The sequence below is a fragment of the Mustelus asterias genome, chromosome 10 (assembly GCF_964213995.1).
Source record: "Mustelus asterias chromosome 10, sMusAst1.hap1.1, whole genome shotgun sequence".
NCBI lineage: Eukaryota > Metazoa > Chordata > Chondrichthyes > Carcharhiniformes > Triakidae > Mustelus > Mustelus asterias.
Window position 1 is genome coordinate 120,902,966 of NC_135810.1, and position 576,716 is coordinate 121,479,681.

The 576,716-nt window shown below is 44.6% G+C and overlaps 3 protein-coding genes and 1 non-coding gene across 9 annotated transcripts in view; 1 reads left to right on the forward strand and 3 right to left on the reverse strand.

The window, feature by feature from the left end:
* Positions 1-36,375: 36,375 nt before the first annotated feature.
* Positions 36,376-367,596, reverse strand: uvrag (UV radiation resistance associated gene). Of its 2 annotated transcripts, XM_078222566.1 has the most exons (15): positions 367,355-367,596; positions 341,552-341,669; positions 337,184-337,218; positions 316,037-316,198; positions 305,190-305,264; positions 300,601-300,686; positions 259,499-259,604; positions 252,348-252,474; positions 225,691-225,775; positions 217,744-217,831; positions 211,794-211,854; positions 177,631-177,796; positions 105,847-105,925; positions 58,549-58,640; positions 45,605-49,036 (listed from the first exon to the last, which is right to left on the reverse strand). In XM_078222566.1, exons 1-15 carry the CDS (start codon positions 367,412-367,414, stop codon positions 48,328-48,330), a joined length of 2,049 nt encoding a protein of 682 aa, XP_078078692.1. In that variant the 5' UTR covers positions 367,415-367,596; the 3' UTR covers positions 45,605-48,327. The 2 variants fall into 2 exon arrangements, with proteins under 2 accessions (XP_078078693.1, XP_078078692.1); XM_078222567.1 differs by lacking the exons at positions 45,605-49,036; positions 58,549-58,640 and adding an exon at positions 36,376-36,509.
* trnav-aac (transfer RNA valine (anticodon AAC)) lies at positions 271,346-271,421 on the reverse strand. Its single transcript has one exon. It is a non-coding gene; the product is annotated as a tRNA-Val (tRNA).
* A 22,330-nt stretch (positions 367,597-389,926) lies between the features above and the next one.
* Positions 389,927-407,195, reverse strand: serpinh1b (serpin peptidase inhibitor, clade H (heat shock protein 47), member 1b). Of its 2 annotated transcripts, none has more exons than XM_078222637.1 (5): positions 407,082-407,195; positions 399,153-399,763; positions 398,950-399,048; positions 396,092-396,324; positions 389,927-393,310 (listed from the first exon to the last, which is right to left on the reverse strand). In XM_078222637.1, the coding sequence occupies exons 2-5, from the start codon at positions 399,733-399,735 to the stop codon at positions 393,008-393,010; spliced, it is 1,218 nt and encodes a 405-aa protein (XP_078078763.1). In that variant the 5' UTR covers positions 399,736-399,763; positions 407,082-407,195; the 3' UTR covers positions 389,927-393,007. The 2 variants fall into 2 exon arrangements, with proteins under 2 accessions (XP_078078763.1, XP_078078764.1); XM_078222638.1 differs by lacking the exon at positions 407,082-407,195 and adding an exon at positions 405,606-405,652 and having other exon boundaries at positions 389,928-393,310.
* Positions 407,196-448,057: 40,862 nt separating this feature from the next.
* Positions 448,058-576,716, forward strand: part of gdpd5b (glycerophosphodiester phosphodiesterase domain containing 5b) — a 267,330-nt gene continuing 138,671 nt past the window's right edge. For all 4 annotated transcript variants that reach the window (XM_078222586.1, XM_078222584.1, XM_078222587.1 and 1 more), the window contains exons 1-2: positions 448,058-448,069; positions 541,775-541,945. In XM_078222586.1, coding sequence (XP_078078712.1) covers positions 541,829-541,945 — 117 coding nt within the window. In that variant the 5' untranslated portion in view covers positions 448,058-448,069; positions 541,775-541,828. The remainder of the gene's footprint in view (positions 448,070-541,774; positions 541,946-576,716) is intronic.

The window sequence follows — 576,716 nt, forward strand, 5'->3', positions numbered from 1 at the left end:
AGTGGGATACACATCCATCAATCCTTTCTTTCCTTCCTCCCCTTGAGTTTTCCATGGGGAAGTAGCCGAGGGATTCTTAGCAATCTCCAGTTGATCTTTTCAAGAGTAGCATTGGCAAGGAGTTAGAAGCAAGGTGCCTATTGCTGGGATAGAGATGGCAGGGGGAGATCGGGAGACTGCTCATGCTTCAAAAGAACAAAAACTCTGGGAATCTTCCATGAATGGACAAAAGAAATACATTTTTTTGCAACTTTCTGATGCACAAACTTTTTAAAGTTTATTTATTAGTCACAAGTAGGCTTACATTAACACTGCAATGAAGTTACTGTGAAAATCCCCTAGTCGCCACACTCCGGCACCTGTTTGGGTACACAGAGGGAGAATTTAACACAGCCAATGCACCTAACCAGCACGTTTTTCGGACTGCGGGAGGAAACCGGTGCACGGAGGAAACCCACGCAGATACGGGGAGAACGTGCAAACTCCGCACAGACAATGACCCAAGTTGGGAATCAAACCTGGGTCCCTGGCACTGTGAGGCAGCAGTGCTAACCACTGTGTCACCATGCTAGCCTAGATGCATTCACGATGGAAGTTCACAATACGTATGGTATGCATAAATCAAACTGAAATAATTGGACAAACTGTCACAAGATGTACTTATGTCCAGTGAAAGTTAAAACTAAAACCAAAAGAGAAAACGCTGGAAAATCTCAGCAGGTCTGGCAGCATCTGTAAGGAGAGAAAAGAGCTGACGTTTCGAGTCCAGATGACCCTTTGTCAAAGCCCTTTGTCTCTTTTGGTTCCAGATTCCAGCATCCGCAGTAATTTACTTTTATCCAAAGTTAAAACTAAATCAGATATTTAACTGATGTAGTCAGTTCTGAAGAAGAGTCGGGCGGACTCAAAACTTTGTTGGGGGGGCGGGGGGTGTGGATTCTGTGGCCTCCCCGTGGCGTATCTCGGCAGTGGGAGGTGACCCGCTGTTGGCCAGCGGGGGGATTTTCTGGTCCCGCTGCTGTCAATGGGATTTCCCATCGCATCCACCCCACGCTGCCGAGAAACACAAAGCGGGGGTGCACTGCAGGCGGGACTGGCAGGCAACTGCCTGCAGGCAACATGAACAGCCAGAGAATTCCGGCAGTTAATCACAGGGCGGGATTTTCCAACCGTGCTTACCCAAAAACCGGAAAATCCCATCCGAGGTCAACAGACCTTTCCATGGTCCGCCCCTCGCCCGCCATGATTCCCGCAGCAGACAGAACAGGAAAATTCACCCCATAGAGTCATAGGCCGGAATGTTACCGGCACGCCTGCTCCGATTCCGGGGGTGGGCGCGGTTCGGAGAATAGCATTTTCCGTTGGCCTTGGGTGAGATCGTGTGAACCTCGGGCGGGACGTGCTGGTAAAATTCCGCCCATAGAATCATGCAGTGAAGAAAAGGCCCGTCGGCCCATCGAGTCCGCCCTGACTATAACTACCACTAAAGGGGTGCTAATCCCATTTTCCTGCAGTTGTCCCATATCCTTGAATGTCACAATATTTCAAGTGCTCATCCAAATATTTTTTAAAGGTTCGAAGGTTTCCAGTCTCCGCTACCTTTCCAGGCAGCGCATTCCAGATTCCCACCACCCTCTGAGTGAAAACATGTTCTCTCAAATCCCCTCTGAATCTCCTGCCCCTCACCCTAAAACTATGTCCCCTCATGATTGACCCCTGAATCAAGGGGAACAGATTCTCGCTCCACAGATGCTGCCAGACCTGCTGAGATTTTCCAGCATTTTTTATTTTTTTTAATTTCCGATATTTAGTATTTGAAAAATTGGTTCAGGGGATGTGGTCACCACTGGCAGGTTAGGGATTTATTGCCCATTCTTAATTATTCTGGACGGCTTTGCTGGGTCACTTTCAGAGGACAGCCAACAGTCAACTGTGTTGATGTGGTTTTGGAGTTATGAATAGTCCAGACCGGATAAAGGCAGCAGCTTTCCTTCCCTAAGGGTCACCAGTGAACAGTTAGGCTTTTATGACAATCTTTGTGGTCACTTTTCGTGAGATCCGTCTTTAATTTATTTAGAACATAGAACATAGAACATTACAGCGCAGAACAGGCCCTTCGGCCCACGATGTTGCACCGACCAGTTAAAAAAAAACTGTGACCCTCCAACCTAAACCAATTTCTTTTCGTCCATGAACCTATCTACGGATCTCTTAAACGCCCCCAAACTAGGCGCATTTACTACTGATGCTGGCAGGGCATTCCAATCCCTCACCACCCTCTGGGTAAAGAACCTACCCCTGACATCGGTTCTATAACTACCCCCCCTCAATTTAAAGCCATGCCCCCTCGTGCTGGATTTCTCCATCAGAGGAAAAAGGCTATCACTATCCACCCTATCTAAACCTCTAATCATCTTATATGTTTCAATAAGATCCCCTCTTAGCCGCCGCCTTTCCAGCGAAAACAATCCCAAATCCCTCAGCCTCTCCTCATAGGATCTCCCCTCCATACCAGGCAACATCCTGGTAAACCTCCTCTGCACCCTCTCCAAAGCCTCCACATCCTTCCTGTAATGTGGGGACCAGAACTGCACACAGTACTCCAAGTGCGGCCGCACCAGAGTTGTGTACAGTTGCAACATAACGCTACGACTCCTAAATTCAATCCCCCTACCAATAAACGCCAAGACACCATATGCCTTCTTAACAACCTTATCTACTTGATTCCCAACTTTCAGGGATCTATGCACACATACACCTAGATCCCTCTGCTCCTCCACACTATTCAAAGTCCTCCCGTTAGCCCTATACTCAACACATCTGTTATTCCTACCAAAGTGAATTACCTCACACTTCTCCGCATTAAACTCCATCCGCCACCTCTCGGCCCAACTTTGCAACCTGTCTAAGTCTTCCTGCAAACTACGACACCCTTCCTCATTGTCTACCACACCACCGACTTTGGTGTCATCAGCAAATTTGCTAATCCACCCAACTATACCCTCATCCAGATCATTAATAAATATTACAAACAGCAGTGGCCCCAAAACAGATCCCTGAGGTACACCACTTGTAACCGCACTCCATGATGAATATTTACTATCAACCACCACCCTCTGTTTCCTATCCGCTAGCCAATTCCTGATCCAATTTCCTAGATCACCCCCAATCCCATACATCTGCATTTTCTGCAGAAGCCTACCATGGTGAACCTTATCAAACGCCTTACTAAAATCCATATATACCACGTCCACTGCCTTGCCCCCATCCACCTCCTTGGTCACTTTCTCAAAAAACTCAATTTTTTCTTGAATCGAATTCAATTTTTGAATGACTGTCATGGGATTTGAACTTACATTCTCTGGATTAGAAGCACATTAGCATGGCTGCTAACAACTGTACCTGATTATGTATTTTGAGCAAATTTAGTTTTGAAATGCTTCGTGGGGGCTGGGTAATAGAAACAGGCACCAAGTTAAAGAGGAGGACATTAGGAGGGGCGATGACATGTCTGGTCAAAGTGGAGTCCAGGAGTTGAAATAGAGAGATGGTGAAGGTTTAGGAAGAGTTCTTCAGAGAAAACGTCCAAGGCGTTAAAGCCACAGCTACCAATAAAAGATTAAAGGGATGGAATAGATAGAAACTGCTCAATTTTGATTTCCAATGAACTCTTAACTCCAATCATCCCATTAATCTCACTGCATCAAAGGGACTGGTGCTGTTGAGAGTGGATACTGTACTATATCCATTACTCAGTGAGCCAATAGAAACATAGAAAATCAGAGCAGGTGTAGGCTATTCGGCCCTTCAATCCTGCTCCGCCCATTCATCCTGATCATGGCTAATCAGCAGGTAATCAGGAAGACAAATGGAATGTTGGCCCTTATTGCAAGGGGGTTGGAGTATAAGAGTAGGGAAGTCTTGCTGCAACTGTACAAGGTACTGGTACTGTGAGCTGTTTTGAAACCCTTATTTAAGGAAAGATATTATTTCATTGCAGGCAGTTCAGAGAAGGTTCACTGGGATGGTCCCAGTATGGAGGGATTGTCTTATGAGGAAAGGTTAAACAGGCTGGGACTCTACTCATTGCAATTTAGAAGAATGAGAGGTGATCTCATTGAAACATACATGATTTTAAGGGGCTTGACAGGGTAAATGCTGAGAGGATGTTTCCCCTCATGAGAGAGTCTAGGACCAGAGGGCATAATCTCAGAATAAAGGGGCAATAATTTAAGACTGAGATGTGGAGGAATTTCTTCTCTCAGGGGGTTATGAGTCTTTGGAACTCCTTGCCACAGAGATTTGTGGGGGCAGAGTCCTTGTGTAAATTTAAGGCTGAGATGGATAGATTTTTGATCAGTAAGGAAATCAAGGGTTATGGGGAAAGGGCAGGAAAGTGGACATGAGGAATGTTGGATCAGCCATGATCCTACTGAATGGCAGAGCAGGCTCGAGAGGCCGAACAGCCTACTCCTGTTCCTATTTCTTATGGCTAATCATCCAACTCAATAGTCTCCCCCCCCTTATCCTTTGATCCCCTTCACCTCAAGAGATATATTAAACTCTTTCTTGACAAGAATGTTTTCGCCTCAACTCCTTTCTGTAGTCGTGAATTTCACAGGCTCACCACTCTCTGGGTGAAGAAATTTCTCCTCATCTCAGTCCTAATTGCTTTGCCCTGTATCTTCAGACTGTGACCCCTGGTTCTGGACTCCCCCACCATTGGGAACACCTTTCCTGCATCTACCCTGTCTAGTCCTATTAGAATTTTATAGTGTCTCTATGAGATCCCCCTTCATTCATCTGAACTCCAGCGAATATAATCCTAACTGACTCAATCTTCCTTCATACATCAGTTCTGCCATTCCAGGAATCAGTCTGGTAAACCTTCTCTGTACTCCCTCTCGCAAGAACATCCTTCCTCAGATAGGGAGATCAAAACTGCACATAGTATTCCAGGTGTGGCCTCACCAAGGTCCTGTATAATTGCAGCAAGACATCCCTGCTCCTGTACTCGAATTCTCTCGCTATGAAGGCCAACATACCATTTGCCTTCTTTACTGCCTCCTGTATCTGCACACTTACCTTCAGTGACTCGTGCACAAGGACACCCAGGTCTCTTTGTACATCCCCCTCTCCTAATTTATAGCCATTCAGATGATAATCTGCCTTCCCATATTTGCTACCAAAGTGGATAACCTCACATTTATCCAAATTATATTGCATCTGCCAATCATTTGCCTACTCACCCAACCTGTCCAAATCACACTGAAGGGTCTCTGCATCCTCCTCACAGCTCACCCTCCCACCCAGCTTTGTGTCTTATGCAAATCTGGAGATATTATATTTAGTTCCCTCATCTAAATCATTTAGCTGGGGTCCCAGCACTGATCCCCTGCAATGCTCCACTAGTCATTGCCTGCCACTTGGAAAAAGACCAATTTATTCCTACTCTTTGTTTCCTGTCTGCCAACCAGTTTTCTATCCAACTCAATACACTACCCCTAATCCCATGCATTTTAATTTTAATTTTGCAGCTAAGCTATCATCCAGTGCAGGGTGATTCAAAGCTCGATGGTAAGTCCAGTGTTGCCTTGATTCAGGTTCATGGAGAGAGGGCCAGACACTGACATCAGATACCAATGCCTCATCACTGTTACCCAAGCCCTCCTCAGGGGCGCTGTGCAATGTTGTAAATCACAATTATTTCTATTATGTAAGAGATACTTTGTATTGTTCATGGGAGACTTTAACCAGGGAAAGTGTGATGCATTGGAACCCAATCCCCCCGTTGACTTCCTGCAGTAACTGGAGGCGACTCGACGTGGGTTCAACAACAAAGGGTTTATTAAACTAATGGGTCTGACAGACATATACACAGTTCTGAAAATGCTGGAAAATCTCAGCAGGTTTGACAGCATCTGCGGAGAGAGAAAAGACATGATGTGGAGATGCCGGTGTTGGACTGGGGTAAACACAGTAAGAAGTTTAACAACACCAGGTTAAAGTCCAACAGGTTTATTTGGTAGCAAAAGCCACACAAGCTTTCGGAGCTCCAAGCCCCTTCTTCAGGTGAGTGGGAATTCTGAGCACCCGGAGGAAACCCACGCAGACACGAGGAGAATGTGCAAACGGGCGGCACGGTAGCACAGTGGTTAGCACTGCTGCTTCACAGCTCCAGGGACCTGGGTTCGATTCCTGGCTTGGGTCACTGTCTGTGTGGAGTTTGCACATTCTCCTCGTGTCTGCGTGGGTTTCCTCCGGGTGCTCTGGTTTCCTCCCACAGTCCAAAGATGTGCGGGTTAGGTTGATTGGCCATGCTAAAATTGCCCTTAGTGTCCTGAGATGCGTAGGTTAGAGGGATTAGTGGGTAAAATATGTAGGGGTATGGGGGTAGGGCCTGGGTGGGATTGTGGTCGGTGCAGACTCGATGGGTCGAATGGCCTCTTTCTGTGCTGTAGGGTTTCTATGATTCTATGATTCTCCACACAGACAGTGACCCAAACCCGGGAATCGAACCCAGGTCCCTGGAGCTGTGGGGCAGCAGTGCTAACCACTGTGCTACCGTGTCACCCAGATCATTGTCTGGTAGGCGGGGGGGAGGGAGGGGCTGGTGCAGAGGGAGGCCAGATCATTTTCTCGTTTGGGGGTTGGAGGGAGGTGGGTAAGATGTGTCTCTGGTGGAGGGGGGGAAGTGGGGGGGGAAGGCCTGATTGCTCACTGGTCGGGGGGGGGGGGGGCGGGGAGGGAGAGCCAGATGGATCTCTGGTGGGGGGGCATGGACGGCGGGTTCAACTGCCACTCTGCGGGCGATCGGTGGGGGAGAAAGGGGCAGAGGGTCACGATCAGTCCGGGTAGCGGGGGTGGGGTGGATAAGGGGGACAGGACAGTTATGTGGTGGGGTGGGGTGATGGTCTGTGGGGGCCATCGCTCCCGGGCCACTTTATCTGCTTTTTGCGCCCGGGAGCGATGTGACAGTGGTGCGATTTTCAAAATTTTTTTTCTAACTGCGCATGCACAGTTCAAAGCTCCGATCATTTCGGGCGCGCTAATCCCCGCCCACAGCGCGATTCAGACCCGCGATTTTTTTTTCAGGCTGAGTGCTTATGGGGGCGCCCGAAAGCAGATTTCCAAGTCGGATCTGAATTGTGCCCAGATTCAGCACTTAGAATGAAAATGGTAAAATCAGGCCCAGTGTGCCCGCATCACTCATTACCACATTTTCCTTCATAAATGTTCCACCCATCAAGGGAGTGAATGGATTTTTTTTAGTGGTAAGTTGTAACTATTGGAGTGTCACAGGGATCAGTGCTGGGTTCTCAGTTATTTACAGTTTATATCAATGGTCTAGATGAAGGGACTGAATGTATGGTTGCTGAACTTGCTGATGACACAAAGATAGATAGGAAAATAGCAAGAGGACAAAGGTGTATGGACAGGGTACATGAGTGGGTAAAAGTTTGACAGATGGAATGTAATACAGGAAGTGTGTATTTGTCTACTTTGGCAAGAAGAATAGAAAAACAATATATTATTTGAACAGAAAGAGATTGCAGAACTCTGAGGTACAGAGGGATCTGGGTGCCCTGGTACATGACCCACAGGAGGTTAGTACGCAGGTACAGCAAGTGATTGGGATGGCAAATAGAATGTTGGCCTTTATTGCAAGGGGAATGGAATATAAAAGTAGGGAGATTTATAGTTTTGTTATAGGGGAGGTGGTGGCAGAACGGTATTATAACTGGATTAGTAATCCAGAGAGCCAGGATAATGTGGCTGGGGACCCTGGTTCAAATCCCGCCATGGCAGTTGGCGGAATGCAAATTCAATCATCTGAAAGCTAGTCTCATGAAACCAATTGTTGTAAAAACCCATCTGGTTCACTAATGCCATTCAAGGAAGGAAATCTGACAACTTTATTACATCCGTATGGTTGGCTTTTAATTACCCTCTTCAATGGATGATCGAGGCACTCAGTTCCAGGGGATGGACAACAAGAGCCCGCCTTGCCAGCGATGCCCACATCCCATGAAAGAATAAGTTAAGAATCTGGCTGAATTGACAAAGAGTGGTTCAATAGCAAAAGGAGGATAGAAAGATAGCCAGATGCCAGAACAACCTCCATATTATAGAGTTTAGCAGCAACGACAGAGCAAGACATTGGGAAGAGCAATGGGAATGAGATCCAGACTGCTTGAAAATATCAACTCAGACTTGAAGAGGGAGGTGGAGCAGTAATAATATAAATACATGGAGTAAACTCAAATAACTTGAAATACATTAAATAAAGACTTGGGGGGGAAGGTGTAGTCTAAGGGTCTGGCACATAGAGGGTTAACATGGAATTGAGCACGGTACCCACCCACACAGTGATTTAAGTGAACACTTGACCTGCTCCTAGGGACCATCTATTGTTGGACAGAACTGTGTGTACAAACAAGCATGGCGACAGCTTCGAGAGTGAACCCTTTACTGTATTTATCAACACACCTCTTGTAGTTAATAACTACACAGAGTTAACCTACTTAAGACTGCAAAGACTTCATTGAAACTTACCGAACATCGTGCAACACCCTACAACAAATGAGGTGTTAACCAGAGGTTCTATCTACCTGTTCAGATGAACTTTAAGAACACCAAAACACTTTGTTCACCTTCCTGGCCAACATCCTTTTCACTCAGCCCATCCTTGCTGGTGGAATGTTGCTGCGCGCACAATGGCTGTCATCAAGACAAGATTTGATTTATTATTGTCATATGTATTAACATACAGTGAAAAGTATTGTTTCTTGCACGCTATACAGGCAAAGCATACCGTTCATAGAGAAGGAAAGGAGAGAGTGCAGAACGTACTGTTACAGTCATAGCTAGGGTGTAGAGAAAGATCAACTTAATACGAGGTAGGTCCATTCAAAAGTCTGACAGCAGCAGGGAAGAAGCTGTTCTTGAGTTGGTTGATGCGTGACCTCAGACTTTTGTATCTTTTTCCCGAAGGAAGAAGGTGGAAGAGAGAATGTCCGGGCTGCGTGGGGTCCTTAATTATGCTGGCTGCTTTGCCGAGGCACGGGAAGTGTAGACAGAGTCAATGGATGGGAGGCTGGTTTGCATGATGGATTGGGCTACATTCACGACCTTTTGTAGTTTCTTGCGGCCTTGGGCAGAGCAGGAGCCATACCAAGCTGTGATACAACCAGAAAGAATGCTTCTTCTGGTGCGTCTGTAAAGGTTGGTGAGAGTCGTAGCTGACCTGCCAAATTTCCTTAGTCTTCTGAGAAAGTAGAGGCGTTGGTGGGCTTTCTTAACTATGGCGTCGGCATGGGGGGACCAGGACAGGTTGTTAGTGATCTGGACACCTAAAACGTGAAGCTCTCGACCCTTTCTACTTCGTCCCATTGATGTAGACAGGGGCATGTTCTCCTTTACGCTTCCTGAAGTCGATGACTATCTCCTTCATTTGTTGACATTGAGGGAGAGATTATTGTCGCCGCACCAGTTCACCAGATTCTCTATCTCATTCCTGTACTCTGTCCACATGGAATGCCTTGGTGATGGATCCAGTGCCTGGAATAGTGCGGTGTCAAGATGAGAACTTAATTTCTTTTCCCTTTCCTACCATTTAGTCGAACTGGAAATATTTCATCTTTAACTGATTATCTCTGGAAGGTGAGCTTGTGAGACTGGGGACAGCCGCTGCTTATGAAACCCATTCTTTTGGGTCGGGGAGACGGATGCCTTTTGTACCTCCCGGCCAGCAGTGATCCATCAGCTCAGGATGAAGGGATCCCAATCCCTATCCTGTCCCACCTCCCCAGGATTTATTTACCCTCTTAACCATTTGATATATACACTCTAATATACCTACCTTTCAAAGACAGGGCAACGTTTTAAACTGATTCTCATTGGGTTTACGCAGAAGAACAGGGGAAAAACAATTGGAAAAACGTTTCCATATGTGCTTCCACTGGGAGCAGTTAAGTGAACACATTTGAGCATCCGGTATGTACAGCAAAAGCTGAACTGTTTTGACCAATAATTTTGGAAAACCCTTAACCAGGTCCGTTCCTGCTCGGAATTCCTGTCCAATCCCTGATGATAAGACACTGAGTTTTCCGATACCGTCAGAAAAAGACAAAGTGAATGTAGCCCCCTTTCTTTAAAAGGTTCTGAAGTTTTTTTAAAGTTTATTTATTATCGTCACAAGTAGGTTTACATTAACACTGCAACGAAGTTACTGTGAAAATCCCCTTGTTGCCACACTCCGGCGCCTGTTCGGGTACACTGAAGGAAAATTTAGCATGGCCAATGCACCCTAACCAGCAAGTCTTTCGGACTGTGGGAGGAAACCGGAGCACCCGGAGGAAATCCACGCAGACACAGGGAGAACGTGCAGACTCCGCACAGACAGTGACCCAAGCCAGGAATCGAACCCAGGTCCCTGGCGCTGTGAGGCAGCAGTGTTAACCTCTGTGCCACCCTATTCCTACATTCCAACTGTAAATGCACCTCAAAAGTATTTAATTGGCTGTAACGCACTTTGCAAAGTCCAGAGCTAGTGTAAGGTGCTCTCGAGATTCAAGGGAATATGTTCTGTGTTCAACATGACATCAGCCTGGCCACCCAGCTGATTGTACCTGGTAGCATGCCTGATCTGCCAACAGAGTAACATTCCTCAGGTGAGGGTCCAGCCGCTATGCTACTGGTTCCACTCCCCAACAACTTGCAAACCACCCATCCATCACAACCCCTGTGCGAACTAACTCCGCCCAAAAACAGACCAACTGGCCACCCCATCTCACTGATTGTGGGATCTTGCTGTGTGCAAAATGGCTGCTGCACCCAACTGTCAACTAATAGCGGCAGAGCTTTTGAGCAATAAGTTGCAGGCTATTGTTGTATAGAACTTTGGTGAGGCCACAGCTGGGATACTGTGTTCTGGTTGCCACATTATCGGAAGGATGTGATTGCACTGGAGGGGTGCAGAGGAGATTCACCAGGATGCTGCCTGGGGTGGAACATTTAAGTTACGAAGAGAGGCTTGCGTTGTTTTCTCTGGAGCAGAGAAGACTGAGGGGCGACCTGATCGAGGTGTTCAAGATTATGAAGGACATGGACAGAATGGACAGCAGCTGTTCCCCTTAGTTGAAGGGTCAGTGACAAGGGGACATAGGTTCAAGGTGTGGGGCCGGTGGTTTAGGGGGGATGTGAGGAAAATCGTTTTTACCCAGAGGGTGGTGGAGGGGGGTTGCCTCATATCCTTTAAAAAGTACCTGGATGAGCACTTGGCACGACATAACATTCAGGGCTTTGGGCCAAGTGCTGGTAAATGGGATTAGGCGGGGGAGTTCAGGTGTTTCTCACGTGTCAGTGCAGACTCGATGGGCTGAAGGGCCCCTTCTACACAATATGATTTGACTCCCTCTGATAGGTTTCTGGGGCTGGGTAGTGGGAGGGGAGAAGTGATGAGAGGATTCCTAAGTGACATTCTTTCTAACATTGGTTTCCCATGAGTGTAACTTGTGCTTCCTGTACACTCGAAATGGAAAACTATTGGGTGACTTGGGAATTTAGATTTTTAATCTGAGCTGCAATGTGAAGGAGTTGTTGATGCAGGAATCCTGCGGTGTATGCCCCAGACAGGGATTTTCACACTAACTGGTCTATGTTCTCTTCGACAGAACTCATTAATCACAGTTAGATTATTTGATTTTACTGACCACAAGCAGTCAAATACCACAATAAACGCTACCTCTTCACTTTGACCGTAACCCAACTCTGGAAAGAAAGTTTTGCATTCAATACCAACTTTCATGATCACATGACACCCCACAGCACTTTACAGCTAATTAAATACTTGTTGAAGTGTAGTCACTGTTATAATGTAGGAAACAGTGCAGCCAATACACACACAGCAAGATCCCACAAGCAGCAATGCGATTATCACCAGATACCCTGCTTTAGTGATGTTGGTCGGAGGGGGGGTAATTATTGCTCTGAGCTTTTTCTAACTAGTATCACGGGGCCGTCTATGTCTACTTGAGAGGGGGGGGGGGGGTCTCAGTTTTACATCTCAACCAAACGACAGCACCCCTGACAGTACAGCACTCCCTCAGTACTGACCCTCTGACAGTGCAGCACTCCCTCAGCACTGACCCTCTGACAGTGCGGCACTCCCTCAACACTGACCCTCTGACAGTGCGGCACTCCCTCAACACTGACCCTCTGACGGTGCGGCACTCCCTCAGTACTGACCCTCTGACAGTGCGGCACTCCCTCAGTACTGACCCTCTGACAGTGCAGCACTCCCTCAACACTGACCCTCTGACAATGCGGCACTCCCTCAGCACTGACCCTCTGACAGTGCGGCACTCCCTCAACACTGACCCTCTGACAGTGCGGCACTCCCTCAGTACTGACCGTCTGACAGTGCGGCACTCCCTCAGTGCAGCAGTGGGGGTGTCAGTCTAGATTCTGGGCTGGGAATTGAACTCACATTCCTCTCAGTCAGAGGTAAGGCCCCCCCCCCCACCGAAGAGCTCAGTGCCAGAGAAACTGTGGCTCTTTCTGTTTACCATAATAAGTGACCAAAAGCACTTTGTCCTGGATTTTCAGGTGCAGTGGCTGTTCCATTAGTGATTGTTGATGAAGCTAATTAACCCTCCGTCCTTTCACATTTCCTTCAATTCGATTTTGTACAGCTGGTGTGTTTTTTATCAATGTTTTATAGAAAGTTGGAGTTTCCTCTTGCTCCATTAGACACCGATAATTCTCTTGTTATCCATTAGGGTCAATTTCCATCATTTCTCTGCGATGCACTCATCAGAAAACAGGAAAGAAATAAATTCCCATTTTAAAACAGGCTGTGTGGATCGAGAGTCTCTGACACCAACTCGAACATAGCCTGCTGCTGGCCACTCTTCATAACGGGCAGGGTTTTTGCCCTCTTTGAGGCAATGTAGTTCTCTCAGACCCTCACCTCTTTCATTCTCCCTCACCATGTGGAGATGCCAGCGTTGGACTGGAGTGGGCACAGTAAGAAGTCTCACAACACCAGGTTAAAGTCCAACAGGTTTATTTGGTTGCATGAATTTTCAGAGCGCTGCTCTTTCCTCAGGTGAGCGGAGAGGTAGGCCGTGTTTGTGAAACCTATCTCGATGAAGGAGGTGGGGAATTGATGAAGGAGCAGCGCTCCGAAAGCTCGTAACACCAAATAAACCTGTTGGACTTTAACCTGGTGTTGTGAGACCTCTTAGTGTTCTCCCTCATCACCTCAACTTCACACCCTCAGCACCTTCAACCCCTCAGCCCCTCACCAAAACACCCCTCACCTCCCTCACCAATATTTAATTTGATTTATTATTGTCACATGTATTGTATACAGTGAAAAGTATTGTTTCTTGCACGCTATACAGACAAAGCATACCGTTCATGGAGATGGAAATGAGAGAGTGCAGAATGTAGTGTTACAGTCATAGCTAGGGTGTAGAGAAAGATCAACTTAATGCAAAGTAAGTCCATTCAAAAGTCTGACAGCAGCAGGGAAGAAGCTGTTCTTGACTCGGTTGGTAAGTGACCTCAGACTTTTGTATCTGTTTCCTGACAGAAGAAGGTGGAAGAAAGAATGTCCGGGGTGCGTGGGGCCCTTAATTTTGCTGGCTGCTTTGCCAAGGCAGCGGGAAGTGTGGATGGATGCAGTGGATGGGAGGCTGGTTTGCGAGATGGTTTGGGCTACATTCACGACCTTTGGTAGTTTCTTGGACAGAGCAGGAGCCATACCAAGCTGTGATACAACCAGAAAGAATGCTTTCTGTAGTGCATCTGTAAAAGTTGATGAGAGTCGCAGCTGACATGCACATTTCCTTGACTTCTGAGAAAGTAAAAGCGTTGGTGGGCTTTCTTAACTATAGTCTTGGCATGGGAGGGGGGGGACCTAGTCAGGTTGTTGGTGTTCTGGACCCCTAAAAACTTGAAGCTCTCGACCCTTTCTACTTCGTCCCCATTGATGTAGACAGGGGCATGTTCTCCTTTACGATTCCTGAAGTCAATGACAATCTCCTTCATTTTGTTGACACTGAGGGAGAGATTATTGTCATCGCACCAGTTCACCAGATTCTCTGCCTCTTTCCTGTACTCTGTCTCATCATTGTTTGAGATCCGATCCACTATGGTGATGTCATCAGCAAACTTGAATCTCGAGTTGGAGGGGAATTTGGCCACACAGTCTTTGGTGTATAAGGAGTATCGTAGAGGGCTGAGGACACAGCCTGTGGGGCACCGTGTTGAGGATGATGGTGGAGGAGGTGTTGTTGCCCATCCTTACTGATTGTTGAACAAGCCTTACTGATTGATATCCTTACTGAGCCTAAGATCAGCTATGACCATACTGAATGGTGGAGCAGGCTCAATGGGCTGATTTAATCTTATTTAATCAGATAGTCAGCCCTCAGGTGTTCATTCTGAAAAGATTGTCGGATGATCCTTTTCCAAGAAAAGTCTGCATGGACACTTACTGTTAATCTGTATCTTCGATCTTCCTTCTTGAGCCCTGAACAAAGAACAAAGAATATTACAGCACAGGAACAGGCCCTTTGGCCCTCCAAGCCTGCACCGACCATGCTGCCCAACTGGATAGGATTTTTTACATCTAGGTTTACAGATAGAATACAGTGAATGCAAGAGTTCTGTCAATCCACTTCTGGGTATGGTTTGCTTAGGTGTTGGATTGTTTCGCTTGATCCCATGTTGCCTTCCATTGGCTCAGCCACGTAAAGGTTTCCTCCTGTCCCGGTGTGATAACCTGCCCGGATTTGATTGGTTGGCTGCCGTTAACAGTTCCATTTCAATTCAAATTGTTCTACTCAGTTTGGCAGTATCACTGCAATTAACAAGTATTGACGTAATCAGTAAGTATCGCTTCCATCCGGTTCCCACATAACAAACACTGCTCTAAGCTTGTGGCCAGTCTATTAACCCTTTCCTTACAGCACCCCCACTCTCCCCCCCCCCCCCCCCACCCCAACCCGAGAAGCCCCTAAAACCCCGCAGGAGACTTCAATGTCCGCGTAGCTCATGGGCGCGATCTTACCTGCTGCTCACACCATGATCTTACCTGCGATCCCTCACGGACAAGCCCTCCGTATACACAGGATCTGCTCAGATGAGGAGGATCACAACAGACACCTCCAGATGCTGAAGGATGCCCTCATAAGGACAAGATATGGCGCTCGACTCATCGATCGACAGTTCTGACGCACCACAGCGAAAAACCACACCGACCTCCTCAGAAGACAAACATGGCAGACAGAGTACCCTTCGTCGTCCAGTACTTCCCCGGAGCGGAGAAGCTACAACATCTTCTCCGGAGCCTTCAACATGTCATTGATGAAAACGAACATCTCGCCAAGGCCATCCCCACACCCCCACTTCTTGCCTTCAAACAACCGCACAACCTCAAACAGACCATTGTCTGCAGCAAACTACCCAGCCTTCAGGAGAACAGTGACCACGACACCACACAACCCTGCCACAGCAACCTCTGCAAGACATGCCGGATCATTGACACAGATGCCATCATCTCACGTGAGAACACCATCCACCAGGTACATGGTACATACTCTTGTGACTTGGCCAACGTTGTCTACCTGATACGCTGCAGGAAAGGATGTCCCGAGGCATGGTACATTGGGGAGACCATGCAGACGCTATGACAACAGATGAATGAACACCGCTCGACAATCACCAGGCAGGAGTGTTCCCTTCCAGTTGGGGAACACTCAGTCACGGGCATTCAGCCTCTGATCTTCGGGTAAGCGTTCTCCAAGGCGGCCTTCACGACACACGACAACGCAGAATCGCTGAGCAGAATCTGATAGCCAAGTTCCGCACACATGAGGACGGCCTCAACCGGGATCTTGGGTTCATGTCACACTATCTGTAACCCCCACGACTTGCCTGGGCTTGCAAAATCTCACTAACTGTCCTGGCTGGAGACAATACACATCTCTCTAACCTGTGCTTAACCCTCTCTCCACTCACATTGTCTGTACCTTTAAGACTTGATTACCTGTAAAGACTCGCATTCCAACCATTATCTTGTAAGTTGAATTTGTGTTTTTATATGCCCTGTTTGTGAACACAAGTCCTCACTCACCTGATGAAGGAGCTTGAGACTCCGAAAGCTTGTGCTGCCAAATAAACTTGTTGGACTTTAACCTGGTGTTGTGAGACTTCTTACTGTGTCCACCCCAGTCCAACGTCGGCATCTCCACATCATGGCCTCACAGCTCCAGGGACCCGGGTTCGATTCCCAGCTTGGGTCACTGTCTGTGCCGAGTCTGCACATTCTCCCCGTGTCTGCATGAGTTTCCTCCGGGTGCTCCGGTTTCCTCCCACACTCCAAAGATGTGTGGATTAACCATGGTAAACGTACAGAGCTACAGGGATAGGGCTGGGTGCAGATTTGATGGGCTGAATGGCTTTTTTCTACACTGTCAGGATTCTGTGATTCTGTGACTCTACAGATACTGAAGCAGTCCATGTCCATGAGCAGCAAGATCTAGACAATATCCAGTCTTGAGCTGACAAGTGATAAGTAATATTTACATAACACAAGCGCAAGGAATGAGCAACTCCAATAAGAAAGAAGAGAATCATGGGTAAGATGCTCTGTCAGAGAGGTGTGGGCTGAATGGCCTCCTTCTGCACTGTAGGGATTCTATGGTGCAGAATGATGTTCCACTCATTAGGGACACATCATCATGGGTCGAACTTTCCTCAGCTTGGTCTCCACTAACTTGCTTTCTAGAAGGCAATTTACGTCGATTAGCCATGACCCATACACTAAACATACCTCATTTTGGATTGGCTGATGTGAGACATTATGATCTTCCTTCATTAGTATTATTGGTACTTGTAAGGAGTTCAATGCCTCCAACAGCCAATGGCAGCAATCTGATCAAAGCCAGACAGCGAATCACAGCAGGAAAGGAAGACATCCTTCAATGGTTAAGCCAATGGAAGAAAACTTGGGAAAACACTAACCTCGCCTTACACTCATCTCCCTCCTTCACCTCCCTCCCTCCTTACCTCCCTCACCTCCCTCCCCTCACTTGCCTCCCTCACTCCTCCCTTCCCTCGCCTCCCTCACCTCCCTCACTCCTTACCTCCCTCACCTCCCTCCCCTCCCTCGCCTCTCTCACCTCCCTCACCTCCCTCGCCTCCCTCCTCCCTTCCCTCGCCTCCCTCACTCCTTACCTCCCTCACCTCCCTCCCCTCCCTCGCCTCCCTCAACTCCCTCACCTCCCTCACCTCCCTCGCCTCCCTCACTTCTCACCTCCCTCACCTCCCTCCCCTCCCTCACTCCTCACCTCCCTCACTCCTTACCTCCCTCCCGCTCCCCTCCCTCACCTCCCATGCCTCCCTCACCTCCCTCACCTCCCTCGCTTCCCTCCCTCACCTCCCTCACCTCCCTCGCGTCCCTCACCTCCCTCACCTCCCTCACCTTCCTCACCTCCCTCGCTTCCCTCCCCTTCCTCACCTCCCTCGCCTCCCTCACCTCCCTCGCCTTCCTCACCTCCCTCGCCTCCCTCCCCTCCCTCACTCCTCACCTCCCTCACCTCCCTCACTCCTTACCTCCCTCCCCCTCCCCTCCCTCGCCTCTCTCGCCTCCCTCACCTCCCTCCCCTCCCTCACTCCTCGCCTCCCTCACCTCCCTCACCTCCCTCGCGTCCCTCACTTCCCTCGCCTCCCTCACCTTCCTCACCTCCCTCGCCTCCCTCACTCCTCACCTCCCTCGCTTCCCTCCCCTCCCTCACCTCCCTCGCCTCCCTCATCTCTCTCACCTCCCTCGCCTCCCTCACCTTCCTCACCTTCCTCACCTCCCTCGCCTCCCTCACTCTGCACCTCCCTCAACTCCCTCACCTCCCACCCCTCCCTCACCTCCCTCACCTCCCTCACCTTCCTCACCTCCCTCGCCTCCCTCACTCCTCACCTCCTTCACTTCCATCGCCTCCCTCGACAACACTCTCTGTCACTTGGGTTTCCTCTGGCTGCTCTGGTTTCCTCCCACAGTCTGAAAGATGTGCTGCTTAGGTGCATTGGCTGTGCTAAATTCTCCCTCAGTAAAAAAAAATTAGAGTAAAGTTTTATTAATGTCACAACTAGGCTTACATTAACACTGCAATGAAGTTACTGTGAAAATCCCCTAGTCGCCACATTCCAGCGCCTGTTCGGGTACACTGAGGGAGAATTTAGCATGGCCAATCCACCTAACTAGCACGTCTTTCGGACTGTGGGAGGAAACTGCAGCACCCGGAGGAAACCCATGCAGACACAGGGAGAATGTGCAAACTCCACACAGACAGTGACCCAAGTAGAGAATTGAACCCGGGTCCCTGGCGCTGTGAGGCAGTTGTGCTAACCATGCTGCTCGAACAGTGTACCCGAACAAGCGCCGGAGTGTAGTGACTAGGGGAATTTCACAGTAACTTCATTGCAGTGTTAATGTAAGCCTACTTGTGAAACTTAAACTTCTGAATCCCTCACCTCTGGAACCCCCTCACTGACATTCCTCCTCATTTATCTCAGGACCTCATCAGCACCTATCTCAGATTCTTCGTTGCTAGTTCCTCACAGCTTTCAGCCCCAGACTCACTGCTTCTCACACAACCTGAACTCTCAGTCCTGTACCATTCACCTCTCATGGTCCCAGTTCAGTGCCCACCCACGCCACACTCCTTCGTTCTGTTGCCAGCCATCCCCTCCTGGGGAGATGGTGGTGTAGAGGTAATGTCACTGGATAAGTAAGCCAGCGACCCAGGATAATGGGGCATGGGTTCATATCCCAACCTGGCAGTTGGTAGAATTTAAATACAAATTAGTACAAAAAAGTTTGGATTTGAAACTGAATCTCAGTAACGGTGACCAAAAACTATCATCGATAGTTATCAAAAACAAGATCACTAACTGACTTTAAGGAAAGAAATCTACTGACATGTGACTCCAGAGCCACAGCAATGTGGTTGACTCTTACCTGCCCTCTGCAATGGCTGATCGAGACACTCAGTTCCAGGGCAGTTAGGGATGGGTAATAAACTCTGACCAGCCAGCGACTCGGATTCTGAAGCTCTCCTCTCAAAAACACATTTTATTCCTGGATTGAATTGGCAAACCTCGACTTCCATCTGTTTTATAACTTAATCATCTCACAGCTACTCACATCACGTCAGGTTCTCCACTGATACTCCCTCAGCCCCTATTAACACTCACCTCACCTCCCTCAGTCCCTATTAACACTCACCTCACCTCCCTCAGTCCCTATTAACACTCACCTCACCTCCCTCAGTCCCTATTAACACTCACCTCCCTCAGTCCCTATTAACACTCACCTCACCTCCCTCAGTCCCTATTAACACTCACCTCACCTCCCTCAGTCCCTATTAACACTCACCTCACCTCCCTCAGTCCCTATTAACACTCACCTCACCTCCCTCAGTCCCTATTAATACTCACCTCACCTCCCTCAGCCCCTATTTACACTCACCTCATCTCCCTCAGTCCCTATTAACACCCCCTCACCTCCATCCATAGAATCCCTACAGTGCAGAAGGAGGCCATTCGGCCCATCGAGTCTGCACCGACCGCAATCCCACCCAAGCCCTATTCCCTTGACCTCACATATTTACCCTAGCTAGTCCCCCCTGACACTAAGGGGCAATTTGCCATGGCCAATCCACCTAACCCGCACATCTTTGGACTGTGGGAGGAAACTGGAGCACCCGGAGGAAACCCACGTAGACACAGGGAGAACGTGCAAACTCCACACAGACAGTCACCCAAGCCGGGAATTGAACCCGGGTCCCTGGCGCTGTGAGGCAGCAGCGCTAACCACTGGGCCACCGTGCCACCCTCAGCCCCTATTAATACTCACCTCACCTCACTGTGACATGGATGCAAAGATCCTTCAGCATGATCTAGACAGGTTGGGTGAGTGAGCAAATCAATGGCAGATGCCGTATAATTTGGATAAATGTGAGGTTATTCACTTTGGAATGGGGTGTTGTATCTCAGGGGGAGTTTATAACATCCGATTTCCAAGGAGGCCAGGAATGTTCTCCTTATTAATATTCATCCCTCAATGAATATCATAAAAACACAAGGATTATCATCCCGGTATTTGTGAGAACTCGCTGTGTGCTGATTGGCTGTACATTTTAAACACCTCGATGAGATCACCCAATCATCACCGGTACTCCCAAGGATACAAATTGAGGTGATGAGGTTTTAATGACCCCTTCGCAGCTCCTAAAAACGTTGAAAGAAAATGCTTTGAGCTTTCATTTTGTCCTTTGACAAGAAAGTTTGCAACTGCCAACTGAACCCTTGTCCCCGGAAACTGTGACTGGTTCGAAGATTGTGAGTCAGTTGTCCTTAGATCACTGTGTGGACCACACACAAGGTCTTCCCCTGAAACCTCTCTATTCTAGACTTCCCCAATCCCCAGCCTCACGTTTAAGGGTTGATTAACACAAAAGAGAGGTCAGGATTCGGCAATCGTCAGTCTCGATAGTAAAACTCCAGTTATTAGCCTTGTAAAGTGAGGCTGCTTGGCTCCTTTCTAAACAGTAATGAGGAAACTGCTTGCCAAGTCTGACCACACACGCACACATATAATCAACCGCATCGTGAGACATTTAACTAAACCACCCAGAATGTTACTCAGCTGCACAGACCAGGAAGTCTCAGCTTTGAGTCACCACTCTGCGCTGGTCTGGCTCTCCGTCACAGCAGGTGCCAAGATACTGCAGTGGATCTCAGTAAGACTGGCATATTATGGCAAGATTCAGCCAGAGCTCTCATCTCTACATTGCTTTCCTGCAGGCTCCATCAGGAAGTGGACATGTTCAGCCAGCTGAGAAAGAAATCAAACTCAGGTCCTTGCCCCTCCTTGTCTATGCATCCTCATCTGGGCGTCCATCTCTTTGAGGTCTCCAAACGCCTCCAATTCTGGCCTCTTGCCCATCCCCAGCTGGCTATGCTCCATCATTGGCGCTCATGCCTTCTGTTGCTGAGGCCCAAGCTCTGGAATTCTTTCCCTATATATTAATGATTTGGATGAGGGAACAAAATGTAACATCTCAAAGTTTGCAGATGACACCAAGTTGGGTGGGAGGGTGAACTGTGACGAGGATGCAGAGATCCTTCAGCATGATCTGGACAGGTTGGGTGAGTGGGCAAATCAATGGGAGAATTAGTATAATTTGGATAAGTGTGAGGTTATTCACTTTGGAAGCAAAAACAAGAAGGCAGATGACTACCTGAATGGCTGTAAATTGGGAGGTGGGAGTGTGCAGCGGGACCTGGGTGTCCTTGTGCACCAATCACTGAAGGTAAGCATGCAGGTACAGCAGGCGGTAAAGAAGGCAAATGGTATGTTGGCCTTCATTGCGAGAGGTTTTGAGTACAGGAGCAGGGATGTGTTGTTGCAATTATACAGGGCCTTGGTGAGGCCACACCTAGAGTATTGTGTGCAGTTTTGGTCTCCTTTTCTGAGGAAGGATGTTCTTGCTCTCGAGGGAGTGCAGCGAAGGTTTACCAGGCTGATTCCGGGGATGGCAGGACTGATGTATGAGGAGAGATTGACTAGGTTAGGATTGTTTTCACTGGAGTTCAGACGAATGAGGGGGGGATCTCATAGAGACTTATAAAATTCTAACAGGATTAGACAGGGTAGATGCAGGGAGGATGTTTAAAAAAGTAAAAATTTATTTATTAGTCACAAGTAAGACTTACATTAACACTGCAATGAAGTTACTGTGAAATTCCCCTAGTCGCCACACTCCAGCACCTGTTTGGGTCAATCCACCTAACCAGCATATCTTTCAAAATGCGGGAGGAAACTGGAGCACCCAGAGGAACCCACGCTGACACGGGGAGAACGTGCAAACTCCACACAGACGGTGACCCAAATCGGGAATTGAACTTGGGCCCCTGGCGCTGTGAAGCAGCAGTGCTAACCACTGTGCCACCGTGTCGCCCGTGATGCTGATGTTCCCGATGGTGGGAGAGTCCAGAACCAGGGGTCACAGTCTGAGGATTCGGGGTAGACCATTTAGGACGGAGATGAGGAGACATTTCTTTACCCAATGAATGGTGAGCCTGTGGAATTCATCACCACAGGTAGTTGTTGATGCCAAAATATCGAATGTATTCAAGAGCACTTGCAGCGAATGGGATCAAAGGTTATGGGGAGAAAGCAGGATTAGGCTATTGAGTTGAATGATCGGCCATGATCGTAACGAATGGCGGAGCAAGCTCGAAGGGCCGAATGGACTATTTTCTAAACGGTGACAAAATTCATAATGCTAAAGTGCAAAGGGACTTGGGAGTCCTAGTCCAGGATTCTCTAAAGGTAAACTTGCAGGTTGAGTCCGTAATTAAGAAAGCAAATGTAATGTTGTCATTTATCTCAAGAAGCTTGGAATACAAAAGCAGGGATGTACTTCTGAGGCTTTATAAAGCACTGGTTAGGCCCCATTTGGAATACTGTGAGCAATTTTGGGCCCCACACCTCAGGAAGGACATACTGGCACTGGAGCGGGTCCAGCGGAGATTCACACGGATGATCCCAGGAATGGTAGGCCTGACATACGATGAACGTCTGAGGATCGTGGGATTATATTCATTGGAGTTTAGGAGGTTGAGGGGAGATCTGATAGAGATAGTCGCGTCCCGGAAATCCTGAGGTGGGAGGGAGAGGAGCCTGAGGTAGCGATACATATTGGTACCGCTGATGTGGGTAGGAAGGGAGAAGGGGTCATGAAAAGGGAGTACAGGGAATTAGGGAGACAGCTGAGAAAGAGGAAAGCAAAGGTAGTAATCTCAGGATTACTGCCTGTGCCACGGGAAGGTGAGGGCAGGAATGGAGTGAGGTGGAGGATGAATGTGTGGCTGAGGGACTGGTGCAGGGGGCAGGGATTCAGGTTCCTGGACCATTGGGACCTCTTTAGGGGCAGGGGTGATCTGTATACAAAAAACGGGTGGAACTTGAATCACACGGGGACCAATATCCTGGCCGATAGGTTGGCTAAGGCTACTGGGGAGAATTTAAACTAGATAGGTTGGGGGGAGGGGAGCTAGAAGAGTTGACTAGGATCAAGGAACTAATTGATGGGGGGGAGGATGCAGGGGTAAGGGGAATTACAAAATTAATGGTAGAGGAGAGGGTGCAAGTGAATGAAGGCGGTAATTTAGATAAGGGAGTAGAGGGAGAGGGTGTTCGCGACTCATCAAAGCGCGTCCAGATAAAAGCTGGAATAAGGACACTTTGCCTGAATGCACGAAGCATTCGGAACAAGGTGAATGAGTTGATGGTGCAAATCAGCACAAGTGGGTACGATCTAGTGGCCATTACAGAAACATGGCTGAAAGGTGACCAGGACTGGGAGATGAATATCCAGGGGTATCAGGCGTTTAGGAAGAATAGACAGGAAGGAAAAGGTGGTGGGGTCGCGCTATTAATAAGAGATAATATCAGGGTAGTACTGAGGGATGACATAGGCTCTGAGGAACAAAACGTGGAATCATTATGGGTAGAGATGAGGAATAGTAGAGGGAGAAAGACACTAGTAGGTGTGGTATATAGGCCCCCAAATAATAATGTTGAGGTAGGGAGGGCTATAAACAAGCAGATAAGGGATGCGTGTAAAAACGGAACGGCAATAATCATGGGGGACTTCAACATGCACATTGACTGGCAGACTCAAGTCGGTAAGGGTGGAATGGAGGAAGAGTTCTTAGAATGCTGTCGGGATAGTTTCCTTGAACAGCATGTTACGGAACCGACGAGGGAACGAGCTATTTTGGATCTGGTATTGTGTAACGAGGTAGGTAGAATTAAGGATCTTATTGTGAAGGACCCTCTTGGGTCTAGTGACCACAATATGGTCGAATTTCTGATTCAGATGGGAGAGGAGAAAGTTTGGTCTCAAACCAGTGTCCTCTGTTTGAACAGAGGGAAATATGATAGGATGAGGGATGAATTGGCTAAGGTAGACTGGGAGAGCAGGCTGGCAGGTAGGATAGCTGAGGAACAGTGGAGGATTTTTAAGGAGATCCTTTTCAGTTCTCAGCAAAAATATATTCCAGCAAAAAACAAGGATTGTAAGAAAAGGGAGAACCAGCCGTGGATAACGAAGGAAATAAAGGAGAGTATTAAAATAAAAACAGCTGCGTACAGAGTGGCCAAAAATAGTGGAGAAACAAGTGGTTGGGAAAAATTTAAGAAACAACAAAGAGAGACTAAGAAAGCGATAAAGAAAGGAAGGATAGACTATGAAGCTAGGCTAGCAATTAATATAAAAAATGATAGTAAAAGTTTTTATAAATATATAAAAAGGAATAGAGTGGCTAGAGTGAATGTTGGACCCTTGGAGGACGAGAGGGGGGAGTTAATAGTGGGAAATGAGGATATGGCTGAGTCTTTAAATACGTTTTTTGTGTCGGTCTTCACGGTGGAGGACACAAATAGTTTGCCAAATATTAACGATAGAGGGTTGGCAGCAGGAGAAATACTTAATACAATTAATGTTACCAGAGAGGCAGTGCTGGGTAGACTAATGGGACTGAAGGTGGACAAGTCCCCGGGTCCGGATGGAATGCATCCCAGGGTATTGAAAGAAATGTCAGAGGTAATAGTGGATGCGTTAGTGATTATTTATCAAAACTCATTGCATTCTGGGGTAGTGCCGGTTGATTGGAAAACGGCTAATGTTACGCCGCTGTTTAAAAAAGGAAGGAGACAAAAGGCGGGTAACTATAGGCCGGTCAGCTTAACGTCTGTAGTAGGGAAAATGCTGGAATCCATTATTAAAGAGGAGATAGCAGGGCATCTGGATAGAAATGGTTCGATCAATCAGACGCAGCATGGATTCATGAGGGGAAAGTCGTGCTTGACGAACATGTTGGATTTTTATGAAGATGTGACGAGGGCGGTTGATGGAGGAGAACCGGTGGATGCGGTGTTTTTGGATTTCCAAAAGGCGTTTGATAAGGTGCCCCATAAAAGGCTGCTGAAGAAGATTAGGGCACACGGAGTTGGGGGTAGTGTGTTAAAGTGGATTGGGGGCTGGCTATCCGACAGGAAGCAAAGAGTCGGAATAAATGGGTGTTTTTCCGGTTGGAGGAAGGTAACTATAGGCCGGTCAGCTTAACGTCTGTAGTAGGGAAAATGCTGGAAAATGCCCTGTGGCGTGCCGCAGGGATCGGTACTCGGGCCGCAACTGTTTATCATTTATATAGATGATCTGGAGGAGGGGACGGAGTGTAGGGTAACGAAGTTTGCAGACGACACAAAGATAAGTGGAAAAGTGAATCGTGTGGAGGACGGAGAAGATCTGCAGAGAGATTTGGACAGGCTGAGTGAGTGGGCGAGGATATGGCAAATGGAGTATAACGTTGATAAATGCGAGGTTATACACTTTGGAGGAAATAATAACAAATGGGATTACTATCTCAATGGAAACAAATTAAAACATGCTACCGTGCAAAGGGACCTGGGGGTCCTTGTGCATGAGACGCAAAAGCCCAGTCTGCAGGCACAACAGGTGATCAAGAAGGCAAATGGGATGTTGGCCTATATTGCGAGGGGGATAGAATATAAAAGCAGGGATGTCTTGATGCACCTGTACAGGGCATTGGTGAGGCCGCAGCTGGAATACTGTGTGCAGTATTGGTCCCCTTATATGAGGAAGGATATATTGGCATTGGAGGGAGTGCAGAGAAGGTTCACCAGGTTGATACCGGAGATGAGGGGTTTGGATTATGAGGAGAGGCTGAGGAGATTGGGTTTGTACTCGTTGGAGTTTAGAAGGATGAGGGGGGAATCTTATGGAGACTTATAAGATAATGCGGGGGCTGGATAAGGTGGAGGCGGAGAGATTCTTTCCACTTAGTAAGGAAGTTAAAACTAGAGGACACAGCCTCAAAATAAAGGGGGGTCGGTTTAAGACAGAGTTGAGGAGGAACTTCTTCTCCCAGAGGGTGGTGAATCTCTGGAATTCTCTGCCCACTGAGGTGGTGGAGGCTACCTCGCTGAATATGTTTAAAGCGCGGATGGATGGATTCCTGATCGGTAAGGGAATTAAGGGTTATGGGGATCAGGCGGGTAAGTGGTACTGATCCACGTCAGATCAGCCATGATCTTATTGAATGGCGGGGCAGGCTCGAGGGGCTAGATGGCCTACTCCTGCTCCTATTTCTTATGTTCTTATGTTCTTATGTTCTTACAAGATAATGAACGGCTTAGATAGGATGGACGTAGGGAAGTTGTTTCCATTAGCAGGGGAGACTAGGACGCGGGGGCACAGCCTTAGAATAAAAGGGAGTCACTTTAGAACAGAGATGAGGAGAAATTTCTTCAGCCAGAGAGTGGTAGGTCTGTGGAATTCATTGCCACAGAGGGCTGTGGAGGCCGAGACGTTGAGCGTCTTCAAGACAGAAATTGATAAATTCTTGATTTCTCGAGGAATTAAGGGCTATGGGGAGAGAGCGGGTGAATGGAGTTGAAATCAACCATGATTGAATGGTGGAGTGGACTCGATGGGCCGAATGGCCTTACTTCCGCTCCTATGTCTTATGGTCTTATGGTCTTATGGACCTCCTCCTGCTCCTATCTTCTATGTTTCTATGTTTCAATGTAAAGCTTTCTGCCATTTTCTCCTCCTTTGGGACTCTCCTTAGGTCCTTACCACTTTGACCAAGTTTTTGGTCTCCAATCCTAATATCTGGCTGGCAGAAGTCGGGAACTCTGGATGACTCGGGATATTGAGGCCCTGGTCAAGAAGAAGAAAGAGGCACATGACATGCATAGGCAGCTGGGATCAAGTGAATCTCTTGAAGAGTATAGGGGGTGTAGGAGTAGGGTTAAGAGAGAATTCAGGAGGGCAAAAAGGGGACACAAAATTGTTTTGGCAGATAAGGCAAAGGAGAATCCAAAGAGCTTCTACAAATGCATAAAGGGCAAAAGAGTAACAAGGGAGAGAGTAGGGCCTCTTAAGGATCAACAAGGTAATCTATGTGCGTGCGGATCCACAAGAGATGGGTGAGATCCGAAATGAATATTTCTCATCAATATTTACTGTTGAGAAAAGCATGAATGTTAGAGAACTTGGGGAATTAAATATTGATGTCTTGAGGAGTGTACATATTACAGAGAAGGAGGTGCTGGAAGTCTTAAAGTGCATCAAGGTAGATAAATCCCCGGGACCTGATGAAGTGTATCCCAGGACATTGTGGGAAGCTAGGGAGGAAATTGCGGGTCCCCTAGCTGAGATATTTGAATCATTGATAGTCACGGGTGAGGTGCCTGAAGATTGGAGAGTGGCAAATGTTGTGCCTTTGTTTAAAAAGGGCTGCAGGGAAAAGCCTGGGAACTACAGGCCAGTTAGTCACACATCTGTGGTGGGTAAATTGTTCGAAGGTATTTTGAGAGACAGGATCTACAGGCATTTAGAGATACAGGGACTGATTAGGGACAGTCAGCATGGCTTTGTGAGTGGAAAATCATGTCTCACAAATTTGATTGAGTTTTTTTAAGGGGTAACCAAGAAAGTAGATGAGGGCAGTGCAGTTGATGTTGTCTACATGGACTTTAGCAAGGCCTTTGACAAGGTGCCGCATGGTTGGTTGTTGCATAAAGTTAAATCTCACGGGATCCAGGGTGAGGTATCTAAATGGATACAAAATTGGCTTCTTTCCAGAAGCCAGAGGGTGGTTGTAGAGAGGTGTTTTTCAAACTGGAGGCCTGTGACCAGCGGTGTGCCTCAGGGATCAGTACTGGGCCACTGTTATTTGTCATTTATATGAATGATTTGGATGAGCATATAGGGGACACTGTAGTAAGTTTGCAGATGACACCAAGATTGGTGGCATAGTGGACAGTGAGGAAGGTTATCTCCAATTGCAATGGGATCTTGATCAATTGGGCCTGTGGGCTGACGAATGGCAGATGGAGTTTAATTTAGACAAATGCGAGGTAATGCATTTTGGTAGATTGAACCAGGGCAGGACTTACTCAGTCAATGGTAGGGCGTTGGGGAGAGTTACAGAACAAAGAGACCTAGGGGTACATGTTCATAGCTCCTTGAAAGTGGAGTCACAGGTGGACAGAGTGGTGAAGAAGGCATTCGGCATGCTTGGTTTCATCGGTCAGAACATTGAATACAGGAGATGGGACATCCTGTTGAAGTTGTACAAGACATTGGTAAGGCCACACTTGGAATACTGTGTGCAATTCTGATCACCCTATTATAGAAAGGATATTATTAAACTAGGAAGAGTGCAGAAAAGATGTACTAGGATGCTACCGGGACTTGATGGATTGAGTTATAAGGAGAGGCTGAATAGACTGGGACTTTTTTCTCTGGAGCGTAGGAGGCTGAGGGGTGACCTTATAGAGGTCTATAAAATAATGAGGGGCATAGACAAGGTAGATAGTCAATATCTTTTCCCAAAGGTAGGGGAGTCTAAAACTAGAGGGCATAGGTTTAAGGTGAGAGGGGAGAGATACAAAAGTGTCCAGAGGGGCAATTTTTTCACACAGCGGGTGGTGAGTGTCTGGAACAAGCTGCCAGAGGTAGTAGTCGAGGCGGGTACAATTTTATCTTTTAAAAAGCATTTAGATAGTTACATGGGTACGATGGGTATAGAGGGATATGGGCCAAATGCGGGCAATTGGGATTAGTTTAGGGGTTTTAAAAAAAAAGGGCGGCATGGACAAGTTGGGCCGAAGGGCCTGTTTCCATGCTGTAAACCTCTATGACTCTGTGACTTTGTGATTCTATCTACTGATTTAGCTCAAATTATGTTTGATAATAATTCCTATGAAGTGCCTTGGGGATGTTTCAGACCTTTAAAGATACTTTATATAAATGCAATTAGCTGCTGGTGTTGGAAGAATTAACTGACCGACAATTATCGCTTTGGCTAAATCAGGAGGAGTGACCGTTCAGGTGAGATGCCAGAACGCACGGAAATGAAATTTAGCAAGAAATCAGAAATGGAAATGAAGATTGAAGATAACTGGGAGATGTTTGAGAAGATAAACTGGTGGTAAAATATTAACCCACTGTGCATTCAGGCAGCAAGGTTCTGCCTCAGTCTGGCGAGGGGGGATCTGTATCACTTCAGATCCTCACTCGGCGAGGTCCCAATCTCAGCACGACCATAGGCCAGGTGAAAATGAGGTCAAATCCCAGTCAGGCAAAGAACATCAACTTGCATCAATTTACACTGAGCAAAACTGGAGTCAATGGGAATCAGGGGGAAACTCTCCACTGGTTGAAGTCATATCTTACATATAGGAAGGTGGTTGTGGTTGTTGGAGATCAGTCATCTCAGCTCCAGGACATCACTGCAGGAGTTCCTCAGGGCAGTGGCCTAAACCCAACTATTTTCAGCTGCTTCACCAATGACCTTCCCTCCCATCATAAAGTCAGAAGTGGGGATGTTCGTCGATGATTGCACAATGTTCAGCACCATTCACGATTCCTCAGATACTGAAGCAGTCCGTGTCCTAATGCAACAAGACCTGGACAATTTCCAAGCTTGGGCTGACAAGTGGCAAGTAACAATCGCACCACACAAGTGCCAGGCAATGACCATCCCCAACAAGAGAGAATCTAACCATCACCCCTTGACATTCAATGGCATTATCATAGCTGAATCCCCCACTATCAACGTCCTGGGGGTTCCCATTGACCAGAAACTGAACTGGACTCAGCCATATAAATACTGTGGCTGCAAAAGCAGGTCAGAGGCTGGGAATGCTGCAGTAAGTAACTCACCTCCTGAATTCCCAAAGCCTCTCAACCATCTACAAGGAACAAGTCAGGAGTGTGATGGAATACTCTCCACTTGCCGGGATGAGTGCAGCTCCAACAACACTCAAGAAGCACAACACAAAGCCGCCCACATGATTGGTAACCCATCCACCACCTTTAACATTCACTCCCCCCACCACCGCCACTCCCCCCACCACCGCCACTCCCCCCACCACCGCCACTCCCCCCACCACCGCGACACCATCTGCCGCAAATCACCAAGGCTTCTCTGACACTACGTTTCAAACCAACGGCCTCCAACATCCAGTAGGACAAGGGCAGCAGATACATGGGAATATCCCCACCTGGAATTTCCCCTCCAAGCCACTCACCATCCTGACTTGGAAATATATCGGCCAGAAAGCCCAACGCTTTCTCAGGAGACTAAGAAAATTTGGCACGTCAGCTACAACTCTCACCAAGCTTTACAGATGCACCAGAGAAAGCATTCTTTCTGGTTGTATCACAGCTTGGTATGGCTCCTGCCCTGCCCAAGACCGCAAGAAATTACAAAGGGTCGTGAATGAAGCCCAGTCCATCACTCAAACCAGCCTCCCATCCATTGACTCTGTCTACACTTCCCGCTGCCTCGGCAAAGCAGCCAGCATAATTAAGGACCCCACGCACCCCGGACATTCTCTCTTCCACCTTCTTCCTTCAGGAAAAAGATACAAAAGTCTGAGGTCATGTACCAACCGACTCAAGAACAGCTTCTTCCCTGCTGCTGTCAGACTTTTGAATGGACCTACCTTGCACTATACCTTAGCTATGACTGTAACACTATATTCTGCACTCTCTCGTTTCCTTCTCTATGAATGGTATGCTTTGTCTGTATAGTGTGTAAGGAACAACACGTTTCACTGTATGTTAATACATGTGACAATGATAAATCAAATCAAATCAAATCCTTCGCTGTCACCGGGTCAAAATTCTGGAACACCCTACTGAACAGCATGTGGGTGTACCTACACCACACGGACTGCAGAAGTTCCAGAAGACAGTTCACTGGGGCAATTAGGAAAGGACAATAAACACTGGCATAGATGGCAATGCCCACATCATGTGAAAGAATAATAACATCTCCTGACTTGAGCTAATTCATTTGATCTCAAATATTAATTAATCTTAGGGTTTCTGAGCTACAGAGGGGGAAATAGTCTTTTTTGTTACAACTGATTAAAAATAAGAAACTTGTATTTCCATAGGTTTTCATGGGCTGGAACTTTCCGGTCCCACCTGCGGAGGGGTGGGGGGTGGGGGGGGGGGGGGGGGGGGGCGGTTGGGGGGGGGGGGCGGTTGGGGGGGGGGGGTAATTGTGGGAGAGAAAGTTTGACAAACCAGCCAAAGGTCCATGGACTTTGAACAGGAATTTCCATTCCTGCCCAATCCCAACCAGTGAATGAAGTAACTCTGATATCTGATGGCCCCATGAGCTTTTGTGTTATAGTCTCTTTAGGAACTAGGTTTCTTTACGAGATTGTTTCTAGCAAAGCACCTGGCTCCAAGTAACTAAGCATGTGACCAAGCTGCCTGGGAGATAAACAAAACAGCAAAAGATCAACAAGAAGAAAATGAAAGGGATGAGTAGATTGTGTGGGTGGTCTGTATCTGTTTTTATGAGCTTGGAACAATCTAGCTGCAGAGCAGGAACCATTTCTTTCAAGCAGAGTTCAGTTGAAATTTTATGCGCTGGCTAAAAGAGTTAAAAATCTTGTTAATTGAGGGACTCCTAACAGTGAGTTGAACTTCTATGGAAACCCATGTTGAAAAGGTGAGGGTGAGAGATAGGGAGTTCCAGATGCTAGACTCTTTGAACCTTGTGGCTTCAAACATCTCGTAAATTGCTCAGTTTTTGGATTAAAAAAGCATTTAAAACATTACTGGTCTCGACTGAGTTGATAACAGAAGTTGTAAAATGAGAAAACTGGCAGTCAATTTGTGCATAGCTACTCCCACAATCAGCAATGCGACAAATGGCCTGTTTTAGTGATGTTTGAAGGAAAAATAAAGATTAGAGCACTGAGCACAGTTTCTTATTACAGAGAGTGGCTGCGGAATCTTTCACATCCTGTGCCTTGCCAAAAGAATGGCGCTTCCAACAATGTAGCACTCCCTCAGCACCAAGAGTACCAGATATAATATTTGTGCTCAAATCTCTGGAGGGGAAGGAGGGGGCGGGCGGGGGGTACTTGAACCCTCAATTGTCTTGACTCAAAGACAAGGGCTGCAGCTGAAATTCTAAATCTAGGACGTGGCGACGGGGGGAACAACTGGAAAAAAATCTCAAACCATTTCACTCAATGTATCATAAATTTTTACAACTCTATGAGGTTCTACCCTGGGTGCAAAATGAATTGGCACTTGTATTCTGACTGGAATGATTTGTTGGAGAGATGATATCTATCTGAGGAACAGGGTTGTGTGGAAAAGAGACGCTCGGTTGCAGCTCAGAGGTCGTTTCAGAACTTCTTTTCACCCAGAAGCGGTTGCGATATTTATTCAGCCACATGTTCCATTCCAGATTTCTATTTGAAGCAAATTTATTGAAGCAATTACGTTTCCCTTCTCTCACGTAAACAGCAGCAAGTAAAATAGAATTTTCCCCATAAATCTAACTCCACCCATTTTGGGGGATGCAGAGGTTGATGAGATGGTAAAAAGGCCACATTGACATTTGGCTGCTGGTTCTGACTCACTCAGTGTTTGATTATGATGGCGAATTCAGTCCCAGTGGGCGAAGGAATCCACACGGGTCGACCCCAACAGGTTCAAATTCAAGCCCTGCTCCCGTTCCAGCTTCTGGGACTGCCTCAGTCAGCTGCAGTGTCACAGCCTTGGGGAAGGGAAGCGGAACTGGTCATTGCTGGGTGAATCCCCTGATAACTGGGGAACAGTACGGCAGGAAGAGACAACAGCTTCAGGAGTGAAATTAAAGCAAGTTTATTCTGGGGACAGGGGGGTCATTGGCAAATCCTGCAAAAATTGTCAATCTCTAGTTGCCTTGAGGGAGCATGTGGTCAGTGTTCTTGAACTCTGGTAGCAGTTTGATCCAACTGATTATCTTGATTGACTCTATTCTCTGAAATGGCTAACCATGTCGTGCCACACAAATGCCAGGCAACGACCATCACCAATAAGAGACGCTCCAACCACCGCCCCTTGACATTCAATGGTGTTACCATTACTGAATCGCCCACTGTCAACATCCTAGGGGTTACCACTGACCAGAAACTCAACTGGACTCACCACATAAACACAGCCAGCGAGGCCCATGCCCCACGAATGAATAAAAAAATGTCGGGTGTGGGGCTGGAGTCAGATATCGGCTCAAATCTGGTAAAGAGGCAGCTCTCCTTCTCTGAATGATATTAGTGAGAAAGTTTAGTGGTCATTTTTACTTTCAGCTTTTGATCAGAGATACACTGCTAGGAATGCTGAGCTTTGCAAGATGCTGATATTCCAAAATGTCCCCATAAATTCAAAGTGACAGAGAACGCTGGAAAGGGTCTAATTGGAATTCCTGGTTGACACCTCAGGATGGAGAAGCACCCATGAGACTTCAGCGTACCATTGGATGGGAGTTGAGGAGAGAATTGGAATTGCTGCTATATACCTCAGTTCAGAATGTTTCCCATGGGACTTCAGCTTGCCGTGGGAGCTGAGAATCGAGAGAAAGAACTCAAATAGAAACCCACTGAGGTGTTGGAAGTGCAGTTACAGCACCTCAGACAGAAGCTCACATAATAGAGAACAGCTGCGGTTGAGAAGCAGGCAAAAAAAAATTAGAAACTCTTCCGGGAACAGGTCTCCTCCGTTCTGTAGAAAATGATGGGGAACAGAAGTGATGCTCTCTGTGGGGGAAGCAGTTTTACTGGGAGCCAATGAAACCATTTGAAGGGGTCACACACAGGAATCTCTGGAACTCTGGATTATCAGGACCTTTTGACAGGAGGGAGAGAGGAATTCACTGACCTCTGGTTTGCTGATGATAATTGGTTCCAGAAAATCCAGGTGCAGAGTCACAGTTGCTAAAGTTTAAAGTTTATTTATTGGTGTCACAAGTAGGCTTACATTAACACTGCAATGAAGTTACTGTGAAAATCGCCACACTCTGACGCCTGTTCGGGTACACTGAGGGGGAATTTAGCGTGGCCAATCCATCTAACTAGCAATTATTTCGGACTGTGGGAGGGAACCGGAGCACTCGGAGGAAACCCACGCAGACACGGGGAGAACGTGCAGACTCCACTCAGGCAGTGACCCAAGCCGGGATTCGAAGATGGGTTCCTGGTGCTGTGAGGCAGCAGTGCTAACCACTGTGCCACCCTGAGGGACATTGGAAGTTTCACCCTGACATTGGGCAGGGGAGTGATGAAGTTCCGCTGGAGAGTAAGGAGTAACTTTGGGACTGTCCCTTTAATGCTAGAAAGGTGAAAGCATTTTGTGAGGAATACCCTGGTCAATTTAGTTAATGCAAAATGTATCTTTTTCTTTAGTTTGTTGTATCGGTTACCTGTTAACTAATGTTTGATCTTTTTTGATTTTAGTTTGTTTCTTACAAAACATCAGCTTGTTCTTGGGGTATTTTGGTTGGTGCTGTAGGGATTCCAAGTTAGCGGTCCCTCGGGAGATGGGAACAGTGTAAAGCTGGCATAGATGAAATTGGGAGTCATTAACCTGGATTTTGAAGTCAGCGGTGAAGGAACAGAGCTTGCTATTTTCTACACTAGAATCTTCTCTCAAAGATCTCATGGCCTTCTCACTTTAGACTCGCTCTAATCTGGCGTCTGATCCCGTACCATTACTTTTTGATTTGATTTATTATTGTCACATGTATTAGTATACAGTGAAAGTATTGCTTCTTGCGCGCTTTACAAAGCATACCATTCATAGAGAAGGAAATGAGAGAGTGCAGAATGTAGTGTTACAGTCATAGCTAGGGTGTACAGAAAGATCAACTTAATGCGAGGTAGGTCCATTCAAAAGTCTGACAGCAGCAGGGAAGAAGCTGTTTTTGAGTCGTTTGGTACGTGACCTCAGACTTTTGTATCTTTTTCCCGATGGAAGAAGGTGGAAGAGAGGATGTCCGGGGTGCGTGGGGTCCCTAATAACGCTGGCTGCTTTTCTGAGACAGCTGGAAGTGTAGACAGAGTCAATGGATGGGAGGCTGGTTTGAGTGATGGACTGGGCTACACATCTGTGGGGTGTCTGTGAGCACAGCAAAGCTCTTCAACCAATCGGACTGAAGAACCCTCACTGAAATACACAAAGTTGAAACCAGGGAGTATAAATTAGATTTAATTTGCACACAGAAAGCAAAATTAAGAATGGGAAAGAAAAATGGGATTGAGAGAGTTCAAAAGGCAGACAGGAAAATTTAAATAGGCACTCCCATTTGTAAAAATTGGTTTTCTCCGAGCCAGAGAAACTGTTTGTCAGTAATTATCACCTATTAACCAGCTCTGGCATCTTCAATGGATAACTAGTGGGTAAGAAGCTCAATTTCACATTGTTACATTGAACATTATGTGGAGTTTAACATCAAGGGTTGTTATAGTGCATCTTTTTTAGAGTATCTGTAACAGCAATTTCTACATTTAACTGCACATATGCAGGAGGAAGTTTTGGCCTGATTTATGGCGTTATAATGGTCAGTGCTAACAGTCCCACCATTATCCTTAATGCACTATTCAGACCATTATGTAATTATTTAATACTTGGTTAATTTAGAATCCAAGGTCTTTGCCAACCAGAGTTGGGGCAGTAGTGATGATTGATGTGATAATGACACAGTTTATTTGCCAAGAATTGTTAGACTTCAATCACTTCCTATGCTGAGATAACCATGACTAGTTTGAAAACCTTTGTACCATTCCCCAGTTAATAAATCATTCTTTTAATTTAGACTGAACTAAAGAAAACTTTGTGTGGAATTTTTTTTAAACAATGGGTTAGACTCCGCTGCCTGTACCCTAACTCGTACCAAGTTCTGTTTATCCATCGTTCCCTGAGCTCCCTAATCTCTATTGGCTCCCAGCCCAGCAATACCTCAAATTTAAAATGGTGAATCTGAAGTTCAAATCCCTCTAGTTTGGCATCATCCCTCCCTCTCTCTGTAACTTTCTCCAGACCTACAACCCTCCAAGACTTTTGCTTTTCTCCAACTTTGGTCTCTTTTGCTTAAATAATTTGAAGGCAATTCATTGACGCTTCAACAAGGAATAGTTTATTAACTAATATATATACATATCCAAAACAAGGGTCTGACATAACTCTTACACAAGTCTAGTCTCTTCTCGAGGTTCAACTGAGGTTCCTCTTCCTCCCAAGACACGTGCCTTTGCTCCCAATTGGCTTGGCTTCTTCATAGGGTGGAGCCTGATCACAAAGCCCACAATGAATCGCCCCCTTAAACGGGCCACTTTACCAGAGAGGAACTTGCAGCTGGTGGTGTTTCCGTACGTCTGCTCTCCTTGTCCTCCTAGGCGGTGGAAGTCAGGAGTTTGGAAGGCGTTGACGAAGGAGCCTTGGTGAGTTTCTGCAGTGCATCATGTAGATGGCTGTCACTGTGTGCTAATGGTGGATGGGGTGCTGATCAAGTGGGCTTGCTGTGGGAGCCTGTCGTGTGCAGTTTGGCTGCAGCATTCCAAACATGATAATAGTAAAGTTAAAATTTATTTATTAGTCACAAGTAAGGCTTACATTCACACTTCAATGAAGTTATTGTGAAATTCCCCTAGTCGCCACACTCCGGCGCCTGTTCGGGTCAATTCACCTAACCAGCACGTCTTTCAGACTGTGGGAGGAAACCGGAGCATCCGGAGGAAACCCACGCAGACACGGGAGAACGTGCAGACTCGGCACAGACAGTGACCCAAGTCAGGAATTGAACCCGGGTCCCTGGCGTTGTGAGGCAGCAGTGCTAACCACTGTGCCACCCCAGTGAAGTGAAACACTTCAGGAGTATTTCATTGGCTGTAGAGCATTTTGGGAGTAAGTTGTGGCTATTTAGATGCAGTGCTGTCCGGGAAAGAGTGAGCTGAGGGAGTAGCGTGAAGAGACTATTCTGGAAATTGCATTGAAGCGTTGAAGGCATAGATTGTAGAGTGTCAGCAACTGCTGAAGAAAGGCCAGATTGAATGAGGATCATGACGCAAAGGTAAAAGAAAGCAGTCTTGGCAATCGGGTAGATGTGTGGGAGGACGTTCTATCGTGAAGTTCAAAGTAAACAAAATTTCACATCATGTCACAAATACTGGTTTGTTAATATGAAGTTTGATATTGGAGTGGTGGGCCTTTTGATGCTGGTGTCCCACAAATAGCCCATTGTTTGATTCTTTGGTCCATTGTGTAGGTTCTGTCTGTTGTTTGCTACGGTGGCACAGCGGTTTGCACTGCTGCCTTACAGCATCAGGGAGCCGGGTTCAATTCTGGTCTCGGGTGACTGTCTGTGTGGAGTTTGCACATTCTCCCGGTGTCTGCATTCTCCCGGTTTCCTCCGGTGCTCCGATTTCTTCCCACAGTCCAAAGATGTACAGGTTAGGTTGATTGGCTACGCTAAATTAATCCTAGTATCGGGGGATTAGCAGGGTAAATACGTGGGGTTACGGGAATAGGGCCTGGGTGGGATTGTGGTTGGTGCAGACTCGATGGGCTGAGTGGCCTCCTTGTGCACTGTAGGGATTCTATGATTAAAAGGAATCTTGAATAAGGTTGTTTTCAGATAATCAAAAAAGGTTTAATTGAATTCTGCCCTTCAAACCTAGGGGAACAGAATGGAAGAAGTTAGAGATCATCTTAAGTTATACAAAGCTCTGGTTAGACCAATCCTGAGCAGTCTGCTTAGTTCTGGACACCACATTGGAGGAAGGATATCTTGGTTTTGGAAGATGAGTAGAAGAGATTTACCAGAATGATGTCTGGAATCCAAAGGTTCAACTTCAAGCAAATATTACACAAACATAGGGTTGTATTCCTCGGAATTTGGCAGGTTAAGGGGAGGAGGTGACGTAGTGGTATTGTTACTGGACGAGTAATTCAGAGACCCAGGATATTGCTCTGGGGGGCTGGGCTCAAATCCCACCACGGCAGATGGAAAAATTTGAATTCAATAAATAAATCTGGAATTAAAATTCTAATGATCATGAAACCGTTGTCGATTGTCGTAAAAACCCATCTTGTTCACGAACATCCTTTTGGGGAGGAAATCTGCCTTACTTGGTCATGTGATGCCTAGCAAGCAACCCATTTCAAGGGCAATTAGGGCTAAACAATAAAATGCTGGCCTTGCCATTGCATGAACACATTTTAAAAATGCATTCTTGTACCTCATTAATATACCCGTGATGTGCCAGTCACCCTGTGTAGGTGGAGACCAAGCTTTGGCTTCTCACAGAAGCTGCAGAAATCCTGAGGCAACATAATGATGGGTGAATACCCATTTTGCCAAGGCTGTGCTCCTTTGATCCGAGGGAAACGGTCGGCCCTCATACATTGTGGTTAATTTTGTACCATCACACTAGTGACTATACATTGCAAGGAGGAGCCTCAGAGCCCAGCTTAGCAGTCCCACTCATCGTAGCCCTACCAGACAGAACCAATTTTACTTTCCACTTTGGATGCCGGCATTTTACCTGAATGGCGAGATGGTCATGCAACACTTGCACCACAGGACGGAGTTGGACGCTCCTCCCTCACTGCTTGACTCTGATTTATCTGGAACCTCACAATATGCAGGTAGAGATGTCAGCTGCATCCCCTGCTAAAGCTGGATCCTGTCGTTGTGGTGGACATTGACACACTCTCCTCCTCAAGCCCATCAGCCACGAGGCATCCATGCCTCATGTGGAGCTGTACCTGCCCGATATGGAGGCTTTGCACTGTCCCTTACAGGGGTTTTGACCTGCCCCCGAGAGCTCCACCTACTTCAGAAACTGAAGATTGCTGACGCAGGAATTGTTATTCTTGGTGAAGGTTGAGAGATTTGATAGAGATATCCAAAATTATGAGGGTTCTGGAGAGAGTGGATAGTGAGAACCTGGTCTGACTCGTGAGTGGATCCAGAAGAAAGGAACACGGATTTCAAATAATTTGGAAAAGAAGCAAAAGCAATGAGTGGTTCAGGTCTGGAATGTACTGTCTGAGAGTGTGGTGGAGACAGATTCACACAGCGAGTGGTTAGGATCTGGAATGTACTGTCTGAGAGTGTGGTGGAGACAGATTCACACAGCGAGTGGTTAGGATCTGGAATGTACTGTCTGAGAGTGTGGTGGAGACAGATTCACACAGCGAGTGGTTAGGATCTGGAATGTACTGTGGTGGAGGCAGGTTCAATTGAGGCTTTCAAAAGGAAATTAGACCGTTACTTGAAAAGGAAGAAAGCGTACGGTTACAGGGAGAAGGCAGGAGAATGGCACTAAGTTATTTGGAAAGCTGGGGCAGACAGGATTGCTGAAGGGGCTGTAAAAATGCAGTACAACATTGAGATTCTCGATCACTGTACATTGACTGTGCTACTGCTGTGGGCAGCAACTCTCCAGGAATTTTCCTGGCGCTTCCAGGAATTAAAGATCAATCTCCAGAATACTGCTGCAAGCAAAGAGGAAGAATAATAGTATGTGCTTTCTGGTTCCCTTTTTCTTTTGTTTCATCTACCAAATTATAAACATGTTGGGGATTGGCAAAGGTACTTCTGAATTGGTCAGTTGGGGTTTGTAAAATCAGTGCTGGAGGATGGAGCTGCGCAAGGATTGGATGACCAATAGTGGGGGCATGCCAGCTGGAAATGGGATGTCATCCCTGCATTTGCTAGAGTTGGAAACCTTAACCCTATTGGAGGCAACCACCGCGCTCCGGCCCTTTGGAATTCTCTCTGCTTGGTCAGCACACTCAAAGCCTCAGACTGTTTTAAAGCTCTCCTATGACCATGCCTTTGTTTTACAATCCTCTCCTTTCCCAATTCTCTATATCCATTGCATTCCTTTCCTTCCAATTGGAAAATGCCTTCCTACACGAGGATTAAATAAAAGGAAGATGGCTACAATATCTTGTCTACACTTTTGCTTTTCTAAATCATCTCATTCGAAATAGGTAATTTTAGTGGTGCAGCATTAAAATGTGTAAAACCTGCCAACAACTAATGTTTAAAGCTTATTTATTCGTGTCACAAGTAGGCTTACATTAACACTGCAATGAAGTTACTGCGAAAATCCCCCAGTCGCCACACTCCGGTGCCTGTTTGGGTACACTGAGGGAGGATTTAGCATGGCCAATGCACCTAACCAGTACATCTTTCGGATTGTGGGAGGAAACCCATGCAGACGCAGGGAGAATGTGCAGACTCTGCACAGACAGTCACCCAAGCTGGGAATCGAACCCAGGTCCCTAGCGCTGAGGCAGCAGTGCTAACCACTGTGCTGCCCACGGTGTAAAGTAGGGGTTTAAGGTGCAGTGACATGCATCATTAAAATTGAGTGTGCAAGTAGGCCATAAAAAATAACGATAGGATAGTGGTCTTTATGTACATATAATATATAAAATGTGGGCATTACAAACAGAAGGACACCATGCTAAATGTAGAGAGATTGACTGCAGACCGGATATTCCACTATAGGTAGTAAACTAAAGCCATGGAACGGATAGATAATGATTCACCAAAATGATTCCAGAACAAAAGGCCATTGTTGCTTAGACAGAGTATAGAAACTGAAAGGCCGTCAATGAAAAGCGTGAACACTTTGTTTCACTCTCCACAAGATGCTGCCTGCCCTGATTGTTTTTAGTTTCTATTGAAGAAATTGAAGCTTTCTTTTACTGGAAGTTGAGCACGAGAGGTTTTCAAAACGATGAAAGGTTTCAAAAGATTGTTTGCATGCTGGTTTGGCAAAATAGCAATAAGGGGGCACAGACACAGGATGTGTGTGTAGAATCAAAGCAAAGATGCTTTCTCTCACCTCTGTCCCCGAGAGTTCTTGGCACATGCAATGTGTTCCTACATGTGGCTGTGGGGTGGGGTGGAGGGAATACCATGCAATCATTTAGAAGAGGTTTTAATAGGCAAGGAGCAAATATAACAGATATGGTGAAATTGAATTACAATTGATAGTTCCAGTTGTAGAGTTGGTACCAGTAGTGATTTTGAATATTCTGACAACAGGCCCCATGGGAACCCTATATCAAATATGCAATTTGTTTAATTATTAGACCTCTAAAATGTCAAGTTAGTACATAACTAGCTTCAGATCATAAAGAAATGCAGTGTGCTCATAGAAACTGCTCACTTATATAATAAATGTATTGGAAATATATCATCTCTAAATGTGTCTGCTTCTTGTTCAATATTTGCTCACCTTCAGAGAGGGCTGTAGAAGACTTATACCACATATTAAAACCCAACACAAAATGTGGATCGTGATTATGTTATTAGACTAGGAAACCAGAGACTGGGTCTAATAACTGAAGGCAACATGAGTTCAAATCCCACTATGCCAGTTGAAGAATTTGACCACAAAAGATGTTGGGCTGTCAGAAAAACCAATTTGCTTCAGCAGGGTCCTTTAGGGAAGGAAACCTACCATCCTTATCTGGTGTGTGTGACTGTACATCAGTAAGAAGTCTAACAACACCAGGTTAAAGTCCAACTGGTTTATTTGGTAGCAAAAGCCACTAGCTTTTGGAACAGGCTGTTCCTTCGTCAGGTGGGTGGGAGTTCTGATCGCAAACAGGGCACAAAGACACAAACTCAATTTACATGAATAATGATTGGAAGGTGAGCCTTTACAACTAATCAAGTTTTAAAGGTACAGACAATGCGAGTGGAGGGAGCATTAAGCACAGGTTAAAGAGATGTGTATTGATTAGCTGTAAAGACTCACATTCCAATCATTCATTATTCATGTAAATTGAGTTTGTGTCTTTGTGCCCTGTTTGTGATCAGAACTCCCACCCACCTGACGAAGGAACAGCCTGTTCCGAAAGCTAGTGGCTTTTGCCACCAAGTAAACCTGTTGGACTTTAACCTGGTGTTGTTAGACTTCTTACTGTGTTTACCCCAGTCCAACGCCGGCATCTCCACATCATGACTGTACATCCACAGCAGCTGGCTGACTCTTAACTGCCATCTGTATTGGCCTAAGCAACCCACTCCTACTGAAGACTGCAGCTTACCACCACAAATAGTGGAGGAGGGCAGTTAGGGACGGGTAGTGAATGCTGGCCTGGTCAGTCATACCCACATCCTACAAAAATTGAAATGTCCAAAAAGCAGCTTTGTAACTGCCCTGCAAGCAACTCAAAACAGGCAATAAATGCCAATGATATCTACATCCAGAAACTGAAGTAAAAAAAAATTGAGGAATCACGCAGGATATGGTAAAACAATATTTTATTCCATTTTGCTTACCAGGATTATTTTCATTGACACTTGAATCATTAGCATGTATGTGAATACAATTTGCAAATGATTACAGCCATTTACTGCTTGCAGCTGGAGTAACTATTTAAATAAACTGCTGTATTTCTTTCTTTAATAAATAGAAATTAAAAAAGGTAAAAAGGAAGTGAGCGGAAAGGGTGTGTGGGGTAAGAGGAGGGGACATGAAGCTACAAATTGTTCAGCAGTGAGTTGGCAAAAAACAATGTCAGGGTAATCAAATGGTCAAACTTCAGCAAACCAATATTGGACTTGTTCTGTGTATCATTGCATTATTTTTTCCTGCTCCCCTCAGGCACCAGATTTGCAGACAATTCTAATTAATGCATCATCATTACAAAGGGTGCACAGATCAATTCATGACTGGTGGGGCATCTCCATTCAGGGTTTTAAACTCCCAAGCATCAAGTATGTTGCCACTTCAGAATATGACCCGAGGCCCTGCAATGCTACATGCTGCAGGATACAGGGATGAGTGACTGGCGGTGAGCTCCAGCCTGTGTAGGCAACCCAAACAGCCATGTGGTTCCTGCAACAATCTCCCATCCCCAAACCGGTTCAGTGCCTTCCATTTCCTTGCCCGCACTGCTACAAAATGAACTGAATGAAGTCTACCCCTAATGGAGCCTCAACTTGGCATGATTTACTCCACATGCATATACACATGCTTTGAGCATATGTTTAGAAGCAATTTCTTAATACAGTGATAGCTAGAGGAAGTATAGCTTTGGTAGTTTGGTTCCCAGATTCAGGGTTGCGAGGTCTGGAATTGCTTATGTTGCCTGAATGATGCTCAACTCTGTCAAAACACCATTAGCTATCATCTGCCCTTTGGGTTTGTTTGTGAGGGGGAGAATTGGGGAAAGAGATGGACAGAGGAAGAGCATTTTAAGGCATCTTAACTGAAATAAGTGCATATGAACAAAGGAAACTCAATAGATCGAGACATCCAAACAGCTGCTACTATATTGTGCAAGCTTAGGACGGCTAACTGGAATTCAAGATTAATCCCCAGGATATTACTGCAAACAACCCTGTTGACACTGATGGAAGTATTAAATAAATTGCATATTTTATTCATTTCTTTGAACACTCTTGTATTTTAATTATGAAAATATTGAGACGAAGAAGAGCTGTCTAACTGGTAGTCAATCACTCAAATTAAATGTTTATTTGTTTTTCAATTGGCCAGGGAAAGGTGTGCATGGAGAGTGGTCTTTTTGGGTGAGCCTCGAGAGGAGTGTGGGTGCTGGGTGGCTGGAGGTCACCTGATGAAATCTCCTGGAATATGCCCTCCCAGCATTGGAGATCCTGTGGGAGAGCTCTGTGCTACAGCTGGTGAAAGCGTTTCAGCTCAAATCAGTGCGAGTATAAGCCATATTTGGTGCCACAATAAGCTTGTGTTGTGAAACATTAATACTACGCTTTAAGTGGAAGCTCAGAAGTGACGATAATGGTCTTGTGCAATAGGTCACATACAGCTTTGATCTGTGTTGGCACGTTGTAGGCATGAGTGTAACACTTGTGTCATGGAACAAGTTATATTGAGAGGGGCGAGACAGATTATACTTGCATCAGAGGGAGAGAGGATTAACCAGGCTAATCAAGCCTTCTTGCCTGGTTTTTCTGCAGCATGTGATGGGAAGCTCAAAGCATCATTATGCACAAGAACATCATTATGGACAAGAATGAAAGGTTGAGAACCAACCCATCAGAGATAAAGCTTTGGTGTCTGCGTTAAATTAGACTCCATCATTTTCTTCATAATATTTATTACCCTGGCAAGTGGCAACTTAGCTGCTGTAGCTATGCAAAAGAATAAAGACTGGCTGAAGTATGTAGGTAAAGCACAGAAAACTACAGGAGAAATGACAAGAACGCAGAGGCACCTGGCTAGATATGAGGTTAACTATCCTCTGGTTATCTCAATACAGTCTGGGGAGTGGTGGGTGAAGGAAGCACATCTAAACATTACACTTGATCACATTTTAATTTACTAATTTGATTGTAATCATAACATTTACTGACAGCTTTAAATCTTTCCTGTAGTTCGCTGAAAGTAAAGGGTGGAGCTAAAACTGATGATTTTAATGATAGTGAGGAAAAAGGGTAGAAGTGCCGGTGCTGTGATTTTTCTATCTTTATACCTTGAGTACTTGCCAGAGTGCCTCCTTTTGTTGGTAGTTTTGGACCACGTGTTCAATTTCACCTAGGTTCAACTAGGTAAAAAGTAGATTGCGGCCTCACTATACACCATAACTACACCAAGTGTCACTCTCTCCAGTTTCAAAATCAGGCAATCTTATGACTTATTTGGACTATCTATCAATGCTTGTCAAGTTGTCTGTACATCCACACACATTATGGAATGGGTCAACAATGGACAAAACCTCTTTCAATTGGGACCTAAAAACAAGTAGAAAAAAGATCCTTATCCTAAATGCGTCAGATCAGAATCTGAACCCAGAGTGGACACACACTGCGCCAACCCATGGAGCTGACTGTCCATAATCTTCAGGTGCTGCAATTGACAAGAAAGCTACAATTTTGGACCTGGATGACTAGATGTTGAGAATCACAGTACTGGAGTGGGTTATGAGGCAGCGTAGGATGTAGCAGTTCAGGTGGCACCAGGCACAAAACCAAAACTTGAGAATTTTACCAAGGTTATCTCAAATCCTCAGACAAAACACAAGCCCACTATGCAGGTAATACAACATAGGCAGCAATGGGCAGCAGACCGTGATTGAAGAGGTCAGCAGATAAGAGCTATCAGAACTGAATGATGCAGGGAATATCAGTGTCGATCAGAATAGGTTTTAATGACAATTGCTGAGAAAACTATTCCATCTTAACAATGTGTTCATTTCCTACCTTATTCGATAGGTGCTGCCATTACTGTGGGACACTTATTGGTTACATTTGCTTGGTGGTCCAAAGTGTTACAATTTATTGGTGGATGAGAGGTGGGGGTTGGGGTTGGGGGGGCGGGGGCGGGGGGGAAGAGGAGTGTTTGACCAGATGCAAATTTCTGCAGATAGGCGACTCAAGTGTTGATGTAGAACGGCTATGGACAGTATTCATTTGGTAAAAGCACCTAGGTATTGGTGGATTGTTCCTAGTGCATGCAAAGCCAAACTCAAACGTAATCTCTGGTCCAGGAATTCTGGTCAGGCTTGAACACCAGTTTCAGATCCAGCGCCCCCAAAGAAAATTGTTAGCTTCAGCGACTAGTCACTCTATTAGTTGCCAATGGACAATCTAAAGTATCAATGAATCAACCAATCAACACACACATTGAAAAAACTGCTGAAGCCTTTAAGATATATGAAAAGCAAATATGTTTACATGCCAAACACAATGGAATGGTGAGATGAATTCAACAAAATCTGAATCCCTGCCTTGTTCAAAATAAAAGCAAAAATGCTATGGCCATTATGCAGAGATGCCAATCCATTTAAACTCTTGAGATTGTCGGTTAAGGAAATGGCCTCGATTACTGAAATATAACCAGCAGAGGTAAGATTCAGTTTCCTTTCGATATAAATTGCCTGGGAAACTAGTAAACCACCTGGCGGCCTCAATCATCCATGGTGTTAAGACAGAAATTGGAAGTCCTGGCTTTCCCAAGTTAAGGGGCATGTCAGCACCTTTGTACATCACTTTTCCATTAACAAAGGTTATGGACTGAAAATAGTTCAGACAGTTACAGTTTCAACCTTTCCCACCTGATTTGTTCCTATTGTCAAGTTGGAAGTTGCTTTGTGCAGCATTTCACCACAAGTAACTTTAGGGGAAACCTTGAGCAACCACATTTCATCCAACAACTTTCGGTCTGTACATAACAAGGCCTATTTGGATTAGAATCATATGGGCACCGTGAATCAATAGAACAATACGCCATCATAGTACCAGTGAAACACTAGCAACTGCATTCATAATGCTGACATCTTTAAAGCAGTGTTACTCCATGGTTTTGACAAAGGTCCAGAATTGTAAATCAATGCTCTGCTGAACAGCCGTTCTGGACTATGTACAAAGGGTCCTGCATGTGCCATTTCAGTTACAGTGGATGGTGGTGAAGAGGAGCCAGGATAGTTGTCCACCAAGAAACCAGCTCTCCACCCTCCCACGGAAGGTGGCCATTTTATTTCAGCATGGTTCTCTGACCGGATGTAAAGAAGCTGGGGTTAACCAAGAACAGGAAGCACCAATCCCAACTCCTCAGGGGGTAGGCCACAAATGGCATGGAGCACACCCAGTAACCAGGCTCCCAGGGGAAGCGTGAAGAGAGGGGAACAGCAGTATACATTATCCTCTGGGCTGTGTCAGAACACCACTGGGAAATACTGGTGGAGAATGGGAAAGAAGTTTACAGTTCCAGCAACTAGTTAATACTCAAATAGAATTACTGGTTTAAATTTCCATACCGGGTCAATTGTTTTGGTCACCAAATATATTTCTACTTATTCTCTGCATCTCAGTGTTTTACTTTCATTTTTTGAATGAAAAGTGAGGGGGGGGAGGGGTGGAGAAGGAAAAATAACTTCGATTGATTAAATTCTTAGTATGAAAGTAACAGAAACTATTAATCTTGAATGAAGAATGCCCTTGCTATCTTAGCGAGCTTACTCCAGTGTAACATAACCCCAGCTGCTACTGCATACTGTGCAGATCAAATCCAACTGGACAACATAAATAATATTTTTTTATAATCAATTATAATTTTTGAAAGTGCCAGAAAAAAACAAATGTTATTTCAATCTATACTGGTAGATGATGACTGGGTCCAACACAGGTAGGCAAGCAATGTTGAATTTAAGATCATCGATGCACACAGGTTAAGCAGCAGCGCTGGGGGCAGTGCACCTGTAAGCTGCAGAAGCAGAGAAAACCATTACCTAAAGCTGCTGCTGTGCCAAAATTAAAGTGTGTGCACTTTACAACACAGGGCCTTTTAGATATAAGAGTGATTAAATCTGGAAGAAATTTACTTATTTTGGAAGTGAGGGGGAATGAAGTGAATAGGAGCCTCACATTAATGGAGTTAGCGAACAACCAGGGATCATTCACCTTCCGCCTCTAAATTATTAGTCATGAGCATTTTCCCTGTATTCAGTTTATAGGTAAATCCTGGTCTGTGAAGGGTAGAGGGTCCAGACTAAAATCAAACAGTTAAACAATACCTGAGCCTGCACAATGTGTAGTCAAAAATAGTAAGTGTAGTTGGGCAGTATTCATAACTTAAATTCAAACTATATTTACTTGTTGCTTTGAGCTGCTTCGTAGAAACCCTGTTGCTCTCATTCAAAATGGTTTCTGCCAAGATATTGATTTTAACTCTCAGTACTCTCAACTAACACCCCTCCCCCCACCTCACCCCCAATTACCTTTAATCTATTTCAGTAGCAAAGCCTAACATCTTACTTATCCGAACTGATTGTTCCGGGGAACCTAACCAAAAGAAACTGGAAGGCTTCCAACTTAAAGGAGAGACTTGAGTGATTCAGGAACTTCACATCATTTCAAAGCAACTCTATTCCGTAATGTCATTGCACATATTCTGTTTGGCAAACGTGGGAGGTCACAAACTATCTGCTTCAGTAAAGGGGATCCGTTCCCTGCTCTTCACCCCTTGAAGGAGAAATCAAATTCTGCAGTTATTGGGAATTGACTGGTTCCAGTTGCTTGGGAAGGGTGGGCAGCTTACAAGTCTGGTGGCGTATGATGGCTGGTTGATACAAACATGCAGCCATGGATGGCATGAAGTCAATCTGCAAAGCCATGATCTAGGTACATTTTCTCCGCCCTCATCTCTTACTCGGATCTCAGTCTGAAAGCCCTGCATGTGCACTGTTTCAGGTTGTGATCCTGATCCCGTTTTCTCTCCATCTTACCATGAGAATAGCAACAATGCCCATAATTTCATCACAACAAATCATCTCAAAAAGAAGTGCAATTTAGTCTTCAATTCCAGTCCAAATCTCTGTTCTGCCTTGGTGTCCCTTTAACCAACAGCACGTTTCACTTTTCTGATCCCTTGCGATGCCGGCGGAAGCTCGAGATATTCTCGTTCAGTGCGCAGATCCTCCTGGAGAACTCCTCCAATCCTTCGGCATCAAGTTCAGCCAGAACCTGGGCATCGCTCTCCACTGCCACAGCGTGATCAATGGGAATGCAGAATCCTTCCAGTTGCTCCTCCGAGCTGAAGCCTGTGGCTTCCATTCCTATGATCTCTTCAGCCCGCTCAACGGAGCAGAAGATACTGCCGCCCATGGGGTGGCTTAAGTCACCTGATGGCGGACTACTAGTGCTGCCCATGTATGCATTGAGTGAAGTCATTCCATTCACCTCAGACGATGGCTCAGTGATAACCTCTTGTGGTTGGGCCACTTCATAAATCATGCCATTTTCACTGCTATGCACTCTGTTCTTAAAGCTGTCGCACACATCCTTCTCCTGGTCTCCATCTTTGACAGAGTCATCTGAAACTTCCAGTATTGAAGTAGTACACACTTTGTGGTCATCTTTTGCCTGTGCCTCAAGGGTTATAGCACAAGTCATTGCTACATTGTAGCTCGGGGGCAGATCTTCTTCAGAGCTCCCCTGTGACTGCCTCCAAGGCCTTTCTGGAGAAGCGAGCCCTCTACTGTGAAATAGCATATCTGAACCTGCAGATGTGGTAACTGTTCGCCTTCGAGGCACAGGAATAGCACTGGATAGAGGTCGATCACTTCACAAGAGAGGAAAAAAGAAAATCAGTTAATTTAGAATACATAACATATACCAGGAGATAGTTTATCCATACTAACACAACAACTTGCATTTATTGAGCACCTTTAACACAGTAAAACATCCTAAGGGACTTTACAGGAGCAAAGTTTGGCAGAAGCCAAGAGGGAGATATTAAGTCAGGCCTGGTCAAAGAGATAGTTTATAGGAAGCGTTTTGAAAGGAAGGTAGAGTGGCAGGAAGGTTTAGGCAGGAATTTCCAGAGCCTAGTGCCCAGGCAGCTGAAGAGAGCTGTCAATGGTGAAACAACGAAAACTGGGGATGTGCAAGAGGCCAGAATGAAAGGAATGCAGAGATACTGAAGGATTCTGGGGCTGGAGGTGGTGAGGCTATTGAGGGATGTGAATGCAGTGATGAGAATTTAAAAATCAAGGTGTTACCAGACTGGGGAGTACATGGGATAATATGTAAATAGGGCTCTTGCGCGAGTTAGCAAATTAATATTTGAGTTTTGGATACAAAACCATCTCTAACTATCATCTCGATACATGAATTCATACACAAGCAGCTAATCTTATTGCACATTGTCTTGTAACAGCATTAGAAAAACAACAGTAGGGACCTTGTTTGCAAACCAAATAACATTAAGCCAATGATATGCTTTCTGGCACTCCAGTGAGACACATGGCTATCCCAGATGGGTCTCAATTAAAACTTCAGGATTTTAATAAAGCTTTTTCTCTATCTTGTGAATTCTGGGATGACATCAACCTCTATTGCAGGGCTTTGATCATCTCACTGAGACAAGTAATTGAGGGAGAAGGGAATAGATGGCTATGAAATTAGATTTAGATGAGAAGGGATGGGAGAAGGCTCGAGTGGGCCATAAACATCAGCATGGGCTGATTGAGTCTGTGCCATATTAACCTGTGTACTTCTATGCAATCACTGCCCAGCAAGATGATAGAATTACAAACCCCACAGACAGGTAGCTTGCAGAGAGGAAAATACAGATAGAGGCACGGAGAAACAGAAAGACAACATTAGTGCTATTTGGCTGTTCCTGCAGTTTGAGTAGGAAACCTGAAACCTGAGGTAACATTTATGACTTCTACAAATGGATGGAGCTCGGAATTAATTTTCAATATACCTTGTCACCTACTTTATCCTCTCTCAAAAGACATCGAGCACTTGACTGAACATGCATTAGGGGCAGGAGTAGGCCACTGGGTCTCTTGGGCAAGCTCTGTCTGTCATTCAATAAGATCATGGCTGATATGATTGCAACTTCAACCTCACATTCCTGCCTTCCATCCCCTTGGTAACTAAGAATCCATTTAGCCCTGTCTTAGAAACATTAAAGAATTCAGCTTCCACTGCCTTTTGAGGAAGAATTTCAGAGACTCCCTCAGAGAAAGAATTTCTCCTCAGCTCCATCTTAAATGGATTGCAGCGTTAAGAAGGGAGCTCATCACTACCTTCTGAAGGGCAACCAGGGATGGACAATAAATGCTGGCCAGCCAGCAATGTCCATGTCCCCCAAATGAGTGGGAAAAAAAAGGAGTGACCGCTTATTTTTAAACAGTGACTCCTGGTTCTCCAACAAGAGGAAACATCCCCTCCACATCCACCCTGTCAATGACCCTCAGAATTTTAAAAGTTTTGATCAAGTTGTCTCTTACTCTTCTATAAGATGTAAGAGCAGAAGTAGGCCATTCAGCCCATCCGAGTCTGCTTCACTATCCAATAAAATCATGCCTGATCTGATATGATAATCCTCAACTCCACTTTCCCACCTTTCCCCATAACCCTCGATTTCCTTACTGATTAAAAATCTGGCTATCTCAGCCTTGAACATACTTAATGACCCAACCTCTACAGCCCTCTGCGGGAAAGAATTCCACAGATTCACTCCCCCGAGAGAAGAAATTCCTCCTCATCTCAGTCTTAAATGGGAGACCCCTTACTCTGAGATTATGCCCTCTGGTCCTAAACTCTCCCACAAAGGGAAACAACCTCTCAGCATCTACCCTGTCAAGCCCGCTGAGAATCCTATCAATAAGATCACCTCTTATTCTTCTAAACCTCAATGGGTACAGGTCCAACCTACTCAACGTCTCCTCATAAAGTTCCTTCATAGCTGCGATCAACTTCGTGGACCTTCTCTGGACTGCCTCCAATGCCAGTATACCTTTCCGTAGAAAAGGGGCCAAAACCGTTTACTGTTCTAAACTCTAATGGATATAAACCTAATCCCTCCAACCTTTCCTCACGAGACAACCCGTCCATTCCTGGTATTAGTCGAGTAAACCTTCCCTGAACGGTTTCCAACACATTTATATCTTTCCTTTAATAAGGAGACCAATACTGTACACAGTACTGCAGATGTGGTCTCACCAATGCCCTGTGCAACAGAAGCATACATTTTTAAAAAATCAATTCCCCTCGCAATAGATAACACACTATTAGCTTTCCTAATTACTTGCTATGCCAGTATACTAGCCTGTGTTTCATGCCCCAGGATACCCAGATACCTCTGCACCTCAGAACTCTGCAATCTCTCACCATTTATATAACAAGCTTCTTTTGTATTCCTCCTGCCAAAATAGACAATTTCACATTTGCCCACATTATACTCCATTTACAAGTTTTTAGCCCACTCTGTCTGACTCTATGTAGCCTCCTTATGTCCGCTTCACAATTCACTTTCCTATCTATCTTTGTGATGTCAGTAAATTTAGCAACCAAATCTTCAGTCCCTTCATGTAAGTCATTTGTTATAAATAGTAAGTGGTTGAGCTCCCAGCACTGATCCCTGTGACACACCATTCATCACATCCTGCCAACTGGAAAAAGACCCATTTATACCAGTTTTGTTTCCTGTTAGCTATTCAATTTTCATCCATGCCAATATTTCACCCTGTACACCATGAGCTTTTATTTTCCCATAATAAACTTTGATGGGGCATCTCATCAAATGCCTTCTGGAAATTTAAGTCCAGTCCATCCACCGGTTCCCCTTAATCCACAGTCAAAGTGATTCCTTCAAAGAACTTCAATAAATTGGTTGAACATGATTGCCCTTTCATAAAACCATATTGACTCTGTCCGATTGCCTCGAATATTTCCAAGTGCCCTGCGATAACATCTTTAATAATGACTTCTAACATTTTCTCTTTGACAGATGTTAGGCTAACTGGCCTGTAGTCTCCAGCTTTCTGTTTCCCCTCCTTTTTGAATAAAGGAGTTACTTTTGCTTTCAGGTTGGCTGACCAGTTGATCTGGATCTGATCGTTTGCCCAATTGGCAGGGTTCAGTTTATGAATCTCTCGCATGTTACTCCATCAGTCTTTGCCCCCCATGATTTGTAAATATGTTTCACGCAATGGCTGGCTGCTGTGGTTTCAAATCAAAATTTTACACGTTTGGCAAATTTTTTTTCCTTCAAGAGATCCAGAGCAAGATCTCCATAAAGACATTTATGAACCACATCAACTAAGATCATCTTTATTCAAACTGAGTATTTGGTAGTATTTTCTGTCAGTCTTTGGCAAAGGGATTTTGACAAAAATGTTGTTTTAGCTTATTGTGGTCTACATAGCTTCAAAGTTATAAGACAAAAACTCCATTTAAACAAAAAAAAATATATATATAAACCTCTAACTCAGATCCGACACACCAAAACCAATGATCCCAACTGATCAAATATCTTATTATAAATCACTGAAGTTAACCAGAATCAGATGAAGATACATCGTACTCACTTTAAAAAGAATTTAACAGCACTGAACATAGAACATAGAAAAGTTACAGCACAAACAGGCCCTTCAGCCCACAAGTTGTGCCAAACAATTTCCTTACCTTCTAGGCTCATCTATAACCCTCTATCTTACTAACCTCCATGAACCTATCCAAAAGTCTCTTAAAAGACTCAATCGAATCCGCTTCCACCACCACTACCGGCAGCCGATTCCACGCACCCACCACCCTCTGAGTGAAAAACTTACCCCTAACATCTCCTCTATACCTACTCCCCAGCACCCTAAACCTGTGGCCTCTCGTGACAACCATTTCAGCCCTGGGTAAAAGCCTCTGAGAGTCCACTCTATCAATACCTCTCAACATCTTATACACCTCTATCAGGTCACCTCTCATCCTTCGCTTCTCCAAGGAGAATAGACCTAGCTCTCTCAACCTATCCTCACAAGGCATACCACTTAATCCCGGCAACATCCTCGTAAATCTCCTCTGCACTGAGTAACAAGAAATTTCACAGCATTTGCACAAGAGTTTAAAAAGGTTATCTTGTTTATACTTACAAGTTGCTTAATTTGGACAATTATAATTTGACGTGAAACTGCGCAAATATCACCTTCTGTGTTCTGATAGCGGTAACTTGACCTGATATGTTAACTCTGACTCTTTTCACAGATGCTGCCTGACTTGCTGAACTTATCCAGTGCTTTTCTAAAATTTCCTTTTATACTCTAGCATTAAATTTCCATAATTCAAACTAGTAAATAATTTAAATTTCTTTTGAGTAGAGCAACGACTTAGCATCAACAAGAATAGGCTACAGATCAATGGCAAAGGAGCTGTAAGCAAAGCAAAATGGTGGGGTATTCACTTCTATTGTGCAGTTTGTCCTTTCAAGTGTGGGTTGTGCCTTGAATATGTCATTCTGTGTAACAATAGAGTGGAATACTTGTGGGTTAAGTGGCCAATGGAAATGTAATTAATCTGAGGTGGTAAAATATTTAAAAAAACTTGTATATGGAGCCTTTCATGACATAAGGACATTGCCAAGTGCACTACACACATCTTCACTTTTGTAAAGTAGGTAATGCTCTGCCAATTTATGCCCAGCAAACCCCTACAAACACCAGTGAGGTACATGACAAAATTACTTATTTGTATTTGTTCACTGGATGCGCTTGGGGGCAAGGACAGAATTTATTGCCTAATTACTCTCAAGAAGGTGCTGGTGTGTCACCATCCTGTACTGCTGCTGTCTGTGTCATATATGTAGAGGATAGTGTGTGACTTGGATGGGAGCTTGCAGGTGATGTCCTTCTGTATCGCTGCCTTTGTCTTTCTGGATGATAGAGGTCAAGGGAAGATACTGTTGGAGGAATCTTGGTGAGTTGTAGCAATACATTAATGGATGGTACAAATTGCATTGGTGGCGGTAGTATTGAATGTTTTGATGGTGTTAATTTGGGGGGGGCGGGGATTCATATTGGCTAGGTCACCAGAGTAACTCCCATTCTTCAAAATAGTTTTACAGTACCTTTTACTTCTACCTGAGAGAACGGACAGAGCCTCCTGATCCCATCATTAATACATCACCTCTGAAACAGCAATACCCCCTTAGTACTGCACCATGAGTATCATGCTTGATTTTGTGCAAAGGTATCTAGCAGAAGACTCGAACCTCCAACCTCCTGATCTCGAGATGACAGTGCAACCCATTGAGCCATGGCTAATACTAAGAAGAGTATTGCTGGAGCAATAATAAAACAGATTGTGTTTCATGTTTTATATTTCCATGTAATATATTGATGCACATTAATGCCACATGAGTCTTGTAAGTTCATTTATTAGTGTCACAAATTAGGCTTACATTAACACTGCAATGAAGTTACTCTGAAAATCGCCACACTCCGGCGCCTGTTCGGGTACACTGAAAAAGAATTTAGCATGGCCAATCCACCTAACCAGCACATCTTTCGGACTCCTTGAAAGATGGGTGCACACATTTTCTCGAAACTGGAACCAAATCTTAAATGCATTATCTTGGCTTTCCAAGAGTATTATTACAATTGCACTTTAGGTATTGTACCGAGAAATTCCATGTTGCTTCATAATGAGTTAGAGCACAAGGAGCTATTACCAGAAAATGGGAGGGTAGAGTTGAGCCAATTATCACAGAAATTTTCAACCTCATCCAAGATGTCAGACTAGAAGGTAAGAGCGATTATCTCTCAGAAGCGGGTGGGGAAGAGAAAGAGAGAAAATAGAAAATTGATTCAGAGCCACACCCTGTTTCAACTCAGTCGTAATAATGAATACTATTGCCAGGGAGCAGATTTCCTACTTAGTCACAGAAAACAGAAATGAAATTTTATGATGACCTTCACCAAAAAAGCAGGAAAACTAAATAAAAATTCCCGTTCCTAAGAACAAGATGCAATAGTAGAAGAGACGTGAAGAGAATGGTCTTTTACAGCAAACTTTTCTTCCTATAAAATTCAGCAGGAAATTTCTCCAGTAGTGTACTGGTCAATTATCCCCAATCGTAATGGGATAGAGTCATAGAGGTTTACAGCATGGAAACAGGCTCTTTGGTCCAACTTGTCCATGCTGCCCTTTTTTTTTAAAACCCCTAAACTAATCCCAATTGCCCGCATTTGGCCCATATCCCTCTATACCAATTGTACCCATGTAACTATCTAAATGCTTTTTAAAAGGTAAAATTGTACCCACCTCTACTACTACCTCTGGCAGCTTGTTCCAGACACTCACCACCCTCTGTGAAAAAATTGCCCCTCTGGACACTTTTGTATCTCTCCCCTCTCACCTTAAACCTATGCCCTCTAGTTTTAGACTCCCCTACCTATGGGAAAAGATATCGACTATCTACCTTGTCTATGCCCCTCATTATTTTATAGACCTCTACAAGGTCACCCCTCAGCCTCCTACGCTCCAGAGAAAAAAGTCCCAGTCTATTCAGCCTCTCCTTATAACTCAATCCATCAAGTCCCGGTAGCATCCTAGTAAATCTTTTCTGCACTCTTTCTAGTTTAATAATATCCTTTCTATAATAGGGTGACCAGAATTGCACACAGTATTCCAAGTGTGGCCTTACCAATGTCTTGTACAACTTTAACAAGACGTCCCAACTCCTGTATTCAATGTTCTGACTGATGAAACCAAGCATGCCGAATGCCTTCTTCACCACTCTGTCCACCTGTGACTCCACTTTCAAGGAGCTATGAACATGTACCCCGAGATCTCTTTGTTCTGTAACTCTCTTCCCAACGCCCTACCATTAACTGAGTAAGTCCTGCCCTGGTTCAATCTACCAAAATGCATTACCTCGCATTTGTCTAAATTAAACTCCATCTACCATTCGTCAGCCCACTGGTCCAATTGATTAAGCTCCGGCGGCAATTGGAGATAACCTTCCTCACTGTCCACCATGCCACCAATCTTGATATCATCTGCAAACTTACCAACCATGCCCCCTATATTCTCATCCAAATCATTTATAAATGACAAATAACAGTGGCCCAGCACTGATCCCTGAGGCACACCGCTGGTCACAGGCCTCCAGTTTGAAAAACAACTCTCTACAACCACCCTCTGGCTTCTGGAAAGAAGCCAATTTTGTATCCATTTAGATACCTCACCCTGGATCCCGAGAGATTTAACTTTATGCCACAACCTCCCATGCGGTACCTTGTCAAAGGCCTTGCTAAAGTCCATGTAAACAACATCAACTGCAGTGCCCTCATCTACCTTCTTGGTTACTCCTTCAAAAAACTCAATCAAATTTGTGAGACATGATTTTCCACTCACAAAGCCATGCTGACTGTCCCTAATCAGTCCTTGCATCTCTAAATGCCTGTAGATCCTGTCTCTCAAAATACCTTCCAACAATTTACCCACCACAGATGTGAGGCTCACTGGCCTGTAGTTCCCAGGCTTTTCCCTGCAGCCCTTTTTAAACAAAGGCACAACATTTGCCACTCTCCAATCTTCAGGCACCTCACCCGTGACTATCGATGATTCATATATCTCGGCTAGGGGACCCGCAATTTCCTCCCTAGCCTCCCACAACGTCCTGGGATATACCTCATCAGGTCCCGCAGATTTATCTACCTGTGCACTGAGTAGCTACTGCGTTTATCTACAGAACATTCTGTGCACTTCAAAGTAAGTCATTGTATGTGAAGTGTCTTTGAGATGTTTAAGAAATGTGATAAAGCATTGTATCAATGCAAGGTTTTCTGCCGTTCAGATGTACATTTTTCAACCCTGCAACTAGCAGCTCCCCTACCTATTTAAACAAATATTGACAGAACACACTTACACAGTTGAGGAAGCATTAAGAGAATGATGTATTGTGCACTTAATAATGTGCTCTGTATAAAAGCACACTCTGTAATAGCCTGTATTTTATTAGTAAACGATTAACGCATTCCAGTCAACTCTCAAAGGAGATGACAGCAATATGGACACGAGAAAATGAAGCACAAGGAAAGGTCATCCAGTTCATTGCTCCAGTACAAGACATGGCAGAGCAGAAGGGAATCCGGTGACTGTTATGGGAAGAGTTGGAAATTTATGGAAACGTCACAAAGAGTGAGTTAGGTTGGATGGGAAGCAGACAGAATGGTCACCATAGCCTCCCTGAACAATGGCGCTTCACTTGCCTGCGTACATGACCCAGCAATGAGCCTCAAAGTGTGTATTAAAAGAGGCTCTGTGAAGCTCTGCGCTCACACTAAAGGAAGTAACTGCTTTGTGAGACAGGAAAAGACAACTGGACAAGGCAAAATATTAAGAGATTTTTACAACATAGAAACAGACCATTTGGTCTATCAGGTTCGGGTCAGTTTATGTTCCACAGCAGTTCTTTCTCATCTTACTTCATGTCACCCCATCAATGTATCTTCTAGTGCCTTTTTCCTCATGCAGTTACCAAGCTTCTCCTTAAATGTAACTGTACTATTATCAGGAGAAACAAATTAGGATCAAAGAGGTAATTGAGGGCACAGCTTTTCTATGCAAAGAGTTGTGCAATAATTTATATGGGGAGGTCACTGAATTGAACAGTAAAAATGGACTCAAGAAAAATGAGGGGATACAGAGGTGAGCAAAGGTGTTTCTAAATCTAAGGAAGATGAACTTGTTTACTTTAGTGAAGAGATTTTAAAGTTGCCCAAGAAAAAAAGTCCAAGGTTATGGAGGAAAATGGATAACCTGGTGTAGAAAACTGCTCACAATTATAGATATTTTCACCAAAAGGTTGACAGAATCATTGACTATATTACCAGTGACAACAACTGATACAACCAGTGTGAAGAGGCAATTTGCTGTCTTCGTGAAGAGGGAAGGAATCAAGAGTGAGAAGGTAGTTTGAACTGTTAATAAAAAAGGACATGTTTATTGGGCATATTGACCATTCACATAGTCATGGCTATTTTTGAAATTACTTTCAGCATCAGCCGTGTTAAAAACCAGGCTTCAGGTAATGCTATTCTGCAACTAGAATCTGGAGATGCCAAACTGATGACTCTCACTATTTTCCCACACACAGTTATTAGTACGTTTTACTTTCTCCAATCGCCGAAGCAGAATCAGCAACATGTCTCAGGAGCAGCAATTGTTCTGCCCTCTTGTCCCACACTCGTTGATTTTAATGCCACAAGTTGATTCTAATACTAGCATTTCAAACTTGACCCATTCTCATTCAAGAAGGCTTAATTGCAAGGACTGGATACCTACCACTTTACCATTAGCCCTTGTTCCATGAAGTTTTTCAGATTAGGTAACGTCTGGCGGAGATCTGGTGTAGATAGGCCATGCTGGTATCTTAGCTGCAAATGCAAACAGGAAGGCTTATTATTTCCTTACTACTATAATCTTCAAACATTGATGTTTTTTCCCTAAATGCATTTATAAGCCATGCATGATGGCATTTATTTGTAGGCTGTTTTTCATCCAAAGTCCCCTTCCAATACCCTGCTGTTGATTATGGAATATTACCAGAAATATCACAAAAAGGCAAAAAAGTCTTAGCCATTCATATAATTTTCAATAGATTCCATATTCAAAGTCCTGCTTCATTCCACTATGGGGATTAAAGAGGTAATCTACTCCATATGATGCAATTGCAACCCCGATCTGAATGCAGTACAGAGTAGGGGCATTAACATTGAAATAAGGGAAAATATTGGGAAGGTGGAAATCTGAAAAGCAGAAAATGTTGGAAGGACTCTTACAGAACTCTGATCAGATGGTACCTTGAACATGGTGCCCAATTCTAGTCAGAGGCACGAGGAAGACATTCAAATATTGGAAGCAATGCACGGAAGAGTCATATATATGATCCTTAATGTTAAAGGTCTGATTTACGAGGAAAGACTGGAAAAAAGTGGGCTTTTTCAACTGTGATATCAGATGGCCTAAAAACCAGGCAACCCAAAAGGAGTAAATTGTGAGACGAAAAGCAGACACAAGTTCAAACAAAGGTTTTTCGTCACCAAGGATAATTAGTGTGTGGAATGGAATCAGTGGAGTAGAAAATCCTATTACTTAAAATGAAAGGCTCCCATTTCTATAGCACCTTTCACTATCTCAGCATGTCCAAACTGCTTCACAGTCAACAAAGTTAAAACTGTTGCAAATGCAGGAAATGTTGCAGCCTATTTGAGAACAGCAAGGTCCCACAGTGCAGTGGGTAACCATATAGCCTTTCTGGATAGATTAACTAAGGTGGAGCAATGATCTTTCTCACTTGCTTCTCTTTTTTAAAATTCATTCACAGAATATCGGTGTCGCTGGCAAGACCAGCATTTATTGCCCATCCCTAACTGTCCTTTATAGGATGGTGGTGAGCTGCCTGCTTGCACACAACTGAATACAACAAATACCATGCTAGGCTATTTCAGATGACAATTAAGAGTTAGCCCCTTTGCTGAGGCCTGACTGGGTAAGGATAGCAGCTTTCCTTTCTTGCCTTGTGAAGAGCTTTGGGCCATTTCACCATGTTAAACTCGCTACAGAAATATAAGCTGCTGTTGTTGCTGGACTGACTGGAGTGCAGTGTCCCTGTAATGTGCACAACTGTATGATAGTGCATAATATAAAAGCTGAAGGATGAAACTAGACTGCAAGAAACTTTAAAGGAGCCACACCATGGAGGAACCACTAATTTATGTCCTGTGGAATGCTAAACAGATACACATGTACTCGACATATGTAACATCACTTATCGTGGTGCACTCTATTGATTTTATTTGTATTTATTAGTGTCACAAGTAGGCATTCATTAACACTGAAGTTACTGTGAAAATCGTGAATCAGTATCAGAGCCCAGGTCCAGAATTTAAGTGCATAATCCAGGCCACCATTCAGGTACAAGGTACCGCCAATGAATAACACCAAGGAACAGATTAACTGCTCCCAATCCTCTTTGTGGTACCTTGCTGTACAAAAATTAGCTACTGCATTTGCTCGTGTAACAAGCGACTGTAATTATAGTGATTCACTGGCTGTAAAAGTGCTTTGGGGACATTGAGGATGTACAAGGTAAGTTTGTTCTGCATGAGTTAGTCATGGCTATTTTTGAAATTACTTTCAGCATCAGCAGTGTTAAGAACCAGGCTTCAGGTAATGCTGTTCTGCAACTGGAATCTGGAGATGCCAAACTGATGACTCTCACTATTTTCCCACACACAGTTATTAGTACGTTTTACTTTCCCCGCCAAAGTAGAATCAGCAACATGTCTCAGGTGCAGCAAACACTCAGGGTGCTTTGGTAAACAAAGACTCCACAGGGCTGCCTTCCATTTATCACAGCTCTTAATATACTAATGTACAGTTTACTACTCCCTTAGTAATAGTTTTTAAAATTGCCTCTTCCAGTAACTTGTCTCTCCTTGTAATGCACTTTTCTTATGGCTCCCACAGGCGATATTATCAAAACTAGCTATTGTATTGGAGTTATTTTAAACTAAAATAGTTCAAGCTTTTGCCAAAACGTAAAGCAGTGTACTTTCAGAGTTAGTCTTCAAAATGTCTGTTGAATAATAAAAGTCAAATAATATACAGGTGTTGTATCTCCGCTTTATAAATTTCTGAGCCAGAGTAGCTAAAACAGCCAAACATCTGCAACCTGGCTAAATAATTCTAAACACGAGCTGCATCATTGGTACAAAAATTACATCAAGACACTGGTTACAATTGGTACAAAAATCTAATTAAAGTTGGAGCACGTCAGCCATAGATATAACATGCCAATCTTGAGGGGAATATACCCGTTTCAAAGAAGAGTCATATCATAGAATCAGCAGCATGGAGACAGGCCCTTTGGCCCAAACTGGTCCATGCTGACCAAAATGCCCATCTAAGCTAACCCTATTTGCCTGCATTTAGCCCATATCCCTCTAAACCTTTCCTATCCATGCATCTGTTCAATATGAAGAGTAATATTGGACTCGAAACATTAACTCTGCTAATGACCACAAGACCATAAGGCATAGGAGCAGAATTAGGCCACTCGGCCCATCGAGTCTGCTCCGCCATTCAATCATGGCTGATATTTTTCTCATACCCATTCTCCTGCCTTTTCCCCCAAACCCCTGATCCCCTTATTAATCAAAAACTTATCTATCTCTGTCTGAAAGACACTCAATGACCTGGCCTCCACAGCCTTCTGTGGCAAAGAGTTCCACAGATTCACCACTCTCTGGCTGAAGAAATTCCTCCTCATCTCTGTGTTAAAGGATCGTCCCTTTAGCCTGAGGCTGTGCCCTCTGGTTCTAGTTTTTCCTCTAGTGGTAACATTGTCTCCATGTCCACTCTATCCAGGCCTCGCAGTATCCTGTAAGTTTCAATAAGATCCCCCCTCATCCTTCTCAACTCGAGTACGACTATACAATGAGTACTCCATCTCTCCACAGATGCTGTAAGACCTGCTGAGTTCTTTCCAGCACTTGATTTTCATTTCAAATCTCCAGCATCTGCAGTATTTTGCTTTTATTTTACTGTTATCACGGGTTTGGTTTCAAATAATTGGTTTTAAGTTGTCTGAAAGTTAACGACTAGGGCATTCATCGACCACTGCAACTGTAGCTTAAAAACAGGGTACAATTAAATAAAACACTGTGGACGCTCAGGTCTCATGCTTTTGGAAATCTGAAAATTAACAATCAACTTTTACATCAATTTCCAGCACGACTCCACCTCCCCTGACATCAGTGCGGCATTTGAGAGATTAGCCCAAGGCAAAACAATTGTCTGGATTGCTACAAAAAGTCACAGGATTGTAACTGTAGTTATGTGTTAATATTGATGCATTGCAACCAGATGTTACTGGAATTAGGTGTGCTAGCATCTGCGATGGTTAAAGTTTCTGAGCAATGTCAGATGTCTAAACCAGTATATTTGGTTTCATGGACTCCCAACACTAAATTATAATACAATGTAATACTCATAACAGTGCTGCAAGACTGTTTCAATAATACTTTTAAGAAAACAGATACTTGCAGATAACAGTGAGAAGGATGTGCCTGCTTCTCAGTGCAGTTCCTGGACAGCACGAGAGGAGCAGGCAGCAAGCAGGAGCCCAAGGGGAGTACAGCAAGATGCTGCTCACTCACTTTCTTGTGACCATGTTGCCCTGTGCGGCTGCCCATACTGCTGACCTGCAAATACAGGTTGCAGACCTTCTAGAAGGTTTCTGCGGACCCCAATTTGTCAATCATTTGTCTAAAAGGCACAAATAAAAAGTTGAACTGCTAGGGCTCCCATGCCATATTACTAGCACCATTGGGTCTGGTTGTTTCAGCAGTGACTTACTGGAGTCTTTAACATTCACAAAAAAAAATGGCGTCCAGTGTGCAACATCACTGTATTAAGCACATAAAGTTCCCAAGCACAAATGTACTGTGCCATGGAGTCATCATCATCCCTTGCATTGCGGATGATTTTCCCTGTGGACAGTGGCGTTTAAGTGAGATGTCAGTTTTGGCTACGATTCCACAGATGACTTATGAGCCTTATCTTAGCCGTACAAGCTCTTCCATAGTGAGGACACTGGTTGTTGGCTGGTAGAGGTGGTGGTGAATTGGTGGTTCCGGTAGCTGTCCTCCCTTTCCATCTCTCTGTAGTTGCTCTTGTTGACTGGAAGATCTTAACAGCATTTTGAACGATTTGATGTTTATGACATGACAAAGGCACACCCTGCATGGTTGAACCTGCAAAGTCTTCCTCACTAATGACCGAGGATTTGCACCAAAATTAGGAGAGCTGTTCCACAGATTCTGAATCTATTTTAAATCATAATTGTTGGAAACTATTTCTTCCACAGGTGTGTGCAAGATGCACTGTGTGTCAGAGTGAGGAGAAAAGATGTTCAAAAGGGCACAGAAAATTAATGGGTGAATTTGGTTGCTGGATGAGCCTGGAGATGGGGAGAACAGATTCTCTTCACTGAAGTTCCAAGGTTGAGGATTATGGAAGATGTTGGCTGCTGTCTACCTAAACCCTAACCAGATCGTTACTGGTGCCATATATTTCTCAGAAATCTCAGAAACAGAACTGCTTCCAGACTTCGTTATCTCAGGACATTTCTCTGAACCTGCGCCTTCAGGAGTTGCTCTTCAGAATAGTTAATGTAGTAAAGCCTCTTCTGTTTAAAATCTGATCTTGCAATAATGGAAATGTACTTTTGCACCCCTATGTACAATAAAAATAATGTAATTTTTCTCAATGGAGTTTACAACTATTGTGACACAAGTTAGAAAGCTGAACCAGATGAAGTTTTCCCATCCTGTTACACCCTACTTTTTTCAGGCCTGGTTTGTATTTATGGTAGCCTGTTTTAACTTTCGAATCCAGCCACATAGTTCTTCTTTTCTGCACTGCCCATGTATGCTTATTTTCACTCTCCAGATCACTGGCTCCCAACTGAAAATGATGCTATTACTGATCATTCTAAACTTAAGGCCGACCCACCTTTAATGTGCTCTTCAACCAAGGATTCCCATCTTTGGTGGCTAGTTATCACTCCTGCAAAAGTTTCTCAACTGCTTTTGGAGCAGTCAAATTTACTGTTTAAAGCCCTGCAGAGTATCAAGGTGCTGAATTCCTTTTGCACAACCATGATGGCCGTCAGTCAAATCAAAGATTGTGTTATGGCAATCAGTGGAGCAAAAAAACAGCACAGCATCACCGATACGATTACAGTTTTGGTGTCAATTAATTATTTACCACTCTAATAATTTTAAATTGCAAAATTTACCCTGCCTGAACAGGACTGGGAGGATATGGTATTTCATGGTTAAACTCCGCTTGCTGTTGTTGCACTGGATTATGGGCAGGGCGACCTCGGATTTTAAAATCGGCATTCTTTTTACTCTCTCCAGGGTCTTAACCACCTCCAGCTCTATAACCGCCAAACTCTCTGCACTCCTCCATCCAACCTCTTGTGCTTCCCTGATTTTCATCTTCCACACCGGGCAGCTGCGCTTCCGGCTGTGCCGGACCCAAACTCAAATGCCTCCCAAAGCCTCTCTCCTGCTTCAAGTTAATCTTTAAGACCTAACTCAATGACCAAGCTTTAGGTCATCTGCCTTCATACCTCCTTACATGATTCGGTGCCAAATCTTGTTTGATGATGCTGGTGAAGCACCTTGGGGCATTTTACCATGCTACATAAATGCATGTTATTGTTAAGAACCCGGTTTCAGTTGCTCTTTATGTCAGAGTGAAAAACAATGGTTGAAAAAGATCCATCGGCCAAATATAGAAGAGTCAAACAGAAAGGTGCATCTGATGGAACTTTTTGAGATATGGGGCCCGATTTTACCAAAACTTTGCTCCCGTTTTCGGGCGCGAAATCATGGTAAAGTTGGGCGTCGGGCCTATACCACGATCTGCACCCGATTCTGAGCAGATCGCGGCTTTACCGACACCCGATTCGGGCGCGGGCCGGACCCGCGCCAGAATCGGGCGGCCCGACGATTTAAATGTATTTGCATGCATTTAAATCGACTTAATGAACCGCGTGCCCAACCCTACCGCCAAATCCCACTTTACCGTCTTCTGGCCCGTTCCGCATCCGCGCTGTTACCGACCTGCAAAATAAAAGTCTGAAGTCGTTGCTGCAGCTTCCGAAGAGCGGGGTCAGAGACTGCAACGGCTCTCTGACCCAGCTCCTCCTCTGGGGAGGGGAAGAGACCCAGATCATCCTCTGGTCGGGGCGGGGGGGTCCGCTTCCAGTCTGCGGCTGATCAGTGGGGAGGGAGGGGGCAGGGGGATCCGCCGCCACTCTGCGGGCGATCCCTCCTCCCCACCGGAGGAACGAATCCCTCCTGCCGGAGTGGACGTGTGGCCATGCCATCCCACAAAACCTTCAGGATGAAGCGGTTCCTCGCTAAGAAGAAGAAGCAGAACCGGCCGATTCCACAGTGGATCCAACCGGCTGCAAGATCAGTACAAGTCCAAGAGGAGACACTGGAGAAGGACCAAGCTGGGCCTGTAAAGGGATACACCATCACAGGTACACTACCAGCCACAGATTACTCTTCTTTGCAGGGGCAAGAGAGCGGGAGAGATGGCTGTGCTGGTAGTGTACCAGTGATGGTGTATCCCTTTACAGGCCCAGCTTGGTCCTTCTCCAGTGTCTCCTCTTGGACTTGTACTGATCTTGTAGCCGGTTTTCATGCGGATCCACTGTGGAATCAGCCGGTTCTGCTTCATCTTCTTAGCGAGGAATCGCTTGATCCTTAAGGTTTTGTGGGATGGCATGGCCGCACGTCCACTCCGACAGGAGGCATTCGTTCCTTCGGTGGGAGGAGGGATCGCCCGCAGAGTGGCGGCGGACCCCCCTGCCCCCTCCCCACCGATCAGCTGCAGACTGGCAGTGGACTACCCCCCCCCCCCTCCCCCCCCCCCCCGGGCCAGAGGATGACCGTCAGAGAGCCGTTCTCTCTGCTTTCTGCTTTTTTTAACTTTCGAGCCCGGGCGCACTCTGTCAGATTTTTTTTGAACTGCACATGCACAGTTCAGAGCTCCGATTGATCCGCCAGCGCTAAGCCCCGCCCACAGCGCGAATCGGACCGGAGCCGGCAAAACGCGTATGGGCGCGATGGAAAGAGGATTCCAGGCGCGGATCGATTTGACGCTCGGATTCGGCACTTAGACTCAAAATGGTAAAATCAGGCCCATGGTCTTTCAGTGCTGTCAGCTGTGCGCGTGCTGGGCACATTCACAAGGGAACACGTGCTCCGTTTGAACGCTGCAATAAAACTATAAATTGCATGCATGAGGAATATATTTATGTCATTACAATTAGTAAGGGGAGGAAATGTACTCCACTCACCCATGCACAGGCTGATGTTTGTAACTGGAGAACAAGGTCTCTTTTCAGAAACCAAAACATTTGGTGATCAATTATACAATGAACAGAGGTGTGATTTTAGAGGAAGAGGCAAAAAAAATCAAAGAGAAAGGAACTTAATGAAAAGAGTAAAAAAGTGAAATCAAAGGCTTCAATCGACTGGAAGGCAAAACAAAATCATGACAACAGATAAAAGACAGCATCTTTTTAAATTCATCAATTTTCCAGTCTGCCGGGGAATGAAAGTGTCAGTCACAGGGGAATAGACTCTGCAGCACTTGACACGAGCTGTTGTTTCTGGCAGTTAGTCAGCTAATCCCAATGCCACGGTTATTAGTCGTGACAATGGACAGAATAGTCAGATAATGTGAAACATAATGAGTCCCACACACTGACTCTCCCAGGAGATTACATGGCTGTGGGGCAGGTAAGAAATGTCTAGCCATCACAGTGTGGAGCAGAGTTGATGGACTGAGCTGGTCCTTTCTCACCTGTCAACTCTGTATGCTTGTAACATGAATCAAAGATCCAAGATGCTGGGAATGGGAGTTGGGATGGGCGTGGTTGGGGAGGGGGCACAAGAGAAACAACTTCCAACAGAAAACAAAGGATACCATGGACATGTAAAAGATTCAGAGTACAATGGATCACACAGGCTCAACTTTCAGAGATTCTCTAGCTTGTACTATATGATGTTCTTTCAATGAATTGTACCCTTCATTGGAAAGGCACTGAGCGAGACAACATGCTGTGTCTCAATACACTACTTCATGGAGCTGTAGGGCACAGGTTCAGAGTATCGAGATAAATACCTGGTGAAACAATTAACTTTAAATTCATGACCACTTTCAAAGCCACCATACAACCTTATCTTGGTGGACTCCTTTAGGTGAGAAGGTAAGACACAGAAGGCAAGATACAGAAAAAAAAACATGCATTTATATAGTGCCTAGGTGCTAGGACATCCCCAAGTCCTTTACCGCCAATGAAGTACAAGTACTTTTTTGGAAGCATAGTTACTATTGTAATTTTAAAAAATATTTATTCTTTCAGAGGTGAGCTTCACCAACAAAACCAAAATTTGTTGCATATCTCCAACTGTCCTTGAACTGAGTTGCTTGCTCGGCCATTTCAGAGGGGCAGTTAAGAATCAACCACATTGCTGGGGGTGTGGAGTCACATATAGGCCAGGTAAGTCTGGCAGATTTCCTTCCCTAAAGGACATCAGTGAACCCGATGGGTTTTTTCAACAATTAATGATAATTTCATCATTTCACCATTAATACACCAGCTGTCATAGTGGGATTTGAATGCATGTTGTTGAAGCATTAGCCTGGATTACTAGTCCAGTGACATTACCACTGTCTTCTTTCATGTAGGAAACAGCAGCCAATCTGCGAGCGCAGGCTGAGGTGTGCTGTTTTATGCACCCTTGTTATATGGAAAATATGAGCATCCTGAAACAGGCAGGGGAACAAGCTGTACCTTGTTCACTGATTTGGAGTTTTATTCCAACATGGAAAGAAATTTAAGTAGCTCAATATTCTCTGGAATGGATGTAATAATACTTATATAGTGTGCCATTGCACTGAATGGCAAAACACTTCAAGCAGTGAATTACTCCGTGAAATGCAGCCTGTTTTTTGAATGTTGGGTAGAAATTGCCATTAGTAATATCTCTCACTGTGCTACGAGATGAACGATCGTTTAACTATGAAGCGAATTGAAGGAGGAATATTGGGCACGATAACGCGGAGAACTTCAGTTTCACAGGATCTCTAATATCCACCTGAATCATTGAAATGAGTTTAAAATTTACTTATTAGTGTCACAACACGGCAATAAAGTTACTGTGAAAATCCCCTAGTTGCCACACTCCGGCACCTGTTCAGGTACAGTAAGGGAGAATGTAGCACGGCCAATACACCTAACCAGCACATCTTTCAGAAGGAAACTGGAGCACCCGGAGGAAACCCACGCAGACATGGGGAGAAAGTACAAACTCTACACAGTGACCCAAGCTGGGAATCGAACCCGGGCACTGGTGCTGTGAGGCAGCAGTGCTAACCACTGTGCCACCGAGCAGACTCGGCCTCAGTTTAGTGTCTAATCCAGAGTGAAACCTTAATCACTGCAGGAGCGCTCTTTCAGAATTGCACCTTAGTATCAGTTTCCGTTTGCACACAAATATTGTGCAACTCCAAACTTACAACTTTTTGTTTAGAAAGGTTAAAATAGCGAGGAAGCGGCAAGCTGATAAAGTGAATGTGAAATATGGTAGGAATTTTCTCAAAAACCTCCACATTCAGCTTTTAAATACTCAAAACATTAGATGTAACCATGCGAGTACTGTTCTATTTATTTTACACTCTGCATTAAACCTCTATCAATTTATTGTGATTATCTGGATACAAAATGCACTGCTTACTAAATTGCAGCAGAGTGCATACTGCTTTGCTTTATTTAGAAGACTCAGAGGTGATGAGTCAATACAGTTGTACTGTAGGATATGCTTTGCCAACTATTTGCAAACTCAGCTTCCTATTTGACTCTGAGCTGAGTTCCCACTCAATATCCACTTTATCAAACAGTGCCTAGATCTACCTCTGGAACACTGTCCCTTTCTCCACTGCTTTAACCCATTTATTGCTGCCCCATGCTCATTAACTCCAGACCTAACCATTCCAATGTACTTCTGTTCAGTCTTCCATCTTACAGGGCAGTATGGTGGTACAGTGGTTAGCACTGCTGCCTCACAGCGCCAGGGACCCAGGTTCGATTCCTGGCTTGGGTCACTGCCTGTGCGGAGTCTTCAAGTTCTCCCCGTGTTTGCGTGGGTTTCCTCCGGGTGCTCCGGTTTTCTCCCACAGTCCGAAAGATGTGCTGGTTAGGTGCATTGACCATGCTAAATTCTCCCTCAATGTAGCCGAACAGGCGCCGGAGTGTGGCAACTGGGGGATTTTCACCGTAACTTCATTGCTGTGTTAATGTAAGCCTACTTTGACACTAATAAATAAACTTAAAACTTCTACCGACTTTAAACTGGAGCTCATTCAAAACTTTGGTACCTGTATCCGAACTCAGACCAAGTTCCGCTCACCCATAACCCGTGTTCTCTGACCTACATTGGCTCCTGGTCCACCAATGCCTTGATTTTAAAATTCACATTCTCATGTTCAAATCTCTCCGTTACCTCACAGTTCCCTAATCTTCACAACTTCCTTGAACCCTATAACCCTCGGAGATGCCAGCATTCCAATGCTCGCCTCTTGTGCAACACATTCGCCCAGTCTCCCAGCACTGACAGCACTTCCTTCGACTATCTGGATCCCAAACACAGCAGTTTCCTCGCTATACTTCCCCACCTCTCCTTCTTTAAGCTTCATCTTTAGTTTAACTAAGCTTCAGTCACCCATTCTAATGGTTCTTTCAATACTTTGTGTCTGTTTTGACTGATGACTTTGGTGGAACAGTTTGGGGCCTTTTCTACAATATAGTTACTGGCCCCTCCCAATCATTTTTCCTTCTGTGCCAACCCTGGAAAAACTCCATTCCAATTCACGTCGGATTTTCGAAGTGCTGCTCTAACTGTTTAGCTTTTGGCCCTTCATTCACCACAACATTTTTGCAAGTAAACCTGCTCACCTATACCCTCACATTCACATCTGATGCCCCAGTCCCCATTAAAACCGTGACTCTCTTTCATACTTATCTTACTCCCAAGTCCATAGTTTGCACACCTGAATAGATATGACAGACAACTGGCTTAGCCTTTCACCACCAGATCTGGCTGGACCACACAGTGCTCACAGGTCCTGCTCTTGCCTGTAAAATCTGTTCACTATTCAAGCATCATCCTGGAATGCAAAGGTAACTCCCAAATTAGTTTCTCCACTGCAAACAGTCTTCTCAAACCACTCTGCCTTGGATCCTCCACCCTCACCTCCAACAAGTGCACGGAACGCATGGACTTTTTTATTAGTAATACTGAGATCATCTGATCAGTTTCCTCAGCCACTTTTCCCCTGCCCCTTTCCAGTTCTTTAAATTTCCCCACTTTTACCCCAGCCCTGAATCGGAAACTTCTCTTTCTCTCGGTTCCCCTCATACCCTCTCCACACTCACCTTGATTATCAAGTATATGGAGATGGATCGAAAACTGGTTGGCAGAGAGGAAACAAAGAGTAGGAATTAATGGGTGCTTTTCAAATTGGCAGGCAGTAACTAGTGGGGTGCCACAGGGATCAGTGCTGGGACCCAGCTATTCACAATATATATTAATGATTTGGCGGAGGGAACAAAATGTAACATCTCAAAGTTGGGTGGGAGGGTTAACTGTGATGAGGATGCAGAGATCCTTCAGAATGATCTGGACAGGTTGGGTGAGTGGGCTAATCAATGGCAGCTGCAGTATAATTTGGATAAGTGTGAGGTTATTCACTTTGGGAGCAAAAATAAGTAGGCAGATTACTAATTAAATGGCTGTAAATTGGGAGAGGAGACTATGCAGCGGGACCTGGGAGTCCTTGTGCACCAGTCACTGAAGGTAAGCATGCAGGTGCAGCAGGCCGTAAATCAAATGGCATGTTGGCTTTCATTTCAATGAAAGATTTTGAGTACAGGAGCAGGGATGTGTTGCAATTATACAGGTCCTTGGTGAGGCCACACCCAGAGTATTGTGTGCTGGGGGAGTCCAGAACCAGGGATCACAGTCTAAGGATTCATGGTAGACCATTTAGGACAGAGATCTCCGAGTCTCTGTGGGTGGAAGTTCGGAGTGGGAAGGGGTCGATCACTTTGCTGGGAGTTTGCTATAGGCCGCCCAATAGTGACAGGGAGGTGGAGGAGCAGATAGGGAAACAGATCCTGGAGAGTTGCAATAATAGCAGAGTTGTTGTGATGGGAGACTTTAATTTCCCAAACATAGATTGGAATATCCCTAGGGTAAGAGGGTTGGATGGGGAGGAGTTTGTTAGGTGTGTTCAGGAGGGTTTCCTGACACAGCATGTGGACAAGCCTACAAGAGGAGAGGCTGTACTTGATCTGATACTGACCAATGAGCCTGGACAGGTGTCAGATCTCTCAGTGGGAGAGCATCTTGGGGATAGCTATCATAACTCTATCTCCTTTATGCTTGCATTGGAAAAAGAGGAGGATCAGGCAAGCTAGCAAAGCATTTATATGGAGTAAGGGGAAATATGAAGACATAAGGCAGCAAATTAGAGGAGTAAATTGGAAGGAGGTATTCTCGGGGAAATCTACTGAAGAGAGGTGGTAGTTTTTCAAGGAATGTCTGTCTAGGGTTCTACAGGACAACGTCCCGAGCAGACAGGGAGGAGTTGGTAGGTTAAAGGAACCGTGGTGCACGAAAGCTGTGCGGGACCTAGTCGAGAAGAAAAGGAAAGCGTACAAAAGGTTCAGAGAGCTTGGCGAAGATAGGGATCTAGGTGAGTATACGGCTTGTAGGAAGGGACTAAAGAAGGAAATTAGGAGAGCCAGAAAGGGTCACGAGAAGGCCTTGGCAAGTAGAATTAAGGAAAACCCTAAGGCGTTCTATAAATATGTGAAGAGTAAAAGGATGGGACGTGAAGGAATAGGGCCTATAAAAGGTGAAGGTGGGAAAATCAGTACGGAACCAGTAGAAATGGCAGAGGTGCTTAATGAGTATTTTGCCTCGGTTTTCACAGAGGAGAAGGACATGGGTGGATGTACTGTGGGCTTGCGGTGGACTGAAAAGATTGAGTATGTGGACTTTAACAAAGAGGTTGTGCTGGAATCTTTGAATGGCATCAAGATAGATAAGTCGCCGGGTCCGGATGGGATGTACCCCAGGTTACTGTGGGAGACGAGGGAAGAGATTGCAGAGCCTTTGGCGATGAGCTTTGCGTCGTTGATGGAGACAGGAGAGGTGCCGGAGGATTGCGGATGTGGTTCCTATTTTCAAGAAGGGGAATAGGGATAGCCCAGGAAATTACCGACTGGTGAGTCTAACCTCAGTGGTTGGTAAGCTGATGGAGAAGATCCTGAGGGACAAGATTTATGAGCATTTAGAGAGGTTTAGTATGCTCAAGAATACTCAGCACGGCTTTGTCAAAGGCAGATCGTGCCTAATGAGCCTGGTGGAGTTCTTCGAAAATGTGACTAAACACATTGACGAAGGGAAAGCAGTAGATGTGGTTTATATGGATTTTAGCAAGGCGTTCGATAAGGTCCCCCATGCAAGGCTTCTGGAAAAAGTGAGAGGGCATGGGATCCAAGGGGCTGCTGCCCTGTGGATCCAGAACTGGCTTGCCCAAAGGAGGCAGAGAGTGGGTACAGATGGATCTTTTTCTAAATGGAGGTCGGTCACCAGTGGTGTGCCCAGGGATCTGTTCTGGGACCCTTGCTCTTTGTCATTTTCATAAATGACCTGGATGAGGAAGTGGAGGGATGGGTTGGTAAGTTTGCCGACGACACGAAGGTTTGTGGGGTTGTGGATAGTCTGGAGGGATGTCAGAAGTTACAGAGGGATATAGATAGGATGCAAGACTGGGCGGACAAGTGGCAGATGGACTTCAACCCAGATAAATGCGTTGTGGTCCGTTTTGGCAGGTCAAATAGGATGAAGGAGTACAATATAAAGGGAAAGACTCTTAGTACGGTAGAGGATCAGAAGGACCTTGGGGTCCGGGTCCATAGGACTTTAAAATCGGCCCCGCAGGTGGAGGAGGTGGTTAAGAAGGCGTATGGTGTGCTGGCCTTTATCAATCGAGGGATTGAGCTTAGGAGTCCGGGGATAATGATGCAGCTATATAAGACCCTCGTCAGACCCCACTTGGAGTACTGTGCTCAGTTCTGGTTGCCTCATTACAGGAAGGGTGTGGAAAAGATTGAAAGGGTGCAGAGGCGATTTACAAGGATGTTGCCTGAATTGAGTGGCATGCCTTATGAGGATAGGCTGAGGGAGCTCAGTCTTTTCTCCTTGGAGAGACGTAGGATGAGAGGAGACCTAATAGAGGTATATAAGATTTTGAGAGGCATAGATCGGGTGGACTCTCAGAGGCTTTTTCCCAGGGTGGAAATGGCTGCTACGAGAGGACACAGGTTTAAGGTGCTGGGGGGTAGGTACAGGGGAAATGTTAGGGGGAAGTTTTTCACACAGAGGGTGGTGGGCGAGTGGAATCGGCTGCTGTCAGTGGTGGTGGAGGCAAACTCAATAGGGTCTTTTAAGAGACTCCTGGATGAGTACATGGGACTTAATAGGATGGAGGGTTATAGGTAGGCCTAAAAGGTAGGGATATGTTTGGCACAACTTGTGGGGCCGAAGGGCCTGTTTTGTGCTGTAGTTTTCTATGTTTCTATGAGGAGACATTTCTTCACCCAAAGAGTGGTGAGCCTGTGGAATTCATTACCACAAGTAGTAGTTGATGCCAAAACATTGAATGTATTCAAGCGGCGGCTGGATATAGCACTTGTGGCGAATGGGATCAAAAGTTATGGGGAAAAAGCAGGATTAGGCTACTGAGTTGAATGATCAACCATGATAATAATGAATGGCAGAGCAGGCTCGAAGGGCCAAATGGTCTCCTTCTATGTTTCTATGCAAGTCCACCTCCTCCTGCCTTGGCCCTATTCCCACTAAACTGTTGACCACCAACATTCCCTCCTGACTTCCACACTAGCCGATATTGTCAACAGTTCTCTTTCCTTCAAATCTGCCCCATTCTTAAAAAGAAACGATCCTTAACCTATTATCCATCCTTGCAAACTCCAGCTTTCCTTTTCTCACCAAAGTCCTTGGATGTGTCATCTCCTCCAGAATCTATGCGAGTCTTTCCCAGGACACCATGTTTGAATCCTCCAGTAAGGTTTCCATTACAATAATAAAATGGTCAAGATTGACAACACCATCGTGCTCCAACGTCTCTCCACTACCTTCCAACTAGGTGGGGCTGCAGATGTTGGATTCTATTTTCTTCTGTGCCATCGCAGCCTGGAAATTCCCTGCAATGGCTTCACTTACCCCTCACACACTTGCTTCTGGTATCCTCCAAAGGTTGATCCTTCGTCCCTATCTGACCTACATGCTGCCCCTCACAACACTGATGTACAAAATAGAAAAGAATGTATTTTCCAAAACCCAAATCTAGCTCACCACACACTCTCGTGACACCTCCACCATTTCAAAAATGCCCGATTACTTGCCCAGTACTGGATGAGTGAAAGTTTCCTGAAAACAAATATTGGAAAGATTAAAGCCATGGACTTCAGCCCCCACCACAAACTCTTCTCCCTAGATACCAATTCCCTGGCAGCTGATTGAGGCATCACATTTTGTTCTCAAGGTGAGATACTGGTGAAAGGTAACGATTTGAAACATTAACTGTTGCGCACTCCGTGGGTGCTGCCAGATCTGCTGCATATTACCAACAGTTTTTAATTCTCATTCTATACAAATGTGAGTTGTTGTTCCATAAATGCAATTTGCCGGTGACCATTCTTTAGTGATCTGCTATTCAAATATGTTTCACGTCAGTTGCGATGTTGCCATTGCAAAACAAACACTGCCAGCTACCTCGTCAACTTACTGAAACGTACCTAGTTTATAAACTTTGCACAATGTACAGCAAAGAATTTATCTAGAGTCCAGTATCATATCCAAGCACCACCAAAGCTCTGGGAAAGAGAAGGGGAAAAATGGGCAAAAAAAGATTAATTGTAAGTTTAAAAGTTATTCCTGTGCTGCAACTTTCCACTGCCAGCAAATAAGTAATTAGTAATTTAATTGTTCCGAATAATGGGCCATAAGTATTCCATTTTAAAAAATAACATATTAAACTATTCAAAGCTGAGTGAGAGCTCCCATTGTCCTTTTGGTGAACTTTTCTTAGTTGTTTAAATCCTCTCGAGGTGGAACTGTGAAACGTTTGCTCCCAGATAACAGTATACAGAGATGAGGTCATTTTACAGCCGAGGTTTGTAGCTTTATAGAAGGGTTCTGCAATGGGAACGCAGGTCTCTGTTCATCAACATAAGCACCTTCAATGACAGTAATGAGACAGGAAACAAAAGCCTGTGAAAAATAATATTTCCACTGGACAGCGATGATACAGTTCATTCAATACCATGGTTTTGTCTCCATGAATACCATCAAGGCTTTCATTCTGCATTTGAAAAAAAAAAATCATAATTTAAAACCTCTGCGGATTACGATAGTATTTCACACTATTTCAAAGACTAGCTTAACGTTTTCACAATTTACTTTAGGGCTGGTGGGAAGGAAGCTGGAACTTGGTGTTTAGTGGTGGGAGAGTGACTGGTTTTATAAAAGGCTCATAACGGTTGTTGACACTATTTTAGATTTCTAAGTAGTGCTTCGCTTTACAGAATCCAGTGTGAACTTAAATATAAAAATTACTGGGCAACATGAAAAAGGATATTGAGTGCTAAACAGAGTGCAATTTGCAGTGATCACATTCCCTTACAACAAACAGATGAGAAGTGAGCAATGGTTAGAAAAATTCTCCCACACAAGAAGAGGGGTGGAGTGTTGGATGCCATTCAAAACAAGACAGAACAAACAATTGTGTGGATTAAAGGCTTTATTCAGAACTAGGGTCTGAATACTGACATCTGCGGTATATGGAAAGCCACACTCAAACAAAAGAATTCACACAAAAATAACATATATAAAAATGTCTTTTTATATACACACACACATCCAAATTTGTACGGTCCTAATCTCAACAATGCTTTCCAAAGCCTATCCACATCACTTTCTATTTATTTCATCTCCACTTACTCTTTCACTTTACTCTTGTCCTTCGTGAAGAACAAAAGTAGAGTAAGAACAGTAAAATAGGGATAGCAATAGCAAGTATAAAGTGTTCCTCCCACAGGGACGACGGGCGGGAAAAAGTTAGTTGGTATTCCAAGGTCTGTTTAACCTTGGAATGTTTAACCAAGGTCTGCGTCTCAAATGTTGAATTGCGAAAGGCATGAAAATCTCATGCCCTTCCAAACAACAATGCAAGGTGATACAGTGGGTCACTAAAGAGAGGAAAGTGAAAATTTATAATCGGCTTGACATGCTAAATGAAGAGGCATGGCATGTAAGATTATGAGCCCCATAATCTCTGGGGCAGTGTGTCTAGGGAGATGCACCAAAAATGCATTGAGGGACTATCCCCAGAAGTCCCCATGTAAGTATGACATGGCAGCGGATTTATTATTGTCACATGTATTAACATACAGTGAAAAGTATTGTTTCTTGCGCGCTATACAGGCAAAGCATACCATTCATAGAGCAGGAAAGGAGTGCAAAATGCAGTGATACAGTCATAGCTAGGGTGTAGAGAAAGATCAATTTAATGCAAGGTTGGTCCATTCAAAGGTCTGATGGCAACAGGGAAGAAGCTGTTCTTGAGTTGGTTGGTATGCGACCTCAGACTTTTAGATCTTTTTCCCGGCGGAAAAAGGTGAAAGAGAAAATGTCCAGGGTGCATGGGGTCCTTAATTAGGCTGGCTGCTTTGCCAAGGCAGCAGGAAGTGTAGACAGAGTCAATGGATGGGAGGCTGGTATGCTTGATGAATTGGGCTACATTCGCGACCTTTTGTAGTTCCTTGCAATCTTGGACAGAGCAGGAGCCATACTAAGCTGTAATGCAACCAAAAGGAATGCTTTCTATGGTGCATCTGTAAAAGTTGGAGAGAGTTGTAGTGGACATGCCAAATTTCCTTAGTCTTCTGAGAAAGTAGAGGCGTTGGTGGGCTTTCTTAACTATAGTGTCAGCATGGGGGACAGGTTGTTGGTGATCTGGACACCTGAAAACGTGAAGCTCTTGACCATTTCTACTTCATCCCCATTGATGTAGACAGGAGCACGTCCTCCACTACGCTTCCTGGAGTCGATGACTATCTCCTTTGTTTTCTTGACATTGAGGGAGAGATTATTGTCGTTGCACCAGTTCACCAGATTCTCTATCGCTTTCCTGTACTCCGTCTCATCATTGTTTGAGACCGACTCAATATGGTGGTGTCGTCAGCAAACTTTAAAATCGAGTTGCAGGGGAATTTGGCCACACAGCCATAGGTGTATAAGGAGTATAGTAGCGGGCTGAGGACTCAGCCTTGTGGGGCACCGATGTTGAGGATGGTCGTGGAGGTGTTGTTCTTGCCTTTCCTTATTGATTGCAGTCTGTGGGTTAGGGAATTCAGGATCCAGTCGCAGAGGGAGGAGCCGAGGCCCAGGCCACAGAGCTTGGAGATGAGTTTCATAGGAATAATGGTGTTGAAGGCTGAGCTGTAGTCGATAAATAGGAGTCTGACATAGGTGCCTTGGGAATCTTTAATGTACAAGTGGGTTACCAATGGTGTTTATGGTAACCAGATGATTTGCTATTTTCAAGGACAGGAGTGTTACATCATTAAAATGTACCATGTTCTATTCTCCTGGGATGGAGCTGTGTCCCTTTCAGGCTGTGACTCACAATCACCCCATATTAAGTATCTGGTTTCTTTGTTCTGCAGCTGTAATAAACTGTGACTTCTGGGATTGTGACAAATGATTTTCATTAATCCAGGCTGTTTCTGTTTTGAGACAAAAGTTTTAAGTTAAGCCATTTGCTCGTATGAAAACCTGTGTTACTCCTTAGCAAGGTATGACTCACTGAAAATTAGAGTTCATTCCACTTGTATTTTGGCCACTTCCTGGGCTAAAGTTGGCAGAATTCCTGTGGAGGTCACCTGCAGGTTGTCGGAGCTTGCTAAGTATTACTGCAGGGAAGTTATGCTCCAATCTAAAAGTGGAAATAATTAAGAATCCTTTTGTCACTTTGCTCACTATTCCATGTGGAGGATGAACAGGGGAGGAAAGCTTGAGGAGAGCCTGCTTTGACATACCTTCATTCTTTATAGGAAATTCAATCTCCACAAGTAAAACTTCCTTCCTTCTCTGACCTGCAGCAGCATATTATTTCTGTTCTTCATGTTTGAAACATCTGTGGGCACAGGCTAGAATAGTTGTGGAGAAGGTCGCTTGACCACTTTGGCAGATCCCTTAAAAGGTTGGTTTCTCCTAGTATTCTCCCTTTCTTGGAAAGTTGGCTTCTTTTGAACAATGAGGAAGACTATGCCTGCAGTAAACGACCTAACATTAGCAAGGATGAATTATTTTAAAATATATCTTTTTCTTCTGCCCTTCCCCAAATAGCTGTGATTCCATAAAAATGGGTAAATATATAAAATAGGCTAGGTATCCATTACTTTTATTTAAAAAAATTGTCAACTTACGAGTTTAATTTTAAGCTTTTGGAAGCCAGCCTTTGCAGTTGTCCTTTGCTCGTACTGGTCAACATGTTAAGAATGTTACCTAGTTTGAGGCTCACTAATTCCGCTGCCTCGGAAAAGCAGCCAGCATAATTAAGGAACCCAATGCACCCCGAGCATAATCTCTTGCACCTTCTTCTGTCAGGAAAAAGATACAAAAGTCTGAGGTCACGTACCAACCGACTCAAGAACAGCTTCTTCCCTGCTGCCATCAGACTTTTGAATGGACCTATCACGCACTTAGTTGATCTTTCTCTATACCCTAGTGTATGCTGTAACATTACATTCTGCACTCTCTCCTTTCTTTCTCTATGAATGGTATGCTTTGTCTGCAAAGCGCACAAGAAACAATACTTTTCACTGTATGTTAATACATGTGACAATAAGAAATCAGAATCAAAAAGATTCATGCCCTGTGCCCATCAACTAAGCAACTTCTTTTCAAAGAAAAGAATGAAATAGGAGGAGATAAACCATCAATATGGAGATTTATTGAACAAAGTGGCATTCAAATACCAGATAACAAGTTTTAAAAATTAAGCAACTTATTAAAAATAGTTTGACATTATGTTAAACCAGTCAGTGCTAGCCTCCCATCAACACATCCAATTCACTGTTTTGAGTCAAAGAAACAATTTAAGAATAAATGCAAAGGAAGCCACTGGTTTGCTCAGAAACAAACTCCAAGCTTAACATTGAATCAACCAGGGGAACAAAGAGTTGAAAAACTGAAGTAAGATTGATCCCGAGTTCTGTGCTGTGTAAGGAGGGAAGGAAGTGCTCACTGAAGCTCAAAGTAGAGACTCTCCGAGAAACTAAGAATATCACTGCAGCAAGAGGCTCGGAGGGGAAAGGAGCTGGAACTAATCAAAAATCGACTGGAAGCAGAGCCTAGTGGGAAAGACAGTAGAACAGCAATGGCAGGAGTTTCTGGGAGTAATTGAGGACACAGTGCAGAGGTTCATCCCAAACAAAAGAAAGGTTATCAGAGGGGGGATTAGGCAGCCATGGCTGACAAAGGAAGTCAGGGAATGCATCAAGGCAAAAGAGAGAGCCTATAATGTGGCAAAGAGTAGTGGGAAGTCAGAAGATTGGGAAGGCTATAAAAACAAACAGAGGATAACAAAGAGAGAAATAAGGAAGGAGAGGATCAAATATGAAGGTAGGCTAGCCAGTAACATTAGGAATGATAGTAAAAGTTTCTTTAAATACATTAAAAACAAACGGGAGGCAAAAGTAGACATTGGGCCGCTCCAAAATGACGCTGGTAATCTAGTGATGGGAGACAAGGAAATAGCTGAGGAACTTAATAAGTACTTTGCGTCAGTCTTCACAGTAGAAGACATGAGTAATATCCCAACAATTCAGGAAAGTCAGGGGGCAGAGTTGAATATGGTTGCCATCACAAAGGAGAAAGTGCTAGAGAAACTAAAAGGTCTGAAAATTGATAAATCTCCGGGCCCAGATGGGCTACATCCTAGAGTTCTAAAGGAGATAGCTGAAGAAATAGTGGAGGCGTTAGTTATGATCTTTCAAAAGTCACTGGAGTCAGGGAAAGTCCCAGAGGATTGGAAAATCGCTGTTGTAACCCCACTGTTCAAGAAGGGAACAAGAAAAAAGATGGAAAATTATAGGCCAATTAGCCTAACCTCAGTTGTTGGCAAAATTCTAGAATCCATCGTTAAGGATGAGATTTCTAAATTCTTGGAAGTGCAGGGTCGGATTAAGACAAGTCAGCATGGATTTAGTAAGGGGAGGTCGTGCCTGACAAACCTGTTAGAGTTCTTTGAAGAGATAACAAATAGGTTAGACCAAGGAGAGCCAATGGATGTTATCTATCTTGACTTCCAAAAGGCCTTTGACAAGGTGCCTCACGGGAGACTGCTGAGTAAAATAAGGGCCCATGGTATTCGAGGCAAGGTACTAACATGGATTGACGATGGCTGTCAGACAGAAGGCAGAGTTGGGATAAAAGGTTCTTTCTCAGAATGGCAACCGGTGACAAGTGGTGTCCCGCAGGGTTCAGTGTTGGGGCCACAGCTGTTCTCTTTATATATTAACGATCTAGATGACGGGACTGGGAGCATTCTGGCCAAGTTTGCCGATGATACAAAGATAGGTGGAGGGGCAGGTAGTATTGAGGAGGTGGGGAGGCTGCAGAAAGATTTAGACAGTTTAGGAGAGTGGTCCAAGAAGTGGCTGATGAAATTCAACGTGGGCAAGTGCGAGGTCGTACACTTTGGAAAAAAGAATAGAGGCATGGACTATTTTCTAAACGGTGACAAAATTCATAATGCTAAAGTGCAAAGGGACTTGGGAGTCCTAGTCCAGGATTCTCTAAAGGTAAACTTGCAGGTTGAGTCCGTAATTAGGAAAGCAAATGTAATGTTGTCATTTATCTCAAGAGGCTTGGAATACAAAAGCAGGGATGTACTTCTGAGGCTTTATAAAGCACTGGTTAGGCCCCATTTGGAGTACTGTGAGCAATTTTGGGCCCCACACCTCAGGAAGGACATACTGGCACTGGAGCGGGTCCAGCGGAGATTCACACGGATGATCCCAGGAATGGTAGGCCTGACATACGATGAACGTCTGAGGATCGTGGGATTATATTCATTGGAGTTTAGGAGGTTGAGGGGAGATCTGATAGAAACTTACAAGATAATGAACGGCTTAGATAGGATGGACGTAGGGAAGTTGTTTCCATTAACAGGGGAGACTAGGACGCGGGGGCACAGCCTTAGAATAAAAGGGAGTCACTTTAGAACAGAGATGAGGAGAAATTTCTTCAGCCAGAGAGTGGTGGGTCTGTGGAATTCATTGCCACAGAGGGCTGTGGAGGCCGAGACGTTGAGCGTCTTCAAGACAGAAATTGATAAATTCTTGATTTCTCGAGGAATTAAGGGCTATGGGGAGAGAGCGGGTAAATGGAGTTGAAATCAACCATGATTGAATGGTGGAGTGGACTCGATGGGCCGAATGGCCTTACTTCCGCTCCTATGTCTTATGGTCTTATGGTCTTAATAGTTCATTGAGGTTTACAAGGTTCATCTTCTATGGCATGTGGAATGTGACCAACTTGCCCTTTTTATGGACAACTGTATCTGTTGCAAATTGATGCGATTATGGGGGAACAAGGCAAGTAAGAGGGGAAAAAGGGTTGGATGGATATGCTGACAGGGTTTATTGATTTCAAAGAAAGACCTGCATTTGTATGACACATCCTTATACGTTTACAACCAATTAAATATTTTGAAGTGCAGTCACTCTTGCAATATAGGCAAACCGGAAGCCAATTTGCGCACAGCAAGCTCCCACAGACAGCTATGTGATAATAATGAAGACACTACCCACAATCCCATGTGCTTTAACTTTATATAGTAGTCTGCTATGAGAGACCTTGTCGAAAGCCTTCTGAAATTCTAAATATACCACATAGACCATTCACCTTGGTCAACTCACCCTGTTATATCCTCCTCTTCAAAGAATTCCAATAGATTCATCAAGCCCGAGGTCCCCTTTGTAAATCCACTGATTATACCACTGCTTTCCAAATGCTGAGCTATGAAATCCTTAATAGACTCCAGCAACTTCCCCAGTACCGACATTAGGCTCACTGGTCTATAGTTTCCTGTTTTCTCTCTGCCTCCCTTTTTGAATACCAAGCTATCCTCCAATCTGTAGGAACCAGTCCAGAGTCCAAAGAATTTGGAAAATGACCACCAGTGGATCTATTATTTCCAGGGCCACTTCCTGAAGTACTCTGGGATGAAAATAATCAGGCCCTGGAGATTTATCCATCTTCAATCCAATCAATTTGCCCAAAATAATTTCTCTACTAATATGGATTTTCTTCAGCTCATTAAAACTTATTTCTCTTAGGATGTCTGGTACATTATTCATAAAATCATTGAATCTATTGCATGGAGACAGGCCCTTCGGCCCAAACTGGTCCATGCCAACCAAAAAGCCCATCTAAGCTAAGCCCATTTACCTGCATTTGTCCCATATCTCTCTAGATCTTTTCTATCCATGTATCTGTCCAAATGCCTTTTCAATGTTGTCAATGTCCCTGCCGCAACCACTTCCTCCGGCAGCTCATTCCACACACGTACCACCCTCTGTGTAAATAAGTTGCTCCTCAGGTTCCCATTAATTATTTCTCCTCTTAACTTAAACCTATGCCCTCTAGTTCTCGATTCCCCAACCCTGGGAAAAAGTCTGAGTGTATTCACCCTATCCACGCCTCTCATGACCTTACACATCTCTAATATCACCCCTCAGTCTCCTACGCTTCAAAGAAAAAAGACCTAGCCTGTCCAATCTCGCCCTATAACTCAGTCCCTCGAGTCCTGGCAACATCCTTGTAAATCTCTTCTGCACTCTCTCCAGTTTAATAACATCTTTCCTATGGCAAGGTGACCAAAACTGAAAACAATACTCCAGGTGCAGCCTCACCAACGCCCTGTACAACTGCAACATAACTTCCCGACTTCTATACTCAATGCCCTGACTGATGAAGGCAGCATGCCAAAAGTCTTCTTCACTGCCCTCTCTACCTGTGACTCCACCTTTAGAGAACCATGCACCTGAACGCCAAGGTCCCTCTGTTCCACGATACTCCCTAAGGTCCTACCATTCACAATGAAAGTCCTACCTTGATTTGACTTTTCAAAATGCAACAACTCACACATATCTGTATTGAACGCCGTTTGCCATTTCTCAGCCCACTTCCCCAGCTGACCAAGATCCTGCTGCAATTTTTGATAACCTTCCTCACTGTCTACAATATCACCTATCTTAGTGTCATCTGGAAACTGACTGATCATGCCTTGTACATTCGCATCCAAATCGCTGATATAGATAACAAACAGCAATGGGCCCAGCACTAACTCTTGAGGCACACCACCAGTCACAGGCCTCCAGTCCGACAAGCATCCTTCCACCATTACCCTCTGTTTCCTACCATCAAGCTAATTGTATATCCAATTTGTCAGCTCTCCCTGGATTCCATGTGATCTAACCTTCCAGAGTAGGTTACCATGTGGAACTTTATCAAAGGCCTTACTGAAGTCCATATAGACTATGTCCTGCCCTCATCAACCTTCCTGGTCACTTCACCAAAGAACTCCAGAACATATGTTCTGTGTTCTAACTCCCTCCTTAGGGTGGCACAGTGGTTAGCACTGCTGCCTCTCAGCGCCAGGGACCCGGGTTCGATTCTCGGCTTAGGTCACTGTCTCTCCATGCTTGCGTGGGTTTCCTCCGGGTGCCCTGGTTTCCTCCCACAGTCCGACAGACATGCTGGTTAGGTGCATTGGCCGTGCTAAATTCTCCCTCAGTGTACCCGAACAGGCGCCGGAGTGTGGCGACTAGAGGATTTTCCTCTTGATCTTGGTTTCAGATAAAGCTCGGCACAACATCGTGGGCCTAAGGGCCTGTTCTGTGCTGTATGTTCCATGTTAAATTAAACCCTGTCTTTTCAAATGCCTGTATACCTCATCTCTCAGAATCCTCTCTAATAACTGACCCACCACAGATGTTAGGATTAATGGCCTATAATTCCCAGGTTTTTCTTTGCAGCCCATGTCTTCCTTTGTGATGACAAAAGCAAATTTAGTTTAGTTTAATTTAGTTCCTCAGCCACTTCTTTGTTCCCGTTATGAATTCTCCTGTTTCTGACTGCAAGGGGCCTACGTTTGTTTTTGTCAATCACCATGAATGACCAGTTGACCTGAATGTCCTGTTTCTATGCAAAATATGTCATGTAACAATCAGGCATATTACCAGATTACTCCAGGGCGCAAAGGGCTGAAATGCAAGGATTTGCATTGCTGAATTTAGAAGGTAAACCTCATTGAATTTCTTGAAATGGCAAAAAGATTCAATAGTGCAGATACAGGGAAACAACTTCCTCCAAATGGAGAAATCCAGAACAAAGGGTATAATCTTAAAAAAGAGAGTTAGGTCATTCAGGAATGAAATAACAAGTCATTTGCTCACAAAGTAGTAGAAACCCACAACCTCAAATAACAATGATTGATTTCAATATATTTTTGTCAGGCCAAAGTGTTAAGGGGTATAAATCAAAGACAGGTAAATTTAGGAGAGACACAGATTATCCAAGATCTGCCTGAATGGGGCTCGAGGGGCTGAATGGCTTCCTCCTCAATTTTCAACAATTGAGAATTGTTAGACCAAGTGATAGAGGAAGGCTGGTTCTGTTTAATTTACTGACTGATACTCTGGGGTAACGACAGAAAGTCAAACACACTTTGATCTCTGATAGCTTCTTGGGACAGCAGAATCTCCTCTACTACACAACGCATGAGAGGTTATCAGATATCTATGAGGTGCAACCTTCTATATTCTTGCAATTTTGTAATATAGTGGTGTTTAAAACATTTTAAAAATTGTAAGGATGTCAGGAATCTGAGTACTGGAATCAGAAGCAAAAGGGGTAACTTGACCAGTTCTTTTAGGAATGGGATTACAGGATGAACGTGGGAAGCAAAGTCTCCGTGGAGAACAAACAGTGAAAATGAACACAAAACAAGGCAGCCTTGAAAAACTGCTTTGAAGTTTCTTTAAAAGTTTGTTTGAAGACTACAAAGGGCGTCTTTAAGGACCAATACAATAGGCAGGGTCTAACTGTTACAGAACTGCCATCGCATGTGAAGTTGAGGCCATTTAAACTTCATTTACCTTTGACATACATTATGTGTAATCTTCAAGATTCTTGAAGCTTCATAATCCAATGGTATTTAAATCGCTTTGTATTCAAATGTTTGTCCAAGGGTACATTAAGATGTTGTCAGTCTATTGTGCTAATTCATTTTTTTATGGGTACCTGACTAAGGGCTCATAAGCATCAATACAATCCATTTCCTTCTGAAATTATGTGCAGTAGATCATGTCGCTTACAAATGTTCCAGTAGTCTTCACATACAATGAACACTTTTAATTGCTGTAATAGTCTTGCAGTTAAATGGAGCAAATATTTTGTGCACATTAATATTTCACAAAAATCAATAGGATAAGTGACCTGTTAATTTGCTTTAGAAATAAGTGAAGAAGGCTAGTCAGAATGCCAGTGCAACTCTATGCTCTACGAATAGGGTTTCTAATATCCAGAATAGGCTGACAGGATCTTGGTTTGAAGAATGACTGAAGAAAACACAGGTACAGACACTAAGTGTATTGCTAGCCCAAAATCTTTGAAACTTGTTGCATCTCTATCAACTAGCTCATATGGAGCATATGCTGATACCGAGATGAGGAGGAATTTCTTCAGTCTGAGAGTGGTGAATCTGTGGAACTCATTGACACAGAGGGCTGTGGAGGCCAGATCATTGAGCGTCTTTGAGACAGAGATAGATAGATTCTTGATCAATAAGGGGATCAAGAGTTTCGGTGAAAAGGCAGGAAATGGGGATGAGAATCATATCAGCCATGATTGAATGGCAGAGCAGACTCAATGGGTCGAAAGGCCTAATTCTGCTCCTATATCTTATGGTCTTATGGATCAGTTGGGCTGAGTGGCCACTCCTGTCTCAACTTTGCATATAATTTTACAGTGGGGAACAGAAAAGGCAGCTCACTTCACAAATATGCAAAAGGCTCAGAATGGAATGGAGATTATCTTGTGTCTCCCAAAAGCACAATTCACTGTAAATGGAACAGCAGAGTCCCTTTATAGTTGAGTGAATGACTATTTGGTTGAAGATAAAAGAGCAGCAGGATTTTAAACTCTTGATTATAATGACAGAGCTTATCTAAATGGCAAACACCAGCTGGCAGGTGCTGGAAAGAGGTCCTGTACGATTGCAGGCTGTGGCAACAGACTGGTTTATAAATCCATTTCCGGCACACAGAGCTCGTGTTACATTAATAACACATTCAAAATTACATCTCAAGAATTTACACTTGCAAAGACTTAAACTGACAATTGCGGTAAAAAGTTTCGAGCAGAAAGTCTAAAAGAAATAAATTTCATTTAGAACCAGGTTTCAGTTATATCTTGCTGTCAGAAAGGTGAACAGGTTTAATTGATGAGTGAAGTTATGGATTAAGCAACAGAATGCTGGTGATCACTGCCTTTTCTCTTCTCATCCTCAGTTGATAATAAAAGCATACGGAACACCATGCTTACTCTAACCCAGGTTTCTGCAGTTGAATTCATTTAAATGAACAGTAATGTAAAGAAATAAAATACTACTATCCATTCGATAATTGTGGAAAATCCAGAGTCTATGTCAGCTGTACCTTCAGTTAAGTTCTTATTTTCAAAAGCAGGATTTGTAAGGATCACCTAACTGGGCTTTCGCTCAGATAGCTGCTTTGATCTCACTGCTGCGCTCTTGAACTAGGTCAGAATTAGTGGAATAGTTGCTTAATTTAGTCGCACATGTGAACATTTGGCCAAGCTTGAAAAGGTTTCAGCTGAAAGTGCATTTGCAGCAAAACATGTTGTGGTACCATCAGTTCTTCTCCGGTCACCCTCCCCAAGTTCCAAAAAAAAAGCTACCCCCACACCTTCCTCCCATCCTCCAATGGGTAGCACTCGTCTCAGATTCAGAAAATGGCGGGTTTCAGACTTGGGCATAAAATCTGAGGCTTACACTCCCCAGAGCACGACTGAGGGGGTTCACTGTGACAGGTGTCACCTTTTAGATGGAAAGTTAAATCGAGGCCCTGCCTATCCTCTCTACGATGTGAAGTTGCCGGCGTTGGACTGGGGTAGGCACAGTAAGTCTCACAACACCAGGTTAAAGTCCAACAGGTTTATTTGGTAGCACGAGCTTTCGGAGCGCTGCTCCTTCATCAGGCGAGGGGTCACGGGCTCAAGGTGAGAGGGGCGAAGTATAACTCAGATATCAGAGGGATGTTTTTTACACAGAGGGTGGTGGGGGCCTGGAATGCGCTGCCAAGTAGGGTGGTGGAGGCAGGCACGCTGACATCGTTTAAGACTTACCTGGATAGTCACATGAGCAGCCTGGGAATGGAGGGATACAAACGATTGGTCTAGTTGGACCAAGGAGCGGCACAGGCTTGGAGGGCCGAAGGGCCTGTTTCCTGTGCTGTACTGTTCTTTGGACTTTAACCTGGTGTTGTGAGACTACTTACTGCGCCTATCCTCGCTCCATCATTATTTTGAAGATGAGCAGGTAAGCTTTATCCTCATAGCCTGACCTATTTTTAGCGCCCAACTATTACAAGGTCGTTATTCCTTCTGTAAAAGTAACCATGCATGGGTTGCCAGATGAGTTATCGGATCAAACTCAGCAGCAATGCCCTGCCGTCTGCACCCAAGGCACAAAACCCTTCACCTACCCCATCAAATGGGCTGTAGAATTCCCAGAGGATCTACTTGCTGGTGTTTCTGCATCTAACATTAACGGCATGACTGTATGTTGAGCCTGAACATGTGTGAAATGGCGTGTAGCCAAGGCTCTAACAAACAGATATGAACAACTACGTTCAGAGGAAGGAAAGTTAAAAATTATATATGAAAAACTATTTTCTCTTGAGTGGGGTAGGAAAGGGAGGAATACTTTCGGCTGAAATATTCCTTTCTCCCTTTAAACTACAAAGAGGTTATTACTACCATTATTCATAGACTGGCAGTTCCTATATGGTTGGGAATCAATACACATTATCATGCTTTCTGCCACACATAGCCCACCAATTTCATCCTCCTTGTTGGGGCTTAAAGCAGGATAATATATGCACCGGGCATCCCACAGTGTTTGGTGTTGCTGTTCCTTTAGGCTTTGACATCTTGTCGATAATGTGCAGACTCCTAGGCTTACTGCCCAAAAGGATAGAAACTGTATTATGTGACAAAAGACATCACATAAAGCGACAGGTGGTTACGTAGAGGAATGCTCTTAAAAAATGATCACGGTTTGCAGGCAGACACATGCAGTTTCAATTGCAAATTACATTTCCCAAGGAAGTCCCAGCGAACAGTTGTGGGTCACTAAACTCCACTCATAATTCTTTAAAATCTTTGCAGTTCTAAGCTCCAATAACGGAATCTTTGTAGTTTATCAGCAATTGGGAGCTACTGACAGCAACACTGAGCAAAAAGCAAGACATGGGTGCTCCTTAAACTTGAAGGGCTTAAATGTCACTTTTCCCTCAAAAAGTATAACTTTGTGCTTAAGTTGTACTTTCACAAATATCTATGGTCAAGGTCAGTTGGTTTGAGGGAGAAGTTTTTTAAAAAAATATTCTTTGATGGAATGCGGCTGTCATTGGCTAGGCCAGCATTTGTTGCCCATTCCTAATCGACCCAAGGAGGTGATGGTGAGCCACCTATTCGATCTGCTGCACTCCATATGGTGTAGATACATCCATGGTGTTGACAGGAAGTGAATTCCAGGACTTTGACCCAGCAACAGTGAAGAAATGGTGATATATTTCCAAGCCAGTATGGTGAGTGGCTTGGAAGGGAACTTGCAGATGGTGGTGTTCCCATGCAACTGCTGTCCTTGCCCTTCTCAGTGGTAGAGGTTGCGGGTTTGGAAGGAGTTGTTAAAGAAGCCTTGGTGAATTGTTGCAGTGCACCTTGTATATAGTGTCCCCTGCTGCCAATGTGAATTGGTGGTAGAGGGAGTGAATGTTTAAGGTGGTGGATGGGGTGCCAATGAAGCAGTCTGTTTTGTTGTGGATGGTATTCAGCTTTTTGAATGTTGTTACAGCTGTACTCATCCAGGCAAGTGGAAAGTATTCCATACCATTTCTGACCAATGTCTTGTGGATGATGGACAGGCTTTGGGGAACTAGGGAGTTACTTGTCACTGAATTTCCAGCCTCTGACCTGCTCTTGTAGCCACAGTATTTATGTGGCTTGTCCAGTTCAGTTTCTGGTCAATGGTAACTCCCAGGTTGTTAATAGTGGGGGAGTCAGCAATGATTCTTGAATATTAAGAAGACATGAAAGACATGATTCTATTTTCTCTTATTGGAGTTGCTCATTCCTTGCGCTTGTGTTATGCAAATATTACTTATCACTTGTCAGCTCAAGCCTGGATATTGTCTAGATCTTGCTGCTCATGGACATGGACTGCTTCAGTATCTGAAGGATCACAGAATCTCTATAGTGCAAAAAAAGGTCATCCAGCCCATCGAGTCTGCACCAAGCCATCCCCTCTGCCCTATCTCAGTAACTCTGTACATTTACCATGGCCAATCCGTCTAACCTGCACATCTTTGGACTGTGGAAGGAAATTGGAGCACCCGGAGGAAACCCACGTAGACACAGAGAGAACGTACAAACTCCACATGGCCACCCAAGTCTGGAATTGAACCTGCGTCCATGGTGCTGAGAGGCAGCAGTGCTAACCACTGTGCCACCATCTTCTTTAGTGCTTGATATGACTCCAACCAGTAGATAGTTTCCCCCCTCATTTCCATTGATTGCAGTTTTGCTACAGCGTTTGGATGTCAAGGGCAGTCACTTTGAAGTACAGCTATTTTGTCCATTTTTAAACCAAGGCTGTAATGAGGTCAGGAGCTGAGTAGACCTGGTGGAACCTGAGCATAAGTGAGTAGGTTATTACTGAATAAGTTCCGCTTGATAGCATTGTCAATGACTCCTTCTATCACTTTGCTGATGCGGTGGGAATTGACTGGGCTGGATTTGACCAGCTTTTCATGGACAGGACATAGCTGGGCAGTTTTCCACATTGCCAGGTAGGTGTCAGTGTTGTAGCTGTACTAGAACAGCTTGGCTAGCGGCGGGACTAGTCCCGGATCACAAGTCTTCAGAACTATCGCCAGAATATTATACTGCACAGAATCTTTGCAGTATTCGGTGCCTTAAGCCATTTTTTGATACCATGTGGAGTGAATCGAATTGATCGAAGACTGACATCTGTGATGCTAGGGATTTCTGGAGGGGACCGCAATGGATCATCCGTTTGCCACTTCTGGCTGAAGATTGTTGCAAATACCTCAGCCTCATCTGTTGCACTCATGTGCTCCCCCATCATTTGAGTTTGGGAATATTTGTGGAGACTTCTCCCCTTGTGAGCTGTTTAATTGCTCACCGCCATTCACAACTGGATGTGCAGGACTGCAATAGATCTGATCTATTGGTTGTGGGATGCTTAGCTCTGTCTATCTCATGTTGATTCCTCTGCTTGCCATGCAAGTGGAGCTTTGTTGTAGCTTTATCAGGTTGACACCTAACTTTTAGGTATGCCTGATGCTGCTCCTGGCATGCCCTCCTGCACTCTTCATTGAACCAGGGTTGATCCCCCGGATTTTATGACGACGATAGAGTGGGGGATATGCTGGGCCATGAGGTTACAGACTCTGGTTGTATACAATTCTGCTGCTGATGGCCCACAGCACTTGATGGATGCCCCATTGAGTTGCTAGATCTTGCTTGAAATCTATCCCATTTAGCTTGGTGGTAGTGCTACACAACAAAATAGAGAGTTATCCTCAATATGAAGATGGGACTTTATCTCCACAATGACTGTGTGGTGGTCACTCCCATCAATACTGTCATGGACAGATGCATCTGCAACAAGTAGACTGGTGAGGACAAAGTCAGGAAGGTTTATCCCTCTTGTTTTTTTCCTTACCACCTGCTGCAGATCTAAGCCCAGCTTGGTCAGTAGTAGTGCTACCACCAAGCTACTCTTGGTGACAACATTGGACTCCCCCATTTAGAGTACATTCTGTTCTCTTGCCACCCTCACTGCTTATTCAGTGCAGATTTTTGCTAACCATAAACTATTTATTCTGGATTTTATAGTAATTAACACATTGGTTGAGAGGTTCCCTTTGCTGATAAGCAACTTCCACTGTTACACATTAATGTTTTAAAAAGGATTATAAAAATGTCATTATGGGGACCAATACTGTTCAGTGTACACATTGCAAGTTTTTCATTTATCTCACATCACCGCATGTACCAATCATGTCAATCCTCCCATTGCAATCTGTACAGCTTTAGTCTTGAAATTGTCTCACATCCAATATTAGAAATCAACAAGCAATCAGACAGCACAGAAGTAGTGGAGGGGTTGAAAGAGATGTTGAAGGAGTAGAGTGGGTGTAGTCAGCATGGGGGGGGGGGGGCGGGGGAGGGGTGGGGGAGAGAGAGAGAGAACGGGGGGCAAAGGACAGATTTTTGGGGATAGGTAACAATGCAGACCAGGATGAGAACAATTTCTGGCGACAGTCTGATGACAACTGAATGGAAACAGTGAAATCAAGAGAGGGCAGTCCCACTGAGTTGGACAATAGAGGCGGCTTTGGAAGGGGATTCTTTGACCATGTTAAATGTTGGAGAGGGATCGAGAATGGTTGAGGAAAAGATAGGACACCATTAGCAAGTTATTTGGCCCATAATGTTTCAGGCAACACGAATCCAAAATTAATTCACTTTTCCCTTAATGAGTGCAATGGACTGTACCTGAAAAATTCACTCTAGCATTATCTTGATTGCGACAACTCTCTAGTTAAAGTTTCCAGAGTTAGTCTGGATTTGCACTAAGTTCAGCACTAGTCTTGTTATTTTCAGATACTAGGAAAACCGGCCTTGTATATAAAAAGGATTGTAGGGGAAACGATAAGCTAAGGGAATTAAATAGGGTTCCACAGTTTTTGGGTCATATCAAATAGGTTATTAGAATAGGAGATGGCACAATCAGATTGCAGAGGAGGAGGAACATAGCGCAGCGGAGCCTGGGAAAATAACAATGAACGTTCAAAACAATGCTAATCGGAGTCAAGAAAGATGTGTTAAAGGTCAGATAAAGGTCAGTGACTGTCTATCAAACAATCCTGAAGGTAAAAGAGCTGATGGACTGCATCCCAGGAATTGAAGCATTCAAGTTTTGGGTAGATTTAGGGCTTTATGGAATTGTTTTCCTCCTTGACATTTATGCTTAAAATCACTTAATTTGGCTTCTCTGGTTGCTGAATCGATGAGGACGCAAGAAGCTTGAGCTATATAGAACAGCAAAATTCAAGTTCAGGCCTCATTTTGTGCTGAATTAGTTGTAGTTGTTGGATGCAGGGAAGATTGGGTTTGTTCAGATTATCACAGCTAAATCCATTCTCGTCATCTTCCTGACATAAATACGCACTTTATAGTGTCGATCACTGGGTAGTCATTGGCAACAGGGACTCTGGCTCATTACCAACGATGAGATACTTGAGTGAAGAGCAAAACCCACAGTGCACTGCAAAAGGAGGGCTAAACCAGCGCACAGTTCAGACAATTGAATACCGCACATTAAGCTATTAAGAACAACAAACATTTTCGCCTCCATCCAATAGGAAAAACAGGTCCTCTGCCGTGCAATCTCAATGAAAGGAGATTTATAAATGAAATGCTTGGTGCGTGAAGTGAAGCAGTCTGCACAAATTCCTTTTTTGCAGCTCAGCCAATATGCAACATGGGGATCTCAGCACGGTGATAGCACCTGCTACAACTTTCAGCTCTGCTGTGTCAAGTTACCTCAAACACAAGTTATAAATAAAAATTCATCTCCAGGTGGAGAGGACTTCAAAGAGTACATGCTGTTACTGGCTTCCAGCCAGATGTCTGGGATCAATTTTAAACACCACGGAAAAAGCATCTCATTGAAATGCACTTTTTAAAAAAGTAATTTATCAGAAGGTAGACCATCACAATCATCTACTATAATATAAAAAATTAGAAACTGTCCTCTGTAAACCAGCTACATTTACAACTTATAGTTGAAGTCAATCAGGAATAAATAGCTGCATTTATTATTGTTATGATGCCAGCTTCCTTTTAATGCCTGGAAAGAATAATAAAACAAATCCACATATTTGGAATTTAAATCTTTGAAACCGTCACAAAGCTTGGATGTGAGGTGCTGGAGTACTGAGAGAACGATGTGGAGATGCCGGCGTTGGACTGGGGTAAACACAGTAACAGTTTTAACAGCACCAGGTTAAAGTCCAACAGGTTTATTTGGTAGCAAATACCATTAGCTTTCGGAGCGCTGCTCCTTCGTCAGATGGAGTGGAAATCCACTCTGGATTTCCACTCCATCTGACGAAGGAGCAGCGCTCCGAAAGCTAATGGTATTTGCTACCAAATAAACCTGTTGGACTTTAACCTGGTGCTGTTAAAACTGTTACTGTACTGAGAGAAACCAGAGAGACCTGACCCTTCTGTTCAGAATATAAGAGCACAAGTTTCATCGAGTCGTTTTTCACCCTGATGAAGACGACCATAATAGTGAGTCCTTACGGAAATGCAGGATTTCATTGTGGCTAGAATGGTTCTTTGAATCCCCCAATGACCTAATAGAGGGAGGGGGTGTTTTGAAGGCCACATTGGAAAGCACTGGGTTTATGAGATGGAAACTCCCTTAGTAACAAAGGCACAAAAAAGAGAACTTGCATTTATATAAGGCTTTACAGGTCACAAAGTTCTTCGTGAATTTTGTTTGATAAGTTACCACGTTTAGACAGGCAATCACAGCAATATGCATACAGCAAATGGTAAAGGAGGCGAATTATAGAATCCCTACAGTGCAGAAGAGACCATTAAGCCCATCAAGTCTGCATCGACTCTCTGACAGATTGCTACCCAGGCCCTCTTCCCCACCCAATCCCCATAACCTCACACAATTACCAAGGTTAATCCACCTAACCTACACACCTTTGGACACTAAGGGGCAATTTAGAATGGCCAATCCATCTAACTTATACATCTTTGGAGTGTGGGATGAAAATAGAGCGTCCGGAGGAAACCCACGGGGAGAATGTATGAATTCCACACACATCCAAGGCCAGAATTGAACTAGGGTCCCTGGCGCTGAGATCAGCAGTGCTAACCACTGTGCCACCATGCCAGTCAAGAGCAATTAATTTTTTTTTGTGGGGCAGTTAAGGACTGTTGACCCAGATGCCAAGAAAACTCCCAGCATGTCTTCAACTTGTGCCATTTGATCTTCTATGTCCACCTGAACAGGCAATGCAGCCTTCCATTTAATATCACATCCAAAAGATGGCATCTTCATTGCAACACTCTCAGGATTGCATTGCAGAGTCTGCCTGGAACTATTACTTAACGTAGTTACTTAAATGCTCTCCAAAAAGATGTGTTTGGGAATATACGCCACGGAACAATAATGGAACTAAAGCCAGTTGTAAAAATGAATATTTGTCTTGCTTTGCTTCTTGAGAGGACTTTCCTCATTGTTTGAGTGCTACAGAGGTCATCAACAGTCGACAGGACTCATGCAAGGGCAAAGGCTAATAGATATCTACACACAGCTTTGGAAGGTTGCAGCAATAAGGAAATAAAATAACTGTGCTGGTTGCTAATATGAAAGGCTAGCTTCCCCAAAGACATTATTTGGCTCTGCACCACAGCTTAAAAGTGTGTTTTGGTTAACCTTGCTGCTCAAACCTACACTTGCTTACATCCCACTGGACTCCAAGTCCCAGATTCCTGAATAATGACTACTCAATTCCTCAAAAGGGGTATCAGACACCAACACCAGGTGTGACAATGGCACTTCTGATAGGCCAATGATAATCGTGTGTCTGCGCGCATGTCTGTCTGTCTGTGTGTGTGTCTGTCTGAGTGTGTGTGTGTGTCTGTCTGAGTGTGTGTGTGTCTGTCTGAGTGTGCCTGTGAGCATGTTGCCTGTTTTAAAGAAATGGCTCCAAACATACAGGGAAACCGAGCAAGGCCACAGGAGAAAAAAATTAAGAGGTGACCAAAAGCTTGGTCAAAAGGCTAGTTGCGAGGAAAGAGTGAAGTGAGTTTGAGGAGGGATTTCCAGAAAGTGAAATCCAAGTTGCTGATCGGACATCTGCTGACGGCAGATTGAAGTGATGGGGGAAGGTACAGTTAAAGGAATAGAGGGGGGACAAAGCTTCACTAAACATACTAACGGCAACATTTTTAACCTGCGGTTATACTGAAATGAACCATTCTGAACATTAAAAACCCTTAAATTATCAAGAGGTTATTTACCAATTAAATTAATTAAGACACTAATTTCTGCAAAAATGTTATTTAAGTGTTTGCATCAAGGCAAGCTTCTTAAAGACATAGGCATTCCAGCAACCATCTTCCCCTCCCTAGGAGCTGAATGGATGTAAATATGTTGAGATTTAGAAGGAAATCCTGATAATAAATCTAGAGGTGCACTGATTGAAATACCAGATCACGCTTCTGAAAGAATTCAGGCTATAAATTCAAAACTTCAAAAAAATGCATTGTACATGTCAGGCAGGGCTCGATGGAAATCCCACTCCAGAGACTGGAGCACAAAATGTCGGCTGGCACTCCAGTACAGTACTTAGGGAGTGTTGCACTGTTGTGAGTGCCATCTTTAGGATAAGTTGTTAAACGGACACTTTGCCTGCCCACTCCAGTGAACAAAAAAAGATCCCAAAGCTCGATTTTAAAGAGGATCAGTGGAGATTTCTTTACGATCGCGGTCAATACTAATGTCCTCAACAGACATCACTAAAACAATCTCGTCATCATCATCTTGTTGTTCCATATTGTGGGATCATACTGTGCACATGTTGGCTGCTGTGTTTCCTAAATGACTGCATCTCAAAAATATTTCATTGGCTTTATGGTGCTTTAGGATATATCCTCAGGTTGTGAAAGGCATCAAATAAATAAGTTTCCTTACAGTTTTGCAACGGATTAACTTAAACAGAAAACCTTATATAATGCATCCATGAGTTATGTTCTGGCCATACTCTTAATCTTGCTATTTTAGGCTGTGGTAGCTCTGGTGAAACACAGCTTTTTGGCGAATCATAGTACTCTTGGAAGGAAAGAAGACAGCTCGTTTACATTATAGCACTTCTACCTTAGGGCAGCAACATGATAGCTGGTGTTGAGACTTCTTACTGTGCTTACTCCAGTCCAACACCGGCATCTCCACATTATGAATATAGGCATATTATTGGGGCAGATGGAGAAAGCTTTATTCCATATTTAATTATATCATAACTAACCCCAGGACTGCTAGGTGCTGGCCTTAATTGATAAAGGCACACGGGAGAAGAATGATTTTCCATACATATTGTAATTGGCTAAAGCTCACAAATATTGGTGGAACAAGAATGCTTTTGAACAACTCAGTTAGGTCTCCAACATGTATCACAATCCAAGCACAGAATTTCTGCTTGCCTAATATGGAATGGACATACTTATCCCATGAAAACAACTTGCATTTATATAGCACCTTAAACATGGTACATGTCCCTAGGGACAGATCCTATTTGGCTAAACCCAGAAAAAACAGATGATATCATAGAATCCCTACAGTGAACAAAGAGGCCATTTGGCTCATTGAGCCTGCACCGACAACAATCCCACCCAGGCCTTATCCCATTAACCCCTTGTATTTACCCCGCTAATCTCCCTGAAAATAAGGGACAATTTAGCATGGCCAATCAACCTAACCTGAACATCTTTGGACTGTGGGAGGAAGCCAGAGCACCCGGAGGAAACCCACGTCATTGAGAGATATTTCATATAAACTAGAAAACACAATGTGTAATGATAGCTGAAGACTTTAAGCAGCCTCCCTCTTAGATAGTAGTGCTAGCCAAGATTAGGCCAGCCAAAAGTTGCTTTTTCATTTTGGTGAAGGATAAATGACAAAGTCTGAGGATGACAAATGGAGCAAAAAATACTAGATCAGTGTGTATGGGAGTTTGCTGAGTACAAATTGGTTGATGAGCTTCCCTACATTTACAACAATGGCTACCATTCCAAAGTACTTCATTAGCTGTGAAGTGCCAGTTCGTCCCCAGAGGTCCGATAGAAATGCAAGTCTTTTGCTTATTTCCTGGGATTAGACAGAAGCAATACTCAAGGTTTGTGACATCTTCGACATAAACAACGGTCAGAATTTCAACAGAATGTAAGAAAATAATAGCAAGGTACTGGAAAGCTGCTTCCATGGATTCAAACAACACTATTCAATTTGTGAATTTCTGATAGTTAATCATAATTCTCAATGCAACAATTCTGGGTTCATTTTGTTTTAATGCAATCCGGAGGGGGAAGGGAGGAGAGGAAAAAAGGTATGAACTGTAAATAATTACTTGTAGTCGAAAGTCGTTCATTTTTTGATTGTGACGTTTTAAAGAAAACTAAGATAAATAATGGCAGACAGACCGACTGTGAAATTAATAGCACACTTTTATCAGGTCTAGACAGTGCCATTTGGGAAATTAAAACTAAACTTAAAATGTATACAAAAATATCAATGTATTAAATGCAACATACAGGTGGGTGCTTTCAACCATAAAAACAAAAGTATAACTTTAGTTTAAAAAGAAATGATAATGTTGTCACATGAACTATGGAAAATATACAAGATGCCTGAAGAGATTTCATCAACATTTGTGTTTTTTTGAGCACGCCATTCATTGGAGAATGAAAATAGCCAAAATTAAGAACTTTTCCCTGTTCTATTTACTAAAAATGAAAATGCAACAGTGAAAACTCCAGGCAATGATAAAAGTTGTTCTTCACAATTACCTGCATTTATTCAAAATGAATATATGGCCATATTGTGAAACAGGATTAATGTTTGAGTTATGACTGAATGCTTTATTTGGCCAAAGGGAGAGACGAGACATTCACTGCTCTTCCTAAGTATTTCATTCATTGATTTAAAAACATATGGGAAAAGAATAGAGAAAAGCTAGATGTCATTCCAGACCTTTCGCCAGTGCATTCTCTGGTTTTACCTGAATTTGTCAAATCTCACTAGTTCCATGGGTAATGTGTCTTGGGATGTGAAGAGGAGCAGAGCAAAGTTTATTTTAGGATCACCAATAATTCAATTCCAGAATCAGACATACCGTGGGCATATTTGGAATTCTCATTAAAGTGAAATCAAACATATTCTTTACATAGGTATTCTGAATAGTAAGAAACATCACCCGATCTTAGTGAAAGCAGTGAGGGGGTGTTGTACCACTAGACTGACGGTAGACTTCAAGCTAGTACCACCAGCACACTCTGTGAAGCTGTTTCAGGTATGCATATCAGCAGCTAAGTGTTACTGTAATTTGTGATCTGGAAGATAATCAAGAGGTTCAGGATCAACTCCAGGAGATAGTCTAAAAATGCTTGGAATTTGAGCCAAGTGCAACGCAAATGCAGTTCATTGAAGATCCGAGTTTAAAAAGCTCTTGAGTAGTTCTTTGCATCCTGAAACCAAGACTGATGAAAATACATTCCTGGAACAGATAGGAATGACCACTTACCTCAAAGAAATACTTCTAAACAGGTCAAACTGAACAGAGAGATGTCTACATGGTTTCATACTGCCTAGAAAGACCAAATGTTCACAATTTCTCTTTCAAAGTTTTTTCTTCAGAGTGGCAAGAATTTGGAACTTGCTATCACAGTAGCATAGATACATTCAAGGGGAAGCTGGATAAGTACGCATGGGAGAAAGAAATGGAAGGTTAAGCTGATAGAATTAGACAAAGGGGTGGAGAGAGGCTCACGTGGAGCATAAGCACAGGCACAAATCAATTGAGCCAAATGACCCATTTCTGTGTTGTAAATTCTATGTACCAGGACAGGGACAATGAAAAGTGTGCCACAAGCTCTCAGATTAATTGTAACGTGCAAAATGCGAACAATGATCTTTCGCTAGGCTACACCCCTCACCCCCTTCTGCAGTTAATAACACAGCAAAGTCTCACAATGCTAAACAAAGTATTCATTTTCATAAGTAACACCAAGATGAAAGCAATATTCAAATACTTTGGAACCACTTAAAAGATGACTGTTCCATTCCATGTTGTGGGACAAGAATTCCATTATAGACTAGAGAGGTTAAGCTGGAATGTTGCCACATCTAAATTTGCTCTAATTAGTTTCCCTTCCAGGCCTGAAAACAACTCAGACCCTACTGAAATGCAAAATGTGCCAGAAGTGAAAGCTCTATTTGTTTCACGGCTGCACCTCACATCACTGCAATATATCTCTGACTTTCCAACTGATGCTTATTTCCCCAACGGTCTGGCACAACTGGGTACAGGAGTAGGTGTTAATCCAGAAATCCAACAAGTCCAGTTTGTTCATGTGTGTTACACTTGCTTCCTTTGAGGTCGCAAAGCACTGTGCCCGACATCCCTTTTGCTTCCTCCGCTGTTTCAACAAGAACGATTTTGATTAACTATAAAGGGACATGTACAATGAGGAAAGATTAATATGTGGGCTTCTAAAAAGAAAAGGTGTATGGGACTCACTGCGATATGTAAAACAGTAAATGGAATACTTCACCAAGGGTATTATTTCAATGCCAGTCAGGAAAGGAGGAGCAGAGCATATACATTTAAGTTGTGAATTTAAAGATAGACAGTAGAAAGAACTGCATGCAGTGATAAATATTTGGAATAATCGAACAGACAGATAACAGAGGTAACAACTGTTTGATATTTAAAATTCACTGGATGTGAAGATCAGGATAGAGGATCAGGATATAGAGTTTGATAGAATTCTATATAAATATATATGTAATTTTTAAAAAAGTAATAACTTTGATGCTCTAAAATCCGTTTAGACAATGGAAACAAACGAGCCTTGAAGTGAGATGAGCAGTTTCAAACTGCAATATTTTTGCAGACAATGTTCCTGTGAGTGGGTAATGGGGGGGTTAGTGAAATACATCTGTATTTATAGCAAAACTAGATTTTGTTAATAACAGTTATTCACAGACAGAGGCCAATTCTGTTGATTGCGGATTGCACATTGCAGCGTACTGAAGAATGATCAATGTATAATCTCTCTTAGGCAAGCATGAGCAATTCATCAACACACTGACATACTCAACAAATACTTGCTAGCACATATATTCAGCTGTGCATATTCATCTGTCAAAATATCCCAAGAGGGCACACGAGTTTTACTTTTATCTATCTAAGCGGTGAAATCTTCCACATATTGTAATCATTCGTTAACCTCATTTTTTTTTGCACAAGTATTGAGCTCCATAATGACTGTTGAGATAAAGACTCCACCTGGTGTGGTTGGAGGATGCAGGTTTGATCCCCACTCGGTGCTGAGTTATCTGATGCTGGCCAAGGCAGCCATGGAAGCAGTAGCTTTCAGATCTTAAAGAGAAGATCAAGTAGATTGAGAGAAACTATGTCCGGCGTAGCTGGGGAATCTTGGACTTGGACATAGCTTAAAGATTAAACTGGCACTTCTACACAAAGGGAAGTAGTAGTTTGGAACTCCCTTACACAATGTCAAGTCAGATATTGACAGATGATTTTTGTTAACCAAAGGTTTTAAGGGATATGGGACAAAGGTAGACTTGTGGAGTGAGGTTATAGATCGGTCATGATCTCACTGAATGGTGCAACAGTCTTGAGGGGTTAAATGGCCTACTCATGTTCCTATGGTTTCTACTACAACCAGTTTCAGTATTTGGAAGGCAGGAAGAAACAAAGCTGATGATAAAGACCAGGATCAGATTTGACTGTGACATCCTTGCTTATGGCCATATGAAAATTATGCTCACGGTGAGCATAGTGGACACTTGAGTAAGGTATCAAAGTATGCTTGGAGCTTCATGACTCAACAATTAGAGGCTGGGAGGGGATAGGGGAAAAGAAAAACACATTTGGTTATAAAATTTTAATGTCACGGAATTTAACCGTCACAAAACTTAACCATTGTACCAGATCTAACGGGTAGCTAGAAGATGCTGTCTGACCAACTTAGTCACTTTCTTTCTGCGCATACTGCCCGTATCAGGGTGAGAGTGATCATTGCTGTAATGAATATCCTACTTACACCAAGTTTCTTTAATCCATCAGCCCCGGTTTACACCGCATCCATTTTAAATGTTCTCATCCCATAGGTTCACCCCCTCCCTATCTTTATAAACTGCTCCAGCCTTGTAACACTTCTCCAATTCTGGCCTCTTGGCAACCTGATCATTATTGCTCCATCAGTGGCAACTGTGCTTCCAGCTGTCTATTTCTCCAGCCCGCACTGTCCTCTTCTTATAAGACACTGCTGAAAACCTACTTCTTTGATCAAGCTCAGTCACCTGTACAAATAACTCCATGTGGCAGTGTGTCAAATGGTGTTGTATAACACTCCTGGGAAGCGATATGGGACATGTCATGTCAAAGGCACCATATAAATACACATTGCTCTTTTTGGAAAACTTTCCAACCAGTTTCAGCATCAAGCAGTCCAAAGTCAGACACTGCACATTCAGATAATCTGCACTCTGCTCCAACAATGCATTCCAATATAAATAGTGCTGCTCATTGTGACATTTTTCTTTCCCCACAGACATTAATTTAAGAAAGACTTTTGCTTTTCACAATTAATGATGCCCCAAAGACTTTTTAGTGAAGTCCTTTTGATGTGCAGTTACTATTGTAACGTAGGAAATGCAGCAGCCAATTTGAGCACAATCAGGTCCCACAGACAGCACTGTGAAAGTGAGCAGATAATCTGCGTTAGATTAGGATGGCTGAATAATCATCATTGGCCAGGAGACCGTGGTGAACCTCCATGCTTTTCTTCAGAATAGTGCAATGGGATCATGTATATCCACCCAAGTCTCATCCGAAAGACAGATCTCCGACAGTGCAATATTGTCCACCCAACCTTTGCAGGATTGCACTGAACTGTCAGCCTAGAATATATACTCAAGCCTCTGGAGTGAGATTTAAGCCCAAGACCTTTTGACTGAAACACAAATTGAGTTACAGCTGACATTATATGTTAATATGTCAATAAATGGAAAGGAATTCTGTAGGATTAAGCCATCACTGCACATACAGTTTAACGGCCTTTATTAATAGGAGCATAGAGTACAACAGCAAAGTGGTTATGCTGAACTTATGCAAGACCTTATGTTAGACCTCAGCTGAGATACGGTGAACAATTTTGGATGCCACGCTACAGGAAGGATGTGAACACATTGGAGAGAATGCAGAAGAGGTTTACCAGAATGGTTCCAGCGATGAGAAACTTCTGTTATGAGAACAGATTGTAGAGGTTGGGACTGTTCTTCCGTGGACAGAAGAAGGTTAAGATGAGATCTGATAGAGACTTTCAAAATGATGAGGGGGCTGGACAGAGTAGATAACGAGAAACTGCTCCTGCTCGTAAAAGAACGAGAAGGTAATGATTTAAAGGGATTTGCAAAAGTAGCATATGTGATGTGAGTAAAAGCATTTTCTCAGATCTGGAATGCACTGCCTTGAAGTGTGGTGGAGGCGGGTTCAATTGAAGCACTCAAGAGGGCATGAGATGATTATTTGAATAGAAACACTGTTCAAGGGTATGGGGAAAAGGCACGGGAGTGACACTAAGTCAGAATGTTCGCTTGGAGAGCCAGTACAGACATGATGGGTCAAACGGCCTCCTGCGGCGTAACAATTCTGCAATATTTGCTACAAAGATCAGGGAAACGAATGATCACATACTTGGGAAAAATACATAGATCTAGCAATAAAATTCAAATAACTTTCGCTGAAAATAGCTAAAGAGAGATGCTTCAAGAATTAATTATGCTGACAATTCACCAATGTAGTTGGGATATGGTAGCATGTTGATTATGTTACAGAGCTAGTAATCCAAAGGCCTGGGTTAATGATCCGGAAACATGAGCTCACATCCACCACAGCAGTTGGGCAATTTAAATTCAGCTAATGAAATAAACCTGAAATTAAGATGTTGGTATCAGTAATATCGAACATGAAACCACCAAATCGTTGTAAAACCCAACTGTTGAACGAATGTCCTTCAGGGAAGAAAATCTGTAATGCATACCCAGTTTGATCTTGTGTGGCTCCAAACCTGCAGCAATACTCTATCCTCTTAACCACCCTCAAAAGCTCAAGCAAGCTACTCAGTTGTACCAAGACCACACGACATACTGCAGTGGTTCAAGAAGGTGGCTCCCTCCCCCATTCTTCAGGGCAATTAGGAAAGGGAAAAAAATGGCCCAAATAATGTGAATGAATATGTAAAATAAAACTAAATGAAAATATCCTTCACAAAGACTAGAATCAGAATCCTACAGTGCAGAAGGAGGCCATTCGGCCCATTGAGTCTGCACCGACCACAATCCCACCCAGGCCCTATCCCCATAATCCCATGTATCTACCCTAGCTAGTCCCCCTGACACTAAGGGGCAATTTAGTATGGCCACATCTTTGGAGTGTGGGAGGAAACCGGCGCACCCGGAGGAAACCTACGCAGACCCGGGGAGAACGTGCAAACTCCACACCGACAGTGACCCAAGCCTGGAATCGAACCTGGGTCTCTGACGCTGTGAGGCAGCAGTTACTAACCATGGTGCCACCTTGCTGCCCCATTACTTGGACATATTCTTTTCATTTTGACTAGTGGTGATTAAAGTACACAACTACACTGAATTTTTGAACTCTACAATGAGAGTTTGTAAGCATTTCTGGTGATTGGGGGCTGTGCGTGTGTGTGTGTGTGTGTGTGTGTGTGGTGGTGGCAGGCATCCACATCAGGATGGTGTAAGCCTAAAATTAACCTAGGCCATTTCATAGAAACTTAAGGCATGAAGTCTGGAGGCATCCTTCACACAAAGAGAGGTGGAACTCCAGATTTGTCTTCCCCAAAATGCTGTCGATGCTGGGGGATCAATTCAAAATTTCAAATCTGAGATTGAGACTTGTGTCAGGTAAGGGTATGGACCAAGGTGGTATATGGAGTTCAGATATAGATAATAGAATAGACAGATTAGCTCAAGGGGCTGAATGACATATTCCTACAATTCTGTCCCCTTAAAGTGGGGTGCTTCAACTTGAATTAGACACGAGTTCAATCACAAGGGACATTGTCCATTTAGCACTTACTAGCATGGTATTTCCAAAAAAGTTGATTGAAAACTAGCAATGTTAACTGAAGATTAACATTTGATGTCAGATCAAAGGCATTGACAGGAGCACATTAACAGGAGGTACGCATATATCTTCATTATGTGTTGATTTTGCTAAATGTATTTCAGATATAATTCCATTTAATGAGTCTTGCAGATGGCATACTGCATTTAGAACTGGAACATGCTAATGTAATTACCCTCGTACTTTCCCATACGCTGTGCTGTGCCAGACCAACTCTCGGCATAATACCTTTTTGCTGCTGTTTCTACCAAACTCATAAGGATGGGGTCAGGGAGAAATACAATTGTGTTTCTAGCTAACACACTGACACTGAGTCAAGGTTTTTCCATCAGTGGGACAGGAACAGATATGTCAAATTTCAGCTTGCATTGTGATGCAGGAAATTGGCACAAGACCGCAAGGAAATACAAAAGGTCGTGAATGCAACCTAATCCATCACACAAACCAGCCTCCCATCCACTGACTCTGTCTACACTTCCAGCTGCCTCGGCAAAGCAGCCAGCATAATTAAGGACCCCATACATCCCGGACATTCTCTCTTCCATCTTCTTCCGTCGGGAAAAAGATACAAAAGTCTGAGGTCACGTACCAACCGACTCAAGAACAGCTTCTTCCCTGCTGCTGTCAGACTTTTGTCTGGACCTACGTTGCATTAAGTTGATCTTTCTCTACACCCTAGCTATGACTGTAACACTACATTCTGCACCCTCTCGTTTCCTTCTCTATGAACGGTATGCTTTGTCCGTGTAGCGCGCAAGAAACAATCCTTTTCAGTGTATGTTAATACATGTGACAATAATAAACAAATCAAATTAAGAATCATGAGTACAACAAGGCAGAATTTCTTGGATTTTAAGGTGGGTACTTAGAATGGGAGATTAGGCATCCGTGTTTTATCCGAGTCTGCATATTTCATTTCAGCTACACTATTTAGTTAAATACAATGCAAGATACTTGTTCAAACCCACAATACCCCAAGTAATGTGTTCTTTATGGCAACAGTGCCACGGAATGAATAGTTTTCCCAAGACAGAGATAAATCAGAAAAATTATTTTAAATTAAACCAGGAGGGTAAGACAGAGGGACATAGCTTCAAACAAATAAAAGGCAAATTAAGGATTGGTGTTACATTGGTCATACATACAAACAATATGCACAAACACAGAGCAATGTTCCTTCAGTTTATGTAGAATAACGGCCATGCTTAAAATAGCTCAATAATGGAGTTATCTGCCCCTTAGCTGAGGCACAATGCACAACCTCAAGCTACCACTAAGGTGGTGGCATGTATCAGGTACATGAAAATCTTTCAGTTATTAAGCGGTACGTGTAAAGTGCTGTGTTCTACAATACTATCTAAAGACGATGGAAGGAAAGAAAAATGTCACGGCACCCAACAAATCCTAAAGTCCAACCTACACCTGCCTCAACGCCATCATAGACCTACCTGTGCGATATTTTTGTTTAGTAAATAAACTCCATATTCAAACTGAAACCTTTCTCCTCCTCTTGGATACAGAGGGAACCTGTGAATACAAACACAGGAGAGCCTAGTTAACAAAGCTGTCTGGGGGAACAAGGACTGTAAATTATAAGTTTACATTTCATTTGGTTTCACATTACTATATCAGTGACATAAGGTACAATTGAGCTTTGAACATAACATTATCCTGAATTCCGATATCACATTCAGTTGAGAGAGAAATGTTAATATACTGGATACAACAAAAGCCATGGGCCCCGACAACATTCCAGTGATAACTTGTGCTCCATAACTTGCTGTGCTCCGAGCCAAGCTCTCCCAATGCAGCTGCAACACAGGCATCTACCCGATAATGTGGAAAATTGCCCAGGTATGTTATGTTCACAAAAGGCAGGACAACCTGGCCAATTATCACCCCATCAGTCTACTAAATCTTCAGTAAAGTGACGGAAGATTCCATCGCTGGTGGTATCAAGCAGCACTTGCACAATAACCTGCTCATCAACACTCAGTTTAGGTTCCACCAGAACCACTCGACTCCAGTCCTCATTACAGCCTTGATCCAATCATGGACAGAAGAGCGGAATTTCAAAACAAGGTGAGAGTAATTGCTTGATATCAAGGTAGCATTTGACCAATTGTAGCATCAAGGAAATAGGAAAATTGAAGTCAATGAGAATTGTGGGAAAACTTTCCATTGGTTGGAGTCATATTAGCTCAAAGGAAGTTGGTTGTGGTTGTTGGAGGACAATATCCCAGCCCTGCGGGCAGCATGGTGGCACAGTGGTTAGCACTGCTGTCTCACAGCACCAGGGACCTGGGTTCGATTCCCGGCTTGGATCACTGTCTATGTGGAGTTCTAGGAAACTCAACACCATCCAGTATAGAGCAGCCTGCTTGATCGGCACCCCACCAATATCCTAGCAACTTGTACAGCACCTTAAGCCACATAAGGAATATTAGGTCATAGAATTATAGAATCCCTACAGTGCAGAAGGAGGCCATTCAGCCCATTGAGCCTGCACCGACAACAATCCCACCCAGCACCTTTCCCTGTAACCCCACGTATTTACCCTGCTAATCGCCTTAACCTATACATCTTGGGACAATAAGGAGCAAATTAGCATTTCCAATCAACCTAACCCACACATCTTTGGACTGTGGGAGGAAACCAGAGCACCCGGAGGAAACCCACGCAGGCACGTGGAGAATGTGCAAACTCCACACAGACAAGATGTTGGAAAAAATTATAAGGGATAGGATTTATAGTTATTTGGAGAGTAATGAATTGATAGGTGATAGTCAGCATGGTTTTGTGGCAGGTAGGTCGTGCCTTACTAACCTTATTGAGTTTTTTGAGAAAGTGACCAAGGAGGTGGATGGGGGCAAGGCAGTGGACGTGGTATATATGGATTTTAGTAAGGCGTTTGATAAGGTTCACCATGGTAGGCTTCTGCAGAAAATGCAGATGTATGGGATTGGGGGTGATCTAGGAAATTGGATCAGGAATTGGCTAGCGGATAGGAAACAGAGGGTGGTGGTTGATAGTAAATATTCATCATGGAGTGCGGTTACAAGTGGTGTACCTCAGGGATCTGTTTTGGGGCCACTGCTGTTTGTAATATTTATTAATGATCTGGATGAGGGTATAGTTGGGTGGATTAGCAAATTTGCTGATGACACCAAAGTCGGTGGTGTGGTAGACAGTGAGGAAGGGTGTCGTAGTTTGCAGGAAGACTTAGACAGGTTGCAAAGTTGGGCCGAGAGGTGGCGGATGGAGTTTAATGCGGAGAAGTGTGAGGTAATTCACTTTGGTAGGAATAACAGATGTGTTGAGTATAGGGCTAACGGGAGGACTTTGAATAGTGTGGAGGAGCAGAGGGATCTAGGTGTATGTGTGCATAGATCCCTGAAAGTTGGGAATCAAGTAGATAAGGTTGTTAAGAAGGCATATGGTGTCTTGGCGTTTATTGGTAGGGGGATTGAATTTAGGAGTCGTAGCGTTATGTTGCAACTGTACACAACTCTGGTGCGGCCGCACTTGGAGTACTGTGTGCAGTTCTGGTCCCCACATTACAGGAAGGATGTGGAGGCTTTGGAGAGGGTGCAGAGGAGGTTTACCAGGATGTTGCCTGGTATGGAGGGGAGATCCTATGAGGAGAGGCTGAGGGATTTGGGATTGTTTTCGCTGGAAAGGCGGCGGCTAAGAGGGGATCTTATTGAAACATATAAGATGATTAGAGGTTTAGATAGGGTGGATAGTGATAGCCTTTTTCCTCTGATGGAGAAATCCAGCACGAGGGGGCATGGCTTTAAATTGAGGGGGGGTAGTTATAGAACCGATGTCAGGGGTAGGTTCTTTACCCAGAGGGTGGTGAGGGATTGGAATGCCCTGCCAGCATCAGTAGTAAATGCGCCTAGTTTGGGGGCGTTTAAGAGATCCGTAGATAGGTTCATGGACGAAAAGAAATTGGTTTAGGTTGGAGGGTCACAGTTTTTTTTTAACTGGTCGGTGCAACATCGTGGGCCGAAGGGCCTGTTCTGCGCTGTAATGTTCTATGTTCTATGTACAGTGACCCGAGGCTGGAATTGAACCCGGGTCCTTGGTGCTGTGAGGCAGCAGTGCTAACCACTGTGCCACAGTGCCTTGGTCAAAGAATTAGGTTTGAAGAAGTATCATAAATGAAAAAAGCAAGGTAGAGAGATGGAGATTTAGGGAGAGAATTCCAGAGCTGGGGACCGAGGCAAATGAAAGCACAGCTACCAATAGTGAAGAAATTAAAATTAGGATTGCACAAGAGTCCAGAAGTCGAGGAGCTGAGATGTCGTGGAAGCTTGTGGGTTTGGAGGAGATTGGAGATAGAAAGGGGCAACGCCATATAAGGATTTGAAAACAAGGATGAGAATCAAGATGTTGATTGCCCAGGAGCCTAGGAAGGTCAGCAAGCATACAAGTGACTGGTGAAGGGGACTTGCTGCGACATAAGACACAGGTAGAGTTCTGTACGACTTCAAGTTTATAGAAGATAGAATGTGGGAGGCCAGTCAGGAATGCACATTGAGAGATAACAAAGGCATGAAAGAAAGTTTCAGCAGCAGATTAAATGAGTCAAGCCGAGATGACCTTAGGGATGGCATGGATGAGGTCAGGAGCTCATCTCAGGATCAAATATAAAACCAAGGTTGTGGCAGACAGGCTTAGTTTCAGACTGTTGCCAGGGAGAGGGATGGGGTCAATGGTTAGGGAGCAGAGTGTACAGTAGCAGTGTGCATCAACAAGATGTGTTGCAGCAACTCTCCAAGGCTCCTTCAACAGCCGCACTCACTATCACCTAGAACGATAAGGTCAGAAGACCATGGGAACACCACCATCCGGACTTGGAACCACATCACCAATTTTTCGCTGTCACTGTGTCAAAATGCTGAAATTCATCCCTAACACATGGACTGCAGCAGTTTAAAGTGGCAGCTCACCACCACCTTTACAAATGCAAGTAGGAATGGGCAATAAATACTGGCCTTGACAATAATGCTCACATTGACGGCATGGTGTCACAGTGGTTAGCACTGCTGCCTCACAGCGCCAGGGACCTGGGTTCAATTCCCCAGCTTGGGTCACTGTCTGTGTGGAGATTGCATATTCTCCCTGTGTCTGCGTGGGTTTCCCCCGGGTGTTCCGGTTTCCTCCTACAGTCCAAAGATGTATGAGTTAGGTTGCTTGGCCAATGCTAAATTAACCCTAGTGTCAGGGGGATTAGCAGGATAAATATGAGGGGTTATGGGAATAGGGTCTGGGTGGGATTGTGTTCGGTGCAGACTCGATGAGTTGAATGGCCTCCTTCTGCACTGTAGGAATTCTATGATTACAAGGATGAATCAAAAAGGCATTACCCAAGTTGGAAGTTGCATAATTGAATTTTGGGCGATTGTTTACCTTGCCTGCCATCCAATGGAAAATATGCGCGTTGCCAAAATTCAGCTATGGTGCCTTCTGTCATTAATTAAACTGCTGCTATTCACTGTCTACACTCACAGGAGTAAAGGGGCTGCCAACCCTAACCTTATCTCAGCAACAGTCAGTGCTGCAGGATAGGAAGTTTTCCACTGAGCGAGGTACCAAGTTATTTACACGGAGATAGAATTGTGACTTACTACCACTCAATCATTTAGTCAGAAATCAGCCACACAATAAATATCACGACTGAAGGAGCTCCATGCCTTTAAGATTAATAAATAAAACCTCACCAACTGGATTAAGTCATAAAAACACAAAAAGTAGCTGAAATCTTGAATTCTCTTTTTTCTAAAGACTTTTGAGGTTGGGGACAATCCCAACTGTCAAGTCCCAAGATCAATTTGGGTTTGGGAAGGGTATAGGATATGGAGCAAACTTGGGTAAATGGAGTTGAAGTACAGAACGGCAGAGCAACCCTGATGGACTGAATGGCCTACTCCTGTTCCCAAGTGTTACAATTATTCCAAAGTAACAAGTCTCACAACACCAGGTTAAAGTCCAACAGGTTTATTTGGTATCACAAGCTTTCAGAGTGCTGCTCCTTCATCGGGTGACTCACCTGTGGAAGGAGCAGCGCTCTGAAAGCTCGCGATTCCAAATAAACCTGCTGGACTTTAACCTGGTGTTGCGAGACTTCTAACTGTGCCCACCCCAGTCCAACCCCGGCATCTCCACATCACAATTATTCCAAAGCAACAGGGTTTTGCTGTGAATGTTATACAGTCTATATATGCCACACTGCATAATAATCACATCAACCAGAGTGGTGTGTCCTGGGGCCACAGTCCATACCATCAGAGAGCAACTCTAATTGAAAACCACGGAACGGGGATAAGATGATTATTTCCCCTCTTCATTCTCATCACCTGATGATAGAAACATGGACATGGTGGTATTGCAAGCTTGGTCACGAAAACATCCCTTTAAAAAACATGACCAATTTTATTTTGCTACGGTTCTGCAGTCTTAGGTTGTGACACAAATTTGAATTTGGTAATACTTTGTGGTAGAAGATGGATGTTTAAATTCACTGGCCATCTGAAACACATGCAGTTGTTACATTACAGTTACATTTTCATAAAAGGAGCTTCAATTTTTTCCCCTCCCCTCAACAGTTAATGCTTCCTGCTACAACAAACATGCCAGAGTGAACAAAAAAGGGGCCATTGAAAGGGTCACTGAGAAAGAATGCAATCACATAGTTATGCCTCTTCAGCACAATGTTGTGACTTAACCGAGATGCTGGAGGAAAAGATTTTGGGTTAATGAACACTCTCCCCCACAAACACACACTTGGGTAACGCCAATAGAAAAATGACTGCGATAAAGTTTGAACTAAACAAAAACAAACATGAGCAAAGCCATGGACTGAGGAAGGGCCATTTGACTTGTCAAGTTTATTTGTTTCACAATCTGTTGTACCACGCGCTCTGCCCAACCCCCTCAATCTCCTAAGGGAGGCATCAAAACAACTAGAAATAGCCTCAAAGTCCCAAAATTTCTCTCTCACTTTCACTCCAGCAAAACTCTAGAATTTTGATCATGTTACAATCCACGTCTAAATACACGCCGGCAGCACACCAAGGATCACGTTCGGAATCACCTTTTGTCCCATTTCTGAAAAGGGCAATAGCCAATTGAGGATGTAAGCACAATGGGAGAGTGAGAAACTGCAAATGCAACAGCAGGGGAGTAAGCAGGTGACAGGATGGAAATTTAAGACACCAGTGAGGCAGCCACTGCATTGCTTGAGCCTTTGGTGAAATGAAGGAACAGAAGAAAGTTTGCTTGGGAAAATAGAACAACATTTATTGGAGTGAGTGATCCTTGTTGATAACATGCCAAATATTTTCATCCTCCTACCTACCCATTCCTGACTTTAAATGGTTTTAAAATGCCAGTATCTGATCATGCCTCATTTTATATTGAAGACACGTTTTCACATATTATCATTCCCTAAATAGTGACAAATGTCAGTTAATTGATGTAACTATTGGTTCTAAATCTTTATCACTGCCCTTGAATTATCCCTCCTCCTGAATTCTAACCAGTTGCCAAAGCAATGGAAAATAGACCGACATTTTAGAAAAACATTAACTGCACTTATGCCTCTAACTGTTCAGTCACTTCCAACATCCTCCTGAGATGTGTAGGTTTGAGGGATAAGTGGGTAAAATATGTAGGGATATGGGGGTAGGGCCTGGGTGGGATTGTGGTCGGTGCAGACTCGATGGGCCAAATGGCCTCCTTCTGCACTGTAGGGTTTCTATGATTTCTATGATTCTACAAGTAGTAATGGGCAAGTGAAGTACTACTCGACAGGACAGATGAGATATTTCCTGGGTTATGCTGCCTTACGTTTTAAAATAATTTGAGGAAAATCATTTTACACAACGGGTAGCTGAGCCTCAAAAATCTCAAATGTATTCCACCATTTTTTGAAGAATTGCTTCAAAATGTTCAATGTGCTCGGGAAGCAAACGTGCTGAATAATCTTTTATTTACATAACACATTTAACTAAGGTGATGCAGAGAAGCAACATTAATAAAAACAATTTTCACACCAAGCCACTGTGGAGAAATCAAGAAAGAAAACCAAAACCTGGATCAAAGAATTAGGTTTTTTAGGAACATCTTAAAAGAGAGTCAGAGTCACAGAGGTTCACAGCATGGAAACAGGCCCTTTGATTCAATTTGTCCATGCTGCCCTTTTTTATTAAAAAACCCCTAACTAGTCCCAATTGCCCGCATTTGGCCCATATCCCTCTGTACCCATCATACCCATGTAACTGTCTAAATGCTTTTTAAAAGACAAAATTTTACCTGCCTCTACTACTACCTCTGGCAGCTCGTTCCAGACACTCACCATCCTCTGAATAAATTGCTCCTCTTCTGTATTTCTCCTTTCTCACCTTAAACCTATGCCCTCTAGTTTTAGACTCCCCTACCTTTGGGAAAAGATGTTGACTATCTAGCTGATCTATGCCCCTCTTTATTTTATAGACCTCTATAAGATCACATCTAAGCCTTTGACATCCCAGGAAAATAAGTCTCAGTCTATCCAGCCTCTCTTTATAGCTCAAACCACCAAGTCCCAGTTGCACCCCAGTAAATCTTTTCTGCACTTTTTCTAGTTTAATAATATCCTTTCCGTAATAGTGATCAGAACTGTACACAGTATTCCAAGTGTGGCCTTACTAATGTCTTGTATAACTTCAACAAGACATCCCAACTCCTGTATTCAATGTTCTGACCAATGAAACCAAGCATGCTGAATGCCTTCTTCACCACTCTGTCCACCTGTGACTCCACTTTCAAGGAGCTATGAACATGTACCCCTAGATCTCTTTGTTCTGTAACTCTCCCCAACGCCCTACCATTAAATGAGTAAGTCCTGCCCCCTGGTTCGATCATCCAAAATGCATCACCTCGCATTTATTTAAATTGAACTCCATCTGCCATTCGTCAGCCCACTGGCCCAAGAGGACAGAGCAGTGGAGATGCAGAGATGCTCTGGGAGAGAATTCCAGAGCTTCAGGCCAGGGATAGCTGAATGCATGGTCGTGAAAATGAACGGGTGGCACTGACAAGCCCAGTAACTTGACAAACAACTCGGCCAACAGATACTGAAAAGTTTTTTCCATTTAGAGTGGGCTGTGAAGACTTAATAAGACTTGGAATAAATGAAGTTCTATTGGAAACAGCAGATTTACAGGCGGAACAAAAAGTGCAGAGAAACTCAGCAAAAAAAAAACTTGCTTGGGGCTGGACAATGTAGCATATTAAGTGTGCAGCCTTAAACACACTACTATCAACTTTTGTCTTATTGCAATGGTAAGGGGAGGAGCATAACTGGCATGACTATAGGGTTCGTGGTGGGAGATACAGGAAGGATATCAGAGGTAGGTTCTTTATGCAGAGAGTGGTTGGGGTGTGGAATGGACTGCCTGCAGTGATAGTGGAGTCAGACACTTTGTTCACCAAGGAGAGGGGCCATGTTTTTGAGGAAGAGAAGGTGTTACAGGCTAATAGGCTGGAGGAAATAGATGTTCGGAGGGAGGATGTCTTGGCAGTTTTGAATAAACTGAAGGTCGATAAGTCCCCTGGGCCTGATGAAATGTATCCTAGGATTCTTTGGGAGGCAAGGGATGAGATTGCAGAGCCTTTGGCGTTGATCTTTGGGTCCTCGCTGTCCACGGGGATGGTGCCAGAGGACTGGAGAATGGCGAATGTTGTTCCTCTGTTTAAGAAAGGGAATAGAAATGACCCTGGTAATTATAGACCGGTTAGTCTTACTTCGGTGGTTGGTAAATTGATGGAAAAGGTCCTTAGGGATGGGATTTACGACCATTTAGAAAGATGCGGATTAATCCGAGATAGTCAGCACGGATTCGTGAAGGGCAAGTCGTGCCTCACAAATTTGATAGAATTTTTTGAGGAGGTAACTAAGTGTGTTGATGAAGGTAGGGCAGTTGATGTCATATACATGGATTTTAGTAAGGCGTTTGATAAGGTCCCCCATGGTCGGCTTATGATGAAAGTGAGGAGGTGTGGGATAGAGGGAAAGTTGGCCGATTGGATAGGTAACTGGCTGTCTGACCGAAGACAGAGGGTGGTGGTCGATGGAAAATTTTCGGATTGGAGGCAGGTTGCTAGCGGTGTGCCGCAGGGATCGGTGCTTGGTCCTCTGCTCTTTGTGATTTTTATTAATGACTTAGAGGAGGGGGCTGAAGGGTGGATCAGTAAATTTGCTGATGACACCAAGATTGGTGGAGTAGTGGATGAGGTGGAGGGCTGTTGTAGGCTGCAAAGAGACATAGATAGGATGCAAAGCTGGGCTGAAAAATGGCAAATGGAGTTTAACCCTGATAAATGTGAGGTGATTCATTTTGGTAGGACAAATTTAAATGTGGATTACAGGGTCAAAGGTAGGGTTCTGAAGACTGTGGAGGAACAGAGAGATCTTGGGGTCCATATCCACAGATCTCTAAAGGTTGCCAGTCAAGTGGATAGAGCTGTGAAGAAGGCCTATAGTGTGTTAGCTTTTATTAACAGGGGGTTGGAGTTTAAGAGCCGTGGGGTTATGCTGCAACTGTACAGGACCTTGGTGAGACCACATTTGGAATATTGTGTGCAGTTCTGGTCACCTCACTATAGGAAGGATGTGGAAGCGCTGGAAGGAGTGCAGAGGAGATTTACCAGGATGCTGCCTGGTTTGGAGGGTAGGTCATATGAGGAAAGGTTGAGGGAGCTAGGGCTGTTCTCTCTGGAGCGGAGGAGGCTGAGGGGAGACTTAATAGAGGTGTATAAAATGATGAAGGGGATAGATAGAGTGAACGCTCAAAGACTATTTCCTCGGGTGGATGGAGCTATTACAAGGGGGCATAACTATAGGGTTCGTGGTGGGAGATACAGGACGGATATCAGAGGTAGGTTCTTTACGCAGAGAGTGGTTGGGGTGTGGAATGGACTGCCTGCAGTGATAGTGGAGTCAGACACTTTAGAAACATTTAAGCGGTTATTGGATAGGCACATGGAGCACACCAGGATGATAGGGAGTGGGATAGCTTGATCTTGGTTTCAGATAAAGCTTGGCACAACATCGTGGGCCGAAGGGCCTGTTCTATGCTGTACTGTTCTATGTTCTATGGGCAGAAAGAATGAGACCCCAGTTAGGTGAGAAGCATCTTTTGCTAACCGACTTTGACTCAACCTGAGGGAATTGCATGCATAGTGCCACAACTTGATCGGTTTATTCCTACATCAATCCTCCCCCGGAATCAGCAGTCCAGAGATGCATTTTTGAAGAATACCATCTACCCCTACCCCCCCAAAAATTAATTTAGTGTCAGCTCCTATAACAAAAAGAATTCATTAATAATTTTGCTTTTTCATTCCACACAAAAATAAAATAAACTTTCCCATGTCGAGCTACTTGAGGTTTGCCCTTTCAGGAGATTGAATGTTTGCTTTAGGATGGCCTCGATGCTAAAGGGCCATTGTGTACAAAGTCTGCCCTTGGGCTGAACCTGGCTAATTCATCACCTGGCATGTTTAATTGGTAGCATACACTGTAACCAGTCAGTTAGTTTCAAACTGTAAAGGGAGGTTTGCTGTAACAATACACGTCTTAAACTGAGGAATGCAGGAAAACATGAGTTTAAAAAAAGGGAAAGGATCTGGAGACGCGGGTGAGCCAATCACTTAAGGGAACAGAAATGTCTGCAGGAGTTTTATGTTTTTGGATTCTTCCATTTCAAACCAACCTTTCACAACTTTTCAACAGAATGCACCAAGAGTCGAAATTAGCAACAGTGTATGAAATGCAATCTGGCAGTTTACTGTATTCCAGCAGCACACTGTGGGGATTTACTCTGTATAACCAGCAGCACACAATGTGGGATTTACTTATTCAGCAGCACACAATGTGGGGATTTACTGTATTCCAGCAGCACACAATGTGGGATTTGCTGTATACAGCAGTTAGTCACACAATTCAGCAGTTTACTGTATTCCCAACAATGTGCTTAACTGTATGCAGGCACACCAGGGGATCTACATGTATCAGTAGCAATATTAAGGGAAATACAATGTGGCAGTTTACTTTATTCCAGCAGCACACTGTGGGGATTTACTGTATTCCAGCAGCACACAATGTGGGGATTTACTGTATTCCAGCAGCACACAATGTGGGGATTTACTGTATTCCAGCAGCACACAATGTGGCAGTTTACTGTATTCCAGCAGCACACAATGTGGCAGTTTACTGTATTCCAGCAGCACACAATGTGGCAGTTTACTGTATTCCAGCAGCACACAATGTGGCAGTTTACTTTATTCCAGCAGCACACAATGTGGCAGTTTACTGTATTCCAGCAGCACACAATGTGGGGATTTACTGTATTCCAGCAGCACACAATGTGGCAGTTTACTTTATTCCAGCAGCACACTGTGGGGATTTACTGTATTCCAGCAGCACACAATGTGGGGATTTACTGTATTCCAGCAGCACACAATGTGGCAGTTTACTGTATTCCAGCAGCACACAATGTGGCAGTTTACTGTATTCCAGCAGCACACAATGTGGCAGTTTACTGTATTCCAGCAGCACACAATGTGGCAGTTTACTGTATTCCAGCAGCACACAATGTGGCAGTTTACTTTATTCCAGCAGCACACAATGTGGCAGTTTACTGTATTCCAGCAGCACACAATGTGGCAGTTTACTGTATTCCAGCAGCACACAATGTGGCAGTTTACTGTATTCCAGCAGCACACAATGTGGGGATTTACTGTATTCCAGCAGCACACTGTGGGGATTTACTGTATTCCAGCAGCACACAATGTGGGGATTTACTGTATTCCAGCAGCACACAATGTGGGGATTTACTGTATTCCAGCAGCACACACTGTGGGGATTTACTGTATTCCAGCAGCACACAATGTGGGGATTTACTGTATTCCAGCAGCACACAATGTGGGGATTTACTGTATTCCAGCAGCACACTGTGGGGATTTACTGTATTCCAGCAGCACACAATGTGGGGATTTACTGTATTCCAGCAGCACACAATGTGGCGGTTTACTGTATTCCAGCAGCACACACTGTGGGGATTTACTGTATTCCAGCAGCACACAATGTGGCAGTTTACTGTATTCCAGCAGCACACAATGTGGGGATTTACTGTATTCCAGCAGCACACACTGTGGGGATTTACTGTATTCCAGCAGCACACTGTGGGGATTTACTGTATTCCAGCAGCACACACTGTGGGGATTTACTGTATTCCAGCAGCACACTGTGGGGATTTACTGTATTCCAGCAGCACACAATGTGGCAGTTTACTGTATTCCAGCAGCACACAATGTGGCAGTTTACTGTATTCCAGCAGCACACAATGTGGCAGTTTACTGTATTCCAGCAGCACACAATGTGGCAGTTTACTGTATTCCAGCAGCACACAATGTGGGGATTTACTGTATTCCAGCAGCACACAATGTGGCAGTTTACTGTATTCCAGCAGCACACAATGTGGCAGTTTACTGTATTCCAGCAGCACACAATGTGGCAGTTTACTGTATTCCAGCAGCACACAATGTGGCAGTTTACTGTATTCCAGCAGCACACAATGTGGGGATTTACTGTATTCCAGCAGCACACACTGTGGGGATTTACTGTATTCCAGCAGCACACAATGTGGGGATTTACTGTATTCCAGCAGCACACAATGTGGGGATTTACTGTATTCCAGCAGCACACTGTGGGGATTTACTGTATTCCAGCAGCACACAATGTGGCAGTTTACTGTATTCCAGCAGCACACAATGTGGCAGTTTACTGTATTCCAGCAGCACACAATGTGGCAGTTTACTGTATTCCAGCAGCACACAATGTGGGGATTTACTGTATTCCAGCAGCACACAATGTGGGGATTTACTGTATTCCAGCAGCACACTGTGGGGATTTACTGTATTCCAGCAGCACACAATGTGGCAGTTTACTGTATTCCAGCAGCACACAATGTGGCAGTTTACTGTATTCCAGCAGCACACAATGTGGCAGTTTACTGTATTCCAGCAGCACACAATGTGGGGATTTACTGTATTCCAGCAGCACACAATGTGGGGATTTACTGTATTCCAGCAGCACACTGTGGGGATTTACTGTATTCCAGCAGCACACAATGTGGCAGTTTACTGTATTCCAGCAGCACACAATGTGGCAGTTTACTGTATTCCAGCAGCACACAATGTGGCAGTTTACTGTATTCCAGCAGCACACAATGTGGGGATTTACTGTATTCCAGCAGCACACAATGTGGCAGTTTACTGTATTCCAGCAGCACACAATGTGGCGGTTTACTGTATTCCAGCAGCACACAATGTGGCAGTTTACTGTATTCCAGCAGCACACAATGTGGCAGTTTACTGTATTCCAGCAGCACACAATGTGGCAGTTTACTGTATTCCAGCAGCACACAATGTGGCAGTTTACTGTATTCCAGCAGCACACAATGTGGGGATTTACTGTATTCCAGCAGCACACAATGTGGGGATTTACTGTATTCCAGCAGCACACAATGTGGCAGTTTACTGTATTCCAGCAGCACACAATGTGGCAGTTTACTGTATTCCAGCAGCACACAATGTGGCAGTTTACTGTATTCCAGCAGCACACAATGTGGCAGTTTACTGTATTCCAGCAGCACACAATGTGGCAGTTTACTGTATTCCAGCAGCACACAATGTGGCAGTTTACTGTACTCCAGCAGCACACAATGTGGTTTATTAAGGCGAGGAATGTAACTTTGTGCATTTCAGGCACCCACTGTCTGCACCAAGTTATCCTTGTGTTGCACCTTCAATACAGTAAAACATCCCAGGTCAACAATGTGGACAGGAGGAGTACAGTCAGCACCACTCAAATTAATTTCACACACAACCTTTATCGGGTGCTAGGTCAATGGATCCAGCTGGTGGAAATAAACTTGATTATGTTGGGAATTTATGTCAGTGATTGCTCTTAGTTGAATGCAATGAGGTGATGGCAATAAAATAGGAACGTATTCTTTGGGTGGCATTGCAGAATTACATTAATTCCTTGCAAAGAGGTTTCCGATTGTGCTGCATAATGCAGTGAATTTCATCCAGCAGTGTATCAATGTGTTTCACTTCACATGCAAAATTACCTGACTGGGTTTGAGAGCATTCACTACAAATTAATATAAAATACGAACAAATCACAACAAGAAACAGAGAAAGGAACCCAAAGATGATCACATTCAGCCTGCCATCTCTGTACTCGTTCTGAGAATCAAATTCTAATTATATTTTTCTGCAACTTCCCCATAGCTTTCCAATTTCCTGTTTCCAATAGTTACCTAATTTTCCCTTTCAACAATGCAATAGTCTCTGCCTCAACTGACAAAGCATTTTTAAAAATTTGATTTATTATTGTCACATGTATTAGTATACGGTGGAAAGTATCGTTTCTTGCGCGCTACACAGACAAAGCATTCCGTTCATTGGGAAGGAAAAGGAGGGGGTGCGGAATGTAGTGTTACAATCATAGCTAGGGTGTAGTGAAAGATAGAGTTTAAAAGAGTTAGAATGAAGTTTTAGAAGGATAGAACAAGAGTAAAAGATAGCATTATAGAAGGTATGCTGGGCACAGCTTGCGAGAAGTCACCTCGCTCCGGTGCCATCTTGGAAAATATTTCATGCTCCACCAATCTTCTCGAAACTGCATCTAAATCCTCTCCTCATTCTGTGAGGATTTCAAACTGATAATCTCCTATCACCGACTGCACAGCAAAAATAAGCCCCGTCTGCTCTACTGAAACCTTTCACCATTTTAAAAACCTTTTATAAATACCTCTTGGCTGGCTCTGCTCTAGTGAAAATTGTTCCCAGAATCTCAAGTCTTTCTTCATAACCAAAGCTTCCCAACCTTGGCATCGACCATGTGAACCAAAGTTCCTTGCTCTCTGACCCAACATGCTTCAAGGCTCAAGCTCAAAAGAGCATTCCACATTGCACCAGTATAGTAACAGGCAGCACATTGGGTTCGCACTGCTGCCTCACAGCGCCAGGGACCCAGGTTTGATTCCTGACTTGGGTCACTGTGTGCGGAGTCTGCATATTGTCCCCGTGTCTGCGTGGGTTTCCTCCGGGTGTTCCGGTTTTCTCCCACAGTCCGAAAGGCATGCTGGTTAGGTGCTCTGGCCATGCTAAATTCTCCCTCAGTGTACCCGAACAGGTGTCGGAGAGTGGCGACTAGGGGATTTTCACGATAACTTCATTACAATGTTATTGTAAGTCTCCTTGTGACATTAATAAATAAACTTTAAACTTGTCCCATTCCAATCGCAGCCTTCTTCCTGACTTCTCCATGTGAGATAACTAAAATTAAGCCAGATTAAGGACAGTTTTGAGACTTTGGGAAGTGCCGAATATAAACTTGTTTGAGACTCATTTCAGATAGAACCCTTACAGCAAGGAGATAGCTGACTTTCATCCCACTGAGATGGAGTGGAAAGGCCAGTGGCAACTTTTTGTCCTCTCTGTAAGTTTCCTTTTGTCAATCCATCACATGCTACATGCCAAAACACCTAGATAACACAGACACCTATGTCAGACCCTTGTTTATTGACTACAGCTCAGTCTTCAACACCATTATTCCCATGAAACTCATCTCCAAATTCCACGGCCTGGGCCTCGGCTCCTCCCTCTGAACTTCCTAACTCTCAGCCCACAATCAGTAAGGATAGGCAACAACACCTCCTCTATGATCATCCTCAACAGCGGTGCCCCACAAGACTCTGTTCTTTGCCCTCTCTTATACTCCTTATACACTTACGACTGTGTGGCCAAATTCCCTTCCAATTCAATTTTCAAGTTTGCTGACGATACCATCGTAGTGGGACAGATCTCAAACAATGGCGAGACAGGGTACAGGAATCAGATAGAGAATCTGGTGAACTGGTGCGGCAACAATAATCTCTCCCTCAATGTCAACAAATTGAGATAGTCATCGACTTCAGGAAGTGTAGAGGAGAAGATGCCCCTATCTACATCAACGGGGATGAAGTAGAAAGGGTTGAGAGCTTCACGTTTTTAGGCGTCCAGGTCACCAACAACCAGTTCTGGTCCCCCCATGCTGACACTATAGTTAAGAAAGCCCACCAAATGCCTTTACTTTCCCAGAAGACTGAGGAAATTTGGCATGTCAGCTACGACTCTCACCAACTTTTACAGATGAACCACAGAAAACATCCTTTCTGGTTGTATCACAGCTTGGTCTGGCTCCTGCTCTGCCCAAGACCGCAAGAAACTATGAAAGGTGGCAAATGTAGCCCAATTCAACACGCAAACCAGCCTCCCATCCATGCCAATGCTATGGTTAAGAAAGCCCAACAACGCCTCTACTTTCTCAGGAGGCAGAGGAAATTTGGCATGTACACTACGACTCTCTCAAACTTCTAGAGATGCACCATAGAAAGCATTCTTTCTGGTTGTATCACAGCTTGGTATGGCTCCTGCTCTGTCCAAGACCGTAATAAACTACAAAGGGTCGTGAACTTAGCCCAGTCCATCACTCAAATCAGCCTCCCATGTACTGACAATGTCCACACTTCCCGCTGCCTCAGAAAAGCAGCCAGCATAATTAAGGACCCCACAGACCCTAGACATACTTTCTTCCACCTTCAGGAAAAAGATACAAAGTCTGAGGACACGCACCAACCGACTCGAGAACAGCTTCTTCCCTGCTGCCAACATACATTTAGAACATAGAACATAACAGCGCAGAACAGGCCCTTCGGCCCACGATGTTGCACCGACCAGTTAAAAAAAAACTGTGACCCTCCAACCTAAACCAATTTCTTTTCGTCCATGAACCTATCTACGGATCTCTTAAACGCCCCCAAACTAGGCGCATTTACTACTGATGCTGGCAGGGCATTCCAATCCCTCACCACCCTCTGGGTAAAGAACCTACCCCTGACATCGGTTCTATAACTACCCCCCCTCAATTTAAAGCCATGCCCCCTCGTGCTGGATTTCTCCATCAGAGGAAAAAGGCTATCACTATCCACCCTATCTAAACCTCTAATCATCTTATATGTTTCAATAAGATCCCCTCTTAGCCGCCGCCTTTCCAGCGAAAACAATCCCAAATCCCTCAGCCTCTCCTCATAGGATCTCCCCTCCATACCAGGCAACATCCTGGTAAACCTCCTCTGCACCCTCTCCAAAGCCTCCACATCCTTCCTGTAATGTGGGGACCAGAACTGCACACAGTACTCCAAGTGCGGCCGCACCAGAGTTGTGTACAGTTGCAACATAACGCTACGACTCCTAAATTCAATCCCCCTACCAATAAACGCCAAGACACCATATGCCTTCTTAACAACCTTATCTACTTGATTCCCAACTTTCAGGGATCTATGCACACATACACCTAGATCCCTCTGCTCCTCCACACTATTCAAAGTCCTCCCGTTAGCCCTATACTCAACACATCTGTTATTCCTACCAAAGTGAATTACCTCACACTTCTCCGCATTAAACTCCATCCGCCACCTCTCGGCCCAACTTTGCAACCTGTCTAAGTCTTCCTGCAAACTACGACACCCTTCCTCACTGTCTACCACACCACCGACTTTGGTGTCATCAGCAAATTTGCTAATCCACCCAACTATACCCTCATCCAGATCATTAATAAATATTACAAACAGCAGTGGCCCCAAAACAGATCCCTGAGGTACACCACTTGTAACCGCACTCCATGATGAATATTTACTATCAACCACCACCCTCTGTTTCCTATCCGCTAGCCAATTCCTGATCCAATTTCCTAGATCACCCCCAATCCCATACATCTGCATTTTCTGCAGAAGCCTACCATGGTGAACCTTATCAAACGCCTTACTAAAATCCATATATACCACGTCCACTGCCTTGCCCCCATCCACCTCCTTGGTCACTTTCTCAAAAAACTCAATAAGGTTAGTAAGGCACGACCTACCTGCCACAAAACCATGCTGACTATCACCTATCAATTCATTACTCTCCAAATAACTATAAATCCTATCCCTTATAATTTTTTCCAACATCTTGCCGACAACAGAAGTGAGACTCACCGGTCTATAATTCCCGGGGAAGTCTCTGTTCCCCTTCTTAAACAATGGGACAACATTCGCTAACCTCCAATCTTCTGGTACTATACCAGAGGCCAACGACGACCTGAAGATCAGAGCCAGAGGCTCTGCAATCACTTCTCTTGCCTCCCAGAGAATCCTTGGATAAATCCCATCCGGACCAGGGGATTTATCTATTTTCAGACCCTCCAGAATATCCTGCACATCCTCCTTATCAACTGTAATACTGTCTATTCTACTCCCTTGCAACCCAGTGTCCTCCTCAGCTATATTCATGTCCCCTTGCGTGAACACCGAAGAGAAATATTGGTTCAATGCTTCACCAATCTCCTCCGGTTCCACACATAACTTCCCTCTGCCATCTATAACTGGCCCTAAACTTGCCCTAACCAACCTTCTGTTCTTGACATACCTATAGAACGCCTTAGGATTCTCTTTAACCCTATCCGCCAAAGTCTTCTCATGTCCCCTTTTAGCCCTTCTAAGCTCGCTCTTCAACTCCCTCTTAGCCAATCTAAAGCTTTCTAGTGCACTACCCGAGTGCTCACGTCTCATCCGAACATAAGCCTCCTTTGAATGGACCTACCTCGCATTAAGTTGATCTTTCTCTACACCCTAGCTAGGACTGTGACACTACATTCTGCACTCTCTCTTTGCTTCATTCTCTCCCTTCCTTCTTTATGTTTTGTCTGTTTAACGTGCAAGAAACAATACTTTTCACCGTATACTAATACATATGAGAATAATAATAAATCAAATCAAAATGTTATGACCAGACTAGAGGATGAAATCCACAGGACTCCAATGGGTAATGGATTATTTATTTTAACCTAAATTAATATAAAGTAGCATTTATAGTCTAATGAGCATCTCAACAGGTTTACAGATAGAAATGAAGACAGTGGAAATGAATAGATTCAGGAAGCGAGGATGTAAGAAGGGGCAGAGAAGCAGAACTGGGTGTCAGCAATATGTACATGGAAGCTTCACACTGAAACAATGCCAGACAACAGATGTCAGAAAGAGAAGGAAGCCAAGACTAAATAGGCAGACTATATAGAAGTAGCAGAATGGTTCTGAAGTAGTAGTTGGTTTTGACCAAATGTGAATTTAAGACTCATCATCTGAAACGGTGATGACTCTTTTCCCCACGACACTGATGATTAGCAGCGCATTTCCAACATTTCAAATGTTTCCGTCTCATCTCCACATCTGTCTGACATTTCAGTTTTGGAAACTTGTTGCAGCATGGCAACAGCAACTACCAATTATGTTTGTCCTGTTACCATCCTATTCACCATCCGTTCTGGGTTTTTGATCAGAGTGAATCTGATGGTATATAATCCCCGAGACCTGTTTGACCCCACGGTGAGCATCAAATCCTAATCTTATCCATCTTTTTCTAACTTGGGAACATTGTTCAATCCCAATCACTTCCTTTCAATACACGTTGGTGGTAGGATTCTTTCCCCACTTTTTCCACCTCTTCTCCGACTGCAGATAGGTGCGTTTTCCAAGGCAGTGTTTTCACCCTTTGAGTGCTGCTACTCAAACTGACAAAAAAACAGGTTCCTAAGTTTTAAAAAAATGTTTATTTCTTAAAGTTCAAATGTATTTCCAACAGTACCCATTTACAGACATGCACAAATACAAGAAAAGGTGATTACTGAATACGTAGCATACACTTCGGTTTTGTTTGACGAGTCTTTCGAGATGGACGCATGAAAGATTGCAGACTTGACGATTCCCTTTCGATGGACTGAAGAAATGGAGGTTGGAAGTCTCTGGCAAGGAATTCACAATGATTTCCAGAAAGTTTCTGGCTTTGTTCTCGTCGAGATGCAGTCGAACCCTTGTGGTAAAGATTTGACTTTGTTCATCAAATTGGTAGGAAAAAAGCCAGCTCCAATTCTCTGCCTGCGAGTGAATTTTAGGAGGGTCCTTTCTTTGCTGGGTTGATCTTTTCCGACCGAGTCTCCTTGTCTCCCAGACCAACTGACTGAGACTGCTCTCAAAAGTGTATGCTAATAAGTGTTCCTTCGCAAAAGCTGGTTTCTGTCAGGTGGCCATACTATCAGTTTTTCCATTGTTCACGCAAATAGTCTTTGATAACTTAAGCATTGACGCACCATAGGGCTTGAATTCCAGCCATTTGGATTTCCGTGTAAATGAATGGGCTTCTCACCACAATTCAATGAAACTCCCATTCTACAGACACGAAGTCTGCAGGGTCATTGTGCCTCAGTTTCTTTGACTACTAAATGCACAGGAAAGATTGCTGCATTTTAAAGCCTTTTCAACAAAATATCCAAATAGGTCATTTGCATTTTAATGTCTAGTCCACAAGCAGGCTAACTTCCAACCTCCTGCAGTTTCATGGATAACGGCAGACAAAAAGGGAAAGGGGTCACCTGACCTCTCAACTCCATTTTGTTTTAAAGCAGATTCTCCATTCTCTATTTTGTTTTGAAAGTGAAGTGTCCATTTTCTATAAATCCACAGATATAACCACATGGGCATGACATTATTCATATCTTAAAATGGTTCCATACCTGGTTTCTTGAATCTCTCCAAAGTTCACGGCTCAAATACACCCTGAACAGACTCCAAAGTGGTCCCCCTTACATAAATCATCCATCAGCGTGCTCCCCTTCACCTAACCACTTTTGGGAGCGCATGATTACAAAATACAGACTCAGATTTACAAATTACTCAATGCCTTCCTCAACATTTCTTTCAGTCTCCTCCAATCCTACATTTGAGCTCATCCCCTTTATTTGTTTTTATTCTTTGTGTTTGCAGGTTTCTCTTCCCACATCTAACCACCCCCCCAGAGCCTCAGCAATATGGTTGACTCTCAACTGCCCTCGGGCAATTAGGGATGGGCAATAAATGCTGGCCAGCCAGCGACGCCCATGTCCCCACAAATGAATTTTAAAAAAGGTTCATCCGTGTGTTCTCTAAATGTTTGCCATTGCCTATCCACTGTCAATCCCTTAAGTATCCTTTGCCAGCTTATCCTAGCCAATGCACGTTCTATAGGTATGTCAAGAACAGAAGGTTGGTTAGGGCAAGTTTAGGGCCAGTTATAGATGGCAGAGGGAAGTTATGTGTGGAACCGGAGGAGATTGGTGAAGCATTGAACCAATATTTCTCTTCGGTGTTCACGCAAGGGGACATGAATATAGCTGAGGAGGACACTGGGTTGCAGGGGAGTAGAATAGACAGTATTACAGTTGATAAGGAGGATGTGCAAGATATTCTGGAGGGTCTGAAAATAGATAAATCCCCTGGTCCGGATGGGATTTATCCAAGGATTCTCTGGGAGGCAAGAGAAGTGATTGCAGAGCCTCTGGCTCTGATCTTCAGGTCGTCGTTGGCCTCTGGTATAGTACCAGAAGATTGGAGGTTAGCGAATGTTGTCCCATTGTTTAAGAAGGGGAACAGAGACTTCCCCGGGAATTATAGACCGGTGAGTCTCACTTCTGTTGTCGGCAAGATGTTGGAAAAAATTATAAGGGATAGGATTTATAGTTATTTGGAGAGTAATGAATTGATAGGTGATAGTCAGCATGGTTTTGTGGCAGGTAGGTCGTGCCTTACTAACCTTATTGAGTTTTTTGAGAAAGTGACCAAGGAGGTGGATGGGGGCAAGGCAGTGGACGTGGTATATATGGATTTTAGTAAGGCGTTTGATAAGGTTCACCATGGTAGGCTTCTGCAGAAAATGCAGATGTATGGGATTGGGGGTGATCTAGGAAATTGGATCAGGAATTGGCTAGCGGATAGGAAACAGAGGGTGGTGGTTGATAGTAAATATTCATCATGGAGTGCGGTTACAAGTGGTGTACCTCAGGGATCTGTTTTGGGGCCACTGCTGTTTGTAATATTTATTAATGATCTGGATGAGGGTATAGTTGGGTGGATTAGCAAATTTGCTGATGACACCAAAGTCGGTGGTGTGGTAGACAGTGAGGAAGGGTGTCGTAGTTTGCAGGAAGACTTAGACAGGTTGCAAAGTTGGGCCGAGAGGTGGCGGATGGAGTTTAATGCGGAGAAGTGTGAGGTAATTCACTTTGGTAGGAATAACAGATGTGTTGAGTATAGGGCTAACGGGAGGACTTTGAATAGTGTGGAGGAGCAGAGGGATCTAGGTGTATGTGTGCATAGATCCCTGAAAGTTGGGAATCAAGTAGATAAGGTTGTTAAGAAGGCATATGGTGTCTTGGCGTTTATTGGTAGGGGGATTGAATTTAGGAGTCGTAGCGTTATGTTGCAACTGTACACAACTCTGGTGCGGCCGCACTTGGAGTACTGTGTGCAGTTCTGGTCCCCACATTACAGGAAGGATGTGGAGGCTTTGGAGAGGGTGCAGAGGAGGTTTACCAGGATGTTGCCTGGTATGGAGGGGAGATCCTATGAGGAGAGGCTGAGGGATTTGGGATTGTTTTCGCTGGAAAGGCGGCGGCTAAGAGGGGATCTTATTGAAACATATAAGATGATTAGAGGTTTAGATAGGGTGGATAGTGATAGCCTTTTTCCTCTGATGGAGAAATCCAGCACGAGGGGGCATGGCTTTAAATTGAGGGGGGGTAGTTATAGAACCGATGTCAGGGGTAGGTTCTTTACCCAGAGGGTGGTGAGGGATTGGAATGCCCTGCCAGCATCAGTAGTAAATGCGCCTAGTTTGGGGGCGTTTAAGAGATCCGTAGATAGGTTCATGGACGAAAAGAAATTGGTTTAGGTTGGAGGGTCACAGTTTTTTTTTTAACTGGTCGGTGCAACATCGTGGGCCGAAGGGCCTGTTCTGCGCTGTAATGTTCTATGTTCTATGTTCTAATACCATCAAAGTTAGCTTTTCTTAAGGTCAGGCTCCTAGTCTTAGACTTAACTCTGTCACTCTCCATCTTAATGAAGAATTCTACCATATTATGGTCACTCTTCCCCAAAGGATCTCACACCACGAGGCTGCTAATTAATCCTCTCTCATTATACAATACCCAGTCTAGGATGGCCTGCTCTGTAGTTGGTTCCTTGAAATATTGGTCGAGAAAACCATCCCTTATACACTCCAGGAAATCCTCCTCCATCACATTGCTCCCAGTTTGGTGAGCCCAATCAGTATGCAGATTGAAGTCACCCATAATAACTGCTGTGCCCCTACTGCACGCATCTCTAGTTTCCTGCTTGATGCCATTCCCAACCTCACTACTACTGTTTGGTGGTCTGCACACAACTCCCACTAACGTTTTTTGTCCTTTGGTGTTCCGCAGCTCCACCCATACAGATTCCACATCGTCCAGGCTAATGTCCTTCCGTACTATTGTGTGAGCACACTCTGTCTCCTTCAAGAACTCAGCACCAACTCCTGCTGAATATCTGATTCTCTTAAAGATGGCTCCCTACCTTAAAAGGCACAAGACCAAGTTGTTGTTACTTTTACGGATGCTATATATATAAATCACTGTGTCACTGCCTTAAAGTGCACTTTCATCCATGACTATAAACTACTGTTCCTTAGTAGTCCAGCAGACAATGAAAGAACTTATTGTCAGTATTAGCTGAAATCAATACATTAGGTATGTGTAATTGTCAGTGGTTCATTGGCACTACAACTATACCATGTAAGATAATCCTCGAGGTTGCAATAAAAATGTCTAGAGGACTATAAACACCAGAAAGTTACAACTTGGGAGTTTCTTACTACTCTTTTCTTCTTTAAATTAAAAAAAAAAGTTAAGTGAAAATGGATAGAACCTTTTGGCCTTTAATAGAAAACAAATGTTTTTGTGACAACGAAGTGTTTACAAAAATGATGGCTTAACATTTTATGAATCCTTCGCCACACCACCTTGCTTCTCCGTTATATTGCTCCTAAGCCTATTACTTATTACAAGAAAGTAACAAATGAATCCTTTTCAGTGTTAAAAGCAAAATATTAAAATATTTTAACTGATTATTGAACCTGTCTTTTGATGGTCATTAGGCCATTTTATGACTTCTACATGAATGCACAACTCAAAATCATGCTTAGAAATAAACTTCACCAAACACAATCCTAGTACATGTAACTCCAGCTGCTCCCCCCAAAAAAACTAAAAGCGAGTGACTCTTAATTGTCCTCAAAGTGGCTCAACAAGTCACTAACTTCCAGAACCACCTTCTGATGGAAACTAGACATGGACAAGAAGCACTGAACTTACCAGTGAGACCCAGAACCCACGAATAAATAGAAGTTGCTAACCTTGGCAGCATTCCTAGCCAGGGATGCAATAAAATATCAGGATCTCCTCTATCAATTGGCCAATTAAAATTACATCTTCATAAATTTCTTTGAAATGAACGTACAATATTGCTACAAAAGGCACAGAAGCTTTCTGTTCTTCACAAAATATGTGCCAATTTGCATGGCTGTTACCTCAGTGTGATAAGGTTTGACAATATTCAGTTTAAGTAAAATTGTAACTGATGTAAATCCTAAACCATAGAACCATAAACATTTCTGAGAAGGCCACTTGGCCTATCATCTCCGTGTTGACTCTAGTTGAGCAATCAAAAAGAATACTGTTACCCACACTCTCCCTATAGCCCCCAACTTCCTCACCTTTAAATACTTAGACAGCCTTCCATTAAAAAATGCTGCAGTCAATACCTCTGCGGCAAAGCATTCTAAGCTCCAATAGCCCTTTGCAGAAAGGAATATAGCCTAGCCGCTCACCTTCTCTGGCCCAGTGCTTTTAGTCCTGGCATCTCAAGTCTTACCTCATATACTATACTTTGCCATCTCTGGCATCTGCCTGGATAATCGATACTGTATGGTCTTGTTAGATTTCATATCAGTTCTGCAATTCAACACCCAAAATGACACAAGTACTCAAATTGTTGCATGATGTCAACCACAGTTCAGTGGCAGCCATATCAACAGCTAAACAATAAAATGTTTCTCTGGACTCTGGGTTACCCATGAGCAATGTCACAGAGGATTAGCATGTCTTTAAAAAGAGCAAAGTATTAGTCATTTGATACATCTAGGTTACTCTTTCCAAGACAAGTAAAATTTATCCTATGATGGACCCTATCCTTCTTATCAGTTTCCAAAGAGAAAGAAGTAAAATAAAAGGCAGAAGTGATGACAGATAGAACATCAACAGATATTGTAGAAATTACTGTAATTGGTCTCAAGATGGGATGAGAATAGAACTCTGCACAGATATGTGGCTAGGTTTCAGTTACCAGGATGGATAAATAAACAGAAGTTGCTCCTCAACACAAGGAAGCCCCAATGGTTCTCTTATTCCAGAAACCTTTGTAGTCACTCCATGCAGTTGAATCCTGGACCAGGCAACATTTGAATGCAAGGAACCAAAAACAGCTGAGACCCATGGATATTTCAAGCAATATTTGTTGGACAATGCTACAAACTTTAACTTTGGAAAGAAAAGTCATTCTGCAAAGGTTAAATAAGTTTGACAAAGAATAAACTAGTAAGCAAAACAGAATTCTGTGGCTTTAAGAACAGAGAGAGAAAATGTGGGACAATGGCAGAAAAAAAATAACAATTTTCAAATTTCCAAAAGTTGCAACGTCCCGATATCAAACATCATCCAAAGCGTTGGTATTATGGCACATGAGGAGGCTGCCAGCAACAATTACTTTTATGCATAGGATGAATACCTGGGAATCATTAGGTGACAAGCAACTGAGGTCATGCTCATGCAGTTTTATGCCTTAACCTAGAGATCAGACTGCAACCTTGAGGTCATTTCCCAGCAAGGACGATTTAAAATTATTAATGTGCTTTGCTTTTATATTCTGGTTTAAATTATTTTCTGCTTTTCTCCTGTTACTCTTGATGTGCGAGGATACTCATGCACTCATTAATTTAGACTTTTTTGCTAGAATTTTGAATTGAAACAATCTACGAGCCTTTTATCAGGAAATTCAATACCTCTTGCATACAGATAATTCCAGACCCACTGACAACTCTATGAAATAGATCAATCTCTCTCCCCACTTAAACTATTAAAAATAAACCTGCTCTTCATTTTCAGTAAGACGTTAAGCCGAGACCCCATTTGTCCTGTCAGATGGACGTACAAGATCTCATGGCACTGTTTCAAAAAGTAGCAGGAGAGTTTTCCCTGGTATCTTGTTCAATATTTATCCCTGAAACAACATCACACAAACAGATTATCTGGTCATCATCACATTATGTGTGCGTGGGAGCTTGTTGTGTGCAAACTGGCTGCTACGTTTCCTACATCACAATAGCATTTCATTGGCTGCAAACTGCACTGGGATGCCATGTGGTCAGGAACGGTACTATATAAATGCAACTCTTTCTTCTAATTAAAAATCTAGTTAAATTTTGCAGCCTGTGTTGTCAGGGTATCTTACAGAAATTAAACCTGCTGGGGTGTAGTATTAATGTAGGGCGGCACAGAGCACAGTGGTTCGTAATACTGCTTCACAGCGCCAGGGACCCGGGTTCGATTCCTGGCTTGGGTCACCGTCTGTGTGGAGCTTGCACGTTCTCCCTGTGTCTGCCTGGGTTTCTTCCGGGTGCTCTGCCTTCCTTCCACATTCTGAAAGATGTGCTAGTTAGGTGCATTGACCCGAACAGGCACCGTAGTGTGGCGACTAGGAGATTTTCACAGTAAATTCACTGCAGTGTTAATGTAAGCCTTACTTGTGACTAATAAATAAACTTTACTTTGTTTCAGATGTCTGAAAGTGAACAAATTTCCTAACATTTCCCAAATGTTCAAATGTCAATTGCTGGGTTTAAAACTGAACAGACAGGCCTTAAATCAAATCACTCTTGTTTGGTGCAGTACCTATCCCTCTTAACACTACACAACTTGATAACTCTGAAATAAATGACCGTGTTGTGAATTTGGCCACACGTGCCAAATGTGCATTATATTAGGCCATCTTGCTTTTGGGACTATAAAAGCATTTATCGTCAACACAAAAGTCGAATAAAACGTTTTATAATCCAATGCACAATGTTAACTGGCATCAGCTGTTCCCAATCTTGCAGGAAACATATGCTTTGCATCCTCATTGCTTACTTGGAGTGATATCATAAATATGGCAGCAAGGTACAGAATACATAAACCTGCATTCAAATGTAATTTGGTTTCTAAATCAGTGGTTTTCTTCTCCAGCCACCAATGAATTTCTACAGGTACCCGCCTAGCTCCAGCCCAAGGCATGAATATAAAGACATGAGGAACAAATTATGTTCAACATAATAGATACCCAAAATTGATGACAATGAATTTAAGTACATGCGGAAATAAGGATAGAGATTTGAGTTTCTACAAGCTGTCTAAGAGGTCCACACAGTTATCTTACAAATGGAGAATAATGGACGTCATTGTTATGCAGTAATCTCATTGAGGGGTTCATGTGATTTATGCATAGGACTTTGGATAAATGGGAGTCATTAATTTAAGGACAAAATAAGGAACCGTATTGGAAAAGACGATTCTGCTCATGAACTTCATTTCCACCACAGCTGATTTATAATCTGCAATATCATGGATTGCAACCAACCTATTTAATGCCCTGAAGAGCAGTCTTGCAAGACTTTGTAAAGACAAAGCATTCTTTCTGGTTGTATCGCAGCTTGGTATGGCTCCTGCTCTGCCCAAGACCGCAAGAAACTACAAAAGGTCATGAATGTAGCCTAATCCATCACGCAAACCAGCCTCCCATCCATTGACTGTCTACACTTCCCGCTGCCTCGGCAAAAGCAGTCATCATAATTAAGGACCCCACGCACCCCGGACATTCTCTCTTCCACCTTCTTCCGTCGGGAAAAAGATACAAAAGTCTGAGGTCACGTACCAACCGACTCAAGAACAGCTTCTTCCCTGCTGCTGTCAGACTTTTGAATGGACTTACCTCGCATTAAGCTGATCTTTCTCTATACCCTAGCTATGACTGTAACACTACATTCTGCACTCTTGTTTCCTCCTCTATGAACAGTATGTTTTGTCTCTATAGCGTGCAAGAAACAATACTTTTCACTATGTTAATACATATGACAATAATAAATCAAATCAAACAAAACTCCAGCATAGCTAACAAAATCAAAATACTGTGGAAGCTGGAAATCTGAAAAAAAAAACAGGACTATCAGAAAAACTCAGCAGGTCAGGCAGCATTTGTGCAGAGAGTCACAAGTGATAACTTTTCAGGTTTGAGGTTTTTACCTTTGGAGGCGACGAAAAAAAGTTGTGAAAAATGATTGACTTGAAACTTTAGGCTTGCATTTCAATTGACCCTTGGGTGCTGGTGTGCTTTAAAAATAGCACCGTCAGATGGTACGACAGTGTCCTAACTCCTCCTGAACACGGTGCTATTTTCAAAGAAAGGGCGGGGTGGGTAAGCCAGAAGATTTCTCAGCTCCAATTAAACGTGCCTGGGTGAGCACAGCTCGATACGATAATGGGTCGTGGGGGGGGGGGGAGAGGAGGAGGAGGAGGAGGAGAGAGAGAGAAAAGGAGAGAGAGAGAGAGGCCAGTGGTGATTTTCAAAGCGCGGACTAGCAAGGCAAAAAAGTCTGGGCCACATTAATACACAGCTGCTGGGAACAATGTGTGGTGTCAGTCACATTCCTACTGAACAAAACAATTGGGGGAGTGGGGGAGAAGGACTATTCTCAGAGCATCGTTTTTACCTCTCAATTGATCATTTACCTACGCCATGAAGTTGCTGGCCTGCTGACCACCTCTTTTGTATTCTGCAAGGCTGCAGCAAACCCATGGCTACTTTCTGCCTTGCACTCCAGAGTCCGTTCTGCCTCTTGTCAGTGCCTGGAGCCATTAACTGGGCCCCAAGCTCGCCTCCAGCCCAATTAGAGGGCAGCATTTAAAGATAATGTTATGCCGATGATGCAGATGCATTGGGGGCTGTGGTCTGGAAGTGATCCAGATGTTGGGTTCTTGACCTCAAACGGATCATCAAATCCATTAATTCTGTTTCCCGCCAGCTGCTGCCTGACTGTTTTAAGCGTTCATGGAGTGCAGGTGTTGCTGGCGAGGCCAGCATTTATTGCCCATCCCTAAATGGCCTTGAAATACCTGCCAAGTATTTACAGCATTTTCTGTTTTGTGTCCAGGATAGCCAACCTTGATTCCTACATCATTCACCCTTAAGGTGACATTTTCATAGTTGAAACAGGTCAGGAATGATCCTACTCCACTCAACTTTCAAATCTCATTCCTAGTCTTTAGATAAATCAAAATCCATGTTGTATTACCTTAAGAGCTTGTAAGATTAATCCTTATAAATGTAATGCCTCTTGTTGGGGTGTTAAAGTTAAATCTTTCTGCTAGACAAAGCTAGACAGCATGCTTGTCTCCATAATCCATTTTTCCCTGCATTTCCAAAATATTGAAGGAGGTGACTAGGACAAAGCAGCCTGCTTAATTGGCACTCATTTATAAACACCCAGTCTCTCCACCACCCACGCACAGTGACAGCAGTGTGCATCATCTACAAGACGCACTGCACCAAGGCTCCTTAAGCAGCACCTTCCAAAACCACAACCATTACCATCTAGAAGGTCAAGGGCAACAGACACATGAGAACGTCGCCACCTGGAAATGGCCCTGCCAAGCCAAACACCATCTTGACTTGGAAATATATCACTTATTCCTTCAATACATATTCTTTCACTGTCGCTGGGTCAAAATCTCTGAACTCCCTCCCTGACACCACATACATTGTGGCAGTTCAAGAGGGCAGCTCACCGCCACTTCTGAAGGGCAATTAGGAATGGGCAATAAATGCTGACCTAGCCTACAAAACATACACCCCATGAATAAATTTTAGAAGAAGTTTGACTGAAGAGGTAATTTGAGGGAGGGTCTTAAAGAGGATGGATGAAAGGGCAGAGGTATTTCGAGAGGGAATTCTACAACATGGAACAAAAGCAGCTGAAGGAAAAACTGCTAACTGCTAACAGGGTGAAAGAAGGAGGCAAAGATAAAGCCATAAATGGCCTGAGCTGGAGTAATAGTGTTCTGAGGAAAAGGTAGGGTGGTAAGGTTTAGAGAGCTGGAGGTTATGGAGGCAATGTGGTTATGGATGTAACAAGGTAGCAAAGATATTTAAACACAGTCATGAAAATATTAAATTGAAGGCATGCAGAAACAGGACCAGCTCAGCAAGTAAGGAGCAATGGTAAACATGACAGGTTAGATAGAGATGGCAAAGTTTTGAATGAGCTGAAGTTTGAGTGGAGGATCCCTAAACCATTTTTAGAGTCATAGAGGTTTACAGCATGGAAACAGGTCCTTCGGCCCAACTTGTCCATGCCGCCCTTTTTGTTTTTAAAACCCCTAAACTAATCCCAATTGCCCGCATTTGGCCCATATCCCTCTATACCCATCGCACCCATGTAACTATCTAAATGCTTTTTAAAAGATAAAATTGTACCCGCCTCTACTACTACCTCTGGCAGCTTGTTCCAGACACTCACCACCCTCTGTGTGAAAAAAATTGCCCCTCTGGACACTTTTGCATCTCTCCCCTCTCACTTTAAACCTATGTCCTCTAGTTTTAGACTCCCCTACCTTTGGGGAAAGATATTGACTATCTACCTTGTCTATGCCCCTCATTATTTTATAGACTAATTCTCCATCTCATTCTCCTTAAAGACCCTTTTTAACTGTGGATCGAGCATAAGAGGCGAGTCAGGAGAGCATAGTTGAACTCACAGGTGAAAAGGTGTGAGAGAAGTCCAATGGCAGATGGAAAAACATGGCCAAGAAGCTTGCTTTGTTGCAAAGTGGCAGTGCTACCGTTGTGATGGAGAGAATGAGGTCAGATGTTCAGCTCAGGGTTTGATCAGCTGCCAAGTTAGTGAACAGTCTTTGCCCTCAAGTCGCTATTTTGTTTTAAATCTCCTTGATACCGTGTGCTAAGAGGCATGGAGACCAAATTCAATAGTCACCTGGACAAGGGAAGGATATTTTGTTTCCAGGCTGCAATGTAAACGCTCTTTGTTTGCAGGGAATCATTGGGGCAGTTGTCTCTTTAAGGGTTAAGACATTCAAATCTAAGACCAATTTAAAACCGACACTTAGCTGAAATCACTATTTTCTTAGTGAATCACCGAAAACAAAGGACATTTGACTCGAGGTCAAATCAAAATACTGTGCACAATTTGGGCTCCATGCCATATAAATACGGGAAGCTGTCAAGCTGCTGTGGGCAGCCTTATTCTATTCTGTTGGTTCTTCTAGCAATAGGTGTCAATGATGGACAAAAACAGCCGGAACACACTGCGCTCAATGTGCGATGACAGCCATACTGAAGGACCAACTGTAATACGATCACTCCATTCCAGTTTCCTGAGAGATAGCCAATTGATTACCAAGAAAACAAGTTAGCAGGCATTGTAAGTAAATGGAAGGTTTGTATTTACATAGCACCTCATCAGGCATCAGAAATGTCCCAAAACACTTCACACAAAATGAGCTGCTATATGGTGTAGTGCTTATGTACACAAACGGGGAAGAAATTCAGCACACTGCAAAACCACTCAAGCAGCAATGACAAGTTAATTTATTTTTGATGGTGTTGTTTGAAAAAAATTCAGAGTGCATTCTGTGAGGCCTCAGCAAGGAGTAGGTGATCGCAGATCCTAAGGAGGATGAGTGGGCGGGCGAGAAGGAGGGGACATTTTGATTTATTATCCTCACATGTATTGGTATACAGTGAAAAGTATTATTTCTTGCGCGCTATACAGACAAAACATACCGTTCATAGAGAAGGAAAGGAGACAGTGCAGAATGTAGTGTTACCGTCATACCAAGGGTGTAGAGAAAGATCAACTTAGTGCGAGGTAGGTCCATTCAAAAGTCTGATGACGGCAGGGAAGAAGCTGTTCTCGAGTCGGTTGGTACGTCCTCAGACTTTGTATCTTTTTCCTGATGGAAGAAGGTGGAAGAAAGTATGTCCAGGGTGTGTGGGATCCTTAATTATGCTGGCTGTTTTTCCGAGGCAGTGGGAAGTGTGGACATTGTCAATGCATGGGTTTGAGTGGTGGACTGGGCTAAGTTCACGACACTTTGTAGTTTCTTGCAGTCTTGGACAGAGCAGGGGCCATACCAAGCTGTGATATAGCCAGGAATAATGATTTCTGTGGTGCATCTGTAGAAGTTTGAAAGTCGTAGTGTACATGCCAAATTTCCTTTGCCTCCTGAGAAAGTAGAGACGTTGTTAGGCTTTCTTAACCATAGCATTGGCATGGAGGGACCAGGACAGGTTGTTGGTGATCGGGACACTTGGAAACTTGAAGCTCTCGACCATTTCTACTTCGTCCCCATTGATGCAGACAGGAGCGTGTCCTCCACTAGGTTTCCGGAAGTCGATGACAATCTCCTTCGTTTTGTTGACATTGAGGGAAAGATTGTCATTGCACCAGTTCACCAGATTCTCTATTTCTTTCCTGTTCTCCGTCTCATCATTGTTTGAGATCTGACCCACTACGGGTAAACGACGCGAGGATGTGAGTGATGTTGATGAAGACACGTAGCTTACGTGTCATAAGCAAACTTGAAAATTGAGTTGGAGGGGAATTTGGCCACACAGTCATAGGTGCATAAGGAGTATAGTAAGGGGCTGAGGACACAGCCTTGTGGGGCACCGGTGTTGAGGTTGACCGTAGAGGTGTTGTTGTTGCCTATCCTTACTGATTACTGTCTGTGGGTTAAGAAGTCTAGGGTCCAGTCGTAGAGGGAGGAGCTGAGCCCCAGGCCACAGAGTTTGGAGATGGGTTTCGTAGGAATAATTCACTAGAATATAACCAGAACTACCTACTTGCCTCATAGTACTATTGGACCTCTTTCAAAAAAAACTGTACTAGTTACAGCAGGCTGATAGGGCCTCATCTAGCATCTCTGTCAATCTAAATTAGGCATTCCAATCCAGAGTAGGGATTCAAACTCCAATCTCCTGACTCAGAGGCAAGAGAATTGAGTCTAGGGGACCACTAACAAGTTAGAAAGGAAAGAAACATCCCGCAGGATGCAAATTTAAAACGTGGATTTAAAAGCATCTGAAATTGATTTGTTTAACTGAAACTAAGAGGTTGGATTCCACGTGTGGATTAACGTCTTTTCAAGTACTGGATCCATGAAAAGCATTTATTTTCTTTCAATGGAAAAGTCTGAAGTAAAGGTTTTTTAAAAATGTTAACTTTGGCTGAAATATATGTTCCCATGAATCATTTTCAAATGTCTTTAATATGACTATAATATCCAACTCTAGTAACTAACATGCAATACTGAATGATAAAATGCAGCAGAGGAAGGGGACGCTGGGCACTGTGGGCTTGTATGCAGGGTGAAGGACAGTGAGATGCTTTTAACCTGATGTTGTTCCCCTCCTGAAAGACATGAATGGTTTCACAGACCTCTCTTCTGAAAGGCAACACCTCATTTTGTGCAGGTCTAAAAGCAAACTTAGGAAATGTATGGTATTAGTGGATTGGTCCCCAGCTAGCTGATATCCATCAGAGTGGTGTACTGGAATCCTCACTACTTTTGCACATAGAACATAATGATGAAACACCAACTAAGAAACTTGTATCTGGTTTTGACTCAAAATTTGTTAGGAACTGAACCTTTGTCTTCAACTATTGCAGCTGGTAGTTAGAACGGTGATGGTGTTTAATGTCTGCACAATAAGCCCAAGGGACTGAGATGGTTTCCACTGCCTGGCGAGTCTAGAACTTAGGTGGCATCGTCTCAGGATTGGAGATTGGTCATCTGGACTGAGTTGAAGAGAAATTTCTTCACTCAGGCTGTGAACCTTTGGAATTTTCTAACCCTGAGCATCTTGAATGCTCAGTCGATAAGTATATTCAAAATAAAGGTTGGTAGACGTTTGGGCACAAAAGTCGTCAAGGAATATGGATCTAGCACAGGAAGACGTAGACAAGATGGAAAGAAGATCAGTCATGATGTCAAATGGCAGAACAGGTTCCAGGACCCATACGAGGTCCTCTTGCTCCTATTCATCTTCTTGTGCGATCTCCACTCTTCTCTTTGTCAACATCACTCATGTCCTCACATGAATGAGATTTGCTTTTTCTGTACCTTCAGCATCCATGAAAATCCAAGTCTTGGGGTGTGAAGTCATGGGGCAACATTTGTTGAAAGTGAGAGTATACTGCGAGCAGAGAGAGGGCTTTGCACGCCACTATCTGCAGCCCACAAAAATGAAATGTCTTCGAAAAAACACTCTTCCTTGTGCTTTGGGGTGAAGCCAACATTGAAATAGTTCCATTTGACAGGACTAACAAATTCCTCAGAATCAAAGAATGGGACTCTCAATCTGTGCCACCTGTGTTCCTTTTCACAGAAAATGATTTTTCCACAGTGCACTACATATTGCTCCATCCAGGAGAAGAATGCAAGCTCACATCTGCAATTTCCTAAATGGAGAGTTATCAGGGGGAATTGTCAAACACCGGCCAGCACTTGCAAGCTAAAGTAAAGTTTATTTATTCGTCACAAGTAGGCTTACATCAACACTGCAATGAAGTTACTGTGAAAATCCCCTAGTCGCCACACTCCGGCGCCTGTTTGGGTACACTGAGGGAGAATTTAGCATGGCTAATGCACCTAACCAGCATGTCTTTCAGACTGTGGGAGGAAACTGGAGCACCCGGAGGAAACCCATGCTCACACGGAGAGAACGTTCAGACTCCACACAGACAGTGACCCAAGCCAGGAATTGAACCCAGGTCCCTGGCGTTGAGGCAGCAGTGCTAACCACTGTGCCACCGTAAGCTGGATGAAAATAAAACATGGAGAGGGAGTAGAAGAATTAATCCAGTTACGAACATTGACTGAAGCCACTGGATGAACCGAGAGGCACAGATTCACTTTCTTTACATAATTAGATGTCTTAAGCAGGGGAAGCATACACAGATGTTGGAATACGGGAGAAAATTATCCCAAAGAGTGCGAAACTCACAATCACAAGTCGTAATTAGGGCAAATAAAACAAAAACTTGCATTTACATAGCACCTTTGTAAGTCCAGGATAGGATGTCTCAATTATTTTATAGCCAATATCCACTGTTGCAATGTAGGAAATGCAACAGCCAAATTGAAAACAGCAACATAACAACCAGGTAGTGTATTTTGTTTAATTGTTGGTGGTTGAAGGATATATATTGCCCAGGGATAACACTCTTAAAATAGCATCATGTGTTTTTATTTATTAGTGGTTAAACCTTTTACCTGGTTAAACATCTCATCCACAAGACAGCACCTCAGAAGATGCAGTTGCATTCCTTCAATGGTGCACTGGATGTCAGACTAGATTATAGTGCTCTAGTTACATTTAAAGGGAAGCGAGATATTCTCACGAGTGAAGAAAGGAATAAAAAGATAATGGTGATAGTACTAGATTAAGAGTGGTAGGAAGAGTTGTGTATGGAATACAAGGTTGATTGCCCATGTTAAATTGCCCGGGTTGTATAGGTTAGAGGGATTAGTGGGATAAATATGTGGGGTTACAGGGATAGGGCCTGGGTGGGATTGTTGTCGGTGCAGATTCGACGGGCCGAATGGCCTCCTTCTGCATTGTAGGGTTTCTATGGTTTCTCTAATGGGAAATTGGGGAAGCAACACAGGTCTGGAAGCAGGTTAATTTACCCTTCCAACAGGATATAGCATTTGCAGATGAAAATCTCAAAGAAAGCAGTTTAAGAAAAGTGGCATTTGATTGTTTTATACAGGCTGAACAATGTGTAAAAAAAATCAAACTTAGAAGTGCCATTTATTAGCATATCAAGTGAGGAGTTTGCCACTGAAACTACTTACCAAATCAAAGTATCAATCAACATACCACTACTTCAGTGGACAGTGGAAATTGTAAACATGATGCTGGGAGTTCCAGAAATTGCAGAGAATCTGCACCATTGCTAAATTCTACAGGACTGCAGACATCTATCCAGTGATATCATTCCAACTTTCAGTCAGCCACACGATCAAACTAAAGCAACAGCAAATGGTACATGGGAAGAAAGTAGCTACCACATTGATAAAAGTTAAAGTTCATTTATTTGTCACAAGTAGGCTTTCATTAACACTGCAATGAAGTTACAGTGAAAATCCCCTGATAAAAACAGTTCAGTTGTCAGTCATAGCAGATGAAGTTATGGCTCAGTTGCTTACATTCTTTCCTTAGTTGGAAGGTTGTGGCTCCGTGGTTAACCACATGAACTGAGATTGACCTTCCAATGCAGTCTGAGGGTGCTCCACCGTTGGAGGTGTCTTTTGAATCAGGCATTAAACAGGGCCCTGACCGTCCTATCAGATGGACATAAAAGTTCCTGTGGCACTATTTTTAAATAGGGAAGTTCTCCCTAATACTCTGGCCAATAGTCACCTCTGAATCAACATTAGAACAGATAACCTGGTCATTACCTCAATGCTGTTTGTGAGGGTTTGCAGTACAAGAACTGGCTACCATGCTTTCTACATTACCAATGATGAGACTGCAAAAGTACTTGGCTGGTTGTCTAGTGCTTTGGAACATTCTGAAGTCAGGGAAAGTGCTGTAGAACTGAAAGCTTCTCTTTTATTTATACTGTTAACAGGGTGCCAAAGGAATGATGCTTATGGAGTGGAGATCCAAGATCTTCAATGTCTGCTCTTCTCCTTACACTTGCTACCAGTCCCTGGTGGATTTTCAGAAGGATAAAAGGAAAGAGAAATTAAGCTCAACTCCTCTGCACTGGTAACACAGTATAAACTGCTGGAGTACTGCACTTCTTACTCCTCTTCACTGCAAAGGTGTTTGAGGATTATTGGGATGGTTTAACTATATTAAGAGCCTTTTCTAAAATGGTAGAAGCAAAAACAAAAAAAATCCAATGTACCAAGTTCGCAAGTGACACTTGAGGAAATGTAGTCTCTTATTCAGTAACTACGTCATATTCAAGAAACACGCTGGCAACCTGAAGGCTGAACTGCAGTCCAACTTGCATCGAAAAATTCATATGTCAACTAAATAATCAGGTTAAAAACGGGAAAACATGTAACAATCATATCGTAACAAAAATTGACCAATTCAGCAGATAGCAGGGAAGTGGTGAATGGGATATTAAAGGAAGGGTAATGTAGAAAGTTATATTAAAGTTACAAACTGATACACCATTCCTACATTACAGACACTGAAGTGCATTCAAGTACTTGATTGAGGAATTGAACTTCCGTGTTATCTCTGGGCAAGGTGGGGATAACCAGTTCGGAAATTGGGTAGGATTTTCCAAATTTAACACAAATATTAATTCTTTTTGTTTTTATGGTTCCCAGCTTTGTGACATGAAGGGTGCTGGCGTATAACTGGCACTGAGAACCCAGGATCAATCTCACCGCACACACTTCCATATTCTTTTGCTCTGGGCGGTTTGCGCGTGTAGCTTTCCTACAAATTCCGACAACAACCATCTGTAATAATACTTTACATTAGAGGGAGTAAGGGAACGTATTAAATAGAGTAGGTGAACTAGAGAATTTAAGGAAGCATTAGGTTAACCTGGTATTGATAAGCGCAAACGAAGTAATTTATCACTGTTACAAAACAACAAAACCTCCTTAAAAGGTCGTAGGTTAGATTCAACTGTTAGATAGAACCTCCTTGGAACAAACCTTCAAAATACAGGATAAATTACTGCTCTTTGAAGAATTGTGGGCATTGCTCAGTTCATAATGTTTAATTTATTTACATACCAGAGAAGTTACTGCAGCTGGTTTGGTTTTAATAAGGCCCGACATTATAGAGAATCCTTCATTTGAGAAGGGACATTAATAAGATGATTTTTTTAAAAAAGAAAAGCAACCTGTCACCATCAGTGGCCCTGCCAAAAAATCAAACAGTTAGAAAATGAATTATTGTTGGGGAAAGGGTAGAGTATCATTCTGTAGTCTAATTAATCATGCTTTAGTGAGCTGCAGACACTGAACAATAGATCCTCACTGCGCTAAACATGTGAATGAGTCGCAGAGTAGCAGAAACATCATCCTGTTTAGAATCGCTAAGACTGAGCCTTCCTGCTCAACTCTTGGTTTAAACTGATCCCTGGCTTCCATCTCCCTCCCATTCAGAAGGAACCAAACAATAACCATCCTTGGTGTCCTGTTTAACCCTGATCTAAGCTTGAACTATGCATTGCAACCAAGATCAGGCTCCACCTCACCCTCCAACTATCAACGTAACATTGCCTATTGCAGTTTATGCTTGCTTACTTCAATGTTCTCATCAGCCGCTCAGAAACTACAACTCAGTCAAAATTCGGCCTCCTCCATCCAATTCCACACTAATGCTTCCCCCCACTTTCAGCTCTTTATTCATGAACTTCAGGGCTCCCAGTGCCCTTAATGCATCGATTTCTAAGGCCCTCCATACTTTGTACTTTCCTACCTCTGAAATCTCTCCAGCCCTATGTGTGAGAATTCATTGCATATCGTTCTAATCCTGGCCTCCTTCACATCCCTAATTGCTCTACTTCACGTTTGGTCACAGCCTTCAGTCACCTTAGTCTTGTGCCCTCAAATACACAAAGTGTTAATACTTTTCTCTCTTTGAAAGTACTCTGCTGTAGAAATTGGAAGGACCACCAGGTAGCATATAATGAACTGTAACGACTTACAAGCAGATAAATATACAGAGTATATGTAAATATATATATTTAAAGCCCCTGTTATGCATCAAGATCCCCATGCATTTTCCCCATTGGGCGATTGGGTCACATGATCCTCCTGGTGTAAGCTCCTTAAACGGGAGGGCGACTACATCTTCAAAATCTACCTTTCCCTCTCAACTCTTCTTCGATGTTTTATGTTCCACATACTTCACGACCTTGGGCAGCACGGTGGCACAGTGGTTAGCACTGTTGCCTCACAGCGCCATGGATCCAGGTTCAATTCCCGGCTTGGGTCATTGTGTGTGGAGTCTGCACATTCTCTCCGTGTGAGCATGGGTTTCCTCCGGGTGCTTCAGTTTCTTCTCACAGTCCGAAAGACGTGCTGGTTAGGTGCATTGGCCACGCTCAATTCTCCCTCAGTGTACCCGAACAGACAGCGGAGTGTGGCAACTAGGGGATTTTCACAGTAACTTCATTGCAGTGCCTACTTGTGATGCTAGTAAATAAATTTTAAACTTATATTAAAGGTGCTATTAAATGCCAGTTCTCCTTTCTAATTAAAGCTTGATTGTAATTGTTAAGAACTAGCTGAAACAAGTTCGAACTACAACAAGCCACAAGCTACACAATAGTATGATCAAATCTTAGTATACTAAAGTATTTCAATTCAAGTCTGAAACAAGGCAGCATCCAGCCAACTGGCTGCATGTTAGAAACTGAAACTGGCCTGAGACATTAGGAAAATATACTTAGTGGGTTATGGGGATAGAACAACAGAATGAGATTGATTGGATTGCTTTACAGAGAGCCAGCATTCCCTCAATGAGTCAAAGAGCCTCCTTCTGTGCTGTGATGACTACAACATAACAACTTGGATCAAGTGAAGGCAACACCACCTGGCTTCAACATCCAACTGTTGCATGGCCAAAGTAACAAATGAGAAGGATCAGGATATAGAAGCAGTTTGGGTGAAGATGAGAAATGGCAAGGGAAAGGAGTCACTGGTGAGAGTGGTTTATAACTCTAGCATCCCTCCCCCACCCCCCAATAGTGGCTACACTGTAGGATAGAATATAAACCAAGAAATTAGAATATGATAAACTATCAAGAAATGTAAAGGCAAACAGTAAAAGATCTTGCAAGTGTACATAAAGAGAGTAGCTATCGTAAGGGTTGTTGGTCTTGGAGGATGAGACTGCACGATTGCTAATGAGCAACAAGGAAATGGCAAAGACTTTGTAGAAGTATTTTGAATCTGCCTTTGTGATAGAAAACACCAAAAGCATCCGGGGAATAGTAGAAAACCAAGGGACAAATTGGACTGAGGAAATAAATCACAATCACAAGGGAAAAAGTAGGACAAAAACTAGTGGGAGTCCAGGCAAGTTCCCTGGACCCAATGGTTTGCATTATAAGGTCTTGAACGAAGTGGCTGCATTGGCTGTAATCTTCCAAAATTCCATAGAGTCTGGAACAGTCCCAGTGGATTGGAAACTGCAAATGTAACACCTCTTGTTCAAGAAGAGATAAAGACAGAAAGCAGACAACTCGCGGCCTGTGAGCCCAACATCCGTCAATGGAAAATTTATGGAATCCATTAAAGGAAGTAGCAGCAGGATATTGAAAAAAATATAAGACATTGTCAAACATGGTTTGATCAAAGGGAAATCATAGTTGGAGTGTTATGGTAAGGTTATATAAGGCATTGGTGAGGCCGAATTTGGAGTATTGTGTACAGTTTTGGTCACCTAGTTACAGGAAGGATGTAAATAAGATTGAAAGAGTGCAGAGAAGGTTCACAAGGATGTTGCCGGGACTTGAGAAGCTGAGTTAGAGAGAGAGATTGAATAGGTTGGGACTTTATTCCCTGGAGCGTAGAAGATTGAGGGGAGATTTGATAGAGGTGTATAAGATTTTGATGGGTATAGATAGAGTGAATGCAAGCAGGCTTTTTCCGCTGAGGCTAGGGGAGAAAAAAACCAGAGGGCATGGGTTAAGGGTGAAAGGAGAAAAGTTTAAAGGGAATATTAGGGGGGGCTTCTTCACGCAGAGAGTGGTGGGAGTGTGGAATGAGCTGCCGGATAAAGTGGTAAATGCGGGGTCACTTTTAACATTGAAGAAAAACTTGGACGGGTTCATGGATGAGAGGGGTGTGGAGGGAGATGGTCCAAGTGCAGGTCAGTGGAACTAGGCAAAAAATGGTTCGGCACAGACAAGGAGGGCCAAAAGGCCTGTTTCTGAGCTGTAATTTTCTATGGTTCTATATTTAACAAATTTATTAAGTTTTTTTGAGGATGCAACAAGGAGGGTGGATAAAGGGGAACTGTATTTAGATTTCTAAAAGGTATTCAAGAAGGTTAATATTAATAAAAATATTAATGGTTACTAAACAAGAACTCGATGTTGCGGGAGCATTAGCATGGACTGAGGATCGGCTAACAGAAAACAGTCAGGATAAATGGCTGTGTTATGGTATGGCCAGTGGCAATTGCTGGGTTGCCCAAATCACAAAGGCGCAAGTTATCACAATGATTTGCAATTTGTATTTTAGTATGAGAAGGTATCTGTACTGAAGACAGGAGCAAAAATTTTAAACCACTTTTGGGAGATTTTAAATATTAAACTTAAACATTTATCAAAGAAAAAACAAACATACAAGATTATACTTATATAGTTAATGACAGTTATCCAAATATTTCCCAGATTCTGCTTTGTTAAACTCAGTGCGAAACACACCTTTTATGCATGGATTTTAATCAATAAAAATTCCAATAAGGTTACCACAAACATCCATTATTGCTACAAGGAAGTATTTCATAGGCTTCTCCCACTTTTATTCAATACTTATATTCTTATACTTATATTTAAAGCTTATATCTAAACCTTTAAGACACAATCCTTGTCTACTCAGAAGGTGGCTGCAAGCTGCTATCTTCAAAGGTCTATTTTAACACACGTGCTCTTGAGACATTTATGGCCATACCTACTCATACAGCCTTCAATCTCTCTTTAAATATGTTTTTCACCTTTCATCATTTTTTATATCCCATTGGAAGGTCCCTTTCCCAGAATGTCGATCTTTCATGTTATTTTTATGGCTACCAGGTTGGGGTAAAAATAAACTTAATACTTTGCTTTATTCATTTGCAATCTTTGCCAGTTGCACATTTTCTGTTGAAATAAAATAGTTAAACTTCAGTCACTTCCTTTAACTCCCTAATGCAAATTTCAATTAATGCTGCTCTCGGATAGTCCATCTTAGTTCTGCTCACCTCCATTTCAAATTACTTGCTTTCCTACCCCTTGAGGTTTGAACCTTGTAGTCTAACTGTTTTCAGGTTAGTTAAATGAGTTACACACACGCATGCCTGTTCCACGGTATAGCACAGCATTAGTGGAAAAATATATTCCGTCACAGTTGGTAAACCGTAAATAGAGATATGCCAGAGAAATCAGTGGCAAGGCCTTAACTACTGTATTTACAATCTATATTAATGAATTGGGTGAAGGGACTAAGTGAATTGCAGTTAAATTTTCTGACGGTACCAAGATAGCTAGGAAAAATGAGGATGATGTGAGGATGATACAGGTACCTACTATGGAATATAGATTAAACAATTGGGGATAAATGTGGCAGATTGAATAAATGTGAGGTTACCCATTTTGATGGGAATAGAAAAGTGGAATACATAAACTGGGACAGACTAATGCTGTGGTACAGAGGGATCTCATGTCCTCGTACATGAACCACATGTTAGCATGCATCTACAGCATGGAATTTGTACTTATTGCAAGGAGGATGGAGTATAAAAGTAGGGAAATCTTACAAATGTACAGGGCATTAGTGAGACTGCAACTGGATTGCTGCCTACAGTTAAGGATGGATATACTTGCTTTCAAAGCAGTTCAGAGATGGTTCTCTAGTTTAATTCCTGGGATAAGCAGAAGTCTTATGAGGAAAGATTGAACCGATTGGATCTATATGCATTGGAGTTTGAAGAATGGGAGATTGTCTTAATGAAACATACAAGATTTTGAGGATATATCCTGAGAGGATGTTTCCCCTCAAGGAATTTAGAACTGGGGGCACTTTTTCAAAATAAGGGATCTTTATTCAAGATGGAGATGAGGAAATTCTTCTCTGAGGATCATTAATCTTCGGAACTCTCTACCCAGACAGCAGGGAGACTGGGTCATTGAATACATTAAAGGCTGAGTTAGACAGATTTTTGATCTACATCAGAGTCAAAGGTTATCGGGGGCAAGCAGGAAAGGGGAGTTAGGCAGGAAAGGGGAGTTAAGGGTATAGTCAGATTAACTATGATCTTATAAATATCAGAGTACGCTCCAGGGGCCAACAAATGATCTACTCCTGCTCCAATTTCCTAAGTTACGTAATCAAAAACACAAATAAAATGCTGGGACGCATAAATAGAACTGAGACACAAAAGTTGACAAGGTTTGGAGTAAGGGGAAGAAATACTTGCATTTATTTGGCCTTCTTCAGGACCTCAAGGACTCCCAAAATGCTTTACAACAAAAATGCAGCTGCTGTTGTAATGCACACATCAAGGTCCCACAAACAACAATGAGTAAATAAGCAGAAAATGTGTTTTAGCGACGGTGATAGAGGGATAAATATTGGCCAGGATAACTCGCCAGTTCTTTTTTTTGAAATACAACTCAATTTGCAGGTTGCACTTTTAGATGCTGGTCTCAGACCAGTTGGGTAAATATAAAGTGATTTACACTATTATCTGCATTAGTGTGAGACTCAGTTCACCATCTTACTTTGTAATCTTGAAATATCGGTTGGAAGTAGGTGTTTTTGGCAGCATAATTTTTCATAAAGTCACCAGTCCAGTGATGCAGTATCTATAATGACAAATGGTAGCCAAGGGAAGACAGTGAGTAGTGTTAATATCACTGGACTAGCAATCCAGAGGCACCGGCTAATTTCTGGGGAGACAGATTCAAATCCCATTGTGGCTGCTGGTGGAAGTTAAATTCAATTACTGACACCTGGAAGAAAAAGCAAGTCTCACCAATTTCCATAAAAACCCATCTGGTTCACGAATGTACTTTCGGCAAATCTACCAGTTTTGTCTGGTCTGGCCTACGAGTGGCTCCAAATCCACAGCACTATAGTTGACTCTTAACTGCCCTCTGAAATGGCTTAACAAGCCACTCAGTTTAAGAGAAGTTAGGGATGGACAATAAATGCTGGCCTTGCCAGTGACGCCCACATCCCATGAAAGAATAAATTTAAGTCACCAGTTCTGTTTCCATCTGATAATCTGATACCCATTTGTCAGCAGGAAAGAAAAGGCACAGGTAACTCCTGTTTATCTTTTTTCATTGAAGTAAACTGTTTTTGTTATGACTAACAGTTGTAAATAATAATCTATTTACAAACCCATCCCTTACAACCTGGATGAGTGACAAGTTGTAGATAAAATTTCCTCTGAGTCTCTCTCACGCTGCAATCGATCATCTGCAGGTGCTAGAACAAATGGCTCAGAATCCAAAAAAACATGTTAAGCCATCAGCAGACAAAAACTTGCTTCCTCCCAAATCCATACATAATTATTCCATCATTGTCTCTCCCGCAAAGTGGTTAGCACTGCCGCCTCACATCGCCAGAGTCCCGGGTTCGATTCCCAGCTTGGGTTACTGTCTGTGTGGAGTCTGCATGTTTCCTCCGGGTTGCTCCGGTTTCCTTCCACAGTCCAAAGATGTGCGGGTTAGGTGGATTGGCCATGCTAAATTGCCCCTTGTCAGGGCGACTAGCTAGGGCAATTGCATGGGGTTATGGGGATAGGGCTTGGGTGGGATTGTGATCGATGCAGACTCAATGGGCCGAATGGCCTCCTTCTGCGCTGTGGGATTCTATGATACCACATTGGAATCATAAAGTCAAACAGCACAGAAAGATGCCATTCGAACAATCTCAAATTTTTGAAAGAGCTACCCAATTCATCCAATCTCCTGTTCTTTCCCCAGATCCCTGTACTTTGTATTCCTGTTCACCCATGCTTGAAATTCTGTCTTCTTTCTCTGGGATCTCGAGGCACAATTGCTATGGTGCAACTGGGTCATTGACAACAGAAATAGCCACGAGGACAAAGGTGCACAATGCTGTTGTTGTCCCACCCTTCTATATGGGAAAAGACTTGTGTCAGCGACTAAAGGCACCTCCAGTCACTGAAGGATTTCCACAAATTCAAAGAATCCCTACGAGGCCATTCAGCCCATCAAGTCTGCACCAACAACAATCCCACCCAAGTCCTAACCCCACGTATTTACCATGCAAATCCTACTGACACCAAGGGCCAATTTATCATGGCCAATCAATCTAACCCACATATCTTTGGACTGCGGGAGGAAGCTGGAGCACCTGGAGGAAACCCACAGAAACAGGGAGAACGTGCAAACTCCACACAGTCACCCAAAACCAGAACAGGTCCCTAGCGCTGTGAGGCAGCAGTGCAAACCACTGTTTCTCTGCAGTACATTCAACGTCAAATGCGGAAATGGGCAAAAAAACTTCATTATCTTCACTGAAGCCAATCCCTCCAACATCGCAACTGTGATTGTATGAAATCAGCTCTGCTGGTCTGGACGTGGAATCAGTATGTCAAATAATCTGAAGCAGATCCTCTCTTTACAATTTAAGGATGGCACTGGATCTCCAGGAGGACAGAAGAATTTTTAAGGACACTCTGAAAGCTCATTGAAATGGGGACAAATTAACATCTGTGCATGGGAAGAACTTGCCACAAAGCGAAGCATGTGGAGACACCTCACCGAATGAACCACAATACAGAGGGAAACTGATTGTATAAAACTCTGCTAAGGAGGTGACAAAAGCAGGAGGAGTGAGAACAGAATCCTGACTTGAGAACTCTGTATGGTCCCAAGGGTAACGCTTATCCTCTTGCCCAATGACCTGTGACTCCAGAATTCACCTGTTTGGGAGGGAGGGGGTGGGGGAGAGAGTCAGCCTCGCCGGAGACATCCCGCACACACATGACCCACAACCGCAAGGCCCACCTACCTCCCCTCCCACAGTCTGCTCCTCAGAGGAGGTTTGCCACTCTGAGGAAGTTACGGGCTATTATCCTCATTTAAAGGGACTGATGACGACGGCTATTAACATTTTTACATCTCTAAATCTTCCTCCACAACACATTGTTCCAACTTCCTTTGATGATGCTGATTGACCCCGAATTCAATTACCTTATCTCCAAAATCCACTCCACACCACCATTATCTATTTCAGGTGTGGATAAGACTTAATGTGTAACCATGTTTACAGCATCTAAATTCTGTACTTGCTCCTGTTACCACTCTTCCACTCCTATTCCCTTTCATTTAAGCTATGCTGAGGAAATCACCAAAACTACAAGAGTGCATTATCACAAGAACCTTCTGAGTACATAGTATCAGAATATAGCCTTGCGACCTTCAGTCTTACTTTTTGTTGACATGCAGAGGATTATACGATAGCATCTTCTATAAACCACAAAATGTCTGGTAATCACATCTACTTAAAGCAAATAACCTTTTTCGCACATTCCATGTTGGAATGATATGACACTCCTGCACTCCTCTCAAAAGCAGCCCTTATTTTCTTCAAGTGCTCAGGTTGCAGTGCAGCTCACTGATTAGTCATGCTTCAGAATATCTGCAACAAAGAGCAGCGGCACAGGCTCACGTACACCAGGACAGATGAGTTACAAAAAAATATAAAAACAAACCAAAGGCGACGTGTGAGGTGATCTATCTCGTCTTTCCACCCAGGATGGCTACATAATAAGGAACAGTGTTCATTTGATCTCCATGGAAACACCCAAGCACAGAGTGTATTGATTTCAAGGTCAGAAGATTTGTGCTGTTTTCCACTTCTTCCCTCCCATCGCAATTAAGTTTTTGAGCATTTGAGAAATAGCCCACCAGACTGAATAAAGAGACCAGCGACTTTTATAAGATATTAAGGTTCAACTATGTACTTATCGAGAATGAACGTAGTGCCACAATCCATGCCAAATCAGCTAGTACATATCAGGGATTTGTAGTAGATATAAAACTTATGATCAAGGATGGTTTACGTGGTGGGGTAGGAGGAAGAGTGGAAACAACAGGATTTAAAACGTCATTACCCAACCTAGCTCAGTATGGATCATGGTTCATATTTTCAGTGCTTTTGGTCCCAAGCTCTGGAATTCCCTCTTTAAATCTCTTCACCTCTCTACTAGCCATTAAGTTGCTTTTTAAAACCTTCACTTATCTCTCCTAGTAACTCCTTATGTAGCTGGGTATCAAATTTTGTTTGACCATGCTCCTTGTGAAACATCGTGAGATGCCTTACTACGTTAAAAGTGCTACATAACTTCGTTGCTACTTTTTACCCATTTCCTCTGGCTTGGGAATCAATGATAGGTGAACATTAATTTAAAATTGCCGCTGCGAAAGCAAGGGATGTTTGTTACAGAGAATGGCCGAAACAAAGACTGCCTAAAGAGCAAATGGATGCGAGTTGAGTAAAGCAAAAGAAGGATATTAGACTGCAGCAATGAGGAGAGGACAATGCAACAAGATTAGCTTTGAATTGCTCCAGCAAAGAGTTGATGGATGCAAAATTGAATATATTTCTGTTCCCATCAATGTGAGAAAGTTAACCAGTAGTGGGTTGAATGTCTTGTGCAGTACATTCCCATGGTTCTGTTAACTATACCTCTCACACTGAATAGTCAATATCTTTTCCCAAAGGTAGGGGAGTCTAAAACTAGAGGGCATAGGTTTAGGGAGAGAGAGGGGGGGGAGGTACTAAAAGGGTTCAGAGGAGCAATTCTTTCACACAGGGGGTGGTGACTGTCTGGGTAGTAGCAGAGGCTGGTATGATTTTGTCTTTTAAAAAGCATTCAGACAGTTACATGGGTAAGATTGGTATAGAGGGATATGGACCAAATGCAGGAAATTGGGAATAGCTTATAAGTTTAAAAAAAAGGGCGGCATGGACAAATTGGGCTGAAGAGCCTGTTTCCATGCTGTAACCCTCGGACTCTGAAGGAAATAGGAACATATTCAATTTTCCTTTAGTTCAGGAAGTGCAGCTTATAGTGAGATATCTTTATAGTTAATTGATCAGAATAGATGATTTTGTTACACATTTCATAAAGTAAAAGACTTGTATAATTCAACTCAGCAGTATTTTTATTACCAAATTGGTTTCTTATGAGCATGAGATGAACTAATGTGTTTTTTTCCAGTTTACACATTTGGATTAATAAATGGGGTGTGTGAAAAGGAAAGAGTAAAAGGAAGAAGCCCAAATATAAAGTCTTCTGAAAATCATGACCAAACATGCATGTTGCTACTAAGGCCACACTTGTGATTATAGACCATAAAAATCAGATACATAGATTAGATCGTGAACACATTGTAAAGAACGACATTGCATGTTATTCAAGGGCTGAAAAATAGGTGTATATCTTAGCAATCTCAGCCCACATACTCCAACAAGTGGAAACTCAGTTATACAAATGAAAACCAGACAAGACAAAGAAGGGTAGCCGGCAACTTGCGTCCTCAAATGAAAGGACGGTCAACTCCTCCCAAAAACCTCCACTCATGGAAAGTTTCAACATTGCCATAATTCTCACATCATCAGATCTACCATACAACTTATTGGCTGTAGCTTCCTGCAGACATTGGGAGACTGCAGAATGTGGGCGGAGTGTAACTGGTATTTCTAAGCTTCTCGACCATGCAAAAATTCCAGGTGCGATTCTTACATCAGAATTTTTTGTAGACATTACAGTTTCCTTAATATTTTACAACATTTATTTATCTTGCTGCAGTGAAGGTTGATTTTTGTTGGCTGTGTGCTCAATAAGGGTCTACTTAATGGCTGACCTTTCCCCCCAATTGCTAACCATCAATTTCACAAAGAGATCAGGTTGTGAGTGATGATGCAGAATGCAATCATTTATATAAACATAACTGTAGCACATGCTAATGAATTCGGTCGCTAAACTATTACTTCACCCTTTTTGCAAGTTGCCTCTCAGCAAATTTTACTAATTATTATTGTTCTCAATATAAATGACTAGTTAACTAACTGTAAAGTCTAAATTAAGATTTAGAAACGTGACCTCAGGCATTTGGAAGGAAAGTTTTGAAGGGAAATGGATGAACTTACTAAACAATTGAACCCACATCAAAAAAAGGACTTATTTAATGAGCAGTTGTACAAAGCAATCCAGTCGTGCATGGGGCTTAGTAAAACTTCACTTGCTTGGCAGCCTTAGGCTCAGCTCATCTCCAAAGAATTTGCTTCACATTTGATCAGAGCACAAGTAAAGTAAAATTTTCATTTTCACTCCAACTTTGTTAGAACAAAGATGGAACCATCTCTTACAGATACTAAAGGAGCAACAATTACTTCCATTTATGACACCTTCAGCATACTAAGGTGCCCCGAGGCATTTCACAGGAGCAACAGCAAATAAAATTGGACACAATTGATCCGATTTGATTTGTCACATGTATTAACATACAGTGAAAAGTATTGTTTCTTGCAAACTATGCAGACAAAGCATACCATACATAGAGAAGGAAAGGAGAGAGTGCAGAATGTAGTGTTACAGTCATAGCTAGGCTGTAGAGAAGATCAACTTAATGCAAGGTAGGTCCATTCAAAAGTCTGATGGCAGCAAGGAAGAAGCTGTTCTTGAGTCGGTTGGCACGTGACCTCAGACTTTTGTACCTTTTTCCCAACGGAAGGAGGTGGAAGAGTGTATGTCTGGGGAGTGAGGGGTCCTTGATTATGCTGGCTGCTTTTCCAAGGCAGCGGGAAGTGTAGACAGAGTCAATGGATAGGAGGCTGGTTTGAGTGATGGACTGGTCTTCGTTTACAACCAAGTCATATAAAGGAGCTATTTAGGATACACGATCAAAAGATTGGTCAGAGAGGTAGGTTTTAAGGACCATTTGAAGAGCAGAGAGATGTAGAAGGGTTTAGGGAGGGAATTTCTGAGCTTAGGACTAGCAGTGACAAGGCCAGCATTTGTTGTCCAGCCCTAGTTTCCCTCGAAAGGTGAAGGCCGTCCACTTGCTTGAACTGCAGTCAACATGGTGTAGGTACACTCACAGGATGAAGAAAGTTGCAATTTCTGCAGGGAGCGGTCGGAGGGCGGAGCTGAGTGTAACTGAGTATAAAATGAACTTACTTTTTTCAGAGCAGCAGGAAACCGGAAGTCGGCCGTGGGGAGTTCTGGGAAGGTTTGTAGTTTGCTTTTATAGTGCGGGTCGCAGTGACTGCTGGTTAAGTGTTTTATTTTGACCTGTATATAAGTTGGGCGGTTCCTAAACCCAAGACACTACACTTAGTGTCCCCCACCCTTCCACCTCCTCTAACCTAAAGGGGGTGAGTGAATATCAGGTAAGCTCTTTCTTTCTTTTTCTTGTTTTATCCGCAAGTTATCTAGAGGGGATGGCAGTGCAATGTTCCTCCTGCAGAATGTTTGAGGTGAGGGACGCCGTCAGTGTCCCTGCTGATTTCACCTGTGGGAAGTGCACCCATCTGCAGCTCCTCAAAAACCGCGTTAGGGAACTGGAGCTGGAGCTGGATGAACTTCGGATCATTCGGGAGGCAGGGGTCGCCATAGATAGAAGCTTCAGGAATATAGGTACTCCGAGGAATGAAGATAGATGGGTGACAGTTAGAGGGGCTGGGAGGAAGCAGTCAGTGCAGGGATCCCCTGTGGTCGCTCCCCTGGGCAACAAGTATTCCGCTTTGGATACAGTTGAGGGGGACGACCTACCAGTGGTAAGCCACGGTGACCGGATCTCCAGCACTGAGTCCGTCCCTGTGGCTCAGAAGGGAAAGGGGAAGAGCAGGAGAGCAATAGTTATTGGGGACTCGTTAGTTAGAGGGATAGATCGGAGGTTCTGTGGCAGCAAAAGAGACTCACAGATGGTATGTTGCCTCCCGGATGCCAGGGTCCGTGACGTCTCGGACCGTGTTTTCAAGATTCTTAAGGGGGAGGGGGAACAGTCACAAGTCGTGGTACACATCGGTACCAACGACATAGGTAAGAGAAGGGACGGGGATTTAAGGAGCTAGGGTGGAAGCTGAGAGCCAAGACAAATCATGTTGTCATCTCTGGTTTGTTGCCAGTGCCACGTGATAGCGAGATGAGGAACAGGGAGAGAGTGCAGATAAACACGTAGCTGCAGGGATGGTGCAGGGGAGAGGGTTTCAGCTACATGGATAATTGGAACACATTCTGGGGAAGGTGGGACCTGTACAAACAGGACGGGTTGCACCTGAACCAGAGGGGCACCAATATCCTGGGAGGGAAATTTGCTCTTTTGGGGGGGGGGGGGGTTTAAACTAATTTGTCAGGGGGATGGGAAAAGAAGCTGTAGTCTAGAAGTCAGTGTTGAGTGTAGTGAGGTACTGAGGAAGATATCAAGGTCGCAGGAGTGTACCGGCAGACAGGAAGGTGGGTTGAAGTGTGTCTACTTCAATGCAAGGAGCATCCGAAATAAGGTAGGTGAACATGGAGTGTGGATTGGTACTTGGGACTACGGTGTTGTAGCCATTACGGAGACATGGTTAGAACAGGGACAGGAATGGTTGTTGGAAGTTCCGGGGTATAAATGTTTCAGTAAGAGTAGGGAAGGTGGTAAAAGAGGTGGTGGAGTAGCATAGTTAATCAAGGATAGTTTAACGGCTGCAGAAAGGCAGTTTGAGGGGGATCTGCCTACTGAGGTAATATGGGCTGAAGTTAGAAATAGGAAAGGAGCGGTCATGTTGTCAGGAGTTGTCTACAGGCTCCCAAATAGTAATAGAGATGTGGAGGAAGAAATTGCAAAGCAGATTATGGATAGGTGTGGAGGTCACAGGGTAGTTGTCATGGGTGACTTTAACTTTCCAAATATTGATTGGAATCTTTATTGGTCGAATAGTTCGGATGGGGCAGTTTTTGTGCAGTGTGTGCAGGAGGGTTTCCTGACACAAGATGTGGATAGGCCAACAAGAAGTGGGGCACATTAGATTTGGTACTGGGAAATGAACCGGGCCAAGTGTTAGATTTGGTTGTGGGAGAGCACTTTGGAGATAGCGACCACAATTTGGTGTCTTTCGTTATTGTAATGGAGAGGGATAGGGCCGTACGGCAGGGCAAGGTTTATAATTGGGGGAGGGGTAATTATGATGAGATTAGGCAAGAATTAGGGAGCATAAGATGGGAACAGAAACTGTCAGGGAAAGGCACAAATGAAAAGTGGTGCTTGTTCAAAGAACAAATACTGCATGTCCTTGATCGGTATGTCCCTGTCAGGCAGGGAGGAAATGGCCGAGTGAGGGAACCATGGTTCACAAAAGAGGTTGAATGTCTTGTCAAGAGGAAGAAGGAAGCGTATGTAAGGATGAGAAAACAAGGTTCCGTTGGGTCCATTAAGGGTTACAAGTTAGCAAGGAATGAGCTGAAAAAAGGGCTTAGGAGAGCTAGGAGGGGGCATGAGAAGTCCGTGGCGGGTCGGATCAAGGAAAACCCCAAGGCTTTTTACTCTTATGTGAGGAATAAAAGAATGACCAGGGTGAGGTTAGGGCCGGTCAAGGACAGTAGTGGGAACTTGTGCATGGAGTCAGAAGAGATAGGGGAGGCGATGAATGAATACTTTTCTTCAGTGTTCACCAAGGAGAGGGGCCATGTTTTTGAGGATGAGAGTGTGATACAGGCTGATAGGCTGGAGGAGGCAGATGTTCTGAGGGAAGATGTATTAGCAATTTTGAAAAACCTGAACCCTGGGCCAGATGAGATATATCCTAGGATTCTTTGGGAGGCAAGGGATGAGATTGCAGAGCCTTTGGTTTTGATCTTTGGGTCCTCACTGTTCACAGGGATAGTGCCAGAGGACTGGAGAGTGGCAAATGTTGTTCCTCTGTTCAAGAAAGGAAATAGGAATGACCCTAGTAATTATAGGCTGGTTAGTCTTACTTCGGTGGTCGGTAAGTTAATGGAAAAGGTCCTGAGGGATAGGATTTATGACCATTTCGAAAGATGCAGCTGAATCTGGGCTAGTCAACACGGATTCATTAAGGGTAAGTCTCGCCTCACAAATTTGATTGAATTTTTTGAGGAGGTAACTAAGTGTGTAGATGAAGGTAGAGCAGTTGATATACATGGATTTTAGTAAGGCGTTTGATAAGGTCCCCCATGGTCGGCTCATGAAGAAAGTAAGGTGGTGTGGGATAGAGGGAAATTTGGCCGATTGGATAAGTAACTGGCTATCTCATAGAACACAGTAAGAGTTTTAACACCACCAGGTTAAAGTCCAACAGGTTTATTTGGTAGCAAATACCATTATTTGCTACCAAATAAACCTGTTGGACTTTAAACTGGTGTTGTTAAAACTCTTACTGTGTTTACCCCAGTCCAACGCTGGCATCTCCACATCATATCTCATAGAAGACAGAGGGTGGTGGTGGATGGAAAATTTTCAGACTGGAGACCAGTTACCAGCAGTGTACCACAAGGATCAGTGCTGGGTCCTCTGCTATTTGTGATTTTTATCAATGACTTGGAGGAGGGGGCTGAAGGGTGGATCAGTAAATTTGTGGATGACACCAAGATTGGTGGAGTAGTGGATGAGGTGGAGGGCTGTTGTAGGCTGCAAAGAGGCATTGATAGGATGCAGAGCTGGGGCGAAAAATGGCAGATGGAGTTTAACCCTGATAAGTGCGACGTGATTCATTTTGGTCGGACAAATTTGAATGCGGAATACAAGGTCAAAGGTAGGGTTCTGAGGAATGTGGAGGAACAGAGAGATCTTGGGGTCCATATCCACAGATCTCTGAAGGTTGCCACTCAAGTGGATAGAGCTGTGAAGAAGGCCTATAGTGTGTTAGCGTTTATTAACAGGGGGTTTGAGTTTAAGAGCCGTGGGGTTATGCTGCAACTATACAGGACCTTGGTGAGACTACATTTGGAATAGTGTGTGCAGTTCTGGTCACCTCACTATAAGAAGGATGTGGAAGCACTGGAAAGAGTGCAAAGGATATTTACCAGGATGCTGCCTGGTTTGGAGGGTAGGTCTTATGAGGAAAGGTTGAGGGAGCTAGGGCTTTTCTCTTTAGAGCGGAGGTGGTTGAGAGGCGACTTAATAGAGGTTTATATGATGAGGGGGATAGATGGAGTGGACATTCAGAGACTATTTCCTTGGGTGGATGTAGCTGTTACTAGGGGGCATAACTATAAGGTTCGTGGTGGAAGATATAGGAGGGATGTACGAGGTAGTTTCTTTACTCAGAGAGTGGTTGGGGTGTGGAATGGACTGCCTGCTGTGATAGTGGAGTCGGACACTTTAGGAACTTTCAAGCGGTTATTGGATAGGCACATGGAGCACACCAGAACGATCGGGAGTGGGATAGCTTGATCTTGGTTTCAGAAAAGGTTCGGCACAACATCGTGGGCCGAAGGGTCTGTACTGTGCTGTACTGTTCTATATGTTCTATGTTCTAATTTCTTGACCCAGTGAAGGAATATCAATGTCGATCCAGCTGTTGCTCAATCGTAGGTAGAAAGGAGAAATTTTAAGAAGTCCACTATTCAAAACCAGTGGACTTGAAACAGAAACTCTTACTCCAAAAGCAAGATAATTAACTTCCCCATATAGCCAGGTCCATCTCCACCCCCCCCCCCCCACCTTATATAGCCAGGTTCTACCCCCCCCCCACCTTATATAGCCAGGTTCTACCCCACCCCCCCCACCCTCGTCAGGTTTTGCAGATCATGAAATTTTCAGCAGCCAGCTTTACACTAGGTTGGTTTAGGCACTTTGCAAAAACCTCTATTTGCTGAAAATAAAAGCTTGTAACAAGTGGCATCAGATGGAAAGCAAGATAACAAAAAAAAACAATTATGAAGCAAGCAATGGCTCTGAAGAAGCTCAACCTGTGGGAACGACAACATTAAGGACAATAGGATGACAAGAACAGTGGAAGATGGTCACAGCCAGGAAATGGGCAACTGGAACAGAAAGGGAGAGAAGACAAGTTAATCTCTTCAGGTGTGAAGCCTTTGCCACAGGCCTGAGGAAGGGTATTTACCTGATTTCTCTCCAGAGTGTGCTGGGTCTGCCATGTGTTTTCAGCACTTCTTGATTTCACGAAAACAAACTCTACGGAAGTGACTCAGGTCACTGAGTGACTCACATGGGACAGCTGCATGGAACAAGGTTTATGTGATCGAAACAGATCAAAATCTATCATCTAGATATAAATCGACAAAGGAAAGACGAGCAGAAATAGCCACAACCTTGATTTAAAACTATTCCATCACATTCTGTATCCTGTGTTTCTTCTTGGTTCTACAAAGAAAGCCCAGATGTATTTTAGCTGGTTCAGAAATTGCTTGCTTCTGTACTAGACTCATGCTTCCAAGACATTGTGTTCACACAGATATAAACTAATGTTGCCATAATTTCAGAAAAATGAAAGATTTGCGTGCGACATCGCAGAGCAATTAGTAACTTAATTCATATATGGTGCAGTTCCTCTTTGTATCTTAATTGCAAAGGTTGGATTACTATAGCTTGGGGACTAAATGTTGAGAACAATGCAACTAGTTAACTGGAGTCTCTGTGCAGCTAACGAGTATTTATTACAGTCATATTTGCCCTAAACTCTCAAAAAGAACGACTGCTGCACTAATCATTATTTACCTTGAAAGATTGCTCTGTATGCTGTATGATGCTGCCCATGTCTGAACTCACCAAGTTCCATTCATCCATCACCCTTGAAATCCCTGGCCATCATTAGCTGCCAGACCGACACGCTTAAAATTCTCATCATGATTTTTCAATCTTCCTTCATTCTCATCGCGAACCTCCTCCAGCCCTATAAATTCAAGTTCCTCCAATTCTTGAGCATCCCCTGATTTCATAAACACCACCATTGGCTGTCATGCCTTCAGCAGCCTAAGCCCCACGCTCTGGGATTCTCTCCCTGAACTCCTCTAACTCTATTGCTCATAGAATCATTGAATCCGACAGTACAGGAGGCCGCCATTCGGCCCATCGAATCTGCACCGACCACAATCCCACCCAGGCCCTATCCGTATAACCCCATGTGTTTACCCTGGCTAGTGTCAGGGGGACCAAGGGGGAATTTATCATGACCAATCCACCTAACCCGCACATCTTGGGACTTTAAGATACTCCTTAAAAACTACTTTGTTGATCAAGCTTTAGCCATGTCTTTATATCATAATTTGGTGTAAAATTCAGTCTGATAATGATCCTGTGAAACACCTTAAGTAAAGCATCTGCAAGCTATGTGATGGAGGATCATTACTGCCATTCCCAATCTTGTCATCACCCGGCAACCACAAATATGCAAGCTCCAATCAATGCAGATTTGACAAGATTGAAAATCCTGGCTATTTTCTGCCTTTTTGATAGCCCAGTGACGTTAAGGTGAACTGTTTTATTCAAATTACTGCCATAATTGAACTAGAGCCTTGCGGTCTACATAGCTTGCTCACAACATCCAAGTGGTAATTCGACTACATAAGAGAACTACAAATAAATGTAGACAGAACAGCAGAGTGTGTCATGTGGGGGCTGACCACTGGCTGATGGAAACGGTAAGGTGGGGGCGGACCACTGGCAGAAAGAGGCAGTGGGGGTGGCAGGGGGGACCCATCAGCAGACAGACAGCAACAGCGATAGGGGGACCACCAGCAGACAGACAGAGACAGTGAGAGAGGAGATCATCGAATCATTGAATTGAATCACAGAATTCCTAAAGTGCAGAAGGAGGCCATTTGGCTCATCGAGCCTGCACCAACAAGAATCCCACCCAGGCCCCAACCCCACAATCCCACGTCTTTACCCTGCTAGTCCCCCTGACACTAAGGGGCAATTTAGCATGATCAATCCACCTAACCCGCACATCTTTGGACTGTGGGAGCACCCAGAGGAAATCCACGCAGACACGGGGAGAATGTGCAAACTCCACACAGACAGTGACCCAAGCTGGGAATTGAACCTGGATCCCTGGCGCTGTGAGACAGCAGTGCTAACCACTGTGCCACCGTGCTACCCTTGATTACCATGAGACAGACAGAGACAGCGAGGGGGAGGGGAGAACCAGCAGCAGATAGAAAGGGGCAGTGAAGGGACCCACCAGAAAGACAGACAGCAGGGCAGGGGGAAACCAACCAGCAGACGGACAGAAATGGGGAACCAACAGCAGAGAGAATGAGACAGCAAGGGGGGGGGTGAAGCACACCGGCAGATAGACGCGCAAGAAGATGTATGAAAATAATTAATTTTGAAGACTAACTCTGTTCCTGCATTATTTCATGATTTGTTAAAATATAGTTTCCTTGCGATTCCAGGACAATTCCAATTTGGCATTACTATTATACAGGGCTTATGTAGTCATTCCTGTTATTAGAATTCCTATTAGAGTTTTTAAACATATGCACCCTGGGAATAATAGAAAAGGTGCTGAAAGCTGGTAATGGAATTATGAAAGGAAGGGATTTGGCTCCAAGCATCAAAATAATACGCTAAGTTGATGGTATCCGTCAGCAAAGCACTTGAACCGTCTAGTAGGTTTTGCTACTCTGTCAACATTACTCCAACCAATACCAAATACAAAATCGAAGAACAAAAAAAAGCAAAAAAAACTATTTTGTTTACATCTACGAAAATTACATCGTATCCACTTCAAGGGATTTAAGAACAAAATTTCCTATACTGCTCTCACTTTCCCTTCAAACTATATACTTACTCTCCCTGACCTTTGAAGGCGTATATCTAAACTTGTGGGATATGAATGAGCCCTGTCAATAGTAGTGCTTAGTTGTCTCGTTCAATAGTGTTTGATAAATCTCTAGAATGTGTGCTCTGCTCCCCCCTCCCTGCAACATAGCTCAGGATTCACCATCCACAACAACGATCTTGCCCATCGCTGCCACGCAAGTGTAAATTGCAAAGAGAGAGAGATATCATTATCAAGATAGTCACTGTCTTTGAATAGGCAGCAGCACAAAAATCTATAGTTAAAGCGTCAGTGTTGTTTGTGGCTAATCTGAGTTTGCCTACGCTGCACAAGTTTGACTGATTAAAGCTTATAGGAACATCATGAAAAGCATGCCATAAATCTATGCCATCCAAATTTCTTGTTTTGGTTGGGAGGGTGGGTGGCGATCATGGAGGAGATCCAAAGAGCAGCTTAGCCTTAAGCAGGACGGTAACATCACTGCATTCTTCTACGAATGAGTTACTGTAGCTATAAACCAGATCCACTTATAGCGCAAAAATCCCAAAACTGTGGCACTGCCAAGCTGACATCCCCTTTTACTAAGTTATACCATTGCAGCTGATTCCCCAGTATCAAAAGGACAAAAGAGTTCACTCTCTAATCACACTTAAGCTGTGAACGCCCTCTTCTCTTTGGTCACTTATACCAGGGCAGCACAGCTGAGATACCATTTCAAGTTCAGAAGTTGCAATAAGGGATTTATGTTTGTAACTTTATAGTCTGTTGAAACAAAGGGGAGTCACATTCATCTGAATGGACACAAGATGAAAGGCCACATAACAGAGATACTTGTACACTGACAACTTCAGTCATCCTCCTTCAGTTTGCCAGCTGGAGTTTGGGAATGCGCATTTTTGCAGCATTCCCCTATAATGACATCATAAGTTTCTGCAGAGATATTGGACAATGAACCAAAAAACGGTGTTTATAGAGTGGCCTAGCCCTCATGGATGTCTCAAACTCATCACCTGCAGAGAATTACTTTGGACCAAAGAGACTGCTGTGTAGGCCAGACATAGAGTCATAGAGGTTTACAGCTTGGAAACAGGCTCTTTGGCCCAATTGTCCATGCCACCCTTTTTTTAAACCCCTAAGCTAGTCCCAATTGCCTGCATTTGGCCCATACCCCTCTATACTCCTCTTACTCATATAACCATCTAAACACTTCTTAAAAGACAAAATTGTACCCGCCTCTACGACTACCTCTGGCAGCTTGTTCCAGACACTCACCACCCTGTTTGTGAAACAATTGCCGGTCTGGACCCTTTTGTATCTCACCCCTCTCACCTTAACCCTATACCCTCTAGTTTTAGACTCCCCTACCTTTGGGAAAAGATATTGACTATCTAGCTGATCTGTGCCCCTCATTATTTTATAGACCTCTATAAGATCACCCCCCAGCCTTCTATGCTCCAGAGAAAAAAGTCAATTTCTATCCAGCCTCTCCTTATAACTCAATCCATCAAGTCCCAGTAGCATCCTAGTAAATCTTTTCAGCACTCTTTCTAGTTTAATAATATTCTTTCTATAATAGGGTGAACAGAACTGTACACAGTATTCCAAGTGTGGCCTTACCAGTGTCCTGTACAACTTTAACAAGACGTCCCAACTCCATGTACAACTTTGTACAACATGTCCAACTTTGGGTAGCTGAGCCTATCAGTAAGAGGGCCACATAGCATTATATAGTAACACAGACCTCGTACATACAAGATGAGAGAAAGGAAAATGCAGTTTACCGGTTTAGGTTGGATTTAAAGCCAGGTTAAGAGGATGGCCAAAAATATCAAGTGTGCTTTTCTTTCCCACTCTCCTTACACTGCCCACAACACACCAGCTCCCCTCGATTTATAAGTAGACAGCGTGGATGCCTGCTACAAATGGGGTCTAACTGGTATTGGGAGTCATGCTCGTGTGGTCTGAAGGTGGTTGGTGCTCCCATCTTCTGTGGCATGGAATAGAGCTATACCATGCCTTTGGAAAATATGGCTGGAATCTGGGGAGTTCTGATGCGAAAGGGACTTTAACCTGGTGTTGTGAGACTTCTTACTGTATCTAGGGAGTTCAGCAGTGCAAGTCTCACTGCTGCAAATCTGTGTCCAACCTTGGTTGTCAACTTTGATCAGCCATGATCATAATGAAATGTGAAGCCGGCTGGAAGGGCTGAATGGGCCACTCCTGCTCCTATTTTCTATGTTTTTACTCTCCCTTAGACTCAAATTGAAAAGGTGGCAGCAGCATCACAGGAATAGGCCAGCATTTGAAGTTTGCACAACAATGGAATAGAATTAAAAACCTTCAAAATATGCAAAATGGATTTGTTTCAAGTCTTAAACTTCAAAAGGTGAAAATTTATATTAGTATGATGCATTAAACAAGATAATAAATTTATAAGTTCTTTGGGTTTGCATTCTATTTTGCTTTAAGGTATTTGCCACAATGCAGAATGATGGTAGCACTGTTCAACTTATCTTAGTAAGAGTTTTAACAACACCAGGTTAAAGTCCAACAGGTTTATTTGGTAGCCAATGCCATTAGCTTTCGGAGCGCTGCCCCTTTGTCAGATGGAGTGGATATCTGCTCTCAAACAGGGCACAGAGACACAAAATCAATTTACAGAATACTGATTAGAATGCGAATCTCGACAGCCAACCAGGTCTTAAAGATACAGACAATGTGAGTGGAGGGAGCATTAAGCACAGGTTAAAGAGATGTGTATTGTCTCCAGACAGGACAGCTAGTGAGATTCTGCAAGTCCAGGAGGCAAGCTGTGGGGGTTACTGATAGTGTGACATAAAGCCAACATCCCGGTTTAGGCCGTCCTAATCAGTATTCTGTAACTTGATTTTGTGTCTCTGTATGCCCTGTTTGAGAGCAGATATCCACTCCTTCTGACGAAGGGGCAGCGCTCCGAAAGCTAATGGCATTTGCTACCAAATAAACCTGTTGGACTTTAACCTGTTGTTAAAACTCTTACTGTATTTACCCCAGTCCCAATGCCGGCATCTCCATATCACAATTTATCTTAATGTAGCCTTGGCAATTTTATCCAAACCCTTCTGCTTCTAACACGGTAACCAGAGTAGCAAGTATCAAAATGGCTGGTACAGCAACAACCAATGCTTTGTCAGCACATGCTTTAAACCCTGCAGTTTATGGAATTTTGTTTTCTGTTTTCATGTTTGAACTAGCAACAGCGCTCATGCGCAGAACTGAAGCAGATTGGCATTTTCTGCCTTATTTTACACATTCCCGAAGATCTAATTTCTGCTGTTCAATGAAAAATCTTTGCATGTGAAGTTGACTGAAATAACAGAGAAATCTGTTGACTTCCCATTATACTTTCCAGTTACAGTAAGCAATGTTCATAATTGAAATATACGTTTGAAAATGGAATTGTCAACTTTCTCCTTGCTACTGAGAGCCAAGTCCCTTTCAAGCTGAACGTCTGACCAAATATGCTCAACAAAGCCTCCTACTTCCACCTTTATAACATCGCGCACCTCTGCCGATGAAACCCTTGTCCATGCTTTTGTCACTTGGCTATTTCAAAGCTGACTTGTCTCCTCTTACTCAAAGTTCAACTCATCCAAAGCTCCCGCATACACACACATATATCCCTCCACACAATATTAACTGCAAAATATTTAATGGGACTAGTTTAAGAGCAGGAAAGTTCTTCTCCTGGTCAACAGTAACCTCTACCAACATCGTCAAAACAGATTGTCTGATCAATTAAGCTCAATGTTGTTAGCTGGACCTTTCAGTGCGCAGATTCATAGAAACATAGAAAATTCACTGCAGCATTTTCTTATAATCACACTTCAAAAGTAATTTGCAGGTTACAGAAGTGCTTTGGGATGTCCTTCCTCAGCATGTAACCACAAATTCTTTCTTACTCCACGGATCACTTGGGAGAGGTCATTTGCAGCCAATTAAAAAAACGCACACAATTTGAAAAAAATTCTGCCACACACTTCTGTGGCACAAAACCTGCCATTGAGACCAGGGAATGAATGAGCATAGACTGTGTTCTGTTCCAACGGAGGATGGATGAAGGGACAGGATGAGGGTTAGGCTCAAACAGTCAACGGAATTGCTCAAATGTAGAAAGTTGGAACTACCAGCGTTGATGTTCTTTCCAGTATATATCCCTACAAATAACCATTTAGGCTCCATATTAACAAATTTCCATCCCTGTAAATACCACCAATAATCAGAAAATACCATTATAGACATTCCCTGTAAGCAATATTATGGAAGATCGATAAAAAAACTACTCAAAATATGTACAAGATTGAAACATTGGGTAAACCCTGTATCAAGTTTTTCTGAGAGCCAAGCTGTAAAGCATTATTCTTGGCAGAGGTCGCACAATTTAAGGCCAGTTCTTTATTGGCTCAGATGGATGTGGTTTTAAAAAACAAAATTTATATTTTACAGGTGGCCATTCTCACTCAATTGGCTTGCAATCTGAATCTAGTGCAAACCATGGGGAACAAAGAGCACTGAGTGCAGGCTGCTGTGCTCCCTTCGAATCTTAACTCTTTATGAAGCTCATGTCTATCCAAGGCTTCCAACATCAGCCTTGACTTAACAAGGTAGTTGGGTGGGAGGAAAAGAATACCCTCATCTAGTATTTTGCAATGAAATAGCCTGCACCATAGCAGAAATTAGACAAATGACTAACTGATTATTTTTGGATGATGTTGTTTGAGACAGTAATATTTGACAAGGACATAGGAGATTCCCTGTTCTTCTTCAAATAATACCAGATCTAAAAAGATTAACAGGCTGGGCCTCAGTGTGATCCAGCAGCCAAAGATGGAGCCTCACCTGGAGGTGGTGCTGGAATGTTTGCTTGCATTCCAAGCCCAAATTCAGGGTGATACAGACCCACAAAAACCTCTGGGCTAGAAATGTTGACAGCTTTGCATAAAAGTGATGTACTCTTGCACTTTAAAACTTGGTGAGAGGCAGCATTGGAGAAAACATAATGCATATAATCCCAATGTCAACATCCCAGAAACATGCCTTAGATGCTGCCTTGGCGGAATATGCTGCTGTGTTAGTGTGGCATTTTTCCATTTGCCAGCACAAGGCACCTTGTGGCATCTGAGTGCAATGTTAACTAAATTCTGCAGGCTCATGTGAAACTGGATTAAAGCTGCCCAAACTCTGGATACTGAAACTGACCAATTTCTACTTGTTAGCTTAGAGAAAACATCTACGGGAACAAGAACATTTTGGCAACAGAGGATGGTTTGAGTGCATTTTAACTCTTGGTGGATTTTGTGCAGATCCCAGATTGAACTAAATTAAATGAACAGGTATCTCTTTGGTTTTCTTAAATTCCACAAATGCACTGATGGCTTTTGAAAAAATAAACAGAACATGAGCAAAGACGAATTGAAGTACAAACACAATGAAAAAAGCACAGTATGAAGTCTCTTAACAACAGGTTAAAGACCAACAGGTTTATTTGGTAGCACGAGCTGTCGGAGCGCTGCTCTTCCATCAGGTGAGTGAAGAGTTGGGTTCACAAACAGGGCACATGAACCCAACTCTTCACTCACCTGATGAAGGGACAGCACTCCAAAAGCTCGTGATACCAAATAAACTTGTTGGACTTTAACCTGGTGTTGTGAGACTTCTTACTGTGGCCACCCCAGTCCAACATAATGAAAAAAGGAGACCAGAATCATGTTTTACAACATTTTGTATTTGTACAGTGCCTTTAACATAATGGAATGTTCCAAGGCATTTCACAGAAGCATTATAAATCAAACTATGTTATGAGTTACAAGAGGATGTGTTTAAATGACCAGAAGTAGCATGTTTTAAGAAGTTTCTTCAAGGAGGAAAATGAAGGAGAGGAGTGGAGAAGTGCTGGGATGCTATTCCAGAGCTTGGAGCTTAGGCGACTGAAGACACGGCCAATAAAATCAGAGGGTTTTGGGCCTGGAGAAGATTAGAGATAGGGGAGGGCAAGGCTATGGAGGAATTTGAAGACAAGGATAAGAACTGTAAAATCGAGATGTTGCTGGAGTGGGAGCCGAAGTATGTCAGTAAGCATGAGAGTGATAGGAGAACTCATTGAGAGTTAAGACACGGGCAGCAGAATTTTAGATTACTTCAAGTTTAGAGGGTATACTATGAGAGCAGTCAGACGCTCCTTTGAAATGGTTGAATTCAGATGTAACAAAGACAAGAACGAGGGTTTCAGCAGCAGATGAGCTGAAACAGGGACCAAGTTGGGCAGTGGCATGGAGATGGAAGTAGGCAATCTCAGTGATGGCACAAATTAGGTCAGAGACTCATTTTGGGATTAAGTCTGGCACCAAGACTAACTCATTCTCAGACTGTTGCCAGGGAAAGGGATGGGGTCAGTAGATAGGAAATGAAGTTTGGAGCAGGGACCAAAAACAGTGGCTTTCGTCTTCCCAATATTTAATTGGAGAAACTTTCTGCTCATCCATTCCTGGATGTCAGATAGCAGTCTGAAATTTAGTAGAGGGTGATTTTGTAGCTATGATTAGATAAGGGAATGAGATAAGAGCAGGCCACCGGCTGAATGACAGGGATGTGTTGAGAGGAGGATGTTGTGATTAGCAGTGTCAAAGGCTGCAGACAGGTCGAGAAGGACGAGGAGAAAAAGCTTACTTTTATCACAGTCACATAGAATGCCATTTGTTACTAGTATTGCGACAGGGAGAGAAACCCGATTTCAGGGATTCAAGTATGGAGCTTTAATTCATCTATAGAACGATCAGGCGCCTTTCTTCCAATAAAGGTCAATAATCTAAGTTCGCAAAAATTTTAAACAATGCTTCATTTTGAAGAGAAGCAAGTTCAGGAGACCTACCGAAGGAAGTGGCTGAGTGTGAGCCACAGTGGGGCAACTTTAGCAGTCATAAAGATTTAAACATAAAGCTTGAATGAAGAAAAGATCACATGGCCTGTCAACTGGCAATTTTCAAGTGGTTGTTCAATCTTACTATAAAGTTAATGAGATATTTGTAGTTGCTGTGTGTTGCTATTTGAAAGTTGGACTATGAGAGGTAAAGCTTACAATAATATGTAATCTCTTGCATCAAAATTATTTCCTTTTAAACTGGAAAGTGAGGACTGGAAGAGGTATACATAAATCAAATTACAAGTGTGTAGATTGCACAATTGTCGACAGTTTTGCATGAATTGCAGATCTCACTAAGGCTCAATGGTATGGAGAATAGAGATGTGGGCCAGGTGGATCATTATACACAAAAACTACTGGTCAAGATCTATATTTAACATGATTATGGATCATTTGAAGTGCACCAAATCCATTTAAGCCTCTGGCAGATTATACAAAAGGAAAAAAAGACAGATATTCTTTTCACACGAAGCCCAATGAAGATAGTGTTCTTAAATAGTGCCTTCTACAATGTCAAATGTCGCAAAATGTTTCACAGCCAACAAAGTATTACAAACTCGCCCATCTCAATACCAACCAGGCCAAGAATCCTGACATGTGCATCAGTTTGACAAAGAAATGGCCGAACAACTGAAAACATACTTGGGTTCTGTCTTCACAAAAGAGGACACAAATCAAATGGCAGAAATGTTGGAGAATGCAAGATTTAATGAGGGGGAAGAACCAGGGGAGATTATTAGTAGAGAAACTGTACTGGGAAAATTGATGGCATTGAAGGCAGATAAATCCCCAGGGCCTGATAATCTACATCCCAGAGTACTGAAGTGGATGCATTGGTGGTCATATTCCAGGATTCTATAGACTCTGGAACAGTCCCTGCAGATTGGAGGGTAGCTAATGTCACTCCAATATTCAAAAAGGGAGGTAGAGAGAAAACAGGGAATTATAGACCTTTAAGCTTAACGTTGGTAATGGGGAGAATTCTCAAATCCATGATTAAGGATTTTATAGCAGAGCATTTAGAAAACAGTAGCAGGATCAGACAGAGTCAGCATGGATTTATGCAGGGGAAATCATGCTTGACAAATCTGTTGGAATTCTTTGAAGATGTAACTCGTAGAATTGGCAAGGGGGAACCAGTAGATGTGGCATATCTGGACTTTCAGAAAGTGTTTGACAAAGTCCTGCACAAGAGATTATTGTGCAAGATTAAAGGGCATGGGATTGGGGGAAGTGTATCGAGATGGATAGAAAACTGGTTGGCAGAGAGGAAACAAAAAGTAGGAATTAATGGGTGCTTTTCAAATTGGCAGGCCATAACTAGTGGGGTGCCACAGGGATCGGTGCTGGGACTCCAGCGATTCAAAATATATATCAATGATTTGGATGAAGGAACAAAATATAACATCTCAAAGTTTGCAGATGATACCAAGTTGGGTGGGAGGGTGAACTGTGACGAGGATGCAGAGATCCTTCAGGATCATCTGGACAGGTTGGGTGAGTGGGTAAATCAATAGCTGATGCAGTATAATTTGGATAAAAGTGAGGTTATTCACTTTGGAAGCAAAAACAAGGCGGCAGATTACTATCTGAATGGTTGTAAATTGAGTGTGTGCAGTGGGACCTGGGTGTTCTTGTGCACCAGTCGCTGAAAGTAAGCGTGTAGGTGCAGCAGGTAGTAAAGGCGGCAAATAGCATGTTGGCCTTCGTTGCGAGAGGTTGAGTACAGGAGTGGGGATGTGTTGTTGCAATTGAACAGGGCCTTGGTGAGGCCACACCTAGAGTATTGTGCGCAGTTTTGGTCTCCTTTTCTGAGGAAGTATGTTCTTGCTCTCGAGGAAGTACAGCGAAGGTTTACCAGGCTGATTCCGGGGATGGGGGACTGATGTATGACAGATTGACTAGGTTAGGATTGTTTTCGCTGGAGTTCAGATGAATGAGGGGGGATCTCAGAGACTTATAAAATTCTAACAGGTCTAGACAGGGTAGATACAGGGAGGATATTCCCGATGGTGGGGGAGTCCAGAACCAGGGGTCACAGTCTAAGGATTCAGGGTAGACCATTTAGGACGGAGGTGAGGAGACATTTCTTCACCCAAAGAGTGGTGAGCCTGTGGAATTCATTACCACAGGAAGTAGTTGATGTCAAAACATTGAATGTGTTCAAGAGGAGGCTGGATATAGCACTTGGAGCGAATGGGATCAAAAGTTATGGGGAGAAAGCAGGATGAGGCTATTGAGTTGGACGATCAGCCATGATCGTGATGAATGGCGGAGCAGGCTCGAAGTGGCTAAATGGCCTCCTCCTGCTCCCATGTTCTATGTTTCTATATTTCCCTATGAGATCATTAAAACAATTTAGAGGGATTAGGGAATTATAAAATTTTAAGAAACTAAACATTTCATTTAATTATTGCCTTTCACATTTTCAGGATGTTTCAAAAACTTCACAGCCAATAACTGACTTGTGAAATGCAAGAACTATTGCCTTATGAGCAAGCATAATAGTAACTTCAACAATCATTATTTTGGTCAAGAAATTCACTTTAATTTCAAATGCAATGTTCTAATTTCCCGCTTTGGAAGAAATGTTCTACACTTACATAAATAATTAAATGGGGCATTTGCAGTAACTCAGTGAAATCTCCACTCCCTTCAACCTCTTTTTCTCCAGACCTTGACACTTGGAATCAGTCCCACTGGCCTCCTACATTGTGACCATTCATAAGGACATTAGAAAGAGAAGGGAGAATGCACTGGGTTATATACTACATGAGAGGGTGGAGCAGCTGGAGCAGAGTAGAAGGTCAGTGATTAGTGGGTGACAGTCTGTGCGGAGCCTGCATGTTCTCCCCGTGTCTGTGTGGGTTTCCTCCGGGTGCTCCGGTTTCCTCCCACAGTCCAAAAGTGGTGCTGGTGAGGTGCATTGGCCGTGCTAAATTCTTCCCCTCTGTACCCGAACAGGCGCCAGAGTGTGGCAACTATGGGATTTTCACAGCAACTTCATGGTTGGGACTTTATTCCCTGGAGCGTAGAAGATTGAGGGGAGATTTGATAGAGGTGTATAAGATTTTGATGGGTATAGATAGAGTGAATGCAAGCAGGCTTTTTCCGCTGAGGCTAGGGGAGAAAAAAACCAGAGGGCATGGGTTAAGGGTGAAAGGAGAAAAGTTTAAAGGGAATATTAGGGGGGGCTTCTTCACGCAGAGAGTGGTGGGAGTGTGGAATGAGCTGCCGGATAAAGTGGTAAGTGCGGGGTCACTTTTAACATTTAAGAAAATCTTGGACGGGTTCATGGATGAGAGGGGTGTGGAGGGATATGGTCCAAGTGCAGGTCAGTGGGACTAGGCATAAAATGGTTCGGCACAGACAAGAAGGGCCAAAAGGCCTGTTTCTGAGCTGTAATTTTCTATGGTTCTATGGCAGTGTAAGCCTACTTGTGACACTAATAAATAAACTTTAAACCTTTTTGGAGCTATGCGTTTAAACTTACAACCCTGATGAGGTTTGGAAAGCCAAATGTAATTCATAAGTTGCCATGAACAAACATTAAGAAAGATCCTATGCAGACTCTGGCTTTGATCATCCATGAAGCTCTCGAATAACCCTAAACCACATCTGCACAAATCGAGGCAGGAGCTGATACTTGGACAAGTAGAAACATTTAAATTCTCCAGTACGAGACTGCCATCACCCAAAATAAACCATAAAACAATTCAATGCCCAATTCACAAATACAAAGGGTTCATATTCCCTGATGCAATTATCTGGCTTACTATAAAACTGTGTGCATTGCTCGACATCAACGTTAGCCATAAGAAAGATGGAGCATGACCTGTGTGGAATCATGCTCTTACTCTGACTAAATATTGTAGTAAGAAGTTTAACAACACCAGGTTAAAGTCCAACAGGTTTATTTGGTAGCAAAAGCCACACAAGCTTTCGGAGCTGCAAGCCCCTTCTTCAGGTGAGTGGGAATTCGTGATTCACAAACATCGCCTTCCCGCCACTGGGAAATCCCCATCCGGGGAGCTTGCAGCTCCGAAAGCTTGTGTGGCTTTTGCTACCAAATAAACCTGTTGGACTTTAACCTGGTGTTGTTAAACTTCTTACTGTGTTTACCCCAGTCCAAAGCCGGCATCTCCACATCATAAATATTGTAGCACAGGATTAGTTCTTTCAATTGCTATGCCACAGCATTCAGCCATTGAAAGCACTAAATCTACTGTTACTTCCATCCAAGTCCCTTTCGAAGGACATTTATGTTACACAATGAATGGAATAGAATTACTTATGACAAGGCCACTGATATATGACTTTGATAGAAAAGTGGACTGAATCATGGTGTTCAGTTCCAGGCTGCTAACACTGAATTTGACAATCAGCTGTAAATCAATGGCTTTGTTTATAATGCACATTTTATTAACCATTGTGCATTACTTCAAATTTCTCAGGATTCAGTTCCAGCAATATTTCACCATTGTGCAGCATCTTTAGCTACACCCTGTTTCACTCAATTTCAAAGTTATACATGACAATATATACAGCATTGCGCGCACACGCACAAATAATGCCATGGAATCTATCACATCAAGATGAGAAGGCAGATGACATTGGTTTAACGTCTCATCTGATGGATCTCTATCTGATGGATCAGGCGCCGGAGTGTGGCGACTAGGGGAATTTCACAGCAGCTTCATTGCAGTGTTAATGTAAGCCTTACTTGTGACTAATAAAATAAACTTTAAGTGCAGTGCTCCTGCATTGTTGGCCTAAATCTTCTGCTCAAGTTTCTAAGTGCAGGACTTGAACTTTCCAACTCTGTAACGGGAGTGCTACCTACTGCGAAATAGTGAAGGAGTTTAGGCAGATTATGGCTCTGAGTTAGATTATGTTTCGAAGTTCCTGGAATGAGACTTGAACCTATAATCTTTTGACTTCGATCAGTTCCACTGAATCAAGCTAACAAACCTCATCTTTCACAATTCAGCTTGGGTATGCAGGGACAAAGCAGAATACTAATACTTTTCAAAAAAAATTAAAACTTTAAACAAACATCCAACAAAAATCTAATGGAGACACACACTTTTAAGTGGCATCAACAGCCAAGTTTTGCCCATTTGGTAGGCCATAGGCTTAAACTAGCAAGTACATTTAGATAAATGCGAGGTGATGCATTTTGGTAGATCGAACCAGGGCAGGACTTACTCAGTTAATGGTAGGACATTAGGGAGAGTTGGATCTCGGGGTACAGGTTCATAGCTCCTTGAAATTGGAGTCACAGGTGGACAGAGTGGTGAAGCAGGCATTCAGCATGTTGGTTTCATCGGTCAGAACATTGAAGACAGGAGTTGGGACATCTTGTTAAAGTTGTACAAGACATTGGTAAGACCACACTTGGAATACTGTGTGCAATTCTGATCACCCTATTATAGAAAGGATATTATTAAACTAGAAAGAGTGCAGAAAAGATTTACTAGGATGCTACCGGGACTTGGTGGTTTGAATTATAAAGAGAGGCTGAATAGACTGGGACTTTTTTCCCTGGCGCATAAGAGGCTGAGGGGTGATCTTATAGAGGTCGATAAAATAATGAGGGCCATAGATCAGCTAGATAGTCAATATCTTTTCCCAAAGGTAGGGGAGTCTAAAACTAGAGGGCATAGGTTTAAGGTGAGAGGAGAGATACACAGAAGGGTTCAGAGGTGCAATTTTTTCATACAGAGAGTGGCGAGTGTCTGGAACAAGCTGCCAGAGGTAGTAGCAGAGGCGGGTACAATTTTGTCTTTTAAAAAGTATTTGGACAGTTACATGGATAAGATCAGTATAGAAGGAAATGGGCCAAACACAGGCATTTGGGACTAGCTCAGTGGTTAAAAAAAAAGGGTGGCATGGACAAGTTGGGCCGAAGGGCCTGTTACCATGCTGTAAACTTCTATGACTTTATTGGCTGCAAGTTTGAGTGAGCATCAGATTTTTCAAGTCTTCTATGATTTGCACCACATTACTTCTGCATTGCTTGTTATAAGGGCCACCCATTAATTTATTTCATGTTCTCTATATTAATATTTTTGTTGATGGGCTAAAACAGGTTCAGCTACCCACACAGCAACAACCTGAATTAAAACCGTCTATATTCTAGCCAGAGGAAACCCTTTTGAAAGAGGAGCTTTGTCTTGTGAGGGGTATTACTGTTTATTAACACAGTGAATATGGAGGCTTAAGGACCAATATGAACAAATTCCTGCTCTTTCAAGCAACACATCCCACAGTGATCTGCCATAAAAGCTAGACAGCATGATACCGCACTTGAATTTATTAGCATTTTAAAATTTATTCCGAACCGCAACATGTTCCCAGGTACAGCTTTTGATTATTTTTTTTGCTTTTTTCAAAAATATTGTACCACTCAATCAACCAGAAGACATTGCTTGAAAGAGCTCATATAGGATAACTTTCTCAGAAAATCATCAAATGTAAAGTAGCCCAAATGGCCTCTTAAAATGCTATAAGCTACTGATTCTGCACATTATCTGAGCTTGATTCTTGGTTAAGCAATTTTTGTTGTTTAATATGATGGTTCATGAGTTGTTTCTATCTCCTGTTCTGTATTGCTGGCAACTGACTTGTTATTGCTCGTATCTGTGAGAAACCTGGCATTTTCACCATCATGGAACCTCACCTAAAATCCTGCAAGTGCACTTGCCCTAATCAATGTCAGATCTGCACTGATATCTTAGGGGTATTAGTGCTTAGGCAGTTAACCAATTTTTATAGGAAATGTTATATTATCACTGCACTTTCCACCCAGAAATGAAACTGCATTCTATCAGCACAAAGCATTCTTAATCAGGATATTTACTTCCCTGTCATTGTTGACTATCTGATAAAGACTGCTACTGATCAACAGATGTCTGTGTTATCTTATACCTTTCATTTCTATTTACAAAATATAATTGATTAATTAACATTAATTAGGTAGTTGCTGGTTTTTTTCCCCCAACCAACTTCTAAAGTTCAAATGTCTTAAGTCTGAATATCAGCACAATAATAATGAAGGATGATAGATAAACATCGGTAAGTGGCAGTATAGTTGACCGCACAATGCCAAAAGTGATCACTGCTAATTTTTATTGGTATTAAGCATCACTTGTGTGCTTTCTGACAAAATATCACCATCAGGGGTAAAACTCACTTAAAGGAGACATGTTGCCATCCCATAGTACAAAACAAGAAACAAACTGCTTAATCCATTATATATGTAGAACACCACCAGTGGTGAAATCATCTATGCAGTTATAATTTAGAATTGCTCTCTGTTTAGGAGCACATTGGAACCTCCACATTTGAATTACAGCTCTTCAATTCACTGCCAATTATCCATCAAGTTGACTTGGCTGGAACCTGCAGTGACATGGCTACCAAACTTGGAAGAACACTTTGCATTAGAGGCTGACTTGATCGGTCATTCAGATAGTTAAACTTGTATTTTTTATAAATATTACAAAGGGCACAGTTAAGAAAGCAGAAGTGGATCTAATCTTTGCTGAAAGTTAATGCAATATTGACATTTTTCTATCCCTCCTACTTAATTCTCAATAGTTACAAACAAATTCTACTTACTCTCTCTCCTTCTCCGAGAGCTTGTCTGTGATGTTGTCCCTGATTGTGGACCTGGAACCTTTCTGGATGATAGGATACCTGAGTGGCACTTGCAGGAAATAGGAAATCATGAGCACCAGGTGGGCTGTGTAACCCAAGGCAACTGCAATGCTCCCTTCATCCCTTGCTTTAAGAGAGAATAAGAGGAATCAATCGTTAAATAAACATTAACAAATACAACATATTGCCAAAAATATAGATTTACCAAATGTTTTTCAAAAAGCATTTCCTACCCCTCACTCATTCTTGCTAGGGAAAATTGTTAACCACCATTCAAATGTCATTTGTGTATTAATTTGTGTTTAATTGAATGTAGGGGATGGGAATTAATTGAGACCTCCTATAAAAATGGACAGACTAAAATCGTGGTTGTTGGGTTGGGAGGGCTATGCTTGTAAAGTGTAATTCTGTCAATAAATATGTACATGTAAAGATTTGCTCCAGTTCTATCCTTCACCAATTGATTTTCATAGAATCCCCACAGTGAAGGAGGTCTTTCAGCCCATCAAGTCCACACAGTGTTCGAGAGAGCATCTTCCCCAGGCCTTATTCCTGTAACCCCATGTATTTGCACCACTAATCCCCCTAACCTACACATCATTGGAGTATGCGAGGAGACTGGTTTCCTGGAGGAAACCCACGCAGACACGGAGAGAATGTGCAAACTTCACATAGTCAGCCAAGGCTGGAATTGAACCCAGGTCCCTGGCGCTGTGAGGCAGCAGTGCTAACCACTGTGCCACCGTGCCACCCATTGTGCCACCATGCTGCCCAGAACATCAAAAATATCAGAACATCAAAAGAAAGAAAACTTAAGGTTACTTGTATTGAAACCTTCAGAGCAAGTTGCCTGTAAAGATTCTTGCTTCCACGAATAATACATTACACCATCAGGCAGAAGCAGCGATGCAATCAAATATAAAATCTAGGATTTGGTGGGGGCAAGGAGAGAGTGTGGAAGGTTGTGATAGGATAAGAGAGAGTTCACAAGCAGTAGAGGGACAACTGGCTGTCGACTCCAGAGCCCTCAGACTACTTTTCATACAAGGCAGCTGTAATAAATCTCACCTCCTAGGCCATTCTCAAAATAAGAACTACATAATGCCTGGAAAATTCCAGGTTTCAAAAGGCGAGCTCAAAGTTCACTACATTCAAGCCATCATTTATTTTACACTATTTCTAACTGATAAACCTGAACTGTGGATGGCGTATTAAAAGACCATATAGTATTGTATCCTATAAACAGCAACAAGATTGTCTGTTTTTATATGGTTGGATGAGGAGGAATGCTAGACTGAACACCAGAATGTTGGAACCTTCAAATCATGTTATGGGGATATTATGTCTGCTTCAATTTCTGGCACTGGCAAAGAACATTAATGCATCAAAAAATAGCACCTCTGACAATGCAGCATTCCCTCAAAATTCACTGGAGTGCCAAGTTAGAGAGACTGTGCCCTCAAATATTGGACAGTGACTTGAGCCTATGTGACTTGAACCTATTTATTCCTAACCCTTAGACAAGTGCTGACCTCCAAGACAAGCTTGCATAAGCATTAACCGGAAAAGTGCAGTCTGTTTGGAAGTAATTTAACACATCGGACAATATGCTTTACTATTTTGTTTAATAGCCAGAGAGCCAACCAATTGCTTTATCAGTGGCTAGATGGAGCTCTTTAGGCTCCGCCTTCAAGACACTGCTTGACAAACAGTCACTGTTTGTACTGCACCACAGCTCCAGCCTGGATGGTCCTCGTGATCCCACTCATGTTTGCTGGTTGCAATGAGTCCTTGGCCAGTCTGGAAACATTTAAAAGGGCCCAACATCGCCACGGGTGGATGAGCAGTCGGGTCTGCGATGAAAGTGCGGTTTCTGGTGGATGTTTTGTCCTGCCAATCCTCCTGCCATAAGTTCTCAGCTGTTACTCCTTGACATGATGGGTTTAACCATATGGGGTGGCGGGAGGGAAGACGCACTGTTGGTGGGTTGAGCAGGTTATTGAATAAGGACAGGATTGGATTTTTGGACTATAAAAAGGTGATTCAGGTGCCAAGTTACAAGTGCATTAGAATAATTCACCGCAACTTGGTTCTACAGCACAAAAGCAGAAATAAATTATTTTCTCATTTAAAAAAGCATGCTGCCTGAAAGTTGATCTTCAACAATAAGCCCTACTTCACAATATAAAAATAAAATACTGCAGATCCTGCAAATCTGGAATAAAAAAAGAAAATGATAGAAATATTCAACATATCTGGCAGCACCTGTGGAGAGAGAGTTAAACTTTCAGGTCAATGTTTCATTGACATGAAATATTAACTCTTTCTGCCAATGCTGCCAGAGTATTTCCAGCACTTTCTATTTTTACCCCACCAGAGACCAACTTAGCAGAATGATTCTACTCCACTTTTTGCTTCAATATTCCCATTAAGGAATTTGATTTGGTTGGTCCTCTTGTAAAGAGACACATAATACCATTCAGGTTTTAAATAGGACGTTATACATTTTATAAATCCTTTATGGCACCAGTTGAGTAACAAGAGTATACAGTTCATCCTCCATCATCAGGATAGATTTGTGGGAAAATTTAATATGTTGGTGGGTACCTCACAAGGGTGGTATAAAACAGCAATGGAGGAATAATGGCCTCCAGGGTATGTAACTCGCATTGTGTCTTTTTCCAAATGACCAATAACTTTGTCTTGTAAAGAACTAGGGATCAAGAAGTAACTGTTGAAGTTACTGGAAACCATACAAGCGATAACAATGTTGAATGACAGAAACAATTCAGTAGATATAAATACGTGCTGCCTAATCTGACCATCTTGAGTTTGCTCAAAACCTGTGGTACGTTGCAGTGACCTAACTAACTAGGGAGCTTTAGAAGACATTTGAAAAGTTCCACATCTCAGGTTTGTTTTGTGTAACTGAAAACAGAATAGAAAGCTATAGGTAATGACGAATAGAAAAATCTCTGGATGGGGGCACTGACTAGAAGAATCTTCCTTAGGTCTCCTGTTGCTCACCTTATTCACAAACAGAAATACACGGGTGACATTTGGCCTGTCACACAAGCAAGCAGCCTTAATTGCATTAACATGTCCTGTGCCTAAATCCCTTTATCCCCCTATCTAGTTGAATCCCTACCATATGGAAGACTGCACTTCTGGTAACCTAAAACTGTTTTTTTCCGAGCTACATAGCTAAGTGTTGTACAAGAAAGATTGATGATTTTAAAAGGGAGCTGGACCAAATAAGGCAGTGAGCTAAGAGGTGGAAGGTGGATTTTAAGAAGCGCAAGGGCATGCAAATTATAACAGAACACAAAACTCATTTATTTATTAGCAGAGATGGAAAATCAAATCAAGGGGAGTGACCGTGTATAAATTAAAATCAAGTTGAATTAAAATTAGAAAACTTTTGGAATGCTGTGGCAGCTTTGGATATGCAATTTTAAGGAGATATGGAGATGGAAGAAAAGATTCAAAGAGCAACAAGAATGATTCTAGGTCATCAACCTAAAACATTAATGGTTTCTCTCTACATTGATGCTGCCAGACCTCCGTATTGTCAATGTTTTTTATTTCAGGTTTTAAGATCGATTCTGGAACTTGGAGTTATGCAGAAAGTCTTGAAATTAAGTTGACCTCTATTACAGAATAGATGAACCAAACATAAGCAAACGGTTTAAAAATACTGGGCGCAATGATCATAATTGGAAGTAGATTATTTAACTGGTTAAGAGCAAGAAACTAAAGGGAGAGTAGAAAATTCAGCTGCAAAGACTTGAAATTAGAGTTACTCTCTTATTTTTCTAGGTAGAGTCCAGATAAAGAATTTAATCTGGTTAGGAATTCCGTTAGAGAAAGATAATTTGCACATACGTGGTGCCTTCAACATAACTTCCAAGGCACTTTTCATAAACATCATCAAACAAAATTTGACACTCGGCCACGCTGGGAGATATTAGGACAGGTAAACAAAGCTTGGTCAAATAGGTAGGTTTTGATGGAGCTTCTTGCCATAGGTAGAGAGGTGGAGAGCTGTAGGAAAGAATGCTAAAGCTGAAGGCTGAGACAGCTGAAGGCTGGTGGAACGATTAAAATTAATGGCTTATTTCAGAAAAGTCTTTCCCGCTCCATGTTCTTCCCTCCATCCTCTCTTTTCCCGTCTCCATTTCAGGGAATACTACTGATCTTGTGTGGTTAGACACTGAAATGAAACAAACGAATTTGGCTCAATATCAGAGAATGCAAGTGAGGGTCATTCGCCAGATTCTGGTGCCTTCATTCAGAAAGACCCTACAATTACCCATGGTAGTATCCAAGTTATTGCAGTGTTTTGTCTCACTACATGACCCATTCCAAGCACGTGTAAAGATTCCCCGACATCAGTTTTAAATTTCTCATTTATTAGTTTGAAAATGTCCCTTGCCCCACAGTCTCATTTATCACATCCAGAAATCCCAAAGTGTGGAATTACCTTTGAATTGCCATTATTGATATCTTGTAGATGAAATATTGATCAAGAATCACCTTTCTGTATTGTCTTGTTTATCTCCAAGACCACCTCTCTGTTGTCTTCTTTTTAAGCTTTAATTCAGCACCTCCAGTCTTTGCTTATGCTCAGACTTCAGTGATCTGCCTCAAGGTGTGTTTGAATTAAACATTTCAGGTTGCATGCTCTGGGATTGTTTGTCCAGCTTCCCCTTCCTCATCCCATTCCAAAATTGGTTATGACTAAATCAATGACAATTATTGTGGTGTGTGGCACTCTCAGTGAGAAACAACTTCAAATTAATTGTCAATTTTCAAGTGTTTCCTTTTCTACACAACAATATATTATTAAGGGCATACATTCTTTCAAGTCAATTGAGGGAAAAAAAGTGTACCGTAAAACAATTTTACTTCTAAAACACAAGTCATTTATCTCCGACATGTTCAGGGTTATCTCAGACATTTTCCCAGTTACCCTCCAGCTCAAATCCTGACCCAAAACTAACTGAGCAGGATATGTTCCTTAAGAGAAAATAAATCCTTTCTGATTCATGGTCATTTATTTGCACAATGCAAGGTTAGGATTTGGAATGGCCTGCCCGATTGGATGGTGCATACACTTTCAAATAGTGGCCTTCAAATATCCCTGGTATATGGGGAAAGGAGAGGGTGCTACCAGAGGAAAGGGTCACATGACCTTACTTCTAACTGCTTCTCCCCTTTTTCCCAGCCTTTGCAGACTCAAAGAGCGAAGTGGTCTCCCTTTGTGTGGAACGATTCCATGATTCTCACTTACTTAAGCTAACAACACCCCTTGTGGTCCTTTACAGATTTCTCAATAAGTCACTGATGAAATTAGTCATTATTCCTTTTGTGAGAATGCCATTACATATTAAGTGTGGAGTCTGGCAAAATTCATACTAGAATCCAAAAATCCAATTCAAATAACCACACTTTCACATTCATATGTTAAAATGTACTATAAACAATGAGAGATACTGGGTGTATTCTTGGGTTTCAAATGACAAGCTGTTCAAACTCTACATGTAACCCAAAGCTCCTAAGGTTAAGATTACAGCCATATAATCTTTTCCAGGTACTCGTTATTCTCCTTTTTATTACCGCTGTATTTCTTGTAGGAACTGTTTTGCGTGTCTCTTAGCCAGCATTTTGTCAGTGTTTTCCCGAGAGAAATTATTGAATCTAGCACTGACACTGTCTGCACGGTAACTTCTTTCCTCCTCACCATGATCAGCGCTCTGCACAAACTGATTGCTTTCAACTCTGGGACTGGACTTTGCATCCGGAATTGATTGATGAGAAAACCTGCCTATACTGCATCCTTTAAAAAGCAGCTGCTGTAAAATGGAAACAGTCTCTCTCAACTGAAGCAACGAGAAACTGAAGGTTAAGAAAAATACACTTTCTTCAAGAAAACTTGCAACTAACTCAAGTAGAATTGAAGCATTGGCTATGCCCAAAACGGCACATTGGGATAAGCGAGCGGTTTGGAATCCATCTTCCAAACCATAGCTCGAACAACATCCAAACCAATAAAAATTATTTCCAAAATGGTAACAAAAAGGAAATAAATAAATAGTGAGCACAACCTGGGCTTTTCTATTCCATTCACAAACTGTTTTTTCTAGTGGCATCTGTGTTCTGGGTTCTTCAACTATGGAAAACACACTAAATATTGTTAGTGGCAAAAGTTTTTATTCAACAAAAATTGATTTATTAGTCACAAGTAGGCTTACATTAACACTGCAATGAAGTTACTGTGAAATTCCTCCAGTCACCACACTCCAGTGCCTGTTCGGGTACACGGAAGGAAAATTTAGCATGGCCAATGCACCTAACAAGCATGTCTTTCAGACTGTGGGAGGAAACTATAGCACCCGGAGGAAGCCCACGCAGACATGGGGAGACTACACGCAGACAGTGACCCAAGTTGGGAATTGAACCAGGTTCCTGGCGCTGTGCTCTGCCAATTGTACAGTGGTGTCAGGTTACAGGCGAAATTCTCATCTTCAGAAGTTATTGACTTCAAAGCGTGCAACAGAAGCACAATTATCAAATGAATTTAACTTATTTTTTGGGTTGAATTCATGATGGGATATCTGTACATGGTCTGTGGAAGGCGAAGGTTTGGTACCCTTTATTACTGTTACCTATGGTGGGAGGATGAATACTGCCAGCCTGGTTAGCTCATGTGCCTGACAGATGTACCTGAGTTTTCTGTCGAAGGTTAATACAGTCTTTTGATTTAGGTTCTGGAACCTGGGTGGGAATCGAAACATTTTTTTTCTAAAGGCAGAGTGAAAAATCTTTTTCGTGAAGTTCCCCCAAGGGAAGCTTTGGAAATCATTTCAAAGCAAGTCAAATTATGAGAGTGTAAAGGACCTGCAAACAGTCATTGCAAAATCAATCTGAAGTCAAAGCCCAATTCAGTCAGTAACAAATTCCAAATGAGAACTGGCATGGAAATTAAGGTGCAAAAAGTGTCCAATTTTCTCATTTTCCCAAAGGGGCATAACACTACATTCCGACCAATGCAGAGAACCGAGCCTTTACTGGACTTCACATTCTTGTCTCTCCACATCGTCCCCCTCCTAATTACCCAACCAAAATTATCCAACCAGTTTAAATTATTTTCTTTGTTCTGGTCGCAACAGAATTTAAAAACTTTTCAAAAGAAAAGTGATGAGAGAAAGTTGCAATATTTAATTAGAATCTCATGAAGCTACAATTTAGAACCACACTAACCGCACAATTTTAATAGCACATCAGAAGGAAAACCTGTTTCTTTCAGTCATATTGCAGAAACTCAGGGAAAACATCAATACATCTATTCTACTAAAAAAGTCACTCCCATCAATCACTGAACGATTAATTATAACCTAGAAATATTTCACCATGGCGTAGAAATGAGGGCTTTTGGCATATTTCTTTTCCCATGGCTGTGTGTGCAACTAAAGATCACATAATTCTTACAAAAACAATACAAAATCTGGTGCAATCAGGAATAGGGGTGAAGATTGCTACCATAAGACATAGGAGCAGAACTAGGCCATTCGGCCCATCAAGTCTGCTCTGCCATTCAATCATGGCTGATATTTTCCTCATCCCCATTCTCCTGTCTTTTCCTCATAATACCCGTTTCCCTTATTAATCAAGAACCTATCTATCCCTGTCTTAAAGACACTCAATGACCTGGCCTCCACAGCTTCTGTGGCAAAGAGTTCCACAGATTCACCACTCTCTGGCTGAAGAAATTCCTCCTCATTTCTGTTTTAAAGGATCGTCCCTTTAGCCTGAGGTTGTGTCCTCTGGTTCTAGTTTTTCCGACTCGTGGGAACATCCTCTCCACGTCCACTCTGTCCAGGCCTCGCAATATCCTGCAAGTTTCAATAAGATCCCCTCTCATCCTTCTAAACTAAAGAATATTTAAAGGTCTGAAATCAGTCTTTTATTTTATTTTCTCTTGCCCCTTGAATTTTACACAGTCTCCTTAGCAGGATGATGGTTCTGTGGGATGGCAGCCTTCATCACTCGAGTCACAATTTGCACGAGACTTGACAGTACACTCAGGAAAGCTAATTTAATTTGCCATTTCCCAAAGCAAATTCTAAAAACCTTTCCAGTAGGAATTGACTCATGGTTATTAGGAAGAGGAAAGCTGGCCGATTTCTTCTCCCTTTTTTTCCTCCAGGGTCAATTATTGCACCCGACAAGTTGCCAGAGCCAAGACCAGACCTGGAATTGAATTTAGGATTTTCAAGGCTACACATAAAACACTGCATGGCACACTAATCTATTAAATTTTAAAAGCTGCTATACAGGAGGGCGAGGGACACAGGGACACATGACCCTTATTTCTAACCGTCTCCCCATTTTCCCAGCTAGCTTAGACCCTAATTTGTAACTGTATCCCCAGTTCACCAGCTGGTTTATGTAGATGACCCTTACTCTGTGTAATCATGTACCTAAGTTATAGGAGAACTAGGAGACAAGATGAACCATCTGGATCAAATACTTTTCACATCTAAAATGACATTATCTGAGATGACAACAGCAGTGCTAATACAAAATCATACAGGTTTTGCTGCTTCGAAATGGCACTGGGAGGGAGTATCAAAGAAATCATTAGCGTTGATGTGCCAGTGAAGCCTCAACATCCTGACTTCACACTATCTTGAATATGTTTCCAAATAAATCCCTCAAAAAAAAAGATGTACCAACTCTTGGTGCTGCAAGATTCTTTTTGTTGCTGATTGCTTCTGCTTAACTCGTACAATCATTTACAATCTTGTGTGCACATGACTGCTCTGACCTAGAATGATCTGGGCACTCAGTTGAACAGGTTATACTAAAAGGCCATGTCATCATAGGCAATGGAACAGCGGGACTCCCATTTAGATCGGATGAATTTAAATTCCAATCACCATTGACATTCAATGGATGAGTTTCACCAATTGTCAGGAGGGCCCCACTCCTGATGATGGAGCACTTCCTCAGTGAAGAGGAAAGCTTTGCCAGGGTAACCAAGGCAGGCTCAAACAGCTTACTGAACACATGGAGTAACAGAGTAAGACGAGGGAGGGAATAAAGGCAAATGACAAACTTACAAGCCAACAGAGAAAATCTTGGCAGGTCTGGCAGCATCTGTAAGGAGAGAAAAGAGCTGACGTTTCGAGTCCAGGCGACCCTTTGCCGAAGCCAGTTGTCAGGGGGGCTTTGAAAAAGAGTCATCTGGACTCGAAACGTCAGCTTTTTTTCCCTCCTTACAGATGCTGCCAGACCTGCTGAGATTTTCCAGCATTTTCTCTTTTGGTTTCAGATTCCAGCATCCGCAATAATTTGCTTTTTTATAAGACAACACATTTATCTGTGGCTTTCCCCAAATATTTGGATTAGTAATGCACAATTTGGGATCTAATTGTTAGAAATGTAAACATAACACAGTGTAACACAGTGACACAGATGAGATCATTTGGGTTGATTCCCGGTCATGTTGCATCAGCTGGTAACCAGGATGGCCAAAGGAAATTCACACGAGGCCCTGAGCCCCAGTGATATCTCTTGTGTTGAGCTTTGCAGCTGTACATACGCATACCTGCCAAAACAAGACATTTCACACTCACTTTCCAGGCCTAAGCATAGGAATAAACAGTAGGCCATTCAGCCCTTGGATCTTGTCCTGCCATTTAATTAGATCATGGCTGATTTGTATCTGAACACCATCTACAGACTTGACTCCATACCCGTTGCTACTAGTTGAATAAAGTTTATTTGATCATAGTATCCAGACCTTTTTAGTAGATTGTGGTAAATTCCCATTATCCTTTTTAAAATGGTTCTCCCTTGCTCTGGACTGCACCCGCCACAGGAAATCTATCCCAGCAAGTACTTCAGTGTGGAACTTGTCCACACTGGAGTACTTGATGTTCTCCATGTTGTCTCCACTGATGTACTTGAGGTTTTCCATGTTGTCCTAGAGTCAGAAGCAACTCCACTGGCTGGATTATGTGAGCCAAAGGATGACTGCCGCATCTCCAAAGACAGGCTCCATAGCAAGCTTGCTATTGAGATCAACAGGGTGCCAATATCTGTAAGCAAGACTTCAACTTGACTAGGGGTCAGAGTTGATGCATGGGACATCCTCACTGCTAACCAGAATGCCAGGAGACGAGCAATCAGGAGGGTGTGGAAAATGCAGAGGAAGAAAGAAATGACCAGTAGGTGGGAAAGAAGCACCGCCGGAAGGAAAAAACATCAGTCAACCTCAGGTTAACACGATTCATCTGTGCCAATTGCGGAAGGGACTGCCACTCATCAGTCTGCCTCTAAGGCCACAGCAAACATCATTCTATATGTAAGGGACATACACCCCAGACACAGTCCATCATTTCCCAAGACAGCCAGATGCCTAACTAACTCCACTAAATTCTCTAATCAGATTAAACACCTTAATACTTAGGAATGGTAACAGAGTAGCATGAAAATATGGAATTGTTCCACTGAGTGCTTTCAAAAACAAGCTGGAAATAAAAACATGGACTTTTTGTTTATTGGCATTGTTTACACAATGAAATTATATCCATATTTTGAAAACAGTGAAGGATATTCAGCAGTCAGCGTTAACTATCAGTTTAGTTAAAAGAAACCAATCTTCATGCTAGTATCCCAACAACTGTCAAAAATGTAATCATCACTCCCTCCCGCCACGCTTTGTAAAAAGCTTAACAGTTCCAGCAGACTAGTGCTGCGGGTTACCAAACAAACTGACAGATTGACTTAAGAACTTGTTTTTCATAAAGAGAGCAGAGAAACCGGTTCCATAATCAACTTACCCACAAACATATTGCGTGTGGCTACCAAGGAATCATAAAACAGGTTGGCATAGAATACAGCCATTTGAACCATCAAGTCCGCAGCGGTTCTTTTGTAGAAGTTAGTACCACCGACCCGGTCTTTCCTCAATCTCAGCAAGCTTTGTTCCTTCAAGTATTTGTCCAATTTCTTTTGAAAGCCAGAGTCTGCCGTTTCCACCACCCAACCAGACATTCCAAATTCTAACCACTTGTTGCATAAAAAGCTTTACCTCTCATCTCTGGTTCTTTTCTTAATTGACTGAAATCAGTGCCCTCTCGTAACCAACACTTCAACCACTGGAAATGCATTTCTTTACTTACTATCCAATCACTGCAGGATTTTAAACGCCTCCAGCAAATCTCCTCTTAGTAATCAACACCCTTCTTCCATTCTTAGATTTCAAAAGTGCCCAACAAATTAGTACTAATCTTAGAGGTAGTCTTATAACTTTTAACAACTGACAGGATACCACAAAGTAAAGTTTGTTTATTTGTGTCACAAGTAGGCTTACATTAACACTGCAATGAAGTTACTGTGAAAATCCCCTAGCTGCCACGCTCTGGTGCCTGTTTGGGTACACTGAGGGAGAATTTAGCATGGCCAATGCACCTAACCAGCACGTCTTTTGGACCGTGGGAGGAAACCAGAGCACCTGGGGGAAACCCACCCCGACACGTGGAGAACGTACAGACTCCACACAGACAGTGACCCAAACGGGGAGGCAGCAGTGCTAACCACCATGCCACCCCAACATAAATGTATTTTTGTATGCATTTTGGATTTATGGCGAGGACGTGAATACTCCATATCCAGAGCAATGCATTTGCTGGTCAGAAATAACAAGAGGTACATCTTTCTCCAATAGTCTCAACAGTGAGCCTTAGCGCCCATTTTCATTACTACCATCCGATCAGCAAAGCAGGATTATCAAATGCCTCAAGGTTATGGGGAGAGGAGAGGGGAGTAATCTGGACTCAAATCCGGCGAGGCTGGATTTAAAGCCAGGTCCCAAAGTTAAAAAGGCAGCAATAAAAAAAGAATACTGCAGATGGCACAGAAAGTGGAAATAAAAACAGAACATGCTGGAAATACTTGGCAGATCAGTCAGCATCTGTGAAAAAAGAAAATGTAGTAAACTTTCAGGTTTTCAGGATCCTTCTCCTTCTGACCTGCTGAATATTTCAAGTATTTTCTGTCCCTTTTTCAAAGGAAAGTGTTGATATCAATCGAAACTTCTTGATGAGGAAGGGAAGATGAGAGGAGGGAGAAGAATCCTTGATGATTGTGAGCAAAATTATAAACTTGTTCAACCCAGATCTCTATACTTCTTGCTCTTCAAGTATTATTCCTGACAGGAGCACAATAAAAAGGGGGATCATGTTGAGAATCACGTACAACACATCGGATGAGGTGCTTAGATATTCACGGTGACTTCTTTCAGAGAGACCTCATTGAGCACTACAAGCTGGAGTCAAGGTGACTGCAGACTACCTGAATGAATGGATAACTGAAATGATGCAATGCTTGACTAGAGTGTAAAATACACAACACCAAATTATTAAACTAGCTCAATTTATACAAAACATGTATCAGTCTTCTTATCTGGAATTCCAATGCCTTTGCTCGTCAAATCCAGGAACATATTTCAGGAAAAACTTCTGGTTGCAAAGTTTAATAAAAGGAAGGCTTTCTGCAAATATTGTTGGGTGATGTGTTAGTGTCAAAGATGGTGTACATCTGAGAACCAATTGCGTTGAAGTTCATTCTCAAGTATGTAGCTGTAAACATGGATTTTAGCGCTCGCCCTTGGAACCCAAACAGCAGTGAAATTTAGATCAAACAGACACTCATCAAAAATGATTAATCTGGCAAAGTATTTTTTTTTTAAACATATAAATATCTGGTTGGGAATGAGGCAAGTACAGACTGAGATGAAATGGTTTACATTTCGATAACCTTGGCCAGGGCAAACACATAAAACCATCTATTCCAGTAAAATGAACATATATAACAATTTAATTAAAGTACACAAAATGAACAGCCTGGAACAATTGTCAAGCCATAGTTAATCAAAACGTTCAAGATGTCAAGAATATGAAAGTAAAGCTCAAAAACAAAACTTGTCTTTATACAATGCTTTTCAGGGCCTTAATACATTCAGAAATGCTTGCCAATGAACTATTAATCAAGTATAGTCACTTATAGGAAATGCAGCAGCCAATTATCTGCTTTTAATGATGGTGGTTGAGGAATAAATATTTGCGAGTAGTGCCATGGGATATTTTAGAGGATGGACATCTTCTGAAAGATGGCACTTCCATACTATGCAACACCTCCTTCAATACTACACTAAAGTCTCAGTCTAGATTTTGTGCTCAAGGCTCGGAGCGAATCATTAAGATTTAGTGATTGCTGGCAGTAACTGTCAAAAATATTGAGTTCATTGAACCAGCGTTACATTTGTTTCAACCAGAGATATCACGGAAGCTAACAGCTACATCGTTAACTTTTAACAGCAGCCATACTAAGTATTTTAACGCCAGTAATAGGGGAAATAATCACAGTACATCTTTTCATGAAGCAAGCATCCTTCTTGTAAAATTAAATGGGTTAGAGTTCCAAATACAAAGGGAAATGTATGCTCCAGACAATGACTTTTAGTTGCTTGGTAGCACAGAACTTGAGCATTACTCAAAAAGAGAGACATGCTGCTGAAGTTTTTCTTCTTGTATGCAAGACTGCTGTTGAGGAGAGACTAAGTCAGTTAGGATTATATTCACTGAAGTTCAGAAGAATGAGAGGGGGTCTCACAGAAACTTATAAAATTCTAATAGGGTTAGACAGGATAGATTCAGAAAGAATGTTCCCAATGGTGGGGGAGTCCAGAACTAGAGGTCATAGTTTGAGGATAAGGGGTAAACCTTTTAGAACTGAGGCGAGGAGAAATTTCTTCACCCAGAGGGTGGTGAATGTGTGGAATTCACTACCACCGTATGTAGTTGAGGTCAAAACGATGCCTCATTTCAAGAAGAAATTAGATATAGCTCTTGGAACTAAAGGGGTCAAGGGATATGGGCGGGTGGGGTGGGGGTGGGGGTGGGGGGGGAGATCAGGATATTGAATTTGATGATCAGCCATGATCATAATGAATGGCGGAGCAGGCTCGAAGGGCCGAATGGCTTACTCCTGCTTCTAGTTTCCATGTTTTTATGACTTATGAAATAATATCAAATTTCATAAGGAACAACAGTTTATAGTGCATGAAAAAAAAAGGGATGGGCATTAGTTGGCAAGTTATGAGCAACACAGTGGCACAGTGGTTAGCACTGCTGTTTCACAGCACCAGGGACCCAGGTTCAATTCCAGCTTTGGGTGACTGCCAGTGTGGAGTTCGCACATTCTCCCCGTGTCTGCGTGGGCTTCTTCCCATATTCCAAAGGTGTGCAGGTTCAGTTGATTGGCCATGATAAATTAACCCTTGGGTGTCAGGGGGATTAGCAAGATAAATGCGTGGGGTTATGGGGATAGAGTCTGGGTGGGATTGTTGTCAGTGCAGGCTTGATGGGCCAAATGGCTTCCTCCTCCACTGTTGGGACTCTTATGATTCTTAGTCTGCTCTGATTGGTCAAAACATTGCCATGGTGAAGGCACTGGGAGCTTCTGTCTACCCATTTTTTTGTTTATTCATACAAGGTGCAGGTTCATAGGTTTCTTATGAACATATGTAACTTCTAGCAAGCATGTGCATGCTACATTGCAAGCCTGGTCGATAATCTTAAATTGGTTGCTAGGGTAAATCTTAACACCGTTGGGATTATTCAGCAAGTGCTGTCCAATTGCAGAATCAAATCTATCGGATGTTATGCTGGGTTTTGAAAGCACGGGTTGGTTGAGTACAGTCAGTACTCTACCTATTGCAAACAGTTAAAGGAATGTGATGTTTGATAAAATCTGCCGATCACTGGGACGTATGGCCTACGTACTTGGCATTGCACCATACCACATTGCTCGTGTGTGGTAGGCAGAAAGTCTTTTTGGCTCAAAGGCAGCATTCTGTTAGTGCAAAACATCATTTGTGTTGCCATTGTGTAGTAGAAGCATGAAACAGCCAGCTTCATCGGTTGTTCAAATTTTTGAGATATTTTACCTCCCATGTTAACGTGGCAGACTTTTCAGGACTGAAAGTGGTGGCCTTAGTGAGCGTTTTTGAACGATATACAAGCAAGCAATAATCGGATCAGAGCAGCAATTATCCTACAGGAGCGCGTTGCTGTGTCCTATTTCAGTATCAAGCTTGCACGGTGACTTGTGGTACAGCTGAAAGGGTTCATCCTCAAGGTTCACAATCAACAGCAACATGCCATCTCCTACAGCATTTCTTCTCAGGATGTCCAAGGCATACAAAATCAATATTGCATTTCTCCCTATCTTTTAATTACTGGTCCTGCATAACAGGAATTGACCAAAGTTTGAGCAAGTTGCTATAACCATGTACCATGCAGACTTGGAAAAACACCACCCGTCCTTCACTGTTACTGGGATCTTGGAATTCCCTCCCTAACAACATTGTGGACTGCAACAGTTCAAGGCGGATGCTCTCCACCACCTCCTTAAGGGCAATTAAGATGGGCAGTAAATTTTAACCTTGCTAAAGACACCCGAATCCCATACAAGGAGGAATGCTACAGGAGATGGGATGTATTGCTGCTGATAGTGACTAGCGATGGCTGCACCACTTTACATCTATAATCCCCTTCGTCCCCACACCACCCATATTATTATGGTGCTCAAAGGAGAGATAGATAGGTTCATACCAAGTCAAGTTTCACAACTGTTTTGACTACTTTAGTAACAGGAAGCATTTAGGAAAAACATAATGTTGTTGTTTAAAAGCATAGTGTGTAATTACAAATAAGCCTGGGATGCTTGGTATTTGAGACCATTTTGATGTGGTTTCCTCAGTAAGCTAATGAGCAATTTGGTGGTTTGGCTTTGTACCTACACCCACCGAGTTTGAAGGTATCTGATCCCAGCCTGCTAACTTCACAACCTTGTCCTCTTTGCTGAAACGCCACGTACTGAGCCAAATCACTGCATGACAATCCCAAGAGATCCAACCCTCATTCCAAAATACTCAAGAGCAGCACATGGAGGTAACAATCGACCAGCCATATGACAGTTGATTGCAGATGTGGGTGCGTGTAAGAAAGATAAGTGGTGAGGTAGCATGCCAGCAGATCCCCTGGAGAGTTCAGCTTCACACTCGGCCACATCCCCAAAGATCCAGTCTTGATCTGGCTACCTTCTTCACTCAACTCTAGTCTCCCCCCACAATCCCTCTCCTGTTCCAGATTCTACCACTCACTTGCACCTTTTCCAAGAAAATTACAAGGGGACCGACTGCATTAATAAAAACTTTGAATTAATTATAATTTCTGCTGCTGAAGGACTACAACTGCACAGCTTATTATAATACAAAATGATTGTAAATATTTTAAAGAAATAGAATCATGAAAGGGAATACATAAAGGAAATGAATTATAAGCAGGCATGTTTCAAAACATCACAAGTAATGTTTAATCTGTGCAGTTTAAAAATTGCACAGATTAAAGGGTGTAGAATTGACAGCCTAATTTTTAGTTGTGATGTTGTGTGTGATCAAACATCACCAGAGAAGATAATTTAGGTAAATGTTGAGAGGACAGATGGGGGAGCTTTTGAAGTTCCATAGATGCCAGTGTATAAGCAGGTCAAGCTTCCAAAAATCATGGTAAAAAATGCAGGATGACTTGGGTATGCTGAGCATAAAATATGAATCGCTGGGTTGCCATTTTGCAAAGTGGACAAAAATATCACATGAAATTCACATCAAATTAATGTGGTACCATGTATTGAATAAATTAGTTGTACAAAGATACCTTTAACCACAACAAGAGTGCTTCTTCATGTTGGGTGCCACTGTCTTTGGCACCCAACATGGAGTTCATTGAATTTATGAGCTACTTTGGCTGTGGCATCATGAGGATGCCACTCTGGATCAAATGTGACATTTTTGGTTTCATCTCCCTCCACCACAAATCCTCTCCCTCTCTATCCACTGAATTGGATATTCAGCATTACTTCAACCATCTGATGAGCTTGTGTTTTAATTACAGCCCACGATTTGATGACAAAATCCACAAAACATCAAGTGGAGCAGCACACACCTTTCTACTCTCAAGATTTCTTGTAAATCAACACCATTCACCCGGCACAAACAGGGTCCACGAGTAGTTTGCTGAGGTAAATACCCAAAGGTTGAACTAAGAACTTCAGACCCTCTGGTATAACTGCAATGTGGGTGAGAGTTTTTCATAGGTACCTCGCCGTTATTTGGAATCCAAACATGTCTCAAGCTAATAAGCAGCAGTCTTAATGTAGGCCACTGGGACATTATTGATCCATCCATAACGGGGCGGAACAGTGGTTAGCACTGCTGCCTCACAGCTCCAGGGATCCAGGTTAAACATAGAAACTAGAAGGAGTAGGCCTTTTGGCCCTTCAAACCTGCTCCGCCATTCATCTTGATCATGGCTGACCATCGAATTCAATATCAAGATCCCCCCTCCCTTCCATATTTCTTGATCCCAGCCCCGAGAGTAACCCCATGTATTTACCACGCTAATCCACCTAACCAGCACATCTTTGGACTGTGGGAGGAAACCAGAGCACCCGGAGAAAACCCACGAAGACACAGGGAGAATGTGCAAACTCCACACAGACAGTCACCAGAGAATGGAATTGAACCCGGGTCCCTGGTGCTGAGGCAGCAGTGCTAACCACTGTGCCACCGTGTCGCTTGGGTGAAGAAATTTCTTCTCAACTCAGTTCTAAGGTTTGCCCCTTATCCTCATGCTATGACTCCGAGTTCTGGACTCTCCCACCACTGGGAACATTCTTTCTGAATCTATCCTGTCTAACCCTGTTAGAAATATGAGATTCCCTCTCACTCAACTAAATTCCAGTGAATATAATCCTAACCGACTTAGTCTTTCCTCATATGACAGACCTGCCATCCCAGGCATCAGCCTGGTAAATCTTCACTGTACTCCATCGCAAAGACAAATTCCAGCCTCAGGTGACAGTCTGTGTGGAATTTGCATGTTCTTCCCGCGTCTGCGTGGGTTTCCTCCGGGTACTCCGGTTTCCTGCCACAGTCCAAAGATGTGTGGGTTAGGTTGATTGGTCATGCTAAATTACCCCTTAGTGTCAGGGGGATTAGCAGGGTAAATACAAAGGCTTTAGGGCCTAGGTTGGATTGTCATTGGTACAGACTCGATGGGCCAAATGGGCTCCTTCTGCACTGTAGGGATTCTGTAGCTTCTATGATCACTCCATTCTCATCCATTCAACCATTATCATAGAATTATAGAATCCCTATAGTGCAGAAAAAGGCCATTCGGCCCATCGTGTCGGCACCAACAACAATCCCTCCCAGGCCCTATTCCTGTAACCTCACTTATTTACCTTGACACGAAGGGGCAAGTTAGCATGGCCAATTAACCTAACCTGCATATCTTTGGACTGTGGGAGGAAACCGGAGCACCCGGAGGAAACCCACGCAGACACGGGGAGAATGTGCAAACTCCACACAGACAGTGACCAGAGGCCGGAATTGAACCCGGGTCCCTGGCGCTGTGAGGCAGCAGTGCTAACCACTGTGCAGCCCATTGTCAGGCGCAAAAGCCCAACAGGGAACCTTTATGTTCGGCATGATCCTAACTTTGAAAATTACCACAGACTTTAATGTTGTTCCTTTGGCTATGCAGACTGGTACTACCCTGAATCTTGTCTTGTGTTCTGTGGCTTGCAGTAGAACGGTTTTCAAATCTTTCGCCTCTGCAGCTGCTAGCTGGGCATATCAAAATTCATGGGCATTTCTTCCATGTTGCTGGATACTCCTGTTTTAGCAGCTGTTTGAAGAATTGCTAGAAACTGGTAATTTTAGCAGCACGGTTTTTTGGTAGTCTGAGGGATCTTGGTCTAATGCAATGCTAGAAATCTTTGTTCAGTAAAGCAGCTACACCAATTAACTGTTGCTTTGAAATCTTTGTTGGACTCAGGATTTGATTTGGCACACTTGTATGCAGAACTACGCACTACACTGTTGGTGACGATGAATTAATTGAGACATGTTTTGGTGGACCCATTCAGATACATGCTTCTCAAAAGCAGGCCAGCAGTTAGTCTGTGCTTGCATGGCACACTCTGCATCTACTTCAGGATCGGATTCCATCTTCTATTCTCACACCAGTTTTGCGCAAACAACCGAATCACTCGCTGCAGCACAGATATTTGACGAGTTAGCAAACATTATGACTTTTAGCTCAAAACCAGCTTTATGCTTCATTCATTTTGTTGGAAGACTCATTTTTCTTCATCGTATGGTACGCAAGGTCTGCTCTGCATGGGCATGTCTTAAACTTCGACACATCTTCAGGGAGGCACAGTGGTTCGCACTGCTGCCTCTCAGCACCAGGGACCCAGGTTCAATTCCGGCCTCGGGTGACTGCCTGTGTGGAGTTTGCCTGTTCCCGGTGTCTGCGTGGGTTTCTTCCGGCTGCTCCGGTTTCCTCCCACAAATCCAAGTGCGGGTTAGCCATGTTAAATTGCCCCTTAGTGTCAGGGGGGAGTAGCAAGGTAAATATGTGGGGTTACAGGGATAGGGTCTGGGTGGGATTGTTGCTGGTGCAGGCTCGATGAGCCAAATGGCCTCCTTCTGCACTGCAGAGATTCTATGATTCTAGGACACAGCCCCTTCAATCTGCTCGATCCCTTGTGCTGTTTTGCGCAGGTAAAACATGCATCTGTGTGGAAAAATAACTATGGTTGATCACTAATAGGATTATAGAGCTGGGGATTTTAAAAAATGGTGTGAGGATTGTCTTATATACAAAACCATGACTTTTGGGGCTGAAAAATAGGGTCAACATATCTGCAGTTAAATATCAATGTATATTTAGGGTATGTATGAGGGAATAAGGAACCTATTACATGCTAGAATTCTAAAAATATTGCATTACTAATTGAGGTTGGCAAAGACTTCAGTCAAGAGACCCAAACAACCTGATGGCATTGGAACCCTCCCCAGCTGCACCTGCATTGCACATTCCCATCCATCAGGGGGAAAAACACACAAACACGACACATGGCTTAATCCATGAACAGTCCAAATACCAGGCCTGTAACCATGTCATTTTACAGCTCAAAATACTCGCTTCCCCCAGACATGAAGGGAGTGCAACATCTATCATCGTACTGGCGAGTATTTTCTTTTAACACTGTCTTCTGCCAACACAATTTGGCCTCACAAGATGACCACTGATGCCCATTTTCACATGCTCACTAAGTCACGCAAGCACAGAAATCCAATGTAGCTGCTGGAGGCCGCAGCCTGAAACTCAAAGTGGCAAAAGGGGAAGAGAAGGATTTGTAGACAGGAAATCAAAATCTTTTCCTTATGGGATATTTTACTGCTGTCATGTTGGCTAGTGATTCTGTCTCACTATCCCAGTCATGCAAGTGGATTGTAGGCTGCTCTAAGAGTTAGACAAGGCAGAAATATTGAGACAGATTTTAGAAACACTGGCTAACATGGCTGCAGTAAAATATTCCATAAGGAAAAGATTTTTAGTTCCCCGTTTACGATTCCAATGCTGAAGTCCCTGTAAAAGGAGTGTCCAAAATTCCATCAGTGTCAGTTCAGGATAGAAATTCACAACATTTCCTGCATCAGGTGCCAGGAGGGCCAGTGATGCGCATGGCCCTGCTCCACAGTGTCCCCTATACATATGGCGGTTATTAATCTGTGCCGGTCATCAACATACAATTGCATGTACATGGTGCTGGCAGCAAATGCAGCTTCTTTTAATTCAGCTTTAAACAGTAAGAGGTTTGCACTTCATATAAATTCCAGCGGTATTGTTAGATTTTAAAGAAATAAAAATGACAGAATAATCGATGAAGCAAACATGTCCACACCCTGCAAATCAATTCCAAGCTGAGCTTTAAGGCAATATTACAGTAGGTTAGTTAAAATGTGTTTATAATTTGGTTGTGAGAATTTAGATGACTGATGGAGAAATTCTCCTCCCAACAGTGGAAGGCACGGTGGCACAGTGGTTAGCACTGCTGCCTCACAGCATCACAGACGCGGATTCGATTCCCGGCTTGTGTGGAGTCTGCACATTCTCCCCGTGTCTGCAAGGGTTTCCTCCGGGTGCTCCAGTTTCATCCCACACTCCAAAGATGTGCAGGTTAGGTGGATTGGCCATGCTAAATTGTCTTAGTGTCGGGGACTAGCTAGGGTAAATGCATGTGGTTATTGGGATAGGGCCTGGGTGGGATTGTGGTTGGTGCAGACTCGATGGGCCAAATGGCCTCCTTCTGCACTGTAGGGATTCTGTGATTAGAAGAGCATTTGGATGATGTGAGAAAGACGATATGAGCTTGAGGTTGAATAAACAACATTTAAATCTGCTTCCTCTGAACATAAAACCAATAAAATGGCGACATTATTCCTCAAGGATATATTGTAACTTTTTCACAGATTGCTAACAGAGCACTTGAAGAATTCAAAGAACATTTTTCAACCCAAAAATGCAAACTTCCTTTTTAAATGAAGGCACCACACAAAATACAACTTGCAATTTATTAAAAATAAAAAAACCCAAAAATTATCTCAGTCTCCAAACGCCTTTTCCTCTACCACCCATAACTCCCCGCACAACTTTCCAGTTTGATTGCTTAAATGTCTTGTGTGTTGATTCAAAGACCAATTTTAAATTTTCTACATCAAATATGAAATTCCACTCTGGACACATCCAGCTTGTGTGTATTAGGAACAACTCTGGCCCTGGATATTTGTAAGGAGGATGTAGGAAATGAATCACAGGTGTGCCACAAGTAAAGACAGGGCTAACTTTATTGGGTTAGAAATAATACAAAAGAACAATGAGTATGTTGATTTTTGAACTAATTCCATAAAATGATTGTGTGTGAAGCATCGTAAGCACTGCATCAATTGGACACCGTCAACTTGTATTATTAACCTGGATCTAATTACCATCTAATCCTTTTTGAAGTCATGCTTTGTTATTCATAAGAAAGATAAATCTAATTTTCACCAAACATGAATCTGACGTAGAGGAAATCCGATGAGCAACACGCTGAAAATGCAAACCCATATTTCTTGGAGAATTTTTCGCCTGCATTGCAGCAGATGTGAGAAAGGTTTTTTTAAACAAAAGAATGGTCAAAGCAACAGAGTGCTCAAAGAATCACTGCCATTTAGAGGAAAGTTGGAACAGCCATTATGTTGACTTCCAACACAATGTCATTGTTTTAATTGTTGAGAAACTGAATTGAAGGGACCCAATGTCAAGGGTGGCGAGAGTAGTTCAAAGTGGATTGAGCACAAAAATAACTGGTGGCACACATTAAAGAATTTTGTGTCTTTAGCATGTGCTAACTTACAGTCCCTTTGCATGGGGGACTTCAGTTGGCTGTGCAGTTGCAGCAGAGATTGCTTGGGATGTGGACAATATGGCCAAATCAGTATTTATTGCATTTCCATGATTGACATGCATGCAGTAAGGAACCGGAGTCACATGTAGGCTAGACCAAGTAGCAGCAGCAATTTCCCATTCCTGAGAGACATTGGCAAATCAATTGTGTTATGAAAATCTAGCAGCTCGCAAGCTACCATGCAAACAATGGGGATTTTTGTTAAGGACCTTCAGTTTGGCGTGTACTTGAAAGCCATTCGGAATATTTCTTCGATGTTCTCTCTGAACGAAGTGCGGATTAGGTGCATTGACCCAAACAGGTGCCGGATTGTGGTGACTAGGGGAATTTCACAGTAGCTTCATTGCAGTGTTAATTTAAGTCTTACTTGTGGCTAATAAATAAACAAACTTTTTTTCTTTGGAGTACATAATTTCTCATTGACCACGAGAGAATAAAGTGCTCAGAATTTGTACCACCTTTTGTTCATAATATGTTATAAAAACGTACATCGCTTACGCCTTGGTAACATAGCCCAAACATACCCCGATCTATCCTCAACCGTGCATTTAACACAGTTGACTATTCTAGAACATAGAACAGTACAGCACAGAACAGGCCCTTCGGCCCACGATGTTGTGCCAAGCTTTATCTGAAACCAAGATCAAGCTATCCCACTCCCTATCATCCTGGTGTGCTCCATGTGCCTATCCAATAACCGCTTAAATGTTTCTAAAGTGTCTGACTCCACTATCACTGCAGGCAGTCCATTCCACACCCCAACCACTCTCTGCGTAAAGAACCTGGCCAGATTCCCATCTTTCGGCCCAATTGAGTTCATCTAAATCTCTCCCATATTGTAACTCACAACAAGCATCATTCCTCCATCACCCCTGCACTCGGTGGCCAACATTGGCTCCAGTCTCACATTTAAAATCTCCTCGCTTTCAAATCCATCCACCGCCTCTACCCATTCTATCACTATCTTCTGCAACCCTGCTAAGTTCACTGCAAGACGTCTCACAATACCAGGTTAAAGTCCAACAGGTTTATTTGGTAGCAAAAGCCACTAGCTTTCGGAGCGCTGCTCCTTCATCAGGTGAGTGGGATTTCAGTTCACAAACAGGGCATATAAAGACACAAACTCAATGTACAAGATAACGGTTGGAATGCGAGTCTTTACAGGTCTTAAAGGTACAGACAATGTGAGTGGAGAGAGGGTTAAGCACAGGTCAAAAAGATGTGTATTGTCTCCAGCCAGGACAGTTAGTGAGATTTTGCAAGCCCAGGCAAGTCGTGGGGGTTACAGATAGTGTGACATGAACCCAAGATCCCGCTTGAGGCCATCCTCATGTGTGCGGAACTTGGCTATCAGTCTCTGCTCAGCGACTCTGCGTTATCCTGTGTCGTGAAGGCCGCCTTGGAGAAAGCTTACCTGAAGATCAGAGGCCAAATGCCCGTGACCGCTGAAGTGTTCCCCAAACAGGAAGAGAACATTTTTGCCTGGTGATTGTCGAGCGGTGTTCATTCATCCGTTGTCGTAGCGTCTGCATGGTCTCCCCAATGTACCATGCCTCGGGACATCCTTTCCTGCAGCGTATCAGGTAGACAACATTGGCTGAGTTGCAAGTATATGTACCGTGTACCTGGTGGATGGTGTTCTCACGTGAGATGATGGCATCTGTGTCGATGATCTGGCACGTCGGCACGTCTTGCAGAGGTTGCTGTGGCAGGGTTGTGTGGTGTCGTGATCACTGTTCTCCTGAAGGCTGGGTAGTTTGCTGCGGACAATGTCTATTGTTTTGTACATTGAGTTTGTGTTTTTATATGTCCTGTTTGTGAACTGAAATCCCACTCACCTGATGAAGGAGCAGCGCTCCAAAAGCTAGTGGCTTGTGCTACCAAATAAATCTGTTGGACTTTAACCTGGTGTTGAGAGACTTCTTACTGTGTTCACCCCAGTCCAACGCCAGCATCTCCACATCAAGTTCACTGCACTCACGCAATTCTGGTCTTTTGCACTCTTAACTGTTATTGTTCCGCCACTGATGGCCATGCCTTCAGCTGCATTGGCCTTAAACCCTCATTTTCTCCCAAAACGTATCTACGTCGCTCTCCTTTTTAAGATGCTCCTTAAAAACCTCTTTGACTAAGCTTTTGATCGTCTGTCTTGATTGCGAAATAGTTCAGTATCAAATACTGTTTGACCACACTCTTGTGAAGAACCTGGTATGTTTTACCACATTAACATTGCTGTAGAAATGCAAGTTTTAATGTTTCTTCTTTTCTTCTGAGAATACACTTGCTAGGTATTACTGTTGATATTTGTCCTTCTACCAATTCCCTTCTAGGTCTCAGATGCTCCTCTGATCACCATTTTAACCTGTGCCATCCAATATTATTTTCAGTGTGCCATTCTTATTTCTCCCTGCAGAATTTGTGGGAGCTATTTGCCCTCTGTTCTATGTTAAAACTTGTTTTGTGAATCCATTCAGGCTCATCTTTGTTTAATTTTAGTTATTTGTCCAGCATGGCCGCCATTATTCTTTTAAAGGTATTGTAGTTGTCTTCTGCCTAAATGTTCGAGACACCATGCTCAAACCAATGATTACTTGTTTTAATTCTTTCCTCATCACTTTGAATTCAAAAATGAAAACCACATTAACCAGGTTCCAACCTACTGGTACCCCCTAGTGTGGTCAATGCCTCCCAAATTGCCTCACTAGTTTCGCTCAACACTCTGGGAAAAATACCATCCAACCCTGGGGAGTAATTTGTTTTAAACCCTTTCAGCTTGGACAGGGCTTGCATTTCATTCCTGAAATTAGCCCTTTTACAAATCTGGCTCTGGGCCGCAGATCACATTAAACTTGACAATTCTGTGGTCGCTGTCCCCCAGTATGATACGACTTCCATTTCCTGTAAGTTGTCTGGTTCATTTACGAATATTAAGTCAAGATGAGCACCGTCTCTCTCGTGGCTTCGGTTATGCATTGAGTCACAAGGCAGTCATGGATAACATTTACCAGTTCTGGTTCTAACCCACTTGGGTTTTCCAAATTTATGTTGAGTTTATTAAGGGGTCTCATTAAAATAACTTTGTTTCACACACCCTTCTAGTCTCATCATACACTCTTTTTCTTGCACTGACCCAGTGACCCGTAACATAACCCAACTTTTAGCTTGGATTTCTTCCATATTAAAGATTTCTAGCCAGAGGAGTTTTTTCCTGTGGCTCTCATGTCTTCCCACAGGTTAGCTCACAGAACACGTTTTGCTGTGTTATTTGCGAAATAAGAAGTGGAGGCCTGGGAACAGTTGGAACGGCAAGGGAAACACAGAGGAGCACATGAAGGTGGAACTGGCATTAGAACGTGCCTGTTAAGTGTGCAGACCCTCCATAATGCCTAACAGCACCAAGAGGTTGCTGTTAGATGCTTGGGAACAACTTCCCCTATGTTTGCTGGATTGAATTCAGCAGCTAAGCTGGAGAATATATTGTTTTAAAATCATATTTTACACTCATTCAACCTATCCTCATCCGATGGTTTAATTTAGTTGAGTCAGAGACAGCTTTCAAACTGGAATATGCTCCATGCTAATGATACAAAGCAGCAGCCCACTCAATTAATAACTGTGATGCAAACATGTCAGGTTTGTATCAAACATATATTTAGTATTAAATATGGACATGGTACATTTTACAAATCATTCAGTTTAAAGTTAAAGTTTAAAAATGTAAAATTTATTTATTAGTCACAAGTAGGCTTTACCTTAACACTGCAATGAAGTTACTGTGAAAATCCCTTAGTTGCCACACTCCGCGCCTATTCGGGTACACCAAGGGAGAATTGAGCATGGCCAATGCACCCTTACCAGCATGTCTTTCAGACTGAGAGGGGAAACCGGAGTACCTGGAGGAAACCCCCACAGACACAGGGAGAACGTGCAGACTCCACACAGACAGTGACCCAAACCGGGAATCAAACCCGGATCCCTGGCGCTGTGAGGCAGCAGTGCTAACCACTATGCCACCCTTATTGCAGAAAACATACTTTTATTCACCCCAAAGATTTTCTGAAGCTATTTATTTTTAAAAGATGCTACATGATAATTTTTGTATCACATTTTACAGCACAGAATCTCAGGAAGAAAAATTCAATCACGGAAATGTTTCCCTGTCACCCCACAGGCAAATCTCAGCAACCCTGAATTGCTGTTAAATGAAGATCGTACATTCAATTCTATGTCTCAGTTGCCCCCTTGTGTTGAAATGCTGATTAGAGAGAGCATGGACATTTTGTAAAAGTACTCTTTAATTTGTGAACAGAGAGAACATTCCATAAACCTAAAATTGCCCATTCACAATGTCATTGGAGTTGAACATCAAGGCACATGCAGGCAATGATCTACGTATTATATCTCTTGTACGAAAACAAATGTCCCTTCATTTCTGGGACTGAACTTGAATTCAGACTCTGCAATTAGGCAGCTCAATCAAGCCTGGTTGCATATCAGGGTGCAGCATTTCAGTCTTAATACTGAATACAACAGGCAACAACTTCGTACCTTAGCCATTTTTGCCCAAACAAAATGCTTAGGAGTGGTGGAGATGAGGGTTGCTGCTTGGCATGGAGATTCATTATCTAAACACGGCTAGTTGTTTCAAAAGTATTTCTTTCATGAGATATGGGAATGCTGGCTACTTGCTCAGATATTTCAGAGGGAAGTTAAGAGTTAGCCACATTGCTGTGGGTCTGGAGTCACATGCAGACCAGATCAGGTAAGGATGGCAGCTTTCTTCTCCTAAAGGGCATGTTGAACCAGATGATAATGCAGACAATCAATGATAGCTTCATGGTCACCATTACTGAGACTAGCTTTCAATTCCAGAGCCATAGAAGTCTTTTGTCTGACTTTTCCATGCCTCCTCCTCTGCTGTAACTATTTACACCTCCTCTGGACCCACTTTTGTTTCTATATTTGTATCATTACTACCTCCTGTTACCTTCCATCATCATCTCTTTAGTTATTTAAGCACTCCTGCCTCACACTCCATCACAGGCCTCCTTTGTGCTCCCTACACCTCTTTAGCTCTTTCCCCAGCTGTTTATAAGCTGTTCAACATTCAATTCTGATGAAAGGTCAACGGCCTGAGATGCCAATTCTCATTTCTCTCTCCAAAGATGCTGCCTGTCCTGTGAATTGCATTCCAGCATGTTCTATTTTTAATCATGCTGCATGATTCACCTTTGCTACCTCATCATGAGAATTCGGATGCTGACTTAGGAAGCAAAAGAGAAAGTGCTCTGATTTTCAACATTAATATTGAAGAAGCACACAATACATTTGTAAAAAGAATATCCTTTACCAGGCTGCTAACAAATCACATCCCTTTAAAGTAATTTGATGATGTCTATATTTGAAGGATATTTAAGTCATCAATCTTTTTCTGTCTGCACGATTCAAAACTTTCCCATGTCTTAATTAACTAAATTCAGAGTAATTTCAAATGAGGATTCTTGACCAATAGAACAAAACCAAACTCTGGTTCGTTGCCCATGGCCATGCCTTGATCAGAATCAACCTGCCTGGTTTGAATTTAAACCAATGTTTGGCAGTTAACTGTTCTCTGGTGCACTCTCCACATATCTACCAGAGTACACTTACAACCATTCTCGTCTCATAATTTAAAATTGTTCCCATTACAATTGGTACTCTTGCATTTGCTCTGATGATTGCAAAATGAAAAAGCTTCAACAGCATACCTCTTTTTTCAGCAGTACTCAAGCCCTGTACTAGGAAACAACTAGATTGCCAAATGTTAAAAATATCAAGGGATAAGGAAAAATGGTGTTGTGGTAACAACAGCCAAATTTCGCTCCAATTCCATTTTCACGTTTGCTGATGACACCACTGTAGAGGGCTGGATCTCAAATAACGATGAGACAGAGTTCAAGAAAGAGATAGAGAATCTGGTGAAATGATGTAACAACAATCTCTCTCACAATGTCAATAAAACTAAAGAGATAGTCATCGACTTCAGGAAACATAGAACATAGAACATTACAGCGCAGAACAGGCCCTTCGGCCCACGATGTTGCACCGACCAGTTAAAAAAAAAAAAAAAAAAAATGTGACCCTCCAACCTAAACCAATTTCTTTTCGTCCATGAACCTATCTACGGATCTCTTAAACGCCCCCAAACTAGGCGCATTTACTACTGATGCTGGCAGGGCATTCCAATCCCTCACCACCCTCTGGGTAAAGAACCTACCCCTGACATCGGTTCTATAACTACCCCCCCTCAATTTAAAGCCATGCCCCCTCGTGCTGGATTTCTCCATCAGAGGAAAAAGGCTATCACTATCCACCCTATCTAAACCTCTAATCATCTTATATGTTTCAATAAGATCCCCTCTTAGCCGCCGCCTTTCCAGCGAAAACAATCCCAAATCCCTCAGCCTCTCCTCATAGGATCTCCCCTCCATACCAGGCAACATCCTGGTAAACCTCCTCTGCACCCTCTCCAAAGCCTCCACATCCTTCCTGTAATGTGGGGACCAGAACTGCACACAGTACTCCAAGTGCGGCCGCACCAGAGTTGTGTACAGTTGCAACATAACGCTACGACTCCTAAATTCAATCCCCCTACCAATAAACGCCAAGACACCATATGCCTTCTTAACAACCTTATCTACTTGATTCCCAACTTTCAGGGATCTATGCACACATACACCTAGATCCCTCTGCTCCTCCACACTATTCAAAGTCCTCCCGTTAGCCCTATACTCAACACAACTGTTATTCCTACCAAAGTGAATTACCTCACACTTCTCCGCATTAAACTCCATCCGCCACCTCTCGGCCCAACTTTGCAACCTGTCTAAGTCTTCCTGCAGACTACGACACCCTTCCTCACTGTCTACCACACCACCGACTTTGGTGTCATCAGCAAATTTGCTAATCCACCCAACTATACCCTCATCCAGATCATTAATAAATATTACAAACAGCAGTGGCCCCAAAACAGATCCCTGAGGTACACCACTTGTAACCGCACTCCATGATGAATATTTACTATCAACCACCACCCTCTGTTTCCTATCCGCTAGCCAATTCCTGATCCAATTTCCTAGATCACCCCCAATCCCATACATCTGCATTTTCTGCAGAAGCCTACCATGGTGAACCTTATCAAACGCCTTACTAAAATCCATATATACCACGTCCACTGCCTTGCCCCCATCCACCTCCTTGGTCACTTTCTCAAAAAACTCAATAAGGTTAGTAAGGCACGACCTACCTGCCACAAAACCATGCTGACTATCACCTATCAATTCATTACTCTCCAAATAACTATAAATCCTATCCCTTATAATTTTTTCCAACATCTTGCCGACAACAGAAGTGAGACTCACCGGTCTATAATTCCCGGGGAAGTCTCTGTTCCCCTTCTTAAACAATGGGACAACATTCGCTAACCTCCAATCTTCTGGTACTATACCAGAGGCCAACGACGACCTGAAGATCAGAGCCAGAGGCTCTGCAATCACTTCTCTTGCCTCCCAGAGAATCCTTGGATAAATCCCATCCGGACCAGGGGATTTATCTATTTTCAGACCCTCCAGAATATCCTGCACATCCTCCTTATCAACTGTAATACTGTCTATTCTACTCCCTTGCAACCCAGTGTCCTCCTCAGCTATATTCATGTCCCCTTGCGTGAACACCGAAGAGAAATATTGGTTCAATGCTTCACCAATCTCCTCCGGTTCCACACATAACTTCCCTCTGCCATCTATAACTGGCCCTAAACTTGCCCTAACCAACCTTCTGTTCTTGACATACCTATAGAACGCCTTAGGATTCTCTTTAACCCTATCCACCAAAGTCTTCTCATGTCCCCTTTTAGCCCTTCTAAGCTCGCTCTTCAACTCCCTCTTAGCCAATCTAAAGCTTTCTAGTGCACTACCCGAGTGCTCACGTCTCATCCGAACATAAGCCTCCTTTTTCTTTTTAACCAACAACGAAACTTTTTTGGTGCACCACGGTTCCCTAGCCCTACCAATTCCTCCTTGCCTGACAGGGACATACCTATCACAGACTCGCAGTAGCTGCTCCTTGAAAAAACTCCACATGTCGGACGTTCCCAGTCCCTGTAATCTCCTAGTCCAACCTATGTTTCCTAATTCTCTCCTAATAGCCTCATAATTACCCTTCCCCCAGCTAAAACCACTGGCCCGAGTTTCATGCCTATCCCTTTCCATCACTAAGGTGAACGTAACCGAATTGTGGTCACTATCACCAAAATGCACACCAACTTCCAAGTCTAGCACCTGGTCTGGCTCATTTCCCAGCACCAGATCCAATATAGCCTCACCTCTAGTTGGCCTGTCTACATACTGAGTCAAAAAACCTTCCTGCACGCTTTGAACAAAAACTGACCCCTCTAACGAGCTAGAGCTATAACAATTCCAGTCAATATTAGTCAAGTTAAAATCCCCCATAACAATTGCCCGATTACTTTCACTCCTAAGCAGGATTGACTCCGCAATCCTTTCCTCAACCTCTCTAGAACTTTTAGGAGGTCTATAAAAGACTCCCAACAGGGTGACCTCTCCTCTCCTATTTCTAATCTCCGCCCATACTACCTCAACAGATAAGTCCTCATCAAACCTCCTCTCTGACACTGTGATACAATCTCTGACCAATAATGCTACCCCTCCCCCTCTTCTACCTCCTTCCCTACTTCGACTAAAACATTTGAACCCCGGGACCTGCAGCATCCATTCCTGCCCCTGCTCTATCCATGTCTCTGAAATAGCCACAACATCGAAGTCCCAGGTACTGATCCACGCTGCAAGTTCACCCACTTTATTGCGAATACTCCTGGCATTGAAGTATACACATTTCAAACCCTGCTCCACCCCACCTCTGCAATGCCGTGCATTGCAGTCCCCATCCATGCATCCCTCACTTTCAGCCCCACTACTCAGGATCCCTCCCCCCCCCCGAATCAGTTTAAACCTCCCTGCATTGCCTTACCAAATTTACCCCCCAGGATATTGGTCCCCTTCTGATTAAGGTGTAGACCATCCTTCTCATAGAGGTCACACCTTCCCCAGTACGAGCCCCAATTGCTTAAGTACCTGAACCCCTCCCTCCTGCACCATCCCCTCAGCCATGAATTCAAACCTTCCCTCTCCCTATTCCTCTCTAAACTATCCCGTGGTACAGGCAAGAGTCCAGAGATAACCACTCTGTCAGTCTTGGCCTTTAGTTTCCACCCCAACTCCATAAATCCCTGCCTAATATCCCCTTCCCCTATCCTCCCTATGTCGTGTGTCCCCACATGTACAATAACTTGTGGTTTATCTCCCTCCCCCCTAAGAGTCCTGAATACCCTGTCAGACACATCCCGGACCCCAGCCCCTGGTAGGCAACACACCAACCCTGAGTCCCTACCTTTAGTTCCGACCCTCCTATCTGTCCCCTTAATTGTGGAGTCCCCAATCACAAGGCCCAGTCTTTTACAGCCCCTAACCACCTGAGCTTTCTCACTCGGCTCACCCCCAGAGATCTGCTCTCTATGCTCAGTTGATTCCTCCTCAACTGTAGCCTCCAGCACCGAAAACCTATTATGGAGGGGAGCCGCCCCAGGGGATTGTCTTCCCGATTGCTTCTTACCCCTCCTCCTGGCATTGACCCAAGCCTCATTTCTAGGAGTTACTATTTCTCTATAACTCCTATCAACTTCCACCTCCGCCTCCCGAATTATGCGGAGTTCCTCTACCTCCCCCTCCAGCTCCTTTACACGCTCCTCCAGAAGCTGCAATCTAATGCACTTCTTACAACTAAAATCTCCTGAAACACTACTGGATTTCCTCACCACATACATCCCACAGGAGATGCAGCATACTGCCTGAACTGCCATCCCTGAAGCCATTACCAGCAAGAAAAAAAGAAAACAAAAAAAAAAACTTCCCCACACTTATAATTAGGTTAGAGGAGGATGGAAGGGTGGGATCCTCTACCAGTGTAGAGGATCGGGTATCTCCTCTGCACCAATTTATAGGGCTAGGGGCCCTATTAAATCCAAACAATTGATATTAAATCCAAACAACTGATATTAAACCCAAACAACTGATATTAAACCCAAACTGATATTAAGTCCAAACAACTGATGTTAAACCCAAACAACTGATATTAAATCCAAACTGATATTAAATCCAAACAATTGATATTAAATCCAAACAACTGATATTAAACCCAAACAACTGATATTAAACCAAAACAACTGATATTAAATCCAAACAACTGATATTAAACCCAAACTGATATTAAGTCCAAACAACTGATATTAAACCCAAACAACTGATATTAAATCCAAACTGATATTAAATTTTGGAGGACATGCCCATCTACATCAATGGTGATGAAGTGGAAATGGTCGAGAGCATCAAGTATCTAGGTGTCCAGATCACCAACAACCTGTTCTAGTCCCTCCATGCTGACGCTATAGTTAAAAAAGCACACCTACGCCTCTACTTTCTCAGGAGGCTAAGGAAATTTAGCATATCTGCTACGACTCTCACCAATTTTTAAAGATGCACCATAGAAAACATCCTTTCTGATTGTATCACAGCTTGGTATGGCTCCTGCTCTGCCCAAGACCGCAAGAAACTACAAAAGATCGTGAATGTAGCCCAGTCCATCATGCACATCAGCCTCCCATCCATTGACTCTGTCTACACTTCCCGCTGCCTTGGCAAAGCAGCCAGCATAATTAAGGACCCCACGCATCGTGGAGATCTCTCTTCCACCTTCTTACGTCAAGAAAAAGATACCAAAGTCTGAGGTCATGTACCAACCAACTCAAGAACAGTTTCTTCCCTGCTGCCAACAGACTTTTGAATGGACCTACCTCGTATTAAGTTGATCTTTCACTACACCCTAGTTATGATTGTAACGCTACACTCTGCACCCTCTCCTTTCCTTCTCCCCTATGTACTCGATGAACAGTAAGTTTTGTCTGTATAGCGCGAACGAAACAATACTTTTCACTGTATGTTAATACATGTGACAATAATAAATCAAATTAAATCAAAAGAAGAACAGTGATGATCCAATTGAATAATGGAGCAGACTTGAGGGGCCAAATGGCCTATTCCTGCTCCTACTTTGCTGTTCTGTTCCTATGAAATATTTCACTGTCACCTACAAATAGCTCTATTCATATTAGTGAAATGAAAAGAGCAGTTATAATGGAAATGTATCACTCTGGTAATCTCACTGCCAAACAGCATGTATAACTTGTTATGGTGCACCCAATACTGCAATTCTATTCCTACATAAGGTCATGGTACACATCAAAATACCAGTAAGAGTGATGCAACAGCATTGTAACAGATACATTTAAATAGAGGAAGGGTCCCAATGAATGTGTAACTGAACAGGGTGCCTTTGTTGCTTCCACTCAAAAGGGTTTTACGTACAAACACCATGCACCTAAACAGGTGAAGCGAGATCAAGAGAGTACTATATAAAATCTTGTATCTTTGATATATAGTCGTAAGCAAAAATATTTTAATTGGTATTTTCTTTCATTGGATAATATAAATCAGACTCTCATTTGTATGTAGGTTAGTCACTCTGGAGAAACAAGGTAACAAAGTCCTTTATAATAAAAACATTGATTTACATACCTTGAAAGTCTTCTGAATTTGGTAGTTTGACTCCACACATAAAATAATCCTTCTGATCATTCTGTAATGACAAAAATTGGGAACTTTACAAGAGTTGATATTTGACAATGCTGTGTACCTTGGTTTTAAGCTTCAAGTTGAAGCCAGCCACATATGTTAAACTTAAGGCCATCTAATGTCAGTTTATTATTACTGTAAAATTCAATGAAATAGTTGGACAGGTTTTAAACTGAATAGACTTCGAACATATAGAACCACATCAAAATACTGAATTCAGATATCCATCCCACAAAACTAAATTGGAATGTCAAACAATAATACTTTTCTGTACACAAAACACTAAAATTTATTAGTGTCACAAGTAGGCTTACATTAACATTGTAATGAAGTTACTGTGAAAATCCCCGAGTCGCCACTCTGGTGCCTGTTCAGCTACACTGAGGGAGAATTTAGCATGGTCAATGCACCTAACCAGCACGTCTTTGGACTGTGGGAGGAAACCAGAGCACCTGGAGGAAACCCACGCAAACACGGAGAGAACATGCAAACTCAGCACAGAAAGTGCCCAAGTTGGGAATCGAACCCTGAGTTACTGAGAGTTTTTTTTTCTCCTCCAGTGTAATACTTTGCAATGTTACCTTCTGCATTTTGGATCCCTTGCTTGCTTTCTGTTATGCAGTCATCACCACTACCACCCACCTTCCCCACACTGTCCTTTCTCTTTTTGAGGAAGAGACCACTCTCGCAAGTTCTAAACAAGTCAAACATCAGCAATTCGATTCAAAATTCTTTTCTATCTGAAAGCGAACATCACAGCTGCATAGCGGCACATATATTTGCAACTTCAACACACTGCAGCATAAACTGGTAGGATTCACTCTAATGTTCGCAACCCACCAGAGAATTTTCAGTTAGGATCATAGGAGCAAGAGGAGGCCATTTGGCCCTTCAAGTCTGGTCCACCATTCAAAAAGATCATGGCTGATCTGGTTGTCATCTCAGCTCCACTTTTCTGTTCCCCCCTATCCCACAAAAAAATTCTGGACTCCCTTGCCTGACCAAAATCTGTCTCACTTTGCTTTAAATACATTCAAAGACAAAGCTTTTTGTGCAAGAGAATTCAGCACATCAACTCCTTTGGGAGAAGGGGTTTCTCATCCATGTCTTAAAAGGATGACCTAGATTTAGTTTCCCCACAAAAGAAAACATTCTGTATCGACCCTATCGAGTCCCCTCAAGATCTTATATGTTTCAGTAAGATTACTTCTCATTTTTCTAAACTCCAATGGGTGTCAGTCAGACCTGTTCAACCTTGCTTCCAAAGACAACCCCTTCATCCCAGAAATGATTCCGGTGAAGCTTCTCTGAGCTGTTTCTAACACAATGATATATTTTTTCAAAAAAGGATACCAAAGCTGCACACACTACTCCAGATGTGGTCCCACCAAGATCATGTACAGCTGCAGTAAAACATTCCTACTTGTATATTCCATTCCCCTTGCAATAAACAACAACATTCCATTTGCCTTCCTAATCACTTCCTAACTTTATATGACTCACCTAACAGGGCACCTAGATCACTCTGTGCTACCGGGTTCTACAATCTTCATTTATATAATATATTGCTTTTCTATTCTTCCTGCTGAAGTGAACAAGTTCACAATTCACCCACATTATAATGCATCTGCCAAACTGTCGCCCATTCACTTAACCTGTCTACATCCCTTTGTAGACTCTCTACCTCCTTTTGATGAGTAGCTGTTCCCTTAGTTGAAGGGTCAGTCACGAGGGGATGTAGGTTCAAGGTGAGGGGCAGGAGGTTTAGGTGGGATGTGAGGTAAAACGTTTTTTAAACCCAGAGGGTGGTGAGGGTCTGGAATGTGCTGCCTGGGAGGGTGGTAGAGACGGGTTGCCTCACATCCTTTAAAAAGTATCCGGATGAACACTTGGCACATCATAACATTCAGGGCTATGGGCCAAGTGCTGGCAGATGGGGTTAGGTGGGAGTTCAGGTGTTTCTAATGTGTCAATGTGGACTCGATGGGCCAAAGGCCCTCTTTTGCACTGTATGGTTCTATGATTCTATGACAACTTGCTTTCCTACCTACCTTTGTACCCTCAGCAAATTTAGCTGCCATACAACCACTGCTTTCATCCAAGTCATTGATATAAATTCTAAGTAACTGAGGATCCAGCAGTGATTCCTGTGGAACTCCACTTATCACAGCTTGCCAATCCAATAAAGATCCATTGATCCCTACTCCCTGTTAGTAAATGTTTATCCATGTTAATAGGTTACCCCCTACACCTCGTGTTCTTATCTTGTGTAGTAACCCTTGATGTGGTACCTTCTCAGATGTCTTTTGGAAATCCAAGTACATCACAATGGCCAGTTCCCCTGTTCATTCACCTCGATTGTTATTTTGTCGAAAACTAACAAATTAAAGGCAAAGTCGTCATAGTCCCAGATAACCATAGGCTTCTCTCCCCTAGGAGAGCGCTAACTGGTGGTGATTTAACCTGAAAATCACCACACCTCAGGCAAGGTTGAGAAGGCGGGGCCCTCATGAATCTCAGCCAGTGTGGGAATTGAACCAGTGCTGTTGGCATCGCTCTGACTAGCCATCCAGCTAATGGAGCTCACCGACATCTGACATAAACAGACAACTATTATACTGGAGCGTCTCTAACCGAAAGCAGTGAAAAAGACGGAGTTAAGATTTCCTTTTGAGCAGCATGCAATTCACATGTGGTGTCCGCAGAAAGTCACTGGACCCGACAATACAGAAGCTGCTCATTTGGTCCACTGCGCTTCTGGAATTTGAAAGTGCTATTCAATTAGTGCCACTACCCCACTATTTTCCATATGAAAGTATTGCCCTTGTGCATGGAAACAGCTTGCACCATCGTTTCAGGCATTGCACGTCAGATCTAACGTGGTGGAAAAAAGTTAATCATCCCTGCCCCCATTCACATCTTAAACCTGTGTCCTCTAGTTAACGGCTGTCATGTAGTGGAAAGAATGCAGTATTATTTAAGTCTATCAAAACCCTTTATGATTTTGAACTCCTCTATTAAATCTCCTCTTAATCTCCTCGCTCAAAGGAGAAGCTCATCTAATCTCTCCACATAACAGAAGTCCTTCATCTCTGCTCCATTCTGGTAAATCTTCACTGCTCCCGCTCCAAGGCCATGACATCCTTCCTAAAGGCATTTGGAATTGAACACAATGTTGCAGCTGAGGATTAACCAATGGATTTTAAATGTTTTACATTCCTTCCTTACTTGTGCATTCTGTGCTTTATGTACCAAGCCAGGGGTCCTGAATATTGTTTGAAAACAAGAATAGCCTCATCACATTTTCCTGCCATCTTCAGAGATTTGTGGATGTACACCCCCAGGTCTTTAGCCCTACAAGCCTCCCGATGCCTGGGATCCTCCCATTCCAGCCTCTCAAACACCCTGATTTTAAATTGCTATACCTTCAGCTGGCAAGGCCATGAGTCCTGGAATTTCCTACTTAAACACCTCTGCCTCTTTTCTCTCCTTTAATACAGTCCTCAAGTCACTTTTTTGGCCTGGCCCCAATATCCCCCTGGTGTGACTCATTGTTAAATTGCATTTTATAATACTGTCGAAAAGCATCTTGGGGCATTTTACTATGTTAAAAGTGCAACGCAAGTTTTAGATTGGAGACTTGGGCACAGAAATGGCAGACGGAATTTAATCTGGGCAAGTGCGAGGTGATGCATTTTGGGAATCAAATTTATGTCTGAATTATAATGCAAATGGCAGAACCCTTAAGAACATAAACATAGAGAGGGATCTGGGTGTGCGGGTCCACAGTTCCCTAAAAGTGACAACTAAGGTGGCCAAAGATGATCATGCTTGCCTTCATCAGCCAGGGCATTGAGTACAAGAGTTGGAAAATCATGTTGCAGCTATATAAAATCTTGGTTAGACTGCATTTGGAGTAGTGTGTGCAGTTCTGGTCAGCACACTACCAGAAGGACATGGAAACTTTGGAGAGTCTGAAGAAGGTTCACCAGGATGTTGCCTGGTCTCGAGGGTGTTGGCTATGAGGAGAGGTTGAATGAACTAGGATTGTTTTCACTGGAAAGATGGAGGCTGAGGGGAGACCTGATAGAGATCTACAAAATTATGAGAGGTATAGACAGGGTGGATAGTCAGATGATTTTTCCCCACGGTGGAAATGTCAATTACAAGGGGGCACAGGTTCAAGGTGAGAGGGGGAAAGTTTAAGGGAGATGCACAGGGAAGTTTTTCTCGCAGAGCGGTGGGTGCCTTGAACACGGTGTCAGAGGAGGTGATAGAAGCAGGCACATAAGCAACATTTAAGTGGCATCTGGATGGGTACATAAATAGGAAGGAAATAGAGGGATACGGGCCGAGTAAGAGCAGAAGGTTTTTTTTAAGTTTAGTTAGGGCATCATGATCCGCACAGGCTTGGAGGGCCGAAGGACCTGTTCCTGTGCTGTACTGTTCTTTCTTCTATCGTTGTACTATTTGGTATGGACAAACTAGAGGACACAGCCTCAAAATAAAGGGGGGTCGGTTTAAGACAGAGTTGAGGAGGAACAACTTCTCCCAGAGGGTGGTGAATCTCTGGAATTCTCTGCCCACTGAAGTGGTGGAGGCTACCTCGCTGAATATGTTTAAAGCGCGGATGGATGGATTCCTGATCGGTAAGGGAATTAAGGGTTATGGGGATCAGGCGGGTAAGTGGTACTGATCCACGTCAGATCAGCCATGATCTTATTGAATGGCGGGGCAGGCTCGAGGGGCTAGATGGCCTACTCCTGCTCCTATTTCTTATGTTCTTATGTTCTTATGTATGCATTGCCTCTTTTTTATTCTTCCTGAAAAAATTGTATCCCTTTATATTTAACTGCATTGTTTCATCTTTCTCTCCACCCTAGCTATGACTGTAATGCTACATTCTGCACTCTCTCGTTTCCTTCTCTCTGAACGGTATGTTTTGTCTGTATAGTGCGCAAGAAACAATACTTTTCACTGTATGTTAATACATGTGACGATAATAAACCAAATCAAGACTGTAAATCAAATCTTTCCTCAGCTTGCCCATTTCACCAATCTAAATTCTGCCGAAGTTTATTACCCTCCTCGCAGAGTACTATATCTCCAAGTTTAATTCATTTGCTCATTTCATCTCATTTACTTAAATGTACAGGTGAACTTTGATTCACAGATTTTGGGACCACCAGGTTTGTGAAGAGCTTAGGATCTAAATACTTGAAACTTCACAGCACCCTGACAGAACAATAACAAGCTATCCTCTATTTTTGCAGTTACATTAACCCGATCCATTAAGGCATGACATGCTATATGTAAAAAATCCCACTGATAGGTTTATTCTTCCAACAGGTTGGGCGTTCAATCATTAATAATTCCCTGGAGTACTGAGGATCTGCCTGCTCATATTACCCAGTCAACGAGAGAGAGGTGGCCTGGTTCTGACCTTTCATTGTTAGGCCCATTGTCTTGGGAGCCAGCACAATCACAAGGAAACAGCTTAGCTCCTCTCTGTCCCCTTCTAAACTAGACAGTCACTAGTTGGCAATTATGCAATCACATAAGAAAAGATGATTTTCAGAAGTCATTTTGAGATGCTCCAGCAGTTGTCTAAAACTATAGTTTTGTTGTGAAAATGCAAAGAAGAAAGCCACGAATTCTGGAAAAGTGAAATTTCTAAAACATTGGATATACACAAGAGGACCAGATAGCAATGGGAAACGAGAAAGCAGCTCTGTGCTTCAGGATAACGACAGAAACCCCTCTACAGATTGTCTATCCTGAGTTGGGAATGGCACATACCATCTTCTCCACTTCAGATGCTTTCAAAACTGAGGATATCGAGTGGCAGGGTGGGGAAGAAATGATCGTAAATGAAAATGCGCAATAACCTTACCACTTCAATCGGGTAAATGTAAGACAGTTCTGATAACAGCTGCCGACACCGAATATTCAGTTGAGCGTTGGTCTTCAGGAAGTGCTCTCTGTTAAATAAAGCAGTACGTTAGTTAACACAGCGTCTGCAAACAACTTGACAACAGTTGAACCGAAGGATTTTTCCTTCACTTCCAAATGCATCTGAGGGAGCATGCTGTGTACAAACCGGCTTCCTACATTGCAACAGTGGCGACACTTCAAAATTACCTCACTATAAAACACTGTGGTGTCCTCAGATTGTGAAAGGCATTATAACAAGTGAAAGATCTTGCTGTTAAGAATTGTAGTAATGAGACAAAGAAAAATGGGTTTGCTGAACATTCAGTGAAGCATGTTCACCTGATGAAGGTGGCAGAAGGCACCTGGCAGCAAGAGTTTAGATCTTTCCAAGAGGATTCCAAATTCTTACAGAAAGGAATAAGCCACTTTTTGCACAGTAACTTCATTGCAGTGTTAATGTAACCCTACTTATGACTAATAAAAAAAAACTTTCAAACTTTAACTTTTGTAATCTGAAGTACATTTGTTTTTCTGTTCCCTGTAATTGCTATCCTTTTTAGAATGGCTCCTGAATTTGTGTACCCGGCTACTGGAAATAGCCGGGTACACATTACATTTGGACCAAATGTAATGGGATCAAAATTAATAACAACAAGATCTTTTTACCACCAGCCTTACTAAATCCAGCATGGCATAAGCATCAGCTGCGGAGGGCCTGTCCATGGAAGCTGTCAGCATTATGAGCATGACACCAAACTGATATAATAGTTGCTACTTTTTGCATGGTCAACAGCATACTTCACTGGTCACAGTTAAAAGACTTCAAATTGCTGTGGGAAATTCACCAACTGGGTGCTGCTCAGCCTACAACTCCACTCCAGATAAAGTTACTGCTCTTGGCAAATCATTCAGCAAGGAAACTGCAACCTTTCTTGGTTTTTTCATTGGCCAATAATTCCTGAAGTTCTGAACAACATCCACAGCACCCAAGGGGCTTCACAAGATCAATTATCAAATAAAATTTAACATAAGGAGACATTCAAATCGCATCACTATCGCTGGATTCCCCGTTACAATATCCAGGGGGTTACCATTAACCATAAACTGAACTGCAGCAGCCATAAAAATACCATCGTTACAAGGGGGCAGGTCAGAGGCTGGGAATTCTGCAGTGAGCAACTTCCCAAAGCCTGTCCACCAATTACAAGGCACAAATTAGGTGTGTGATGGAATACTTTCCACATGCCTAGACGAATGCAGCTCTAACAACACTTAAGTAGCTCAACACCATCCAAGTCAAAGTTCCCACTTGATCAGCACCCTTTCCACCAACTTAAACATTCAATCCCTTCACCATGGATGCACAATGTTATGATGTGCCAAGTACTCATTCAGATACTTCTTAAAGGATATGAAGCAACCCGCCTCTACCACCCTCCCAGGGAGCACATTCAAATGCTTGAATCTATCAAGGAAGAAATAGCGAGACATCTGGATATAAACTATCCCATTGGTAAGACGCAGCATGGGTTCATGAAGGGAAGGTCATGTTTGACAAATTTGGTGGAATTCTTTGAGCACATTACATGTGCAGTGGACAATGGAGAACCTGTGGATGTGGTGTATCTGGATTTCCAAAAGGCATTTAACAAGGTGCCGCACCAAAAACTGCTACATAAGATAAAGGTGCACGGTGTTACAGGTAATGTATTAGCACGGATAGAGGATTGGTTAACTAACAGAAAGCAAAGAGTGGGGGTAAATGGGTGTTTTTCTGGTTGGCGATCAGTGACTAGTGGTGTGCCTCAGGGATCAGTGTTGGGACCGCAATTGTTTATGATTTACATAGATGATTTAGAGTTGGGGACGAAGCGTAGTGTGTCAAAATTTGCAGATGACACTAAGATGGGTGGCAGAGCAAAGTGTGCAGAGGATGCTGAAAGTCTGCAAAGGGATATAGTCTAAGTGAGTGGGCGAGGGTCTGGCAGATAGAATACAATGTTGGTAAATGTGACGTCATCCATTTTGGTAGGAATAACAGCAAAATGGACTATTATTTAAATGGTAAAAAATTGCAGCATGCTGCTGTGCAGAGGGACCTGGGTGTCCTTGTGCAGGAATCCCAAGGAGTTGGTGTGCAGGTAATTAAGAAGGCAAATGGAATTTTGTCCTTTATTGCTAGAGGGATGGAGTTTAAAAACAGCGAGGTTATGTTGCAGCTGTAGAAGATGCTAGTGAGGCCACACCTGTGTACAGTTTTGGACTCCTTACTTGAGAAAGGCACTGGAGGGGGTGCAGAGGAGATTCACTAGGTTCCGGAGTTGAGAGGGTTGGCTTATGAGGACAGACTGAGTAGACTGGGGCTATACTCATTGGAATTCAGAAGAATGAGGGGAGATCTTATAGAAACATATAAGATTATGAAGGGAATAGATAAGGTAGAAGCAGGGAAGTTGTTTCCACTGGTGGGTGAAACTAGAATTAGGGGACATAGCCTCAAAATAAGAGGAAGCAGATTTAGGACTGAGTTGAGGAGGAACTTCTTCACACAAAGGGTTGTGAATCTATGGAATTCCCTGCCCAGTGAAGCAGTTGAGGCTACCTCATTGAATGTTTTTAAGGCAAGGGTGGATAACGTTTTGAACAGTAAAGGAATTAAAGGTTATGGTGAGCAGGCAGGTAAGTGGAGCTGAGTCCACAAAAAGATCAGCCATTATTGAATGGCGGAGCAGGCTTGAGGGGCCAGATGGCCTACTCCTGCTCCTAGTTCTGATGTTCTTATTCCAGACCGACACCACCCTGCAGCTACTCTCAGGATTGAGATGAATGACGTCCAACTTTAACCATCTTCCTTTGTGCTTGGTCTGGCTCAACTATTGGTGCCTCTTCCCAGATTCCCTTTGACTCCAGTTTTGCCGGGGCTCCGAGAAGCTACATTTGGTCAAATGTGTCTTGACGTCCAGAGCAGTCTGTAGAACCACAGAACCCCTACTACGCAGAAAGAGGCCATACAGCCCACCTATTCTCTGAAAGAGCATCCTGCCCAGGCCCTCCCCCTATCCCTGTAACACCGCACAAAGGCATGGCTAACCCACCTAAACCGCACATTTTGAGTGTGGGAAGAAACCAAACCACCCGGAGAAAACCCATGCAGACACGCGGAGAGCGTGCAAACTCCACACAGTCACCCAAGGCCAGAATCGAACCTGGGTTCCTGGTTGTGTGAGGCAGCAGTGCTAACCACTGTGCTACCGTGCCACCCTCACCTCACTTTCACCTGACCGGTGAAGTTCAGTTTTTTGTCTGGGTTTGGATCAGAGGTCAGGAGCTGGGTGGCCCTGGTGGAACCGAAACGCACCATCAATGGGACAGGTTATTACTGATAGCAGCACTGTTGACGACACCTTCCATCACCTTGCTGAAGATCAAGAGTAAACTGGAATAAACTAATGTGGTGGTAATTTACCGGATTGGATTTGTCCTTTTTGTGGACAGGACATACCTGGGCAATTTTCCACATATCAGGGTTGATGCCAGTGTTGTAGCTGCAACAGAACAGATGTAATTGAGCTGGGTTCTTCAAAAGACCGCTCCAGTTTTGGTACAAAAATGGCAGGATGCCAATTCATGTTGGTTACTCTCCTGAAATCCAAAGCTTACTACAATGCTGAACTGCCTACAATAGTCACTCTGCCCAGTACTTTGATTGCTGCTCATCTTTAATCCTAAATTGCACAAAGTGCAACCCAGCGCCTACACAATTTCATAACCTTTGTGCAGTTGAGAACTTCACTAAAATATTTCATCACTGAATTACATACAAGAGAACGACAGTTATATCCAGTTATGACAGAACCACATGCAAAAATAAGCTCCATAAACATATCGCCTACTCTCCCAGCAGGTAATGCTATCTCTCTACACACCGCAACAAAGAAACAAGCCCTTTGTAACCAAATGCAGCTGAATGGTTGCATACTGATGTAATCTCCATTGATATTGCCAAAGTACATTGCACTGAGAAAGAGCGCAGCAGGTTGGCATAGTGATTAGTACTGCTGCCTCACAGGACCAGGGGCCCAGTCTGATTCTGGCCTTCCGCGGGTTTCCTCCGAGTGTTCCAGTTCCCTCTCACAGTCCAAAGATGTGTGGGTTAGGTGGATTGGCCAGGGTAATTGCAAGGTAGGGCGAGGAGGGGTGGATCTGGATAAGATGATCTTTCAGAGAGTTTGTGCAGACCTGATGGGCTGCATGGCCTCCTTCTTCACTGTTGGGATCCTGTGACCAATAACAATTATTATTTTATGATGTGGAGATGCCAGCGTTGGACTGGGGTGGGTACAGTAAGAATTCTAACAACACCAGGTTAAAGTCCAACAGGTTTATTTGGAATCACGAGCTTTCGGAGCACTGCTTCTTAATCAAGATCACTCACCTGGTGAAGGAGCAGTGCTCCGAAAACTTGTGATTCCAAATAAACCTGTTGGACTTTAACCTGGTGTTGTGAGACTTCTTACTGTTATTACTTCAACAGCTAGAACCAACCCTAAGTCTCCAGATGTTAGTACGGGATTCAACATCACAACTCGTCTCCACCCACACAGCACGCATATCAGCTTAAACACTCTGATACATCACGGTAAAAAGGATCCCAACTCATTTGCTTTCAACAGTTAACACATGCTGGATGACAGGTAAGCGCATGCACAGAATCTAAACCAGCATCCAAATTCAAACTGCTCAAGAAATATATCAACAGAACCTGCATTCAGGGGACGTGTGTTATAATAAAAACTCGTACCTGCAAACTAAAAGTTTGGTTCCAGTTGATTTAAATTAAGTCTTTGGAGTGACTGTGAAAAACAAAAGGAGGCTAACTGAGCCTGCCCTGCCATTTTGCCATATAATCTTATTCTGTCGCCTCATTCCACAACCCTACCACTCTTATTGCACAATTTCACGTCCATCTTTCTTTTAAATAAGAAACATATCATACTGATGGATAATACTCGACAAAAACAATTCAGTCTTTGGGGTTAAGACCAATATTGGCAAGTTGCATTTTAAAATTCTGGCCATTTCCAGCACATAGTAGGTGTACATGCCAAATATAGGGAACATGTAGCACAGAAGCAGCTCATACATCCCAACTCATTCATGCGAGTGCATGCCATTTCGCTGCAGATCAGATTCCCTCCACTCCCTCTACCTCTATCTGTTTTGTTTCTCCCTCATGTATCTATCTAACTGTTCAGTAAAGATATCCTTGCTCTCTGCCTCAAATATACCCCTGGCTAGTGCCAATATCTCACCACTCTCTGCTTCAGCGCATATAAAAAAACAAACACTACCAGTGTGAAGTTACTCTTAAGTGGTACACAACATTCATGCAGTCAACATCTCAATCTCACATAAACATTTAGATACTGGGATTGGGGGGTGCAGGAGACAGAAGAGAACAAAGCTTCTAGATCACAGCTTTGGAGATGACTGGTTAAGCGGGACAAACAAGCTGTACAACAGAAACAGCTTTCATTTTGGCTAGCCTTGCGCGAGGCCTGCTGTTAACACGAATGCTCAGGATTGTATGGCATATGTGGGCACAGATGCTTCACTGAAGTGGCGGTCATCAAAGGCACCAACAAGCTCATAACAAACCATTGACATCAAAAGACTTAAACGTCAGCCCTCAAATTGGTCAGTGGAATTGGGAGAGGTATCTTTTTGAAATGAATGCTATTCAGGTTGATTTTTTTTTATAACACTACATACAGTTGAGTATCAGTCTTTCATGATTTGAATTATTTCAATCCATTAGATCTGCAAGAGTTTTATGCAAAATCAGCAAGTGCTTCTTCCATGGAGTCTAAGATTGTGCATCTCCACCTTCCCAATACAGGTACAGGTAAGCTCGTCACTTAGGTGTGTAGGGTTCCCAGAGTTCAAAGAGAGTGAAATCTAAGCCCAAGTTAAAATTTCTCCAGGAGTATGTTATTCCTCTGACTTCCAGTTACTATAGAGAAAGAAACTAGTTTGTTTTAATTGGAAACATTCTTGGAATAGGTTTCAATGAAATATTACAAGTATGTTTATCTCCCAACTCCACCCTACTCCTGTGTCAGTAAATCTGTGTTCAAATAACCATCAATGTCCTCCAACTATATATACTTTACCTCAGGTGATATAATCAACAGAAAACACCATCCAAAATAGAATTTCTGCAGTCTCAGATGACAAATAACCTCTATCCAGCCAGAAGACAATCAGTCCTCCACACCAGCTACAATGAGACCATATATGAAACATTACTAACTACAAACATATAGACATTAATTAATCTAGTCTAACGCTGATTAGAAAATCAATCTCACTAATTTCTATATCAACCTTCGTGTAATTTTTAAAATCAACAAGCATTTACAACTGAAATCTTTATAACCAATTTTGTTAATTTACCTTCTGACTAATTGTTTATATACTCAATATTTAGCTTAATTGCTGCCAATTATGATTCATGATTTTGCTTTCTGACTTCGATAACAAGCAATAAAAGTATCAATTCCCTCCCTTAGTAGTTTATACGGATCCTAGTGGGAGGTTAGGAGTGTAAATGCTAACGTAATCTGAACTGGTTGATGTAAGACAGTTAAACAAGTCAAATTCACTCCGAGGCAAAGACTGGGCGGTAAAGCCAGACAGCTCTTTACGAGTTAAGGTGAAGGGTTAAGGGTTTGTCTGGTGCCGTTGATAAACATTCTTGTCAGTAAATATATGGCACTGTTCTTACAGATGGATAAGAAGAAAGTAAGGGAGCAGAGGAGGGAGGAGTAATTAACTGGGGGATAACAGCAAGAGGGTAGAGAACAAAGAACTCAATTGGGAAACAAGGGGTCAAGACCAGGGATACTTGAAGCACTTGACTGTTATCTCAAAGGCCACACCTGCAGCTCCCAGAAGTTAGGAATGCGACAGGGAAAGGGAAAAAAAGAGGTTGAAATGTGGTCTGCTCTGGAGTAAAGAGATCTGGTAAATTCCCAGCTTCAGCTCACATGGTTTCTATGGACAGACCCAATGCTAAAAGAGGAATATTGGCACGAATGTGCAATTCTCACAGACAAAAATCAGCAGGGATCTTGGGAACATCACAAACAGCTGATTGGAACAATGAGCCACAAGCTTCATACCAACCAGATCAGTGGTATTAGGCACGGTTTCATTAGAGTTCACAAAACAAAAACAACAACTGTTTTCACTTATTCAAGAATAAATCCTATTTCGTGAACAAGTTAATCTAGCCCAGCAAAGGCACAGGATTCTACGGTAAAAGACTGATTTGTAGAGGTTGCAAATTTACTATGGAACATATGCTTCATAAATATTGACATTAAAATGGTCTGTTTGGCCAGCTACCATAAATAAATAAGCAATATATGAAATTATATTAGGAAATAAAAAAGGTCAGCAATGGAGTCATGAGGTGAAAATTTTCTCCCGCTCATCCAGTTCACTTACTATTTCCAGTCCCCAAGAAAATTCCTCCCACCTCTCACCCCCCACTTTATAAGTCAGCTTAATTTTCTTTTCATGAGAATTCATTGCATTTCTTAATAAAGGCTGCGTATTTTGAAAGGTTTTGGCATTTGGAGCTCTGGGAAGACCAATGAAAATATGTACCAGCTTTGCTTTATAATCTTATGCACAACATTTAGAGTGGATTACTTGGTTTTAACTGAAGCAGAATTACTGCACAATCATTAGAAATCTTGCGACAGGTAGCATAACGAAAGATCAATCGCCTGGTTAGCGTCTCACTGCAACTTACCAATACAACATCCATCACACACACAAAATCAAAACATGCACAAATTGGCAATAAATCAGCATGAACTTTTTAGGAAGTGTTTACCTTTTAGCTATGCACTCTTTCCTTTTTTCACCCAGAGACGAGTCCTCCACCAGTAAGCAATGCCGTTTATTCGTGAATATTTTTTCTAGACGGGGAGTGACAAAAAGAGTCAACTTTTCATTTGTAATGAACACACAAGAAAACTCAAAGTTGGTTTATTTTTAAATTGATTTACATTTAGGACAGTTGTGATGATTCTAAAAATTATACAGATAAGAAAATTAGTAACCATTCATACTACAGGATTCACGCTCAGTACTTTTCAGCATCTATTCCAGTTTCAGGATAAATGCAGTCACTCACTGTTTATGTGCATGTAATTTCCTCAGTATTTCATGCATTGAATTGCAATTTGTCATTTGTGACAGGATGGAATTATATTCCAAGTTAAAATTTAAAATTAAAGACAGTCACATAATTGGTTTCAAGTAACGGTCTGTCAAATGAATAAATTAAGGCAGCCAATTACTCGTACCGATAAAACAAAAAGGCTAACAGGACATTTTTGTTGCGTAGGGTAACATTTCTAATTAAAGTAACTCAACTCTGTCCCAAAAAGAGCTTGGGGGATTAATTGGCTGCATACAAATACTTGAGGGCAAATGCTTATGGAGATGTTAGCACATGCAGATAACATTTTATATTAAAGGTTTTATGGAGGAAATTACTTTCAAGATAAACTTCCCAGCAGAATATAATTATGGTGCTCACTTGATGTTATCATGATAAATAGCTACTCAAGGACTTTAGGATCGACAGGGAAATGTGTCCAAAGCCAAAAGTAGATTATGTTTACTGCTCGAGTTAAAAACAGGTCACTGAAGAAAAAGAATCAAAGCAAGGAAGTCCAATTCATATTATTCATCCAAACCAGCCTTGGGCGGGGTGGGGGAACGGGCAAAGAAAAATCAACTTTACTCTCGGATCATTTCCAGAAAAGGTGTGCAGGAGGCACATCAGGGAGGGCAGGATCATACTCTACCATGACTCTCACCGTTTTGTCTCACTCAGACAAAACTCTGAAACAAGCCTCATACATCAAAGAATAACCACTTGGCCATTGCATCTAGATCTGGGCCACAGCAATAAACAATTCCTTCAAGAGAGGTAGGGACAAACTAGGAGGAGAAAGCAGCTAACTATAGATAATCTCTTCCTGCTCTTCAACCAATATGACATGGTCAACATTTCCACATTTGCATGAGGGTTAACATAAGCTGCAGCACTTCAAGGAGGTCCCATTGTTAGGTGCATTGGCCATGCTAAATTCTCCCTCAGTGTACCCGAACAGGTGCCGGAGGGTAGCCACTGGGGGATTTTCAGTAACTTCATTGCAGTGTTAATGTAAGCCTACTTGTCTCACTAATAAACTAAAAAATGTTTTAGTTAAAGGGAACAAAACAAAGAACAGGACATTTGCGAACTAGGTGATTTCATTTGGACACTGCCCAAGCACTGCCCCCAAATCTTAACCCCACTATATACCTTGATTCCCATATATCCAAAAAAATTTCTATTCATCTCACTTCTAAATGGCCTATCCCTCCCTGATGTGTCCAAAATGGTACAGAAAAAGTACCATTACCCTGCTACATCACAAACAATATGCTGTTTTGTCAGTTTCATTATCACTTAATGCCGCAAATCACTGTTGAATTGGCATATTTAGGACCAATAGGATGACTGTGCGACTGAAGTGCAAGTCAATCAAATGGCATCTGAAATTCTGGTCTAATTAAGAGGAAGATGCACGATGAAAAAGAAAGGGGGAAAAGAGAAAACCTACATCAATACAATTGCACTTCATGCTCCCAGGCCAGCTAAATGCACTTCAGACCAACAAACTACTTCCAAAGTTAGCCTATTATGCAAGCTATCTTGGCAACCAATTTTGGGCACTGCAAAGTCCTCCAGAATCATTCTCCCAATTACACTGATTACATGGAAATGCAGATAAGAAATAAAAGTATTGTCCCTCAAGCCTGACTCGCCATTTAATCAAAACATGGCCAATTTTCAACATCAATTCCACTTTCAAATCCTAACCCCATTATATACCTTGATTCCCATATATCCAAAAAAATCTTGAGTATACTTTTTGACTGATTCACAACCTTCTGAATTAAGAAATTTCTATTCATCTCAGTTCTAAATGGCCTATCCCTATCCTGAGATTTTGATCCCCAAGCTCCAGGCTCTCAGCGTCTATCCTGTCTCGCCCTTCTGGAATGTTACAGGTTTCAGTGAGATCAGCTCTCATCTGAACTCTGGAGATCATAGGCTCATTCCCCACTTGTGGAATAACCCTCCCAAGTCCCATCGCAAGAATCAACCTAATGAACATTTGTTGTATCTTCTCTAAGGCAAGTCCATCCTTGCATCGGTAGATATGTAAATTTGACACTGTACTTACTATAGGTGGGGGTCTTGCCAAGACCTGGAATAATTATAGCAACATTCATTCTCCAACCTCCTTGCAATATGGGGTGGCACAGTGGTTAGCACTGCTGCATCACAGTGCTAGGGACCCGGGTTCAATTCCCAGCTTGGGCCTGTGTCTGTGTGGAGTTTGCACATTCTCCCCATGTCTGCGTGGGTCCGGGTGCTCCGGTTTCCCCCCACAGTCCAAATATGTGCAGGTTAGGTGAATTGGCCATGCTAAATTCTCCCTCTCTGTACCCGAACAGGCGCCGGAGTGTGGCAACTAGGGGATTTTCACAGTAACTTCATTGCAGTGTGGATATAAGCCTACTTGTGACTAATAAACAAACTAAAAAAAAGTAAAAGCCAACATACAATTTGGTTTCCTATTTCTTTGGGTACCCACGTTAACTTTGTGACTTGTGCAAGGACCCTCAAATCCTTCATAATACCAACATTTACTCGTCACTCATCTTGTGAAAAATCTTTTGCTTTACTATTTTTCCTACCAAAGTGCATAGTTTCATTGTTACCCATGTTATACTTCATCTGCCTTTTGCTCATCATTCAATATCTCTGCAATCTTCACAGGTTATTTTCCCACCTAGCTTGTATCATCAGAGGATGCATTTCCCTTGGCTCCCTCATTTAAACCACTGATGACTGCAAACAGCTGAGGCACATATACTGGTTTGAGATACTGACTAGATGCACCCTGCCAATAAACCATTTTATTTCTTCTCTAACTAACCTAGTATTAACGAATCTTCAATCCATGCTGATATTACCACTGATCTAATGAGACATAAATTTGTGCAGCCACCTTGTGTGGCATCGTAACAAGAGAATCCAAACCATAGAACCATAGAAAATTACAGCTCAGAAACAGGCCTTTTGGCCCTTCTTGTCTGTGCCGAACCATTTTTTGCCTAGTCCCACTGACCTGCACTTGGACCATATCCCTCCACACCCCTCTCATCCATGAACCCGTCCAAGTTTTTCTTAAATGTTAAAAGCATTTACCACTTTATCCGGCAGCTCATTCCACACTCCCACCACTCTCTGCGTGAAGAAGCCCCCGCTAATATTCCTTTTAAACTTTTCTCCTTTCACCCTTAACCCATGCCCTCTGGTTTTTTTCTCCTAGCCTCAGCGGAAAAAGCCTGCTTGCATTCACTCTATCTATACCCATCAAAATCTTATACACCTCTATCAAATCTCCCCTCAATCTTCTACGCTCCAGGGAATAACGTCCCAACCTATTCAATCTCTCTCTGTAACTCAGCTTCTCAAGTCCCGGCAACATCCTTGTGAACCTTCTCTGCACTCTTTCAATCTTATTTACATCCTTCCTGTAACTAGGTGACCAAAACTGTACACAATACTCCAAATTCGGCCTCACCAATGCCTTATATAACCTTACCATAACACTCCAACTTTTATACTCGATACTCTGATTTATAAAGGCCAATGTACCAAAGGCACTCTTTACGACCCTATCCACCTGTGACGTCACTTTTGGGAAATTCTGTACCTGTATTCCCAGATCCCTCTGTTCAACTGCACTCTTCAGAGTCCTACCATTTACCCTGTACGTTCTACTTTGGTTTGTCCTTCCAAAGTGCAATATTTCACACTTGTCTACGTTAAATTCCATTTGCCGTTTTTCAGCCCATTTTTCTAGTTGGTCCAAATCCCTCTGCAAGCTTTGAAAACCTTCCTCACTGTCCACTACCGAGCCAAATTCAAGATGCGACAACATCCACCGCCTTCCCTTCATCCACTTTCCTGGTAACCTCCTCAAAAAACTCTAATAGATTGGTCAAACATGACCTACTACGCACAAAGTCATGTTGACTCTCCCTAATAAGTCCCTGTCTATCCAAATATTTGTAGATCCTATCCCTTATCACACCTTCCAATAACTTGCCCACCACCAACGTCAAACTTACTGGCCTATAATTTCCCGGATTTCTTTTGGAACCTTTTTTAAACAACGGAACAACATGAGCCACCCTCCAATCATCCGGCACCTCCCCCGTGAATATTGACATTTTAAATATGTCTGCCAGGGCCCCTGCAAGTTCAACACTAGCTTCCCTCAAGGTCCGTGGGAATACCCTGTCTGGTCCTGGGGATTTATCCACTCTGATTTGCCTCAAGACAGCGAGCACCTCCTCCCCTTTAATCTGTAAAGGTTCCATGACCTCCCTACCTGTTTGCCCTATTTCCGTAGACTCCATGTCCGTTTCCTCAGTAAATACGGATGCAAAAAAACCATTTAGTATCTCCCCCATTTCTTTTGGTTCCATACACAGTCTACCACTCTGGTCTTCAAGAGGACCAATTTTATCCCTCACTATCCTTTTGCTCCTAACATACCTATAGAAGCTCTTTGGATTTTCCTTCACTCTGTCTGCCAAAGCAACCTCATGTCTTCTTTTAGCCCTCCTGATTTCCCTCTTAAGTAGCTTCTTGCACTTGTTATACTCCTCGAGCATCTGATCTGTTCCTTGCTGCCTGTACATTTCATACAACTCTCTCTTCCTCTTAATCAGTGTTACAATCTCTCTCGAGAACCAAGGTTCCTTATTCCTATTTACTTTGCCTTTAATCCTGACAGGAACGTACCTACTGGGTCCTCATACCTACCTTGCTATTTTTACATCCTCAAAAAACCCTAATCAAACAGGATTCTCATTTCATAAAACTATTCTCTCGTATTTAGCTTCAATCTCTATGAAAAGTTCACGGTCTTCAGTAACATTAAATGTAGGACATTTAATCACCAATTCACCTTTTTCCTTAGGTACCTCCTCAAAGCCCTTATATTACTTGGGATATCTGCATTTTGTTCCCAATCTTGTGTTATGGGAAAGGAACCCAAATCTGCAATGATGATGGTTGTCATTCCTGGCATCATTTTAGTGAGTCTATGGATCAGTGCTTGGACCTCAGCTACTGTTTACATTGAGAGCAATGTATCCCAGTTTGCTGATCCGACAAGCCTCCTAAAATAGGCCACCTATCATTTTCAAATCCCATCAGCCTCTCTCAACTGTTCAAACAACTTCTCATCAACAACATCCACTGTCCTGCATAGTTTTTAAATCCAGTTTATTGAACACCTTTATAATTTTTAAACAACACAGAATAGAACTTTGCAAAATCACACATCAGTCAGAAGACAGAATACAAGCACAAGTTCTGATGGTGAGTTTGCCATTTCCACTGCTGCTACAAATTCAATGTCAATCTTAATAAGTAGCACTTCATATCCCAGAGTGCGTGCCAGTTTAGAAAAAAAATCTATTTCATAGTCCAAGATTTTGTAGCCCAGTTAATATTCGAAAACTTTTGGGCAATAGGCCTTAAATTTTGGACCAGAGATAACCCGAACTTGGATGTAATTTAGAAATCCTGTAACTTAATATAAATATTACATTCCATATTTATTTCCTTCTTTTCTTTTACTTGGGGGTCGATCCTGACTTTCGACTTGGGTGCAAACTGGCATTGTGGATTATTGTTGAAAGCAGGGGAAGTATAAAAATAGGGTGGCTTCTATAATCATCAACATCAGTTCCAGGTAGCTCCAGAAAAGCTAGTAAAACAGTCCAGAAAACTGCAACACACCTTCATCGGAAGGTCTCAGTCTAGGACTCCAGATATGAGAAACTGGTGAAATAGAGGAGCAAAAGGTCAAGACCAGGCCTCCCTTTCTGTCAGGAATGTCCAAGCATGTCACATCACCAAGTACTATGCCAGGCTCCATCTCGATGTTCTGCCAGATGAGGAAAGGGGCTCCACTTGTATTAGCACATGTTCAGTTAGAAACAGGATGTGACAGTAGAGAAGGGGAATTTGAAGGGCAGAGGGACAACATGAGGCCTCACCAACAATTTCAAGCACTATTTTGCAAACTTTGGGGCAGAATAGAAGCCCTAAGTTCAGCCTTTGACTATGACGGATGGTAAAGGCAAGTTAGTGAAATATGGGCAGCGTGGTGGCACAGTGGTTAGCACTGCTGCTTCACAGCTCCAGGGATCTGGGTTCGATTCCCGGCTTGGGTCACTGTGTGTGGAGTTTGCACATTGTCCCCGTGGTTACGTGGGTTTCCTCTGGCTGCTCCGGTTTCCTCCCACAGTTCAAAGATGTGCGGTTCGGTTGATTGGCCATGCTAAATTGACCCTAGTGTCAGGGGATTAGCAGGGTAAATATGTGGGGTTATGGGAATAAGACCTGGGTGGGATTGTGGTCAGTCCAGACCCAATGGGCCAAATGGCCTCCTTTTGCACTGTAGGGATTCTATGATAGTCCGTTCCGCCAATACAACTCAAGCACAAATCAAAGTGGCAAATTTTTCTACAGGGCTCACCAGGCAATAATTAGTAATTGGTTCCCATCATTTATCTCATCCCTTGCCCAGGTGCACTGAGGTCAACTGTATTGCCACATCAGCTGCAATGAACACGCTCATGCATTTGGGACCATCTGGCCTTGATGGCCTTGTGCCTCATCTTAAAAAGATTTTCCAGCACATGGTTAGCAGCAAGACTACCAAATACTCACTTGTATTGTAGACAAACCAAGCAACTGGCATCTTGTCAAATAGAAATCCATTTCCTTTTATTTTTTAGAAAAACACATCAGATATGTCCCTGAAGAATTTTTTCCTGCACAGGACTGGTAAATTTATGAGCCAACACTGTTAAAATAGGATTTCTTATCCCCTGTGCAGTGATACAACAAAATTATCTGAGGCAAAACATTGCAGCCATTGGCAACTTCAGGCAACATCTGGGGACGACATGAATCTCTCTGCCCAAAACAAGCATTCTTCACTTCACTTGGGATTCTTCATTTCTCTATTCACATATTAATAGACAAATTTTTATGAAAATGGCAAAGTAGTCTTCTTCATTCCTCTCCAGCTTCAATCAATGCAATGCTGGTGGGCATTTATCATAGTAACGCATTCCATTTACAATTCAGATGAAGATTATTAACCTTGCTATGTTACGAGTGTCAAAGTAAAGTTTATTTATTAGTCACAAGTAGGCTTCTGTTCACACTGTAATGAAGTTACCGTGAAAATCCCCTCGTCTCCACACTCGGGCGCCTGTTCGGGTACACTGAGGGGGAATTTAGCATGGGCAATGCACCTAACCAGCACGTCTTTCAGAATGTGGGAGGAAACCGGAGCACCCAGAGGAAACCCATGCAGACACAGGGAAAATGTGCAAACTCGACAGACAGTGATCCAAGCCAGGAATCGAACCCGAGTCCCTAGCACTGTGAGGCAGCAGTGCTAACCACTGTGCCACTGTCATTGAACCAACATTTCATTTTAAAAAGATAGTTATTCTGGTTGTGGCTGCATACTTACTGAATATTTGTGTTGCTTTTGACTTGTAAAGAATACACAAGGCATGCTGTGGCGTTATACAAGGTCCCTGGCAAGGCCCAAGTAAACCAGCGACATTGTTTAAATTGATTTTCAAAGGACCTCAGTCCAATGACTCATAAGACCTGTGTGAAAAAGCTTCTGATTTACACGAATAAATCCTGGACCACTCCAGGATATATAATTCCAAGATCAACAGGGAGAAATATCACAGACTCAAAAGAACCCATGTTTTTCCATCATGACCCAACCTATTCAATATGTTGGACATTTTTTAAAAAATCCTTTTCAGGATATAAGCATTGTTGACAAGGTGGTATTTATTTTCCACTCCAGTTTTCCTCAAGATATGGAGGCTCTTCTTGATTGGTATCCGTCTGCATTCTTTAGCGCGGCTTACTGATCATTTCAGAGCTCAAAGAAGAATAAACCGTGTTAACACGGGATTATATCACAGACTAGTCAGTGCAATGTGACAGATTTCCTCCCCAAGTGACATTAGTGATCTTTTTGGGTTTTTACAGCAAGCTCCAGGGTTACTTCAATTAATGATCACCGTCTTTCTTAGTCGTGATTTCTATTGTTTTTAATATAAACTGATTTCAAAGGAAGATAGTATTTAACTTGGATGTTTTTGAGGAGGTAGCAGAAAGAATTGATGAGGGTAATGCTGTTGATGTGATGTAGATGGACTTTCAAAAAGCATTGAATACAGTGCCACATAACAGACTTGTGAAAAAACTATACCTCGTGGAATAAAAGGGAGTAGCAGCGATGTGGATACAAAATTGGCTGAATAATAGGACCTAGAGTAATGGTCAATGGATGTATTTCAGGCTGTCTCCTATAACTAAGCCAGTTATGTATCCATCTAGCCAGCTCACCCCGAATCCCACGTGATTAGTTTTTGTATCAGTCTGCCATGTGAGACCTTATCAAACACCTTACTAAAGTCCATATAAAGTACATCCACAGCCCTTCCCTCATCAATTATCTTTGTCACCTCTTCAAAAAACTCAATCAAGTTGATAAGACATGGCCTTCCCCGTACAAAACCAACTAATGCATCAATGTCCAAGCTAATGTCCAAATAAGTAGCTTGGTTCTGAATGGGCAAGTAGTAGTGAATTAACCAGGATTCACAGAATCCCTATAGTGCAGAAGGAAGCCATTTGTCCCATCGAGCCTGCACAGACAATAATTCCATCCATGCTCTATCCTCATAACCTGACGTATTTACCCTGCTAATTCCTCTGCCACTAAGGGGCAATTTAGCATGGTAAATCAAGCTAACCCGCATATCTGAGAGATTGTGGGAGGAAACCCATGCAGACATGGGGAGAATGTGCAGGCTTCATATATACAGTCACCCGAGGCTGGAATTGAACCCAAGACCTTGGCACAGTAAGGCAGCAGCGCTAACCACTATGCCACCTTGCTGCTCATGATCCTGGTAAGCTGCTTGATTTTAGGTGGTTAGGCTCTCGCAGCCCTCCTGCACAGAAATGGGAATTCTCAAGTCAACTTGCATCAAAGCTGGGTTTCACGAAGAGTGGATACCTCCAATCAGGTAACGAGCGTACACTTCATAAACAGGCAAAGTGAAACTGTGACCCCTCATGGAATGCTCGGTGGCAAAGAAGGAACTATAAGGAGGGAAGTTAGATTTTTAAGTAAAAATATGGACAAAATTAACGATGGGGAGTGAAAGTAACAGAAAAGACATTTGACCAGCACACACTTCTCATGAAGTCTCAATGCAATTGTTCAGTAAGGCAGTCAGATGATCGACTGGCCACGCCCCAATACTTTGTCCACTTGTACAAAAAAAAATGAATTCAACATCAATCAGAAGACATTTAGTGCTCAAGTGCCAAAAATGTAGCCGACAAAATACTTCAATCAAATCATTGCTCATCCAGAACCCACACACCATCTTCCGATAAGAATCTTTTGGCTCATCACCATACAGTGGATTTACTGCAATAAGAAACAACAGGAATATGTCTCTAGTGTGAAGATGCATTTTTATCTGACAAGCTGCATCCTGCATTGGCGTTATCATCTTTTAGAAACATAGAAACATAAAAACATAGAAAACTACAGCACAAAACAGGCCCTTCAGCCCCACAAGTTGTGCCGAACATATCCCTACCTTTTAGGCCTACCTATAACCCTCCATCCTATTAAGTCCCATGTACTCATCCAGGAGTCTCTTAAAAGACCCTATTTTGTTCTTTTGTTCAGTATCAGCTCACCATCTGTCCTCGATATACCAAGAACACTATAAACAAGGGAAAACTATACTTGCAGATTTTTTCCAGACTGGAATGCTAAATTGTGAAGGAGGTGCAGAACATTCAATTATATCACTGCATTTATGACTTTTGGATTAATGTGTTGCCTTGAAAACACTAAATATTTAATTTTACGTTATATTTTCTTGCTGCAGCAACCTGCTTAATGTGGACCTCATTAGATCAACAATAATTTCAAGACCACAAATTACCTGCCGTGATAAACAAATAACAGTTTTATCTTCCATTCTTCCCCTGCTCCAGACAATATTCTCCTCTCATTCCAAGATTAAATCGTTGCTAGGGTACAGCTGCAGATTAAGGCACCCTGCTTTAATTTATCAAAAAAATCCAATTTTAACAGCTATGCTGTAAAAAGCACAAAGTTGCTTTTGGACAATTCCAACATGTAGTAAACAGCACAGGCACATTTACTGCATGTGCTGTGTTTACGAGACTGCCGGAATATTTGAGATGGCAGCTCAAAGGTGGCTCGTGTTTGCTTAATAAAGTTAGAATAGAAAAGATAGAGCTTTAATACAGCTTACTTAGCTAAAGAACTGGAGATGTGATGTCTGCAATCCTTGCAGGAACAATGGCAGCCCAGAGAGATATTGTGTATTTTGGATGTGGAGACGCCAGCGTTGGACTGGGGTAGGCACAGTATAAAGTCTCACAACACCAGGTTAAAGTCCAACAGGTTTATTTGGTAGCACCAAAATAAACCTGTTGGACTTTAATCTGGTGTTGAGAGACTTCTTATTGTGTTTTGGAGTTAGAGGAATTAGTTTAAAAACATTCAGTAAACCCTGAAAGGTTGTAAAGACTCCCAACTTACCAGATCAAAGAAGAAATTATAAATGAGGGATAATTAACCTGAAGGTTGTTTTGAGGACATCCCAAAGCAGGTAATATTTTCAAGATGATGGATGGAGCATCAGGGAAGTACTCTGCTTTCAATTTACCTGCGTGTTTACTGGGAGCTAGCTGCAACTTGGAACTGGTATGTGTAGTTTGCAGCTCCAAGGTAAGATAGTTTAAGTAAACCAAAGTTAAATAAACCTGCATTGTAAACAGTTAAAAACTAACAATATCATTCATTATGTGAAAGATTGGTGAGGCTTAATTTCAGTTTGAATTTTGTGAGGGGACAGAAGGCGGAAGGTTGGCTAGTTTGAAGCTCGTGGCAGTGTCTACAGTGGTCCTCAAAGTTTTGCAGCAAAGAAAGCAAATAAGAGAGTTAGCTTCGAAGTATTGAAAAGTAACAAGAGACTGAGGCATCCATAGTCAAGAGATAGTAAATGAAACATTTACTTCTTGAGAATTGCTGGAACTGAGGAGAATTAATAAATAGTTCCCAGAGGATTGTAGCAGACTGACGGGTGATCCCTACAGAAGTAAATAGCTTGGCGTGAAAAGATTGGTGTTTCTCAGGAGAATGGGGGAAGGAGTAAGTCTAAGTACGTAACAAATGTGTTGCGTTAATAATACCCATTTTACTTATTTCCTTTATATATAGTAAAGTTTGTCTTGTTCAAAAATAAAATCAAATCATATGGCACAGTTCTATTGATTAAAATGAGGTTTTTGGATTCCTCTAAATGTTAACTGTCCCCAACCAGATCTTTACACAAAACGGTCTCTATGATCATAACAAACCTTCAAAGATTTGTTAATATTTACTCAGGTTCCTATGATATCGCACTCCCTAAAACTCCAAATAATTAGGTGATGCTGCTTCTCCACGTTGTTCCCCAAAAGTGCACCACAAGACACTTAAGGATAAAGTGGATGAAAAATCAGGGAAGAGGTCAAAACGTATGGTGGAAGGTGGAGGTTTTGATCAAGTTCTTCAATTTCAAGCTGCAGGGGGAATGTGGCTGAAGGCTGCCGTTCAACGAATTAACGGAGGTGATGGAAAATTGTAGAATTATGGTTCTACACAAATATCATACAGCAAGATTTAATTTACATGCTTTGCAATAGTAGAATCAATAAAACGAGGAACACAGTAAAAAAAAATCTCTCAAATGTACCAGATCATGGCCTTTCATGCAACTTATTAACTAATTTTCTGGAATTCCATTAAATCTTTACTCCTAACTCGGTTGTACCTCAGCTGCAGCAAGATCACCTTGATGAACAAGTAACAGTCTCTAACTACATATGGTGGAATGTGTAACCATTTCATATTCACAATACTAGTTGATAATTTTTGTCAACAGCTGCAGTATTATTTAATAGCTGTTTGTTAGTACAGAATGGGAGGACTGCTGAAAAATACACATTCTATCAAAGCTTTGTGTCTTGCACTCGTCAGGATATCTTAGCTCACAAGAAATTACCAACAGCAACAGGGAAACAATTTATACTGCACGAGAAGAGAAGGCTGATAGGTTGGCAAGCAGGTTCTTATTGGTGGAGGCAATGCCATGGAGAATGCACCAGGAAATGGCTCTTCCCCAAACTTCTGTTTGGTTGAAAAAGGTGCAAAATTGGACATGCTCCTTCTGTCAGCAAAGGACAGGGCTCTGCGTTTGAATATATGCTGCTTCCAGCACACATAAGTGAGCCACACTGCAAGCCGAACTGATAATCTTAAACTGATTTTCAGTGTTATTCTTAGCACAATGTGAATTGTTTAGGTGTTGTCCAATTGTGGAATCACATCTAATGACGATCTGGTTGGATACAGTCAGTACTTTGCCTATTACAATCAAAGATTGCACTATTTGATATGATCCACTACTCCTGGGTACATATGGCCTATACACCTGACATCACACCAGCACTGAAATGCATTTACCACATTCCTTATTTGTATGACTGTTTTTTTTGGTTTGACTGCAGCTTCCTGTTATCGGAGAATACCATCATGTTGCTCAGGGGGCGGCACGGTGGCTCAGTGGTTACCACTTCAGCCTCACAGCGCCAGGGACCCAGGTTCAATTTCCGGGTTGGGTCACTGTCTGTGTGGAATCTGCACGTTCTCCCCGTGTCTGCGTGGGTTTCCTCTGGGTTCTCTGGTTTCCTCCCACAGTCCGAAAGACATGCTGGCGAGGTGCATTGGCCATGCTAAATTCTCCCTCAGTGTACCTGAGCAGACACCAGAGTGTGGCGACTAGGGGATTTTCACAGTAATTTCATTGCAGTGTTAATGCAAACCTTCTTGTGACACTAAGAGTGCTTTGGCTAGCTTCATCTGTTGCTGAAATTCTTGAGATACCTTACCCTTCCAGGCTAATCCGAGTTAGACTGGGCATTTTTCTGGACTAAAATGGCAGCTTCGACCCATTCATAAGTTAATATGATGTATGCGCAAAATGATTTGGTCAGGATGGCTCTGCTGTGCCCTATTGCAGCAATAAGCTTGCACAGTGAGTAAATAACTCATGCCCTATATAGGAGTTTGCCATTAAGGCCAATCTTATAGAACGTGGACTGTAAGAATCCCAACACGTATAATGAGAAGTGAAGATAGGCTTGTGGTAGACAATAGTAGAGAACTCATTGGCAGATTTCTCAACTAGCACAGAAGAAAGCTTGACTGCTCCATTTCATAGGAGAATTTGAGGCACAGGATGGAGCCCATTCAAGTATGTAATGAAGCTGCAGATTCAAATATAGCAAACATATCATCCACATATAGGAAACATGCAAGAGGTAGGAGGTTAGGTGTCATTCCACCAAAGATGCTTTCCTCATGGAAATCGACAAAGAGTTTTGCAAGAGCTGGCCCTGGAAGGGATTCCATGGCAACACATACCTATTCGGGCACACAGTGTTGTTAAAACCACACGAGTTGCTGAGTAGCTGTCCCAGGCAGCAATGAGGGGAGCCTCCCTTCTTGCATTGAGTTACTGAATTTTTAAATTCCTGAGTTCATAAGTTCAATGAATACAGATTCAGATATTGGTGGTGCATCTACATCACTATGGCAAATGTCAATGGCCTCCTTGGGCGACCCATTGTTAAATAGGGTAGCAATGTGTCAAATGAACACATCGATATGGCCTTGTTATTGATATTCAATTCCTGGATGGTCTTCACAAAGGTGACAGAATCTTTGACCACCTATCTGGAAAACTTGCTCAGAACTGGTTGCAGCAACTCGCCCAACCACTTAGCCAATTCACATTGTGCAGAACCAATCTTGGATAAAAGAGAGTATAAAGGGACATCACTTGTGTGTGTCTTGGGCAGCCCATACATATGTAGATGCAGTAAGCTATGAGGATGAATCCTTTCATATATCGCTCGTTACTCTTACCCAAGTTCAACAAGCATTTAACTTGCTTTCAAGCAGGACTGTCCAGTCATAATTAGCGACAAGTCCAATCGGTACCAAATTTGACCAATTCAGGCTGGTGTGTATTTTGTTGAAGATGACTATTCCAGACCCTTTGTCAGGTTTACACATGTCTGGGTTGGCCTCAAGACCTCATAACACTAACCAGACATTTGCTTTGTATGTGAAAATAGACCAAGTCTGGAATCCTGCAATATGTGCGCGCTAGGCACGCTTTCAAGAATTCAGCATCTTCAGTGGGGACTGACTTGCGGTGGGATAGCTTGAAATAGAGGATTTTGAATTCAGAAATACCTCTTCCCGTTTGACATGGTGCAAAGGACACCAAAATTGAAGCCATGCACAAGGACAAACTCCATGCTTTCGGCAAGTTCATGGTCAGAGAGATTTACGTTCGATGGCGTAATTAATTGCGTCACCTAACCATTTCTGCTGAAGCAGGTTTACCAGTGCAAGCCTGTTTCCAGCAGGTATTGCTTATGACGTGGCCATCTACTGAGGCACTAAAGCAAACTGAAGGGAATTTTTGTACCTCACACCAATAGTTTACTGCGTGGTTTTCTAGATTGGGTATCAAAGTTAAGACAGAATTAGGTGACCTGCCAAAGTATGTAACTGAATAAAAACAATGAAGTAAATTTAAACTTGCATATCGACCTTGCATGTTATCTCACCATAAGGAGCAGGATTACAAACCACTTTCATAATCTGTTGTTAAACTGATCCATTTGTGAAATGGGCTGAAATTCCAACAGTACACGCTGGTTTCTCTTGATCCTATAAATAATTTCCTTTACTGTGGAATGAAAGCAGGTGGATTTTATGGTAATCGAACTGAAATTTAATTCAATTTCAAGCTGATGAAAGATATGAACCCAGCAGAATACTTCACTTTTGGCACCCAGTCCCAGTGATGAGGATTTCCAGGTCAGATCCGCTCTACAATGTACAATGGTCAAGGCTGAAACTCGCACAGTATTTCCATTTCTCAATCACCAACAGCACAGTTCAGTCAATTTTGTGTTGTGGTGTCCCATCTACTCAGAATTAGATTGAAGGTCTTGCATTGGGATGCTTCCAAGACCCTTACAACTAATGAAGATTAGAAATTATCTTTGCACTCGTCTGACCTGCATTCAAGCTCAGATTCCCCCCCAAAGTGAAATAACCACCTTCAAATCAACTTTGTCACTCAATCTGACTAATGCATTTTTCATAATCTAGTGGAATGACCTCCTGTAGAAAGATTTAGGGGGAATGTACTTGCAAATACGACTGGCCACATTTTGTCAGTGGGAATAAATCAATATTGTGGCACACCTGCAGGGGATTGCAGTATATACCCACAAAGACTCCAGTGGTTCTCAGAATGGTGCTGTGTTTTATGCAAATTCCATTTTACAGTTTAACTAGAATTGGAAGGTTCTTGCACTGAAAAACATTGAGGTAATGTGATTTTTGGTTCCAACTATTTATTACATTAATTTCACGTTTGCATTACCTCCTATATTACCTTCAAATTCTCAAAAGGTTACATTGTTTGAATCAGGACAAAATTACATTTTTCTTCAAGGAGGTCCCGGCTGTATATACACTACATAAAACTAAAGCTGAGTCTGGGTTGGATGAAATTTAAAGGGAAAGGACAGTCCGGAGCAGGCTCAGTGACAACTTTTCTTCATGCAACAGGGGTTTATAAGAAGTTGAGTTATTAAAAATAATTCTTATGCGGTTAACTCTTTGCAAAGTAAGAGATTTTTAAAATATTCCAAATAATTTGGAGTCTGATGCTAATGAACACAATGATTCAGACGTCTAAAATATGTGCAAGAAATATTCAAGTGAAATACTTTGAGCCACATTTTTCTCTCATCTCCTTCCAATTGACTTCTTTCTCTGTCCTTCCAAAGCAGCAGAGGTATTGTGGCACAGGAGGCAACCATTATCCAGCACTTTCATAGCCTTTATGAATGAGCCCAGACAGGATTCCAGAATCAGATAGCACAGAAGGCAGCCATTCAACCCATCATGCCTGTGCTGGCTCTTTGAGAACTATCCAACTAGTCTCACTCCCCTGTACTTTTCTGATGGCTCTGAATTTTTTCTAAATGTTACTGCCTTTTCAGCCAGTGCATTCCAGATCACATTCAGTGCATGCCAACATCTATTTCACCAATTTTGTGTTCAGATGGCCAACTATTTTAAAATGCATTGTGCCACCATGAACCCTCAGTGCTTAGTGGGAATATTAGTGAATACCAAATACTTCACCCAATTTCCATCGAAATGCATTTTGCACATGATTTGCTTTCCATGAAGGGGCCCTGGAACCTAACTAATTACATCCTGCAACTAAACATTGGATAAGGCACACACAGCTCAAGACCTGAATCCTGAGATTTGAGAAAGAAATGCAAATACTGATATCAGTTGCAAGGTGGTCCTATTAGTGTTCAAATGGATTAAACAATAATTCGGGGGGGGAGGGGGGGGAGGGGGGGGGGGGGGGGGTCATGTGATGCAAGCGTAGGAGCGGCTATGTTTTTGTGAGCTCTGGTGCCATCCATCTTTTTATCTATCTTGATGCACAACCCATAATTATTTGATCCTGATGTGTAGAATCTGCGATATGTTCCTGGAAGATCCTGGCTAAATTTTGGCAATGGGGAGCCAAGTTAAATCAAGAAAATCCTTGTTCAATTGAGACGGTGGAAGATGGCTAGGATGGGGCCCAGTTCGCAGTGGCGGTTTCGTTGGTGAGTGAGCCCACGCTTCAGCGATGCTGTAGGCATTGGGATGATGGCCACCAATGTGAGTGAAGTTGTGGATAACAGTCTCGGCTCCTCAGCACAGACTACTGCTGCTCACATTGATGAACTGCCAGATATCCTAAAGAGAACGGAAGAAGAGAATCCTTTCAGTCGAGAGGGCGGTTTCCTCGGTGGGGGCTCACCTTCAGTCCTGGGAAACCCTGTCAAACATCCTGGTTGATTCAGGGTGCTAGGGCCAGAGAAGAAGTATCTGTCTGGATGAGTCATCGAGTCTGGATGACTGAAATATTAGCTCTGTTCTTTCTCCAAAGATGCTGTCAGACCTGCTGAGGTTTTCAAGCATTTTCTGTTTTTGTTGCTGCTAAATAGCACGCTGGCACTGCGGAACAATTATATGTTGGGTAAAGTGAAGACTCGAATTGCATGTTGTGGTGATGGGGTTTTTGTTTATGATGATGGAATTCAAGGACATGCTTTTTTTTATAAAGAAAAAGCATTTGGGGTGAGAGTTTGAGGGATGTCATTACTCTGGAGAGTGGGAAGAGAGAGGAAAAATCAGGACTGCTCTGGAGATGGGTAAACAGTTGAAGAGGTTGCTATATCTGGAAGAGCAAAACTCAGATGTACAGCAGGCAAATAATTTTGCGGTGGCTGGAACCTATCTAATTCACACCCATCATGTTCACTGTTCATGATTTTGCCCTTTGCTTGATTCCACAGGAACATTTACTACACAAAACTTTGTACTCAACTAAAGAGAATGAAATTTGCCATTTTATTTCAGATTTGGGTGTCACTTCCTGGACAACCAAAGTATTTCTGAGCTAGAAAGCCCCAAGATTCTGATGCAAAGTTGTGACTTGTAACTTCAACTCTGTTTCTTTCTTCATAGTTGCTGCCTGACCTGATTTTTTCCAGCATTTTACATCAGCATTATTGCCTTGGATATGGATTTTTTGTAAAACAATCTTCGGTGAAATTCAATAAGGAGACTTTTATTTCTTTTTATAAAACGTATGAATCAATTCTTGCTCAAATGTAACAGGACCTACAAAACAGTTTGGAGCCAATCAATGTTTCATAATATTTTGTTTCCCATCAGTATGAATCTCTATTGTACAATTCTGGATCCGCACTTGCCAACAATTCGAAACCTTCACAGGAATCCTACTAGTCTCTTTGCTGTTGTTACTAACAAGGCTTCTGGGTTTGAATGTCTCTAGGCAATCAATCAAATTCAGAAACTTATGCTTTCAGTTACAGGTTTAATAACATTGAAGGTGGTAATATTTCAATAAATTGTGGGGGCATTGCAGTTATGTTATGCAACCTTAGATTGGAACACAGTTGAAATTTTAGAAACATGGTGAGATAAAAAGGACACTGCGCTCGATAAAACATTAGCAGTATAATCTACCCAGCATTAAAAAGACCAGATGTGCAGATATCTTCCTGCTCTCAGAACAGCTGGTTTGGAAAGTGACAACCAGCAATCTGGTGTTACCAACTTCGATAGTTATCTTTAAATGCCTGTGTTCAATTCAAGCTGGTTAACAAATCTTCATGTACATTTGGTAGAATACTTCACCTCCCATTTCAATAAGGAATTATGCCATTTAGTAAAATAATCCTTTCAATTGTACATTGCTATTTTCTCCAAGATAGCAGCTGACTGCACTGTCAACACCAAGGACAACTATGAGCTTTAAAAAAAATATTTCATGAGGTTTGAGTGTTACTGGCTAGGCCAGCATATATAATCCATCCCTAATTACCCTTGAGGTGGTGATGGTGAGCCACCTTCTTGAATCGCTACAGTCACAGTGCTGTCAGGAAGGGAGTTCTAGTATTGTGACTCAATGACAGCGAAGGAACAGCAACATTGCTCCAAGTTTGAATGATATGTGGCTTGGAGGGGCTGGTATTTCCACGCATCTGCTGCCCTTGTCCTTCTAGGGGTAGAGGTTGCAGTTTTGGAAGCTGCTGGCGAAGGAAGCTTGCCAAGTTGTTGCAGTACATCCTGTAGATGGTACACACTGCTACCACTGTGCATCAGTGGTAGAGGGAGCAAATGTTGATAGAATCATAGAATCCCAACAGTCCAGAAGGAGACTATTCAGCCCATTGAGTCTGCACCAACCACAATCCCACCCAGACCCTATCCCTATAACCCCATGCATTTACCCTAACTAGTCCCCCTGACACTATGGGCCAATTCAGCATGGTCAATCCACCTAACCCGCCCATCTTTGGAGCATGGGTGGAAACCAGAGCACCCGGAGGAAATCCACACAGACACAGGGAGAATGTGCAAACACCACACAGACAGTGACCCGAGGCCAGAATTAAACCCTGGCGTTGTGAGACAGCAGTGCTAACCACTGTGCCACCCAATGGTGGTGATCGGGCTGCCAAACAAGCAGGCTGCTTTGTCCTGGATGACATTGAGCTTCTTTGTGGAAACCACATTTAACCAGGCACAGTCCATCACGCTTCTGACTTGTGCCTTGCAGATGGTGGTGGACAGGCTTTGAGGAGTCAGGAAGCAAATTACTCTCTGCAGAATTCCTAGCCTATAACCTGCTCTTGTCAACACAATATTTGAATAGCTGTCCCAATTGAGTTTCTGATCAATAGTAAATCCCAGGATGGCAATATTCTATGATTCTATGAATCTTCTATGATTTCTATGATTCTAGTAAGGGATTCAGCGATGGTAATGCCATTGAATGTCAAGGGGCGCTGGTTCAGTCTCTCTTTTGTCGGAGATGGTCACTGCCTGACACTTGTGTGGTATTAATATTGCTCGTCACATATCAGGCCGAGCCCTAATTTTCTCCAGGCCTTGCTATATATGGATAGGTTCAGTATGAGTTGTCGCGAATGGTACTGAATATTGCACAATCTGTGAACATCCTCACTTCTGACCTTAAGGGAAGGTCACTGGTGAAGCAGCTGAAGGGGGTTGTGCTTAGGACACTGCCCTAAGGAACTCCTGTGGTGCTGTCCTGGAACTAAGATGATTAATCTCCAACAACCGCAGCCATCTTCCTTTATGCTAGGTATGACTCCAACCAGCAGAGGGTTTTCGCCCCAACTCCCACTGGCTCCAATTTTGCTAGGGCTCCTTGATGCCACACTTGATCAAATGCTGCCTTTATGTCAGAGGAAGCCACTTTCTCATTAAGTTTAGCTCTTTCATCTATGTTTCGACCAATGAGATGAAGAGCAGTGCGACTCTGGCAGAACTCAAACTGATCATCTGTGAGCAGGTTGTTGCTGATCCAAGTCCGCTTCACAGCCTATCAGCAACTTGTTCTACCACTTGGTTGATGATCAACAGTATACCGATGGAGCAGCAATTGGCCAGATTGGTTTTGTCCTGCTTTTTGTGAACAGGACATACCAGGGACATTTTCCACATTCCTGTGAAGATGCAAGTGTTGCTGCTGCATTGGAGTAGCTTTGTTAGAAGCATGGCTATTTCTGGGTGTAAGTCTGTACAACTGTTGTCAGAATGTTGTCAGGGCCCATACTCTTTGCAGTTCCCAGTGCCTTCAGCCATTCCTTATCACGTGGAGCGAATCACATTGTTTGAAGACTGGCACCTGCAATGCTGAGGACTCAGGAGAGTCTTTCCTTTTGTACTGACGTGCTGAGCTCACTCATCTTTGAGGGTGAGGTTACTTGCGGAGCCTTCTCCTTCCAATATTGGTTTAATTGTCCACCACCATTCACAAATTGATGTGACAGGACTACAAAGAGCTCAGATCTGATCTGTTGGTTGTGGGAAGCTGAGCTCAGTCTATTGCAGACTGCTTCCACTATTTGGCCTGCAAATCATTCTGTGTTGCAGCTTCATTTCAACCAGCTTGTCAATGCCTCACGAAACAAAAAAATTGCTCTTTTTAAAAGATTTGAAGGTCACCATTGCAGCCAATCATTATAAACAAAGAACAAAGAACAGTACAGCACAGGAAACAGGCCCTTCGGCCCTCCAAGCCTGTGCCGCTCCTTGGTCCAACTAGACCAATCGTTTGTATCCCTCCATTCCCAGGCTGCTCATGTGACTATCCAGGTAAGTCTTAAACGATGTCAGCGTGCCTGCCTCCATCACCCTACTTGGCAGCGCATTCCAGGCCCCCACCACCCTCTGTGTAAAAAACGTCCCTCTGATGTCTGAGTTATACTTCGCCCCTCTCAGCTTGAGCCCGTGACCCCTCGTGATCGTCACCTCCGACCTGGGAAAAAGCTTCCCACTGTTCACCCTATCTATACCCTTCATAATCTTGTATACCTCTATTAGATCTCCCCTCATTCTCCGTCTTTCCAAGGAGAACAACCCCAGTCTACCCAATCTCTCCTCATAGCTAAGACCCTCCATACCAGGCAACATCCTGGTAAACCTTCTCTGCACTCTCTCCAATGCCTCCACGTCCTTCTGGTAGTGCGGCGACCAGAACTGGACGCAGTACTCCAAATGTGGCCTAACCAGCGTTCTATACAGCTGCATCATCAGACTCCAGCTTTTATACTCTATACCCCGTCCTATAAAGGCAAGCATACCATATGCCTTCTTCACCACCTTCTCCACCTGTGTTGCCACCTTCAAGGATTTGTGGACTTGCACACCTAGGTCCCTCTGTGTTTCTATACTCCTGATGACTCTGCCATTTATTGTATAACTCCTCCCTACATTATTTCTTCCAAAATGCATCACTTCGCATTTATCCGGATTAAATTCCATCTGCCACCTCTCCGCCCAATTTTCCAGCCTATCTATATCCTGCTGTATTGCCCGACAATGCTCTTCGCTATCCGCAATTCCAGCCATCTTCGTGTCATCCGCAAACTTGCTGATTACACCAGTTACACCTTCTTCCAAATCATTTATATATATCACAAATAGCAGAGGTCCTCTGCTATAAGGAAGATACCGGTGCCAGTAGAGACCTGAGTGTTTCAACATTAAAATTGGAACCAAACATTACTTTTGCACATTGTTTCTTATGCACAGAATTTTCAAAAGTTGCAATTTCAGATGAGTTTATTTATGCAGTGGGTCATGCCTGGCTATCAAGGGTTTATTTTCTTGAAGACTGCTACAATTAATTTTAAGCATTTCTGTCACTCCATTTGTGGCATTACTGTAGCTTGGAAATAAAATGGAGTATAGGTTCAAAATGATAACGCATTTTATGTCGCAGGAATGAGAATGAACAGTTTAGATTGTTCCCTTTCTGGGCCGAGAGATCAACTGGCATTGCATTAACAATTTGTTTATTCATTAATGGGTCTGGGTGTCATTGCCAAGTTTAGGATTTACTGTCTATTACTAATTGCCCTTGAGGTGGTGTTTGTAAGTCCCTTCTTGAACAACAGCAGCCTATCTGGTGTAGGTACAGCCATAATGCTGTTAGTTAGGGAGTTCCAGGATTTTGACCCAATCGTAGCAGCGGGAATATATTTCCAAATCAGAACGATGTGTGACTTGTGGGGGAGCTTAAAAGTTGTTGTTCCCGGGTGCCTGCTGCCCTTGTTCTTCTACGGTAAGACTCACAATTCCAGGTTAAAGTCCAACAGGTTTATTTGGAATCACGAGCTTTCAGAGCGTTGCTCCTTCATCAGGTGACTCACCGAATGAAGGAGCAGCGCTGCGAAAGCTCGTGATTGCAAATAAATCTGTTGGACTTTAACCTGGAGTTGAGAGTCTTCTTACTGTGCCCACCCTAGTCCAACGCTAGCATCTCCACATCTTGTTCTTCTAGGTAGATAATGACCTTTTTAATGATGTGATAAAGTTCCAACCTTAAACAGTCTTGTGCTCGACAGGAAATTAATGCACTAATCCAAAAAGTTCGCAAAATAATGGAAAGATGAAGGTAGAGATGTGCCAATGGTGGAACTGTAATTCGACCAACATTTGCAACTCACCCTTAAGGTCTTAAATCCCCTAAATTTACAAATTCATTTGCTCTTAAATGAGGTTGTGTATCTTTAACACGCAATTATTTTTCCCAGCAAGATTCTGTAAAATGAGTAAGCCCACAGCTCAAGTTACAACAAGCCTTCATTGCACTTTATTCTCAGTGTAACCTCGTCATCACTCAAGTGAGAACTGCACTCGGGCTGATTATCGAGTCATCAGTGTTTAAGGCACTTGATCAGCTATTGCTAGTTTGGCAGGTTGGATATGTGGGACACTTGTTATTCCATCACATCAAGAGTAAAAGCAAAAGCAAATTATCACTGAGATTGCAAGACTTGCAATGGAATTCTATAAGCTTGGCTGACGCCTGTTGGACATGGCAGCAGTGTCAGCCACAGCTGCATTCATGCCTCGAGTTCAAAGTACAAACCTTAAGTGTACAATATCTGCATCCAGCACAAAATCTCAGCTGACACTCTCATGCAATTGTGGAACTAAAAGTCCAATCTTGACCATGTAACCACTGCCAATTGTCGTAAAAACCGATCTGGTTCACTAATTTCCTTTAGGGGATGAAATCGGTTGTTCTTACCTGGTCTGGCCTACATGTGACTCCAGACTCACAGCAACGTGGTTGACTCTTAAAATGCCCTCAGGAATGGGCAATAAATTCTGGCCCAGTCAGCCAGCAATGCCCCACATCCCATGAACAAATGAAAAAGGATTGCCAAATGGTGGAGATACTGCCCTTCAGGATTGCATTTTATTCTGCATGAGTCTATCTGCGCTCTTCAGTGGATGTAAAGGTTCCACGGCATTATTTCAAAGAGTAGGGAAGTTCTCCCAAGGATCCTTCCTAATATTTATACCTCAGCCAACATCATTATGCTTTGTCTGTATACGCGCAGGAAACAATACTTTTCACTGTATTCTAATACATGTGACAATAATAAATCAAATTAAACTGGTTACCTGTTCATCATCATATTGCTCTTTGAGGAAATCTGTGCAAACTGCTGCCATATTTTCTTTACAACAACGGCTACACATCAAAAATACTTTACTGGCTATAAATGCTTTGGAATGATCTGAGGTACCTTTAGAAATACAAGCTCCCTTTTCTCCCAAGAAAGTGTTGCTTGTAAATGAAGAAAACTAAAAACAAGCACCTCAGACAGGAATGGCTTTTAGATCCAAGAGGAAAAGGATATAGATAGAGTTAGTCTATTGCAGCTTTTAAACAGCAGGCCAATAGCAAATGGATGGCACAAGCTGGCTAAGGGGTTTATAAAGAGGAGAAAAGGCATCTTAGCTGATAACCACTGGCCTTGCAGATATATACTAACAACTTCTTGGTGGTTAAGAGGTTGCATTTCAGTGGAGTTAAAAGAAAAATCAAAACCTTGCCGTCTGTCTATATTTCTTGCCATTTACCTCTGTTGTTTCAAGTGCCCCAAACACTCCAGTGTCCGATTACTCCTTTATTCAATAAATTAAACAGACAACTGGATTAAAAGGGAATGAGTTGCTTTTGACAGGGGGTTCAGTATTTACATTCTAAATTTATCTTCCTTTAATTAAATGCTTTGTAAATGAATAAATTAAATGTTTGTTTGTATATTTATGAATTATGCAGAATACCTTGATAACACTAGCACGATTGGTACGTTTTCACATTTCTTTTCTAACTGCAGTTTTTCTACTATTTCATTATGAAGCATAACATAAGGCCATGAGGAAGTTCCGGGTTTGTACAACAGTCAGACATTGGATTCAAACCAACTACAGTAATCCTATCTTATTCACCCCCTCCCTAAATCATTCATTATTCTGCTTTACACTGACAATACCAATTTCCTGGTTTCCTCAGGGCACTTTTATCATACTGTTGACAATGGAAGAACGGACGTCGGAAGGAAAAATTGATGAGAGTGGCATGTTGTATGGATGTCTTTTGTGACTAATAAAGAATAAAGTTCTTCAAGAAACCAAAGTGATGAGGGATTGTCTACAGTTGCCGCCCTTCAGCCTGTTGAAATCAAGACCCTCAGTCCCTTGCACACAACGCATTTATAGCAGGGCCTCAAGACTTCTTCAGCACGGATTCCTCATCAAAGCCCAAGCTTCTGGCGGTCAAAGTCATTGCCTCTATTTAACTTATTTTCTCTCCTGCTCTGCAAATTTGGTAGCCCTCAGTTAAAAAGAAATCCAGTTGAGCAGCAGAAATCTCGGCAAAGCTGACCAAGTATTAAGAGTCTCTATGCATTAATGGTTACTACGAACAAGCATTTAAGTTGGGTAACACATTTGGCTGTTTTTAGAGAACTGATGGGTTCCGTTACATTTTAAGACAACCCTCTGGAGTTAATGTCACACATTTTCATTAAATATATTCGTTTATTTTTTAATATCTAAATTAGTAGCAATGAGTTGCAGGTCAAAGGATTTGGTTGCTAACCAATGAGGAAACGTGGAATTTCAACAATTACCTTCTTCAAATTGCTAATTTCTTGTGAAAATTGCTTTGCAGCAACTAGCGGTTGACAGACTCTCTTGGCAGCACTGCTCATTTCAACTAAAATTAGTTAATGTGTGCTTTGGCATGTAGTTAAAAATCAGCTAAAGCACTACAGCAAAAGAAACAGATCTGTAAGCGTGGGTCATTTCTCCTATGTACGCAGATAGGTCGACACCAAAGTTTCCCTAGAGGTTACAAAAGGATGAAATAACTTCAGTTTAAACAATCCAGAAATCAAAATTCAAGTGGGAGCATCACTACTCAAACTAGTTCTGTACAGGTTTTACACTTTGCACTGAAGTCGAGTCTCTCTGACTGCTATTTCAAAAACAAAACTAGACCAAGGCTACATGTTATCTCTTCACACAATTACTTCCTGATAGGGTAGGCGGTGGAGTAGTGGTATTGTCATTGGACTAGTAATCCAGAGTCCCAGGGTAATGCCCTGGGGATCCAGGTTCAAATCACACCAAGGCAGATGGTGAGTTTAATAAAAATCCAGAATTAAAAAGTCTAATGATGGCCATGAAACCACTGTCGAATCTTGTAAAAGCCCATTTGGTTCATTCGTGTCCTTTAGGAAAGGAAATCTGCCATCCTTACCTGGTCTGGCCTCAATGTGACTCCAGAACCACAGCAATGTGGTTGACTCCCGAATGCCTTCTGAAATGGCCTAGCAAGCCATTCAGTTCAGGTGCAATTAGGGATGGGCAATAAACGCTGCTGGCCCAAATCTCATGAATGAATTTTAAAAATGGTCTTGACTCAAAAACGGTCTTGTTCTTATAGCCTTACTACCTATTCGGCCCAAGTTACTGTTTTTCTTTAAGAAGAAAATACTTGGTATATATAAACGAACATATTTTTATATTAAAACAATCAACCTATATGAAAGCACCTCAAATACATCCTTTGTCTTCACCCCTACCCCACATCAAAACAACCAGAATTACAAATTAATCATATTGAAAAAAGCACCAGTACTTCCGCAGAACGGATTCTCACCTTTGTCCTGGAATGCAATCCGCTCCTTATGCAGCACTTCTAATTCTCGTCCAAGTGCCTTTTCCTGTCTCTCTAGTTCATTCTGAAGTACTAAGATCTTCAGCTGCAAACGTTCCCGTTCCTTTTTCTAAGGAGGAAAAGAACAATGAAACAGTTTTACCTCCATCAATTGCTGACTTTATTCAACAGCCTTGTCCACCCACTCAACTACAACAGAGCTGACTGCTGATGAAGGTAGATCTGGAGATCACAGCTCTTTGGTTAAGCAGTTAATGGTGCCATCATGCCAATGCTACAACCAGCTGTACCAGTTCCCAAGCATGATTTTGTGCACAGAGACATCTCTGTTGTAACAGTTCTTTGTTGTAGATTGGTACAAAGTAGAGGCAAGGCTTCAAAAACGTTACCCTCAGATACTTGGTTACCTTTTAGTGAATGGCTCAAAAGTGGAATTGGCAAAGATATGTGACTAAATTTGACATCATCCACTTAGAAAGAATGTGAAACAAAAACAGAAAATGCTGCAAAAATCTGAACAGGTCTGACAGCATCCGTGGAAAGAGAACAGAGCTAATCGGGCAGCATAGTGGTTAGTCAGCAGTGGGACCCAGGTTCGATTCCTGGTTTGGGTCACTGTCTGTGTGGCATTTGCATGGTCTCCCCGGTATCTGCGTGGGTTTCCTCCTATGGTCCGCAAGACATGTTGGTTAGGTGCATTGGCCATGCTAAATTCTCCCTCAGTGTACCCGAACAGGCACCAGAGTGTGGCAACTAGGGGATTTTCACAATAACTTCATTGCAATGTAAGCCTACTTGTGACACTAATAAACAAACTTCTAAACTTGAACATTTCAAGTCTGGATGACCCTCCATCAGAGCGATAGAAACAATGTGACCCAATTTGTCCAAACAGGCCAAATTTCAGCAAAGACCTCTTTACAATTAGTTAGACATCGGAAATACAAATTGCGTTTAAAAAAAGCAAATAGTTTGTTTAAATTTGAAAACAGATTGTAGTGGTGTGCAGAAGACATACTGCTCCAACCCTCACAGACGTCTTCTGGTCTCTCTTCCCAACTTTAGGCTGACAGACACACTGGCAAAATGGTTATAATCTTTGTTGCTTTGAGAAATGGGGCGGGGGCAATAAGAGTCAATTCTCTCATATGCTAGGAGATTGGCAGAACCCCACATGTATTCTCCCAAGGAGTTGGGGGTTGTGTAGTGGCTTGGATTGAAGATTGGCTGACTGATAGAAAGCAAAGGGTTTGATTAAATGGGTCCTTCTCCAGTTGGCGATCTGTACGAGAGGGGTCCCGCAGGGTTCAGTTCTCAGACCACAAATATTTACAACCTATATCAATGGTCAGGTGCATTGGCCATCGCTCAGTGTACCTGAACAGATGGTGGAGTGTGGCAACGAGGGGATTTTCACAGTAACGTCATTGTAGTGTTAATGTAAGCCTACTTGTGACTAATAAATAAACTTTAAACAAGCAGGGTCAGAGAGGTAACATAGCGAAATTTGCTAACAGCATGAAAATAGGTGGGAAAGCAGGTTGTGACAAAGTTTACAAATAGACAGTGACAGGCTAGGGGAATGGGCCAGAATCTGGCAGATGGAGTCTAATGTGAATAAATGCGAGGTTATCCATTTTGGCAGGAAAAATAAAAGGGCAAATTACTATATAAATGGGAAACAGATTCAAAAGGCATCTGTGCAGAGGGATCTGGGTGTCCTTGTGCACGAGTCTCAGAAACTGAGCATGCAGGAGCAGAATGAAGAAGGAAGGCAAATAGAATCTTGGCATTTATTGCAAAGGGTTTAGAGTATAAAAGTAGAGAAGTGTTGTTGCAATTGTATAAGGCATTGGTGAGATCACACTTGGAGTATTGTGTTCCGTTTTGAGGAAGGATGTGGTGGCACAGGAGGCGGTTCAGAAGAGGTTCACTAGATTGATTCCAGGTTTGAAAGGTCTGTCGTTCGAGAAGCGGTTGAGTAACTTGGGCTTGTCCTTGCTGGAGTACAGAAGAATGCGAGGGGATTGATAAAGAAATGTCCCCACTTCTAGAACAGTCTAGGACAAGAGATCGTAGTTGTAGAGTAAGAGGGGGGAGTAAGACAGAGATAAGGAGAAGCTACTTCTCCCAGAGGGTTGTGAATCTATGGAACTCTGCCCCAGAGTGAAGTGGATGCAGAATCAATCAATAGATTCAAGAAAGAGATAGATAAGTATTTGATCAAAAGTGGGATAAAGGGCTATGGGTAAAAGGCAGGGAAGTGGAGTTAGGATGAGATGGAGATCAGCCAAGATCATATAGAATGGCAGAGCAAGCTCGAGGGGCTGAATTGCCAACTCTCGCTCCTAATACTTATGTTCACGATTTTGTTTAGAACCATCTACCGACCAAATTATAAAACCAATTTTCTAGATGGGTGGAGAACTGGCTTGGCCATAGGAGACAGAGGGTAGTGGTCGAAGGGTCTTTTTCCGGCTGGAGGTCTGTGACCAGTGGTGTTCCGCAGGGCTCTGTACTGGGACCTCTGCTATTTGTGATATGTATCAATGATTTGGAAGAAGGTGTAACTGGTGTAATCAGCAAGTTTGCGGATGACACGAAGATGGCTGGAATTGCGGATAGCGAAGAGCATTGTCGGGCAATGCAGCAGGATATAGATAGGCTGGAAAATTGGGCGGAGAGGTGGCAGATGGAGTTTAATCCGGATAAATGCGAAGTGATGCATTTTGGAAGAAATAATGTAGGGAGGAGTTATACAATAAATGGCAGAGTCATCAGGAGTATAGAAACACAGAGAGACCTCGGTGTGCAAGTCCACAAATCCTTGAAGGTGGCAACACAGGTGGAGAAGGTGGTGAAGAAGGCATATGGTATGCTTGCCTTTATAGGATGGGGTATAGAGTATAAAAGCTGGAGTCTGATGATGCAGCTGTATAGAACGCTGGTTAGGCCACATTTGGAGTACTGCGTCCAGTTCTGGTCGCCGCACTACCAGAAGGACGTGGAGGCATTGGAGAGAGTGCAGAGAAGGTTTACCAGGATGTTGCCTGGTATGGAGGGTCTTAGCTATGAGGAGAGATTGGGTAGACTGGGGTTGTTCTCCTTGGAAAGACGGAGAATGAGGGGAGATCTAATAGAGGTATACAAGATTATGAAGGGTATAGATAGGGTGAACAGTGGGAAGCTTTTTCCCAGGTCGGAGGTGACGATCACGAGGAGTCACGGGCTCAAGCTGAGAGGGGCGAAGTATAACTCAGACATCAGAGGGACGTTTTTTTACGCAGAGGGTGGTGGGGGCCTGGAATGCGCTGCCAAGTAGGGTGGTGGAGGCAGGCACGCTGACATCGTTTAAGACTTACCTGGATAGTCACATGAGCAGCCTGGGAATGGAGGGATACAAACGATTGGTCTAGTTGGACCAAGGAGCGGCACAGGCTTGGAGGGCCGAAGGGCCTGTTTCCTGTGCTGTACTGTTCTTTGTTCTTTGTTCAATTCATCCTTGGAATAATACTGGCAAGGCTAGTATTCAAATACACTGCCACATTGGTTCCTCTTCCTTTTTACACGTCCACTCTAATTAAACCAATATTTAGCATCAGCTGCATTTCTGCATCTGAAGTTACTATCTGGAAATGATCAGATAGAATATTTGAAGGTGAAGTCAGATTGCACCTAGCATCACGCGCTTCTGGTGAAAATCCAAATTCAACGTAGGATATGATAGCACTCAAAAATAGATTTGTTTGTGCTGCCCACTGAAATGTGTGGCAGATTAAACAGGAGTTGCATCACTGCACAAGCCGCCAGATGCCTCAAAGTACTTCACACTGGGAAGAAAATGGCAGAAGGTGGACAGGGTTTGGGAACAGAGGAAAAAAATCAAAAGGGAGAGAGGAAGACAACAGTTATTGACGAGATTTTTTTTAAACGCAGTAAAGAAGTTAAGAACAGATCGGAGACCTCCAAAGGACAGCGACTGAATAGGTGGTCACCAACCGAGAGGACAATATAAAGGTCAGTTTTAGAGTTTGAGTCATTTGTGGATTATGGAAATTGGATAAAATCACAGGGATATGAAGTTTAATTTCAACAGGGGAAGGGGGTTCTTGGAGAGGATGGGGCTCACCAGAAACATTTCCTGGCAGCCAGTGCCAAACATTGAGTAGTACTGCAGCTATGAATAAAATGCAAGGCAAATAGCCATCAGTGCAGCCACACTTGTCATATTATTCTGGGAATGTTCGCAGTCTCACAAGACAATAAGAAACTGAGGCTTCAAAAGGCAACCCTTTCTGGAACTAGATATGTCATTGACAATATTAACTATTTTAAACACAAGAAAAACTAAACAATAAAAGGAGAAAGAAAGTTATTCCCCTTCTTTTAAACATTCTGTCTGCACAATGTACCTCAGTAGGTAATGTTTTAAGATAAAAGCTAAATAGAAAGTCAGATGAATGAGAACAGTCGCTCGTTACTGTAAGGCATCTCCATTCAGGATCACGTGTTTCTGCAGCAAAGGTGAACAGCACTGACCATTAAAACTTACCACTGAGGTGCTACAGAACTATCTGCAGCAGTTTACTTTCTTAAAAAGGGATCTCCGAACTTGACAGCAGTTGTGTTTTCACAGATGTTTACATTTAACCAAAAATAGAAACTGGTCATGAAAACGGAATGAGAGGATGAAAATTGCTGTGGCTCTGAACAACTGCAGCTGTAACCTCAGCTGGAAAGGATGCCATAGATTTATATATTTGGACAGAAAGCTGCAAGATAAATGGCTATAACCTAATCAACTACACGACAATTCTGTGCAACAAGTCTTTTAAACTACTGCCCTTAGACAGACTCTAGCACAGACTAAAAGCTCTGCGGATGGAGTTGGGTGTGAGCACACAAAAAGACTGCATTATGCAAAGTAATGGATATATTCCAACACAGATGTGACATCCACAAAGGAGGCACCAAGAAATAACGGGGGTACCAGAAACCATTACAAAGTTAGTTTGCTGAAAATATACAAGGCTATTTTTTAGTATCGCGTTTCCAGAAAGTGCACATTCTATACAGAAAGATAGTCACTCAAAGATGAAACTAACTTGATCTCTTCAGGAATTTTGCCATCAACTTGATGGTGGGAATTGACCCTTTGATTTTGGTGATTTGGTACCAATGACGAACAATCCTGTCCTGGTACCCCCATGCCGACACTATAGTTAAGAAAGCCCACCAACATCTCTTCTTTCTCAGAAGACTAAGGAAACGGCACGGTAGCACAGTGGTTAGCACTGCTGTTTCACAGCTCCAGGGACCTGGGTTCGATTCCCGGCTTGGGTCACTGTCTGTGTGGAGTTTGCACATTCTCCTCGTGTCTGCGTGGGTTTCCTCCGGGTGCTCCGGTTTCCTCCCACAGTCCAAAGATGTGCGGGTTAGGTTGATTGGCCATGCTAAAATTGCCCCTTAGTGTCCTGAGATGTGTAGGTTAGAGGGATTAGTGGGTAAAATATGTAGGGATATGGGGGTAGGGCCTGGGTGGGATTGTGGTCGGTGCAGACTCGATGGGCTGAATGGCCTCTTTCTGTACTGTAGAGTTTCTATGATTTCTATGAAATTTAGCATGTCAGCTACAACTCTCACCAACATTTACAAATTCAACATAGAAAGCTTTCTTTCTGGTTGTATCACAGCTTGGTATGGCTCCTGCTCTATCCAAGACCACAACGAACTACAAACGGCTGTGAACGAAGCCCAGTCCATCACTCAAACCAGCCTCCCAACTATACTTCTCGCTGCCTCGGAAAAGCGGGCAGCATGTTTAAGGACCCCACGCACTCCGGACATTCTCTCTTCCATCAGGAAAAAGAGACAAAAGTCTGAGGCCACATACCAACCAACTCAAAAACAGCTTCCTCCCTGCTGCCAGACTTTTGACCTACCTCGCATTAAGCTGATCTTTCTCTACACCCTAGCTATGACTATAACGTTACATTTTGCATTCTCTCCTTTCCTTCTCTATGTCCGGTATGCTTTGTCTGTACAGTGCACAAGAAATAATATTTTTGACGTGTATACCGATACATGTGACAATAATAAATCAATTCAAAATGCCAGGTTTTCTATGGCAGAGGTTAGATATGGAGTAAAATTCCCCTGCTTTTCCAAAAGATACCCTATCTCAAACTTCAAAACAGCAAGCCTGCCACACCAGTGTATCGCTCATTATTTCTCAAACCAGCAACTTTGTAACCAGGGTAAAAATGTCAGATTCAATTAGTGTTGAATGAAGGCCATTGAATTGAGCATCCTGGAATTCTTATATAAAACAAAAACTGAAAATGCTGGATAAACTCAGTAAGTCTGGCAGCATTTGTGGAGAAAAAAAGAGTTAATGTTTCGAGTCTATACACTTCTGAAGAAGAGTCACATGGACCTGAAACGTTAATCATTTTTCTCTCTCTGTAGATGCTGCCACACCTGCTGATTTATCCAGCATATTCTGTTTTATTTCAGATTTCCAGCATCTGCAGTACTTGGCTTTTACCCTCAAAGTTCTTGTCCAGTTCTCCTTTTCTCATCCAGTTTCCTCAATATGTCAATATTAATCATTGCTCGTCCTGCTGAATTCAAGAAACTTTAGGGACAATTGTTTTAAAAATCAACTTTGTTGCATTTGGCCATCTCCCCAGGCCAAATCCCCCTCCTAGACCATGGGCTGTAAAGAGAAAGGAAGAATACTGCTTTAAAAAAGACATTTTGTCGCAGTTTTTCATCTTGCACTCAATGAGGACAATTCGCAAGAATACCAATACAAGCGAAATCAAAAAAAAATGCATGAGAATATATGAAGTGCATGTATAAAGTCCAACTGTGGAGCCACTGAATGAAGGCCTTAGGGGACTACTGCCCTACACAGTTCTTGCTTGGCCTGAACAGAAGATCGGCTGGGAAAGAATAACCTGCATTTTGAGGAAACTAGGAGCAGCGTGCTAAGTCGACAGTTTGCCTCTCCACTGAAGTTCAGGCCTAATATTTGCACAGGTTTTCAGCTCACATACTGCTATCAGAAGTATTCACAGTTCTTCAAGTTCAAAATTGGATATTTAGGATAGACATGATTCTTGTCTTACCATTTTTGTAGTAGATGCAGTTAGTCGCAGTTTCTCCTCTATTTCCTTGCCTACTTTCTGAACGGTTACCTGAGTCTGTTTTATTGCACGTTGGGCAGTATGAAGCCTGTAACACAAGAACGAAAAATATAAAAATCAGAAATTTACTTCAAATATTCAAAGTACCAATTCATCACAACAATGGGAAACCCTGCCCTTTGGGCACCACCCTCTTTAATAATAGTGCAAGACAGCACAAGTTCACTTTCATCAGTGAACACTGCTGGTATTTTCTGGATAGTTTGGAGACTGCCCGACTAATCCACAACACAACTGAACATGAAGAAACATGACGGTTCTTCTGCCGAAGTAATTTTTTAGAAGAAACAAGGAAGAAAGGAACAAAAAGGACAACCATAAGTGGAATCCATTTTGAAAAACATTTACTCAGTATCGTAGCATTCTGATCAAGTATAAGCCTGATAGAGGACAATAACGATGCTATTTAATAAGGAATTTATCCCTTGACTGATATGGGTTAAAATTTTGTTAGCATCTTTGGAATGAGCCATTGGGTAGCGCCATATCGTAAAGTCACACCAACTGCCTCTGATGCATGTATACCCAAAAATTCATTTTAATAGTTAGAATAAAGAACTTAATTGCAGTTTGGAACATAGCACTTCTGTTACATTGGAACACGATTGTTTTCTATCACTAGTCGAGTAATAGGATGTAGCTAGCACAAAAGATTTCATAGCACCTACAATTCATACAAAGATTACACATTTTGGAACATCTCCAAGACTTGCCACAATGTGTCTTTCAAATGTCCAAAATGATTGCTACAACCAATGCCACACATTGCAAAGACTCATTTCAATTTACTTTTCTTTAAATTTACTCATGGGATGTGGGTGTTGCTGGCTAGGCTAGTATTTATTGCCCATCCCTAAAAGCCCCTGGAGAAGATGGTGGTGAGCCGTCTTCTTGAACCATTGCATCCCATGTGGTGTAGGCACACCCACAGTGCTGTTAGGGAGGGAGTTCCATGATTTCGACCCAGCGACGATGAAGGAACGGTGATATATTTCCAAGTCAGGATGGCGAATGGCTTGGAGGGGAACTTCCAGATGGTGGGGTTCCCATGTGTCTGCTGCCCTTGTCCATCTAGATGGTCATGGGTTTTGAAGGTGCTGTTTAAGGAGCCTTGGTAAGTTTCAGCAATGTATCTTGTAGATGGCACACACTGCTGCCACTGCGCACCAATGGTGGAAAGAATATAGAACAGTACAGCACAGTACAGGCCCTTCGGCCCATGATGTTGTGCTGAGCTTTGTCCGAAACCAAGATCAAGCTATCCCACTCACTATCATTCTAGCGTGCTCCATGCGCCTATCCAATAACCACTTGAAAGTTCCTAAAGTGTCCGACTCCACTATCACAGCAGGCAGTCCATTCCACACCCTAACCACTCTGAGTAAAGAACCTACCTCGGACATCCCTCCTATATCTCCCATGAATCTTATAGTTATGCCCCCTAGTAACAGCTACATCCACCCAAGGAAATAGTCTCTGAACGTCTACTCTATCTATCCCCCTCATCATCTTATAAACCTCTATTAGGTCGCCTCTCAACCTCCTCTGCTCTAAAGAGAAAAGCCCTAGCTCCCTCAACCTTTCCTCATAAGACCTACCCTCCAAACCAGGCAGCATCCTGGTAAATATCCTTTGCACTCTTTCCAGTGCTTCCACATCCTTCTTAGTGAGGTGACCAGAACTGCACACAATATTCCAAATGTGGTCTCACCAAGGTCCTGTACAGTTGCAGCATAACCCCACGGCTCTTAAACTCCAACCCCCTGTTAATAAAAGCTAACACACTATAGGCCTTCTTCACAGCTCTATCCACTTGAGTGGCAACCTTTAGAGATCTGTGGATATGAACCCCAACATCTCTCTGTTCCTCCACATTCCTCAGAACCCCACCTTTGACCCTGTAATCCGCATTCAAATTTGTCCTACCAAAATGAATCACGTCGCACTTATCAGGGTTAAACTCCATCTGCCATTTTTCGGCCCAGCTCTGCATCCTGTCAATGTTTCTTTGCAGCCTACAACACCCCTCCACCCCATCCACTACTCCACCAATCTTGGTGTCATCCACAAATTTACTGATCCACCCTTCAGCCCCCTCCTCCAAGTCATTGATAAAAATCACAAATAGTAGAGGACCCAGCACCGATCCTTGTGGTACACCGCTGGTAACTGGTCTCCAGTCTGAAAATTTTGCATCCACCACCACCCTCTGTCTTCTATGAGATAGCCAGTTACTTATCCAAACGGCCAAATTTCCCTCTATCCCACACCTCCTTACTTTCATCATAAGCCAACCATGGGGGACTTTATCAAACACCTTACTAAAATCCATGTATATGGCATCAACTGCTCTACCTTCATCGACACACTTAGTTACCTCCTCAAAAAATTCAATCAAATTTGAGAGGCAAGACTTATCCTTCACGAATCCGCGTTGACTATCCCGGATTAAGCGGAATCTTTCTAAATGGCCGTAAATCCTATCCCTCAGGACCTTTTCCATTAACTTACCAACCACCGAAGAAAGATTAACCGGCCTATAATTACCAGGGTCATTCCTATTTCCTTTCTTGAACAGAAGAACAACATTCGCCACTTTCCAGTCCTCTGGCACTATCCCCGTGATTTCCACTCCATCTGACGAAGGAGCAGTGCTCCGAAAGCTAGTGGCATTTGCTACCAAATAAACCTGTTGGACTTTAACCTGGTATTGTTAAAACTCTTACTGTGTTTACCCCAGTCCAATGCCGGCATCTCCACATCATGACTATCCCCGTGGACAGTGAGGACCCAAAGATCAAAGCCAAAGGCTCTGCAATCTCATCCCTTGCCTCCCAAAGAATCCTAGGATATATCTCATCAATAAAGAGTGAATAGAACATAGAACATAGAACATTACAGCACAGAACAGGTCCTTCGGCCCACGATGTTGTGCCGACCTTCATCTGAAACCAAGATCAAGCTATCCCACTCCCTACCATCCTGGTGTGCTCCATGTGCCTATCCAATAACCGCTTAAATGTTCCTAAAGTGTCTGACTCCACTATCACTGCAGGCAGTCCATTCCACACCCCAACCACTCTCTGCGTGAAGAACCTACCTCTGATATCCTTCCTATATCTCCCACCATGAACCCTATAGTTATGCCCCCTTGTAATAGCTCCATCCACCCGAGGAAATAGTCTTTGAACGTTCACTCGATCTATCCCCTTCATCATTTTATAAACCTCTATTAAGTCTCCCCTCAATCTCCTCCGCTCCAGAGAGAACAGCCCCAGCTCCCTCAACCTTTCCTCATAAGACCGACACTCCAAACCAGGCAGCATCATGGTAAATCTCCTCTGCACTCTTTCCAGCGCTTCCACATCCTTCTTATAGTGAGGTGACCAGAACTGCACGCAATATTCCAAATGCGGTCTCACCAAGGTCCTGTACAGTTGCAGCATAACCCCACGGCTCTTAAACTCCAACCCCCTGTTAATAAAAGCTAACACACTATATGCCTTCTTCACAGCTCTATCCACTTGAGTGGCAACCTTTAGAGATCTGTGGATATGGACCCCAAGATCTCTCTGTTCCTCCACAGTCTTCAGAACCCTACCTTTGACCCTGTAATCCACATTTAAATTAGTCCTACCAAAATGAATCACCTCACATTTATCAGGGTTAAACTCCATTTGCCATTTTTCAGCCCAGCTTTGCATCCTATCTATGTCTCTTTGCAGCCTACAACAGCCCTCCACCTCATCCACTACTCCACCAACCTTGGTGTCATCAGCAAATTTACTGATCCACCCTTCAGCCCCCTCCTCTAAGTCATTAATAAAAATCATAAAGAGCAGAGGACCAAGCACCGATCCCTGCGGCACTCCGCTAGCAACCTGCCTCCAGTCCGAAAATTTTCCATCCACCACCACCCTCTGTCTTCGATCAGATAGCCAGTTACCTATCCAATCGGCCAACTTTCCCTCTATCCCACACCTCCTTACTTTCATCATAAGCCGACCATGGGGGACCTTATCAAACGCCTTACTAAAATCCATGTATATGACATCAACCGCCCTACCTTCATCAACACACCTAGTTACCTCCTCAAAAAATTCTATCAAATTTGTGAGGCACGATTTGCCCTTCACAAATCCGTGCTGACTATCCCGGATTAATCCGCATCTTTCTAAATGGTCGTAACTCCCATCCCTAAGGACCTTTTCCATCAATTTACCAACCACTGAAGTCAGACTAACCGGTCTATAATTACCAGGGTCATTTCTATTCCCTTTCTTAAACAGAGGAACAACATTCGCCACTCTCCAGTCCTCTGGCACCAACCCCGTGGACAGCGAGGACCCAAAGATCAAAGCCAAAGGCTCTGCAATCTCATCCCTCGCCTCCCAAAGAATCCTAGGATACATTTCATCAGGCCCAGGGGACTTATCGACCTTCAGTTTATTCAAAACTGCCAATACATCCTCCCTCCGAACATCTATTTCCTCCAGCCTATTAGCCTGTAACACCTTCTCTTCCTGAAAAACATGGCCCCTCTCCTTGGTGAACACTGAAGAAAAGTATTCATTCATCACCTCGCCTATCTCTACTGATTCCATACACAAGTTCCCACCACTGTCCTTGACCGGCCCTAACCTCACCCTGGTCATTCTTTTATTCCTCACATAAGAGTAAAAAGCCTTGGGGTTTTCCTTGATCCGACCCGCCAAGGACTTCTCATGTCCCCTCCTAGCTCTCCTCAGCCCCTTTTTCAGCTCATTCCTTGAATGTTTGTGAATGGTGTGCCAATCAGGCAGGCTGCTTTATCCTGGACGTTATCAAGCTTGTTGGAGCTGCACTCATCTAGGCAAGTGGAGATTATTCCATCACACTCCTACTTGGGCCTTGTAGATGGTCATCAGGCTTCAGGGAGTCATGAGGTAAATTACACGACGTACGATTCCCAGTCACCAACCTGTTCCACAGCATTTATACGTCCAGTTCAGTTTCTGGTCAATAGTGGGGATTCAGCCCAAGATGGGGTAATGCCATTGAATGTCAAGTGGTCAGATTCTCTGTTGTTGGAGATGGAGATGGCCTACCACTTGTTAGCTCATGTATGGTTATTGTGCAGATCTTGCTGCATTTGGACCCGGACTGTTGAGGAGTCACGAATAGTACTGAACATTGCACAATCAGCAGGGAACATCTCCACTTCTGACCTTATGATGGAAAGAAGGTCATTGATGAAGCAGCTGAAAATGGCTGGACCTGGGACATTATCTGTTGTAGATTGAACTAAAGTAGATTCATCGCTGCTGTGACAACAGTCAAATCTGTTTAGTTGTTAAATAAATAACATTCTTACTTGAAACAGTCAGAGACCTTGGCAGGGAAGAGGGATCCCTATACTCAAACACACCACTCAGAAGCCAGTAAGTCTTGTGCTCATAAAATCATAGTATGATACAGCACAGAGGCCATCATTGAGCCCACCGTGACTGCACCAGGTCCATTGATAGACTTATCAAAGTGGCAGTGGGTGAGAAACGGATTGGGTTGTGGGTATGTGCCCCACCCCCAGGCCAGTGGAGCAGCCTAGATAATACCAGTGGATCTGCATTCAACTTGCATCAATGTCACAGATGGACTGAAATGAAAAAAAGTGTAAAATGACAAGATTATTTTCAGAGACTGCCACAAAAGGCACTGCTGACTGGATGGACTGAGCGGTAATTTTGAACAAGAATTTCAAACAAAAACACAACCCTCAAACCACAGTAAATGTATGGCACATTTCAACTCGCAGTAATCTTTGGATGCATTAAGTGAAAACCTGACTATTTATTTTGGTTCAGAAAAGCCATTCCAGTCCCCCACAGATTAATCTTTCAGAGCTCCGTTACAGCAAGAACAATTTATGGCTTGATTCTATTTGCTTAGTGCAAGTCTGTCAGAGCACGGCCCCCACCCAAGCCACATTTTATTACTTCTGGAGACGGGTACAGATATACACATACAGACATCAGTGAATGCACCAGATATTATGCTCTTCGAGCGTACAGTTCATGAGGTCCCAGGTTTGATTCCTGTTCTGTGCTGAATTCAGGGCTTTAGTAAGGGCGAGTCATGGTGCTAAGATTGGAGATAGTGACTCAGTGAAGAAATTGATCACTCGGGTTAACCTGCTTGCAATCTTTATTTGAAGAGGTGGAAGAGAGGAGAATTTAGTTGTGTAACTAAACATTGTACATTTCCTTTAAAGGTGGTACAACAATGCATTGTGTTATAGGTATCATGTTAAACAAATCACTGTCCAGCATGGAGACTCTGTGAAAACTACACATAAAAATCATGTGTCAATTGCATGGGCAGACATGCCATTTAGGTTCAAGTGATAAAAATGCTATTTTTTTGAAACTAGGTAGGAGATGAGTCACACGTTTAAATGTACTGGTTGTAAAGGCAGTGGAAGCGGATTTAATATCAAGCACCAGAATGGAATTGCATATTTTTCTTTTCAGGAATAAACTGCAATTCTATGGGGAACAAATAGGGGAGTGGGACTAATTTAATTAGCGTTTTTGAAGTACTGCACAGGTATGATGGATTAATGGCCTCCTGTGTACTATACAACTAGGTCCTTCTGTACAAGGCAGGTTCAAAATGAAGCTTTGGGAACCAGTCAACACTGACTGATAACTATTTTTCAATAATAGTTTTTACATAGGTTACGTCTGACGTCCAACGACGAGAGAGCAGGTTTAGAAGCCTGGATAAAATCTGCAAATTTGAATCGACTTAAGTGTTACACCTGATCCAAATCTTGCAGTTCTAACTGAATGGTAAGTCTCAACATAAACTCACTTATTTTATCTCCAATCCTCACCCAGCACCTTGACTCTTCCAAAAGAATTGTGCGCACAATCAGGACCAAAACGCGAGCAGATATTGCAAATCACCGATGTCCCCTTCACCATCCACCGACTGATTCCCCTGGCCACAGATCACCTCACTGCCTGATTGAGAAAAGCCAATTCTGTACAAACCATACATTAAAGTGGGCTATATTGACACGATGAACTACCTAGAGTGCTAAGTACAACATCTCAATTAAATAGCTGAATTAAACCAAATGGCTATCTTTGTCATCAAACCAGTGTACAATTCAAAAGATGGTTTATAAAATGGTGGAAGCCTCAAGCTCCATTCTCCCATTTTTGCCTTTGAAATCTGTCACCCAGTCTCCTGCAAGTTGATTGGATCCAAAACAACAAAACAGGCAACCTATACCTGGGAATTGGAGGCAAACTCTATGGACTAGAATCAGTTGGGAGGCAAGGTAGGGATAAAAGATTTATTCTGAGTTGATTGGCAGCATGTGATGTGATCTTCTGCAGAATTCGTACTGGGGTCCAAGCGTTTCACCATACTTTGATTTGTATAAAGCAATAAAGAGTCATACATCAAAGTTTGCATATGACATTAAGTTAGGATGCACAATAAGTTGCATGAAAATGGAACAGGAAGTTACAATGGTAGAGACAGATAACAGTAGATAGAACAACGACAGATGGAGTTCAATGTAAGGTTCAAGACAGACAAAGCAAAATACTTTAAAAGGTTGAAACACCAGGTGCTGTGGCAGAGCGAAGGGATGTAGAAGTCAATGTACACAATTCATCACAAGTTAGTGAACAGATACAAAAGGCAACCAAAAAGAATATTCAGTTCTGCACACCAAACTTTAGAAAATATATTGTTCTTGGGAGGGAGACAACACAAATTGATCAAAGTGATACCAGGCCTTCATAAATCAGGGTGCATAAACTTGGGGTCTATTCATTTGGGTTTAGATTGTTTATGGGTGATACAATTGAGACATTTAAAATCTTAGAGGTTTGCTAGCATAGATATAGAGAAACTATTTCCTCTGGTGGTGGAATCCAGAACAAGAGGTTTGCAAAATGTTGTGGAAATCCCCCAAAAGGCTGTGGATGCAAGGTTTGATTTTTTTTTTCTTTATTCATTTGTGGGCCAGCATTTATTGCCCATCCCTAGCTGCCTGAGGGCAGTTGAGTCAACCACATTACTGTGGCTCTAGAGTCACATGTAGGCCAGACCAGGTAAGGATGGCAGATTTCTTTCCCTAAAGGACATTTGTGAACCAGATGGGTTTTTCTGACAAACTCCAATGGTTTCATGGTCATCAGTAGATTCTTAATTCCAGATATTTTTTAATTGAATTAAAATTCCACCACCTACTATGGCGGGATTCGAACCTAGGTCCCCAGGACATTAGCTGAGTTTCTGGATTAATAGGCCAGCGATAATACCACTTAATTGATTAAAGTTTTTAAAGGTGATGGACATTTTTTGTTAGATAGAAGTACCAAAAAATGAGTCAATAGCAGCCAAACGGAGTCAAGTGACAGATTAATCACATTTAGTTGAATGCTGTAGATTGGGCTCAAGGGGCTGAATGGCCGACTACTGTTGCCATTGACGTGTGTTTTTTAAGCCTTTGCTTTAAGTTTGGTAACTGTGCAGTCTCTCACTTTTCCATAAACAGCAGAGGGAATGTGCCACAGGCTCTCTGGCCAAAGGAAACAGGGACCAATTTCCACATTGGGCCTCCATGGCCAATACTTTTCAATTTGACAAGGTAGTTATTACCTCTGATCTCATCATGCTTTCTAACTTGTCAAGACAAATTCATTTGGAGTGAGGTTCCCTTATTTTGGTTCACCAATGTAACCGAACTTAATGCATCTCACTCTGAAAAGTAAACATTCTTTATGTTAAAGTGGACTTACAATCAATTTCATTCATTTTGATCATAAATCTCACTCCTAACGTTTCCCTCATGTTGACAGCTGAGTATAGTGGGAACCACAGGGCAAAATCAAGTTTTCAAAGACACAAGGGAATTGCTTATTGGCTGCGCCTTCATGAATGGGTATTAACAATACTTTCCTAAGAATAGGGATAGATGGTCAGAAAATTTAAAATACAAAGCTCATTTAATTCTTCTCAACTGCTGGCAGCATTCTTACATGGTTTTATTTCCTTGATAATTGGGCACCTATTACAGGGCGAGTTCTTCAACTTGTTTTGGATTGTCAAATGGTTCTGATGGATTCCACCCTGATGACTAACATGAACAAGGGAAGAAGTGGTGAAGTGACGAAGACAAGCAAAAGTAAGCTGAATGTGGGCAGGGAGAGTTAAGGGAAATGGTTACCTCCCAACAAAGCAAGCAATCCTTATTGGATGAGGATGCCCAAATCTTCTGATCAGACAAAAATAAAATGCACCCATCAATTTTCCAATGGAGAATCCAGCAAAACTCACTGAGTGCAGGAAACCTCAGAGGGAACAGCAGAGGGAATCTGCACAGAAGCTAGTCCCCTTTAGCTACCATATTCTGGTAAGTAAGAGTTTAAACGTCCTCAAACATTTGTGTAATAGTAAAAGGAGGCAGGCTGGTCTGGTGAAGAGCATCAGCTGCCTAGTTACCCAGGAGTTATATTTTTTTTTTTCGGTTTAACATAACCTGGGTAACTATCCAAGTAACAAAGTCAGAACCATCAAAAGTCTCCAATTCCAGCTCAGAGTCTGAGACTGGAGGATCCTGGGGAATAGGGTATCGATCAGTGGGAGTTCAAACTTTCCAGGAAATTCCCACTGATTAATCTCTAGTTCTTGATTCATTTAAATATCTTTAGTTCTGGGGCCATAAAAGAGCAGGTGGGCTTATTTAGCTGGAGCTGAAGATGTGATGTTTGCACTGCTTGTGAAGAAGTGCAGTCCACAGAAATATCTTGTGTACCGAGTTATAGCTAAAATAGTTAGACGGTATCTGGTGGACCCTGAAAGGTTACAATGTCATGGAGACAGGTGGAGCTCAAGAAGGCTCCGTGATTTCAATTAATCAGCATACTTCTTGAGTAAAGGTTGGTTGCAGTTTGACCTTGTGGTTTGCAGCTCAACAATAGTCTTAGGAACTGTTCTGTGCAGTTAAGGCTCAGGAGAAGTTTGGAGAGCTGAAATGTGTTTGCTGGAGATAGTTAGTGTTCAGAAGCTGCACTGGGATCCATTTATAACAGTGCAGCCAGAAAACTGGGAGTTTAAAGAAACCTGGGACAATGCCAGCTTAGTGAAGCTCGTGGATTGCCAAAGAGTTGAAATTGCAGTGGTGAGGCTGTTGTCCAGTGGTAATGTCACTGCGCGAGTAATCTAGAGACTCGGGTAATGATCTCAAGACCAGGGTTCGGATCCTACCAAGACAGATGGTGGGATTTGAATTCAATGCCACATTGTTGTGGAGTTAGGCTTTTCCCTCATAGTAGGCAGCTACAGATTTTTTCTCATGTAAGCTGCATCTCTCAGCCGGGGAGGCCATGAGTTGGGTGTCTGCCGGTAACGAGAACAAAGAGCTGAGGCATCCACAGTCAAGAAATCTTTTCAAGACATTGGATGGTTGCTTAGCCAAAAAGCCAATGGAAGGACCCTTCATAAAAATCTTCCTCTGTGAGTAGTTGAAATACTGAGGGGGAGGTAAAGTGAATTGCAGAGGGTTGTGGCACACCTTTGGGTTGGGTTTTCCTGGATTAAGTGAATTAAACTTCAAAATCCTTCTGTGTGAGACCATACTTGATTGGAGGAGGTGTGGGGGGAGATGTAAAAAGTAGAACTGAGTTTAAAGCACGAGTTTTTATAAACTATAGTGTTAAGTTAATAGCATTTGCTTACTTCAATTTTTTTTTTTATAAGTACAATGAAGTTGTTTCTGTTTAAAGTAGTAAAATTTTGTGGTGTAGTTCTGTTCATTAATTACTGGATGTTTCTATTTCTCTTTCTTTTCCCAACTTTTCCGTAGTTGGGAAAATGCTGGAATCTATCATAAAGGAAGAAATAGCAGGACACCTGGATAAGAATGGTTCAATCAAGCAGACGCAGCATGGATTCAGGAAGGGAAAGTCATATTTGACTAATTTACTGGAGTTTTTGAGGAGGTGACGAGTGCGGTTGACGGGGGGAACAGGTGGATGTATTGTATTTGGATTTCTAGAAGGCTTTCGATAAGGTGCCTCACAAAAGGTTACTGCAAAAGATAAAGGTGCACGGAGTTGGGGGTAAAGTGTTAGCGTGGATTGAAGATTGGCTATCTAACAGAAAACAGAGAGTAGGTATAAATGGGTGCTTTTCTGGTTGGCAATCCGTAACTAGTGGCGTGTCTTAGAATCTTAGAAACCCTACAGCACAGAAAGAGGCCATTCGGCCCATCGAGTCTGCACCGACCACAATCCCACCCAGGCCCTACCCCCATATCCCTACATATTTACCCACTAATCCCTCTAACCTACGACTTCCAGGACTAAGGGCAATTTTAGCATGGCCAATCAACCTAACCCGCACATCTTTGGACTGTGGGAGGAAACCAGAGCACCCGGAGGAAACCCACGCAGACACGAGGAGAATGTGCAAACTCCACACAGACAGTGACCCAAGCCGGGAATCGAACCCAGGTCCCTGGAGCTGTGAAGCAGCAGTGCTAACCACTGTGCTACCGTGCCGCCCAAAATGTGGAAAGTTTAACTGGTGGGCAGAGGCCAGCCAGTACAGGGACCGAACCCATGACCGTGGCGTCATGAGCACCACGTTTCAACCAGCTGAGCTAACTCGCCACAAAATGTCTTTAACATCGAGACTCGGACAATGATGAGCATCAAACTGGAATCAAGCAATTTTCCCTTACACGACATGAGGAAGCTTAATGAATGCTTCTGCCTGGTTTCGAACCGGGGACCTTCCGCGTGTTAGGCGAACGTGATAACCACTACACTACAGAAATAGCTTAAAGGCCGCAGGGATCGGTGCTGGGGCCTCAACGATTTACCATATACATAGATGATCTGGAGGAGGGGACCAAGTGTAGGGTAACAAAGTTTGCGGATGACACAAAGATGAGTGGGAAAGCAAATTGCGTGGAAGACACAGAGTCTACAGAGAGATTTGGATAGGTTAAGTGAGTGGGCGAGGATCTGGCAGATGGAGTATAACGTTGGTAAGTGAGAGGTTATCCACTTTGGAAGGAAGAATAGGAAAAGGGACTATTATTTAAACAGTGAAAAATTACAACACGCTACTGTGCAGAGGGACCTGGGGGTCCTTGTGCATGAATCACAAAAACAGAGTTTGCAGGTGCAGCAGGTGGTCAAGAAGGCAAATGGAATGTTGGCCTTTATCGCGAGAGGGATGGAGTATAGAAGCAGGGAGGTCATGCTGCAACTGTACAAGGTGCTGGTGAGGCTGCACCTAGAGTACTGTGTACAGTTTTGGTCCCCTTATTTAAGAAAGGATGTATTGGCTTTGGAAGGGGTGCAGAGAAGGTTCACTAGGTTGATTCCGGAGATGAGGGGGTTGGCTTATGAGGAGAGATTGAGCAGAATGGGCCTGTACTCTGGAGTTTAGAAGGTTGAGAGGAGATCTTATAGAGACATAAGATAATGAAGGGGCTAGACAGGGTAGAAACATAAAGATTGTTTCCACTTACAATGGTAACAAGAACTAGGGGGCAAAGCCTCAAAATACGGGGGAGTCAATTTAGAGCAGAGTTGAGGAGGAACTTCTTCTCCCAGAGGGTAGTGAATCTTTGGAATTCTCTGCCCAATGAAGCGGTAGAGGCTACCTCGTTAAATGTGTTTAAGTCACAGATAGATAGGTTTTTAGCCAATAAGGGAATTAAGGGTTATGGGGAGCAGGCGGGTAAGTGGAACTGAACCCACTATCAGATCAGCCATGATCTTATTGAATGGAGGAGCAGGCTTGAGGGGCCAGATGGCCTACTCCTGCTTCTATTTCTTATGTTCTTATGTATACAGTCAAGATCCCTACCGGAATCACAACACAAGGTTCCGAGTTGCAAATTTTACTCTCAACAATATGACAAATATCAGACTGAAGTGGTAAAATCAAACAGAGATTAAGTAGATAATAGTGTTGGTCTATGTTGCGCACAATTTTAAGGTAGTCAATCATCAGATCATTCATCAATAATTAATTTTTACTGCTAGGGAAGCATGAGCAAAAGGGTCAGTTCTTGATCTTGAATTGTGTTATTACAATAAACAGGAGTATAAGACTGGGTTGGGAATGCCAATAATGTAATCAAAATTAAAATAGTTTGAATCATTAACTGGCAGGCTGATGTAGCAAATATTTTGCAGCTAAATCATCTCACTGAGACTGAGCAGCAAGGGATGAGATTCAGTGAGCCAGGACACAATCTTTACAATGCAGGAGGCCATTCACCCCATCGGATCTGCACTGGCTCACTGAAATAACATTCTACCTAGTACTCCCTGCCTTATCCCCGTAACCTTACACATTTTTTTTTTCAGATGGCAATCCAATTCCCTTTTGAAAACCTCTGCCTCCAAGACTCTTTCAGCAACTTCACTGCAGACTCCAAACACCCACTGAGTGACAACATTTTTCCTCACTTCACTTCTTTTGCCCATTATTTTGAACCTGTGCCTTCCAGTTTTTTTTTTAACAATACAGCACAGGAACAGGCCCTTCGGCCCTCCAAGCCCGCGCCGCTCCCCGGTCCAGGATTGAATCCTGAATCCAGGATCCCCGCCCAATTTTCCAGCCTATCTACATCCTAATATCCTATCCACCGAGCTGTCCCTCACAGCTACGATGCTTTGTTCATCACAACCTATTAACTCACCCCCACCCCCCCATTCCAGACCATGTGATCTCCAGGGAGAGGCGAAAACCCAGAGTGAAAACCCCAGGGCCAATATGGGGAAAAAAAATCTGGGAAATTCCTCTCCGACCCCCTGAGGCGATCGAAATGAGTCCAGGAGATCACACTGGCCCTGATCAGAAAATGCTTCCCAACCCTATTCATTTCCACTTCTGCTTTACGAACACCATCTGAATTCCCTGCCCCCGAGACAGGTTCCCAACTATCCGCAGTCTCGCTCTGTACTGGCATCAGCAAGATGATCATAGAATGAAGCCTTGAAACGAGAAACAAAGAACAATTAGCCCACGCCGCTCCCACATTCCAGGCACCCACGACCCTCTGTGTAAAATATGTCCTTCTGATATCTGTGTTAAACCTCCCCCACTTCACCTTGAACCTATGACCCCTCGTGAACGTCACCACTGACCCGGGGAAAAGCTTCCCACCGTTCACCCTATCTATGCCTTTCATAATTTTATACACCTCTATTAAGTCTCCCCTCATCCTCCGTCTTTCCAAGGAGAACAACCCCAGTATCCCCAATCTCTCCTCATAACCAAGCCCCTCCATACCAGGCAACATCCTGGTAAACCTCCTCTGTACTCTCTCCAAAGCCTCCACGTCCTTCTGGTAGTGTGGCGACCAGAACTGGACGCAGTACTCCAAATGCAGCCGAACCAACGTTCTATACATCTGCAACATCAGACCCCAACTTTTATACTCTATGCCCCGTCCTATAAAGGCAAGCATGCCATATGCTATAAAGGCAAGCATGCCATATTCTTGATGTACTCTTGAGAAGGAACAGTTTCTTACCATCATTTTCCTTGTATTTAACTCAATAGAAGTTAAATGTTTGAGCCGTGGACTAATCAACATTGGAGGCGCACATGGCTGTTTAATACTTCGGTAAGAAGTTTAACAACAAGTTTAACAACAACAATTTGACATTAGTGTTGCTCCACAGAAAAAAAAATCAAACTAAATCATTTGAGCGACTTATCCTTACCCAAATTGCACAGTAAGAATTCTCTCAACGCCAGGTTAAGGTCCAACAGGTTTATTTGGTAGCACAAGCTGGGTTCACAAACAGGGCATATATAGGCACAGATTCAATTTACAAGATAATGCTTGTAAATTGAGTCTGTGCCTATATATGCCCCGTTTGTGAACCCAACTCTTCGCTCACCTGATGAAGGAGGAGCGCTACCAAATAAACCTGTTGGACTTTAACCTGGTATTGTGAGACTTCTTATTGTGCCTACCCCAGTCCAACGCCGGCATCTCCACATCATGATTACCCAAACTGAACAACCTATTTTGTATAATCCTCTTAGAGGCAGCACGGTGGCACAGTGGTTAGCACTGCTGCCTCACAGCGTCAGGGACCTGGGTTCAATTCCGGCCTCGGGTGACTGTCTGCGTGGAGTCTGCACGTTCTCCCCGTGTCTGCGTGGGTTTCCTCCAGGTGCTCCGGTTTCCTCCCACAGTCCAAACATGTGCAGATTAGGTTGATTGGCTATGCTAAATTTACCCTAGTGACGGGGGATTAGCAGGGTAAATATGTAGGGTTACGGGAATAGGGCCTGGGTGGGATTGTGGTCGGTGCAGACTCGATGGGCTGAATGGCCACTTTTTGCGATTTAGGGTTCTAATCAATTCTCTGGCATTCTCAAAGATACACAGAACCATTTTTAGGCAATTCAGTAATGCCACACACACCATGTGGGCAGAGATTTATTTGGCGAAACTGCACAGTATATTGGATAAGCAAAAAGAGAGTGACAAACAAAATAGACTTGACTTGAAGAAAAGATTATGAACTGCTCAAAGGTTCAATGACAAGATTCGAAAATTAGGAAGAGAAAGTGAAAAAGATGGTTATATATTGCCAGACACAAGCTCCCATTATTGAAATCAATGAATTTTCAACACAAGAAAAACTAGTTGCAATAAAAGCCAAACACTAAATTAAAAACAGAAAATGCTAGGAAGTGTGGGGTTACAGGGATAGGGCCTGGGTGGGATTGTTGTCGGTGCAGACTTGATGGGCCGAATGGCCTCCCTCTGCACTGTAGGAATTCTATGATTCTATGAAATGGTCAGCAGGTCTAACAGTAACTGTGGAGAGGGAAACAGAGTCGGTGTTTCAAGTGGAATGACTTTTTCACAGTCGAACTCCAACATTTGACTGGGCACAACAGGATGTATTTTGACATAATTAGAAGCATGGTTCCCTTCAATAATAGCTATTGCAACTTATCCAAATGTCCAATGAAGAGATCCAAAGGCTAGGAAATATCAAAGGTTAATTTACTCAAAAGCACTGATGCTCAGATCACAAGTAAAGTTCAATGCCAATTTAATTAAAATAGAACAGAATGCGATTAAGAAACATCCTTCCAAAGCGTAGCAATCCCCAATAGTATTCTGGCAAATGAATAAGTACTTGTCCCATTCCACAAGAACAGGATGAAAACCCAGAACTTGGTTTCACACCTTCCCCCCCGTAAATACAAATGCCTAATGGGCTGAGAGGTTGTTTAAAACCAGACTTTATATTCACACCTACTTCATGAAGCCAAAATCTTAACACTTCAACTATTTATTACAGCTACAGGTATGGCTGTCATATCATTTGGCAGAGGAGGAGGAAGTCTTGTTAATAAAATATAGACACCCATGGCTGTTTATTCCAATATTATTGCTGCTCGCCAGGTGAAGCATTAGGTTTGAATGAAAGAAATTCCTTCTTCACAGGAAAAGATTAATGGCTAGGGTAAGGATTTCTTGGATAACTGATGGGTGGACCAAGAGTATCGTTCATAGACCCATATGCAAAACTAAAAGATCAGCCATAGCTAAAAATCATATTACAGATTTAAGAAAACAAAATGATTTGATTTATATAGCATATTTCATAATAAATTACTTCTAAAATGCTATAGTTATGTAAGAAAATGCAGCAGCCAATCTGAGTCAGCAGAACCACAGGGAGACAAATCGCTAGTTAATCTGCTTTAGTGATATTAGTTGAGGAAGGAATGTTGGCCTGGATAATGTTGATCTTGAACATTAACGATCTGCTAAAAATGGGGAAATGGAAGCCCAGCCTAATGCTTCGTCCAAATATTGCACTTCTGTAAATTCAGCACTCCCTCAGCAATAAACTAGAGTATCAGCTTCGATTACAGACTCAAGTCCTGCTGTGGGATTCAAACTCGAGCCTTCAGACCCAGGAGGTGAAACAGCCACCAACTGAGCTTAACTGGAGCTTTGCTGGAGAATGTTCAAGGGAACATACATTGGATGATAGTCTTTTGTCTACAGCTTCCTAAAACACACACTAAACTAAGACGACAGACAATTAGGTGAAAAATGAAGCAGTTATAATCGAGACACTTCCAAGAACTGAATGTTCCTCCATAAATATGTTTTAAAGCACATGCTTCTTTACAAAAATACAGTTTTAGGTTCTGGAGTCACTCACATGTGGGCCAGATCAGGCAGATTTCCTTCCCCAAAGGACATTAGTGAACCAGATGGGTCAAAACAACAATTGATGGTGGTTTCATGGTTACTATTAGGAGGTGGAGATGCCGGCGTTGGACTGGGGTAAGTTCCGCACACATGAGGACGGCCTAAACCGGGATGTTGGATTTATGTCACATTATCAGTAACCCCCACAGCTTGCCTCCTGGGCTTGTAGAATCTCACTAGCTGTTCTGTCCGGAGACAATACACATTTCTTTAACCTGTGTTTAATGTTCCCTCCACCCACATTGTCTGTACATTTAAGACCTGGCTGGCTGTAGGATTCGCATTCTAATCAGTATTCTGCAACTTGATTTTGTCTGTTTGCACTGTTTGAGAGCAGATTTCAACTCCATCTGACGAAGGAGCAGTGCTCCGAAAGCTTATGGTATTTGCTACCAAATAAACCTGTTGGACTTTAACCTGGTGTTGTGAGACTTCTTACTATTATGAGACCAGCTTTCAATTCCAGATTTATTAACTTAATTTAAATTCCACCATGCTGCCATGGTGGGATTTGAATGCATGTACCCAATGCATTAGTCTGGGCCTCTGGATTACAGGTTCAGTGACATTACAGAACTGTTCTGTAGAAGAATGATATAGATTCAAAACGTTAACTCTGTTTCTCTCTCCACAGATGCTATCAGACCTCCTGTATTTGTGAGATCACCTCCATTTTCTATATAAAACTTCCCTGTGTCTGCTTCATGTGCTGTGATATGGAAAAGGCATTCATGATCATGTTTACGACAGCCACTTTAATGTTTTAACTGCTCAACTAAACACATCTGGTTTACTCATTACTAACTGCTTGGTACACATTGAAGGGCTTTAATCAGAAACGTCGACCTCCATATCCTTACCTGCCTACACCCTGCAGTTGGTGACAAGTGACCACAGAGTAGAGTCCAAACTCCCTGCAACAATGCCGCTTCATGGCACAAATCACATCAGAGCATGATCATGCGCATAGGTTGAAAGGAAGACTTCTGTTACGTGCTTACAAATTCTGAATGATAAATTAAAACTGTTTGGAAACGCCATACACCACAAGTCTAACCTGCCATTGAAGAGAGGTGAGAAAATCAAAAGCAAACTTGACCACTTCTTGGCTTAGCCCAAAAGTGCTACATTTAGGTTCAGCTTCCTAACTGAAGTATTAATCTGAATCAGCAATGCAAAACACAGCCCTCATGTCTTCCAGATCGCTAAAGAAACCATCTTGGAGACCAGAAGTGCCCAGGTTTATTCAGAACTGTCAGCAAAATTAAAATCGCTACCTTGTTCAAACAGTAAATGAAATGTTTTCTCCTCTCCATTCCATTAAAAATAATTTTATTGAATTGAGGCAAAGGAAAGTTACGTCTGCAGCAGAATTACAAACATAGCATGTCAGGAGTGCAAGAAAGAAAAATGCCCGTGCAGAGGGTGAGGAAACACAAACTAGCACAGCTGCCAGTCTGGAATGTAGAAACCTTCGCACATTTGAGAGAGTGAAAGAAAATATTTTCTGGAAGCAGTTGAAGTTCTTTGTTTCCAGCAAAACACAGGCCAGGAAAAATTAAATTGTGAATGTGGCTAATCTGACGTTAGAAGCTTCCCCCAACTACGAGACCAGTAAAACTCCAGAGTTTATCTGCTCAGTTCAAAAAAATGAATCTATTGCAATAGCTACTCTTTCAAAGATCTAATTTTCCTTTCAAGATTCGATTCAGGATCTTGAGTACTTGAATACCCTGGAACACCTAGATAACAAAGACAGCTATGTTAGATTCCTATTTATCGACTATAGCTCAGCCTTCAACACCATCATTCCTACGAAACTCATCTCCAAACTCCATGGCCTGGGGCTCAGCTCAGCGACTAGATCCTAAACCCACACGCCGTAATCAGTAAGGATAGGCAACAACACTTCCTCCATGATCATCCCAACACCGATGCCCCACAAGGCTGTGTCCTCAGCCCCCGACTATACTCCTTATACACCTATGGCTGTGTGTCCAATTCCCCTCCAACTTGATTTTCTAGTTTGCTGATGACATCACTGTAGTGGGTCAGATCTCAGACAATGACGAGACGGAGCACAGGAAAGGGATCAGGTGAACTGGTGCGATGACAATAATCTCTCCCTCAATGTCAACAAAACGTAGCAGGTAGTCATCGATTTCAGGAAGCAGAGTGGAGGACATGCCCCTGTCTACATCAACGGGGATGAGGTAGAAATGGTCGGGAGCTTCACGTTTTTAGGTGTCCAGATCACCAACAATCTGTCCTGGTCCCCCCCATGTCAACACTATAGTTAAGAAAGCACACCAATACCTCTACTTTCTCAGAAGACCAAGGAAATTCTGCACTTTCTCCTTTCCTTCTCTATGTATGGTATGCTTTATCTGTATAGTGCGCAAGAAACAATACTTTTCACTGGAAACTAATACATGTGACAATAATAAATCAAATCAAAAATTTGGTATGTTCCACTACAACTCTCACCAACTTTTACAGATGCACTATAGAAAGAATTCTTTCTGGTTCTATCACAGCTTGGTATGGCTCCTGCTCTGTCCAAGATTGCAAGAAACTACAAAGAGTCGTGAATGAAGTCCAGTCCATCACGCAAACCAGCCTCTCATCCATTGACACTGTCTACCTCAGAAAAGCAGCCAGCATAATTAAGGACCCTACGCACCTCGGACATTCTCTCTTCTACCTTCTTCCGTCAGGAAAAAGATACAAAAGTCTGAGGTCACGTACCAACTGACTCAAGAACAGCTTCTTCCCTGCTGCTGTCAGACTTTTGAATGGACCTACCTTGCATTAAGTTGATCTTTTTCTACACCCTAACTATGACTGTAACACTACATTCTCCACTCTCCCCTTTCTTTCCCGATGTACAGTATACTTTGTCTGTATAGCATGCAAGAAACAATACTTTTCACTGTATGCTAATACATGTGACAATAAATCAAATCAAAATCAGTCATTTTCCCAAGCGCTCTTCTCCAGTAGAAACAACTGAACTTAAAATCACAAATGCAAGTTAGCCAATATCGAAAACCCTTTGTCAAACATAACACCACCAGAGAGCTGAGTGCAATCAGGACACTTATCCAATTAAAAATGCATGCTCTATTTTAAGAAATGGATAATTGATTTGATAGCCTGTAAAAAAAAGGTTTTGGAACAATTTAGTATTTTGTAGGCAGGACAAAGGCCTGAAATAACTCATTAAAAATATACAGCATGTTAAATCTACAGCGCCTTGATAATTGTCATCAGGAGGCTGTTGTTGTGAGATCAAAAGATCACACCCAAACAAATGGGTACCTAAAATATGCAACCAGCTGTTCAGATGCGTTGCCACAAATTATTCTGCATGTGTGGCAAACACTCAATTGAATCAAAAGTCGTGATGTTGACAATTGTTTGGCAACCTCAAAGTGTATAAATGTTTTATTTTGAGAGAAACTTCATTACAATCACAAAAAGGACTTGTTAAAACATGGTACTGTCTAGACCTGGTGTCATTATACTGCAGGAAACACTCTGGTTCTCAACAGCTCTGTTTACCCTTCACGTATGCATCGCTATTTGGGCAGGACGAGTCAGAGTTCAGCATAAGTGGGAAAATCATTACTAGAGACACATCATCAGTGGTGGTAACAACCTAGGAATTTGCTGCAGCAACACTAGAAACACCTCAACACACAATCTGATTCATAACTTAATTGTTAATGGAAATGGAAACATTACACACAACTCCGCACAACCAACCACAGAAACTAAGTGACAGAGCCGGAGGCAGCCATTGCTCCAAAGTTGGCCTGCAGAAATAGCTATCCAATTACTGTACTTTGCTCATAGCTTTTCATTCTTTAACATATTTACCCAGTTTTCTCTTAAGATACTGCTGCCATGACTGTTAGGGAAATTCCATCTCCGAACAGTCTTCAAGACGGAAAAGGTTTTTGCTAATCTCTATCTTCGTTTTCAATCTGTGATCTGAAAATTACGTGATGCAAGAAAAAAATGTTTTCACACAACGACTGGTTCAGTCTGGAATGCACTGCCTGAAAAGGAGGCAGGTTCAATCGAGGAATTCAAGAGAGCATTAGACAATTACTTGAACAGAAACAGCATGCAGGAGTGTGAGGAACAGGGATGGGAATGGCACTAAGTCACGATGGGCGTTTGGACAGCCAGTGCACACACAATGGGGTAAATGGCTTCCTTCTCTACCAGAACAATTCTGTGACCTCCTCGGATTCTATTTAGCAATTACCACCCATTTATCTCAACTTAATCAAAAAGGCAAGTTTCTCTTGTCTCATCACTAAAATCTTGCAATCCTGCTACCATCCAAGGGATTAGCAAAAGCAGAAACAAAAGCAAAATGGGGAGTTTTGGTGGTCGAAAATACATGGTCTAAAATAGTGGTGGAAGCAGCTCAAACAGTAACTTTCAAAAGGGAACTGAACAAATGCCTGATGGGGAAAGATTTGCAGGTTACTTAAGTGAGTGGCTAATTGTATAGATCTCTCAAAGCATTGACATGGTACAATGGGCTGAATGGCAGCCTTCTGTGCAATATGATTATAGATGTCTTCTCAATCAGCTGCATGATCTTGGCAGTTGTCCTGAAGTGAGGTAAAATAGGACAACATTCCATCTGCAGCCTGACCAACACTACGTACTGCTTTAACACTCCATGTTCTTATACATAAAGGTGAAGATAATCTAAGCTTTGCAGATATCTTTAATTCAATATGAACAATTCTACCTGCGGCCTACACACGAGACAGACCGCTAATAAAACAAGATCATGCCTATATCTCACTGCAAAAATGGATATTACAGCAGATTTATCACGGCATAACCAAAGCTATTTCAAAAGGAGAGAGACTGAAGTGAACCTCACATCCTGAAGAATTATTCCATATAACAAAGATGCTACAAGATTTTTCGCACAACTGGTGATTCTTTACCCTCATCATTATTGTATGAGAATAACTCTACATTTAGTCACTAGAATGTACCTTAATACTGGCAAATTAGCATTTGCCAGGGATTCACATGCCAAAGGGTTGAAAGGCTGGACTGGAGATTAACCTGCTCCCATAGCAAATAGGCCAGATGTTCACTAGCAGAGTAAACTTCGTCAGTTCTGACAAAAGGTCATCGACAGGAAATGTTAATTCTATTATCTTCCCCACATGGACAGGTGACAACTGGAATGTAGGAAGTTTACATGTAGAGCAGCACCCAGTATGCACACATTGATATGCAGAGAGGCAGAATGCTACATTTTCTATAAACAATCATTTTTGATAATGCTATAAACCATAAGACCATAAGACATAGGAGCAGAATTAGGCCACTCGGCCCATTGAGTCTGCTCCATCATTCAATCATGGCTGATATTTTTTCTCATCCCCATTCTCCTGCTTTTTCCCCATAACCCCTGATCCCCTTATTAATCAAGAACCTATCTATCTCTGTCTTAAAGATGTTCAATGACCTGGCCCAATATGCTATATAACAAACTGCCACAAATGAGAGCATTGCTAACAAGGAGCATTGCCCTACAACTGATATAACACTGAGTGATTTGGGATACTTTGCTACCAAGTTGCTTGATTTACCCCAAAACTGTATAATGACAGCAAAAGCCACTTCAAAGGCAGTCGTTAAGCTTTTGGGTTGAAGCTACAACAGCAGACTATGTTCTATCTAATATAAATGTCATTAATACCATCACCCGGCCCGGCCTAATAATAAAAGTCAAACACCAATGATATCCTTCTTTCTTTGTTTCTGTAAGTCTCTCCTAAGGCCCGAGGCAAAGGTTTCACTACTCTTCCGTGCTAGCTGCCAAATTGGTTTCTTAATTCCCAGAGAAATCTATATCCTATGGCTTGTTTTTGTGAGGAACACTTTGACCACAGACTGACAGCCTCAAGTGATGAAGCTCAGCCTCAGAAACACAACAAAGTGATAATTACAGGATGTGTTTTTATCATCCCAGGTATCACAGAATCATAATATCCTGTCAATCAGGGACAATAACATTGGCTTTGATTCTCATGTAACGTATGGAAAACAATGAAATATTGTTCCATCTTTGAACAAGATGAATGTTCTCTGTGGTCTATTAATTGCCTCATTAAATGACACATGAAGCAAGCATCAATTATGTTTCTGATGCACTATAATGCAGGACAATAATGCAAATGAGAATATTCAATTTTTTTTTACAATACTATTTGCTTCTTGTATGATTGTTTTCCTCCAATGAGCTCATTATCTTCCTTCTCTTTCCTCAGTTACCCACTCCCCACTTCATTCATGGTTTTTCCACCAACTTTTTGTGCAACTTATTTCTTCCATGAAAACTATTCCTCCCTCTCACTCAGCTCCAACACAGGCGCTTGGCTAAAAACTTCCCCCAAAGCCCATTATGGGCAGCACAGTGGCAAGCACGGCTGCCAGCACGGCTGCCTCACAGCACCAGGGACCCAGGTTTGATTCCCTGCTTGGGTAACTGTCTCTGGAGTCTGCACGTTCTCTCCATGTCTGCATGGGTTTCGTCTGGGTGCTCCAGTTTCCTCCTGCTGTCCAAAGATGTGCTGGTTAGGTGGATTGGCCATGCTAAATTCTCCCTTCGTGTACCCAAACAGGTGCTGGAGTGGAGCGACTAGGGGATTTTCACAGTATCTTCATTGCAGTGTTATTGTAAGCCTACTTGTGACACTAATAAATATTGTGTCTGCAGCCGCCTAGGCTCTAAACTCTGGATCCCCCAAAACCTCTTCACAACTCTCTACTTTAAAATTCTACTTCAACCAAGCTTTTGATTTAATTGGATTTATTATTGTCACATGTATTAACATAGTGCAAAATATTGTTTCTTGCGACCTATATAAATAAAGCATACCGTTCGTAGAGAAGGAAAGGAGAGTGCGCAGAATGTAGTGTTACAGTCATAGCTAGGGTGCAGAGAAAGATTAACTTAATGCAAGGTAGGTCCGTTCAAAAGTCTGATGGCATCAAGGAAAAAGCTGTTCTTGAGTCTGTTAGTACGTGACCTCAAACTTCATCTTTTTCACGACAGAAGATGGTGGAAGAGAGTATGTCCGGGGTGCATGGGGTCCTTAATTATGCTGGCTGCTTTTCCGAAGTAGCAGGAAGTGTAGACAGAGTCAATGGACGGGAGGCTGGTTTGTGTGATGGATTGGGCTACATTCATAGAATCATAGAAACCCTACAGTGCAGAAGGAGGCCATTCGGCCCATCGAGTCTGCACCGACCACAATCCCACCCAGGCCCTACCCCCACATATTTACCCGCTAATCCCTCTAACCTACGCATCTCAGAACTCTAAGGGGCAATTTTTAACCTGGCCAATCGACCTAACCCGCACATCTTTGGACTGTGGGAGGAAACCGGAGCACCCGGAGAAAACCCACGCAGACACGAGGTGAATGTGCAAACTCCACACAGACAGTGACCCGAGCCGGGAATTGAACCCGGGACCCTGGAGCTGTGAAGCAGCAGTGCTAACCACTGTGATACCGTGCCGCCCTTCATGACCTTTTGTAGTTTCTTGCAGTCTTGGGCAGAGCAGGAGCCATACCAAGTTGGGATACCACCAGACGGAATGCTTCCAATGGTGCATCTGTAAAATGTCGTAGCTGACATGCCAAATTTCCTTCGTCTTCTGAGAAAGTAGAGGCATTGGTGGGCTTTCTTAACTATAGTGTCAGCGTGGGGGCACCAGGACAGGTTGTTGGTGATCTGAACACCTAAAAACGTGAAGCTCTGGACCATTTTTATTTCGTCCCCATTGACGTAGGCAGGGACATGTTCTCCACTATACTTCCTGAAGTCGATGACAATCTCCTTTGTTTTGTTGACATTGAGGGAGAGATTGTTGTCGCACCAGTTCACCAGATACATTCCTGTATTCTGTCTTGTCATTATTTGAGATTGTTTGTTGATCACCTGTCTTTAAAGTTTATCCATTAATGTCACAAGTAGGCTTACATTAACACTGCAATGAAGTTACTGTGAAAATTCCCTAGTGGCCACACTCCAGCACCTGTTCAGGTACACTGAGGAAGAATTTCGGGTGGCCAATGCACCTAACCAGCACGTCTTTCAGACTGTGGGAGGAAACCAGACCACCTGGAGGAAACCCACGCAGACATGGGGAGGGCATGCAGACTCCATGCTGACAGTGACCCAAGCCGGGAATCGAACCCTGGTCCCTGGCACTGTGAAGCACCAGTGCTAACCACTTTGTCACTGTGCCGCCTTTACATCAGTAGTAAGGGAAATGCTGGAATCTATTATAAGAGATGTGATAAATGGACACTTGGATGATTAATCAAGTGGAGTCGACATGGATTTACAAACGGGAAATCATGTTTGACAAACCTGAAGTAGTATTTTTGAGGAGGGAGTGTGTGTTGTGACGAAGATGCAAAGTGGTTTCAAGGGGATTTAGACAGTCTTGGAGTGGGAAAGAACATAACAGATGGAAAATAATGTGGAGTGGGCAAAACAAGGTAGATTGAATATGATGAGTAAAAACGTGAATTTATCCACTCTGGTGGGAGGAGCAGATGTGCAGAGGATTTTAAAAATGACAACGGTTTAGAAAGTATAGATGTACAAAAGGGCCCGTGTGATCTCATCAATAAGTCACTGAAGACTAACACACAGCTGCTGCAGGTAATTAGGAAGGCTAAAGGAGATTCACTGGGTTGATTTCAGAGATCAGGGGGTTGACTTATGAGGACAGACTGAGTAGACTGGGACTATACTCATTGGAATTTAGAAAAATGAGGGGGGAATCTTATAGAAACGTAAAATTATCAAAGGAATAGATAAAATAGAAGCAGGGAGTTGCTTCCACTGGCCGGTGAAACTAGAACGAGGAGGTATGGCCTCAAAATAACGGGGAGCAGATTTAGGACTGAGTTGAGGAGGAACTTCTTCACACAAAGGGTTGTGAATCTGTGGAGCAGTTGAGGCTACCTCGTTGAATGTTCTGAAGGCAAAGATAAATTTTTGAACAGTAAAGGAATTAAGGGTTATGGTGAGCAGGCGGGTAAGTGGAGCTGAGTCCATGAAAAGATCAGCCACGATCTTATTGAATGACGGAGCAGGCTTGAGGGGCCAGTTGGCTTGCTTACTTCTGCTCCGAGTTGACTTTCATCGCAGGAGTGTTTGAGTACAAGTGTAGCAAAGTCTTGCTTCAATTGCATGGAACCTTGGTTAGACTGCACCAGGAGTAGTGCGCGCAGTTTTGGTCTGCATACCTTAGGAAGGATACTACTGACAGAGGGTGTGCAATCAAGGTGCACCAGACTCTTATGAAGAGTCACCAAGACTCAAAACAATTGCTCTGTTCTCTCTCCACAGATGCTATCAAACCTGCAGAGATTTTCCAGCATTTTATGCTTTTGTTTCACCAGATATGTTCCTGGGATGGCAGGACTGTCTTATGGAAAAAGATTGGGGAAACAGGGCTCGTATTCTCTAGAGTTTTGAAGAATGAGAAGTAATCGCGTTGAAACCTAAAAAGTACTTTTTTAGCAAGTATTGTAATGGGATCTTGATCAACTTGATCAACATGGACTCAACTTGGCCAGTGCGCCAAGGAGTGGCAGATAGAATTTAATTCAGATAAATGCAAGGTGTTGCATTTTGGTAAGACATAGTAGGGCCATCCTTACGTAGTTGATGCTGTGGCCCTGGGGAGTGTTGTCGAACCGAGACCCCTAGGGGTGCAGGGACATAGTTTCTTGAAAGTGGTGTTACAGATCGGGTGGTGAAGGCGGCATTTGGCACACTTGCTTTCATCGATCAGAGCACTAAGGGCAGGAGTTGGGATGTTATGTTGCAAGACATTGGTAAGGCCACATTTGGAGTACTGCATAGAATTCTGGTTGCCCTGCTATAAGAAGGATGTCATTAAATTGGAAAGGGTGCAAAAAAGATTGGCAATGATGTTACCTAGATTGGAAGGTTTGAATTATAAGGGGAGGCTGGAACATTTTCCCCCCAGAGCAGGAGGATGAGGGGTAACCTTATTGAGATGTATAAAATCATGAGGTATGTCGATAAGGTAAATAGCCAACATCTTTTCCCCAGGGTAAGGGAGTCCAAAACTAGAGGGCATAGGTTTAAGGTGAGGGGGGGGGGGGGGGGGGAGGGAAGATTTAAAAAAGAGCTGACAGGCAACTTTTTCACACAGAGGGTGGTGCATATGTGGAATAAGCTGCCAGAGGTGGTGAGAGAGGCAGGTACAATTACAACATTTAAAAGACATTTGGACAGATACATGGATGGGAAAAGGTTCAGAGGATATAGGCCAAACGCAGGTAAACGGGACTGGTTCAGTTTAGGAAAGCTGATCAGCATGGACGAGTTGGGCTGAAGGGCCTGTTTCCATGCTTCCCCCCCGCTCTCCCCGAGTCACAATTTCAAGATAAGGGGGAAGCCATTCAAGACCAAGATAAGGAGAAATTCTTTACTCAGAGGACTATGAGTATTTGGAATTCCCTACGCCAGAAGGCTGTGGAAGCTCAGTCATGGTGTATGCTTAAAGTAGAGAGAGAGAGATACGGGGATAGTTTGGGGGAATGGTATTGCAGATGATCAGCGATGATCACACTGAATGGCAGAGCAGGTTAATGGGTTGAATGGCTTACTCCTGCTTTTATGTTTTCTGCCTGACCCCCCATAACCCTCAACTCCCGTGTAAATCAAAAATCTGAATGTGTTCAACATTGAGTTAAGCAATGATCCCAGTCTCCATTATTCTATGGAAGATCATTGCAAACACAAATGACCCTCAGGAAAATAAATTCCCTCATTTCCATCTTAAATGGGAGACCCCAAATTGGCCCACCCCAAACTGCCCTCAAGTGGTGGTGACAAACCGCGTTAGTCCATGTTGTGCAGCTACATCCAGAGTGCTATGAGGGAAGGAGTTTCAGGATTTTGACTAAGCGATAGTGAAGGAACAGTGATATAGCCCCAAGTCAGGATGGCGTGGGGCTTGGAGAGAAGTTTACAGGTGGTGGAGTTCATATGCATTGGCAGCCTTTGTCCTTCTAGGTAGCAGAGATTACATGGTTGGAAGGTACTGTCAAAGGAGGCTTGGTGCATTGCTGTAGTCCATCTTGTATACAGTGCATGCTACTTCCACTGTGTCTGTGGCGGAGGGGAGTGAATCTTGAAGCTGGGGATGGACTATCAATCGAGCAGATTTTGTCCTCGATTGTGTCTAACTTCTTGAGTGTTGTTGGAGCTGCACTCATCTAGGCAAGTGGAGAGTTTCCATCTCGCTGCAGGAAAAGGAGGAATAGTGTTTTTCTTTTGGTAATATCATGATCATTTCTCATGTACTGGAAAATAGGTTAGTCGGGATGTGATTGTTGTAATTAAGAGACAGTGTGGCTGCAATGGTCTAAAACAGTGAGGACTGGTTTTTGGATATATTAGTGAACCAAGAGAAATTCCAATCAGAATTTGCACAAGGTAATAAAGTATTGGCTGTGAAGTGGGCTGTTTCAAATCCAAGGGGGACATATACAAATTGTAAGTAAATGCAAGTGAGGCAAAGGTAGGGAAAGTTTAGTTAGAGTCAGAGTCATAGAGGTTTACAGCATGAAAACAGGTCCTTCGGCCCAACTTGTCCATGCTGACTTTTTTTTTAAAAACCCCTAAGCTAATCCCAATTGCCTGCATTTGGCCCATATCCCTCTATACCCATGGTACCCATGTAACTGTCTAAATGCTTTTTAAAAGACAAAATTGTACTCGCCTCTACTCCTACCTCTGGCAGTTTGTTCCAGACACTCTCCACCGTGTGAAAACATTGGGCCTCTGGACCCTTTTGTATCTCTCCCCTCTCACCTTAAACCTATGCCCGCTAGTTTTAGACTCCCCTACCTTTGGGAAAAGATATTGACTATCTAGCTGATCTGTGCCCCTCATTATTTTATAGACCTCTATAAGGTCACCCCTCAGCCTCCTACGCTCCAGAGAAAAAAGCCCCAGTCTATTCAGCCTCTCCTTTTACTCAATCCATCAAATCCCGGTAGCATCCTAGTAAATCTTTTCTGCACTCTTTCTCGTTTAATAATATCTTGTCTATAATAGGGTGACCAGAATTGCACACAGTATTCCAAGTGTGGCCTTACCAATGTCTTGTACAACTTCAACAAGATGCCCCAACTCCTGTATTCAATGTTCTGACCAATGAAACCAAACATGCCAAATGCCTTCTTCACCACTCCGTCCACCTTGACTCCACTTTCAAGGAGCTATGAACATGTACCCCTAGATCTCTTTGTTCTGTAACTCTCCCCAACGCCCTACCATTAACTGAGCAAGTCCTGCCTTGGTTCAATCTACCAAAATGCACCATCTCGCATTTGTCTAAATTAAACTCCATCTGCCATTCGTCAGCCCACTGGCCCAATTGATCAAGATCCCGTTGCAATTGGAGATTATCCATTATGCCACCAATCTTGGTGTCATCTGCAAACTTACTAACCATGCCTCCTATATTCTCATCCAAATCATTAATATAAATGACAAATAACAGTGGACCCAGCACTGATCCCTGAGGCACACCGCTGGTCACAGGCCTCCAGTTTGAAAAACAATTCTCTACAACCACTCTCTGGCTTCGGTCAAGAAGCCAATTTTGTATCCATTTGGATACCTCACCCTGGATCCCATGAGATTTAACTTTATGCAACAACCTACCATGCGGTACCTTGTCAAAGGCCTTGCTAAAGTCCATGTAAACAACATCAACTGCACTGCCCTCATCTACCTTCTTGGTTACCCCTTCAAAAAACTGAATCAAATTTGTAAGACATGATTTTCCACTCACAAAGCCATGCTGACTGTCCCTAATCAGTCCTTGTGTCTCTAAATGCCTGTAGATCCTCTCAAAATACCTTCCAACAATTTACCCACCACAGATGTGAGGCTCACTGGCCTGTAGTTCCCAGGCTTTACCCTGCAGCCCTTTTTAAACCAAGGCACAACATTTGCCACTCTCCAATCTTCAGGCACCTCACCCGTGACAATCGATGATTCAAATATCTCTGCTAGGGGACCCGCAATTTCTTCCCTCGCCTCCCACAGTGTCCTGGGATACACTTCATCATGTTAAAAGATAGGAGTTAAATTAAAGAAGTTTGATCAGTTTTGGGAAAACACCACTTCTGACAGGCTGGATAAAACGAGAGAGAAAGAGATCAATGGGAGGCAACGCGTTTAAGAAAAGTTAAACTTCTGTGAAGTAGTAGCTAGTGAGATCTCCGGGAAGACTGTAGTAGCTGATCAGACCTTCCAGAAGAGTGTGGACAAGGTCAGGCCTGCAGAACCAGTTGGCCAGGTTATGGCAATTTCCTGGCACATGTGGCACAAATGTAACTTGCCCAATCCTAAATGCTGCCCAGGTCTTGCTGCATATGGACACAGACTGCTTCAGTAAGAGTCGTTGTGAATGCATTTAAATCGTTGTGCAATCATCAGCAAACATCGCCACTTCTGACCTTATGGTGGAGGGAGTGTCGTGACAGTTGGACCTGGGATACTACCTTGAGGAACTCCTGCAACCATGTCCCAAGACTGAGATGTCGCACCTCCAAAAACCACCACCATCTGCCTATACTTGACTTCAGCCAATGAACGGGTTTCCCCTAATTTTTAATGACTCCAGTTTTGCTCAGGCTCCTTGATATCTATGGCAATAATTCTCACCTCACCTGTGGAATTCAGCTCTTTTGTGCATTGGACCAAGCCTGTAATGAGGTCAACAGCTGAGTGAGCCTTGGTTTCCTATGCTCGAGTTCTGCAGGTATGGCACCTGGAGCATTGATGTGGAGATGCCAGCACTGGACTGGGGTAAACACAGTAATAAGTTTCACAACACCAGGTTAAAGTCCAACAGGTTTATTTGGTAGCACAAGACACTAGCTTTCGGAGCGCTGCTCCTTCATTAGGTGAGTGGGAGTTCTGTTCACAAACAGGGCACAAAGACAAACTCAATTTACAAAATAATGGTTGGAATGCGAGTCTTTACAGGTAATCAAGTCTTAAAAAGGTACAGACAATGTGAGTGGAGAGAGGGTTAAGCACAGGTTAAAGAGATGTGTATTGTCTCCAGACAGGACAGTTAGTGAGATTTTGCAAGCCCAGGCAAGTCGTGGGGGTTACAGATAGTGTGACATGAACCCAAGATCCCGGTTTAGGCCGTCCTCATGTGTGCGGAACTTGGCTATCAGTTTCTGCTCAGCGACTCTGCGCTGTCGTGTGTCGTGAAGGCCGCCTTGGAGAACGCTTACCTGAAGATCAGAGGTTGAATGCCCGTGACTGTTGAAGTGCTCCCCCTCAGGAAGAGAACAGTCTTGCCTGCTGATTGTCGAGCAGTGTTCATTCATCCGTTGTCGTAGCGTCTGCATAGTCTCCCCAATGTACCATGCCGCGGGACATCCTTTCCTGCAGCGTATCAGGTAGACAACGTTGGCCGAGTTGCAAGTGTATGTACCATGTACCTGGTGGATGGTGTTTTCATGGGAGATGATGGCATCCGTGTCGATCCGGCACGCCTTGCAGAGGTTCCTGTGGCAGAGTTGTGTGGTGTCATGGTCACTGTTCTCCTGAAGGCTGGGTAGTTTGCTGCGGACAATGGTCTGTTTGAGGTTGTGCGGTTGTTTGAAGGCAAGAAGTGGGGGTGTGGGGATGGCCTTGGCGAGATATTAGTCTTCATCAAAGACATGTTGAAGGCTCCGGAGAAGATGTCGTAGCTTCTCCGCTCCGGGGAAGTACTGGACGACGAAGGGTACTCTGTCCGCCGTGTCTCACGTTTGTCTTCTGAGGAGGTCGGTGCGGTTTTTCGCTGTGGCACGTCGGAACTGTCGATCAACAAGTCGAGCGCCATATCCTGTTCTTATGAGGGCATCTTTCAGCGTCTGGAGGTGTCTGTTGCGATCCTCCTCATCTGAGCAGATCCTGTGTATACGGACGGCTAGTCCGTAGGGGTTGGCTTCTTTAACGTGTTTAGGGTGGAAGCTGAAGAAGTGGAGCATCGTGGGGTTATCCGTAGGCTTGCAGAACCTGGAGCATTGCCCATGGCACTTTGCTGAGCTCCTCTCCCGTGAGTTTGATACCATTAGCTCTGCCATCACAGGCTGGTTTGCTACGGCATTTAGTCCTTCATTGATGACCGATCCAATGACTACAGTCATTAATGGCCTCCCATGGCTTTGTTTTCAAAGGAGCCCTTTTCTTGGCTGATGGACCCTTTGCCTTTTAGATCACTTCATACATGGCCCTGAAATTCACTGTGTTGAAAGGCACCTGGATAGTCTGGCAAATTTGCCAGTGACAACTGGCTGCAAACTGCCTAGCAGTCTGCTTGACTTTCATTCATTGGCTTTTAGTACCTTCAGATTCTTCTCACTCAGATCACTTGCTCCAATCACAGGCTTTAAACCAGTCAGCTCTTCCTTTTGCACTTGCGATGTGACAGTGCAGTTTTGTAGATGGTGTCTCGAAGTAGACTCCATTTCACTTCTGCATTGTGTGGGATTGCCAGTGAGCACCCTCAAGTCAAGGAACTATGTTTTTTTAAAATCCAGATAGGCCACATAACTGACGTTGACAAAGGATGGCATTTCCGCATTGAATGAGAAAGCTCCAAGAGTTACATCCTCACCCTGGGTGTACATGGAGGGGGTGATTGCTATCACAGTCAGAACAATGATAGCTGCATGTGTTGACAATGTTGTCCAGAGAGTCACATCTGGTGATCCTAATCTAGCTCTTGTCAACACCCTAATCTTGGATATCTTCAGGATATTTTGGCAGATCCAATGGGATGAAGCAGCAGTATAATATGAAGGGTACCATTCTTAGCAGTGTAGAGGATCAGAAGGACCTTGGGGTCCGGGTCCATAGGACTCTTAAATCGGCCTCGCAGGTGGAGGATGCGGTCAAGAAGGCGTACGGCGTACTGGCCTTCATTAATCGAGGGATTGAGTTTAGGAGTCGGGAGATAATGCTGCAGCTTTATAGGACCCTGGTTAGACCCCACTTGGAGTACTGCGCGCAGTTCTGGTCACCTCATTACAGGAAAGATGTTGAAGCCATTGAAAGGGTGCAGAGGAGATTTACAAGGACGTTGCCTGGATTGGGGGGCATGCCTTATGAGGATAGGTTGAGGGAGCTTGGTCTCTTCTCCCTGGAGAGACGAAGGATGAGAGGTGACCTGATAGAGGTTTACAAGATGTTGAGAGGTCTGGATAGGGTAGACTCTCAGAGGCTATTTCCAAGGGCTGAAATGGTTGCTACGAGAGGACACAGGTTTAAGGTGCTGGGGGGTAGGTACAGAGGAGATGTCAGGGGTAAGTTTTTCACTCAGAGGGTGGTGGGTGAGTGGAATCGGCTGACGTCGGTGGTGGTGGAGGCAAACCCGTTGGGGTCTTTTAAGAGACTTCTGGATGAGTACATGGGATTTAATGGGATTGAGGGCTATAGATAGGCCTAGAGGTAGGGATATGATCAGCGCAACTTGTGGGCCGAAGGGCCTGTTTGTGCTGTGGCTTTCTATGTTCTATGATATCTTGTGACATGGTTTATTCTGAAAGACAATCATAGAAAGCTCATAGTAACAATTTAGTTCAAATAGTCTCTGTCCATTTTCATTTATTTTTCCTTGATCATGATGTCCGAGGCAGGGGGTCCATGCCTCATACAGATCAGGAGCAGGAATAGGCCACTCAGCCCCTTGAGCTGATTTGCCATTCAATAAGATCAGGGCTGATCTGACCAACTTCAACCCCACATTTCTGCCTGCCCCCGATAACCTTTCACCCTCTTGTCAATGTTGTTCATGCTGCATATATGTTATCTAATGGTGAAGAGTGGATGCTTAACATTTGCACCACTGAGGGGTGTCACAATGGATATTCTGATTCAACAACTGGATCACTTATTTTTGATACAGGCCATGTGCTGCATGGGTGTACAGAAATCCACAGCTTAGTTGTCTGTACTGTTGACATGATTCACAGCATAAAATTCCAATTTGCACAAGGAGGATGTGCAATAACTTAATCACTGCAGGTATCTTGTACACAATACATCACTGCCTTTGGACAAATTTAAGTCAGTAATTTCACATGCAGAATATAGATCATTCAGCTGTTCAGGCAATGGCGTTACGCGAATCCCTGAATTAGAGTACCACCTCGCCACACAGAGCTACAGAGCAGCCTCCATACTGAAGGAATCTCATCACACCTGTCAATGAACTAAGAGTTTCAGTGCAAATTTTGCTCTAAACTTGCACACTAATTTAAAAAACAACTTAACTTGGCCCGAAATTCAAATCGCATCTGGGTTAAATTGCCCTTTTCAATGGCTCTACAGATTAATAAATCATCTTTAATGGAGACAGAGCATGGGGAGTGGGGCAGAGCCAGAACCTGCCTGGCAGAACCAGAAAGCAGGCAATCAGACACAGGCAGACAGAAAAAGAAAAAAACATTGGAGAAAGAGACGAGTATTAAAAGTGACAGAATTCTGCAGGTTTTCCAAGGAACTTGAGTCAGAGCCAGTATGCAAATAGTGGGAAAATTGCATCCAACTACCTAAGCAGTTTCATACAGTCGCCACCGTCAGATGATGTAATTGCTAATATTCTAGGAAACAAAATGAATAGCTTTCCAGTACAAGAAGAACTGGTCAGATTTATGTTATTATTGCTTTTCAAGCAGAGAACAAAGACATCCCTTGTTTATGAAGTGCTGCAAAAATCTCTCGGGATTTGTGTTCAAGCCCACCTTGTTGCAAAGGGTTTAAAACAAGCACTGTTTTCAGAGCACCTGCCTGATTCAGTTCAGAAACATACTTAGAACTTAAATTATTGTGGTTAAACTGGAAAAATCACAGACCTCAGAATGAGAGAACAATAAAAGCTGCACCTACTAAAACCCACACACACATTTAAGCACGTGTCTTCCTAAAAGGGTGTGGGAGGAAATAGCAACACCACACAATATAGTGTTTGCATGTGCAATGGAACAAGGTGAAATGGGTAACAGGCGAACACAGGCTTGTTCTCCTTCCCACCCCACGTCACCTCACTCTTGGCTGTTTCCACAACACTAGAGCAAAAACAGACTTTTCTTTCCACCGCAGAGACCAAAAAGAGGGAAAAGGGAGAGAGAAAAAGACAGGAGAGATGTTTAAGTTTATTTATTCGTGTCACAAGCAGGTTTACTACAATGCTACAATGAAGTTACTGCCAAAATTCCCTAGTTGCCACACTCTGGTGCATGTTCGGGTACACTGAGGGAGAATCCAGCATGGCCAATGCACTAACCAGTCTGTCGGACTGCAGGAGGAAACTGGAGCGCCCGGAAGAATCCCATGCAGACACGGGTAGAATGTGCAGACTCCGCACAGACAGTGACCCAAGCCGGGAATTGAACCCAGGTCCCTGGCGCTGTGAGGCAGCAATGCTAACCACTGTGGCACCATGCTGCCCCTCAGAGAAAGAGAGAAAACGTGCAGAGAAAAAGAAAACTGCTGACTAAAAAGATACACATCACAGGGCAACACGATGGCATAGTGGTTAGCACTGCTGCCTCAGTGCCAGGGACCCAGGTTCGGTTCCCGACTTGGGTCACTGTCTGTGCAGAGTTTGCACGTTCTTCCCGTGTCTACGTGGGTTTCCTCCGGGTGCTCTGGGTTCCTCCCACAGTCCAAAGATATGTGGGATAGGTGGATTGGCCATGCTAAATTGCCCCTTGTCAGGGGGAGTAGCTAGGGGTAAATGCATGGGGTTATCGAGGTAGGACCTGGGTGGGATTGTTGTCGGTGCAGAATGGCCTCCTTCTGCACTGTAGGGATTCTATGATTTTATGAACACTCACAATGGCACCCCAATGGTGTCTCCCATCATTTGAAACTCAAAAATGTGTCTTAAGGCTACCTAAAATGTTGATTTCCATGCATTCAGTATTCACTGGATTTGTAATTTGCTAGTACAGTGCCAACTGGAACAATGGCTAAAAAAGTGATGCATGGGCACATACACAAAACACAACTATACTCAATCACTGCACTATTGTCTTTAGTTTCAAAAAGGTGCTCAACATATAAATATCTGCCAACTAAACAAAGTCCAGATCTTCCTTTTATGGCAGATTGTTGGTAATCAGCCTCACTGAAATCAGAGTGTGTCAACTATCAAGCTTTTTAAAAAAGTTCTTGCATGAGATTTCTCATTTCTAATTGCCCCTGAGAGCAGCTAGAGTTAACCAGATTACCTTGGGACTGGAGTAACACGTAGGCCCGATCAGGTAAGGACAGATTGCTTTTCCTAAAGAGCAAACCAGATGAGTTTCTACGACAATCGATGGGTAGTTTCACAGTCACCATTACTGAGACAAGCTTTAATTCCAGATTTGTCTTTATAAATTGGATTTAAGTTCCATGAGCTGCCATAGTGGGTTTGAACCTGGAACGTTCGCCGAGCCCTCTGGATTACTAGTTCAGATATCAGAGGGACGTTTTTTTACACAGAGGGTGGTGGGGGCCTGGAATGCGCTGCCAAGTAGGGTGGTGGAGGCAGGCACGCTGACATCGTTTAAGACTTACCTGGATAGTCACATGAGCAGCCTGGGAATGGAGGGATACAAACAATTGGTCTAGTAGGACCAAGGAGCGGCACAGGCTTGGAGGGTCGAAGGGCCTGTTTCCTGTGCTGTTCTTTGTTCAGTTACCATCTCTGTTAGATTAGGTGCTGACCGAGGGGAAGAGGTGCTTGTGTTGAAGAATTTCTCTCAACGCTCAAATAGCAGTCACCAGCTGACACCTTATCCAAGGGTATTTCGAAACTTCAATTACATGGAGTATAGAAAAGCTTGAATTTCTCACCTTAAGAGCAAAGGGAGAATTAACATGAGTGTTCAAAATTATGAGGGGTTTTCTTCAGTAAATAATGAGAAGCACAAAGGTCAGTAACCAGAGGACAAAACAAAACTGAAGATAAACTGGCAAAGGAACCCGAAGGGGGATGAGCAAAAATGTTTTTAATAGAATGAGTTACAATCTGGAATGCAATGCTTTAAAGAGAAGAGTGGAAACAGATAGCAACTTGCAAAACAAACTGGATAAATACGTTGAAAGGAAAAATTTGCAGGTATATGGGGAAAGAAGGGGTTTGAAAACTAATTCCACAGTTCTTCCAAAGAGGCCTTCTGTGCTGTTTGATTCTCTGCTTATTGCTTGCATGCACAATTCTCACTTTCATTCAAGTCAATTCATTTTTTTGGGAAAGGGGAAAGGACAGCATGGCAAACAAGGGAAGAATTCAAAGGCTTTATTCTACTGCCATCCAGTGTTGGATAAAGTTATAAACACTTAATATTTCTAGAGTTTGATGATAACTTGTGTTACACCTACACTTGAATGTTTTCTTGCTACCCAGATGTATGAAATTTGTGTCTTACCCACTTAACTCAACATTCCAATCTGACATATGATCAACACATAACTACGTTAATGTATTTCTTTCACACCACCAAATGCCAACAATGCTCAAAACCTAGAATTCCAAGCAACATCCAATAGGGGAAGTAGTGGCGTAGTGGCCATTGTCACTGGACTAGTAATCCAGGGACTGGGTTCGAATCCCACCATGGCAGATGGTAAGGTTTGAATTCAATACAAATCTGGAATTAGAAGTCTAATAATAACCATAAAACCATTGTTGATCTGTCACAAAAACCCTGGAACCCAGACATGTCCATATGACCTCTAGACAGGACTATTCTAACATTCTCCTTGCTACCCTCCAAGCTTCCACAAGCTTGAACTCATCCAAACTCTGTTGTCCTTTTCCCAGCTGAGACCTAGACCCATTCATCCATCACCCCTGTGCTCAGTGATCACACTGGCTCCTTCTCTGGAAATGAATCAATTTTAAAATTCTCATCCTGGTTTTCAAATCTGTTCCCTACCACGGCATGCTCTTGTCCCTCCCTATTTCTGCTCTACAACCCTCAGGGTCACTTCTCCACCATGACAGGTATGCCTCAGCTGCCCCAAGTTCTGAAATTTGCTCCCAAACCCCCCCTCCACACCTACACCAAGATTACTTTAACTTAAGTGAAACACATGGGATCAGGTGGAACAGTGTTTTTTTTTTTAAAAACTCCACTGCCTAAAGCCTTTCCATAATCTACAAGGCCCAAATGAGCCACCCACAACACGGTTGACCGCTTGGTCAGCACCCCATCCAGCACCTGAAAACATTCACACCCTCCACTACTGGCACACAGTGACAGCAGTGTGGACCATATAAGAGATGCTTTGCAGCAACTCTCCAAGGCTCCTTTTCGATTTGATTTATTGTCACATGCATTGGTAAACACTGAAAAGTCTTGTTTCTTGCACACTATACAGAGAAAGCACACCGTACATAGAGAAGGAAAGGAGAGAGTACAGAATGTACATAGCTAGGGTGTAGAGAAAGATCAACTTAATGCGAGATAGGCCCATTCAAAAGTCTGATGACAGCAGGGAAGAAGCTGTTCTTCGGTCAGTTGGTAGGTGATCTCAGATTTTTGTATCTTTTTCCTGACAGAAGGTGGAAGAGAGTATGTCCAGGGTGCGTGGGGTCCTTGATTAAGTTGGCTGCTTTTCTGAGGAACTGTAGACAATGTCAATGGATGGGAGACTGGTTTGAACGATGGACTGGGCTTCATTCACAACCCTTTGTTCCAAACCCATAGAAGGGCAAGGGAGCAGATGCGTGGGAGCACCAGCTACAAGTTCTCCCCCAAATTACATATCTCGATTTGGAACGACATTGCCATTCCTTCACTATAGCTATGGAAAATTCCTGAAACACCATAACAGCACTGTAGATGTATCACCTGGACTGCAGCAGCTCATTAGAACCTTCTCAAGTGCAACTAGGCATGGGCAATAATAGCTGACCTTGCCAGTGATATCTACATCTCATGGACAAATAAGAATTCATGACTCTTAATAGACTTCAGTAAACTAGGGCAAAGTGCAAAAATCAGCATTGTACCCAATCCCCGAATGGTGTGCTAGCTTAAAATTACCCTGCCACCAGACTATTCCACTGTGACAGTGGCAACGAGAAACCAAAGACAAGCATGATTCTGGATTTAACAAATACAAGTCATGGAGCAGAGTAAGTGGAAACCTTCAATGCCCCTCTCCACAACCCCACCGCTGCTGAGGCAAAATGTAACATCCCAGCTGAGATCCATAAATATGCCACTGCCTGATTTGATTTGTCACATGTATTGGGATGCAGTGAAAAGTATTGTTTTTTTGCGCACCTTACAGACAAAACATACCACTCAGAGTACATAAGGGTCAAGGAAAGGAGACAATGTAGAATGTAGTGTTACAATCATAGCTAGGGTGTAGAGAAAGATCAGCTTAATATATGGTAGGTCCAACTGAATGTCTGATGGCAACCAGAAGCTGTTCTTGAGTCTGTTGGTACGTGATCTCAGACTTTTGTATCTTTTTCCCACAGAAGGTGGAAGAGAATATGCCCAGGCTGTATGCGGTCCTTAATTATGCTGGCTACTTTTCCAAGGCAGTGGGATATGTAAACGGAGTCGATGGATAGGAGGCTGGTTTGCATAATGGACTGGGCTACATTCACAACCCTTTGTAGTTTCTTGCAGTCATGATCAGAGCAGGAGCCATACCAAGCCATACAACCAGAAAGAATGCTTTCTATGGTGCATCTGTAAAAATTGATGAGAGCCATAGTGAACATGCTAAATTTCCTTAGCCTCCTGAGAAAGTAGAGGCGTTGGTGGGCTTTCTTAACTATAGTGTCAGCATGGAGGGACCTGGACAAGTTGTTGGTGATCTGGACACCTAGAAACTTGAAGCTCTCGACCATTTCCACTTCACCACCATTGATGAAGACTGGAGCATGTTCTCCACTGCACTTCCTGAATTTGATGACTATCTCCTTCATTTCACTGACATTGAGGAAGAGATTATGGTCGTCACCAGATTCTCTATCTCATTCCTGTACTCCATCTCATCATTATTTGAGCTCCGACCCACTACGGTGGTGTCGTCAGCAAACTTGAAAATGGAGTTGGAGGGGAATTTGGCCACACAGTCATTGGTGTATAAGGAGTATAGTAAGGGACTGAGGACACAGCCTTGTAAGACGCTGGTGTTGAGGATAATTGTGGAGGAGGTATCAATGCCTATCCTTACTGATTTTCGTCTGTGGGTTAGGAAGTTGACCTTCAAATACAGTGTTTAAAATAAATTGAAATTTCCCTAACATACAGGAATGTGTTAGGATAATATTTTAAAAACTCATTCATGGGATGTGGGCATCGCTGGCTGGGCCAGCATTTATTGCCCATCGCTAACTGCCCTCCATTTCAGAGAGGCATTTGAGAGTCAATCACGTTGCTGCGGATCTGGAATCACATGTAGGCCAGACTGGGTAAGGACTGCAGATTCCCTTCCCTAAAGAAACATGAATGAATTAGATACTAATATCTCATAAGTTATCAAAATGCACTGAAAACAAAAACTTTAAATCGGTTTGATAACAAGACTGACATGTTCCTCCAAGTAGTGTTTGGGTTTGAAAGCTCAAATCATGATCCAAATTTACCTGAGCAAGGAGAAGACACTGTACGAGTTCCTCACACAGCTCTGGTCCACCTGGAGAAGGCTGCTCCTCTTCTTTTCAGTGAGGTCCTAAGAAGAAAGAATACATATTTTCACCAGTCAGGACTCGAATTAGTTTGAAAGCAAAAGGGTTTTTGTGTTTGCCTGTGACGCGGGGCAAGATTACTCTCTACAAGTCTGTAGAATACTGCAACAGCACCCTCATGTGGATTAAAACACAGATTACACGGGACATATATGTGCTCTGTTCCTGAAACCTAACTGTGTAGCTGCAACTAAGAGACAGTTTGTCTATTTGTCTGCATTCCCTTCTGGGGCATCGAGTTTGAAGCGGACTTCAACAAAGGAGAAACATTTCAAGGAACAATGCCTAGGAGCGTTTAAACTAGATTTGCAGGGGGATGGGAACCAGAGTGCCAGAGCAGATAGTGGAGCAGGGGTAAAAAGACAGGTTAGTTCAAGCAAAATCACAAATGGAAGGGTAGAGTGTGGTGGAAATAATCTTTTGAGGTGTGTCTATTTCAATGCCAGGAGTATTGTGGGGAAGGCAGATGAGCTGAAGGCGTGGATAGACACATGGAAATATGACATTATAGCCATTAGTGAAACTTGGCTACAGGAGGGGCAGGACTGGCAGCTCAATGTTCCAGGGTTCCAATGTTTCAGGCGGGATAGAGGCAGAGGGATAAAAGGTGGGGGGGTGGCATTGTTGGTCAGGGAAAATGTTACAGCGGTACTCAGGCAGGATAGATTAGGGAGCTTGTCTACAGAGGCCTATGGGTGGAGCTGAGAAACAGGAAAGGTATGACCACATTAATGGGCTTGTATTACAGACCACCCAATAGTCAGCGAGAATTGGAGGAGCAAATCAGCAGAGAGATAGCTGACAACTGCAAGAAACACCAAGTTGTGATAGTAGGGGATTTTAATTTTCCACATATAGATTGGGACTCGCATACTGTGAAAGGTTTAGACGGGGTAGAGTTTGTAAAATGTGTTCAGGAGAATTTTCTACATCAGTATACAGAGGTGCCAACTAGAGAGGATGCTATATTGGATCTCCCATTGGGAAATGAGTTAGGGCAGGTGATGGATGTGAGTGTGAGGGAACACTTTGGATCCAGTGATCATAATGCCATTAGTTTCAGCCCGATCGTGGATAAAGATAGATCTGGTCCTCGGGTTGAAGTTCTGAACTGGAAAAAGGTCAAATTTGATTAAATGAGAAGGGATCTGGGAAGTGTGGATTGGCACAGGCTGTTCTCTGGTAAGGATGTAAATGGAAAGTGGGAGGCTTTCAAAGGAGAAATTTTGAGAGTGCAGAGTTTGTATGTTCCTGTCAGGATTAAAGGCAAAGTAAATAGGAATAAGGAACCTTGGTTCTCGAGGGAGATTGTAACACTGATTAAGAGGAAGAGAGAGTTGCATGAAATATACAGGCAGCAAGGAACACATCAGATGCTCGAGGAGTATAAAAAGTGCAAGAAGCTACTTAAGAGGGAAATCAGGAGGGCTAAAAGAAGACATGAGGTTGCTTTGGCAGACAGAGTGAAGGAAAATCCAAAGAGCTTCTATAGGTATGTTAGGAGTAAAAGGATAGTGCGGGATAAAATTGGTCCTCTTGAAGACCAGAATGGTAGACTGTGTATGGAACCAAAAGAGATGGGGGAGATACTAAATGGTTTTTTTGCATCCGTATTTACTGAGGAAACGGGCATGGAGTCTACGGAAACAGGGCAAACTGGTAGGGAGGTCATGGAACCTTTACAGATTAAAGGGGAGGAGGTGCTCACTGTCTTGAGGCAAATCAGAGTGGATAAATCCCCAGGACCGGACAGGGTATTCCCACGAACCTTGAGGGAAGCTAGTATTGAACTTGCAGGGGCCCTGGCAGACATATTTAAAATGTCAGTATTCACGGGGGAGGTGCCGGATGATTGGAGGGTGGCTCATGTTGTTCCGTTGTTTAAAAAAGGTTCCAAAAGAAATCCGGGAAATTATCGGCCAGTAAGTTTGACGTCGGCGATGGGCAAGCTATTGGAAGGTGTGATAAGGGATAGGATCTACAAATATTTGGATAGACAGGGACTTATTAGGGAGAGTCAACATGGCTTTGTGCGTGGTAGGTCATGTTTGACCAATCTATTAGATAGTTTTTCGAGGAGGTTACCAGGAAAGTGGATGAAGGGAAGGCGGTGGATGTTGTCTACCTGGATTTCAGCAAGGCCTTTGACAAGGTCCCTCATGGGAGGTTAGTTAGGAAGGTTCAGTCGCTAGGTATACATGGGGAGGTAGTAAATTGGATTAGACACTGGCTCAATGGAAGAATGATGTGGAGATGCCGGCGTTGGACTGGGGTAAACACAGTAAGAAGTTTAACAACACCAGGTTAAAGTCCAACAGGTTTATTTGGTAGCAAAAGCCACACAAGCTTTCGGAGCTGCAAGCCCCTTCTTCAGGTGAGTGGGAATTCCCACTCACCTGAAGAAGGGGCTTGCAGCTCCGAAAGCTTGTGTGGCTTTTGCTACCAAATAAACCTGTTGGACTTTAACCTGGTGTTGTTAAACTTCTTTCAATGGAAAAAGACAGAGAGTGGTTGTGTAGGATTGCTTCTCTGAGTGAAGGCCTGTGACTAGTGGTGTGCCGCAGGGATCGGTGTTGGGTCCATTGTTGTTTGTCATCTATGTCAATGATCTGGATGATAATGTGGTAAATTGGATCAGCAAGTTTGCTGATGATACAAAGATTGGAGGTGTAGTGGACAGTGAGGAAGGTTTTCAAAGCTTGCAGAGGGATTTGGACCAACTAGAAAAATGGGCTGAAAAATGGCAAATGGAATTTAACGCAGACAAGTGTGAGATATTGCACTTTGGAAGGACAAACCAAAGTAGAACATACAGGGTAAATGGTAGGACTCTGAAGAGTGCAGTTGAACAGAGGGATCTGGGAATACAGGTACAGAATTCCCTAAAAGTGACGTCACAGGTGGATAGGGTCGTAAAGAGTGCCTTTGGTACATTGGCCTTTATAAATCGGAGTATCGAGTATAAAAGTTGGAGTGTTATGGTAAGGTTATATAAGGCATTGGTGAGGCCGAATTTGGAGTATTGTGTACAGTTTTGGTCACCTAGTTACAGGAAGGATGTAAATAAGATTGAAAGAGTGCAGAGAAGGTTCACAAGGATGTTGCCGGGACTTGAGAAGCTGAGTTACAGAGAGAGATTGAATAGGTTGGGACGTTATTCCCTGGAGCGTAGAAGATTGAGGGGAGATTTGATAGAGGTATATAAGATTTTGATGGGTATAGATAGAGTGAATGCAAGCAGGCTTTTTCCGCTGAGGCTAGGAGAGAAAAAACCAGAGGGCATGGGTTAAGGGTGAAAGGAGAAAAGTTTAACGGGAATATTAGGGGGGGCTTCTTCACGCAGAGAGTGGTGGGAGTGTGGAATGAGCTGCCGGATATCAAGTGGTAAATGCGGGGTCACTTTTAACATTTAAGAAAAACTTGGACGGGTTCATGGGTGAGAGGGGTGTGGAGGGATATGGTCCAAGTGCAGGTCAATGGGACTAGGCATAAAATAGTTCGGCACAGACAAGAAGGGCCAAAAGGCCTGTTTCTGAGCTGTAATTTTCTATGGTTCTATGGTTCTAAACTTGAAACAAATCTAGACTAAAGTTAATAAATATTTTGCCATATAAAGCTACTTAAATATTTTACTCAAGTCTTTGATTACTATCAAAGTGCTGCTACACAAACTAGAATAACCAGTCAAACGAGCTAATCATTTCTAAACTATGTTGACGACTGCTCGTACCAAAAATTTTAGTTGGCTTGAACAAAGGGAGAACCAGAAACTACATAGTTTCTCTTCTTTCCCATCTATATGGACATAATGTGCCTTGTGCATGATCTCTCCAAAAAAAGGCACTTGAGAATTAAACACCAACAGATCAGAGTGTACTGAGCAGGGGGAGAGCGGCCTCAACTCCTGGTTCCACACTCAGACCCTTGTCTATTGCACCAGGTATCAATCACATAATTCAGGTGTGAGCACATCAGCCTGTTTTAAGCAGTTTTGCATCCCAGATTAACTTGGCAACAGCTGCCACTGTGCTACCAACGTAAACTGCAAGTTTGTAAATTTATGTTTACTGCTTCAAAACAACGTACAGCAACTAGATTTAGGTAATTGTACCAAACATGGCAATTGAAAATAATAGGGCAGCACAGCACCATGGACTAGTAAAATGCAGATTTAAGCCACAATTCAGTGAACAGAAGAATTATTCGGACTTAATTATTGCCCTAAACGAGCCCATTTTTTGATACATCAACTCCCCCAGACAATGTCTCTCAATCATTTTTCTTTCTAGAAATGCAAAGTACCTTGGGCACATTTATACATTCCATTTGAACAGCTCTCTCTGGTAACTTATTTCACAAGTTTAATTCACTTTGGTATTAAAAAGTCCACTTATTTTGTCTCTTCAATGTCAGGATGATAGAGAAGCAATAATACTTTCAGGATGTGCAAAAATTGAGCAACATGACCAACGTAAAATGGTTTTTACCTTGTGATCAAAGGGTGTTCCATAGTAGCCATCATTCAATCCAAATATTACCTCATTGGGATTGCGTGCTCGAATCTAAGAAAAACAGAAGATTGCTGTCCAATTTTAAAAGATTGTATTAACACTGGCGGAATTTACAATGCAATGGAGCAACAATATCTGTAATTAGTATTTCCTTCTTTGTTCTCTCCTTTCCCCAAAGTCATGACTTCTTAGTTCTTTTGCCCCCACCCCCAAGTGCTTTAGTAGTTCCAGAATGTTTGGGATGTCCTGAGGTAGTGAAAGGTGCTGTATAAATTCATATGTTTGCTTTTTTTATTCAATCTTTTTTGCAACAGATTGAATGAAGCAGTAACCTGATTAAAGCCGCTTTGAATCATCAGGAGTAACTCTGTCACGAATGAATACTTCATAGTAACATAATTCTGAACAGGTAACTACTCGTACTGATGGAAATGCATTTAATCTGGAGATAAAGTGCTGTTGAAATACATCTCAATTCCCAACATTAATTCCAGCAAATCTAGAAAGTATTCAACTACCTTCACAACATCATAGCCTGCAGCCTAAAGGGTTCTCCTACATAACCAAACAGTACAGAGATCAGGTACAGGGCATTGGGAAAATCAAAATGCAATCCATCAGGGTCAGCATGGTTTTATGAATGCTAAATCATGTTTGACTGATTTGATGGAGTTCTTTGGAGATGTAACAAGTGAAGTGGGTATTGGAGGTCCTGCAGCTGCAGCAGCTGGACTTCCAAAAAGCATTTCACAAGGTGGTACACAAAAGGTTAGTAATACAAGGTAGGATCCCACTGGCTTGGGGGTAATATATTGGCTTGATACAGAATTGGCTAACCAACAGAAAGTGAGTGGGAATAAATGGGTTTTTTTCTGGTTGGCAAGTTATAACTAGTGTTGTGCCACAGGATTCGGTCTTCAGGCCCCAGCTACTTACAACTTATATTAATGACTTGGATACAGGGATAGAATGTACAATAGCCAAATTTGCAGATGACAGTAATAGGTGGGAGAGCAAGTTGTCATGAAGAAATAAGATTTTAACAAATGGATACGAATAGGTTAGGTGAGTGGGCCCAAATGTTGCAGATGAAATTTCATGTGGATAAGTGCAAAGTTATCCATCTTGGTCAGTGGAATAAAAAGGCGGCTTATTACCTAAATAGAGAGAAACTTCAAAATGTTTTGGTGCAGAGGGATCGGAGTGTCCTCATGCATGAATCGCAGAAAGTTAGGATGCAGGTAATAAGGAAGGCAAATGGAATTTTGGTATTTGTTGCTAATGGAATGGAGTAAAAAGTAGCTAAGTGCTGTTGCAACTGTATAGGGCATTGATGAGACGACAATTTTGGTGTCCTTACTTCAGGAAGGATATTTATGCATTAAGAGGCAGTTCAAACAAGGTTCATGAGATTGGTTCCAGGGATAAAGAGCTCGTCTTATGAAGAGAGTTTGAACTGTTTAGGTCGAGACTCACTGGAGTTAAGAAGAATGAGAGGCAATCTAATTGAGGTATGCAAGATGCTAAAGGGGGTTGATCAGGATAGATGAAGAACAGATGTTTCCCCTTGTTGGACATTCTAGAATGAGGGGCCATAGTCTTAGCCAAAAGGCTGGCAGATCTAAAACAGGAATGAGGAGGAATTACTTCACTAAAGGGTTGTTAACCTGTGGAATTCTCTACCCCAGAGTGCAGTGGACGCCTGAACACTAAATAAACTTGAGATAGATAGGTTTTTAGTTATTAGCGGGATGAAGGGTTATGGGGGAGCGGGCCGGAAGGTGGAGTTGAGATCAGCCATGATCATATTGAATGGTGGAGTAGGCTTGATGAGCTGAACTGTCTGCTCCTGCATCTTATATTCCCCACAAAATATTTTGACCATTATACCCTGGGCCTGTTATTTCTAACCACCCTTAAACACAACTAATTCTTAACTAAAGACACACTTTTCATAAAGTCTGAACTACAGCCACTGTTACAAATGCAGTGGCCAATTTGCACACAGCAAGTTCCCACAAACAGCAATGGGGTCCCCAAAAGAGAAAATGCTGGAAAATCCCAGCAGGTCTGGCAGCATCTGAAAGGAGTGAAAAGAGCTAACGTTGCGAGTCTGGACAACCCTTTGTCAAAGCAATGGGGTAATGGCCAGATTACTTTTTCACATTACTGTGATGGTGGCGGAGACAGAAACATTGGCCAAGATAAGAGGACTTCTTGCTATTATTTAAAATGTAAAGGTACTTTATATGTCCACTTGAGTGTGAAGTCGGTATAACATCAAGAGACAGGATCTCCAATGGTTCAGAAATTCCTTAATACACAGTTACCCTAGACTGCACATTCAAGTACCTGGAGCAGGATTTGAGCTCAACCTTCTGACTCAAGGTGGTGCACTCCCACTGAGCTAAGGCTAAAAACAACAAGATGCTATGGCACTATTCTAAGAGCACACTCAAGTCCCAATCAACATCTTTTTTAATCACAAACAGAAACACGTCATTTAGCCTGTTTGTAGTATCTCACTGCATGTGCAATTTGCTGCTTTACATAACCATAGAACAGTAACTGCACTTCCAGCTAATTAATTTTGAATTGCTTTTGGATACTCTAAGAGATGCAACAACATGTTCCATATATATAAGCTATTTCTTTCCAATTCTTTTCTCTTTGTTCTTTCTTGGGATGTGGGTGCCACTGGCAAGGCCAGCATGTTGCCTAACCCTGAGTGCAGTTAAGAGTAAACCACATTGCCTTGGGTCTGAAGTCACGTGTATGCCAGACCGGGTAAGGACAGCAGATTCCCTTCCCTGAGGGACATTAGTGAACCAGATGGGTTTTTACAATCAATGATAGGTGTCATGGTCATCATTACCGAGACCAGCTTTATATTCCAAATTGATTAATTGAAGTTAGGTTCCTATGATTTGAAATAATATCTTGAAATAATATCCCCAGAGCATTAGGATTACTAGTCTAGTGAGATTTGAATTAAGTCACCGCCTCCCTGTATAGCAATGTTAAAAAAGGCATGGGTTTGTTTTTATATTTTCATTATCATCCTGGCACAACTATGGCCACAGGCCGCTGTCAATTTGCAGTCATTCATCATCACCTTTCTCATGCACCAACCCCTATACAATTCTCAAATCCTTGACTTCAAATATTTATAATTAGCCAGTGCAATGGGCTTTGAAGTACACCATACAGATACTATATGGCACAAGATGTGACATAGGCCCACACTAACTAACAAAATATGAACTGCAAGTGAAAACTTGAAAACATTAAGGGCTGCCCTCTTCAGATTCAATTACCTTGAGACATGGGTCAGAGTGGAATACACTGACACAAATTTTCCATTTTAACTCAACCGAGATACATTGCCAGTAATGATGGGACACAATCATGTCCGACCCAGGAAATTCTCCCTCAGGTGGACCCAAACCAGTGCTAAAGTGTGGCGACTAGGCGATTTTCACAGTAACTTCATTGCAGTGTTCATGTAAGATGACTTGCGACACTGAAAACAATAAACGTTTTGCTAATATATTAAGAGCAGAATGGCAAGAATCACACTTGCTGCAGCCTTCAAACTGCTGAATGGAATTTGCTTTCTCAATGCAATTTCCCCGACTTTCTGGATTTAAAAAGTTTAACTCCAGCCTCCCACCATCATAACAGCACAAGAAGCCAGGCATGAACACGATCCCTGCCAACCAGCATTGCCACCGTTCAAATCACAGGAAATAGTTGGATTGCATATTTTCCCTCTTACTATATTCTTCCAGTACAGCTGATGGCAAATCAAGGGATTTGATTGGGTAGAAATATGAAAGAAAGTTTCTTTGACATGTTTCCTGTCCCACCTCTAATAAATAAACAAAGTGGCAGAGGAAAGGCGAGGGAACAGAGATTCCCACGATGTTAAACACAACCTCAAGATCACAGATGAGATTCTGAGATATTGGTCAGAATTAGGGCAGATTTCAGTGGAGTCAGCATCCACGAGGTTTAATATGCCCACACCAGACTGCTATGTGGTGATTGCTATTGACAAGGAGGCCTGTACGTACAACAGCTGAGAAACATGATCATATCCGACTAATAACCCTGCTCCTGCGCTTCTTCCACCCATTCGCTTAGCAGTAATACTTATGCTAGCTGAGAACAATAGTCAGCAAAAGCTGACTCGGCAATACAACTGGATGGATCCCTATCCAGCCATTTTTATTCGGAATGAAAGCAAGAATTCCAGATGCTCTAATATCATGTGTTATCCTAGTTTGCTCAGAACTATTAAAATGTCTCCAATGAGATACTTTAAACATTTCACAGTATGCACTTATCATTTAAAAGATTGAAAACTCGTCAAGGTTCTAACATTTTTTTGTGAAGAGATAGTGTGTGAGAGATGTCACATTAAACCTCTGGGACAAGTGTGTGATAATAAATAATATTCCTAAATTCACAAAAGGTTTGCTGGTGGAAATGACCTAGGACCAAGAAAATACACTAACCCCACACTTTTTGGTTACAATGAAATGCATAATCTCAGTCCATGATACTTATCAACTTAACTACTTTTTGCCAATACTTTAATGAATTAATGATGCACGTGGAGGTTTATTTCCCCCGCTCCCTGCTGGGTTTTTAGGAATTCCCAGATTTCACAAGTATCACTATGCGACAACGTGAACAGTTTTGGTCACCAAATCTAACAAAAGATATACTGACATTTGAGAAAGTCCAGAGAAGGTTCACTAGGTTGCTCCCAGGTATGGGAGAATTTTATGAGGGGAGGTTGAGCAACTTTAGAATTAGACACAACCTTATTGAGACACATAGGATTCTCAGGAGGCTTGAGAGGGAGGTGCGAAGAGGTTGTTTCCTCTTGTAGAAGAGCGTAATGTCCTAACAATGTTAGGGGTTGTGGGTTTTAATGAAAAGAATGTGGTTGACGTAGATTCAAACTAACAGGTTTTAGTGAAACAGATCTTCTCTGCACTGCACAGCGTACACACTGAAAATTAAGCAGCACCCTGTGGCAACAGCCTAATGACATTACTATTAAATGTGATCAATTCATAAAACAACCTGAAACCCTTTTATCACATTTTTGGTCATTTTCTTCTTCACAGTTGTAATTCTTTCTTCCATGTTGTGAATTCATTTTGTACAACACAATTTTTCTTTAAAAACTTACCCAGATTCTTCTTCTGAAAATTCTGCTAAGGGGAAGATGGTCCAGCCCAACAACCTTTTGCAACGTGACCCATTTTGCCATAATTCGTGTACTGACTATCTTTGCTCCAACATTCACTCACTGAATGACTCATTTTGGCACATCTATGACATGCTTGTTGCAATTTTGACTTACTATGGACAGTTCCCAATTTGTGGATCTGCATTCCTGCACTAAATTGTGAAGCCTCATTAGCAGCCAGGTCCATCGACAGATTTCTACTGCTGTCTTTAAAGCAAGTTCAACAAGCAATCTTCTTTGGATAGCCTCATTTTGGAGATCGCAAACGAGACAAAGAGCATCTTCTAATGACTCAAACTCTGTGTTCTGCCAGCCATTTCAAGATTGCCACAAACTGAGCAATGCTTTTGTCTTCCACTTGTTTCCTTTGGTGGAAGCTGAATGGTTGGCTTCGAAGAGGAATGCTTCTCTCAGATCTTTGTCAAGTCATTGTAAGCTTTGGTTTGTGGCTCTGCTAGATGAATCAAATTCCAGAGCAACTCAAAGTTTTTACTTCCTATTGTACTGAGAAAATCTGCTCCGAGCAACTGGTTTTCAATTTTATTTGCTTGTACCGAGTACTCAAAACGGTCTACATTTTGATTTGATTTATTGTCACATGTATTGAGATCGTGAAAAGTATTGTTTCTTGCGTACCATACAGACAAAACATACCATTCATAGCGTACATAGCGGAGAAGGAAAGGAGAGGGTGCAGACTATAGTGTTACAGTCATAGCTAGGATATAGACAATGATCAGCTTAATGCAAGGTAGGTCCATTCAAAAGTCTGATGGCTGCAGGGAAGAAGCTGTTCTTGAGTCAGTTGGTATGTGATCTCATACTTTTGGATCTTATTCCTGATGGAAGGTGGTGGAAGAGAGAATGTCCGGGATGCATGGGGTTCTTGATGATATGCTGGCATACATAGGAACTTCATGATTCATTTTCTTAATTGAAAGGGCATATGGATCCCAATTGACCCATCATTTCCTTGCAGGCACTAGCAACTCGAGACTGGTAAGAATATATTTATAAAATATCTTCCCAGTACTCACCATTTTATCCTAGCCATACAGCTGACCAGCCCTTCTTTTCTTTACTGCCTGGAATCGCACCCTTCTGATTGGAAAAAACCCTCTTTGAAAACCACAGAGAGCTATTTTCTTACTTGGCCTTCCTGCATTGACAGTTCAATCTTTTGTCCTGTTGATGCTTCACCCCAGCATTCTAATATTCGGAGTGTGTAGATGCACAAATTCCTCTCTTCCGCTCAGGATCTTTTCTCGATATTTGTGGCAAAACAAAATCCCACTCGTAACCAAGTTTCTTTTTGCAATGTCCTAACTATAATAGGTATTGTGTGTTTTAACAAAAAGAATCAAAAACGTGGTTTGCACACGTAAAGTCAAACTAACACAGAAGGTTTTATTGAAAGATATTCTCTGCACTGCATAGAGTACAAATGGGAAGTAAAACAACAGCCTGTGGCAACGCTCCAATGACATCACCATCAAATCATGTGATCAGCTCTGAAAGCAGCATGCAATCCTTTTAAATATATAACAGAGTCGAGGACCAGAGGACATAATCTCAGAGTAAGGGGTCATCATTTAAGACAGAGATGAGAAGGAATTTCTTCTCTCAGAGGGGAGTGAATCTGTGGAATTCTTTACCACAGAGGGCTGTAGTGGCTGGGTCATCATGTTCAAGGCTGGGATAGACAGATTTTTAATCAGCAAGGGAATCAAGGATTATGGGGAAAGTGAAGTTAAGGATTATCACATCAGATCAGTCACGATCTAATTGAATAGGGGAGCAGACTCGATGAGCCGAATGACCTTCTTCTGTTCCTATGTTACGGTTTTATTCCTGAGACCCATTACCACGGGTTCGGAGTTCCTGCTCATGCTGAGCCGCTCGTCCACAGCAATTCCTGCTTAAATTGTTTCTATTTTCACCCTTTTGTTTTGTCTATGCCTGTCATAGAGGTTTACAGCATGGAAACAGGCCCTTCAGCCCAACTTGTCCATGCCGCCCTTTTTAAAACCCCAATTGCCCGCATTTGGCCCATATCCCTCTATACCCATCGTACCATGTAACTATCTAAATGCTTTTTAAAAGATAAAATTGTACCCGCCTCTACTACCACCTTTGGCAGCTTGTTCCAGACACTCACCACCCTCGGTGAAAATATTACCTCTCTAGACACTTTTGTATCTCTCCCCTCTCACCTTAAACCTATGCCCTCTAGTTTCAGACTCCCCTGCCTTTGGGAAAAGATATTGACTATCTACCTTGTCTATGCCCCTCAAGGTATAGCTCCAGAGAAAAAAGTCCCAGTCTATTCAGCCTCTCCTTATAACTCAATCCATCAAGTCCCGGTAGCATCCTAGTAAATCTTTTCTGCACTCTTTCTAGTTTAATAATATCCTTTCTATAATAAGGTGACCAGAACTGCACACAGTATTCCAAGTGTGGCCTTACCAATGTCTTGTACAATTTCAACAAGACATTCCAACTCCGGCATCCAATGTTCTGAGCAATGAAACCAAGCATGCCAAATGCCTTCTTCACCACTCTGTCCACCTGTGACTCCACTTTCAAGGAGCTATGAACATGTACCCCTAGATCTCTTTGTTCTGTAGCTCTCCCCAACGTCCGACCATTAACTGAGTAAGTCCTGCCCTGGTTCAATCTACCAAAATGCATTACCTCGCATTTGTCTAAATTAAACTCCATCTGCCATTCATCAGCCCACTGGCCCAATTGATCAAGATCCCATTGCAATTGGAGATATCTTTCTTCACTGTCCACTATGCCACCAATCTTGGTGTCATCTGCAAACTTACTAACCATGCCCCCATATTCTCATCCAAATCATTAATATAAATGACCAATAACAGTGGACCCAACACTGATCCCTGAGGCACACCACTGGCCACAGGCCTCCAGTTTGAAAAACAACTCTCTACAACCACCCTCTGGCTTCTGTCAAGAAGCCAATTTTGTATCCATTTAGATACCTCACCCTGGATCCTGAGAGATTTAACTTTATGCAACAACCTACCATGCGGTACCTTGTCAAAGGCCTTGCTAAAGTCCATGCAGACAACATCAACTGCACTGCCCTCATCTACCTTCTTGGTTACCCCTTCAAAAAACTCAATCAAATTTGTGAGACATGATTTTCCACTCACAAAGCCATGCTGACTGTCCCTAATCAGTCCCTGCATCTCTAAATGCCTGTAGATCCTGTCTCTCAAAATACCTTCCAACAATTTACCCACCACAGATGTGAGGCTCACTGGCCTGTAGTTCCCAGGCTTTTCCCTGCAGCCCTTTTTAAACAAAGGCACAACATTTGCCACGCTCCAATCTTCAGGCACCTCACCCGTGACTATCGATGATTCAAATATCTCGGCGAGGGGACCCGCAATTTCCTCCCTAGCCTCCCACAACGTCCTGGGATATACCTCATCAGGTCCCGCAGATTTATCTACCTTGATGCGCTTTAAGACTTCCAGCACCTCCTTCTCTGTAATATGTACACTCCTCAAGACATCACTATTTATTTCCCCAAGTTCCCTAACCTCAATTCTTTTCTCAACAGTAAGTACTGATGAGAAATATTCATTTAGGATCTCACCCATCTCTGTTGATCCGCACATAGATTACCTTGTTGATCCTTAAGAGACCCTACTCTCTCCCTTGTTACTCTTTTGCCCTTTATGTATTTGTAGAAGCTCTTTGGATTCTCCTTTGCCTCATCTGCCAAAACAATTTTGTGTCCCCTTTTTGCCCTCCAGATTTCTCCCTGAACTCTACTCCTACACCCCCTATACTCATCATTTCCAATAACACACTGCAGTGCCATGCTTTTTTTAAAATTCATTTTTATGGGATGTGGGCATCACTGGCTGGCCCAGCATTTATTGCACATCACTGCCCTCCATTTCAGAGGGCAGTTGAGAGTCAACCACATTGTTGTGGATCTGGAGTCACATGTAGGCCACACCAGAGAATCCCTTCCCTCAAGGACATGAGTGAACCAGATGCGTTTTTGTGACAATCGACAACGGCTTCATGGTCATCATTAGACTTTTAATTCCAGATTTTAATTGAATTCAAATTTCACCATCTACCATGGTGGGATTTGAACCGGGTTTCCCGGAGCATTACCCTGGGTCTCTGGATTGCTAGTCCAGTGATAATTTCACTGTGCCACTGCTCCTTTAATTAGTTTGCAAAATATTACTTGCTTACCAACACTTGCCCAACTTGGCAATGCAACTATTTTGTTCGTTGCTTAACTATAAGCAACACAGGATATCCCAGTGCTTCTTTCACAGAGGCAAAAATAATTCCAGTTCAGCATTCTACTCGAATCTAGATTTTACACCCTGAACACTCAACCGGCAAAATCTAGTTTAGAAATCTTTTCTGCTAAGTTACTGACTGGATGGACTGCTAACTTCAACATCCTGTACATTTCAGTTTCTGACCAAAGTCTGATGTAATGGGAAATTCCCCACGAACCAACGCTTAACTGTATATCCTTTGGCTTTAACACTGTTGTTTCCAACAGAAACAATGGTATTGACCCTTTCCTCCACACCACCCTCCCCCAACCCCTCAGCTCCTTACCAACCCCCAACAGAACACTGATTTATCAGACCGAAATATTTTTTGAATTAGAACTTTACTTAGGTGTCAGTTTTTCTTCAATGGCAGCAATAAAATTTGCATTTAAATAACATCTTTCACGACCTCAGGGGGTGCTAAAGCGCTTTAGTAACAATGAGGCACTTTCAGAAGCATAGTCACTGTTGTAACGTGGAAACATGGCAGCCAATTTGCACAGAGCAAGCTTCCATAGAGGGTGATAATGCCAGATAACATGCTTTTGCTTTATTGGTTGAGGAACAGATATTAATCAGGACACTGAAATGAATTAAAATAAAAACAAAATACTGCAGATGCTGGAAACCTAAAATAAAAACAGGGTTCTGGAAATGGTCTGGCAGCATCTGTGAAAAAATAGAGTGAACATTGAGTCAAATTAACAAAGTGTTATCTGACTACAAGAGTCACTCTGGGCACTCTTCTGTCAACCACAGTGGCACAGTGGTTAATACTACTGCCTCACAGCCCCAGGGACCTGGGTTTTTCTGGCCACCATCTGTGTGGAGTTTGCACGTTCTCCCCGTGTCTGCGTGGGTTTCCTCTGGGTGATCTGGTTTCCTCCCACAGTCCAAAGATGTGCAGGTTAGGTGATGAATGCATGGGGTTACAGAGATAAGGTGAAGGAGAGGGCCTGAGTAGGACGCTCCTTTGGATAGTCAGTGCATACTCAAAGGGCCAAATGTCCTCCTTTTGCACTGTCGGAATTCTATGGTTCGAGACTAACCGACAATACTCCTGATGAAAGCTGGGACAGTTTCAAGTGCTTACTTAGGGAATGGAGTGCATCAGGGAGAAACTACAAATCAAAGAAGATATCTCCCCTGGACTTCCAAGGTATGTTGGGGTATCTTAGGGTAATTTATTCTAGGTCAATAAAAGGTGTAGATTTTACCTGCTGTCCCAAGTATTTGAGTCCATCGAGATTCACCTTCCATTCAATAACGAGATGATATTGGCCCTTCTTTCCACCCCAGATCCTGACTAAGAAACAAGAAACAGAGGTATCAAGGCGGTCTGGCATCAAGCCAAAGTCTAAACTCCTCCACGTTGGATTCTGCAACATAAGCAAAATGAAAGGGAAAGATTAACCAGTGTAATCAATTAACTGTGTATAGTAGAAACTGAAAAGAAAAAAAAACTTCCTTTTCAACGTTCCCTTCACAATCACAACACGTTCACATGTCTTTACTTGTACTTTCGAAGTGTAGTTTTTGCTGTCATCCAGAAAACACAGCAGCCAATCTGCACACAGCAAGCTAAAACAAAAAGCAAAGTGATCATGACCAGATCACATTATTAATGGTGGTGATTGAAGGATAAATGTTGACCAAGATATCGGACAGAATTTCCCTGCTCTTCTTGAAAATAGCGTCATCGCATATTTAACATCTGCCTCAAAGGCAGATGGTGCCTTAGTTTAATGTCTCATCTGAAAGAGAGCAGTTCTGGCATTGCAGCACTTCCGCAATACTGCACTGGATTTTCAGCATAGATTTTTTGTGCTCAAGTCCTGGAATGCAACTTTATGAAAACCTTATGACTCTGAGGAACTGGGAAGAAACATCCAGACAAATTGCATGTGTTACACTGCCATCATCTACTTTGTTACTTCAAAAAATTCAATATTGAAAGTCAAGCAAGATTTTCCCATTTGAAGTTCTCTCCTTTAATAAATATTCCAACATCGATGTTAAACAGTTAGTTTCCCTGGAGATTGACTGTCCCCGTACAAAATCTCATAAGGGATCAGCCATTTAAGACAGATGAGGAGGAATTTCTTCATTCAGAGGGTGGCGAATCTTTGGAATTCTCTACCCCAGGAGGCTGTAGAACTGACTAAATCAAGTTATAAATCGACAGATTTTTGGGTTCTATTGACAGGGATATGGAGATGGTGGGCAATATGGTTAAGAGGTAGATAATCAGCCATGATCTGTTTGAATAGCAGAACAGGCTCATTGGGCTGGACATCCTACTCCTATTTCCTGTTTTCTCCCCTCTTAATTATGGAATTACATTAACTGTCCACTAGTCATCTGGCACTACAATGATTTCTAATAAACAATTAAATAGATTTAGTAATGGCTGTGCTATCCCAACCCTACAGTGCTTCAAAATACATGCATTCAATCCATTCATACCAGAGCTTCGTCCTCTTGGATTATTCAATACATGCCTGCTTACCTCATTGTTCATTTCATCATTCAATATCATGTTTAAAGTTTTTAAAGTTTAAAGTTTATTATTAGTCACAAATAAGGCTCACGTTAACACCGCAATGAAGTTACTGTTAAATTCCCCTAGTCGCCATACTCTGGCACCTGTTCAGGACAATCAACCTAACCAGCACATCTTTCAGACTGTGGGAAGAAACCGGAGCACCCAGAGGACACCCACACAGACACGGGGAGAACATGCAAACTTCACACACACAGTGACCCAAGCCGGGAATCGAACCTTGGTCCCTGGCGCTGTGAGGCAGCAGTGCTAACCGCTGTGCCACTATGCTGCCCATGTCTGTTTATTTCCCTGATAAATACCAAACAAAATAATTATTGGAAATTTCTTCCCTCAGTTGTTACCTGTGGTTTCATCCTGCCCATACCTTAAAGGTTGTATTGCCATTGCAGTTTTTTTTTAATTGATGCATCTGTGAATTACTATTTTGTTCCAGGTTTTTGAAAATTTTGTTGCTGCTCTTCACTTTTTCTCTATTTCTCCAATCGCTTTGTAGTTTCTCTTACTCTGCAATCCTGTCTACGTACTAACCCTCAATTGTTCTCTTATGTTTATATCCATCCGTGAAGTTTAGTGGAATATGTTTTTCCTGCACTTGTTGAACACCATTTTAAAAAATATTTGCCATTCTTACCCTGAATCATTCTTTGCCAATATCATTACCCATTTTATTTTCCCAACTTCTATTCTCAGCCTCTCAAAAATCAGCTTTTCTCCAACCTATCAACTTGGTTTTGGACATTCTTCTGTCCTCCCCCATTACCTCAAAGTGGTTATGGTCACTATTAGTTGTTCCTCTATTTCACTTCTCTGATCTACTCTGGTTCATTTCCTAATACAAAAACCAATTGCGAACCTTTCCTTGTTGGGCCTTTTACGTTCTAGGTTAGAAAGGAGTCCTATGCACATAAGGGAACTCCATTCTCTTATCTTCTTTATTCATCCCTTCTGTCCAACTAATATCAGGGTTGCTGAAATCATATTTTTTACTACTTTTTACTATCTTTTGTTTGCATTATTCTCCCTCCACTTTCAGGTGCCTGTGGACTACATCTGATTGATTCTTTATCATCTTTAATCCCTATCATTGTAACAGCTGATGTTATGTATATTGAGGCATGCCCCTTTATGAACAGGTCAGGTGACCTGGGACTCCAGCCCCACCTTGGGTGGAGCTTGCCTGGGCAGTCGGGTGCTGACTGTGCTCGGAGAAATATGTGTAAAAACTGTTGATAATTTACCATTACTGACCTAATGGTCCTTATTGGGCTTCAATATTAGACCTCCAATTATAAGACCTGAGACTTTTTTAAAAAAGTAACTCGTTATCCTGAATAAATACAACTACAGCACCTCCCCTTTCTAAATGACATACAAGCCAAAGTTTAATTCAGAGAACTGATATTTCTGCTGCCGCAATCCCTTTGAGGTTTGAGTCTCCCCAACACGATTTCTTCCAGTTCCCCATTTTATTAGAGGCACTGGATGCATTTTTGTCAAGACATTTCAGTCCATTTTTAAACAAAATTTCCCCTCATTTTATGTTTAACCAGTTTTACACTCCCATTCCAGAACTACTATTTCCATTTCTCGCTATAGTTAAGGAAGCCCACCGAGTCCTCTACTTTCTCAGGAGACTAAGGAAATTTGGCATGTTTGCAACAACTCTAACCAACTTCTACAGATGCACCACAGAATGCACTCTTTCTGGTATGGCTCCTGCTCTGTCCAAGACCGCAAGAAGCTACAAAGGGTCACGAATTAAGCCCAGTCCATCACTCAAACCAGCCTCCCATCCATTGACACTGTCTACACTTGCCGCTGCCTTGGAAAATCAGCCAGCATAATTAAGGACTCCACACTCCTGGACATTCTCTTCCACCTTCTTCTGTCGGGAAAAAGATACAAAAGTTTGAGGTCACATACCAACCGACTCAAAAACAGCTTCCTCCCTGCTGCTGTCAGACTTTTGAATGAACCTACCTCGCATTAAATTGATCTTTCTCTACACCCTAGCTATGACTGTAACACTACATTCTGCACTCTCTCCTTTCCTTCCTTATGTACGGTATGCTTTGTATAGCGCGCAAGAAACAATACGTTTCACTGTAAACTAATACATGTGACAATAATAAATCAAATCAAACCCAATCCCTTACTTGATTGTTTCCTATGCTCTGCAGTCACTGTTTTGTTTAGAAGGTAGAGGGTAGAATGTGGGTGACCAGCCAGGAATCTATTGGAATTGTCAAGTCTAAAGGTGACAAAAGGCACAAATGAAGGCTTCAACACAGATGAGCGAAAATAAGGGAGTAGTTGGACAATGCTGCAGCCTTAGTGATGATACAAAGTCCACCTCATGATAAAATAATGCACCAAGATTTCTAACAGACTGGTTTAGTATCAGATCATTTTCAGGGCAAGGGATGGAGTCGGTAGCTTGGGAATGAAGTTTGGAGCAGGGACCAAAAAAAAAGTGGCTCTGTGCATTTAACTGGAGAATGTTTCTGTTTGGATATTGAACAAGCAGTGGGATAATTTAGCAACACTGGAAGAATCAATTGGGATGGTGCTGAAACAGAGCTGGAAAAGGTCAACATACACGTGAAAACTACATTGTGCTTTTGGATGATGTCACCGAGGGACAGCATATAGGTGTGGAATAGGAGAACATCAAGGACAGAAATCCATAAGCTCTTTGCACTTATTATTGAAGCTGATGTTGGAGGAGATGGGCAAAGGAGTTTAAGACAATGATTTACAGTACAGTACAGGAGCATGAGATAAATATATTCAAGTAGCAGAATGATCCAGACGGAACATGTGCACAAATCGATTGCAGATGTGAGACTGGAGGATGGACTGAAGAAGCTGCAACTGTTCTCCTTGGAGAAGAGGAGAAGGTGGAGTGGAGACCTGATGGAGATATGCAAAATCATGAAGTGTCTGGACAAAGTAAATAGCGACAAACTGTTCCCATTGGTAGAAAGAGAGAGAACCAAAGGACAAAAATTTAAGATGATCACAGGTTGCAGGGCACTGCCAGTGGATATAAGCTATGGCAATATGAGGATTTTTTTGAAAAAGAGCATATCAAATGGTAAGGATTAGGAATGAAAATCTGAATGTATTACGGAAACAGGTTCAATTGCAGTTTTCAGGAGGGGAAAATTTTGCATGGCTTAAGTTAAGATGGGAGAGTGGCACTGGGTGCTTTGCTCTTGCAGGGAGTTGGCAGAGACATAATGGACCAAAAGGCCTCCTGTGCTGCAACCATTCTATGATTCTTAATACTCTGAAATGAACAACTACCAGCAAATAGGGGGGCACGGTGGCACAGTGGTTAGCACTGCTGCCTCACAGCGCCAGGGGCCTGGGTGACTGTGTGGAGTTTGCACATTCTCCCCATGTCTGCTCCGGTTTCCTCCCACAGTCCAATAATGTGCAAGTTAGGTTGATGGGCCAGGATAAACTGCCCCTTAATGTCAGGGGGATTAGGGGGGTAAATATAGAACATAGAAAGCCACAGCACAAACAGGCCCTTCGGCCCACAAGTTGCGCCGATCACATCCCCACCTCTAGGCCTATCTATAGCCCTCAATCCCATTAAATCCCATGTACTCATCCAGAAGTCTCTTAAAAGACCCCAACGAGTTTGCCTCCACCACCACCGACGTCAGCCGAATCCACTCACCCACCACCCTCTGAGTGAAAAACTTACCCCTGACATCTCCTCTGTACCTACCCCCAGCACCTTAAACCTGTGTCCTCTCGTAGCAACCATTTCAGCCCTTGGAAATAGCCTCTGAGAGTCTACCCTATCCAGACCTCTCAACATCTTGTAAACCTCTATCAGGTCACCTCTCATCCTTCGTCTCTCCAGGGAGAAGAGACCAAGCTCCCTCAACCTATCCTCATAAGGCATGCCCCCCAATCCAGGCAACATCCTTGTAAATCTCCTCTGCACCCTTTCAATGGCTTCAACATCTTTCCTGTAATGAGGTGACCAGAACTGCGCGCAGTACTCCAAGTGGGGTCTAACCAGGGTCCTATAAAGCTGCAGCATTATCTCCCGACTCCTAAACTCAATCCCTCGATTAATGAAGGCCAGTACGCCGTACGCCTTCTTGACCGCATCCTCCACCTGCGAGGCCGATTTAAGAGTCCTATGGACCCGGACCCCTAGGTCCTTCTGATCCTCTACACTGCTAAGAATGGTACCCTTCATATTATACTGCTGCTTCATCCCATTGGATCTGCCAAAATGGATCACCACACACTTATCCGGGTTGAAGTCCATCTGCCACTTCTCCGCCCAGTCTTGCATTCTATCTATGTCTCGCTGCAACTTCTGACATCCCTCCAAACTATCCACAACACCACCTACCTTGGTGTCGTCAGCAAACTTACCAACCCATCCCTCCACTTCCTCATCCAGGTCATTTATGAAAATGACAAACAGCAAGGGTCCCAGAACAGATCCCTGGGGCACTCCACTGGTCACTGACCTCCATGCAGAGAAAGACCCCTCCACAGCCACTCTCTGCCTTCTGCAGGCAAGCCAGTTCTGGATCCACAAGGCAACAGCCCCTTGGATCCCATGCCCTCTCACTTTCTCAAGAAGTCTTGCATGGGGGACCTTATCGAACGCCTTGCTGAAGTCCATATAGACCACATCCACCGCTCTTCCTTCGTCAATGTGTTTGGTCACATTTTTAAAGAACTCAACCAGGCTCGTAAGGCACGACCTGCCCTTGACAAAGCCGTGCTGACTACTTTTGATCATACTAAACTTCTCTAGATGATCATAAATCCTGTCTCTCAGGATCCTCTCCATCAACTTACCAACCACTGAGGTTAGACACACCGGTCGGTAATTTCCCGGGCTGTCCCTGTTCCCTTTCTTGAATATAGGGACCACATCTGCAATCCTCCAATCCTCCGGAACCTCTCCCGTCTCCATCGACGATGCAAAGATCATCGCCAAAGGCTCCGCAATCTCCTCCCTCGCCTCCCACAGTAACCTGGGGTACATCCCATCCGGTCCCGGCGACTTACCAACCTTGATGCCATTCAATAGTTCCAACACATCCTCTTTCTTTATGTCCACATGCTCGATCCTTTCTGTCCACCGCAAACCAGCAGTACAACCACCCAGATCCCTTTCCACCGTGAATACCGAGGTAAAGTATTCATTAAGCAGCTCCGTCATTTCTAACGGTTCCGCACAAACTTTTCCCCCTTCACCTTTTAAGGGTCCTATGCCTTCACATCTCATCCTTTTACTCTTGACATATTTGTAGAAAGCCTTGGGATTCTCCTTAATCTTACCCGCCAAGGCCTTCTCATGACCCCTTCTCGCTCTCCTAATTTCCTTCTTAAGCTCCTTCCTACATCCCGTATACTCCTCTAAATCCTTAACACCTCCTAGCTCTCTGAACCTTCTGTACGCCTCTCTTTTCTTATTCACCAGGTTCATCACAACCTCCTGTCCTCTCCCCGTAACCCATGTGGGGTTACGGGGAGAGGACAGGACCAGAGTGGGATTTTCATCAGTTCAGGCTCAATGGGCCAAATGGCCTCCTTCTGTACTGTAGATTCTATGATTCTATAAATGGACTATAAAGCTAAGAACTTGGAACTTTGAAAGGAAATGGTCTGACATATTTACCGCTAGAATATCACACTATTTGTTGTTAAGCTGATCTCTCAAACAGGCAACCTGAAACATTTCTGAAGCAACGCGTTTCTTTGCATGATTTTTATACTAGCTTCTTGGCAAACAGTGGCAAAAGAGAAACAGGAAGCCGTTTTGATTTTAATGATCAAAAAATGGAAGAACTGCTTTTAAGTGATGAAGTTTTGTGCTCCAACAACCCCCAAAGTATTAGAACGATGTCACCGATCAGTCCATGTCAGCTTGGCGAGATCATAAAGTATAAAAAGTCCAAGACAAAAAAAGGCCACAACATCCACCAGCACTGCCCTGCCAACTGTGAACGCCTCCTTGAAGTGAACAGAACAATTTGCCCACCATGCACTTGGTGATTTTAGGCACTGGACCTCAGCCCAGTATGGACAAGTTTTAAATTGCTGGTAGATGCAGCTGCTGAGTTCCTTTGTATCCATGTGACCCCTTCAACCCTCCCCAAGTCACAATAATAAAATTCAACAACGTGAAGACTACAGTATGAACATACCCAAGGCTGCTGAATAAAAATCTTTTATTTTCCCCCACTGCTAGATTAAAAATTACGAGTGGGGAAAAAAAACACGTAATAGTCAACACAACTAAACTTAAATTGTAGCCTTAAGCTTCTGGCTGCTTTTATGTAAACTGCCTTTTACATGAAAAGATACAATCTAGCAATCATCAATCAGCTATTTTATGATACCAATGAAAGGAAGCATCAGAGAGTTTTGCTATCGGCAATCAATCTGAAAATCTATTTTTGTACCCTGATGCCAAGCTGAAAAGCTAGTCCCCATTGCCACCTCTGAACTAATTTTAGGTAATTCACAAAGTTCCCATGGGGCAGAGTTCGCTGCACTTCCTGTACATGAGCCTCACTTCCTCTTGCTGGGCAAAAGCTTTGGACTCTGGTCAATTCTCACGGTCGAGTAAAAAACTCGAACCTCGGACTTACATTTCACTAACCTGGTCTATAAATCTAGTTAAACAAGAGCAGCAGGCAGATACAACAGCACAAGATAACGACGCTACCCAGTCTTTGAAAACTGCACACAGTCCCTGGCTATAATTATTTTACCAAGACTTGTGACAACTTTGTTCCAACAGTGGGCAAGTTACACAAGCATACATTTTCAACAGTACTTCACCCTGGAACATTAGAGTATCTGAGTTTTTATATTTCAGGTCTCATCATTCTTCTGATCCAAGAGCATATGAGTCACTTAAAACACTTGTCAAATTCCAGGTATCCAAATGAAAAATGCAAACATACTGCTGCTCATATCCTACACAATATCAAGGCACCTGTCTCTCAAACTTCTCAGCATTGTATACAAGTTATATGATCTCACCCATTCCCATCTCCATAAACTGTTCAGCCATTCAACCATTCCAGCTTCTTGTTCAGAACATAGGAACATGAAAACTAGCAGCAGAAATAGGCCATCTGGCCCCTCGAGCCTGCTCCGCTATCCAATAAAATCAGGGCTGGTCTTTTCGCGGATTCAGCTCCACCTACCCGCCCACTCACCGTAACCCTTAATTCCTTCACTGTTCAAAAATCTATCTTTGCCTTATAAACATTCAATGAGGCAGCCTCAACTGCTTCACTGGGCAGGGAATTCCACACATCAGGACCATCAGAAGCTATGCTTTCAGCTGTCAATGCCCAAATACCTCATGTCACTCCCCATTCCCCTCCTACAAGACGCCTCAAAACCAAAACACGAGTGAAGAAAAACATGAATTACAGTAAAGGGTTGGGTTGATTTGTTTCCAACTGATATTGAATGTCAACACTGGCGAAATCTCTAGTCAAAGTGTAATAAAGCTTGATCAAGGAATTTCCAATTCACATTTTCAAATCTATGTCTTAATCTCCATTTCTGTACAATAAATTTAGCACTAAATAAATCAAACCATCCTAAAATTTAACTTTCCATTGTGATGAAACTCGGAGTTTCATGCTCAAAGAAATTCGGATCAGGTCATTGCAATTAAGCAAATTGAAATTAAAATCTCATTCAAGCCATTAGAATGAGCTGACCAAAAAGGAAAACAACTCCAAGGTTTGACCCGGCTTTTAACATGACTTGAAATGCAGGCTCAATTTGCAAAGTTTTACAAAATCAACATATCAAGCTACAAAGACAGTGTCAGCAATCAAACCAAAATTTTGCTCTAATTCACAAAGCTCGTGCAAGCAGAAATCAGTTTTGAACAGCTAAAAACACAATAAAACACAACAAATCCATTCCCAGATACTCGTTCAATGAGTAGAATTCACATTCTAGTGGAACATATTTCAAACTCTTGTTTTTAACCCTTTAATGCCAAAATTAACATTGCCTAGGTATGTTCTTAAAGGCAACCATTTTTCATATTCTGCTTACTTACAAGTTACAGCAATAAAGCTCAAAAAAACCAACTGCCTTATCAAAGCAAAAACAAGAAACAATAATTTAGCTCTTTGAACATTTTTGTTCTTTAATTAGCAAAAGGTTAGTTACTACATACTAAATGCAGACACAACACTGTCATTTCCTTGAAATAGATTACATAGTCCATACATAATGATTTATTACCGTTTTAACAGTTCAGTAATTCACGTTGCTTCAAGTGCAATTTTGAGCATTGATTTTTGCTAAAACTTAGAACCTTAGAATCATAGAAACCCTACAGCACAGAATGAGGCCATTCGGCCCATCGAGTCTGCACCTACCACAATCCCACCCAGGCCCTACCCCCATATCCCTACATATTTACCCACTAATCCCTCTAACCTACGCATCCCAGGACACGAAGGGCAATTTTTAGCATGGCCAATCAACCTAACCCGCACATCTTTGGACTGTGGGAGGAAACCGGAGCACCCGGAGGAAACCCACGCAGACACGGGGAGAATGTGCAAACTCCACACAGAGAGTGACCCAAGCCAGGAATCAAACCCAGGTCCCTGGAGCTCTGAAGCAGCGGTGCTAACCACTGTGCTACCGTGCCGCCCCAGACTTCCTCAGAGGAAATGCACATTTTAAACAGTTTGGCCTTACCCAAACCCAAACAGATTGAGGTGGGTGTTGGGAGGGGTATACAAATAGGTGGGACACTTGGAAGTTCTTTGGAACAAAGGGACCATGGCGTGTATGTCCACAGATCTCTGAAAGCAGAAGGGCATGTTAGTAGGGCGGTGAAAAAGGCATATGGGACACTTGCCTTTATCAACTGAGGCATAGATTACAAAAGCAGGGGAGTCATGTTAGAGTTAAAAAGAACTTTGGTGAGGCCACAGCTAGTGTACTGTGTGCAGTCTGGTCGCCACATTATCAGAAGGATGTGATTGCACTGGAGGGAGTGCAGAGGAGATTCACCAGGATGCTGCCTGGGATGGAAAATTTAAGTTATGAAGAAAGGTTGCGTAGGCTTGGAGCAAAGAATGAGGGGCGACCTGATCGAGGTGTACAAGATTATGAGAGACATGGACAGAGTGGATCAGGTGCAGTTGTTCCCCTTAGTTGAAGGGTCATAGGCTCAAGTTGAGGGGCAGGGGGTTTAGGTGGGGGAATGTAAGGAAAATCTTTTTTACCCAGAGGGTGGTGGTGGTCTGGAATGTGCTGCCTGGGAGGGCGGAAGAGGCGGGTTGCCTCACATCCTTTAAAAATAATCTGGATGAGCACTTGGCACATCACAACATTCAGGGCTTTGGGCCAAGTGATGGCAGATGGGATTAGGTGGGAGTTCGGGTGCTTCTAATGTGTCGGTGTGGACCGAAGGGCCACTTCAGCGCTGTATGATTTTATGATTCTATAATGAATCAAATCAGAAAATCAATGTCAGTTTTAAAGAATTAAAATGGCATAATTCAGAGTTTTTGAATTCCAAGATATTCAGTAATAGCTTCAGCAGTTTGTCTCATTTCCTGCAAGATAGTCATGGAACAAACAATTTCCACTGTAAATGAGGACAGGAATAGGAGTGAGCCATTCTGTCCCTTAATCTGCTCTGCTATTCAATTAGATAGTAGCTCATCTGTACTTCAAATCCATTTACCTGCCTTTGAAGTTCAATTGGACTTTTTTACTCAACTGATCCACAAAAGCACTCAACTATTAAAGTACATTAAAATGCTATATAAATGCAAATTGTTATTGGTGTTGCCTCAGGCCTTTTACTGCTTGGCCCCATTATTATGGTAATTATTCCGAGTTGCATCTCTGTCTGCTCAATTAGAAAACTTCACAATCAACCTAAATGTCAACTAAAACCTTGAACATTTCGCAAGGAAAATATTGACCTGAAAACTGTTGCACCCCTCAATTTTCTATGAAATCCCACATCTGGAGAACCTCTGCAAGAAAATAGCTCTTTGGATTAGTGACCCACCTCTCACCTCCACCCTCCAATCACAATGTCTACAGACAAGGTTCAGTGTAATTTTTAAGCATCTTTTTCCCCTACCATCCAAAGCTCTGACTATATCCTCCCTTGTCCCCATATATTCAAAATTAAACTCGATGCACTGTTAAATCAGTCAGAGATCACAGAATAGTACAGCACAGAACAGTCTTCCAAGTAAGCTCCACTCTGCTGCTCCTTCCCCACAGCCTGGCTATTTTTTTTACTCTTTGAAGTCTTCATCCAATTCCTTTTGATGGCGACTACTGAATGGGTCTACCATCCTATCGGATAGCACATTCCACATCCTAACTGTCAACCAACTTGATTCTGTGGTTGTCAACCCTCCAGCCATTGTATATCGTTCCTATTTATTTACATTACATATACCTTCACAATTTTAAAATCTCCTCTTAGCCTTCTGTGTTGTCAAATTCTCTGGTCTATCCAGATAACTGTAATCTCTCTTCCTTAGAACTTTCTAGCTGCCCTGGAGCCCTGCCAGTATCAGTATTTACGAACTTGTATCCAAGGAAGTCAGTGACTGTAGAGCCATTAACAAAAAAAAAGGAAGAGAATTAATGCATCAACTGAAACACTGATTGAATTTGAAGGATGTGAAACAGATAAGCATTTGAAGTAAAACAATTTGAATTTAAGAGGAGGAGAATCTTAAGAGGGCAAGGTGATTATCATTTGCACATGCAAGCGTAAAGGCAAGAAACTGAAAATTCACCAATTTTGATTGTCTGTTACTTGTCATGGCTGAAAAAGATCCCAAATGTCCGTGATGATCTACTCAGCCAAGAGCCTGAAGTAACACTAATACCCCTCACCTACTCTGTCCTGGCCTCTTATGATTTTGAATACCTCTATCAAATCTCCTTCATGCTCCAAGGAAAACAGTCACAACTTCTCTAATCTATCTTCATTACTAAAGTTCCTGATCCTTGGAACCATTTTTGAGAATCTTTTCTGCATTCTCTCCAATGTCTTCACATCCTCCCAAGAGTCGGTGCGAGGAAATGAGGCAATGCTCCAGTTGAGGTTGAACTAGTGGTTTATACAAGTTCAACATAACTCCCTTGAGGTAATCCTCAAACTCTTACAAAATAAACGGAACTATTATCGCTAACAATCTGTTCCAGTTTACCAAATCTTGCAAAAATTGTATCAAGTTTTTCAATGGCTTGTTCAAATGTAGATGACCTCATGAAAACTTCTGGCCACTTATTGTGCATCAATGATGACTAAGAACATGCAAATTTAAAATGGACCAGCAAAATCTTCATGCAATCATTGCCAAGGCATTTTAGGCTGCTCCCAAGGGTGTAATGGAGACAATGGTGATCTATTTCTTATTCGTGCACAGGATCTGAGCATCCAGACCCAACCACCAAATATAACTGCTTGCTAATTCCTTCATCATGACTATACCAGGATGTCCTTGAGAAGTTGTCACAGGAAAATTATTTCCTAGCGAACATTAGCAAAACTAGTTGGTGGTATCTGCTCAATAGGTGAAGTGTGATAATGCATCAGCATAAGCATGGCACACTAATTGATGATACTTCATATCATAGGAGTCTGCAGATAAGATCAGTGGCCAACTTTGCAATCAGCTACAAGCAGATGGTATGCCTTTCTAAGGCCCAAAAAAGGTTGTGAAGGGTCGATGATCAGTCAACAATGTAAAATGATGACCATAATGATGAAACCTGCATACACCAAAAATTATACTCAGTGCTTCTTTTCCTACCTGAACCTAGTTAGATTCAGCACTAGTCAGATGTCTTCTTCAATTCTACAGAGCCTATCTCTAAAAGTGGCCCAGTCAGTTTGGCATGTGTGTCATTTACCGAACCTGCACAATCGGTGGACTGTGTGCTGTGGCACAGTACCCGGGAGCCACTGGTCTGGGTCATTGATCTGGTCAGTAAGATCAAGGGTCTCAACACTAACCCCTGGAAAACCACACTACACATTTTCCTCCAGCTCCAAAAACATCCATTAACTACTACCGTTGCCAATTTCATATCCAAGTGGCTGCCATCATGAGCGATGAGTTTCATATTATGGATTTTGTAAAATAATATTTCTTTTAAATGGACAGTTTTGAGCCTTAAAAATGGCTGCCAATGTCACCTGATCTATTACGATTGAAATGTTTGTCAAACTTCTACAAGGTTCCAAATGGATTGTAACTAGACATATTCAGACATGTGAAAACATTTGAAATTCAATGCACGTTTCTACAAGGGAAAACAGAAACTAATCGACAGTGGCTTCCCTGGAGGTATGAACACAGCTGTACTATCTAACCAAACCTGGAAGAATGGGAGCCATTCAAATTAATGGCTGAGACATTTAAAAAGGTCAATTATCTTGGTTAAAAGACAATGGATGGAACTATGCCTGGCTAACCCAACACTTAATATGGAAGCATGAATTAACAATTTGGGATAAGCAGCCATTTTTGTGTTTTTGAATCAAATGAAGGAGGCTATAACAACCATTTTGTGTGACAGTAAGAGACACAATACAAACACAGCTCTCAGCTGAAGCAGCCCCATGACAGCTGGTGTAACTCCCGATATCATGGAACAGAGCAAAGCATCCACAAAGTCATCCCAGGTCTACTGAGAAGAAACCCATAATCTTCAAGTGTCAGTATCTGCAGTTTTCAGGAAGGGAATGAGCTTATACTCTCAGCATCTGCTCTACATATCGAGTCCACCTACAAAGGAAAACTCCAACCGTTTGATTTAATAAGCCATCACAAGTTTCCACGCCCTTACTTTGGAAAGAGAGAATTCAAGCAACATGCCTACAATGATATTTCTTTAACTCATTTTAAGTATTTTTTTCCTTTATCTGCATTTTAAACTTTGCATTTGTATTTTCGTTAATAACTTGATCACTTTTACTCAAGTAACTTCAACAGTACAAAGAAGAAAAGCAGAGCAGAGGAACAGGCCCTTCGGCCCTCCAAGCCTGTGCCGATCATGATGCCTGCCTAAACTAAAACCTTATGTGCTTACGGAGTCCATATCCTTCTATTCCCATCCTATTCATGTATTTGTCTAGTTGCCCCCTTGAACGCCGCTATCGTACCTGCTCCGATCACCTCCCCTGGCAGCACATTCCAGACATTCACCACCCTCTGTATAAAAAAAAACTTACCTTGCACATCTCCTCTAAACTTTTTCCCACGCACCTTAAACCTATGTCCCCGAGTACTTGACTTGTCTACCCTAGGAAAGAGCATCTGACTATCCAAGTTGTTTTGTAATATTCTTGAACAAGACCAAGGTTAGTTTAAAGCTTGGCTGCTGGGTTATTTTTAAATTCAGCAGCATATGCACAAATTCTTACCACGTTGAGATAATGCCTTTTACATGATAGCAACACTAATTAGAGCTTATTCATGTGGCACTTTATCAAATGCCTTGTGGAAGTCCATGTACACCACAGAAGCAATACTGCCCTCATCAACCCTCTGTTACTTCAGAAAACTTCTTAAATACGATTTTCCCTTCACAAATCCCTCTTGGTTTTTCTTAATTAACCCGCATTAGCCCATGTGACTAATAATTTCCTCCTGAATTATTGTCTCTGCAGGTTCCCCCCATCCCAGAAGTTGAACTAGCTGGCCTGTAGTTGCTCGGCTTATCTTGACACCCCTTTTTGAACAGGGATGCAACATGTGCAGTTCCCCAGTCCTCTCGGACCACTTCAGTCGCTCTTCTCCAGAAAATCAAAACTGTGAAACCTCCCTCTGCCTTTTTTTATTCCATCATCTTTACACTGTTTTTTAGCTTGCACTCAACGACCTACACAGTCTGGAGGAGATATTTTGCATTTTATCTTGGCAATCATTTAGGATCAGAAAAATAATGGGAAAGAAATTGTGCAACATATGAAATAATTGAGCTGCTGTATAATTTGCTCTTTATGGGGAAGGCAGCCAGTTTCAATAGGTCTTTCTTTTGTTTTACTTGGGATCACCTGTGCAAGCAAGTACTGCCATACTTGGTGAAAATTACAAAGTCCAGGAAGAACAAAGTGCAGTATAGGCCTCTCCAGAGAGAGGATGCTCCCAAAACTAGGCTGAACTTTTCCCAGCAGCAATGTAGGCGCAAACTGGTTGTGCAACACTTGGCTCAGGCCAAATCAGACTCTGGGGGCAAGCTGCACCATATGACTACATGCATGTTCAACAGCAGATGTAGCATGCTGCATAGGCAAATCGACCCCACAACCAATGGATCAAATAAAAGCCCTGCAGTTCTGCCACATGGTTGTGGATACTTTAACTAACTGAAGAAGATGGCAGTTCCACAAACACAACAATCCTCAATCATGGCCATGCTCAGCACATCAATGCAAAAGACAAGGCTGAAATATTTGCAACCATCTTCAGCCAGAAATGCTGAGTAATGCTCCAATTCTGCCTCTTCCCAAGGTTCCCAGTAACACATATGCCAGTATTTAACCAAACCAATCAACTGCACATGATATCAAGAAACAACTAAAGACATTGGATACAGCAATATGTGAGCCAAAATAATATCCTCAATTGCTGAAGACTTCTGCTCCAGAATCAGCTGCCTCCCCAGCCAAGCTGTTCCAGTACATCAACCGGAAGGGTAAAAAACTGCTGAGGTACGTCCTGCCCACAAAAGACAAATCCAATCTGCCTAATTCCCACCTAATCAGCCTACTCTCAAAAATTAAGTAATGGACACTGTCATCAAGTGCTATCAAACATAACTTACTCAGCAATACCATCGGCTGACTGATGCTCAGTTTAGGCTTCACAAGAGTCCTCAGCTCCAGACCTTATTACAGCCTTGTTCCAAACATGGAAAAAAGAGCTGAATTAGGATGACGAGAGAGTGTGACTGTCCCCCTAACATCCAAGCATCAACTGACTGAGGGCTAGGGCACATGGAGATCGCGCAAAACTGAAGTCAATAGGAATCGGGGGGAAATCTCTCCAATGATTGGAGTCATACTTAGCACAAAAGGACGATGGCTACCATTCAAAATCAATCATCTCAGACCCACAACTGCAGGAGCTCAAGGTAGAGGGATATTTAGAAAATCTCAATAAAATCGAGCAGAGTCAACATGGTTTTATTGAAAGGGAAATTATGTTTGACTAATTCATTGGAGCTCCTTGTGGAAATAACAAACAACATGGATAAAGGGGAACCTCTGGAAGCCTTTCCAGAGGGCATCTGACAAGATGCCACATCAAAGGTTACAGTGCAAAATAAAACTCATATCAGAGGGAGGAATGGTAACATACTAGCATGGATAGAGGATTGGACAGCTAACAAGAAGCAGAGTGCAGGGGTAATTGGGTCTTTTTCACGTTGCCAAGATGTGATGAGCTGAGTGCTGCAGGAATCAGTTGGGGCTTAAACAATGAATATTTTTAAGAGATAGATTCCCTTGTTGGTCAAGAATCTAAAGTTATCAGGGATGGACAGAATATGGAGTCCAAGCCACAATCAGATCAGCTGTAAACTTATTGAATGGTGGAGAAGGCTTGAGGGGTTCAAGAGTTCACTCCAGCTTGTAATTCCTATGTTGGTCATGCCCTTGGTCATACCGTCTTCAGCTGCTTCATCCATGACGTTCCCTCCATCATAAAGTTAAAAGGATGGATGTTTCCTGTGGATTCCACAGCATTCAGCACTATTTGAAACTCCTCAGAAAATAAGGTAGTCTATGCCAATGTGTAACATGTCCTGGACATCATTGAGGGTTGGGCTAAGTGTCATGTAACATTCAAGCCATACAGGTGCAAAAGCAAAGACCAACAAGAGAGAATTGAATCATCTCCCCATGGCATTCAAGAGCATGACCACTGCTGAATCCTCCACTGCCAACATCCTGGGCTTTACCACTGATGAGAAGATTCCCTGGATCAGCCATATAAATACTGTGACTACAAGAGAAGGTGCTTGGGAATTCTGTGATAATTCACCTCCTGACACCAAAGCCTGTCCCCATGAATGTCAGGATGGCAATGGGATCATCGCTGCTTGCCAGGATGAATGCAACTCCATTGCCACAAGAAAGTCAAAGCTATCCAGGACAAAGCAAATAGCTTAATTGGCATCCAATCCATCACTTTAAATATTTGCTTGCACAGTGTCTATAGTGTGGATTCCACAACATGCACTGCAACAACTCAACACTTTGGATGACACTTTTCAAAACTGCAACCTCGATAACCCAAAAAGACAAGGGCAGCAGATGGCATAGGAAAATCATAACCTGAAAGTTCCCCTCCAAGTCACACATCATCCTGGCTGAAAGTAAATCGCCGCCGTTCATTGTTGCAGGGTTAAAATCCTGGAAATCCTTTCCTTACAGCACTGTGGATGTACCTGCACCAAGTGGACTTCAGAAGGAATTATGGATTTGCTATCAATGCTGGGCATGCCACTGAAGCTTGCATCCCATGAAGGAATTATAGAAAAGTTTGGTTCTCATTGAAGATTCCCTGTCTACCCAAGGTTTTTGCAGCTCAGAAGGCTCCATTTATGTTGAGGAAATTGATCTGCTGCAGGCATATTCCTGTTGAATCCCATCCCTCCAGTATCTGACAACATGAATGATACTTTGAGGTTAATGAGTTAAAAAAAAGTTCATGTCTCACTGAATCCACCATCACTACCTTAAACACGAACTGTGTTAATCCAGAACCTTGTAATGAGAAAAGCCTCTGAACTATTAACAAAAATGGCATGCAAAAAACGCATGCAAAAAACAGCCAGACAAGCAAAACTTGACAAAATACATCACACGCAAAGGTTTCATCATTATTTAATTTGAATAACAAATACAATGGCCAACTTATTTCATGTCCTCAGATATACCAAAGAGCTTTACAGATGCTTAAGTCATTCTCCTTTGTTTACAAACGTGACACTGAACCTGCTCCCACAAGCAGCAAATTTAAACAGAGACCGATTAATCTATTCTGAGCAGAAGAGTCCCCGTTCTTCAACTCGCTCCATGGGATCTTTTACTTTTGTTTAAACTGGTGTCAATCAGAAGACAAAACCTTCAATAATATGATATTCCCTCTGCACTGTGCTCGTGTGCCAATCTAGATGACATGCTCAAGTTTTGGAGTGGAGCTTGAACCTACAAACCTCCAACGCAAATAAATGCACTACAACTTACCCAAGCAGACAAATAAATTATAGCAGGGTCTCCAGTGAATCGACGCAGCAGGTGATATGATGCTAAACCATACAGCCCACAAATGTTGTAGGGCTCTGAATCTCATCTCTGGCTTGGAGACAGCCTGCATAGATTTCCTTGGGAACAGCAGTTCTCATTGCTATTCATAAAAATGTGCAAGATTTGCAACACCATTATACTCATTGATACTCATAAATGAAAGAGACTTGCATTTATGTATCACTCATGACCACTGGACACCTCAAATCACTTCAGTCAATGAAGCACTTTTGACATGCAATCGTTGTTGTAATATAGGGAATGTGGCAGCCAATAACACAGCAAGCTCCCACAAACAGCAATGCAATAATGACCTGATACTCTGTTTGACTGAACTTGACCTTGGATAAATTTGACCAGAATATCAGGGAGAAGTCCCCACTCTTCTTTGTAACAGTGCCCTAGGATCTTTTACATCTACCCAAGACAGCAGACGGAGCCTCAATTTAATATCTTACCCAAAACAAAGCACCTAAGTTAGCCTTGCTTTCCCTCAGTACTGCACTGGAGTGTCAGCCTTAATTTCTGTGGAACTTGAGCCTATAACATTCTGACTCAGAGTTGAGTGCACTATTAACTGAACCAATGCTGATACATCAGCCATACGTATATCGACCTTAAGTACTTGCTGTACACAGTGGCAGCAGTGTATACTGCCTACACTACACTGCCGCAACTCACCAAGGATCCTTCTGCAGCACCTTCCAAACCCACAACCTCTACCATCTGGAAAGGCAGGGGTAGAAGACAAGAGGACACCACCTGCAAGTTCCCTTCCAAGCACACACCATCTAGGCTTGGAAATACTATTCCTTCACTGTTACAGTCAAAATCCTCAAAGTCTTTAACAGCACTGTGGGTGCACCTATATCACAGATTACCAGTTCAAGAAAGCAGCTCATTACCACCTTCTCAAAGGTAATTGGGGATACCTGGAGTATTGTGTGTAGTTTTGGTGTCCTGAAGGCCTTAATTTCAATAGTCAGGTGAGGCTAACTTTACATTGTAGGCCACAAACTTGAAAAGAATAGGAATTTATATCATAACTTCAATATTTAATAAAAGCCTGCAGTGTTGAGATTATTACCTTATTTTTCAATATTAAAGGCTGAGAATGTTTTCTACCAAGTTAAAACATATAGAATTGTGTCTTTCAAACCAGCCTTATGTCTGGAGAGAACAATGAAGTACTCAATAACCAGGGTGATGTACCAGGCTGTGGGTCTATTAGTGACAGCATATTTTATTTCTATTGTTGATTAAGCAATACTAGGAAAGTATTGGTACCAGAAATGCGATTAAGCCTGTGACAATACCAATTATTGTACACTGCTTACCATTTAGTGAAATGCTACTGAGAGATCACTTACGTACAGGATTTGATTAATTTATATTCCTTGGATTGGGTAAGATGTTTCAGGGAAGGAAATCTGCCGTCCTTACTCATCTGGCCTACATATGACTCCAGAGCCACAGCAATGTGGTTAACTCTTAACTGCCCTCGGGCAACTAGGGATAGGCAACAATTGCTGGCCAACCAGCAACGCCCATGTCCCACGAATGGATTTTTAAAAACGCTCTTTCAGAGAGTTGGCGCAGATTCCATGGGCCGAATGACCTTCTGCATTGTAGGAATTCTGTGGATCTATCCACAGTACATATGGGAGGGAATGGTGGGGAACTGGCAACTTTCTCCACTTTAATGCACACCGAGTGGTTAGCACTGCTGCCTCACAGCGCCAGGGACCTGGGTTCGACTCGGGTCACTGTCTGAGAGTTTGCAAGTTTTCCCCGTGTCTGCGTGAGATTCCTCCGGGTGCTCTGGTTTTCTCCCAGTCTGAAAGACGTGCTGGTTAGGTGCATTGGCCATGCTAAATTCTCCCTCAGTGTACCTGAACAGGCGCTGGAGTGTGGCGACTAGGGGATTTTCACAGTAACTTCACTGCAGTGTTAATGTAATCCTACTTTTGACTAATAATTAAACTTTACTTGATGTTTTTTAAAAAAGCATTCACGTTCACATCTGTTGAAGTCAACAATGGCAATTTCCCCAATAGTTCAACAAATTTGTTAAGCTAGTTGCTGAGAAAATCAGGCTTCATCCAGTCAGAGCAGCTGAGTAACGTTTATCCCTGGTCTCTCACAAAGACCCTGTGTCAAGGTTAGCAGCAGCGATGGTCCAACTGGCCTCAGGTTGACACAAAGAGCTTCGACTACTGATTGCTCAGCTTCTGCAAATGGCCCTAAACTTGGGGTTTTTCCTGTCAGGACACAGATTCCTCCAACTCTCCTGATCTCTTTTTGTAAAATGCTGACGGAACTGGATTAAAGGGAAGCTGGAAATTTAAGTTAATGCACAGACTCATCTAGCCCAAAGACTGATCAGAGAGTACTGGTGCAAATGCTTAATTTTAAAAAGTGCTATTATTAGTCCAATTAAGTACTACTTACCAAAGAATCTTTCACAACCTCACTGGTGTAAAACGCTGAAGGAAATAAAGAGAACAAAGTGCATTAAGAATTAATTTGCAAAGCACTTCTGGAAACAAGTAATTCAATAATTAACTCCCAGTCACTACAAAAAAACATTCATTCAAACCACCCTGGATCCCACCTTAAATACCACTACAAGGTTTGTGAAATCAACTCTGAACAGATTTCCTTGAAGCCATCAGCAGATTTTACTACAGATTTGATTTATTGTCAGATGTATTGGGATACAGCGAAAAGTATTGTTTCTTGCACGCTAGACAGACAAAACAATGTTCATAGACTACATAGGGGAGAAGGAAAGGAGAGGGTGCAGAATATTGTGTTGCAGTCACGCAGTGTTCGAGGAAGATCAGCTTAATACACGGTAGGTCCATTTAAAAGTCTGATGGAAGTGGGGAAGAAGCTGTTCTTGAATTGCTTGGTATGTGACCTAGGCTTTTGTATCATTTCGTATCAGGAGTCATACCAAGCTGTGACGCATGTGGAAAGGACGCTTTCTCTGGTGCATCTGTGAATATTGGAGAGAGTCGGAGCGGACATGCTGAATTTCCTTAGCCTCTTAAGAGGAGGCATTGGTGGGCTTTCTTAACTGTAGCATCAGCGTGGAGAGACCAGGATAGATTGGCGGTGATCTGGACGCCTAGAAACCTGAAGCTCTCGACCATTACCACTTCATCTCTGTTGATGCAGACAGGGTCACATCCTCCACTATGCTTCCTGAAGTCGATGACTAGCTCGTTCCATTTACTGACTTTGAGGGAGAGATTATTGTTGCCGCACCATTTCACCAGATTTTCTATCTCATTCCTGTACTCTGTCTCGTCATTGTTTGAGATCTACAGTGGCGTCATCAGCAAACTTGGAAATCAAATTGGAGGGGAATTTGGCCACACAGTCATAGGTGTATAAGGAACATAATAAGGGGCTGAGGACACAGCCTTGTGGGGCCCCGGTGTTGAGGATGACTGTGGAGGTGGTGTTGCCTATCCTTCCTGATTGCAGTCTGTGGGTTAGGAAGTCTAGGATGCAGTCGCTGCAGGAGGAGCCCAGACCCAGGCCATGGAGTTGGGAGATGAGTTTTGTAGAAATAATGGTGTTGAAGGCTGCTGTAGTCAATAAATAGGAGTCTGACATAGGTGTCTTTGTCATCTAAGTGTTCCAGGGTTGAGTGCAGGGCCAGGGAGATGGCGTCTGCTGTGGACCTGTTGTGGCAGTAGGCCAACTGTACTGGATACAGGCAACCTGGGAGACTGGAATTGATTCGTGCCATGACTAACCTTTCAAAGCACTTCATAATGATGGATGTCAGAGCCACCAGCCGATAGTCATTAAGGCACGTATCCGGTTTTCCTTTGGTACCGGGATGATGGTCGTCTTCTTGAAGCAGATAGGGACCTCAGATTGTTGTAAAGAGAGGTTGAAGATGTCTGCGAATACCCCCGCCAGCTGGTCATCGCAGGATCTGAGTGCTCATCCAGGTACCCCATCCGGCCAGTCACTTTCTTTGGGTTAACTTTCAAGGCGGCTGATCTGACATCTGCGATGGTGACCTCGGATACTGGTTCAACTGAGGCTTCCAGGGCGGATCATGTCTTCTCGTTGCTCAAAACGGGCATAAAATACCTTGAGCTCATCAGGAGGGGTACAATGTTACCCCTTCCGGTTCCATTTACTGACCTTGCTTTCATCTTATAGCCTGTTATGTTGTGTAGACCTTGCCATAATCTGTGGGTCTTCATGTGGCTAGCCCATGACTCCAGCTTACTCCAGCTCTCTCTTGGCATTTTTGATAGTTCTCCATGGATCGTATCTGGTTTCCTTGCATAGGTCAGGGTCACCCAACTTGAACGCCTCAGAATTGGACTTCAGTAAGCAGTGGATATCCCTGTTCTTCCATGGTTTCCGGTTGGGAAACACACGGATTTGCTTCTTTGGCACACAGTCTTCTACACACTTAGTAATGAAGTCTGTTACTGTAGTGGAGTACTCATTCAGGTTGCTCAGTTCTCAAACATCGACCAGTCCACTGATTCGAAGCAGTCCCATAGAAGATCATCCAATTCTTCAGACCAACATTGCGTGACTTTCTTTATTGGATTCTCCTGCTTCAATTTTTGCTTGCAAGCCAGGAGCAGCACAGTGGCCTGATTTGCGAATATATAAACGGGCGATGGAGCGGTATGTATGTCAGATTTTTAAGCAGAATGCAATTAAAATATTTTTTAAATCTCCAGTTTTCATAAATTTTTGTTCAATCTTAGTAATTTGAGGAAACCAAATTTAGATTGGGTGAACACTAACTGAACTCAATTCAACAGCAGTCAGGTAAGATGTGCTGACATGAGAATTTCAAAGCGCTATTTGCTGTCTGGTTGTACTGAAGACTGTTTTTAAGTGGTACTGCATCTGTAAGAGAAAACATTTCATAAACCTGCAGAAACCATAGGACAGCAACAGAATTCAAGTACAGTGTTTAATGGGGAGAAAGAAAGCAAACAAAAATCAGACAAGTCCAACTGAAGGCCCCAACTTGCGGCCTCAACCTTCACATGAACTCCTTTCCCTCCTTGACTATCATGCCAGGTATTTAGAAATTCTTAATTCAATGATAACGTGCAAATCATCTTTATCTGGTAACATCACACTTAGAAGAATAAGAAGAGTAATTTGGCTTAAGATGCAATCAAGTAGCCTGATTTGTACGACTGTTTACAATTCAAGTAATAACAAGAATACCATAAAGGATGTGACTGTACATCAGTGGAATACAGTTCAGTAAAGTATTTCACAGGTACCAGAATCAGATTCCAAACACCTCGATAAGGAAGCTACATTCTTCATTTTCCATATTTAAAATCACACTTTGCATTTCATTTCTGAAGTAACTAGTGATAGAAGGGATAAAAACAGAAAACGCTGGATAAACCCAGCAGATCTGACAGCATCCGTGGAAAGAAACTGAGCTAATGTTTCAGATTTAAATGACCCTTTGACAGAACCCGAGCATTTTCTGTTTTTACTTGAGATTTCCAGCACCTACAGTATTTTGCTCTTACTTGAGTGGTAGGAGGGCTTCAACAACATCATCATAATGTTCAGTAACATACCTCAACAAAGCAACAGAAATGGCTATGTTTAGCTATTGGTGGGATGCAGGGTTGAGATGGTTCTGTCAGCGAATCCCCATGGAATTTGCAACTGCATTATTTTTATCTAAATAAAAATAAATGCAGTATAGTCTCTCTTCAGTATCCAGTCAGAGAAAAGTCTCTCTGGAACCCAGTGGTGCAATTGTTTTGATACTGGAGTATTGCACTTATGTTTTAGATTTGGAGTCAGCCCAAACTAGTGGGTGTAAAGGACTTGCACAAAGTGAATTTCCAGCAGGCATATAGGCTCATCGGTATGAAACTACCTATCAGATATTCCATGGTGCAAAGCAGGAAAAGGCGATAAATGCTACAGGCAGTATTGAGTCACAATGTTGGAGAGGAGAAAAGTGAACTTGACAACTATATTAAACCTAAACTGGGAATGCTTCATGTTAACACTAGGTGCATAATACGCAAGGTATTCCATTTGGCAGATCTTGCATTCCTTAGTGAACATGAAACAAGCAAAAAATTATTTATTTAGCAAATCCCAACATTTTAAATGGCTAGTTTAGGACTGGCAATTAGTACATGCAGAGTCATTACTGCTAGCAGCAGAGTTGGACAACACGTCAACTTGAAAATTCTCATCCTTGTTTGAAACTTACTTCATGCTCTCCCTATCACCAAGCTTCTCCAGCCCCACAACCCTGCGAGATCTTTGGGCGTGTCCAATTCTGGCCTCGACACTTCCCCGATTTTAACCTCTTTGGCTACTTTGGCTTCAGCTGCCCAGATATTCTCTCCCCAAACCCTTCTTTCGTCATTTATGAGACTCCTTAAAACCTACCTGGTCACGTAGCTGTGTCAGTTTTTGTTTGGCGACACTTGCTATATTTTACTACACTAAGATGCTATTGGCGCAAGGTACTATTGAGACTAGGAAACTCTTGTTGGAGGTCCTGCAAATAAACTTTACATTGCTTAAAAGTAAAAGGGGTCTGTTAAATGTGCAAGCAAGTCGTCCATCTGATGCCCCTCAAGTGTTTTAAGTAAGAGGGGCTCACCATTCCAAACAGCTCAGTAAGGTTTCACCTGCAAGCCTCTAAAAAGTAGATGATTATGCCATCACCCGAGGTCACCATGGGAATCTAAAAACAGAAGTTTCAACTTTGCTATGCCAAATTATTTCTTCCCATAATAAAAACGTATCTGCAGCAACTCTTTAGATTACCTTTAAAGATCTTTGCATCATCACATAGATGTAAGCTAAAGTAGGTGTCCAGAAGATGAGAACCATTCTTGTTAAATATATTTCGTGCTGCAATACTTCGCAGGTGTCGAAGCCGTCGCTGAAACAAAAAACATTTGAAGAGTATTTAGGCAATTCAATTTGTAGTCTTGGTTTTCACAAAAACATTTATTCTGCGCCAATTCATCTTGTCACTTGCGCAGTCTGAATATTAAATAACAATGGACTTTAGAAATTTCAGATTCAGTCCGCAAAAAGCATTTGTGAACTCAACATGACTTGATCATCTGCTAGTTTGTATGGTATTTTTAGAGATATATGTTTTTCCCTCATGTGCAACCAAAGAACAAAACAGCACAGGAACAGGCCCTTCGGCCCTCCAAGCCCGCGCCGCTCCCTGGTCCAAACTAGACCATTCTTTTGTATCCCTCCATTCCCACTCCGTTCATATGGCTGTCTAGATAAGTCTTAAACGTTCCCAGTGTGTCCGCCTCCACCACCTTGCCCGGCAGCGCATTCCAGGCCCCCATCACCCTCTGTGTAAAATATGTCCTTCTGATATCTGTGTTAAACCTCCCCCCCCTTCACCTTGAACCTATGACCCCTCGTGAACGTCACCACCGACCTGGGGAAAAGCTTCCCACCGTTCACCCTATCTATGCCTTTCATAATTTTATACACCTCTATTAAGTCTCCCCTCATCCTCCGTCTTTCCAGGGAGAACAACCCCAGTTTACCCAATCTCTCCTCCAACTTCCAACTGGTCAACTTCCAATTCATATTCAAGTTAAATGATCCAAAATGCTATCACTATATACAGCAGAGAGAAAACATGCAGAATAAAGAACATGGATTTATGTAGGACCTAGAACCAGTTACAGCACAGAAAGAGGTCATTCTGCACCAGCCGAAAAAGAATAAAAAACTAGCTGCCCATTCTCATCCTTAGGATGTACCGAAGCACTTAGGGAGTCAATGAAATACTTCTGAAGTGCAGTCAGTTCTATTAGAGCAAATGTGAGGCCAGGGTGCAATGAGCAGTAAAGAGTTAATTATCTGATAAAATGCTTTACCAAGGGAAACTCATTTCCTCTTTAAATAATGCCTTTTCCATCCATGCAAGATGGTAGATGAGCACTTTGGCTTAATCATAGAATCACTACTGTAGAAAAAGCTATTTGGCCCATTGAGTCTGCACCAACTCTCTGACAGAATATCTTACCCAGACCCTCTACCCAGGCCCTATCCTGGAATCCAACACATTTACCATGGCTAATCCCAACTATCCTACACATTTTAGGAGACTTATGGGCAATTTAGCATGTCCAATCCACCTAATGTGCACATCTTTGGATAAGAGGGAAGGGGGGTGGGGGGGGTGGGGGGGGCAGGGTTTAAGATGGAGGAGAAAGGGCAAAATCTAAAGTTGCCGAACTCAACATTGAGTACCAAGGGCTGTGCAATGTGCCCAACTGGAAGATGAGATGCTGCTCCTCCAGCTCACACTGGGCTTCACTGGAGCACTGCAGCAGGCCAAGGACGGACATGAGAGAATGAGAGCAAGGTGCTGCTAACCTTTCCTCCTAAGACCAAGTCAACTTATTCCCACCACTTGGAACAAAAACCACCAATACTGCAGCGTCATATTAAGCAACTCAGACAAATCTCATGAAAGACAAAAAAATTTAATTAGACTGCTCTATGAACTCTCAGCTCAAGTTAAATACAACTCAAATCCTTGTGACAATTCAGTGCACCAAGCAGCTGGATTCAAAGAGAAACATAAGCAATCAACAGTGGGTACATGTGAAAAATGCAACCTATTGGTTGTAAGGGGTGTTGAGACGGCCCTGAATTGTTAAAGAAGTCAAATAAATGCAAATCTTTCTTTCCATCTGCCACGTGGCATTTTATGATAATTGAATACAGGTCAGCAGATTAAAGCATTTTGAACTAATTTACATTCCGGATGCACAAAAGGAAGAAATAGTTAAACTGTAGAAACATGCTTGGCTATGATACACAAACAAATTATTTTTGCAACCCCGACTGTGCTTTTGGGGAGTAAACAAAAATCAACTAACATCACAGGATTGTTGTGTGGGTCTTCAGTCACAATGTGATCAATAGCTCCTACAAATCCAAAACTTCATGAATAAAACATGACATAAAACTTCACCTTTTATTATTCAGTGTCTATTTAAGGGAAATCTCATGTTTGCAGACCAGATTTTCTAATTAAATATGCTTGTATGAGGTTGGGGCAAGACAAATTCTATAGAGAAGGCTTCAATCTTTAAATGGCCTTCAATGGCAGAAACTCAGCACACAAGCAATATAAAACTAGCTAAATTTATCAATTATGTCTCAAGCATATTTAGGAGCATGGAAAGGCCAACAGGACAAGCAAAAAACTTAGCTTGCTTGCTTTCTGTCCTGGTCCCCCCCATGCCGACACTATAGTTAAGAAAGCCCACCAATGCCTCTACTTTCTCAGAAAACCAAGGAAATTTGGCATGTCAGCTACAACTCTCACCAACATTTACAGATGCACCATAGAAAGCATTCTTTCTGGTTGTATCACAGCTTGGTATGGCTCCTGCTCTGCCCAAGACCGCAAGGAACTACAAACGGTCGTGAATGTAGCCCAATCCATCACGCAAACCAGCCTCCCACCCATTGACTCTGTCTACACTTCCCGCTGCCTCGGCAAAGCAGCCAGCATAATGAAGGACCCCACACACCCTGGACATTCTCTCTTCCACCTTCTTCCTTCAGGAACGAGATACAAAAGTCTGAGGTCACGTACCAACCGACTCAAGAACAGCTTCTTCCCTGCTGCTGTCACCGACTTTTGAATGGACTTACCTTGCATTAAGTTGATCTTTCTCTACACCCTAGCTATGACTGTAACGCTATATTCTGCACTCTCTCAATTCCTTCTCTATGAACAGTATGCTCTGTCTGTATAGGGTGAAAGAACCAATACTTTTCACTATGTTAATATATGTGACAATAATAAATCAAATCAAAAATTATACCACCAGGAGTTCTGGATATCAAATTCAAACTTTTTATAGGGTTTCATGCACCATGAGCAGATTTAGTGGCGAATTAAGATAGTGGTTGCAGTTTGTTACCGGTCTTCCCACTACCATCCTGGAAATTTGGGCCTCAGTGTGGGCACAAAAGAGGACTTACAATAAACGTGGACATGATGAGATGTTACATCTGTTACTAAAGATGACTTGCATCTGAAAAGCACCTTTTGCAACCTCAGGATGTCCTGCCAGTAAGATTAAAAAATGAAGTAGTAATAACACTTAAATAATGACCTGATAATGTGCTTTTGTGATGTTGGTTGTGGGATAAACATTGTCCATGACAATGGATGTTGTTTAGGCAAGGACTTCCCTGTTCTTCTTTGAATCATGTCACGGGATCTCTTCAATACACCAGGAAGGATGGAGGGGGCCTCGGCTTAACACTTTATCCAAAAGGGGTCCCCTTTGACAGTACAGCATTCTTTCAGTATAGCACTGGACTGATTCTCACTTGAGCAAAGTTTGTGCTCTGACAAGGGGTCACCCAGACTTGAAACGTTGGCTCTATTCTTTCTCCACAGATGCTGTCAGACTGCGGAGTTTTTCCAGCATTTTCTGTTTTTGTTTCAGATTCCAGCATCTGCAGTATTTTACCTTTAAATTCTCTGTTAAATGTGGGCTCTGTTCTGTTTCTTACGCGGAAGCAGCTATGCTATCAACTGAGCCACAGCTGGCAGCTCCAGCAACTGTGTTCAGATTTGATTCAAGAGAAGGAGGAAGTTGTGACTGAAGAAGAAAATACATTCAATCCATTGCAATCCAGCTCAGATTGCATTTAAAAATGTGCACTAAATTACCATGCCAGGCCCAGTTTGGGTCTTGGAAATAGTTATGCTAAAGTTAAAAGTGTTTTCTTTCCTTGGCAGAATCATCCAAAGTTAATGATTTAAATTGCTTTGCGGATGGTTCCCAAAGCAGCATAATTGTCCAGTGGAAGCTAGTTCTTCTGGAGAATTGCCAGGTAAGCCCTTATTTGAGAACTTCCAAAAGGGAATTCCTTGTGCATCCTTGGGGTACCCCCGCCGCGCTGCGCCCCCGCCCCCCCCCCCCCCCCCGCAAATCTGATGTTACAGAGCCAGAAAGTAACAGACCCCTATCAATCAACCCCTATCTCTTTCTTCCTTTTTACATTCATGTATTTTCTTTCCCATTTAGTATTAGTACTTTCCTAGATCATGTCCCCTAATTTGAAGTACTTTGCATTGTACTTGATCTGTCACCTGACTGCCTAACACTTCAATTTATTCAAATAGCCCTGTCGTTTACCCTGTTCAGCTTTGACCTCTGCCAACTTTATTAGCTTGCATCACTTGTACATTTAACCATTGTGCTGGTGATTGATTCCTAGCTCCAGATCACCTCGGAAAATAATAAACAAGAAATGTCATTTTGGAGGTCTGGTTACAAAGAATAAGGAAGAAAAGTACAGCACAGTGATCATTATTTTTTTACTTTTATCTCAGCTGTAATAAGGTAAAGTTTATTTATTAGTGTCGCAAGTAGGCTTACACTAACACTGCAATGAAGTTACTGTGAAAACCCCTTCATAAAAATGTGATTTTTCCTTCACTAAAAACTTGTTGTACAAGACACAGGTAAGGCCACACTTGGAATACTGTGTGCAATTCTGGTCACCCTATTATAGAAAGGATATTATTAAACTAGAAAGAGTGCAGAAAAGATTTACTCGGATGCTACCGGGACTTGATGGTTTGAATTATAAGGAGAGGCTGCATAGACTGGGACTTTTTCCTCTGGGGCGTAAGGAGGCTTAGGGCTGATCATCTAGAGGTCTATAAAAGAATGAGGGGTGTAGATCAGCCAGATAGTCAATATCTTTTCCCATAGGTAGGGGAGTCTAAAACCAGAGGGCATAGGTTTAAGGGGAGAGATACAAAAGTGTCCAGAGGGGCAATTTTTTTTTTTTTTTTACACAGAGGGTTGAGAGTGTCTGGAACAAGCTGCCAGAGGTAGTAGTAGAGGCGGGTACAATTTTGTCTTTTTAAAAGCATTGAGACAGTTATATGGGTAAGATGAGTATAGAGGGATATGGGCCAAACGTGGGCAATTAGGACTACCTTAGGGATTTAAAAAAGGGGCGGCATGGACAAGTTGGGCCGAAGGGCCTGTTTCCATGCTGTAAACCTCTATGACTCTATGACTCTGATTGTTGAAGATTTTTGTTCAGCTTCTAAATATGCACAAGCAATGTTTTCGACAGAGTGCTGAAAACAGCATTATAAAAAGCAAGCAAAGTACAGAACTAATTGCTTCTATTTCAGATTTCCCAGAAAACAATTTGTTTGCACAGAAACATGCCATTCGCAAAGGACGGAACAAGCAATATCTCAAAACTGAAGTTAGTGAAATCCAGCGAACTTAGGATGCCTTGGTTTTAAAAGTTAATTTTTTTGGCTGATGGAAGTAAAGTAAATTTAACTTCCAGCAACTTAGAATTGAGCAAGGTTTGAAAAGTTGGTATACCATCTGTCAACAGTATGCCATGTTGAAAAATTTCATCTTGATTTATCCAAAATGGATATTGCTCCATCAAAATTCATAAAGAAAACAACAGTCACATTCCTACTTCCTATTGAATCTACTTGAACCACTCTTTCAGATGTCTTCCAGGACATAACAGCATACTGCACAAAATGACAACGTCCCCATTACCATTTTTTTTTTTGGCTAAGTCAGTGCAAGGGTGCCAAAATGTTGACCATCCCCAAGGAGAACTTCAACTCTTGCTCTGTTCTTCAGTACAACCACCTGTTTTATTGCCTGTACCTTTTCTTGTAGGGGGTGCAAGCCTTTACATTGACTCCAAATCCTAAATACATGACCTCATCAGCCTGAAATGTACATTTTTCTTTTTTCAAGTGAATACCAGCTTCCTGGAATCTTGAGACTTTCCTCCCAATTGGTGTTCTTTGGTGATGCACCTGTTATCAAGGCACTGTCCAGATACATGACTATTCTTGGGATCCTCTGCAGAAGGCTTTTCATGGCCTGTTGAAAGTTAGCACATGCAGATGAAATACCATCATTGCGTGCAGTTCTGGTCACCTCACTATAAGAAGGATGTGGAAGCGCTGGAGAGAGTGCAGAGGAGATTTACCAGGATGCTGCCTGGTTTGGAGTGTCGGTCTTATGAGGAAAGGTTGAGGGAGCTGGGGCTGTTCTCTCTGGAGCGGAGGAGATTGAGGGGAGACTTAATAGAGGTTTATAAAATGATGAAGGGGATAGATCGAGTGAACGTTCAAAGACTATTTCCTCGGGTGGATGGAGCTATTACAAGGGGGCATAACTATAGGGTTCGTGGTGGGAGATATAGGAAGGATATCAGAGGTAGGTTCTTCACGCAGAGAGTGGTTGGGGTGTGGAATGGACTGCCTGCAGTGATAGTGGAGTCAGACACTTTAGGAACATTTAAGCGGTTATTGGATAGGCACATGGAGCACACCAGGATGGTAGGGAGTGGGATAGCTTGATCTTGGTTTCAGATGAAGGTCGGCACAACATCGTGGGCCGAAGGGCCTGTTCTGTGCTGTACTGTTCTATGTTCTATGTACCAAAGGGTAACCTTGTATACTGGAAGAAGCTTTGTGTGTATTAATGGTGACAAATTTCCCAGAGTCTTCCTCCAGTTCAAGCTGCTGGTTTGCATGACTCAAGTCCAATTTTGTGGACTGGAGGCCTCCTGCCAGTTTTGCATAAATGTATTCTATCCTAGGGAGAGGATATCTATCTATTTCAGCAGCCCTGTTCAACCTCAATTTGCAATCGCCACAAATCCTCACTGTGCTGTCAGGTTTTAACACTGGGACTATTGGCGCAGCCCATTCGGCAAACTGCACCAAACAAATTTGGTATTGATTCAGGGTTTACAAATTTTGGCCTTAACTGCTCATATGTATCCTAGCTCTACTTACACAAGAGTTCATGGAAAACCACTATAAGTGATGCTGAATATTTCCAGCCAATTCAACTTGATTTGCTTCAGCTAGTCATGTTCCATAAGGCTAGGCCTCTGTCCTTTTGTTACCATCAGGGGTAGCTGGGCAGACTGGCGTTGATACCGTGCCCACTATCTTCAGTGCCTCCCCTGTATAGGGTGCTAACTTGGCCATTGTACTGCTAAGCCTCATGGGTTGCAAACCTCCCAGTAAATACTTGCATGTCTGCTCTCCTATAACTGTGGTCAAAGCGCCTACATTGACCTTCATAGTTAATGGACGCCCGTTAACTATAAGGATGATTTCAATGGAAGATGTTTTATTTAACTTCACATTGTTGAGCTCATAAACTTCTTATCCAAATCTTCCTCAAGCCTTTTCACTGGAGTCTGTTTTTTTTTCTGGGAACAAGGCATTGTCTATTTGACCCTGCATCTGGTTTGTATGTGGCCCTTCTGATTGTATCTGAAAACAAATGAACTCTTTACATTTGCATCTGCCTTGTGGATGGTCTCCCCCACAATGATAACACTCACCAAACCGGTGTGGCTGACTACTTCTCTTTTTCTCAGGCTCTACAGTGCCCTCACTACTGGTATTGAGCCACTGATGTTTCCTGCCAAATTCGATTAATCTTACCTTGGGAGTTCAAAAGCGTTCTGTTCAGCGCTTTCAGTTACTTGAGCCAATTCAACCACCTTGCCTATGGATATTTTAGTTTCTGCCAGCATCGTCTTTGGAATGTTCAAACTATTAATACCATATACAAGACAGTCATGTAACATGTCATTTAAGGATGGGCCAAACTGACTCCCATAGGTCCCTAACAGCTGAATGGAATTCATAGTACTGCATAATAACAGAGGATTGAGGATTATAGTGGTCCTTAATAGTGCAACTAGCTGGTCAAAGGATTTTGTAATTGGAGCCTCCGGAGATGTTAGGCTTCTTACAAGGTGATATGTTTGTGGGCCACAAAGCGCGAGTAGATGATGAATTAGAATGGTTTTAACTCAGCGATCCATGCTGAGTAAAAAACAGATTTCTCAAAATTATGCAACAAAGTCCTTAATGCTGTCAGCGGGAACCCTCACTCCTTTGTACTGAACTTCAATTCAAATTGCAGGGTTGAAAGGCATGTCTAACCCAATGCACTACCCAGTTTCCTTAATTCTATATAAATAGGATGTACTTCAGTGAATACAAATAAGCTGCATTGAGAATGTGCATGTTTGAACAGGAGTATTGCAGTACATCAGTAAGGAGCCAACATGATTTTATAAACCACAGAAACATAGCTTGAGTGCTTCAGAGATGCCATGATTATCCCCATATTAAATTACTAGCGAGCTCTTTCCTCTTACGTTAAGGTGTATACATTTAGAATTGACCTGTATTTTTCCTGCTTCATTGCAGAACATAGTTTATAATGTATTGACATAAGGATTGGAAAGCAGAATGGGTCAAAATAAAGGAAACACTTGAACCACTAAAGGTTCAGACTCATTGTGGCAGAAGTCATGCTGCATGGTGAAATGACAAGGTTTGCAGCGAGATATCATTTGCTTTGTGGCGACTGTGGTTTGACAACATTTTGAAGCACGATTAGTTGGCAAAGCGTTCTCAACATCACAACAGCAACTATTGTTTCTCCCCCCCCAAAAAAGCTTTGATGTTGCTCTTTGTTTTGATGTTAAAGTTCAGCTTTGCCAACAAAATAAACCCGCTCAATATCTGAGCACACAGAGCCCTATTTGCATTGCCCTGTGATACAAGTCTACAGGTCAGACAAATAAAGGCAGGCATAGCATACATCAACATCTGAGGTAACATTGACAAGAGTCACTTCGTCATGTACATAAAAACACTGCAGGGAGCATCACCCTTTTACAGTGGAAATAACGAGACTTCTGGCAGAGTTAGTTCAATTCATTTGCACCGATTTCGGCTTCCGACTGCTGGCTAGGTCAAATGAAGCACCGAAAGAAAACGAGCGAGAAATGCAATCCAATAAGCCCCAGGAACATTTTAATTGCGTAGAAAAGAAATTTAACGTGCTAGTTAATTTTTTGGACTTGAGCCAAGTGCCAGCATTGTAGGTCAAATTGTAATTTAGATTCAGACATTTTACTCTTCCTAATACGGTGAAGTGAGAGCCCATGAGTTTATAATTGGGCAGCAAAATACTCATGATCCCAACTGTGAGGTAAAGTGACACCATTGAGCTAGCTTCTCCACTGACACAAGTTGATGTTCAAATAGAAAACAGAGACTCTAACTTTTCTCTCTTCCTCAGAGACCAGTGGGTTTTGTGATCGACAATGGAGTCAAGGGTTATGGGGACAACAGGCAAGAAAAGGGAGTCTTGATCACAATCAGATCAGCCACACAGCCAATATTTTACTGAACGGCGGAGGAGGTTTGATGGGCCAAATGGCCTACTCCTGCTGCTACTTATGTTAAGATGTATCTATATAGAGCCTTCACCATTTAAGACATCCGAAAACTATTCACAAGAGTGGTACCAAAAACACTTGACAGACAACCAGCCATATATTAGGTTTGACCAAAAGTTTGGATGAGGAGCATCTTAAAGGGACACATGTATGAAGGCAAAAGGAAGGGAATTCTAAAGCTTGGACAGCTGATGGCACGGCCAGGATAAGATGGAATTAGTCAGAGATGCTCAGAAGGCCAGAATAGCAAGAGCCCAAGTATCTCAGTGAGATGCAAGGCTAGATGAAGTCATAGAGATCAGGAGATGGGGAAGGCCAGGGAGAGATTTGAAAATAAGGAGCAGAATTTTAAAATCAAGATGTTATTCAATTAGGAATCAACAGAGGTCAGTGAACACAGTGATAGTGGATGAAAATGTGTTGGCGATGCTGGAATACTCAAGCCTAGAGATAGCAGTAATTCGGTCAATGGCATTATAACCGAGAAAGTAAAATTTGAACAGTTTTTAAGTTTAAGTCTATTTATTGGTGTCACAAGTAGGCTTACATCAACACTGCAATGAAGTTACTGTGAATAGCCGCCACACACCAACACCTGTTCGAATACAAGGGGCATCTGGACAAATACATGAACAGGATGGGAATATAGGGATATGGTCCCCGGAAAGGTAAGGGGGTTTTAGTTCAGATGGGCAGCATGGTCAATGCAGGCTTGAAGGGCCAAAGGGCCTGTTCCTGTGCTGTAATTTTCGATGTACACTGAGGGAGAATTTAGCATGGCCAATGCACCTAACCAGCACGTCTTTCTGACTATGGGAGGAAACCCACACAGACATGGGGGGAATGTGCAGACTCCTCACAGACAGTGAGGTAAGCTGGGAATCATACCCAGGTCCCTGGCGCTGTGAGGCAGCAGTGCGAACCACTGTGCCACCGTGCCACCCACTACCACCATATGTTATGCCAGTGTGTTTCAGTTGGTAGCTCTCTCCTCTCAGTTCAAGTTTTGAATTAAAGTCGCACTCTCGCACGAATAATCAAGACCAACATAAATGCATTGAATAATTCTAAGGCAGAGGAAGAGGAGTCATACGGATTTAAAACCTTAACTTTTGTTACTTTCTCCACAGGCCCTGCAGACCTGCTGTGTTTTTCTAGCATATTCTGTTTTCATTTCATATGTCCAGCATCTGCAGTATTTTCCTTTTAGTTTAGACAGATTCTTGTTAGGCAAGGGAATCTGAAGTTATCGGAGGTTGATGGGAACGTAGAATTAAAAGCACAATGAGATCAGCCATGACATTGATGAATGGCAGAAGAGGCTGGAGAGGCCAAGTGGCCGACTTCTTTTCAATTACTAGGGGACATAGGTTTAAGGTGCGAGGGGCAAGGTTTAAAGGTGATGTACGAGGCAAGTTTTCTTTTTACAGAGAGGGTGGTGGGTGCCTGGAACTCGCTGCTGGGGGAGGTAGTGGAAGCAGATACGATAGTGACTTTTAAGGGGGCGCCTTGACAAATACATGAAAAGAATGGGAGTAGAGGGATATGGTTCCCGGAAGGGTAGGGGGTTTTAGTTCAGTCGGGCAGCATGGTCAGTGCAGGTTTGGAAGGCCAAAGGGCCTGATCCTGTGCTGTAATTTTCTTTGTTCTGCTCTTATTTTGTATGTTCATACATTCACTGTTGAATGAGACCTTACGCTGAAGCCCCACCTGCCCTATCGGATGCGCATGAAAGATCCATGGTGCTATTTTGAAGCGCATCAGGGGAGATTTTCCCATGGCCTGGCCAATAGTTATTCCTGAATCAACGTCTCCACTACAAATTCTGATCTTTATCACATGGCTGTTGATGGAAACTTGCTGTACACAAACTGTTTGCAGCATTTCACATGACAGTAAATAATTGATTAGTGCAAAAACAGAAGTACAGACACGTTCGATACATTGACAAGAGAACATGTTCATTTGAGATGTTTATAAAATCATAATCTTTGAGAAACAAATGTACACAGGAGACAGCCTGTTTTCACAATGTCATGTGAGTGATCGGGTTGACAATTCTGGCTTGTTCTCGGCCATGGCCTCAACGACTTGCATTTTGGGCCAGTTTGCAGGCCACTTGAGGGGACTCTTACAGACCATTCTCAGAATCGCTAATCTAGACTAATTCCAGATTTTAATTGAATTCAAATTTCACCACCTGGAGTGGTGGGATTTGAACCTGGGTCCCCAGACCATTGCCATCGTCTCTGAATTACGAGTCCAGTGACAATACCACTATGCTCCAGACAGTACAAATCAGGAGGATTTAACAATTAAAGTCGGATCCCTCAGACTGCTCTAAGGAATAGCAAGCAGTCATGTGACTGGGAGCACATGACCAATTAAAGGAAACATTTTGAACAAAGAGACAGTCGGGTATGTAAAAACGAACATTAAGTGAGAAAGGGGAGTTTTTTTGTTGCACTGAATTCATAACTATACCCTTAATTAAGTTGCTACTCCAGTAAGAGAAGCAGTAGTCAAACAAGCCCTGGTTAAAAGTAACCTTTACAAGTACTGACCAGGACACAAGAATTGCAGGAACAGGAAGCAAAAGCAAAATGGGCAAGAATTGTACTTCATTGCAAAGGGAAACATTTTCTAGCCAAATTATAAAGTAACCATGTTTTGATTTGATTTATTGTCACATGTATTAGTATAGAGTGAAAAGTATTGTTTCTTGCTCGTTATACAGACAAAGCATACCGTTCACAGAGAAGGAAAAGAGAAGGTGCAGAATGTAGTGTTACAGTTATAGCTAGGGTGTAGAGAAAGATCAGCTTAATGTGAGGTAGATCCATTCGAAAATCTGATGCCAGCAGGGAAGAAGCTCTTGAGTCGGTTGGTACGCAACCTCAGACTTTTGTATCTTTTTCCCGACGGAAGAAAGGGGAAGAGAGAATGTCCGGGCTGCGTGGTGTCCTTAATTATGCGGGCTGCTTTGCCGAGGCGGCGGGAAGTGTAGACAGAGTCAATGGATGGGAGGCTGGTTTGCGTGATGGATTCGGCCACATTTCCGACCTTTTGTAGTTTCTTGTGGTCTTGGGCACAGCAGGAGCCATACCAAGCTGTGATACACCAGAAAGAATGCTTTCTATGGTGCATCTGTAAATGCTGGTGAGAGTCGTAGCTGACATGCCAAATTTCCTTAGTCTTCTGAGAAAGTAGAGGCGTTGGTGGGCTTTCCTAACTATAGTGTCGGCATGGGGGACCAGGACAAGTTGGTGATCTGGACACCTGAAAACATGAAGCTCCCGACCCTTTTTACTTCGTCCCCATTGAGGTAGACGGGGGCATGTTCTCCTTTACACTTCCTGAAGTCGATGACAATCTCCTTCATTTTGTTGACATTGAGGGAGAGATTATTGTCACCGCACCAGTTCACCAAATTCTCTCTCATTCCTGTACTCTGTCTCGTCATTGTTTGAGATGAAACCCACTACGGTGGTGGCATCAGCAAACTTGAAAATTGAATTGGAGGGGAATTTGGCCACACAATCAGAGGTGTATAAGGAGTATAGAAGGGAGCTGAGAACACAGCCTTGTGGGGCACCGGTGTTGAGGATGATCGTGGAGGTGGTGTTGTTGCCTATTCTTACTGATTGTGGTCTGTGGGTTTGGAAATTCAAGATCCAGTCGCAGAGGGAGGAGCCGAGCCCCAGGCCACGGAGTTTGGAGATGAATTTTGTGGGAATAATAGCGTTGAAGGCTGAGCTGTAGTCAATAAATAGGAGTCTGACATAGGTGTCCTTGTTATCTAGGTGCTTCAGGGTTGAGTGCAGGGCCAGGGAGATGGTATCTGCTACGGACCTGTTGCAGCAGTAGGCAAACTGTAGTGGATCAAGCAGACCGGGAGGATGGAATTGATTTGTGCCATGACTAACCTTTCGAAGCACTTCATAATGATGGATGTCAGAGCCACCGGACGATCGTCATTCAGGAACGCTGCTTGGTTTTTCTTCGGTACCGGGATGATGGTCATCTTCTTGAAGCAGATTAGGGACCTCAGATTGGTGTAAAGGGAGGTTGAAGGTGTCTGCGAATTATCCTGCCCGCTGATCCATGCAGGATCTGAGTGCTCATCCGGGTACCCCATCCAGGCCAGTCACTTTCCGTGGGTTGACCTTCAAGAAAACTGCTCTGACATCTGCAATGGTGACCTCAGATACAGGTTCATCTGAGGCTTCCAGGGTGGAAGGCATGCTGTCGCTGACCTCTTGCTCAAAACGCTTGTAGAATGCATTGCGTTCATCAGGGAGGGGTGCATTGGAGCCGGTGATTTTACATGCCTTCATCTTGTAGCCTGTTATGTCTTGCAAGACCTTGCCATAGTCAGCGTAGGTCCGTGCGGCTAGCCTGGGACTCTAGCTTGGTCCAGTACTGTCTTTTGGCATCTTTGATGGATCTCCTTGGACCGTATCTGGCTTTCTTGCATAGATTAGGGTTGCCTGACTTGAAAGCCTCGGACCTAGTCCAGGTTAATTTGAAGAAACATAACCATAAATCACCAATGGGAAACAAGGAACATAAAATGAGTACTTAATCAGGCAAATTCCAGCATGGGGAAAACAAAAGAGCACCAGAGCCAAATGGATGAAGAGGGATATTAGATCAAATTTGAGGCTGAAACCATCCAGCACAAATAAGGTTTATAAAGTTTATTTATTAGTGACATAAATAGGCTTATATTAACAGTGCAATGAAGTTACTGTGAAAATCCCCTAGGCGTCACACTCTGGCGCCTGTTCGGCTACACTGAGGGAATTGCACCTAACCAGCACGTCTTTCGGACTGTGGGAGGAAACCGGAGCACCCGGAGGAAACCCACGCAGACATAGGGAGGACGTACATTATCCGCACAGACAGTGATGCAAGCCGGGAATCGTACCTGGGTCCCTGACGCTATGAGACAGTAGTGAAGAAAGAAAGAAACCCTACAGTGCAGAAAGAGGCCATTCGGCCCATCGGGTCTGCACCGACCACAATCCCACCCAGGCCCTACCCCCATATATTTTACCCGCTAATCCCTCTAACCTACACATCTCAGGACACTAAGGGGCAATTTTAGCATGGCCAATCAACCTAACCTGCACATCTTTGGACTGTGGGAGGAAACCGGAGCACCCGGAGGAAACCCACGCAGACACGAGGAGAATGTGCAAACTCCACACAGACAGTGACCCGAGTCAGGAATCGAACCCAGGTCCCTGGAGCTGTGAAGCAGCAGTGCTAACCACTGTGCTACTCTGCCACCTTGGCTGGAGAATATCTAAGTTAACAGGCACTGCAACAATTTTCACAACAGATTCAGCGCAATTTGAAAATCTAAACTTTTAGAATCTACCACATTAATAGCAAACTTTAGCAATCACCCAGGACTGCAGCACTGTTATGTTTTACAAAATGCCTCTGCTATCCTAACATTCACATCTGTCCTGCAAAAATTCATATCCAACATATAATGTACCTTTTTGCGAGAAATTAAATAATCCTCCATTCAGCTCAAGTGATTTTTGGCCAAGAGAAGTGTAAACCAGAATTAAACCAAATCTTTGTAAAGAGACATTGTCCTGAACATTTGCCCCCCAAAAAGCATCACCACAACTATAGTTTAGATTCTGGAGACCAACAAGCTGGTTGGTCTATTTTGTATGGTTTCTTATATCGTACCATAATGATAAGCATGATTCCCCCAATTCTGAAGAGCTCTGTTTCATTATATGGAATCTACAGCACAGAAAAAGGCGATTTGGCACAATTGGTCATAGTAGTGTTCACGTTCCACACAAGTCTCTTTCAACGTTTATACAACTACTTCAGACAGAGGACGATGTGCTTCCAGTAGTAGCTGCTTAAAGAGTTGGATAGATGGATCACATGGAGATTTATGCACTCCCTCAAGGTGAAGAAATGCTGAGTGTTCACTGCCTTCTCGGATGAGGCACTCTTCATTTTGGTCAGTCACAAGCCAAGGACTTTCATGAGTCAACAGGGATGTTTGACCTCTTCAAGAAAGCTTTTGAGGACATTCCTGAAGTTTCCACCATCCTCCTGGAAGTTTCCTGTCAGTATGAGTTCAACATTATGGCCATATGCTTCTATTCCTTTCACCCTCACTGCGTGAAGCAGTTTCTCCTGAAATCCCTATTGCTGATCAGCTTACATTCTTTCTAGTTCACATCTCCCCAAGTGATATCTGGGGTGAAATGCTTCAAAAGACAGTCCCATATTAATAAGGAGGAGGAACTCGTGACCAACCGTCCAAGATGGTGATAACTTGTTCATCAAGCTACATCGCGCTCTGATTCCATGCACCTTAACAGCAGCAGTGAAAGAAAGAGAAGGAAGGAAATCCTATACACCAGTCACCACAACCTTGTGTCCAAGTGATCTGTGGATCAAGAACTGGCACGTTCAGCTACACGAGGGCTGATGACAGAAATTCTTGACATCAAGTAGATATCAGGTAGATATCAGTAGATAAATGACAGTAATTGGTACTGTGTCAATTGAATAACATGGCTACTATATTGCTCAGGTTTTCCAAGAGGTCAGAACTCCTTTGGCATTTAGCAGTCCCAAGAGTAAATTTGCCAGTTAAATTGCAATATTTTCCTTGCAACCATCATAGAAGTGAGCTACCTGCCCCAATTTCCTCCTCCATTATCAGAGCCCTTTACCTCATTTTGGCTGGCAACAGTACCCGTGGTATTAAATCTGATTAGAATAACTACCAAAATCTAATGAAGTGTAACTCTGTCTCAAACCAGTCCCCACTGCATACAGAGGCTGTGTCATGTCAACATAATTTGACTACTGTACACACCGAATGTTGTAGTCAATTGTTTTTCCAAGAAGGCGTTCTTTACTAATCTGGGACTCAACAACAACAAAGGCTCATATTGTTATGAATCCTAGTGAAGCCAAAATCTGGTCATCTATCCATCATAATATTCTGAACACTACACCATCTCATGTAATAGAGATTATGATGCAAAGTCTCAGCTAGGCCATAATGCTGGATTAGGTATTAAAGGCAAGTGATGCAAGGTCAAAACACAAATCATTCTGAAAAATAACATGCATCCGCGATATTAAAAGCAAAATTATTTCAAGGACAGCTTTAGCTGGACTATATCTCGAGACCAGACACCTATGGTGCAGTTCAAATCATTGCAGGTGACTATTTATGGTGATAACACAGATGTTTCCACTGTTTAGTAGAGATTAGAACAGATACAGTATCGCTTGTTTTCACAGGAACAATTGAAAGAGCAGACTTGCACTTTCTGGCTGCCTCACTTTACTTTTAGAAGTGTAAACATTTGTCTGAAGTCCCCATCACTTGACACACTATTAGCAGGGGGCTATGGAGACTTTGGGAAGCTTCAATTGGACGATGCATGTCATGCCCGTTCTCTTATAATGGCTTAGTTCCAATTGTTTCAACAGCCCTATTTATATTACAAAGAAAGATGCTGATTATGTTTACCTTGAACAAAAACAGCTCCCGTGTATCGTACTAAATTGGACCGATCAAAAAAAGCCAATGCATTTAATATGGTTCAAGCAGCATCTTTGTAATTGACACCCAAAGCAACGGCAATTAACTAGCATCATTTGCCATACATGTCCAGCCACTCAAGATAAGTGAGTGGTGGTAGCTGTGCTAAAAACTAATTGCAGTACAAATAGTTCACGTCATAATACCAAAACGAGATAGAGTCCCTCTGAGCTTTCATTCTCTGCTTCCTCCCCACTTATCTGTTTGATCTTCTCCAACAGTTTACAGAACATCAAGTTGCAGCCTGCGTCAAATCTTAGGATGCTATCCTTATCACAAACATTCTGGTGGTCAGGAAACCACCACTCCAGACACCATCTTTCAGATCTGGCTATGGTTTTCCTTGCGCATTCCAGCTATTTTCATTCCCATGAGCCAAAGTTCACTTAAAACTAAATGTTGATTCCACATTTCCACCGTGGGGCGGCATGGTGGCAGTGGTTAGCACTGCTGCCTCACAGCGCCAGGGGCCCGGGTTTGATTCCCGGCTCGGGTCATTGTCTGTGTGGAGTTTGCACGTTCTCCACGTGTCTGTTTGGGTTTCCTCCGAGTGCTCCGGTTTCTTTCCACAGTCCAAAGATGTGCCGGTTAGATGAATTGGCCACACTAAATTCTCCCTCAGTGTACCCAAACAGGCGCCGGTGAGTGGTGACTAGGGGATTTTCACAGTAACTTAATTGCATTGTGAATGTAAGCCTACTTGTGACTAATCAATAAACTGTATTTTGTGAGCTTGAATATTTATTTTGCACTCCTAAGATGAAAAAGTCTTGAGGCAATTCCCTCCACTGACCCTGCAATGCCTCTCATTATTGGAACATTCCTCTATTTTAACAAGAAAATCTGCAGCAAATAAAATCTGTTCAACACATCAAGCCTGTGCAGTTGATTCCTGGAAGGGATTTCTCTCCCATATTATCTTCCGGTGCCCTACTTTGGGTAACAGCTATCAGCCTTCCCCAATCTTTTTTGAAGCAAAAGAAAATTCAAATCGTGTCATTAAATCCTTATAACCGGAATCCTTAAATTAATCCATCAGAAGGCCTCCAGATCCCAAATCAACTGCCTTCACGATCAGGAGCTTGTCTCACATTTCATGGAAGAGACTACATTTTCTCATTTCCAACCACGGTCAAAGCTTGTAAAGGTTTTGCTTGGTTTTCTGTTCAGATCCCAAGCTTGTTTACTTCTTCCTCAGCTGAAGCTTTATTTGAAGCTAATAGCCTACACCTGCTTCTATTTTCTATGTTTCTGAGTCTCTCCTCGGCATATTTTTAGGGACAAGTTCAGAAACCCCAAGGTTTTGAGTAGCCTCGACCCCAACTGTTTTTGATTTTGGCTTTAGTGTGAGCATAAGGTGCTTCACTCCAGGTGTGATTCGATTGACCCACTAGGAAGTTTTTTTAAAAAACAAACTTTATTCAACAATACAAATGAACTATAACAAAAAGAATCAGCATAACTTTTACCAATTGAAATACTTAAACATGACAAGGTATAATTCTTAACTGCTAACTATCTCTATTAGTTCAATTTGTCATATTTTTTTATTTGATTTATTATTGTCACATGTATTGGTATATAGTGAAAAGTATTGTTTCTTGCACGCTACAGACAAAACATACCGTTCATAGAGAAGGAAACGAGAGACTGCAGAATATAGTGTTAGTCATAGGTAGGGTGTAGAGAAAGATCAACTTAATGCGAGGTAGGTCCATTCAAAAGTCGGTGACAGCAGGGAAGAAGCTGTTCTTGAGTCGGTTGGTATGTGACCTCAGACCTTTGTATCTTTTTCCCAACAGAAGGTGGAAGGGAGAATGTCCGGGGTGCATGGGGTCCTTAATTATGCTGGCTGCTTTGCCGAGGCAGCAGGAAGTGGAGACAGAGTCAATGGATGGGAGGCTGGTTTGCGTGATGGATTGGACTACATTCACGATCTTTTGTAGTTTCTTGCGGTCTTGGGCAGAGCAGGAGGCAGACCAAGCTGTGATACAACCAGAAAGAATGCTTTCTATGGTGCATGTGTAAAAGTTGGTGAGAGCTGGAGTTGACATGTCAAATTTCCTTAGTCTTCTGAGAAAGTAGAGGCATTGGTGGGCTTTCTTAACTATAGCATCGGCATGGGGGGACTAGGACAGCTTGTTGGTGATCTGGACACCTAAAAACTTGAAGCTCTCGACCGTATTCTCCTAATATTCCCCATAGATGTAAACTGATAGTAGATGTAAAATCATAGACTAGTATTCCCCATAGATGTAAACACTCCTTCACAATCAGTTAACAAAACACACAGGCTTACGCGAGTTACCAAACCTCAAGCCTTTTAACACCTCTGGACACCTGTCTTGATCTCAGGTGGCAGCCTCCAGAGAAAAACCCATCTTCACACAGCAGAACTCCAGAGACAGAGACAGAGGGAGGGAGAAAACACCTCTTGCCTATGCAGACTTCTGAAGAGAGATAGCCATTTTCTAGCAGGTCCCAGCCTTCAATTTCAAGAGATCAAAAGAGCTGCTGCTCAGATCAAATTCAAGCAGCAACTACCTGCTAGTCTCTCTGCCCATTCACAAGAATCTTCTTGTCAATCAACCTAATTAAACCCTACTCTGAAACTTCAGGGAACAACCCACAATATAACAGAGCTGCATTAAAGTTTATTTATTAGCATCGCAAGTAGGCTTACATTAACACTTCAATGAAGTGACTGTGAAAATGCCCCAGTTGCCACACTCTGGCGCCTGTTCGGGTACACGGAGGGAGAATTTAGCACGGCCAATGCACCTAACCAGCACGACTTTCGGACTGTGGGAAGAAACCGGAGCACCCGGAGGAAACCCATACAGACATGGGGAGAACACGCAGACTCCGCACAGACAGTGAGCCAAGCCAGGAATCGGACCCAGGTCACTGGCACTGTGAGGCAGCAGTGCTCACCACTGTGCCACCCTAAACCCAGTTTAAAACAAACACCCCAATAACTAGGAACAATTATTGTTCTGCATGCTCAGCATGTGGGCTGCCTGTTGCAGACAAACCGACATAATTTAAATCTTAACATCTCCTTCAGAAGAAACATGACATAAAGGCACAGTATTGTTCTCCAGAAGATAGAAGTTGAATGCCTTCAACCTTTCTTAGGTGACAAACATGGATCCTCCTAATCTCTATATAATGCATCCTGCATGTCCTGCATTATCACAGCACAGAAATCAAGGCCCATTACGTATCCTTGTCTCTAAATCACTGCCACTCATGATTTGCAATCAGGGCAGTACTTAGCTGCTTGCTCTTTACTTTGTCGTATAATCCACATGCTTTTATAACCAAAGTTTGGTACAATACATGGTCTACTTCAAATTACCAGCTTTTCTCATTGGATTCACAACCTTGATAGCGTCAGACAGGATGGACACAGCATATCACCACATTCATTAACACCAACATTCGTTGCTAACATCCAGCAAACCACCAGAGGCAAGGCTGCACAGCTGAAATAGATAATTGAAGGCCAACAGGGGCAGAACATCGAATCCTTACAGTGCAGAAAGAGGCCATTCGGCCCATCAGGTCTGCACCGACAAGAATTCTACCCAGGCCCTATCCCCGTAACCCCACACATTTACCCCGCTAATCCCTCGAACCTACGCATCCCGTGACACTAAGGGGCAATTTAGCATGGCACATCTTTGGACTGCGGGAGGAAACCAGAGCACCCAGAAGAAACCCATGCAGGCATGGGGAGAACATGCAAACTCCACACAAAGTTGAATGTAAATGCCCAGACATTTGCTGTAGGACCAACACTCACTTTGTTCACTCTTTTCTTAAATATCTATTTAAACTCTTACTATCGATCTTTATACTTCTAGCTATTTCTCTCTTGTACTCCTAAGTTTTCCATCCTTATTCTTTGTCATTGCTTACTGTTCTTTATATTCTGTCCAATTTTCTGACCTACCATCTGTCCCTGTGCAATTTCTTTCGTTTGATGCTGTTTTTAGTTAACCACAGATGGTGAGTTCAATATGGTCCTCTTGGATTTTCCCTCACATTGTAATGTATCTATTGTGTTTTCTGAAATATCCCTTTAAATGTCTGCCACTTCATCTCTCATTGACCTATCACAATCTCATTTCCCAGTTCTCTTTAGCCATTATATTGCAGCGACAATACTGAACTGCTAAGACCATAGTCAATCCAAAGTGTACATCTGACAAAGTAACACCCGATCATATAATTATATTCAATAAACATGAGACCAATGAGTCAGCAGACAGATAGATACAAATATTTCCAACAATGCACATCATACAGCAACACAAGAAATAAAGAACAGAAAATGCTAGAAATACTTTCATCAGGTAACGTGGGGTGATTGGATCTGGTGAAATGTCTTTGGTCTGAAATATTAACGCTGCATCCCTCCCAGAGATGCTGCCTGGATTTCCAGCATCCACAATATTTGGCTTCTGTAGCAGCAACATGTACAACATCCCCTATCACAGCCTCTTTAGAAACTAGCGAAAAAGTATTGTAAACAGTATGGAAAAAAGGCAACAATAAACACAAACCTTTAGGGCTCAGATGGCACTGTAAACCAAAACTGCAGTGAATGAGTCCAAGTTTGCAAAGTAGGGCACCTATCAGTTCTATGCAACGCTTGTCTCTCTAAATAGATACAACGGTCAGTGTCGTATGTAATTGGCATGATACCATCCACACCACAATCAATGGTGACAGTTGACAGTTACTGCTAGTTTATCAAATGAACAGTTGATCAGGAATATGCAGAAATTACTCTCCCTATCAACAAAGAACTCAGTTTAAATCCTTGCATATTGTGGAGCTTGGCAGGCATGCAAGCTATCGGTTAACATCCAAATGCAAAAGTACAAGAAGCAGTCATCTTCATCACTAGCGGGCGGCACGGTAGCACAGTGGTTAGCACTGCTGCTTCACAGCTCCAGAGACCTGGGTTCGAATCCCGGCTCGGGTCACTGTCTGTGTGGAGTTTGCACATTCTCCTCGTGTCTGCGTGGGTTTCCTCCGGGTGCTCCAGTTTCCTCCCACAGTCCAAAGATGTGCGGGTTAGGTTGATTGGCCATGATAAAAATTGCCCCTTAGTGTCCTGGGATGCGTAGATTAGAGGGATTAGCGGGTAAAATATGGGGGTAGGGCCTGGGTGGGATTGTGGTCGGTGCAGACTCGATGGGCTGAATGGCCTCTTTCTGTACTGTAGGGTTTCTATGACTATTAGCATAATACAATAAGGCTGTACTTCTGCTATCCAACAAGTACAATTTAACTATTCCAGAACATGTGCCCCAGTCTCAAGGTGTGCCCTGCATTCTGAGGAAAATAACATGAGAAAAGCCAATATGAACTAAATAGCACATTTCTAAACCATGTGCAAGAACAGAGAACAGTGTGCGTAGAGAAATCTTGATCGAGGTGGGAGGACAAATTGAGAAACTTAAGCATATAGGATCATTGTCTTTTCTTAAATACAATAGAGCACTAAAACTAGGAAGTTCTGCTAATCCTCTATCAAAAACAGATTATGCCTCATCTGGAGTATTGTGCTCCATTCTGAACAGCACACTTTAAGAAGGATGTCCAGCTATATATAACCAATTGTCTGTCTGCAATGGTCCTTTGTGGACTACACCCAATTACCTACAGGTCCGAAGGAGAGAATGCAGAGGAGATTGACGAGAATAGAATTGACAAGAATGAGAGTTCAGTTAATTGAAGGGAATTAAGAATCTAGGATTGTTCTCCTTATAGCAGAGAAGTTTTTCAGAGATTTGACAGAAGCGTTCTAAGGCATGAATGAACTTGATGAGTAAATAAGGAGCAACTGTTTGCAGTGGTAGAGGATCAGAAGCCAGAAGAACACAGATTAAAGATGATTGGCAAAAGAAGCTGCAATACAAGGAAACTTTTTTAAAAACAAAACAAGTTACGATTTGAAATGCTATGAAAGGACAGTGTGAGTAAATCCAACATCAGAAAAGAAAATTGGATAAAGACTTAAAGCAAGACAAACAAAAGTACAGGGCGATGGAAAAAAAGCAAGGGCTAGAGGGCAACTTGGCTACCTCCACAAAAGAGCCAACAGGCAATAGGCAGAATAACCTCCTCCTTTATAGGAACAGGCATCCCCCAAGTGCATCCCACTCCAACGAGTATTCAGTTCTGAGTGCAGATGGTTCAACTGTACAAGGAAGTCTTGAAGTGAAGATGATTCGATAGGGGAACAAATAGATGCTTCTGTGGCCATTGATGCAAATCCCGGAAGGTGCAGGGCTGCATTGGTGCCAGGGTCAAGGGTGTAAAGTAAAAGTTGAACGTTTATTTATTAGTGTCACAAGTAGGCTTACATTAATACCGCAATGAAGTTACTGTGAAAACCTCCTAGTCGCCACACTCTGGCGCCTGTTCGGGTACACTGAGGGAGAATTTAGCATGGCCAATCCATCTAACCTGCACCTGGACTGTGGGAGGAAACCAGAGCACCCAGAGAAAACCCACACAGACGTGGGGAGAACATGCAAACTCCACACAGGCAGTGACCCGAGCCAGAAATTGAACCCAGGTCCCTGGCACTGTGAGGCAGCAGTGCTAACCACTGTGCTACCATACTGCCTGAGCAGCTGCAGAGCACCAAGTGCAGGAGGCTGAACAGCCAGCAGTCATTGTCCACATCGATACTGATGACATAGCCAGAAAGTGGGATCTGGTTCTGCATTTCGAATTCAGAGAACTAGATAGAAAATTAGCAGGCTTGATCTCAAAAATAGTAACTTCGGGATTACTCAGTGAGAACAGAAGTAGGAGAATAAGACAGATAAATACACAGGCGGAAAGATGGTGCAGGAGGGCTGGCTTTAGATTCTTGAGACATTAGGTCACGTTTTGGGGGAGGTAGGATTTGTACAAGCTAGACAGTTTGCACCTGAACAGAGTAGGAACAGTGTTCCTTGTGGGATGTTGCGCTGGTGCTGTTGTGAAAGGGTCAAGCTAACCCAACAGGGGTATGGGAATCAGGAGATAATATGAGAGAGGAATACCAAAGGGCATGGAATACTTGGAGAAACCGATAGCATTAGATTGCCAAGTGGAAGTACGATGCTGTGGTTATAACAGATACCTGGTTTAAAGAGTAGAATTGGGTGTTAAATACCTCTGGATACAAGGTATTCAGGAAGAAGTGGGGGGGGGGGGGGGGCAGTGGGTGGTGGTATTGATGAAGAAAAGAATTGCAGTATGGCAGATAGAGGCTTTCCCAGAGAGATTAAGGGCAAAATCTATTTGACTACAGTTCAGGAACAATCAAGGTAAAAAGGTGCAATTATATTGCTTGGTGTCATCTATAGGGTACCAACCAGTCCGAAGGGTTTAGAGAAATGAATCTGCAAAGAGCCTGCAGAGAAGTGCAAAAATTATAGAGGGGCGTTTAATTATCCAAACATAGACTGGGTTAGTAGCGTAAAGGGCAAGAGTTCCTGGAGTATGTTCAGGAAAGTTTTCTGCAGCAATATATTTCCAGTACAGTGAGAAAGAGGGCACTGCTGGATTTCGGCTTAGGTCACTGTCTGTGTGGAGTTTGCAGATTCTCCCCGAGTCTGCGTGGGGGTTTCCTCCAGGTGCTCTGGTTTCCTCCCACAGTCCAAAGATGTGTGTGTTAGGTTGGTTGGCCATGCTAAATTGACCCTTAGTGTCTAACTAGGGTTAAGTGCATGGGGTTATGGGGATAGGGTGTGGGTGGGATTGTGGTCGGTGCAGGCTTGATGGGCCAAATGGCCTCCTTCTGCACTGTAGGATTCTATCTGGTTCTTTGCAGAGGCATGGGACAAGGAGATGAAGTGTCAGGAGGAGAACATTTAGGGTACAATGGTCATTGCATCATACGTGGAAAAGGACAGAGGGCAATTCAGAGTATGAATAATTAACTTGGGGAAAGCCAACTTCACTGGGGTAATAGAAGAGATGATTCTGACAAGTTCAAGGCATATTCCCTCAAAAGGGGGATATAGAGCAAACAAATCCAGAGGTCCCTGAGTGATAAAGGAGATGGAAACTAAGATAAAGGAAAGGTGTGCTAATGACAGGTGTCAGGTAGAACACACAAGCCAAAATTAAGCTAACGACATAAGCTTCAGCGACAAGGTGATGAAGCAAATAAGTAAATCAAACAGTATGAAAATTGATTGGCCACCAGTACAAGAGAGAATCCTAAACTCTGCTGTAGGACATACAAGTAGTAAAAAGATGACAGGAGTAGTAGGGCCTATTGGAGTCCAAAATAAGGATTTACAGATGAAGGTGCAGTGTATGGCCAAGGTACTAAATTAATATTTTGCATCTATCTTTACAAAACAGCATGGGGTTTTTCACTTCACTCTCATCCACCATTCCCCACACTCCCTCACCCACACACCCATCCCCACCTTCACCCCTCATCCCCTCCCACCCCCAAAGTAGACTCACCCTCCCCATTCTCCCCACACCTTCCCCTGCAGCCCAGCACAGACTGCCCCCTTCACTCTCCCGGCCCGCAGTCCAGGCCCCCTCTCCCCGGCACAGGCTGCCTGTGTGACTCCCCCGGGCCAGCCGGCTCCATCGCTCTCCCCCCCTGCAGCCGGGCGCCGGCTCCTTACCTGTTGGGAGGTTAACTCGACGTGAACCGCCCGGGATGAACTGACATTCCTGGCGTTCATCGCCGTGCGCCGCTTCACAGGGGCGCCGATGCGAGCGACTTTCCCTGCAGGGGAGGAGGGCACAGGCCAGCTGGGCTACGATCCGGGATGGCGACTGCCTCTGCTCCGCGCTTTCCCCTCAATCTCGTCCCGGACACAACAACAACAGCACCACCACCGCCTCCCCCTTCCAGACTCGGCGCGCCTGCGCACACCCGGCATTCACCCCTTCCAGGCTCGGCACGCCTGCGCACATCCGGCACTCACCCCTTCCAACCAGAATACGCCTGCGCACACCGGGCATTCACCCATTCCAGCCAGAATGCGCCTGCGCGCCACCGGCATTCATCCCCTGAAAGCTCGAGTGCGCCTGTGCGCCACCGGCATTCACCCCCTGAAAGCTAAGAGAGCGCCTGCGCGCCACCAGCATTCACCCCCCCCACACCAAGCCATCGTGCGCTTGCGCACAGCCGGCCTTTTTCCCCCTTTCCGGCCACAGCGCCTGTGCCCAGCCGATCCGCTCATTCCCATTGGTCAGGCCGCTCGGGGACGCACGTGGGGGCGGCGCCAATGAAACAAGTGCTCGCCGCTGATTGGTCGGCAGGGTCGGCAGCTGTCAATCATTTGACGGCGGCACGCGCCCCGACAGTTGGTGAGAGGGTCAGGTGACAGCGAGCGCGAGCAACACCGCGCCTGCGCATGGCTGTCAGAGCGAGAAGGGGGGCGGGCCCGAGAGGGCAAAGGTCAGAGGAGCTCAGGCTGACGGAGAGAGCACAGTGAGAGACTCACACACTGGGAGACGCAGTGAGAGACTCACACTGGAGAACACAGTGAGAGACTCACACTGGGAGACGCAGTGAGAGACACACACACTGGGGAACACAGTGAGAGACTCAAACACTGGGAGACACAGTGAGAGACTCACACTGGAGAACACAGTGAGAGACTCACACACTGGGAAACACAGTGAGAGACTCAAACACTGGGAGAACACAGTGAGAGACTCACACTGGAGAACACAGTGAGAGACTCAAACACTGGAGAACACAGTGAGAGACTCAAACACTGGGAGACACAGTGAGAGACTCACACTGGGGAACACAGTGAGAGACTCAAACACTGGAGAACACAGTGAGAAACTCAAACACTGGGAGACACAGTGAGAGACTCACACTGGAGAACACAGTGAGAGACTCACACACTGGGAAACACAGTGAGAGACTCAAACACTGGGAGACGCAGTGAGAGACACACACACTGGGGAACACAGTGAGAGACTCAAACACTGGAGAACACAGTGAGAGACTCAAACACTGGGAGAACACAGTGAGAGACTCACACTGGGGAACACAGTGAGAGACTCACACTGGAGAACACAGTGAGAGACTCACACACTGGGAAACACAGTGAGAGACTCAAACACTGGGAGACGCAGTGAAAGACACACACACTGGGGAACACAGTGAGAGACTCAAACACTGGAGAACACAGTGAGAGACTCACACTGGGAGACGCAGTGAAAGACTCACACACTGAGGAACACAGTGAGAAACTCACACACTGGGGAACACAGTGAGAGACACACACTGGGGAACACAATAAGAGACACACACTGGGGAATACAGTGAGAGACACAGACTGGAGAACACAGTGAGAGACACACACTGGAGAACACAGTGAGAGACACACACTGGGAAACACGGTGAGAGACGCACACTGGGAGACATAGTGAGAGACTCACACACTGGGAAACACAGTGAGAGACTCACACACTGGAGAACACAGTGAGAGACTCACACTGGGGAACACAATGAGAGACTCACACACTGGGGAACACAGTGAGAGACACACACTGGAGAACACAGTGAGAGACACACACTGGAGAACACAGTGAGAGACTCACACACTGGGGAAACACTGTGAGAGACTCACACACTGGAGAAACACTGTGAGAGACTCACACACTGGAGAAACACTGTGAGAGACTCACACACTGGAGAACACAGTGAGAGACTCACACATTGGGAGACACTGAGAGACTCACACACTGAAGAGCACAGTGAGAGACTCACACACTGGGGAAACACATTGAGGGATTCATACACTGGGGAATACAGTGAGAGACTCACACACTGATTTGATTTGATTTGGTTTATTATTGTATGTATTGGTATACAGTGAAAAGTATTGTTTCTTGCGTGCTATACAGACAAAGAGAAGGAAAGGAGAGAGTGCAGAATGTAGTGTTACAGTCATAGCAAGGGTGTAGAGAAAGATCAACTTAATGCATGATAGGTCCATTCAAAAGTCAGAGCAGCAGGGAAGAAACTGTTCTTGAGTCAGTTGGTATATGTCCTCAGACTTCTGTATTTTTTTCCCCAATGGAAGAAGTTGGAAGAAAGAATGTCCGGGGTGCGTGGTGTCCTTAATTATGCTGGCTGCTTTTCCGAGGCAGCGGGAAGTGTAGATAGTGTCAATGGATGGGAGGCTGGTTTGCGTGATGGACTTGGCTACATTGACAATCCTTTGTAGTTTCTTGTGGTCTTGGGCAGAGCAGGAGCCATACCAAGCTGTGATACAACCAGAAAGAATGCTTTTTATGGTGCATCTGTAAAAGTTGGTGAGAGTCGTAGCTGACATGCCAAATTTCCTTAGTCTTCTGAGAAAGTAGAGGCGTTGGTGGGCTTTCTTAACTATAGTGTCAGCATTAGGGGACCAGGACAGGTTGATGGTGTTCTAGACACCTAAAACATAAAGCACTCGACCCTTTCTACTTCATCCCCGTTGATGTAGACAGGGGCATGTTCGCCTTTATGCTTCCTGAAGTCGATGGCAATCTCCTTCGTTTTGTTGACATTGAGGGAGAGATTTTGCCACCGCACCAGTTCACCAGATTCTCTATCTCATTCCTGTATTCTGTCTCGTCATTGTTTGAGATCCGACCCACCACAGTGGTGTCATCAGCAAACTTGAAAATCAAATTGGAGTGGAAATTGGCTACACAGTCGTGGATGTATAAGGAGTATAGTAAAGGGCTGAGAACACAGCCTTGTGAGGCACCGGTGTTGAGGATGATCGTGAAGGAGGTATTGTTGCGTATCCTTACTGATTGTGGTGTGTGAGTTAGGAAGTTCAGGATCCAGTCGCAGAGGGAGGTGCCAAGGCCCAGGCCACGGAGTTTGGAGATGGGTTTCGTGGAAATCATCGCATTGAAGGCTGAGCTGTAGTCAATAAATAGGAGTCTGACATAGGTGTCTTTGTTATCGAGGTGTTCCAGGGTTGAGTGCAGGGTCAGGGAGATGTCATCTGCTATGGACCTGTTGCGGCGGTAGACAAACTGTAGTGGATACAGGTAGTCTGGGTGGTTGTAATTGATTCGTGCCATGACTCACCTTTTGAAGCACTTCATAATGACGGATGTCAGCGCCACTGGACGATAGTTACTAGGGAACACAATGAGAGATTCACACACTGAGAAACACAATGAGAGACTCACACACTGAGGAACACGGTGAGAGACTCACACACTGGGAGACATAGTGAGAGACACACACACTGGGGAACACAGTGAGAGACTCACACACTGAAGAGCATAGTGAGAGACTCAGACACTGGGGAAATGCAGTGAGAGACTCACACACTGGGAGACACAGTGAGAGACTCACACACTGGGGAACTCAGTCAAAGACTCACACACTGGGGAATACAGTGAGAGACTCACACACTGGAGAGCACAGTGAGAGACTCACACACTGAAGAGCATAGTGAGAGACTCACACGCTGAGGAAACACAGTGAGAGACTCACATACTGGGAGACACAGTGAGAGACTCACACACTGGGGAACACAGTGAGAGACTCACACACTGGGAGACACAGTGAGAGACTCACACACTGGGGAACACAGTCAAAGACTCACACACTGGGGAATACAGTGAGAGACTCACACACTGGAGAGCACAGTGAGAGACTCACACACTGAAGAGCATAGTGAGAGACTCACACACTGGGGAAACACAATGAGAACCTCACCCACTGGAGTGCACAGTGAGAGACTCACACACTGAAGAGCACAGTGAGAGACTCACACGCTGAGGAAACACAGTGAGAGACTCACCCACTGGAGAGCACAGTGAGAGACTCACACGCTGAGGAAACACAGTGAGAGACTCACATACTGGGAGACACAGTGAGAGACTCACACACTGGGGAACACAGTCAGAGACTCACACACTGGGGAATACAGTGAGAGACTCACACACTGGAGAGCACAGTGAGAGACACACACTGAAGAGCATAGTGAGAGACACACATACTGGGGAAACACAGTGAGAACCTCACCCACTGGAGAGCACAGTGAGAGACTCACACAATGGGGAACACATTGAGGAACTCACACACTGTGGAACACAGCGAGAGACTCACACTGGGGAATACAGTGAGAGATTCACACACTGGAGTGCACAGTGAGAGACTCACACACTGAAGAGCACAGTGAGAGACTCACACGCTGAGGAAACACAGTGAGAGACTCACACACTGGGAGACACAGTGATGGACTCACACACTGTGGAACACAGTGAGAGACTCACACTGGGGAATACAGTGAGAGATTTTCACACTGGAGTGCACAGTGAGAGACACACACTGAAGAGCACAGTGAGAGACTCACACGCTGAGGAAACACAGTGATGGACTCACACACTGGGGAACACAGTGAGAGACTCACACACTGGAGAGCACAGTGAGAGACTCACACACTGAAGAGCACAGTGAGAGACTCACACACTGGGGAAACACATTGAGGGATTCATACACTGGGGAATACAGTGAGAGACTCACACACTGATTTGATTTGATTTGGTTTATTATTGTATGTATTGGTATACAGTGAAAAGTATTGTTTCTTGCGTGCTATACAGACAAAGAGAAGGAAAGGAGAGAGTGCAGAATGTAGTGTTACAGTCATAGCTAGGGTGCAGAGAAGGATCAACATAATGCATGATAGGTCCATTCAAAAGTCAGAGCAGCAGGGAAGAAACTGTTCTTGAGTCGGTTGGTACATGTCCTCAGACTTCTGTATCTTTTTCCCTGATGGAAGAAGACGGAAGAAAGAATGTCCGGGGTGCGTGGGGTCCTTAATTATGCTGGCTGCTTTTCCGAGGCAGCGGGAAGTGTAGATAGTGTCAATGGATGGGAGGCTGGTTTGCAAGATGGACTTGGCTGCATTGACAATCCTTTGTAGTTTCTTGTGGTCTTGGGCAGAGCAGGAGCCATACCAAGCTGTGATACAACCAGAAAGAATGCTTTTTATGGTGCATCTGTAAAAGTTGGTGAGAGTCGTAGCTGACATGCCAAATTTCCTTAGTCTTCTGAGAAAGTAGAGGCGTTGGTGGGCTTTCTTAACTATAGTGTCAGCATTAGGGGACCAGGACAGGTTGATGGTGTTCTAGACACCTAAAACATAAAGCACTCGACCCTTTCTACTTCATCCCCGTTGATGTAGACAGGGGCATGTTCGCCTTTATGCTTCCTGAAGTCGATGGCAATCTCCTTCGTTTTGTTCACATTGAGGGAGAGATTTTGCCACCGCACCAGTTCACCAGATTCTCTATCTCATTCCTGTATTCTGTCTCGTCATTGTTTGAGATCCGACCCACCACAGTGGTGTCATCAGCAAACTTGAAAATCAAATTGGAGTGGAAATTGGCTACACAGTCGTGGATGTATAAGGAGTATAGTAAGGGGCTGAGAACACAGCCTTGTGAGGCACCGGTGTTGAGGATGATCGTGAAGGAGGTATTGTTGCGTATCCTTACTGATTGTGGTGTGTGAGTTAGGAAGTTCAGGATCCAGTCGCAGAGGGAGGTGCCAAGGCCCAGGCCACGGAGTTTGGCGATGGGTTTCGTGGAAATCATCGCATTGAAGGCTGAGCTGTAGTCAATAAATAGGAGTCTGACGTAGGTGTTATCGAGGTGTTCCAGGGTTGAGTGCAGGGTCAGGGAGATGTCATCTGCTATGGACCTGTTGCGGCGGTAGACAAACTGTAGTGGATACAGGTAGTCTGGGTGGTTGTAATTGATTCGTGCCATGACTCACCTTTCGAAGTACTTCATAATGACGGATGTCAGAGCCACTGGACGATAGCTACTGGGGAACACAGTGAGAGACTCACACACTGAGGAACACGGTGAGAGACTCACACACTGGGAGACATAGTGAGAGACACACACACTGGGGATCACAGTGAGAGACTCACACACTGGGAGAGACAGTGAGAGACTCACACACTGGAGAACATGGTGAGAGACTCACACGCTGGGAAACACAGTGAGAGACTCAACCACTGGAGAACACTGTGAGAGGCTCACACACTGGGGGAGACTCACACACTGGGGAAGACAGTGAGAGACACACACTGGGAGACACAGTGAGAGACTCACACACTGGGGAACACAATTTGGCATGTCAGTTACGACTCTCACTAACTTTTACAGATGCACCATAGAAAGCATTCTTTCTGGTTGTATCACGGCTTGGTATGGCTCCTGCTCTGCCCAAGACCAGAAGGAACTATAAAAGGTTGTGAACAAAGCCCAGTCCATCACTGTGGTGAACCATCGTTGGTTCCCACTGGATAGTGCTGAGCCTGGGGCTGGCCAGTACTACAAGGATGTACATATGTTACTGTTGGATTGTGCTATTGTTGCTGTTGGGGTTAGGGTGGGGTTGTTACACCTTTGTACTGTAGTGTTGTGGCACATCCCAGTCGGGCTCCGCCTCCTGGGAGAGGTATAAGAGTCCCTGCTCTGGTCGGGACCCCTTCAGTCTGGGATAGTGTATATAAGTTCTGGTAGCTTCGTTAACAGTAAATAAAAGCCTTTCATTTACTGAGCTTCAAGCCTCGTGTCTGAATAGCGCATCAATTTTATTTACTGTCGTTAAACTCTCGTCGAGAAAAAAAAAGAGAGAGAGTATGGAGCAAATTCTGAATCCGGAACGCCTTACGCTAGATCCACGTGCGGTGGGCGCTTCTAACACCTTTGACCACTGGCTGAAGTGTTTCGAAGACTACCTGGCAGCCTCCGCAGCGGTCACCACAGATGATGACAGACTCTGGGTCCTCCATGCGAGGGTAAGCGACACTGTCTACCTCGCGATCCGTGAGGCCACCAATTATCCTAAGGCCCTCGAGCTTCTAAAGGATCTGTTCTGGGACCCTTGCTGTTTGTCATTTTCATAAATGACCTGGATGAGGAAGTGGAGGGATGGGTTGGTAAGTTTGCTGACGACACCAAGGTAGGTGGTGTTGTGGATAGTTTGGAGGGATGTCAGAAGTTGCAGCGAGACATAGATAGAATGCAAGACTGGGCGGAGAAGTGGCAGATGGACTTCAACCCGGATAAGTGTGTAGTGATCCATTTTGGCAGATCCAATGGGATGAAGCAGCAGTATAATATGAAGGGTACCATTCTTAGCAGTGTAGAGGATCAGAAGGACCTTGGGGTCCGGGTCCATAGGACTCTTAAATCGGCCTCGCAGGTGGAGGATGCGGTCAAGAAGGCGTACGGCGTACTAGCCTTCATTAATCGAGGGATTGAGTTTAGGAGTCGGGAGATAATGCTGCAGCTTTATAGGACCCTGGTTAGACCCCACTTGGAGTACTGCGCGCAGTTCTGGTCACCTCATTACAGGAAAGATGTTGAAGCCATTGAAAGGGTGCAGAGAAGATTTACAAGGATGTTGCCTGGATTGGGGGGCATGCCTTATGAGGATAGGTTGAGGGAGCTTGGTCTCTTCTCCCTGGAGAGACGAAGGATGAGAGGTGACCTGATAGAGGTTTACAAGATGTTGAGAGGTCTGGATAGGGTAGACTCTCAGAGGCTATTTCCAAGGGCTGAAATGGTTGCTACAAGAGGACACAGGTTTAAGGTGCTGGGGGGTAGGTACAGAGGAGATGTCAGGGGTAAGTTTTTCACTCCAGAGGGTGGTGGGTGAGTGGAATCGGCTGACGTCGGTGGTGGTGGAGGCAAACTCGTTGGGGTCTTTTAAGAGACTTCTGGATGAGTACATGGGATTTCATGGGATTGAGGGCTATAGATAGGCCTAGAGGTGGGGATGTGATCGGCGCAACTTGTGGGCCGAAGGGCCTGTTTGTGCTGTGGCTTTCTATGTTTTGTTCTATGTTTTATACCAAACCACCTAATGAGATACACGCTCGTTACCTCCTAGCCACTCGACCACGGCAGTCTGGCGAAACGATGGAGGACTATGCGAATGAGCTCCTACAGCTAGCCAGGGGCTGTGACTGCAAAGCTGTGTCGGCTGAGCAGAGCATGTACGACCTCGCCCGAGATGCGTTTGGGGTCGGATCGTCGTACATTCGACTTAAACTGTTGGAGAAGGGTAACCTTAATCTTACCCAGGCCATCGAGTTAGCAGAGATGCTCGAGTCGGCCTCCAAGAGTTTAGTTTTATATCCGGAGGACCATGTGGAGACAACGTGGCAGGAGCAGTCGCAAATCCCTCCTCGTCCCTCGGGTTCGAAATGCTGTGTAATGGCGTGCTCCCATTCGGGCCAGACGACGGCAGCAGCCCCGGGCGGCCTGTGGTGCTATTTCTGTGGAAGAGCGAAGCATACTCGGCAAAAGTGTCCCGCTAAAGCTGTGTTGTGCACCGCATGCGGTAAAAAAGGGCATTATTCAAAAGTGTGCTGATCTAAACCCAGGAACGGCAGTGCGGCCTGCGATTCTTCAGAGCTCGGGTCTTCATCGTCGAAGTCGTCGCGGGGTTCGTCTACGTGCGAGACCAGGATGACGCCATTACGGTCGACGGAGTCGGAGGAGTATGACCACCAGGTGTCGCTGAGTTTGGCGCCCTCACCCACGTGCGATTCATGGGGGCAGCCATGTTGGCCGACACTGACCACGAACGACCAGCAGGGGTCCTCCTCATCGACTTCAGCTGCCTGCAGTGGCGCTCATGAACCAACGGTGGCGTCGATCATCCTGGACCAGGCCAAGCCTCATAGACTTGACAAATCTATGATGAATATCCAGGTAAATAACCACGTGATTTATTGTCTGTTTGACAGCGGGAGCACTGAGAGCTTTATCTACCCAGACACTGTGAAGCGGTGTGGACTCCAGATTCAACCTGCCAAACAGACAATCTCTATGGCATCAAGGTCCCGGTCTGTTGCCATGCTAGGGAGTTGCGTGGTAACCTTGAAGGTGCAAGGCACAGTTTACGAGCGTTTCAAGCTCCTTGTGTTGCCGTATCTTTGCGCGCCAATACTTCTCGGACTAAACTTCATGGTCCACTTGAGGAGTGTAATCCTACAGTACGGTGGGCCACTCCCTTCACTGGCAGTGGGAAAGCAGCCTGCAGCCTCTCGACACTGAAGATCACCACACCCTCCTTGTTCCAGAATCTTGTGCCAGGCTGCAAGCCCATCGCGACTATAAGTAGGCGTTACAGCACTGAGGATCGGATCTTCATTAGATCTGAGGTTCAGCGGCTCCTCAAAGAAAGGATCATACAACCCAGTGCTAGTCCGTGGAGAGCGCAGGTCGTGGTGGTCAAGAGCGGAAACAAACCCCGGATGGTCATTGACTACAGTCAGACCATTAAGCGATATACGCAGCTGGATGTGTATCCCCTCCCGCGCATATCTGATATGGTCAATCAGATTGCGCAGTACCGGGTGTTCTCCACCATAGACCTCAAGTCTGCCTACCACCAACTCCCCATTCGCCCAGAGGACCGACAATACACGGCTTTTGAGGCGGATGGTCACTTGTATCACTTTCTCAGGATTCCCTTTGGTGTCACCAATGGGGTCTCGGTCTTCCAGCATGCTATGGACCGAATGGTGGACCAGAACGGGCTGCGGGCTACCTTCCCGTACCTGGATAATGTCACCATCTGCGGCCATGACCAGCAGGACCACGACACAAACCTCCTGAACTTCTTACGCACTGCATCTCGCCTGAACTTGACCTACAACAGGGAGAAGTGTGTGTTTCGTACGCGCCGTTTAGCCATCCTAGGATACGTGGCGGACATAGGTGGTGGACATAGGTACTGCTGACATAGGTAGGAAGAGGGAAGGGGTCATGAAAAGAGAATATAGGGAGTTAGGTAGACAGCTGAGAAAGAGGAATGCAAAGGTAGTAATCTCGGGATTGCTGCCTGTGCCGCGGGAGAGTGAGAACAGGAATCGGTGGAGAATGAATGCGTGGCTGAGGGACTGGAGCAAGGGACAAGGATTTGGGTACTTGGATCATTGGGACCTCTTTAGGGGCAGGTGTGACCTGTTTAAAAAAGACGGGTGGCACTTGAATCCCAGGGGGACCAATATCCTGGCGGGAAGGTTGGCTAAGGCTACTGGAGAGACTTTAAACTAGAAAGGTTGGGGGGAGGGAATCGAAATGAGGGGACTGAGAGCGAGGAGGTTAGCTCGCAAATAGATAAGGAATGTAAACAGGGTAAGAGGGAGGTTAGACGAGTGATGGAGAAGGGAAGTGCTCAGGCTGAAGGTCTGAGATGTGTCTATTTTAATGCCAGGAGTGTAGTGAATAAAGTGGATGAGCTTAGAGCGTGGATTGCTGCTTCGAATTGTGATGTGGTGGCCATTACGGAGACTTGGATGTCTCAGGGACAGGACTGGGTGCTTCAGGTGCCGGGTTTTAGATGTTTCAGGAAGGACAGGGAGGGAGGCAAGAGAGGGGGGGGAGTGGCACTGTTGATCAGGGATAGTGTCACGGCTGTAGAGAAGGTGCACGCCGTGGAGGGATTGACTACGGAGTCTCTGTGGGTGGAGGTTAGGAACAGGAAGGGGTCGGTAACGTTGCTGGGTGTTTTCTATAGGCCGCCCAATAGTAACAGAGATGTTGAGGAGCAGATGGGGAAACAGATCCTGGAGAGATGTAGGAATAACAGAGTTGTCGTGATGGGAGATTTTAATTTCCCAAACATAGATTGGAATATCCCTAGGGCTAGGGGTTTGGATGGAGAGGAGTTTGTTAGGTGTGTCCAGGAGAGTTTCCTACAGTATGTGGATAAGCCTACTAGAGGAGAGGCTGTACTTGATCTGGTGCTGGCTAATGAACCTGGACAGCTGGAGGATCTCTCGGTGGGTGAGCATCTTGGGGATAGCGATCATAATTCTATCTCCTTCACGATAGCATTGGAAAGAGATAGGATCAGGCAGGCTAGGAAAGTGTTTCTCTGGAGTAAAGGGAAATACAGTGTCATCAGGGAGGAAATTAGACGGGTAAATTGGAAGGAGGCATTCTTGGGGAAAAGTACCGAAGGAAAGTGGAGGATTTTCAAGGAATGTTTGTCTGGAGCTCTGCATGACAACATTCCGATGAGACAGGGGGGTGTTGGTAGGGTACGGGAACCGTGGTGCACGAAGGTTGTGATGAACCTGGTGAATAAGAAAAGAGAGGCGTACAGAAGGTTCAGAGAGCTAGGAGGTGTTAAGGATTTAGAGGAGTATACGGGATGTAGGAAGGAGCTTAAGAAGGAAATTAGGAGAGCGAGAAGGGGTCATGAGAAGGCCTTGGCGGGTAAGATTAAGGAGAATCCCAAGGCTTTCTACAAATATGTCAAGAGTAAAAGGATGAGATGTGAAGGCATAGGACCCTTAAAAGGTGAAGGGGGAAAAGTTTGTGCGGAACTGTTAGAAATGGCGGAGCTGCTTAATGAATACTTTACCTCGGTATTCACGGTGGAAAGGGATCTGGGTGGTTGTACTGCTGGTTTGCGGTGGACAGAAAGGATCGAGCATGTGGACATAAAGAAAGAGGATGTGTTGGAACTATTGAATGGCATCAAGGTTGGTAAGTCGCCAGGACCGGATGGGATGTACCCCAGGTTACAGTGGGAGGCGAGGGAGGAGATTGCGGAGCCTTTGGCGATGATCTTTGCATCGTCGATGGAGACGGGAGAGGTTCCGGAGGATTGGAGGATTGCAGATGTGGTCCCTATATTCAAGAAAGGGAACAGGGACAGCCCGGGAAATTACCGACCGGTGAGTCTAACCTCAGTGGTTGGTAAGTTGATGGAGAGGATCCTGAGAGACAGGATTTATGATCATCTAGAGAAGTTTAGTATGATCAAAAGTAGTCAGCACGGCTTTGTCAAGGGCAGGTCGTGCCTTACGAGCCTGGTTGAGTTCTTTGAAAATGTGACCAAACACATTGACGAAGGAAGAGCGGTGGATGTGGTCTATATGGACTTCAGCAAGGCGTTCGATAAGGTCCCCCATGCAAGACTTCTTGAGAAAGTGAGAGGGCATGGGATCCAAGGGGCTGTTGCCTTGTGGATCCAGAACTGGCTTGCCTGCAGAAGGCAGAGAGTGGCTGTGGAGGGGTCTTTCTCTGCATGGAGGTCAGTGACCAGTGGAGTGCCCCAGGGATCTGTTCTGGGACCCTTGCTGTTTGTCATTTTCATAAATGACCTGGATGAGGAAGTGGAGGGATGGGTTGGTAAGTTTGCTGACGACACCAAGGTAGGTGGTGTTGTGGATAGTTTGGAGGGATGTCAGAAGTTGCAGCGAGACATAGATAGAATGCAAGACTGGGCGGAGAAGTGGCAGATGGACTTCAACCCGGATAAGTGTGTGGTGATCCATTTTGGCAGATCCAATGGGATGAAGCAGCAGTATAATATGAAGGGTACCATTCTTAGCAGTGTAGAGGATCAGAAGGACCTAGGGGTCCGGGTCCATAGGACTCTTAAATCGGCCTCGCAGGTGGAGGATGCGGTCAAGAAGGCGTACGGCGTACTGGCCTTCATTAATCGAGGGATTGAGTTTAGGAGTCGGGAGATAATGCTGCAGCTTTATAGGACCCTGGTTAGACCCCACTTGGAGTACTGCGCGCAGTTCTGGTCACCTCATTACAGGAAAGATGTTGAAGCCATTGAAAGGGTGCAGAGGAGATTTACAAGGATGTTGCCTGGATTGGGGGGCATGCCTTATGAGGATAGGTTGAGGGAGCTTGGCCTCTTCTCCCTGGAGAGACGAAGGATGAGAGGTGACCTGATAGAGGTTTACAAGATGTTGAGAGGTCTGGATAGGGTAGACTCTCAGAGGCTATTTCCAAGGGCTGAAATGGTTGCTACGAGAGGACACAGGTTTAAGGTGCTGGGGGGTAGGTACAGAGGAGATGTCAGGGGTAAGTTTTTCACTCAGAGGGTGGTGGGTGAGTGGAATCGGCTGACGTCGGTGGTGGTGGAGGCAAACTCGTTGGGGTCTTTTAAGAGACTTCTGGATGAGTACATGGGATTTAATGGGATTGAGGGCTATAGATAGGCCTAGAGGTGGGGATGTGATCGGCGCAACTTGTGGGCCGAAGGGCCTGTTTGTGCTGTGGCTTTCTATGTTCTAAAACGGGGTCATTGGCCCTGATCCAGACCGTATGCGCCCCCTTTCTGAACTTCCCTTACCTGCTAGTGCAAAAGCACTGAGAAGATGCTTAGGCTTCTTCTCTTATTATGCGCAGTGGGTTCCCAACTACGCGGATAAATCCCGTCCGCTCATTAAGTCCACGACTTTTCCCTTAACGCCAGAGGCCAGATTGGCCTTCGATAAATTGAAAGCCGACATCGCGAAAGCCACGATGCACGCTGTAGACAAGTCCATCCCTTTTCAGGTGGAGAGCGATGCATCTGATTTCGCCCTGGCCGCCACACTTAACCAGGCGGGCAGGCCCGTCGCATTTTTTTCCCGCACCCTCCAAGGCCCCGAAATTCAGCATTCAGCGGTGGAAAAGGAGGCCCAGGCCATTGTGGAGGCCGTCAGGCACTGGCGCCATTACTTGGCGGGAAAACGGTTCACCCTGATCACGGACCAGCGGTCCGTGGCGTTCATGTTTAACAACACGCAGAGGGGCAAGATCAAGAATGACAAGATCTTGCGGTGGAGAATTGAACTCTCCACCTATAACTACGATATCATGTATCGTCCAGGGAAACTCAATGAGCCCTCGGATGCCCTCTCGCGTGGAACATGCGCTAGTATACAGGAGGACCATTTGCACGCCCTCCATAATGACCTGTGCCATCCCGGGGTCACTCGGCTCTACCACTTTATAAAAGCCCGCAACCTGGAGGACGTCAGGTCAGTAACAAGGAGCTGTCGGGTTTGCGCGGAATGCAAACCGCACTTTTACCGACCTGACCGGGCACATTTAGTCAAGGCCACTCGTCCCTTCGAGAGACTGAGTGTCGATTTTAAGGGCCCCCTTCCCTCTACAGATCGGAATGTGTACTTCCTCAATATCATTGATGAGTACTCTCGGTTCCCTTTTGTTGTTCCCTGCTCTGATACATCCGCTGCCACGGTTATCAAGGCATTCCGTGATCTCTTTACCCTGTTCGGGTACCCCAGCTACATCCATAGCGACAGGGGCTCGTCGTTCATGAGCGATGACTTGAGGCAATTCCTGCTCTCATACGGGATTGCCTCTAGTAGGACCACGAGCTGCAACCCTAGGGGTAACGGACAGGTGGAACGCGAGAATGCTACAGTCTGGAATGCTGTCTTACTGGCGTTGAAGTCAAAAGGTCTTCCAGTCTCCCGTTGGCAAGAGGTGCTCCCTGATGCGCTCCATTCTATTCGCTCCCTCCTGTGTACGGCTGAGGAGTTGAGGAGGAACTTCTTCACACAAAGGGTTGTGAATCTGTGGAATTCCCTGCCCCGTGAAGCAGTTGAGGCTACCTCATTGAATGTTTTTAAGGCAAGGGTAGATAAAGTTTTGAACAGTGAAGGAATTAAGGGTTATGGTGAGCGGGCGGGCGAGCTGAGTCCACAAAAAGATCAGCCATGATCTTATTGAATGGCGGAGCAGGCTCGAGGGCCAGATGGCCTACTCCTGCTCCTAGTTCTTATGCTCTTATATCCTTCTTTGGAAATTGCTTTAGGGGATTCAAAAGGTCTTTCTGTATCTGTCCAGAAGGGTTGAAAGGCTGGAAATCTAACAAAGCTGCTTTTGGTGCTAACTGATTCTGAAATATGATTCATCTCCATGGGGATATTGCTGAAATTGGAACAACAGAGATGGATAGCTGTTAAGAATTATACTTGGTCATGTTTAAATATTTTAATTGATCAAAGTTATGATAATTCCTTTTGTTATATCCTAACCGTGTTTTTAAATAAAGTTCATTTTAATTAAAGTTTCTGAGTGGTTCAATTGACTCTTACCTGGAGCGAAATTCCAGATGCTCGCCAAAATCAAAAACAGTTCGGGTCTAGGCGAACTTCATATTATACCTCGGAGTTTCTCATCTCCTCTAACAGCTGCCATATCATGTGATCACCACAGGAGGGTGCTATAGATACACAGTGCAAATGACTTACCATTTGTGCTGTACACATTAAAGAGGGGGAATGAGGAATCTAAGGATAAAAACTTGGTGAAGCGAACACGACACACCTTCGGAAGATAGGTTGTCGGGCGGTTTTTAAGGGCAGGATGAAATTAGTGAATCCGGGAGCTCAAGGGAAAATATCCCAGTGTGTAGGCTTAGATAGCTGAAGGTTCGAAAAAGGACTTGCATTGAACCTGGTGGGTGCATTGGGACATACAGATATCGTGAGTTACAGCAGTGCGGGTTATGTGGGAGAGGGCTCAAGGCCACGGAAAGAACACGCATTTATATGGCGCCTCTCATGAATCCGGGATATCTCAACGCATGAGTTTGGTGCACACTGGGGATGCAGCGGGGAGGTGTGGGGGGGGGGGGGGGGGAGGGGGGTGATGGTGGAAATAGTGAAGAGGCAGTTTTTGTTTAGCATAACCTCTGTGCTTCTGTGCTTAATTTATAAAACCCTCGCACTTATACAAACTGCTCTTTGGAACTGCTTCTATTGACAGTTTGGGAGCCCATTTATCCTTGTAAACTTATATTTGTCACACTTTATTGATTAATGGACAAATTTAATCCATATTTAATTGCAATGTGTTTGTACTGGGGAAATCCTGATGCTTCCGTTTCTCATGTCTCATTGATTACATTGTCAATGGTTTAATGGCAATCACATTAAAAACAATGGGTATTTGTAACCAGCCTCCCATCCATCGACTCTGTCTACACTTCCCGCTGCCTCGGGAAAAGCAGCCAGCATAATTAAGGACCCCACACACCCCGGACATTCTCTCTTCCACCTTCTTCCATCGGGAAAAAGATACAAAAGTCTGAGGTCACGCACCGACCGACTCGAGAAACAATGATGTTTTGTTAATTGTCCTCTTTGGTTTGTTAATTGATTTATTCAATAATAATGTAAATGGAGAGAGCTGGAACACTGAGGAGTTGGGGGCAGTGTTAACTGTGAGCCAGGGCAATAAACATTCCCCACCAAAGAAAGCAGCTATGTTTTTATTTTAGCTTCTGGATCCACCGGGCAGCAGCCCCTTGGATCCCATGCCCTCTCACTTTTTCTAGAAGCCTTGCATGGGGGACCTTATTGAACGCCTAAGATCAGGGAAGGTGGTAAAAGAGGGGGAGGTGTGGCATTGTTAGTCAAGGACAGTATTACGGTGGCAGAAAGGACGTTTGATGAGGACTCGTCTACTGAGGTAGTGTGGGCTGAGGTTAGAAACAGGAAAGGAGAGGTCACCCTGTTGTGAGTTTTCTATAGGCCTCCGAAAAGTTCCAGAGATGTAGAGGAAAGGATTGCAAAGATGATTCTGGATAGGAGCGAAAGTAACAGGGTAGTTGTTATGGGGGACTTTAACTTTACAAATATTGACTGGAAAAGCTATAGTTCGAGTACTTTAGATGGGTCAGTTTTTGTCCAATGTGTGCAGGAGGGTTTCCTGACACAGTATGTAGATAGGCCAACAAGAGGCGAGGCCACATTGGATTTGGTACTGGGTAATGAACCAGGCCAGGTGTTAGATTTGGAGGTAGGTGAACACTTTGGTGATAGTGACCACAATTCGGTTACATTTACTTTAGCGATGGAAAGGGATAGGTATATACCGCAGGGCAAGGGTTATAGCTGGGGGAAAGGAAATTATGATGTGATTAGGCGTGATTTAGGATGCATAGGATGTGGAAGGAAACTGCAGGGGATGGGCACAATTGAAATGTGGAGCTTGTTCAAGGAACAGCTACTGCGTGTCCTTGATAAGTATGTACCTGTCAGGCAGGGAGGAAGTGGTCGAGCGAGGGAACCGTGGTTTACTAAAGAAGTTGAATCACTTGTGAAGAGGAAGAAGGAGACTTATGTAAAGATGAGACGTGAAGGCTCAGTTAGGGCGCCTGAGACTTACAAGTTAGCCAGGAAGGACCTAAAGAGAGAGCTAAAAAGAGCCAGGAGGGGACATGAGAAGTCTTTGGCAGGTAGGATCAAGGAAAACCCTAAAGATTTCTATAGGTATGTCAGGAATAAAAGAATGACTAGGGTAAGATTAGGGCCAGTCAAGGACAGTAGTGGGAAGTTGTGCGTGGAGTCCGGAGAGATAGGAGAGGCACTAAATGAATATTTTTCATCAGTATTCACACAGGAAAAAGACAATGTTGTCGAGGAGAATACTGAGATACAGGCTATTAGACTAGATGGGATTGAGGTTCATAAGGAGGAGGTGTTAGCAATTCTGGAAAGTGTGAAAATAGATAAGTCCCCTGGGCCGGATGGGATTTATCCTAGGATTCTCTGGGAGGCTAGGGAGGAGATTGCAGAGCCTTTGGCTTTGATCTTTATGTTGTCATTGTCCACAGGAATAGTGCCAGAAGACTGGAGGATAGCAAATGTTGTCCCCTTGTTCAAGAAGGGGAGTAGAGACAACCCTGGTAATTATAGACCAGTGAGCATACTTCTGTTGTGGGCAAAGTTTTGGAAAGGATTATAAGAGATAGGATTTATAATCATCTAGAAAGGAAGAATTTGATTAGGGATAGTCAACACGGTTTTGTGAAGGGTAGGTCGTGCCTCACAAACCTTATTGCGTTCTTTGAGAAGGTGACCAAAGAGGTGGATAGAGGTGGATGAGGGTAAAGCAGTTGATGTGGTGTATATGGATTTCAGTAAAGTGTTTGATAAGGTTCCCCACGGTAAGCTATTGCAGAAGATACAGAGGCATGGGATTGAGGGTGATTTAGCGGTTTGGATCAGAAATTGGCTAGCTGTAAGAAGACAGGGGGTGGTGATTGATGGGAATTGTTCATCCTGGAGTTCAGTTACTAGTGGTGTACCGCAAGGATCTGTTTGGGGCCACTGCTGTTTGTCATTTTTATAAATGACCTGGATGAGGGCGTAGAAGGATGGGTTAGTAAATTTGCGGATGACACTAAAGTCGGTGGAGTTGTGGACAGTGCGGAAGGATGTTGCCGGTTACAGAGGGACATAGATAAGCTCAAGAGCTGGGCTGAGAGGTGGCAAATGGAGTTTAATGCGGAAAAGTGTGAGGTGATTCACTTTGGAAGGAGTAACAGGAATACAGAATACTGGGATAATGGTAGAATACTTGGTACTGTGGATGAGCAGAGAGATCTCGGTGTCCATGTGCATAGATCCCTGAAAGTTGGCACCCAGGTTGATAGGGTTGTTAAGAAGGCGTACGGTGTGTTAGCTTTTATTGGTGGAGGGATTGAGTTTCGGAGCCATGAGGTCATGTTGCAGCTGTTCAAAACTCTGGTGCGGCCGCACTTGGAGTATTGCGTACAGTTCTGGTCGCCGCATTATAGGAAGGATGTGGAAGCATTGGAAAGGGTGCAGAGGAGATTTACCAGGATGTTGCCTGGTATGGTGGGAAGGTCTTATGAGGAAAGGCTGAGGGACTTGAGGCTGTTTTCATTAGAAGAAGGTTAAGAGGTGACTTAATCGAGGCATATAAGATGATCAGAGGATTAGATAGGGTGGATAGTGAGAGCCTTTTTCCTCGGATGGTGTTGGCTAGCACGAGGGGACATAGCTTTAAATTGAGGGGTGATAGATATAGGACAGATGTCAGAGGTAGGTTCTTTACTCAGAGAGTAGTAAGGACGTGGAATGCCCTGCCTGCAGCAGTAGTGGACTCGCCAACATTAAGAGCATTTAAATGGTTATTGGATAAACATATGGATGATATTGGAATATTGTAGGTTAGATGGGCTTTAGATTGGTTCCACTGGTCGGCGCAATATCGAGGGCCGAAGGGCCTGTACTGCGCTGTAATGTTCTATGTTCTATGTTCTGTCCTTTTCTCTTTCGAGGGAATATATCTAGACTGTGTCTGGACCATTTCCATTTTGAGGGGAGTCAATTGTTCAGCTCCAGTTTTTCCTGCCAACCTTTTGTTCCAATCTAACCGACCCCGCTCTGTTCTTGCCCCTATTGAAGTCAGCTCTCTCCAGTTAATTATTTTTACTCTGGATTGCCCATTCTCCTTTTCTTCCATCATCCTGAACCTTATGAAACAATGAACAAAGAACAAAGAACAAAGAAAATTACAGCACAGGAACAGGCCCTTCGGCCCTCCAAGCCTGCACCAACCATGCTGCCCCTAAAACCCCCTACCCTTCCGGGGACCATATCCCTCTATTCCCATCTCATTCATGTACTTGTCAAGACGCCCCTTAAAGGTCACTACCATATCCACTTCGACTACTTCCCCCAGCAACGAGTTCCAGGCACCCACCACTCTCTGTGTAAAAAATCTGCCTCGTACATCTCTTTTAAACCTTGCCCCTCGCACCTTAAACCCTGTGCCCCCTAGTAATTGACTCTTCCACCCTGGGAAAAAGCTTCTGACTATCCACTCTGTCGATGCCTCTCATGATCTTGTAGACTTCTATCAGGTTTCCCCTCAACCTCCATCGCTCCAAGACCTGAAGACCTGAATTTGATTCCCAGCTTGGGTCATTGTCTATGTGGAGTCTGCACATTCTCCCCATGTCTGCGTGGGTTTCCTCCGGGTGCTCCCACAGTCTGAAAGACATGCTGGTTAGGGTGCATTGGCCATGCTAAATTCTCCCTCAGTGTCCCGAACAGGCGCCAGAGTGTGGCGACGAGGGGATTTTCACAGTAACTTCATTGCAGTGTTGATGTAAACCTACTTGTGACATTAATAAATAAACCTAAAAAAAAATTTAAAAATCACTGTGTCTTAAATGTGTCTTCCCCCACTGACATTTGATCTACTTGGTCCACCTCAGTTCCTAGAAACAGATCCAAAAGTGTATTCTTTCTTGTTGGACTGGACACATACAGCTGTGGATTATTTTCCTGAACCATCGAGAAACAGTTGCCCCTCTCCACTCTTTACATTGCCACTGTCCCAGACTACAGTCAGATAATTAAAGTTCCCTATGAAAGCTACTCAACAATGTTTGCATCGCTCGCTAATTTCCCGCAGATTTGTTCCTCTGCAGCCTGCCCACGATGAAGAATTGTAAATTTGAGGCATTGCGGAATAGGAAGCGAATGGAGATGGGGAATGGTTGAATGAGAGTAAGCCGATTTCTGGAATGCTGAGGTTTACAGGAGGTGGAGGATGACCAGCTGAAGGTTGAACATTGGAATAAGAGCAAAGGAAATTACAGCACAGGAACAGGCCCTTCGGCCCTCCAAGCCTGCACCGACCATGCTGCCCCACTGAATTAAAATCCCTTCCCCTTCTGGGGACCATATCCCTCTACTCTCATCCTATTCATGTATTTGTCCAGACGCCCCTTAAAAGTCACTACCGTATCCGTTTCTACTACCTCCCCCGGCAACGAGTTCCAGGCAACCACTACTCTCTGTGTAAAAAATCTGCCTCGTACATCTCCTTTAAACCTTGCCCCTCGCACCTTAAACCTATGCCCCCTCTTCCACCCTGGGAAAAAGCTTCTGACTATCCACTCTGTCCATGCCCTTCATAATCTTGTTGACTTCTATCATGTCACCCCTCAAACTAATCAGATGAGTCTGGAAGTGAAAAAGACATTGATAAGTGGTCTAGTAGCAGAGAAGTTGTCATGAGTGTGGAAACCTGACTGCGGCCTTCAGCAGCAGAGAGCCCGAACACTGAGAATCTTTGGAATTCTCAATCCAGGATCTGCCACTACTCAGCTGGTGAATATATTCAATAAGAAGTCTCACAACACCAGGTTAAAGTCCAACAGGTTTATTTGGTAGCAAATACCATTAGCTTTCGGAGCGCTGCTCCTTCGTCAGATGGAGTGGAAATGTGCTCTCAAACAGTGCACAGACACAGAAATCAAGTTACAGAATACTAATTAGAATGCGAATCCCTACAGCCAGCCAGGTCTTAAAGGTACAGACAATGTGGGTGGAGGGAGCATTTTAAACACAGGTTAAAGAGATGTGTATTGTCTCCAGACAGAACAGCTAGTGAGATTCTACAAGCCCAGGAGGCAAGCTGTGGGGGTTACTGATAATGTGACATAAATCCAACATCCCGGTTTAGGCCGTCCTCATGTGTGCGGAACTTGGCTATCAGTTTCTGCTCAGCGACTCTGCGCTGTAGTATTCTGTAACTTGATTTCTGTGTCTGTGCACTGTTTGAGAGCACATTTCCACTCCATCTGACGAAGGAGCGACGCTCCGAATGCTTATGGTATTTGCTACCAAATAAACCTGTTGGACTTTAACCTGGTGTTGTGAGACTTCTTACTGTGTTCACCCCAGTCCAACGCTGGCATCTCCACATCATGAGTATATTCAAGAGAGAGATTTTGGTTGGGAGGAAAATGGGAGTTGAATTAGTTCAACTTCTTGCATTCCCATTGCCCACTGATGCTGAACCTCTGTATTTCAGCCCTCATTGATCAGATCCATGCTGGCTTTCCAGAACCGGTGAATACATTGAATACAGGAGTTGGGACGTCTTGTTGAAGTTGTACAAGACATTGGTATGGCCACACTTGGAATACTGTGTACAGTTCTGGTCACCCTATTATAGAAAGATATTATTAAACTAGAAAGAGTGCAGAAGAGATTTACTAGGATGCTACCGGGACTTGATGGTTTGAGTTATAAGTTGAGTTATAAGGAGAGGCTGGATAGACTGGGACTTTTTTCTCTGGAGCGTAGGCGGCAGAGGGGTGATCTTATAGAGGTCTATAAAATAATGAGGGGCATAGATCAGCTAGATAGTCAATATCTTTTCCCAAAGGTAGGGGAGTCTAAAACTAGAGGGCATAGGTTTAAGGTGACAGGGGAAAGATACAAAAGTGTCCAGAGGGGCAATTTTTTCACACAGAGGGTGGTGAGTGTCTGGAATAAGCTGCCAGAGGTAGTAGTAGAGGCGGCTACAATTTTGCCTTTTAAAAAGCATTTAGTCAGTTACATGGGTAAGATGGGTATAGAGGGATATGGGCCAAATGCGGACAATTGGGACTAGCTTAGGGGTTTAAAATAAAGGGCAGCATGGACGATTTGGGCCGAAGGGCCTGTTTCCATGCTGTAAACCGCTATGACTCGATGGTGAACCTACTGAACCGAATGATCATTGACGAAGTTTCCCTCCCGCAAACTGTACCCTCACCGTCAACTTCTCGTTGAGACAAAAATACAGTACGACAGAAAGGAGGTTTGTTATTTCAAATTTTATTGTAAAACAGAAGCAGAAAGTAGCCCCACAGCTGTTGTAACAGTTGCCACAAATCCATCTACACAGATGTGTGGTCCGGGAAGTTCTGCAACATGTGGACATCCAGTGTCAGTCAACGGGTAGATCGATGATAGAACCTTCTTTCAATCTATGTGTCATCAACCCCTTTGCAAGATGCAGATCAACTGTTCACAATGCAAACTGATTAAGCCCTGTTCTTGCTCAGCCCCAGACAGTTTTGCAGAAACAGGAAAGGATTTTTATTTTAAAGAAACAATTTGGGACTGCTCTGTCTTCTTTATGGGAGGTCTTGTGGTGCAGTGGGTTGCATCGCTGCCTCTGAGCCAGAAACTCTGGCTTCGAGTCCCACTCCAAGACTTGATGTTCAAGGAAGCTGCGGTCTTAACGTGGCCAAACAGATTGAATGTCAACCTGTAAAATCCTTCCACACCATGCTAATTATACATGTATGTTGTAGTCTAGAGCTCTGGATAGTGGAGTCCACAACATGCTACTTTCTCAGGAGGCTAAGGAAATTTGGTATGTCCACTACAACTCTCACCAACTCCTACAGATGCACCATAGAAAGCATTCTTTCTGGTTGTATCACAGCTTGGTATGGCCTCTGCTCTGTCCAGAACCACAAGAAACTACAAAAGTTTGTGAACAAAGCCCAGTCCATCACTCAAACCAACCTCCCCCACTGACACTGTCTACATTTCCTGCTGCCTTGGCAAAGCAGCCAGCATAATCAAGGACCCCGCGCACCCCGGACATTCTCTGTTCCAATTTCATCCATCGGGAAAATGATGCAAAAGTCTGAGGTCACGTACCAACCGACTCAAGAACAGCTTCTTCCCTGCTGCCGTCAGACCTTTGAATAGACTTACCTCGCACTAAGTTGATCTTTCTCTACACCCTAGCTATGACTTTAACACTACATTCTGCACTCTCTCCTTTCCTTCTCTATGAACGGTGTGCTTTGTCTGTATAGCGCGCAAGAAACAATACTTTTCACTGTGTACCAATACATGTGACAATAATAAATCAAATCAAAATCGACTAATTGCTGGAAGAGATTGCCATGTGATGGGAAGAATGTTATGGACTCCACTATCACTATTCCAAATGCAACTCAGACTCCCTCTGTGAACTGTAATTTTCCATCACTATTGTGTTCTTTATCCAGTGGGCTTTTCCAAGCTTGAAATCCAGAAAGCCACCAACCCTTCGAGAGTGCTAGAAACCCATGGGATGTCACCCGAATATAAGAGGTTTCCTGATGCTAAACCAGGTCAGCACTTATTATCTCTCTTGCTGGGATCTCCTTCACCACATTGATCATTGTGGTTCTAGTAGCCATTGTCCCATTATAGATTGAAGGATATCTTCCACCTCTCCAAGCAGAGACAGCGAGAGTACTTTCAGTGTTGTTACCTGGGTTACTTATTACTGTTGCACTACTTAAAAAAAAACATTTGTAGGAAGTTCAAAACCAGGGACTCAAATATAAAATAGTGACGAGTGAATCCAAGTGAAATTTCTATACCCAGAATGTGGAACTTTCTATCTCATGGAGTAGCTGGGGTGAATGGCATTGGTCCATTTAAGGAGAGGTTAGATAAACGTGAGGGAGAAAGGATTTAAGTTATTGGGATGAGATGAAATTGGGTGGATGGAAGCTCTTGTGGAACATAAACACCAATAAGGACCAGGCTGTACGGCAATTTCTAACATGATACAACTAGACTGATTCAGTGAGTCACCTCAGCTAACCCCAACCAGTAATCGAATGGTTGCCCACACTGCAGCCAACATTTATAAAAGTGTCAATTGCTCCCTGAAGACAAAGGCCACGGAACTGCTAAATTCAGAATTCTGCTGTGGGCATTTATCACACTTCAAGTGGACTAAGGATGAAAATGTCAGCTCAGATCCCCCGTGACGGCCAGCTTGCTGCGTTCAAACTGTTCCAACATTCCCACCACTCCATGAAGAATGTGAACCTCTCAGGATGGATTCCACAGAAAAAAAGGAAAGGCTGAGGGTAAAATCAAAATATTTCAAATCAAACCTTTGCAGGAGTGGTCAACTCGTTTTATAAAAACAATATAGGACAGCAACTCATGGGAAATTCAGGAGAAACTTCTGTTTCCAAGGAGTGGTGAGAATGTGGAAGTCACTCTCAGATGCAACAGTTGATGTAAAGCTCGATATAATTGAAGGGGAAAGGTTTAGATGGATATGGCGATAGCTGGGGATTAAACAGGGTGGGAGGAGGCTTGTGAGGAGCAGAAATCATGGCAGACACCAGTTGGGCTGAATGGCCTGTTCCTGTGCTGTTAGTTTGACTTGATTTTATGTAGTTTTCGGTCCCATTTTTAAAAATAGAATTCCTATAGTGCAGGAAGCCATTTGGCCCATCGAGTCTGCACTGACCCTCTGAAAGAGCACACTACCATAGCATACTCCCCTGCCCTTTCCCTGGTACCCTACACATTGATCATGGCCAATCCACTAACCTGCACATCTTTGGACACTAAGGGGCAATTTAGCATGGCCAATTCACCTAACCCGCACATCTTTGGACTGTTGGAGGAAACCGAAACACCCGGAGGAAACCCATGCAGGCATGGGGAGAACGCGCAAACTCCACACAGACAGTGACCCAAGGCTGGAATCGAACCCGGATCCCTGGCACTGTGAGGCAGCAGTGCTAACCGCTGTGCCACCGTGCTGCCCATCCTTGCCTCTGATTTTAAGTGCAGTCGTACTGGGCTGGAAGTAGTAATCATCCAGTTTCAGTGCAAATATTGTGTGGAGCCAGCGAGAAGCTGGAAGCCCCAGTTACCTTTGGTTCACTGGCCAGTAATATCCTACTGAATTGGGGTTGGAGATGGTCATTCCTGAACAACTAACACTCGAACCCAAAGACTAGGATGTCAACCTGATAAGATAGAATAGTTGGCATTTAAAAAAATAAACAATGTAAGAACATGTTGCATTTGGAGCATTGACCACATCATCTGTGTCTCAAGGACTGAAACCAACTGAGGCTACAATTCATCATGCATTTTGCTGCCCTCCGGCTTCACCAGCCGCCCGATGAAGAGGATTGAGTTAGTCTTTTTGTCCTTGACCAAGAAGAAGAATGGGTGATCAGCGTAGAAGATTTCGGGATTCTTCAGCTCCTCTCGGCTGTAGATGAAGGCGTCGTATGGGTTCCCGTCAGTGCTCCATTCCAGGGCGGCAGCATGGAGGACGTTGGCCAGGTACAGATCCTTCTTCCCGGAGATTTTGGACAAGTCGGCTTTACTTTTGTCGACCGCTGTGGTCAAGCCAATACTGGCCAAGTGTTTCTAAATGCAAAATAAACATGAACATAGCTGATAACCGGTGCAGGAACACGAGTCGACTCAAATCCTCGAGCCTGCTCCATCACTCAGCTAGATCTGCCCCAGGATTCCATTGAGTCCATATCGGTCGATAGCCCAACCTGACTCAACCCCATTAACCCATCCCAGAAACCGCTCCCTTTTAGAGGGGAGCAGGCTCGCGGAGGGAGATAGTGCTAGATTTCCACTTCCTTCTGTGTGAAATATTCGATCCCACCCTGACCTCGTCTTAACTTCACGATTACTCTCTCTCATTCGATTCAAACATCGCCTCTATAGGATTAACCTCAATTAGTGTCGGGGGACTAGAGGGTAAATGCAGAGGGTTATGGGGAGAGGGCCTGCGTGGGGTTGTGGTCAGTGCAGACTCGATGGGCTGAATGGCTTCCTTCTGCACTGTGGGATTCTATGATTCTATGAATACAAACAGAAAATGCTGGTTAAACTCAGCAGGTCTGGCAGCAACCTTGGAGAGAGGAATAAAGTTAATGTTTTGAGTCAGTATGGTTCTTCTTCAGAACTATAGAAAGTGTTTCTCTCTCCACAAATTCTGCCAGACCTGCTGAGTTTTTCCAGCATTTTCTGTTTTTATTTCAGGTTTCCAGCATCCGCAGTATTTTACTTTCAAGGATAATTATTAATGTAGCCCTAAAAGACAACTTATATTTCCATAGCACCCAATACCATCTTTCTAAAGTGCAATGAATTCCATCATGTGATTATCACAGCTGGAGGCTATTCGGCCCATCGAGCCTGCACTGGCTCTCTAAAAGAACATTCTGCCCAGTCCCACACCTTTGCCTTATCCCTATAACCTTGCACATTCTTTCTTTTCAGAAAGCAATCCAGTTCCTTTATGAATACCTCGATCGAAGCTGCCTGCACTACCCTCTCAGGAAATTTGTTCCAGACACCGACCACCCTCTGGGTAAAAAAAACTCCCCTCACATCTCTTTTACACCTTGTACCCTTTTATTTTGAATCTGGTTCCTGATGCTCTCTTGAGTGGGAGTAGTTGCTCCCTGTCCATATGCCTCAGGATCTTCAATACCCTTATCAAGTCTCCTCTCAGCCTTCTTTCCTCCAAGGTAAACAGTCCCAATCTCTCCAACCTATCCTCATAGCTACAGTTCCCTATCCCTGGAATCTTTCTTGTAAATCCCCTCTGTACTCTCTGCAATGCCTTCACATCCTTCCTCAAGTACGACACCCAGAACTGGATTCACTCCTCCATATGAGGGCTAACTAGTGTCTTGTACAAATTCAACATGACCTCCTTACTCGTGTACTCTACGCTCCGATTAATAAGGCCTCAGATACTATGTGCTTTATTAGCTGTGCTCTCAACATGCCCTGTCACGTTCAATGACATATACATTTACACTGTGGTCCCTCTGTCCCTGCACCTCCTTCAGAATTTCTCCCTTTAATTTATATCCCCTCCCCATATTCATCCTGCTGAAATAAATTACCTCACACTTCTCTGCATTACTAACAGCTTAATTCAATAATGTTCCTGAATGGATGCAGTGTGGACAACACTCAAAAAGCTGAACATAATCTGGGACAAAACAGTCAACACTTAGCTCTGCCACTTAGAAATGTAGAATCATACAGTGCAGAAGAGGCCCTTCGGCCCATCGAGTCTGCACCGGCACACGAGTAACACCTGACCTTTCACCTAATCCCATCTGCCAGCACTTGGCCCATAGCCTTGAATGTTACGATGTGCCAAGTGCTCATCCAGGTACTTTTTAGAAGATATGAGGCAACCCACCTCCAGCACCCTCCCAGGCAGCGCGCTCTAGACCATCACCACCCTCTGGGTAAAAAGGTTTTTCCTCACATTCCCCCTAAACATCCTCCTGCCCCTCACCTTGAATCTGCTCACTGACCCTTCAACTAAGGGGAACAGCTGCTCCTTATCCACTCTGTCCGTGCCCCTCAATCTTGTACACCTCAATGGTCTTCCCTGTTCCATTTGGACTTGACTATTTGTATGTTCACATTCACTTTGTTCCCTTTGGGGAATAGTGGAGATGTGTTGGAAGGGTTAGCAGACTGATTATCAACCTGTTGAACCAGAATCACAGAATCCCTACAGCGCAGAAGGAGGCCATTTTGTCCATCAAGTCTGCACCAACAACAAACCCACCCAGCCCCTACCCCCGTAAACCCACATATTTACCCCGCTAATCCACCTGACACTAAGGGGCAATTTAGGACAGCCAATCAGCCTAACTTTGGACTGTGGGAGGAAACCAGAGCACCTGGAGGAAACCCACGCAGACACGGGGAGAACATGCAGACTCCACGCAGACAGTGACCCAAGGCTGGAATTGAGCCTGGGTCCCTGGCGCTGTGAGGCAGCAGTGCTAACCACTGTGTCACCATACTGCCCTACACCCCTTCCATGGCCAACAAGTCCTGTATTTGGGCTTGAACTCGGAGCTTCAGGCTCAGTGGCAAGCGTGTGACCCACTGAGCCACAAGACTGCCAGCACTGCCAATGGATTGGCAGTAGCCAACCCAGGCTGGACTTCATCTGAGACATCTCATCACTCATCCAGCCACCCACTTTCAAACTCTCCCACCATTGGTCACCTGTCACAAATGAATGAACCTGTGGATTGGACGAACAGCAAACAGAAGGAAGGTAGATTTTTAAGGTAAGTTTCTGGGTCTGGGGTGTGCGATTGGCATCTGGGTGAGATTGGGCCTCTTTCTTTATCATCTACGGCTTACCTGAAGCTCGTGGCTAACCCCCAGCTTGACTTTTGGCAAGGAGATGGCCACTGCCTGCTTTTGAAGCTTGCCCAACCAGGTGCTGATCTGTTCCTTGGTCAGCAGTTTCTCCAGTTTGTCCAGAGGCTGCAGGTAGTAAGGCATGATGAAGACCATGCTGGACAACTGGTGAGCTAGGGGCATTTCCAGGATGTTCACCTGGTTGCTTTCATCCTTATAGAAGTTATATAGACCTGAAGTGGAAGAGAAAAGAAAGAATATTTCAATGAAGTGTTGAAAACCTTGAAGGGTTTTGATTGAATAAATCAGGAGAAACCGTTTCCAGTGACAGAAGGGTCAGTAACCAGAGGGACACAGATTTAAGATGGTAAAAGAAGCACTGGGTAAGCAAGAAGAACAATTTTACACAGCGAGTTGTTATGATCAGGAACATACTGACTGAAAGGGCGGCGGAAGCACATTCAATAAGAACCTTCAAAAGGAAATTGGATAAATTCTTGACAGACAAAATACCAGGGAAATGGGGAAGACTGTCCAATTGCAGCTAATTATTAAAATTTATTTGTCACAAGTAGGCTTACATTAACACTGCAATGAAGTTACTGTGAAAATCCCCTAGTTGCCACACTCCGTCGCCTGTTCGGGTACACTGAGGGAGAATTTAGCATGGCCAGTGCACCTCACCAGCATGTCCTTTGGAGTGTGGGAGGAAACCAGAGCACCCAGCGAGCCTATCAAAGGTCCAGCACAGAAACGGAATCGTCTTTCTGTGCTGTAAGATTCCATGTATCCATTACAAGTCCTGTGGCGGGGGGGGGGGCGGGTGATGTCGAAGCAGGAAGGAATGAGGAAGCAGAACTCAGCAGCCTTGAGAGACTGACCAGCCCTGCACTGGACCACACTGCTCACCTCACTCATAAAAACGGTGCCCGAAACATTGCCTGCTTCACCTACCTGGTCTGAAGGTGCAACTGCCATCAACTCAAAATAGAAAGTAAAGGTGGCATCAGTCACCATTGGTGCATGGAATATATTTGCACCCTCATGACAACACCACAGCTGGCAGGCCTCTCTTGTTGGTAGACAGTTGGCTGGGTACAATGTCCATAATCGCCGTCCTCAGTGAGACTCGTCTACCTGAATAGGCCAGCTCAAGGAAATCGGTGCAGGTTACACAATCTATTGGATGGCCATGGAAAGGAACGACCGCGTGCAGTTGGTTATGAACCAGCTCATTGGTACATTGATTTGTCTTTTCAATGGTGTTCATAACGGTCTAGTTGTGCCTAACCCCTTCCTGCACAGCAACAGGTAAGCAACTCTCAATGTGTACACCCCCTACCATGACCAACCCTGATGAGGTGGAGAAGAAATCCTACGATGACCTCCACTCCTTAACAGTTGCTGTGCCAAGCCAGACAAGCTAAATATTCTTGGTGTCTTCATTGTAAATGTTTTTGCAAATCACCAGGCATTGGAGGAGTCAACATAAAACATAGGTTTGGCAGCTGTAATAGCCAATGGCCTTCTCTTGTGAAAGATATGTGCTGAGCATCACCTTTTCATCACCGACAGTTTGCTCCCACCCTAATCACAACAATCTGTCTTGGACGCATCCCCTTGCTAATCATTGGCATCTAACAGGCTATATCATCACCAGGCAGAGAGACAGACAGGATGTAATTAAAGCCATGTGCCACACTGACTGCTGGACTGGCCATCATCTTATCATTTCAACACTAAGCATCAAGATCTATCCCGCTGGACGCCCCCAGGGAATGAAGGTCTAGAAGGGCCTCAATGACCCAACGCTCAAACAGGCAGTCATGAAGGAATCTTTCTCGGAGAAACCCGAGAGTCCCCTGTGTGCAGTGAAAATGGAGTTTGCTGCATTGAGGATAGCTGGGCGACATTCGGTGATATAGCATACTCCACTGCTCAATAGACCCTTGCCCCTGCCTCTTGTAAACATCAAGATTGGTTCGACAGAAATAATGAGGTAATCTAGAAACTACTGTAGGAGAAACATCGCCTCTATAGGATTAACCTCAATGACAAGTCATCACTATCCAAGCTCAATGCCGACCAAAACAGCCACAGGAACATCCAAACTCAAAGATGCAAGACACTGCGCTGAATCAGAAAACAATCGAATGTCATTATATGCAGATCGCAAAGAGTGGAAGAGATTATGTGAGATCTGTCCAGACACTGGTCTGCTGCTTCATCGCTAATCCTCAGTGCCAACAAAAAAAGTTTAAATTCTAGAAAGATGGACAGAGCACTTTAACCACATCCTCAAATTGGCCTTCATAGAATCATAGAAACCCTACAGTGCAGAAGGAGGCCATTCGGCCCATCGAGTCTGCACCGACCACAGGCCCTACCCCTACATATTTACCCGCTAATCCCTCTAACCTACGCATCTCAGGACTCTAAGGGGCAATTTTTAACCTGGCCAATCAACCTAACCCGCACATCTTTGGACTGTGGGAGGAAACCGGAGCACCCGGAGGAAACCCACGCAGACACGAGGAGAATGTGCAAACTCTACACAGACAGTGACCCAAGCCGGGAATCTTCAATAAAGAGGAAATCAACAGTCTGCCACCAGTTGCCATCAACTTCCCTCTCGATGACCCTCCCACACTGTCAGAAACAAGGAACGCAATTAAACTCCTGTCCAGCAGCACAACTCCAGGAACTGATGCTATCCCAGCTGAGGTCTACAAGGCTGGAGGAGGCCTGGTCAAACCGCTCACTGAACTCCCCGAGTCTCCATCCCTCAGGAATACAAAGACACCTCCCTTCATTGCCCACTTGAACAAGCGGAGAAATGGCAGCTGGAGGAGACATACCTGTACGGTGCATCATGTCAATCCCAATTGTTAAAGAGCGGGTCACCATGAAACTACGCTGGTCTACCATCTTGTGGTGAAATTTTTCATTCCAGTGCGCTGTAAAAGAAAAGGAAATGTAGTGAATTTAATTGATCTATTTGTACAAGAGTAATGGGTTGAAACTAATGGCCCAATTGTAAGCCCTATGAATAGCCACATACGTTTGAAGAACATTGCATTGATGATCATGGCTCCATCGGTTTTCGACAGGTCTTTGGTAACCTCGGGCAGCTTGCCCTCAGTGGTTTCTGCTGCCCACTCATTGATGGACTTCAGGGCACCCTTCTTATCCCTGAAGTTGATCTTGGAAGGCTCGTAGTTGTAGTGCTTCTTGCTCTTCTTCACAAAGTCCTCGGCGAAGTTGACCGAGGTTGGCCCGTACAGCCGATTGCCCATTCTCCAGGTCACGTTGCGTGCCGTGGAATTGCTGACCTCAGCTAGCAGCTGGGAAAGCGCCGAGTGGAGCTTGTCGTCTTGGACCTTGCTCATGTCAAGCAGCGCCTTAGCCTCACTCGCGGTCGGGTCCTTGGCACCGAGTGACACCAACCCCAGGGAAGAAGCGACCACCACAGGAGAGATCAGGATGTTCTCGGAGCCCTTGTCCTTGGCCATGGTGAGGTAGAGGTTGAGGCCCAGTTTGACACTGCTATCTGCCAGGGTGGTGGCATGTTCACTCAACTTCTCCTCGGCTGCCGCGACAACAAGCAGGAGGCTAATAACGGCCACGAGTTTGCTCACCCACATGGTTCTGGTGGACGTTGACAGTGTAATCCTGGAAAGCAAAGAGAAACAGAGTGTTTACTCAGGGGTTTGGAGGTGCTGCATGGCGGACTGCTGTTCCTATGCTCCTTATGAACCTCTCAAGGTAAGGGCAGTGTGATAACACCACATTCCTGAACCCTAATCTCAGCCCAGTGCCAAAACACATGGAGCTCAAATCCCTAATTGTCCAATCTATGAGAGCAGAATTTTAACAACTAAATCAAGCGGACACATTGGGCAGAATTTTTATGGCCCTGTTGCGCCGGAGCTGGAGAATGCGGAAGACAAGCTGCACAAAACTCCATTGGCTTCGGCGGGACTGGAAAATCCCACCGCTGGGAGGAAACATAAAATTATACCCTTCAAAATTTTACCTGGGATTTGGGAGGCAGTTAATTCTCTTTTGCCGAGCTTGACACCAGTTTGGAGCTATCATTGAATCCCTACAGTGCAGAAGGAAGCCATTTGGCCCATCGAGTCTGCACCGACCACAATCCCACCCAGGGCATATTCCCGTAACCCCACACATTTACCCTGCCAATCCCCCAAGGAGCAATTTAGCATAGCCAATCCACCTAACTAGCACGTCTTTCAGACTGTCGGAGGAAACTGGAGCACCCGGAGGAAACCCACGCAGACATGGGGAGAATGTGCAAACTCCACACAGGCAGTGACCCAAGCGGGAAATTGAACCTAGGTCTCTGGCACTGTGAGGTAGCAATGCTAACCACTGTTAGTATAACTTAGGTCTGCAAGAGCCTGAAATCAGGGCAGAAGGAATTTATATATAACTTTACCGTAAAACTAGCTCTTCCTGGCAGCAAACAAGACAAAGTAAAAGGAGGAATAGTGATTGAACCTAATAATAATAATAAAATGCTGCAGATGCTGGAAATCTGAATGGGAGGGCTGATGAAAATTCCTTGAGATGAAACATTAACTCCCTCCACAGGGGATGCCAGGCCCACTGAATATTTCCATCACATTCTGTTAATCCCACACCACTGATGCCCTTTGGGTGGACACCCCGACCTTATGAAAGGGTTTGTTTCAACTGCTGGCCTGAGTAACTGCTATTCTCCTCTTGTTGCTGGGAGGAGATCTGTGCACTCAGGCCTGGATGCACTTGTGTGCACGAGTATGTACCTGTGTGTACTTTGTTTTATCCACTGGATGTAGCCCATCCCTAATTACCCTTGAACTGAGTGGCTCGCTTGGTCATTTCAGAGGGCAGGCTGTGGGTCTGGAGTCATATGTAGGCCAAATCAGGTAAGGACAGCAGATTTCCTTCCCTGAAGGATATGGGTTTTTATGACAATGGTTTCATGGTCATCAATCGGCCTTTAATTTTTCATGGATCTGCCGTGGAGGGATTCAAACCCTGGTCCCCAGAGCATCACCCTGAGTCTCTGGATTACTAATCCAGTGACAATACCACGATACCACCACCTCCCCATATATGCATATGGTATCTTTGTATGCCTGTGTATGTTTAAATGTACATTTCTGTGTACAACAACTTGTATAATACCTCATATGTAATTAAATATACCGAGCCTTTTGGTGGAAGCACAATGGAAGAACATTTCTCACCAAGTCGTATGAGATATTCAGCAAAAGCTCAGTGAAATGCTGAAAGGAGGTCCAGAATAGTTGCTCAACGAGAAGACACATTTCAGCAGGTTCATTCAAATTTCACCAAGTGCAACGTGTTATTGTAACAAAATCTCTTTGGAAATGCTTGTGGAGATGCGACAATAAAATAAGATTTATTATTCTTCCGTACCATGTGAGCATCGCTGGCTGGGCCAGTATTTATTGCCCATCCCTCATTGCCCTTGAGAAGGTGGTGGTGAGGTGCCATCTTGAACCTCTACATTCCCTGAGGTGTACGCACACCCACAATGCTGTTAGGGAGGGAGTTCCAGGATTTTGACCCAGCAACAGTGAAGGAACAGTCCTATATTTCCAAGTCAGGAGAGTGAGCGTCTTTGAGGGGAACTTCCAGGTGGTGATGTCCCCAGGTGTCTGCTGCAGTTATCGTTCTAGGTTGTAGCAGTTGTGGATTTAGGTGTTACCTAAGGAGCCTTACTGAGTTCCTGCAGTGCGTTTTGTAGATGGTACCGCACCCAGCCCCCCCACCACCCCCCACCCCCCCCCACCCACCCCCCCACCCACCCCCCCACCCCCCGCCCCCCCACCCCACCACCCCCCACCCCACCCCCCCCACCCCCCCCACCCCACCCCCCACCCCCCCCACCCCACCACCCCCCACCCCCCACCCCACCCCCCACCCCCCCCACCCCCCACCCCCCACCCCCCCACCCCCCACCCCAAGTGTCCACCATCATTCATAACTGGATGTGGCAGGACTGCAGAGCTTAGATCCATGAACTAGTTCCGACTTCTACTTCTGCAGTTCAGCATTCAGGGAATGCTGTCACTTCATCAGGTTGACATCTCATTGTTAGGAATGCCTGGCGTTGCCCCTGGCATGCCTTCCTGCACTCATTACTGAACCAGGTTGATCTCCTCATTGGTGGTAATGGCAGAGTGGGGGATATGCCAGGCCACGAGGTTACAGATTGTGTTTTGAGTGCAATTCTGCTGCTGCTAATGGCCCACAACACCTCATGGATGCTCATTTTTGAGCTGCTAGATTTGTTCTGAAGCTATTCCGCTTTGTGATAGTGCCACACAAGATGGTGGAGGGTGTCCAGTGTGAAGACAAGACATTGGGTCGAATTGCAACAGTTCCCATTTTTGCTGCCAGTGGGAGGATGGTGGGAAATGTGAACTCAGCAAAACCATTTGTAATTAATGTGGAGTAGAATTCAAACAGGCCTCATTTTTGCGATCCCATGGACATTAATTTGTAGTGTGGGAGTCACAAATTTATGGAGTTGGCAGAAACACTTCTGAAGGGCGGATATGATCTGTTTAAATGACATGATCTAGATTTTTAAATCTGCATCCCCTTAAACATGAAAAATGGCTGAAGCTGTCAATGGAAGCTAAAAAATGCCCTCTGCCAGATTGCTTTGATTGACAGGCCATCTGGTTTGAGTTAGTAAAAAAACCCACTGTCATCTGTTCCCACAGTTTCAATAGACTCCTTTGCTAAGCTACTAAAGCACTTATCTCAGCAGGAGAATGGTGTTCAAGTTTTTGTTGACAGTTTCAGGAGGCTGCATTCAGGAGGTTAAGCAGATTCTAATTGGGTAATGAGTCCTTTTGGTTTCCAATTGGCAGAGAAAAGCAGTATATCACAAGGATGGATGTGTTGGCCGACTGGTACCTGGAGCGAATGGAAAGTCATGTGATGAAGTCTCCATGAATACATTTAATCATAGTTGGCAATCCTCTATTCGATAGTTAGAAGTTTATTTCTTTTCATCGCCACGTGGATCTTGAAGTCTGCCCATGGTGGATAGTGGGTGAGAGGCTATGGAAGTGGCATTGAGGTGTGAGGTGGTCTGGAGGGGGCATTGAGATGATGGTAGGGGCCTGGAGAATGAGTAAGGGGTTGTGAGGGGTGAGGAATAGAAGGTCAAACTGATTTTAATGCAACAGAGACAAGATCACAGGGAACAAGAGGCCGGCTGGCTAACTAGCTCACCTCAAAGCTCTCCCATCTCCGTGGCTTCCGGAATTGGTCCATCTCCACAGAGTGAAAATTGGGTGCAACAAGTCTTCACAAAGAATCATCCAAACTCGAAACATTAGCTCAGGTATGGTGACAATGAAACTATCGTTGATTGTTGTAAAAACCCATCTGGTTCACAAATTCCTTTCAGAAAGGAATACTCCTGTCCTTATGTGGTCTGGCCTACTTGTGACTCCATATCTACAGTAATGATCACAGACTACAGAATCCCGACAGCGCAGAAGAGGCCATTTGGCCCATCGAGTCTGCACCGACTCTCTGACAGAGCATTTTACCCAACCTCTCTCCCCCGTCCTACCCCCTAATCCCACCCATTTACCATGGCCAATCCATCTAACCTACACATCTTTGGACTGTGGGAGGAAACTGGAGCACCCGGAGGAAACCCACGCAGATACGGGGAGAATGTGCAAACTCCACCCACGCAGTCACCCAAGGCCAGAATTGAATCTGGGTCCCTGGTGCTATGAGGCAGCAGTGCTAAGCACTGTGCCACCGTACGACCCTTGTGGTTCACCCCCCTACAAAGTGGCCGAACAAGCCACTCAATTCAAGGGTAATTAGGGGTGGGCAACAAATCCTGACCTTACCGGTGATGCCCACATCCTGTGAAGGAATTATTAAAACCCAGTTTGGCTTGTTGACTATGGTCAGATATTGCCCTGCATCACCTGACCTTCCACCCCCACACTCACATCCTGAAGGTGTCCCTCCCCCCATTTCCCCTTCCCACAGCTTTGGTAAGCAACTGGGCGAATGCTGACCGTCAATCAGAAGAGCCTTTTCTCCCCATTTCTATTCCTTTTTTAACGAATAAACAAAAGAAAATGGAAAATAAAAGTTTAATCTCCTGAGTCGCTCACAGCTGTGTGCTGCAAACTCAGTCCTGGTGAGCTGGCAACTCCAGGCAATCATTGAGCCCCGCCCAAACGCAGTCAGATAAATTTTCTGCCTTCCACAATTTAAAAAAAAGACACAACCCAGGATTTTGACCTCCCTCACCCATCTGATCCGCTCACATTTCAGCGAGGCATTGGGAAAATCAGTTCAGGCTACCAACTGTCCACCCCTTGCGGAGAAGTTAGTCTCACAACAATTCAATCTTTTCCCACTTCCTGATCAGGAGAATTAGATTAACCGGTGTAATGACTGTGGTCTTTGTTTCAGCAGCTGTGACAGAGGAAACCGGATATATATTAACAATAACTTGCATTCCATATAGCACCTTTAACGGAGCAAAACATCCCAAGGCGCTTCACAGAAGTGTAATCAGAACAGATTTGACAGGATTTAAGGAGATCTCAAAACCAAGGACTCAAAAGTTTTGTCAAGGAGTTTTGTTTTTAAGGAGTGTCACGATGGAAAACAGAGAAGTATCAAGCGAGTGAGAGGTTTAGAGAGGGAATTCCAGAGCTTAAAGCGGAGATGGTACAGCCAGTGAAATGGATGTGCAGACAGCCAGAATTGAAGGAGCACAGAGATCTTGGAGAGTTAGAGAGCTGGAGGAGATAACTAAAGAACAGCTTCTTCCCTGCTGCCATTAGCCTTTTGGACCTAGCTCGCACTAAGTTGATCTTTCTCTACACCCTAGCTATGACTGTAACACTACATTCTGCACCCTCTCCTTTCCTTCTCTATGAACGGTATGCTTTGTCTGTACAGCGCGCAAGAAACAATACTTTTCACTGTATACTAATACATGTGGCAATAATAAAACAAATTGAATAACAGAGATAGGGAGGGACAAGGCGGCAGAGAGATTTGAAAACATGGGTGAGAATTTTGAAGTCCAATTGTGTTTTTTCCCCTTATCTTTGGAGACTGAAAGCTGCCTTAAGTAGACACAAGCTCACCTCAAATGCTTACGTGACTCTTAACGACAATGTTTAAATGCAACATTCCTCACAGCAGGGGCCTCATCTGTGGAGTTCGACACGAGACAGAGAACAGAATGACTGCATGTTAGGACAGCAGCGCATTTGGTCCCTGTACACAATGGAACTGAGAGAAAAAAGTTCTGGCCGCATTCTTTGAATTTCTCTGTAAAATCACTGCCCTGAGGCAGCGAGATTCCGAGCAGACAGAGAGCTGTTCTCACACCAACGAAGAAATCATACGATTTGGGGAAAAATACATCGACATACTCCCAAAAAAAATTCACAAGTAATATCAGAGGATCTCTAACCTTGCAACTTTTTCAAAGTGATGTCAACTTTTGCCTTTGTCATTCTGAAAGAAAATAAACAAATCAGCCACAGGATCGCTTTGCCCAGGAATGCAAAAGGAGTGGGAGGGATTGTGTGCCCCCGGGCCTGGTTTTAGTGAGGTGGGCAATCAGATTGTTCCCTGTCTGGATTTTTAATGAATCCTGCGTTAAGGCTGAAGAGGTTTTCTTTTAAAAAAACGAATCCAGCAATCATTGAGGGAGGAGAGAGAGAGAGAGAGAGCGAGGGAGGGGGGTGGAGGAAAAGGGACAGAATCAGCCAATCACTTTTGCCAGAGTTGATAAAATTCTTCCAGACTTCTGGAAGTTTCTTTATCCATCCCACCCCCTCTCAAAAAAAACCCTCCCCCCACCCCCATCCTCTCACCCCACCCTCCTCCTGTATAAAATTATGGATCTCTCATTTGACTTGAACCTGGTCTAGCGGAGCGACAAATAAAAGACAAGTTAAAAATCACACAACTTTTTGAGTTTAACAGAATGAGGAAATCTGTAAGTTTAAATTGGAAGAGATGATTTGCCGAACTTTGCCACAGATCCTTAAAGGAAAAGTTTGTTTATTAGTCACAAGTACGGCTTACATTAACACTGCAATGAAGTTACTGTGAAATTCCTCTAGTCACCACAACTTTGGGTACACTGAGGAAGAATTTAGCATGGCCAGTGCACCTAACCAGCATGTCTTTCAGACTGTGGGAGGAAACCGGAGCACCCGGAGGAAACCCACGCTGACACGGGGAGAACGTGCAGACTCCACACAGACAGTGACCCAAGCCTGGAATCGAACCCGGGTCCCTGGCGCTGTGAGGCAGCAGCGCTAACCACTAATGCCGCCCCTTGCCACGCAGTGAAGTTTTAACTTGCTGACTTCTTTGTAAAGTTATCTTTGTCCCTCCTGTTTGCCTCCCCTTCCCTCCTAGGGACCAAATTCGAACATTTCGAGCAATTTACTCAGGACCACAAACAGAACATTGAATGATTATTATTTTTTAAGTCCACACTGGGTGCCAGGACAGGGAGAGCACACACGCGAATGGAATTCAGCGGTTAGTCGAGACCAGAGAATATTGTTACTTATTTGCAACCACAGTCAATCGCTAATTTGCCCCAAATAATGTGATTTAAAAAAAAATCAAACATCTGCACAGCTACTGGCTGTATTTAAAATTCCCAAATTTTTAAAAGATAATTACATTTTTGTACAACTTCACACTTTTTTTGTTCTCTGAAGGTTGAATGTGGCAACAGGATCAGTCTAACCTTCCTGCCAGGGGAGGGATATTTGAGACAAAAAGTTTTGCAAACTTCTCTGACATCCCAAAACTTTCCACCTCAGAAAGCTGCACGGTAACCAGGCAGTGGCTGCACTATCTGCTTCATCCCATTCTGTGCAGCCAGACTGAGAGCTGCTGCTTCCTCAGGGATCCCTGCCCTCACCTGCTTTTGTCTGGTATTCCCTGGTCCTCCTGGCTCTTCGGCCGAAGCCCCGATCTCCGCTGGAAAGTTCTGGAAAGCTGGAGTGGCAGAGGTGCTTTGCGAGGACTATTTAAATGCTGAGCTCCGAACCGGGCAAGTCTGAGATCTGATACCTCCCACTCCAGCTGGGAGGTTTCTGCTGGGTCTCAAAGACCACCCTCTTACAGGCAGCCTTGAGTCACTCGAACACAGTCCATTCCAAAAATGCAGGCAGGTAATAATCATCGAATCCCTCCAATGCAGAAGGAGGCCATTTGGCCCATTGCGCCTGCACTGACAACAATCCCACACAGGTTCTATCCCCATAACCCCACATATCCTTATAAAAGGTAAATTCGCTATCGTCCCAGATGAGCATAGACTACTGTTCCTTTTGCAGGCTGATTTAACCTGACGGTCACCACACTTCAGGTGAGGGGAAAGGTTGGACCTTCATGAATAACCTCAGCTGGTACAGGAATTGAATCCGCGCTGTTGGGATCACTCTGCATCACTAACCAGCTGTCTAGCCAAGTGAGCTAAACTTCGAAGCGACTCACCAAAGGGTCATCTGGACTTGAAACGTCAGCTCCTTTCTCTCCTTACAGATGCTGCCAGACCTGCTGAGATTTTCCAGCGTTTTCTCTTTTAGTTCAAGCCACTCACCACCCTGTCTTGGAAATACATCGCTGTTCCTTCACTGTCGCTGGGTAAAGATCCTGGAACTCCCTCCCTAGGGTGGCACAGTGGTTAGCACTGCTGCCTCACAGCGCCAGGGACCCGGGTTCGATTCTCGGCTTGGGTCGCTGTCTCTCCATGTTTGCGTGGTTTTCCTCCGGGTGCCCTGGTTTCCTCCCACAGTCCGACAGACATACCGGTTAGGTGAATTGGCCGTGCTAAATTCTCCCTCAGTGTACCCGAACAGGTGCCGGAGTGTGGTGACTAGAGGATTTTCACAGTAACTTCATTGTAGTGTTAATGTAAGCCTACTTGTGACTAATAAATAAACTCTTAAATCACTTTACAGCCAATGAAATATTTTGGAAGTCTCTGATGCAGGTTTTGTGGTAGCCGGTTTGTACATATGGTAAGACAAAGCAATGGGGGACATATGAGGAGTTAGAAACACGAGACTTTGAGGTGATTACAGGGTTCGAGGGTATAAAAAAAACGCACATACAATGAATGTACATGTTGTTCAGTTCATTCATTATTAACATAGTAAAATAGAAATGAGACATAATAGCACATAGATATATAATGGATACAGAATACAAGATACATTATAACATCGATACTGTGTTCTGAAGAAGAGTCATACAGACTCAGAATATTAACTCAGTTTCTCTCTCCACAGATGTTGCCTGACCTGTTGAGTTTATCCAGCATTTTCTGTCTTTATTTCAGACTTCCCAACCACAGGAAATTGCATCATTTTGCATTGATAACAAAATGCATACCACACAGAATAGCAGTGTATGTACTCCACATGTACAGTAAGAAGTTTAACAATACCAGGTTAAAGGTGGCTTTTGCTACCAAATAAACCTGTTGGACTTTAACCTGGTGTTGTTAAACTTCTTACTGTGTTTACCCCAGTCCAACGCCGGCATCTCCACATCATGACTCCACATGTACAGCAGGGATTTGGGCCCCTAATCCTGGTTGACTCTATTCCAGTACCAGAACTGAGGCAGTGCTGCTCTGTCAAAGGTGCCATCTTTTGGATGAATTAAACCAACGTCTTATTTGATCTCTCGCGATGGATGCGAATGATCCCATGGGACTTTGCAACTATTCTGACATGCCATTTTCACCAATATTTATATCACAACCAATATCTTCCATCGGGAAAAAGATACAAAAGTCTGAGGTCACGTACCAACCGACTGAAGAACAGCTTCTTCCCTGCTGCTGTCAGACTTTTGAATGGACCTACCTTGCATTAAGTTGATTTTTCTCTACACCCTAGCTATGATGTAACACTACATTCTGCACTCTCTCATTTCCTTCTCGATGAACGGTATGCTTGGCCTGTATAGCGCGCAAGAAACAATACTTTTCACTGTATGTTAATACGTGACAATAATAAATCAAATCGAATCAAAATCACTAACAGCTGCCTATCTGGTCATTTAGTCCATTGCTTGATGTGGGTTAATTGGCTGTTGTGTTTCCTGTAGAGCAGTGGTGAGTACATTTCAAAAAAATATTTCATTGTCCGCAAAGCTCTTTGGGATTTCCTGAGGTGACGAAAGGTGCTACAGAAATGCAGGTCTTTCCTGGACGGAACTATTTCTGATTCAAACAAAAAGCATGCATCGGTTTGGGAAAAAAGCTGAACAGATTTTTTTTAAAGCTGGTTTTGGTTCCCAGGCACCTTCTTGCTGAGAAATACACTGTTTGCAGTCTTTAGGACCCAGAAAACATCAACATCTGGATGTAGTTCCAATGGGATTTACCTCTGACTTGTCATTGGAGGAACAGCAATGAAAGAAGACATTTTAGGACTGTAGAATTCAGTGCTTTTAAAGTTTCGCGATTAAGTATATATCTCCCCCTCAATATTTTGTGCGCTAATTGCAAATATGTGTCTGGGTAATCACATACATCCTGAAAATATTAATGAATTACTCTGGAGTTTCAGAAAGAGCGGATTGTTTGATTATCAAAAACAATCATTCTTTTTTAAGTTTGTAACTGAGAGTTCTCAAGATAAAATTGTTAATCAGTTTTTTTTCCCCGGTCGTATTTAAGTTTTTGACAGAGGACAGCTTTATTCTATTGTGAAGAGTTTTGTGATCTTTTCTCAATCACTGTAGTTGCCTTTCCCCACCCCCCGCATCCTGATGTGTGCCACGTAGCAGAAACTGGAGATGGATAGCAGACAGACTCAAATCCCCTTCCCCCACATCAGTTGCACAGTAATTGTACAGCTTGCTCTGCGAGTGCTACTGAACCCACTGCTTGCTACTTCCTCCACTAGCTCCACAGCTACAATGCATTGAGATGATCCAGCTGCCATTTTCCCGACCTCTGGAATTCCCTCGCCGAAGGAAAAGTAAAAAACTTTGTTCCCACGCCTTCTCCAGCCTCAGGGTGTCCCAAATTCCGCTACAAGCGACAAAGCGCTTTGGAAGTGATGTTGCTCTGCCAATAAAGGGAAATACTGTCACCCATTTGTGCACACCACACTCCAACCAAAGAAAAGTGATCAATTAATCTGTTTATTGATAACATTGGTTGAGCTCATAATATGTAGAAACACGTGCGCAGACACACTACCGGGAGCGATGGGACAATAACCCTCAAGATTGGGTAGCACGGTGGCACAGTGGTTAGCACTGCTGCCTCACAGCGGCAGGGACCCGGGTTCAATTCCCGGCTTGGGTCACTGCCTGTGCGGAGTTTGCACGTTCTCCCCGTGTCTATGTGGGTTTCCTCCGGGTGCTGCGGTTTCCTCCCACAGTCTGAAAGATGTGCTGGTTAGAATCTACAGGCCATTTGGCCCATCAAGTCTGCACCACCAACAATCACACCCAGGCCCTATCCCCGCAGCCCTGTGTATTTACCCTCCTAATCCCCGTGACACTGAAGGGCAATTTATCACGGCCAATCCACCTAACCCGCACATGTTTAGAGTTAGGTGCATTGGCCATGCTAAATTCTCCCTCAGTGTACCCGAACAGGTGCCGGAGTGTGGCAACTAGGGGATTTTCACAGTAATTTCATTGCAATGTTAATGTAAGCCTTACTTGTGACACTAATAAAAAAAGATTGAGTTAGTTTATTTTCTCGAGCACACTAAGCACATTTGATATTTGCACTCTGACTCTAACTGAATAGAGTACATAGAATCATAAATTGATAGAACCCCAACAGTGCAGAAGGAGCCCACTCGGCAAATCAAGCCCTCACCAACTTTTACCCAGGCTTACCCTGGAAGCCCATGTATTTACCCCACTAATCCCCCTATGAATGGAATTGAATCTCCACCAGCTGCCATGGTGGGTGTGCATCATACAACTCATTACATGCAACTCACCACACCCTAGGTTCCGTGCAGTGAACAGTCTCTCATACTTACACAAATCCTGCGATTGCTGCAAAAACCTCCGGTTTCCTGGCTCCCGGCTTCCAGGCAGAATTGGACAAGTTGTTGGCATCTCCCAAAGAAGACACCAATTGACTGTGTCAATTACTAGAGGACACAGGTTTCAGATGTGAGGGGCAAGGTTTAAAGGAGATGTACAAGGCAAGTTTTTTTTACGCAGATTTGATTTGATTTGATTTATTATTGTCACATGTATTAGCATACAGTGAAAAGTATTGTTTCTTGCGTGCTATACAGACGAAGCATACCGTTCATGGAAAAGAAAAGGAGAGAGTGCAGAATGTAGTGTTACAGTCATAACTAGGGTGTAGAGAAAGATCAGCTGAATGTAAGGTAAGTCCATTCAAAAGTCTGACAGCAGCAGGAAGAAGCTGTTCTTGAGTCGGTTGGTACATGACCTCAGACTTTTGTATCTTTTTCCCGAAGGAAGAAGGTGGAAGAGAGAATGTCCGGGGTGCATGGGGTCCTTAATTGTGCGATGGTGGTGGGTGGTGGGTGGTGGGTGCCTGGAACTCGCTGCCGGGGAAAGTAGTGGAAGCAGATACGATAGTGACTTTTAAGGGGCGTCTGGACAAATACATGAATAGGATGGGAATAGAGGGATATGGTCCCTGGAAGGTTTTAGTTCAGTCGGGCAGCATGGTCGGTGCAGCCTTGGAGGGCAGAAGGGCCCATTCCTGTGCTGTAATTTTCTTTGTTCTTTGTTCTAAGACAGTCACCTCCCGGATGCACTTGTGCACTGCAGAATGGGAAAGGCCACCCAGCTCCCAGTGAAGCCCTGGAAGGAGCCACTGATGGAGGTGTTTAAGAAGGTGGTGACCTTTAATGCCGCCAGCATGGGATTGCCTCAAAGTCCTTGCTGAGGCAGCTCTTAAAGGAGAAGCTGGGCAGAGGTGAGCAGCTACATTCCGGGACAGGTGTCTCTGGGATTGCCCTTCACTCATCTGTAGGTAGCTGCACCATCTGCGAGGTACCCGAATCTGGGCCAATGCTCGCCATCACCCTGGCCCCTGGTCTCCATCATGCTGACCTCCTTGAGGCCCTGCTGCCTCTTGCTGCTCCTGACTTTGGGCTAACTGATTTCTCCTCACCTAGACCAGGGCCAGGAGAAAGGCAGGCTTGTTTGGGGCCTACATCATCTAATCCCCAGTGGCTTTGGGAGAGAATTGCAGTGATCCACCTAGTCAGCATGTTCTTTGTAGATTAACCTCCACCTCGGAGACCCAAAGCCAGTGCTAGGCCCTGTGCCTGCCTTCCGTCTAGACGTGGCATGGCCACCCCACCCCTTCCTGGTGAAGGACACCCAGGAGGGCCACAGTTGTGTGATCTTCCCATTTGAATCTGACTCTGCATGGAGATGTTGCTCTTTAACCAAGGTGATGAGAAGCAGGGGCCAGCAGCCACTCAGCTTCCCTCCACTCAGCTTCCCTCCAATATGCTCAAGACTCTATAGTGACCATTGCCTTGGCAACAAGCCATAGAACCATAGAACCATAGAAAATTACAGCTCATAAACAGGCCTTTTGGCCCTTCTTGTCTGTGCCGAACCATTTTTTGCCTAGTCCCACTGACCTGCACTTGGACCATATCCCTCCACACCCCTCTCATCCATGAACCTGTCCAAGTTTTTCTTAAATGTTAAGAGTGACCCCGCATTTACCACTTTATCTGGCAGCTCATTCCACACTCCCACCACTCTCTGCGTGAAGAAGCCCCCCTCATATTCCCGTTAAACTTTTCTCCTTTCACCCTTAACCCATGCCCTCTGGTTTTTTTCTCCCCTAGCCTCAGCGGAAAAAGCCTGCTTGCATTCACTCTATCTATACCCATCAAAATCTTATACACCTCTATCAAATCTCCCCTCAATCTTCTACGCTCCAGGGAATAACGTCCCAACCTATTCAATCTCTCTCTGTAACTCAGCTTCTCAAGTCCTGGCAACATCCTTGTGAACCTTCTCTGCACTCTTTCAACTTTATTTACATCCTTCCTGTATCTAGGTGACCAAAACTGTACACAATACTCCAAATTCGGCCTCACCAATGCCTTATATAACCTTACCATAACACGCCAACTTTTATACTCGATACTCCGATTTATAAAGGCCAATGTACCAAAGGCACTCTTTACAACCCTATCCACCTGTGACGTTACTTTTAGGGAATTCTGTACCTGTATTCCCAGATCCCTCTGTTCAACTGCACTCTTCAGAGTCCTACCATTTACCCTGTATGTTCTACTTTGGTTTGTCCTTCCAAAGTGCAATATCTCACACTTGTCTGCGTTAAATTCCATTTGCCATTTTTCAGCCCATTTTTCTAGTTGGTCCAAATCCCTCTGCAAGCTTTGAAAACCTTCCTCACTGTCCACTACACTTCCAACCTTTGTGTCATCAGCAAACTTGCTGATCCAATTTACCACATTATCATCCAGATCATTGATATAGATGACAAACAACAATGGACCCAACACCGATCCCTGCAGCACACCACTAGTCACAGGCCTCCACTCAGAGAAGCAATCCTCCACACCCACTCTCTGGCTTCTTCCATTGAGCCAGTGTCTAATCCAATTTACTACCTCCCCATGTATACCTAGTGACTGAACCTTCCTAACTAACCTTCCATGAGGGACCTTGTCAAAGGCCTTGCTGAAATCCAGGTAGACAACATCCACCGCCTTCCCTTCATCCACTTTCCTGGTAACCTCCTCGAAAAACTCTAATAGATTGGTCAAACATGACCTACCACGCACAAAGCCATGTTGACTCTCCCTAATAAGTCCCTGTCTATCCAAATATTTGTAGATCCTATCCCTTATCACACCTTCCAATAACTTGCCCACCACCAACGTCAAACTTACTGGCCTATAATTTCCCAGATTTCTTTTGGAACCTTTTTTAAACAACGGAACAACATGAGCCACCCTCCAATTATCCGGCACCTCCCCCGTGAATACTGACATTTTAAATATGTCTGCCAGGGCCCCTGCAAGTTCAATACTAGCTTCCCTCAAGGTTCGTGGGAATACCCTGTCCGGTCCTGGGGATTTATCCACTCTGATTTGCCTCAAGACAGCGAGCACCTCCTCCCCTTTAATCTGTAAAGGTTCCATGACCTCCCTACCTGTTTGCCCTATTTCCGTAGACTCCATGCCCGTTTCCTCAGTAAATACGGATGCAAAAAAACCATTTAGTATCTCCCCCATCTCTTTTGGTTCCATACACAGTCTACCACTCTGGACTTCAAGAGGACCAATTTTATCCCTCACTATCCTTTTGCTCCTAACATCCCTATAGAAGCTCTTTGGATTTTCCTTCACTCTGTCTGCCAAAGCAACCTCGTGTCTTCTTTTAGCCCTCCTGATTTCCCTCTTAAGTAGCTTCTTGCACTTTTTATACTCCTCGAGCATCTGATGTGTTCCTTGCTGCCTGTACATTTCATACAACTCTCTCTTCCTCTTAATCAGTGTTACAATCTCCCTCGAGAACCAAGTTCCTTATTCCTATTTACTTTGCCTTGAATCCTGACAGGAACATACAAACTCTGCACTCTCAAAATTTCTCCTTTGAAGGCCTCCCACTTTCCATTTACATCCTTACCAGAGAACAGCCTGTGCCAATCCACACTTCCCAGATCCCTTCTCATTTCATCAAATTTGGCCTTTTTCCAGTTCAGAACTTCAACCCGAGGACCAGATCTATCCTTATCCACGATCAGGTTGAAACTAATGGCATTATGATCACTGGATCCAAAGTGTTCCCTCACACTCACATCCATCACCTGCCCTAACTCATTTCCCAATAGGAGATCCAATATCGCATCCTCTCCAGTCGGCACCTCTATATACTGATGTAGAAAATTCTCCTGAACACATTTGACAAACTCTACCCCGTCTAAACCTTTAACAGTATGCGAGTCCCAATGTTTTTGTGGAAAATTAAAATCCCCTACTATCACAACCTTGTGTTTCTTGCAGTTGTCAGCTATCTCTCCGCTGATTTGCTCCTCCAATTCTCGCTGACTATTGGGTGGTCTCTAATACAACCCCATTAATGTGGTCATACCTTTCCTGTTTCTCAGCTCCACCCATAGGGCCTCTGTAGACAAGCTCCCTAATCTATCCTGCCTGAGTATCGCTGTAACATTTTCCCTGACCAACAATGCCACCCCCCCACCTTTTATCCTTCTGCCTCTATCCCGCCTGAAACATTGGAACCCTGGAACATTGAGCTGCCAGTCCTGCCCCTCCTGCAGCCAAGTTTCACTAATGGCTATAATGTCATATTTCCATGTGTCTATCCACACCTTCAGCTCATCTGCCTTCCCCACAGTACTCCTGGCATTGAAATAGACACACCTCAAAAGATTATTTCCACCACACTCTACCCTTCCATTTGTGATTTTGCTTGAACTAACCTGTCTTTTTACCCCTGCTCCACTATCTGCTCTGGCACTCTGGTTCCCATCCCCCTGCAAATCTAGTTTAAACGCTCCCCAATAACACAAGCAAATCTCCCTGCAAGTATATTGGTCCCCTTGTAGTTTAGGTGTAACCCGTCTCTCTTGTACAGGTCCCACCTGCCCCAGAAGAGGTCCCAATGATCCAAGAATTGGAAACTCTGCCCCCTGCACCAGTTCCTCAGCCACGTGTTCATCTGCCCAAGCATCCTACTCCTGCCCTCACTGGCATGTGGCTCAGGTAGCAATCCTGAGATTACTACCCTCGGGGTCCTGCTTTTTAACTTCCTTCCAAGCTCTTTGTACTCACTCTTTAGGACCTCCTCACTCTTCCTTCCCACGTCATTGGTACCGACGTGTACCACGACATCTGGCTGATCACCTTCCCACTTTAGAATGCTGTGCACGCGATCAGAGACATCCCTGACCTTGGCACCTGGGAGGCAACAAACCATGCGGGAGTCTCTGTCCTGACCACAGAACCTCCTGTCCGTACCTCTGACCATTGAGTCCCCTATCACTACTGCTCTCCTCTTCTTCATCCCACCCTTTTGCGCTGTAGAACCAGACTCCGTATCAGAGTTCCGGCTGTCGCAGCTTGTCCCAGGTAAAGCATCTTCCACAACAGTATCCAATTCAGTATACCTGTTGTGGAGGGGTATGGCTACAGGGGAACCCTGCTCTGCCTGTCCTTTCACATTGCCATTTCCTCTCCTTACAGTAACCCAATTTCCTGTGCTCTGCTGCTTAGGTGTAACTACCTCCCTAAAGCTACTGTCTATATACTTCTCATTCTCCCGAATTAGATGGAGGTCATCAAACTCCTTCTCCAGTTCCCTAACACGCTTTGCTAGCAGCTGCAGCTGAATGCATCTTTTGCAGGTGTTGTCGTCAAGGATACCGGAGGTCTCCCTGATCTCCCACATCCTGCAAGAGGAGCATTCCAACATCTTGCCTGGCATTTTTTTTTACTCTGGGGAAAAACAGGAATAAACTTTCTGAAAAAGAAAAACCTACTCTCGCCTCTGCCTGTTCTCGCCGAAGCCCGTTTTGAGCCAAAGCCCTTCAGCTCTCACTCTGCCCCCTGCTCACTCTGCTGCCCGCTAACGACGCTGCCCGCTCAAAAGTGCGGCCTACTTTTAAACCCTCCAAAACCTTCCCAGGCTGCTGCTGGGCCTACTTCCTGTTTTGGAAAAAAACCTCCGATTTTTTTCACAAATTTAACTGAAAAATAAATAAAGCTCTTGTCAGCCATGACCATTTACCCGGGAGGATTGAGCTTTGGAGACAGAACTTTGCTGCTGTCTACCACCTGTGTCCCTTGGAGACATCCACCTCCCTCTCTCCCTCCCTCTCTCACTCACTTCCTCCCTCCCTTCATCCATCCCTTCCTCCCTCTCTCCCTCCATCGCTGCCCATGAGGGCAGATGCTGCCAATCAGCACACAGTGTACAATAGTTCCAGTTGTTGATGGGTTTCTGCTGGAATGTGATGCATTAGTCATAAAAACATAGGAAACAGGAGCAGGAGGAGGCCATTCGGCCCTTCGAGCCTGCACCATCATTCAATATCATGGCTGATCATGCATTTTCAATATCTCACTCCCGCTTTCTCTCCACACCCCTTGATCCATTTAGCCTCAAGGGCCACGTGCAGCTCCCTCTTGAACATTTCTAATGAATTGGCCCCAACAGCTTTCTGTGGGAGAGAATTCCACAGGTTCACAACTCTCTGAGTGAAGAAGTTCTTCCTCATCTCAGTCCTGAATGGCTTACCCCTTATTCTTAGACTCTGAACCCTAGTTCTGGACTACAACATTGGGAATATTCTTCCCACATCCAGCCTGTCCAGTCCCATCAGGATTTTATATGTTTCTATGAGATCCCCTCTCATTCTTCTAAATTCCAGTGAGTACAAGCCCAGTCGATCCAGTCTCTCTTCATATGTCAGTCCTGCCATTCCAGGAATCAGTCTGGTGAACCTTCACTGGACTCCCTCAATCACAAGAATGTCCTTCCTCAGACTAGAAGACCAAAGCTGCACACAATACTCAAGGTGTGGCCGCACCAAGGGGAGGTTGAATGACCTGGGATTGTTTTCACTGGAAAGACGGAGACTGAGAGGAGAACTTATGGAGGTCTACAAAATTATGTGAGGCATAGGCAGGGTGGATAGTCAGAAGCTTTTTCCCAGGGTGGAAGTGTCAATTACATCGGGGCACAGGTTCAAGGTGAGAGGGGGAAAGTTTAAGAGAGATGCGCGAGGGAAGTTTTTCATGCAGAGAGTGGTGGGTGCCTGGAACGCGCTGCCAGAGGAGGTGGTGGAAGCAGGAACATTAGCAACATTTAAGAGGCATCTGGATGGGTCCATGAACAGGGAGGGAATAGAGGGATACAGACCGAGTAAGGGCAGAAGGGTTTTTTTAGTTTAGTTAGGGCATCATGCTTGGAGGGCCGAAGGGCCTGTTCCTGTGCTGTACCTTTCTTTGTTTTTGAGTTGGTTGGTATGTGATCTCAGACTTTTGTATCTTTTTCCCGACGGAAGAAGGTGGAAGAGAGAATGTCCGGGGTGCGTGAGGTCCTTAATTATGCTGGCTGCTTTTCCAAGGCAGCGGGAAGTGTAGACAGAGTCAGTGGATGAGAGGCTGGTTTGCGAGATGGATAGGGCTACATTCACGACCTCTTGTAGTTTCTTGCGGTCTTGGGCAGAGCAGGAGCCCATACCAAGCTGTGATACAACCAGAAAGAATGCTTTCTATGGTGCATCTGTAAATGTTGGAGAGAGAGAGAGACATAGTGGACATGCCATTTGTGATAAACTAAACCGTGTTAGATCACACTGGGCTAACCACCCCAAACAGAAATCATTCTCATTTTTGGTCCCACCACTCAATTTAAAGCCCATTACGGAAGGTACCACAGATGTCTCTGACAGTGCTGCGCTCCCTTAGCACTTGGATATTCAGCCTAAATTATACAACTCCCAACAGTCCGAGAGAGGATTTGAACTCGACGCCTTCAAATATACCACCCACTGAGCCACAGCTGACATGATATGGCGGGAGAGTATCAGCCTACATTTTGGGTGGCACAGTGGCACAGTGGTTAGCCCTGCTGCGTCATAGTGCCAGGGACTCAGGTTCGATTCCAGTCTGCAGTATCAGTCTGTGTGGAATTTGCACGTTCGCCCCGTGTCTGCGTGGGTTTCCTCCGGGTGCTCCGGTTTCCTCCCACAGTCCAAAGATGAGTTGGTTAGGTGGATTAACTACAGTAAATGTTCGGGGTTATGTAGGTAGGGCAGAGCGGGAGGGGTGCCTGGATGGAATGCTCTCTCGGAGAGTCAGTGCCGACTCGATGGGCCGAATGGCCCCCTTCTGCACTGTTGGGGTTCTAAAGAAAAAGGATTCTTGTCCCTAATTCTAATGCTTCACCTTTTGGCCCTGTCGCTGAGGCAAGGCTGAGACCTTTGTGGGTTATTTTACCCATCAGCTTCCACTGTCTCCACACACTGACCCGTGCCACGCCCTCATCTTTCTCTCGCACCTTTTACTGTACTGTGCCTGTATCTGCTGACACCTGGTGTTTATATGCTGCAATGACAGCCTTCAGCACCGTGCCACTCACAGGGAGTTCCTTGAACCTGGAGTTACACAGCCGTAAATGATGGCCTGTACAGTAATTCAGTCATACACTGGTTTCCCGGCACCAACACCCTTTATTGTGAACCAAAGAAAAAGGCCTTTGCCGCTGCTTAAAGTTAGACAGTCTTTACCTCAGGACCTACAACCCCGGTCCGGGTAAAGTTACAGTCTCAAAAACCGCTGCTGACTGCTCCCTATTGGGCAAGCCTCCACTCACTCAATAACATAGAACATAGAACATAGAAAGCCACAGCACAAACAGGCCCTTCGGCCCACAAGTTGCGCCGATCACATCCCCACCTCTAGGCCTATCTATAGCCCTCAATCCCATTAAATCCCATGTACTCATCCAGAAGTCTCTTAAAAGACCCCAACGAGTTTGCCTCCACCACCACCGACGTCAGCCGATTCCACTCACCCACCACCCTCTGAGTGAAAAACTTACCCCTGACATCTCCTCTGTATCTACCCCCCAGCACCTTAAACCTGTGTCCTCTCGTAGCAACCATTTCAGCCCTTGGAAATAGCCTCTGAGAGTCTACCCTATCCAGACCTCTCAACATCTTGTAAACCTCTATCAGGTCACCTCTCATCCTTCGTCTCTCCAGGGAGAAGAGACCAAGCTCCCTCAACCTATCCTCATAAGGCATGCCCCCCAATCCAGGCAACATCCTTGTAAATCTCCTCTGCACCCTTTCAATGGCTTCAACATCTTTCCTGTAATGAGGTGACCAGAACTGCGCGCAGTACTCCAAGTGGGGTCTAACCAGGGTCCTATAAAGCTGCAGCATTATCTCCCGACTCCTAAACTCAATCCCTCGATTAATGAAGGCCAGTACGCCATACGCCTTCTTGACCGCTCGTACTCCACGGAACCCACAGGTAGATCCATGATGATCCTTCATGGCCTTTGTGGTCGTCATAACAACCTGGTTTGGATATAACCAGAATATTGTAACCATTTCTGTTTTAGGATGAATCATAGAATCAGAATCCTACAATGCAGAAGGAGGCCATTCGGCCCATCGGGTCTGCACTGACCACAATCCCATCCAGGCCCTATCCCCATAACCCCATGCATTTACCCTAACTAGCCCCCCTGACACTAAGAGGCAGTTTAGCATGGCCAATCCACCTAACCCGCACATCTTTGGACTGGATGTGGGTTTAAATATGGCGCCAGGACCTTTGACCCTATGAGGTAACGGTGGGGATGGTGACTTCCTGTTGAACCCCGCCACAAGCTTTGCCAAGATCCGTGCAGTTTTTGCCAGAATGGTTCCAGAGTGGAGCGGATTTTAGCTCCGAGGTGAGGGTTGGAGAGGTTGGGGCTGTTCTCCTTGGAGCGATGGAGAGTGAGGGGAGATTTGATCGAGGTGGACAAGACAATGACAGGATTGGTTAAGGTAGACAAAGACAAGCTGTTCCCATTGGCTGATGGTGTAGGGGCTCAGGGGGAGACAGGTTTAAGGTTTTGAGGGAGAGTTACGGGGGAATGTGAGGGAGAATGTTTCTACACAGCGAGTGGGAATGAGCTGGAACTCGCTGCCCACGAGGATGGTGGAAGCAGAGACGATGAATGATTTCAAAAGGAAATTGGATGGGCTCTTGAGGGCAAAAAAGGGGCAGAGTTACAGGGATAGAGCGGGGGAATGGGACTGACGGATTACTCTCCAGAGAGGCAGCATGGACTCGATGGGCTGAATGCACAGTGTGTTGTAAATGACTCTTTGGCTCTAAGGTTGATCAAAGCCTCCCCTTATGCTCATAATGCCTGGGACTTCATAACAAGACATTTGCTGCTCTGCCAAATATCCTGATCCCCTCAGTCCAAGGAATCACACTGAGCGTTTGTTACATTAACTGGCAATTCAAGTTGCAGCCATTTCCTGCAATCTCACCTCAGGCAGGGACAGGTCTAGAATCATAGAATCCTACAGTGCAGAAGGAGGCCATTCGGCCCATCAAGTCTGCACTGACCACAATCCCACCCAGGCCCAATCCCCTTAACCCCATCTATTTACCCCAGCTAGTCCCCCTAACAGAAAGGGGCAATTTAGCATGGCCAGTCAACCTAACCTGCACGTCTTTGGACTGTGGGAGGAAACCGGAGCACCCAGAGGAAACCCACGCAGACACGAGGAGAACGTGCAGACTCCGCACAGGCAGTGACCCAAGGCTGGGAATCGAACCCAGGTCCCTGGTGCTGTGAGGCAGCAGTGCTAACCACTGTGCCACCGTGCCACTTTAGAAGTCAAATCGTCTATGTGGTATAGAATCTGTCTAATTTCTGGTTCATGACTGGTCGATATCACATTACACCAGGGCAGAGTTGTTTCTGAACCAGCCTGACTACCTCAGGAATAGTTAAGTGTCACTCCAGTGGCACATTGAGCACTTTTTGGTTGCTGATCAGGCTTTATCTTGAGTTTCACTTGAGCTTCCTTCATTGAGCCCAGTGTCTCTTTGAAAACACTCTTGTATTTATCCAGAAGGTGCTGTAGTCTGTTTTAACATCGACCAATCTGCTGACAGCACTCCAGTTAAGCTTTACCTTCCCCAACCATGATCTCCCAGTTCGAGCTGGAAAATTACCAGGGGCCACACGGAGAGGCAACTCCGCTGTTTGTCCACTCAACTCTACATTGACCGTGATGTAACCTTTTAACGGAATGATCTCTTCCATGCACATCCTTAATATCACATCAGCTGGTTTTAAAGGAAGATGATTCAGCTTTTATTGGTATATAATCTGAGGAATTAAAGATACAGGAGCACCAGCATCAACCTCCATCCAACAATAGGTATGCACCTAACATCGGGATCAGCCAGAATCAATGTGATCCACCCTGTATGGACAAGTCATTCAGTTACAGTTCTTCATCATATTTCTGGACATTCTCTCCTTCACAGTCGCAATTCTTTTCTTCCATGTTGTAAATTCTTTTTGTAGAATGCAACTTGTTCTTCTTAAAGGTACCAGATTCTTATTCTGAATATTCTGCTCGGGGGAAGTTAGTCTAGCCCAACAAGTTTTTGCAATGTGACCCATGTTGCCATAATTTGGACACTAACCTTGCTCCAGCATTCACTCTCTCAATGACCCATTTTGGCACATCTGTGACATGCTTGTTGCTGTTTTGATTTCTTACGGACAGTTCCCAACTTGTGGATCTTCACTCCTGCACCAAATTGTGAAACCTCTTCAGCAGCCAGTTCCATCCACACTGTGATTTCTGCTGCTGTCTTTAAAATCAAAACATGTTCAGCAAGCAATCTTCTTTAGATAGCCTCATTTTGGAGACCGCAAACTAGACAGCTTTGACGATTCTACCCGATTTATTTTTCTGGTAGGAAACATGATATTTATTTTTTTCCTTATTTTTCATACTTGGAATTCATTGTATTATTTGGGGAGGCAGTGGTGTCGTGGTACTTTCACTGGACTAGTAATGCAGAGACCCAGGGTAATGCTCTGGGGACCCGAGTTCAAATCCCACACGGCAAACGGTGAAATTTGAATTCAATACAAAATCCAGAATTACAAGTCCATCGATGACCATGAAACCATTGTCGATTGTCATAAAAACCCATCTGGTTTACTATTGCCCTTAAGGGAAGGAAATCTGTCGTCCTTACCTGGCCTGGCCTACATGTGGCTCCAGAGCCACAGCAATGTGGGTGACTCTTAAATGCCCTCTGAAAGTGGCTAAGCAAGCCACTCAGTTCAAGGGCAATTAGGGATGGGTGATAAATGCTGGCCTGGCCAGCGATACCACATCCCATGAAAGAATAAATAAATAATTCACTGACATTTCAATCATTAATCCTGTTGTTGATTTTTCTCAGCTTTCGAATATTCAAAGTACGTGGACCCATGATTTTCTTTCTCTGATCTTTTCTCGATATTATCGCTCAAACTCCCATCCTCGTCGCCAGTTTTATTTTTGTCACGTCCTAAACATGTTGGAGGTTGTAAATTCTGCACAAAAAGAAAAGAGATGCTGTTTGTACACGGAGGGTGGGATATTGAGCCCACGTTCACCATCCGCAAGATTGCAGTGTTAAAGAAGGCATTGAGCATGCTTGGTTTCATTGGTCAGAACATTGAATACAGGAGTTGGGACGCCTTGTTGAAGTTGTACAAGACATTGGTAAGGCCGCAATTGGAATACTGTGTACAGTTCTGGTCACCCTATTATAGAAAGGATATTATTAAACTAGAAAGAGTGCAGAAGAGATTTACTAGGATGCTCCTGGGACATGAATGGCCATGATTTGAGTTATAAGAAGAGACTGGATAGACTGGGACTTTTTCTCTGGAGCGTAGAAGGCTGAGGAGTAATCTTGTAGAGGTCTATAAAATAATGAGGGGCACAGATCAGCTAGATAGTCAATATATTTTCCCAAAGGTAGGGGAGTCTAAAACTAGAGGGCATAGGTTTAAGGTGAGAGGGGAGAGATACAAAAGGGTCCAGAGGGGCAATTTTTTCACACAGAGGGTGGTGAGTGTCTGGAACAAGGAGCCAGAGGTAGAAGTAGGGGCCGGTACAATTTTGTCTTTTGAAAAGCATTTAGACAGTTAAATGGGTAAGATGGGTATAGAGAGATATGGACCAAACGCGGGCAATTGGGACTAGCTTAGGGGTTTAAAAAAAAGGGCGGCATGGACAAGTTGGGCCGAAGGGCCTGTTTCCGTGCTGTAAACCTCTATGACTCTATTGCCTGCGGGGACTCAGAATACAGCGAAACCTGGTGAGATCTGCAACGTCTGATTTTCGCCACCCCTCGCCGGTGACGTGCTCAGGGTCACACCCTCGATGGTGTCAACCTGATTTACATACAGTTAAATTAATTTCCAATTACTAAAGACCCCACCTCACTTCCCTGCCAGCTATTGAGCCGTCACCCATATATTCACACCACACCAATGTGACTTCACTTTAGCGCAAATTACAACAGGTTCACCCAGATGTGAACCTGTCGTGGGCATCCTTCTGGGCACGTCAAGATGAGTATAGCCCCCGGGGGAGAGGGACATGACCAGGCAGTGGCCTTACAATGCCCCCTGGCACAGTTTGGCACTATCAGGCTGGCACCTTGTCAACATGGCAGTGCCCGCCTGTGTCAGGGCAATGCCAGTGGCAGACCCTCGTGGAAGACTCATGGGGGCGGGGGTACGTTTGTGTGCGGTGATGGCTGGGAGCTGACATGGGAGCTGGGGCTGCTTTTGGGGCACGGGGGGGGGGGACTGCAGGGGGTAACAGCATTGACTATGTGGGTAGTGGGTCGGATGGGGGAAGGCATCCAATGTTTGGGAAGCGGGGGCGGGGGGGCGGGAGAGGGGGGAGCTGTCCAGGCACTTACTGTATGGCTTGGGGCGGGGTGGCGGCGGTGGTGGAAGGTGTCTGATGTTCAGGGTGATGGGTGGGGGATGCTGGTCTGACTCCGATCAGGGGGACAGTGGGGTGAATGCTGATTTCAAATCGGGAGGGGGGGGGGGGGGAGGGGGGGGCGGGGGGGTGGTGGGGGGAGGTGTGTGGGGAGCAGGGGTCGGGGGGGCGCCTGAGACCTCTGTGCTGGTTTGGTGGTGGGGGGGAATTATCATGTTTGACTCATGACACCATGTTTAAAGGTCTCGGCACTGCTGAGCTTTGCCGGCGTGTCAAGGTTCCCCCCCGCCGTCCGCATGATGACATGAGTGTTGTCCCTCCTGCCCACTCAGGGAATCACCTCTCTGCCGCTACCTCACTCCCACCCTGACTCAAACATTTTATCCTCATTCTCAACTTTCACATGAGACTAGAGCTCTATCCCACACAATCCCACATTCCACACAATCCCCCCATCCCACACAATCCCCCATTCCACACAATCCCCCATCCCATACAATCCCACATTCCACACAATCCCCCCATCCCACACAATCCCACATTCCACACAATCCCACACAATCTCCCATCGCACACAATATTGACAAAAACGGTTGATGAAGGAAGGGCCGTGGATGTCGTCTATATGGATTTCAGTAAGGCATTTGACAAAGTCCCTCATGGCAGGTTGGTTAAGAACCTTAAGGCTCATGGGATACAAGGAGTGTGGCTAGATGGGTAGGAAACTGGCTTGGCCACAAGAGACAGAGGGTAGCAGTCTAAGGGTCTTTTCCCGGCTGGAGGCCTGTGACCAGTGGTGTTCCGCAGGGCTCTGTACTGGGACCTCTGCTATTTGTGATATATATAAATGATTTGGAAGAAGGTGTAACTGGTGTTATCAGCAAGTTTGCGGATGACACGAAGATAGCGATGAACATTGTCGGACAATACAGCAGGATATAGATAGGCTGGAAAATTGGGCGGAGAAATGGCAGATGGAATTTAATCCAGATGAATGCAAAGTGATGCAGTTTGGAAGAACAATGTAGGGGGGAGTTATACAATAAATGGCAGAGCCATCAAGAGTATAGAAACACAGAGGGACCTCGGTGTGCAAGTCCACAAATCCTTGAAGGTGGCAGCACAGGTGGAGAAGGTGGTGAAGAAGGCATATGGTATGCTTGCCTTTATAGGAAGGGGTACAGAGTATAAAAGCTGGAGTCTGATGATGCAGCTGTATAGAACGCTGGTCAGGCCACATTTGGAGTACTGCGTCCAGTTCTGGTCGCCGCACTACCAGAAGGACATGGAGGCATTGGAGAGAGTGCAGAGAAGGTTTACCAGGATGTTGCCTGGTATGGAGGGTCTTAGCTATGAGGAGAGATTGGGTAAACTGGGGTTGTTCTCCCTGGAAAGACGGAGAATGAGGGGAGACCTAATAGAGGTGTACAAAATTATGAAGGGTCTAGATAGGGTGAACAGTGGGAAGCTTTTTCCCAGGTCGGAGGTGACGATCACGAGGGGTCACGGGCTCAAGGTGAGAGGGACGAGGTATAACTCAGATATCAGAGGGACGTTTTTTACACAGATGGTGGGGGCCTGGAATGTGCTGCCCAGTAGGGTGGTGGAGGCAGGCATGCTGGCATCGTTTAAGACTTACCTGGATAGTCACATGAGCAGTCTGGGAATGGAGGGGTACAAACGAATGGTCTCGTTGGACCAATGAGCGGCATAGACTTGGAGGGCCGAAGGGCCTGTTTCCTGTGCTGTACTGTTCTTTGTTCTTTGTTGTTCTTAATATCCCATCCCACACAATCTCCCATTCCACACAATCCCACATTCCACATAATCCCCCATTCCACACAATCCCCATTCCACACAATCTCCCCTTCCGCACAATCCCGCATTCCGCACAATCCCCCATTCCATATGCTCTTAAACTGGAGACATCTTGGGGCTATAGCACAGAGGGGCAGAATGGGGCTCTGGCCATTCTTCTCCATTTCCCATGGAGGAGACAAACTGACTCTGCGGTATCTCGGTGCCAATTTAATATTGTGGTTCTAGATGTGTAACCCAGGACCCTGTGGTAATGATGGGGACCTCGCAGTTCAAATCACATCATGGTGGTTGGGATGTTAAATAAATCTGGAATAAATTCCTGATATCAGTCAAAGAAAAAGTTGCCTTTGTGAAATGTTTTTCGCAGCCACTGGACACATCAAAGTGCAGAGGAAGTACAATCACCGACCTTTGTGAAATTGTTTACATCTTACTGTTTCACAAAAAGTTGTGATCACATCTGAAATAACATGTTGAGCTTTGTCTTTGAAAGAACGCAGAGAGATTTGCAGAGTCTTGTTGGGATCCGGTGCCTGACTGAATAATTCTGCAGATGTCGCAGGATGAGTCTCAGCTTGTATCGATGAACAGGTGAAAGATATAACCAGAGCTCGCTGGCAAATCTTCAAGATTTTATCCTGTCAGAGGAAGGCAAGCTCACATTGCATCATTTCCCCTCTTACCCAGTGACAACTCCTCATCTCCCATCTCAATACACAAATAATAGCGCATTGTGATTTTCAGTGTTGGTGACTTTCGCACTGAGACTAATCCTATAAGACCCCCTTACAGAGGAGATCACCTTTCCATCAGCCAGGGCTCATTCATAGAATCCCTACAGTGCAGAAAGAGGCCATTCGGCCCACCGAATCTGCACCGACTCTCCGACAGAGCATCTTGCCCAGTGCCGCCCCCCATCCTATCCCCGTAACCCCATGTATTTACCCCACTAATCCCCCTAGCCTTCACATCTTGGGACACTAAGGAACAATTCAGCATGGCCAATCCATCTAACCTCCACATTCATCGCCAGCGATCGTAGTGCACAGAATTACACCAAATTTATAGCACAGAAACAGGCCATTCGGCCCAACTGGCATGTACTGGAGTCTGTGCTGCACCTAAGGCTCCTCCCACCTCTACTCGCACTATCAGCTCATCCCTCTGTTCCCTACTCTCCCTCTCAAGTGTTGATCCTGCTTATCCTTAGATACATCCAATTCACAAAATCTGCTCCTTATGGGTGTGAGTTCCAGATTTCTCTCCATTCTCTCGAATGTGTGTTACTCCTGAATTCCCTGTTGGACAATCTTATATTGATGTTTTTTTAATTCATTCAGGGGGTGTTGGTGTCACTGGCTGGGCCAGAATCTATTGCCCATCCCTAATTGTCCCTTGAACTGAGTTGTTTATTCAGCTTTTCCGCAGGATATCTTAAGCGCCAACCACATTGCTGTGGGTCTGGAGTCACATGTAGGCCAGACCACGTAAGGACAGCAGATTTCCTTCTCTAAAGGGCATTAGTGAACCAATTGTTTTTCCAACAATTGACAATGGTTTCATGGTCATCATTAGATTCTTAATTCCAGATTGTTATTGAATTCAAATTTCACCATCTGCTATGGTGGGATTCGAACTCGAGTCCCCAGAGCATTATCCTGGATCTCTGGATTCCTAGTCCAGTGACAATACCACTGCACCACCGCCTTTTCCTCATTCAGATCCCCGCAGCAAGTAGAACTATCTTCTCCTACGTCTACCTCATCGAATCTATTCAGAATTTTCAAAGCCTCCATCACATAATTCCTTAGCCATCTATCTCCCAACGAAGAGAACCCCGGTTCATTTAAAAATCCTTCCCGATAATTTCAACCTCTCCCGTCTCAGATATCCTTTCTCTAAGGTTTATAGAACCTTAGCTAGGCCGCACTTGGAATATAGTGTTCAATTCTGGCTGTCACACTACCAGAAGGATGTGGAGGCTTTGGAGAGGGTACAGAAAAGATTTACCAGGATGTTGCCTGGTATGGAGGGCATTAGCTATAAGGAGAGGTTGGAGAAACTTGGTTTGTTCTCACTGGAACGACGGAAGTTGAGGGGTGACCTGATAGAAGTCTACAAGATTATGAGGGGCATGGACAGAGTGGATAATCGGAAGCTTTTTCCCAGGGTGGAAGAGTCAATTACTAGGGGGCACAAGTTTAAGGTGCAAAGGGCAAAGTTTAAAGGAGATGTACAAGGCAGATTATTTACACAGAGGGTGGTGGGTGCCTGGAGCTCGATGCCGGGGGGAGGTAGTGGAAGTGGATACGGTAGTGACTTTTAAGGGGCGTCTTGACAAATACATGAATAGGATGGAAATGGAGGGATACGGTCTCCGGAAGGGTCGGGGGTTTTAGTTAAGTCGGGCAGCATGGTCGGTGCAGGCTTGGAGGGCCGAAGGGCCTGTTCCTGTGCTGTAATTTTCTTTGTTCTTTGTTTTCTGCCACCCCCAGAGTTTGCTCAGTTCAAGGTGCTATATAAATGCAAGTTGTTGTTGTGAGTCCCAGCTCCATCGAGCCAGTTTGGTCTCACCCTGATTTCCATCTTCCATTCCAACCCCTGCCATTCGCCATCTCTTTCATTCAATTCCTGGCCTTTCACATGTTTTTTCTCACTATCTCCAGCCGAGGAGTTTTTGTGCAGCAGCTTATATTTTTAGCATCTTTTGTTATTATGGATTCATAAACCCATTATCTGCCTCTTAGCGGCGTGAGGCAATGCAGCCAGTGTGACACTTGTTCTCTCTACTCCTCTTCATTCTCTTTAGTCCTGTTAAGTGCTCATTTATCCACCAGTGCTAATGCAGGAGTTCGCCTTTGAGAGATTAACCTCTGCGGATACTGAGGGACCAGCTGTTTATTTCCAGTATCTTCTGGTTTTGTAATCAGATTAATTGAGCTAGTAAATCTCAGAACAGAGACGCACCGATTGAATGAGGATTCTTGTAAATCTCCATTCTCCCTGATAACGAAGAAAAATGCCTTTATAGATCACCATTAGCAACTCCCCAAAGCACTCTGCAGAAACTGCCAGCAACTCACCAAGGCTCCTTCGACAGCATCTTCCAAACCTGCGACCGCTACCATCTAGAAGGACAAGGGCAGCAGATACATGGGAACACCACCACCTGGACATTCCCCTCCAAGTCACTCATCCATCCTGACTTGGAAATATATCGGCCATTCCTTCACTGTCGCTGGGTCAAAATCCTGGAACTCCCTCCCTAACAGCACTGTGGGTGTACCTACCACATGGACCGCAGTGGCTCAAGGTGGCGGCTCACCACCACCATCTCAAGGGGCAATTAGAGATGGGCAACAAAGTGCTGGTCTAGCCAGCGATGCCCATGTCCCACGAATGAAGAAATACAAAAGTACATTTTGAAGTTCAGTCACTGTTGTAATGCAGGAAATGCGGTGGCCATTTTACACAGAACATCCCACGAACAGCAATGTGGTAATGGTCATCACTTTTAGTGACATTGATTTAGGGGTAAAAGCAGGTTCCCTGCTCCTCTGCGAAATAGTAGCAATGGAATATTTTTACGCTCACTTAAGAGGACAGAGGAAGCCTCATGTCTGAAGATGGCTCCTCAGATGGTGCAGTATTCCCTTAGTCTCCCTTGGTGCTGACATTGAGGGTGCCTGCCTGCCTGCATCATTATGGTTCTCAAGTCTCTGAATTGCCACTGAAACCCAGACCCTGTTGACTCAGAGTGGCACGGTGCCACAGTGGTTAGCACTGCTGCCTCATAGCATCAGGGACCCAGGTTCAATTCTGGTCTCGGGCGACTGTCTGTGTGGAGTTTGCATGTTCTTCCCATGATTGTGTGGGTTTCCTCTGGGTGCTGCAGTTTTTTCCTACAGATGTCTGGGTCAGGTGGATTGGCCATGGTGAATTGTCTCTTAGTGTCCAAAGATGTGCAGGTTAGGGGGAATGGCCGTGCTAAATTGTCCCTTAATGTCTAAAGATGTGCAGATTAGGGGGATTGGCCGTGCTAAATTGTCCCTTAATGTCTAAAGATATGCAGGTTAGGGGGATTGGCCACGGTAAATATGTGGGGTTACGGGGATAGGTTATAGCTCTTTCGGAGAGTCGGTCTGGACTCGATAGGCTGAATGGCCTCCTTGTGTACTGTAGGATTCTATAGGAAACTATGGAGAATGCTTATCACAGGTGATAGGTGCAAAGGGGGAGTTGGAAATATATATCACGTCTGAGCTTGGGCCTATTGCACATCATCAGGGTGGAATGTGGTGTGCTCCTTTTAAACTGCCTCTAATTTTGGCCGTACCTACTGGACAATTGTTTACCCTGTCATGGTACCTGTAATAGGAAATAGTTCATTCCCCAACACTGTCATGTCTCGTCATGGCACAAATCAATTCTGGCCTCCCGGACTACCTGGACCACTACAGTTTGCCTACCACCGCAATAGGTCCACAGCAGACGCCATCTCCCTGGCCCTGCACTCAACCCTGGAACACCCAGATAACAAGGACACCTATGTCCGACTCCTATTTATTGACTGCAGCTCAGCCTTCAACACTATTATTCCCACGAAATTCATCTCCAAACTCCGTAGCCTGGGCCTCGGCACCTCCCTCTGCGACTGGATCCTGAATTTCCTAACTCACAGACCACAATCAGTAAAGATAGGCAACAACACCTCCTCCACGATCATCCTCAACACCGGTGCCTCACAAGGCTGTGTTCTCAGTCCCCTACTACACTCCTTATACACCTATGACTGTGTGGCCAAATTCCCCTCCAATTCGATTTTCAAGTTTGCTGACGACACCACTGTAGTGAATCAGATCTCAAACAATGATGAAACAGAGTACAGGAAAGAGACAGAGAATCTGGTGAACTGGCGCAGCAACAATCATTTCTCCCTCAATGTCAACAAAATGAAGGAGATTGTCATCGACTTCAGGAAGCGTAGAGGAGAACATGCCCCTGTCTACATTAATGGGGACTTTCCCCCCATCCCGACACTATAGTTAAGAAAGCCCACCAGCGCCTCTACTTTTTCAGAAGACGAAGGAAATTTGGCATGTCAGCTATGACTCTCACCAACTTTTATAGATACATCATAGAAAGCATTCTTTCTGGTTGTATCACAGCTTGGTATGGCTCCTGCTCTGCCCAAGACTGCAAGGAATTACAAAAGGTCGTGAATGTAGCCCTATTCATCATGGAATCCAGCCTCCCATCCATTGACTCTGTCTACACTTCCCACTGCCTCGGCAAAGCAGCCAGCATAACTAAGGACCCTATGCACCCTGGACATTCTCCCTTCCACCTTCCTCCGTCGGGAAAAAGATACAAAAGTCTGAGATCATGTACCAACCGACTCGAGAACAGCTTCTTCCCTGCTGCTGTCAGACTTTTGAATGGACCTACCTCGCATTAAGCTGATCTTTCTCTGCACCCTAGCTATGACTGTAACACTACATTCTACACTCTCTCATTTCCTTCTCTATGAACGGTATGCTTTGTCTGTATAGCGCGCAAAAAACAATGCTTTTCACTGTATGTTAATACATGTGACAATAACAAATCAAATCAAATCAAAATCAAATCACTGATGTCTCTCACTTTGATGTGTTTCTGATCAAAGCAAGGCTGGGAGCTTGTCAGTCTCAATACAGGGAATAACATTCATCCCAAGTTGCTGGGGGTGGTGGCCTGGTTGAAAACTCTGCTGTGACCTGCCGCTGAGATGTGAATTGGTGAAACGACAGTGAGATGACTGATGTGTGCGGCTGCAAAGGGCAGAGGGCTGACGTGGAACACAGAGCAACGGTCCAGCTGTCTGTGATTAGACTCGCAATCCTGCCAATGAAACAAAGCACCTCACTTTCATCGAATGAAACATTAACACCCCGAGTCTGGATTGGGATAATCAGGCTGGCCTTAAAGTGGCCACATGGCCCCACAGGACAAGGCGGAGGGTGGGGCAGGACATCCGAGCACATCACCATGCTGAAACAGAGTGATGCCACCCCATGTCGAATGGCCCAGGTGTCTACACGACCTCAAAAGAGGGATGGTGCGAGGAAAATGAAAACAAAGATTTGCATTTATATAGCACCTTCCCTGACCTCAGGATGTCCCAAAGCACTTGCCAGAATACTCCTGAAGCACAGTGAACCTGCATTGACATAGCACTTTTAACTTTCTTTCTTTCATGGGACGTGGGTGTCGCTGGGTCAGCATTTGTTGCCCATCCCTAATTGCCCCTGAACTGAATGTCTCACTCGGCCATTTCAGAGAGCAGTTGAGAGTCAACCACATTGCTGTGGCTCTGGAGTCACATGTAGGCCAGACCGGGTAAGAACAGCAAATTTTCTTCCCTAAAGGACATTCATGAACCAGATGGATTTTTATGACAATTGACAATAGTTTCATGGTTACCATTACTGAGATCAGCTTTATATTCCAGATTAATTAATTGAATTTAAATTCCACCAGCTGCCATGGTGGGATTTGAACCTGTGTCCCCAAGGCAGTCGTCTAGGCCTCTGCATTATGAGCCCAGTGGCAATACCATTGCACCATCATCTCTCCAGAAGGCGCCAAGGAGCTACAGGACAACATAATCAGACAACGATCGAGAAGGAGTTATATCAGAAGACATTAGGACAGGTGACCAAAGGCATGGTGAAAGAGCTTGCTTTCAGAGGGCAGTTCCAAGGAGCAGGGACAGGGAGGGGGAGGGGGAGGGCGGGCTTCAGCAGCAGATAGCACAGTTGTCAATTGTGTGGCAGGCATGAGAACCCATCCTCTGGAGGCCGGTGGGGTGTAGGAACGCAGGTATTTTGAAGGGTTGTAGGGCTGGTGAAGTGAATAGACAGGATCCAGAGCACTGGGTAACAGCTTTGGCTGCTGGTCTGTGACGCCAACAGCATGGGTTCAATTCTCGTACTGACTGAGGTTATTCATGAAGGCCCCGCCTTCCCAACCCTGCCCCTCGCCTGAGATGTGGTGACCCTCAGGTTAAATCACCACCTCTCCCCGATAAAGGGTGGAGCAGCCTATGGTCACCTGGGAGTACATTTCATTATCATTGTGGTCACATATCGTGACGATAACCTATCGGTTCGAGCCTCTGATTAAGTATGAATTTTTAATGAAAATCTCTTGCAGCCGTCTGCTGAAGATGTGAGGTTGAGATAAGCGACAACAATGTGAATTGCAAATGCAAAACGTGGCACAAACACTCAATCTGTTAACACAACGCCAGTCGGTCAACATTTGAGGGAGAAAATCCTTTCCCCGGAGTAGGAAAATATTACGGAATAGTGTTAAAAAAATAGGAATATAACAAGCGAGGAAAAGAGGAAAACACACAGACGGGAAAAATAATCTAGTCTGTAAGAGGCTGAGATGGCAAGTGGGAAATGGTTCAAGGGCAGAGCTGAGATGTGGGCTGATGGTGGTGTAGTCATATTGCCAAGGCCCTGGATAATACTCCGACAATACAGGTTCAAACCCCATCACAGCAGCTGGGTGGAATTGAATAAGTCTGGAATTACAAAGCTCTCTCAGTGATGGTGGTGGCAAAACTACTATTTTTTGTTGTTGTTTATAAACTATGCCCTATAAATGGGTGGCATGGTGGCACAGTAATTAGCACTGCTGCCTCACAGTGCCAGGGACCCGGGTTTGATTCCCGGCTTGGGTCACTGTCTGTGCGGAATCTGCACGTTCTCCCCCCTGTCTGCGTGGGTTTCCTCCGGGTGCTCCGGTTTCCTCCCACAGTCCAAAGACGTGCTGGTTAGGTGCATTGGCCATGCTAAATTCTCCCTCAGTGTTCCCGGACAGGTGCCGGAGTGTGGCGACTAGGGGATTTTCACAGTAACTTCATTGCAGTGTTAATGTAACCCACTTGTGATACTAATAAATAAACTGTAAAGAGAGAGGAAAAACTGCTGTCCTTGCCAGGTGTGGATGACGTGTGATTCCAATTCAAGGACAATTCGGGATAGAAACGTAGAAACTAGAAGTAGGAGGAGGCCATTCGGCCCTTCGAGCCTGCTCCGCCATTCATTATGATCGTGGCTGATCATTGAATTCAATGTCCTGATTCCCCCCCCCCCCCCTTCCCCCATATCCCTTGATCCCTTTAGCTCCAAGAGCTGTATTTAATTTCTTCTTGAAATCACACAACGTGCAGCATGGTCGGTGCAGGCTTGGAGGGCCGAAGGGCCTGTTCCTGTGCTGTAATTTTCTTTGTTCTTTGTTCTAAGCAGCAGTGTGACAATATGCAGATACTCTGTTATTGAGTGATGTTAGTTGAGGGTAAACATTAGCCAGGACATGGGAAGTAACTTGGTGGCTACCCTTTATAACGGTCAGCTATGGGGTCTTTTACATCTACCTGAGAGGGGAAATGGCCCCATCACTGGTGCAGCACTCCCTCTGTCCTGCAGTTTTTAAGCATGGCCCCTCCCACACCAGATGCTGACGTTATTAACTGGGAGATTTTTCCTGGTAGCCGAACTGTCTGGTCTTTCGGGAGTTGTTTCCCCTCACCCTGGTTCCCAGAGGCCAAAATCACTGATAAACCCTGCCGACCCTCAGTACCATCCACCGACTGTGGCTGTGGTGCCAGCAGTCATGGTGCCCATTTATCCCACAGGAACCTTGTCAGTGAGTGGTGCAGTCGAGACAGGTCCCACAAGGTGGCAGCATCAGCAAGCTACCACTCCCAGTGTCAAGAACAGCCGATGAAGCCAATGTAATGAGGAGATTGTCCTTGACTTTCTACAGCACCTTTCATAGAAATCACAGAGGGAGGCCATTTGGCCCATTGTGTGCATGCTGGCTGACAAGTGTCCATCCTGCCTAATTCCGTTCTCCAGCTTTTGGTCCACAGCTCTATAGATATCGGCACTTCAGTTTTTTAAAGGTTATTTTTCAGTGGGGAGGCAACGGCCCAATGGTCTTATCGCTAAACTATTAATCCAGAAACTCAGCCAATGTTCTGGGGACCTGGGTTCAAATCCCGCCACGGCAGATGGTAGAATTTGAATTTAATTTTAAAAATCTGGAATTAAGAATCTACTGATGACCATGAAACCATTGTTGGAAAAACCCATCTGGGTCACTAATGTCCTTTAGGGAAGGAAATCTGTTGTCCTTACCTGGTCTGGCCTACATGTGACTCCAGAGCCACAGCAATGTGGTTGACTCTCAACTGTCCAACTGAACAAGGGCAACTAGGGATGGACAGTAGATGCTGTCCAACCAGTGACGCCCATGTCCCACGAACAAATATGAAAAAAAGTGTCACAAATAGGCTTACATTAACACTGCAATGAAGTTACTGTTAAATTACCCTAGTCTCCACACTCCGGCATCTGGTCGGGTACAGTGAGGGAGAATTTAGCATGGCCAACGCACCTAACCAGCACATCTTTCGGACTGTGGGAGCGAACGCACGCAGACACGGGGAGAACGTGTGAACTCCACACAGACAGTGATCTAAGCTGGGAATTGAACTCAGGTCCTTGGCGCTGTGAGGCAGCAGTGCTAACCACTGTGCCACCATGTCACCCAGACTGGATAAGGTCAGTAGATTTCCTTCCCTAAAGGGACATTAATGAACCAGATGGGTGTTTTATGACAATTGTGTCATGGTTATCAGTAAACATTTAATTCCAGATTTTTATTGAATTCAAATTTCACCATCTGCCAAGGTGGGATTTGAACCTGGGTCCCCAGAGTATTACCCCAGGTCTCTGGGTTACTAAATCCAGTGACAATACCATTATGCCACTGCTTCCCTTACAAGAACTCCTCAACCAAAGAGAATGGTGCCTTCCTGCCCACTTTATCTCGACCCCTATGATTTGTTACACTTCGATTAAACTTCCCCTCTGCCTCTTCTGTTCCAGAGAAAACACCCTGATAACCACAATTCTTCAGTTCGAGCAACATCCCCTGTAAATCTCCTCCTTACCCTCTCCTCTATGCCCACATCTTCCCCATAGAGTGTTGACTGGAACTGCACACAGTGCTCCAGCTAGCTCGCGTTTTAAACCGTTGCGTTGTAAGCTCCCAGTTCTTATATTGCGTGTCTCAGTTAATAAAGGAAATATCCCATAAGCCTTCTTGCCTCGACGACCCCTGGGTCTCCCAAAGTATTTTACAGCCAACAAGATACTTTTTGAAGTGTTAATTACCTGTACGTTTCTCTTTGCACCAAACAAGCCGCTGGGGAAATGTTCACTTTTATCACAAAGCTTTCTGTAAAATGCAACCTCGTACTGCCTTCTCCTGAACTGTGAGTTCTCCCAGCAGTCACTGTCTTTGACAAGATTTAATATTACACTTAATATTACCAGCAATGGTGACAGCTCTTTCCTGAGCATTGCGAGTAATTTGATGTGGCTTAATCAAGAATATCGCACTGAAAATCTGATATTGGATTCATAGATACTCAGCCCCAGCGACCTAGGCCCCTAATTCAGGCTGGCAGTCCTGCACAGTGTGGAGGGAGTACTTCAGTGCTAGATGGAGCCTCCCTGGCTGCCTTCTTGGTAAAGATCTCACAACACCACATAATGAGGAGATTAATGAGATCCGTAGTGCTAATGTTTATCCCTCAGCCAACATCAAACAGGTTATCAAATCATTTTCAAATTGCAGTTTGTGGAAGCTCACCTACATTCCAAGACGGAGCATCTGGATCTTTCATGTTGTTGGTTGAGGGAATATTGACCAGGGAAAGCTCCCCTGTTCTTCCTTGACGTTGTATTGAGTTGATGCCTTAAATTAGCAGCAAGGCCATTTGACTTGAAGAAATGTGTCCTCATCAGAATTCGGGGTGGCAAGGCGGCACAGTGGTTAGCACTGCTGCCTCACAGCGCCAGGGGACCCGGGTTCAATTCCGGCCTCGGGTCACTGTCTGTGTGGAGTTTGCACATTCTCCCCGTGTCTGCGTGGGTTTCCTCCGGGTGTTCCGGTTTCCTCCCACACTCCAAAGATGTGCGGGTTAGGTTGATTGGCCATGCTAAATTGACCCTAGTGTCAGGGGACTAGCTAGGGTAAATAGGTGGAGTTACAGGAATAGGGCCTGGGTGGGAGTGTGGTCGATTCAGACTCAATGTGTCGAATGGCCTCCTCTGCACTGTGGGGATTCTATGAGAAAGCACTAGTTACTGCCCAGAGAGGAAAATAAAAGATGGCATTTGTTCTTTTATGCGATGGCAACTTATATTTAGTAAGAAGTCTCACAACACCAGGTTAAAGTCCAACAGGTTTATTTGGTAGCAAATACCATAAGCTTTCGGAGCACAGCTCCTTCGTCAGATGGAGTGGATATCTGTTCTCCAACAGTGCACAGACACAGAAATCAAGTTACAGAATACTAATTAGAATGCAAATCTCTACAGCCAGCCAGGTCTTAAAGGTACAGATAATGTGGGTGGAGGGAGCATTAAACACAGGTTAAAGAGATGTGTATTGTCTCCAGACAGAACAGCTAGTGAGATTCTACAAGCCCAGGAGGCAAGCTGTGGGGGTTACTGATAATGTGACATAAATCCAACATCCCGGTTTAGGCTGTCCTCATGTGTGCGGAACTTGGCTATCAGTTTCTGCTAAGTTAGCCAAGTTCCGCACACATGAGGACGGCCTAAACCGGGATGTTGGATTTATGTCACATTATCAGTAACCCCCACAGCTGGCCTCCTGAGCTTGTAGAATCTCACTAGCTGTTCTGTCTGGAGACAATACACATCTCTTTAACCTGTGTTGAATGCTCCCTCCACCCACATTATCTGTACCTTTAAGACCTGGCTGGCTGTAGAGATTTGCATTCTAATTAGTATTCTGTAACTTGATTTCTGTGTCTGTGCACTGTTGGAGAACAGATATCCACTCCATCTGACGAAGGAGCTGTGCTCCGAAAGCTTATGGTATTTGCTACCAAATAAACCTGTTGGACTTTAACCTGGTGTTGTGAGACTTCTTACTGTGCTTACCACAGTCCAACGCCGGCATCTCCACATCATAACTTATATTTATGCAGATGTGCTTTTAATGCAGCTAATGCCCGCAGTCACTTTGGAGGAACTTTATCATATGAAATTTAACATCAAGTAATGACAACCAAAGGTGTGCAGGTTTGATGGATTGGCCATGGTAAATGCATGGGGTTATGAGGATGTGGTGGAGGGGAGGGTCTGCTCTTCAGAGCGTCAATGCAGACTCGATGGCCTCTCGCTGCACTGTAGGGATTCTGTGAATTCTACAACACGGATGGAAGGTATCCTCAATGTGATGACAGGTCTTTGTCTCCACAGGGACTGTGCGGTGGTCACTCCTACTGACACTGCCATGGATAGATGCATCTGTGGCAGGCAGATTGGTGAGGATGAGGTCAAGTATGTTTTTCCCTCTAGTTGGTTCCCTTCCCACCTGCCATAATCTCAGTCTAGAGGGATGTCCTTTAGGGCCCGGCCAGCTTGTCTGTGGTACTAGCGGGCAACTCTTGGTGATGGACATTGAAGTCTCCCACTCAAATGTGTAGGTTTGGTGGATTGGCCATGGTAACTGTGCGTGGTTACGGAAATAGGGCGGGGGGAGGGCCTAGGTGAGGTGCTCTTTCGTCAGTGCAGAGCTGATGGGTCAAATGGCCTCTTTCTGCACTGGAGGGATTTTATAGTTTGATCAAAGAGGTAGATTTTAAGGAAGGTTTTAAAGGAGGATAGAGAGAGAGAGAGAGAAAGAGACCAAGAGGCCGAGAGGTGTGGGGCAGGGATTCCAGAGACCAGGGCCTTCTTCACTTGAAGAGCCTCAGTGGCACGGTGACACAGTGGTTAACACTGCTGCCTCACAGCGCCAAGGACCCAGATTCAATTCCCGGCTTGGGTCACTGTCTGTGTGGAGACTGCACGTTCTCCCCGTGTCTGCATGGGTTTTCTCCGGGTGCTCTGGTTTCCTCCCACAGTCCAAAAGACATGCCGGTTAGGTGTATTGGCCATGCTAAATTTTCCCTCAGTGTACCCAAACAGGTGCCAGAGCGTGGTGACTCGGGGTATTTCACAGTAACTTCATTGCAGTGTTAACATAAGCCTATTGATAAATAAACTTTAAAAAACTTTTCTTTTAAATTGCTGAAAATTAAAACGAATGGGAGTGCAATAGGAAACTCCAGCATTTCTGAATAAAATAATCAGCAAATGGCCAATTGTCTCTCGTGGAGTGCATAACCTGCTTATAAACTAATTAAACCAATGTGTTGAATTCACATGTCAATAGAATAAAATCAGAATTAAAAATAGGCCTCATTCTGAATTATCATGCTTTTGACTTTTTCATAACCATAATTTAAACATAGAAACTAGAAGCAGGAGGAGGCCATTCGGCCCCTCGAGCCTGCTCCGCCAATCATTTCGATCATGGCTGATCATCAAATTCAATATCCTGATCTTGCCTTCCTCCATATCTCTTGATCCCTTTATCCCCAAGAGCTATATCTAATTTCTTCTTGAAATCAGACAACGTTTTGGCCTCAACTACATTCTGTGGTAGTGAATTCCACACATTGACCACTCTGTCGGTAAACTTTACTGGCAAAGTAATCTTGAAAACAAATTTTTAATTTAAGAAGACAATATTTTCTGCTGTTGATTCTTGCGATTGGGAAAAAGCTTCTAATTTCACATTCAGAATGATTCACCATCTCAACAATATTAGAATAATAATGGGCACATCTATTCAATCTGTACCTTAAACTGAAGATGTTATCTCAAGCCGTGGTGTATCTGTACCACTCAAACAGGTTTATGTAGGGGACAGTGTCAAGTAATCACTTGAAACCATAAACTGCTGCATAATGATTAGCCCTTTATTGCTGCAATAAAAAACACGGCCTTCACTTCTCTTGACTTAATGTTTTATTTGGCTTTTCTCCATATTATCATAGAATCTGACAGTGCAGATGGAGGCCATTCGGCCCATCGAGTCTGCACCAACCACAATCCCACCCAGGTCCTATCCCCATAACCCCATGCATTGACCCTAGCTAATCCCCTGACACTTAAGAGGCAATTTAGCATGGCCAATCCACCTAACCCGCGCATCTTTGGACTGTGGGAGGAAACCGGAAAACCCGGAGGGAACCCACGCAGACATGGGGAGAACTTGCAGACTCCGCACAGACAGTGACCCAAGCTGGAAATCAAACCTGGGTGCCTGGCGCTGTGAGGCAGCAGTGCTGACCACTGTGACACCATGCGATCCAAATGTGAAACAACTGGAAACAACTGGGAGGCATGAAAGATTTTTGATTTGATTCGATTTGATTTTGATTTGATTTATTATTATCACATGTATTAACATACAGTGAAAAGTATTGTTTCTTGCGCACTATACAGACAAAGCATACCGTTCATAGAGAAGGAAATGAGAGGGTGAAGAATGTAATGTTACAGTCATAGCTAGAGTGTAGAGAAAGATCAAATTAATATGAGATAGTTCCATTCAAAGGTCTGATGGCAGCAGGGAAGAAGGTGTTCTTGAGTTGATTGGTATGTGACCTCAGACTGTTGTATCTTTTTCCCAGATGTTAAATGGCCGCATGTCTCTCTGGAATCCGAGACTGCAGACCCCTTATCCAGCCAAAGCTGGAGCAATTAAAATCAAGAGACCAGAATTGGAGGAGTGCAGAAATCTCAGGATGGCACGGTAGCACAGTGGTTAGCACTGCTGCCTCACAGCACCAGGAACCCAGGTTCGATTCCCAGCTTGGGTCACGTCTGTGTGGAGTTTGCACATTCTCCCCGTGTCTGCGTCGGTTTCCTCCGGGTGCTCCGGTTTCCTCCCACAATCCAAAGATGTGCGGGTTAGGTGGATTGTTCATGCTAAATTGACCCTTAGGGTGGAACTTTACCAGCACATCTGTCCGAGGCCAACAGAGAATGCCACTCTCCAAGCCTCACCCGCCCCTGGAATTGGGGCGGGCAAGCGGTAAAATTCTGCCCTTAGTGTCCCAAGATGCGTACGTTAGGGGGATTAGTTGGGTAAATATGTGGGGTAACAGGGATTGGGCCTGGGTAAGATTTTAAAAAGTGGGTCAGTGCAGATCTGATGGGCTGAATGGTCACCTTCTGCACTGTAGGGATTCTATGATCTTGAAGGGTTGTGAGGCTTTTTTAAAAAAAATTGCTCATGGGACCTAGGCGTCGCTGCCTGGGCCAGTATTTATTGCCCATCCCTGATTGCCCTTGAACTGAGTGCCTTGCCAGGCCACTTCAGAGGGAATTTAAACATGAATGTGGAGTCACGTGTCGGCCAGGCCAGGTAAGGACGGCAGATTTCCTTCCCTAAAGGACATTAGTGAACCAGATGGGTTTTTAAGACAATCATTTCTTGGTCATCATTAGACTTTTAAATCCAGGATTTTTAAAATTGAATTTGGATTTCATCATCTGCTGTGGTGGGATTCAAAATCCAGAGCATGACCCTGGGTCTCTGGATTACAAGTCCAGTGATAATGCCACTACGCCACTGCCTCCCCACTCCTGTGGAGGAGGTTAGGGTGATGGAGAGAGGAAGAGGTCATGGAGGGATGTGCAAACAAGGGTAAGAATTGGGAAATGGAGGCCGTGCTGGGTTGGGAGCCATTGTGGGCCAGTGAGCACAATAATGTCCAAGGCAGGGAGTGATCCAGCGATCTTTCAATTAGCACCTCAGGGAAGTGCCCAGAGAAAATACAACACAGTCTGACTGACTTGGTGAGAGAATTAAACAATTATACTGATTGGACAGCGAAAGATTCCTCCCAATAACACCGGCCAGTTCCCACTCCATTCCAGCTGGCAGGTTCATTGAGGGCGAGTAGAAGTTTCCAGAACTCAAAGTGAGCTGTACTGACTTGTCTCTGCATCATTGTAAATTAAATCACAAAATTAGCACGGTTCAGAGTTCTGGCAGCAAGGCTGAGAGACACAGCACAGACTGAGTTCCATGTTTTTCATTTACCCATTCTGAGCGCTGCTGTTTGAATCCAGTCCCTTCACCTCACTGTAATGCTTCACTGTTTACGTTTCAGCCGGGGCTCAGTGCATCGCCTGCTTGGTTCCAAGTCCAAAGGTTTATGGGTTTCAAGTGCTCGAGCCCAGAATCCACTGCCACTCTCGATGCAGCACTGAGAGAGTGCATGACGTGGAGATGCCAATGTTGACTCACCTGATGAAGGAGCAGTGCTCCGAAAGCTCGTGCTACCAAATAAACCTGTTGGACTTTAATCTGGTGTTGTGAGACTTCTTACTGTGCCCACTCTGTCAATAGCCCTCAGGATCTTACATGTTTCAATCAAGTCGCATCTTACTTGTGGCTTTTGCTCCCAAAGGTGTGGCTTTTGCTATCAAATAAACCTTTTGGACTTTAACCTGGTGTTGTTAAACTTCTTACAGAGTGCAGCACTGTCAGAGGTGCTGACGTTTGCATTGGAACATTTGCCAAAACATTGAATGTATTCAAGGGGCGGCTGGATATAGCACTTGGGGCGAATGAGATCAAAGATTATGGGGAGAAAGCAGGATTAGGCTATTGAGTTGGATGGTCAGCCATGATCATAGTGAATGGCGGAGCAGGCTCGAAGGGCCAAATGGCCTCCTCCTGCTCCTATCTTCTGTGTTTCTATGTTTCTATCTTAACCTGCCTGCTGTCCCATTGGAGTTCAATGGTGGTATTTCAAAGAACAGCTGGAGATCTCTCCTGTTTAACCTCAACCCATCAACAAACTCAATCCAGACAGATCATCTGGTTTATCTCATTGCTGTTTGTGGAATCTTGCTGTGCAAATTAATATGAATCAGTGAGAATGGAGAGATGAACAATGAAGGAGCACTGGGGCGAATTGGATGAGGTTGACTAAAGAGCTGGCTCAGGCACAATGGGCCGAATGGCCTGCTTCTGTGGAACATGATGCCATGAAGAGTTGAGGTAAATGTCCGTGACCTCTTCCCCTCTTATTTAAGGAAAGATGTAAATGTGTTGCGGCAGTTCAAAAGAAGATTACCAGACTAATTCCTGGAATGGGCCAGTTGTTTGATGAAGAAAGGTTGAACAGATCAGGCTTGTATCCACTGGAGTTACGAAGAGTAAGATGCGACTTGATTGAAACATGTAAGATCCTGAGGGCTATTGACAGGGTGGGCACAGTAAGAAGTCTCACAACACCAGATTAAAGTCCAACAGGATTACTTGGTAGCACGAGCTTTCGGAGCGCTGCTCCTTCATCAGGTGAGCCAACACTGGCATCTCCACATCATGACAGGGTGGATGTGGAGAGGATGCTTCCTCTTGTCGAAGAATCTAGAACTTGGGGTCACAGCTTAAAAATAAGTGGTAGCCCATTTAAAATGGAGATGAGACGATAAGCAATCATAAAATAGAATCCCTACAGTACAGAAGGAGGCCATTTGGCCCATTGAGTCTGTACTGACCACAATCCCATCCAGGACCTATTCCTCTAACCCCACCCATTTACCCTGCGAATCCCCCTGACACTAGGCTCAATTTAGCATAGCCAATCAACCTAACCCACGCATCTTTGGAGTGTGGGAGGAAACCGGAGCACCCAGAGAAAACCCATGCAGACATGGGGAGAATGTGCAGACTGACCTGAGGCCAGAATTGAACCTGGGACCTGATGCTGTGAGGCAGCTGTGCTAACCACTGTGCCACCGTGCCGTAAGCAAAAGGGTCATCAGGATTAGGCAGACTACAGATTTGAGGTTACTATCAGATCAGCTATTTCTTTATTTGTTCATGTTCGCAAGGCCAGCATTTATTGCTCATCACTAATCCCTAATTACCCTTGAACTGAATGTCTCACTCGGCCATTTCAGAGGTCATTTTAAGAGTCAACCACATTGCTGTGGCTCTGAGGTCACATGTAGGCCAGATCAGGTAAGGATGGCAGATTTCCTTCTGTAAAGGACATTAGTGAACTCGATGGGTTTTTACAACAATGGTTTTGTAGTCATCATTAGATTTTTAATTCCAGATTTTTGTTGAATTCAAATTTAACCATCTGCTGTGGTGGGATTCTAACCCTTGTCCCCAGAGTATTACTCTGAGTCTCTGGATTACTAGCCCAGTGACAATGCCACTATGCCACCATCTCTCCTCTAATTGAATGAAGGAGCAGGCTTGAGGGACTGAATGGTCTACCCCAGCTCCTTGTTCGGATGTTTGTATATTCATAAGTCATGGACAAGCGAGAGGGAGACAGCCGCAGAAATATATGCTGACAGGGGCAGATGTAGTGGGGTAGGAGGAGGCTGGTACGGAGTTTAATCACCGGCAGAGATCTGCTGACCCACGTTGCTGTATTGTTCTGCAGGAGAACATTGAGGGAGCGAGACTGAGTTGCTGAAAGAGTTTTGAACAAGAGGGAACATCAAAGAGACAGCGAGAGAGAACAACTGAGAACGGGGGATGGAGAATAAAAGGTTGAGATAATGAAAGAAAGAGTAAATTAGTGGTTGGGATTGAGAGAGAATGAAAGAAGGAATGGAAAATAAAGAATAAAAAGGATTCAACTAGAGAAAAGAACAAAAAACACATGATTGAAATGTATTCATTCCAATTGTTAACTGAGTTCCGATGTGTGTGTGCTGCACTGTTCCAATAATGGGCGGTAGAATTTTCTACTCCCAGTTGTTACAGATTTCTGTTCTGTTAACCTGTTTATCATTTCCTCTACTGTCACCATTATTAAGCGGGGGAGACGAACACAGCAATAACAAAAACATTAACATCACAAAGTGTTATTCATATGTGGCAAACAGTTTGTTTCTGTCATAGGAACTTAGGAGCAGGAGGAGGCCATTCAGCCCATCAAGCCTGCTCTGCCATTTAATACGATCCTGGCTGATTGGACACCTTACTACCTTTTGTACCCACTATCTCCAGAAGCGTACGGTGTTGTTAATCAGAAATCTATCGATTTCTACCTTAAACTTACTCAGTGCTTCCTCAGTCCTCTGGTGTAGAGAATTCGCGTGCACATTTAAAGTTATTTTCAAATTCCTCCATGGCCTCACCCCTCCGTCTCTCTGTAATCTCCTCCAGCCCCACAATTCTCTCTACTGCTCCCATTCTGATCTTCTGTGCACCCCTGATTTTAATCGCTCCATAATTGGCGGCCATGACTTCAGCTGCCTGGGTCTGAATTCTCTCCCTCAACCTCTCCTCCACTCCATCTCACTTTCCTCCTTTGAGTATCCTTAAAACCTACCTCTTTGATCAAGCTTTTGGTCATCTTCCCAAGTATCTCCTTACGTGGCTTATAATGTGAAGAAACAGCAGTGAGTGGGTGACCACTTTGCGGAACACCTTTGCTCGGTCCTCCAGTGTGATCCCGATCTTCCTGTCGCTTGCCATTTTAACACACACCTTGCTCTCGTGCCCACATGCCTGTCCTTGGCCTGTTGCAATGTTCCAGTGCAAACTGATTAGGCACCTTACAACTTTCAACACTGAGTTTAACAACTGTGAGCTTTCCCCTTCACCTTGACCCCCCCCCTTTTTTGTTTCTTTGGTTTATCCCAATACAAACAACTCCCCCCACCCCCACTGGGCCATCTGTCACTTGTTCTTCAGTTTTGCCTTCACTAAGCACTGACCTTTGCTTTCCCATGAACACATTCTGATATCTTCTCCTTTTGCCACTATTAGCAATCTTCATTCCTTAATGGCACCATTAACACTCCCTTTGTCTTGTGTCCATGACATCCTTGTCAATCTCTTCTTGGCTCCGACCTCTCCCTGACCTTCTATCCAGCCGCATCTCCTCTACCCCCCTCTCCAACCATAAAATGTATTACATTTCAGCCTCTCCTTATTTCTAAAGAAGAATCATCCAGACTCCAAACGTTAACTCTGTTTCTCTCTCTCCACAGATGCTGCCAGACCTGCTAAGTTTATCCAGCATTCTCTGTTTTTATATTAGGAATGTGACTATTTTTTCCATTCATTTGTGGGACATGGGCGTCGCTGGCTAGGCCAGAATTTATTGCCCACCCCTAGTTGTCCTTGAGAAGGTGGTGGTGAGCTGACTTCTTGAATCGCTGCAGTCCACGTGCTGTGGGTTGACCCACAATGCCGTTAGGGAGGGAATTCCAGGATTTTGACCCAGCGACTGCGAAGGAACAGCGATATATTTCCAAGTCAGGATCGTGAGTCGCTTGGAGGGGAATTTGCAGGTGGTGGTGTTCCCATTTATCTGCTGCCCTTGTCCTTCTAGATGGAAGTGATCGTGGGTTTGGAAGGTGCATCTTGTCGATGGTACACACTGCTGCTACTGAGCGTCGGTGGTGGAGGGAGTTTAAAGTTTATTTATTATTGTCACAAGTAGGCTTACATTAACACTGCAATGAAGTTACTGTGAAAATCCTTTAGTTGCCACACTCCGGCGCCTGTCCGGGTACACTGAGGGAGAATTTAGCATGGCCACTGCATCTAGCCAGCACGTCTTTTAGACTGTGGGAGAAAACCGGAGCACCCGGAGGAAACCCATGCAGACACGGGGAGAACATACAGACTCCGCGCAGATAGTGACCCAAGCCGGGAATCGAACCGGGGTCCCTGGCGCTGTGAGGTAGCAGTGCTAACCATTGCGTTGCCTGTGCAGCCCGGAGTGGATGTTTGTGGATGTAGTGCCAATAAAGCAGGCTGCTTTCTCCTGGATGGTGTCAAGCTCCATTTGTGTTAACTGAGCGGCGCTGTCCAGATGCAGTTCGGAGTGTTGTTCCTGTGCGGAGTGTGTTTCTCCTTTAAAAATGTGGGAACGGTTTCAGGGGCGTGTGTGAGAGGCGGGGAATGAATGGGTTCCACCTCCCTCCTGATTCCTCGCCTTGTAAATCGCTTTGGAAAGAGAGAGAGAGGGAGGAAGTGAAGAACATAGCGCTCGGAACCTCGAGACATCGGTTTACAATTACCAGCAGTTAAACAAAGCCAGCAGCCAGAAATAGAGTGGAATTGACAGAGGAGAGAGCGAAACTGACAAGAGAGTGAAATTGACCTCACAATAACCCGGAGATTTACAACTAAACCAAGTGGGAATTGGTTTATTCCTTTTTCTCTTAGGCACAGAGGCTGTGTTAGTTTGTTTTAAGCTTCTCTTAATTACAATAATAACAATCTGGATAGTCCCGGAAAGGCTGCAGCACACACGGATAGATACAAATAGACACAGACTTACTCTGTAACCTTACTGATAAAGGACACTGGTGTCTCATCAGCTGGGTCCTATTGCAGCGATTTTTCGAACCTGGCCGAGCAAATGTGAAGAATAAGACTGGCTACAATCTCTCTCTCTCCCTCCTTTCCAATCATTTGTGAAACAAGTCTCCCTTCACCCCGAAACGCCACATCCCTCCCGCAACCCACCGACCCCGGGAGTTTCCTAAAAGAGGAAAAGGGCGTTCGGATCTGCGAGCCCCCCCCCGTGGATAAGAATAAAATCCGAGGTAAGTTTATTCTTTAACTGTAACGATTGTTGTATGACATGAAGAAGGTGAGGATTACTTCGTCGGTGCTGTGTGTAAGTCTGGTTATGTTACTCAGCCTTGTCATTACTATAATAATTTGAGGATCATTTCGATCTCTGCCCTGAACCCTTGTTTTGCTGATTGTGGGGGAAATGCCTTTGTCAGGTTTGTATTTTACTCAGTGCTCAGCCTCTCAACATGAGTACATGTGGGTGTTGTAGGCAGTGTAATTATTTGTATCTCGATATTTAATGTCTGTATGTAATTTTCTGTGTGGCATTTATTTTTATACAGTGTGTTTTATTTCCTACATAGTAAGCGTTGGGTATTTGGATGTTCCGGCTTTGCAACCTGACCTGATTTCCTGCTGCTTTGCACAGTGACCTACTGGAGTAATCTGTGTGTTAGTGCTCCTGTGTCTGATTCAGAGAGAGAGGGGATCAACTGGGACTGGTGTTGGAGAGGAGGAGGAGGGAAAACATCCTGTAAAAGTGTCCAAGCAAGAAACTGGATTGGGTCAAGGTTTCTCCTTCCTGTAGAAGACTTCTCCCTTCAGTCTGTCTGGCTGGGAATTAGAGTATGGCTCGCTTGTTTCCCATTGCAGTGTTGTCCGCTGTAGTTAAGTGTTGTGTCAGTGATATTTGCTGACTCTTCTCTTCCGGCCCTTCAGCCTCCAATTCGCTACTTTCCCTTGGAATTGGGGAATTCCCTTGAAACGCTTTTACCTTTTTACTGAGTTTCACTTTCCCTCAATCTCCTCCCCTCCACAGCCACAAATCTGTCATCCTTCACCCATTGCCCTTGCCCACGGTAACTGCTTCCTGTAATCACCTCTCCAACACCCCCCCCCACCCCCCTTTTGCCCCTCAATTCCTGACTCTTGCTGAGGTATGGGACTGGTTACCTAGGTCACTGCTGCTGTCTGCTACCTCGCCCTGTCGAGTGCCAGGGCTTGAGGCAGTTGGCGTTTTGTTACTTAGCCCTACTTTTCCTGTCCAATTATACACCTCTTCCCACCAGTTGCCTGGCTCCCAGCTGTTCTTACAGAATCCAGTCAGTGCAGAAGGAGGCCATTTGGCCCATTGAGTCTGCACTGATTCTCTGAAGAGCATCTTACCCAGGCCCACCCCTGCCCTATCCCCATGCATTAACCATGGCTAATCCACCTAATCTACACATCCTTGGACACTAAGGAGCAATTTAGCATGGCCAATCCATCAAACCCGCACATCTTTGGATTGTGGGAGGAAACCGGAGCACCCAATGGAAACTCACGCAGACATGGGGAGAATGTGCAAACTCCACACAGACAGGGACTCGAGGCTGGAATTGAGCCCGGGTCCCTGGTACTGTGAGGCAGCAGTGCTAACCACTGTGCCACCGTGCCACCTCCCACTGACTCAGTGTCACTTTGCCATGGCCCACTGGTATTGATATTGCATCTATAACTTAGCAAAACATCCCAAGGTGCTCCACGGAGGAGCAGAAGGAGAAAGCGGGAGCAGGTGACCAGTAGTTTAGCCAAAGAGTTAGACTCTAAAGGAAAGAATTAAGGAGAGCCTGAGGGAAAGAATTCCGGAGCTTAGGCTCAAGAGAATCGAAAACACAGTTTGAGGCAGTAGAAATCAGGCGATCATAAGACATAGGACCATTTGGTCCATTGAGTCTGCTCTGCTATTCAATGAGATCATGACTGATCTGATGTGATAATTGTCAACTCCACTTTCCTGCTTTATCCCCATAACCAGTGATTCCCTGACTGATTGGGATTCCCAGGTGGGCTAGGATGTCCATGAAGCCAGAATTGGAGGAGAGCAGACATCTTTGAGGGTTGGGGGGGGTTTGAATGTGAGAATGCGAATTTCAGCATTGAGGAGCTGGGAGATCCCAATGTTGAGAGCATAACCCGAGAGTATCAATGTAAGACAGTCACCAAGAAATCCAATAGGGAATTGAGAAGAAACTTCTTTAACCCAAAGAGTGGTGAAAGCTCGAGTGTTTGAAGAGAATGGTATTGATACATTTCCAAGGAACAAGATAAGCAGATGAGAGAGAAGGAAATCCAGGATTGTGATGGTGGATTAGATAGGAGGAGGCTGCAGTATAACTGCCAGTGTGGACTAGTTGGGCTGAATGACCTGTGACTGTTTGTCAAGGGATGATGGGTGAATGGGACTTGATTTGGGCTGGGCCCTGGGCAGCAGAGTTTTGCATTTGTGTTCAGCTGGGTCAGTTCACTCCTCTGTTCTGCAGAAATCTCTGCGCTGTACAAGAGTCACCTTGTGGACTGTTCATTTGGAGAGACTGTTGCTGAGTGGTCCTATCACTGGGCTAGTAATGCGGAGTCCCAGGCTGATGCTCTGTGGGACACAGGTTCAAATCCCACCGCGGCAGCTGGTGGAATTTAAATTCGAATGAATAAAAATCTGGGATTGAAAAGGCTCGGCCATGCAACTATCATTGTCCTAAAAACCCATCTATCTGCTGTCCTTCCCTGGTTTGACCTACATGTGACTCCAGACTACAGCGGTATGGTTGACTCTTAACTGCCCTCTCGGGCAATTAGGGATGGGCAATGAAGGCTGGCATTGCCAGCGATGTCCACATCCCATGAACAGAATTCTTAAAAACAATTTCACACATTTGGAGAAATTTCCTTTTTATTCATTTATGGGATGTGGACATTGCTGGCTCAGGCAACATTTATTACCCATCCCTAAATGCTCTTCAGAAGGTGGTGGGTGAGCTGTCTTAAACCGCTGCCATCCATGTGGTGTAGGTACACCCACAGTGCTGTTTGGGAGGGAATTCCAGGATTTTGACCCAATGAAGGAACGGCGATGTATTTCCAAGCCAGGATGGTGAATGTCTTGGAGGGGAACTTGCAGGTAATGGTATTCCCAGGTATCTGCTGTTCTTCTTGTAGGTGGTGGAGATTATGGTGCTGTTGAAGGAGCCTTGGTGAGTTGTTGCAGAGCATCTTGTGGATGGTACATACGGCTGCCACTGTGCATTGGTATTGGAGAGATTGAATATTTGTAGATGGGTTGCCAGTCAACACGGCTGCTTTATCCTGGATGGTGTTGAGCTTCTTGAGTGTTGTTGAGTTGCACCCATCCAGGCAAGTGGGGGATATTCCATCACTCACCTGATTTATGCCTTTTGATGGAGGACAGGCTTTGGGGTGGGGGGGGATCGGGAGGTGCGCTACTCACCGCAAAACTAGCCTTTGACCTGCTCTTGGAGCCACAGTATTTATATGGCTGGGTCCAGTTCAGTTTCTGGTCAATGGTAACCCCCAGGATGTTGATAGTGGGGGGTTCAGCAATGGTAATGCCATTGGATGTTAAAGGGCGGTAGTTAGATTCTCTTGTTGGCGATGGTCACTGCCTGGCACTTATGTGGCGCGAATGTTACTTGCCACTTCAGCCCAAGTTTTTAGTTCCTGTGTTGAGTTGACTTTAGGGAAAATTAAGTTTGCGTGGTATCAACTTAGTGTTTTGAAGTGAGATCTACAATTGTAATGAGTGACTTGTGCCCGAAGTAAAACAGATGTTAATGCAACAGCAAATTGCCAAGACAGTGAGCCTTGTGGCATTGAAGACATCTCTTAATTTGCGGAACTCGCTGCCCCAGAGCGCGGTGGAGTCTGAAGCGTTGAATGATTTCAAGAGATAGATATATTTCTAATAAAAAAGGGATATGGGGAACAGGTGGGGAGGTGGATTTGAGACCAGGGAGAGATCGGCCATGATCTGAATGAATCGAGTCATAGAATCCCTACAGTGCAGAAGGAGGCAATTTGTCCCATCGAGTCTGCACCGACCACGATCCTACCCAGGCCTATCGCCACAACTCCATGCATTTACTCTAGCTCGTCCCCCTCACACTAAGGGACAATTCAGCATGGTCAATCCACCTAACACGCACATCTTTGGACTGTGGGTGGAAACCGGAGCACACGGAGGAAACCCACACAGACACAGGGTCGAAGGGCTGAACTTGCCAACTTCTGCTCCTGGTTCTTATGTATGATCCTATGTTACCTGCCATATGTTGAAAACCGGTTTCATCCAAGGCAGGATGAATGCAGGTCAATGAGACCAAATGTGTCATTTCTTCACCTTCCTTCTCCCGCCAAACCTTGTGCAACTTTGCAATGAGCCGATATCTCTGCTTATCTTCAACTCTGGTCTCTTGGTTGACCCCAATTTTAATCATTCCACCATTGGCGGCTAAGTCTTCAGATGTCGAGGGCCCCAAGCACCAGACCTGCCTCCCTAAACCTTACTAACTCGCTTCCTTAAAGATGCTCTGGAAACCCTTCCTCGAATTGAAAAAGAATGCATTTATATTGTGCCTTTCACAGCCACCAGGCATTCCAAAGTGATTTGCAGCCAATGAGGAACTTTTGATGCGTTGTCACTGTTGCAATGTAGATAATGTGGAAGCCAAATGGTGCATGGCAAGATCCCAGAAACTGCAGAGTGGGAATGATCAGATCACCTATTTCCAGTCATGTTCATTTGGGGGTCGAAATTTTGGGCAAACTCCTTTGCTCTTTAAAATAGTGGCATGGGATTTTTTACCTCTTAAGAAGGCAGGCAGGGTCTTGCTTTGATGTCCCAGCTGAAAAACAGCACATGGGAAGGTGCAGCACTCCCTCAGTACTATACTGGCAGTGTCAGCCTAAGTATTGATGTCCTGAACCTACGACTTGCAAATATTATTTAAATGGAGAAAAATTACATCGTGCGACTGTGCAGAGGGACCTGGGGGTCCTTGTGCACGAATCGCAAAAACTCAGTTTGCAGGTGCAGCAGGTGATCAAGAAGGCGAATGGAATGTTGGCCTTTCTCGCGAGGGGGATAGAATATAAAAGCAGGGAGGTCTTGCTGCAACTGTACAAGGCACTGGTGAGGCCGCAACTGGAGTACTGTGTGCAGTTTTGGTCCCCTTATTTGCGAAAGGATATATTGGCCTTGGAGGGAGTGCAGAGAAGGTTCACCAGGTTGATACCGGAGATGAGGGGTGTAGCTTATGAGGAGAGATTAAACAGATTGGGTCTGTACTCGTTGGAGTTTAGAAGGATGAGGGGTGATCTTATAGAGACATATAGGATAATGAAGGGGCTGGATAGGGTAGAGGTGGAGAGATTCTTTCCACTTGGAAGGGAAACCAGAACAGGTTTTGAGGCACAGCCTCAAAATAAGGGGGGGCCGGTTCAGAACAGAGTTGAGGGGGAACTTCTTCTCTCAGAGGGTAGTGAATCTCTGGAATTCTCTGCCCATTGCAGTGGTGGAGGCTTCCTTGTTGAATATGTTTAAATCACGGGTAGATAGTTTTCTGATCGATAAGGGAATTAGGGGATATGGGGAGCAGGCGGGTAAGTGGAACTGATTCGCTTCAGATCAGCCATGATCTTGTTGAATGGCGGGGCAGGCTCGAAGGGCCAGATGGCCTACTCCTGCTCCTATTTCTTATGTTCTTATGTTCTTATACAAGGGTTCTGCCAACGAAGCCACAGCTGACACAAACAGTTTGGCTAATAAGTATGTGGTTTCGAGTTCAAGTTTGTTCCTGTGATGATTAATTACATTTACCAGCCTCCAAACCCTTCTGCCACCCGCAGTCTCCACCATTCTCTTAAAAACCCAAGGTTCCTGTTCCTCAATCACCTTCCCTTCTCTTTTTATGTTTGGTTTCATACCATATATGGGATTTTGGGTGCTTAGTCCAAATTTCTCAGCAATCATAGGCAAGACGTTTTGTACAGTGGTAGTGAGAGGATCTCTGACGTAACCCATTGCCTGGAAAAGGAAGAGGGGCTTTACATGGGACAAGTTGGGAATGCTTGCATTTATTCTTTAAATGTTGGAATTGCTGTGTTGTATCAGTGGTTGTGCCTTCAACTGCCTGGGTTATAAACCCTGGAACAAAGGAATTAGGAGCAGGAGTTGGCCACTTAGCCCTTCAAGCTTGCTTGGCCATTCAATAAGATCATGGCTGATCTGACTGCAACCTCTCAATAACCTTTCACCCCCTTGCTCATCAAGAACCTCTCTAGCTCTGCTTTGAAAACATTCAAAAACTCTGCTTCCATAGCCTTTTGAGGAAGAGAGTTCCAAAGGCTGACTACACTCTGAGAGAGAAAATGTTTCCTCATCTTTAAACAGTGAACCCCCTAGTTCTAGATCCTCCTCAAGAGGAAACATCCTCTCCACATCCACCCTGTCAATACCCCTCAGGACCTTGTATGTTTCAGTCAAGTCACCTCTTGCTCTTCTGAACTCCAGGAAACACAAGCTTAGCCTCTCCACCCTTTCCTCATAAGACAATCCACACATTTCTAGTATTAATCCAAAGAACAAAGAAAATTACAGCACAGGAACAGGCCCTTCGGCCCTCAAAGCCTGCACTGACCATGCTGCCCGTCTGAACTAAAACCCCCAGGGACCATATCCCTCTATTCCCATCCTATTCATGTATTTGTTTAGATACCCCTTAAAAGTCACTATCATACCTGCTTCCACTACCTCCCCTGGCAGCGAGTTCCAGGCACCCACTACCCTCTGTGTAAAAAAAACTTTAAGAAGTTTAACAACACCAGGTTAAAGTCCAACAGGTTTATTTGGTAGCAAAAGCCACACAAGCTTTCGAGGCTCTGAGCCCCTTCTTCAGGTGAGTGGGAATTCTGTTCACAAACAGAACTTATAAGACACAGACTCAATTTACATGAATAATGGTTGGAATGCGAATACTTATAATAAGTATTCGCATTCCAACCATTATTCATGTAAATTGAGTCTGTGTCTTATAAGTTCTGTTTGTGAACAGAATTCCCACTCACCTGAAGAAGGGGCTCAGAGCCTCGAAAGCTTGTGTGGCTTTTGCTACCAAATAAACCTGTTGGACTTTAACCTGGTGTTGTTAAACTTCTTACTGTGTTTACCCCAGTCCAACGCCGGCATCTCCACATCATAAAAAAAACTTGCCTTGTACATCTCCTTTAAATCCAGTAAACCTTCCCTGAACTGCTTCTAATGCATTTACATCTTTCCTTAAATAAGGTGACCAATAGAATCATAGCATCTACTATAGAATCATAGAATCTACAGCACGGAGCCCAAACTGGTCCATGCCGTATTGTACACAATACCCCAGATGTGGTCTCACGAATGTCCTGTACAACTGAAGCATAACATCCCCACTTTTATATTCAATACCCATTGCAATAAACTATAACATTCGATTAGCTTTCCTAATTACTTGCTGGGGTTACTTGGAATGTCCCCATTATCTTTCATGAGCTTGAAGTTGTTCCTAGCAACCCCTCTCTTTGACCAAGCTTAATAATACCTGCCATAATATTTTTTGTGGCTTTGGTGTCAAATTATGTTTGGTAGTCAATCCTGTGATGCCATTGGGGCGTTTTGCGTTCGTAAAGGCACTATACAAATGCAAGTTAATCTCATCAAATCCCTACAGTGCAGAAGGAGGCCATTCGGCCCATCGAACCTGCACCATCGACAACCCAACCCAGGCCCTAAGCCCGTAACCCCACATATTTGCCCTGCTAATCCACCCGACAGTAAGGGGCAATTTAGCATGGCCAATCCATCTAACCCACACATCTTTGGACTGTGGGAGGAAACCGGAGCACCTGGAGGAAACCCACACAGATATGGGGAGAACATGCAAACTCCACGCAGACAACCACCTGAGGCCAGAATCGAATCTGGGTCCCTGGCGCTGAGAGGCAGCAGTGCCGTCTCTCAACTTAATAAATTGCCTATTGAGTTGTATATAAGAGCTCGCATGATCACAGAATATCTTAAAGCACTTCTAAGCTCATAAAGTTATTTTGACGTGTAGTCGCTGTTATAGCGTCGGAAACATGGGCATCACTTATCGCACAGCAAGCTCCTACAGTCATGTGACAGTAACTAGTCCATTTCTTTTAACCATGTTTTTGAGGGATAAACGTTGGACAGGACACCAAGCGACCCTCTTTGCTCTTATTCACATTGCTAATCTTTCATGACCAACTGAGAAATCAGAGGGTCTGGGGCTACCGTCTCACCTGAGTGATGGCGCCTCTGACAGTGCAGCTCTCCTTCACTACAGCGCTGGAGTGTCAGCTTAGACTTTGTGCTTAAATCCTGCAGTGGGACTGAACCTGAGATGTGAACTATGACTGACCCCTTGTGTCATATGTGTGATGAAGTTTCATCTTGTCCTCAGAGTGTATCTGACCTGCGTGAATTGTTTTTGGCTTGTGGGGCCTGCCCTTTTTATATTGTTGCATCCAAAACCCATGACCCAATATTTACAGCACACAGACAAGCAATTTGGCCCAACTGGTCCATGTTGGTGTCAATGCTCCACAGAAGCCCCTTCATCTAACACCATCAGTAAAACCCTCTCTTCATTTCTTGAGTGTTTATCTAGCTTCCCCTTAGTTAGATCTAATCCTTCACCTCACCCACTCCCTGTGGGAGCAAGTTCCAACACCTCTACTTTCTCAGAAGACTAAGGAAATTTGGTATGACCACTATGACTCTCCAGCTTTTACAGATGCACCATAGAAAGCATTCTTTCTGGTTGTGTCACAGCTTGGTATGGCTCCTGCTCTGCCCAAGACTGCAAGGAACTACAAAAGGTCGTGAATGCAGCCCAGTCCATCACTCAAACCAGTCTCCCATCCATTGTCTCTGTCTACACTTCCCGCTGCCTCAGGAAAAGCAGCTGGCATAATTAAGGACCCCACGCACCCCGGACATTCTCTCTTCCACCACCTTCCATCGGGGAAAAAGATACAAAAGTCTGAGGTCACGGACCCACCGACTCAAGAACAGCTTCTTCCCTGCTGCCATTAGACTTTTGAATGGACTTGCCTCGCATTAAGTTGATCTTTCTCTACACCCTAGCTATGACTGTAACATTACATTCTGCACTCTCTCCTTTCCTTCTCTATGAACGGTATGCTTTGTCTGTATCACGTGTAAGAAACAATACTTTTCACTGTATACCAATACCATTACACAGAGGGTGGTGGGGGCCTGGAATGCGCTGCCAAGTAGGGTGGTGGAGGCAGGCACGCTGACATCGTTTAAGACTTACCTGGATAGTCACATGAGCAGCCTGGGAATGGAGGGATACAAACGATTGGTCTAGTTGGACCAAGGAGCGGCACAGGCTTGGAGGGCCTGTTTCCTGTGCTGTACTGTTCTTTGTTCTTTATGTGACGATAAATCGAATCGCTCCCTGTGGGAGCGAGTCCCACATTCTAGCTGCTGCCTGTGGGAGCGAGTCCCACATTCTCCCCGCTCTCTGAACAAAGAGGCTCCTTACCTGAATTATTAATAATTATCTCATATAGACGTCAGTAGCTCAGGTTTCTGCCTCGGGTAGTGTTGCCAACCTCGAGGAATGCCCTGGTGCCTCCAGGATATAATCTCCAGGCACTGCTTTGTGTCAAACTCGGGAATAATCAGAGGGCAGTGAGAAAAAAAGCATTTTGTTTTTTTTTGTATAGTTCTCTTTGAACCTTTTATTAGTCATTAAACATTGACCATGGTGGTGAGATGCTGTTTGACAGGATGCTTCATGGTGATGTGTCTTTTAGGAGTGCCTTAAACCAGGATCGGCAACCATAGATAAGTCAGGCAAGACAAATAAGTGTGTCACGCACACAGCCTCGCAGGAGCTACTTGTGTTAGCTGCCTCGGGGGGATTCACGCAGTGTTTGAGCCTGCACTGACTCCGCGTGTTCTCATATGCAAGTAGTGTAGTTACTTAAAATAGTTGAATCTTACAACATAGATGAGGTCGTTTGGCTCGGTGAATGTGTGTTGACACCTTGAAAAAGCTGTCCAATTTAGTCCTGCACCCTAACCCTTCACAATAGTCCACTTGAAGCTCCTATGTATACAATCTGATTTCACTACCATTTCGGACAAGTTGAGAGCGAGAATGCATTAAAAAAAAATGTCTCCTTGTTTTCCCTCTGTTTCTTTTACCAATTATTTTAAATCGATGGCCTCTGGTTGTCGATCAACTTGCCGGGGAAATAGTTTCTCCCCGTTTGGAAAGCAAGGAAAAGGGCAAGGGTGATGGCATTGATCAAGGACAGCTCTGCGGTGCTCAAGAGAGAGGATATCCCAGAGGAATCAAGGGCAGAATCAATTTGGCCAAAACTAAGGAGCAAAAAAAAGACACATTTACATTGCTTTGTGCAGTCAAGAGGTCACCTATAGAGGAACAAATTTGCAAGGGAATTACAGAGAGATGCAAGAGTTATAAGAGTAGTTATAATGGGGGACTATAATTATCTGAATATGGACTGGGATAGTATTTGTTTGCAGGCAGAGAAGAGTGAGTTCCTAGATGTGTTCTGGAATTTTTTTTACGGCAGTATGTTTTCAGTCCAACAAGAAAGGAGGCACGACTAGATCTAGTTCTTGGGAATGAAGTGAGCCAAGTGTCAGTGGAAGAACATTTAGGGAACAGTGATTACTATCATAAGGTTTAGGCTGACTATGGAAAAGGGACAAGGAACAGTCCAGAGCAAGAATAAAATTAACTGGAGGAAAGTCAACTTCAATCGGGTAAGGACACATCGGGAGCGAATAAACTGGAGTCAAAGGTTTTCAGGAAAAAGGAGAGCTGAACAATTGATTACCTTCAAGGAGAGAGAGTGTTCAGGTGCAGTCAAGGATATTCCCTCGAAGGTAGGGCAAACAAATCCAGAGCTTCCTGAATGACAAGAGTGACAAAGGAAGAAAAAAGTGTGCTGATGACAAATAGCAGGTGGATAATAAAATGGAGAACCAGGCTAGATATGGATAGGAAAGCAAATAAGAAAAGGAAAGAGGGAGTATGAAGAGAGACTGGCAGCTAACGCAATGAAATTCCATAGAAATCTTCTATAAGATATAATTTTTACTATAAATAGTAAAAGGGGTTTAAAAGGGGTGATGGGGGTGATTAGGGACCAGAAAGAGGATTTTTACATGAAGATGGGCATGGGTGAAGTGTAAACTGAATGCTTTGTATTAGTCTTTACCAAGGAAGATGCTGCAGTCCAGGTCCCAGTGAAAGAGGATGTGACTAGCGTACTGGAAGGGTTTAAAATTGATAAGGCGTTGGTATTGGCTAGGTTGGCTCTACTGGGTTATTAAGGCACCAGGACTGGATGCGATGCTTCGAATGATATTGAGGGAAGGGAGGATAGAAATTGAGGAGATTTTGGCCATAACTTTTCAGTCTTCTTTAGACTCGGGGGTGGTGCCAGAAAACAGGAGGATTGCAAATGTCACACCCTTGTTCAAACAAGCATGTAAGGATAAGCCCAGCAATCACAGGCCAGTCAATTTAACTTGGGTGGTGGGGATAATTCTATAAATAGTACTCGGGGACAAAATTAGTAGTAACGCGGTCAAGTGCAGGTTAATTAAGGAAGGCAAGCATTAATTCATTCAAGGAAAATAGTGTTTAACTTTCTGGAGTATTTTTGAAGAGGTCACAGACAGGGTTGATGAGGGCAGTGCTGTTAACGTACATGGATTTTTAACAGGTATTTGATACAGTGCCACTGACAGACTTGTGAGAAAAAACAAAGAACAAAGAAAATTACAGCACAGGAACAGGCCCTTCGGCCCTCCAAGCCTGCACCGACCATGCTGCCTGACTTAACTAAAACCCCCTACCCTTCCGGGGACCATATCCCTCTATTCCCATCCTATTCATGTATTTGTCAAGATGCCCCTTAAAAGTCACTATCGTATCTGCTTCCACTACCTCCCCCAGCAGCGAGTTCCAGGCACCCACCACCGTCTGTGTAAAAAAAAAAAACTGCCACGTACATCTCCTTTAAACCTTGCCCCTCGCACCTTAAACCTGTGCCCCCTAGTAATTGACTCTTCCACCCTGGGAAAAAGCTTCTGACTATCCACACTGTCCATGCCCTCATGGAATAAAAGGGACAGTCGCGAAGTGGGTACAAAATTGACTGAATGACAGGAAGCAGAGTAAAGAATGTTCTTTGGGCTGGAGGAAGGTTTGTCTTGGGAGTTTCTTGGGGTGAGTGCTGGGGGTATTTGCTCTTCCTCATATATATCAATGACCTAGACAGGTTGGTGGAATGGGCGGGCAGATGAAGTTTAATGCGGAGAAATATGAAGTGGTTCATTTTGGTCGGAAGAGTACAAATCTAAAGAGGGTGCAGGAGCAGAGGGACCTGGGTGTGCACAAGTCAGTGAAGGTGGCAGGGCAGGTGTGGAGTGTGGTGGTTAAAGCATTACAAGATCCTGGGTTTTATTAACTGGGGCACAGAATACAAGAGCAAGGTTTTGTTGAACTTGTATAGGACACTAGTTCAGCCTCAGCTAGAGTATTGTGTCCAGTTTTGCTGCTGTACTTTAGGAAGTTTGTGAAGGCATTGAAGAAAACAGAAAAGATTCACGAGAATGGTTCCAGAGATGAAGAACTTCAGTTACTCAGATTGGAGAAATTGGGACGGTTTTCCTTGGAGAAGAAAAGGTTGAGAGGAGATTTGATAGAGATATTCAAAATCATGAGGGTTTGGACGGAGTAGAAAGAGAGAAACTGTTCATAAGAACATAAGAAATAGGAGCAGGAGTAGGCCATCTAGCCCCTCGAGCCTGCCCCGCCATTCAATAAGATCATGGCTGATCTGACGTGGATCAGTACCACTTACCCGCCTGATCCCCATAACCCTTAATTCCCTTACTGATCAGGAATCCATCCATCCGCGCTTTAAACATATTCAGCGAGGTAGCCTCCACCACCTCAGTGGGCAGAGAATTCCAGAGATTCACCACCCTCTGGGATCAGAAGTTCCTCCTCAACTCTGTCTTAAACCGACCCCCCTTTATTTTGAGGCTGTGTCCTCTAGTTTTAACTTCCTTACTAAGTGGAAAGAATCTCTCTGCCTCCACCCTATCCAGCCCCCGCATTATCTTATAAGTCTCCATAAGATCCCCCCTCATCCTTCTAAACTCCAACGAGTACAAACCCAATCTCCTCAGCCTCTCCTCATAATCCAAACCCCTCATCTCCGGTATCAACCTGGTGAACCTTCTCTGCACTCCCTCCAATGCCAATATATCCTTCCTCATATAAGGGGACCAATACTGCACACAGTATTCCAGCTGCGGCCTCACCAATGCCCTGTACAGGTGCATCAAGACATCCCTGCTTTTATATTCTATCCCCCTCGCAATATAGGCCAACATCCCATTTGCCTTCTTGATCACCTGTTGTACCTGCAGACTGGGCTTTTGCGTCTCATGCACAAGGACCCCCAGGTCCCTTTGCACGGTAGCATGTTTTAATTTGTTTCCATTGAGATAGTAATCCCATTTGTTATTATTTCCTCCAAAGTGTATAACCTCGCATTTCTCAACGTTATACTCCATTTGCCATATCCTCGCCCACTCACTCAGCCTGTCCAAATCTCTCTGCAGATCTTCTCCGTCCTCCACACGATTCACTTTTCCACTTATCTTTGTGTCGTCTGCAAACTTCGTTACCCTACACTCCGTCCCCTCCTCCAGATCATCTATATAAATGGTAAATAGTTGCGGCCCGAGTAACGATCCCTGCGGCACGCCACTAGTTACCTTCCTCCAACCGGAAAAACACCCATTTATTCCGACTCTTTGCTTCCTGTCGGATAGCCAGTCCCCAATCCACTTTAACACTCTACCCCCAACTCCGTGTGCCCTAATCCAATGTTCCCATTGGTGGAAGATCAAGAACCAGAAAACACAGATTTAAAATAATTGACAAAAGAAGCAAAGATGACATGTGGAGAAACGTTTTCACGCAGTGAGTGGTTCGGGCCTGGAATGTGCTGCCTGAGTGTGGGGTGGGGGCAAGTTCCATTGAGCCTTCAAGAGGGAATTGGATCATTATCTGAAAAAGAAGAATGTGCAGGGTTACAGGGAGAAGGTTGAGGATTGGAACTGGGTGAATTGTTAATTCAGTGAGCTGGTGCAGACATGATGGACCAAATAGCTGCCTTCTGTGTTGTGACAATTCTGTGATTCTCTGGCAAATCTTCCCTTAACCTTCTCTGCTCCAGTGCCGGTTTTGTCAAACTCCCCAAAAAGCTGATGCCTGTCATTCCGAGTATTGTTCCGGAACGTCACTTCAGCAACTTCTTCGAGAACTTGACATCCTTACTAAAAGTTGTGTACAATACCCCCGTTGAGACCGAACCAGTCAGTTGTAAAGGATTCGCAAGCATCCTTTGTTTTTGTATTCATTGCCCTTCTTTGTGAAGTGAAGTATCCTTTATACTTTCCTCTGCATCTTTTCAACTTATCAAACGATCTTTCAAGAGTTTATAAATATGCACCCCCGATCCTGCCCGTACAGTGGCACCATTAGAGATGTCCTGCCTCTCCATGTTGATTCTCTCAATGCATCACTTCACAATCACCTCAATTAAACCGCATCAGCCAAGTGTTTCACCAGTCCATTTATTGCTGAAATCCACTACTTTCCTGTTCATTACCAACAAGTGCAATTTTAATACTCTTTGAAGAGACGTGGGCGTCGCTGGCTCGACCAGCATTTATTGTCCATCCCTAATTGCCCCTTGAGAAGGTGGTGGTGAGCTGCCTTCTTGAACCCACTGCAGCCCCTATGGTGTAGGTACACCCACAGTGCTGTTAGGAAGGGAGTTCCAGGATTTTGACCCAGTGACAGTGAAGGAATGGCGATATATTTCCAAGTCAGGATGTCGAGTAGCTTGGACGGGAAGTTCATAGTGGTGGTGCTCCCATGTGTCTGCTGCCCTTGTCCTTCTAGGTGGGAGGGGTTGTAGGTTTGGAAGGTGCTGTCAAAGGAGCCTTGGTCAGTTGCTGCAGTAGATGGTACACACTGCTGCCATTGTGCATTGATGATGGAGGAATTGAATGTTTAAGTTGGTGGATGGGGTGCCAATCAAGCGGGGCCGCTTTATCCTGGATGGTGTTGAGCTTTTTGAGTGTTGTTGGAGCTGCACTCATCCTGGCAAGTGGAGAATATTCCATCACACTCCTGACTTGTGCTGTGTAGATGGTGGATGGGCTTAGGGGGGTGAGGAAGTGAGTCTCTGTCATCAGAATTCTCAACTACTGACCTGCTCTTGTAGCCAGAGTATTTCTATGGCTGGTCTGCTCTGGTGACTACCAGGGGACTGACTGTGTCTGAGCCAGTGCCCTTCACTCAGTGCTGCAGAACATAGAAGGTCCACGTGGTACAAAGCTTCACTGCTTCCACCCTGGGAGAGAGTTGGAGGGGTTGAGGGGTGGGGTGAGGGGGTAGGCACGGTGGCTGGCACTGCTGCTGCACAGCGTCAGGGATCCGGGTTCGATTACTGGCTTGGGGCGCTGTCTGTGCGGAGTCTGCATGTTCTCCCCGTGTCTGCGTGGGTTTCCTCCGGATGCTCCGGTTTCCTCCCACAGTCCGGAAAACGAGCAGGTTAGGTGCATTGGCCATGCTAAATTCCCCATCAGTGTACCCAAACAGGCGCTGGACTGTGGCGACTCGGGGATTTTCACACTAACTTCATTGCAGTGTTAATGTAAGCCTACTTGTGATACTAATAAATAAACTTTACCTTTACTTAGCTTTATTTTTTTACTTTTACTTTTAGTGGGCAATTGCTAACCAGCACCGAGTATCCATTCCTCATGGGGCAAGATGGTGAAAGTCAGCTATTCAACTTTGCAAGGCCTCACATCCGGCCCAATGCCTAAAGCAGCTTGTGAAGTAGAATCAGGGGTACAAATGCCCTGTGTGACTTATCTTCCTCTCTCCTGCCCCTGCGGTTGGTGGTTATTGCCTCTTACAGCCCCTCCGCCCGCCCCCCCCCCCCCCCCCCCCCCACTCCACCGCCCTCGTTTTCCACAGTTATAATCAGCTAAATCTACACAGCTCCTGAGCTGAGCCTGAGGCCTTTGGTTGTGTACGGCTCCTGAAAGCTTCAGCAACTGAATCAACATCGGGGAATGTTGTGTTTGCTTATTTACCAATTTGTGCGCACTGGCTAAAGAGGAAAGCAGCCTGAGAGCCGGCGAATGTGATGTTTATCCTGTGGCCCAGCCCCTCTCCCCCGGCTGGGTGTAAAAGATTCCATGGCAATGTTTCAGAGAGGAATGGGGGGGATCACCCCGGTGTCTTGGTCAATATTTATCCTCAATCGCTAAGTGTCGCTGAAACCAATGTTATTTATGGGATCTTGCTGTGCTCAAATTGTCTGCTGCGTTTCCTGCATTACAGCAGCGACTGTACTTCAAAAATACTGAATCGGCATTAAAGATTTTGAGATGTCCTGGGGTGGTTAAAGGTGCTATATCAATGCAACATCAATGATTGTATTTATATAACACTTTTAACACAGTAAAATGTCCCAATGGCTTCACAAGCCACATTTTCATTCTGCAATATTAGTTTAATTTTCCTTGTGAGATACAACAATCCCGCCTTTCCTGAGAAACATTGATGCTTTTATTTAAAAGCCTAACTTGGTAGGCCTTTTCCCCTCTGTGCTGCTGTTTGCACGTGACCTATGCAGAGCACCATACAGTGTGAACTAATTAATTTGGTAATCAAATCCTTCATGAATTATTGAAGGAATTAATGGAACAGTTGAGATGTTTGTGCATTGTGTTCTGAGCATCATAACTTTGTGCTTTCAATGGGACTTCATTCTACATCAACATTGCAATGGGAAAGGCTCACTAACTTGAAGGAGAGACCTCCCCAGAGGCTGTTCTGCCCCTTGTGCCTGGGCTGGTGTTTTGAGAGTTTTTCAATTAGTCTCACTCCTGCATTTTTCCTTTTCAATTATTGATGCAATTTTTCTTTTGAGTTACTAACTGTATCAGTGTCCAGCACCCCCTCAGGCCACATGTTTCTGACCCAACAACTTGTTTCTTATGAAATTCTCCTCTCCTCTCTGGTGTTGGGTGGTAAGTTCCATCGTGTTGACTCAGTGATAATGAAGGCATTGTCCGTCTGTCCAAGTTTGGTATGTGGCTGGGAGAAGATGGTGATTTAACCGATGATGCCAGCACCTCTCAACATTGCTGTACTCCCTCAGTGACCAGAGGCTTCACTTGGACAGCCATATAAAAACTGTACCTACCAGAGCAGGCCAGATGCTGCAGCGAGTGACCCACTGCCCAATTCCCCAAAGATCTCCGACAGTCACTGGATGAGGGCAGCTCCAAGCAAAGAAGCTTGCAACCAGCCAGGACAAGGCAGCTCCACTTGACCAGCACCCCACTCATCATCCTCAACATTCATCCCCTCCACCACCAACGCACAGTGGCAGCCATGTGTATCACTCGATGGGCTGAATGGCCTCCTCTTACACTGTAGGATTCTGTGATTTACAAGATGCAGGAACTCTTCAAGGCTCCTTCGGCAATACCTTCAAAATCCTGCAACTTTAACCAACTCGGAGGACAGCAGATGCATGGGAACACCAGCACCTGCAAGTTCCCCTCCCAAGTCACTCACCATCCCGACTCACAGATATATTGGTTTTTTTCTTCACTGTCGCTGGGTCAAAATCCTGGAACTCCCTCCTCAAGGCACTGTGGGTGTACCTACACCACATGGACTGCAGTGGCTCAAGAAGGCGACTCACCACCACCTTCTCGAGGGTAATTGGAGATGGGTAATAAATGCTGGTCTAACCAGCGACACCTGCATTTTGTGAAGAATATTTATTAAAAAGTGTACAGCAGTGCTGTGTTTTTTTGGAATGGAGCTGGTGCCTCCATCCTTCAGGCCCAGGAGGTGAGTGCTGATTGATTTTTTTAAATTGCTGATATAATATTGTAAGGAAGGCCAGCATGTTAAATAGTCTGTTATTATGTTCATACATAAAAATTGTCCAAATCAACCTGCCGGATTTGAGGTTGGTGTGACATTAAGAATGGAATACAATGCTGTCAGCTGCACTTCTCTCTCGCGATTAATTTCAGCAGGTTTATGAGTTCAAGTATTCGGCATAAAATTGCAAATCAGCAACTTGCTGATGCCGTCTGAATGTCAAGACAGGCCCATTTGACACAAGTGAGTAGGACTGAACCATACTCTTTACAAGTCAGGCAGCATTTACACATAATTAAACGCGGAGAAAGATTTGCATTTCTGTAGCACCTTTTGCAACCTTAACACATTCCAAAGCGCTCTGCTGTCAATGAAATGCTTTTTGATGTGCAGTTTATTGGGATGCAGGAAACCAAACAGCCAGTTTATAGAAGGCATGTTCCCACAAGAAAGTGTTTTCTTGCCCAGATCTGTTTTTTAATGATGATGGGTTGAGGGATATTTTAGAACTCCATACTGTACTTTGTAACAATGACCATGGGAACTTTTACATCCATTTGAGAGTACAGACACGGCCATGCCTCTCTGAAAGACAGCACCCAAAGAACAGTACAGCACAGGAACAGGCCCTTCGGCCCTCAAAGCCTGCGCCGATCATGATGCCTGCCTAAACTAAAACTGTATGTACTTACGGAGTCCGTATCCTTCCATTCCCATCCTATTCATGTATTCGTCTAGTTGTCCCTTAAATGCCGCTATCGTACCCGCTCCCACCCCCTCCCCGGGCAAAGCGTTCCAGACATTCACCACCCTCTGTGTTTTAAAAAAAAACTTGTCTCGCAAATCTCCACTGAACTTCTCCCCACGCATCTTAAACCTATGTCTCCGAGTACTTGACTTTTCTACCCTAGGAAAGAGCATCTGACTATCCACTCTGTCCACGCCACTCATAATCTTGTAAACCTCTATCAGGTCACCCCTCAACCTCCGTCATTCCAGTGAGAACAAACCGAGTTTATCCAACCTCTCCTCATAGCTAATACCCTTCAGACCAGGCAACATCCTGGTAAACCTCTTCTGTACCCTCTCTAAAGCCTCCACAGCTTTCTGGTAGTGTGGTGACCAGAATTGTACACAATATTCCAAATGAGGCCTAACTAAGGTTCTGTACAGCTGCAGCATGACCTGCCAATTTTTAAACTCAATGCCCCGGCTGATGGAAGCAAGCATGCCGTATGCCTTCGTGACTACCTTATCCACCTGTGTTGCGAATTTCAGTGATCGGTGGACATGTACGCCCAGATCCCTCTGCCTGTCAATACTCCTAAGGGTTCTACCATTTACTATATAATTCCTATATGCATTGGACCTTCCAAACTGCATTACTTCACATTTGTCCAAAGCAGTGCAGAGCTCCTGTAGCACTGCACTGGAGTGTCAGCCCAGATTTTTGTGCCCCAAGACCTGGGGTAGGACTTCAACCGCAACATTCCGATTCTGGGGCGAGAGCGATGCTAACTGAGCCGTGGCTGGCAACCGAGAGATTGCAAAGCAAGAACGTAGGTCTATATAGAATTGCAGAACATTCAGTCCACAGGAGGAACAACTGTCTGGACACGGATACATAAACTCTAGAAGTAGCCCCACGCACACTGGGTGAGATTTTCTGGCCGCACTCGCCCCAAGGCCGGATATTCCCGCCCGAGATCAACGGAACTTTGCATGGTCCGCCCCGCCCGCTATGATTCCCATGGTGGGTGGGGCGGGAAAATTCCGCCCATTAATCGGTTTGTCATTGTCGGTTCCCCTTTGATCTGAGGATGGCACATTTTGAGTTTCTGCCATGGACCTTCAAGTAACTGAAACCAACATGTTAAGGTTTATTCATTACTGTCACAAGTAGGCTTACATTAACACTGCAATGAAGTTACTGTGAAAATCCCCTAGTCGCCACATTCCGGCACCTGTTCGGGTACACTGAGGGAGAATTTAGCCTGGCCAATGACACCTAACCAGCACGTCTTTTGGCCTGTGGGAAGAAACCGGAGCAGCTGGAGGAAACCCACGCAGTCACATTACATTTTAAAATTAATTTAAGGGGTGTGGGTGTTGCTGACTAAGTCAGCTTTTATTGCCCATCCCTAATAGCCCCGTGGGAAGGTGGTGGGTGAGCCGTCGTCTGCAACCGCTGCAGTCCCTGAGGTGCAGGTACATCCACAGTGCTGTTAGGAAGGGAGTTCCAGGATTTTGACCCAGCGACAGTGAAGGGATAACGATATATTTCCAAATCAGGATGGTAGGTGACACACAGGGGAATTTACAGGTGGTGGTGTTCTGCAGTGAGTTTAGTAAGAAGTCTCACAACACCCAGTTAAAGTCCAACAGGTTTACTTGGAATCACAAGTTTTCAGAGTGCTGCTCCTTCATCACTGATGAAGGAGCAGCGCTCCGAAAGCTCGTGATTCCCACCCTAGTCCAACGCTGGCATTTCCACATCGCAGTGAGTTTAGGTCTGGGTTTCAATTTGGGTAGAGGCTCAAATGGCCAACTGACAGCCTCTTTATCACACAGTACCGTGATTCATTTAGCAATATGATGGGACCACTGCCCCAAGCAGGGCATTGTACAGGAACACGCGAACATAGAGCAGGGGGAGGGTACGCAGACCTTCCGCCCCCCCCCCCCCCCCCGCAAGGCTGCCTTACCATTCAGCAGGATCATGACTGATCTGATTTTAATCTCAACTACACACCAAGTAGTTACAGCTCAGTCTCCACAGTGCTGCCGTCTCTAGGCTCGGTTTAACAGTCTATGGACTATATTTGGCACCAAGATCATGCGTACTATCACAGCTCCTCCTCGTTGAGCGCATTGCACACAGCAGCAGTTTGTCCCGGTTCTGTCTCCTGAGGCCTTGTGCATCCGAGATCAACAGAAACAGTCCATTCGGCCCATCTGGTCCGTGCTGGTGGCTACGCTCCACACGAACCTCCTCCCCACCCCACTTCCTCGAACCCCATCATCTTTCTGCTTCCTTTCTGCCTCGTATGCTCACTTAGCTTCACCCCAACTGCGTCTTTGATAACCTTACTGTGTCTCATCAGAGGAGGGCTTTGCAAACGGTCACCTGGGATTATTACACACAACTGTAGTGATTATACTTAGCAATTCCCAGATAATAGGGTGATAACGCATGCAGCAAACTGATTCAGCTCAATGCTAATTGCCAGCTTGCCGCATGAATATAAAATGTGAAATTTAAAATCTAGACCAGTCAATTAAACAAAATGCAATCGTGAGTTTTACAATAATATCATTTCAGTGCATCTCATTAACACAGGGCTTCCACTTGAGAACACTTCAGATTTTTAAAAAACTATTATTATATGTACAAATATCAGCCACTACATTGGCTCTGAACCCCTGGGAGGATATTTTAGTCTTGGAGAAAGTGCAATTGAAGTTCACCTCATTGGAGCCAGTATCTGAAGGATGAAATTGTCCGGTCAGGTTCATTAGATTACAAATGTGCAGCACAGTGGTTAGCACTGCTGCCTCACAACACCAGGGACCCGGGTTCAATTCTGGCCTCTGGTCACTGTCTGTGTGGAGTCTGCACGTTCTCCCCATGTCTGCGTGGGTATCCTCCGGGTGCTCCGGTTTCCTCCCACAGTCCAAAAGATGTGCGGGTTGGGTGGATTGGCCATGCTAAATTGAGCCTAATGTCAGGGGGATTAGCAGGGTAAATATGAGGGGTTATGGGAATAGGGCCTGGGTGGGATTGTGGTGAATGCAGACTTGGTGGGCCGAATGGCCTCTTTCTGCACTGAAGGGATTCTATGATTGTGTGAAGCATGGGAAGGTCATTCAGCCCCACGAACCTGCCTTTCCATTCTGTACCATCCTGGCTGGTCTGGTTATGGCTTCAACTGCACTTTCCTGTCTGACTCGGCCTTGAATATATTCAGTGACCCGCAGCCCCTACTGCTCGCTGAGGGAGAGAATTTAAAACACTAACCACCCTCTGAGAGAAGAAATTCCTCCCAATCTTTGCCTTCAAATCCTCTTGTTTCAACTGTGTCCCCAGTTTGAGTTTCCCTCATGAGGGGAAACATCCTCTCATCTACCCTGGCAAGCCCCCCCTCAAAATATTTTAGAATCATAGAATCCCTACACTGCAGAAGGAGGCCATTCGTCCCATTGAGTTTGTACCGACCACATCCCACACAGGCCCTATTGCCGTAACCCCTCATATTTACCCTGTTAATCCCGCTGACACTAAGGGGCAATTTAGCATGGCCAATCCACCTAACCTGCACAGCTTTGCACTGAGGGAGGAAACCGGAGCATCCGGAGGAAACCCACGCAGACTTGGGGAGAATGTGCAAACTCCACGCAGACACCCAAGGCTGGAATTGAACTGGAGTCCCTGGCGCTGTGAGGGTAGCAGTGCAAACCACTGTGCCACCGGGCTGCCCACTTTGTTTCATTAAGGTTTCATGGACTTGGATGGTATTGCCGTGAGTTTGGAAGGCTTGTGGTGGGGGTTGATCTATTTCAGGTCTTTGAAGAAATTAAGGGACTCAATAGGGTTGATAGAGAGAAACTGCTTTGTTGGGTTTGAGGGAGGGGGGGTGGGGGTGGCTATGGTGGGGGGAGTCCAGATCAAAAGGCATAATCGTAACAACTCACCAACAAACACTATAAAACAGCCTTCAGGAGTCCCATTTTGTGGAGCATCGTGCTGGAGGTGGCAGAAATGGTGGAGGGTGATCCTTTGCACAGGCTGGTGTGGTGAAAAGCGAGGACAAGGGTGACCCTGTCCTGGTTCTGGGGTGGCGGGGAGGGGTGAGGGCAGAGGTGCGGGCGACGGGTTGAACCTGGTTGAGTGCCCTGTCAACCACAGCTGGGCAACCGCCATCAAGGAAAGAAGCAGATGTATCAGAAGCACCATTTTTGAAGGTGGCATCATCGGAACCAGCTTCGACACAGCTGTACTTTAGCAGCAGAATAATGATCATCATGGGCTATAACTCCTGTACTCGACAGCGGACGCTCTGACTGTCCATGGACAGCATTGTGGACAGGAACAGTCAGCATCATGGATTTTTTTTAAAAAATTACAAAGAGACTGGCCTTAGGATGTTGCAAAGTGCTTTTACAGCCTATGAAATATTTAGAAGTGTAGTCACTGTTCTCATGTAGCAGAGATGTGGAGATGCCGGCGTTGGACTGGGGTAAACACAGTAAGAAGTTTAACAACACCAGGTTAAAGTCCAACAGGTTCATTTTTCCAAATAAACCTGTTGGACTTTAACCTGGTGTTGTTAAACTTCTTACTCATGTAGCAGAGACAGCTGCCTACAATTAGTACAGAGTAAGCTCCCAAAACAGCCATGAGATAATGACCAGATAATCTGTCTGTGCAACATCAATTGAGGGGTAAATATGAGCAGGACATCAGGACGAACTCCCCTGCTCCTTGAAATATGGGATGTTTTATATCCACCTGAGTGGGCAAGTGAGACCTTGGTATAAATTATGTTTCCTCTGAAAGACACCACCTCTGACAGTGCGGCACTCCCTCAGTACTGACCCTCTGACAGTGCGGCACTCCCTCAGTACTGACCCTCTGACAGTGCGGCACTCCCTCAGTACTGACCCTCTGACAGTGCGGCACTCCCTCAGTACTGACCCTCTGACAGTGCGGCACTCCCTCAGTACTGACCCTCTGACAGTGCGGCACTCCCTCAGCACTGACCCTCTGACAGTGCGGCACTCCCTCAGCACTGACCCTCTGACAGTGTGGCACTCCCTCAGTACTGACCCTCTGACAGTGCGGCACTCCCTCAGTACTGACCCTCTGACAGTGCGGCACTCCCTCAGTACTGACCCTCTGACAGTGCGGCACTCCCTCAGTACTGACCCTCTGACAGTGCGGCACTCCCTCAGTACTGACCCTCTGACAGTGCGGCACTCCCTCAGTACTGACCCTCTGACAGCGCAGCACTCCCTCAGTACTGACCCTCTGACAGTGCGGCACTCCCTCAGTACTGACCCTCTGACAGTGCGGCACTCCCTCAGCACTGACCCTCTGACAGTGCGGCACTCCCTCAGTACTGACCCTCTGACAGTGCGGCACTCCCTCAGCACTGACCCTCTGACAGTGCGGCACTCCCTCAGTACTGACCCTCTGACAGTGCGGCACTCCCTCAGTACTGACCCTCTGACAGTGCGGCACTCCCTCAGTACTGACCCTCTGACAGTGCGGCACTCCCTCAGCACTGACCCTCTGACAGTGCGGCACTCCCTCAGCACTGACCCTCTGACAGTGCGGTGCTCCCTCAGCACTGACCCTCTGACAGTGCGGCACTCCCTCAGCACTGACCCTCTGACAGTGCGGCACTCCCTCAGCACTGACTCTCTGACAGTGCGGCACTCCCTCAGTACTGACCCTCTGACAGTGCGGCACTCCCTCAGTACTGACCCTCTGACAGTGCGGCACTCCCTCAGTACTGACCCTCTGACAGTGCGGCACTCCCTCAGTACTGACCCTCTGACAGTGCGGCACTCCCTCAGTACTGACCCTCTGACAGTGCGGCACTCCCTCAGTACTGACCCTCTGACAGTGCGGCACTCCCTCAGTACTGACCCTCTGACAGTGCGGCACTCCCTCAGTACTGACCCTCTGACAGTGCGGCACTCCCTCAGTACTGACCCTCTGACAGTGCGGCACTCCCTCCGTACTGACCCTCTGACAGTGCGGCACTCCCTCAGTACTGACCCTCTGACAGTGCGGCACTCCCTCAGTACTGACCCTCTGACAGTGCGGCACTCCCTCAGCACTGACCCTCTGACAGTGCGGCACTCCCTCAGCACTGACCCTCTGACAGTGCGGCACTCCCTCAGCACTGACCCTCTGACAGTGCGGCACTCCCTCAGCACTGACCCTCTGACAGTGCGGCACTCCCTCAGCACTGACCCTCTGACAGTGCGGCACTCCCTCAGCACTGACCCTCTGACAGTGCGGCACTCCCTCAGCACTGACCCTCTGACAGTGCGGCACTCCCTCAGCACTGACCCTCTGACAGTGCGGCACTCCCTCAGCACTGACCCTCTGACAGTGCGGCGCTCCCTCAGTACTGACCCTCTGACAGTGCGGCGCTCCCTCAGTACTGACCCTCTGACAGTGCGGCACTCCCTCAGCACTGACCCTCTGACAGTGCGGCGTTCCCTCAGTACTGACCCTCTGACAGTGCGGCACTCCCTCAGTACTGACCCTCTGACAGTGCGGCACTCCCTCAGCACTGACCCTCTGACAGTGCGGCACTCCCTCAGCACTGACCCTCTGACAGTGCGGCACTCCCTCAGTACTGACCCTCTGACAGTGCGGCACTCCCTCAGCACTGACCCTCTGACAGTGCGGCACTCCCTCAGCACTGACCCTCTGACAGTGCGGCACTCCCTCAGTACTGACCCTCTGACAGTGCGGCATTCCCTCAGTACTGACCCTCTGACAGTGCGGCACTCCCTCAGCACTGACCCTCTGACAGTGCGGCACTCCCTCAGCACTGACCCTCTGACAGTGCGGCATTCCCTCAGTACTGACCCTCTGACAGTGCGGCACTCCCTCAGTACTGACCCTCTGACAGTGCAGCACTCCCTCAGCACTGACCCTCTGACAGTGCGGCACTCCCTCAGCACTGACCCTCTGACAGTGCGGCACTCCCTCAGCACTGACCCTCTGACAGTGCGGCACTCCCTCAGTACTGACCCTCTGACAGTACGGCACTCCCTCAGTACTGACCCTCTGACAGTACGGCACTCCCTCAGTACTGACCCTCCAGTATTACACTGGAGCATCTGCCTGGATTACTGTGACCACAGTAAGGAGTCTCACAACACCAGGTTAAAGTCCAACAGGTTTATTTGGTAGCAAATACCATAAGCTTTTGGAGCGCTGCCCCTTCGTCAGATGGAGTGGAAATCATCTGACGAAGGGCCAGCGCTCCGAAAGCTTCTGGTATTTGCTACCAAATAAACCTGTTGGATTTTAACCTGGTGTTGTGAGACTTCTTACTGTGCTTACCCCAGTCCAACGCCGGCATCTCCACATCATGGCTACTGTGACCAGTCAGGACTTGAACCCACAACCTCCTGACTATTGAAGTGAGAGGGCTATGTACTGAGTCATGGCTAATGAGAGAGCTGTGTTGTTCACAGCTATCGTGACCTGCAGGATGGTGTAAACGTTTAGCCAGTTGCATTAATCGCGCAGAGAGTGACAGTTCCATTTTTTTACAGATCTTCAAAGGAACCTGCGAGCAGGGAACCGGATGCATATTAATTATGTGAAATATGCTGATTTACCTAACTAGCAATTGTGAATCAGTTTCCACCCGCGTCTGCCCCCCCCCCTCCCCTGCAAATCCAGCAAAACACACGCCTGCTCTTCAGAGTAGCTTGTGATATCTTGTTAATTGTGCAAAAACAAGAGAGCAGATTAAGTATGCTAATTAGAGGAAGTTGGTATATGTAATGTCAATCGAATAGAGACAAAGTGACTGTTTCTCGTGTCTGGCCATGACACCGACAGCACTGAATCTATCTATAAACACAACTCTGTCACCATCGGAAACTCAGAGGATAGCGGATGATTGCTTTCCCATTATTGGAGCTTCTAAGCTGCAATGAATGGCTGGTCCTTGTTCCAGCTGCCACACAATTTGCATTTAGATAGCTCCCTTTTCCTAGTAAAACACTGCAAGCTGCTTGAGAGGTATGTTATCCAAACAAAATTTGACACACAGTCACACAAGAAGAATTTTTTTTGTTGCTGGGTGGCACACTGTGGTTCTCCCTCTTCAAGTATTTATCCAATTCCCTTTTGAAAATTATGAATCTGCTCCCACCACCCTCTCTGGAAGCGAATTCCAGATCACGACAACAGCACAGTGGTGAGCACTGCTGTCTCGCAGCATCAGGGACCCGTGTTCGATTCCGGGCTTGGGTCACTGTCTGTGTGGAGTTTGCACTTTGTCCCCCGTGTCCGCGTGAGTTTCCTCCTGGCTGCCCCGGTTTCCTCCCACAGCCCGAAAGACGTGCTGGTTAGGTGCATTGGCCGTGCTAAATTCCCCCTCAGTGTACCCGAAAAGGCGCCGGACTGTAGCGACTAGGAGATTTTCACAGTAACTTCATTGCAGTGTTAATGTAAGCCTACTTGAGACACGAATAAAAATGAAATAAACTTTAAATTGCCCCTTAGTGTCATAAGACGTGCAGGTTAGGTGGATTTGAGGGATTATGGCGGTAAGGTGGGGACAGTGGATGTGGGTGAGACGCTCTGTCAGGGAGTCGATGCAGACTCAATGGGCCAAATAGCCGCCTCCTGCACTGTAGGGATTCTATGATTGTATGATTCAGACAGGTGACCAAAAGCTTGGTCAGTAAGGTGGTATTTAAAACTATGTTGAGGGAGGAGAGAGAGGTGGAAAAGTGAAGGGGAGTTTTATGGAGGGAATTCCAGAACCATGGAAGTTTGAAGTGTGGGAGGAAGCTCTTTGGGCCACCGTTATGCCCTCCTTGCCACAGTGGTCTAAAAATAATCACCCTGCCCTAGGGTTGGCCTGTACTTTCCTCTGAATCAAACTTCAATTCATTGAAGTGATTGGCAGCAATCCAGCAGCATCAATAATGTGACAACGATATGTCCGGCAAGAGACTGGTGTAGCTGAAGAACTTAATCATTCTGAAAGTGGAAGGCCATTCAGCCCATCCTAGTCCATCTGTACAGGAAAATCTGAATGTCGCTGCAATGTTCAATTGGTTTTTGCACGATTCCGAGTGCTGGATTTCACCACTCCAATCGCCTTCCCACCCCCGTTGGACATGCTTCTAGTTTCAGGGCTATGTGATAGGCGGCTAGTCCACTGCCTTTCTGCCCACATCCAACCTGGTCCCCATAAAATGAAATTGGCAGCACACCCCGTCATTTTGAAAATGTCATTAGTGGGTAGCTGAGCTAATTAACCCAATTGATCCAAATATCACACAGCCCACCTCCCCTTATGAGATTGGCATGGTAAGGACGCCTTTTCTTGAGCCCCCATTGGTTAAAAGGGAGTGGGTACATCCGTTTGGGGGAGGTGCTCTGTGCACTTCAGGCCAAGTCCAAAAACCCACCCCGACCCTCCCCCCGAGATTTTAACCCCCTTTTTGTCACTTCCTGTCTGGCCACCAAATTCCACCTCCACCCCACACTCCTTCTCCTTCCCCTCCCTCCCCCCACCTCCTGGATTCCCTGATCCCTCCTCGAGCCAGCGGCCGTGCCCTCTTCATTGCCAGGCTTGTCGGCTGTGCCCGCGACTGCGCTCTGATGCTGCTAGAGGTGCTAGCCAGCCAACTTGGCTGGCAGCTCTTGAGGGGGAGAGGGCTTCCTCCCGCCGAGGGTGGGGTAGGGGAGAGGAGTCCCACCCGTACCTCGAGGCTGCCTAGATTGTGTAATGGCTCCCTGGCGAGCTTGTTTCAGATTGATAGGTTCAGAACCAACGTTTCTTCCAGGGGGCGGGGGAAGCCCCCCCCCCCCCCCCCCACCCCCCACTCCCTCCACAGACGTCCCATAAAATTCAGCTCCGAGGGGTTTCCCCCTTACGCCCGATGTCCAATCCAACAGTCTATTCCAAATGGTAACAAACGGATGTCTCTTTCAGTCTCAGTTGGAAATCATAGAATCCCTACAGTGCAGAAGGAGGCCATTTGGCCCATCGAGTCTGCACCAACTCTTGCCCAGGCTTACCCCATAACCTCAGGTATTTACTTTGCTAACCTATACATCCTGGGACACTAAGGGGCAATTTAGCACGGCCAATCAACCTAACCCGCACATCTTTGGACTTTGGGAGGAAACCGGAGCACCCGGTGGAAACCCACACAGACATGGGGAGAACGTGCAGACTCTGCACAGACAAGCTGGGAATCAAACCCAGGTCCCTGGCGCTGAGGCAGCAGTGCCTTCACAACCAGGCACAGCCCCTGCTGAAATTCAGTTGCTGGATCCATCCTGGTCAGAATCCTGTCTCTCCTGATGTGTGAACAGATTTCAATTAATTTGACTTGGATTTCTCCCAGAATCCATTCAGTTTAGGAGATTTCAGACGCTCCCCTGAACAAGTTAAAAGGAAGGAACATGCATTTATTTAGCACCTTTTGTCGATGTGCCAAGCCTTCACATCCAGTAAAATACTTCTGAAATGTAGTCACTGTGATACAGTAATGGATAATATCATCAATTTACACACTAAACTCCTACACACGGTAATGTGATAATCGCCAGAGAATCTTTTGAATTATTTTTTCATGTTGTTTGGGGGAATGTTTGTCCGGGCCATTTGGGGGAACTCCCCTTCTCTTTGAGATGATATTTGGTATCTTTTACATCTCCCGTGATATAGCCGATGGGGCCACAGTTTAATGTCTCATCTGAAATTCCGCACCTGTCAACAGTGCAGCAGTCCCTCAATCACTGTATGATCGGCTGAGATTATGCGTTTAATTCTTTGGAGTGGGACTTGAAGCCTTGACTCAGGAAAAATTGCTTCCCATTGAATCGTCCTCGCCCTCGAGTGGCTCTGAGGACATCAAATGTCAACCCTGCGGGGTCCCTCTGTGTTCTGTCCGGACTCCTTACAATTTTACGCTTCTTAAAACCCAGCTTCTGACCAAACTTTTGGTCATTTGCTTGGTCGCAGTGCACTGTGAACTGCTTTCATACATTGTACTATGTTCAAGGCGCTATATGAATGCAAGCTGTTGGTTCTCACAGTTCTTCTCCCCACAGTTAATCAATCTCACATCCCAATGCCACACGTGAGGAGTGGACATTGGGAAAATGGAACTTTCCAAATGTTCACGTTGGCGGGATCTCTGGCCCCACCAGCAGCGCGCACACCCTCACAGGCTTCCCGTGAATGGCAAGTGGCTCTGATCATGTGTTTCCTTTGAATTCTACCCAAGACGACTCACTGCATTTATGTAGCACCTTTTACCAGAGCAAAATATCCCAAGGAACCTCCCAGGAGAGTGAGCAAGCAAAACTGGACAGTGAGCTTGTGAAAGGCAGATGTCTAGAAGCTCGATCAGAGATAGTGATAAAGAACTTCTCAAAGGAGCAAAGCGAGGGTGGGGCCATGGGAGCAGGGTGGTTAAAGGAGGGAATTCCAGGGCAGTTATAGAGTCAGAGGTTTACAGCATGGAAACAGCCCTTCGGCCCAACTTGTCCATGCCGCCCTTTTTTTTTAAAACTCCTAAGCTAATCCCAATTGCCCGCACTTGGCCCATATCCCTCTATACCCATCGTACCCATGTAACTGTCTAAATGCTTTTTAAAAGACAAAATTGTACCTGCCTCTACTGCTACCTCTGGCAGCTTGTTCCAGACACTCACCACCCTCTGTGAAAAAAATTGTCCCTCTGGACACTTTTGTGTCTCTCCCCTCTCACCTTAAACCTATGCCCTCTAGTTTTAGACTCCCCTACCTTTGAGAAAAGATATTGACTATCTAGCTGATCTATGCCCCTCATTATTTTATAGAGCTCTATAAGATCACCCCTCAGCCTCCTATGCTCCAGAGAAAAAAGTCCCAGAATATCCAGCCTCTCCTTATAACTCAAACCATCAAGTCCTGGTAGCATCCCAGTAAATCTTTTCTAGTTTAATAATATCCTTTTTATAATAGGGTGACCAGAATTGCATACATTATTCCAAGTTGTACAAGACATTGGCCTTACCAACGTCTTGTACAACTTCAACAAGATGTCCCAACTCCTGTATTTAATTTTATGACCGATGAACCCAAGCATGCTGAATGCCTTCTTCACCACTCTGTCCACCTGTGACTCCACTTTCAAGGACCTATGAACATGTACTCCTAGATCTCTTTGTTCTGTAACTCTCCCCAATGCCCTACCATTAACTGGGTAAGTCCTGCCCTGGTTCAATCTACCAAAATGCATCACCTCGCATTTGTCTAAATTAAACTCCATCTGCCATTCGTCAGCCCACTGGCTCAATTGATCAAGATCCTGCTGCAATTGGAGAGAACTTTCTTCATTGTCCACTATGCCACCAATCTTGGTGTCTTCTGCAAACTTACTAACCATGCCTCCTATATTCTCATCCAAGTCATTAATATAAATGACAAATAACAGTGGACCCAGGCACACCACTGGTCACAGGCCTCCTCCAGTTTGAAAAACAATTCTCTACAACCACCCTCTGGCTTCTGTCAAGAAGCCAATTTTGTGTCCATTTAGGTACCTCACCCTGAATCGCATGAGATTTAACCTTATGCAACAACCTACCATGCGGTACCTTGTCAAAGTCCTTGTAAACAACATCAACTGCACTGCCCTCATCTACCTTCTTGATTACCCCTTCAGAAAACTCAATCAAATTTGTGAGACCTGATTTTCCACTCACAAAGCCATGCTGACTGTCCCAAATCAGTCCTTGTGTCTCTAAATGCCTGTAGATCTTGTCTCTCAAAATACCTTCCAACAATTTACCCGCCACAGATGTGAGGCTCACTGGCCTGTAGTTCCCAGGCTTTTCCCTGCAGCCCTTTTTAAACAAAGGCACAACATTTTCCACACTCCAATCTTCAGGCACCTCACCCGTGACAATCGATGACTCAAATATCTCGGCTAGGGGACCCGCAATTTCCTCCCTAGCCTCCCACAATGTCCTGGGATATACTTAATCAGGTCTTGGGGATTTATCTACCTTGATGCGCTTTAAGACTTCCAGCACCTCCTTCTCTGTAATATGTACACTCCTCAAGACATCACTATTTATTTCCCCAAGTTCCCTAACATCCATACTTTTCTCAACAATGAATACTGATGAGAAATATTCATTTAGGATCTCACCCATCTCTTGTGGATCCGCACATAGATGACCTTGTTGATCCTTAAGAGGCCCTACTCTCTCCCTTGTTACTCTTTTGCCCTTTATGTATTTGTAGAAGCTCTTTGGATTCTCCTTTGCCTTATCTGCCATAACATTCTCGTGTCCCCTTTTTGCCCTCTTGATTTCCCTCTTAACTCTACTCCTACACCCCATATACTCTTCAAGGGATTCACTTGATCCCAGCTGCCTATACATGTCATGTGCCTCTTTCTTCTTCTTGACCAGGGCCTCAATATCCCGAGTCATCCAGGGTTCCCTACTGCTGCCAGCCTTGCCCTTCACTCTAAGAGGAATGTGTTTACCCTGAACCCTGGTTAACACACTTTTGAAAGTGTGTCACTTACCAGACGTCCCTTTGTCTTCCCACAGACTCCCCCAAATAACTTTTGAAAGTTCCTGCCCGATGCCATCAAAATTGGCCTTGCTGGCAGGGCTGCTAAAGGTGAAGCATTATAAATGGAGACTGCTCAAGAGAGCTGGTTAAACAGAGGATCACAGCCTCGGAGGGTTGGAGAAGGAGGTTACAGAAATAGGGAGGTACAAGGTTGTTGTGAAATTTGGAAACAAAAGATGAGCATTTTGAAATTTTCATTAGAGATGTTCCCGGACTGGGAGGCTGTGTATTTCAGCAAGCACAGGGCGAGCTTGCTGAGTGAAAGGTCGGCACAGTGGTTAGCACTGCTGCCTCACAGCACCAGTGACCCGGTTTTGATTCCTGGCTTGGGTCATTGTGCAGACTCCAACAGACATTGTGCAGACTCCAACCGTCTGCGTGGGTTTCCTGTGGGTGCCCCAGTTTCCGCCCACAGTCCTAAGATGTGCGGGTTAGGTGGATTGGCCAGAATAAATTGCCTCTTTTATTGTCAGGGGAACTAGCTAGGGTAAATGCACGGGGTTATGGGGATAGGGCCTTGGTGGGACTGTGGTCAATACAGATTCGATGGGCCGAATGGCCTACTTCTGTACTGTCGGGATTCTATGAGTGATGCCAAGTGCAAGGAAACAAAGACCAGAATCCGCTGACTGACTCACGGTCAGAATGGATTGACGCCAGGCACAGAGTTTATTTTTGTTTTAGGCCGGAAAGCTGTTGTTGTGGTGCTAATTGAAACTGTCCTGGCCACCTCTCGTCAATAGATATTAAATATTTATAGGTATTGGAAGCGTGTTGAGATTCCAGCGCTTTGCCGTTGCAGCAAAGGCAGAGATCAATGGGCAGCACTCGAATCACTGGGTCAAATTTCAGTTCACAGACTTCTGGGCCCAATCCGAGTTTTCACTCCCAAAAGTGGGTCCTGAGGGAGTGCCGCCCTGTCAGAGGGTCAGTGCTGAGGGAGTGCCGCCCTGTCAGAGGGTCAGTGCTGAGGGAGTGCCGCCCTGTCAGAGGGTCAGTGCTGAGGGAGTGCCGCCCTGTCAGAGGGTCAGTGCTGAGGGAGTGCCGCCCTGTCAGAGGGTCAGTGCTGAGGGAGTGCCGCCCTGTCAGAGGGTCAGTGCTGAGGGAGTGCCGCCCTGTCAGAGGGTCAGTACTGAGGGAGTGCTGCGCAGTCAGGGAGGTCGGCATGGAGGGAGTGCTGCGCAGTCAGAGGTGCCACCTTTCCAATGGGACTGGGCTGCCTCTGCGCTAAGAATGAATAAAACATAGTTGGTTCTTGGGATCTCAGAATTGGGGATTTTTTTCTTGCGCCATTCTCTCCTCTTGCATCTCTGGCCTCTTCACATGTGACCCTGGACCCATCCCATCGTCATTTTGATATTTTCAGACTTGCTGGTGCCGTGCTGTCACATTGTGAATCTCCCACATTCTGGTTTGCATTATTGAAGAACCAGTGTCGGGGCGAGATCCAGAAACAAGCACGGCAGCGTGTGAGAAATCAGTAAAAAGAACAACTCAATTCAGTGAAAAGTATTGGTTCTTGCATGCTACACTAAGCATACATTCATAGAGTACCTAGGGGAGAAGCAAAAGACCGGGTGCAGAATGTAGTGATACAGTCATAACAAGGGTGGAGAGAAAGATCAACTTAATGTGAGGTAGGTCCATTCAAAAGTCTGACAGCAACAGGGAAGAAGCTGTTCTTGAGTCAGTTGGTATGTGATCTCAGACTTTTATATCTTTTTCCGATGGAAGAAGGTGGAAGAGAGAATGTCCGGGATGCATGGGGTCCTTGAATGTGTTGGCTGTTTTTCCAAGGCAGTGGGAAGTGTAGACAGAGTCAATGGATGGGAGGCTGGTTTGCGTGATGGATTTTGACACAAAGGAATATTTTTAAAAGTTTATTTATTAGCGTCGCAAGTCAGCTTACATTAACATTCCAATGAAGTTACTGTGAAAATCCCCTAGTCGCCACACCCCGGCGCCTGTTCCGGTACACAGAGAATTTAGCATGGTCAATGCACCTAACCAGCAGGACTGTGGGAGGAAACCGGAGCATCCGGAGGAAACCCATGCAGACACGGGAGAATGTGCAGACTCTGCACAGACAGTGACCCAAACTGGGAATCGAACCCAGGTCCCTGGCACTGAGACAGTGGTGCTAACCACTGTGCCACCATGCCACCCAAAAAAAAGTGTTGAGATATCCGACTAGGAGGTTCGAAAATGAGGTGAAAATGTTAAAAAGAAGGCATTGTGGAAAATGTTAAAAAGAAGGCAGTGTCGGCTGGCAAAGGAAAGGGGTGCTGGATAAATGGGACTTGGTGAAAATTAAGATATGGGCAGAAGGGCTTTGGATGAATTGGCGTTTAGGGAGGGTTGGAGATGTATCTGGGCAGTGAGTCAATGGAAGAATGAGCACACAATACTTAAACATGTAGCAGCAGAAACCCAACTCATCGCGTACAACCGGGGATCAAGTAACTGGGCGATACATTATGTATAAAGAATATAAACTGTTCCAAACACCTTCCCTTCTGAACTAATTCAAGTTTTCACAAGGGAAGGACTGCCTCAGTAATTAATTAGCATTGATAGATCTCAATCCATGGGTTTTATCTACTGACGATGATCTTTGCATCGTCGATGGAGACGGGAGAGGTTCCGGAGGATTGGAGGATTGCGGATGTGGTCCCTATATTCAAGAAAGGGAACAGGGACAGCCCGGGAAATTACCGACCGGTGAGTCTAACCTCAGTGGTTGGTAAGTTGATGGAGAGGATCCTGAGAGACAGGATTTATGATCATCTAGAGAAGTTTAGTATGATCAAAAGTAGTCAGCACGGCTTTGTCAGGGGCAGGTCGTGCCTTACGAGCCTGGTTGAGTTCTTTGAAAATGTGACCAAGCACATTGACGAAGGAAGAGCGGTGGATGTGGTCTATATGGACTTCAGCAAAGCGTTCGATAAGGTCCCCCATGCAAGACTTCTTGAGAAAGTGAGAGGGCATGGGATCCAAGGGGCTGTTGCCTTGTGGATCCAGAACTGGCTTGCCTGCAGAAGGCAGAGAGTGGCTGTGGAGGGGTCTTTCTCTGCATGGAGGTCAGTGACCAGTGGAGTGCCCCAGGGATCTGTTCTGGGACCCTTGCTGTTTGTCATTTTCATAAATGACCTGGATGAGGAAGTGGAGGGATGGGTTGGTAAGTTTGCTGACGACACCAAGGTAGGTGGTGTTGTGGATAGTTTGGAGGGATGTCAGAAGTTGCAGCGAGACATAGATAGAATGCAAGACTGGGCGGAGAAGTGGCAGATGGACTTCAACCCGGATAAGTGTGTAGTGATCCATTTTGGCAGATCCAATGGGATGGAGCAGCAGTATAAAATGAAGGGTACCATTCTTAGCAGTGTAGAGGATCAGAAGGACCTTGGGGTCCGGGTCCATAGGACTCTTAAATCGGCCTCGCAGGTGGAGGATGCGGTCAAGAAGGCGTATGGCGTACTAGCCTTCATTAATCGAGGGATTGAGTTTAGGAGTCGGGAGATAATGCTGCAGCTTTATAGGACCCTGGTTAGACCCCACTTGGAGTACTGCGCGCAGTTCTGGTCACCTCATTACAGGAAAGATGCTGAAGCCATTGAAAGGGTGCAGAGGAGATTTACAAGGATGTTGCCTGGATTGGGGGGCATGCCTTATGAGGATAGGTTGAGGGAGCTTGGTCTCTTCTCCCTGGAGAGACGAAGGATGAGAGGTGACCTGATAGAGGTTTACAAGATGTTGAGGGGTCTGGATAGGGTGGACTCTCAGAGGCTATTTCCAAGGGCTGAAATGGTTGCTACGAGAGGACACAGGTTTAAGGTGCTGGGGGGTAGGTACAGAGGAGATGTCAGGGGTAAGTTTTTCACTCAGAGGGTGGTGGGTGAGTGGAATCGGCTGACGTCGGTGGTGGTGGAGGCAAACTCGTTGGGGTCTTTTAAGAGACTTCTGGATGAGTACATGGGATTTAATGGGATTGAGGGCTATAGATAGGCCTAGAGGTGGGGATGTGATCGGCGCAACTTGTGGGCCGAAGGGCCTGTTTGTGCTGTGGCCTTCTATGTTCTACAATGCTTCCTCTTTTTACCACTTTGAAGTTGTTTGAATGAATAATTCCCTCGACCAGAGACTATGCAGAAACCAGAAGCACTCCCCCCTGAAAGCAAAGAGGAAGCTCTGCTCCACTGGCAGCCTGCACCACACTCTTCAGACTGTCAGAGTGGTGAACGTAACCCCTGCTGGGACCACAGGACATGTTGTATATCTGCCCCTCTTCCCCCAGGTCGACATTCCGAGAGTGAGGTCCCTGCTGGTCAAGTGTGTGACGTGAACAGATATTGGTGCAAGGGTAGGCTGGGCTTGCAAAGTTGACCACAGTTGTTTTAAAAAAAAAAAACCATCCAGGGTGGGATTTTCCCACCCCACCCGTCATGGGAATTGTAGCGGGCGGGGACAGACCATGCAAAGGTCCATTGACCTTGGGCGGGAATTTCTGGCCTTGGGGTGAGCGCGGCCAGAAAATCCCACTCCTCGTCTTATTGGTGAGTGATTCATTGTCTATGCAGTGAAATTGCAGAGTCAAAATTGGACTACACCCTATTCCTGATGTGTCAACGTAGTCAACCATTTTGACCGGCAGAATAGCAAATCATCTCCACGGCGCATGTGAGGAGCTGAAATTCTGCCGATTTAGCCGCACATATCTAAGCTCATCATGTGACTGTGCTGACCAATCAGAGCAAAGTTAGATCACACCAGGCCAAAATCCTGGGCCGCTGGCCAAGCAATTGTTTAACATCAAGATCTCCCTGTGAAAGCGTGTGCAAACCCCACGGCGATGGCTGAAGGGGTGAGAACGTTGACAGCATTGTTGACTGGGGAGAAGGTGAAGTTGACACACCGTGGAGAAAACCATGTCCTGGACAGATGTGACAAAGGGGTGGGAGATTCCACCATCGTCATTTACATAAATGACATTGATGAAGTAAGTTTGCCGATGACACAAAGATTAGCCAGGTGGTTAATAGTGAGGTGGAGTGTCTTGGGTTACAGGAAGATATAGACGGAATGGTCAAATGGGCAGAAAAGTGGCAGATGGAATTTAACCCTGAAAAGTGGGAAATGATACACTTTGGAAGGAGTAATTTCACAAGAAAGTCCTCAATGAATGGTCGGACACTAGGAAGTTCTATGGAACAAAGGGACCTTGGTGTGTTTATCCATAGATCTCTGAAAATGGAAGGGCATATTAGTAGGTTAGTGAAAAAGGCATATGGGACACTTGCCTTTATCAATCGAGGCATAGATTACAAATGCAGGGAAGTCATTTTGGAGTTGTATAGAGCCTTGAGGCCATAGCTGGAGCACTGTGTGCAGTTCTGGTCACCACATTATAGGAAGGATGTGGTTGCACTGGAGAGGGTGCAGGGGAGATTCACCAGGATGCTGCCTGGGATGGAGCATTTAAGTTGTGAAGAAAGATTGTGTAGGCTTGTGTAGTTTTCTCTGGAGCAAAGAAGAAATCATAGAAACCCTACAGTGCAGAAGGAGGCCATTCGGCCCATCGAGTCTGCACCGACCACAATCCCACCCCACATATTTACCCGCTAATCCCTCTAACCTACGCATCCCAGGACTCTAAGGGGCAATTTTTAACCTGGCCAATCAACCTAACCCGCACATCTTTGGGCTGTGGGAGGAAACCGGAGCACCCGGAGGAAACCCACGCAGACACGAGGAGAATGTGCAAACTCCACACAGACAGTGACCCGAGCCGGGAATCGAACCCGGGACTCTGGAGCTGTGAAGCAGCAGTGCTAACCACTGTGCTACCGTGCCGCCCTGAGGGGGCGACCTTATCGAGGTGTACAAGATTACGAGAGACATGAACAGAGTGAATCAGGAGCAACCATTCCCCTTAGTTGAAGGGTCAGACACGAGGGGACATAGGTTCAAGATGAGGGGCAGGGAGTTTAGGACGGATGGTGTGTGATGAAAGCTTTTTTACTCAGGGTGGTGACTCTAATAAGTCTGCGGAAGCAGAAGTCCCTTCACCAAATTCCCTTTATTTACAAACTCTAACAGCAGTACACAGAGTGCTAGTAGTTAACAGTCCACCGCTGGGGGTATCAGAGGAACTGACACTCCCAGTTAGTACAAGGCCAAGACTCCCTGATTGGCCATCAATTGGATCCGTAATCAGGGAGCTCATATTTCAATAGGCCAACCTCAATGGCCTGATTGAAGTCATTACAGTGACGGTCTGGAATGCGCTGCCTGGGAGGGTGGTGGAGGCGGGTTGTCTCACATCCTTGAAGTATCTGGATGAGCACTTGGCACAGCATAACATTCGGGGCTATGGCCCAAGTGCTGGCAGATGGGATTAGCAGGTCAACAAGCAGGCTTCCTCCCTGACAAGGAGGAGGTGAGGAGGACAGCTGCCTATCTCCATGTTGAGGAAGTTCTGCTCACCTAGTTCTAGGCAGCCTGAGCGGAGAACATTCCCATCTCGGCTCCAGTTGTTTAACAAAGTCAGGCCATTGTGAGGTGTGAACACATTGAATCAAGACCTTCTTCGCACATTCGCTGCCTCCCTGTGTTCCCATTTGACATTTGAACTTGCTGCTTCTGACACGGTGTTTGTGGACATCTCAAATTAGGTCGATAATGCAAGATGCTGCGGATGCTGGAAACCTGAAATTAAAACAAAGTGCTGGAAATACTCTGCGGATCTGGCAGCATCTGTGGGGAGAGAAACAGAGCGTAGGTTTCTCTGATCTTGTACACCCCGCCATCGCTGCTGGCAAGAATGGAGAATTTGGAGCTCAGCCAATTCTCGATTCACTGCAGCGGGACTGGAGAATCCCAGCCGTAGGCGAGATCGGAGAATCCCGGCCAGAGTTAACATTTCGAATCCATGCGATTCTTCTCCAGCTGGAACCTGGAGCTGTTTTTCAGAACTTCAGAACTCGGAACTCTGAAGAAGTCAAAGATCAAACTACAGTACAGGAACAGGCCCTTCGGCCCTCCAAGCCTGTGCCGATCATGATGCCTGCCTAAACTAAAACCATATGGGGTGGCACAGTGGTTAGCATTGCTGCCTCACATCGTCAGGGACCCGGGTTCAATTCCGGCCTCAGCTCACTGTCTGTGTGGAGTTTGCATGTTCTCCCTGTATCTGCGTGGGTTTCCTCCCACGGTCCAAAGGTGTGCAGGTTAGGTTGATTGGTCATGCTAAATTGATCTTGGTGTCAGTGGATTAGCAGGGTAAATATGTGGGGTTATGGGAATAGGGCTTGGGTGGAATTGTGATCGGTGCAGACTCGATGGGCCAAATGGCCTCCTTCTGCACTTCGCAGAATGTAGGGATTCTATGATTGTATGAAATGTACTTAGGGAGTCCGTATCCTTCCATTCCCATCCCATTCATGTATTCGTCTAGATGCCCCTTAAATGCCGCTATCGTACCCGCTCCCACCCCCTCCCCGGGGAGCGCGTTCCAGGCATTCACCACCCTCTGTGTAAAAAAAACTTGCCTCGCACATCTCCTCTAAACTTTTCCCCACGCACCTTAAACCTATGTCCCCGAGTACTTGACTTTTCTACCCTCGGAAAGAGCATCTGACTATCCACTCTGTCCATGCCACTCATAATCTTGTAAACCTCTATCAGGTCATCCTTCAACCTCCGTCGTTCCAGTGAGAACAAACCGAGTTTATCCAATCTCTCCTCATACCTAATACCCTCCAGACCAGGCAACATCCTGGTAAACCTCTTCTGTACCCTCTCTAAAGCCTCCACATCCTTCTGGTAGTGTGGCTTCATATGGACTTGAAACATTAACTCCCTTTCTCCCCACAGATGCTGAGTGTTTTCCAGCATTTTCTGTTTTTACTTCCAGTTATATAGAGACACATCCATGTGGGAATGAGGTCTCCACAATTATCAGGAAATTCTGCTTAACACAAATTGGATGGGCCTATTTTTCCCCCCGGGTTCGACTCTTGGGGAGTTTGCAATTTTGGATCTTTGACACCCCCCGAGGATACTCGGAGGACTTCACAATGATCACAGTGTCGATCACCGCAGTAAAACAGGAAATATAGAGCGCTGAGTCAATTGAGATATCAGATGGCAGCAGATGTTTGTGGAACCAATCCTACAGCCTGAGTCTGGGCCTTATGGAGAGCAGGCGAGAAACTTGAGCAGGGAAGGAAAGAAAGCAAAACAAAACCAAGCAACAATTGCGTACAAGGTCAACAGCTGAACTCAAAATTCCAGGTACATTCCAAGATGTATTTGAAAGATCAGGAATGAATCGAATTGACATGGGAGTCTTTTCACATGGTACAATGTTACCATGTTCCCCACAGGAGTGCAGCCACATCTGAGAAGTGACCAAACACTTGCTGAATGAGGAATGTTTTAAGGAGGGACTTTAAAAGGAGAGAGAAATGGAGAGGAAGGGAATTCCTGAATCCTCCAGCCCCGATAGCTGAAGCAACGTAAAATTGGGGTCCATGAGAGGCCAGGATTGGAGGAAAGCAGAGATCACAGAAGGTTCATAGAATCCCTACAGTACAGAAGGGGGCCATTTGGCCCATAGAGTCTGTACCAACCACAATCCCACCCTGGCCCTATTCCTGTAACCCCACGTATTTACCCTACTAATTCCCCTGACACTCGGGTCAATTTTAGCATAGCTAATCAACCTAACCTGCACGTCTGTGGGAAGAAACTGGCACACCCGGAGGAAACCCACGCAGACACGAGGAGAACGTGCAAACTCCTCACAGACAGTGACCCAAGCCGGGAATCGAGCCCGAGTCCCTGGCGCTGTGAGGCAGCAGTGCTAACCACTGTGCCACCGTCTCCGTAGTGCAACATTTCCAACATTGTAGGGACTGGAGGGAGTTAGAGGTGGGGGTGGGAGAGGAATTTAAGAGCTTTAAAATCAGGCAAGCGTTTATCTTGAACAGGTGGATGAAGGCTCAGTTAACTGTGTGCCAACTGTGAATCTCTCATCCCAGTGCACTGTCCTTGTGCCAGTGAGCTTGCCACTGAAAAGCGACAGCCAGTGTGTACAGCCTGGTAACTGGGAAATGTTGGCAGACTGCATGGTACTTTTATATCGTGGCATGGTCCAACAACACAGGTGCTGTTTCCAATACCTTCTGTGGAAGCTGAGTGTTCCGCCTCCATTCCCCCCTCCCCCCCCCCCCCCCCCCCTAGCTGAACACTCCACTCCACCATCCTGTCTTCACGGTAAGATATCTCCGTGCTCGGAATGCAACATTTCCTCAACATTTGCTCTGTTTGAAGGCACAATGCTGGCCTACATCGGCTTCCAGACTTCTCCATTGTAAATTATCATCTCTCTCTTTGTATCCCTCCCAATCTATGTAACCACCCTGAACCCTCCGATCTCCCCAGCTTTCTCCACGTCTTCAATCTGGCCTCGTGCAGCTCCCCAGTACTTCAGTCCGCTGTCGGCAGCCGTGTCTTCAGCTGTCAGGGCCTAAGCTCTGGGATTCCCCTCCCCTCAATCTCTCTGCCCTCTACCCACCTCTCTCCTCTTTTATTGAGCTTGTTGTATCTGGCCTCTGGAATTGAATTTTTGGTCACCTCTTCTAATATATATCCTGTGGCTCGTTGCTAGCTGTCTGATTTATAAGGGGAGGTGATGGCTTAGTGATATTATCACGAGACTATTAATTCAGAAACTCAGCTAATGTTCTGGGGACGGACCCGGGTTCGAATCCCGCCACGGCAGATGGTGGAATTTGAATTCAATAAAAAATATCCGGAATTAAGAATCTACTGATGACCATGAAACCATTGTCGATTGTCGGAAAAACCCATCTGGTTCACTGATGTCCTTTAGGGAAGGAAATCTGCTGTCCTGACCTGGTCTGGCCTACATGTGACTCCAGAGCCACAGCAATGTGGTTGACTCTCAACTGCCCTCTGAAATGGCCGAGCGAGACAGCTCGGGCAACTAGGGATGGGCAATAAATGCTGGTCAGCCAGCGGCGCCCATGGATGAAGAAAAAAACATTGCATCTATGAAGCACTGTGGGAGGATTTGCTGCATTAATGGTGCTATATAAATGCAGGTTGCTCTCCTTGTTGTCTCCCCTCTAATTTTTAAAACAATCCAGTGACAGTGAAGGAACGGCAATGTATTTCTAAATCAAGATGGCGAGTGGCTTGGAGGGGAACTTGCAGGTGGTGCTGTTCCCATTTGTCTGCTGCCCTTGTCCTTCTAGATAGTAAAGGCTGCGGGTTTGGAAGGTGCTGCCTAAGGAACCTCAGCAAGTTGCTGCACTGCATCTTGTAAGACCATAAGACATAGCAGCAGAATTAGGCCACTCGGCCCATCGAGTCTGCTCTGCCATTCAATCATGGCTGATAATTTTCTCATCCCCATTCTCCTGCCTTTTCCCCATAACCCCTGATCCCCTTATTAATCAAGAATCTATCTATCTCTGTCTTAAAGACACTCAATGACCTGGCCTCCACAGCCTTCTGCGGCAAAGAGTTCCACAGATTCACCACTCTCTGGTTGAAGAAATTCCTCCTCATCTCTGTAGGTGGTACACACTGCTGCCTCGGTGTGTCGGTGGTCAGGGAATCTCACTCCTGACTCGTGGGCTGGCTTTGCAGAATTGGAAGGTGAGTGGATTGGATGGTGAAGCCATTGCCAGATGATTTGAGATGTCAGTTGTTGCTCAGTGGATAACGTGCTCTCACCTTTGAGATAGAAGGTTGCGTGTTCGAGGACCACCGAGGGACTTTGTACAAGGGGACCGCACCTGCTTTTCTTCAGCTGATGCTGTGGGATCTTTTACATCCACCTGAGAGTGAACAGAGCCCTGGTCACATCCAGAAGATGGCACCTCTGACTGTGCGGCTCTCCCTCGGGTACTGTACTGGTGTCCCAGAGGAGGCTTTGTACTTCATTCTCTGGATTAGGATTTGAATCCATAACCTTTGAACTCTTGAGGTGACGGGGCTAATCATTGAATTACAGGTGACACCAAGGGATTTAATTTACCGTGAGGTCAGGCCCCTGATTAGGAAGAAGCGGAGTGTGTCACGCTGTGTTATATTGGAGATTTCTGAATCCCTCTTCAGAGGAATAGATTGGAAATGAAGCTTGCCCTCAGTCGATGAGCCAGACAGTGACATTTCTCTCCCCCCCCCCCCCCCCCCCCCCCCACCCAATCAGTAAGGTGGACTTTGCCTCATTGAGGCCTCGGCTTTAGCTGGGACTTGGCTGAGTTTCTAATGAGCATTGACGATCTGTCATGTCTTGGGTCAGTGACGAAGTTGTTCTGACTCACTCCAAAATATTTGTTAGAATATCTTCCTTGGACACCGAGGTTCAACTTGATGATTGCAAATTTACTGGAAGAAGCTGGGCTGGTGCCAGTGTGTCCCTGAGTGTAACAACACACAGCCCACAGACAAGGTGCACACTGGCTATACTGGGAGCCTATCACCAACCCCTCTCACTCTCTCTCTTTCTCTGTGTCCTGTTCCTTTACTCTCTTTCCCTCTTTTCTCATCTTATTTTTTTCCCTCCTGCTTTCGTCTCTTTGCTCTTAATTCATCACAATAGCTCTTTCACTCTCTTTTTTTCTCTCTCCTTTTCTCTTTCTCTCCTCTCCTTTTTTCTCTCTCTCTCTCAGGTCCTGTTCTGTGACTCTGACCTGCCTTAATGCTGTGTAAAACAAAAGGGAGGTGAGGGGCGAAAACTGGGTCAATATTTATACAAGAACAGAAAAGTGCAAACTCTGGTTGCCCACTAACTGATTTCCTCGTGTGGTGATGACCTTTGCAGCTGACTCTCGCTCTGTGACGTGGCCCTTTAAGTAATAGAGGTGGGGTGAGTCTGTGTATTTTTAAAATTCCCCTATCTTTCCTCTGACAATCCTTTGATATCAAAAGAAAATCTTGCAGTGTTAGTGTTTTGCTATCCTGTACGGTTCGGAACTGAGATTGGGAGAAAGCAGGGTGTGGGATGTTTACTCCCAGAGCAACAACACAGAATAATTCTCTTTAAGTTAATGTCTGGCAGCTCTGAGAGGGGAGTGGGGCAGCAGCGGTGGGTCATAACTTGTTTCTGAATGAAACTGTGCCTCTCAAAAAAAAAAGGATTAAATTTCACATCTTGATCTTTTCATAGACTAATTCAACTCACAAGGAGGCTGTTCGGCCCATCGTTACTTGCTATTTGCATCCGGACCTCGGGACGTCCCAAAGCCAAGGGAAGGTCTTTTTGAAGTGTAGTCACTGTTGTGATGTAGGAAATTCAGAAGCCAATTTGTGCATAGCAAGCTCCCACAAACGATGAGCTAAATGACTGGCTGTCATGCCATGCTTTGGAAAGTCAAGTTCTGGTGACAGCGCATTGGCCCTGACCTCACAAACTTACATTGTCTCCTTCTGGCCATTGTCTCCGTTATAAAATTCACATCCTTTCATAGCCTTGCCCCTCCTTATCTCTGTAACCTCTGCCAACACGATATACTCTCTGGAATTTAGAAGAATGAGGGGAGATCAAATTGAGGTATACAAGATGATGAAAGGTATGGATAAAGTAGACGTGGAGCGGATGCTTCCTCTTGTGGGGCATTCTAGGACGAGAGGTCATAGTCTTAGGATAAGGGATAGCAAATTTAAAACTCAGTCGAGGAGAAACTACTTCTCTCAAAGGGTTGTGAATCTGTGGAATTCGCTCCCCCAAAATGCGGTGGATGCTGGGACAGTGAGTAAATTTAAGGAGGAGTTAGACAGATTTTTAATTGGTAATGGGTTGAAGGGTTATGGGGGGAAGGCAGGAAAATGGGGATGGGGAGCATATCAGCCATGATCGAATGGCGGAGCAGACTCGATGGGCCGAATGGCCTAGTTCTGCTCCTATATTTTATGAACTTATGATAACCCTCAAAGATCTGTGCGCTCCTCCAATTCTGGTCTCTTGTCCAACCCTGAATTTGACTGCTCCATCAGTGGTGGCTGCCTTAAGTTGCCTCGGCCCAAAACTGTGGAATTCCCTCCATAAATCTCTTGATAGCTGCCTCAAACAAAGAGCAAAGAAAAGTACGGCACAGGAACAGGCCCTTCGGCCCTCCAAGCCTGTGCCAATGCCCTAACTAAACTTAAAAAAAACCTTCTGCCTTCACTCAGTCCATATTCCTCTACTCCCTTCCTATTCATGTACCCATCCACTTAAATGTTGCTAATGAACCTGCTTCCACCACCACCTCTGCCAGGGCGTACCAGGCACCCACCACCCTCTCTGCGTGAAAAACCATCCCCCCGCACACCTCCCTTAAACTTTCCTCCTCTTCCCTTGAATCTGAGCCCTCTTGTAATTGACATTTCCACCTTGGGGCGGGGGGAACCTCTGACTATCCACCTCGCTCTCCTTTTAAGCAAACTCCGAAAAAAAGATAGCTCTCTGACCAGATGTGTGTGCTGTAATATCTCCTGGTGTGGTTCAGTGTCAGATTCGTTCTGAATTTACATTCTTGTTGAAGTGCCTTGGGATATTTTACTGCGTAACGCATGGGTTGATGTAGTGCAGGAGCCCTGTCATTGTCGGTGAACCCTCACCTCCGAGTGATTCAGAATCCTCGGCTACGCTTGAGGGGGTTACATCTACCAGGCTGCTACATCTACCAGGCTGCTTATATCCTGCAAGCACAGATAATTTATTCAGACAAAACCCTTTAAATAATCCTGTCACACGGCTAGTTGAGAGTCCCAACCGGGGCGGAGTGGAGAGTTCTGGCCTTCTATCTGGAAGCAAACACAAGCTAATCAGAGTGCTGATACCAAATGGTGCCAGGAAGGTTGTGTTATCTCCAGATTTGCTGGTCTGTGAGCCAGTCATTTATTCCTGTTGACAGATTTTTCACACACTGTTGACTGATTTGGAGTAGCAGCTCCGTGGGCCATGGCAAGCTGGCAAGAGCAAGAGTTCCATTGCCAAGGGTATGCAGCTGTACCACTGGAGGTTGCGGTCTGGACAAAGTGGGTAATGACTGGGGAGGGGGTGTGGGTTGGAGGGGGGTGGTCAGTGAGAGAACTTTTATCCAGACAGATCATCCCATGAGCAATCTGCCTCCCTGTTTGTCCCTGGCAATATGGGGCCTGACACATTCTGGGAATGTGTACGAACAAGAGACGGCCATTCAGCCCCTTGCGCGTGCTCTGCTACTAAATGACATCTTGGCCAAATGATGACCTCGGCTCCATAATCCCTTGCAATGCTGAGCCATTTATCCTTATCTGCCTTGAAATCTCCAGTTGCCCCCTGCGTCCACAGCCAGAAAGTGTTTCAGATTTCCTCTATCCTTTGTCGTAGGGTCATTATGGCAGAGTAGGAGGACATTCAGCCCATTGAATCCAGGCTAGCCCTCTGTAGCGCAATCCAGTCAGTCCCATTCCCTTGCAGCATGCCTATAAAGTTGAAAAGATTTGATAGCATTGTTTGAAGAATAATAGGGGAGTTGTCCCCAGCGTCGTCGCTGAAATGAAACTTGAATCTAGAACCTTCTGTGTCTCAGATTAATAATGCTCTAAATGATGATCACACTTAGTGCCCCATCCACTGGTGTGAAGAAATGCTTTTTGACAACAGGCCTTTATCTGAAGATTATTCCCACTTTGTTTTAAACTCCCTGATGCGCGATTGATTCACACGGGAGGCTAGGACGTACCCGGGAATAAAGGCTTTTATTCACAACAAGATTGGAGCACACTACTTAACAATATTATCCCAGACTAAGGGCTACTAGGAAGTAGCAGTGACCTTTATACTCCTGTAAGAAGGCGGAGCCGAACGGAGTGTACCACATAAACAATGATAACAGGTGGAACACCCAAACCCTAACCCCAACAGTAACAAGAGTAACATATGTACAAGTACCCATAGTGGTAACCATCTATGGTTCACCACACCCCCAACCAGAGGAATTCATCTCCCCATAGCTCACACTCTGAACATTTTATTGTTTTGAATGAGTTGATTTGAGTAATAACTTGAAGCAATTCAATGTGGCAAGTAACAAACTAAAAGATTTATTGACTGAGAAGGACTATGTACAACTGAGGGTTTCACAGCACAACTGTACAGGTGCACAACTGTACAGGTCCACTCCTGACAACGCCCCGACTCCAACTGAAGTTTTCCAGCCCCCGGGAATGCGCGCCCTCACTCCCTATTGGCCCATGGTCACGTGCTTGCGCTCCATTGGTTCCAGCCTGGTGACGTGGCTTTTTAATTCTTTTTTTTAATTCATTCATGGGACGTGGGCATTGCTGGCCGGGCCAGCATTCATTGCCCATCCCTAGTTGCCCTTGAACTGAGTGGCTTGCTGGGCCATTTCAAAGGGCAGTTGAGAGGCAACCACATTGCTGTGGCTCTGGAGTCACATGTAGGCCAGACCGGGTAAGGACAGCAGATTTCCTTCCCTAAAGGACATTAGTGAACCAGATGGGTTTTTCCGACAATGGTTTCATGGTCATCAGGAGATTCTTAACTCCAGATTTTTTTAAAATTGAATTCAAATTCCTTCATCTGCTGTGATGGGATTCAAACCCAGGTCCCCAGAACATTAGCTGAGTTTCTGGATTAATAATCTAGTGATAATACCATTAGACCATCGCCTCCCCTCGATGTGCCTGTGAAGGACTGCCCATTAAAATGGCCATGTTACCATAATCCTAATAATCTGATCAGCTGAGTTTATCTTCTCATGCCCATCTGGGTGCTTACTGAGAGATTGCTTCCCCTTGTGGGAGAGTCCAGGACCAGAGGCCATAATCTCGGAGTAAGGGTTTCTGCTTTAAGGCTAATGACTGGAGTGTGGTCATGTGCTGCGATCTCCATTTAATCACAGCTGACAGCGTTAACTGGGTCCCACATGTTCTTGTCATCGATTGGGGCCAAAAATGTCGTCTTTAAAAGATAAATTCTTTTTTACATTTCAAATGCGACCCCTGCATGCTCGATTACTGACACCGATCGCTGGCCAATCCTGTCGGTGCAACCTTTACCCGTGACCTGTAACATTTGGATGACACTTCACAAGGTGACCTTTGCGTGTTAAGTGTTGCCATGTTTTGTAAAACTGAACAGTTTCAATCAATTCACAGATTGACCCCTGCTGAAAGCTGACAGTTGCTAAGAATTCCGGTGGGAACCTCCCCCTCCCAACTCTTGCCCTGGAATCTGATGATCTAAGAGACTTGGCTATTCACGGGCTCCACCCCTTCCTTGGTCTGGCTTGCAATCTAGGCTGCATTTCGGCCTATTCTCCCTGCTCCCACTAAGGACCCTGAGTAAAGCAATTTACATTTTCAGAAAAAGAAAATTGCCTTTTGTATAGTTCCTCCCACAGTCATAGAATCCCCGTAGTGTAGAAGGAGGCCATTTGGCCCATTGAGTCTGCACTGACTCTCCGACAGAGTATCTTGCCCCAACCCACCCTATCCCTGTGACCCCGCTCATCCCCCTAACCCGCACATCTTTGGTCTGTGGGAGGAAACCGGAGCAGCCAGAGGAAACCCATGCAGACACGGTGGACATAGGGCATCCCAAAATCATTTACAGACAATGAAGTAGTTTTTGAACCGTTGCAATGTAGGAAGTGCAGCAACTAATTTGCTGCTCCTATTTTTCATTCTAGATTGAGTTCCCCACCTCCTCGATCTGGTACAAAATTGCGCCCCGCTGCGGCCGCCCGGCGCACCCTGTGTTGGTGGTGGAGGAAGTGAATGGCTCCCCATCCGCAAACATTTTTCCTGTGTGGCGCTTCTTGAGTGTTGTTGGAGCTGCACTCACCCAGCCAAGTGGAGAGTATTCCATTCCACTCCCGACTTGTGCCTTGTAGATGGTGGACAGTCTTTGGGGAGTCAGGAGGTGAGTTACTTGCCGCAGGATTCCTAGTTCCTGACCTGCTCTGGTAGCCACCGTATTTATATGGCTGGGTCCAGTTCAGTTTCTGGTCAATGGTAACCCCCAGGATGTTGATAGTGGAGGAGTCAGTGATGGCAATGCCATTGAATGTCAAAGGGAGATGATTAGATCTCTCTTGTTGGAGTTAGTCATTGCCTGGCACTTGTGTGGTGCGAATGTTATTTGTCACTTGTCAGCCTAAGCCTGGATGTTGTCCAGGTCTTTCTGCATTTGAACAGGGACCCCCGCAGTATACGAGGAGTCTCAAATGATGTGAATACCAGCTCCCATTGACTTCTGTTTTGATGGGGTTGCAATGGACCCACTTGGCCAGTGATGCACTGATGTCATGGGCGGTCGCTCTCATTTCACCCCTTGGGGTCAGCTCTTTAGGACACGTGCTGCCCGGGTTGACAACTTTCCTCGTTTTGCTGCTGATGAATTGAGAAATGCTTCAGCCTTCTCTTTAGCACCGATGGGCAGGGCTTCCCTGTCGGTGAGGATGGGGATATTTGAGGAGCCTCCTCCTCCAGTGAGTTGTTTAATTGTCCACCATTCATGGCTGGATGTGGCAGGACTGCAGAGCTTAGATCTGATCCATTGACTGTGGGATCACTCAGCTCTGTCTGTAGCTTGTTGCCTCTGCTGCTTGGCAATCAAGTATTCCTGTGCTGTAGCCTCACCAGACCGGGATCTAATTTTGAAGATTGCCTGGTACTGCCCTTGGCACCCCTCTCCTGCATTTCTCATTGAACCAAGGTTGTGCCATTCATAAAGGTAGCTGGCGGAGATGGAGGGGAAATGTTTCATTCGACAAAGCAATCCGTCAGCAGTAAGTGACCTGTGAGAAAGACAATCCCCACAGGAGCGACCTGACACTCGCGCCTGAGATGAAAGCTTGTATTTTGATCCCCGCGATGAGATAATGTAGCCGGTCTCCTCACAAGCATGAATCCGATTGCCGGAGCTATCCTTTCCACTCTCGACCACCGAGACCTTGGCCAACATGGGCGGCACAGTGGTTAGCAGTGCTGCCTCACAGTGCCAGGGACCCGGGTTCGATTCCCAGCTTAGGTAACTGTCTGTGCGGAGTCTGCACATTCTCTCCGTGTCTGTGTGGGTTTCCTCCGGATGCTCCGGTTTCCTCCCACAGTCCAAAGATGTGCGGGTTAGGTTGATTGGCCATGCCCCTTAGTGTCCTGGGATGTGTAGGCTAGAGGGATTAGCGGGGTAAATGTGTGTGGAGTGACGGGGATAGGGCCTGGATGGGTTGTTGTCGGTGCAGACTCGATGGGCCAAAAGGCCACCTTCTGCACTGTAGGGATTCTATGATTCTGGCAGGTTCCCAGAGTGCTGGAGAATGCCCATCGTGTTTGGCTCTTGGGGGTTATCCTGGGGTTTCCAGGGATTTGAGATTAATCTCCCAGACACTGCCACGATTAACCCTCTTAAGGTTTTTTAAATTCATTCATGGGACATGGGCGTCACTGGCTGGCCAGCATTTATTGCCCATTCCTAGTTGCTCGAGAGCAGTTGAGAGTCAACCCGATTGCTGTGGCTCTGGAGTCACATATCGGCCAGACCAGGTAAGTTCAGCAGATTTCCTTCCCTAAAGGACATTAGCGAACCAGATGGGGTTTCCCAACAATCGACAATGGTTTCATGGTCATCAGTAGATTCTTAATTCCAGATTTTTTTTATTGAATTCAAATTCCACCACCTGCCGTGGTGGGATTCGAACCCAGGTCCCCAGAACCTTAGCTGAGATTAATAGTCTAGCGATAACATCGTAGGCCATCGTCTCCTCGAAGGTCCCTGCTCTCCTGCTGTTGTGGCCTCTTGTGCTTCTTCGATTTTACTCATTCCACCATTGGCGGCCATTCCTTCAAGGCCACAAGCTCTGGAATTCCATCCGACCTCTCCATCCCCCCCTCTCTCCTTTAAGAAAATCTTCAAAATCTACCTCTTTGTTCCAGCTTTTGGACACTTTCCCTCCATCTCGTGTGTGGCTTGGTGTCAAATGAGAATGCTGGTGAAGTGCCCCGGCAATGTTTTGCCATCCAAGTGGCGCTGTATAAATGCAGGTTGTTGTTAAATTATCCTTGACAGAAATGGGGTGGTTGGAGATGAGAGGTCATGTGATGAAACCTCCAGGAATATATCTGATCAGAGTTGGCAACGGTTTCCCACTCGAACAAGATTAATAAGACCTTTGAAATCCATGTTTACTGTGAGTGTACCCTGCCTGGTGGCATTGGCCTTTGGTTTCCCTGTAATTATTTGTTCTCAGGATGTGGGCATTGTGGGTGGGCCAGTGATTGCCCATCCCTAACTGCCCTTAAGCTGAGTGCCTTGCTTGGCCATTTCAGTGGGCAGTTAAGAGTCAACCACATTGCTGTGGGTCTGGAGTCACATGTAGGCCAGACCGGGTAAGGACGGCAGATTTGAGAACACAACAACTAGGTACAAGAGTAGGCCATTCAGCCCCTCGAGCCTGCTCCGCCATTCAATACCATCATGGCTGATCTCATCCCAGCCTCAACTGCACTTTCCTGCTCATTCTCCATAACCCTTCAACCCCTTTACGAATTAAAAATCTCTCTCTCTCCTCAAATTTACTCCGTGTCCCACCTCCACTGCACTCTGTGGTAGTGAATTCCACAGGTTCACCACCCTTTGAGAGAAGTAATTTTTGCTCATTTCTGTTTTAAATTTGCTAACCATTATCCTACAACTATGGCCTCTTGTTCAAGATTGTCCCAGAAGGGGAAACATTCTCTCTATGCCTACCCCCTCAATCCCTTTTAACATCTATATAACTTAATTAGATCTCCCCTCATTCTTCTGAACTCCAGAGAGTATTGACCTAAACTGCTCAGTATCTCTTCATATGACAAACCCCTCATGTCTGGAATCAATCTAGTGAGTCTCCTGTGAACTGCCTCTAATACTGCTACATACTTCCTCAAATAAGGGAACCAATCTGTACACAGTACTCCAGATGCGGTCTCACCAATGCCTTTGTCTTGTAGCAGCAACACTTCCTTACTTTCATACTCTATTCCTCTTGCTCTGAATGCCAAAATTCCATTCACCTTCCTTATTACCCGCTGTACCTGCACACTCGTTTTTTGCGACTCATACACAAGGACACCCAGATCCCTCTGCACCAAAGCACTCTGAAGTCTCTCTCCATTTAGATAATTTACCATTCTAATTTTCTGACCAAAATGGACAACCTCACACTTATCCACGTTAAACTCCATCTGCCACATTTTGGCCCACTCATCTAACCTATCAACATCGATTTGTAATTACAACTTACTATCCCACTTATTTTAGTATCATCTGCAAATCTAGCATTCCCAATTTCACATCCCTTGTACCATTGTAAACTGCTATAGGAATTTATAATGTAAAAAGTTGACAGGAAGTACACACACATGCTAGATTTAAAAAAATAGATTAATGTACAAATATATAACCATTCATAGAATCCCTTCAGTGCAGAAGATGGCCATTCGGCCCATCGAGACTGCACTGGCAACAATCCCACCCAGGCCCTCGTCCCTTAACCCCATGTATTTACCCGGCTAATCCCCCTGACACTAGGGTCAATTTAGCATGGCCAATCCATCAAACCAGCACGTCTTTTGGACTGTGGGAAGAAAGCGGAGCACCCGGAGGAAACCTATGCAGACACAGGGAGAGCGCGCAAACTCCACACAGACAGTGACCCAAGGCCAGAATTGAACCCGGGTCCCTGGCGCTGTGAGGCAGCAGTGCTAACCACTGTGCCACCGTGCTGCCCAATTAAGCACGAAACTCCAAATTTTGGCCCACTCACCTAACCTTTCTATATCCATTTGTAAGGTTATTTCCTCATTGCAACTTACTATCCCACCTATTTTAGTGTCATCTGCAAATTTGGCTGTAGGCAAATCATTAATACAGATTGTAAATAGTTGGGGCCCGAGGACTGAACCATGTGGCACAACACTAGTTACATCTTGCCAACCAGAAAATGACCCATTTATCCCCACTCTCTGCCTTCTGTCAACGCCGGCATCTCCACATTCTGTCAATTAGCCAGTCTTCTATCCAAGCTAATAATTTACCCCCAGATTCCCATGTGATCTTACCGTATGTATTTCCTTCCTTGAAGACTTGCACCAATGTGATAGATTTGCGATCATTGTCAACCTGGCCAGCAGTTCATTCCAGATTTATTAATTAATTGAACTTGAATTCCCCTGAGTGTTGAGGTGGGATTTGAACCTGTGTTTCCGGAGCATTAGGCCGGGCCTCTGGATTACTAGTCCAGTAACATTGCCATTATGCAGCCACTGCCCTGAAGGAAGGCACTGGGGGGAATTATTTGACATCTTAAAATTAGTTGCCATTTTCTTGCGATGGAGAGGGACGCTTTAGAATTTAGAATCACTGCAGTGCAGAAAGAGGCCATTCGGCCCATCGAGTCTGCACTGACCACTAATCCCACCCAGGCCCTACCCCCATATCCCTACATATTTACCCACTAATCCCTCTAACCTACGCATCTCAGGACACTAAGGGGCAATTTTTAGCATGGCCAATCAACCTAAGCCGCATATCTTTGGACTGTGGGAAGAAACCGGAGCACCCGGAGGAAACCCACGCAGATACGAGGCGAATGTGCAAACTCCACATAGACAGTGACCCAAGCCGGGAGTCGAACCCAGGTCCCTGGAGCTGTGAAGCAGCGGTGCTAACCACTGTGCTACCGTGCCGCCTTACCGTGCAGCCCTATTCTGTTATGCAATGTGGGTGTCATTGGCTGGGCCAGCATTTATTGCCCATCCCTAATTGCCCTTGAATTGAGTGTCTTGTTCGGCCATTTCAGAGGGCATTTAAGAGTCAACCACATTGCTGTGGCTCTGGAGTTAGGGTAAGGACAGCAGGTTTCCTTCCCTGAAGGACATTAGTGAACCAGATGGGTTTTTACAGCAATCAATGACAGTTTCATGGTCACCATTACTGAAAGTCTGGAATTGAAAGCTAGTCAGTTAATTGAATTTAAATTCCAATAGCTGCCGTGGTGGGATTTGAACCCAAGACCCATGGAGCATTAGCCTGGTCCTCTGGATCACTCGTCCAGTAACATTATACCATCACAGCACGGTCTCCCCCAAGTTATTCTCACTGAGATATTTCCATTTTTCTTTTTGTTTTAAATACCAAGAGTGTCCTTCACAGAATGAGGCTTTGAAAGCTCCAGTTCCTGCTGAATAAATTACGAGTTTGAAGAGATTCTCTGGCGTAACCCGTGAGCTGGAGCCAGCGTGGCCACGGGGGATGGAATCTTCTTTCAGCCTGTGTAAAGCTGGGCTAGAGATTGCCATCTTGTTGACACAGGGAGGTGGAGGCCACCCACAGACACACAAGCTGCTTAGACAACATGGACAGGAGGCAGCTCTATAATTAGGAGGCAAGATGCCTGTGACCTTGATGAGAACTTTGAAATTTCAGAATAAATACCAATACAAACAACTCCCTCCTGCAAGCTCTTATTCCCGATCTGACTGAGACACGGTCAGATAGGGCACAGGAGGGAGGACAAAAAACTCTGTTATAGAGAGAGGAAAGAGGTAACTGGAGAGGGGGAAGGCCAGGGGGTGGGTGGAGAGGGGGGAGAGTTGGGGGAGGGTCGGGATGCGGGGCAGGGGGTTGCGTCGAGAGGGGGCTGGGTGGAAAGAGGCAGGGGGTGGGTGGGAAGGGGTGGGAGATGGAGAGGTGAAGGGCAGGGGGTGGGCCAAGAGGGGAAGGGGCAAAGGGCTGGGCGGATAGGGGCAGGGGGTGGGTGGAGAGGGGGAGGGTCGGGGGCCGGGCGGAGCAGTGGAGGGGGACTAAGTTATATTACAAAAGCAAAATAGTACAGATGCTGGAATTCTGGAATAAAAACAAAGAAGGGAAATGGGTCAGGCAGCATCTTTGGAGAACGGCATTGACATTTGGGTAGATGCGAAGTGCTATGTTGTTGTATTATTCAAAAAGAGTTGGGAACTACATTATCATGCATATGTATGCGCAGTGTCCAGGATGCCATATGAATCATTGGTACATTACAGTGCAACAAACTAACAATGCGTCACATGGTGAGATCTGAGAAATACTCTCATCCTCCACTCCAATAGTTGTGTCTGGAGGTGTGATTATTCTAAGCTGCTGGGAACCACAAGACACAACATGGTGGCGGTAGGTTTCTGTGAGTAAAATGTGAATAAATGCTGAATTAGATTGTGGAAAAGTTCACCTGGATTAGTGCCAGAGAGAGAGAGAACAAGACTGAGAGAATTGTGTCAAAATGATATGACCACGACCTTGGCAATGGACATTCAACTCCAGCCCAGGATGAACCAGGAGACTAATAATGTCAGAGAGGCATCTGAGAACCTTAAATGAAAATGCAAACTGACATTGAGGCTAGGGTTCTCCGGCCCCGCCCCCGCGGCTGGGGTTCTCCGGCCCCGCCCCCGCGGCTGGGGTTCTCCGGCCCCGCTGCAGTGAATGGAGATTTGGCTGAGTGCCACGTTCTCCAATTCCGCGGGCAGGGCTCGCAAGAGCAAAGAATTTCGGCCTCAGTGTTTTCCTGAAAGGCACCAATGAAGAGGAAAGGGTCAGTAATGTCCATTTGTGGGTTGGAGAGAAAGAGTTGGTTATTTTCATTTGATGGAGAAGTGACTTGATTTGATTTATTATTGTCACATTATCAGTATACAGTGAGAAGTATTGTTTCTTGTGCGCTATACAGACAAAGCATACCGTTCACAGAGAAGGAAAGGAGAGTGTGCAGAATGTAGTGTTACAGTCATCGCTAGGGTGTCGAGAACGATCAACTTAATGCGAGGTAGGTCCATTCAAAAGTCTGACAGCAGCAGGGAAGAAGCTGTTCTTGAGTCAGTTGGTACGTGACCTCAGAGTTTTGTATCTTTTTCCCGACGGGAGAAGGTGGGAGAGAGAATGTCCGGGTGTTGGGGTCCTTTATTATGCTGGCTGCTTTGCCGAGGCAGCGGGAAGTGTAGACAGAGTCAATGGATGGGAGGCTGGTTTGTGTGATGGACTGGGCTACATTCACAACCTTTTGTAGTTTCTTGAGGTCTTGGGCAGAGCAGGAGCCATACCAAGCTGTGATACAACCAGAAAGAATGCTTTCTATGGTGCATCTGTAAAAGTTGGCAAGAGTCGTAGCTGACATGCCAAATTTCCTTAGTCTTCTGAGAAAGTAGAGGCATTGGTGGGCTTTCTTAACTATGGTGTCGGCATGGGGGGACCAGGACAGGTTGTTGTTGATGTGAACACCTAGAAACATGAAGCGCACGACCATTTCCGCTTCATCACTGGCAGTCAAAACGCAGATGGCATTATTTTGAATGTATCAGCAGACCGCCTCCAGTCAAATCATTGGATCTGTTGACATGAATTTCAGAGCTGAAAGGAGGAACCAGGTGAGCCTGTTGACAATTTCTTAATGAAATTGAGGAATTTAGCCAACAAATGTAAATTGAGAAATGGGTGCGAGGCTGCGTAGATTAACTCATTAGGACTCTGATATACAAATAGCTCAGATTAGAAAGGGCAAGTGCACCATATCACAAGCTACCGACGCTGCCACAGTGCTTGAAGCCACGAGTAGACAGTTGAAGATGCTGACTATCGAACTGGCTAACTGTCAGTTAAGACAAGAGAGAGGCTGCGGAGTTGATGCAGTGAAAAAGCAACAAAAGAATGAAGACCAGCCAGGAGAAAGAGAGCTGTGATCAAACACATGGGATTGACAGATGAGAGGAAATCTCTTCTGTACAGATTAAGCTGCAGGGCAAAGATGTGCAGAAGAAAGACAGACAATGTTAGAGGTGTTACCAGAGGCAGAGCAACTGGGCAAACGAGAAGGAAAAGAAAGCAAAACATCCCATATTCTGGAAGATGATGATGAATTAGTGAGACTGGGTGCGACAGTTCATAGAATCCCTGCAGTGCAGGAGGCGGCCATTCGGCCCATCAGGTCCGCACCGACCACAATCCCACCCTGGCCCTATCCCCTTAACCCCATGTATTTATCCTGCTAATCCCCCTGACACTAAGGGGCAAGTTAGCACGGCCAATCAACCTAACCAGCACATCTTTCGACTGTGGGAGGAAACTGAAGCACCCGGAGGAAACCCACACAGACACAGGGAGAATGTGCAAATTCCACACAGACAGTGACCCAAGCCGGGAATCGAACCTGTGTCCATGGCGCTGTGAGGCAGCAGAGCTAACCACTGCTATCATTCACAATGAAAATAAATTCTCTCAACCATTCTGATCGGGAAGAGAGTGGGAAATGACCGGGCACCTGGAAATCTTAAACTGAAGCTTTATACATGAGAGTCACATCATCGCCCTCAGACTATACCAGAGGATCTCCCTTGAAAGAAAATGGTTGCCCAATGGAATGTGCTCTGAAACAGAGAAACATTGTGCTCTTGGCCAGTGGGGAAAACTGAGATTTGACAGTGAGAAGCAACCCAAATCTGGGGGGGATGTGGGAAAAGATGTTAATTACCTCTTGTTCTGGGTGACTGAAATAGATGGTCCTGCAATCCTGGGGTTGAGCAGTTTGGAGGAGTTGCAGATTCTCTGAACTGAGGTGAAGGAGGCCTCGCTGAGCGTTGGAGGTAATAAACCCACTGAAAATCGGCCTGTAAATTTTGAATTTCACTGAGTGAACCCAGCGAGGAATCCGATGATTCACCCTCCACCATGAGCTACCCAACAGAACTAACAGGAAAGCTTGAATAGCCTGCTCCACCATTCATTTTGATAATGGCTGATCATATTCAAATCCTGATTTCCCTGCCTCCCCTTCCCACCCCACCCCCCCGCCTCCCCTCCCTTCTCTGCAGATCACTTGATCCCTTTAACCCCAAGAGTTATAACTAATTCCTCCTTGAAATCACATAACATTTTGGCCTCAACTACCTTCTGTGGTAATGAATTCCACACATTCACCACCCTCTGGGTGAAGACATTTCTCCTCACCTCGGTTCTAAAAGGTTTACCCCTTATCCTCAAACTATGACCCCCATGAAACTATGAAACACTAAGAGTTGGAAGTAATTGCCAGAATCACAGAACCTACAGATTGGATACATTCCATTGTTGTTGAGAGAGGAGCCAAATGGATGGCTACAGATTTGCCTGGATGCCAAAGAGGGTCAGAGGGTCAGTACTGAGGGAGTGCCGCACTGTCAGAGGGTCAGTACTGAGGGAGTGCCGCACTGTCAGAGGGTCAGTACTGAGGGAGTGCCGCACTGTCAGAGGGTCAGTACTGAGGGAGTGCCGCACTGTCAGAGGGTCAGTACTTGGGGAGTGCCGCACTGTCAGAGGGTCAGTACTTAGGGAGTGCTAAGGCACCCAAGAGGGTGCTGGAGATCCTTGCGCGCTGGTGTACTTCCATATTCCACACTACCCCATTCCAACACTGGAAGAGATTGTACGGCATTGGCAGGGGCAAAGGTTGTCAGTGAGCTTGATGTCAGAAATGGCTGCTGGAATGGGAAGCTTGACTGGAGTCTCGGCTTTGGAAAACATTCGACACTGAGAGAGCAGGTGGGGCCTTGGTTTAATGTCTCATCCAAAAGACGACATCTCCAACACTGCGGCACTCCCTCAGTACTGACCCTGTGCCAGTGCGGCACTCCCTCAGTACTGACCCTCTGACAGTGCGGCACTCCCTCAGTACTGACCCTCTGACAGTGCGGCACTCCCTCAGTACTGACCCTCTGACAGTGCGGCACTCCCTCAGTACTGACCCTCTGATAGTGCGGCACTCCCTCAGTACTGACCCTCTGACAGTGCGGCACTCCCTCAGCACTGACACTCTGACAGTGCGGCACTCCCTCAGTACTGACCCTCTGACAGTGTGGCACTCCCTCAGTACTGACCCTCTGACAGTGCGGCACTCCCTCAGTACTGACCCTCTGACAGTGCGGCACTCCCTCAGCACTGACCCTCTGACAGTGCGGCACTCCCTCAGTACTGACCCTCTGACAGTGCGGCACTCCCTCAGTACTGACCCTCTGACAGTGCGGCACTCCCTCAGTACTGACCCTCTGACAGTGCGGCACTCCCTCAGTACTGACCCTCTGACAGTGCGGCACTCCCTCAGTACTGACCCTCTGACAGTGCGGCACTCCCTCAGCACTGACTCTCTGACAGTGCGGCACTCCCTCAGTACTGACCCTCTGACAGTGCGGCACTCCCTCAGCACTGACCCTCTGACAGTGCGGCACTCCCTCAGCACTGACCCTCTGACAGTGCGGCACTCCCTCAGCACTGACCTCTGACAGTGCGGCACTCCCTCAGTACTGACCCTCTGACAGTGCGGCACTCCCTCAGTACTGACCCTCTGACAGTGCGGTACTCCCTCAGTATTGACCCTCTGACAGTGCGGCACTCCCTCAGTACCGCACCAGGTGTACACGCCTGTATTTTGTGCTCAAGCAACTGGAGTGAGGCTCGAACCCGCAGCTTCTGACTTGAGGGCAAGAAAATTACCCACAGCTTACACCAAAACTGATTCCGGCCAGTTGTTGTGAAGCAGTTGTCCCACATTGAGCATGGTTCTGTAGGGGTGAGGGGGGAGGGGGGGAGGGGGGGTGGTGGGGTGGTCTGTGGGTAGATCTGCAGAGGCAAAGATTGTCTGCTGTTCACATTGAGCGATACGGCTCTCCATGAGTAACTGTGCTTTCATCACTGCCTCATCCCTCACACGCACAGCTGTGCTTGTGCACATTGACAGTGTGCTGGACACTCCACTCTCCTCTCCCCCTCCTTGGGGGGTCCTGCATTGACAGTTGTGTCTGCATGATTCCTCCTGAGGAGGGGTCGTGGCCAGGATTGGGGGAGGGCTGGCTAACTGAAAGCTTTTGTTCTCTAAACCTGTCTCAATTTCCTCTTTAATGTCCTGGAAGGTCAGAAAACAAGAGTAGCAAGGTCAGCTTTGTCTGCACAGGGTCGATGCTAAACTCAGTGTGTGGTCTCTCATTGTGAACATTGGAATCTCTCCTCATTATTGTAATTCTCTTCCGCACTCCAGCCCTTTGGTTTATGACTCGCTCTGAAAGTGTTCTTGTGTACTGGGATTCTTCCAGACCAGACACAACCTGGATTCTATCACTCTGACTGTTCCATATTGTTCTTTGATCTCCTAAATACACACTACCTCCTCCACCCTCTCCTTCACCTCTCGTCTCCTCTGGGCCCTCTCCCTTTCTCGCCAACCCCTCTCCCTTTCTCCTCCCTCCTCCTTGCTAGCCCGCGCCTCTCCATTTCTGCCCTTGTTTATTTTTCTTCATCTTGCTCCCCTCTGTCTCCCCTCTTGCCTCTTTCTCCTACTGACTCCTTGCCTCTCTTTCCCCTCGCTCCCTCTTTCTCTCTCTCTCCCTCCACTTTCCCCCTTTCCTCTACCTCTCACTCTTCCCCCTGTCAGTGGTGATGTGATGGTTGTTCCTCCAGTTACTGTGTTGCTGAGATCAGTTTGTAAGCTCCAATCTTCAGGCAGTTTTCCATCATTTGTATTCTCACGTTGAGACTTTGACTCCTCTCGGCACCTCCAGTTCTGCTCACATGACCAAAGCAATGGAGTCGCCACTGACCCAAGAGGGTGTTGGGGATCCCTGCGCACTTGTGTACTTCCATATTCCACACTCCGTCCTGCCAGGAGATATCCATGCACAGCAAGCCCCCACAAATGATATAATGACCAGATAGCGTGTGTCAGAATATGGCTGAGGCATCAATATTGACCAAGGCAATTGGTCTACTTCACCTACTCTTCACCTACTCTTGCCCCAAGTGGTGCCCTGGGATGTTTAAAATCCTTCTGAGGGGACAGATAGGACCTCAGTTTCACAGCACCTACAAAAGTGTGGCATTCCTTCAGAATGGCAGCGGGAGTGTCAGCTTATTTTTTTAATGAGTGATTTGTGAACTGAATTTGCCTTGCATGGACACTTTTTTTAAGAGCTGAATCCCTAAACTCGACCCCGTTACCCTTCCCTCGCGAAACATCAGTAAACCATCTCTTTGGCCAAGTTTCTGATCACACCAGTTTCAATCTTGTGTTGGCCGGATGTTACTAACAGCAAGGGATCAGTCAGCTCCTCCGCTCTGTTCCACAGAGCATTTAGATCATGGCTGGTCTATATCTCAACTCCATCTGCATGCCTGGGTTCTGTATCTCCTTATACCCTGAAGCTAACAAGCCAGTCAGCTTCGGTTTTGAAATTTTTAGTTGACCTTGATGGCTTTTGTCAGGGAGAGGTGGGTGGGGTGGGGTGGGGGGAGGGGGGGGATGTTGGGGGAGAGAGTTGCTGATTTCCATTCCCCTTCGTATGGGGACATGCTTCTTGACATCACCCCTGAACTCTGGACGCCCACTGACCAGAGGGAATCGTTTTTCTCTCTCTCAATTTGGCATGTCCGCTACGAGTCTCTAACTTTAACTTTCACAGATGCACCATAGAAAGCATTCTTTCTGGTTGTATCACAGCTTGGTATGGCTCCTGCTGTGCCCAAGACCGCAAGGAACTACAAAGGGCAGTGAATGTAGCCCAATCCATCATGCAAACCAGCCTCCCATCCATTGACTCTGTCTACACTTCATGCTGCCTTGGCAAAGCAGCCAACATAATCAAGCACCCCACGCACCCCGGACATTCTCTCTTCCACCTTCTTCCGTCGGGAAAAAGATACAAAAGTCTGAGGTCACGTACCAACCGACTCAAGAACAGCTTCTTCCCTGCTGCTGTCAGACTTTTGAATGGACTTACCTTGCATTATGTTGATCTTTCTCTACACCGTAGCTATGACTGTAACACTACATTCCGCACTCTTCTTTCCTTCTCTATGAACGGTATGCTTTGTCTGTACAGCGCGCAAGAAACAATACTTTTCTAATACTAATACATGTGACAATCAAATCAAATCTCCCCCTCTTTACCCAATCATCTTAAAACTCCTCAATAAATCTTCACTTTCCTCGCATCTCTGTGAAATGTTTCAGGATAATTTTCCACATTTTGACGAAAGTAGCGATCTCCAGTCGTTCATTGACAGAAACATTGGGAAAGGTTAGGGTTCGCTCAGTTCCTTGAAGGAAGCAATTCCATCGATATCAGAGCAACATCAGTCTTTGTGAATCCAAGCTACCTCCCCCAGCTCTCGTGAATATATCTTCAGGCACATGAGCTCGAAAGTAATTTAAATATCATTGCATTTTGTAAGTCCTTCATAAAACCTGGCCTAATGTGTGTAAACACCGACTTGTATTTACACAGCAGTTTGAACGTAATAAAATATTGGGAAGGTGCTTCAGTGAGAGTGTAACAAATCAGACACATGTTTGCAATGAGCAACAGAAGGAGCAGTCACAGAGGTTTATAGCATGGAAACAGGCCCTTCGGCCCAACTTGTCCATGCCACCCTTTTTGTTTTAACGACTAAGCTAGTCCCAATTGCCCACTTTTGGCCCATCAAATGACCAAATGTTCTGTCTAAGGGGTTTGCTTTCAAGAAGCACCTTTTAAAAGGAGGAAGGGCCTGTTTCCATGCTGTAAACCTCTATGACTCTACGACTCTAGGAAGGACTGTTGAGACACAGCAAGGTTTGGGGGGGGGGGGGGGGAATTCAGGCACCTGAAGGCATGGTGGAGCAATTTTTAAAAACGGGGACAGCATCGGCAAAGTGCAGAGATCTCGGAGCGTTGCAAATGCTGGGAGTGGAGTAGGGATGTGAGGCCATGGAGAGATTTGAAAACAAGGACGAGAATTTCTAACACAAAAACCAAAAATGCTGGAAAAATGCAGTCGGTCTGGCATCCATTTATATATTTCACTGCTGGAAGAGGCGAAAACTCGAATAAATAACACAGACGAGGGAGATATTGGAGAAGCTGGAGTTGTTTCCCTTGGATCAGGGATAGACAAGTTCAAAATTACTGAAGTGCAAATAAACTAAAGAGAAAAGATTTCCATTGGCGGGAGGGTAACAGCTGATGGGGAATGCTAAATTAGGATAATTGGCCAGAATACATAGAATCCCAACAGTTCAGAAGGAGGCCATTTGACCCATCGAGTCTGTACCGACTCCTCACCCTTTTTATCTTACCCAGGCCCAATCCCCATAACCCCATGTATTTACCCGTTAACCACCTCTAAACTACACATCTTTGAACACTAAGGGGCAATCTAGCATGACCAATCCACCTAACCTGCACATCTTTGGCGTGTGGGAGGAAACCAGAGCGTCTGGAGGAAACCCACACAGACACGGGGAGAATGTGCAAACTCCATACAGACAGCGACCTGAGACTGGAATTGAACCTGGGTCCTTGGCGCTGTGAGGCAGCAGTGCTAACCACTACCACCGTGCCATTGTTGTGATCTGGAATTCACTTCCTGAAAGGGTGCTGGGAGCAGATTCATAAATTTCAAAAGGGAATTGGATAAATACTTGGAGAAGAAGGTTTGCAGGGATATGGTGAGAGAGTGCGATTGGTTAGCTGTCTCTCAGAGCCAGCAGAGCTATAATGGGCTGAATGGGCTTGTTCTATGCTCTGATTCTCATCACTGTCTCGGAATATGCAGCAGATACAAATTAGTTTTGAAGTGTAATAAACGGAGTGACCAGTTTATGCACAGCATGGCCACACAGACAGGGATCGAATAACCAATGTTGACGTTGATTGAGGGATGAATGTTGGCTCGGACACTGGGAGAATGTGTCTTTCTCTTCAGATGGTGCTACGCCATCTTTACGAAGAGCTGGAGAGCGAGGCATAATGTTTCAGCCCAGAGTCAGCACCTGAACCGTGCAGCACCCCCTCAGTATTGCATGTCAGTTTGTCTCGATGGTAGCAGTGTCACAGCTGAGTTAGCAAGTTGCGGATTCAAATTCGTTCCAGGACAGTGCACAGGCCAAGACTCCCAGTGCAGTGCTGAGGAGGTGCTGCATTGTTGGCGATGCCATCTTTTGGGTGGCGTGTTAAAGCCGCAGCTCGATCTGCCCTCTGGATGTCGGAGATGCTGCAGTGTTATTTTGAAATAGAGCAGGGAACTCTTCCCAATGTCCTGACCAAGGTTTGTCCCTCGAGCAACAGTGAAGAAACTGATTCTCTGGTCATTTGTCTCTTGCTGTTTGTGAGAGCTGATTTCACACCAATTAGCTGCCGAGTTTACATACTTAAATCAGTGACTCTTTGGCTGCAGAGAGCTTATGGTATTATAGATTGTGAAAGGTGCTGTTTTAATGCAAATTCTATCTGCGTGGAGTCTGCACATTCTCCTCGTGTCTACGTGGGTTTCCTCCAGCTGCTCCGGTTTCCTCCCACAGTCCGAAAGACGTGCTAGTAAGGTTTATTGGCTATGCTAAATTCTCCCTCAGTGTACCCGAACAGGCGCCAGAGTGTGGCGACTCGGGGATTTTCACAGTAACTTCATTGCAGTGTTAATGTAAGCTGACTTGTGACACTAAAAGTAAATAAATCTTTCAAAATCCAGCGGTCCAGACTAATGATTGTGGGCTGCAAATGCAAATCCCATATAGCAGTTGCCGATTTAAAAAATATAATCTGTGGCCACGGAGGTGTCAGTCCATGACTTCACAACATTGTCCCCAATAGTGAAGGAAACTTGTTGTCCTTCCCTGGACTGGGCCTGAATGTGACTCCAGTCAGTAACTAAGACCCATATTAACAACAGAAGATGCTGGAAGTGCTCAGCATCTGTGGAGCAAAAAACAGGGTTAACATGCCAGCTCTGTGACTGTTAAAGCTGAGAAATGCAACAGTGAATGAGAAAGAAAGGAATGAAGAACAAAAGGGAAGGTTTGCAATAGGCTGGAGTAGAGGGGAGATTAAATGATGAAAGGTTTCATGTTGCAAAAGCCAGAGATTGATGGTGAGACAAGTGAGGAACAGAGACCAGAGGAGGTGTGAATGGCAGGAGAGCTGCCATCCCAAGTGTGAAGCCAAGGAGAAGATAGGAACCAGAGGGAAAACAGAAATCTCACACAATCGAGGTTCTTAATTGACCTCGCAAGCCACTCTCTCACCACCGTCTCAAGGGGCAACAAGGGATAGGAAATACGCACTGGCCATTCCAGCCAAACCCTCATCCTGTGACTGAATTCCCTTCACAATGGACACCCACATCTCCAGTCACCTCGGTTTTTCCAGACTCTGGTGGCGAATGGTGACTTGAACAGCTGCAGTCCATGTGGTGTAAGTACACCCATAGTGCTGTTAGTGAGAGAGTTCCTGGGTTTTGACCCAGCGACAATGAAAGAACGGCGATAATATTTCCAAATCAGGATGGTGTGTGACTTGGAGGGCAACTTGCAGATGGTGGTGTTCCCATGTGTCTACTGCCCTTGTCCTTCTAGATGGTAGTGGTCATGGGTTTGGAAGGTACTGTGTCTGCGTGGGTTTCCTCCGGGTGCTCCGGTTTCCTCCCACAAGTCCAAAGATGTGTGGGTTAGGTTGATTGGCCATGCTAAAATTGTCCCTTAGTGTCCTGGGATGCATAGGTTAGAGGGGTTAGTGGGTAAATATGTAGGGATATGTGGATAGGGCCTGGTTGGGATTGTGGTTGGTGCACACTCCATGGGCCAAATGGCCTCTTTCTGCACTGTAGGATTCTAAGGAGCCTTGGTGAGTTGCTGCAGTGCATCTCGTGGTAGAGGGAGTGAATATTGAGGGTTGTGGATGGGATGCCAATGAAGCGGGCAGCTTTGTCCTGGATGGTATCAGTCTTCTTGAGTATTGTGGAGTGACAGGCAAGTGGAGAGCATTCCATCACATTCTTTGTGCCTTGTAGATGGTGGACAGACTTTGAGGAGTCAGGAGGTGAGTTGCTCTCTGCAGAACTAGACTGACCTGCCCTTGTAGCCACAGTATTTATATGGCTGGATCCAGTTCAGTTTCTGGTCTAGGGTAACCTCCAGGGTGTGGATAATAAGGGATTCAGCGACAATATTAGGGCGGCACAGTGGTTAGCACTGCTACCTCATAACGCCAAGGACCCAGGTTCGATTCCCGGCTTGGGTCACTGTCTGTGCGGAGTTTGCACGTTCTCCCCGTGTCTGCGTGGGTTTCCTCCCACAGTCTGAAAGATGCGCTGGTTAGGTGCACTGACCCGAACAGGCGCCCGAGTGTGGCGACTAGGGGAATTTCACAGTAACTTCATTGCGGTGTTAATGTAAGCCTTACTTGTGACTAATAAATAAATTTTAACTTTTTTGTTAATGCCATTGAATGTTGAGGAGAGATGGTTGGATTGGATGATGATGGAGCTGGTCATTTCCGGATTCTTGTGTGGTGAGAGTGTCACTCGATCCTTCCACCCCTAACTCCCCGAGAATCTCAAATCCCAGATGCATTTGGAAACGGTGAATTTGAAGCTGTCACTGAACTAAGCGGAGGTGTCGTGGAACTCGACAAGTTTTGCATTTTTGAGGAGAAATCTGTCAAACTGAAGCGTCTCCTGCCTTTGTAAACAACAAAATTGTTTTGGTGAAAAGTGACAGTGTCACGCAGTCATGACCGCCGTAAAGAGAAAACACTTGCGTTATCAAGCGCTGTGATAATTAGATGGTAAACACTTGGCTTCACACTGGAGTAAATTCCTCAAAGTTCTAGCAGGTCGTGACTTGAGATTTGTTTTTAATTTCAAGGCCGATTTGGAAAAGACAGAACAGGTTCCATCGCGGCTATCGAAAGGGAATTAAATAATTATCGGAAGAGGAAAAGAAAAATGTAGAGCATGGAGGAAAGGAGAAGGGAGTGTGATTGGTCACACTGCCCTTGGAGAAAGGAGGATACATTTAATGGGCCGAATGGCTGCTCCTTGATTATTCTAACCACTAAGCTGGTGCTCTGGGAAAGAGAAAGCGGAGGGGTGAACTGATAAATGATGTCCCTAAAATTAAATGAAGCGATTTGATAGGATAAAGTTAAAGTCTGTTTATTAGTCACAAGTCGGCTTATGGGTAGGATAGAGAGAATATTTGGAGAGTTTATAAGTTTATTTATTAATCACAAATAGGCTTATATTAACACTGCAATGAAGTTGCTGTGAAAATCCCCTGTATAAATACATGACAATCACTCATAACCCAATGGTGAATTGCAAAGAAACTTCTCTTCGTGGAGTGTCGGGAATATGAAACTTAACTACTGCATTTGAGTTGATGAGAAAAATAGTCAGATACATTGAAAGGGAGTGAGGAATTAACAGTTCATGATAAACTTAGATGAAGAGGAATGGGTGAAGGCTGTTGTGAAGCAGTTGGTTTGGATCGCCTGTCTTTGTACTGTACATGCTGTGTCATTTTTGGCACACGTTCTGTATATTTCATCTCTCACCACCCAAATGTACTGTGTGTGTGTGTGTATGTCTGTGTGTGCATGCACATGCGTGTCCAGCAGAGTCAGAGGCCACTCGATCATGGCATCTTACTGAGGGGCTTTCTGTACTAGTGACTGGATGCAGATCAGCTACAAGTTTCTTGTACTGAATGATGCCTCCAATCATGTTTAATGAATTGTAGGTGGAGAGTATTAATTGGAGTTTCACCTGAATACATGTAAAGAGAATCTTGCTGTAATTGTGGTTGAGTTAGGAGGTGCATGCTTGTAATCTTTCACTCTAAATAAATGTTAAATGGGGGTAAAGATTGGCTCCAGTATTATCCTTCAACTGGTTTTCTGGATTAGAAGGAAGAAGGCCATGCAGCCCTTCCCAGCCTGTGCTAACTCTTTGCTAGAGTGATCCAAACGAGTTGCACTGTCCTGTTCCCTCCCTGCTAGCCCTGTGTCACTCCACTGCTGCGCCTTCCTCATTGCCTTGTATCATCATTCCAATATTTAGCCTGTTTACCCATAAAGGATTCAGTGGGCTCTGCTGATTTTTAATCACTCCACCATTGATGACTGGGCCCCAGATTCTGGAATTCACTCTCTAAGCCTCGGACATTTTACTTCTCTCTCCATTACAACACTTATCAAGAAGCTTGACACCATCCAGGACAACGCAGCCCGCTTGATTAGCACCACATCCATTTCCTCCACCACCAATACTCAGTAGCAGCAGTGTGTACCATCTATAAGATGCACTGCAGAAGTTCACCAAAAATGCTTAGACAGCACCTTCCAAACCTGCAAGCACTCCCATCTAGAAGGACGTGGACAGCAGATACATGGGAACGCCACCATCTGCAAGTTCCCCTCCAAATCACTCACAATCCTGACTTGGAAATATATCGCCGTTTCTTCGCAGTCGCTGGGTCAAAATCCTGGAATTCCCTCCCTAACGGCATTGTGGGTCAACCCACAGCACGTGGACTGCAACGATTCAAGAAGGCAGCTCACCACCACTTTCTCAAGGGCAACTAGGGATGGGCAATAAATGCTGGCCAGCCAGCGACGCCCATGTCCTACGATCGAATAAAAAAAAACCTACCTACGTTATAGATGAAAGTTTTCATTAACTGTCTTATTAACCTACCGAAGCTTGGTGTCAAATTTTGTCTGATTACCCATGAAGCTCTTTTTGATGTTTTGCAATAGATCGGCTCTATAAATGCAGCTTGTTGTTGTTCCTTGTGGTGAACCATCTTTGTGTTGGGGACTACCTCGTCAGCTCATTGTGGCAGAGTAACTTGATGATGTAACTTCACAGAGATGAAGTGATTGTGCAGTCAATTTTGGGATTTTGTTTTTCTCCTCGCTCACTTCCCTAGATTTAAAGCTGGAAGTTATTAGGAAGTGGGAGATCATGTGACTGGGAAACCGAGGGAGAAAGGTCACGGGGTTAATGACAAATAATCACACTGCATTACCTCACAGACGTCTCAATCTGTTAGTACTCAGAGTGACTTAATATACAACTGCTGGCATCTGTGTAGCCTATTACTCATCCTCAATTGAAACAACTCTGGGGAAGGGTTTTTGTGACAGTGTAATGTATTGTTTCTCTGCATAGTTTTTTGGTTTTACTTAAAGGGCTGTGTATTTCCCTTCTGTTCGGTTCTGGACACCTCACCTTAGGAAGGTTATATTTGGAGGGAGCGCAGCATAGATTTACCAGAATGAAACATGGACTCTGAAGGGTAAATTGTGAGGAGGGTTTTTGCACAAACTAAGATTGTCGTCCCTGGAATTTAGCAGGTTAGTGTGTGATTTGATCACCGTTTTCAGGGATATTATAGTGAACAGATAGGGTAGACATTTCGATCAAGAAGTAGGTTTCCCTGGAATGAAGCGCTTGTCGTAGGAGGAATGGTTGAGGACTCTGGGTCTGTACTTGTTGGAGTTTAGAAGAATGAGGAGGGATCTTATTGAAACTTACAGGATACTGCGAGGCCTGGATAGAGTGGACATGGAGAGGATGTTTCCACTAGTAGGAAAAACTAGAACCAGAGGGCACAACCTCAGGCTAAAGAGACGATCCTTTAAAACAGAGATAAGGAGGAATTTCTTCAGCCAGAGAGTGGTGAACCTGTGGAACTCTGCCGCAGAAGACTGTGGAGGCCAGGTCATTGAGTGTCTTTAAGACAGAGATAGATAGGTCTTGATTAATAAGGGGTTCAGGGGTTCGGGGGAAAAGGCAGGAAAATAGGGATGAGAAAAATATCAGCCATGATTGAACGGCGGAGCATACTCGATGGGCCGAGTGGCCTAATTCTGCTCCTATGTCTTATGGTCTTATGGTTTCAGGGGCCACCTTAAATGTCAGTGACTTTTCTGTGAAGCATTTTGAGGTGTTTGACAATGTGAGCGACTTCATAAATACAACTTGGGCGCTGTGTGGGGAAAGAGTCAACTCAATGAACAAGGACATTCAGAGAATCATAGCATGGTTGCAGCACCGCAGGAGTCCTTTTGGCCCCTCATGCCTCTGCTAGCTCTGTGCAAGAACTACTCAGCTAGTCCCACTCCCCCACCCTTTCCCTGCCCTGTGCAAAGTTTTCTCTCTGCCCAGCTAACCGCCAGTCTCGAAAGTTCAACATTGACTGAGGGTCCATTGGTGGAATCTTCCTGGATGTGGTTTTTAACATGGGACAGTTCATTCCCCAGTTGACCCCTTAGGGAGTTCATTCACTTCTCACCTTAACCAGTCGGACATGTTAACAGGCTCACCTCTCCTCCTTCATGTCTTGAATTAGAATTGGCATTACCAAAGTACATTACGTCTGAAACTTTGACATTATTTGAAATATTTATTGCTAATATCTGTTCCAAAGTTGTTTTCACTATAATGTACTTGCTGCTTCTCTGCCCTGACAGACTGTTCCCCGTCTTAGCCTCATGTTTAACTCTGGAATGAGCATCCAGCCACATATTTGCACCATCCCCTCTTTACCACCTCTGTAACTTTACCCAACTCCATCCGATCTCCATTCACAGCTGCAGAATTCCTCATCCATCTCTTCATTACCTCTGGACCCCAACTACTCCAACACACGCATCTCCCGCATTCCACCCTTCTTTATTAACAGTAAATAGTCTCACAACACCAGGTTAAAGTCCAACAGGTTTATTTGGAATCACGAGCTTTCGGAGCGCTGCTCCTTCATCAGGTGAGTGGAGAGGTGGGTTCACAAACAGGGCATATATAGACAGAGACACAATTGCAAGATAATGGTTAGAATGCGAGTCTCTACAGGTAATCAACTCTTTGCAGGTACAGACAATGTGAGTGGAGAGAGGGATAATCACAGGTTAAAGAGGTGTGAATTGTCTCAAGCCAGGACAGTTAGTTGGATTTTGCAAACCCAGGCCAAATGTTAGGGGCTACATGTAGTGTGACATGAACCCAAGATCACGGTTGAGGCTGTCCTCATGTGTGCAGAACTTGACTATCATTGTGAAACTTCTTACTGTGCCCATCCCAGTCCAACGCCAGCATCTCCACATCATCTCTATGAACAGTATGCTTTGTCTGTATAGCATTTAAGAAACCATACTTTTCACTAATTCATGTGACAATAAATCAAATCAAATTTAACATTTCTGTGAAGGACCTTGGGGTGTTTTACCATGTTAAAGGCGGTATATAAATGCAAGTTGTTATTTTATTGAGGTGATATTGCTGAGATACCAGTTGGATGCTGTGGTTGGAGGGAGGTCAATCAGGTGTTTCTGGGATGGATAAACTAAGATGGGCTGAATGGCCTTCCTCTGGAAGGCCAGTTTTGACTGGGTGGACTCACTTCTGCCTCTGACATCAAAGAGTACTGCCCTTCTCTCTAAAGAGTGCCATTCCCTCTATTACAGCTACAGGTTCACGAGGTGGATCCCTGGGATGGAGGGATTTTCTTATGAGGAGAAGTTGAGTAGGTTGGGCCTGTACTCACTGGAGTTTAGAAGAATGAGAGGTGACCTTAGAACATAGAACAGTACAGCACAGTACAGGACCTTCGGCCCACGATGTTGTGCCAAACCTTTTCCGAAACCAAGATCAAGCTATCCCACTCCCTATCATCCTGGTGTGCTCCATGTGCCTATCCAATAACCGCTTGAACGTTCCTCAAGTGTCCGACTCCAACCTCCGACCTTATTGAGACATATTGAGTTCTCAGGGGGCTTGACAGGGTAGATGCTGAGAGATTGTTCTCCCTTGTGGGAGAGTCTAGGACCAGAGGACATAATCTCAGAGTGAGGGGGTCACCCATTTAAGACAGATGAGGAGGAATTTCTTCTCTGAGGGCAGTGACTCAGTGGAATTCTGCACCGCAGAGGGCTGTCGAGGCTGGGCTGTTATATATGTTTAAGGCTGAGATAGATTTTTCATTGGCTAAGGAGTCCAGGATTATGGGGATAAGGTGTGAAAGTGGAACAAAGAACAAACAAAGAACAAAGAACAGTACAGCACAGGAAACAGGCCCTTCGGCCCTCCAAGCCTGTGCCGCTCCTTGGTCCAACTAGACCAATCGTTTGTATCCCTCCATTCCCAGGCTGCTCATGTGACCATCCAGGTAAGTCTTAAACAATGTCAGCGTGCCTGCCTCCACCACCCTACTTGGCAGCGCATTCCAGGCCCCCACCACCCTCTGTGTAAAAAACATCCCTCTGATACCTGAGTTATACTTCGCCCCTCTCAGCTTGAGCCCGTGACCCCTCGTGATCGTCACCTCCGACCTGGGAAAAAGCTTCCCACTGTTCACCCTATCTATACCCTTCATAATCTTGTACACCTCTATTAGATCTCCCCTCATTCTCCGTCTTTCCAAGGAGAACAACCCTAGTCTACCCAATCTCTCCTCATAGCTAAGACCCTCCATACCAGGCAACATCCTGGTAAACCTTCTCTGCACTCTCTCTAACGCCTCCACGTCCTTCTGGTAGTGCGGCGACCAGAACTGGACGCAGTACTCCAAATGTGGCCTAACCAGCGTTCTATACAGCTGCATCATCAGACTCCAGCTTTTATACACTATACCCCTTCCTATAAAGGCAAGCATACCATATGCCTTCTTCACCACCTTCTCCACCTGTGTTGCCACCTTCAAGGATTTGTGGACTTGCACACCTAGGTCCCTCTGTGTTTCTATACTCCTGATGACTCTGCCATTTATTGTATAACTCCTCCCTACATTATTTCTTCCAAAATGCATCACTTCGCATTTATCCGGATTAAACTCCATCTGCCACCTCTCCGCCCAATTTTCCAGCTTATCTATATCCTGCTGTATTGCCCGACAATGCTCTTCGCTATCCGCAAGTCCAGCTCGGAGTTGAGGATTATCATTTTAGATCACAGAATAGAATCATAAAATTCATTGGGCAGCACAGTAGTTAGCACTGCTGCCTCACAGCGCCAGGGACCTGGGTTCGATTTCAGCCTTGGGTGACTGTGTGGAGTCTGCACATTCTCCCTGTGTCTGTGTGGGTTTCCTCCAGGTGCTCCTGTTCAAAGTTCAAAGGTCCTCCTCCCACAGTCCAAAGATGCGCAGGTTAGGTGGGTTGGCCGTGGTAAATACATGGGGTTACAGGGATAGCAGAGAGGAATGGGCCAGGTTCAGATGCTCTTTCGGAATCAGTGCATACTCGATGGGACGAATGGCCTATTTCTGCTCCTATATTGTATCTTGGTCTATCCAGGATGGTTGATGGGGTCTCAGTTTAACCTCCGGTTTAACACAAGATGGCGGAATCTCTGACTGTGCAGCACTCCTTCAGTACGGCACCGGAGTGTCAGCCTCGATTTAGTGCTCAAGTGTCTGGACTGGGACTTGAACCCATGACCTTCTGACTCAGAGGTAACTGCACTATCCACTGAGCCATGGCTGACGTGTCAAAGTTAATTGGTGGAAATGGAAACTAATGAATGTCATTGAGCTGTTTTGGGTTGAAAGATTTGAGATGTTTGATCCCTGTGACAGTGCCAGTTCTTCCACAGAAACCCTGGGTGAACGCAGTTGTTCCATTAGATGCCAGCTGCTGATGGAAGTGAGGAGAAGCTGGAGGGTTGCCAACTCTCCAGGATTGCTCCAGAGGCTCCAGGATGCTAAAAAAACTCAGAGAGGGCTCAGAGCAACACCGAAAAAAATCAGCAGGGTGTATTTTTTTAATGTTTTATCTGAAAAGCTTTGCTATGAACTCATAAACCGAGTGGGAAAAGCTGCTTGGGTGACTGATGTCTGTCAATCAACTGAGAGAATAGGAATCTTCACTCGCCAATTGACCAGGGAACTACAAGGTTTATAATCCATACAATCCCGACAATGCAGAAGCAGACCATTCGGCCCATCGAGTCTGAACTGACTTTCCAAGAGCATCATAGCAGGCTTTGCCCTCTGCCCTATCGCTATAACCCTGTACATTTAACCCGCTGATCCCCCTAACCTATGCATCCAGACACTCTGGGTCAATTTAGCATGGCCAATCCACCTAACCGGCGGCACAGTGGTTAGCACTGCTGCCTCACAGTGCCAGGGACCTGGGTTCGATTCCTGTCACTGTCTGTGCAGAGTTTGCACAGTGCTGGTTATGTGCATTGGCCATGCAACATTCTCCCTCGGTGTACCTGAACAGGTGCCAGAGTGTGGCGATGATGGGATTTTCACATGAAGTTCATTGCTATGTCAATGTAAGCCAACGAATAAAATAAACTTCGACCTGCACATTTTTGGACTGTGGGAGGAAATTGGAGGACCCGGAGGAAACCCACGCAGACATGGGGAGAATGTGCAAACTCCACACAGACGGACAGTCACCCAAGCCCAGAATCGAACCTGGGTCCCTGGTGATATGAGGCAGCAGTGTTAACCACCGTGCTACGTTGGGTGACCAATGGGATGGGGTGGGGGGAGGGGAGTGTGGGGGCAAAATGGGTGTTGGATGTAGGAAGTCATCCAATCAGAGTCAACAATAATGGCGAGGGGTTAGTGACGTTGAGAACAGAATTCACAGTTTTGCTGTCGCACTGATCCAGTATCGGAGACTTGATCGACTAACTTCAGTTTTTGAGGAAGATTATTATTCATTCTCTCGCGGTGCGGTGTGCAACGGAGGTTGTTAGCAACTGCTGCACTGTGGATTTTTTGAGCCTGATTTGGCGAAGGAGTATTGCTGTGATTACTCACCTGCCTGACACAACCGGATTTGGTTGACTTCATTGCTCAGGAATGCAGGGCTCCTCCAAATCACCAGAAGCCGGTGAGGTGCGATGGGAGTGGGAAGGGAAAGTAAAAGGTGTCGGAACACAAGCAGCAATCTCTAGTTGGTCAAATCACTGGTCACTCGAACGCGCGACATTGATTTCCGTCGCTGGTGGCCCTATCTTCAGTACCTGGATCCGAAATACCGGAGTTCTGTCCCTCAATCCCTCTGTTTCTTCGATTCCTCCTTTAGGACGCTCATTAATGTTGACATCTTTGGCTGAGCTTTTGCTCACTGGTTTTAATATCTCCTTTTGTGGCAAATTTTGTTTGCTAACTCACCCCTGAAGTGCCTTGGGGTCATTCTGCTGATATAAACGCAAGTTGTGGGAGTTGACATTTTGAACCTGGTCACTGTTCAGTTCACCCTTCCCCACAGCGGCGAATTGTACTTTCTCATGGCTCTCTGGTGGAAGAAGTGACCCTCGTTTGGCCCCTAGTTCTGGTCAGGCCTGCAAGTGGAAATAATCTTAGACCATAAGACGTAGGAGCAGAATTAGGCCACTCGGCCCATCGAGTCTGCTCCGCCATTCAATCATGGCTGATATTTTTCTCATCCCCATTCTCCTGCCTTTTCCCTATAACCCCTGATCCCCTTATTGATCAAGAATCTATCTATCTCTGTCTTAAAGACACTCAATGACCTGGCCTCCACAGCCTCCTGTGGTAAAGAGTTCCACAGGTTCACCACCCTCTGGCTGAAGAATTCCTTCTCATCTTTGTTTTAAAGGATTGTCCCTTTAGCCTGAGGTTGTGCCCTGTAGTTCTAGTTTTTCCGACTAGTGGAAACATCCTCTGCACGTCCACTCTATCCAGGCCTTGCAGTATCCTGTAAGTTTCAATAAGATCCTCCCCTCATACTTCTAAACTCCCATGAGTACAGACCAAGAGTTCTCAACCGTTCCTCATATGACATCTTCACAGGGTCGAGAGGAAGGATGTTTCCCTGTGGCTGGAGGAATGAGGGGAAGGCCATTTCGGACTGAAATGAAGGGGAATTTCTTCACTCAGAGTGGAATCTTTGGAATTCTCAGAGGGTTGAAGACTCCTACATAATAAAACATCCAGGGATGCGGGGAGTGGTGCAGGAAAACAGTGTTGACCTAAGAGATCACCCATGATTGCGCTGAATGGAGGAACTTGAGGGGAAAAAAAAAACTATTTAAACCCTCAGCTTTCTCATTTTGAGGGAAAAAGCCCCAGCCTCTTTGAGCTTGGTATGACTCCTGCTCTGCCCAAGACCACAAGGAACTACAAAAGGTCGTGAATGTCGCCCAATCCATCACGCAAACCAGCCTCCCATCCATTGACTCTGTCTACACTTCCCGCTGCCTCGGCAAAATAACCAGCATAATCAAGGACCCTACGCACCCTGGACATTCTCTTTTCCATCTTCTTCCTTCAGGAAAAAGATACAAAAGTCTGAGGCCACGTACCAACCGACTCAAGAACAGCTTCTTCCCTGCTGCTGTCAGACCTTTGAATGGACTTGCCTTGCATTAAGGTGATCTTTCTCTCCACCCTAGCTATGACTGTAACACTACATTCTGCACTCTCTCCTTTCCTTCTCAATGTACAGTATGTTTTGTCTGTATAGCGTGCAAGAAACAATACTTTTCACTGTATACTGATACATGTGATAAATCAAATCAAAGACTAAAAATTTGAAGTGTACACAAATTTTCAATGTCCTCTCCTGGGTCAGCTTACAGCAATGATGTTCTTGAGGGGAGGTGTTCGGACTGTGCAGTCTAGGAGATTGAGGCACTGCCTATTCCTGCGGAATTCCACATTGGCCATCGTCACATGGAGAAGTTTGCGACTCTCTTTCTGTTTTCCTGCTGTTGAATCATTGAGATGTTTCTTAGGGCGTCGGTTGTGGCTCAGTTTGTTGCGCACTCAATTCTGCATTGTCTTTTTTTATTCATTCGTGGGACATGAAGTGTCACTGGCTGATCGGCATTTATTGCCCATCCCTAATTGAGAGTCAACCACATTGCTGTGGGTCTGGATTCACATGTCGGCCAGACCGGGTAAGGACGGCAGATTTCCTTCCCTAAAGGACATTAGTGAAAAAGATGGATTTTTCCGACAATCGACAGTGGTTTCGTGGTCATCAGTACATTCTTAATTCCACGTTGTTTTTATTGGATTCAAATTCCACCATCTGCTGTATCGGGATTCGAACCTGGGTCCCCAGCACATTAGCCGAGTTTCTGGATTAATAGTCTGGCGATAATGCCATGAGACCTTTGGCTCTCACTTGAGGGACCCGAGTAGACAATGTGCTCTGAAACTCCCGGTACAGTCCTGAGGATTGGTTGCGCCATTGGAGGTGTCATTTTGCTGATGTGACATCAAACCTGGGGCCCTGTCTGGCCTCCAAGGTGCAAGTCAATGAGCCCATAGTGCTATTTGGAAGAGTACTCTCCGGTGTACCAGGCCAACATTTAATCCCTCAACCAACATCACTTAAATGGATGATCTGGTCATCATTGCACTGCTGTTTGTGAGAGCTTGCTGTTCTCCTGTTGACCGCCGCACTTCCTACATTACTGCACCCCAATTAGACACAGCCTGAGGTGGCGTAAGGCACTATATCAATGCAAATCTTAGTCCTATGTTTCCATTCTAAAATGCCACTCAGATGTATCTTGAAGAAGAACATCAATGGGGACGAGAGCTTCAGGTTTTTAGGTGTCCAGATCACCAACAACCTGTCCTGGTCCTCCAATGCTGACACTATAGTTAAGAAAGCCCCACCAACGCCTCTACTTTCTCAGAAGACTAAGGAAATTTGGCATGTCAGCTGCGACTCTCACCAACCTTTACATAAGCACCATAGAAAGCATTCTTTCTGGTTGTATCACAGCTTGGTATGGCTCCTGCTCTGCCCAAGACCGCAAGAAACTACAAAGGTCGTGAATGTAGCCCAATCCATCACGCAAACCAGCCTCCCATCCATTGACTCTGTCTACACTTCCCGCTGCCTTGGAAAAGCAACCAGCATAATTAAGGACCCCAGGCACCCCGGACATTCTCTCTCCTGGCTTCTTCCTCCAGGAAAAAGATACACAAGTCTGAGGTCACGTACCAACCGACACAAGAACAGCTTCTTCCCTGCTGCTGTCACCGACTTTTGAATGGACCTACCTTGCATTAAGCTGATCTTTCTCTACACCCTAGCTATGACTGTAACACTACATTCTGCACTCTCTCATTTCCTTCTCGATGAATGGTATGCTTTGTCTGTATAGCGCGCAAGCAACAATACTTTTCACTCTATACTAATGTGACAATAAATCAAATCAAAATCATTATTTGGAGCAGACACGTTGGGCCGAGGAGCTTTTTTCTGTGCTGCATACCTCAGTGACTGTAAGAGCAGGAAAGGCTGTTGTACCTTGGGCCTGAACTAAATGCTAAAATCAGTGACCTGAGCTTCTGAGGAAACATGGCCTTTATCCTCCAATCATTGGGGGGCCCATTGATTTCCAGTAGAGATTTTAATATGTTTCTAATCTGACATTTGGACATGTCTGGTTGTCAATATTTCGTGCTTTTTGGTTTGAGACTGGATGTAGAATAGACTCAAAACGGTTTGATCAATAAAGCAGATTGTGGACAGAGGTTAGGAGGGGGATGGGCTTTCTCATCGCCTGGGAGACCAAGGGTCAAGGGTCAGCTTCATCAGTCAAGTGATCTGGCACTGAACTACAAAGATGATAAAGTTCACCCTGGCACTCTATATAATGTAAGAGTTTTAACAACACCAGGTTAAAGTCCAACAGGTTTATTTGGTAGCAAATACCATTAGCTCTCGGAGCGCTGCTCCTTCGTCAGATGGAGTGGAAATGTGCTCTCAAACAGGGCACAGAGACACAAAATCAAGTTACAGAATACTGATTAGAATGCGAATCCCTACAACCAACCAGATCTTAAAGATACAGACAATGTGGGCGGAGGGAGCATTAAGCACAGGTTAAAGAGATGTGTATTGTCTCCAGACAGGATAGCCCGCAAATCCAGGAGGCAAGCTGTGGGGGTTACTGATAATGTGACATAAATCCAACATCCCGGTTTAGGCCGTCCTCATGTGTGCGGAACTTGGCTATCAGTTTCTGCTCAGCGACTCTGCGCTGTCGTGTGTCGTGAAGGCCGCCTTGGAGAACGCTTACCTGACGATCAGAGGCTGAATGCCCGTGACTGTTGAAGTGCTCCCCCACAGGAAGAGAACAGTCTTGCCTGGTGATTGTCGAGCGGTGTTCATTCATCCGTTTTCGTAGCGTCTGCATGGTTTCCCCAATGTACCATGCCTCGGGACATCCTTCCCTGCAGCGTATCAGGTAGACAACGTTGGCCGAGTTGCAAGAGTAGGTACCGTGTACCTGGTAGATGGTGTTCTCACGTGAGATGATGGCATCCGTGTCGATGATCCGGCACGTCTTGCAGAGGTTGCTGTGGCAGGGTTGTGTGGTGTCGTGGTCACTGTTCTCCTGAAGGCTGGGTAGTTTGCTGCGGACAATGGTCTGTTTGAGGTTGCGCGATTGTTTGAAGGCAAGAAGTGGGGGTGTGGGGATGGCCTTGGCGAGATGTTCGTCTTCATCAATGACATGTTGAAGGCTCCGGAGGAGATGCCGTAGCTTCTCCGCTCCGGGGAAGTACTGGACGACGAAGGGTACTCTGTCCACCGTGTCCCGTGTTTGTCTTCTGAGGAGGTCAGTGCGGTTTTTTGCTGTGGCGCATCGGAACTGTCGATCGATGAGTCGAGCGCCATATCCTGTTCTTATGAGGGCATCTTTCAGAATCTGGAAGTGTCTGTTGCGATCCTCCTCAAGCGAGCAGATCCTGTGTATACGGAGGGCTTGTCCGTAGGGGATGGCTTCTTTAACGTGGAAGCTGGAGAAGTGGAGCATCGTGAGGTTATCCGTGGGCTTGCGGTACAGTGAGGTGCTGAGGTGACCATCCTTAATGGAGATGCGTGTGTCCAAGAATGCAACCGATTCCGGAGAGTAGTCCATTGTGAGTCTGATGGTGGGATGGAACCTGTTGATGTCATCATATAGTTGTTTCAGTGATTGCTCACCATGACTCCAAAGGAAGAAAATATCATCGATGTATGTAGTGTATAGCATCGGTTGAAGGTCCTGTGTGGTGAACAAGTCTTGTTCGAACCTGTGCATGAAGATGTTGGCATATTGAGGTGCGAATTTGGTCCCCATGGCAAGACTGTTCTCTTCCTGTGGGGGAGCACTTCAGCGGTCACGGGCATTCAGCCTCTGATCTTCAGGTAAGCATTCTCCAAGGCGGCCTTCATGACACACGACAGCGCAGAGTCGCTGAGCAGAAACTGATAGCCAAGTTCCGCACACATGAGGACGGCCTAAACCGGGATGTTGGATTTATGTCACATTATCAGTAACCCCCACAGCTTGCCTCCTGGACTTGCGGGCTATCCTATCTGGAGACAATACACATCTCTTTAACCTGTGCTTAATGCTCCCTCCACCCACATTGTCTGTATCTATAACGTCTGGCTGGCTGTAGGGATTCGCATTCTAATCAGTCTTCTGTAACTTGATTTTGTGTCTCTGTCCTGTTTGAGAGCACATTTCCACTCCATCTGACGAAGGAGCAGCGCTCCGAAAGCTAATGGTATTTGCTACCAAATAAACCTGTTGGACTTTAACCTGGTGTTGTTAAAACTCTTACTGTGTTCACCCCAGTCCAACGCCGGCATTTCCACATCATGACTCTATATAATGAGCATGAAGAGTGGCAGATTGTGCTTTAAAAACGCAGTTGGTTTACCAGTAAACCTTTCAGGAGTAAAAAGCCACCAGCTCAACCCAGTCTGACTCTATAGTTTGATTTGATTTATTATTGTCACATGTATTAACATCGTGAAAAGTATTGTTTCTTGCGTGCTATACAGACAAAGCATACCGTTCATAGAGAAGGAAAGGAGAGAGTGCAGAATGTAGTGTTACAGTCATAGCGAGGGTGTAGAGAAAGATCAACTTAATGCGAGGTAGGTCCATTGAAAAGTCTGAGAGCAGCAGAGAAGGAGCTGTCCTTGGGTCGGTTGGTACATGACCTCAGACTTTTGAATCTTTTTCCCAATGGAAGAAGGTGGAAGAGAGAATGTCCGGAGTGCGTGGGGTCCTCAATTATGCTGGCTGATTTTCCGAGGCAGTGGGAAGTATAGACAGAGCCAGTGGATGGGAGGCTGGTTTGCGTGATGGATTGGGCTACGTTCATGACCTTTTGTAGTTTCTTGCGGTCTTGGGCAGAGCAGGAGCCACACCAAGCTGTGATACAACCAGAAAGAATGCTTTCTATGGTGCATCGGTAAAGGTTGGTGAGAGTCGTAGCTGACATGCCAAATTTCCTTAGTCTTCTGAGAAAGTAGAGGCGTTGGTGGACTTTCTTAACTATAGTGTCGGCATGGGGGACCAGGACAGGTTGTTGGTGATCTGGACACCTAAAAACTTGAAGCATGGGGTTCCAATTGTGTGTGGTTGACTCTTTGTGGCCTTTGAGCAATCAGAAACAGGTGCTGTATGAAGCCTCACTAATGTTGGCATGGTGGCACAGTGGTTAGCACTGCTGCCTCTCAGCACCAGGGACCCGGGTTCAATTCCGGCCTCAGGTCACTGTCTGTGTGGAGTCTGCACATTCTCTCTGTGTCTGCGTGGGTTTCCTCCGGGTGCTCCAGTTTCCTCCCACACTCCAAAGATGTGCGGGTTAGGTGGATTGGCCATGCTAAATTGACCCTAGTGTCAGGGGATCAGCAGGGTAAATGTGTGGGGTTACGGGAATATGGCCTGGGTGGGATTGTGGTGCAGACTCGATGGGCTGAATGGCCTCCTTTTGCACTGTAGGGATTCTATGATTCTAATGTCGACTTTGTCTCGATCAAAGATCTCCAAGCTTGAAGGAGTGCAGCCACTCGCCAAGGCTCCTTCCAAATCCCTGGCCATTCCACCTAGAACGGCAAAGGGCAGTAAACTCATGGAAACCTTGCTCCCTGCAAGTACCCCTCCAAGCCACTCACCATCCTGACTTGGAAATATATTGCTGTTCCTTCACTGTCAAAATCCTGGAACTCCCTCCCTAACAGCACAGTGGGTGTCCCTACACCACATTGATTGCAGTGGTTCAAAAATATCAGCTCACCACAACCACCACCTCAAGGGCAATTAGGGATGGACAATAAATGCTGACACTTGGAAATAAATCAGAAAGTTGGTGGGACATTGGATTTAAGATTGACCTGGTCTGAATATACAGCTCTGAGCTGTATTGGGCACTGTAATGTCTATATGCAGGTCGATCACAGTGCCTATCGGTTGCTGACTTTGTCTAAAGGTGACTATATGATAGGGGAGGTGAGGTCACCATCCTGGGACTCGAATGGGAGACATCTGTCAGAGTTCCCTGTCCTTACCGTGTGGCTGATAGTTCTTCAAGTCTGTGAAGGTGTTTGGAATTCCTTCCGTTCCCTAGGCAACAGGGCAAGTTTAGACTCGAGAGCAGACTGAAAGGACCTGAGCGCAGAATAAACAAGCCTCCAGCAAGATTAGATATACTCCCTTCCCCCCCGAGAACTGTGGGAGGGTGAAGTATATCCCAATAAAGTCTGTTGCTTGAACACAGTTTGGGTCGACAGGATTGAGGCAGGAGGACACCAACCAATAGTTGATGCGCTGGAGAATCCCCCTCGTAAGTTCCCATCTGTGGGCAAACTTCCTCTGGACGATTGCGCTGGGCCGGGAACCATTCACCAGAAATGATTACAATCGCTAATGTCAGATGTTTCAGATTTACTCTGAAAGAATTTAAGGACAAGAATCACTTTGAACTTCAGAGTAACTATTTAAACATCCGGACCCAGGCTCTCCCTGCACCTGGAAACCCACCATCGCACAGGATCCCCAGACCCGGAGGAAGACAGAAGAAGCGATAAGGATGTGCTGAACTGCACAAGACGTCAGTGAGAGCACGTCCTCCATCCCGGAAGCCTCGGACGAATCTGTATCCGAGATCACCATTGTCGATGTCAGAGTAGCCTTCTCAAAACTCAACCCACGGAAAGAGACTGGCCTGGATGGGGTACCTGGGCGAGCACTCAGATCCTGCCGGATCAGCTGGCGGGAGTATTGGCAGACATCTTCAACCTCTCTCTACAACAATCTGAGATCCCTACCTGCTTCAAGATGATGACCATCATCCTGGTACCAAAGAAAAGGCAGGCAGTGTGTCTTAATGACTATCGTCTAGTGTTTCTGACATCCATCATTATGAAGTGCTACTAATACATGTGACAAAAATACATCAAATGAATAAGAAAGCCTACATTGACATCAACTCTTGGAGATCATCGCCCTGGACTGAGCCAGATAGCAGCAGGGTTTGTGGGAAGGATCATAGAATCATAGAAACCCTACAGTGCAGAAGGAGGCCATTCGGCCCATCGAGTCTGCACCGACCACAATCCCACCCAGGCCCTACCCCCACATATTTACCCGCTAATCCCTCTAACCTACACATCCCAGGACTCTAAGGGACAATTTTTAACCTGGCCAATCAACCTAACCTGCACATCTTTGGACTGTGGGAGGAAACCCACGCAGACACGAGGAGAATGTGCAAACTCCACACAGACAGTGACCCGAGCCGGGAATCGAACCCGGGACCCTGGAGCTGTGAAGCAGCAGTGCTAACCACTGTGCTACCGATCCCAGTACTGTGAGACCCAATGGAGAGACAGTGAAGAGGATAAGTGAGAGTGGCAGAAAGACAACACCATGACCCCAACCGATAACACACGGCCAGGCATCGACCAGGCATCCCACATCAGAACCAGTGCTCTCCATGCCCTCATGTCTGCAGATCCTGAATTAACCATCTTGGCCATCTCCAGAATCACGGAAGACCATCAGGGACAGCCAGCAATGATATCAATCCCACCATGACCCTTGTGTGGCTCCTGTCTCAATGTAACTTGCTTGCCTCTTGATGTCCCCAGGAATGGCCAATCGCACAGAGCAGCAATATCGACTCCAGGGTAGATTCTCACTTGGAACATTTGTAATTGTGTGAAAGGTGTTTGATGGCAACACGACTGTTTGAGTGGTGAAGATGTATGTGTTATGTGAGAGAGCTTAAACCAGAAGGTGCTCTGCTAGCCTGCCAGCTCCCAGTCTGTCAGTTCTCTCAGTTCCCATTCTTTTTGTATTCCTCCATGCCCTCATGTCTCCCTGCCTCGGTAACCTCCTACAGTCCCACAACGCTCCATAATCTGTGCTCCTCCAGTTTTGGCCTCTGAGCTGATTTTACCTGCTCCATCATCAGTGACCATTGCCTGGGCCCCAAGCTCCAGAATTTCCTGCCTGCTCCTCTCTACAACCCATCACTTTTTCCTCCTTTTTAAGACACTTCTTAAAGCAACCGTTCTATTTTTGGTCATCTGTCCTATTATCTGTGTGTGGCTCTCTGTGTCAAATTTTTGTTTTCATTGTTCCTGTGAAGTACTGCAGGCTATATAAATGTTTTAAGTTTAATTATTAGTGTTACATGTAGGCTTACATTAACACCACAATGAAGTTACTCTGAAAATCCCCTAGTCACCACACTCCAGTGTCTGTTTGGGTACACTGAGGGAGAATTTAGCACGGCCAATGCACCTAACCAGCACGTCTTTTGGTCTGTGGGAAGAAACCGGAGCACCCGGAGGAAACCCACACAGACACGGGGAAAAGGTGCAGACTCCGCACAGACAGTGACCCAAGTCGGGAATTGAACCCGGGTCCCTGGCGCTGAGGCAGCAGTGCTAACCACTGTGCCACCGTGGGGCAAATGGTTGTTGTCAGTTGAAGCAGAGAATTGTTGGAGAAGTTGAATCCAGTGAGTGAGAATCTGAGCACAAAAACAAGAACAGCATTGGAACAGTTAACTTTAAGGAGGTTATTCCGGGAATGACTGTACCATCCCTCGAGTACAGAGGGGGAGCTTTGAATCTAGAGTTTTGAATTTAGATATGGAAAATGGACTTTTTTATAAAATGAAAAATAAGTCCTGTTCAAGATGTTTGGTGGAGAAAAGCACAGAGGTTAATTTGGGAGTGGGTGTGAGGTGATCGTTCTCATTGTAAAAACGTCACTGATGGAACGCTCTGGTTATTTGATATTGGGCCAAGCAGATGATATAACTTCGCTGGCAAACAAACATTGCCTTTAATTAGATTTCTTCCAGTTCTTATATCTCTCTTGGACTTGGCCAGCTTTTGTAGTGCAATGATTATCATATAGCCCTCTTCCACACATGGTGCAAGGAGTGAATTCACCAGGTCTTGAAAGCAAAGCAAACACTTGGAATTTAGACACCGCCTTTCAGAACCTGAGGAGATTCCAGAAGCAAACACAAACCAATCGAAACTGTTGTGAGGTAGGGAACTCTGGAAGCGAAATAGAACATTGGAAGCTCCCACAAATAGTAATAAGACCATAAAACATACGACAGAAATAGGCCATTTGGCCCATCGAGTCTGCTTCACTATTCATTGAGATCGTGACTGATCTGATATGATAATCTTCAGCTCCACTTTCCCGCCTTATCCCCATGACCATAGATTCCCTTACTGATGAAAAATCTGTTTATCTCAGCCTTGAACATCCTTAACGACCCAGCCTCTGCAGCCCTGTGCGGTAAAGAATTCCACAGATTTGCTATCCTTCTGAGACAAGAAATTCCTCCTAATCTCCATCTTAAATGGGTGAGCTCTGAGATGATGCCCTCTGATCCTAGACTCTCCCACAAGGGGAAAGAACCTCTCAGCATCTACCCTGTCAAACTCTCTGAGAACCTTATATGTCTCAATAAGGTTGCTTCTCATTCTTCTAAACTCCACTGAGTACAGGCCCAACCTACTCCACCTCTCCTCATAAGAAAATCCCTCCATACCTGGATTTGACCTAGTGAACCTTCTCTGGACTGCCTCCAATGCCTGTATATCTTTCCTTGATGTGGAGATGCCGGCGTTGGACTGGGGTGAACACAGTAAGAAGTCTCACAACACCAGGTTAAAGTCCAACAGGTTTATTTGGTAGCAAATACCATAAGCTTTCGGAGCACTGCTCCTTCGTCAGATGGATCAGGGGACCTAAACTGTTCACAGTATTCCAGGTTTGGTCTAACTATTGCCTTAAATAGTTTTAGTAATACTTCCCTATTTTTATACTCCATTCCCTTTGAAATAAAGACTAACATTCCATTTGCCTTTCCCAGTTACCTGCTGAACGGGCTTTTTGCGATTTATGCACAAGTCCCTCTGTGCTGCAGCTTTCTGCAGTCTTTCTCCATTTAAATAGTATTCAGCTCCTTTATTCTTCCTACCAAAGTGCATAACTTCACATCTTTGGCGTGGGACTTGACCTCAGACCCTTCCGTCTCTGATGAGACTGTTGCTGAAACCACTATGAACGTAACTGTATAAACGGTTCATGTTGATTTTGATGACATTGGCTGAGGGGTAAATTCGAACCAGCACATTGGTCAGCCCCCAGTTCATCTTCACAAATATTGTGTAATCTTACCCACCCAGCTGAAAGACAGAGCGAGCAGCGATCGCAGGCAGAACGAGGGCTCTGTTTTAACCTGTGAGGCCAGGGGCAAGGATTATTCTGGAGTCAATCTTTATTCAGTCATACGTTTATTTACAGGGATAACCATTACAAGTGTAGGCCTCCTAGTTCAACTATACCACAGTCTCGATGAGCATCTCTGCATGTATGCTGAAGTGGAACCCCAATTAATGTCCTCCACCTGCACATAATTGAACACATTGATATACATTGAGAATTTGCACAATTATAGATGAAGAAGCCGCATTTTGCAGGAATCGTTCATTCGGTCACTTTGGGTGGGACTGGCAATTTTTAAAATCTCACATTGAATGCGCCTGTGCTCCCTCGGCACTGCACCAGAGTGGCGTGCCCTTGGCACTGCACTGGGCGGTGCAGCTGCACCGCTGTACTGGAACTGCACTGGAATGGTCGGCCTTAGTGCTGCACTGGAGTGGCACTGCACTGGAGTGGTGTGCCCTCGGTGCTGCGCTGGAATGGTGGGCCCCAGCTGTTGCACTGGAGCGGTGGGCCCCTAGCGCTGCACAGGAGTGGTGCTGCACAGGAGTGGTGCTGCACTGGAGCAATGTGCACTTGCGCGGCTGCACGGGAGCGGTGCATACACTCCGCCGCACTGGCATTCGAAGTTAACTGAAGCATAAGTGCTTTCCAAGAAGTAATTATCTCCAATTTGCTTTGATAGGATAGTTGCTGAGCAATAACTTCATTACAAACAGACCCACAGTCATTTATTGGTTTAATCCAAGGCCTTTGCTGCTCCGGCTCTGAGGAGCCCTGAGGGGGAGAGACTGTCAAAGGCGTTGATTGATGGGAGTCAGCAGTGAACTTTGCTCTCCGTTTCTGCTTTTGTCCATTGTTTAGCTCCGTCTGTCGCACACAAAAGGCAGTAATTAAAGATTCACTAAGCCAATTAAACACAAGGTGAAATATTACCTGTTTTTGTCAGAAGAGATTTATTGAAGGTTGGCTGGAGGATGCAGGACTGGCTCTCATAAGCAGAGTAAGGCGTTGTCCCTTCAGTAGATCTATCCACACTGGACCCTCTTGTGCAAGAAATTGGATCTTAATTTCAATGCAAATAAAAGACGCACATTTACATTTGTTAATGACTCTGATTACTAACCTTCCTGCCACTGGAAACAGAAATTATTGAAACCCGAAAATCTAGAAGGACCAGGGCAGCAGGTACCTGGGACCGCCATCATCTGGAGATTCCCCTCCAAGTCACCCACCATCCTAACTTGGAAATATATCGGCCGTTCCTTCACTGTCGCTGGGTCAGAATCCTAGAACTCACTCCCCAACAGCTCTGTGGGTGTGCCTACACCACATGGACTGCAGCAGTTCAAGAAGGCAGCTCAGCACCACCTTCTCAAGCGGCAATGAGGGATGACCTAGCCATTGAAACACAACATCCCACAAATAAATAAAATTTGTTTTCTACTAAAATTGGTGCACATGGCTCGATTGGTGACTGCACAGCCACGCTGTGATTGATTTCTGTTGGACATCACTACGACAAACAATCTAGGAAGCCAAGTGTGCTTTTAATTAAAGACATTGCACAGCATTAGAATGAAACCAGAGATGCTGTAACAGAGACAGATATCTCACAGAACTGACCCGAGCTCGCTGAGCAAGGAAGGACTCGGAGAAATGATATCTGGTTTCCATAGACACATCTCCAATTCTCTATGGGGACATGTGGGGAGAGGGCATTTCCATTGGCAGGAGTGTTGAATAGCAGAGATGATGTATTGAAGGAAATTGGCAAAGAAAATAGAAGATGAGAATGTTTTTAACCATCCATTGACTCCATCTACACTTCCCACTGCCTCGGCAAAGCAGCCAGCGTAATTAAGGACCTCACGCACCCCAGACATTCTCTCTTCCACCTTCTTCCGTCGGGGAAAAAGATACACAAGTCTGAGGTCACGTACCAACCGACTCAAGAACAGCTTCTTCCCTGTTGCCATCAGACTTTTGAATGGACCTACCTCGCATTAAGTTGATCTTCCTCTACACCCTAACTATGACTGCAACACTACATTCTGCACCCTCTCCTGTCCTTCTCTATGAACGGTATGCTTTGTATGTATAGCGTGCAAGAAAAAATACTTTTCACTGTATACTAATACATGTGACAATAAATCAAATCCAAGAATGAGACAGCGAGCAGGAAACTATAGACCAGTTAGAATAACAGTTATCCTGGGGAAAACGTTAGAAGCTATTATTAAAGACTTAATGTCGGGCACTTACAAAAAAATCAAGGCAATCAGGCAGAGTCAACATGGTTTTGTGAAAGGGAAATCATGTTTAACCAATTTATTGGAGTTCTTTGAAGAAATAATGTGCTGTGGATAAAGGGTATTACAAACCTCACTGATGTTATACGTGAGAGTGTTCCAACTTGAGACATTGGTTTGTAGTGGAAATTATATTTCTTTGGTTTCATGCGAGGAGCAACATATAACCCAGTGAGAAAACAATGAATAAAAGAGTATTTATAAAAGTGAAAGGAGCAACACAACAAGACTAGTATGCACTTTGACACTTGAGAATGTTTAATAATCAAACACACTATTTTTATCTGAAATTGCCTCTTGTTCCCAAAATATACCCATGTTCCCTGAGCTCACTGAGACACCCATTTCCCCAGACAACATCCATTTTAGTAACTCTAACCAAATCCAGCTCATAGTTACCACACAACGCAGCTTAGGTGACCTAGTCTGGGAAAACGTTTTTTGCTGGTTCAGTGAAGGTACAAAACTGCGTCTTTTACTGGAGAATATCTGCAATCAGCCGTGGCTCTAAATGTTAGATGGAACAGGCCTTCATGGCTCTGCTCAGAGATGGAACAGGCCTTCATGGCTCTGCTCAGAGATAGAACTGGCCTCTCTGAAGATTTTGGCCAGCCTGGCTGTTAGATGTAAAATTAGCCTCCTTCCTGGTGAGGATGCCAGCAATTACACCATTTAGTTGCTTGGATATCCCACCCTGTGCATTCGACTGTCTGTCCCTCAAATTCCTTGCATTTAGAAGTCATCTATTGTATAGCTCCACTGATCTGTAATAGACACCTTTTACTGATATGGCAATTTCCACCTCAAGTTCTCTGGATGCTTGCTAATCATGTTACTGGGTAAATCGCATCTCATTGTTCCTCCAGGCGTTTGGTAGTTTTGTTATGTGTCTGTTATATTGTTTTCATCTCCTGTTTAGCTGGTAACCCAGATAACTTCCCCAAATTCTTAACATGGGGAACTAATGGACATACTGTACTTAGATTTCCAGAAGGCATTTGATAAGGTGTCACATCAAAGGTTATTGCGAAAGATAAAAGTTCATGGGGGTAACATATATTGTCATGGATAGAAGATTGGCCAACTAACAGGAAGCAGAGAGTAGGCATAAAAGGGTTATTTTCTGTTTTTCAGGATATAATGAATGGTATCCACAGGGATCAATACTGGGGCCTCATTCTTTTTACAATTTATCTGAATGGTTTGGATGAAGGGACTGATGGGAATAGTTGCTAAATTTGCTGATGACGCACAGGTGGGTAATTAAGTTGTGAAGTGGGTAAAAGGAGGCTACGAAGGTATATAGCTAGGTTGTGATTGGTCAAAGATCTGGCAAATGGAGTATAATGTAGGAAAATGTGAAATTATCAATTTTGACAGGATGAGTAAAGATGAAGCCTATCATTTAATTGGTGAGAGATTGCAGAGCTCTGAGTTGAAAAAGGACCTGGGTGTCCAACTGCATGTAAAGGGTTAATATGCAGGTTCAGCAAGTCATTTGGAAAGCTAATAGAATGCTATTATTTATTGTGAGAGGAATTGATTACAAAAGTAGAGAGGTTATGCTTCAGTTACACAGAGCACTATTGAGACCACATTTGGAGTATAGAATCCCTACAGTGCAGAAGGAGGCCATTCAGCCCATCGAGCCTGCACTGACAACCCACCCACATCCTATCCCCATTACCCCACTAATCCCCCTGACACTGAAGGTCAATTTACCATGGCCAATAAAACTGACCTACACATCTTTGGACTGTGGGAGGAAACTGGGGCACCTAGAGGAAACCCACGCAGACACAGGGAGAATGTGCAAACTCCACACACGGTCACCCGAGGTTGGAATTGAATCCAGGTCCCTGGCGCTGTGAGGCAGCAGTGCTAACCACTGTGTCCCCCTGCCACCCACTGTGTACTGTGTACAGTATTGGTTGCCCACCTTATTTTAGGGAAAATGTAGATGTGTTAGAAGCAGTTCAGAGAAGGTTTACCAGACCAATACCAGGAATGGGCAGGTTGTCTAATGAGGAAAGGCTGGACAGGCTTGGCTTGTATTCATTGGAGTTAAGAAGCGAGCGGTGACCTGATTGAGACATTTAGGATCTTGAGGGGACTCAACAGGGTGGACGCGGAGAGGATGTTTCCCCTTGTGGGAGAATCTAGAACGAGAGGGTCACTGTTTAAAAATAAGGGGTCGCCCAGTTAAGACCAAGATGAGAAATGTTTCCACTTGAGGGTTGTGAGACTTTGGAACTCTTTAAGGCAGAGGTGGATAGGTTCTTAATTAGCAAGGAGGTGAAAGGTTATCGGGAGTAGGTGGGAATATGGAATTGAGGTTAAAATTAGATCAGCCATGACCTTATTGAGTGTCGGAGCTGGCTTGAGGGGCATAAAATTTGTTATGTGGGAAGGGTGGTGGAGTGGGACAGTCTTATTGCTCTGGTAGAAAGCTGACACTGAATCGATGGGCCAAATGACTTCCTGATCTGCAACTGTTCTGTAATGAAGGAGGAAAAGAACTGAACTCATTCGAGGCCCTTCCCCTTCCCATTTATTGTTTTTCTTTCTCTGACTTTTCTTTTGCCCCCTTTGTACAGAGTTGGTAAATGCACTGACCAGGTGAGTGGCATGGCCCGGTGGCACAGGGGTTAGTACTGTTACCTCACAGCGCCAGGGACCCGGGTTCAATTCCCGGCTTGGGTCACTGTCTGTGTGGAGTTTGCACATTCTCCCCGTGTCTGCGTGGTTTTCCTCTGGGTGCTCCGGTTTCCTCGCACAGTCCAAATGCACGTATGTTAGGTAGATTGGCCATGCTAAAATTGCCCCTCAGTGTCAGGGGGACTAGCTAGGGTAAATACATGGGGTTATGGGAATAGCGCCTGGGTGGGCTTGTGGTTGGTACAGACTCGATGGGCCGAAAGGCCTCCTTCTGCATTGTAGGATTCTATGATTCTATGATAACTGTGGCCCATTGGGTGAGATTCTCAACTCCCTGTGTCAGATGTTGGTGAGTTCGAGTCCCACTCTGGAGACTTGAGCTTGTGATGATGGTTGAGGGAATGCAGCACTGTCTGAGGTACCATCTTGAGATTGAGATGAGATGTGAAAGATCCCATGGTGTAATGTTGCAGAAAGATGGAGTGACCTCTCCCCAGTACGGGAGCACTTGTTCCTCCAATGTCACCAGAACAGGCAATTCCTTCATCATCTCATTACCTCAGCTATGCTGTTCTGACTCAGACCGAAAGCTTTCTGACTCAGAGCTGAGAAAGCTACCTGACTCACTGAGGGAAGAAAAATGTTTTCCCCCAAACAGAAAGCCCAAGCACTGCAGATGCTGGGAACCTGAAATAGCAACTGAAAATACTCAACAGCTCTGGCGGAGATAGTCACCGGAATTCTACCATTCCGTCTGCTACGGAATTGGAGTGAGTGAGAGGTGGACAACGGAAATGCCAGTTGACCTCGGGCAGGAATTTCCGGTCTTGCTGAAGAGTGGCTGTAAAATCCCGCCCAGAGAGTTACTGTTCAGATGAATGACCTTGCGTCAGAATTGGGAAAATTTAGAAATTAACAGTTGTTAAGCAAGTACAGAGGCGCGGGGGGGGGGGGGGGGGGATTAATTGATTTGCAGATTATTAACTATTAATCATTTTTTTCTTATTTATTTGTTAATTTGACATGGGGATCACTGACTATACCAGCATTTATTGCCCATCCCTAATTCCTCTAGAGAAATTTTCCCAGCTGCCATGGTGGGATTTTGAACCTGTGTCCCCAGAACATTATCCTGGGCCCCTGGATTACTAGTTCAGTGACATTGCCATTATGCCACTGTCTCCCTACAATGTGAAAGGTTGGTCACCAGAGGGGCCAGATTTAGGGTGAAAGGACCAGAGGTGGCATGAGGAAACATTTCTCAGCAGCAAGTTCTTGTGAACTCGAACACACCCAGAAAAGTATAGCACAGGAACAGGCTCTTTGGCCCTCCAAGCCTGCAGTGACCATGCTGCCCAACTGAACTAAAACCCCCTACCCTTCCGGGGACCATATCTCTCTATTCCCATCCTATTCATGTATTTGTCAAGGCACCCCTTAAAATTCACTATCGTATCTGCTTCCACTACAAAGTAAAGTTTATTAGCCACAAGTACATTAACGCTGCAATGAAGTTACTGTGAAATTGCCCGAGTTGCCCACACTCCGGCACCTGTTCGGGTCAGTGCACCTAACCAGCAAGTCTTTCAGACTGTGGGAGGAAACCGGAGCACCCCAAGGAAACCCACGCAGACACGGGGAGAACGTGCTGACTCCACACAGACAGTGACCCAAGCCAGGAATCGAACCCGGGTCCCTGGTGCTGTGAGGCAGCAGTGCTGACCACTGTGCCACCATGCCATATCTCCCCCGGCAGAGAGTTCCAGGCACCTACTACCCTCTGTGTTAAAAAAAAACTTGCCTCGTACATCTCCTTTAAACCTTGCCCCTCGCACCTTAAACCTATGCCCCCTAGTAATTGACTCTTCCACCCTGGGAAAAGGCTTCTGGCATCCTGAAAACATGGTGGGAGCGGAATCGATGGGGACAAATCAAGAGAAAATTGCGTCAATACTTGATAAATAAATTTCCAGGGCCACTGGAAGGGAGCAGTGGGATGAGATGAATTGAATAGCTCTTTCAAAGAACACGAAGATTCTAACTGTGCAAATTGGATTCTCTAACCTGACTTGAGTCCAGAATGGTTTCTGCATCCTGTCTGACGATGTATTTTCTCTTCCCAAAGGAATTCTGTGACCTGATGGGTTGCTGAGATACCCTCCGGAAACATTGAGGGAGCATGGTAAAACATCAACCACTTCAGTACTATGAGCCCCAGCTATGCTTGTCTTGCCTGACTGGAATCTATGGCTGCAGGTGGAAGCGATACCAGAGGTCACACGACAGTACGACCAAGGTCAGTGCTTGCTTATTCTTCCCCTCCCCCAGCAGAATTGGTGTTTGAGAGTTGTGTGCAGAGACAGTATTTGGGACGGTATAACTCCCCTTTCTGATGCATGTGTAGAGCAATAACTATCATTTTCCAATTGGGCAGAGGGTGGTGTGAGCGGTAGTGGAGAGAATTGAGGTGATCCCCTGTTTGCCTTTGGCATTGAGTCATCATGCCTTTGGTCTGTTCTGGGGGGGGCGGGGGGGTGACAACAGTGGCACATGGAGAGGTTTGAATTCTCCATTTTGTGCACCAAATATTCACGCCTTGCGTGGTGTGTGTCGGTGTGGTTTGGTGTTGTTCATTGGCCTCATGGGCGTTTGAAGCCAGGGGTTGTCTGCGCCAGATCTATCTCGAGATGCTTGTTTGTGAGTCCTTGTGAACTCCATTCAGTTTTCCAAACTTCAGGTCACAGTGGTGTTGTTGAAGATTAAGCACATGTATCCAAATGGCCTTGCATGATTTAAAATGTTGTCTCAATGGGACAAGTAATGTTGAACATTGTGGATAAAAATTATTGATGGTACATAGAATCCTACAGTGCAGAAGGAGGCCATTCGGCCCCTTGTGCCTTCCCCGATTACAATCACACCAAGTCCCTATCTCTTAACCCAATACATTTACCCTAGCGAGTCCCCCTGACACTAAAGGGCAATTTAGCATGGCCAATCCACCTAACCCGCACATATTTCAGACTGTGGGAGGAAACCAGAGCACCCGGAGGAAACCCACGCAGACACAAGGAGAATGTGCAAACTCCACACGGACACTGACCCAAGCCGGGAATCAAACCCAGGTCCCTGGTGCTGTGAGGCAGCAGTGCTAACAACTGTGTCGTCCGTGTTACACACGTGTTCTGCTTCAGAAGGGGGATGCCTTGGAGCTAGTGTCTTGCCAATGGTTCATTCCTGGGTGCTTTTGTTACCTGATCCCTCAGATCTAAGAGGGTGAGTGGACATCTGCCTCCGCCCTCCCTCTTCCCAAGTGCTCAAACCCCTGGAGTGGGCTTTGCTGAAGGCTGTCTTACAGGAGTGAAGCCCCAGGCACCCTTGCAGGCGAATGTTGGATTCAACAAATTTTGTCATGGATCCAGCTTGGAATACTGGATGAACTGTCTACTAAAGGTGAAAATGTCTGCCCACCATTCCCCATTAGTTAGACTTGATTTCTCTGCACTCTTCAACACAAACTTGTTTTATTTTGTCATGGAATAGAGAGTTGGTATTAGTATCTGGAACCTGAGTGAATGATGAGACCAACAATATATCTCCGTCACCAATGTGAATTAAGGATTACAGAGTTGCCAGAACAGGAACTGACCATTTGGCCCAGTCAAACCGTGCTAGTGTTTATGCACCACTCAGTGCTCTTCCATCTTTTTAGAATTAGATTTATAGAATCCTTCGTGCAGAAGGAGGCCATTTGGCCCATTGAGTCGACACCAACAGCAATCCCACCCACGCCCCATCCCCGTAACTCCTCACATTTGCTAACTCACCTGACACTAAGGGGCAATTTAACATGACCAATCAATCTAACCCACGTATCTTTGGACTGTGGGAGGAAACCGGAGCACTGGGAGGAAACCCATGCAGACACGGGGAGAATGTGCAAACTCCACACAGACAGTGTCCCGAGGCCAGATTTGAACCTCGGTCCCTGGAGTTGTGAGGCAGCAGTGCTAACCACTGTGGCGCTGTATATATCATCGTAAACCTCTATTCTCTCCTCCCTCCCCGGCTTGTTTCACTTTCTCTTTAATAAACCGAGACTATTCTCTTCAACCACTCCCTGTGGTAGCGAGTTCCACATTCTCACAATTCTTTTGGTCAAAGGAGTTTCTTCTGAATTTCTTATTGGATTTCTTGGTGATTATCCGATGTTGTTGGCCTCTAGTTATGCTCTCCCCCACAAGAGGAAATATTCACTCTGTATCCACTCTATCAAAAGCTCTGACAAAGGGTCATTCACCTAGTCTTGAAACGTTGGCTCTATTCTTTCTCCACAGAGGCTGTCAGACCTGGTGAGATTTTCCAGCATTTTTCTGTTTCTGTTTCAGATTCCAGCATCTGCAGTACTTTGCGTTTATCTGCGTGTGTCAAAACCTTTCATCATCTTAAAGACCTCTATTAAGCCATATCTCAAGCTTTTATTGAGAGAGAAGGGACTCAGCCTGTTGATCCTTTTCTGATATGTGATGGCAAAAACAGGTTAACTAACAGAAAGCAAAGACTGGGGGTAAATGGGTGTTGTTCTGCTTGGCGATCAGTGACTAGTGGTGTGCCTCAGGGATCAGTGTTGGGACCGCAATTGTTTACGATTTACAGAGATGATTTGGAGTTGGGGACCAAGCATAGTGTGTCAAAATTCACAGATGACACTAAGATGAGTGGCAGAGCAAAGTGTGCAGAGGATGCTGAAAGTTTGCAAAGGGATATAGATAGTCTAAGTGAGTGGGCGAGGGTCTGGCAGATGGAGTACAATGTTGGTAAATGTGAGGTCATCCATTTTGGTAGGAATAACAGCAAAATGGACTATTATTTAAATGGTAAAAAATTGCAGCATGCTGCTGTACAGAGGGACCTGGGTGTCCTTGTGCACGAATCTCAAGGAGTTGGTTTGCAGGTGCAGCAGGTAATTAAGAAGGCAAATGGAATTTTGTCCTTCATTGCTAGAGAGATGGAGTTTAAAAACAGCGAGCTGTATAAGGTGCTGGTGAGACCACACCTGGAGTACTGTATACAGTACAGTGTACTTGATATACTGGCACTGGAGGGGGTGCAGAGGAGATTCACTAGGTTGATTCCGGAGTTGAGAGGTTGGCTTATGAGGAGAGACTGGGTAGACTGGGGTTGTACTCATTGGAATTCCGAAGAATAAGGGGAGATCTTATAGAGACATATAAGACTGTGAAGGAATAGATAAGATAGAAGCAGCGAAGTTGTTTCCACTGGCACGTGAAATTAGAACAAGGGGACATAGCCTCAAAATAAGAGGAAGCAGATTTAGGACTGAGCTGAGGAGGAACTTCTTCACACGAAGGGTTGTGAATCTGTGGAATTCCCTGCCCAGCGAAGCATTTGTGGCTACCTCATTGAATGTTTTTAAGGCAAGGATAGAGAGATTTTTGAAGAGTAAAGGAATTAAGAGTTATGGTGAGCGGGCGGTTAAGTGGAGTTGAGTCCACGAAAAGATCAGCTATGATCTTATTGAATGGTGGAGCAGGCTCGAGGGGCCAGATGGCCTACTCCTGCTCTTAGTTCTTAGCTTCTTATGTTCTAATGAAGGCGGATTGTTATCTGAGTGACTATAGATTGCGAAGGCAGAATTGGAAATGAGACCTGGGTGTCCTTGTGCAGCAGTCACATGAAGCATGCAGGTGCAGCAGGTAGTAAAGAAGGCAGATGGTATTTTCGAGAGCAGGATCAGGTATGTCTTGCTGCAATTATACAGGGCCTTGGTGAGGCCACACCTGAAATACTTTGTGCAGTTTTTGTCTCCTTATCTGAGGAAGGATGTTCTTGCTATTGGGGGAATGCAGTGAAGGTTTATCAGACTAATTCTTGGGATAGTGGGGCTGACGAGAGAGAGAGAGATCGAGTCGGTTAGGATTATATTCACTGACATTCAGAAGAATGAGGAGGATCTCATAGAAACCTATAAAATTCTAACAGAACTTGACAGGATAGATGTAGGAAGGATGTTCCCGATGGTGGGGGAGTTCAGAACCATGCGTTATGGTGTATGGATACTGGTAAACCATTTAGGACTGACATGAGAAATTTCTTCACCCAGAGAGTGGTGAGCCTGTGGAATTCATTACCACAGAAAGCAGCTGAGGCCAAAACATTATATGTTTTTAAGGAGTTAGATATATCACTTGGGATGAAGGATATGGGGAGAAGGTGGTTAAAGTAAGTAAAAATAAAGTATTTATTGATGTCACAAGTAAGGCTCACATTAATACTGCAAAGAAGTTACGGTGAAATTCCCCTAATCGCCACACTCCAGTGCCTGTTCAGGTCAATGCACCTAACCAGGATCATCAGCCATGATCATAATGAATGGCGGAGCAGGCTCAAAGGGCCAAATGGCCGCCTCTTGTTCCTACCTTCTCTGTTTCTATGTAAACCCATACATCTGTGGTATCGTCCTTGTCAATCTTCTCTGCATCCTCCCCAGTACCTTGATACCATTTTTTATTATAATGTGACCAGAACTGCACTCTGCACAGAGTGGTGTAACCAAGATTGGATGCAGCTTTAGAATCCCTCCCTTTCAATTCAATCCCTTGAGAAATACAACCCTGCAGTAGAACGTTTAGCGATTGATGTGTCCGTACTCCCAGATCCCTGTTGTTCCTGCACCCCACCTGGACTCTCAACTTCCAAAGAAAGAAATGGGGAAAGAGAGTACCTCTATTCAGCACAAAAAGAGAAGGAGGAAAGAAAGATTGGATTGAGAGAGGGAGGTGAAACGAGAGACAGAATGGCATAGGCTCTAAGGATCAACAGACCAATATTTGTTCTTAGTACTTATGGTCCTATATATCATAGAAACCCTACAGGACAGAAAGAGGCCATTCGGCCCATCGAGTCTGCACCGACCACAATCCCATCCAGGCCCTGTCCCCATATCCCTACATATTTTACCCACTCATCCCTCTAACCTACGCATCTCAAGACACTAAGGGGCAAGTTTAACCTGGCCAATCAACCTAACCCGCACATTTTTGGAGTGTGGGAGGAAACTGGAGCACCCGGAGGAAACCCACGCAGACACGAGGAGAATGTGCAAACTCCACACAGACGGTGACCCAAGCCGGGAATCGAACCCAGGTCGCTGGAGGTCTGAAGCAGCAGGGCTAACCACTGTGCTACCGTGCTGCCCAAATATATTCATGTATCGACCAGCAAAATCTGGAGATTTGTCAAACGTGTCCTGTCTCTCTATCCCTGGATCTTGGTGGGCCAATTTTGCACATTATTTTCTACAGCAAGTTCCAGCCCATTGTATTTTGAATTTGGGTGGAGAGTGGGGAAATTTGTTGTCATGGTGCTGACCTCAGTGCTGAGACCTGTAAATCACTGGGATCACGAGATCACTGGAAACTGAGAGGATTATTCCCCCTGTTGGGAGTCCAGAAATAGAACAAAGAAAAGTACAGCACAGGAACAGGCCCTCCAAACCCGTGCCAATCATAATGCCCTAATTAAACTGCAATAAAGTCCTTCTGCCCTTAGTCAGTCCATATCCCTCTATTCCCTCCCTATTCATGCACCCATCCAGATGCCTCTTAAATGTTGCTAATGTGCCTGCTTCCACCACCTTCTCTGGCAGCGCGTTCCAGGCACCCACAACTCACTGCTTGAAAAACCTCCTCCGCACATCTCCCTTAAACTTTCCCCCTCTCACCTTGTACCTTCATCCCCTTGTAATTGACACATCCTGGGAAAAAGCCTCTGACTATCCACCCAGTCTATACCTCTGATAATTTTGTTGACCTCTATCAGGTTTCCCCTCAGCCTCCACCTTTCCAGTGAAAACAATCCTAGTTTATTCAACCTCTCCTCATAGCCAACACCCTCGAGACCAGGCAACATCCTGGTGAACCTCCTTTGCACTCTCTCCAAAGCTTCCACGTCCTTCTTGGTAGTGTAGCAACTCGAACTGCATGCGATACTTCAAATGCGGCCTAACCAAGGTGAGGGGGTACAATTTAAAAATCGAGGTCTCCCAATTAAGACTGAAATGCAAAGAATTTTTTTTCTCAGTGGGTGGTTAGTCTGTGGAATTCTGACTCCCAAGGAGCAGTGGAGGAACATTGTCTAACTCGGCCTTGAACATATTCAGAGTTTTGATGGATGAGAATTGAGTGTTATGGGGACAGGAAGGAACGTCAGGTCACAATCAGATCAGCCATGACCTTACCAAATGATGAAGCAGGCTTGAGGGACCGAATGGCCTACTCCTCCTCATTCTTGTGTTCCAGCTAATATGCTGAGTTTCTCAGTGGACTCCCTGAGCCTGGCCAAGGAGCCAGCCCCATGTATATTCAATAAGAAACTCCTTGACTGGAAAATGAGTGGTAAACACCAAGTAGACAGGCAACAAATAGTCTGTTTTCTGAATTCCGAAGGTTGTGTTGCCTGCCTGGTGCTCGGGTTCAGGATATCTCATCTGGGCTGCAGAGGAACTTGGAGCGTGAGGGTAAAGATACAGTTGTCATGGTCCACGTAGGTACCAATGACATAGGTAGAACAGGAACAGAGGTTCTGCTAAGGGAGTATGAACAGCTAGGAGCTAAATTAAAAAGCAGAACCAAAAAGGTAATAATCTCTGGATTACTGCCTGAGCCACGAGCGAATTGGCACAGGGTCAGTAAGATTAAGGAGGTAAATGCATGGCTCAAAGATTGGTGTGGGAGGAATGGGTTTGAATTCATGGGACATTTGCACCAGTATTGGGGAAGAGGGGACCTGTTCTGATGGGATGGTCTTCATCTGAATCGTGCTGGGACCAGAATCCTGGTGAATCGTATAACTAGGGCTTTAAACTAAATAGTGGGGGGGGAGGGTTCAGTTGTATGGAGAATTAGAAAACCAAAGTTAAAGGAGAGGATAGACGTGCAAGTTAATGATGAGGACTTTAAACTAGTTAAAGGAGCTGAGGGCTCAGGAGAGGTTAGTAAAGTTTCCAGACCACGTAATAGAGCAGAGAGTATAGAAGGTGGCAGGAATTTAACCTCAGGCAGAGCAAAAAAGGTGACAAGTATGAGAAGGGAAGTGGTCAACGCAGGACTGAGGGTGTTGTACCTAAATGCGTGCAGTATACGGAACAAGGTAAATGAGCTTGTTGCGCACGTTGAAATTGGCCGGTACAATGTTGTGGGCACCACAGAGGATCAGGGCTGGGAGCTAAATATCCAGGGGATATGTGTCTTATCGAAAGAACAGGCAGATGGGCAAAAGGGGCGGGGTTGCATTGTTAGTAAGGGATGAAGTTAAATCGATAGCAAGAAGTGATATAGGATCAGAAGGCATAGAATCTCTGTGGGTAGAGTTGAGGAATCACAAAGGTAAAAGGACCCTGATGGGAGTTATGTACAGACCCCCTAGCAGTAGTCAGGATGTGGGGCAGAAAATAAATCGGGAGATAGGAAAGGCATATAAAAAAGGCAATATTACAATAATCATGGGGGACTTCAATATGCAGGTGGACTGGGAAAATCAGACAGGTCGTGGATCCCAAGAAAAGGAATTTGTGGAATGTCTAAGAGATGGTCTTTTGGAGCAGCTTGTGACAAAGCCTACTCGGGAACAGGCAATTCTCGATTTGGTGATGTGTAATGAGGCTGATTTGATTAGGGAACTTAAGGTGAAGGAACCCTTGGGGAGCAGTGACCACAATATGATAGAATTTACCTTGCAGTTTGAGAGGAGAAGCTGGAATTAGATGTAGCGGTATTGCAATTAAATAAAGGTAACTGCAAAAATATGAGGGAGGAGCTGGCCAGAGTTGATTGGAAAGGGAGCCTAGCAGGGAAGGCAGTGGAACAGCAATGGCAGGAGTTTTTGGGGGTTATTTGGGAGGCGCAACAGAAATTCATTCCAAGGAGGTGGAAACATGCTAAGGGGAGGATGAGACTGACCAGGGAAGTCAAGAACAGCATAAAAGCAAAAGAAAAAGCATACAAAGTGGTGAGGATTGGTGGGAAGCTTTAAAAGTGAGCAGACGACAACTAAAGAAGTAATAAAGGGGGTGAGAAGATGAAATATGAGTGTAAGCTAGCTAGTAGTATAAAAGAAGATGGGAAGAGTTTTTTTCAATACATAAAAGGTAAGAGGCAAAAATAGACATTGGGCCACTGGAAAATGACGCTGGAGAAGTAATAATAGGAAACAAAGAAATGGCAGAGGAACTGAATAGTTACTTTGCATCAGTCTTCACGGTGGAAGACACCAGTGGGATGCCAGAGCTTCAGGAGGGTCAGGGGGTACAGGTGAGTGGAGTGGCCATCACTAAGGAGAAGGTTCTGGGGAAACTGAAAGGTCTGAAGGTGGATAAATCACCTGGACCGGATGGACTACACCCCAGGGTTCTAAAAGAGATAGCTGAGGAAATTGTAGAGGCATTGGTGGTGATCTTCCAGGAATCACTGGAGGCAGGGAGGGTCCCAGAGGACTGGAAAGTAGCTCATGTAACACTGCTGTTTAAGAAGGGAGGGAGGTAGCAGATGGGAAATTATAGGCCAGTTAGCCTGACTTCGGTCATTGGCAAGATTTTAGAGTCTATTATTAAAGATGAGATCGCAGAGTACTTGGAAGTGCATGATAAAACAGGACTGAGTCAGCACGGATTCATCAAGGGGAGGTCATGTCTGACAAATCTGTCAGAGTTCTTTGAGGAGGTAACGAGGAAGTTAGATAAAGGAGAACCAGTGGATGTGATTTATTTAGATTTCCAAAAGGCCTTTGACAAGGTGCCGCATAGGAGACTGTTAAATAAGTTAAGATCTCATGGTGTTAAGGGTAAGATCCTGGCATAGATAGAGGATTGGCTGACTGGCAGAAGGCAGAGAGTGGAGATAAAGGGGTCTTTTTTAGGATGGCAGCCAGTGACTAGTGGTGTGCCTCAGGGGTCGGTGCTGGGACCACAGATTTTCACAATATACATTAATGATTTGGAAGAAGGAACTGAAGGCACTGTTGCTAATTTTGCAGATGATACAAAGATATGTAGAGGGTCAGGTAGTATTGAGGAAACAGGGGGCTGCAGAAGGACTTGGACAGGTTAGGAGAGTGGGCAAAGAAGTGGCAGATGGAATACAATGTGGAAAAGTGTGAGGTTACGCACTTTGGAAGGAGGAATGGAGGCATAGACTATTTTCTAAATGGGGAAATGCTCAGGAAATCAGAAATACAAAGGGACTTGGGAGTCCTTGTTCAGGATTCTCTTGAGGTTAACATGCAGGTTCAGTCGGCAGTTAGGAAGGCAAATGCAATGTTAGCATTCATGTTGAGAGGGCTAGAATACAAGAGCAGGAATGTACTTCTGAGACTGTATAAGGCTCTGGTCAGACCCCACTTGGAGAATTGTGAGCAGTTTTGGGCCCCGTATCTAAGGAAGGATGTGCTGGCCTTGGAAAGGGTCCAGAGGAGGTTCACAAGAATGATCCCTGGAATGAAGAGCTTGTCGTATGAGGAACGGTTGAGGACTCTTGGTCTGTACTCGTAGGACTTTAGAAGGATGAGGGAGGATCTTCTTGAAACTTACAAGATACTGCGAGGCCTGGATAGGGTGGACGTGGAGAGGATGTTTCCACTAGTAGGAAAAACTAGAACCAGAGGGCACAACTTCAGGCTAAAGGGACGATCCTTTAAAACAGAGATAAGGAGGAATTTCTTCAGCCAGAGAGCGGTGAATTTGTGGAACTGTTTGCCGCAGAAAGCTGTGGAGGCCGGGTCATTGAGTGTCTTTAAGACAGAGATAGATAGGCTCTTGATTAATAAGAGGATCAGGAGTTATGGGGAAAAGGCAGGAGAATGGGGATGAGAAAAATATCAGCCATGATTGAATGACGGAGCAGACTCGATGGGCCAAGTGGCCTAATTCTGCTCCTATGTCTTATGGTCTTATGGTTTTCTTTGCTTTTGAGTTTTTCATTCAGTCTTTTTCCTGAGGGCGTTGAGGCAGAATGAGCTTAGGGCCGCTTGGGAGGTTGCGATATTTGGAACTGATTTTGAGAGACACTTGAGGAATACTTTGGGTTTCCAACTCTGGTCGGACACATCCCTGGAGGTTGCATCATTTGACCTTCTTCCTCCAACTGCTCTGCCCCTCCCCCCCTCAAACACACTTCTGCCATTAGGCGCCTGACCTGTCCATTCTCGCTTTACCCCACCCCCATGGCCAATCACAAAGGGGACACACACAAACACTTCACTGCCCAACTGGATGATTCTCAACTGTCACTCAACCAATCTTTCTCATGTCCAGTACTTCTAGAACCAAGACACAAAAATGTTCTTAAGAATCTTCTTTTAAAAGGAAAACACCAACAGCCCAGTGATAATTATTCCTGGCTATATTGTTCACATCAACATTCTGGAGATGAATCCACAATTTCTGGAGAATTCAGGGCAATCCTGGAAGAGGTCAACATTTGAGAAGCAGGGGAAGGGGACACTCGGGAACCACGAGAACACAGGAAGTAGGAGCAGGAGTAGACCATTTGGCCCATCAAGCCTGCTCCATCATTCCATATGACCATGGCTGGTCTTGGGCTTCAACTCAATTTTCCCACCTGCTCCTCGTGTCCCCGGGTTCCCCGAGAGACCAGAAGCGTATCTGTCCCAGCCTTAAATGTATTCAACGATGGAGCATCCACAACCCTCTGGAGAATTTCAAAGATTCTCAAGCCACTGGGTGAAGTAATTTCTTATCTCAGCCCGAGATGATCAGCCCCTTATCCTGAGACTGTCATACCCCTGTGTTTGCGATTTCCCGACCGGCAGAATCCATCTCCACTCTGTCAAGCCACTTCAGAATTTTAATAAAAGCAAATTACTACGGATGCTGGAATCTGAAACCAAAAGAGAGAAAATGCTGGAAAGTCTCAGCAGGCCTGGCAGCATCTGAAAGGAGAGAAAAGACCTGATGTTTTGAGTCCAGATGACCCTTTGTCAGAGCTTTGATAAAGGGTCATCTGGACTTGAGACATCAGCTCTTTTCTCTCCTTTCAGATGCTGCCAGACGTGCTGAGATTTTCCAGAATTTTCTCTTTCACTTCAGAATTTTGTAGGTTTCAATAAGATCGTGCCCCTCGTCTTCTAAGCTCCAGAGAATTTAAGCTCAATTTACTCGGTCTCTCATCATAGAACAGACCCCTCATCCCAGGGACCAAGCAAGTGAAACTTCACTGTGATGTCTCCAATGCAAGTCTATCCCTCCTTTAAATGTGGAGACCAAAACTACACACAATATTCCATATGTGGTCTCACCAAAACCCTGTACAATTGTAGCAAGGCTTCTTTATTCCTTTACTCCAATCTACTGTTCCTTTACTCCAATCTGCTATTTGTGATATATATAAATGATTTGGAAGAAGGTGTAACTGGTGTAATCAGCAAGTTTGCGGATGACACTAAGATGGCTGGAATTGCGGATAGCGAAGAGCATTGTCGGGCATTACAGCAGGATATAGATAGGCTGGAAAATTGGGCGGAGAGGTGGCAGATGGAATTTAATCCGGATAAATGCGAAGTGATGCATTTTGGAAGAAATAATGTAGGGAGGAGTTATACAATAAATGGCAGAGTCATCAGGAGTATAGAAACACAGAGGGACCTAGGTGTGCAAGTCCACAAATCCTTGAAGGTGGCAAGACAGGTGGAGAAGGTGGTGAAGAAGGCATATGGTATGCTTGCCTTTATAGGACGGGGTATAGAGTATAAAAGCTGGAGTCTGATGATGCAGCTGTATAGAACGCTGGTTAGGCCACATTTGGAGTACTGCGTCCAGTTCTGGTCGCCGCACTACCAGAAGGACGTGGAGGCGTTAGAGAGAGTGCAGAGAAGGTTTACCAGGATGTTGCCTGGTATGGAGGGTCTTAGCTATGAGGAGAGATTGGGTAGACTGGGGTTGTTCTCCTTGGAAAGACGGAGAATGAGGGGAGATCTAATAGAGGTATACAAGATTATGAAGGGTATAGATAGGGTGAACGGTGGGAAGCTTTTTCCCAGGTCGGAGGTGACGATCACGAGGGGTCACGGGCTCAAGGTGAGAGGGGCGAAGTATAACTCAGACATCAGAGGGACGTTTTTTACACAGAGGGTGGTGGGGGCCTGGAATGCGCTGCCAAGTAGGGTGGTGGAGGCAGGCACGCTGACATCGTTTAAGACTTACCTGGATAGTCACATGAGCAGCCTGGGAATGGAGGGATACAAACGATTGGTCTAGTTGGACCAAGGAGCGGCACAGGCTTGGAGGGCCGAAGGGCCTGTTTCCTGTGCTGTACTGTTCTTTGTTCTTTGTTCTACTTCTAATAAAGGCGTACATGTCATTTACCTTCCGAATCACCAGCTGCAGCTACATGCTAACTTTCTGTGTTCCTTGCCCGAGTCCGACCAAATCTCTTTGAACATTCACACTTACACATTTCACACTTGGAAAACAATCCTGCTTTTCTATTCGAAGGACCAAAATGAGTAACTTGACACTTCTCTAACATTATACTCCATCTGCTATCTTGTTGCCCACTCACCCAATCTGTCCAAAACTCTTTGCAGCCTCTGCGTGTCTCCCTGAACAATTTACCTTCCCATCTAGCTTGTGGGCGGCACGGTGGCACAGTGGTTAGCACTGCTGCTTCACAGCACCAGGGACCTGGGTTCGATTCCCGGCATGGGTCACTGTCTGTGTGGAGTCTGCACGTTCTCCCTGTGCCTACGTGGGTTTCCTCCGGGTGCTCCGGTTTCCTCCAACATTCTGAAAGACGTGCTGGTTAGGGTGCATTGACCCAAACAGGCGCCGGACTGTGGCGACTAGGGGAATTTCACAGTAACTTCATTGCAGTTTTAACATAAGCCTTACTTGTGACACTAATAAATAAACTTGTATCATCAGCAGACATGGCGAAGGGTGGGTTTCGATCCGGGTTTGAATGATTCCGTGTTTTGTGGCACTCTGCTTGGTTTCCTGAGCACCAACACTCTGGCATGTATCTGCTTTCCCCGGCAGCCTCTTGCGTGCGATTAAGTGTAATTTTTACTGTGTTTGAGCTGCCTGATTGATTGAACAAGCTGCAGCTCATGGAATATAAAACAGTCGACTGCTCCCAGTAGGCAAGCTGTTGGCAACTTCGGGAGGGATGTGTGGGGGGATGAAAGGTGCTGAATGTTTGAGGGAGGAGGGTAGGGGGAGAAAGATAGTCAGGAAGTGACTGCTTAGGAGAGAGGGAGTTGATACTGGTGGGGAATTAGACAGAAGAGATTGGGACGTTGGAGGGAAGGCAGGGGGATGTTAAGGGAGTTCAGTATGGGGATGAGGTGGGTGGCTATCTTTTCCAATTGAGGTCCCGTTGTTCTCTGAGGCAATGGGTGGATGTAATTATGAAAACAAAGTCTTGCGCGAAGCTGAGTAAGTTACTCTGTTTATCTTTATATGCCTTCTCTTTCCAGCCAGGCTTGTTAGTCTAATAGACACTAATAGCCCCTCAGCAGCGCATCCAAGCAAGCACTGTTTGCCTTAACTATCTGTCTCATGGGGCTTCTTGTGTCTGTAGGACATACCCCGGCTGAACAAATCTGGCCTTTTTCCATGCCCTTTAAAGCCAGACTTTACAGCAGGAGCCACCAGGATGTGGGGGGGGGGGGGCTCCTGCCTTTTGGTTTGAGCTGTGGCTCAGTGAGTAGCACTCTCACCTCTGAGTCAGAGGGCCCTGGGTTCAAGCCCCACTCCTGGACTTGAGCATGTAAATCTGGGTTGACGTGCCCAGTGCAGTACTGTGGGAGAGCTGCACTGTCAGAGGTGCCCTCTTTCAAATGAGACGTTAATCTGAAGCCTGGTGGCTCAATGATTAGCACTGCTGCCTCACAGTACCAGGACCTCAGGTCACTGTCTGTGTGGAGTCTGCACGTTCTCCCTGTGTCTGCGTGGGTTTCCTCCGGGTGCTCCGGTTTCCTCCTACGGTCCAAAGATGTGTGGGTTAGGTTGATTGGCCAATGCTAAATTGCCCCTTAGTGTCATGGGATTGGCAGAGTAAATATGTGGGGTTTGCGGGAATAGGGCCTGGGTGGTGCAGACTCGATGGACCAAATGGCCGCCTCCTGCACTGTAGATTCTATGATACTTGGTTTCATGCGAACATAACTAGGATTAGGAGTAGGCCACTTTGAACCTGCTCTGCCATTTAATACATTCATAACTGATCTTCACTCCACTTTCCCTATTCATTGCCTCCTTCCATGTGTTGGCAATCTCAGTGTTGAATATACTCCAGGACTGCGGCACAGTGGCCCAGTGGTTAGCATTGCTGCCTCACAGCTCCAGGAACCCAGGTTTAATTCTGGCCTTGGGTGACTGTGTGGAGTTTGCACGTTCTCCCCGTGTCTGCGTGGGTTTCCCATCAAGCCTGCACCGACGACAATCCCACCCAGGCCCCCCCCCCCCCCCCCCCCGGCCATGTATTTACCCTCGCTAGTCCCCCTGACACTAAGTGGCAATTTAGAATGGCCAATCCACCCAACCCGCACATCTTTGGACTGGGAGGAAACCAGAGCACCCAGAGGAAATTCACACAGGCGAATGTGCAAACTCCACACAGACAGTTACCCAAGGTCAGAATTGAACTTGGGGTACCTGGCGCTGTGAGGCAGCAGTGCTAACCGCTGTGCCACCCCTTCTTCTGAACTCTGGGGAAAATCTCTCCTTACTGGACAGTCCTCTGGTGAGATCGAGCAGCTTAAATGCAAAGTTGTCTGCAGTTGGTTAGTTATTGCTCTGATTAAATCGGGACACCACTTCTGCAAATTCAGTATGTTTCATCACATGACTGCCACCTCCAACAGCCCCACGCCCACAGACATCTGCGATTAGTTACCCAACATGACCATCCTCACTGATCCCTGCCCCTCCTTCCCACACCAATCAGAAAGTCCATGGCAACATGGTGGCACAGTGATTAGCACTGCTGCCTCACAGCATCAGAGACCTGGGTTCGATTCCAAACTTGGGTCACTGTCTGTGTGGAGGTTGCACGTTCTCCCCATGTCTGCGCGGGTTTCCTCCGGGTGCTCTGGTTTCTTTCCACAGTCCAAAGATGTGCAGGTCAGGTGGATTGGCCATGCTAAATTGACCTTTAGTGTCAGGGGGACTAGCTGGTGTAAATACATGACATTGTAGGGATAGGGTCTGGGTGGGATTGTGGTCGGTGCAGACTCGATGGGCCAAATGGCCTCCTCCACTGTAGGGTTCTATGATTCGAAGTCAACAGACACTTGGTCATCCAATGATTCTTGACTCTGCCAGTCAACCCTTTCCTGAACAAGTTCAAAATTTTTGCCACCAAGGTAATGGAGGTGGAGAGATTCTTTCGACTTAGAAAGGAAGCTAGAACTAGAGGGCACAGCCTCAAAATAAAGGGGGGTCAGTTTAGGACAGAGTTGAGGAGGAACTTCTTCTCTCAGAGGGTGGTGAATCTCTGGAATTCTCTGCCCACTGAAGTGGTGGAGGCTACCTCGTTGAATATGTTTAAATCACAGATAGATGGATTCCTGATCGGTAAGGGAATTAGGGGTTATAGGGATCAGGCGGGTAAGTGGAACGGATCCACTTCAGATCAGCCATGATGTTATTGAATGGCGGGGCAGGCTCGAGGGGCTAGATGGCCTACTCCTGCTCCTATTTCTTATGTTCTTATGTTCTTATATAATTAAGGGAAGATGCGAGGAAGGGCAAAGCAACAGATCAAGGTAGCAATAAGGGAAATAATAATCCGTGTGGTGTCAGGAAGGGACACAGAGTACAAATAATACCTGCAAAATAAGGCTCGAGGTTGCAAAAATAATAAAAAGACTGAATTAAAGGCAATCTATCTAATTGGACACAGTGTTCGCAAAAAGGTAGATGAATTGATGGAACAAATGAAATGAACAGATATGATCTAATTGCCATTACATAGGTATGACTGTGAGTGAACAAGGCTGGGAACTTTAAAGTTTATTTATTAGTGTCACAAGTAGGCTTTCGTTAACACTGCAATGAAGTTACTGTGAAAATCCCCCAGTTGCCACACTCCGGTGCCTGTTCGGGTACACAGAGAATTTAGCACGGCCAATGCACCTAACCAACACGTCTTTCAGACTGTGGGAGGAAACCGGAGCACCTGGAGGAAACCCACGCAGACACTGGGAGAGCATGCAGACTCCTCACAGACAGTGATCCAAGCTGGGCATCGAACCCAGGTCCCTGGCGCTGTGAGGCAGCAGTGCTAACCACTGTGCCACCATGCCACCTTTTACTTTGCTCCTTCCCATATAAATAGCATAAAATCCATCACCTTTCTTCCAAACAATAGTAGGAGCTGCTTATAGGCCACACAACAGTAGTGGCAATGTAGGACGTTGTATATATCAGAGAATTAGAGGCATATGTAAGAAAGGTAACAGAATAACCACGGGGGACTTGAATCTCCATATGGGCTGGGTGAACCTTATGTGGGCAATGCTATGAAGGATAAATTCCTGGAATGGTACAAAATGGTTTTCTAGAGCAGCATATTGAGGAACCAACTCAAGTACAGACTAGTTTAGGTCTAGTATTGTGCAATGGGGAAGGGCTAATTAATAACCCATTGTCATAGGAAGAGTGACCATTGTATGATAAGAATTTAACTTTAATTTGTAAACAATGTGCTTCTGTCCGAAACTAGGATCTTAAATCATTGAATCATACAGCACAGAAGAGGCCCATTGAGTCCACATTGACACATTAGAAACACCTGAACTCCCACCTAATCCCATCTCCCACAGTCCAAAGTTGCGCGGGTTGGGTGCATTGGCCATGCTAAATTGCCCCTTCGTGTCCCAGGATGCATGGGTTAGAGAGATTAGTGTGGATAGATATCTAGATAGTAAGGATATCAAGGGATAGAGAGAGAGTGCAAGAAAATAGCGCTGGGATGAAAGATCAGCCATGATCTCATTGAATGACTGAGCAATCTCAAGGGATTGAATTGTTCCCGCTCCTGTTTAACATATTCCTTCTGATTTTTCTCCTGGGTCGCCTTGGAAATTAATTACCTAGTATTTTGTAACCCAGAAAAAGGCCATTCAGCCCAACAGGTCTATGCTCCTCATGAGCCTTCGCCCACACATAGAATCATAGAATCCTACAGTGCAGGAAGAGGCCATTTGGTCCATCGAGACTGCACCGACCACAATCCCACCCAGGCCCTATCCCCATAGCCCCATGCATTGACCTGAGCTAGTCCCCCTGTCACTAAGGGTCAATTTATCATGGCCAATCCACATAACCCACACATCTTTGGACTGTGGGAGGAAACCGGAGCACCCGGAGGAAACCCACACAGACACAGGAAGAATGCACTCTTCATTTTGCACTCATTCTTTCTGTCCCTTTCTCCCACATGTATTTATTGAGCTTCCTCTTCACTGCACTGACACTAATGTGAAGAGGAACAAATTGAGATCAAAAATTGAATTAAAGCAGAGCTTTTCTGTGCAGTGGACAATGGAATAAAGTAATGAGTCATGAAGAGAGAGCACCGAAATGAATGGTGTAAATGGGTTCAGGAGACACGTATGCACTCACAGGAAAAGAGAGATGGGTTTTAAAAATTTCACAGATGTGGGTCTCACTGGCTAGACCAGCACTGCTCATCCTTAATTGCCCTCGAGAAGGTGGTGGTGAGCTGCTTTCTGAAACCGCTGCTGTCTATGTGGTGTAGGTGCACCCACTGCTGTTAGGAAGGGAGTTGTAGCCACAGTATTTATATGGCTGGGTCCAGTTCAGTCTCTGATCAGTGGTAACCCCAGGATGTTGATAGTGGAGGATTCAGTGATGGTAATGCCATTGAATGTGAAGGATGATGGTCAGATTCTCTTCCTCTTGTTGGAGATGGTCATTGCCTGATGCTTGTGTGGTGTGAATATTACTTGTGATGTGAATGTTGCAGGACTGCGGAGCTTAGATCAGTGGCATTGCTTGGCTTTGTCCACCGCTTCCTGTTTGCACCATTTTGAATGCAGGAAGTCCTGTTCAGTACCTTCACGAGGTTGACACCTTATTTTTATACATGCTTGGTGCTGCTGCTGACTTCCCTCCTGCACTCTTCAGTTTGAAGATCATAAGACATAGGAGCAGAATTCGGCCACTTAAAAAAAAAAAGTTTATTTATTAGTCACAGTGAAGTTACTCTGAAAATCCCTTAGTCGCCACACTCCGGCGCCTGTTCGGGTACACTGAGGGAGAATTTAGCATGGCAAATATACCCTAACCTGTACATCTTTCGGACTGTGGGAGGAAACTGGAGCACCTGGAGGAAACCCACGCAGACACGGGAAGAACGTGCAGACTCCGCACAGACAGCGACCTAAGCTGGGAATTGAACCCAGATCCCTGGTGCTGTGAGGCAGCAGTGCTAACCACTGTGCCATCCATAAAACCAGAGTTGGTCCCCTGTCTTGGTGCAATGGTAGAGTGGGGGATGTACCAGGCCACAAAGTCATAGATTATAATTAAATACAATTCTGCTGCTGATTGCTCACAGCTGCTAGATCTGTTTAAGATCGATCCCACTGAGCATAGTGGTGATGCCACAGTAAATATGAAGATTGGAATTCATCTCCATAAGGACTATGGGGCGGTCATACCTACTATGGGCAGAGGGACTTGCAACAGGTAGATTGGTGAGTGAGGTAGCTTGGCCCCTTTAAGGAGGAGTTCCCTGAGGTCCACGCCATCAGGCCGGGCCCTATGGACTGTTGAGGCGGGAAGCCGAGCCAATTGGGAGCAAGGGGGGCATATCCTGGGTTAGGGAGGTCCCACAGTTGGAGTCTGGGAGGAGAGTTATTTAGTCACACAGTTGATTCTGAATGAGCCTTTGTTGTTAATAATTACTGTTTGCAATGAATCCCTTATTACTTGGAGCCACATTCAGTCACCCGCAATTTTTTACAGTGAGGGTGAGGATAAGTATGTTTTTCCCTCTTGTTGGTTCCCTCACCACCTGCCGCAGTCCCAGTCTAGCAGTGATGTCCTTTCGGACCCGGCCAGCTTGGTCTATGGTGGTACTTTTGGTGACAGATACCGAAAAACATGAAGGCAGATTCCTATCTGAATGGCTGTACATTTGGAGAGGGGAGTGTGCAGTGGGACCTGGGTGTCCTTGTGCATCAGTCACTTAAGGTAAGCATGCAGGTGCAGCAGGCGGTAAAGAAGGCAAATGGTATGTTGGCCTTCATTGTGAGAGGTTTCGAGTACAGCAGCACGGATGTGTTGTTGCAATTATACAGGGCCTTGGTGAGGCCACACCGAGAGTATTGTGTGCAGTTTTGGTCTCCTTTTCTGAGGAAGGATGTTCTTGCTCTTGAGGGAGTGCAGCGAAGTTTACCAGGCTGATTCCGGGGATGGCGGGACTGATGTATGAGGAGAGATAGAACATAGAACATAGAACAGGGCAGCACAGAACAGGCCCTTCGGCCCACGATGTTGTGCCGAGCTTTATCTGAAACCAAGATCAAGCTATCCCACTCCCTATCATCCTGGTGTGCTCCATGTGCCTATCCAATAACCGCTTAAATGTTCCTAAAGTGTCTGACTCCACTATCACTGCAGGCAGTCCATTCCACACCCCAACCACTCTCTGCGTAAAGAATCTACCTCTGATATCCTTCCTGTATCTCCCACCACGAACCCTATAGTTATGCCCCCTTGTAATAGCTCCATCCACCTGAGGAAATAGTCTTTGAACGTTCACTCTATCTATCCCCTTCATCATTTTATAAACCTCTATTAAGTCTCCCCTCAGCCTCCTCCGCTCCAGAGAGAACAGCCCTAGCTCCCTCAACCTTTCCTCATAAGACCTACCCTCCAAACCAGGCAGCATCCTGGTAAATCTCCTCTGCACTCTTTCCAGTGCTTCCACATCCTTCTTATAGTGAGGTGACCAGAACTGCACACAATATTCCAAATGTGGTCTCACCAAGGTCCTGTACAGTTGCAGCATAACCCCACGGCTCTTAAACTCCAACCCCCTGTTAATAAAAGCTAAAGATTGACGAGGTTAGGATTGTTTTCGCTGGACGAATGAGGGGGGATCTCACAGACTTATAAAATTCTAACCAGTCTAGACAGGATCGATGCAGGGAGAATGTTCCCAATGGTGGGGGAGTCCAGAACCAGAAGTCACAGTCTGAGGATTCAGAGTAGACCATTTAGGACGGAGGTGAGGAAACATTTCTTCACCCAAAGAGTGGTGAGCCTGTGGAATTCATTACCACAGGGAGTTGTTGATGCCAAAACATTGAATGTATTCAAGCGGCGGCTGGATATAGCACTTGGGATCAAAGGTTATGGGGAAAAAGCAGGATTAGGCTATTGAGTTGGATGATCAGCCATGATCTTAATGAATGGAATTCTCTGCCCACTGAAGTGGTGGAGGCTACCTCGTTGAATATGTTTAAATCATGGATAGATGGATTCCTGATCAGTAAGGGAATTAGGGGTTATAGAGATCAGGCGGGTAAGTGGAACTGATCCACTTCAGATCAGCCATGATCTTATTGAATGGCAGGGCAGGCTCGAGGGGCTAGATGGCCTACTCCTGCTCCTATTTCTTCACCCAAAGAGTGGTGAGCCTGTGGAATTCATTATGTTCTTATGTTCTTATGAATGGCGGGGCAGGCTCGAAGGGCCAAATGGCCTCCTCCTGCTCCGATCTTCTATGTTTCTATGTTTCTAAGTCCCCCACCCAGAGTACATTCTGTGCCCTAGCCACCCCCCGTGTTGGCTCTAAGTGGTGTTTAACAGGGAGTCCTGATCATCACCTGGCAGTTGGGAGAGGGGGTGTCAGTGCCATTTGGCAGGAGATTTTCCAACCCACGTTTGATTTGATGCCATGAGATTTCATGGGATTGAGAGTTGATGTTCAGTACCCGCAGGGCAACTCCCTCCTGACTATATGTAAATAAATGTGAGGTCATCCATTTTGGTAGGAATAGCAGCAAAATGGGCTATTATTTAAATGGTAAAAAATTGCAGCATGCTGCAGTGCAGAGGGACCTGGGTGTCTTTGTGCATGAATCACATAAGGTTGGTTTGCAGGTGCAGCAGGTAATTAAGAAGGCAAATGGAATTTTGTCCTTCATTGCTGGAGGGATGGGGTCACATGTCAGCCAGACCGGGTAAGGACGGCAGATTTCCTTCCCGAAAAGACATTAGTGAAACAGATAGGTTTTTCTAACAATCGACAATGGTCAACTTTATTGAGATAAGGTTCTTTTATTACATTCCAGGTTTTATTAATGGAATTCAAATGTCACCAGCTGCTGTGGTGGGATTTGAACCCCTGTCCCCAGAACTTTGGCTTGGACCTCTTAGATTATTAGCCTAGTGACATCGCCACTACACCACCGCCTTCCATTCAAGAGGACAAAGCTGAGGACAATGGCCCAGATGCTGGAAAGGTACCAACTCCCTCCCCTCCCGCTGCTCTCTTCCTGGAGGCTGCAGGCAACAGCTGCTTGCAGAAGGTATTGTTTCTGAGCTCGTGAGTGCTGCCTTTCCTTCAGGCCTGCCCTGTATCTTTACAAGATTAACACTCTGCTTCCCGCTGCATCTCTCCCAGGGAGTGATCGTCCTCTGGTAACTCGTGCACAAGGCTAGTGTCCTTCATTAAATCTCTAGGATTCATCGCTCCCCACCCTCTGGTAGTATCTGTCTTCTCATTTAAACCTCTGTGACCCCTATAACATTGGGATTCCTGTCTGGAAAATGTAACTCCAGTTACATTCACGGTGGCACAATGGTGCGCACTGCAGCCTCACAACCTGTCTGTTTGCACTGTTTGAGAACAGATATCCACTCCATCTGACGAAGGAGCTGTGCTCCGAAAGCTTATGGTATTTGCTACCAAATAAACCTGTTGGACTTTAACCTGGTGTTGTGAGACTTCTGACTGTGCCTCACAACGCCAGGGACCCGGGTTCAATTCCGGCCTCGGGTCACTGTCTGTGCGGAATCTGCACGTTCTCCCCGTGTTGGCATGGGTTTCCTCCCACAGTCTGAAAGACGTGCTGGTTAGGTGCATTGGTCATGCTAAATTCTCCCTCGGTGTACCCGAACAGGCGCCGGACTGTGGCGACGAGGGGATTCTCACAGTAACTTCATTGCAGTGTTAATGTAAGCCTACTTGTGACATTAATAAATAAACGTTATTGCTGCTTGTGAGAGGTTGCTGGGCACAAACTGACCTCTGTGTTTCCTGCAGTGCAAATGTGACTGTGCTTGGAAGATTGTGAACTGTTAGTGTCGTGTTTTGGAACCTCACAAGTTTGTGCTGCTGAAATCACTGAGTTATTTCTCTGTTTCACAAGCTGTTCAGTGGGTGATGAGATAATTGGAGTGACGCTCACCAGTTCTGCTTTCTCTATTTTTCTCGCTGTTTTTCCTGGAATATTGCATCAGTGGCACCTCCATAGGAATATATTAATCACCAATAGGCCGCACGGCAAATGATTGAATAAGCCAAACCAATTTTTTTTGACAGAAGTGACACTGCTCCTTTAAATGCTGCGGCTGCCTCCCCCTCGTGATCCCCCTTTTCATTCATCAGAAGCTGTTGTCTGGCTCCTGGTTGCCGACTGACCTTGCTGCTTTCAATCCAAGCTGTTTTGGTTCCTGATCAGATTTCCTGGTTGAATTCTAAGGAACATTTTCCAGCTTCGTGTCACTTGGCTGCAGCTTGGCTGATGAGAATGTTCCCACTGGAGCGACGGAGGTTGAGGGGAGACCTGATAGAAGTCTACAAGATTATGAGAGGCATGGACAGAGTGGATAATCAGAAGCTTTTCCCCAGGGTGGAAGAGTCAATTACTAGGGAGGGCACAGGTTTAAGGTGCGAGGGGCAAGGTTTAAAGGAGATGTACGAGGCAGATTTTTTATGCAGAGAGTAGTGGGTGCCTGGAACTCGTTGCCGGGGGAGGTAGTGGAAGCGGATACGGTAGTGACTTTTAAGGGGTGTCTTGACAAGTACATGAATAGGATGGGAATAGAGGGATATGGTCCCTGGAAGGGTAGGGGATTTTAGTTCAGTCGAGCAGCATGGTCGGTGCAGGCTTGGAGGGCCGAAGGGCCTGTTCCTGTGCTGTAATTTTCTTTGTTCTTTGAGAGCTATCACTCAGTTTGAATGCAAACTACTGTTTGGGGATTATCACACCTTGGCAATCTGCCTCGCTCTCTCCTTTGCTCACTCGCCCATGCTGCCTTATTTTTATTTCATTGCTTCTCTTTTTCTGCACTTCCTTCACTTTTCTGCCTTTCCCGAGGCAGCTGGAAGTGTAGACCGAGTCAATGGATAGGAGGCTGGTTTGCGTGATGGACTGGGCTACATTCACGACCCTTTGTAGTTCCTTGCGGTCTTGGGCAGAGCAGGAGCCATACCAAACTGTGATACATCCAGAAAGAATGCTTTCTATGGTGCATCTGTGAAAGTTGGTGAGAGTCGTGGTGGACTTGCCAAATTTCCTTAGTCTTCTGAGAAAGTAGAGGCGTTGGTGGGCTTTCTTAACTATAGTGTCGGCATGGGGGGACCAGGACAGGTTGTTGATGTGGACACCTAGAAACCTGAAGCTCTGGATCATTTCCACTTCGTGCCTGTTGATGTAGACAGGGGACTACGCTTCCTGAAGTTGCTGACAATCTCCTTCGTTTTGTTGACCTTGAGGGACAGATTATTGTCATTGTGCCAGTTCACCAGATTCCCTATCTCATTCCTGTACTCTGCCATCCTTACCATGTCTGGCCTACATGTGACTCCAGAGCCACAGCAATGTGGTTGACTCTCAACTGCCCTCCAAGGGCAACTCTGGATGGGCAATAAATGCTGGCCAGCCAGTGATGCCCATGTCCCATGAATGAATAAAAAATACTCAACAAAGAACATGGAACATGTGCTGTAATCTCACCATAAGGGATTGACCTGCTTCCCGGTTCTTTACCGGAACACTAACTCGGCGCTGTGTGTCCAAAGCTTTTCTTCATGGTCATGATGTGTTTTTTACACACTCTGATGCTGCGACTTCAATGCCATCTGACCAAAACATCGGTGATCTTCTCATGCCATGCAGCACAAACTCAGACTGTTTACCTTGTTACTTAATCCTGCTGCTACCTGTCTCCCCACTGCTGATCACCAGCTCATGTTATCATAATGACTTCATACCTTGGACTTATTTGCTGTACAAGACACAAGACACCAGTCACTCATAAAGGATTGGGGAAACAAGTTGTGGGTTCATTCATTGAGATGAGGCACAGGAAGAACAGTCTTGTATTGATGTGTAGCTTGAAGGTGTTTGGAGCCTAGTTTGCTCCGCTGCTTAAAGCAAAAGTGAAACTAAGATCGGATCACATGATGGATTTCCCTTTTAGTGATGTCATGCTTAAAGTATATTACAACAGTAAGAAGTCTCAATGCCAGATTCAAGTTCAACAGGTTTATTTGGAATCACGAGCTTTCGGAGCGCTGTTCCTTCCTCAGCTGACTTACCTGATGAAGGAGCAGTGCTCCGAAAGCTCGTGATTCCAAATAAACCTGTTGGTCTGGTGTTGTGAGACTTCTTACTGTGCCTACCCCAGTCCAACGCCGGTATCTCCACATCATATATTACAATACTTCTAGCTTTCACCCTTTCATGTGACGCGGGTGTTGCAGGAAGGGAATTCCAGGATTTTGACCCAGCGACACTGAAGGAACGACGATGTACTTCCAAATCAGAATGGTGAGTGGCTTGGAGGGGAACTTCCATTTATTTGTTGCCCTTGTCCTTCTAGATGGTTGTGATCGTGTGTTTGGAAGGTGCTGCCTAAAGGGGCCTTGGTGCGTTGCTGCAGTGCATCTTGTAGATGGTACACAGGGGAGTGAATGTTACCCCTTCCACAAACAATCAAGCGGGGCTGCTTTGTCCTGGATGGTGTCGAGCTTCTTGGTTGTTGTTGGAGCTGCACCCATCCAGGCAAGTGGAGAGGATTCCATCACACTCCTGACTTGTGCCTTGTAGATGGTGGACAGGCTTTAGGGATTCAGGAAATGAGTTACTCGTCGCGGTATTCCCAGTCTGCTTTTGGAGCCACAGTTTTTATATGGCTGCTCCAGTTCTGTTTCTGGTCAATGGTAGCCCCCAGGATTTTCATAGTGTGGGCCATTGTATGTCAAGGGTTGGATTCTCTCTTGTTGGAGATCTACTTTGTTCAACAGAAAGTCCTTCGGAATGTGGCAGTCTTCCATCCTACAAATGGAAAGTGGCATCTGCTGGATGAGTGCCAACATATTTGGCAGCTTTGCCTTTGAGGAACTGTTAAATTTGTGATTTTGTCCTTCCACGAGATGCTCAGAATGCGCCACGATGAATGGGAAGGTTATCGAGCTTCCCTTCTTGATAGCTGTAAGTTGGCCATGTTTCACAGTCGTACAATAAGCTACTGAGAACACAGGCCTTGTTAACCAGCTTCGTGGTCCTCAGAGTCAGTTTTATATTCATAGAATCATAGAATCCCGACAGAGCAGGAGGCAGCCATTTGGCCCATCGAGTCTGCACAGACCACAATCCCACCCAGGCCCTATTTCCGTAACGCCACACATTTACTCTGCTAATCCCCTGAAACTAGGGTCAATTTAGCATGGCCAATTGACAGAACCCGCACATCTTTGGATTGTGGGAGGAAACTGGAGCACCCAGAGGAAACCCATGCAGACATGGGGAGAACGTGCAAACTCCACACAGACAGTGACCCAAGCCGGGAATTGAACCCGGGTCCCTGGCGCTGTGAGGCAGCAGTGCTAACCACTGTGCCGCCCACGATATTATTCCATGCATGTTTTATAAGTCAGCTAAATATGGTGGTTGCTTTCCCTATGCGTGTATCAGGTTGTGTGTCACTGTTGACCCCGGGTAGCTGAATTTACTGACCCACCCTCCGCAGTGTGTTATTTTTCAGTGTGGTCTGGGGTGGTACTGTACCACCCTGTCCCAGAGCCACAGGTTTCCTGTGGCATAAATGGGTCTTTTTCTGATTGGCAGTCAGTAACGAGTGGGGTTCCACAGGGATCTGTGCTCGGACCCCAACTGTTCACATTATATATTAATGATTTGGAAGCGGGACCTGAATGTTACAAAGTTGGGTGGGAGGGTGAGCTGTGAGGAGGATGCAGAAATGCTTCAGCATGAAGGCGGCACGGTGGCACAGTGGTCAGCACAGCTGCCTCTCACCTTGGGTTGGGACTACTGTCTCGCAGCGCCAGGGACCTGGGCTCGATTCCCGGTTTGGGTCATTGTTTGTGTGAAGTTTGCACATTCTCCCTGTGTCTGCGTGGGTTTCCTCCAGGTGCTCTAGTTTCCTTCCACAGTTCAAAGATGTGCGTGTTAGGTGGATTGGCCATGCTAAATTGCCCCTTAGTGTCTAGCTAGAGTAAATACATGGGGTGAAGGGGATAGGGCCTGGGTGGGATTGTGGTCGGTGCAGACTCAATGGGCCGAATGGCCTCCTTCTTTGATTCTATTCTATTTGACAGGTTGAATGAGTGGGCATCTGCATGGCAGATGCAGTATAATGTGGATAAATGTGAGGTTATCCATTTTGGTAGAAATAATAGGAAGACGGATCATAGAATCATAGAATCATAGAAACCCTACAGTGCAGAAGGAGGCCATTCGGCCCATCGAGTCTGCACCGACCACAATCCCACCCAGGCCCTACCCCCACATTATTACTTGAATGGATTATTACTTGAATGGGTGTAAATTGAGAGAGGTGGATACTCAGCGAGACCTTAGAGTCCTCGTGCATCAGTCGCTGAAAGTAAGCGCGCAGGTACAGCAGGCAGTAAAGAAGGCAAATGGTATGTTGGCCTTCATAGCGAGAAGATTTGAGTATAGGGATAGGGATGTTTTGCTGCAATTGTATAGGACGTTGGTGAGGCCACACCTGGAGTATTGTGTGTAGTTTTGGTGTCTTTATCTGAGGTAGGATGTCCTTGCTATAGAGGGAGTAGAACAAAGATTTACCAGGCTGATTCCTGGGATGACAGGTCTGTCATATGAGGAGAGACAAAATCGGTTAGGATTATATTCACTGGAGCTCAGAAGAGTGAGCGGAGATCTCATAGAAACTTATAAAATTCTAACAGAGTTACACAAGGTAGATTCAGAAAGAATGTTCCCAATGGTGGGGGAGTCCAGAACTAGGGGTCATAGTTTGAGGATAAGGGGTAAATCTTTTAGGACTGAGGTGAGGAGAAATTTCTTCACCCAGAGTATAGTGAATGCGTGGAATTCACTACCACAGAATGTAGTTGAGGCCAAACAGTATAATTTCAAGAATAAATTAGATATAACTTGTGGGGCTAAAGGGATCAAGGGATACGGGGGAAGTGGGAATCAGGATATTGAATTCGATGATCAGCCATGATCAAAATGAATGGGGGAGCAGGCTCGAAGGGCCGAATGGCCTCCTCCTGCTTCTAATTTTTATGTTTCCATGTTTTTCTGTCACATCTCCTGTGGCTCACAAATCAAGAATTCCATTCACGTGCTGAAATAAAGACTAAATGAATTTCAGAAATCATGCAAATGTTCCGGTAATTTACCCAGTTGGAGTCAAACGTGACGTGGGAAACAAAACCCCGTAGTTTAAGATGACTATTTTGGGAGCTTAAAGGACAATTATTCTGCCTAGAGGAGGGGGGGGGGGGGGGGGGGGGGGGGGAGGAGGAAGGGAGAGATTTTCTTTTGTGACGAAGGCATTGACGTTTGGCAATTATTGTTTTTCCTCAAGTGACTCGAGACCAAGAAACTGGGCCTTTAAACATCATCGCATTGTCTAAATTATCATCCCTGTTAGTGGAATAAACAATGAAAGTAGAAGTGAATGAATGGCACTTGGCATGGGACAACACTAGCCCCATCTTCCAATTCTACCACCACTTTGTGGGATCTCTCTATGCCCAAATTGCCTGCCCCATTTCCTACATTATGACTGTGACCATTCTAAAGGTTGGGACTTCCTTGGTTGGAAAGCGTGTTGGGGTTTCCTGAGCTTGGAGGCGCCAGCTAAATGCAAGTTCTGTCTTTCACCCGGAAATAATTTATGAAAATAATCCATTTGATACCCTCTGGGGATTGTGGCCCCGCTAAATCCCACTGCATGAGCTGTTGTCCCGGTTGCCGAGTGAGTCCTGGGCTCTTGGGCAAGGCATTGGGTCTGCAAGCTCCAATAATCCCAGGCCTGGATCTGGCAAGCTAGACCAGGCCAGGAGGACCATGGCTCTTTACTGAGGGGCTGTTGCTCTGATTTTGGGGGGTGGGGGGGGAACGTATCAGCCGGAACGTATCAGCTGGGACACAGTTCACAACTTGCAGAGACTTTTGACCCCTCACTACAAGAATCCTTGCCACCTGTCCCTTTCTTCCCTGCCCACCCACTCTTCAAACTCAATCTTCTATTTTGTTTGCTGTGTTACTCATACAGCGAACACGTTCATGCCTCAGTGCTCTTCATCCCACCAGTCTCATCAATCCAGCATTGCTCCTGAGGAGATAACTGGAGTTCTGTGAATCTTAGCCGTTCCATTTGACAGTGCGGACCAGCCAGAACTTGCTCTATTTCTTACTCTGCACCGAGTCCTGTCCATTGATCTATTCCCAGTCCTCTCTGACCTGCACTGCCTCTCAGTCCTGGTCCAGCAACACCTCAGTATTAAGATTCTCATCCTTGTTTTCAAATCGCTCCACAGCCTCACCCCTCCCTATCTCTGTGACCTCCTCCAGCCCCACAACCCTCCGAGACCTCTGCACTCTTCCAATTGGGGCCCTTTGCACATACCTGATTCTTAATCACTCCAGCATTGCTGGCCATTCCCTTGGCCACCTGGGTCAGAAGCTCTGGAATATTTTCCTTAAAACCTCCCGTCCCCCCTTCAGACACTCCTTTGAACTGAACTCTTTGATCGCCTGCCTGAACAGCTCGGTGCTGCTTAATTGTTTGATTATGCCCCTGCAAAGCATCTTGGGACATTTTACTATGTTACGCGTGCTTTGTAATTACAAAGCTATTGGCCAGAATTCTCCAGTCTCGCACGGGTTGCTACCACTGCCAGCGAGAATGGTAAAGTTGGCATGCAGCCAAATCTTCGTTCACAGCGGTGGGACTGGAAAATCCCAGCCGCGGGGCGAGGCTGAAGAATTCTGGCCCTTGTTCCTTTATCTTTTCTCCGAGATATGGACGTCGCTGGCTAGGACAGCATCTATTGCCCATCCCTAATTGTCCCTTGAGAAGGTGGTGGTGAGCTGCCTTCTTGAACCGCTGCCATCCATGAGGTGTAGGTACACCCACAGTGCTGTTAGGAAGGGAATTTCAAGATTTTGACCCAGCGACAGTCAATAAATGGCGATATAGTTCCAAGCCGGATCAGTCATTGGCCAGAATTGTCTGACTTCGCCTGCAACTGGGATTGGAGCTCCACATTCTCCATTCTCGCTGGCAGTGGGCTGTGAATGGCCAGAGAATGCTGGCCATTATCTTATTGGATGGCGAGCAGATTCAATGGGTCGAATGTCCGACCTCTGCTCCGATGTTTTCTGGTCTTCAGTCAGGATAGTATACGGCTTGTAGAGGAACTTGCACGTGTTGGTGTTCCCAGGCACCTGCACCCCTTGTCCTTCTAGGTGGCAGAGGTAAGGGATTTGTAATGTGCTGTCGAAGGAGTCTTGCAAGTTTCTCCAGTGCATATTGTTAACGTGCGAAGTTTAAAATAAAAGGTTGCTTCCCAATGTCAGTGTGTGTAATGTGATTGAGATGTTATCTGAGGCAGTGTAACTGCTACACTGTGCGAAAGGCCTTGTTGAGAGTTTGCTCATTTCCCCCTTGTCTTTGAGTAGCAATTTTGTTTGACCCTTGCTGCTCACGGAAATCCAATTTTATCTCAATGTCAGTGAGTGGGTATTTCAAAAAGTTACTCTTCTCCATCCCCATTCTCCTGCCCCATTCATCACGCTTGGGGTTTTACCCACTCTCCCTTTGAAGACGTACTTGGGAACAGAAGTAGGCCATTCAACCCCTTGAGCCTGTTTTGCCATTCACTTGCGTTATCTGATCTGTACCCTAATTCCATTTACCTTCCTTGCTTCCGAAACCCTTACCTCTTTGGCCTAGCACAAACCTATCAATCTTAGTGTTGAAATTCTCCTAGTTTTGGGGATGTCCAGATTTCCCGTTCTGTCTGAAGAAATGTTTCCTGACATCACCCCTGACTTCCTGACTCTAATTTTAACATGACCTCCTTGGTCTGGACTCTCCCACCTGAGGAAATAATTTCCCTCTCTCAACCCCTTCAAACATTCCAGAGAACAAAGAAAAGTCCAGCACAGGAACAGGCCCTTCGGCCCTCCAAGTCTGTGCCGATCATGATGCCCTAACTAAACGAAAAAAAACTTCTTCTGCCCTTACTCGGACCGTATCCCTCTATTCCCTCCCTATTCATGGACCCATTCAGATGCCTCTTAAATGTTGCTAATGTGCCTGCTTCCACCACCTCCTCTGGCAGCGCGTTCCAGGCACCCACCACTCTCTACATGAAAAACTTACCCCGCACATCTCCCTTAAACTTTCCTCACTCTCATCTTGAACTTGTGCCCCCTTGTAATTGACACTTCCACCCTGAGAAAAGGCCTCTGACTATCCACCCTGTCACTGCATCTCATAATTTTGGAGACCTCGATCAGGTCTCCCCTCAGCCTCCCTCTTTCCAATGAAAACAATCCTCGTTTATTCAACCTCCCCACAAGCCAACACCCTCGAGACAAGGCAACATCCTGGTGAACCACTTTAGGTTCCAGCGGCATCACTCCCTCATCTTCTAAACTCCAGAAGAAAACAGCCTAGTCTATGTTTGTCCTTGCACATTGATCCCAGTGTTGTTCTGATGAATGCGTGCACACCCTGTCTAAAAGCAGCAGGTAGCTCCTGAGGTGAGGTGCCTCAAACAGAGTGCAACACTCAGTGGTAACTGCTCGCTATGCAACGTATCATTATCCCAGTGACTGCTCTTGTCTTTATGCCTTCTCAATTCGGATCTCAATGCCTTATTAAGGTAACGCAGACCTTGTCTTGCAGTTTCAGACACAATTGACTACGTCTGCGATACAAATATCGACTCTCATCTTATTTTTGATGACAGTCTCCGGCTGTCTGAGGTTTCAGCAAAGCAGAATCCAAAATTAACTTCTCTTGTGACAAGGTGAAGGACAGATGATGGGTTGGGAGTTAGTACTGAAACAGCACACCTCCCTTAGGATCTTGTACAGCGCCAGCAGCACAGATTATTTCACGTATAATTCATTGTTCTATAATCCTAGACATCATGTTTGGAATATATCTCTTAATGGGTTGAACAATTCCCCATGCGCAGTTTTAAGATAGGCTCCAGCTGTTTAATTCTAGGGCCATGGGAACAGGAGGAGGCCATTCAGCCCCTTGAGCCTGTTCAGCCCACCATTTAATGATATCACTGTGGATCAGCAATCTAACTCCATTACCCCCACCTTTGCCCCATATCCTTTAATTCCTTTGATTAGTAACAAAACCCAATTTCAGTTTCAAATTCAACAATTCATCTCGAATTATTGGGTATTGCGGAAGGGAGTTCCCAACTTCTTCCATCTGTTTGTGTGTGGAAGTGTTTTCTGACTTCACTCTTGAAAAATCTGGTCCCACATTTAGTTTGTGGCCTCATATCCTGGAATAAAGACATGCGGGTTAGGTGGATTGGCCATGCTTAGTGTCAAGGGGATTAGCAAGGATAAATGCATGGGATTATGGGGATAGAGCCTGGGTGGGATTGTAGTTGGTGCAGACTCGATGGGCCGAATGGCCGCCTCCTGCATTGTAGAGATTCTATGATTCAATGACTGTCCAACCAGTGGAAATATCTCCCCATCTAGTCTGTGTATTTCCCCTTTACATCATTAAAACATTGATCTAATCACCCATTATCCTTATAAATTGCAGGGAATACAACCTTAGTTTGTGTAATCTCTCGTTTTAATTTAACCAGTTGTCATTTTGGTAAGGCTGTGTTGCTTTCTCCAAGGCCAGTATATCCTCCTCTTGTGTGTCCAGAATTGCTCGCCGTAACTCCAGGTGTGCTCCAACCAGGGCTCTGTACAGCTGAAGTATGACTACCATTTTTTCGGTGTTCCAATTCTTCAGCCGGAAAGGCTAATGGTCTTTTTGATTACTTTTTGTAGCCTTTCTCTATTTGCTCAGGCTAGCACATCTCTTTAGAAATTCGCTGTAGTTTTTAGTGGTGTAGTGGTAATGTCACTGGCTAGTAACTCAGAGGCCCAGACTAATGCTCCGGATTCAAATCTCACCACAGAAGCCGGTGGAATTTAAATTCAATTAATACATCTGGAATATAAAGCTACCCTCCGTAATGGCGACCAAAAAACTATCATTGATTTTTGTTGTAAAAATCCATCTGGCTCACTAATGTCCTTTAGGGAAGGAAATCTGCTGTCCTCACCTGGTCTGGCCTACATGTGACTCCAGAGCCACAGAAATGTGGTTGACTCTTAACTGCCCTCTGAAATGGCCGAGCGAGACACTCGGTTCAAGGGCAATTAGAGATGGGCAACAAATGCTGACCCAGCGATGCCCACATCCTGTGGAAGAATTAAAAAGAGAAGTTTTTCACTATTTGGAAAATGTTCTGCGTATTTAAAACTCTCCCAGTGTGAACAATCAGTGTACATTTCACACGAATGTAATGCCATTGAGGAAATTCTGGGACAATCCAGTGTATTCTTTCCAAGTTGGATCGCATCCAGCGGGTGTTTTCTGTTCTGATGTGAAGTACTCTTGTTTACAGGCTGATCATCCTGGCTTTGTGCACCTCCCCACTCTCTTTGCCCAACCAATAGACCGCTCTGTTTTCAGTTACCTGGACTGGAAGTTTTGGAATTCTCTCCCTGATCCTCTCCACTTCTCTCTCCCTCCTTTTAACATGCTTTAACAACCTTCAGTTGTGGCTTCCAAGGCTCGATGCTGACACACTCACTCCTGCAAAGTGCCCAATTGGGGTGTATGAATAAGTTGAAAGTGTGAAACAAATGCAAATAGTTGTAACACTCTTCCGGTGTGAGCACGTTTTAGACGATGTATTAACAGCACCATACTTGCAGTGTTCTGGCTTAAGTATCTTGTTTATTTTCCTTGCAGTCCAATGATGTGCAGGTCAGGTAGATTGGCCATGCCAAATTGCACCTAGTGTGTAGGTTCGGGGTAGATTGGCCATGCCAAATTGCCCCTAGTATGTGGGTTCGGTGGATTGGCCATGCTAAATTGCCCCTAGTGTCTATGTTCGGTAGATTGGCCATTCCAAATTCCCCCTACTGTGTAGGTTCAGTGCATCAGCTATGATGGATGATATGATATGCACCCTCTGACTCACAACCCAATCTGGCAAAGGGAACAATTTCTCTCTATCTACTCAGATGACATCCCTCAGGATTTTGAACACCTTGATCAAATTTCCTCTCGACCTTCTCTTTCCCCAGGAGAACAGCCCCAGCTCCTCCAATGTACCCACGTAACCAAGGTTCCTCACACTGGAACTATTCGTGTAAATCCTTTCCGCCCTCTCTCCTTCTCACTCCTCACAAAGTACGTTGTCCAAAATTGGACACAAGACTCCATTCAAGGGCTGAACCAGCGGAAAGATTCACCATCACCTCCTTGTTGCTGCACTTTTTGCGATATTTCAAAAGCCCAGGATAGCTCAATGATCCTGTCATTGTCTGTAAAGCACTGTCCAGATGTCCCGAAAGGCGCTACTCAAATGCAAGATCTTTCTTTCAGCCATTTCTCCTCAATCCTTGTGTGTAAAGTGGATTTCCACGGTGGCACAGTGGTTGGCACTGCTGCTTCACAGCTCCAGGGACCCGGGTTTGATTCCGGCCTTGGGTGACTGTCTGTGTGGAGTCTGCACGTTCTCCCCGTGTCTGCGTGGGTTTCCTCCGGGTGCTCTGGTTTCCTCCCACACTCCAAAGATGTGCGGGTTAGGTGGATTCACCAGGCTATATTTCCCCTTAGTGTCAGGGGGATTAGCAGGGTAAATACTTGCGGTTAGGGGAATAGGGCCTGTATGGTATTGTTGTTGGTGCAGGCTCGATGGGCCGAATGGCCTTCTTCTGTACTATGGGAATTCTACGATATCTATAATATGATAATTCAGCAACTGATGTTGTCAGCAGTGGACACCCAAATGAAAAATCACATTTTTGAAGTTGTTGAAGTTTAAAGTTTGTTTATTAGTGTCACAAGTAGGCTTACATTAACACTGCAATTAAGTTACTGTGAAAATCCCCTTGTTGCCACACTCCAGCGCCTGTTCGGGTACTCTGAGGGAGAATTTAACATGGCCAATGCACCGAACCAGCACGTCTTTTGGACCGTGGGAGGAAACCGGAGCACCCGGAGGAAACCCACGCAGACACGGGGAGAATGTGCAGACTCCGCACAGACAGTGACTCAAGCCGGGAATCGAACCCGGATCCTGGTGCTGTGAGGCAGCAGTGCTAACCACCGTGCCACCCTGTTGTGTTCAGTGATGGCTGTCTTGCTGTTGTTAGGAACCAGATCAGAAACCCCAAAGAATGTTGTGAAGCCTGACTGGACCCCAACTATTTTTTTATTTTTGGCATTAGTGAGGATAAGATATTTCACTTTAGGTGTGATTCTGTTGATAAACTAGGAAGCTTTTATCATAAACCTTATTTTAACAATACAGTTTCAACACCACTTAGCATAACTTTTTAACAATTGAAATGCTTAAACATGACAAGATACAATTCTTAACTGCTAACTTATCTCTATTAGTTCCAATTTAAGCAATACTCCCCATAGGCTTAAACTCCCCTTCAAAATTAGTTGGCAAGCA

Coding starts and splice junctions, on each gene's coding strand:
- uvrag (XM_078222566.1), bottom strand. CDS start 367,414: ATGAACGCCAGGAATGTCAGTTCATCCCGGGCGGTTCACGTCGAGTTA. Junction 316,199..337,183: donor AGGTTGTGAAAGATTCTTTG/GTAAGTAGTACT, acceptor CTTATGTTGCAG/AATCCAACGTGGAGGAGTTT. Junction 58,641..105,846: donor TAAACAAAAATATCGCACAG/GTAGGTCTATGA, acceptor TTGCATTTGCAG/CTAAGATACCAGCATGGCCT.
- serpinh1b (XM_078222637.1), bottom strand. CDS start 399,735: ATGTGGGTGAGCAAACTCGTGGCCGTTATTAGCCTCCTGCTTGTTGTC. Junction 396,325..398,949: donor TGACATGATGCACCGTACAG/GTATGTCTCCTC, acceptor CTTCCACTTCAG/GTCTATATAACTTCTATAAG. Junction 393,311..396,091: donor GGGTTAGCCACGAGCTTCAG/GTAAGCCGTAGA, acceptor TTTTGCATTTAG/AAACACTTGGCCAGTATTGG.